At 36.8% G+C, this 576,716-nt stretch overlaps 2 protein-coding genes and 4 pseudogenes across 6 annotated transcripts; 4 read left to right on the top strand and 2 right to left on the bottom strand.

Moving 5' to 3' along the window:
* Positions 1 to 14,713: 14,713 nt before the first annotated feature.
* Positions 14,714 to 15,157, top strand: LOC113913762 (annotated as a pseudogene).
* An 82,565-nt stretch (positions 15,158 to 97,722) lies between these two features.
* LUZP2 (leucine zipper protein 2) lies at positions 97,723 to 572,312 on the bottom strand. 5 transcript variants are annotated; one of them, XM_027580793.2, is made up of 13 exons: positions 571,988 to 572,105; positions 414,084 to 414,185; positions 351,438 to 351,555; positions 347,945 to 348,015; positions 341,739 to 341,820; positions 336,038 to 336,100; positions 216,485 to 216,547; positions 209,661 to 209,723; positions 172,971 to 173,045; positions 163,160 to 163,324; positions 128,247 to 128,339; positions 98,843 to 98,929; positions 97,723 to 98,040 (listed from the first exon to the last, which is right to left on the bottom strand). In XM_027580793.2, the coding sequence occupies exons 5-13, from the start codon at positions 341,811 to 341,813 to the stop codon at positions 97,936 to 97,938; spliced, it is 789 nt and encodes a 262-aa protein (XP_027436594.2). In that variant the 5' UTR covers positions 341,814 to 341,820; positions 347,945 to 348,015; positions 351,438 to 351,555; positions 414,084 to 414,185; positions 571,988 to 572,105; the 3' UTR covers positions 97,723 to 97,935. The 5 variants fall into 5 exon arrangements, with proteins under 5 accessions (XP_027436594.2, XP_027436595.2, XP_027436591.2 ...); XM_027580794.2 differs by having other exon boundaries at positions 351,438 to 351,551; XM_027580790.2 differs by lacking the exon at positions 414,084 to 414,185 and adding an exon at positions 439,564 to 439,682 and having other exon boundaries at positions 571,988 to 572,092.
* On the bottom strand, positions 106,314 to 107,048 carry LOC113915081 (annotated as a pseudogene).
* On the top strand, positions 218,934 to 219,478 carry LOC113914342 (annotated as a pseudogene).
* Positions 273,607 to 275,529, top strand: LOC113915082 (annotated as a pseudogene).
* On the top strand, positions 532,118 to 533,235 carry LOC113915080 (U1 small nuclear ribonucleoprotein A-like). The gene has a single exon (XM_027580795.2). The coding sequence runs from the start codon at positions 532,190 to 532,192 to the stop codon at positions 533,036 to 533,038; it is 849 nt and encodes a 282-aa protein (XP_027436596.2). The 5' UTR covers positions 532,118 to 532,189; the 3' UTR covers positions 533,039 to 533,235.
* Positions 572,313 to 576,716: the final 4,404 nt, after the last annotated feature.

The following is a 576,716-nucleotide window of genomic DNA, read 5'->3' as shown; positions in this document are numbered from 1 at the left end:
TTTGAGGAGGGGGTAGGAGAGGTAACTATGTCTTCATCTAGTTTTTTAACTCCTAAATATAAAAGACAGGACCTTATTTCATAAACGTGCAAAGTAAACTTGGTGATGTCTTAAGTTAAAGCCATTTAGGACTGCAGCATGTGTCTTATAACTTATAACTGGAAAGTTTAGGATAAAGCTTTCTTTTACTCAATCTGTTCTATTTAGTTCTAAAATAAATTGTGTTTGATTCCTTGGAGAAAAAAAAATCTTTGACTGGATTCAAATCATAGAAATATATCATCAGCTGAGTGACTATTTTTTGCCTTCTTAGCTGGCTTAATTTTCAAGGTTATTAACAATGTCGCTTAGATGAACATACTTAAACCATCCAGCACAATACTATGGAAAGCATCTTGGGAATATTTTCACAGGACATGATGATATCCTTTCTCTCAGAATTTACCCCTAGAAGAAGTACCTTGGCAACATTATTCTGTCCTCAACTTCACTGGATGACTGTTTGACAGATGGCAGAGTCTTTAAGAAATCTAATCAAAGATTCAGAAATATCCTTTGGCCAGAACTGAGGAAAAGTAAACCAAGTGTTTTACCTACAGAGAAACAGAAAAATCTCTCCTTAATGAAAGACTACATAAAATGAGTATCTCAGGGAGAAATGCACGGTAGAGGAGAAGATGAAGCAATTCCAGTTACCTGACTGCTTTCTAATTCAAGATGTTAGCACTAAGTAAATCCAACTCTCCTTGGGCTCTGAAAGATACTTCAGTATCCCTCCAACAGATTTTTCCTCTTTATTTAACTAGATCAAGAGGTTTTTTCTAACCTGCCACCAAAACGGCATTAAACTGGACAAATGCCCAGATAGAGTTGGTACTCAATAACTTGTCAGTAAAATTACCATCTGTTCCCATAAGTAATTAGCTTCTTTTTTCAGAAAAATAAAAATTGGAGGAAAAAATAAAGTTGTTCACCACTATTCAAGAAGTTAAGAAGAAGATCTACATACATTTTGGAAAAGAGGAGAAGCTAAAACCCACTATGACTGAAATTACTACTCTATCTGACTGTGATGAACTTCCAATAACGGTGATGATGATTATTTCCCTTCTGCTGTCCAAATCTAATCCTAGGTCCTCATATTTCCAGCTGTAATTTGGAAATTTACATGGAAAGTGGTCCAAGAAGTTGGAATTTCGAGTGTAACAAGTTGATATAATATGATCCAACACAACATTCATTTATTATAAATTAATGATGGAGAGAATCAACACTACCAATAAGGTTAAGAAAAATTAGTCCGTTGTGTTCTATGATCCCACAGGAATGCCTTTACTCACACAACAGTGGGAGAAATTACAAAAGGAAATAGTATTTTCATGAGTATGTGAGTAGTTGTATTAGGAAATTTACACAGTGTCCCTTTAAACATTCCCAAACAGGTGCAATTAGATATTATGATCCTTGCTTTGGATATTTGGCAACCAAAGCTCACAGTGATCTATTCATTTTATTTCATGTTCATGTGCAGACATTGGTATTAAATGCATCATTGCAAGTGTATATAATCAAGATGAAACTTAAATATTTGAAATATTTAAAATTTACACCATTGCTTTCTAAAAACTTCTTGCCCAAAAAGACAGTAATAGCAATAAAATTGTTGTAAATATAGCCCATTATGTAATTCAGTGAACAAATATAGACCCATGTTATAACTAACCAACAGTGACCTGAGGCTCTTAACTTTTTGAAAAATGATACTCAGATTATGGCAATAGACACATTTGAATGTGTAACCTATTTCTGACACGCACCAACTGTGTGACTTTGGACAGATTACCTTAACTTCTTTAAGGCTGTATTTTTTCACCTACAAAATAGAGAAAAGAAATGCATATAGTTCAAAGATTTATTGTGAGAATTAAAATGAGAGGGCAATAACCTGTGCTCAGCAAATATTAACATAGTAAACAAGAAATAAATTCCAATATTAAAATTATGATGAGAAAGTTTAATATATATATTATAAGTAACTTATGCATGCATACCATGAAATATATAATATATAGTATAATTCTTATGTCTGTGTATATTTGTGTGTGTGTGTATTCTTTATTTAACCTAGACCTGAAAAAGGTTCAGAGGTAAAGTCAATGTTCAAATATGGTAGCCACATGGGCCTAGTTTCCAGAGATACCAACTCCCTCATAATCTCTGCATTTTATTTATTTTTTATTTTACAGGTCCTATAGGATCTGTCTTTTTGTAAATTTCCTCAAGCCCCTTATTGGGAAGATTAGTTTAAATTCTTATAAATAAACATTGCATATGACCTTACTCTTTCTTAGATAACTTAAAACTTTTAGTATGTTAGAGATATTATTTTGAAATCAAAATAGCTGTTTCCCTACCTCTCTCAACCATATAAAATACAATGGATTATTTTTCATAAAACCAAGCACAATTTTTCAGCTAAGTCTCTCACTTAGCTGTTTTTAGTAATATTTCATGTGGCTTTCTAGATGTCATTCAGGCAAACTGACCATATCAAAATTTATGCAATCCTGCCAAGAACCTCTCTTCGAACAAATTCAACTAAACCCATAAGAGATCCCTGATGATCTACAGTAATGGTGAGGATTGCTTTTCATTAGAGTTAATATCAGACAATGCCTAGCATTATTGGATTAATTCACTATAATCAAAAGAACTTTTTGTCTGAAGTTTTCTAGCAAATTGTGCAAAAAGACTCTGTTTTTTAATGATACAAGAGGATGGAAAACCTAGTCATAAAATTTCATGGCTGAGTTCTACAAAACCATTGTGCCCAATAGAGTATTGATTGAACCAAGTAGAAATATGGAGAAACAGTTGGAAATATTCCCAGGACATCTGAAAACCTAAGTAGCATTACATTTAAGAATTTAGCAAAACATGCAGGCAATTCTCTTAAGAGTTGCTGTCACCTCATTTCAAGCTGTTCCTAGGGAATACAAATGTTGCCATGTGATACGAGAAAAACAGCTCCTGGAAACAGAAGTTTCTCTCACTTAACAGAGTTAAGAGAGTATCAAATGACTGTTTGGGCCATATTTTTCCTTTATTTTGTTTTGTTTGTTTTCCATGCAATTCATGGATGAAATTATGAAGCTTATGTGTATGACATTTCCTATGACACACACTAAACAGTTCTCTTTGATCGTAAGCTTTCACAGAACTATTTTTTTCTCATACATCAGATGTGTTAAAAAAGTACTGTATGGAATTATATTAACAATGAATTGAGCAAAAACTTATCATGTAACTTTACTTAGTAGGTGCTTAATAAATGATCACAATTTTTGTTTAATTTGAATCACTCTAAGGATGTTTTAACACCTAATTTAGAGTTACTGCTTTTCTACTACTGGTTCCATGAAAACTTAGATCAGGCCTGTACACAAATTTAGAATTCAATGAAAAAAAGAAGAGCTAATGATAATTTATTTTTCTGTGCTCTCCTATACCATAGTTGGTAATGATTTTGTGGTGTTTATAGTTCTAATAATTTAAAGTAGGATGGGAAGTTAGACATACTACTTTGTAGATCTGGAGATTAAGTAATTTATCTAAATCATGTAGTGAGCTGGTATCAGAAACAAAAATTAAAGCTATATTTTCTGATTCCCAAAGATGATACTATGAAATTGAATGTACAGTTTATCATAGTTTCTGCCAAGTTTTTTTCATAGATATTCTCCTAATATTTAAAATTGTAATATTAACGTCTCCTGTTTTCATGCCTCTGTGTTCTCCATGCCATTGTGAATTACCATTTCCTTTACTATAAAACTCTTGAGAATTACTCCCATATTCTATGGGAAATTGAGACCTCGCAAAATGGTAAAATCTATGTTCAATTTTCTCTTACTTTGACTTTTAGAAATTATTCTATCTTGACACCCTTGGATTTGGTATTGTTTCTGCTGGATGTCAACCCAAATGTGTATTTTCCATTAATGACCCTAAATGTCATTACATCAAAGAATGTATGAATTCTTAATTTTATTGAGGGTTTTAGATACTGCTGTAGTAGGGGTTGATTTTGTAAATATTAAGTCATATGCAGCCAGCAGAAAACAATAAAGAATATAAGATCAATTATTACATATTCCTCTCTTAAGTCCCCCAGACATCCTGGCCACTGACAATTTCTCATTTACAACTCTCTCTGATATATATCCTAAACCTCCTTCTGCTATTGTTGCAGGGTTATGGGATTCTTGTCTCATGGAGTTGAAGAATGAATCTGGTGGACAAAAGGGAGAAGTGAAGTGAAGTGAAAGTTTATTAAGTGAAGGGGAGAACATAAAGGAAAGAAAAAATTCTCTAGAGTGAGAGGAGTCTCAAATGGTCTGTGTTTCATAGAAAACTGACCAGGGGACTTGGTAAATTTCTTGTCAATAACATTCAGAAAAAACATGTAAATATGTTGAGAATATCATGTCTATCTTTAGAATAAATAAGGTGTTCCCTTCTCTCTGGTTAATATCTCTTCTATAACATTTCTCCACAGCTGGGATTTCTGTGAGCCTGGTTGCATAGCCCCTGGCATGAGCTTAGTAATGTAGCCCCCTACCTGTCTCTCCCTACCTAGCCTTGCCTGTCCCTTACTCACTATGTTTGTGAGTCTTTATAGTTACTGAATGCTTTATTATAATAATCTCCTAACCAATAAACATTTTCCCTTTTATATCACCTTTGATAAAAACTTACTGTGTTGTATTGGTGTTAGTTTTAACAGGTACGTTTAATTTAACTATATCCAAGGGAAATGCTCAAGAATTTTAATAGTATAAAAAAGTTATACAGGGGCGCCTGGGTGGCTCAGGTGGTTAAGGGACTGCCTTCGGCTCAGGTCATGATCCTGGAGTTCTGGGATCGAGTCCCACATTAGGCTCCCTGCTTGGCGGGGAATCTGCTTCTCCCTCTGACCCTCCCCCCTCTCGTGTTCTCTCTCTCATTCTCTCTCTCTCTCAAATAAATAAATAAAATCTTAAAAAAAAGTTATACAGTATCCAAGAAGGTAAAATTTATAATTTGACAAAAAATCAAAACAATTTGTTTGACATACAATAAGAAATTGTGACATGCAAAAAATCAGGAAAATGGAAGCCATAATGAGGAGAGAAATCAGTAGAATCAGAGACATAATAGATGGTAGAATTAATAGAGGGGGGGCCTGGGTGCTCAGTTGTTAAGCGTCTGCCTTTGGCTCAGGTCATGATCCCAGGGTCCTGGGATCGAGCCCTGCATCGGGCTCCCTGCTCCGCGGGAAGCCTGCTTCTCTTTCTCCCACTCCCCCTGCTTGTGTTCCCTCTCTCACTGTCAAATAAATAAATAAAATCTTTAAAAAACATAATTAATAGAAATAATGTCAAAACAGTTAATATAATTATAATCAATATGTTCGAGAAGGTAGAAGACAGCAAGAGTGTGATAAAGAGAGACAGAAAAGGTATTAAAAAAACAGTCTTCATTAAATTTCTGAAGACAAAAAAACCGAATATCTGAGTTTAAGAAAATATACATGGACTGTAATGACAATAGGTTAGATACAGAAAATAGAGTACTTGTAATGCACCCGAAGAGAATTTTAAAAAGAGACATGTTTTTTATGACCATAAACAAAATATTCCTAAGCAGCCTAATACCCATGAAATGAGAGTCTCCAAAATAGGAGAAAGGAAAGGAGGACAGAAGAAAACATTTTAAGAAATATTGGTTGAAAATTTTTCCAAACCCAATTAAAACTATAAATTCACAGATCATCATTCAAGACAGCCTCAATTAAAATCTCAGCAGGTTTTGATTTAGAAATTTACCAGCTAATTATAAAATGTGTGGTGAAATGCAAAGGACCTACAATAAAAAATAAAACAACTTTTAAAAAGAAAAAAATGAAGGAATTACTGTTTTCAAAAGTTTTAATAAAGAAATAGTGATAGCATTTCTGAAATAAGCCAGAAATAAGCCAGACAGAAAAAGACCAGCACTGCATCTTATCAATTATGTGTGCAATGGAGAAATAGGAAGAGATTGGTAAAAGAGCATAAGTTTTCAGTTATAAGATAAACAAGTTCTGAGTCTCTAGTATATAGCATTGTGACCATAGTTAATTACACTGTGTTGTGTACTTGAAATTTGTTAAGTGTTCTCACCAAAAAGAAAGAAAGAAAAAGAAAGAAAGAAAAGAAAGAAAAGAAGGAAAGAAGGAAAGAAGGAAGGAAGGAAGGAAGGAAAGAAAGAAAGAGAAAGAAAGAAAGAAAGAAAGAAAGAAAGAAAGAAAGAAAGAAAGAAAGAAAGAAAGAAAGAAAGAAAGAAAGAAAGAAAGAAAGAAAGAAAGAAAAGAAAGAGAGAGAGAGAGAAAGAAAGAAAGAAAGAAAGAAAGAAAAAGAAAGAAAGAAAGAAAGAAAGAAAGAAAGAAAGAAAGAAAGAAAGAAAGAAAGAAAGAAAAGAAAGAGAGAGAGAGAGAAAGAAAGAAAGAAAGAAAGAAAAAGAAAGAAAGAAAGAAAGAAAGAAAGAAAGAAAGAAAGAAAGAAAGAAAGAAAGAAAGAAAGAAAGAAAAAGAAAGAAAGAAAGAAAAAGAAAAAAGAAAGAGAGAAAGAAAGAAGGTAAGGTAATGGATATGTTAATTATTGGTATCAAATAAATATATTTGGAAGTATGTACTTGTTTTGAGCGTTAAAAGTTTTTACTTACATGAAAATAAATTTATCTGTACAGATTGTGTAAGATAAAAATTGTGAGTAATCCATAAAATCTCAGCATTATCTCTTTTTTTAAGATTTTATTTATTTATTTATCAGAGAGATAGCACAAGCAGGGGGAGTGGCAGGCAGAGGGAGAGGGAGAAGCAGGTTCCCCGCTGAGCAGGGAGCCCAATGTGGGACTCCATCCCAGGACCCTGGGATCATCACCTGAGCCGAAGGCAGTTGCTTAACCGACTGAGCCACCCAGGTGCCCCAACCTCAGCATTATCTGAAAAAGGAAAAATCCAGCCCAGATGAAAACAGCCTACTCTTTTTTTTTTTATTTTTTTATTGTTATGTTAATCACCATATATTACATTTGTTTTGGTGTACTGTTCCATGATTCATTGTTTGTTCATAACACCCAGTGCTCCATGCAGAATGTGCCCTCCTCAATACCCATCACCAGGCTAACCCATCCCCCCACCCGCCTCCCCTCCAGAAACCTCAGTTTGTTTTTCAGAGTCCATCATCTCTGAACCCTACTGCAGACTTTCATGTAAGCTAGATAGAAGATAGATGATGTATAAAATATACACCACTTAACAATAACTTTTAAATCAGCTTGAATATTTCCAAGAAGGAGATCATATATGACCCTAAATTATTAAATTGAAATAAACTCCTAATTATAATGGGAAAATTGATGGTGACATGTCAGTATCCAAGCAATGGTTGAAACTGTGAATGAAATGGCTCTTTGTAACTGGGCTGTTCAATGTGTGTGCTGGGAATGGTGAAGAGAGGGTGGGTGGGATGGTGCGATGCCTGGTCCACAGTAGGCATTCAATAAACGATATCCATAGAAACCATATTTGTAGCTCATTTTACGAACTTCTTGGAAATTCAGGCTTACACATCCACATTTTATTCCCTTCCTATTACTCATAATTCTCCAGCTCTTAATTTTATGCTTTAAATTTGTTTGCACCTATTTTACTGAATATATTCTTTGGAAGTCCAAAATTCTTTCTTATAAGAAATAACTATACAAAATACATACATATATACTAAAAGACAGAGTTAGAAGGGTAATAAATGAAAAATGCATCTTTGAATATTATAAAAGGGAAAATGCTCTAAAAAAACAGACTACCATACAGACACCCAATAAGAAAAGTAAGAAGAAAAACAGCCTTAATGGAAGAGGACCACAGTAAAAAAAAAAAGTAAGTGAGTATCTTCCCCAAACTTACGACAAATGGTCTCAAACAAAATAAGTTTTTTCAGTAGCTGCATCAGCAGAGCTCATTTGAGCTCAAAGAAATATCACAGATCTACACAGATTCAAGCTGAGAATGGTCTCTGGGGCCACACAGTCCATTTTTTATGGTTTGAACATTGTGTTCTACTTGCTTCACAATATATTTGCCCATCTGCTTTTAAATGTCAAATAATATGAACAGGCTAACTAAAACGGTCATCGTAGAACACAACCAGCAATTCAGCATGGCTCATCTTCACCAGGGCTTGCTCTGGGAGGAATCCATATACGTTTTTGGCATAGTGAGTTACCTTACTGACCCCCCCAAAAAATGAGTAAAAAGTGCTGCCACATAAATGTTTAGTTGCCTTCATAGAAAAGAGCAAAATTTTTATCCAAGTTTTTAGAAATGTTTAGATATTCACTAAGAAAAATAGTTTGGCAAATTAAATTTAGAGAGACAAACCATGTACATTTTTATTATTCCTAATGTGTTTTTTCAAATCTTAATAAAGACTTTTCTAAATCCTGCTGGAAGGTGAACATTGGGCCCTAACTATCTTCTGATATGAACAACATTCTGAAAATGAACATTGTCATTCTGCTAGAAGATGGTCCACACACCCTATTCTCTCTGAGGATCCTTCCTTGATCTGCTGTACGAGACACAATACTTTGTTCCTTTATTTTTTCCTAGCTTAATATGTATAATTTTTCTAGCTTAATATGTGTAATGAATGAACATGGATTCTGGAGTCAGCTCAGTTCTCAGGCTATTCACTTAGGGTGACCTAGCCTGGTAAACTACATACCACCAGTGAGATAAATTTTTACTTGTTAGAAATGTGATTAGCTACAAGTAGCAAAATACGTAAATAAACAGCTACTTAAACACATATTGGTATATTTTTCTCACCAGAAATCCTCATAACTGTTGATTCAACTACTCTATATTGCCAGAAGGAATACAACCTCTTTCATTGTTTCCTCTCCATCATCTGTAGTGGAGTTTTTCCTCATTTTTATTCTTTCTGTAGTCACAAGATGGCTGCTGTAGATCCAAATTTCACATCAGTGTTCAAGGCACCAGCTTAGGCTCTGCCTGCTTATCAGGAAACAAAAATTTCAAGACTCCAGCTAAGTCCCACTAGCACGTATGCGGTTAGATATCATTGCCCCTAACTTCAAGAGAAGCTACAAAATTAGGGAGCATGGTTGACACTGGCATAGAGCATTCATTCACAGGGAGGTCACATTGAGGGGGAAGTGGGTATTGTGTAGGTTTGCAAAAGTATAGAGCACAAGAGCACTTATTCTACAGGGTTATTGTGATGCTTATGTAAGAATGTGAGTAATTATCTGTCACAAACTGAGCTTTAAATGATAATTAGTGCCATGATAAAGCTATAGTCATTTACCTGCCTTAATCTATCATATTATATTCTTCTTGAGAGTAGGAGCTATATTTAATTCATATATGTGTGTTTGGATACTTCTCACTATTAGAATAATGAGGATAAAGCAGTATTTTGGCAATTATAGTTTTACTCATATTTTTTTTCTTTTTTTCCCCTTTTCTGCTTTTAATTTATAAACTATTACTTTATATCAATCATTAACACTTTTTGTAAAGTTTGTAATTAATCTGTAGCCTTTGTGAGGCTTAGCACTGGGGTATTCCTGTCTCAGTTAACTCTTCAGATTATCAGTAATTGTGTCTGCTTTTTTTTTAAGATTTATTTATTTGAGAGAGAGAAAGAGATTATAAGTGGGGGGAGGGGCAGAGGGAAAGACTCTCACTGAGTGTGGAGCCCAAGCTGGGAGGGGAGGGGAAGAGCTCAATCTCATGACATTGAGATCACAGCCTAAACTGAAATCAAGAGTTGGACACTTGCTTAACCGACTGAGCCACCCAGGTGACCCTGCTTTTTTTTGTTTGTTTGTTTTTTTAAGGCAAAAGATTCGGCCAAGTGTGTCTTATGATCTGGCAGAATTTATACTTGACATCTTTAAAGGAAAATTTGCTTAATTGGATTCTCCGACTTTATGTCAGCTTTATTTTTAAGAAGAGAGAGGTTTTAGTTTCTTCCTGGCCTCATAGAGAATACATTTGACTTATTCATTTCTTCAAATGTGTTCCTCCTATGCACTTTCTCTGATCACTGAGATAAAAAAAAAAATTGTGTGTGACACAGAAGGTGAGGCGTTAATTACAAGAAAAAATAACACTTGTTGGATATGTACAAAGTGACTAAAAGCTACATTAAAAATATTTCTAAGAATAAATCAGAGGGAATATTATCAAACTCATAACTTTCCAATATGCAAAAGCAGAGAATAAAAGGGATTTGTGAAGAGAAAGAATTGTCAAAATAGGACAAGTCGTAATAGAGCACACCCCAAATCGTCAGAATCCTTCCAAGAATTCTGGGTGCATCAGTTGCACTATACACTTCATCAATGCCTATTAGAGACCTTTATTTGAGAATTAATGTAAATGGTTAGAAGACTTCTAAAATCCCTCCCTTTATGATCTGTGAAATTGATTAATGTCAACTATAAGAACATAGACAGTTTTAAATTGATTATATAGCAGAATAGGCACTCGATAAAGAATATTCAATGTATTAATAAAATTTAAATGTAAAAATGTCTAAGTAAAACAGAGAAAAACTCCTACTTCTAGAGGACTGTGTAACTTAATTTTTAGTCCTTGAATTATGCACACGCAAACAAATATGTCAAAGGCTTAAATGCCGTTACTTGTAAACTTCTCCATCTATGGGAATTCTTCCAAATATATTTAGTGATACAACTTTGTCTCCATGCAGAGATCACATTCTCCGTATTTGCTTTTCTCTAAGCTTAGGTAATCACCGGTAATCATTGTAAATCTAGGTAAGACTCTGATACACACAAAAGGTAATTAAAAATGCTAATTAGTAAACTGACAGCAAACATTATAAAGATAGAAACTCAATACAAAGGGGCTCAAATCTCCATGTTTTAGTAAAGTGAAGTTCAGGTTTATCAATTCAGAATAAGCATTAAGAGAAGTGCACGAAACTTAAGATAATTACTGAGTTAAAGCTTCTCACCCTTGGTTGGGACTATACAGATAATTTCCATTGAACCCAAACCCCATCTACTTCATTAAACACTTAAAACTTGTGTCAAGTCTCTGAAAAATGAACACATAGCCTCTGCCCAAACACTATGCTTGAAAGATTTAATGATGGTCAAAATCAGCATTATTAAAAAGTTCAAATCTTACATCTTTGGCAAGACTTGATTAGAGTCCAGATTCTGAAGATTAGAGAAGCCAAAATCCAATAAGCAATCCCATGACCTAATTCTGAGTTTGTAACACATTCCATTCCACCTCTCTAGATTTCTCTTTCTCGTCAGATAATTGAATTGTTTAATCAAATTGCTCTTAAAATTCTTTGGTTCTATGATGTTTTACCTATGAAAAATGAAGAAAACTATAAGCTGAGATAGTCTTGAAGACTATGAGTCTTACTGACCTATAAAGAAGTCTACATTTTAAAAGTACTTTTTAATAAAAATGTTAACACTGGCATTCATAGACCTTTAAATCATCTCTGGAAACAAACTTCAAACACAATTTACAAAGAATTTTATTTGACTCTACAAGTAAACTCTTTCCATATTTGCTCATTTTAATCATAATTCATCATGAATTATCCCCAACGATCTGTGTAAGAGTCCCAGTACACACTGAGGTAATTAATAAACACAAATTAGTAAACTGGTGTTGCTTATCAAGAAGTCAGGAGTCTATTACTGAAAAATAGATTACAAATTCCCCCATGGACCTTAATATCCAGACTCAGTAAATTTTACAGATTCACTGAATTACAGAATCTCGTAAATGCAAGGAAACTTAGTTAATATTTAATCCACTCACAATGAAATGCTTAAACCTGGTTTCTATCCTCCCTGAGCAAGACTTCACCCAGTCTTTACATAAGCACCCAACATCTATACTACAGATGTTAGGTGCTTACTGGTGAAAATGGGCTGTATGGCAAAGTGCATATTAAGGGTCTATCGAGGGTAACGGGCCAAGGAGCAGTAGGATGAGGAAATGTTTTAATTACATTTCACTCAGAGGTGTAGATTTTGAACCCATGCCGTAACAACTAATCTATCTCTCTCTATTCGAGAAAATAACCTACAATTCCTAATACTATTAAAGAATGGCCTTCAATTGTCAAAATTCATTTGAATGTATACAATATATGAAATATTTTAGATAATTCAGTGTGTGGTATGAGAGAGCAATAGATCATTTTAGTTACTGGCAGTAGCTTCATATCCATTGAAAAATAAATTTGAAATTAAGATGAATCCTATAAGTAGTGGAAAAGATACTGTATAAACTTAGGATTTTTTTTAAGAAACTATTTTACAAGTAGTAAAGAAAAACCATTTAGTGTTACTTCCTGAGCCACGAAAGGATTTAGTATTCCCTAGATACACTTATACAGACAGAAACACCTATATATTTTGAGAATTACACAGAATCACATAGTTAAATGGGAACTCAAAATATCACACACCAAAATGCTAATTAAGCAGTTATTATAGAGCCTAAAAATATATAGTATTCATGGACTTCTCTTTAGTTTAAGAGTTCTAGCAGATTTTTTTTCCAGTGACAGACTCCTGGGTTTTTATTAGATACGTAGTGATTAGAAATAATGAAAACAGAGAGTGTTATAAACAGTGATCTAACATAAGTGATTTGAGTCCTAGTAAGAGAGGGGAGTTATCGTGGGGATAGGAAATATAGCAAGACATACATGCTGAAAACTTCCTGAATTTGATGTAAAATGAGAATCCACAGAATAAAGGTTATAAATAAAAATATAAATAAAATTACAATGTAAATTACAATAAAAATAAATCCAATATGTAATCCATTAAAACACATCATAGTGGGGTGCCTGGGTGGCTCAGTCATTAAGCGCCTTTGGCTCAGGTCATGATCCCAGGGTCCTGGGATCGAGCCCCACATTGGGCTCCCGGCTCAGTGGGAAGCCTGCTTCTCCCTCTCCCACTTCCCCTGCTTATGTTCCCTCTCTCACTGTGTATTTCTCTGTCAAATAAATAAATAAAATCTTTAAAAAAATAAAATAAAATAAAACAAAACAAAACAAAACACATCATAGTGATACTTCAGTAAATAGAATGGCAAAGAAAACTAGTTTTAAAAGCAATCAGAAAATAAATAGAAACTACTTTCAAAGGAAAAATGGGGAGAATTTTAGATGACTTTATAACATAATCAATGGCATCCGATAGATAATGCAATAGTATCTTTTTAATGCTGAAAGAAAATATCTACCAACCTAGAATTTCCTACTTAGTGCAAATGTCATTCAACAGCAAAATGCATGCTCAGGGAAATCCAAATCAAAACCTCAATGAGATACCACCTAACACCAGTCAGAATGGCTAAAATTAACAAGTCAGGGAACGACAGATGTTGGCGGGGATGTGGAGAAAGGGGAACCCTCCTACACTGTTGGTGGCAATGCAAGCTGGTACAACCACTCTGGAAAACAGTATGGAGGTTCCTCAAACAGTTGAAATTAGAGCTACCATTCAATCCAGCAATTGCACTACTGGGTATTTACCCCAAAGATACAAATGTAGGGACCCGAAGGGGTACGTGCACCCAATGTTTATAGCAGCAATGTTCACAATAGCCAAACTGTGGAAAGAGCCAAGATGTCCATCGACAGATGAATGGATAAAGAAGAAGTGGTATATATACTCAATGGAATATTATGCAGCCATCAAAAGGAATGAGATCTTGCCATTTGCAACGACGTGGATGGAACTGGAGGGTGTTATGCTTAGTGACATAAGTCAATCAAAGACATGTATCATATGACCTCACTGATATGAGGAATTCTTAATCTCAGGAACAAACTGAGGGTTGCTGGAGTGGTCGGGGGTGGGAGGGATGGGGTGGCTGGGTGATAGACATTGGGGAGGGTATGTGCTACGGTGAGCGCTGTGAATTGTGCAAGACTGTTGAATCACAGATCTGTACTTCTGAAACAAATAACGCAACATATTTTAAGAAAAAGAAAAAGAAGAAGATAGCAGGAGAGGAAGAATGAAGGGGAGTAAGTCAGAGGGGGAGACGAACCAGGAGAAGATGATGGACTCTGAAAAACAAACTGAGGGTTCTAGAGGGGAGGAGGGTAGGGGGATGGGTTAGCCTGGTGATGGGTATTAAAGAGGGCACATTCTGCATGGAGCACTGGGTGTTATGAACAAACAATGAATCATGGAACACTACACCAAAACAAATGATGTAATATATGGTGATTAACATAACAATAAAAAATTTAAAAAAAGAGCAAAATGCATGCTTAGAACATAAAACAAAACAAAACGAAGCAGAGATTTTGCTATTAGCCAGCCTGTACCAAGTTAGATACTAAAGAATATCCCTCCAGCGAAGGAACATGATGTCAGATGTAAGTTCAGAGATACAGAAAACAACAGCAACAAACAATGAGAGCCTAAATGTGTGGGTAAATCTAAATAACTGTTGACTATATGCAATGTTACTAGTAATATCTAGTAGTGTTTAAACAGTACGGATATGGGCCAGAGTCCATGTTGGCACTGGCTCGGAGGGGTGCAGCACTGGGTCACTACAGAGGAGCTGCAGCAGCTAAAGGTGCGGGAAGCCATGGACTCCATGGTGAAGAATGTGGACGGAGAGAACATCTGGAAGATGCAAGGCTTCATGTTCTGGTGCAGTGGCAGCTATTGTGAGAACAGCCAGGTGTCCATGAAGCCGGTGCACCAAACGTTGAATGTTGCATTGAACACTGAACATTGCATTGAACGTTGCACTGAATGTTGAACATGTGTCTTTGGCTTAAGCCCAGTCCCTGGGGACCAGTGAGCTGGAGAAGTCCAGGACTGCCTGGCCTGGTGCACCATGTACTGCAATGACACAGCCAAAGATTCAATAGATGCAGGAAGTAAAGAGCTTCAGGTGACGAGGCAGCTGGAGAGTTGTGTGACCAAGTGTGTGGATGACCACATGCACCTCAGCCCAACCATGACCAAGATGAAGGAGTCTCTTTCCTCCATGGGGAAATAGAAGTTTTTGCAATTGGCCTTCAGAGCTGATGGCAGGAACCTATTTAAAAACAGAATTGGGAGTTTTGGTCTTTCAAGTAAAGCATATGAAGAAATTAAGGATGGCAGCAAGTTTGAGGCATGTGTCACTTACCTCTGGACACTTGGTTCCTTTATGTTTCAACCCTACAAAGTGAAATGAAAAAAAAAAAAAAAACTGGTGCTAAAATTTGGGTCAGAGACCCAAACAGGAGAGTTATTGATAGCACAATTTCATGGGCTTGTCCTGGCAGGAGGGATCTCCCTTGTACCAAGCCAGAGCCCTCCAAGGTACAAGAGTCCTCATAGTACACAGGTACCAGCAGGCTGGCAGTTTCATCTAACCTGACTGTGGTCTGGTGGAGTGTGAGCAGAGATGTTTCTATCCGTTGCCAACCTCCTGTTGACCAGAAAGATCACCAAATCATTTTCCATAAGCTGTAAAACAAAATCCACACAGTCACTAATTTAGAAAGGAAAAAAAAAAAAGATTTCTGGGCCTTTGTTTTGCTTGGTTTTGTTTTATATACAAGGGCTTGCAGTTGGTGTAAGATGTGGAATTGGGAGAGGTAGTTTAGAGAAGAACTTTGAACAGTTCATAACTGTTTCCGGCCATCAAGATTTGGATATGCATTTCTTAAAGTACACATTACATCTTTCAGCTAGGAGACCCTGCAACAATATGAAAGGCGATGTTACACTGGGTATGGGAAGCTGACCTTCCCTCTCACTGGCTGCCGCAACGGGCCCTGAGGCTAGCTGCAGCAGAGCAATGGGACAGTCTTGCAATGACACTTGCCCTTGAAGGGAACGGGAGTTTAGAGCGCCCGGGTGGCTCAGGAGGTTAAGCCTCTGCCTTCAGCTCAGGTCATGATCTCCAGGTCCTGGGATCGAGCCCCGCATCGGGCTTCCTGTTCAGGGGAGAGTCTGCTTCTCCCTCTCTCTTTCTCTCTCCCCTCCCCATCACTCGTTCTCTTTCTTTCTCTCAAATAAATAAATAAAATCTTAAAAAAAATAATAAAGGAAAGGGAGTATCCAGGAATGAACATTGAAGGAGGGAATGTTGCCTTAATTAAGGAAGTTATTAACTACTGGATTTGGGAAAACCTGGTTTTTATAAAACAGGATGGAGTGAAAGCCTAAACTCAGTATTGCTTATTTAGTCCCCTGAAATAACAGTACCCTACTGAAGCAATCCCATGGCAACAGGAAGGTCAAAGGAGAATAAGTAAGCAACTCAGGGGTGAGCTGTGATTCCTCTAAAACAAAAGAGGGGCAACCCCCCCGCCACCCCCGTTACCAAATACCACTTTTACCTGGGGACTTTGCAGCAGTGTTCTGCCCAACTCTAGCATTTTATCATTTTGATAAGGACCTTGTTGTCTTTTTACCAACTTACTACTTGAAATGATAATATAGCCTGCGTTTGGTGTTTCAAGGCTGTGACACATTTTCCTAGTGGTTTGGTTATAAAAATAAATAAGATTTAGTTTTTCCTCCAAAATAAATAAATTAATTAATTTAAAGATAATTTAAACATGGATATGAATTACATCAAAAATAGCATATGTTTTAGGAATTAGATAAATAAAGATCTTTTCCTTGTTCAGGAAGAGGGGGTAAGTATCACTTAACATTAGAGTTTTATAATATAAAGATAGACATTTGAAACTGTAGGTACCCCCTCACCAAAATTATAAATGAGTGTGTAACTTCCAAGCAAATATAGAGAAAATAAAATTTTCTGAAGTGATTAATCAAAAAGAATGCAAGTAAAGAGATAAAGGTAGGAGAAATAGAAAACACATAGTAAGATGGTAGATTTAAACTCAAACAAATCATAGTGGTTAAATTCAATTAAATAATCTAAATCCTCTTATGAAAAATGAAGATTGTTAGATGCATTAAAAATATATAGATTAAAAAAGATATAGCCAACTAAAATACAAGGATAAAGAAAGGCTGAGAGAGAAATGATGAAAAATTATATATTGTGCAAATGTTTTTATATTACATATACTATATCAATATAAGATAAAGTAGACTTTCATACAGAAATCATTACTAAAGATAAAGAGGACATTTTATAATATTTAAAATATTGAATATACCAGGGAAATATTGTGATTCTAAGTGAGTATCCCTAAATTTGCGAAATCTAAATGAAAACAAAGTGGCAAATTTTTATCTTCAAGAACAGAGAACTCTGAGTCATTCTTGGATATCATTCCCATAGTCCTGCATTTATTATCTTCTTGGCCTTGGTGGATCTGGTTTTTGTTTCTTATCTGTCAAATGGGGACAACAGCACTTATTTCATTAGGAAGTCCTAATAGTAAGTGCAACATGTGAAAGCATCTAATAATCTAATATTGCACATGATATAGGGTAGAAGTAAACATTTCCCAGCCTGAAATAGATTTTAAAACTGAAAACAGAAGGACTGTTTTTGGAGAGAGTTGATATTGGAGAGAGATCAAGACTGAGAACCCAGGGAGCTGGCGTGTTGTCTTGGCTTTCCCTTTGACTTGCCTGGTTGGAATATAAAAATACCACACTGGGTCAGCCAGTCTGTTCAAAGAGTCTCCGGCTCCCCATTGTTAAATGACGCTCAAATTTGTGAAATCATTACCTTCTATCGCTGCCTCTTTCGTCGTACTACCTCTAGCTGAAAATGCTACAAAGATTAAATGAGGCCATCTCAATACATATAGACATGCTTTGCTTTTGCTTGCCTTACAAGACGTCCTGTTTCCTGCTGCAGACAGTGACTCCCCAGTCAAGCCTGTAAGTGTGGCACATCGTGTGAGGCGGTCCACACCACATCATGGGAGTCTCTTAGCCCTTCATTCTCACTGTTTCTTTAGCTAGAATAACTTCCTATTGATGAATTATTTTATGACTAGTAGGACTGACTTTTCTGAATTGTTTTCACTTGACTCTTTATGATAAAGGCAGAAGATAAACATCTGCCAGGACACCTCTCTCTAGAGAATTCTCCCTATTTTTGGAGGTCTGGATTTCCCTCAGTCAAAGTCAATTATGTTTGGGTTATGTCTAAGTATTACGTCAATGCTCTTGACAAGATATCTAGAAATTCCTTCAATTTAGACATAGCTTTCCACATTCAAATCTCAATGAAGCACATTTCTTTCTTATTTATAGGATTACTATTTCAGACAAGTGAAAGGATAGAAAGTCATCAAATAATTAGAAGAGATGTTTCTTTGATCGTTAATGTTTTGCTTCGTTTCCTTCTTTTAATGTGTATTATCACAGTGCTACATCACTGAAACAAATTCTGAATAAATTAAAATTCTTTGTGTGTTGATTAAAAACTCAATTCATGTTCATGTAGAGTGACCATTACTTTCTTTAGGAAAATAGTGGACTGGACAAAGATACTCTAATCCTCACATAAATTGTTACCATTATATAAAAAGATACATATATACAAAAAAAGTTTTAAAGTTTTAATTATTATTATTTTTTTAGTTTTAATTATCTTTAAATGAAGATTCTGAATAAGCTTATTTAAATCTTAAAAGCGGTAATGCAAGACAATTGATGCACATGTGTGTATGTGATTTTTTGTGGGAATCCCGCTTCAAAGTCAATCACAGCTGGAGCAGTCAAAGCTGAGTAATTACTGAGTCCAGAAGGCCACAGGGCATTAAGGTGACTGTCTTATGAAAAATGAAGATTGTTAGATGCATTAAAAATATATAGATTCTGTCAGATTCTGGGATATTTTGGGGTAGCTTCCATTATATAATGAATGTATAATTCTGTAACTCGTTAATAAAATTACAAAGAAATTAGCCTCTGGTATTCTCATACATATGAAAGCAAATTCAATGTTAATTTAAGCCAGAAAATACTTCCAAAATGCTTCATGGCCACAGTACAAAATACAGTATGGCATTTTCTTCATTCATTAAAAAAATACTAAGTATTCCAATGGAAAAACTAATGTAAATAATATTCATGTATTAAACATCTATACTGGACATTCCTGAAGGAGACTTACTCATCTTTCATTTTTATTTTTGTCTCCCCCCGCCATGGCCAACTCATCCTCAACTTTACATGTGCTTACGGTATTAATAAGTATATTAATTGATTAGAACATGCAAAGAACAACTGTTCAACCATTTCAATTATTGTTTTGTCAATTCTGAGGTAGTTAGATGTCCAAGATTATAAAAAAAATAATAACTGCTTTCATCATGCATGGCAGTGAGTCAGACTTCTTAGTTGCGTACTGCTTTGGCATCTGGATGGAAATTATGGATTCTCTCTTGGGAATATATGTGCATTCTCTCCCTGAAAAAAAAAGTAGCAGCACACACACACAGCACCACATAAATGCATACATACACTGTCTGCTTAAAATATCTAAGGATGTCCTGACCCTCTAAGAGGCAACTATAGTCCCAAGTTTAACAACCGCTGATATAGAGGGATATTTGTGTCTCTATTTCTTGTAGCAGAATGCATGACATCCAGTTTATTTAAAAGAAATAGCAATCTGTTATAAGTTGTGTGTTCCAGAAGCTAATAATTAGATGGAGATTGGGTATAAGATCTTTATTAGGTGCTTATTCCACAAAGAGTATGGAAACAGGATCAAACAGAAAAATTTGAACTGTGATGCAGACTCAATCAAGCCATGACCAACTAAGAAAGGATCTCTGGAGTGATTATTGCCTGTTAGGGTTACCCTGAAACAGCCTAAAATTGCTGGGATTTTATGCTTCTGTTTCTCAATCACTATACGCAAGTTGCCCAGAGAAGTGCATGACACCAAGTGAAATGACTCTTTCCTGATGAGAATGATCTTGAGGAACTGACCCCTAGATACTGTTTGTTTCTCACCCTCCACCCCACTGGGCAAATACTTTCTTGAAGAGGCATATGGTCAGTACACTCTTAGGGCCATTGAGATCCACTTCTCTCTGTACATTTGAATAGCTGACTGGAGGAACTCTTTTCCTGAAAGAGAATACAAAAGTTATAAAAAGTACAACTACACCTCTGATTAGGGTTCTTCTCAGTGTTTTAATTGACACTCATCTTATCCCTCCTTCTTTTACTCTCCATCCTATCATTCTCACAGTCAACCAGCACCTTTTCAGTTTTTTTTTTAAGATTTTATTTATTTGAGAGAGAGTGAGCATGCATGGGTAGGGGCAGGGGCAGAAGGAGAAGCAGACTCCCCGCTGAACAGGGAGCCTTATGCGGGGCTTGATCACAGGACCCTAGGATCATGACCTGAGCTGAAGGTAGACATTTAACCGCCTGAGACACCCAGGGGCCCCACTTTCTCAGTTTCTTATCCCTCAGGTATCTAAAGCCTGTCCACCATGTCTTTCCCATCCTGGGGTGACTGCACCCGCTCATTTATGGTCAAATTGGACATAGGGGTACCAAGAGAAAATCAAGTGAATAGCCGAATCTCACATGTATTCCTGCTTGCCTTTATTGTAAAATTGCAGCCCTGCCTCCTCCTGATTATTAGGATCAATAACTCTTGATAAGAAAAATTCCTCTTCTTGGGGCACCTGGGTGGCTTGGTCAGTTAAGCGTCTGCCTTAGGCTCAGGTCATGATCCCAGGGTCCTGGGATCGAGCCCACATCAGGCCCCTTGCTCAGCAGAGAGTCTGCTTCTCCCTCTGCCTCTCATTCATGCTCTCTCTCTCTCTTTCTCTCAAATAAATAAATAAAATCTTTAAATAAGGAAAAGAAAAGAAAAATTCCTCTTCTTGCCTCTTACTCTTTTATATAAAATGCCCAGATAACAGCCACAGCTTGTAATTCAAGGTAATACCTATTATAGCATTTAGAAAAATTCCTCTTTCATTAAAGAGTGGAACTGATAGTGTTACAGAAACCAAGGTTGCAGGATGGGAAGCACAATGTTCCCACATAGCTCAGTGAGAATTATGGAATGTGGGGCACTACTTCTTAAACCTGTTAGTTCCAGGATCCATTTATTCTCCCTTTGGGGAAACAGTGACATATAAAGGTCTTTGATTTAATATATATATACATCCTATGCAGTGTCAACCCATCCTTACAAAGTGCTGCTTCTGAGCTAGTGGTTCAGTTATGACTTTAATAGACTATTGCAATGTTGTATCAGGTCAGCTGATTTGGGGTGCTACAATGTATGATGTGATATGACCAATGCATCCCATGATCCTGGGCTCTCCCTCATATCTCCTTCGCTTCAAAATGCCTGCCTGACCTGAAGTAGTATTCTATGGGATCTCATGCTAGTGGATCAAATACTCAATACACCCTCAGATATTAGAGCTGCCTGAAAGCCCATGAGAGAATATATCTATTAATGGGAGGAGCAAAACAAAACAACTCTGGATCTTTCATAGCTGGTAGAAGACCTATGTAATCAACTTGACACCAAGTGACTGATTAGTCACATCAAAGAAAAGTTCCATATCAGACTTTTAGCTTTGGTAATAGCACTCTATGCTGTTAAGGCAATGCATAGCCTCAATCTCTAGCATCTTGTTCAAATGGCTCGTTTTCCCATTGTACAATCTTTCAAGGTCACTTTAATTGTGGATATATATTTTTCAGCTTGTACCCATATAGACAGACTTGCCTTATCTGTAAAATAAGCTAAGGCGTTTTTTCCTCTCCAGGGGGACACTATACTATCCCACATAAGTTACAGGCATAGGTTGAGGAAATGCATTGGTAAAAGAGCAGTGAGCCCCAAGGGGTTCTGGGCTACCTACTCGTGTAGTTTGTTGGAACCCTTTGGTCTCATTTATGCTCACTCACAGATATATCATTTCTATGTTATAGTGGTTTGCTGCCCAGCTACAACACCTTATGATTCGGTGGGTCTAAGATGATGTGGTTTATGACAAATAGTTCTGGCCACATGGCCAAGGTCTGGAGTTATGTCTCTACAAGGGCTCTATAGCATGTCAGGAAGTGTTTTTCACAAAGTGCATTATTCTTTGCACATTAATCTGCTGAATCCATATGACATTTGGTAGGGCTGCTTGCACCACATCCTGGACATACAGCAGATTATTTCTGTATTCTCAGCCATACTCAAAGCTGGCAACCTTTTATTTCACACAGCCTATAGGCCAGAATAGTATCCCAGCATGTGGAATATGGTTCCTAAGGAACCTGAAAAAAAAAAATCATGAAGATTGTGTTTTCTTCTTTGTGGTAGAAGGTGCAAAATGCAATAATACAAATAATACTTAAATGTCTCATTTGTATGGGATAACCTGGTATGCCCCTGACCTTTGGACTTCTAAAAAGATTAGTAGGGTTTATTTCCTATCCTCATGAGTACTTGAGTCTTAATAAGGCCCTCAGCTCAGTAGCCACCTTCCAGAAGAACATAATATTGACATAGTAAGAAAATGTAATGAATTAATGTGATGTGTTGCTGAATATCCAAACTACCTTCACCTTTCTAAGTATTTTTGAGAGAGGGTAAGAGAATCATTATAACCAAGAGGAAAAGTAAATATATATTCCTTTCCATTTCATGAGAAAGCATTCTGTTTCTCATTATTGATTGGAGGAGAAAAAAAATGAATTTTCCATATCAGTGACTAGATACCATATATTTGAACTCCTCACATTAATCTGTCCTAGCATGGATACCATATCTTGTAAGGATGCTGCAATTGGAGCTACAGTTTGGTTGAACTTGAAATATTCTACATTTATCTTACAGTATTACTCCGGTTTCTGTAGGAGCCTGACTGGTGGATTAAGAGAAAATATGATGGAGCCACCACACCTGAATCTTCCAGCTCTTTAACAACAGTGCAAGTTACTGTCCTGCTCCCAAAGATACAATATTGCATTTGATTTCCTATCTTGGTTGCAGTGTGTGTGGCGTAGGGAAGGAGGAGTTAATTGTAGAGACTTCTACTTCGCCTTCCCTTTTATGCTAATTCTGATCCCACAGAAAGAGAATCCAATGTTTTGGTTGCATTATCTACCAAATATGTCAAATCCCATTATACATCCAAGAATCAGGAAAGTGACCAATTGGATTTATGAACGTAGTAAACTCATTGCAAGTCACAGTTTTCTAGGATTCCATTTATTACCTGATTCCCATGTCATCCCACTTTAATGGAGAGGGCATGATGACACATTGTTTTCTGGATTTCAAATGCAATTCAGAACTTGTGTTCAACAGTCCTGAAAATACCTGAGTATTTCCCTTTCCCTATTGCACAGTTAACTGAAAAATAGCCTAGATTCCTTTGCGGGAAGAAGTGGGAGAATGATTTTATATACTTGCTGTAGCGTTGCAAGTTCTTTCCTCCTAGACAAACAGACATCTCTCCCATCATTGTTTTATGGGTATAAAAACCTTCTCAGGCCTGAATACTGGAAAAGAGATTAAACTGATATCATTTTTATTGAGTTGACACTATTAGGCTACTGGGCATTAATCCTTGATTTCTTCTGGTGGTACAATTGGAGAAGTAATCTTGATGTTTGTTTATCAATTTTTCCCTCAGAATTCTGTGTCCATTTAACCTTCATCATCATCGCTGTGTTTAACCCTCTTGGCTACCACTCTAACTTTTTTAGTCATCATAATAATTGAAATCATCTAGCATCTGTGCCTAAGTGCTGCTATCTAGCCTTGATATATGGGGGAATTGGTCCTATCACCATGGCATCCTTAATACCACAACTTGATCAACCAATGGGGGCTGCCTTAGGAAGGGCATGACCTTGGGCAAGGTGGCTGTCTGCCGTTGAAGCCAATCTCGGAAGTGTTGACAGCTGATCTTTCCCGAGGGAAGATGTGGGCCAGAGATCTCTATATCTGCCCAGATCACAACAGTTTATTTTAAATGGAAGCATTCTAAGACCAAACAATAATTTTCATCATACTGAAATGATTGGGCAATTTAGAGATATTTTCAATTTAATATCTTACTGAAATGGCTCTAAATTCATGTGGAAATGAAATAACTTTGTCAGACATTGCAGGAAGTGCTGGGGATACAACTGAGAAAGAACAAACCCAAGCTTTTTTTCCATAAACTTGCAATTATAGTGGTGTAGAAGGAAGTAAATATTAAAAGGACAATCAAATATGTGTATGTTAGATATATTTAGATAATTATAAGTGCTGTGAACAAAATAAAAGAATATGAAATGACTTTAGAGAGATTTACCAGATCAAGTGTTCAAAAGGCGTATTTTTGGATAAAAGTGTCATTCATGTAAAATTAGAGCAGAAGCCTATTCTAGACACAAGAAACAGAAGATCCAAAGCTGGGGGCGGGGGGCGGGGGATAAGTCAAGGGCATTTGATTAACAGAAAGTAAGGCTATGTGACAAGATATAGTGAGCATGGCATTACATAGCTCAAAACTAGGTTAGAGATGGAAGCAGCTGCCAGATCACAGAGAATGTCATATGTCACAAAAAAGTATTTACTATCTTAGAGTAACAGATTATTCTGTTACTTATTGTAGTGGGAGCAGCACAAAAGTAAAGAAACAAGAAACTAAAATAGGTAGAGGGATCTAGTTACCATAGAAAGGTGAATGTGTAGACAACATTGAGAATGAAAGATACAATGAAAGAGAAGACATGTGATACATGGAGAGAGTTAGTAGCGAGTCTATAAATCTACACTACGTCCTTCAATCTCTGTAGTCCCAATTCTAATTTTCATGTGTTTTATCAGGATAAATCTAGGCTTTCCTGTTATAATGTGAATAAATGTGTAGAGATGTACAGGGCCAACCCAGGAGGGAGAATTTCAACATTGAGGGAGGCAGAGTAGAAGAGGAGGAATCAGCAAGAAAGATGGAAAATACAGTCTTGTATACAGAAATAGGAATAAAACTGGGAGAATGTATATCATAGAAGCCAAGAGAAAATAATTTCCTTGAAACAAAAAAGACCTAAATTAAAAGTATAAATTCTTAAAATTATTCAAATAAGAGGGGGGGGTAGTTTAAAATCACCCAGAAGTCTCCCGTAGAACGTAAGAATTTGATGGAAGATACTAAAGGAGGGAATTTATACCATAGCCAGAAAGCTGAACCTCTTCAGCAACCAACTAACAAGAAGGGACCATGGATTATTAAGATACAATGAAAAGAACTTTAATATGCATTCTAAAATTAATCTATTGTCTGGTATGTGAGTGGAGTCAATGGAAAAGAGAGCACCAAATATTTAATGGCCATGAATACTATGCCAGACATTTTTCATAGCATAGGGAGTAAGAGAACAGAATCCGGTAGCAATCTGCCTGATTCAAAGCCCAGGTCTGTCGATAACCACTGGGTGATCTTGGGCAATTTAAATACTCTCTCAATTTCCTTATTATAAATTGGGGATAAGAGCAATATTCACTACATAGGGGTGTTGTGAGGTTTAAATGTGTTCTATAAGTAGTTCACACATGTTATTATTACTATATTACTGAATCTTTATAGTAACTCTCTAAGATGAGTTACTTAGAGATCCATTTTGATGATGGGGGAAGGAAGCTCAGGACAGTGACTTTTGAAAGATCTACCACTGATATACCATAGAGCAAGTCCAAAGAACAAGACAGCATATATCCATCCAATCCATACTAACACATGAGGTGGACACAATGCCAATGAGGATTACGTGTTAACAAATTTTTCATCCAAGGAAAACTACCATGGGTTTATCTAGAAAGCAGTTCCAGATACAATCAAAGGAAACCATACTTTCTGGGGTGCCTGCATGGCTTAGTCAGGTAAGTGTCTGTCTCTTGAGTTTGGCTCAGGTCATGATCTCAGGGTGATGAGACAGCCCCACATCAGGCTCCGTACTCAGTGGGGAGTCTGCTTAAGATTCTTTCTCTCCCTCTGCCCCTCCCCTCACTTGTGCACATTCTCTCTCTCTCAATAAGTAATTAAAATCTTATAAAAAATAAAAAACATACTTTCTAAGCAAGTACTATGTGTGCAGCTGTATTGGAGCTTGGGTGAAGATGATACAAGGCAAATTTAAATGTGGTCCCTAATGATTGTATTTCAAAGCAAAGCTGAAGTGTAGAGGAGAGTTGTCCACTTCCAGTGACATCATTGTGATAAATTCATTGTAATCCAAAGTCTGTCCCACAGTCCTTCAACGCTTTTACTTCTCCTTCTCCTTCTTCTTCTTCTTCTGAAATAAAACTTTCATAGCATCTCAAGAATAGTCCTGGTTCTCAGGGGCAAAGTGATCGAGACCTGAAAACATATATAGAGCATCCCCAATTCTTTAGGAAAACTTCTTTAAAACGTTAAATGTACATGTTACTGGACCCCCAAGACCAGGTTCTTGAGCCTCAATGTCATAGAAATGACCACTGAACTTGAGAGAAAGAAAGCAGGTGGAATTTATTAGAGGGAGCTTATATATTGGGAGCTGAGAAGAAAGAGGAACGTCGGTGTGCCTGGGTGGCTCAGTCAGTTAAGCGTCTGACTCTTCATTTTGGCTCAGGTGGTGATCTCAGGTCCTGGGATGGAGCCTATGTTGGGCTCTGCACTCAGTGGAGAGTCTCTTTCTCCCTCTGACCCTCCCCACCCCTGCCGCTGTTCATGCTCGCTCTCTCAATCTCTCAAATAAATAAATAAAATCTTAAAAAAAAAAGAAAGAGGAATGTCCTCCTCTGAAAAGGGTAGTGTGCCAGGCTTATAAAAGCACTCTTCCAAAGGGTGAGAGGCTGGTAGTGGGGAAGCATCCTTTAGTACTAAGGTCATTATTTTGTGGTCATTACTTTGTAGTAGACACAGGACAATCACAGGATACCTTTGTTCATGGTCGACATTCTTTTAGGGATCCTGGAAAATAGAAATAGTTGTGCAAGCAGGCTTTAAATTATTACTTCTAATTTTGCCAGACAACAATTACTCCTTGTTAGCTGTTATCTCTGGTTTGTTCTCTTTCCCAGAAGGAGGTATTTGTCTCTGAGCATATGGAAACATTTAACCCTTGCCTGAAACCAGTGGCTTCATGGGAGTTAAGTCTCTCTTGTTTCCCTATATTATCTCATTTGTACCAAATGGTTGCTTAGCAATAGAACAAAAGTAAGGGAGAGAAAATGCTAGTGTTACAAATTTTATATTATTCTCCAACAATGACCATTCTTTAATGGCAGGAAATTCTTTCAAGCTTTACCAAAGAAGTGGATAACTAAACAGAATGCTTATATTTTTGCCTTGTGTTTCTATTTTATATATCATGAGATTTTAAGAAAAAATCTCTTGTGAAGAGGGAGGTCAGGCATAAGTAAATAAATAAACCTTGTGTTTCCATCTCAGACGCTGAAGAACTTGGAGCAATTCATGTACTGATTCTGGATCTAAAGTGTCCTCACCTTCACAAGAGAGACCATGCACCCAGCTTAATGCCCTTTCAGGATAGTTGGAAGATCTGTTATGAAGAATTCCCTTTAGAAACTCAGCAATATTTAATACCTAAATAATTATCATTAAGAGAATGTAGAGAAGCTGTTCCCCCTGTGAAAAGAGGACTGTCAGAAATCACATTTCTCTAATACATTTGGTTGAGAATTAAGTACAGAGAGAAAGCAAAGCAAAAAATACATACATACATACATAAAAGCATACATTAACCATTATTTTTCACAAACATTTAATGATCCTTTTTTGCTAAAGGCAAGAAACACTGTAGAAATTTTGACATAATTTTAAAAATAAGAGCCTGATATCAGTCTCACAGAATGGCTGTTTCTCTCGGGTCAGCAAAAAGTAGGAGACATAGACATACATCCATATTTCATCAATCATTATTAAAAACAAACACATACACACACACATTATTTTCATCATGGCCACAAAATTAAAGAACTTTTCAGTTTTTCAAGTCTGAATGTTTCATTTTGGGTGCATGGTGTGTGAAAAGAAAGTGGTTCATAAAAGATAGAAATGTACTAAATACTATGCAAAATCCTGTGCACTTCAAATATATTACATTACTTTTCATAAGGAGGAAATATGATAAATTCTACAGAGAGAGAGCCAGCGTCAGACTAGTTCCTTCTAAAATACAAGATGAAAGGAAACATGGTATTATTTGAATTTGTGGTAGAGATAAATCCATAAATTAAAGTCCCAGCTGTGAAAAAACATAACTTTATCCCAAACTGTTTCTCAACTGTTCTTAGGTCTTAACTAAATAACAATTCCCTAGAAATATCAGATGTCAATCAGTGGCCAGAAAGAAAAAAAATCATGAGTTATATCAGTAAGGTATATTGAGGTGCATCAGAAGTCTTAAAGGCTGATTTTGGATTGCATAATAATTATTTTTCAGATTTTTAAAATTTTAAATAAGTTACATAATATGAACTTATTTTTCAAACAATTTTTCTATCTCATGGGCCCTATGGGTTGAGAAATAGAATGAAGATGAATTAGATATTGTTTAAATTATTTTTTGAGTGACTGCTTATATTTTCTTCTACTATTCATACATCCAGTTTAATCAAATGTCTTCTTTTGGGGGATATAAATTGCTATCTTTGCATCTCCAAGGGACACATCAATAAGAAACTTTGCAAAACAAGACATGCTCCAGAAAACTCAAAACACTATTAAAGTTGACTGTTAACCAAATTTAAATCACTAAGAAAATAACATTAATTTGAAAATGTTTCTACTAGTTTCCAGGACTGAAGTATACCAATACATCTGATTTTTCTGACATCCTTAAGGAATAAGTCACTAAAATCTAAAACCTGTAACATCAGTTTCTTTTCTCTGACTTTTTTGTATAATGGATGGCTGTGAGGTCTTTTGACAGTGATTTGCAGTCATGAACTGTAAAATGCTTTATATTTAATACACCTGAGAGGATTTTATCCAATGACACCAGAATGAGCACTATGGCAGTTAATAAGAAAAGTTGGTTAAATCAGAGAATCATGATCAGATTCAGATCAGATCAGAGCAATCCAAGAGGAAATTAGGAAAACAATCCTTTTACAAAGGCAACAAAAAGGATAAAATATTTAAGAATAAACTTAAAGGAGGCAAATAGACTGAAAACTACAAAGCATTGTTTTAGGAATTAAGGAAAACACAAACAAATGGAAAGACATTTCATGTTCATGGGTTGGAAGATTTAATATCATTAAAATATTGCTACCCAAAGCAATCTACAGATTCAGTGCAATTCCTAGCCAAAGCTCAATGGCATTTTGGAGAAATAGAAAAACAAATTAACGTTCATCTAGAACTACAAAGGACCTCAAATAGTCAAAACAACATTTTGAAAGAAGAAAAAATCTGGATGCGTCACACTTCCTCACTTCAAGACATATTACAAAACTACAGTAATCAAATGAATATTGTACTAGTGTAAAGACTGACATATAGAATGATGGCACAGAATAGAGATCCTGGAAATAAACCCATATACATACAGTCATATAATCTTCACAAGAGTGCTAAGAATATAAAATGGGGAGAAAAATAGTCTCTTCAAACACTGGGGTTGGGAAAACTGGATATTCACATGCAAAAGAATCAAATGAGAATCTTGTCTATCACCATACAAAAAAAAAAAAAAAAAAAAAAACAAAGCAAAAACAACAACAACAAAAAACACTCTAAATGGATTAAAAACTTAAATGTAAGACCTAAAACTATAAATCTTAGCAGGAAACCGGGGGAAAATCTTCATGACATTGATCATGGCAATAATTTCTTGGATATGATACCAAAAGCACAGACAACAAGAACAAAAATAGGTAAGTGGGATACGTCAAGCTGAGGTATTTCTACACATCAAAGGAAACAATCAACAGAGTAAAAAGGCAACCTGTGGAATAGGAAAATATTTGCAATACATTTAAGTAAGGGGTTAATACTCAAAATATATAAAGAACTACAATTAAATATCAAAAACCAAATAACCTGATTTTTAAAATGGGCAAAGAACTTAAATAGACATATTTCCAAAGAAGATAACAGATGGTCAACAGGTACATAAAACATGTTCAATATCACTAATCATCAGAGAAATGCAAATTAAAAAACACAGTGAAATATCACCTCACACAATGAATTATCACCTTACACACTGGCCATTATTAAACACAGCCACACATACACACAGACAAAATTTTTAAAAATGTTGGCAAGAATGTGTAGAAACTGGAACCCTTGTGCACTATTAGTGGGAATGTAAAGTGGTGTAGCTGCCATAGAAAACAGTATAGAGCTTCCTCCCAAAAAATTTTAAAAAGAAATAGAATGATCATATGATCCAGCAATCCTACTTCTGAGTATTTACCCAAAATAATTGAAAGCAGAATCTAGAAATATTTGTACTCTTATATATATTATAGCATTATTCACAACAGCCAAGAAATGGAAACAACTTAAATGTCCATTGGAGGATAATGGATAAGGGGGTGTGGTATAGACATGCAGTGGAATATTAGTCAAGACTTAAAAAAGAAAGAAATCCCGTAATGCTACACATAAGTAAACTTTGAGGACATTATGATAAATGAAATAAGCCAGCAATGGGGAAAGAAAAATGTTGCATGATTCTACTTATAGGAGGTGTATCAAGGGGTCAAACATAAAAGCACAAAGTTAGAATGGTGATTGACAGGCAAGGGCAATGAAAGGTGGAAATGCAGTTTTTGTTCCATGGGTATAGAATTTCAGTCAGGTGGGATGAAAACATTCTAGAGACCTGCTGTACAACCACGTGCTTGTATTAAACAAGACTCTACTGCACATTTAAACATTTAAGAGGGTAGATTTCATGTTTATTTCTACTAAAAAAAAAGGTCACAAAGAGTTTTTCACATTTCGACTTTCTAAACATTAAGAAATAAGTGCACTATTGAAAGATCCAAAACAAGAGAATATAAGAGGATATTCAAAATATAAGAGATATCCAAACTAATGTAAGCCATTCTTGGTAGAAAAGTAAAGCTTAATTCTGAGTCTGTAGCACATAGTAGAGCTTTTGCCTTTCATAACATTTACTTGAGATACTCAAATACATACTAGCTTAGAGTACTTTCCTTCTCATTTTCCAGGAAGGTCTTGCCCTCCTCTTCAATCCCCTTTTTATTTTTTTTAAAGATTTTATTTATTTATTCATGAGAGACAGAGAGAGAGAGAGAGAGAGAGAGGCAGAGGCAGAGGGAGAAGGAGGCTCCCCGTGGAGCCGGGAGCCCAATGTGGGACTCGATCCCAGGACCCTGGGATCATGACCGGAGCCAAAGGCAGACACTTAACCGACTGAGCCACCCAGGCACCCCGTCAATCGCCTTTTTAGCTTGAGTAGCTTACCTTTCATCATTTTATGAGATTTGTGTTCCAAATAAGGTCCAAGTGAGGTTTTCCTTGAGGAAGAAAAAAATCTATATTTAAAAAAAATGATTGAAAGTTAGTGGATTCTAGTACCTTCTCTTATAGATGAGGCATACAAAGCCTAGACAGGCTTAAAACTTGTTCCAAGTCACATAACCAGTGAGATAAGGCTGGTCCGCCACTCAGAATCTCCATTCTTGCCGACATTCATTATGCATGTGGTTTTACTTCTATACATCAAAGTTGGACAAAACAACTGGAAAATCATTATTTTAAGCCTAACATGTCCTAGAGATTACAGTAGGCAGTAAAAATGAAAGGTACGACCTGTGTCCTTTCTCAAGGAGTTCTCATCAACATAATCTAATGGAGTTTGCTTAGTGTTTTTTAAAAAAAGGTATGAGTGGTGCCTGGGTGGCTCAGTTGTTGAGGCATCTGCCTTCAGCTCAGATCATGATCCCAGGGTCCTGGGGTCGAGCCCCACATCAGGCTCCCTGATCAGTGGGAAGCCTGCTTCTCCCACTCCCACTCCCCCTGCTTGTGTTCCTTCTCTTGCTGTCTCTCTCTCTGTCAAATAAATAAATAAAATCTTTTTTAAAATAAATAAATAAATAAAAGATATGCATAATTATTTAAAAAGCAAAATAAAATATTTTTAGTATATTTTCTGAAGTGGTCTAAGAATAGAGTATATATTGTGATCTATGTGGTATGTGTATATATACTATGTAAGTTTATATACTATGTAATATATTTGTATATTTTGTGTATATATTGTATATATATACACACATTGAATATATTGTGTCGTGTATATATTGTGCGTGTGTGTGTGTGTGTGTGTGTGTGTGTGTATAGTATATATATTGTGTATATACTGTGACCTATATGATGTGTGTGTATATACTATGTAAGTTTCATTTATAGGGAAAAATATGCAGGATCTAGGAGGCAGTATTTGCTGAACTCCACATTGATCACTGGAGTGCTGCTTTTTCAATTGAGAGATCACACCTTGATCAAAATCATTAAGACGTAGTTCATATAGAGCATCCAACATGGCTGGGAAATAACTACTCTATGAGCACTGACTAAAGGAATTAGAGGAGTAAGGAAATAGAACAAGTGATAAATTTAAGTATCTGAAATTCTATCCTGAAAGAGAAAGAAACCTTATCGTGATTGGCCCTTGAAGAATTTGGACTCATTAGATGTATATAAGAGAGAAGCAGAGTTTTGCCTTAACGTAAGGAAGATCTTCATAATCACTGGAGTTATCCAACAGTGAAATAGGGTACCTGAGATATTGATTACCCAGTAAATGCGGATATTGGATCTGGATAAGCATTTGGAAGATATATTGTCAAGCAGGGTTTCTTAGACTAATATGCACATGCATCACGTGGGGGTGTTGTTTAAAAGAAGATTCTGAAAAAGTCTGTAAGGGTAGGGGTGCGATCTTACATTCATACAAACTGTTGAGGTGATGCCCATGCTTCTGCTGCATTGCTCACACTTTAGTTTGTACCTTGAAATAGGTGACTCAAATTTTACTTGAGGCCTGAGACTTTATGAGACTTGATTGCTGAATACGCTATAAATAAAGCTTCTGTTCGGTTAGGAATTATCTGCTTCATCCTGACAAAAAACGAAAATCTTTTGAGGAGTCAGCCAGGGAAAGCGAATTGACTTGTCTGAAGAGAAGGAAATCCCAAATGCACTATGTGTTAACACACACATGCTGCTGAATGTCGGCCTTCTGTAATGACATTTATCTCTCTCTATCTCTCTCTCTCTCTCTCTCACACACACACACACACACACAGAGTTAATATAGGCCTTTTGCCTGCAGCCTCTTCCTGTTATTCTTTCATTCTGTGTTAGTCCTCTGTTGTCTTCCTTAATATTGTTGGAAGTAAAACTTTTTACTGAGGTATTTGCATTAGAGACAGGCTGAATTTTTATATGGATTTCAGCAAATTGTGTGTGGCAGCTGAAATGCTCATGTTTGTCATGCAAAGTCTTCACTTGGGATTTTTTTTTTCTTTTATGGCCCAGTGATATTAAAGACCAATTAAAACTTTGGCCGCCTGACTACAGAGCTGCTGACTTGTAGAACTCTTCTAAATGAGACTGGCTGAGCACAGTATCTTCCTTTAAACATGAAAAAATTTTGAACACTATTTAGTTTGACCGTACTTAAATCTCAGTCCCTCAAGGAAGTGAGTGTTTGTTCCTTCTCTACATGATTGATTTTGGTTATTTTACCTTCAAATAAGGAACATTAAAGAATAAAAGAGTAAACACTTCAAAATAGTTTGCAAAATCTGTCACAGACTAGACATAACAACCAATTATTCTTCCTTTCCCCATTCTAAGGCTTCAAATAATAGTGGGGGAAAGTTATTTCTATAGTACAATTTTCAACTCTGAGTGCTAGTATCCAAGCAAAGAATTCCAGTTATCTTCAAAGAAAAGAATTTGTACCGTCATTTCCAGAAAGCTAAAAGAGAATTTTTTTAAAATGTCTACAAAATGCCCTGACATTACTGACAGAAAATTCCAGAATGTCTGCTAATTAATAGCAAAAATATAAAATGCAGTAATTAGTTTCCTCTCAATTATATACAAATCATGACAAATTGGTGTGAGGAAGTAAGTTTCAGGCTTTGTGCTCAGGCTAATTGAAACCATTCTATTGTTTTTAGAATGATAAAGAAAATTCTTGACTTGAGAGAATTTAGGTGACATTTAATCTTGATTCACCCTGTTGGTGGAAAATGAAACCATATTTCCTCTGGGTTCAGATGTCAATCAATGAAAATACAATCCTCGTAAATAAATAAGGTTATGTTATCTCATCTATTTCTTTGCCTGCTTCAGAAGGAGACTGTCACAAAACCAATGCAGAAGATCAATTATGGAGAAGGCCTGTGAATCAGAAGTACAAAATGGCTCTTAAAAACAGACTCTGAATCAAAAAAGATTTAAGCATTTATGGCTGGAAAAATATTTCTCACAGAAACAAGTGGCAAAAAGTAGATATTTCGAAAAATAAATAAGACAATCTTTCCTTCACCATTATATATCTATATATAAATTCATAATTTAGAATATATAATTATGAAATTGTATATTACATATAATATAAAATGTCTATACACAAACATGTATATGCACATGTATGCTTGTGTCTATATATAAGCACACATATGTGTGGTGTATTCATATGCATATGTATGCAGGTATACAAATTTGTTTGTATATACAAATCACTCTGTGTGTGCATACATATTCATATTTACATACATATGTGTATATGTGGGTATACATAATGATAGCAGGAATTTTGATTTGAAATTTTTAACTAAAATCTTTGAAAAGCAGAATGTGGAAATCAGTCAAACTAGATGCCACCAGAATTAGGAGTAGCACAATTCATGTTTTTAAATTATTCGTGCTGGGATCAAAGACAGCAATGACACACTTAAACATCAGTTTTATTTTAAAGTGTCTCCACTTTACAAAAAAAAAAAAAAAGACTATCTGGAAATGTTTCAGATTTGACATTAACTCGTAATGAATTCATTTTAATGAAGACAACACCCATTGTGCAATGTGCCTAACCTATCCTTCTACTGCTTAAGATCGGCTAACAAAAAAAGATGGTTATTAAAAGGGAGGCAGCCAGGGAGCAGAATGGCCTGGTGGGAACTATCCCTAATCCTCTAGGCTAACAGCAAATCTTCCTCTTACCAGGTCCTTTGAGGACAGCTGTATGCTACTTGATCTGGCACTAGTACCAAACATAAGTAGAAGATCTATACAGAAGATCTTCAGAAATATGAATCTTAGGACTTTCTATAGGATCCAACAGGCTGATTCTGATTTCATGTGACTTTTTCCTGCTAGTTTTTATTCTCCTCTTAAAAAAAAAGAAAACACAGTTGTCACAAAAGACTCTAATGAGATCAGAGTACATGGTTTGTTGACTGTATAAGCTTTCATAGTTTTTGTGCTGTCAAGCCCATTTATTTCTCTTTTATGATGCCTTTGTCTCTTTTTGGAATATCCTCTTTGCCTCAACACTACACTTATATCCATTATTTCCTAACAATGTTTTAATTTTTGGATATTTGATTAATGCCTTTATGTGTTTGCATTTTTATAGAAATAAGATAGTTTAATTCTAAGTACTTTTAATATAATTATAATTTTACTGCATTTAATTTTTATTTATTATTCTCAGCCACAGAGTTTAAGCTCCTTTACCTGTCATTTCTCATTTTTAATTCTTCTGATCTTCTATACATTTGGATTTAGTATTTAGATTATCTTTATGTTTTTAAGAGCTGTATATTTTGGAATCTCTAGCTTTGGGTAGTGAGATTTTGTTTGTTTCTTTTCCTGTCCAGCATCCATTTCATTTCTAGTAAGAGCATTATCAGCACATTGATTTTCTTCTACATACCCACCTTCCCCTCCCTAACGTCTAGCCTCCACAACTGTGAGAAAAAGAGGTTTTATTGTATAAGCCACTCAGTCTGTGGTATTTGGTAATGACAGCCTAACCACACTAATACAGAAGGTGTATGTCCTTCTTTGTGGTTTTTCATTCCTGTTTGTTAAAATGCGGAAGCAATGGCTCAAGCTAGTGCAGCCTTCTTGAACCAAAAGATGGTAGCTTATATACAGGATGTACTAAGAAGAATGATGGTAAGTCCACCATAATAGACCTGTTTATCTGTGACTTTTTTCATGATAGTGAAATAAAATTATATGTTGTTAGAAATACTATTATTTTATATTTCTACCCACTGTTTGTGATTTCCTTAACCTAATATTAAGTTGAACCAAATGCAAATTAACATACAGATACTTATTTCTTCATCTCTAATAGGGAGATAACATCAAACATGAAAAATTTCTCTATAATACTTCTATAATATCTATACTATCTATTGTCCAGAACTGGGCCACAAACACCACTCTTAACTTATTACTTAATTAGCAAACCTTAATATTCTCTTCAAATTCAGCACTCTTGTTTCCAAACTATTTTATTGTTCCCAGGGAATATTGGGCAGTTAAAGTGATAATAAAGACAGTAGGAAAGAGGTGCTGGGTCAAGGCATTCAAAAGCAAGGTAACTACTGACAATCCCTCGCGTGGCTTATGATGATAGTGACTGATCCCAAGTGGGATCTGAGAGCGTTTTCCTGAGCACATTCTAGTTTGTGGATGGAATGAGTCAGGCTCTCCTTTGAGCCTCCTCAGCAGCAGTGACAAATGGAGGGCAAAGGATGTAAAACCACTCAATCTTGCACATATTTCAACGAAACCAGAGGCCCAAATTAGCAATCTAATGTGTGGGGAGAGAACATTTATTTACCCAAATTTAGAATCAGAGTTAAGCAGTCATGAGCTCATAGTGTAAATGCTGATTTATCAGCAACATAGATTCAACTAATTTTTTTTCTTTTTATCCTTGTGAATATGCCATCACAAGTGAACAAATCTGGTTAGTTATTGAGAAGCAGTAAATGGAAGGCCATGGCAACAAGGTACAGAATGGGAACTAGGATACTGGGTTCCAGGATTTGTGGCAATTCAGACCCACAGGCCAGGGTCAGTTGTGTTATTTCTTTTTTTAAGAAAAATTTTATTTAAATTCCAACTAGTTAACATATAGCATAATATTAGTTTCAGATGTAGAATTTAGTGATTGAGTACTTACATGCAACACCCGGTGCTTATCACAAGCCAGTCCTTAATCCCCAGCACCTATTTAATCCATCCCCCACCACCGCCCCTCTAGTAACCATCAGTTTGTTCTCTATAGTTAAGAGTCTTGTTTCTTGGTTTGCCTCTCTTTTTCTTCCTCCCAACCCATATTTGTTTGTTTTATTTCTTAAATTCTATGAGTGAAGTCATATGGTATTTGTCTTTTTCTGACTGACTGATTTTGCTTAGCATTATACTCTCTAGCTCCATCCACGTTGTTGCAAATGACAAAACTTTTTTTTTTTTATGGCTGAGTAGTTGTGTTATTTCTAATGTAATCTCTAAAGCCCCTTCCAGCTCTGGAAACTGATTCTAGTATCCATAATAGGGAGGAGACCTACAGAAGTCTCTAAGGAGATGAAAATCACATTATTGTTCAGAGAGTTTCTGGAAGAGGAGCCTGTTAAAAATACATAGTTCTCAGCTGACTTGTCCTCTTGTTTTCCTGTCATTTGATAGATTTTATCATATTTAGAGAGAAGAGGATTAAGTGCTTAGAGGGAGGCATTAGGAAAGTCACAATGAATGTTTAGAGTTTATAGATACACATGAAGAAATACAAATATAGCAAACAAACAAAGCCTTCCATTGAGTCATTCAGTCTTAACTTAAAACTATTTACGGACACACTGCATACCTGTATATTAGCTTATAAGCAAACTATGCAAGAGGAATGGAAAATAAATATTGCATATCATTGATTTTAGAAACATCACTGATTTCTAGACTAGAGAAAATTGTGATTATTATCAAATGATACTATTTTACAAACAATATAAATAGCTAACTATGTTGTTACAGCTGATTATTCTATTGTCCTCTCTTTCCAGCTCTTCTATGTCTTAGATGCAACTTCCCAAAAGTTATATCCTAGTTTTAGGTAGTCTCCTTTTGACACTTATTATGACATATTGAAATAAATGTTTGTTTTCTCTCTTCCTCTTTCTTTCTTTCTTCTTTCTTCTTTCATGTGGAGTTGCTGCCCATCCTTCTGTATTTCCATTCACTACTCTTAACTTGTCAAAACAAAAGACTCAAGCATCATATTAATATGTGATAAGAAAACTAAGGAACATGGTTTGCCCAATGAACAAATTGGAAAATTGCCATTTTTATTCTCCTATTCCCAAAAGCTTTTGTTTCAGCATAATTGGGACTCATGATCCAGGAGGGGATTTATGATCTTATCTTTGCTATAAGATTACTGGCAGCCAGCACAAGGAATGTAAAAAAGTAGCTTTTGCTCAACTTGAGAAATGCCATCCTCTTTATAAAATAATGACCCTGAAATACCATGCATATACAGTTTTCTTATAAGATTATTCTCTCAAAATGAGGGAAAATAAGCTCATACTTAGGATACAGGCTTATATGATTGATATTAAAAAAATTATTCAACACATATTAAATGTTCACCAGATGCTTTATGCGTTGTATGTATTACCTCAAGTAATTATCACAACCCCATCAGGTAGGTCCTATTATAATCCTCATTTTACATAGAAGAGCAATAAGAAATAAAGCTGAGTTGTCCAAGGTCACAGCTCATAAGAGGAAGAACTACAATTTGGATCAAAGTCATCTATCTAACTCTACCTTTTGCCCTTTTAACCACTACATTACACTAATTCACTAACATGGAATATTTAATCCTGATTTTCTTTGTATAAATAATGGTATTTCTGAACTATGTTCATGAATCTGTAATACATAGGCAATTTTGAGACGTTGGCATTGCCGAACTATACTGGATAGTACTCTACTGAGAGTGAAAATGAGAAGTGATTTCCTGATTACTGCCTGTGTAATATTGTTATTTGGAGAATTCAAATATGGAGACCATATTAGTTAGGGTATTTTTAATAGAAACCAACCCAAGTTAGCTTAGCCATTGTAGGGAAGTTAATGGGAAGGGGTGGGGGGATGGGACAGTTTTACTTTAAAGCTAAGAAAGAAATGAACCTGAGAAAAAAAGTAAAATTAGTGACTAAAAAGCATTGAGCAGTATTTCTTTTTTTCCATACTCCACATCTCACAGCAAATCAGTTTTAGATCTATACTTCTCACTCCAGGACAGATAGATTCACTTTGCTTCTCTGGTCCACAGGGCAGATCACGATGTCTTACTTCTCCTGAGTTTGCAGTTCACCTTAGAATGACACAACTCTCTCTTCATCCTAACTCCAATCTCCCAGAAGATAGAATGTCATTGGCTCTAATTAAGTGTATCCAACCAGTTATAGTGAGGGGAGACTTTGTGAAGTGAAAATATACCTAGAGAATTGGATTCTGATGAATCAGGAATTTATAAAATATTTGCAGTCCAGTGGGTATGATTAGAATAGCATTCAGCATTGCGGCCACACCCTCCTGCAACTCAGAGACAATTTCACCACAGGGACCAGAGTTATGTCAAATCAATGTTACTAAAGAAAAATCTAGTTTATAGTTTTTAACATCATACACCAGCTCTCCCTCCTCATATCTCATCAACTATGATCAATTATTCATAAAAACTCTGAGACAGATATTATTTTGGATATATTATTGGTAATCCATGAATTATATATTCAAATTAGGAAGTGTGCTGGTTTTTACTAATGTCAACAAAGATGGAAATTGCATTTCCCTGAACCACTACCCTATATATTCTCAGATTAAAGTTGACCAAAAGAGAAGCTCTATTGAGATTCGGAAGATGTAAATGAAGCCATGGTCATTAATCTTAGGTTTTCACCATCAGATATGTGATAGGCAATTGTAGAGGACCCAGGAAGTCTTAGCGCATCCTTTCTCTCTTCTGCTCATGTCCTTCTCATCTTCTTAATTGTTTGCCTTGATGATGAATAGTGGCTCTCATTCCACCACCAGACACTTGCCTACAGCCCCTCAGAGGTGATAACTAACCAGTTAACAGTTTCCCATAGACCAATTCAAAGGCTACCTTTCATGGTCTCATTTCAGTGACTGAATGTGCTTGGTTCCTCAGCTTTCCCGGCAAGTTCCAATGCATCCATCCAAGTGAGTGCTTAAGGAAGTCAGGTTAATTACTCTTTTTCTGAAACTCCAACTCTCCCTTCCAGAGCTTTTCAAATAATTTTAAAGCCTAATTGCTAAAAGTAAATCCCTTACTACATAATACTCTTAGTGATGCCGTAACCCTGCTTCTCTGACTGGAGCTTGACTAAAGAAGTTGTTAGCACCAGAAATGTTCCTTGTGAAATAAAATCTTAATGCTAAGAATCTGGAGTTGGTTCCTTGATCTGACAAGATTAAAAGGCATAATGGATTATAAGGTTGCTAGGTCAGGATGAACATAATATTGGATCAGGCAGATATTATCAATAGGAGAGCACTAATCAGAGAGTCTGACTTCAGTGTGTTTGCTCAAACAGCTGGGGGTCATCTTGGTCAACTGCCTGAAACATGGACTCAAATGTAACTTCTGCCTAACAAAGCTGAGATGCCAGAACTTCCTTTCTGTACTATGAAGTTGTGCTTTCCAACGCGAGAGCTTTAGACACATTTGCTTATTAAAAATAATAATCCACTACAATATTACAGGTGATTGCTGTTAAAAAATAAACAGAAGTGAATAAATACCAAAAATTGAAAAAAATCATGAAAATTGAATAAATATTATGGCAGCAACAAAAGTAAGGCATAAAAACAAACTGAACTTAGACCAACACTTCATATAGCTCTATCACAAAGAGGTCTCTTTTTTTTTCAAATAAATAAATTCCATAACTTTGTTTTCAAGATAAACACCCATAAATTGTATATAGTAATAAGATTTATAACTGTCTTAATTTTATATTAGGAAGTACAATTATTTACTGTAAATAAAATACACTTTATGAGAAATAAAATAAAAATTAAAAATAAAATAAAAATTTAAATTAAGGTTAATTAGAATTAGTAAAATCAAAGTTATATTTCATAGTTGTTCTAGCCATATTGCAAGTGTTCAACAGCCAGATGTAGCTAGTGGTTACCATAGTAGATAATACATATATAGACTATCCCCATCACCGCAGGAAGTTTTACTCCTGCTCTAGAAGAAAGTATCCCAAAGCATGTGGAGATTGGAACACTGGAGTGAGTCTGTTATATGACATCTGTTTACCCAACCCCTAACTTTGGCTCTTAGAAGAGGATAAGCCCTTAATCAAGGCTTTAAAGCATACATTGTAAGTGGAACACCAGCGTTCTTTTTTTTAAATTTAATTTAATTTTATTATGTTATGTCACCATACAGTACATCGTTAGTTTTTGAGGTAGTGATCCATGATTCATTGTTTGCATATAACACCCAGTGCTCTATGCAGTACGTGCCCTCCTTAATACCCAACACTGGGCTAACCCATCCCCCCAACCCCCCCTCTAAAACCCTCAGTTTGTTTCTCAGAGTCCATCGTCTCTCATCATTCGTCTCCCCCTCCGATTTCCCCCCTTCATTTTTCCCTTCCTTCTAATGTCCTCCATGCTATTCCTTATGTTCCACAAATAAGTGAAACCCTATGATAATTGACTTTCTCTGCTTAACTTATTTCACTTAGCATAATCTCCTCCAGTCCCATCCATGTTGATGTAAAAGTTGGATATTCATCCTTTCTGATGGCTGAGTCATATTCCATTGTATATATGGACCACATCTTTATCATTTCATCTGTTGAAGGGCATCTCAGCTCTTTCCACAGTTTGGCTATTGCGGACTTTGCTGCTATGAACATTGGGGTGCATATGGCCCTTCTTTTCACTACATCTGTGTCTTTGGGGTAAATACCCAGTAGTGCAGTTGCTGGGTCATAGGATAGCTCTATTTTTAATTTTTTGAAGAACCTCCACACTGTTTTCCAAAGTGGCTGTACCAACTTGCATTCCCACCAACAGTGTAAGAGGGTTCTCCTTTCACCACAACCTCTCCAACATTTGTTGTTTCTTGCCTTATCAATTTTTGCCATTCTAACTGGTGTAAGGTGGTATCTCAATGTGGTTTTGATTGGAATTTCCCTAATGGCTAATGATGATGAACATTTTTTCATGTCTCTGTTAGCCATTTGTATGTCTTCTTTTGAGAAGTGTCTGTTCATGTCTTCTGCCCATTTTTTGACTTATTTGTTTTTTGGGTGTTGAGTTTAAGAAGTTCTTTATAATCAGCCCTTTGTCTGTAGTGTCAATTGCAAATATCTTCTCCCATTCTGTGGGTTGCCTCTTTGTTTTGTTGACTGTTTCCTTTGTTGTGCAGAAACTTTTTATCTTGATGAAGTCTCAAAAGTTCATTTTCCCTTTTGTTTTACTTGCCTTTGGAGATGTATCTCGAAAGAAGTTGCTGTGGCCGATGTCAAAGAGGTTACTGCCTATGTTCTCCTCTAGGATTTTGATGGATTCCTAACTCACACTGAGGTGTTTCATCCATTTTATCTTTGTGTATGGTATTAGAGAATGGTCGAGTTTCTTTCTTCTGTATATAGCTGTCCAATTTTCCCAGCACCATTTATCGAAGAGACTATCTTTTTTCCATTGCATATTTTTTCCTGCTTTGTCGAAGATTATTTGATCATAGGGTTGAGGGTCCATATCTGGGCTCTCTAGAACACTAGCATTCTTAATGAGTTCTGCAATGGCTAGTTTCTACAGGCCAGCAGTGACAATGGAAATTGTTGTTATCAAATGAATTACCAGAATTTAATGGAGCTGATAAATATTGGAGTTTTAGGGGGAAAGGGGGCTTAAACTTAACTGCCAGAAATAGTTGTGTCATGGTCATTGTAATAGGCAGCAGAAACCTACAGAGATCTTTGATTCTGGCTAACTAACCATGGTATCCCTGGTACTGAAATAGATGGCCAGCCTATGAAATTTTTACTTAAAAGCCCAAAGTTCAGTGAACAGAAGTCCTACTTAAATGATCAGGGTAGAGACTTCTGACTCCTGTACCATTTTCTAAGTTTGAAGCAGTTTACAAAGTCACAACCCTTAGAAAGCAAGGGAGGTTGAGCATTGTTGAGTGAGTCCTGGCCTGCCAAAAAAGGTATTCTATAAATCTTTCTTTAGCCTTTCCTCAGTGAATCTTCATCATATATCAAGGTGGTTGTGCTTTGGGAAAGAACAAATAACCGGTTTTCAGAGATAATTGGTCATCGACTTTGAACTGACACTAATCCCTGAAATCAAAATTGCCACTGTGGCCTCACCAGTCAGCCGAGGTGTTGTGGGAGTCATGTGGTTAACGGAATTACCTCTGGCCCATCTCATAGTAGATGCAGTGGGACCCCAGACCCATGCTATACTTGTTTTCTTAATTCTGACATGCATAGCTGGAACAGATATATCCAGTAAATAGTAGAAACCCTACTTTGTTCCCTGACCTGTGGAATAAGCTATTATGATAGAAAAAGAAATGTGGAAGCCCCTAGATTTGCCTTTTTAGAGGGATTAGTTTCACCATCACAAGCTTGAATCATGCAAGGTTGGTGATTCTAATCACGTTCCAATTTCCCTTGCTTATTTTTCTGTGCCAAGACAAATGGATCTTGGAAAAAGAGAGTGGGTTATTGTAAATTTAATCGGGTGGTGACTTCAATTTCAACTGCTGCTCCAGATGTAATTTCTTTGCTTTAGCAAATCAACACATCCTGGCACCTGATATTCAGGTATTGATCTGGTGAATGTGTTTTCGTTTTTTTTCCTGTGCTTATTAGTGAAGACACCAGAAACAGTTTGCATAGAGCTAGCAGATCCAATAACACAGCTTCATTCTCTTACCTCAGAGCTGTATCAATTATGTCATAATCTAGCCACACGGGCCCTGATCTCTTTTCTATTCCATATTTCATGTGTATTCATTATACTGATGATGTCATGCAGATTGCAGATGATGAACAGAAGTAATTACAAGCTTAAATACCTTGATAAGATATATGAACACTTAAAAGTAGGAATTAATACAGAGAAATCCTATGGCTTTTCACATATATACTTATATATACATATATACTTACAAATTTATTATATTATACTGTATTTCTTCTAAGTGAAAGGTAGCATAATACTTAGTGAAGCTGTTTGAATTTTGGACATCTATATGCCCTTTTTGGGGCATACTATTTCAACTCATTTGCCAAGTAACCCAAAAGGTTGCCATTTCTTGAGTGGAACTCAAAGCATGAAGTCTTATTAATGGGTCTTGGCTGCTGGGCAAACTATTCTGCTACATGGGCCATATGGACTTTGAAAATGATGATTTTTGAAGTCTATATGTTGAAAAGGGTTGCTAAACAGAGACTTTGGTGGGCCCCTATGGGGTAATCATAGCATAGGTCTTTAGGATTTGGGAACAATGTTATTCCATTCTCTCTATATATTTATTCTATGAAAAAGCAATTTCTGGTTTATATGGTCTTAGAAAAGGTGGAAATCCCTTCTTGTAGAATCTATCCCCCCCTGCCCCCCCACCAACCCTGCCCCAGTCTCTAGAATTTTCGAGGTCTACATTCTTTAGTAAAGACTATGTCATATGGGTCACTTCTTATACTGTAGAAACAAAAACACACACACCCACATACACATACACACAGTAATGTCCAAAACATAACAGAGCTTGAAATACAAAGTATGACAGATTATAACACATGACATAATCTGTCAAAACAAAAGCTATTATTCTATCATTTCTGTGAAAATATATCATCTAACATTTTTGTTCAAGATGGAAAATGTATAAGCAAAGATAAGCAGTGTGCACCATCTTGTGGATGAATTTCCCATTAACCCAGCAGATTGTACCTCCACCCTCCACATTCTGAACAAAGAGTTAGACCATTTCTACTGAGAAATAACCTATATCCTGCACCTTACTTTCTCCTTCTACCTTTGAGCCAAATGTGAGCCCTCAGGCTCCATTTTTTCAGAGTTCCCCTCTCTAGTTACAGATGTGGTCAATACGATAAAGTCATCTGAGACAGAGGAAATTGCTCAGGTATTTCCTTCAAAGCAATCGCAGCTGGGCGACTAAGATATTGGGTACAGTCTAGGCATCAAGAACTTTAGACCCATGCTAGAAAGTGAAGCAATTCAGGTATAGGTTTGATTATAATTTGGGGTCAAAAATGCTGAGATCAGCATCTGAACGAATGCTATGGTATAGAGGTATGAGGTTAAACAAAAAACTGGGAAAAAGAATTTGGAAGTCACATAAATCCCTCAAATGCATGAGTTGTTATTAGGGTGAATACAGGAAGCTCAAATTAAATGGAATAGCTTAAAGACTCAAGTAGTATAGTCTTCTAATGGTGTAAGGAGAATGCCTAGGCTTATTACTTAACTTTCCATATTATAGTACTCTCTTCTCATAAAATTAGCCCATTTCATCCAACCATCAATCTTTCCATTGGACACTATTCTTAATATCCCTACCTTACCACCAAGGAAATCAAGGCACAGAGAGTCCATATAATTTGCACAGATTACAAACTTAATAACGCCTTGCACCTGTATTCAAGCACAAACATATCCATTCCATAGTGTGTGCACTTAACCACTTTACTATTTCATATTTCACTACATTTTAGTGATTGAAGTGGTGTAAGACCAACTAAGCTTTTGCTTTTCTTTCTTTCTTTCTTTCTTTTTAAGATTTATTCATTTATTTAGAGAGAGAACGGGCGCAGTGGGGAGGGGCAGAGGGGAAGGGGCCCAGCAGGGAGGGGCAGAGGGGGGAGGGAGAAAAAGTCCTTAGCAGACTCCTCACTGAATGCAGAGCCTCATGTGTTCCTACTCCAACCTCATAACCCCGAGATCACCACCTGAGCTGAAACTGAGAGTCTGGCGCTTAACCAACTACCCCAGGCACCCCAGCTTTTGCTTTTCTATTAGGCGTTACAAGGTTGATGCAAGGGTCCTGGAAGAAAAAAAAAAAAGGTAGAACGGAAATATTGGAATTTTATTGGAATTTTTTTGGAATTTTTTTGGAATTTTATTGGAATTTTTATTGGAAAAAATAATGGAAAATAGAGAACTTAGGGGAAAAAGAAAGAGATGGATGGGATAGAAGGCCTCCCCAAAATCACATACAGTCAAGAGTTTAAAGGATATGTAATTGACCCTGATTCTTAATACAGAAATATCATGATATAATATAGACTTGGCCTCCTTACAGATCTGGGTCAAAGTTATATATATATTCATATATATTCAATATATATATTCATTATCCTAGACATCTAATAATTCTTTTTTTTAAAGATCTTTATTTATTTATTTTGGAAGAGAGAGAGAGAGAGAGAGAGCACACGAGAGCGAGCACAAGCAGGGGTGGGGGCAGAGGGAGAAGCAGACTCCCAGTGGAGCAGGGAGATTGATGTGGGTGGGACTCAATCCCAGGACCCGAGGTTCATGACCTAAACCAAAGGCAGACGCTTAACTGCCTGAGCCACCCAGATATCTAACAATTCTTTAAAAAATATTTTATGTGAGAAAATGCACATAATATAAACCTAACAACTCCTTAAAATCATTTTTCTCATTTGCAAAATGAGAACAAAACCACCTACCTTGCTTAATTAAAATGTATGGTAAATTCAGTGATTTCAATAAATGACCATTTTCCTTTTCTATTTTTCAAGAATGTTATAATTGAAATCACTGTATAAACAAATCACTGTATAAACAAATAGCTATCTCAACATGAGTTCATATTTTTATTAACACTCAAAGAGGCTAATACTGACTTCAAGAGGGAAAGACACAAAGCAGTCACAAATCTTTCTAAATTCCACTATTTTAAAGTACAGGGATTTGTAGCTGAGGAACTTTTTACTTGAATATCAATTTGAACTGCCAAGAAACAGAGGTAATATCCACTTTGATTCAGGCAGCCATAGGAAGTCATTGACTCAAACCCTCAATTTATACAAATGAGGACACTGAGGCCCAGCAAGGTTGAAGGAATTGCCTGGTGCCTCACAGCTAGTTAGTGATAGAGGGAAGATTAAAATAGCAATCTCTGGGTGTATGTGATGTGGGTTTTTTTTTTATTAAATGCTACGAGTATACACCAGATGATAGCCTCTTTGAAATAAAAGCTATAACAAAATAAGTAGAAGGCTAGCAAATAATACATTCAACACATCAAAAAGGAATAAAACAAAAATCAAACATCTTCACAATGTAGAAATATTTTGAGTGGGGAATTAACTACATAATCTCCATGGATACTCATTTGTTCCATGGTACCACATAATTAAGGTCATTTTTATTCACAAATGTCCTCTATGTGACTAACAGTCTTTGTACAGATACATAACAATAACAATAATAAGAGTTATTCCCAAGAAAATTAACCAAATCGGCAGATAAGCAAAAACAATATGCTTCCACACATTTACTTAAAAAGAGAGAGAGAGAGAGAAATTTGAATTTTACTAAACAGCTTGAAGGAAGGAAGGAAAGAAAGAAAGAAGGAAGGAAGGGAGGAAGGAAAAAAGAAACATCTAAGGAATCAACAGAAGAAGACCTTAAATGAGATGAGTAAAGCAGTTTGAGTCATGTAGACAATGGCCAGTAATGCTGGTTTAGGGGAGGAAAAACTTGTTCTTAACCTCCTAGGTTCAGTCCTGGGGGTCTGTGAACTAAACTGGCAACAGACAAAATAACAGGAGTAAAGACATCCAAATTAATAAATTTTTAATTTTACATGTACAGAGACATCACAAAAATAATCGGATACTCAAAGAAGTGGTGAGATTTGAGAGCTGATAGAACATTTTTAAAAGGGGAAGAAAGGGGGAGAAAGGCCACTGGAGGGAGAGTAAAAGAATTTTAAAAAAGATAAATGAGTCCTTAGGAGAACAGATGGAAGATATAATGGTTTGTGTCCATGTCTGTTTGAGTATGGTGCCTACTTCTCTGCTCTCCTGTGATGAGTCAGTCTTCCCTGGTGGATAAAACTCTTGGAGAGAGGATTATTACAATTGAGGTTTCCTGGGGGGAGGATCTGTTTTTTAGGTGGATAAGGGGACTTCAGAGAAAGTCTATCCCTGCATTGTGGATTCTCAGCTATCTTCAGCTCAGACTAATCTTTATGTCACTGTGGCACATTTTGGAGCCCTTCATCTGGCAGCTCAATGATTCCTGTGAACATCACCATTTGATGTAGTATATACTGAAGTTCATGATGAGCCTACGTCAAGTTGTCAAGAAAGACCTTTTATTAATGTGCTTGTTTAGGAAGGTGAGGTATATTCTTATAATTAAAAAGTAATTTTCAAAACCAAAGTGATTAGATGTTGGTGTTTAAATATTTAAGATAAAATCACTAATAATACTTGGATACTAATGTGGTGGTTAGCAAATGCACATATGTGTACTCACCTAATATGTTACTTATTGCTTATTTGTATATGAATGAAAGTATTTAATATAATTGCAATCCTATTATATTATATAATAAATTTTCTATGATACATAAAAGCTCTCAAATACTACATATTTAATGATATATCCATCTGCGATAAAAGAAGAAAATGCCATGTGTAATTAATAAGAGCATATGAATCCATAAAACCAAACATTCCCTGGGTGACTTAATAAAAGCAAACTAATCACGGCGACCAATCTACTGAAAGCTTTCCATAAGTGACAGGTCAAACTCACAACCCATGATTCCTTCTTGCCAGTAAATGGAAGCTAAAACCAGGTGAAATAGCTCCTTTTCTTGTTTACAAGGGTTTTCCATACTTTGGAACTCATTAAAAACCGGAAGCATCTTTGAGGACAAGCAGATATTTACTTCTTCTACTAGAAATTGACTACTCTTGTCATTTTCTTCAGCTATCTTTCCTTTGTCTTTAAATAAAAGATGGCCTGAAATATTAGCACAAACCCAGAGATTATAAAACCATACAGGGTAGCAAATAAGTATTCAAAAATGAAGTTGGGGATTGAAGATTGATAGAATTCTAACAGGTGTGGATTTAGAATATACCTGTTTTATGTGACAAATTCAGCCTCATGAACATTTCAAAGTATTGTGTTGGCTCTACATCCATCCACGATGGTATTTGCCTTTAACTCCTAAGAGAGTCATCCACCATGTTTTTCAGAATGCTTCATGTTTCTTTTTCAGGAAAAGAAAATACTTCATAGCCTTCCTTCTCAACAAATTCCTTTACTAAATGCCCCAGGGGATTTGCCTGTTAACTTGAAGCTGGACATTCACCTTGAAAGGCTGCTATATTCACTCCTTCACTGTGAGGGTAAGATTATAGCACTTTTTTAAAATCAAAGCAACGATCAATTAGGATAGAGCCAGGATAATTTTATTGTAGATAATCTAGAAAGACATTGTAACTAAAAACTGTTCTTTCATCACCTGGAATTGAGCTGTCACATTCAGCCCGTAAACCTTTCTGAGCAGGTCCCTGTGTTCACTTCTTTGTTATGCCCTGGAGTTGCAGCGAGGAACGGGAGGATAACATCCTAGCCCCTGCAGAGCTTGCAGTACTAAGGGAATTCACAAAATTAAATGTTCCACAAGTCACCAGCTAATTATGTGCCGCTTTAGTAAGGTCTCTGATAAAGAAGAGAAAGTTACAAGATTATACAATAAAATTTCTGGATTCAGGAGAATCATACAGTTGAAACTGAAATTGAAATTTAAAGTGAGATATGAGTTAGCTGGGGAAAATTTTCCAGAAGCACTAGGCAGCTTAAGATGATGGAGGAATGATGTTAAGATTGGTATGACGGGGGGGGGGGGCGCACCTCGGGGTCTCATTGGTTAAGCCTCTGATTCTTGATTTCCAGGTCATGATCTCAGGGTTGTGGGATCAAGTGTGGAGTTGGCTTGACATTCTCTCTCTCTCCCCCTCTTCCTCTGTCCTTCTCCCCGCTCTCTCTCTCAAATAAATAAAATCGTAAGAAAAAAAAAAGATTGATGTGATTGGATCCCCGAGACCGAAGTGATGGTGGGCTACAGCAGAAGTGGTGAAGATTTTGGCTTTTAGAAGGAAAGCAATTGGAAACCAGAGACAATTGGAGCAGAGAGTTCGTGGTGTTGAAAATGCATTGGAAAGAGCAGTGGAGACAGAGAGACATAGTTAAGAGCCCATCCCATCAACTATAAATGAGATGATGGTATGTTAGCCTTATGTGATAGCATAGGTAAATAAATACATTCAAGAAAAAATTACAAGTACAATTGCTAGGATATGATCACTGGCTAGCTATTGTGGTGAGAATGTGAAAAAAATAATAGCAAGGATGATTCCCAGGTTTCTAGCTTGAGCACATGAACAGATGATAGAGATGTTAAAACAACTTTAAAAAAAAATCTATGAGAGCATAAATAATTAAACTGCCAGATCAGACTCAGAAGAATTAAACGATCTTACTTAGTATCAGTATTTATCCTAATTTCAAAGATACAATGAATTGAGAGGCACAGGTAAAGCAGAGAATATAAGGAATCTCACTCCTGCTCGACCTTCATCTCTTGGCAAATTAAGACATTAATCAAGACATCTCTGATGTCTTAAATATCAGATTTTTTAAATCTGATATTTAAATAGCATGCATGTCCCAGATCCCAGGGCTTCGTTTTTGTTTTTATTAGCCACAAGCAATTTTAAATGAACCAGACATAGCCTGCTAAAAAACCTTTCATAGATGTGGACTCTTCTGATGGTACATACCATTTGTGTCTTTGCCAAGAGGTCTGCCATTAGCATTTACAAGAAGAATTGACCAGGATATTTTTCTTTCTTGAACATTTCCCATAAATGAAGGCAATTGCAGACCTGCTAATTCTTTATTACCTACTGTGCATAAAAACTTTAGCAAATATGTTATTGATTTCCTAAAGAATATACTGGGAAATAAAATGAATCTTTCTTTTACACTTTGCTACAGCACTAAAGTTGTCTCATATGCTTTCAGATGCACTTCATTGATTGTTATAATAACTCTGTGCAAAATATAGTATTATCATTTTACAAAAGAGGACTGACATCCAGAAAGTTTAGGTCATCCAAAGTAAGTAAGTTGCAGAGATGGTTCTTACATCCATTTCTGACTCCTGACTTAATATTGTTTTCTCTATATCAGACTGCCATAATGCTCATTTGTAAATTGTAAATCAAAACACTAGGTAAAGAAATGTAAATGTAGCATATTATTTTTTTTGAAAGTTGATTTAGATATATTTGAAAGAAAAAAGATCCTTGCGTGCTTAGTTTTATTTTAACTGCCACTTTAGAATTGAGAACCTGTGATTTATGTGTGCGCTGAATGTCCCATTCACAATTATTTTCAACTTGCATGAAAATAGTGATGAATTTAGAATGCATTCTGTAGATTACTGAAAAAGATGAGAAAATATGAAATGGAATCTCATGTGCTAAGGACTATATTATAATGGGTTTATTTTGCTGATTGTGTGATTGTAAATTCACTTGCAAAATGTCTAACTTTTCTATATATCTTCTGAGTTTCCTACTAAGTTTTTATTTATTTATTTAAAAGATTTTTATTTATCTATTTATTTATTTGAGATAGTGAGAGAGTGAGAGAGAGCACAAACAGGGGGAGGGGCCAAGGGAGAGGGAGAAGCAGGGTCTCCACTGAGCAGGGATCCCAATGCGGGGCTTGATCTCAGCACCCTGGGATCATGACCTGAGCTGAAGGCAGATGCTTAACAGACTGAGCCACCCAGATGCCCCTAGTTTTTTTTTTTTTAATAAATAATTGCTATGTACCAGTCAGCAAATCCAAATCCATGGAATTGTACAGTTTTATATAATTATTTTCTCTAAGCAAGCTCTTTAGACCAATATAATCATCAGCAATTTTATGGAAGAAAGGGGAATAATATCTCTGAAAAACAGATTTTGTGTGGTGTTTGGATTTATAACACCAGTCTGGAGGGTTCAAAGGATGCTTCAGCCAGTTGTCCCAGAGCCTCCTAGGAACAATTTAAGACTTCACTCAGCCACATTATTCTTAGTCAAGGGAACCCACAAAGGCTTCAAACCAAACAAACCTCTTCAGAATAGGTCCCCTTCTTCTTTATAGAAGAAAGCAAACACTTCCCTGTACCTCAATCTGCATACATGGTACATCCTCTGACAATACCCCCCAACCAAGAAAACACACACACACAGAGAGACACACACACTCTTTCCAATCCTGCTTGTCGGGAGAGCTTATCTACCTTCACTATACAAATAAGGATCCATCTGCAGAGTTAATTCTAAGCGTCATTTTTTGTTTTGTGTGTTCCTTGGACTATACTCAGTTTATGTAGCAGGTGGACACTTACTTCAGTTTTGTCCTTGGACCTCAAGCTTCTGGCATTAAAAATGGGAAGACAGTAGCATTTTTCCAGTTAATTATGTTTTACCCCTCAAAAGGATAATTAAGATAGCATGCTAAAATGGCCATAATTAGTACAGTAATTAATAAATAAGAAACCAACAAAGCAAGGGAAGAAAAAGCAAGAAGAAGCTCATTAAACACTACCATAACCATAAGCTGTCAGTGAATCTTGAGTATAAAGATCGTCTTATTTCCTGTTGGGAGGTGTTCCCTGTGATAGAGTTCAGAATGCGTTATTCTAAACTATGGCATCTTGGCATATGGACATTTCAAGCTAAAGGAATTTGATAAATGGCATGTGCAGGAAGGGCTTTCTGAACTTCCCATGCAGCAGGTTACAAAAGTTAGGAAGGACTTTCTGATATTCTCCTGAAGTAAGTCATAAAACCTTTATGAGAGGTGACATCTCTATATCTGACGGACGGGAGCATTATTCTCTGAAGACAAAGGTATACAAGGAGGAATCTGAGTGAACAAGCCTTGCCCCAATTCTATGTCTAGCTCACCTTTGTCTTATTTTTCTTTCCATCAAAGAAATGGATGTCCCATTCTTTGTCACATAAAAACACTGAGATTTAACTGTGTTTTTGGATCTTCATTTTCTTATGAAGGCTTCTGTGTCATGTAAAACTTATATTGAATAAATTTGTATGCTTTTTCTCTTGTTAATATTTCTTTTGTTATGGAGTTCCAGTCAACAATTTAAAAGAGTAGAGAGAAAAGATATCTTTTTCCTCTCCTACAGTTTCTGATGACCATAAAGTGTTGGCTGGGACACCCTACTCACTCTGGAGCAAGCAGATGAAATTTTGGGAAAACTAGCAGGAACCAGTGAAGGATAAAAATTCTTGCCAACGTCAACTCTTCTGGATCTCTGTGGTGCTCAGTTGAATGAAAAAGAAAAAAATATTCATGCTGTCTCTTCCTTTTGAATTCAGATTAACAGGAGAAAAACACTGTAAAAATTAGGTCTTTAGATTGTGACTCTGTTTAAATTTGGTTTGGGGGCACGCGTTGGTTATCTACCTTTTCCTTCATGGGACAACAATTGTTTCTCTGTTTTGTTTTGTGTTCTGAAAGCCTCTGCCTATAAGGGCATGGAAGTTGTCAGCTCTTCTGTGTTCAGGAAAACAACAATCAGGTTGGGGAGCCCAAGAATATGGTCAGTAAAGCAATTATAGGAGTCCTAGATGCCTACAGTTGAACATAAGAGGATGATAGGAACTTTAATTCAGAAACAGAGTTGATATACAAATAGCCACAAACAAAGGTCCCCAGCCAGATAGCACTCACTTTAATGTCAAATACTAGCAATTGAAACAGTAATTTAGTTAATTGTCCCTGAATTTTTTAAAACATAGGGTATTTCAGTTTATAACATGTTTGTTTATTTTAATTACTTATTAGTTAACATCTGTAAAGTATTTTTCCCTTCCTTGAACTTCCATAGAATTATAATTAGATTTCTCATCAAGCATTTCTTACTATTATTGAAGCTACTTTAAATAATGTTTGGTTTTATATGTCTCATAAATAAACAAATAAAACCCCAAATTTAAGACATATTTGCTAAAAAGGCCAGTTTAAGGAAATTAACTGCTACCCTGAATATCTACTTCCAAGAGCAACAGGATAGCATAATAGTTAAATGGAAGCTAACTTTAAAAATTATGGTGGTTGAAGTAAGGTGATGCCAGTGAGTACAGAGGACATGTGAACAAATATGACATCTGTTTTGCAGACATATTTTTTTTAATTGCACTTGTTACTCACAGTTAGAGTCTGGAAATATTATTTTAATGCATATATTCTATTCAGGAATGCCTCCAGGAAGGAAGCTGGCATGATCTGCCAAGTAAAAACCAAGGTGTTATGAGAGATGAATATATTCTAGAGATCTATGTACAATGTTGTGGCTATTTTTAACAATACTAGATTGTGAAATTAACAATTTGTTATGTGGGGAGACTTCATGTTAAGTGGTCTTACCATAAGAAAGTAATATTAATAACAATGATAATAATGAACTGTGATCTATAGAAAAAATAAATATCCTCAATGTCACACTGACATAAATAAATAAATAAATGAATGGTAAATAAGTGAGAAAGAACAGTTTTTAGTAGATTTCTAATTAATGAAGGTAGAAGGGATGATAAAAATATTCCCCATTTAAGAAACACCACATTAACACATACTAAAATTATCACAATAAACAGGATAATCACATATTCTTGAAGTGTCATCCAATAAAGTACTTTAAAATCATAAATGGAAATTAGTTAAATTTACAATTCAAAAACCTAGAGCCACTGCCTTAACCAACTGATTGAAGGTAACAACACCTGTAATCAAACATAATGGTATTATGTATCTCCTGATATGATGCATGAAGAAGGCACACAATATTAGTTCTGTGGCACTTTTTTGCAAAAACCACATTTTTAAACAATAGTAAACAACAAACAAACCCAAATTGAGTGGTATTCTAAGAAATAATAGACCACTACTTTTCAAAACGGTTAGTCATATAGACAAAAAGATGGTGACATTTTCCAGGATGGAGGGAGACTAAAGAGGCAGAAAAACTATACTTAAGATGAGAGAAACTGGATTGTTGGCATTTATTGTATGGTTATGTAAGATGTAATATTTGAGAAGTAGGGTGAAGGGCAGACAGAAATGTCTGTTTTTGAAATTTTTCTTATAAGTTTGAATTACTGTAAAAGAAAAAAATGTCACTTGGAGGTCGTCTTAGTTCCTAGAGAGAAATTATAGTATGGAAACAAAATTATAGCACATAGTATTAGATTATGAATTCAAACATTAATTTAATAGACATGAGCATGCAGGGATATTTATAGGAAGAGATAAAAATCAAAGTCGTAAGGTGCATAATTTTTGGACAAAATAAAAAACATTAACAAAATACATCTTTAAAAAAACAAAATACATCTTTAAAAAGGGTTAGAATTTGTTACATAACGCAATATTTGTCTATTAAATTATTATTCCCATGCGTGTCTTTAAAAATCATTAGAACAGGGTGTAGGTGGCTCAGTCGGTTAAGCGTCCAACTCGTGTTTTCAGTTGTCATGATCTCAGTGTTGTGAGGTCAAGCCCTATGTCAGGCTCCACACTGGGCACAGAGTCTGTTTAAGATTGTCTCTCTCCTTCTCCATCTACACCCGCCCCCCCCCAATTACAAGCTCTTTCTCTAAATACATAAATGAATGAATGAATGAATGAATAAAAATAATAAATAAAAATCATCAGAACATATTTCTCTATAGTAGAATTGCTTATTTTATTTTCTCTCTCCTTCTAACCTGGGTAACCTCAAGATCTTAGCTTAACAACAGCTGTTTAGACCTACACCAAATACTTCTTTCCCATTTCATGAGTTTCCCGGGATAATGTTATTTATTCTCATGGAAGAATTAGAAGAATGTACTGAATATCAAGAAAGCCAAATAAATCACCAATATATTATTACAAGGGCCCTACCACTAACATGTTCATGAAATATGTATAGATTATTTTAGATTACATAAGGAGTCATTTTTGCAGATATTTTCTTTAAGATTTTATTTTTTAAATAATCTGTACCCCCAACGTGGGGCTTGAACTCACAACCCCAAGATGAAGCGTCACATGCTCTACCAACTGAGCCATGCAGGAACCCCCAAAACTATTTAAGAAAAATATGCTATTTTGATAGCCATAGTAATCTCTGTTAAGTGTTAGATTTGCCAAATACAAATATCTTGCTGGTGACATGTAATTATCAATGGTATGTGATGTGTGTGGACGATAGGGCCACTGGGCAAATAGATTCTTTATAAGATTTTCATCTTCTTTAAGAACAATTGACCTAATGCAATTTTTATTTAAGATGAGTTAGTTGGCACCCATAGTGATCTCTTAAGGAGTAATACAATTAATTAAAAAAAAAAAACTTTAACATAGCATTGAATTGGAAAATGCTTTCTGCTCTGAAAGAGGATTTGGATATGATCTTACTAGGAAAAACTGCTTAAGCCAAGTGCAAAAAGGACAACCTAAAATCTTTTCTAACAAATAAGAAGGATTTTTTTTTGCCACAGGGCAAACTGGTTGTTACTGTAATAAATTAGGTTGTCTTAATAGTCATAGCATTTCAGAGCTGAAAGTAACTTTGTATGGCGTCCCATCCAGTTGCTTGATTATAGAAATAAGAAACAGCCTCACACAGGTTAATTTTCCCAGCAAGGCGTCAGAAACTTTGGACTGGCATATCACACAAAATAGTAATATTTCTAGTTATCATGATGCTTTATAATCATGCTTTTCACACATTATCAGTGTGCCCTCATCCACACTTCTTCAGTCAGTGGCTCTTTAAACTGTACAGTATGGGTCAGAGCTCATTTTACATATTTTAAATAAATGGTCTGAAAGTTAGGTTTGAAATTAAAGGTGGCAAATATTAACTATGCTATTTCAATTTATGGAAATAAGAAAGGGCCTAAGGCTGGAAGAGGTAAAATCTTCTTATTCATAAAGTTGAACAGTAGGGTTAACTCTCAGCATTGACCTTCTTAATACCCTTGTGTTTAAGGTTTCCTGTGCCACTAGGGGAGACTCATTTGTAAAATTCCAGTTACAATTCTCTGCCTCGCTGTCCTGAAATCTTTTAATCTGTCAGTTGACACCAAAGATATTTTTAAAGCATCTATTTTTGTGCCCAGAAAGGTGTTAACTGCCGAAGTTATAACAGAAAGTAATTTAAACAGGATCCCTGCTCTCTTAGAGTGTACAGTCTAGTAGGGGATCATAAAATAACAAAAAGCCATTGCTACATAGTTTTATTTGGAATCTGATAAAAAGTACATTGTACTGTGGTGGTGTATAGGAAGGGTACTGGATTAGTAAACCCTTCCTAAAATAACAATGCATAGCAAGCCGTCGTAAAATTCTATGGCTTGATTTCTATTTCCATCTATAATAGAAGCTGATTTTGGAATAGCTAGCCCAATTTAAGTACCCACAAAACTGTATTAAAAAGATAAGGGAGGGGCTTCTGGGGAAGAGGGCAGAGTGGGAGATCCTAAGCTCACTTCCTCCCATGGATATTACTAGATAACACCCACATCAGTATAAATAACCCAGAAAATGACCCAAAGACTGACAGAACAGACTCCACAACTAAATATAGAGAAGAGGCCACATGGAGGCAGGGAGGAAGGGTGGAGATATGGTAGGGAGCCAAATGAACTCACAGACTGTCCATGGGAGGGAGGGACACAGCAGGCAGGGAGATGGGAGAGGAGCAGAGCCCCACTCCAGGTGTGGGAGACCAATACGGAGAAGATGAATCTCTGCAACATTTGGCTTTGGAAACCAGAGGGACCTAACAATCAGTGGAGCTGAAAACCTGGAACTTCAAAAATTAGCTGGCTCAGCCCTGGGAGAGTTAGGAGGTCATAGTCCTCTTTACCTCTTTATAAAAACACAGCACAACAAAGAACATACAGCACAGAAACAGGAGTTTGAGAAAATGTCTGAGGTATATGGAAGGAGACTTATTTACTAATCTCAGAGCCTGTTCTGGAGGGGCAGGGATCTTTGGGGAACTTCTCCAAGAATAAAAGAACTGGTAGGTGCCATTTCCCTCCCGTTCCCAACAAATGTTGGTGAGGATGTGGAGAGAAAGGAAACTTCATGCGCTGTTGGTGGGAATGCAAAGTGGTGCAGCCATTGTGGAAAACAGTGTGGTGGTTTCTCAAAAAATTAAATAGAATTAGGGGCACCTGGGTGGCTCAGTCATTAAGTGTCTGCCTTCGGCTCAGGTCATGATCCCAGGGTCCTGGGATCAAGCCCCACGTCAGGCTCCCTCCTCGGCAGGAAGCCTGCTTCTCCCTCTCCCACTCCCCCTGCTTGTGTTCCCTCTCTCGTTGTGTCTATCTGTCAAATAAATAAATAAAATCTTAAAAAAACGCTTTATAAAATAATTAAATAGAATTACCATATGATCCAGTAATTGCGCTAGTGGGCATTTACCTAAAAAATACAAAAAAAAAAAAAAAAAAAAACTATCAAAAGATATATGCACTCCTATGTTTACCACAGTATTATTTACAATAGCCAAATTATGGACGTAGCCCAAGTGTCCATGGATCAATGAATGGATCAAGAAGTTTATATATATATGTGTGTGTGTGTGTGTGTGTGTGTGTGTGTAATGGAATATTAGTGAGCTACAAAAAAGAATGAAATCTTGTCATTTGCAACAACATGGATGGATCTAGAAGGTACAAGCTAAGTGAAATAAGTCAGTCAGAGAAAGACAAATACCATATGGTTTCATTCGTATGTGGAACTTAAGAAACAAAACAAAGAAAAAAAGAGACAAAGAAAAAAAGAGACAAACCAAAAAAATTAACTATAAAGAACAAAGCAGTGGTGGCCAGAGGGGAGGTAGGTGGGAGGATGGCTTAAATACGTGAAGGGGATTAAGAGCACACGTATCGTGATGAGCACTGAGTAATGCACAGAGGTGTTGAATCACCATATTGCACACCTGAAACTAATAAAACAAGGAATGTTAACTATACTTGAATTAAAAATTTTTAAAAATGATAAGGCAATGTTTTCAAGGAATCGGACAATAGAACCAAGCCCTGATAAGATCCAAGGAATCAAACAGAATTTGGAAATTTAATCCTTCACATGTAGAGGGACTTGGGCAACATTCTAGGCTTTCAGAACTGTTCCCTGATGTTCCACAATTCCAGGTGATCAACCAATAAATGAACTGCATACTGTGATAAAACCAACCCTCTTCTGAGGAAGAAAAAAGATTGTAAAATCTCCACAGTACAAATGAACCATCTTAAGGCACATTAAAATAAAAAGCCGATGGTGAAAATATAACAAATACAGGACATGGGCTGCCATCATAAACAATTAAAATAATCAAACAAACTATATGAAACGTGCATTTTTAGATATTGGACAACAGGCAGTATTGACTGAAATATTTGAATTAACAAATGAGACGACTTCTATTATTGTCCTATCTTTCTGTATGTAGGCACACTCTGGCTTAAGGGGAGCTAGATGAAAACTAAGTAGAGCATGGAAGTCTTACTGAAATAAGACAAATATCAGAGTTGGAAGGAGCTAGGATTTATAGAGAAAAATATCAGGGAGGTGAAATTGTAGGGAGAAAGTTCCAGAAGATTTCATGGATGTCCTTTTAGGTTTTGGCTCTAAACGTGGCAGAATATGCCACCTCACAATACACCATCTTGGCTTGAGGACTGTTTTCAGCTGAAGGCATTTGATAAGAAGCAGATCCAAGAAAAGTCCCCAGCCTTCCCCTTATTTGCCTGAAAGCAGGATATAAAGTTTCAAAGTTCTTTCCCTCTCTACCAGGAAGAATAAAGGCTAATCCCCAGGGACACTTTAGGCCCTTATCAATGGAGAAGGTGCAGACTTAGGTGTGCATAACAAAGTTTGCTCTTGTTTACCATGCTTTTCCTCATTTTCCCCTAGGTATCTTCCACGTATACAGGAGATGTACTGGTAATAAACTTTTGTTTGTTCCCCTATTATTAATCTGTCTTTAGTTATAAGGGCTCCAGTCAAGACATCAGAAGAATAGAGGAGGAGTATTATTTCCCTTACAGCTAAATAATAGCTATGCCTTTGTAGACTAAGATCACAAAGGTCAGTTAAATAACTACTGGAATTCTACAAGATGACCAATTCTTAGCACTCACCCAGGGCTGGGAGATGTTCAAATTCTGACCAGCTGGAGTGGTGGTTCAAATTCCAGAATTGTCACATCTTAACTGTAGGGTTCAGCCATCCCACATACTTTAACCAAGCTAGTATAAGGATGCTCAGGAATGTAAAGAAATAAATGAACATACACAAGAGAGAAATGGAAGATATAAAAATGCAGGAAACAGAACTGCTAAAAAATCAAACTTTTTAAAAACCTTGGATGAGTTTATCAATAGATAGGACCTCACAGACCAAAACATTAGTGAATCTGAAGTTAGAAAAGTGAAGAAGAAGAAAAAAAATCACCTGTAAGAGAATATCAAGCATTCTAATACATGTGTGCCTGGAATCACAGAAGGAAATGAGTGAAGGTAGGCAGCAAAGATATTTGAAGAAATTATGTTCATTTAATTTTCAACTTTCATGAAAACTATAAATCCACAAATCCAAAAATGCTTAATAAAAGTGAAGCAGGATATTTTCAACTTTTTGAGGAACCTCCATACTGTTTTCCAGAGTGGCTGCACCAGCTTGCTTTCCTACGACCCAGCAATTGCACTACTGGGTATTTACCACAAAGATACAAATGTAGGGATCTGAAGGGGTATGTGCACCCCGATGTTTATAGCAGCAATGTCCACAATAGCCAAACTATGGAAAGAGCCAAGATGTCCACCGACAGATGAATGGATAAAGAAGATGTGGTATATATATACAATGGAATATTATGCGGCCATCAAAAGGAATGAAATCTTGCCATTTGTAATGACGTGGATGGAACTGGAGGGATTATGTTTAGTGAAATAAGTCAATCAGAGAAAGACATGTATCATATGACCTCACTGATATGAGGAATTCTTAATCTCAGGAAACAAACTGAGGGTTGCTGGAGGGGTGGGGGGTGGGAGGGATGGGGTGGCTGGGTGATGGACATTGGGGAGGATATGTGCTATGGTGAGTGCTGTGAATTGTGTAAGACTGATGAATCACAGATCTGTACCTCTGAAATAAATAATCTATTTTTGTTAAAAAAAAAAGAAGAAGATAGCAGGAAGGGAAAAATGAAGGGGGGGAAATTGGAGGGGGAGAGAAACCATGAGAGACTATGGACTCTGAGAAACAAACTGAGGGTTCTAGAGGGGAGGGGGGGTGGGGCTATGGGTTAGCCTGGTGATGGGTATTAAGGAGGGCATGTACTGAATAGAGCACTGGTGTTATACGCAAACAATGAATCATGGAACACTACATCAAAAACTAATGATGTAATGTATGGTGATTAACATAACATAATAAAAAAAATAAAAGAGACCAGATAAGCCAAAAAAATTTTTTAAAAAATTTTAAAAAGTGAAGCAGGATAAGCATAAAGAAAAAAAATACCAAGGCAGTTCATATTCAAATGGATTAAATATAGTCATAAAAAGAAAATCATATGATCAGCCAGAGAAAAGAGACAAATTATTTGCAGGGGAAGAAATGTTAAGAATTGTTGCTTACTTATCAAAAACAATGCAAGGACAAAGAAAATGATCTATCTTTAACTTGCTAAAAAAAAAATCTGTCAATGTTGAATTCTTTATCCAATGAAAACAGCATTTATAAATGAAGCTTAAATAAAGACTCATTGCAGACCAAAAACTACCTAAAGAATACGTCTTCAGAAAACTTGCACTTTGAGATATGTTAAATGAAGCACCTCAGACTGAAGAAAATTGAAGAAAGCTGGAAACTTTTTTGTATTTAAAGAAATAAACAGTACTGGAAATGGTAAAATGCATACAAAAATAAATGTATAATTCCATCTTTCTTTAAAAATCTTCAAAATATAATTCAAAGAAAATTAATATAAATATATTTTGGGACTTATACATATAGAATTCTTTTGAGGGGGCTGGTAGAGAGCAAGGGAGAGAGGATCTTAAGCAGGCTCAGTGCCCAGCATGGAACCCATCGTGGGGCTTGATCTCACGACCCTGAGATCATGACCTGAGCCAAAATGAAGAGTTGGACACTTAACTGACTGAGCCACCCAGGCACCCCACATATAAATTTTAATGTTTGTTACACATAGATCTAAGGATGGAAGGAACAAATAGAATTAATTGCACTATTGTTAGTTTCCTATAATATATATTAAATAGTATGGTATTGTTTAAAAATAAACTGATACGATAAAATGTAGTTTCAAGTACATTTTTAGAGCAACAGTGTAAAATATAGCATAAAAACATAGCTAATAAACTAACAGTGGAGATAAAATGGAGGTTAAAAATCTTAATACAATTAATTTAAAAATAAAGCACAAAAATAGGGAAAATAGAACAAAGAATAACTGAAACAACTAGAAAACAAATAACAAGACTAAGATTTAAACAAAAGTACATCAATATTTATATTAACTCTAAGTGTTCTAAACACACCTTATTTACCATCAGGTTGAAAAAGTGAGATGAAAGTGTATATTTTCTAAAAAGAAGCACTTAAATATAAATTCAAAGAGGAGTTAGAAATACATCACACAAATAATCCTCCTAAGAAAGCTTTCATGGCTATATAAATATCAAATATAAATTAAATACATGTATGCTTCAAAGATTTGCAATATCATAAAAGTAAAATACAACCCAAAGAATGGGTGAAAATATTACAATTTGCAATATCATAAAAGTAAAATACAACCCAAAGAATGGGTGAAAATATTACAAAACTAATAAGGGACTTTTATCTAGAATATACAAAGAACTCTTTTTTTTTTTAAAGATTTTATTTATTTGAGAGAGTGAGAATGAGAGATAGAGAGCACGAGAGGGAAGAGGGTCAGAGGGAGAAGCAGACTCCCTGCCAAGCAGGGAGCCTGTTGTGGGACTCGATCCCGGGACTCCAGGATCATGACCTGAGCCGAAGGCAGTCGCTTAACCAACTGAGCCACCCAGGCGCCCTATACAAAGAACTCTTAACAAAAATACAAATAATCCAATTTTTGGAAGTGACCAAAGGATTTGAATAGACATTTCTTGAAAGAAGATATAAAGATTGCTAACAAACACATGAAAAGATGCTCAACACCATTAGTCATTTTGTAAATGCAAATCAAAACCATAGGGAGAGACCTCTTCACACCACTAGGGTGGCTAGAATGGCTATAATTAGTGACTGTTGGCAAGGATGTGGAAACATTGGAACACTGTACATTGCTGGTGGAAACAAAATGATGTGGGGACTTTGGAGAACAGTCTAGGAGTTCCTCAAACACTAAAGATCATGTAACACAGCAATTCTACTCTTAGGTAAATATTAAAGAGAAAAACATATGACTGCACCAAAACATGTATATGAATATTGATAGCAACATTAAACATAAGAGTCAAAAGATAGGAACAAATGAATTGTCCACTAACTGATGAATGGATGAACAAAACGTAATAATAGCCATGCAATGGAATATTATGTGTTCCTAAAAAGAAAGAAATACTGAAATATTTTGTAATGTGGATGAACCTTGAAAATTTATGATACGTGAAAGAAAGCCACTCCCCAAAGATTACATATGGTATGATTCCACTTAAATGAATAGGCAATGCAAGAGAGACATAAAGTAGGTAAATATTTGCTTTGGTCTGGGGTCAGGATAGAGGATAAGAGAGTGATAGCTAAAGAGTAAGTCTTTTTTGAAGTGATAAAAATGTCCTAAAATTGACTATAGTGATGATTGCACATATCTGTGAATATACTAAAAATCATTATATATTTTGAGCAAATATACCAAAAATTATACTCACAAAATCACTTTAGTTAATATATTGAAATTGTTTTCCAAATTAGTCTTTAAGAAACACAGGTACCATATCCATCAACTTATAGTAATTTTTTTATTATATATTCTATTCATATCTTGATATATATCAAGATTTATGATTTTATATATATGCCTGGATGATTTTTGGTTGTTTAAAAATATTAAACATGAAATACTATACTTCCCAAATAGGTAACTTTTAATATGATTTCTAAGTATAGAGAAGATCATTTTTGTGTGTGTGAGCTGTAAAAAGCCCAAACCTATGCTCCAAAGAGTGCTGAATGTGATCTGGAACTAGACAACTGAATTCCATCTCTCTGGACACACTTTTGTGGTTTTTTTTGTTTTTTTAATTGTTGTCTCTGACCCACCAGGTTAACCAGAATTAATCCTGGGTCTTTTGCTAGGACTATTGAGAAAAAGGAAGACTTTTTCTGATGAAGTTATACAGGAAATAGGTAAGTATTCTGTAGCTGGTGGACAACTTTGCTACAGTTTCAGGAAGTTCTACAAAAAAAATGTGGAGTGACATGTAGAGAAAAAGAATAAATGAGAATTTCTGTCAAGATTTATTTATTTCAGAGAGAGGGAGAGAGAAAATCTTTAAGCAGACTCTGCACTAAGCACAGAGCCCAATGGGGTTTTGATATCACAACTCTGAGATCACGACCTAAGCCAAAACCAATAGATCTACACTCAACCAATTTCACTGAAATTCTTCATTTAGAAGTACCTGAAGCCAGATATATCCTGCTTGACTTCTGGACATTCCCAATCACGTGAATTAATACTTCTCTCTGTTTGCAAAAATTATTTTGAGTTGGATATCTGTCACCTGTAACCAAGTGTCCTGATAGCAAATGCAGTATTGAACTAGATGGCCCATAGGATTCTTTTTCTTTTTTTAACATACTACTATTATTTCTTGAGTATAAAATCAAATGTCAAAAGGAAATCCAAAACTATTTTGGAGAAATATATCTACTTTCTAAAATCTACTATTTTGAAAGATAACTTTTCATTGGAAAAATGTTTTTGAATATTTAAAACCATTCACAAAGTTAAAGAAACACCTTTCCTTATGTGATAGTTTCACTTTGAATATTGATTCTTTGGGGAAAAGAGAAATATACATTTAAATGGAGAACAAAATTTGTTGAAGGTCTTACTATGGCCATCAATGATTCAATATAATCTGCATCTAGATTATTATAATAGCCTCCTTAATAGACTTTTCACTTTAGCCCTTACTTCTCTGTATTCTAATCTCAAGACTGACCAAGTGATTATTTTTAAATGTATTTCTTTGTAATTGTTTTTCTCAAAATTCTTTGTTTAAAAACATCTAATGATTTTCCATTTCACTCAAGAGTAAAAGACAAAATCATAGTAAATGGCCTACATGGCCCTGTATTTTTGCATTCACCTATACTGCACCCATAACCATACTTTCTATTCTCATTTTTCTCTATCTCTCCATAATTTGAGATGCTGTACATTGTTGCTTGTGTATTTATTTATTGTCTGTTCCTCCCTGCTCCCTTACATCCACCAGAGATTGTAGGTTCCATGAAGGCACTGAGGTCAGAGGGTCATGTCTGTTGTTTCCATTGCTGTAGTCTCTGTGCTTAGAAAATCATCCTGCATGTAGAAAGCATTATTTGTTGAATAAATGAAAAGAAGGATAGAGGAGTGAATTAATGTGTGAAAATATATTTGCTATGCTGTGATATGCTGAACAATTAACAGATTTTAGTTATATGAATGCTAGTATTTGAAATGAGTTAATAAAAAAGAATAGGGAGGGGCGGAGCAAGATGGTGGAGGAGTAGGAGACCTGGATTTCGTCTGGTCTCAGGAATTCAGCTGAATAGGGATCAAACCATTCTGAACACCTAAGAACTCAACAGGAGATCGAAGAAGAGAGTAGCAACAACTCTGAACAGAAAAGCGACCACTTTCTGGAAGGTAGGACGTGTGGAGAAGTGAACCCAAGGAATATTCGGGAGGATAGACGGCGGGGGAGGGGGCCTCTGTCGGCGGCTTCTGGCAAGTGATAGAGCCGCGGAGCACAAAATCGGACCTTTTAGAAGTCGGCTCCGCTGAGGGACGTCGCTCCAGTGGCTAAGCTGGGGGTGGAACCCTCGCGGGACAGTGTGGTCTCAGGACCCTCAGGGTCACAGAAAGACCGGGGGTGCCTGAATGCGGCAGAGCTCCCAGATATCGGAGCGGGGAAGCCGGCTGCAGAGATGGAGCAGAGGCGCTGGCTCTCAGCTCGGGGTTGCCATAAACTGTGATCCGCGGCCCAGTCGGGCCACTGCTCCTCCAGCAGGGACCCAACAAGCATCAGATCCGGGGATACTCCCCTTCCTCCGCTGGGAGGAGCAGTGCGGGAGCGCACCGCAGGGATCTGCTGGGTTTGGAGACTCCACACGGGGTCAGTTGCCAGAGATAGAAACACTAGGCCACAGGCTGGGTGAGCACAGAGTGCAGCCAGAGACCGGGGACATGGGAGTGACTGCTTTTCTCTGGGGACGCACTGAGGAGCAGTGCCCCGAGTTCTCGGCTCCTCTGGGTGGAGATTGGGAGGCCACCATTTTCACTCTCATCCTCCAAAGCTGTACTGAGAGCTTGCAAGGAACAAAAGCTCCCAAGAGCAAACCCGAGTAGATTGCTTAGACCAGACCTACAAGGGTGGGGCAATTCCACCTCCGGCAAAGACATTTGGGAACCACGGCAACAGGTCTCTCCCCCAGAAGATCAGCACGAACAGCCAGCCAAGACCAAGTTTACCGATCAAGGAGAACAGGAGAACTCCAGCGCTAGGGGAATACTGCACATAGAATTCACGGCTTTTTTACCATGATTCATTAGTTTTTCAAAGTTAATTTTTTTAACTCTTTTTTTTTAATTTTTCTTTTTCCCTTTTTCAACCAACATCTTATCAATCGCTTTTTTGAAAAAAAATTTTATTTTTCTTTTTTAGAGTCATTCTATCCCTTCAGAGTAGTTACCCTTATTTTTGGCAATATATATAAGCTGTTCTCTCTTTAAAATTTTGAGATACAGTTTCTTCTAACAGATCAAAATATACCCTAAATCACTAATGTATGGCTTTGTTCCAGTCTCCTGCCTGATCACATTCTCTCCCTTTTTTTTTTTTAAATCTTCTTCTTCCTTTTTTCAACTTCTTATCAATTCCTTTTATAAAATCTTCTAAAATTTACATCTTTACAGTCATCTTCCATTCCTTCATTGTATCAACCCTTATATTGTACATATATGTCTTTCTTTCTTTAAAATTCTAGGAGGCACTTTCTTCTAACAGACCAAAATACACCCAAAATCTACTGTGTGGCACTGATCTATGCACTAGCCTAATCACATTTGATCATATTCTGTTTTTTTTTTTTGTTCTGTTCTGTTTTTATTTGTTTTTATCTTTTTCTTTTTCTTTTCTATTTTCCTCTTTCTTTTTTCCTTCTTTCCCTTTCTTTTTCCCTGGTTTCAGGTCTTTTCTGATTTATTTAGAGTATATTTGCTGGGGACGTTGTTAACCTGTTAGCATTCTGTTCTCTCATTCATCTGTTCTCCTCTGGAATAAATGACAAGATGAAAAAAATCATCTCAGCAAAAAGAACAAGAGGTAGTACCCTCTGCCAGGGACCTACTCAATAGAGACATTAGTACGATATCGGACCTAGAGTTCAGAATCATGATTTTAAAGATACTAGCCGGGCTTGAAAAAAGCATGGAAGTTATTAGAGACACCCTTCCAGGAGAAATAAAAGAACTAAAATCTAACCAAGTCGAAATCAAAAAGGCTATTCATGAGGTGCAATCAAAAATGGGGGCAGGAACTGCTAGGATAAATGAGGCAGAAGAGAGAATCAGCGATATAGAAGACCAAATGATGGAAAATAAAGAAGCTGAGAAAAAGAGAGATAAACAGCTACTGGATCATGAGGGCAGAATTTGAGAGATAATCAATACAATAAGACGAAACAACATTAGAATAATTGGGATCCCAGAAGAAGAAAGAGACAGAGGGGCGGAAGGTATATTGGAGCTAATTATAGCAGAGAACTTCCCTAATGTGGGGAAGGAAACAGGCATCAAAATCCAGGAGGAACAGAGAACCCCTCTCAAAATCAATAATAATAGGTCAACACCCCGACATCTAATAGGAAAACTTAAGAGTCTCAGAGACAAAGAGAAAATCCTGAAAGCAGCTCGGGAGAAGAGATATGTAACCTATAAAGGTAAAAACATTATATTGGCAACAGACTTATCCACAGAGACCTAGCAGGCCAGAAAGGACTGGCATGATATCTTCAGAGCACTAAACGAGAAAAATATGCAGCCAAGAATACTATATCCAGCAAGGCTGTCATTGAAAATTGAAGGAGAGATAAAAAGTTTCTAGGACAAACAAAAACTAAAGGAATTGCAAACACGAAACCAGCCCTCCAAGAAATATTGAAAGGGGTCCTCTAAGCAAAGAGAGAGCCTGAAAGCAGCATAAACCAGAAAGGAATACAGACAATATACAGTAACAGCCACCTTACAGGCAATACAATGGCACAAATTCCTATCTTTCAATAGTTACCCTGAATGTAAATGGGCTAAATGCCCCAATCAAAAGACACAGGCTATCAGATTGGATTGAAAACAACACCCATTAATATGCTGTCTGCAAGAGACTCATTTTAGACCCAAAGACACCCCCAGATTGAAAGTGAGGGGGTGGAAAACCATTTACCATGCTAATGGACACCAAAAGAAAGCTGGGGTGGCAATCCTTATATCAGACAAATTAGATTTTAAAACAAAGACTGTAATAAGAGATGAAGAAGGTCACTATATCCTACTTAAAGGGTCTATCCAACAAGATCTAACAATTGTAAGTATCTATGCCCCTAACATGAGAGCAGCCAATTATATAAGGCAATTAATAACAAAAGCAAAGAAACACATTGACAACATACAATAATAGTGGGGGACTTTAACACCCCCTGACTGAAATGGACAGATCATCTAAGCAAAAGATCAACAAGGATATAAAGACTTTAAATGACACACTGGACCAAATGGACTTCACAGACATATTCAGAACATTCCATCCCAAAGCAACGGAACACACATTCTTCTCTAGTGCCCATGGAACATTCTCCAGAATAGATCATCCTAGGTCACAAAACAGGTCTCAACCAATACCAAAAGATTGGTATCATTCCCTGCATATTTTCAGACCACAGTGCTTTGAAACTAGAACTCAATCATAAGAGGAGAGGCGGAAAAAATTCAAATACATGGAGGCTAAAGAGCATCCTACTAAAGAATGAATGGGTCAACCAGGAAATTAAAGAAGAATTTAAAAAATTCATGGAAACCAATGAAAATGAAAACACGACTGTTCAAAATCTTTGGGATACAGCAAGGCAGTCCTAAGAGGAAAGTGGATAGCAATACAAGCCTTTCTCAAGAAACAAGAAAGGTCTCAAATACACAACCTAACCCTACACCTAAAGGAGCTAGAGAAAGAACAGCAAATAAAGCCTAAACCCAGCAGGAGAAAAGAAAAAATAAAGATCAGAGCAGAAATCAATGAAATAGAAACCAAAAAACAGTAGAACAGATCAACGAAACTAGGAGCTGGTTCTTTGAAAGAATTAACAACATTGATAAACCCCTGTCCAGACTTATCCAAAAGAAAAGAGAAATGACCCAAATCAACAAAATCATGAATGAAAGAGGAGAGATCACAACCAACACCCAAGAAATACAAACAATTATAAGAACGTATTATGAGCAACTCTATGCCAACAAATTAGATAACCTGGAAGAAATGGGTGCATTCCTAGAGATGTATCAACTACCAAAATTGAACCAGGAAGAAATAGAAAACCTGAACAGACCTATAACCACTAAGGAAATTGAAGCAGTCATCAAAAATCTCCCAAGAAACAAAAGCCCAGGGCCAGATGGCTTCCCAGGGGAATTCTACCAAACATTTAAAAAAAAACCTATTCTTCTGAAACTGTTCCAAAAAATAGAAATGGAAGGAAAACTTCCAAACTCATTTTATGAGGCCACCATTACCTTAATCCCAAAACCAGACAAATACCTCATCAAAAAGGAGAATTACAGACCAATATCCTTGATGAACATGGATGCAGAAATTCTCACCAAAATACTAGCCAATAGGATCCAACAGTACATTAAAAGGATTATTCACCATGACCAAGTGGGATTTATCCCTGGGCTGCAACATTGGTTCAACATCCGCAAATCAATCAATGTGACACAATACATTAACAACAAGAATCATATGATCCTCTCAATAGATGCAGAAAAAGCATTTGACAAAGTACAGCAACGTTTCTTGATCAAAACTCTTCAGAGTATAGGGATAGAGGGTACATACCTCAATATCATAAAAGCCATCTATGAAAAACCTACAGCGAATATCCTTCTCAATGGGGAGAAACTGAGAGCTTTCCCCCTAAGGTCAGGAACGTGGCAGGGATGTCCACTATCACTATCACCACTGCTATTCAACATAGTATTAGAAGTCCTAGCCACAGCAATCAGACAACAAAAAGAAATCAAAGGCATCCAAATCGGCAAAGAGGAAGTCAAACTCTCACTCTTTGCAGATGATATGATACTTTATGTGGAAAACCCAAAAGACTCCACCCCAAAACTGCTAGAACTCATACAGGAATTCAGTAAAGTGGCAGGATATAAAATCAATGCACAGAAATGAGTGGCATTCCTATACACCAACAACAAGACAGAAGAGAGACAAATTAAGGAGTAAATCAATCCCATTTACAATTCCACCCAAAACCATAAGATACCTAGGAATAAATCTAACCAAAGAGGCAAAGGATCTGTATTCAGAAAACTATAAAATACTCATGAAAGAAATTGAGGAAGACACAAAGAAATGGCAAAACATTCCATGCTCATGGATTGGAAGAACAAACATTGTGAAGACGTCAATGCTACCTAGAGCAATCTACACATTCAATGCAATCCCCATCAAAACACCATCCACTTTTTTCAAAGAAATGGAACAAATAATCCTAAAATTTGTATGGAACCAGAAGAGACCCCGAATAGCCAGAGGAATGTTGAAAAAGAAAAGTAAAGCTGGTGGCATCACAATTCCAGACTTCCAGCTCTATTACAAAGCTGTCATCATCAAGACAGTATGGTACTGGCACAAAAATAGACACATAGATCAATGGAACAGAATAGAGAGCCCAGAAATGGACCCTCAACTCGATGGTCAACTCATCTTTGACAACAAGAAAGAATTTCCAATGGAAAAAAGACAGTCTCTTCAACAAATGGTGTTGGGAAAATTGGACAGTCACATGCAGAAGAATGAAACTGGACCATTTCCTTACACCACACACAAAAATAGACTCCAAATGGTTGAAAGACCTAAACGTGAGACAGGAGTCCATCAAAATCCTAAAGGAGAACACAGGCAGCAACCTCTTCAACCTCAGCCACAGCAACTTCTTCCTAGAAACATCGCCAAAGGCAAGGGAAGCAAGGGCAAAAATGAACTATTGGGATTTCATCAAGATGAAAAGCTTTTGCATAGCCAAAGAAACAGTCCACAAAACCAACGGGAGACAGAATGGGAGAAAATATTTGCAAATGACATATCAGATAAAGGGCTAGTATCCAAAATCTATAAAGAACTTATCAAACTCAACACCCAAAGAACAAATAATCCAATCAAGAAATGGGCAGAAGACATGAACAGACATTTTTCCAAAGAAGACATCCAAATGGCCAACAGACACATGAAAAAGTGCTCCACATCGCTCGGCATCAGGGAAATCCACATCAAAACCTCAATGAGATACCACCTCACACCAGTCAGAATGGCTAAAATTAACAAGTCAGGAAACGACAGATGTTGGCGGGGATGCGCAGAAAGGGAAACCCTCCTACACTGTTGGTGGGAATGCAAGCTGGTGCAACCACTCTGGAAAACAGTATGGAGGTTCCTCAAACAGTTGAAAATAGAGCTACCACACGATCCAGAAATTGCACTCCTGGGTATTTACCCCAAAGATACAGCTGTAGGGATCCGAAGGGGTATGTGCACCCCAATGTTTATAGCAGCAATGTCCACAATAGCCAAAGTGTGGAAAGAGCCAAGATTTCAATCGCCAGATTAATGGATAAAGAAGAGGTGGTATATATATACATTGGAATATTATGCAGTCATCAAAAGGAATGAGATCTTGCCATTTGCAACGACGTGGATGGAACTGGAGGGTGTTATGCTGAGTGAAATAAGTCAATCGGAGAAAGACATGTATCATATGACCTCACTGATATGAGGAATTCTTAATCTCAGGAAACAAACTGAGGTTTGCTGGAGTGGTGTGGGGTTGGGAGGGATGGGGTGGCTGGGTGATAGACATTGGGGAGCGTATGTGCTATGGTGAGCCCTGTGAATTGTGCAAGACTGTTGAATCACAGATCTGTACCTCTGAAACAAATAATGCAATATATGTTAAGAAAAAAAAAAGAATAAGACAGCAGGAGGGGAAGAATGAAGGGGAGTAAATTGGAGGGGGAGAAAAACCATGAGAGACGATTGACTCTGAAAAACAAACTGAGGGTTCTAGAGGGGAGGCGGGTGGGGGGATGGGTTAGCCTAGTGATGGGTATTAAAGAGGCCACGTTCTGCGTGGAGCACTGGGTGTTATGCACAAACATTGAGTCATGGAACACTACATCACAAACTAATGATGTAATGTATGGTGATTAATATAAAAACAACAACAAAAAAGAATAGGGGCACCTGGGTGGCTCAGTCAGTTAAGCCTCTGACACTTAATTTTAGCTCATGTCATGATATCTGGGTCCTGAGATGGACCACAGTGTTGGGCTCTGAGCTCAGTTTGGGTCTACTTGAGATTCTCTCTCTCGCTCTGCCCTTACCCTCTGCTCTAAATAAATAAATAAATAAGCTTTCAAAAAATGAATAAAATAAAGGAAATGATGTAAAAGTTGGGTATTCATTCATCCTTTCTGATGGCTGAGTAATATTCCATTGTATATATGGACCACATCTTCTTTATCCATTCATCTGTTGAAGGGCATCTTGGCTCTTTCCACAGTTTGGCTATTGCGGACATTGTTGTTATGAATATTGGGGTGCATATAGCCCTTCTTTTCACTACATCTGTTTCTTTGGGGTAAATACCCAGTAGTGCAATTGCTGGGTCATAGGGTAGCTCTATTTTTAATTTTTTGAGGACATTAGGAGAAGGAAGGGGAAAAATGAAGGGGGCGAATTGGAGGGGGAGATGAATCATGATGGACTCTGAGAAACAAACTAAGGGTTTTAGAGGGGAGAGGGTTGGGGGGATGGGTTAGCCCAGTGATGGTTATTAAGGAGGGCACGTACTGAATGGACACATTCATTCAAACAATGAATCATGAAACACTACATCAAAAACTAATGATGTATTGTATGGTGACTAACATAACACAATAAGAAAAATTATATTAAAAAATAAATGAAAAATTTTAAATGAAAAAATAAATTAATATAAGGATAGATCATTCTGCAATCTTTTTTTTTAAGATTTATTGATTGATTTGAGAGAGAGGGAGAAAGGGAGATAGGGAACGGGAGCAGGAGCAAGGGGAAGGGCAAAGGGAGAAGGAGAGAGAGAATCTCAAGCAGACTCCACACTGAGTGCAGAGCCCAGGGCAAGGCTTTATCTCAGGACTCTGAGATCATGACCTGAGCCAAAAACAAGAGTTGGATGCTTAACAGACTGAGTCACCCAGGCACCCCCCACATTTTTTTTAAAGATTTATTCATTTATTTTCATTCTGTAATCTTCTGACAACATTAGGCCATTGGCACATACGATATCTTCATGAAATGGAACTCAGCTGCATATTTAATGTGAAAAAAAACACGAGTTTTGGACCATGGATCTTTGGTGAACCCTATACTTAATATCAGGGAAATATATTTTAAAAATTGAATTAATAATACCTGTCTTAAAAATGTATCTTTTAGAGCCATATATTCTGAAGTATGCTTCAAGTAAAAAATGTTCTTGTTGAAAAAAAAAATAACTTTAACTGAGGGTACTTGTTTAAAATAAAGCATATCCAGTGGGAGGTGGGGGGATGGGTGAAAGAGGTGAAGGGCATGAAGAGTACACTTCTGATGATGAGCACTGAGCAATGTACAGAAATGTTGGATCACTATATTGTACACCTGAAAGTAATATAACACTCTATGTTATACTAGAACTAAAGTAAAAAAAACTTGCAATTCATATCAAAAGTAAAGGACCATTAGGTATGTCAAAGACAAAAACCAAATAAGTAAGGGAATTGATTTTATCAAGGCTATTGTCATAGGGTGAGGTCCCATATCCAAAGATTAGAGTGTCTTGGTGAGGTGGTTTTACCTTATACTTTTATAGGGAGGAGTACACAGATGGATACAGGAGAGTGATTTATAAAAGAAGCCTTAATCTCAGTCACCTGAAGAGAAAATGTTTATCATTGTGTCTAGCTGGTTAGAGGGGACTAAACAGTTCAGCTAGTCTTTTACAAATCCCGTTCATGGAGTGTTATGGTTGCACTGTGCCTAGTGCATAGAGATCATTTAATATGATTTCTCCATCATTATCATTGGTGTATTATATCATAACTTTAGGAAATCAGCTCCGGAGTTGGGTTCTCTCTCTCTCTGCTAACTGACAAGGCATAGATTTGTTTACTTTGCTTGTATGGAAAGAGTAGGGTCCTCCTTATGGATTCATTCCCAGGGATTCCATAACATGCTGTCACCTGGCTGATCTTTACATCCTAGATATGAGTCATCAGAGAGTTGCCTATAAGCCTTGTCTCCCTAGATACTCCAAGCATTTGAGTAAGTGTCATTATCTTCCCAGGACATACTTTCATTTATCACTAACCCAGTAATTTATCTATACTTATTTCTCTGAGTGACAATGTCAGTGAATTAGGAAGTATACGTGCTATGAGACAGCTTAACCGCCTACAGTCAATGCAGTAAGTAAATGCACCTCACTTTATAGATGTAAATCATTGTCATGATTCTATTTGAATGCACCTTGTTTGCCTTAAATTGTTTAATCCAGCATAGATAGTGATTCAACCAGCAGGTTGCTCTTGAATAGCTTAGGAATGCAGGCTGAAATTACTCTGCAGAATAAATTTCTCTTAATGTCTTTTTATCCTAAGTAATATTCATTTTTACAACTTTCATTTAAAAAATGGATAATGTAATGTCACACACATACCATTTTCTCAGCTGCAATTTTCCAAAAGAATGAGTTCTATAAAAATGTTCCCCAAAGGGGTAACTACAGTTTGTTTAAATTTGTTTTAAAATAGATTTTAAAATACAGTTTTGAATCACTACCTGTCTCTCCATTGGCTCACATCTACAGTCACATTTACAACACCTCCCACGTTAGTATAAGTCAATTTCTGGCTTGCCTTTGGGGAATTATCATGATTAAAGACTCTCATTCCAACATGACCCTCACTCACAACAAAGCAAAATTTGTTAGCCCCAAGTTTCCTCATTAAATCTTCAAATCACTTTACAAGTAGAATTAAAATTTGTATTTAAATAAATTGTCCTTCAGATATTAGGTTGTATTATGCACATAACTTAGTGAAATGAAAGCCAACAATACTTCTGGAATTAAGAAGTTTTGAGTTGCATTAAAACTAACACAAAAATTGAAGCAAGATGTTCACATGACAGCTCTGTCATTTCCAGGTATTACAGCATTTGGATGAGTGAGTTATTCCTTTTGTATTTCAATTTTTTTATAAAATATAAAATATTGCAATATAAGATACAAAAGTAAAATGGTATAAGTAATGGAACATAATTATAATGTGAATAGTACAAATAATATTTGCTCGGGCTCCTGGGGGGCTCAGTTGGTTAAGCACCTGACTCTTGGTTTTGGCTCAGGTCATGATCTCAGGATCCTGGGATAGAGCCCCAGGTTGGACTCTGCACTTAGCGCAGAGTCTGCTGGAGATTCTCTCTCTGTCCCGCTTCCTCTGCTCCTTCCCCTGCCCCTCGCTCTCTAAAATAAATAAAATCTTAAAACACACACACACACACACACACACACACACATACAAAAAGACAAATAATGTTTGCTGTTCTTTCTCTATATATAGTGTATATAGTATATAAGTATTCATATAGTATGTGTATACACATATATATAAAACATGAACTCCTATGTATATAAGAGTTATAGGTAACAGTATGAATAATATGAGTAATAAATCATGATTTCTATGCATTAGGCACAATGCAATCTTATTTATATATTATATATAGTATATATATAAATAGTTACTATAGTATATATAAAAATAACTATTTATAAAATCTCTATATAAAACTTCTCTTGCTTTGAGGGGGTCACAGAATATAACACTGACCCTGACTACTTGGGTGAGTTATAAAAGTGTTATTATTCTTATAAACTGTTAACAGAGTTTCCCAATCATATATACTCTTAACACTTTTAGAAATAGACTTCTCTTGGCAATAAATTTAAGAAAGGGAATGGGTATTGTAAAGAAAATAAAGGTAGGTTAGATAATTTCTACTGGATGTATAGAGAGCTAAAAAGAAGTTGAAACACAACCTTGTTTGAAATTAAACAAAACAAACCTTTGAATTGAATCAAAGAATGTTAGGAGATGTAATTTTACACTTGTCAAAGAGAGAAAATTTTATTAGGTCACAGTATTTTTGTAAGCACAGGTAAGCTCTAGCATGAAGTTGCCATGAAGACAGGTGAGGCTTATATCCCTGTACATTTTGAAGGAAATGGGATTTCTCTCAACAGACACTCTCATTCATCTACACATGGCAACTGTGGTAAACCAGATATTTGATCTATAGATCAATTTTAGGAGAATTCACATCTTTATCATGTTGAGACTTCCAATTGGGCAAAATATATGTCTCCATATTTTTAGGTACTGTTTAATTTCTTTTATCAGAATTCATATTTTTTAGCATACAGACCTTACATATGTTTTTCCTTTGATTTTTAATTAATATTACTTTTTTCAGATATTTTAACTGTTGTTTTAAAAATTTGATTTCCATTTACATTGCCAGTATGTAGAAATACAATTGACTTTGTGTGTTGACATTGTATCTAGAATCTTCCTTAACACGCATTAATTTTAAGTGTGTTTTTTGTTTTTGTTTTTTGATTGGTTGAAAATGTCTAGATATACAGCCATAATATCTGTAAATAGAAAAATATTTCTTCATTTCCGATCTGTGTAACTTATATTTCTTTTTCTTGTCTTACTGCATTGACTAAGATTTCCGGTACAATGTTAAATGGGAATGAAGTGGACATTTTTGCCTTCCTCCCAACTTTCTGGATTTACTCTTATTCTGCATTTACTCTTTAATCATGAAATATGATGTTAGGTAGTTTTTTGTAGATGACCTTTATCTACAAATGGATGGTTTCTTTGTATTCTTAATTTCTGATAATTTTTTATCATAAATGGATATTGCATTTTATTAAATGCCTTTTCTGTATTAATTGATAAGGTCATGTATTTTTTTTCTTCTTCTTCACACTATTATTACATAAGTTCACATTGATTAAATTTTCACACATTCAATTAACGTTGTATTTCTGGGGTAAATTTTACTTGACCATGGTATATTTTTCTCTTCATATATTGCTAGGTGTTTTGTTGTTGGTGGTATTGTTGTTGTTGTGTTTACAAATTGTTGAAGGTTTTGTGGCTATAATAATGAGGGATATTGATCTGTAGTTTTCTTTTTTGTACTGTCTTTAGTTTTGATGTCAGTGTTATTCTGAACTTACAAAATGAGATGGGAAGTTTTTATTCTTTATTCTTCCATTTTCTGGAAGAAATTGTTTAGAATTGTTGCTATTTATCTTTAAATGTGATAAAATTTGCCAGTGAAATCATCTGGATCTTGTTTTTAGTCTAAAGGATTAAATATGAATTCATTTTTAATCTATATGAACATTAATGTCATCTATTTCTTCTTCATTAAATTTTGATATTTTACAGTTTTTGAGGCTTAGGTACATTTTTATAAGTTGTCAGATTTGTGTGTGTAGAGTTGTTTGTAGTTTCCTATATTATCTTATAAATGTCCTAAGGATCTATAGGAATATCCCTTCTTTCAGGACTCATAATTTCTGTCTCCTCTCCTTTCTATTTGTAAGTTTCCTAGATATTTATCATTTTTATTTTATCTTTACAATAAATAGACTTTCTTTTTTCATTTATTTTCTCTTTGGTTTCTTTCTGTTTTCACATTCATTGATGTCTACTATCTTTATCATTGTCTTTAGTCTTCTAATTTGGTTTTGTTGTTGTTGTTGTTTTCTTCGTCTTTAGTTTCTTAAGGTGGAGACTCAGATTCTAAGAGCAGCTTTTAGAAATAGGTCCACTTCTTTAATCTTGCTTATTTTCTCTCCACGATTTCTATCTTTTACTGAAAAAGGAGTTTTAAAATTTCCCAACTACAACTGTAGATTTGTTTTTAATGCTTTTCATTGCTATCTTCCATGAAGAGTTCTGGTAGTAGGTTGCTTTACAATTTAAGTTCAGGTTGGAATTATATCTGAATTGATGTCATCCTGCCATGAATATCGTGGCTGGGTTCAGAATATAAGTTTTTTCTTAGCACAGACAAGAACAGATAGTGAAACAAGGAGTTGGTTGTGTTGGGATTCTCTTGACCTCTGTCTTCCAGGTTGGACTAATGGGAAAATCTGGAAAAATATTAGTGGATGTGGGAGGACAGACCTTCAGATATTGATCCCTGCAATCTGTTTTTGATACTCCTTTCCTGCCTTGCGGAGGGCCTGATACTACTTTCTAAGATACTGTCTTCTGTGGGATACCTCCTCCTTCATTGTTCCCTATATTAACCCTGTTTCCTCTCTTTTCTCCTCCAGATGTGATCAAAACTTATCTTAGGAACAAGACACAAGAACGTTGCAAGAAATGTATTAAGTGAATGATTAATTAATAGAAGGCCAACATCACAAGGACCACAAATTAATGTCAAAATATCACCAATCATGGAAAAATCTTTGCAAAAGTCCAGAAGATTGCCTAGGATTTGGGTGTGTTCTTTGATAATTTTACAATACTATAGTGGGTAATTAATAGGTTTAAAAATAATAATTTGTTATCACCTTCTAATTTTTTTTCTCTATCTGTCCCACAATCATACAGTAAAAAATAGACCATTTTTATTGTCTCTGTTTATTTTTCTTACCAGTGAAGTTTGCTAACATAGACAGCTGAAGCTGAGGTCAACCAGAATTCCTGAAATATAAGATCACTTCACTTTTCTTTCTGATGTGATATATCTCACATCTCTATGTGAACTGATCTGTGACTTTTGATGCAGAAGTTATCATTCAAGCCAGGAATGCAGTCATTCTAGAGGTATTACAGTTCGAGAACTTAAAAAAATCTGTTTGGATGTGGGAAAATGGAATTTTATTCCTGTAGTATTGCTGGGCACAAAATATTTACTTGTGTGTTTCATTCAATTACTTTCTGTATAACCAATGAAATTCCCCACCTGAAAAAGTCAAACCTACTAAAGAAGAAAAAAGTGTGGGGAACAGACTCTCAGACAGATGGGGTTTTTCGAAGCAGATACTGAAGTAATCTTTAATTGTGCTATAAATTTTATTTCACCATTAAACTTGCTTTCCATATAATATACACTAGTTACTTATACTGTAATCTTACCTGCTATGCATTAATTATTTTTGAAACATAGGTTCCTAATATCCTACTCACATTTGAAGTCTACAAATGTGCCTCTTCTACAAATATCTTCTCACCAATTGTCTAATCATGTTTCTTCCAAACCCCTGAACATTCAGCCCAACTGTTGGCTACCACTCATGAATCAGTATATACTTAGACCTTTCTCTTTCTATGTAAAGTGAATCACCAGATACATTGGTCTGCCCTCTAGAAGAATTTCTCTTCAAGACTGCCCTACAGGAATGTCCCAGAAAATCCCATGATTCACCTATAGGGCTCTGCCAAAGTCTTCAAGGGTACCTCTATCTGTCACTGACACTTCATACTCTCTTATGTCAGCGAGATCATATGGCTTAAGTAACATAATGGTAGACCTGCTGCAGAGCCTCCTTTGTTCTGATCTTCATTCAAAACTAGCAGCTTTTTGGGTCTCTTGTAAATGGGCCAGAGTTAGCACACCCAGATCAGGAATATGTTGTCTCTATAAGCTAAAGGGCCTCACTAGTTGTTGTGCTTTGTTTTTGTGTTTAAAATCAGCCAGATGCAACAACTTATTTTTCACCTTAGAAGGGATGCCCCGTACCACTGGACACCTGACAATTCCACTAGGGTAGAAGGCCCATGAATTTTTGTTGGATTTATTTCTCAGTCTCTGACATGCAAATGTCTTACCAATAAGTCTAAAGAGTTGTTACTTCTTGAACACTAGGTAAAATCAACCTATATGATGGATATCTTGTGGATGATAAGGGCAATTAAGTTTCTTGTGGAATCAATTGTGGTATAGGGCTGCAAAGTTGATACATCTTTGTGATAAAACAGTGAAGTTGTATTTCCAGCCTTGCCAACCAAAAGAAAACTGGTTTTGGTGGTCTTTACCAGCAAATATTGAGAAAAAAAGAATTTGCCAATTCAACAGTTACATATCAGGTACAAAGAAAAATATTAATTTACTCAAGCTTTGAAACCACCTTTGGAAGTGCAATGAACTTGGGAGTTTAGCATCTAGTAAAGTTTACAATAACCTGCCATTAATCTCCAAGATCCATCTATTTTCTAAATGGGACAAATTAGCAGATTTGAATGAGGATGTAATGGGAATGCACCCTTCAAGTCATTGATGGTGGCATTAATCTCTACAGTCCTTCTAGATACGTTATACTGCTTTTGGTTTATTTATCTAGGTAGAGGCATTTCTAATGGCTTCCATGTGGCCTTTCCCAGTATAATAGCCCTTACACTACAGGTTAGGGAACAAATGTGGAAATTCTTACAGTTCCTAAATAAGTCTATTTTAATTATGCATTCTGGCACTGAGAAAATAACCACATGAGAGATTTGTAGACACACTGGATCCATATTGAGATAAACTTGAGTGACATTTTGGATCTCCTGGATTTAGCTTCACTTCAGAACCTATGTCTGGTAATCTCTTAAAAATCTGATTATCTCTTCCCCCCCCCCCCCCCAGAGTCACCTATTAAAAGGCCATGGGTCTCTTTGGGCAGGACTGGGAGAAAGATTAACAGTATAAAATTTGGCAGGGCCCTTCCTGAAGGGGATTTGATCTCCCCTCATTCAAGGGACTATAGGTCTATAAACTGGCTCAACTCTGGAACTATCAGGATCCTATTCTCCCCCAGTGATTGGCCTCACTTTAAGTGCAGACACCTGTGAGGTTGGGGATTCAATTTGTATTGTAATGCAGTAGCTTGCAAGAGGAGACTCTGGGTGGGTTTTTAGAACTGTCAGCTCTGTGGCTACAGGAGATAAGATTTCTTTTAGGGAAGTTATAGACACTTTCAGGTCATTTGTAAGGAATTTAAACTGGGAATTTGAATCCCTGAACTCATTATTTTCTTTTCCTACTTTCTCCAGTGCAATTATGAGCAACCGGAAATCTCATTATACCCATTAATTTGACAAACATGTTCTAAGATATCAAATACATAGCCAGTCAGAATGTGAGTTTTATGAATTTTTGATTAAGAGTATCCAATATGGTAGTTGGTGTATCTCTATTGACCTGTCATGCAATGGACTATCAGTACTTTCTTTACCATTAAAAACAGAGCCATTTATGCCTTTAATATAATTAGAGAACTAATTCCAGATACTCCAGAACCAATTCAGAAAACTCATCACTAAGATTCTATTCCTATAGGACCACTCTTCATATCAAGTTTGTATCTCTCAGGGTTCTCCAGAGAAACAGAACCAATAGGATATAGGTTTTTTATTTGAAATCTTTCTTTTTTAATATAGGTATTTACATGTACACATTTTTAAAAGTTTTTATTTAAATTCCAATTAGTTACATATAGTGTAATATTAGTTGCAGGTGCACAATATAGTGATTCAGCACAACCATACAACACCCGGTGCTCATAACAGCAAGTGCACTTTTTAATCCTCATCACCTATTTCACCCATTTCCTTCTCCACCCCCCATCTCCCCTCTGGTAACCATCAGTTTATTCTCTATATTTAAGAGTCTGTTTCTTGATTTGTCTGTCCTTTTTTCTTATGCTTATTTGTTTTGTTTCTTAAATTCCACATGAGTGAAATCATATGGTATTTGTCCTCTGTGACTGACTTATTTATCTCTATGCATCCTTTTAACTGGATCCCAATAGTTTTGGTATGTTGTTTTTTCATCTGAATTCAACTTAACATATTTTCTAATTTTCCTTATGATTTTTTCTTTGACCCACTGGTTATTTAAGAGTGTACTGTTTAAATTTTACATATTTATGAATTCACCAAATTTCTTTGCTATTTCTGTATAATTTTATTCTATCATGGTTAAAGAACTTTGTATGATTCTACTTATTTTAAATTTATTTATTCTAATTTTATGACCTTAGTATGTGGTCTATCCTAGAGAATGATTCATGTGCATTTGAGAAAAATGTATATTTTGCTGTTGGTAGTGAAGTGCTATATAGATACCTGTTAAGTCTCTTTGTTTTATATTGTTGTTCAAGTCTTCTATTGTCTTGTTGGTATTCTTTCTAGGTATACTATCAATTGTTGAAAATGTGATACTGAAGTCTGCAATGATTATTTTTTTAACAACATGATTCTTATATTTCATTTTTCCTTTAAATTTTTTATTGTGGTAAAATACATATAAAATTTACTATCTTTACATTTTTAAGTGAAAAGTTCAGTGATACATTTATACTGTGCAGCCAATCACTACTCTCAATCTATAGAACTCTTTTTCATCTTGCAAAACTGAAACTCTGGGCGCCCCCGGGTTGCTCAGTCATTAAACATCTGCCTTCAGCTCAGGTCATGATCCCAGGGTCTTGGGATCAAGCCCTACATCAGGCTCGCTGCTCAGTGGGGAGTTTGCTTGTCCCTCTCCCTGTGCCCCTCTGCTCTGCTTGTGCTCTCTCTCTTTCAAATAAATAAATAAAATCTTAAACAAAAACACTGAAACTCTGTAGCCATTAAGCAATAATTCTCCATTCTTTCTTCCACCTACAATCTGGTAAACTCTATTCAACTTTGTATCTCTAGGAATTATGCCTGACAAGTGTCACCTTTGCAGTAAAGGGCCTGCATCTCCCAAGGGCCCTGCCCACGTGGTTTGATGCTCTCCCGTTACGTCATGAGATCATTAATAATTTTTAACAGTTGCTCCACATTTTCATTCTGCCTTGGGCCCTGCATATTAGGTAGTGGTTTTATGTGAGAGGACAGGCTTAAAGGGATAGGAACTCAAAGAATCCCTACCCTGGATTTTATTTTAAGTGTGCTGGCCAGACATTGAAGCATATGAAGCCAGAGAGAGTTGTGGTGTGGTGTGTAGAGGCATGGTGGCTAAAAATAGCAACTCTGGAGTCAGATTGCCTGGGTTCAAATCTACTTTTGCTAACTTCCTAGGTGTGTGATCTTGGATGATTTAATTTAAATTCTCTGTAGTTCAGCGTCCTCAGGCATAAAATGGGAAATTGATACAACTTATCTCACTGGTTGTAATGAAGGCTGGGTTAACATACATAGGATGTGGTTAGAACTACTGTAACATTGTAAGAACTGTGTATTTGCCATCATGATTAGGAGTACTGGCTGGCAGTATTTTCCTTGCATATAAGCATGTCACCAGGCATTTTGCCAGAGAGCAGTGAAAGAAGCAGTGAGTGAGTGGCAGGGGATGTAGTCAAACTTGAAGTAACCAGAGGCCAGATCTTGTAGAGCTTTGTGGTTCCTGGTGAGAAGTTTGCACTTTAAGTAATGGAAACATTGAGGGTAAAGAGCCAAAATTTCTGATTTGCATTTTATTCCCTTAGATCCCATCTCTTTTATTAAAGATTTAGGCTACTATCTTGACTTAAAGTCCACTCAGAAAAAAATAAAACTAAGTTTTGGAAATTTTGCTGCTTCTTGAGGCACGCAAAATAGCATCTTTACTGAATTCAAGGCCAGCTGCACTTCCTAATCTTCTTTGAAGGCACAGAAGGGCCTGAGGCCAACATTATAATATATTCAAGAAATGGTCTAAGTTCAGGCTCCTTAATGACCTATGCACCAGCAAACTTGCTGGAAATTGTTACATTATAATTCCTTTCATAATCATCAAAAATGACCAATTTGTTACTCCACAGTCTCTTCTCTGATAAGGGTGGAGGCAAACTCCTAGCTCCTATAATTTATTTCCCTCTCTCATCTCCCTTTTCCTGATTATGTCTTCAGTTTGTTCCTCCTCTAAAGTCTGTAGTTCCCTGCAAATACCTAAAATCTATTGCCAAATATAAAAATCCTATATCCTGAAGGGGGAAATAAAGTCACAGTTTGAAACAGGTTGCAATTCCATGAAAATAAAGAAATCATTAGCTTCCAGAAGGGACTGTGGCTGTGGAAACTGCATCACAGTCATCATTCAGGGCAGTCAGTTAGGTAACTGCTATGGGAATAATTATTAGTATTATCAGCTATCAGTGACCATGTTCAGCATTTCAGTATGTCCAAGCAGGAAGGTGAAACAAAGTCATTGCCTTGCCAACTTGGTGACATTGTCTGGCATATTCATTGCTGTATCAGAAGTAGACTAGAAATGGGGAGACAAGCAGCTTTGCTTCACTACTGGCTGAAAAGCTGCAGTATTTGAAAGGTGGTGGGACCTATTTTCTATTATAAAGAGTTTGTAAGTGTAGTGCAAGGAAAAACCTTAGAATAGGGTGAGTTTGTATAACCAGGCCGATGTCAAAACAGGAAAATGGGACAACTCTGGAGTTTAAAAAAATAGAAATTACACAGGTGCCATGTCATACATACATACTTTGGTGGTTTTAAACTGTAGCTTGCATAGGCTTGTCTTGAGTACAAATAAAACTTCAGACTTCTCAGCTCCACCACAAGAAAATCCGTTTCAAGTCTCCTAAAGCACTTGGTTGAGTACATTCATAATCTGATAAGATGATCTCCTATAAAAACTGGCTTTTTGCTAAAAGTCACCTGTTCTTGTTTCAAATTTTTTCATCTTTCTGTGTTGGAAATGTTATGTCTATTCCTTTTCTAGATTAAATTTAGAGTTAAGCTTTTTATTTGTGGTCATTTTTTAGTACTTAGTTCTATCAGGGATTTTAGAGAAATCTGGGTGGGGAAGTGTTAAGTGCCAGTGCTCAGAGCTCCATAAAATGTGAACACCAACACCACTCTTCTACTGTGTTGAGTGACTTATGCAAGACCAATACACTGATTATCCGCCAAGTCACAGGCTATGGACTGGTCTGAGGATTTTTTTTTTCTTTCAAGTTGTAGAGTGAGTCTCACTTCACTGTTCCTGACAGGGAAGCATTAAAGCCCTTTGAGAAAGTGCATTTTACATTTATTTATTCAACCAATGTCCACTAAACACTTACTCATGCCAGATTCTGGGGATAAGGCAATGGAGAAACCAGATGAAGTCTTACTTTCCAGGAGACACCATTTTAGAAGTAGGAAACTGACAAAACATATGTAATATGATGTCATATAGTGGTGCAATTTATGCAGAGGAGACAGCAAGGCTAAGGGATAGACAGTGATGGCAGCAGCGTGGTGGGAAGAGTGGTACTTATGTTAGATAGGAAAATCAAGGATAATCTTTCTTTGAGTAGAGAGAATAGAACCGAGTAAGCTGAATATATATTTAGGAAAACAACATCCCAGTCAGAGAAATTAGCAGGTACTAAGTACTCAGCAAGTTCAAGGCACAGCAAAGAGGCCAGTATGAATGGAGCCAAGTGAGACACGGAGAGTGATGGAAAATGAAGCCAAAAGTGGGATGGGCCAGCACTGTAAGGCCTAGCAAGCCATGATAAGGGTGATTTTTTTAAAATAGAATTCTCAGTGATATTGAAAACCATTGGATAGTTTTAAGGAATGACATGATGTAACTTTTTTTTTTTTAAAGAATCAGTATGGACACTATTTGGTGACTAGATCATGGGGGCAAGGGTGATACAGAATGACAATTTTGAAAACAGAGTAGTTCAGAGGTATAAAATCTTTATATTTAATGACTGTGTTGGTTGTAAGAATTTTAAACTTTTCGAGGGGCTTTTAGGTCCACAGAGACCTTATCTCATTTACTCCCTCAAAAGAAATTTCAGGGCACATCAGGAAGGAGTGTGTTCATAGACTTTCCTTTAATAAAAGAGAGAATTGGAAAGAGGGAGGGCATAAGGAAGTCCACTAGGCTTTGAAGCTTTGAGGTGGGAATGAAGAAAAATTGAAGAGGAAAGTTGATGGCTTCTATTTCCCAAATGAGAATAAAAATCTAATTTCAAAAAAGTAATGAATGTGCGTTGAATCATTTCTACCATAAAATCTGAAATGAGGCTTGGTTTTGATTAATGTTTTATTGGTTTTTTAAAGGCCCTAGCAAAACTAGTACTGGGCCTATGCAAGTTTAAAACTTGGAAAGCAAAAGACAATCTGGAATGCATATATTTTTCTTCTTCTATAAAAAAAATATCATTGGAGCATGTAAATATTCTATTTACATACCTACTCACTTAATTTTTAAACAGAACTGCCATATGTCTCCTTGGATTATAGACTATGATATAAACATCTTATTAAAATTATTATTGTTGCAAGTTAGGGTAAATTACTTATCATTTTTCCCCAGACATTATTCATTACCTATTAGGATAAATAATAAAAAACAATCTAAAAAATAACACCAGAAAGGTAAAGAAAATAATTATACACTTATAAAACTTTTAGGAAACAAACAGAATCTCTTAATTAGTATTTTAGAGTCTCAACAGGAAACAGAAATTAGATGGTTTTAGGAGAAAAATTGTGCGATGATATTATGTGAATAAAAGGAGAGGTAATTGATGCCACTATCCACAAATTTTAAAAGGATGATCAGATCTTGAGTCACTCATCTAGCAGTATCTGGACAAATCCAATCTTTTTCTTTATATAATCACAATTAGGAGAGTTTCTTTGAAAGCAAATCATATGTCCTGCTCCTCACTCATACACACACACACACACAGTGAGAGAGACAGTTGCCATATATGTGTCTAATTCCACACGTGTAATAATTTTCCTTTTAGGCATTTGTGAATGTATTTATGTATGTGTAGGTGCCTTTTTTAATAGTATTTTTATTTATTTATTTATTTATTTATTTATTTATTTATTTATCATTTATTTCAGAAAGTGATACTTTTTTTATTTTATAGTCTATTTTTTTCAGAAAGTGATACTTTATTTTTTTAACCTTTAAAATAGGAATAGGTAGTGTATATTAAATGTTTACTACTTGTTCTATTTATGTGATCTCATTTAATATTTAGTGGAAATAGCTATTATTATTATTATTTTTTGGAAATAGCTATTATTATCATGAGTATGTCACCTCATTATTCCCAATTTACCAGTGAAGGCTTAGAAGCACAGAGAGGTTACTTAATTGCTTGAATTCACGCAGTTAATAAGCTGAACAAAGAATTTAATGCAGAAGTCTGACTCCAAAGTCTTTGCCTAAAATCATGTTGTACCAGTTCTAGTGTAGTTGTGTGCCCACACCCAAAGGTTTAGAGTCAGGTGTATAGCAAAGTAACTTTTGGAAATGCTGATCTGGAAGTAGTGTGTTTCAAGACACAAAACAGAGACACGGTTTCAGGAAGTCTTCGGAGGCTTTCTTTAAAAAAATCTACCACCACCATCGTGCCTGCCTACCCCTTGGCCTGAGCCAAGCACATAAACCAACTTTCCGAGAGAATCAGTGAGTTTGCATTGTTTGTGACTACCTGAGGGAGTAATAGGAGACCTTAAGTTCTATGACGTGTCAAAGAATAATTACCTACCAGGTCAGCTGGTGAAGTGGGAGTTCCTAGAAACTGTGCAGTAGGAGTCAATCAGACAAATCTATCTTCAGATTATCTGAGAAAAGAAAATTATACAAAGTGTACCGGAATTTAAGAAAAAGCTAACTAACCTTGGCAGCTGCTCCAAGAAATAATCAGTATTTCATTCTGCAAGGCATAGCTGTGCATTTCACTGTATTTAACCCAAATTTCAAATAAAACACTTAGGGAACAAAGTAACTGGGTAACTATTTTAGAAAAGAAACAAAAAAGAAAACCTAAGCAAAGCATTTTCTCATAAACAAGTACTTGTTTTCAGATGCATTGTGATTTTAAAGTAATCCATACCTGGAAATTTCTACAATTTCCTGTGGTTAAGAACATTCTATCATTATCATTTGAGATACATGAACTACCTCTCTTTCCTTGATCTTATGACTTCATTCTTATTTCTCCAATGGTGTACCTTTGCTTCAGTATAGTCAAAGTGAATAGTGTAATTACTTACCTCATTTCCTCCAAATAAAAATACTTTGGTTACTATCAGGATAGTCATTAAAATGCCTTTGTGTCTCCATGCATACAAAATCATGCTTAAAAGAATTCCCCTTTTTAGAACATCCAGCAAATAACCCCAAGTGTAATTTCCCAGGCTAGGTCAAACTGTAGACAAATCAATAGACATGAAGAGGTACATGAGCCGCATCTGTGTCTATGAGGGATGGGGATGACCGCCTATATTTCATGGCTGATTTGAGATAACTTGTTGTGTCCCTTTGTGCAGCCTAACTTAGTATACTGTGTTCATTGCAACTGCACTGAAAGTTCACTTAACTACACGTACACAGTTATGTACTGTGCTTTTAAAGTTCCTGTGTTAACCTGAAACTGTATGTTCCATTGTTTATTAACTAACTGGATTTTTTTTTAAGATTTTATTTATTTATTTGAGAGAGAGAAAGCTAGAGATAGAGCACGAGCGGAGGGGGAGGGGCAGAGGGAGAAGCAGGCTCCCCGCTAAGCGGGGAGCCTGACATGGGGCTCTATCCCAGGACCCTGGGATCATGACCTGAGCCGAAGGCAGACGCTTAACAGACTGAGCCACCCAGGCGCCCCTTAACTAACTGAAATTTAAATAAAAACTTGGAAAGAAAAAGAAATTACCTGTGTTAAAACAACATGAAAGATGTAAATAAGAATGAAATTAGGGCAGCAAAAAAAGGCATTCGACTGTTATATGCATATTTTGCTGAATTTATATCCAGGAACACATGGATACATGCATAGATAGGGAAGTAAACACATGAAGATATTCATACACTAAATCTGTGCATCCACCAATTAGAATGTTCAAAAATGCCAGAAAGCTTAAATGTGTATGGAGGCCGCTATAATGATTCTTGCCATGTGCATCTGCAAACAGGAGCATGAATAGAGGCATACGGTGCACATAGAGCATATGAGAAGATACATGAACAATTGTTAGGTTTCAGTTAACAGATGCTATGTCCATAGATAAAACAAATGCATCCTAGAAATCTCTGAAATTTATTTGTGAACTCCAATGCCAAAAGGAAAAAACACCTTTAAATGCATACCCTGACACCCCCTCCCCCCACCAAATAAAGTCACAACGAAAGAGGAAATGACAGTGGGATTAGCACTATAGAGAAGGAAGATTCGTCCTAGGCCTTCATTCAAAAAAACCAGTCCATGTCTCCATTATGGGAAGCAAGAGGATAATTGTTTTCGGGGTTCCTATTTCCTTACCTTCTTTTCTCTTTGATCCTATCAGGGTGAAAATGCATACACACATCAAACACATAAACAAGCTGCTCATTTTACAACCAGAAGGATAAAATGAGAGAAGGTGTATTCTTTGTCAAGTACGATCAAGAGTTCATTTCAGCAACTTGATGATGATCTAATTTACTTTTACCAACACACCTCGCTGGTCCTCACTTCCATCTATTCAGAGGATGTTTATTCTTTATATCATACCTTTTTCAAATTCGCAAACATTAATTGCTCCAGTACGCATTAAATTATGTACCTATTTGCTAACAAATGACCAGAAACACATCTAGTAAATACATTCTATTTGATTTATTCCACATCTACTTCAGGAGTCTCTAGGTCAGGGGTTAGAAGAATAGATTTTAAAATGTGCTCTTCATGACCTGTTCCTCTTACCCATATTGTGTTCTTTTTCCACTGTGTTAGAGTCACCTCCGGTCATTCTCAGTGGCTTTCAGAAGCCAATTGACAGCAGCACATTTTACTCATGTGGGCAACATGACCATTTCAAAGATGTGGACTCTCTGCCAAGTGGACCCCAAGATTTACATAATTGACACTTTATTCGTAGGAAAGTCTTGAGGAGCCGCTTTGGGGATTTCCGACCTAAAAATCTTTTAAGTTTTGGGATCAAGACTGAAGAAGTATAAAGGAGTAAAACAGAAATTTGCAGAGGAAAAAGCACCATTATCATTTTAAATGTACTGCCAATTGAACAGGAACTTATCAGGGGTGTTCATCCTCTGCTCCATTCTGCTGCATCTTCTAAATTTGAGCCGGGACTGTCTGCTGAATATCTATCTCTTGACTTACTTTCACAAAGTGTGCTTTATCATGAAAAAGGAGTAAAGATAAGCCAGAGTCAGAAAAAGGACCTGACCCACTATAGATTACTCTTTCTTCTTCTCACCCTTGGTAGAGATATTGCCGGTGAACATATGCTCATTTGACAGTTAATCAAGTGCGGAGGTCAACTGCTTCTTCCAGGAGCCTCAAATAGAGCCTGATTTTCTAGGAACAAATATATTGCATTATATGACCTTCCCAAGATGTTACTGTGTCTGCAGGACATGAAGTGAAATGGTGTTCTTAAAGGAACTAAGGAATTTAGGAGTAGGGAATACTACAAAGGGGGAGAAGGGGGAAAACATACCACAATTACTTTACTTCTGATGCAGATGCTATCAAATGTATGGCTTTTCTGAGTGGGGGGAAGGGGAGAGAAGGGAAGGGAGAGGGAGGGAGGGAGGGAGGAAGAGAGAGAGAGAGAGACGTTACTCCAAGTATACGGCTGAGAAATAAAATTTCTATTTTTTTATGGAAGAAAATATAAGAATCCTCTTTGGAAGGATTCCATGGAAGAAACCTACATTTCATTGTCATCTATGTCTAACAGACTCATATGTCTTCAGGGAACAGAAAACAATAGAAATTTTCCCCTTTTGTTTTTTGAACAACACCAACTCACAATTATCTGATTATTTGAATTCAAGTATTTACTTTCAAATATTGTTAGCAAGTGTCTGTGAACACTATAAAAATTATTTTTTGGTGTTTGGGACACCCATGCAAAATAGTATATATTCATCAATCTTAGTTTAATATTATTTTCTCAGTGAAGATTTCACACAGACAAGATATATTCACTCCCCGCCTTCCTTGTGGTATGCTGTCAAGAGAACCCTGTTTTGTTTTGTTTAGTTTTGTTTTTATAGCAGTTGTAGGGGCCAAGAGCTGGCTACCCCAAAATGTGCCACTTTGGCATAATGATGATTTTTTTTAAGTCACTTAAGAAACAGCCATGCAGAGAGAATTCTGTGACCCTCCCCACACTTTGTCTCCAGAAAACAGAAAATAAATCTCTCATGTGGTTACCCTCCCTGTACCAGGAGGTAAAGATATATCCTTATCACCAGAGACAGGAAATTCAGAGCCAAAAAGAATGTATAAACAACCCTTGTGACTTTTTACTAATTTACTATGCCAGCCCAAATTCTGTTTAAAATGTCTTATCAACTGAAGCTCTCAATGTTAATTTTTTTTTTTTTTTGTCCTGTCAATTCTTCACAGATTTATTGCCTATTTTTCTAAGAAGGATAAAACCTGCCTGCTTTGGTCATCTCTTTAGGTTTCAATTTCATGACTGGGTCTCTAAGCACATGTAAGAAAACTTCTTCCCCGCCCCCCGCCTCCGGTTAATCTATCTCACGTCCATTTAATTCTTAAACCAAATGAAAGGCAAGAGGAAAACAATTCTTTCTCTCCTATACAGTCATTCACTTAGCTGTGTGCCTCCTTCATTTGTGATGGCTCCCCCTCTAAACCGTAAGCTCCCTGAAGGCAGGACTCTGGCTTTTGTAGGAGAGGCAATGTGGTTACTTAGCTCAGCATATGGATTCCAGCAACTCGTTGCCGCATCTGTATCCAACCCCTTCCTCTTACCAGCTGCACTATCTTGGGCAATTTGATTAGTATTTTTCTACCTCAGTTTCCTCTGTGAGATAAGGGTAACTGTGGTATCGGTCTCAAATAAGAGAATATTTAATAAACTTTTAAAGAGCTCTATAAGAAGGGGCTGGAACATTAAGTGCAATAGGAGTGCTCACAATTACTCCTTTCGCCATTGCTATTTTGGACAGAAAGTGGAATGGCAGACACAGGAATATTTTTTGAATAGCGGAATGACTGGCTGACTGAAGGAACACATGGGGAGAAGGGATCGTAGAGATTACTGTAGTCAGTGATTTTTCAAATCAAATTAAACTTGGACTCCCTTTCTTCATTAAAAGTATTTGCAGCAACGTGGATGGAACTAAAGGGTATTATGCTCAGCGAAATAAGTCAATCAGAGAAAGACAAGTACATGATCTCACTGATATGAGGAATTCTTAATCTCAGGAAACAAACTGAGGGTTGCTGGAGTGGTGAGGGGTGGGAGGGATGGGGTGGCTGGGTGATGGACATTTGGGAGGGTATGTGCTGTGGTGAGCACTGTGAATTGTGTAGGACTGATGAATCATAGACCTGTACCCCTGAAACAAATAATACATTATATGTTAATTAAAAAAAAAAAACTCTTAAAAAATTAACTTCACACACATACCAAATAAATAAAACTGATATAAATGGCCAAAAAAAAGTATATTTAGGGTGTGTAAGCCCAACAAATCAATTATATGAAAGAATAGCTACTCTAGTTGAAGGTGAGGGTTTGTGGAGTCCAGAGCCCCATCTTTTAGATGTGCATTTACCTCCTCAGCAGCCCTAGAGCTGAGTCTGTTAAAGGACTAGGAGAGCAGATACAACTGCAGAATGGTGCAGAATGCACAGGAAAATCTCTGATTTAAGTCCAACAGTTTAATGCCCAAGAAGTTAGAAACTTAAATACTAAATGAAATCAAGTGGCCCGTGTAAACCCACACGAACGTCAAAACTAGATTCCAGGGGCGCCTGGGTGGCTCAGTTGGTTAAGCGACTGCCTTTGGCTCAGGTCATGATCCTGGAGTCCCAGGATCGAGTCCCATATCGGGATCCCTGCTCAGTGGGGAGTCTGCTTCTCCCTCTGACCCTCTTCCCTCTCGTGCTCTCTCTCATTCTCTCTCTCTCAAATAAATAAATAAAATCTTTAAAACAAAAAACAAACAAAAAAAAAACTTAAAAAAAAAAAACTAGATTCCAACTAAAGACACACACATGCCAGGTGAATTGTGACTATTACATTGAGCAGCATTCCAAAATTCATCCAGAAATGCCACGTCTCTTCTGCTTAAAGTCATAGGGACAGGCTCATGGATAAATCTCTCAGAGAAAAGAAAAAAAAATAGCTTAGAAACAAAACAAAAAACCCAAACTAAAACATTTTGTGTATTTTCTCTTCCTAAAAGACTACATCTGATGATTGATTCCTGAACATACTAGAATATGCTCGCTTCTGCTTCCTTTTTTCTTCCTTTGCTGCTTCAGGTTCTGAATTAATTCATTCAACAAATATTTGAGCACCTTCTATGAGGTAGCTAGCTCTGAGCACTTGAAACTCATTTGCAAACAAAAATACAAAATCTATGATATCATGGAACTCTATTAAAATAAATAAAATGAAAAAAAACCCACACCCCTAAATAAAATGAAAGATTTCTGAGCCATGGGCAAAGAGAGGTTGAAGATACTCCCAGAGTGACATTTCAAAAAAAGTCCTTAGCTCTTGATACATATAAACAAGTACTATTTTTAATGTTAATATTTGCTTTTTCAGTTAGTCGATGCCGGAGGATATACATTGTAGTCTTGGTAACAAATCTTTATTGAGGAAAAATAGGCCATCTTTCAGTTACTTTTATTCTTCATCATTGACCGTTAATATTATGTAACATAATCCAACAAATAGTTTGGGGAAATTTAAGACTGTACACATGACTAAGAAAATGTCCCCTAAATAAACAAGTCTATGTTTTCATAACTCTCTAGGTCCGGCTGGCTCACCTTACTCTATGGTATGAGTAATCATTTCAGCCTCGGTGGCAATTAGTGCTACTTACAGTACCTGAGCTATAAAAATAAGATTCCATTAGAGCAAAGTTCACAGATATTGTTTTAATCCAGGTATCCACATTGTAATCTAAAACAGTAAATGTCTGCTTCTCACATAACTGTTTTAGACTTGTAATTCAGTATATTTTATGAAACAGAATTGTGTCTGAAATAGCATTATAATGCTAAATATCTGCTTAAAGAATAATAAAAAAAAGTTAGCCATCTAGTATATTCAGTGTTCAGAGATTTAAGTTCACACAGAAAACCACATCTAGAGGAGTTACTGAATGAGTCACTTTTCTTCTGAGCATGTTGGCGTTGGATAGACAGTCAGCATTCAGGCCTTATACATTTTAGGCACTCATCCAATTTACATATAATGTAATGCATATAAAAGGAAAAACAAAGTCCAAAACAAATTCCTGACTTAGAATGGATATACAGCATTGATTAGTATTCTAAAATAACTAGAGAAATATGTTTTTGTTAGTTTCATTAGTACCTATATTAAAACAAGTTTATTCCATTGGAAAGTGTGTTTGTTTCTCAATAGGAGTCAATTTACATTCTGCAAATCTTGAGTAATTTTTTACTGCTTACCATTATAGGCACATAATAGAATCATACTACCAGTTAATATTTTCTTCCATGTGAGAGTAATTAGGCTATGAATGTTAACTCCTCAAAAACAACATCAATTTATCTAGCTGTTGATTAAAAGAAATAATAAGCGACAGCATCTCTTTTATGGACAAAGCTGCACATGTAAGTAAAGCATTTTAAACCTTTTGGATGCTATTTTAAAGCAATTAAAGGATTGAGAAAAATAAAATGCTTCGTTAAAGTCACATAACATACTAGGAAAAAAGGAATTCTGTGCTTGACTATTAAAAGGAACTTCCATAATATTTTTCTTAAAAATATTTATAAAGCACTTCTATGATTCTCTTTTTGTTTTGAAACAAATAATGCAATGCATAAACCACAGTAAACTCTGCAGGATGCATAATGCTATCTATTGTTAAAGAAAAATCTATACATTATACTCATGTAAGTCCCATTTGATCATGCCAGTAATTAAGAGAAACACACTGATTATTGTCACATATTAGAGGTATAGAGCATAGGAAAAATAATTTACAAATGAAACTGTTCAAATTTGATTAATATTAAGCCATCTTATAAAAATTTCAGAAAATATCAGCTCAATTCTCTTTTTATTACTTCCAAAGGTGCCTCAAAACATGTGCTAAGGTGAAACGATGATTAACTTTCCATAGGGTTGATGGAGGGAAGTTGGAGCACAGGGAGGGTGTGGGGAAGTGAAGCTTAATTAAAACTAAATTAGCAGCTCTCCTTTTATAATCATTGGAGATGGTTAGGGTTTTGGGGAACAGTGGGGAAATTATAAGGAATAGAACTCCGAAACTAGCAATATTAGAGCTGAGGAGTCAGAGGAACTTTGGACCTTGATTTTTTTCTTCTATCCTGGTCACTTCATCTGAAACCTCTAAGGACCATCTATAAAATAAATTCTCTTTTTTCTTGGATAGCCTGAAGTCTAAAAAAAAAAAAAATACTGATAAATGACGCTGAATTACTGCACAAGCATAACTGTTACATGGTTATATCATAATAATACTTATACTATTTATGATAGTCTGCCATTTCTCCGAACCACTAAATTTCTTGGAATACATCATTGTGATCAAAGGTGTGCCATTATATATCAGAATTTAAGTTCATCTATTGATTACAGATTTCCTTCTTTCCTTCCTTCCTTCCTTCCTTCCTTCCTTCCTTCCTTCCTTCCTTCCTTCCTTCCTTCCTTCCTTCCCTTCTTCCCTTCTTCCCTCCTTTCCTTTCTTAAATTAACAATATCTCCTAAGATAGCCTGCCAGGATACAGTGCTCCAAATATAGTAACTGTGGCTTGGCAGATCCATTCTATAAAACCAACTGTTTTATATGCTTTGTGCATTTGCAAAATGGATCTAGCCAGCAGAAATGAATATATTCAGTGCAGACAACCTAACTGGATCATTTAACCCATTAATTTGAGTCTGTAAGTCTGATGCTATACCAATCCTATCAATCAGACAGTTATTCACGTATCAATTCCTGTTGCTTGTGAGCTACATTCAGATTATTCAGGAGTGCACTTATCTGATTAGTGTATTCTTACACAGAGACCCAACTTCAGCAATGATCACAGCTGTTGACTTGTTTTAATAATACATTTGTTTTCAAAATATACAAATCTGGGTTTATTGGTTCTACATGGCTGTTTTACTTTCATCAAATCCCCATTTTAAAATGTGTATTATCTGCTCACATATTTCTGTTTTGCAACCCTCTTGTCATCCCACATTCCACTACCCAATTTCACACACAAAAAAATCTTGCCAAGCATTTCAAAGAACTCAATTCCTAACTTGGAATAATTCCAGCAGACAACCATAGGGATGTGTCTATAGAATGCCAAAAAAGATCTTATCAATTGTGTCAGAAATTTAGTCATTCATCCACGTATTTTGTCTACATCATACCAAACATGTTTAATGAATTCTGTTAACTGACTAAAAATCAGACAGAAGTGCCTTGACATTATTTAGACATGGTTCCAAACAATAAAAAGAATGGCAATAAACACCCTTAAATAGTATATTCAGACTGACACAGATTCCAACCTTAAAGGAACTCCCATTGGGCAACATGGAACAGAATCTTTATGATATGGTTGAAATTTGGATTCTAAAAATGCCAAGGATCCACAAAATTTTTATCATCCTCCAGTTGATTTCAAAACTAGATCATAGAAGTACTAGGTACCCAATGAACCAGAAGAATTAAATGTTGTTCACTGCATTTGAGTTCAAAACTGGCCAATTTATGCTGGGCAATTTACTGATGACAATGACTATTTATGACTGTGGATATCCATTTTAATTAGGTTATTGCTTAAGGATCATAATTGGCCTGGAATCTTTTGGAAAATTTGTAGACTACTTTATATAAAGTTACAGAAAATTGTGAAAAAGTTGCATGCTTTAAAAACTTAGTATTTCCACCAAGCCTGTGGTTGAAAAAGAGTATGAAGACAATCATAAGTGGATGTTTTTAACACAGTTTCTTGATATTTACAGTATTTTTTCTTCTCTAGTTGCCCTCCCTTCAAAGTTGGTCAATTGTTTTTCCGGGTTTTTTTTCACCTCACATTCAGTACAAGGAGGCATTTGCAGTTTCTGTCAAACAATACAGAAAAGACAATTAGAATAGTTAAAATAAATACATGTTTAAGGTAAAAATTAAAATCTTAACAACAGTAATATAAATTTTTATATCTCAACAAATATAGAAAATTAATGCTAGACCAAAATAAAATAAATGTAAATGTGTTAATACTTCTCTTTCATGGAAGTACATAAAATATTATTTATAAGTGGCAGATATTTCAAAAACTATTTTGAGAAGACTTTAGCTAAACCATCCAACTCTGATTAATCTAACCCACAAGTTAGGAAATGTTGTGTTAAGTGAAATGATCCCTAAGAATTGCTATGATAGAATATTTTTGGTCAAATATAGAACAGTACAGAAGGAAGTTCAGAATTAAGTTCGTGAATTGTGTTTGTTGTTTGTTTTTGTTGGGGATATGTACTTCTTTCTATCTCCTCTGTTTCCCCAAATCCTCTTTTTTAATTTTTTCTGTTCCATAAGGAATAGATGTATGTTTTTTGTTATCCGTTTATTTTTGTTTTGTTTCTTGGTTGTGTGTGTGTGTGTGTGTGTGTGTGTGTGTGTGTGTGTGTGTGGTGGGTGGGAGGGATGTACCTCCCTCACCCTTGTTCTTCTGAGGACCTCAGATGATCAGAACAAAAACTTAGTGGCTGGCACAGTGGTCATGGAAAGTGCAGAGGCACTAGGGGAAGGAAGTATCTTGTATCAGTCAATACAACATCGCTGCTTCAGCTAGAGAAAAATCACTGGACCCAAAGGATTCAAGTTCTTTCTGACAAAATCAAAACAAACAAACAAATAAAATACCTTTGGGGCAGTCACTGGCTCTTTAGTGGCATTGATTAGGGGAATGTTTTTGTGCTTTGTTGAGCAGGTCCTGCCATCTTGTAAAACCTGCAAATGAAAATAGATCAATGTAGTTAAATTAAATGAAGGAGGGGATAGAAAAGTTCCCTTGAATTCTTCCCACTGAGAAACTTTCTTCACTTTGATGCAAGCTGAAAGGGCAAGCTAGGGACAAAATAAACTCATCACATTCTGAGTGGGAGCCGAAGGAGAGATCAAGCACTCACAGGTGGTTTGGGGATCTTAGTGGTGCTTATGAAAATCAGCTACTACAACAAAATTCCATTCCAATGGAAAGTTCTTTCTTTGCAAAAGCAGTTAAACTGAAGTAAAGAATTATAAAACTATTCTATCTGTGATGCATCTGGACTCTAAGACTTAAATATGTCAGTGGTCCCTACAGCGGCAGGAACATCAATATCGCAAGCCCCGAAGCAATTTGAACAGTATAATCATCAATCTGTCTAGCAAAAACTCATCAGTACCTTAAAAAAGATTACATTTTGGAAAATAAGATCTTATATTTTACTAACCAGGAATTCTCATCTTCATTAGCCTCAACAGTTTTGAAGAACTGCTGGCAGTGTATTACAATTGGGCTTCATTTCCCTTTTAACCAAGGTTAAAATATTGACCTTCCCTTCCTTCCTTTTCTCCCATGCTCTCTCCTTCTCTCTCCCTCCTTTTCTTCCTTCCTTCCTTCCTTGTCTGCTTCTCTTCTCCCTTTCCATACTGTCTATCATTCTACCTCCCTCCCTTTATTCCTTCCTCATTTTTTAAAAAAATTTTATTCATGTATTTGAGAGAGAGAGAGCAACGAGAGTGAGAGAGAGAGCACAAGTGGGGTGAGGGGCAGGGGGAGAAGCAGGCTTTCTGCTGAGCAGGGAGCCCAATGTGGGGCTCGATCCCAGGACTCTTGGATCATGACCCGAGCCGAAGGCAGATCAGATGCCTAACTGACTGAGCTACCCAGGCATCCCTTCTTCCTCTTTATTTTAAAAACATTTTCAAAGTAACTACAAAAACTGTTTATTGTAAGGATATGCTTCTTTTTTTTTGGGGGGGGAGTGATTTCTTCTAATCCTTTCCATGTCTACAACAGAGCCTAGGAGTCAAAGAGTCCATGGCCATTGGGTAGCTCTGAACTTGAACAAGTCCATTTGTTTCCTTGGGATCTTACAGCAGGGAGGAGACCCAAGTTGCCTTCAAATCCCAACATCCTATAAATTCTACAAGTAGATGACAACTAGAAAGGTTCTATAGGAGACTTAACCTAGTCCAATTCAGATTTTAGAGCAAAGTTATTTTTATATGCTTCCTATTCTCACACTGTATTGCTCTTAATTGAATACACACTATGCTCCTTTACCATCCCATGCCTATATGCTTGCCAGCCACCTCACCTTCACAAAAGTCTCTCTTCATTGTGACATCCTGACAACCAGCTACTCATTCCTTCCCTAGGATGCCATTTCCACCACTAGATGCACTCAGTCATACTTTTCTGCTCTAAAGGTACAATGCATATAAAAACTGTATCACTTAACAATGTTTTTGTATGTGTAAGCATGCCTAGCTCCTCAATATATTGTCAGTTCCTTGAAGTTAGAGGTAACATTTGTCAGCTGTACATCCCAGCTTGATGCCAACAGATAACATGGGGCCAATATGAAATCTCTGAAAAAATAATAATGAAAATATTATTGGCTATGAAATTCATTGGCTATGAAAATATTTTAGCCCTTCAGAATTTTAATAAATGCCTGATTTTTTTCATATGATCAGATTTAGGTTTATTTGATTGAGACTCCAAAATGGTTACACAGAGCCCCTTTTTCTATATAAGCCTATGTTATAAGAGCAAAGTAAGATAACAACTATAATAATAGAAATCTCAAAATCTTGACTACCTTATTCCAAAGAATTTTAGACAGAGGCACAGAGGAATCTTGTACACTAAAAAATGTGTTTATTTTTATGTTCTATGGGTTTGAATTAGATCTGGAATCTAAAATTTCTCTAGAATATTATAATTATTCTACTTTCATTGTGGTAATACAACTGGCTTGTGTTTTTATCATGCTTGCATTCAGCCTTTGAAAAATTAATAATTGTATGAAATCAAGCTCAAAAAACCATGATCAATGCAGAAAGTATCCTGCAAAGTATAAGATTTCCCAAAATATATTTTAGGATAATGGCATTTGTAGGTCATACATGTTTTGGGGAAAAGTTTATTTGAACATTAAACAGTTGTATTTAAAGTAGTTCTTCTCAAAGCCTTTAGCATGTGATTTCTTAAAGTTGTGGTCTTAAATGTCTTGTCCACATAATTGCATAAGGTGATTGTTAAAACATAACACTCCTAGGTGGTAATTCAGTCCTAGACTATGGGGCTTGCATTTTTAATCAGCACTCCAACAATTCAAATGCATAGTCCAATTTGAAATCCACTTCTTCATAATGCACAAATACATTACAAATCTCTTAGAAGGACATATAACAATTTCCCAATTCTATTTGACCTCAAAACCCTGTCTTGTGTGGTGCTTCACTTGAGGTCATTCTCATGAGGAAGATACTACCGGATTTGCAGTGGAGTTTTTTCTTTCATTACTGAGAGCACAGCCGACTATTTCAGACAAGCCTTTATCATCTGAACAATGAAAACTTATTAAACTTTAACATTAAATAAAATTTTATGTGGCTGAAAGATAGCTTAAACCTTTTTTGATACTTTGATCTTATAATGAACACTACCTTTAAATTTATTTCTTTCTGTGCCTCACAGGTACTGTAGAAATTTCATGAGAGGACGTTCATAAAATTCTTAGTGTTTCAGGGGCGCCTGGGTGGCTCAGTTGGTTAAGTGACTGCCTTCGGCTCAGGTCATGATCCTGGAGTCCCGGGATCGAGTCCCGCATCGGGCTCCCTGCTCAGCGGGGAGTCTTCTTCTCCCTCTGACCCTCTTCCCTCTTGTGCTCTCTATCTCTCATTCTCTCTCTCTCTCTCAAATAAATAAATAAAATCTTTAAAAAAAATTCTTAGTGTTTCTCAGAGAGGCAACAGATATAAGAACAACATAATTATCACTTGCAGGTATCATGCCTTAATAAGCATCTTATCAACTTTGCAGCTATTGATAAAGTGGGCATTGCTTGGTGAAAACATAAAGGGAAGTTTCTTCATGGAACCCTCTCACTTGGCTGCCAACATCACCCAGATTGCCAAAAATTCCAGACAAATGTACTTAAGGAAGACAGAAAAAAAAGACACATTAGGTAATTTTGCCTAATGGTTAAAATGCTTGGAGTAAAATAGACTTTGGTTTGAGTTTTAGCTCTGATGTCTATTCATTGGTGATCTTGATAAAATAATTTGATAAGTTACTTATTTCTGGGCCTCAGTTCATTGGCTGTAAAATGGAGCTAATTCACAGAATTATTTTGAGGACAAAATGAGAAAATATACAAAAATATTCAGTCTAAATACTAACAAAATAAACATTCTCCCCTTTCTCCCTCTTCTACCTTCATACTAGTATTAGCATCGTTAATGATTATACACCAACAATTATGGTGAGTTGCCACTGACATTACGCATGACATATGGGACAGAATCAACAGTCACATAATTCCCATGCACACAAGTGGAAGAGGGAAGGGGGAGAGAAAAGAAAATGGAGACATGAGTGCTGATTTGAAGGGAAGCAAAATCACTTAGGACTAATACTTCTCTTCTGACACTATAGATAAAATATTGACAATTAATAATCATCAATTAATAATTAATAAAATCAAAAATAATTAATAATTATTAAATTATTGTTATTAAAATAATAATACAATTAACACAATGTTCTTTGTTGGGAGGAAAAAAGATGAGAGGGGCACCTGGGTGACTCAGTTAAGTGTCTGACTCTTGGTTTCAACTCAGGTCATGATCTCAGGAGTGGTGAGTCAGAACCCTGCATTTGGGCTCCACGATCGAGGAGGAGGGGGGAGTCTGCTTGAAAGATTCTGGGCTCCATGCTTGGGGTGGGGCGGGGAGTCTGCTTGAAAGATTCTCTCCCTCTTGCCCCTCCCAACACTTGCACGTGGGCGTGAGCAACACACACACTCTCTCTTTCTAATAAATAAATAAATAAATCCTTTTAAAGAAAAGATGAGAAAATAGAAGTTTCAAGGTTATGCAAAATGATGTGATATATTTAAAGATTTATCCAATAAAACACAGGCTTGAGGACGCTACTGGCCAACTCCTTAATTTTACTCTTGTGAAACCACGAGCAGGACCTAGTTAAAACTTGCCAGACTCCTAACCTGTGGAAAATGAGAGATAACTGGTGTCTCTTAAAGCCATTCACTCCATGATAGTTTGTAACTGAAAACTAATACAGATATTATGGCAGAAGACCTATATGTCATATCATGTGAACCTGAGTATCTTATTATTGTGTTGCTTTACCTTTGTTTTGGTAATTTAACCATAGTTAATGTATTGGTTCCACACTTTGTGAAGGTAGATGGTAGTTAAATTATAAATAAAAACTCTTTCGGGGGTGATAATTTAAAAATAATTGTGTGAACACCATATACAGATGCCTTTTTAAAATGTAATAACAACAGATAATCTTTTTCCCAATTCTTTCTCCCAATGTCTTTGTTGCTATTAATACTGCTGGCTCTTTCATGGTCTTAAAATTCTCTGTTTAATAGCCCTTCTCTCTTGACATTTTATGATCTAATCTCTTTGTCCCCTTCATCTCAAGCCCTCATATTCACACATGAGGAGAACAACAGCTATATAATGTTCTCAAGGCCACAAAGGTATTGTTGCTGCAAATAAAACCCATGTCCACCTTGCAGTGAATTTGGGATCTTTCCAAGATTCCATACTCCTTTTTCTCACATTCTTATTTAACTTTATAATGTCTTATACTTAATTGTCATGTTACATTTTACAGTTTTAGCTAAGGACACAATTTTTAACAACAAAATAGTTCCTCCTGTACTTTTGAAACATTTAACAAAGATAACTTAGTAAATAATAGGCACACATCGGGGCTTGATGAATCAATGAGATGTATTAACCCAGAAAAGAAGAAAATATGACTCTTGGATAGTTAGGGTGACTAGGGATTTCTTCATGAAGGAAGCAACAGGAATTCATCCCTGAGTAATGGGTAGAGTTGTTTGTGGCAGAGTCAGCAGGAGGAAGGAGAAGTTACAGTATTATGGTGGGAGAACACATCAAAGGTAACAGTGTTGAGGCCAGCTGAGACAGTTACTACTGAAAGATAACTAGAATAGAGACAGTTCATGGAAGAACTTGTAGGCCAAGCAGTGATATGTACACTCAATTTTGCAATTATGAAGAGACAGGTATACTAAATATCCTGCAATGATATGCTTACTTGTCTAAGGAAGTTTACAAGTTAATGCTTTCTCTATGTTGGAATCTAAAGAGATTCATTAGTAAATCTTAAAAAAAAAAAGAAAAAAAGAAAAAAAGAAAAGAAAAAGGGACGCTTGGGTGTCTCAGTCGGTTAAGCATCCACCTTCGGCTCGGTCATGATTTCAAGGTCCTGGAACGAGTCCCACATCCGGCTCCGCGGGGAGCCTGCTTTTCCCTCTGCCTGCCACTCCTCCTGCTTGTGTGCACGCTCTCTCTCTCTCTCAGACAAATGAGTAAATAAATAAATCTTAAAAAAAAAAAAGAGAGAGAGAGATTCATTAGTAGGGCTCTGAAGTGATCAGTCCACATAACACTTGCTTAAAAACGCCATCCTTCGCTCAGGTCACGATCTCATGGGTCATGAGACTGAGTCCCCCGCGGGCGTTCTTCTCTGCACTCAATGGGGAGTTTGCAGTGAAGATTCTAGCCTTCTGCCCCTCCCCCCACTCATGCACGTGCGCTCTCTCTCTCAAATAAATAAATCTTTAAAAAACAACCAACCAATGGGCGCCTGGGTGGCTCAGTCGGTTAAGCGTCTGCCTTCGGCTCAGGTCATGATCCCAGGGTCCCGGGATTGAGTCCCACATCGGGCTCCCCGCTCCGCGGTAAGCCTGCTTCTCCCTCTCCCACTCCCCCTGCTTGTGTTCCTGCTCTCGCTGTCTCTCTCTCTGTCAAATAAATAAAATCTTTAAAAAATAAAATAAAATAAAAAACAACCAACCAAAACAAAGCAAAACAAAACAAAACCCTCCATGCCTCAGCAGAACCTTCTTCCTTCCGCAAAAGTTCCAGAATCTATGCCATTTTTATAAGCACTTGTCTTTCATTTGCACTATTCTGGAGACCCCCAGGACTCATCAGGGCAGCTCCCTTTTCCTTCTCTCACCAGGCTGACAGAAAGCTGAAACTTGGCTACATTTTTCAGAAGTTAGTTTTAAATACTCAAATATCTGGAGTTGGAGTTTGAAAACTTATTTCACAAGTCCCTTACTAAATTAAATTACACAACTGAAAGAACAATAACAAAAAAATTCCTTATTCAAATGATTTGCATTCTGTGTCTGAAACTTCCACGCTACATGTCATCAAAACATGTTTAACTATTTCTCATCACAACTCAACTCAAGAGATAGTAAATCTTGAGACTTTTCCCTTCATAGGCATTGGTCGGAATCTAAGAAAAGCAACAAGAAGAACAACAATACAATATAGTTTAATTGCTACATATAGATTCAGGAAAGGTCCTTGCTTGAGGAGTCTGTTATCTTGGCTTGCAAAATTGGGAAACTTGCAGATGAGAGCAGCTGACAGTCTTTCCACGGGTAAGTCTGTAAACCGTTTTTTATTAAAATAATTCAGTATGTTAGACTCTAATCCCCTCTGTCTTTCAGAGATCATGGGGTTTATCCCTTTATTTCCTTCCTGGATTATTGAACTAAACTATCCAGTTCTCTCTAACCTTGTTTTCTCCAATCCATCTGCCACTCAGCCTCTACAAATGTCTTCCTAATATATATTCCATCGTGCCAACTTAACTGCACAAAAAAATCAATCAAATCAAAACAAATTAGAAAAATACCCCCATACACAAATTTGTGATTTCCCATTGCCTATAAAGTACAGAAGACTGGGGAGATTGATGGGATGAGAGATTTGGAGACTGTTTTCTTAAACAAGTGAGATGTGATATAGAAGCATGGCCTTCACACTCACCTTGATGAACTACAGCAAAGCCTCAGAAGACAAATGACTGGGCATTAAGAGAATGAGTCTCTGCTGTCACCTACTCAGGCTCATAGATTTTCTTTTTACTACTGTTGCTAAATACACACACATATATACAGAACGTTTTGTCACACTAACTTTTTTTTTTTGCCTCGTTCCCCAATAGTACCTAGAATAATTATTGACTTTCATTCTTTTTTTTTTTATTGTGTTGCTTTTATTTAATGAAAAAAACTAATTTCAAGTCTCCAGTAAGCTAAGCTGAATACAAAGTCTTAGTGAAGGAAGCCTGGTGGTCTTATTTATAAAAACATGGCTACTGTCCTTTGGCCTTAAAACTTCAGGAAAGGCACTTCAAACGGCTTCGTGTTTGCATGTTTCAGTGCCAGAGCGTAGGAATAGACCCTGGCGTCCACGGTCAGATGTTCTTCAGCTACCAGAGCATCAAGTCTCTTCAGCAGGTCATTTTTTGGTAAGGAAATTACTTCGACATATTCTCCATCACCTGGCTTCGGCTTAGACCTCATGTTTTCAGCATCATCCCCATTAATAGTCACCGTCACGATGTGTGTGGTACAGTTTGTCAGACCTGGATCCATACATACAGCTGGAGAACACTCTGCAACATCACCTTTGTAGCCAGTTTCTTCCTCAAGCTCCCGAAGAGCCGCGCTTCTGGGCTCTCATTATCATCGATGAGACCTGCAGGGAATTCTAGGCAGTAGCCTCCCATCGGTGGCCGGAACTGCCTCACCAGAACGATGCACTCGTAATGAAGAGTCCGCTGCAGCACTGGGATGACCGCCACGCCATCAGCCGACTGTCCTTTCCTGGTTGTACGTTTCAGTTTCCCAACTTCTTATTTTCCCCGTAGGATCCATGTACGTTGTTTTTTCAAGCTTGACCCATTTTCCTTCTGAAATTAACTCCTCTGAAATAATAGACTGGTATTTTGAGAAGGATCCGCTGGTTCTTGGTTTTCCATTTTCAAACTACTTAGTCTTTATAGTCCTCAGGCAGGAAGTTCAGGCTACTCCAAGGTGTGGGGTGAAGGGGAGGGTACTCCTTTGGGGAGGGGGACGAGAGAAGAAAGCATGAATCCGAGGCAGCAATCTCAGAAGACCGGGTGCTACTGCCTTGACTTTCATTCTTTTAATTCTTTCTGGTACAACCTGGAACGGAACTGTCAATCTTGGAAAGAAGTGAAAAGTGATATTTTATACAAGAGATGTTATGACTAAACAGAATAAGGTAGCGGTTTAACCCATAGGCTAAGAAGTCTGTCTTAACCAATGTTCAAATCTTTAAATCTACGGCTTACTAGCTTCGTGGTCTTTGATAAGTGATTCATTTTTTCTCAATCTAAACATCCATATTTGTAAAATGTAGAACAATATTATTTTATAAATGATTGTAAGGATTGTGTAAGAGAATAATTTAAAGCACTTAGCTCAGGGCCTCTTACTACTAAGATCTCAATGTATTGTAGTAGCAATGATGATAATGAAGATAATAGCGAATTTGTAAGCTACCTAGAACAAAGTACCTGATACATATGAGACACTCAATAAATCATACCTATTGTTATATCATAGCAGACTCCCTGATACTGTTTGCATCAAATAATTATTTACATAATGATATATGTGCTCACACAGTTTGGAAGGAAAAGTAGTTCTACATGAACTTTTTCAGAGGCATTTGTATTAATACAATGCCATTCTCAGGTCATTGAAGAAAAACGATATGACCTAATTACACGAAAAAATTATGTCATCATTACAATCGTAAGCTATTTTTTTCTGTCAAACAAGGAAACAAACAAAAATTATACATTTACTGTTGGCTCCAGCATGATGAAATTGGCCTTCCCTCTCACTCTCTCTCTCTCTCTATTTCTTTTTTACAATGCCGGTGTGGAAATAAATTAATACAGATGTTCTGGGAAATATTTTAATAAGATAGGTACGATGGTTTTTAAATATGTTCATGATCCAGTATATTTCACTTGGGATAGTGTCTCTCTAAAGAAAACGATCCCCATTAAAAAAAAAAAAGAAAATCTTTTCACTCAGAAGTATTAATTTGGGATAATTAATTTGTATATTTAATATTGTAAATATTAATTTGTTTAACAGTAAAAAAAGAAAACAAAATAACGGTTGAATGTACGTAAGCTGGTTAATTAAATAATGATGAAATATTTTGTAAGTCATTAAGACATCTGTGAGATATTTATTAATATGAAAAACACCTAAGCTAAAAACATATAATACAAAATTATACAGTTCAAATCACAGTGATGCATAAGAAACGCCACGTAAAACAGACAGAAATAATCTCGATACTGACAAAACAATAAAGTTGGGGAGAACAAAAGAGAGAGTCTTTTTTTTTTAAAGATTTATTTATTTGAGAGAGCGAGAATGAGAGAGAGAGAGAGAGCACATGAGAGAGGGGAGGATTAGAGGGAGAAGCAGGCTCCTCGCTGAGCAGGGAGCCCGATGCGAGACTCGATCCCGGGACTCCAGGATCATGACCTGAGCCGAAGGCAGTCGCTTAACCAACTGAGCCACCCAGGCACCCAAGAGAGAGTTTTGTTGTGCTTTAACATTTTTGTTGATTTCAAATAACACATAACACATGTCTGTCTGTCTGTCTGCCTTTCCAGCTCTGAAACTATTCATGTCTTTCTCTACCCATTCTTCCATGCCCTCTCCCACTTCTGCCTTCTCTCCTTCCCTCCGTCTTCTCTCCCTCCTTCCCCCCACCTCTCTTTCTTCTTCTTCTTCTTTCTTGGGGGGCATGGCTGTTCTATCACTTTTTAATGAGCTACAACCATCTATAGAAGAACTGTTTATATACGGTTTCCCTATAGGAGAGTATACATTTTCATTTAAAAATGTGATTTTAAGTTGGAACAGTGCCCAGACACTTTAAGCTCTTCCTTATCAATTTGAATCTCAAATTTTCTTGAACAAAAGGGAAAAGTTCAGATGTCATTTTCCCTCATGCATGTACGATTAAAAAATGCAATTTTACCTGTGGAAGAATGGATAGAGATGTAACTAGCTTTGGTGAATAATTAATTGATTAATTTTGCAAAGTAACTGCTTTCTGTTTTAAGACACAAAAAAATTTAAATAGTAATCTTGAGAATTTAATAAAATTGTGCAATCAAAGGCTAGCACAGGCCTTCAAAATATTCCATCTCAGGTAAAATTTAACCTGATTAGTAATATACATACATCCAGAAACTCAAGTGATAAAATACGAAGACTGATGAGGAAAACATGCACAAGTTCAGCTGCTTCAATATTCAGCTCACTGACTCAATTATACAGGAGACCTAGGGCCTAGGTCTGTAAATTATGGAATGGGATAAGCCATGAATAAATCTTTATTGAAGTGATTATACTTATCTCTCACATACACACCAACATCACCAGAATAACCAGTTTGTTTCTGTGCTTTTGAGCAACAAACAGCTAGCTATCTGACAAAATGTTATATTAGGGCCAAAGAGCAGGCAAAGTAAAAATAAAACCGTGTAGTAGAGACAAGCCCAGCTAACTATCTTGGTACATGGAAAACACACAATCACAACATGGTGGGAAGACTATAGTGCTGGGGCATCCTAGTAATTATCAGGAATTTTTTTTTTTTAAAGAGAGAGCGTGAATGGGAGGTGGGGCAGAGGGAGAGAGAGTATCCTAAGCAGACTCCATGCTGAGCATGGAGCCTGACACAGAGCTCGATCCCACGACCCTGAGATTACAACCTGAGCTGAAATTGTGTTGGAGGCCCAACTGACTGAGCCACTCAGGCGTCCCTAGGACCTTCATTTTAATGTGGAAATACCAGGCTTTGGAGCCATGTGCAAATGAATTTGAGTCCCAACTCCATCTCCCACATCTGTGATAATGGGGTAAGTTAATGAACATTGAGTTTCCTGGACTTTAGTATTTTATAAAAGAATAAAGTTAAACACCAATAATAAACATGAGGATTGTCAGCTTCCAATTTTGACACTGGAACAAATAAAGCAACAAACAAACGCACTCAACTATATTACAACAGTGTTTCAGAAAAGAAAGATAATTTTAATACTAATATATATATATAAAGGATCCAGAGTCAAAGGAAATTATTCTTGAGAGGCAGAAGGAGACAGAGAGATAGAGATTGATTGATTCATGGAAAATCCGCTAATATTTTGTTATTTGACTCTTTATTTAATGTTCATTTTCTACATCTTTGAACTGTTGAAAACTTCATCAGTGGCTAGCACTTGCCAGTGGAATGACATTTGGAAAATACCAACTTAACCTCGCTTTTTCCTCATTTGTAAATGTGGATAACAATGCTGACAGTCAGAAGTAACATCAGTGTGAAATGAAATAAAACAGGTAACTCGGCTAGGTGAGTGGAGTGAAGAGTTGGGCCATCCCAGGTTAGAATTCCTTCAGCCCTTACTAGCTGTATGGAATTGGAAAAGTTACTTCATCTTCCTGAGGTTCTGATGCCTTATCTGTAAGGTAGGCAAAATAATACCTACCTGAGAGGGTTGTTGGAAGAGTTAGACTAAATTAAAATATGGAATGGTTCCTAATGGAGTATCTTGCACATAGTAGGTGCTCAATGAAGTTTACTTTCTATACTTCCTTTCCCATTCTCAGCTTCTGCCTCCTTCAATCAAAATATCTCTCTTTTGTCAATAAATATTTGGATCCTATGAGAATGGAAACACTGATACTCGGTCATTTCAATTTCACAACCCTGGTATCAACACACTGACCCTGGTCATTAGAGAATCTTGATATTGCCAAAGGATTTGTTGCCGCCACTCCTCCCCCGCTCCCAGGTCTGTGGTTCTTCCTGTCTGTCTCATCCTTTTCTTTTTTTTTTTTTAAGATTTTATTTATTTTATTTGAGAGAGAGAATGAGAGAGAGAGAGAGAGCACATGGGGGAGGGTCAGAGGGAGAAGCAGACTCCCTGCCGAGCAGGGAGCCCGATGCGGGACTCGATCCCGGGACTCCAGGATCATGACCTGAGCCGAAGGCAGTCGCTTAACCAACTGAGCCACCCAGGCACCTGTGTCTCATCCTTTTCTGTTTATGATTTAACAAGGCAAGAAAAAAAATCTTAATAACCTACCGTTCATTATTCCTAAATAGCCTTAAACTTGGATGCCTTTATTCTTCCTGTTTTGTTTTGTTTTCCCCCTCCTCAATGCACCAGATCAATCTAACTAGTTTAACTTAGGCATTTAGTTGTCTCGAAAGATTTTATTATAGGGGCGCCTGGGTGGCTCAGTCTGTTAAGCATCTGCCTTGGGCTCAGGTCATGATCTCAGCATCCTGGGATTGAACCCCGCAACGAGGCCCCACATCCGGCTCCCTGCTCAGCGGGAAGACTGCTTCTCCTTCTCCCTTTGAGCCTTCCCCCCACTCATGCTCGCTCTATCTTGTTCTCTCTCTCTCAAATAAATAATCTTTTTTTAAAAAAGATTTTCATTATGATAGAGGCACATCTTTGGCTTCAAAGCAAATGTTCCATTTAGAAATTATGAAAATAAAGTCATGTTTAAGAATGACCCTTGTAAAAGGGCACTTTTAAGAGTTTAGCTAAATTTCCATAATATTGCTGCTTCAGCATCCATTTTGTGTGGCTAAGAGGTCTGCTGGGGCGTGGAACTGACACTAGCCTCTCCTAGGAGGGCATGTCCTAGATAACAGCCAGCAGGGTCACAAGAAAGTGTAAATTCCTGATATGATTTCCCCAGTGCCCTGGAGATAACCACCGCGCCTCCACCCCAACTTCTCCTTTTCTGTTCCTTGGCTAAGACTCTCCCTCCTCCCCCTTCCTTAGATCTTACCAAGACTCCTGCTCTTCTTGGTTTAAACTGACCAGTCAGGCCTAGCAAAGGACTCCTAAGGCACCCTACACACCAACCCTAAAAAAACACATGTGCCTCAGGTCCTTCTGCTCCCCCTCTGCCTGTCCCCTGCCCTGACCTCCCCATGTTGCCCCAGTGACCTATGCATTGCACTTCCTCCAAAACTTGTGACTAATGAGGTTCTTTATTTCACTTTCCCTTGCCTTGTGATCTTTCTTGAACCTTGGCTCACCATTTGGCACCCCAGGGCTCTACTTAATGTTCATTTAACAAAAGTCACAATGAGCTCTATGACTGAATTAGCAATCATTGGAAAGCCTATAAAAAGAAAATGGCTTCTTTTGCATCTTGTTTATTTCTTTAATTTAATTTAATTTTATTATGTTGTGGTAGTCACCATACAGTACATCGTTAGTTTTTGATGTAGTGCTCCATGATTCATTGTTTGTGTATAATACCCAGTGCTCCATGCAGTACGTGCCCTCCTTAATACCCATCACCGGGCGAACCCATCCCCCCGCTCCCCCTCCCCTCTAGAACCCTCAGTTTGTTTCCCATAGTCCATAGTCTCTCGTGGTTCGTCTTTCCCTCCGATTTCCCCCCCTTCATTTTTCCCTTCCTTCTCCTAACATCCTCCGTGCTGTTCCTTATGTTCCACAAATAAGTGAAACCATATGATAATTGTCTTTCTCTGCTTGGCCTTTTTCACTTGGCATAATCTCCTCCAGTCCCATCCATGTTGGTGTAAAAGTTGGGTATCATCCTTTCCGATGGCTGAGTAATATTCCATTGTATCTATGGACCACATCTTTATCTGTTGAAGGGCATCTCGGCTCTTTCCACAGTTTGGCTATTGCAGACTTTGCTGCTATGAACACTGGGTGCATATGGCCCTTCTTTTCATTTTGTTTATTTTGAATTACCCTCTATTCCTTCTCTCGGAAAAAATGAATAATAATTAAGAATTAAAGCAGATGGAATGATTTATCAGAAATCCATTTAAAGTCTTTAGCTTACATCTCTAACCCTGCTGATCATTATAACTTTTGTTATTGGTATTAAACATTTGGTACTACTTCACAAGGGAGATTAGTTATATCTCTTCTGATCTTTCTCTAAAACACTAAAAACTCAAAATAATTAATGCAAAGGTGTAACTGGGCAACCTGAAATTCTACCAATAAAAAATATCTCTGGCAGGTACAGAAGTCCAGTTGATTCTGCATATTTAAATAAAACATGCGACAGGCTGGAGGCTGAAAAGAAGGATTTTTCAAATATTATAGAGAAAAAAATGGAATTAAGAAGCCGAGTTACTTAAAAACATGAATACATTTTGGTTAAATTTTTCTGTGATGCCACTTTTCTGCACTAAATAAATTTGTTGTTTTTATTACAGAATGATATTTAATACTATATTTAGTACTCCATATGAAATAGTTAAGCTTTTGAAATCCACAGCCCTAATTTCATAATTTTAGATGTTTTAGAGAAATATTAATACGCATCTGCTAAATGAGCATTTTGCTTGGTCCTGAAGGAAATACCAATATTTTTATGGTTTCTGTCCTGAAATTGTTTATCATATAATGCAAAATGAGAACTCTGTACAAATAAGCAATATGCAAAATGGACTGTAATACAGGATAAAATATATGTATAAACCAAGCACTATGGGAACCAAGAGAAGAAAGCCATTCTGTGTTTTCAAGACAGGAGGAGTCAAAGAATTATTATTATTTCTTAAAGATTTTACCCATTTATTTGAGATACAGAGAGAGCGAGAGTGTGAGAGAGCACGAGGGAGAGAGTGCGTGTACAAGTGGAGTTTGGAGAGGGTTAGAGGAAGAGGGAGAAGCAGACTCCCTGCTGAGCAGGGAACCTGACATGGGGCTCGATCCCAGGAACCCAAGATCATGACCTGAGCTGAAGGCAGATGCTTAACTGACTGGGCCAAGCAGGCACCCCAGGAGTCATTAATAAGTTAACCATTGTTATTAAAGTTTCTATGCAACTTCTGATAAGAACTGACACTTAAGTTCACATTCTTGCAACTTTAAATGGATGCTATAGTAGGGTAACATGGAGATTTATATCTAATGTGCAAAGCAGAAACCTGTTCTGAAGACCTTATGAAACTATGTATCATGCTGTATTATCTGGAGGCATGTCTGTTCCTTCTTGAAGGAACCACCATAGCACAATAACAATGCCTTGTATGAAGCCAACCTCTTCAGATGTCTGATGAAGTCTAGCCCAGGATGATAATTTGTGTGGTCTCTAAGCCCAATTACAGCAGGGCATGACTTGCTTAGAAAATTTTGTTAGTGCAGCATCTGCCAACAACTCATAAGGTCCATCAAATATTACACAATGAATACTGGGGTATAATAACAAACCAGGATTTCTTAAATCTCTGCCAAAATTGTTTTCGCATAAAAAAGCTGGCATCATTTTCTACTCACAGCTCTAGGATTTATTTTCTGCACATTTTCCCCTCTCGTTCCTGGTCAATACTTGCTGTTAAATAAACTCTCTTTGGTCAGGGACTTGCAAGCAGGTATAATGAGAAGAAACAGAGCTCGTGCTCTCGATGCTAAACAGAAGCTATTGTGTTTTTAATTTTCTTAGCACATTAAGAAAAATTAAATGTTTGCTACCTATAGGAGTCAGAAATATTGTGAAACACATTTACATTAGCATTAAGTCTTGATCTCTAAGTGAAAATTAAAATTGAATGCTCAATGTCTTTAATTCTTGATATGCCATTAAACAATATGAGACACATTTGCAAACTTCAGATAAATGGGATGGAGCAGGTACATCCTTTGCTTTTTCCATGTGTCTCCATTATTATCATTTAATACACCAAACTGATAGTCCAATATGCTGCTAAGCCTTTGGTGATCTACTTAAAGTTTTCTAAGTCTACTAAAAAAAGGGGGGGGGTAGGCAAAGAATCCAAAGGACATTTTCCTAGGTGACCCTTTCCGGCTTGCATTGGTCAGGAAATAGAATGAACCCACCAAGATATCTAAGAAAATGTATAATCTCTAATTCCAAGTTTGGGACCTTGACACTGAAAGTATGGAGACCTCGGATATTAAAATTACGAAGCAGCTTTTTTAGAATGAACTAATAAGGATGTTGTAATATAACTGAATACTGTGTATTTAATTTAATATCATATATAATTATCATGACAAACCTGTAAGAAATCAAAATCAAAGTTTCTCAAAATGTTTGCCAGGAAATACTGACAGAAAAATATCTAGGTAGGTTATTAAAACAATACACATTCCTGGGCTGTGCCCCAGATCTACTGATTAATAATCTATGGGAATGAAGCTTGACCATAAGTGGTTTTACCAGGTGACCTGGTAATTCATAGGCATGCAAAAGTTTGAAAATCATTGATCTACATTATATAGATAAGGGATCTAGATTATAAAATCACTTGCCATAAGTGACGTTAGGAAATAGGAAAGCTGGCATTCAAATCTAGGTTTTATGTAACTTCAAGGTTTTCTCTACTATATTGTTTAGTATCAGGCGTACCAACAGGAATCAAAATGCATCTCTTTTGCTATTTTTTACTAAGAGATTGCATGCACTCCCATCAGCTCTCAGTGAGGCTGCTGATGATCACAGAATCCTGGTATTTAAAGAGATGCTCACATGATAGTTCTTTTCCTTTTTCCTACTAGTGTTTCATTTCCCAAATACATCCAGAATAGTTGTTTTTCATTATTGTTTTGAAGATTTATTTGTTAGAGAGAGAGCGCGCATGGGGGGGAAGGGCAGAGGAGAGGGAGAGATAGTCCTAAGTAGACTCTGTATTGAACACAGAGCCTGAGGCAGGGCTGGATTCCCATGACCCTGAGATCATGACCAAGTGGAAATCAAGAGTCGGATGCCTAACTGACTGTACCACCCAGGTGCCCCAGTTTTTCATTATTCAATCATAAAATATACTATGTCTTCCAGTGGCTAATTCTGTGTTCATATACTTTTTTTTTTCTTTTTTTTTTTTTAAAGATTTCATTTATTTATTTGAGAGAGAGAGAATGAGAGACAGAGAGCATGAAAGGGAGGAGAGTCAGAGGGAGAAGCAGACTCCCTGCTGAGCAGGGAGCCCGATGTGGGACTCGATCCCGGGACTCCAGGATCATGACCTGAGCCGAAGGCAGTCGCTTAACCAACTGAGCCACCCAGGCGCCCTGTGTTCATATACTTTTCATTAAGAGTTCACGTTTATATCTGATTGACATACTCTCCTTCTTATAGCTGTTTTCACCGGCAACGTCTGGTTCTGCCCTGGAGAGTAACACTGCGTTAAGACCGCTCCCTATTTCACACTATAGTTTTTTTTGTCTTTTGAGGAATTAATTAAAATGTACAATTAAAAAATATTTATTGAGGTTTTAAGTGAAAGGCATAGCTTTGCATAAATGAATGGATAGTGATAATTACTGAGGACCTGCTATGTGCCCATGATAAACTAGATGTTAATCTGGACTATCTCACTGGAACCTTTAACAAGTTATATAAGGTGGGCAACATTTATCTCTCTTCGTCAGAGGAGGAAATGAGCCGCAAAGGTGTTAAATAGTCATGGTTACACATCAGGTAACTGGTTGAAACAGAAATGAAACTGATCAACATTATATATACTGAATTTCCTCTTGAGCCTTTCCTCCCAAGCTTTAGTAGATGCACTTCATTTGTCACTGTTGAACTTAGCAGTGTCATTTCTAGAATGGGACATGCTTTATCAGTCTAGACTGATAAGTAAAATCAGCTAAGGGATTTCTCTTCCTTATTCTGGACATAGTATTATAATTACTTGAAATTAGCACTGTAACTTCATGCAGTTGTTTTGCAAATGACATCACAGTTTGAGTTGGAGTTCATAGTCACTTGAAACTCTTTAATCCACTACAAGATAAATATACAAAAATTAATCCCATCTAAATGCTAGCAATTAACAATCTGGAAATGAAATTAAGAAAAAAACTCCATTCATAATAACATCAAAAGGAATTTAAAAATTAGGAATAAAGAAGACAAAGGAAGTGCGAGACTTGTACACTGAAAATCTACAAAATATTACTGAAGGAAATTTTAAAAGATATAAGTAAGTGGAGAGATAACCAATGTTTATAGATTGGGAGAATCAATATTGTAAGATGACAATTCTCCCCAAATCGATCTATAGGTTCAATGCAAATTCTGTCAAAATCCCAAAGGTTTTTTTTTTTTTTATTGTAACTGAAAAGCTGAACCTAACATTAATAAGGAAATGGAAAATATTCAAAATAGCCAGAGCAATCTTGAAAACAACAACAAAGTAAGGGGACTTTAACTCTCCAATCTCAAACTTGCCATAAAGCTAAGTAATTGAGAAAGTATGGTACAGGCTTAAGGGTAGACATATAGATCAATGAAACAATTGAAAGTTAAGAAATGGATTCATATTTGTTGTCAATTATTTTTGACAAACGTGCCAAAGCAATTCCATAGGGAAAGTATATTCATTACAACAAAATTTTTTTAAAGATTTTATTTATTTATTTGGGGCGGAGAGCATGAGCATGGGGAAGGGGAGGTGCAGAGGGAGAAGCAGACTCCCCACTAAGCAGGGAGCCAGACCCAGGGGCTTGATCCCAGTACCCCAGGGGCTCCATACCAAGACCCTGGTATCATGACCTGAGTAGAAGGCAAACATTTAACAGACTGAGCCACCCAGTTGCCCCTACAATAAATTGTTTTGAAGACTAAGCCAGCTGAGTATCAATATGGAAATAATAAAAAGAGATCCTTATTTCACACCATGCAGAAAAATTAACTCAAAATGGGTAATAGATTTAACTGTAAGAAATAAAACTAAAAACATTTTTATAAGAAAATGTAGAAAAAATCTTTATATTCTTAGATTGGGCAAATATTTTTTAGATAAATCAAAATCATGATCAAGAAAAGAAAAAATGATAAACCGAACTTTACTGAAATTAGTAACTTTTGTGTTTTAAAATAGACTATTTAAGATTACTGGTTTGCCCCCTGATATATAAATAGCTTGGAAGTTGCCACTTTTACCTCAAAACAAGAAAAAAACAAACTGATAATAATTTTTCTTAGACCTGTCAGAGAATTGAGGTCCCCAGATAAATCATCACCCCCAAAACTGGAGAGACAGGTAAATATATAGAATACAGACAAACTTACCTGAAGTAGAAAGCCCAGGGAGCCATTATCTTGTAGGAACACTTAAAAGTGTGAAATCTCAAAGGATTATGAAATGCCTCCCCTCCCCCACACCATAACAGCATATGAAATGTGATTACAATTAAAAGAACTGCAAAGTTCGGACTCTATTTAAATAAAGAAGAGTCTAAGGAAACCTGAAGACATCAGGGTGAGAAAGACAAGGAGATAAGCAGAAATTAAGGCCTCTGACATGTATAGACAAAGCAAACACTAACCACAGTCTAATTCCTAGCCAGATAACCTCATACTAAAGTTCTATCTACTTCAGTTCCCATTACCCAATACATTGTGTCTGGTTTTCATTAAAATTTGGCAGCACTGAATGGAGAATGATGTCATCATGGTGGTAATATAGGTTGTTCCTGACTTCTGTCCTCTTCACAAGAAGGCCAACTAGCAACCATCCATAGACAAGACACCGTTGTAAAAATCCCAGAACCCAGGGGTGAGGTTGAAGCATCCCCAGGACTACAGAGACTGAGGACAGCATTAGAAGATTAAGATAAGTAGATACACTCTGACCACATTTGCCCCTCCCAAGCCAGCACAGTGCTCCATCAAGAGGGTTCCCCAGGACTTACAGCTTCGGGGGGGGGGGGGTCGTTGCTTAAAAAAGAGCCCAAAGTGAACACCCTGTTATCCCAGCATTGCAGGATGATTCCTGGGAGGCCCACTCAGGTCTTGCTTCAATCACTGGTGTAGTATGTGGGGTTAGGGATAAGATAGAAATGGAAAAGGGGGTGTAACTTTTAGTAACCAGACCTCAGGACTTGGCAGATCATAAACCTGCATGCTGCAGAGCCTAAGCAGATTCCAACTAGCAGCTCTGCCCATCTACAATCCGAATTGTGTATAAAAAGAACATACCTCAACAAAATAAGGCCATATATAACAAGCCCACAGATAACAGCATACTCAATGGTAAGAATTTGAGACCTATTTCTTCAAGATCAGGTACTAGACAAGGGTCAAGTGTGTCCACTGTCACAACTCCTATTAACATATTACTGGAAGTCTTAGCCAGAGCAATCAAGTGAGAAAAAGAAATAAAAAGCATCCAAATCAGAAAGGAAGAAGTAAATTGTAGGTGACATGAATAGAAACATAGGTGACAACAGAAATCCTAAAGACTCCACCAAAAATTCGTGAAAACTAAAAAACAAATTCAGTAAAGTCGTGGGATTAAAAAACCCACATATAAAAATCAGTAGTCTTTCTATACACTAACAATGAATTATCTGAAAAGAAAATAAGGAACTTAATGCAATCCCTACAAAAACACCATCAGCATTTTTCACAGAGCTAGAACAAACAATCCTAAAATTTGTATGGAACCACAAAAGACCCTGAAGAGCCAAAGCGATCTTGAAAAAGAAAAGCAAAGCTAGAGGCTATCGCAATTCTGGACTTTAAGTTCTATCACAAAGCTGTATTGATCAAGACAATATGGTACTGGCACAAAAACAGACACATAGATCAATTGAACAGATTAGAAAATCCAGAAATGGACCCTCAACTGTATGGTCAACTAATCTTTGACAAAGCAGGAAAGAATATTCAACGGAAAAAAAGACAGCCTTTTCTAAAATGGTGTTGGAAAAACTGGACAGCAACATTTAGAAGAATGAAAATGGACCACTTTCTTACACCATACACAAAAATAAATTCAAAATGGATGAAAGACCTAAATGTGAGACAGGAAACCATCAAAATCCTAGAGAAGAACACAGGCAGCAACCTCTTTGACCTTGGCCATAGCAACTTCTTAGTAGACACATCTCCAGAGGTAAGGGAAACAAAAGCAAAAATGAACTATGGGGACTTCATCAAGATAAAAATACGTCTGCACAGTAAAGGAAGCAATCAACAAAACTAAAATGCAACCTTTGGAATGGGAGAAGCTATTTGCAAATGACATACCTGACAAAGGGTTAGTATCCAAAATCTATAAAGAAGTTATCAAACTCAACAAATAATCCAGTTAAAAAATGGGCAGAAGATATGAACAGACATTTCTCCAAAGAAGACATACAGATGGCTAAGAGCCACATGAAAAGATGCTCAACATTACTCATCATCAGGGAAATACAAATCAAAACCATGATGAGATACCATCTCACACCTGTCAGAATGGCTAAAATTAACAACACAGGGAACAACAGGTGTTGGTGAGGATATGGAGAAAGGGGAACCCTCCTACACTGTTGGTGGGACTGCAAACTGGTGCAGCCACTCTGGAAAATAGTATGGAGTTTCCTCAAAAAGTTAACACTGGAATTGCCCTACAATCTAGCAATTTCACTACTAGGTAAATACCCAAAGTATGCAAAAATACTGATTTGAAGGAATACATGAACCCAGTGTTTATAGCAGCATTACAATAGCCAAATTATGGAAAGAGTCAAAATGTCCACCGACTCATGAATGGATAAAGAAAGTAGTGTGTACACACACACACATACATACATACAATGGAATATTACTCAGCCATAAAAAAGAATGAAATCTTGCCATTTGCAATGATGTGGATGGAACTAGAGGGTACTATGCTAAGAGAAATAAGTCAGTCAGAGAAAGACAAATACCGTATGATTTCACTCATATGTGGAATTGAAGAAACAAAACAGATGAACATTTTGTGGGGGAGAAGAGAGGCAAACCAGGAAACAGACTCTTAACTATGAAGAACAAACTGAGGGTTACTGGTGGGGAGGTGGGCAGGGGGATGGGTTAAATGGGTGATGGGTATCAAGGAGGGCACCTGTGATGAGCACTGAGTGTTGTATGTAAATGATGAATCACTAAATTTTATACCTGAAACAAATATTATACTATATGTTAACTAACTGGAATTTAAACAAAAACTTGAAAAGAAAACATAACCTGGGGGAAAAAAGGAAATAAGGAGTACAATCTCATTTATAATAGCATCTAAAACAATACAATGATCTGGAAGAAATTTAACCAAGGATGTGACAGAGCTATACACTAAAACTATAAGATATTAATGAAAGAAATTGAAGAAGACAGAAATAAATTAAAGAATCTTTCTGTTTTCTTGGAATGGACGAATGAATATTATTAAAATTTCCATACAACCTATAGCCATTTATAGATTCAATGCAATTCCTATCAAGATTCCAATGGCATTTTTTACAGGATAAAGGAGAAACCATCCTAAAATTCCTATGAAACCACAAAAGATACCTAATAGCCAAAGCTATCTTGAGAAACAAGAACAAAGCTGGACATCACACTTTCTGATTTCAAACTCTATTATGATAACAAAACCACTCACAAAAATTTCACACCATTCACAAAAATTAACTTGAAACAGATTCAAGATTTAAATGTAAGCCCTGACCATAAAACCCCTAGAAGAAAACAAAGTGAAAAAAACTTTGACATTTGCCTTGGCAATGATTTCATGGATATCACATCAAAAACACAAGCAACAAAAGCAAAAATTAACAAGGGGAACGACATCGAACTATAAAAAGCTCTGCACAGCAAAAGAACAACCAACAAACAAATGAAGAGGCAGCTTATGGAGTGGGAGGAAATATTTTCAAAGCAGTTACCTGATAAGTGGTTAATATCCAAAATATATAAGGAACTTGTACAAGTCAATAGTAAAAAACAAATAATTTTGATAGAAATAGACTAATCCACTATTACAGATAGAGACCACATGCGACACTCTCTGTCAATAACTAATAGATCACACAGACAGAAGAATCTGTAAATATGGCTGATCTGAACAACATCATAAATTAACTGGCTCTAATTAACATTTATAGAATATTCCATCAAACAAGAGAGAAATACACATTCTTCTCAAGGTCACATGGAATATTCACCAAGGTAGACTGCATTCTGGTCCATAAAACACACCTAAACAAATGTAAAGTATGCCATCAGACTGTAATGGAATAAAACTAGAAGTCACTTACAGAAAGATTAACTAGTTGCTAAAGAGAACTCTATGCACTCTTGCTCAATTATTCTGTAAATCTAAAACTGCACTAAAAAAAGTCTGTTAGCTGTTAAAAGACACCATTAAAAAAATGAAAAGATAAGAAACACACTGAAAGAAATATTTTCAAATCATATATCTGGCAAAGGATTTATATCCAGAATATATAAGGAATCTTACTACTCAACATTAAGAAGACAAATAACCCAACCAAAATATGGGGAAAATATTTGAATAGATATTTCACTGAAGAAAATATATGAATTGGTAATAAGTGTATGAAAATGTGTTCAATATTATTAACCATTAGGGAATTAACAAGTAAATTTAAAATGAAATCTGACTTCATACTCACTAGAATTTGCCTTTGAAGCAAAATTCAGACAATAAAAAATAGTGACAAAGATGTGGAGAAATTAGAATTCTATACATTGTTGATTAGGTTATAGATGCAAACACTGCATTTACAGTGCAGACACTTTGGAAAACAATTTGTTTCTTAAAAAGTCAAAAAAAATTTTATCATATCCCATTCCATTTCTAGGTATCTACTCAAGAGAAATTAAAACGTATGTCCACACAATGATGTTTATGCGAATGTTCATAGTGTCATTATTCATAATAACCAAAAAGTAGAAACCATCCAAAAGGTATCAACTAATGAGTGGATAAAGAAAATGTGGTATAGTCACATAACGGATCCTATTCAGCAATAACTACGAATATATGTTACAACATGGATGAGCCTCAAAATCATTACACTATGTGAAGGAAGTGAGATGCAAAATACTACATATTATATGATGAACTTATATAAAATTTATAAAAAGTCAAACCTATACAGATAGAAACTAGGTTAATGTCTGTCTGGGCTGAGGTTGAGAATAGAGATTAACTATAAAAAGTATGGGGATCTTACCAGGGTGATGGAAATGTTCTAAAGCTTGACTGTGGTAATAGTTGCACAACTCAATAAATTTCATGAATAACTGAAATATATACTTAAAAATGTGTGGTTTTGGGGGGCACCTGGGTGGTTCAGTTGATTAAGCATCTGACTTGTAGTTTTAGCTACAAGTATGATCTCATGGGGCATGAATGAGAAGGGCTCCTTGCTCAGTGGGGAGTGTGCTTAAAGATTCTCTCCCTCTGCCCTTCCCCCCACTCACACATGTATGCTCTCTCTCTCTAAAATAAATAAATCTTTAAAAAAAATGTGTGATTTTTATGGTATGCAAATTACACCTCAACAAAGTTTTTTAAACTATCATATTTTTTTACAAATAAATTAGCTCTAATGTACATTTTTCTTCATTCTAGTTATTAAAAGAACATGAACCTCTTCCGTTTAGAAGTAAATGGACAAAAATTAAGTTAAAATTCTTCCTCTGGTATTTTATTTTATCTGAGAACAACAATATAATTGCTTTTATTAATTAACATGAAAATCGGGGTCCTATATTAGACTTTTATCTTTACTTCTGCATCTTCACTTGATCACAAAGTCCTATGGATTTCTGTTTGATATTATGTTGATTTCTTTCTCTCAACCATTTCTGTTACTGGCTTCGCTCAGGTCCCTATTTTATAATACTTTTATTATTTTTAAAATGTCCTCATTTGGTAGTTTCTAGATTTTTGAATTTCATGGAGCAGAAAAACAAATTTTAAAAAAAGAAATGGAAATAAAACTGCCAACTCTAATTTTGTCAAATAAGGCCAGTAATATCAAAACTTACCTTAACAACTACCATCTACTTTCATTGTATAAAACTTAAGTTGCACTGATTAACTTTTTTTTTTAAGATTTTATTTTTATTTATTTGACAGAGAGAGACACAGCGAGAGAGGGAACACAAGCAAGGGGAGTGGGAGAGGGAGAAGCAGGCTTCCCGCCGAGCAGGGAGCCCGATGCGGGGCTTGATCCCAGGACCCTGGGATCATGACCTCAGCCGAAGGCAGTCGCTTAACGACCGAGCCACCCAGGCGCCCCAACTGATTAACTTGATTAAAGAAAACTCTTTCATGAAATGCAGATACCAATTATTTGAAAATATACCCTAAGTATGCAGAATACAAATATGGAAAAGTGATTGCATTAGTCAGTGTACTCCAGAGAGAAAAAATTAATAGTATATATACATACATATATATAAGAAGGAATTTATTATGGGAATTGGTCCAAGTGATTGTGGAGGCTGAGATATGCCATGCTATGCCCTATGCAAGCTGGAGAATCAGGAAACTGGTGGCATAATTCAATCCAAATCTGAAGTGCTCAGCATCAGGTTCGCTGATGATGAGCTGAGGCCAAAGGCCTGAGAACTGGGGAAAGGTGGGGGGTATGCTGCTGGTCAAAGTCCCCAAGTTGGAAGGCCCAAGAACCAAGAGCTCTGATGTCTGTGGGCAGCAGAAGATGCATGTCCCAACTCAAAGAGAAAAAGAATTCACCCTTCTTCCACCTTTTTGTTCTATGTGGGTCCTCAAGGGATTAGAGAATTCCCACCCAATTCTCTTTACTTAGTCTACTGATTTAATGCTAATCTCTTCTGGGAACACCCTGTTAGACGTGCCAGAAATAATGATTTACCAGCATTTTTGAGCATGTTGATGCATAAACTTAATCTTATCACAAATTCACCCCTTGTCAATATGGCACCCATACACCTCACTTTACACCATACTTAATCTCCAAATAAAGACAACAAGGAAGCCATAATTCTGTCTAATATAACTATCTTTCGTACAACAGAAAATGCACTAATCCCTTTCTCAGAAAAGGGTAAATTTGTATTGCTTTTACTTTATGAAACTATGTTTGGATACCTCATTTGGACATTCAATTAAAGCAGCCCAAATTGGAGCTGAGTCTGCAGCTTGTTAAAGTCAAGTTGAAGCTATTTTCGTATTGCTGTATTAAAATGGAAGCAACCACATTGCATGATATTAAACACAAATGAGAATATTCTGGGTGATTTTAGACAAGCTGAATAACAACAGTTCTCATAGATCCAAAGATCCCCTTGCTTTGGGGTGCCTGGGTGGCTCAGATGGTTAAGTGTCTGCCTTTGGCTCAGGTCGTGATCTCCAGGTCCTGGGTTGGAGCCCCATGTCAGCTCAGCAGGGAGTCTGCTTCTCCCTCTCCCACTGCCTCTCCCCCTGCTTGTGCTCGCTCTGTCTCTCTCTCTCTTTCCCTCAAATAAATAAATAAAATCTTAAAAAAAAAAAAAGATTCCCCTGCTTTCTTTCTGTAAGGTTGAAGAAGTCAGCAGAATTGGTCTCAGCGTTGGGGAATCCTGCAAAGGAACTAAGCTCTCCATGCTTAAAATTAATCACACTCTGGTTACTGTAGCTTGGGGTGATGACGGTCCACTAGATTTCTCATGGAGAGTTCAGCAATGGATGAAATCACGTAACAGCTCCCTGATCAATTCCACAGTCCTACATCAACACTGGTCTTATATAGGTTACATAACAAATGAAGGGTTTTGGGATGGATCTCTCCCACCCACTATCAAAGGTCATACACAGTTTTTCATATTACCAATATAGAGCCTAATTTAGGCACTGCCCTCTTTTAAATGTAAATATAAGACAGTCAGAAAAGCAGAAAATCCATTATTAAACAATATAGTAAAGGGATTATGTGTTACCTAAACCAAAGTTTTTCTAAGTATGGCTCACAAACCATCCGCCTTAGAATCACCTGGATTGGAAAGAGGCTTGCCAGGTCCATGTTAAAAAAAATAAAAATAAAAATGGAGGTTACATTTAGTCCTATTCATTTATAATTTCCTGAAGAATTTTTCAGACTCTTAATTTTTAAAAGCTCCCCACATGATTTTTACTATCATTTACGTGTGAAATACATTGGCAGTAAAACTCGACTGCACATTAGAATCACCTGGAGTAATGAAAAAATAAACACAACTAATGTCTAGGCCCCACATGCCAAGATGTTGAGTTAATTTTTCTGATGTCAGCTCTGGGCATCAGTATTTTATAAGAACCCTCCAGGTGATGCTATTTTGAGGACAGCAAAGAACTGCAGGTCTAAAACTTGAAAATTGATGTTCACACCAGTTCCACTAATTCCTACTGCTTACATCTGGTGTATTTCACTCATCTGTATTACTCTCGCAGCCTTTAAATGTAATTGAGTCTACAGCCTATGAACATTGAGCACTCTCTGCACTACAAAGCGTAGCTTCTTGGAAGTAAAACTCCAAGGACTAAAATCTAGACAGAGGTCAGGTTAGAGAGGGAGCATTCACCTTGGTGCAGGTGGAGGCAGATTTTTGAAGGGACCCAGATTGGAACCTGCAACAAGGTAGTAGCTGCTTATGAGACTTATTGAAGGGAAAGGAATTATCAGGGACAAAAAAGGACAATAAAAGTAGAAGGAGAGTCAAACAAACAAACAAAAACAACTTACGATTTTGAGCAGGTCTCACTCTTGATAAGAAAAGTAGACCAGAATTTTGCTTTGGGAATCTGAGCAAAACACACAGTACTTTTCAGCTTTGTCTCCAATGGGAACATCTTGTTTGTTTGTTGTTTGTTTGTTTGTTTGTTTGGTAAGCTTGATGAAGTTCCAGTTCTTTTGTCCCTTTAGATGCTTCTACCACCTCATTACAAGAACGGTTTGCTCAAGGCATACATATGCTCACGGTCAGTACAGAGGCAGGAATAAGGCAACTGAATTCCTCCTAATCTAAGAGCTCAAAGTGGTACTTTGAAGGATCAAGCCTGAACATTGCTCATAAGGGTGTAGCTTCCAAGATTCTTTTCTTTTCCTTCCTTTTTTTTAGTGATACACAATTAAGACAGAAACCAGTTTTAAGTGTACAGTATAATGATTTGGTATTGTCTATATTGCAAAATGATTTTTTGGTAGTTTTAAGAAAATATATCAAGAAGTAAAAACATTACTCCTTAAAATTAACACTATTGTCTCATAACCTAATTGGACACAAACATTTGAAAACCTGAACTATAACCTTAATTAAAAACCAAACTCTTCAGCTTGGGAATCCAGGGTCTCTCATATTTAAGTCCGAAATGATCCTTTTAGGCATATATCCCACAACTTTCTGCACTCTATTCTCTAGTCATTTTATTCTGGTTTCTTGTCTCTGCACATTCACTCACACTGTCAGAGACCTATCTGTCTTTAGCAAAATGTTCCTTCCTACAGAAAACCTTCTTGAGTTCTTCATTTGGCCATTGCCGAGATTTTCATTTTTACTTCTCATCAATTTTATTATGTTCTGAATTGGTACATGTTCAAATATACAAAGATTTGAAGCCAAAATTGTTGAGAAATTCATATTTTTAAATTCTCTTTGGCAGCCAATAGAAGAAAAAGAATAGACTCTGTTAACTTATGTGTCTATTCTACCTTATTTTCTTTGCTGTAGCCTGATCTCTTTTCAATCATGAATAGCTTCAGCACATACTTTTCATTTTGTCAAATCAATTAAAGCCTAACTTTGAATCTACTCAACACAGTTGTCATTTGCTGTTTCTCATATCCAGACATTATAGGTCTGTAATTGTGCCAAAGTCCATTATTAAAATTTCATTACATTACTAGGAGAAATAAAAAAGGGCACAATTATGTATTTCCTATTATCATTTGAAGGTTAACAATCTCTCTTCCTTCAATGTAATGTCTCTATTTTGCTGGATTTATTTGCTTTACAGGGAGAATACTATTGAATCACATCCTTTGGGGTTTTGTTTTTGTTTTAAATACTTTAACAGCTTTCTGTCATGTGGTTGTGGGAATAAGCACATTGTTGGGCACGTGGTTACCTTCTTACCTCTCTGAAAACTCAACTTCATAGTACTCCTAAGGGTCGGGTTACATTTCCTAACAGAATACCTACTTCACTGACAAATTTTAAAGTACAGGGTTTAGATAGCAGATATCACATACAGACAGTTTCATGGTGGCATGAACTAGAATTTTTAAAATGCCTATGCTCTTATTTTCATGTTGAATGATACGAAAACCATTTTAAGTTATTCTTACATTTTGAGAATTGCACTCAGTGGTGTTGGGATTTTCTTCCTTTGTTGTCTCAACGTGAGAGCTCTCATTTCTTTCAGGATAGGTTTGCTGAGGCTAGAGAAAGAGAAAGCGAGAAATAGATTCAACCAATAGATCCATGTGACTACTGTAAAATACAATACAATGGCAACATCACACTCAAGGAAAATGAATACAATGGAAATTTGTATGTATCAGAGACCTTAAAAATTGTATATAAAAATTCATTGAAAGTACATAAAATAAGTTCTGTTCAATTTTGTATTAGTGACGTCCAATGGCATTATTTTCCCACTGGAAATATTTATTTCTTGCATAATCAGCTTTTATTTTAAGGTTACTATTTCTACCAAAAGCAGGAGTCTGTCTTTTCTCATATTTTAATTCCAAGTATATCTGAGAAATATAAGTGTACACTTCACATTCTCAATCAGAAAGAGAATGCCTTGTAATAGTTCACTATAATTTACATAGAGGATTACATTTACTTCAGTGCTTTACTAACTAATCAAGCACTGCTTCCTGTCTCTGGAAACTTTAAATATTATTCTAAAATTCATCTCTTTAGGAACACTAATATTTTTTAAAGATTTTATTTATTTGAGAGAGAGAGAGTATGAGCACGCAGGTGGGGGGGCAGAAGGACAAGCAAACTCCCTTGCTAAGCAGGGAGCCCTATGCTGGGATTGATCCCAGGACCCTGAGATCATGACCTGAGCTGAAGGCAGCTACTTACCTGACTGAGTCACCCAGGAGCCCCTAAAAAATTTTTTTTAAAGGCAGTTTTTCAGGTTCTGGCCAGGGAAGGGTATGCATAATTAATATATGTAAATATCCTCAATAGGCTGGTCTAAGATTATCCACTGAAATGTGTGTTTCTTGGGCAAAGCTGATTTGAATATGCTGTTAGGCTCATCAGTCTGTGAGGGCACTTATTGTAGGATAGACAAAAACTAAACTTAGTGAATTTTAACATGCTTGGATCTGAAACTGTGATCTCAGTGGAAGAAAGGGGCCTCTAAGCATTGGGGCCCCAGGAAGATAAAGACAAAGATATGGTCTGATCAAAGTATCCAAACCCATTCACATTTTGTCTGTGTTACTTTCACTGATTTGGTTTTCCATAGGCAGTTACATTCCTTCGCAGGGGAACATTCTTACAAAATAATACTTTGATAAAAACAAAAACCAAAGGTATTTCATAAAACTAGTAGAGTATTAAATGTAAAAAAAAAATCCATAAAACTAGTAGCGTATTAGAGAAGTAATAGAAAATAAAGCACTTTAGTTGACTAAAATAGTTCCTATATTAAGTTACCCAAATCCTGGGCTTTACATATAATAACTGATAAACAAATAACTACATAAAATTCTTTTTTCTTTATACTTAAAGGAGGTTCAGCTTCATTGCATGAGTTCCAGAAGGCACTAAGTGTTTTTCCCTCTCTTAGTCCTTCTTTCTCTCCTATTCTTCCTTGCTTAAGACCCCTATCTTCTGATCTCCCCTCTGTATTTTCCGTAAAAATAAGAAATTTAAACAGGAAAATAAAATGTCTTTGAATAAGCCAGTACTCTGTATTAGATGTTGTCGGTGGATATAAAGATGAGAAAGGTGTTGTTTTTGTCTTCATAGAATTTATAGTCACATAAATAGCCCTAAGATAAAGCAGATTAATAAAAGAGGGCACAAACAAAACTGTATATATTTGGAGAGAATGGACGTTAAATCCATTTGTGATAATAATAAAAGACACGATGGAAAGGGAAAGCTTTAAAATGAGCTGCTGAGTGATTAAGGCAAGAATGAGGGAGAGCATTCTAGGTGAAGGGAACAGTATAAGCAGAGATTTTAGGAAGAAGACTCAGCTGTTTTTATGCTGGTTTACAGGTCGCAGTAGAGTGAGCATGAGGAAAATGCTCAAGAAAAATGCTACAAAGTAGGAAGGAAGTTCCAAAATTGAGCAGCAAAGTATGCATTTAAATTTAGTAGCCAAGTCAGAGTCCACTGGATATTTTAACGCAGGCATATGACATGGCTAGAGCTTCTGTTAGGGTGATATAGCAGCAGTACGAAGGCAAAAATGGAACAGAAGAAAATTAGGGTGTGGAAATCAAGAAAGAAACAACAAACATTGATCAAGTAGATGGTAACAAAGGCTGAACTAAAGTATTAATTCTGGCAATAGAAAAGAGATTGCTCTTTGTTGAGAGCAAAGATTAGAACCTACAAAATTGAAAAATTCTATAGAAACAGAGAAACCCGGAGAAAAGACAGGTTTGTAGCAAAGAGGGTTACTTGTGTATTGCTAATTGAGAGTTCAAAGCACTTGTGACTCTTAATTAGAGAGGCGCTATTCAATAGCAGTGTTAAATATATTAACATCAATCAAAACAGCCACTTAATATAGCTAAAATCTACTGGACTTCTTATAGCCTACAAATTACAGATAGTGTGAAGAAATAGGTTAAAAAGTATAGGGGGAATACATAAATGGTATAAGAGTTAAGAAGAGTCTCCCCTGGCAATCACAACAAGAATCACAACTGTAAAAAGATCGAGTAAATCCCATTAACAGGCAAGTAGTAATTTCAGTGTATTTTGTTTCTGTTGAACAATCAAATCATTGAATAAATAGTCCCAACATACCTTTGAAAATTCATTTACTATATAACAGCATTAAAAGAAATTGAAATATAAAATTCATTCATCATTCTAGAAATAATTATTTTTACTTCTCAATGTTATCTTTCAGTCTTTGTCCATATCCTCATGCATGAATATTTATAGAGCCACAATTATAGTGCTCATGACATATTTAACTGTTTTTACACACATATATATGTTTTATCTACCTAAAGATAAATGTGAGGATATAAGTATCCTTTACATGTCTAAATAATATTTCATAGAATGAACTTGTAAAAATGTATATTTCAGTTAAAGACTTTGGTGGTTCTGAATTTTAGGTTATAATATTGTGAAGAATATCAGTCTTCTTGGTACCAGTTTGCAAGACAGCTCATATCACACTAGTCATTGGTTTAAATGTCTGACTCTCTTTAAAAGCTGGGAACCCATGAAGGAAAGATGTCATGCCTTATTCATTATTGCATCCTTTGAAGCTAGTACATATTTTGCACTTGGTATGTTTTGTTTTTCTTTTCATCATTTACTTAAGATATCTTTCTTAGGACTAAAGGAAAATAAGAATTAAGGACCAAAACTAAATCAAGAGGAATGGATATATTTACGGTGGGAGAAATCTTTCCAAAATATGGCAATCTGAATTACTTCTAGCAGCATGAGTCAAAATTAATCGTGCATACACTCTATGAAAGCAGTGTGTTTGGAACTGAGATCAAACATTAAAAACATAGTTCTTGATCTCAAAGAGCTACCATATGCTCCTCATTAATTGTCATCATATCTTCTACCTTCCCAGTAGCTCCTAATTTCATTCTGGAGGGTTACCTCGGTCATGGTATGGTGTTTCCAAAGTACTGTTTTATGTATCAAATTCCCTGACCCATCCAAGATATTGGCACATGACCCAAGTTAGGTAATGATACTGCCATTCTTAGAATATTGATTACATTAAGAGGGAGCCATAAATGATTAGGTACACTAATTCCAAGTAGGGTGCCTTGTCCAAGTTGTTTCGACAATAAGACCCTTCCTTATGGTTCATACGTCCAGTCTTCTGAAGCAGCCTTTGTTTCTGCCCATTTCCAGATGTGTTACTTCTATCTTTTCCTTGGTACTATGAGCTCCTGATGTTCTATCAATAAAGTCCCTTAATTTAATCTGGTGAAGGTCATTATTGGTTGCATGTAATCACAGAGACCTGGATGATACAGGGAGTCAAATCAATAAAATAAAACTGATAGCATAACATAAGGGCTGAGGTAAAAGTTTACCATGGAAACTAACAGGAGGGAAACCTAACCCAGCTAGAGAAGCTCAAAAGAATAATAACAGGCTCACCAATGATGGAGATTACATTTTAGGGTAGATATTCAATATCTTCCTAAAAATATAAATATGTAGCATATTAATAAATTTTAATGTTTGATTTTTTTTCATGCAAGTACTGTACATTTGTGAAAATGCTCCCAGATTTTGGTGGTAAGGCTGAGACAAGGAATATGTCCAAAATAAAAGGTTTTATCTACCTGTCTCTATCTATCTATCTATCTATCCATCTATCATCTATCATCATCTACCTACCTCTCTGTTTTTGTGGGATTTTGTTACTTTGGACAGATGATAAAAAGAGCTTTATTAACTATTAAGTTCACAAAAAGCAGAGGAAAAAGAATGACAGTGTAACTTTTCTCCTCCATAAGTTTGCCAAGGCTACACTTGTGCCCACATATTAATAAACTGGGGTGCCTGGTTTGCCAATGTCTGTATCAATACTGAAGTTATCTCCATTTTGCTTCAGGAAAAAAAATGACATATATTACTTTCAACAACTGGAGGAAATGATACATTGCTTCACCAGTGTGAGCAACGAAGTATAAAAAGTTTGTTTGTTATTAATATAACAAATTATCAGAAAGAAAAATTAAGGTGGCTGGGTGGCTCAGTCGATTAAGCCTTTGGCTCAGGTCATGATCCCAGGGTCCTCTGTTTCACTTCTCCCTCTCCTGCTCCCCCCTGCTTGTGCTCTCAGTCTCTCTCTCTCCTGTCACATAAATAAATAAAATCTTAAAAAAAAAGAAAAGAAAGAGAAAATAAAATAATCCCAGTTACAATAGCATTAAAAACTATAAAATGCTTAGAAATAAACTTAAACAAGGAGATGAAAGGCCTGTACACTGAAAACTATAAAACCTTAATGAAAAAAATTGCAGAAGACACAAATAAATGGATAAATATTTCATGCTCGTGAACTGGAAGACTCAATATTGTTAAAATGTCCATGGACCCAAAGAAAGCTACAGATTCAATGCAATCCTTATCAAAATTCTAATGGCATTTTTCACAGAAATAGATTAAATAATCCTAAAACGCATGTGGAACCACACAAGACCCCGTACAGCCAATGCAATCTTGACAAAGAACAAAGCTGAAGGCATCAGGCTCCCTGATTTCAAACTATATTATAAAACTATAGAAATAAAAAAAAAGTGTGGTATTGGTACAAAAACAGAGACACATGGATCAATGGAAAGGAACAGAGAGCTCAGAAATATACTTGCACATATATGTTCAATTAATTTATGATACAGATGCCAAGAATATACAATGGGGAAAGGACAGTCTCTTCAATAAATGGTGGTGGGGAAACTGGACAGCCACAAGCAAAAGAATAAAACTGGACTGCTATCTTACACCATACACAAAAATGAACTCAAAATGGATGAACATCTTGAATGTAAGACCTGACACTATAAAATTCCTAGAAGAAAATGTAGGTGGTAAGCTCCTTGGTATGGGTCTTGGAGATGGTATGACACTGAAAGCAAAGGCAACAAAAGCAAAAATAAATGAGATTACATCAAACTAAACTTCTTCCCAGCAAAGAGAACCATTTACCAAAATGAAAAGACAATGTACTGAATGGGAAAAATATTTTCAAATCATATATAGATGTATAGATGGCCAATGGGTACTTGAAAAGACGCTCAGCATCACTAATCATCAGGGAAATGCAAATCAAAACCACAAGGAGATATCACCTCACACTTGTTAGAATGGCTATTATAAAAACGATAAGAAATAACAAGTGTTGGTGAGGATGTGCAGAAAAGCCCCTCCCACCCCACCCTGTGCTGTTGGTAGGAATGTAAATTGGTGTAGTCATTATGGAAAACAGTATGAAGTTTTCTCAAAAAATTAAAAATAGAACTACCATATGATCCAGCAATTCCACATCTGGGTATTTCTCTGAAGAAAACAAAAACACTAGCTTGAAAAGATACATGCATCCCCGTGTTCACTGCAGCATTATTCACAATAGCCAAGACATAGAATCAAATTAAGTGTCCAACCAAGGATGAATGGATAAAGATGCAAATGTAATATTATCAGATATATATAATATTATTCAGCCATAAATAGAATGAAATTTTGCCACTTGCCACAACAGGGTTGGACCTTGAGAATATGTTAAGTAAAATAAGTCACACAGAAAAAGACAAACACTATGTTCTCATTAAAAGCAAAAAACAAAACATAAAACCAAGAAATGATACAGAGAACAGATTGGCAATTGCCAAAGGTAGGGACTAGGAGGTGGGCAAAATGGGTGAAGGGAATTAAAAGGTATATATTTTCAATTATAAAATAAATAAGCTATGAGGGTTTAAAGTATAGCATGGTGACTATAGTTAATAATACTGCATTAAATAATTTGAAAGTTGCTAAGAGACTAATCTTCAAAGTTCTCATCACAAAAAAAAATAATTTTGTGACTATGTATGGTGATGGATGTTAACTAGAAATTATTGTGGTGATCCTTTCACAATATATACAAATATCAAATCATTATGTTGTATACCTGAAACTAATATGATGTTATATGTCGATCATATCTCAATAAAAAAATTGAAAGCCAAAAGGGAAATAGGTACAAGCAGCAATGTGGATGGTGGCATACCACTGAAATTGTATTATTTTCTAATCATAAACTTCGATGTTTTTAAGATTTTGAATTACAGAATGAAAACAAACTGTTTTCGTTAGATAAAAACAGACACAATAACAGAATGTCTACTTAGTAGGCTATCTGGTGTACAATGGAGGCCCCACAAAGATATAAGTTATGTCCTATGGCAAAAGAGTAAATATTATCTTATATGGTAAAGGATATGATGAAATTAATGACCTTGGGAAGAGGAAATCACTCGGTGTCTTAGTCCAATTAGGCTGCCATAACAAAATATCATAGACTGGGTGCCTTAAACAACAGAATATTTTCTCATAATTCCTGAGGCTGAAAATTCCCAGATCAGATTAAGCAGGGTTTTGGGCGCCTGGGTGGCTCAGTTGGTTAAGAGACTGCCTTCGGCTCAGGTCATGATCCTGGAGTCCCGGGATCGAGTCCCGCATCGGGCTCCCTGCTCAGCAGGGAGTCTGCTTCTCCCTCTGACCCTCTTCCCTCTCGTGATCTCTATCTCTCATTCTCTCTCTCTCAAATAAATAAATAAAATCTTTAAAAACAAATTAAAAAAAAAGATTAAGCAGGATTTGGTGTTTGGTGAAGCTTCTCTTCTTTACTTGGATACCTGCGGCCTTCTAAGAGTGTTCTCACATGGCAGAGAGAGAAGAAGCTCTCTGGAGTCTCTTCTTATAATCCTACCAGATCAAGGCTCTAACCTTATGACCTTAAATACTGAATTACTCCCTTAAAGGCACCGTCTCCAAATACAATTAAAGCTTCAACATGTGAGTTTTAGGGGGACACAGTTCAGTCTACACCACCCTGGATTATATGGATGGGCCCTAAATATCCTCTTGAGTGTCTGTCTAAGACAGAGGGAGATTTCTTATATACACACAGAAGAGAACACAATGTAAAGATGAGGGTAGAGACAAGAAGCAAACAGACACAAGCCTAGGAATGTTCACACAACCCCCAGACACTGAAAGAGGCATGGAACATATTTTCCCCTATAACTCCCAAAGAGAGTATGGTACCGTGAGATTTCAGACTTCCAATCTCTAAACATGTGAGAAAATAAATCTGGTATTTTAAGCCATCACATATTTTGTGATTTGTTACAGTAACCACAGGAAACTAAACAACTACCTCTTCCAGTAATTTAGAAATGTGTTAGATATTCATTTTCCTAGCACTTGAATATGTTCCATAACTCTTTCCAAGGCAAAATAATTTTTAAATTTCCTCAGTAGTATATCCAAGGTTCTCTTTTCTTTTTCAAAAAAGATTTTATTTATTTGAGAGAGAGAGAGAGAGAGAGAGAGCACGAGCAGGGGGAGGGGCAGAGGAAGAAGCCGACTCCCTGCTGAGCAGGGAGCCCGATGGGAGACTCGATCCCAGGACTGTGGGATCATGACCTGAGCCAAAGGCAGACACTTAACCGACTAAGCCACCCAGGCACCCCTCTCTCATCTTTTCTGATGAAAAATCCCAAAGCCTAAACCTTTCAAATAGTACTGAGAACCTGTCTTAAACATAAAAACTATTAAAGAAACTGCTTTTTCTAAATTTTATTGTGTTATGTTAGTCACCATACATTACATCATTAGTTTTTGATGTAGTGTTCCATGATTCATTGTTTGCTATAACACCCAGTGCTCCATGCAGAGCGTGCCCTCTTTAATACCCATCACCGGGCTAACCCATCCCCCCACGCCCCTCCCCTCTAGAACCCTCAGTTTGTTTCTCAGAGTCCATAGTCTCTCATGGTTTATCTCCCCCTCCGATTCCCACCCCCTTCATTTTTCCCTTCCTGCTATCTTCTTCTTCTTCTTTTTTAAACATATAATGTGCTTTTTAAATGGATGAAATGAGCATCCTTAGCAGTGTACTTGTCAAAAAAAGAATTCCAGAATCAATGGCATATCTTGGTCACTTCCACATTCTGTTGGAGAAAGCATAGGCATGTGTATTACATATGTGGCTTCTCTCTAATTTAAATTGATTTGTATATACTGTGTGTGTGTATTTTTAATATATCACATGAGGAAATTGGAATAGGTGATATGTGAAGTTCTTTCCTTAGCAGCAGAAAGATCCAGAAGAATAATCAGGGAATGTGAAAGTGAATGGAAAAATAGCTTTGATTCCGGGCTCACAAATAGTATTCTCACAGCAATGATAAGTGCAAATATACACACACACACACACACACACACACACTATATATATATGCAAACATATATAAATATATATCACCACATATTTCTTTCAACTGGTAGGCACTTTATAATATTTGTCTTAAAACAGAATGAGATAGATTTCATCTCTAATCAAGACTTAATAACAATGATTTCATTTACTCTCCTATCTGAACAAATGAAAAAAAATTGGAAAAAAGAGGAAACAATGGTATTAAGAAAACTAACAACAGACAATGAGGGGACAGTGGTTCCTTAAAGATAGGACACAAATGAGATGCACAGAGCCTGTATCACTGTCAGCTAGAGACCAGGAGAAGGGTATTGAGGAACTGAAACGATGAGACATGATGGGCACCAAAGACCACTATTAGTAGGGATGAATTCTACCAAAGGCTACATGCACTGGCCTCTCCAGAGACCAAATCATGGCCTGTATCTTCCTTGTAATGAGGACCATGAACATGAATGAAATGATTGGAATTGTTCTGTTGACTTAATTTAGTTCCCAGGGTCCTGACACAAAAGTGAAATCATGAACTTTTTTTTTTTTTGAGAGAGAGAGAGAGAGAGAGAGAGCGAGAGCACGCATACATGTGCATGAGTGGGGGTGGGGGGGGAAAGGAAGGAGAGAGAGAATCTTAAGCAGGCTCCACGTTCAGCGTGGAGCCCCATGTGGGGCTCCATCTCATGACCCTGTGATCATGACCTGAGCAGAAATCAAGAGTGGTAGGCTTAACCAACTGAGCCACCCAGGTGCCCCCAAATCATGAACTTTTTAAAGGCAAAGACAATGCCTCTTTCATCTCTACAACTCTTCACAACTAGCATCAAGATTGACAAAAAGAAGATTTTTGATGTTATTTAGAAGAATAGCAACATCACAGAACTCTTCATACTGTTTCTCACCTGAACTCTGCAAGGCCTTTGAGGTGAAGAAACTGAGACTGAGATGTTCACTGAGTCACCAAAATTAAAATGCTTTTGGATGATACAGCTGTCATACTCTGATTTCTTTGTGTTTCCAACTCCATCTTAATACCTCCCTATTAGAGATAGTAGTTGATAGGATTCACCACCGTTTACTATATTTCCTCTCTTCCCCCTCAATTTATGTAATGACTCTCCCCAAGCATCTAGTTTCTGTATTATGTCCTCCTGGTAAAAAGAAAGGGGGCCTTTAGAGAGTATTCTTTCTGTAGAGCTTAGTTTGCTACAATATACTTTAACTTCATTAAAGTTTGCTTTGTGATCAAGTAATTGCTTTAGGAATTTTTTTTTTAAATTAGGACATAAAATTACACTCTATTTGAAGAATATAAATACCCATATGTATTTATTAAGTTAAATTTACCAAATATATTATTTTTCTACATACTCATTAAGTTTGATCTAGTAAAAAATCTCTGATAATTTTATGGATTGTTGACAAATGCAAGTCATAAGGAAAGGTGGTATGAATGCCACCCACCCATAATTTCCCCAGAATCATCCATTTTTAAACTTTAGCTCACATACATAAAGTGAGGCAAAGAGAGTGACCAGAAAAACTGTTATAAGGTGATAGTTAAAAACAATTTTGGGGGGGACTCAGAATGTTAGAAAAAGAAAAAAAATCTTGAAAGAACAAAGCTTCTCCTTGCTCTACCTCCCTCTCTAAACTTAGGGTAAAATAATATGCTACGATACAAATAAAATATATCCTTAGCTAATATACAATTTCCAAAGCTCAGTTAATGCCCTTCTAATTCTGTGCTCCTAATTCTACTGAAGTCCTTCTGTTATACTTCAGCAGAAAATACACATCCTTATCTTTGGATACCTCTTATTTCCCATTCTTACGGCATTTCCTGAATAACAGCTTTAACTTGAAAGCCCAAAGCTTCCTGACATTCTGCTTCTCTCCAGCTCTTCAGTCTCAGATTGTTTACCAAAGTTAGACGATTGCTAAGAGGAAACACAGACCCTCTTGTGGGAATCTGTATAATAGAGTTATCTCTAAATAAGAGTCAACAAATCATTCCCCTAAAAACAAACAGAGCTTACTGGAACCTTAACAAAAACAAATCCTGGAGTGCGCCCAAATCTCTTTTTGGTCTAATGTGAGAAGTTGTGATAAATTCTATAAATATGTACTATTCCAATTATCAAAAATTATTTTCTTTGACAGGACCTCTTGCAGCAACCTCGGGGTGTTCTGTATATTCTGAGCAAGTCACACACTATCCTCTCTGTGCTTTTGTTTAATTTACTCCTTCTGTCCCAATTTGTTTTCTCCCCTGACTCTGTAATCTGAGTCCTACCTGCACGAGTGGCCCCAGCTCAGCCACTCCTTCCTTCACAGAATAACTCAGTAACCTGATTGATATTACATATATGGATGTGTGTGGCCTATATGCATAAGGAAGATTGTTTGCAAACGGACTGGAAGAATACATGGATATGTTTGATTAAAATCTGAAACAACGAGGTTAATTAAAGTGGGAGTGAAGACTTTTACTGGCTTAAAAAATTGAAATAATTAAAATAATTTTAAAGACATTGAGTTTGCTTCTATTTTTCTTTTTGTTGGGAGAAGAGGGGTAAATAATAGTTTTTATTTATAGAGCCCTTGTCATATGCCGGAAGAATATAAGTTAATATGTGCATTGTATCTCAGCAAATAATCAGGCTACTCTTTTAAAAATGAGGAAACTCAATTCAGAGTTTAAGGAATTTGCCCGTGGGGTGCCTGGGTGGCGCAGCTGGTTGGGCATCTGACTCTTGATTTCTGCTAGGTTGTGATCTCATGGTCGTGGGATCGAGGTGCACATACAGCTCTGCGCTCCGCACAGGGCTAGCTTAAGATTCTCTCTCCCTTTCCTTTTGCCCCTCCCACTTACTCTTGCTCTCTCTCAAATAAATAAATGCATTTTTTTTTAAGAAATTTGCCCAGATTTGACAGGTAAGACAAATGGTAGAGCTCATTCAAATACTCCTTGATCACAGTGAACCCTAATATTGGACCGCTGTAAAATGTGATTAGGAAATAAATTGACATTTTAAGTCAATAAACTTACATTGTTTTTACCTACAATGTTTATATGCCATTTTCCAAATACAGCACTTCTGAAGCATATTAGAAAGAACAATATTCACAATGCAACAATTCATCCCCAGAGGTTAAATGGTCTGTAATTATGAAACTTTAATAAATCAATTCCAATGCATAATCTGAATCTTTACTACCAAATTTTCAAATATATTCCCTTTCATTTCATTTTAATAGAAATACAGAGAAGTTAAAACTAAAAATTACAGTTCAGTAATATTTCCTACATAGAATGCCCAGATAACTTTCAACTTCCCAGTCTAAACTTAAATTTGTAACTTACTAATAATAACCTTTAATGTAGGACTTCTTAACTTCTGCCAATTGATATTAAATTATAGGTATAATTTTCTGTGGAGAGAGAGTCCATTGCTTTTATAACATGAGTAGAGTCTGCAAAATCTCAAATGACTAAGGACAACTGACCTAAAGCACATTCCTCTATTTTTGCCCCAGCCCTAATGTCTTGTACACACCCTTCCTCTTTAGGGTGGGAGTAAGTATGCCATCCATTTATTTGTTCAGTCATTCAAATACTACTTCCTGGGTGACCTAGATGTGGCCAGAATATGGCAGAATACAAAACAGACGCAATCCCTGTGTTCAAGGAGCATCCAGTCTGCTAGAAGAATTGCATGAATACAGGTTATCTCACAAAAATTTAATTAAGTACAATCTGGATAGCTACCATGAAAGATTTTTCGATTGCTTTCAGAGTCCAGCACACAAGAGAGTGAGCCGACTCATCGGGAGGGTCAGGTAAGTTTTCCTGAAGAAATAGCACTGAAAACAAGACCTGAAGGATGAGCAGTTCCCCGGGTGAGGAGGCCAGGCAGAGCCTTCTGAGTGAAGGAGAAGAATAGGTACGGGATTGAGGAATAAGAAAACTTTCTAACTTTACGGAACCCAAAGAAAGCAATATGCCGGGCGCCTGGGTGGCTCAGTCGTTAAGCGTCTGCCTTTGGCTCAGGTCATGATCCCAGGGTCCTGGGATCGAGTCCCACATCGGGCTCCCTGCTCAGCGGGAAGCCTGCTTCTCCCTCTCCCACTCCCCCTGCTTGTGTTCCTGCTCTCGCTGTGTCTCTCTGTCAAATAAATAAATAAAATTAAAAAAAAAAAAAAGAAAGCAATATGCCTGAGGAAAGATAAGAAATGATGAAAAATCCAGTTAGAGTGGTAGGCATGGGTGTCTCATTAATGTCTGCTTCATTCTCTCTCTCCCATTTGACTTTTAGCTCTACCCCCAGAGGCATCCACGTTTTATATAGTTACAGCTTTCTTCCCCATCTGACCCCACACAGATGCCCTGTATCCCCCTCAACTGCATCCTCCAAAATGCTGACAGTGCAGTGTGGTGAAAGACAAAGCTGAAGGCGATAATGTTGATTGATCTTCCTCTGTTGACATTCAGGTTAACATAACAATTCCTGGGCTGAAAACAGAAGCTCCCTCTAAACCTCTCTTCTACCTACCTTTCTACACCTGCCTGTTACCCAGTTACTGTTCTCATTGTCGATACCCCAAACCTCACCACTCACCATTTCAAACATTCCCTCCTTCTCTTTCCTCTCTCATTCACATGTGTGTGTACACACATATATACACCCGTGTGTCTGCACAGTGTTTCTAGGTCTTGCATTATTCCTAACTGTCCCCTCCTCTGTTCCTCAGCCCACAGTTACTTCTACTTTCCCCCAAATCTTTTTCCTGATAAATTTCCACTTACCCTTGAAACACACTTGGAGTACAACATGCACTAATGAATCTTTCCAAATTTTCACAAGGAAGATCACATTTTTCTTCACGTTCTGTCCTTCCATAAGATTTTTTTCATTGACATGTTAGTTTTTTAACATATTATATAATAACAAATATATTATTTGTAATATGTTTAATTATCTTTCTCCTTTACCATACTGAAGACTTGATCAGTTAGAAATCATTTAGTTGTAAGTTATATAATCCCCGACTAGAAACAGCCTAAGCACTAAGAGTTATTTTCTCACATAAGAAATCCTAACATAGAGGAGTTCTAGAGTTGGTTAATTCTGTAATCCAGGATGTTGCCAGGATCCAGTAATTTTCCATCTTTCTGCTTGCTGTTTTCAGAACACTCCTACATAATTACAAGATGGCTACAGCAGTTCTAATTTAATAACTTTCTGAATTATTCTTTGGGCTATACACTACCATATGCCCATTACATATTTCATCAGTTGCAGATGGTAGAGTCCAATTAATAAAACAATTGAAAAAGTTATTAAATTAGACCCCAAGAGAAATTATTTATTCAGGGGACCCCAATATATCATAAAGATATGCAAGCCTTCCAAGAATTCAAAGTATTCATATTCTTTAGAGATAATGGTTATACTAGAACAGCAGAGAGGAAAATAATGTCTGCAGGTGATTAAACGTAGAATCAAAACCCAAGCATTTGATAATAGCAGAATCCATTTATAGGTATATAAGCCAACACCAGGAAAATAACTCTATAGAGATGACAACAGAAAAAAAAAAGATGTAATTAGTGAAACATAAATGGTTATATAGTGCTGCAATAAAGATTGATTTGATTCCTCAAATCAAAAAGAATGGAATTTTGGAGTGACTGCCTGACTCAGCTGGTAGAGCATGCAACTCTTGATCTTGGGGTCCTGAGTTCAAACCCCACGCAGGGCATAGAGATTACTTTGAAGAAGGAGGAGGGTGGGGAGGGGAATGGAATTTTGTTCAAAAACCCTGATATTTAGGTCCAGAAAATGAGAGTGCCTGAAAATAGGCTGGGTGTAACTGGTTTTTCTGGAGGGAAATGAGGTCAGTTAAAAATGGGGAGGTGAGTGATCATATTTTATTAGGAAACAGCAAGTGGAAGATGTTGATTCTTGGACATTTCTTTTAAAAAATTCTCAGAAAATGACTTTAGTTGTATGAACAGAGTACGTGGTATCAGACAAAGTAATTTTCTCCAAAGTAAAGGTCTTTTGTTGTTGTTCTTTTGTGTCCATAATAGTAAGGCTATTTTGGAATCATTCCCATTTTTATACATAAAAATGTTAGACTTCAGAAAACAGTGGATTTTCAAAAGGGTCTGGAACCTTGATTACATGCTTGATGCAGTTCACAGATGGTTGTTAACACAGGTGGAACTTATGAATTCCTTCAAAATATTATGAGACTTTAATATTCTACGAAAACACACTCTAGGATGTGAAACTCTTAAGTCATTTTTAAGAAGGTTAAGTATGTGACACTAAATCAAAACAACATGCCCTTCTGCTCATATTTCTTGCTTCTGACAGTGGCTTCAAGAAACCTCAGAAATCAGGTCTCCATAATATCAGCTTCAAAGGTGCGCCCGACAAAACCTTAAGCTCAATAACTTATTAGATAATCATTCAGTAAACAATCATTTATTACCTACTGTATTGGTGCTAGGCACTGTATTAACTGCTGTTGAGTAGAGGGATGAGTGAGGAAGGGGGATGTGAAAATGAACAAGCAGAATTTCTCTCTTTACATACTCTAGTCTTATGGTAGAGTACAAGACAGATCTTTATCTAAATGTTACTTATATATTTATTAAAAAGGACAAATGGAAAAAAATTAAAACAGAAATAAGGAGATACATGAATCGACTATACTGTACATCTACGAGGAAATGATATATAAAATAATTCAAATAACATTTACAATGAATTTTAATGAGATGTTATTATTTCACTCATACAATGTCAGCCAACTGTATCACTTTTTGTGAGCAACCTAGTATCTCTGTAATTCATTTTATTCATAATGAAAGTCCAGGATATATTCTGTGTGATGGTGGATACATGTCATTATACAATTGTCAAGATACATAGAATTTACACCACCAAGAAACCTAATGTAAACAATGGGCTCTGGGTGATATAATGAGGTGTCCATGTAGGTACATCAGTTATAACAAATGTACCACTCTAGTGAGAGGTGTTAATAGTGGAGGAGGTTGTGTGTGTGGGAGGGTTGGGGTAGGGGGCAAAGAGTATTTGGGAACGCTCTGTATTTCTGCTAAATTTTGCTATCACCTGAAACTGCTCTGAAAAATGAAGTCCATTTGAAGGAAAAAAATAATGAGAGTACTGGATTATAACCTAAAATCTAAAATAAATATCTATGAGTACGTCTGATATAAATAAATGACTGAATGAATAAATAAATGGGGGAGGACAAATATTCCTTACAGAAGAATTCTAAATAATATATACACAGACATTCCCTCTGCAACAGGTAAAACTTAACTACCCTTCCCTTGAGTGTAGGCTAAACTTAATGATTCATTTCCAAAGAATAAACTATGTAAAAGGACGAGTGCTAACTTTGTGGAGAAATCTGGCATGTACCATCTTAGCCAAGTGATGAGGATTAACATCACCAGTGATGTCATGTACCTGATATAATGATAAGAAGAGCACCACAACTTTGTGATATTATTTACAAAAATCCATAACCCCAGTCTAAGCATGAAAACCCATCAGACAGCCCTGGTTTGGGGGATGGATATTCTACAAAATATTTGGCCATGACTTCTAAAGTGTCAAGGTTATGAAAAACAAAGAAAGACTGAAAAACTGTCACAAACCAGAGGAGACTAATGAGATATGATGTCTAAAAATGCAATGTAGTACCCTGAATTGGATACCCTGAAATAGAAAAAAAGGACATTAGTAGAAAAACTGGTGAAACTCAAGTAAGGTCTGTAGTTTGGTAACGATGTATCAACGCTAATTTCTTAGTTTTCATAAATGCCCATACCCATGGAAGATGTTAACATTAAGGAAAGTTGAGTGGAGGGTATACAGGAACTCTCTGTACTATCTTTGTAATTTTTTTTTAAGTCTAAAATTTTTCCACAGGAAAAAAATTTAAAAGAATTAGGATAATAGTATTTTTTCCTTCTAGAGTTTTGTGAGGATTAAATATGTTCGTATGGGTACAGCACAATTCAACAAATGTCAACTATTGGTATTACTACTATTACCATTATTTTCTAAATTTGTCCATGACAAATAAGCATACTTTTTTTTAAAAAAAGATTTTATTTATTTATTTGAGAGCAAGCACGAATGGTGCGAGGGGCAGGGGGAGCGGGAGAAGCAGACTCCCCACTGAGCAGGGAGCCTAATGCCTGCTCGATCCCAGGACTCTGAGATTATGACCTGTGCCCAAGTCAGATGCTTAACCGACTGAGCCATCCAGTCATCCCTTAGCATGTTTTATAACAAAAATAATATTTTTAGGGGCACCTGGATGGCTCAGTCGTTAAGCGTTTGCCTTCGGCTCAGGTCATGATCCCAGGGTCCTGGGATCGAGCCCCATATCGGGCTCCCTGCTTGGTGGGAAGCCTGCTTCTCCTCCCCTACTCCCCCTGCTTGTGTTCCCTCTCTTGCTGTGTCTCTCTCTGTCAAATAAATTAAGTCTTTAAAATAAACTAAACTAAACTAAAATAAAATAAAATAAAAATAATTTATATTTTTAAAAAGTAGTTGATATTATAAATGATGAGTGGACCTATGTCTATGAGAATATAAACATAACAAAGAATCGATACCATATACATGTTCAAAATATTTATCTGAAAGCATTAACAAATGGCTAAAAGTAAAAAAAAAAAAAGAAACTAGGAATTCAGACATAGTCTTACTAAATGTATTTTACACATTTTAAAGTCAAAAATTAAACATTTTATCTATTTCATGCCAACAAAACATTAAGCATATGGAGAAGCCAGAGAGGGTCTGTTTTTAATACGGTTCAAGTACAGGCTAAATGCGACCAAGGGCATGCTTTTAACTGTGTCAATAGTGGTATAATGCAATTTGGGATTTTTCTGGGCTATCGCTGGGGCTTTAGCAGCATCAGCAGGAGGGATGAGGAGGAAGTGAAAACTGATGCTTCAGGGAGAGAGAGACACCTTCCCAGTTGTGAAGAATGGCTCTAGATGGGAGGTCCAATGTTTATAATGTCTAACTTGTGTGGCAGATTTAAGCATTGCTGGGCAACTGTGTGGGGAGGTTGGCAGGAAGGAGTTTAAATCACTCATCTGAAAACAGTATTATGGGCAGCAGGTAATAATGACAGCATCAGTATTATTTTTTTAAATGATTTTATTTTTTGAAAGATCTTATTTATTTGAGAGAGAGTGAGAGAGACAGCAGGAATAGAGGGAGAGGAAGAAGCTGACCCCCCACTGAGCAGGGAGCCTGATGTGGGGCTCGATCCCAGGACCCTGGGATCATGACCTGAGCCAAAGGTAGACACTTAATCGACTGAGTCCCCCAGGCGCCCCTGAAAGCATCAGAATTATTTACACTATCTTATTATTCAGGTGACGGACTCACAGACATACAGGGAATAGGAGGATATCATCTTTTGCCCAAGTGAGAGACCTGGGAAAATGTCAATCAGGATTTCTTAAGTGCTCAGAAAAGCAGGCTGGCATGCATAGAAGGACCCTCACCCTAACAATATAATAGGAAATTGAATCCGTAATCCATGGAAATAAGATGAATGCTGGTTATACAAATGGTCAACTTTGTAGGAAGAGGATAGGAAATGCTGCCTCTTGAGTCTTTACATTAGCATTATGGGAAACTCTCTGTTATCCCCATCCTTTGATAGCATGTGCCCCAGGTAGTGGGAAAGGTTTTCCTATACATGTTTTAACTCTATCAGGAATGATTCCTGAATGAACGGTAAATTTAGCCATGGAGAATGAGCAGTGGCAAAATTAAAAGTTCTCAGGGATTCAGTGAGATCACATGCTACATTCTGGTATTTTAATCAAGTCTGGACAATAAACATAAGGTTATTCTGGAAAACTAAACACTGGTGTGTCTCAGATTAACTTAAATATGATGGTTTTATCATCATCTATGAAAAAGGCATTCATGAATTCATGAACATTCACAGTTTTTATATTTTGTTTTAAAATTAGAATATTTTACATACAATATTGGAAATAAAATGGCCTGAACCCCATGCTCACTTTTCATTGACTCTGTCTAGCCTTAAGGGGCTTAACTAGCAAGAGTAGTAGGCTGGATTAAGGCAAAGCTGTTGCCATCATGGATACTGAAATTCACAACACACACATGACTAATGATGAAGTATGAAAAGAGCATGTGTTTAATATGGGAATCCACAGCAGTTGTTGTCACTAAAATGAGTATGTTTACTCTCTATCACAGAATGATTCTATGGGTGTGAAGAAGTTTTAAGAGAGATATAGCATCTCATGAACACATTGTAATTTGGCTAATGAGGAACTATTCCTTCTCTCAGATTCCTCATTCATTAATTTATTCATTTGTTTCTTCACTCATCAAACATTTACCATTAGATAAAGGTATTACGGTGAACTTGAGAGGAACTAAAATAATGAAGATATGCCCCAGGTCCTCGGGAGTTTACTGTTGTGAATTAAACCATCAACCATATGTCCATTTATGCTATCACTGAAATGTTTCCAGAAGCATCAGAGACTTTAATTTTTGCATATAATGGAAAGATAGACTCAACTGACATTCTGTTATCTACTTACTTACAAGAAGCTAACATTAATTGAATACTTATGAGTATGCTGTAAATGCATTATCTCATTCAGTCTTCCCCAACAACCCTACAAAGTTATATTATTATTGTATTGTATGAGATAACAGAAAAAATTTTTTTGAGATAACAGATTCTTAAAAGATGTCAAAGCACTTGCCAAAGATTAAATCACTTAGGAAGTAACAGAGCACACAACTGAATTCAGGTTTGCCTGAATAGAAAATGGCTGGGAGTTTTTGTTTTTTACCTTTTGGGCTCTCTATTCTATTCCATTGGTCTACAGATTTGTTTTTACGCCACTACTATACTGTTCTGATTACTATAGCTTTGTAGTATAGTTTGAAATCAGTGAGTGTGATGCCTCCAATTTTGTTCTCAGGATTGCTTTGGCTATTGGGGATCTTTTGTGGTTCCATACAAATTCTACGTTTGTTGTTTTCTATTTCTGTGAAAAATGCCATTGGAATTTTGACAGAGATTACATTGAACCTATAGATGGATTTGGATAGTATGGACATTTTAACAATATTAATCGTGTCTACAGAGAATGTTGCTGAACCATTTCAAAAAAGTTATCTTATAAATTTATCTCAGTAGTGTAGATTCTATATGTAATATCTTCTGAATCAACAGGATGTGGCAGATCAAAATAGAAGGCTCACAAGTACTTTCCAGCAACTTTACCGAAGTTATTAATTCTGATAGTTGGAGTCTTTAGAGTTTTCTATGTATAAGATAATGTCATCTACAAACAGAGAATTTCTTCTTTCTTTCCCAGATGCTTTTATTTCTTTTTATTGCTAATTGCTCTGCCTAGGACATCCAGTTCTGAGGGAACACCTTGTTTTGTTTCTGATCTTGACTTCTCATAGTTGAGTATGATGTTAGCTGCAGACTTGTGAAATATGGTCTTTATTATGTTGAAGTACATTCCCTCTATACTCAGTTGTGGAGATTTTTTAATCATAAAGGGATACTGAATTCTGTCAAATGCTTTTTCTCATCTATTGAGATGATCATATGATTTTTAAGTCATTTACTGATTTGTGGGTGTTGAATCATCCTTCCATCTCTGGAATAAATCCCACTTGATCATGGTGTATGATCCTTTCAGTGTAGTGTTGAATTCCATTTGCTAATATTTTGTGGAGGATTTTTGTATCTATGTTCATCGAGGATACTGGCCTATAATTTTCTTTTCTTGTGGTGGCCTTGTCTGGCTTTGGTATCAGGGGAATGCTGACCTAGTATGCATTTGGAAGGATTCCCTCTTTTTTTTTTTTTTTAAACTTTGATATAATTGGTGTTAATTCCTCTTTAAATGGTTGATGGAATTCTCCAATGGTGCCATCTGGTCCTGAACTTTTGTTTGTTGGGAGGTTTTTGATTACTGATTTAATTTCCTTAGTAGTGATTGGTCTGTTCACATTTTATATTTCAGCATGATTCAGTCTTGGTACAGTGTGTGTTTCTAGCAATTTATTTATTTCTTCTAGGCTGTCCAACTTTTCGGTGCATGGTTGTTTGTGGTAGTCTGTTATGATCCATTTTATTTGTGTGGCGTCAGTTGTGACACCATTTCTTTCAATTGCGATTTTATTATTTGAGTCCTTTCTCTTTGTTTCTTGGTAAGTCTAACTAGATTTTTGTCTATTTTATCTCTTCCAAAAAAAATCAGCTCTTAATTTTTTCGATCTTTTCTATCATCTTTTTAGTCTCTACTACATTTATTTGCCTATGATCTTTGTTATTTCTTTCCTTGTTAACTTTGGGTTTAGTTTGTTCTTTTGCTAGTTCTTTGAGGTACAAGTTAGGTTGTTTATTTGAGATCTTTTTCTTTATGCAGGCGTTTATCACTCTAAATTTCATTTTTATTTTTTAAAGATTTTATTTATTTGTCAGAAAAAGAGAGAGACAGAGAATGCACAAGCAGGGGGAGGGGCCGGCAGAAGGAGAAGCAGGCTCTTCACTGAGCAGGGAGCCCGAGGCAGGGCTCCAGCCCAGGACCCTGGGATCATGACCTGAGCCAAAGGCAGACGCTTAACCGACTGAGCCACCCAGGCACCCCTCTAAATTTTATTTTTAGAACTGCATCCCATAAGTTTTGATGTGTCACGTTTCCATTTTTATTTATCTGAAAAAATATATTTTTTTATTCTTTTGATTTCTTTTTTGACTCATTGCTTGTGCAGGAACATATTGTTCGATCTTCACTTATTTGTGAATTGTCCAGTTTACTTATGATTCTTTTATTTCATACCACTGAGGTTAGAAAGAATGCTTGATATAATTTCAATCTTCTTAAATTTATTAAGATCTTATTTTGTGGCCTAATATATGATCTGTCCTGGAGAATGTTCCATGTGTGTTTGAGAGGCATGTGTATCCTGCCGTTAGATGGAATATTCCATAAACGTCTGTTAGGTCCATCTAATCTAACATGTAGTTTGAGTCCAGTGTATCCTTTTCTGTTTGGATGATCCATCCATTGTTGAAAGAAGGCTACGAAAGTCCCTTACTAGCACTGTATTATATTCTCTGTCTATTCTCCCTTCAGATTTGTTAATATTCATTTTATATATTTAGGTGCTCCTATTTTGGGTGCATATTTATTAATTTTTAGTCTCCTGATGAATTGACCCCTTTATTATTATATAATGGCTTTTTTGGTCTCTTTTTACAGTCCTTGGTTGAAAGTTTATTTTGTTTGATATAAGTGTAGCTATCTCTGCTTTCTTTAGATTCCCATAAGGATAGAATGTCTTTTTCCATCCCTTCATTTTTAGCCTATACTTGTCCTTAAAGCTGAAATTTGTCTGTCGTAGGCAGCATATAGTTAGGTCTTGCTTTTACACCCATTTTCCTACTCTATGTTTTTGACTGGATAGTTTAGTTTACTTACATTTAAAGTAAATATTGATAAGTATAGACTTACTATTGCCATTTTGTGAATTGTTTTCTTGTTGTTTTGCTTTTTATTCCTTTTTCCTTCTCTTCTAAATGCAAGGGGGTTGTTATCAGAGCCACATCTTCAGCTGTAAAGTGATGGTCAGACTCTCAGATTCCAGAGCCAGATACACTTGACTTCAAAACCTCAATTGCCAATGACCTAGTTTTGAGACTTAAGATGGATCACTAACCTCTATAATGCCTTAGTTTTCTCACTTATAACATCAGAATATTAGCAGTACCACCTGAAAAAGTTCTTCTGGATTTAAACTGAGAAAACTTGTGCAAAGCTCTCAGCAGTATATCAGTTACAGAACAAATACTCTATAAAATTTAAGTGTTGTGATAATATAAGAAGCAGTGTATATTTAAATGTTCATTCCTTTTTGTAAGACTATCGTTAAGGTTCTAAGTAATGTGCATTTTGAGACGGTGATTTGGTGCACAAGATTTGGCATTAAAAACTTGGGTTTCTATTTCAGTTCCTTTGTAAGTAAAATAGTTACAGTAAGATCTGCTCTATTTATTATGATAATCTAATAAAACATCTTATAGTAATCACCATAAAGGACTATGCAAATTAAATTCATCATTATTGTTATTATTATTAAGCAATTAGAATTTACGCAATAGCATACAAAGGAGAAAAGTTTGGTCTTTGAGTATACTGGATTTGAATAACTTCCTAGGTTAGGTAGCTACAGACACTCAGGAAATATTCTTGCTTTCATAAACAGGAGATCAAAGAGGACTAAACATGTCATAGGAAAGCCTAACACTGGCACTCTAGGAGATTCAAAAAGACTGTCTATAATTTCACAAAATCCTGAATATCAATGTGCTTCATAGAGTGATGAAAAGCAAGGCTACTATTTTTAATTTTCTTTGAAATATTTAAATCCAACTCAATGCGTTGAGGGTGGATCAAGATGACAATTCTCTGGTCTTTTATCAAATCTAGTACAAAGAATAATTACTTTCAGCAAATATAAAGATCTTATATTTCTTGTTGTTTTTGGCTGTCCTCTTGTGGAAATTCTTTTGATGAATGCATGTATTACTTTCTTATTGTCCCCCATATAGAATTTTGTTATGGACACTTCCCCAGAGATGGACACACAATGATATTTCATTAGAGCCAATAAGTCTGAAATTAATAATATTTAGTTTGCCCTCCTAACAACCTTTTGAGGAAAACAGTATTATCCCCATGATGCTGGTAAGAAATTGGGTTTAAAATTTTGTCTTTGTTACACAGCTGATTAGTACAGAGCACAAATTCAAATCTGGGCAGTTTGCCTTTAGAATCTATGCTCTTAAACACTAGCTATGCCGTATGCCAGATATCATGCTATAAATTTAGCATTTATACAAATTAGTTTACTAGGGTCATTGTTTTGTATTGTTAGCTCTATTTCAAAAGGAATAATCACAGTCTCCAGTTTAATTTCTCAATATCTCATATGTGCATTGAATAGTTGGCAGAAGCCAGGATTTAGAATTGGTCTGTTGAATTCCAAATTCTGTGCTCTTACACATGATTCTTGGCACTGAGTAGCTAACATTTTAGTTGTAGATCCCAACACAGCTTTCCAGGACAGTGATGGTAAAGGGAGAGTCCAGCATACTCAGAGTACCCACCTAATGGAACTTGTTAATGCCTAAAAAGGACCATTGGAAAGAAGCATAAGCCTACAACTGAAAAAGCATTATTCCTTTCTCTCTACATGTACATGATAATGTATAGACAGACTGGATCAGCATTTAACCCTATTTAAGAAGTTGGTTTTAATACACTGGAAACTGATGAATTTTAGGTGATTTTAATCCCTTAGTACATTTTATTAACAAATTTACATTTGCTGGAATACAAATGAATTTGCTAATTTTCTTTTTTGGATTTATTGTTAATTTTAGTTTATATCATCTTTGAGCATAATGATTACTTTTATTTTACTATATTTTCTTTGAAGCAATACCTCATTTTACTGGATCCCATGTTTCCTAACTTCATCTCTCTCGAGAAGATGTTTCATTTCATTTTTCTCCTAGGATTGGAAAACAAAGCAGGGTACCAACAGATGTGCTATAGAGGGAATTTAGAAATTGGAATTAGTGTATATGTGATGGGTACAGACAAGGTTTGCCAAAGCATTTGTCTAGAGGGACAGGAAGCTTCTCCAGAGTCAGTAAGGGCCTAATTTTCACTGATGAACTAAAGGCCATTGGGCAGCATCCCCTTTGAACTGTCCTTCATCTACATCAAAATTAATCCATACCTTCCTTCATCTTAACCAACTTATCTTCCATCTCAGAAGTTGGTATGTCCCTACTGCTCTTTACCTAGTGATCATATTCATATCCCTTGGTGCTTCTTCTAGAATTTTGACTACTTAATATAAGTCTCTGAATTTTGTCTTCATTATCTTTATTCATTCCCCCTTTCTCTTTTACCAAAAATGTACTCAATCTCCTTCCATCCTGTTAAGAAGCCCCCCATACATTTGTCCACTTTTCTCCTCTTCACAAATAACTTATTTAAAAGAATCAACTCGTCTTCTCACACTTCCACACAAATTCCTCCAATTTTTTTATCCTTTGCATTTCTCAAATCCATCCCCTCCTCCCTTTTTCCACCACCATGGTCTCATCGTCTCTCCCCAAGAAGATACTATTAATCTCCTAAAAATTGTGTTTGCTAGTATCATCTTGTCTTCCTAACCATTCTCTCTATATTGCCTCAGGTGTACCTTGCTTTATTGCACTTAGCAGATATTGTGTTTTTTACAAATGGAAGGTCTGTGGCAACCCTGCATCAAGCAAGTCTCTCAGTGCCATTTTTCGGACAGCATCTGCTCACTTCATGTCTCTGTGTCACATTTTGGTAATTCCCACAGTATTTCAAAACTTTTCATAATTATTATATTTGTAATGGTGATCTGTAGTCAGTGATTATGACTTGCTGAAAGCTCAGATAATGGCTAGCATGTTTTCTTTCTTCTTTTTTGTTGATGGCTAGCATTTTTTAGCAATAAAGTATTTTTATGTGTGGGGGTTATTCAGAATATCTTGATGTGAATACTTGTCAGAGTTTGCAGTTATTCAATATTTTTGCTTTCCAAAAAATGCAAAGACCTTAGAATGCTTTAACTCTGACCACCCTCTCACTATTTATAACCTTCTGTAACAGTGTGTTTTGGAGGAGGGGCTCTGCCAAAGGGGTGGTGAGGTAGAAGCCCAGGGGGAGATCAGCAGGGGAGCTTGTCATCTAAACCTGCTCCTGCAAGGTGGGAAGGAGCCAGGAAATGGAAATGATAAACCTTCAGGCAAAAGAGGAAAGAGGAGCAAAGGAAAAACAGGAGAAAATGTCTAACCCAGAAACTAAAGATGATTTACCTGCAGAAAATGGAGAAACTACAAACAAGGAGGGCCCAGGCTCTGATGAAGCAGGAGAAAAAAAGCTGAGTCTGACTACATCATATACCATGTCTTACCGATGGTGCCTGTCTCCCTTCTTATACAATCCAGAGGAATATTTTTATCAACTATTTTGTAGATGTAAATCTTTTAGTAGCTCTAGAAACATTTTTAAGAAGGAGAGAATCTTGCCTCATCCCATTTTTTAAATGTAATTTTTTTTTTAAGAGGCGAAATCATTTGCTGGTTGTTTATTTTTGGTACAATCAGAAAATAGTGGGATATTGAATATGGGAGGTTTTGATTGTCTTGATTATCATTCCACAGCTGGGGAAGTAGTTTTATATCTTACAATACACAGCACACTGGATGGCAATTTGGAGCCACAGTCCCGCATTTTATTATGTCATTTTAAATTACTTCTCATCTTACTTTTAGTAGAATTGTTTCCTAAGGAAGCCATTCCTTGGCCTTGGCTCTCCCTATCAGAATTTCATGCACTCTGTAACATCTTTGGTCCTGGTAGTCCAGTTTACCTCGTAACTTTGATAATGTGCTGAGTATGTGGTGTAAATGATTTTGTGAGTTAGGGGGATTTATGACACAACAGCTTATCAACATTTGAAAATATTTGCACATGATATCCTCTTAAGAAAAAAATATGCCTCCAAATTTAAGCTGGAAAGTCACTGGAATAACTGTTTAGCAAAGAATCACAACTGCATACCTTCTAAATTTTTTGGTACATACGTTAATTGTGTACAAATTGAAACATCTGGGTATTGGTCCTCAAGACGACCAATAAAATCTCAATTATGAATGAAAATAAAAAGAAAATGGGACCTGGTAGCCATTCTTTTGTGACATAGAAGGTATTCAGTAGTGAGGTTTTCTCTGAATATTAGTGTGACTTCCTAGAGTTACCTAAGATAACATTTCGACCAAGAATGTTTTGTTCCTATTTTAATTTTAGGAAGATTGAATGAATTATGTCCTCCTGTTGCTAACAACTGTCTTTGAAAGAACTTCACAGAGCTACTCGACTAATCAATTTCTATAAATAATGTTCTTATTATATAAGTATCAAGAATAAATTAAAGCTAATGAGAATTTGGTTTCAGACTATTCCAAGTACAAACCTACAGAGCAGTACTAAAAAAAAATACATCAAAGATTCCTTGTGGGTTCAGTTTTCATATTTACCAGATCAAATATGTATCTTATAATTTATAACATAATTTTACAATATTTATGTACATATATATCATGTATACTCATAAAACACCATGTTTTTATTTTTAACTGAATTTTTATTTTTAATAAAATATTTAAATTAAATTAATTTATTATTATTTATTTTTAATTTAAAATTATTTTAAATTTTTAATTTTTAAAATTAAATTAAATTAATTTTTATTTATAATTTTATATTATATATTAGATTTATATTAGATTTATATATTTTAATTAAATTTTAATATTTATTTATTATTTAAAATATTATTTAATTAATTATTTAATAACACAAAAATATTTTAAATATTTTTAACTGCGACTTAGCTTCATTGCCACATACCTACCTGCTGCGAAGTAATCAAAGAAGCTATTAAGACCTCCTGGGACCAAAAATGAAATCCAAACAAAATTCCTTAGCTGTAATGTTATAGTTTATGAAAAGTGTCTTCAACTTACATGTTCATTTTTATCCTTACAATAACCCTGGATATAAAGATATAAAATATATTTTGTAGTATGGAAGAACACCAACAATTGGTAGATGTGAAAGATAACCAGATAGTGAGCTAATGACAGACAACTGGTAGAAAACCAGATCTAAAACCTCTGAGGTAGTTGAGAAATCTCTTCTCTAGGGAAGTGGGGGAAAAGGGCAGGCTTAATTCTTAGACTCCTTTCCCATTCTTAGAGTAAGGATCTTAATAATTCTCAAGGTTGGATATAAATTAGAATAATCTGGGAGCTTTGAATAATCCCCCCCAAACTAGCCTGCTCTTCAGCTGGATTGTATCAGAATTGTGAGTGTTGACACTCAGGTGTGAGTGAACCCCCCAGTGATTAAAAATGCAGCCTAGGTTGACACCCTTTGGTCTATGATGATTCCAGGTGCATTGCTTTGAGAGTTCTTGGAAACTGCATTACAACAGGTTTTTGGCAGAAGAGAGGGAAATACAAATCCACTTTGCTTTAAACCGCCGGGCACCAAGCAGAATGCAATTTTCGCTTGGATGCCTTTAAGCTCTTGAATAGGGTCACTAGAATGACTTTGGCATTTCGAACAAACAGGGAAAAAAAACACACACACACAAAAAACAAAAAACAAATCATCCTTGTCCAGTTAAATAGATACCACAGTTGTGACCTTTACCAGTGTAAAGTGCAGATAAATCCAAGGCAGTGAGTTGCATGGAAAGAAGAGAGAAGATGGTCACCGCCTGGGGTGAGGATGAAATACTGGATTTTCATAACACAGTTTCCTCATTGATTTTTATCGGCATTACTTATCTGAATTGTTTTTCCTTTCTGCTGTCTTTCAGTGTCCTCCTACTATTATAATCGCTGACATTAAATGTATTGTAAGAATCCATCCATACTACTATGCTAAAATCTATAGTTGTACTCATTTGGATAGATCTATTGCATACTCACATATCAACAATAAAACAAGGCACACAATTTTTGTTTTAATTAAAGTTAATATTCCATACCAAAAACCTTTAAATCTTCTCAAAGTGTGATCCTGGTTTCCAGATATAATACTTACTTTCTACTTTTACTGTTTCTCAGTGTCAGGCACAACTGCATAAGCTGAATGCTATATGTGGATTTTTTTTTTTACTAATTCATCACAGCAACTCTGTAGGGTTGGTGCTGTTATTGTCACCATCTTATATATACAGAAGATTAGTCCCAGAGAAGTAATTTGATCAAGGTTTCAAAGTTAGAAAATTGCACAAAACAGATTTTTACTTGGTCAGTCTGACTTACGAATCTTAGCTCTCTCTTTAAAAAAATAATTTTCCTTGTATTTATGTTCATTATACAAGATTTCTTGGATGTTGATGAAAAGTACAGCCTAATTACATAGGCAGAAGACCCTCCTGTACCCTCAAGGGTCTTGGCTAGAACCCTTGGAACAGAAACACGAGCCTTGGGATGCCTGGGTGGCTCAGTCAGTTAAGGGTCTCCCTTCGGCTCAGGTCATGATCCTAGGGTCCTAGGATCGAGCCCCACATCGGGTTCTCTGCTCAGTGGGGAGCCTGCTTCTCCCTCTGCCTCTGCCCCGCACTCGTGCTCACTCTCTCTCCCTCTCTCAAATAAATAAGATCTTAAAAAAAGAAAAGAAACATGAGCCTTTTCTCCTTTTGAAGGTCTCTGCCCTGATTTGTAGTGTTTGTTTGTCAATTTCTATGATATAAATACTACCAATTTCAATGTATCAAGGTGGTAATATTGAATATGAAATGGAAAGAGATCAGTAGCACATCATATAGTATTTCCACAACATGGGCCCAAAAGACATATTATAATATCCTCAGGAAAAGAGATAATAGCATGATGTAGTAGTTTTGGTATTTACCACATTTGCTTTTAGTAAATTTTACTTAATTGTAAGCATATGTAATTAATATTTAATAAGGGCTGTGTTTATGAGCTGACTAGTACAAATTCTGAAAACTTAAACAGTCAGCTTTTATTTTTTTTAAGATTTATTTATTTATTTTAGAGGGAGAAAAAGAGAGAGCAAGCAGGGGGAGGGGCTGAGGGAGAGGGAGAGAATCTCAAGCAGACTCCCCACTGAGCTCAGAGCTCCATGTGGGGCTCCATTTCACATCCCTGAGATCATGACCTGAGCCGAAACTAAGAGTCAGATGCCCAACCACCTGAACCACCCAGGCGCCCCCAGTCTGCTTTTAAAAGCAGATATCAGCCACGGAGTATTCACTGTTCTAAGTTTACACAATGACATGCATATTCCGTTGTTTTGTACTGGTAAAAAAGCATGAAAAAGTCATGGTTCTCAGTCCAAATGTGTAACAAAGAGAGGATCTCAACGAAAGACGAGAGATGCACTTTTACCACAAATATTCCATCAATTAGGCTACATAAAAAACCACACTGAAGGTATTTCTCTTCTCTGGGGTCCTTTGTGGCCCTCATCTCTTTTCACTCCGCATTGTCTTGTCAAGTCATTGAATCTACTTCCAACATTTAATCACCAGCCATGGTGATGCCAAATCCTTTATCTCCACTCAGGTGTCTTCCCTGCATTCCAGATTCAAATGTTCAATCACCTATGGGATATAGACACTTGACTGTATGAGAGACCTCTAACGCTTAGTGTGTTAAGAAACAAACCAATCTTGGTCCTCCTCTTGCCTTTTGCATCACAGTGAATAAATGCAAGTGCAGAGTGTTCTTCTTCACGTTGCCTTCATGCATCCCACTTAACCACTACATCACAGCAGTTTTATGCCCCCATGACATCTGGAACCCTGTTTCCATTTTTGTACCATAGAGCAGATCACCATCATCTTCTACATGGTTCAGGGAAATAGACTGTCACTGGTTTGCTTGTTTCCACTCTAGTTAGGAGTTATTTTAGGCAAATGCAAATCAGAGCTCCTGGCTCGTACCTTTGCTCTTTACCTCTCTGTTGCAACAATATTTTCTACATAATAAAATATATAGTCTCATAACAAAGATACCATCTCATGTGCCTTTGGATCCAGGTCTCCTTAGTCTTTCTCTTTAATCAAAGCTATTTGGAATATGAAATTCCAAATACAAAAAAAAAAAAATAGTCCTGATCTACCACACACCCCTTGCATTTTTTTCTCTTGTTCTCTTTGTACAGAGAATTCAGTCAGGGTCCAAAAGATCGTGTGATCTCAAATTTGCATCCCCAGTGATGAGCACGGTCCTGGCATACAGATGGAAAACAATTTGGTTGAATATAAAGCACTTTATGAGCACTCAATAATATATATTTTCTAACTTCTTAATAAGGAAAATATCCAAGAAGAGGAGCACTGCTAGGGACTGATTATCTGTATCTTCTAAAATTCCTATGTTGGGGCACCTGGGTGGCTCAGTCATTAAGCATCTGCCTTCAGCTCAGGTCATAGTCCCAGGGTCCTGGGATCGAGCCCCACATTGGGCTCCCTGCTCAGCCGGAGGCCTGCTTCTCCCTCTCCCGCTCCCCTCTGCTTGTGTTCCCTCTCTCACTGTGTCTTTCTGTGTCAAATAAATAAATAAAATCTTTAAAATAAAATAAAATTCCTATGTTAAAGCCCTAACCCCCAATATGATGGTATTAGGAGCTGGGCCTTCTGAAGGTAATCAGGTTTAGATTAAGTCATGATGGTGGAGCCCTCGTGGTGGAATTAGTGCCCTCATGAAAAATATAAGGAGAGAGAGAAAGGGATCTCTTTCCAGTCACACATGTCTAAAAAAGACCATGTGAGCACTCAGCCAAAAGGCAGCTGTCTACCTTCCAGGAAGAGGGCCCTCATCAAGAACCGAATCTGGGAGCACCTTGATCCTGGGCTTTGCAGCCTCCAGAACTGTGAGAAATGATTTAAGTCACCTAGCCTATGGCATTTTGTTATAACAGCCCTAACTGACTAAAACAGAAATACAGCAAGTGTCATTTCAAATGAATTCTGTAGAAACATCATTCTGGACACTGAATAATGTGAACAAATCAAGGAGCTAAGCACAGTTGTCTCCTTTAAGGAGAGAGGAGTATGCAGCCATCACTGTATTCATGGTGTGATCAAGAGCCATGAGGGTAAACACTGTGCTATCAGACCACTGAGAATAGAAAAAGTAATTCTAACTTGGAGGGTAGGAAAAAAATCACTCAAATTAGAGAGAAGCAACATAACAACTATGTAGAATATGATGAAGGAAAGGACACTGACTGACCCGACTGAGGGTCCTCAGCAGAAAATTCAGCTGTAGGACTAAAAGGTCGTATAAAGGCATCCTCCAGAATTAAAAAAAAAAAAAAGCAGAGGTTCCCAGGGGCACGTGGGTGGCTTAGTCAGTTAAGTGTCTGACTCTTGATTTTGGCTCAGGTCATGATCTCAGGGTTGTGAGATGGAGTCCTGCATCCGGGCTCTGCGCTCAGCAGGAGAGTCTGCTTGAGATTCTCTCTCTCTCTCCCCCTCTCCCTGGGCTCCTCCCCCTGCTCATGCACTCTCTCTCTCTCTCTCAAATAAATAAATACATCTTAAAAAAAGGTAGGGGTTACCAATATATAAACTATTTTAAGTTTTTGCCAGTAGATTCTTGTAATGTTGAACTCCCCACCTAATGAAATCTGTGGTTTTTAAAATCCACAGTGAAATACACACATATGTATTTAATGTACTCATGTGTATGTGTATGTGTGTATGTATACACATACACCCATATACACGTATGAATAATGCAATGAAAATTTTGATTGTATTACCAAATCTTCTTGAAGAAAAATAAAATAAAATGACATGGGGGGGCACGGTATGTGGGTATTATGTCTTTTTTTCCGGATGTGAGTTGAAAATTGCTTACTTGGCTATGTTTCACAGATTTCCGGGAAAACATTCAAGAGTTGAAGATTTAAGAAACCAAATGAAAGCAGACGAGACCAGTCCTAGTCCATGGAAAACAGGGGGCGTTATTAGTTGTAATGTTCATGCCACAACAATACTCTGACAGGCACTTGAGGAAACTGAGGCACAGGGAGGGTGAGAGATGTGACCCCTCACAGCTCGCAGGCAGGCACATCACGTCACTGCAGCTACAGTTAGCCAACTCTGAAGGTGTCCCGGTAAAATGTCCTCATTTAAATGTTCCTTTTTTCACGTACAGAGAAAAAAAGATTCCATGATGGAAGGGTCTCTCTTACCCACACCCCACATCACATCGTATTATTTGGGAATTTAAAAATGTTTTCTGAGGTGCTGGCATACAGCTGAAAACCCAAGTATACATAAAAATACAATTTCCACCACTAATGAAAAGATAAAGAATGCGCGCAAAACATAAACACTAGAGAAGCTTTTAACGCTAATCCATAAAATAGAATGCTCTATAGTACATCAACTTAGATTTATTGAACTTTATTTTAAACAATTAGATTTTTCTGTTATTGCTTTTTGAGAAATGAGCAATTCCTAAACCAGCCTCATCTAAATGCCTCCTACGTTTTTCTGTGATAAGCCAAGGGAAATAATAAATATTTATTATTTATTTCAAGGACAGGACATACATTTATTCACAGTAAATCAGTTAAGGGAACAATCAGTAATTTCCTCCACACGTTCAGGGTCATAAAGAGCCCAGTTTTAATTGGGCCTAAATAAACATATTTTGAGTTGGAGACAAGTGTCCTGTGTGCCCAAAGAATTACAAAGTGCTTTGCCCAAAGTCATCAGACTTAATAAGGTTGAACCTTTGCTCCTCTCTCAGACCAACACTAAGGAGGCAGGGTCTGGCTTCCCGGTGGGTGCGTGACACTGTGTGAAAAGCTTGGAAAGCTTGGCATTTTACCAGTGACCAGTGTCAATGGATGTCTTCAGTATTTTTCCTAAACATAACAAATATATTATTATGCAACTTTCTTCCCTGCCTTTGGTTAAGCTAACAAACACTTTAGACCTAGAGTTTCCAAAGAGGCAGGAAAAAATAACGGAGAAAGATACTGGCCTAAACATTTTTAGAGATCCCTAGGTACCGAGTAAAAAGAGAATAAGATGAAATGAAAACATACATTTTTAAATGATTTTTGACAGAGAAACATAAGATTATACAGACTAAATCTGTGCAGTCCGTATGTTGATTAGTTACAGATAAAAACATAACATTACATTCTTTTTTTCTCTTGGTTTTGGTTCTGAAAACAGTATTTCTGTACACTGCCATTTGTGCACACCCCTTTTAATTCAAGTGCAGGGAATCAGAATAAGCAGTAAGAAAGCCCCAAAGTACTGCATCCCTGGGTAACTCTATTAGTGGTTCTCAGGTGTTTCTGGGCCCACCGTTGTTAGAGATTTGCATGAGAAGTCGGACTGGCAGCTAGAACGTTCACTTTAACAGCAAGTGGTCCTAAGGCAAGTGATAAGAGGGCCAGCACTTCCAAATATACTGCCTGAAGCTACACTTTCTCCAATAACTATTTCAGAGTGCCAGCATTTATTTAAACGGAGAGCCTGTACATTGAAGATTCTGACGACTGAAGCGGAAAGCAAAAAACGCCCCTTTGCCCTGTCTCATGTGGGGTGGTGGTGGGAGTTGAGGAAGTTTTGCTTGATTCACCGGTTCTCAGAATCTCCTGGACAGCTTTTTAAAAAAACACTGATGACTTAGAGCCCAACCAGAAAGAATTCAATAGGTTTGGGGTGAATCCCAAGTGTCAGGATTTTCTTACAAGTATCCCAAGATAGTCACATGTGTAGGAAGTGTTGAAAACTATGGCCTTAATTTTTAAAAAAAGTATCACTTTTGTAAGGATGACTGTTATACCCTAAGAGAAAGCATTTTCCATATTAAACCTCTGGTATATATTGGTATGTAATATAAGATGTTTTCTTTCAATTAATTATAAAATAATAGTTATTATTATCATTAAAATATGATTAATAATATAGTTACATTAAATTATATATCAAATATTATATTATTAAATGATATTAAGTGATTATAATTACTATAAATAAATTGAAACAATACTGTTAAAATATTATTTTAAAATAATTTTAGATTATTTCAGAATAATAATGATAATAATAATAATTTTTATTACTAGGCAATTCTGGCTAAAAAGCAGCTGGCTCTCTAAAACAAATGTTGTCTTCCAATGTTCTCCAAGTGACCATGGAGACTTTACAAAAGGGTTACTATCTTCTGTTTACTTCCTAATCTCTCAACGAACCTGGTATCTTACTTCGATCCACTCTGATGATCACACAGAATGAAGTATAAAGACAGCGCATGACTTGCTTATACTTTCAAAGCATGACTGAAGTGTACCTGGAATTTTGAACTTGCATCAGGAATCACAGGGCCAAGTGTCCCAGGTAGAATTGGCAGCTGAGTTGGATTTGGCCTCATTAGACTTAAAGGGGGAGGTTGATTACGGAACACGGTTGACAGGCAGAGATGTACAGTCTCTTTCATTGCTTTTAGCTGTGAGTCCTACGGAAAAAAGAGAGATGACAACTTTTACAGGTGGTTCCGGTTGTTCTTTATTTGATTTGATTCTCCCCGTCCTCCTAGCCTACACTCATTCCCCATGCAAATACCTACCAGTTAACTGCCTAACTTCTAAATTCCACTCTGACACACTGTTTAATGCACACTCAGTCTGTTTTTAGGGGCTACTGTGTCTCGTGATATATTCTGAACACTGAAATTCAGAGATGTGTTACTAGATTTCAATCATGATAGCCTGCTGGCAAGGGCATGTCCTCTAGGGTCACTTTCTTTCTTTTTTTTTTTTAAGATTTTATTTATTTATTTGAGAGAGAGAGAATGAGAGACAGAGAGCACGAGAGGGAAGAGGGTCAGAGGGAGAAGCAGACTCCCCGTTGAGCAGGGAGCCCAATGCGGGACTCAATCCCGGGACTCCAGGATCATGACCTGAGCCGAAGGCAGTCGCTTAACCAACTGAGCCACCCAGGCGCCCCTCTAGGGTCACTTTCAAGTAGAAAATGTCTGTGGATCCCGGGAACTGAACTGAGGGTCTCAGAAGGGAGGGGATAACTGGGTGATGGGCATTAAGGAGGGCACATGTTGTGATGGGCACTGGGTGTTATACGTAACTAATGAATCACTGAACACTACATCAAGAACTAATGATGTACTATACAGTGGCTTAGCTGAACATAATAAAATAAAATTTCTGAGTAATGGCTGAACTTGGATGCGAAAATAAATAATGAACTGTATCAAGTTAATAGTTTAGAACATCGATTTTCAGTAAATGCTGTTCAGGGAAGATACATTTTCCAAAGGAACAATAACCGACGATGTGCTTGTATGTGATATTTTTAATTATCTGAACTTGATGCGATCATCTCACTTGTTCCCAGCGGTCTCCTGACATGGTCAGGATCATCTCAGATAACAGAATCAACATCACACAGACATAACCTCCAACTCCCCATGTTTCACAGCCCCGGGGGTAAGCTATCTTTGCTCTCGTGTTTCAACCGATTCCTAATCTGTTAGCTCCTGATTTTCTTTCTTTTTTGGGCCCCAAGCATACAGCTTGGCCTCCTACCCTAGATTCTGCTCTGTTCCTTGATGACAGTGTAGATTTTTCCTGCCAGAGATCACAGATTTGCTGTGAGCCACCTGGCCCTACTTTTGCTCAGCTTTCTACCACAAAAACAGCTTTCCGGTTAGTCCTTCTGACTTAAAAGAGCCTGTTACTGACACTGCTCAGACTTGGCCTGACCCAGTTCCATAAGCAGGACTCAGACAGTGATTTTACACCACGACATCATCATATTTTCATTTATACCGCTGGCTGTAGGTGTAGTCTGTTTTGAAATGGCAGGTTATCGTTCACTTTGAAGTTCACTGTAACAAGATGTCACCTAATGAAATACAGTACAAACTGTAGAAGGTGTACTTTGTCTAAGATCTTACAACCTATTCCCTCCTAGGGTCAGTCTTGTTTTTGCCCTGCTTTTCTCCTCCTTGCCCCAAACCACTTTTCTCACTTGCTTTGCCACCTAACAGTAAAATGCAAACTTTTTTAGGAAGAACCTGATTACCTCAACCTCTTTTTATTTACAGCCCATCAAAGATTCCAAATGTATTTGCATCTTAGAGCTTTTACACTTGCTGTTTCCTGTGCCTATGAACCCCTTTTCCAAATACCTATTAGAAAACTTCCACTTAAAATTTATCTTTCAGCTCACATCTTTTTTTTTTTAATTTAAATTCAATTTAATTAATGTATACTGTATTATTAGTTTCAGAGGTAGAATTTAGTGATTCATCAGTTGCATACAGCACCCAGTCTCAGCTTACATCTTACCTTCTTGGAAACACAGTCCCTGATGGCCCTTTCAAGGAACACTCCTTCCTTAAAGTCTCTTGTCACTTTTCTCACTTTAAGTCCTAGGTAGCCTTGTTGTCATTGCAAGTGACCTTATTTCTATGTGTTCAGTGTGTTATCTATTTCCATTATGATGTCATTTCTTTGAGGGCCAGTACCTTTCCTGCAGCATCACCAGTTTCTAACTCAACAAGTGTTTGTTAAATGAATAAATAAACCGTCCAGAGGATATATAGGCTGGTGCTGTCTTACACGAGAAAATAGTGAAATATTTCTCATTTTATTCAATATATTGTATTAAGAAAGTAGTATTTCGGACATTAAAATACTAGTGCTTGGGGCACCTGGGTGGCTCAGTCGGTTAAGTGACCAACTCTTGGTTTCGGCTCAGGTCATGATCTCATGGGTTGTGAGATGGAGCCCTGCCTGGGGCTCTGTGCTCAGCGGGGAGTCTGCTTGAAGATTCTTTCCCTCTGTCCCTCCCCTCACTTGCTATCTTTCTCTCTCAAATAAATAAATAAATCTTTAAAAGATAAATAAAATACTAATGCTTGTGCTATATAATATGTAAAGCTTATTAGAAATTATTGTGTACATATACGATCTTAACATGGTGGGAGATTTAGAAGATAATTTTTCATGCGTCTGTAGGTAAGTACTTTTCTCAGAAAAATGCACTTTTTTTTCTGGGAACAAGATATAACTTGCAAAGACAACTGTGCCCCTACTTTCTCATCTCCTGACAGATATAAATTCATATGATATTATTCATCTCTCTCTTCATTTCCATGAAGATGTGAGGTCAGAGACCTGGGTGCACGATCGGCTGATGGCTTTGGAAAGACCACGAAGGGCTGTGAATTCAAAGGCTTTCCCCTTTTATTTCTGCCATGAAATCAGTTCTATGAATCCCGTATGGTCATTCTGACATCTTTTTTAGAATTTTTAAAAAAGATTTTATTTATTCATTTGACAGAGAGAGAAAGAGAACAAGCAGGGGAGCAGCAGAGGGAGAGGGAGAAGCAGAGGGAGAGGGAGCGGCAGAGGGAGAGGGAGAAGCAGACTCCCCACTGAGCAGAGAACCCGATGTGGGGCTCGATCCCAGGACCCTGAGATCATGACCTGAGCCGAAGGCAGATGCTTAACTGACTGAGCCACCCAGGCGCCCCTCACATGTGTCATCTTTAATATTGAGGTAAATCATGCATGCTTTCCTGGGCAAAATTTTGTGACAGATGCAACAGAAAAATTTTTTTAATATGAAAGTTTGAGAGATTTCCATATTATAAAGCTGTTTTTACATTCCAGTAGCTGAGGCTACCTGTAATTCATAAGATATTGCCAAATAAAGAATTGATTGTTTGGAAAACCAAGGCTGATTCTTAGATCGTGAGATTATTATTGTTTATGTTGTGATAGTAAACTGAAACTTCTTTCATTAAACATGCCATGAGAACCAAGTTAGAGTGTGAAGATGTTTTCACAATATTTATGAGGTATTTGAGGTTATTTGAAGCCCAGATATAACATTCTTAGGAACTAGGCACCTGAAGAGAGTAAAAAAGTCTCACATAAAGATGATGGAGAGAGGTAGAAAGCAATTTCATTAAACTGTAATTTTTATCCATTTTGAAGTGAGCTAGCATTTCTACCTGCCTTCATGACTGCAGTTTATGAGCCTCATACATACGGTACAAGAGATTTGTTGAAACCGACCTCTAGTAATATGAAATGCTTTTATAGTTTACTGTAGCAAAAGGAATGACAAGATCCTGAAGGTTAAAGAGAAAAATTGTTAACACTGACAGGCAGTCTCTACAATCTCATTCATTGGTGTTAAAAATTACTATGCTTCCTGAGTGTTTTCCTTGTGCCAAGAGTTCTTAGTACTTTACTTTTTTGGATGCATAGTTTTCTCACCACACCCTTATAAAGTAAGTTTTATTAGTATTCCATATTGCAGTGAAGCATAAAGAGTTTGAGGAATTCGAACACGGTCATTCAGTGGAAGAGTTATGATTGAAGAAAGCCAGACTGATTCCGGAAACATTGCAACATAAAGCCTCTCCTGCTAAATCCAGACTGTAGCATGGTGTGGGCTGGGCACTCCTAAGTGGGGAGTGGACAGAGACGGGGTGGAGAAAAGCACAGAATGGGTAAGACAGAGGAGAAAAAACCTCTATGTTAACCTGGAGTTCTGTGACTCAGACCAAATTATAATTTTCTCATTTAGTATTATGTGACTATACCAGTTTGTACAACCCACAAGTACATAAAATACATTCATTCTCTGTGCTTCTGGGACCTTATGGCTCCACAAATAATTATTTCCTCATTTTTGGTGCCCAACAAAAAGTGAGAGGTGTGGAACTCTAGACCATGTGTCACACGTGTTTTCTGTTTCCCATTGATCCTACCACATGGTGGTCACACGAAAGGCATTTCAAACCTGACTTAAGTGGCTTATCTGAAGTCAGATCAGGGAAAAGATTTAATGTAAGGAAGAACATGCCAAAAGTCAGAGTTGCTAAAAAAAATCAGAGGAGGCTGGGCTGCCTTGGAATCACGGGAATCCTATGTCTTCCTCAGATTTAAAGCATTTTGTAGAGATTGTGGTAGGGGTGTTAGAGAAAGGATTTAAAAAAAAAAAAGATGGTCTAGTTGAATTTTAGTTTATATGTATCTCTGATTTTCTGATTCTCCCAACTCTATAAAGAGTCTTGTCGTCCCTTTTTAAAAAGAAATATTATGTAGCATGAGTTGCATATAGTCAGAGATTAACATAAATTAGTACAAACTTCTTTTTTTCATAAATTAAAAAAAAATCTCATACAGCTGGAACCTTGGTAAGATGAATTATACTTGGGTTGCTCTACAAAATGGCATGCAGGCTTCTTTAAACTACTAGATAGAAAGAATATCATGAGAATTCACAAAATGCCCTTACTAATTTGTTACTGCAACACTTTTTAGATATCCTGTTTGCAAAGTTAGTTATGTTAGCTATGCAGAGGTTTTGGTCATATGTAGTAACAAAAATGCCTATGTGAGACCCGAGTCCCTGGGAAGTAGAATTTTAGCCTGGTCCTTCACAACTACTGCGTAACAAGAAGACACCATGAAAACTCCAAAATGAATCAACCTGAAACATTCCATCTCCTCTATCCTGTATCAAAACACCCATCGTTTAACCTGGTGGTTAGGAAGCAAACTCTTTTCTTTACACAACTGCTAAATGTATACAATATATTATTGCAAAGCAAGTCATCTTACTGGCTTATTTTTTAAATAAAATGGTTGCTAAGCTGTGATCACAAAAATGGAAAGCTCTTAACAGCAGACAGCACACTTTCTTCACTTTTTAAAATAACATTTTGAAAAATATAGGGGCATATAGAGAACAATATAACAATTATAACAAATATCAGGTAAATATCGATCCGAATTAAATGTTAAAAAGCATGTTTATTATATATTTGTCATATATGATATTTATTATACTTTTATAAAATATGTATGATAACATGCATACACATATTGGTAATACACACATACACATGTATTACATATATCTAATATACACATACAATGTATATACTATATGATGCATGTGTATAATGTGTACAATATATCTATGTGTGTGTATAAATTAAACACTATCTGTGTCTGTACAATTATTGGAAAATGAAACACTTGGGGAACAGTAGAAGTAATTTTAAGCATCCTTAGTGTGATTTTACTCCATCTTTCCCCAAAGGCAATTGGGTCCTTGAATTCGATATGTATTTTTCTACTTCATCTATTTATATGATATACAATCCAAAACAAATGTGATTTGTGTATTTGAATAATTGTTAAATACAATACATAATTCTGATTTTTTACTCAACAGTATATGTTATACATATATTAATATTGATATGTTTTTATATTTACTCATTAGTATTAATTCTTGATTACTATTTGAAAATATGAGTATGGAAAATATATGAAATGTATATGCTAATTCTAACAGTAGGCATTTAAATTATTTCAATTTGGTATTAATACAAACATTATTGTATTTCATGTCCTTATACATGTTTCCAAGCACATAGGGATAAGTGCAAATTCTAGGATACACACATTTAAAAATTACACTCCCACCACTAGTGTACCAGAATTTGGTATCATTAGACTTTTTAATTTGTACCAATCTGACAGTGTTGAGATGACCTCATTGTTTTTATTCACATTTTTATTTTTCTTAGTTAAGGATCTGTTGTTAATAAATTATACTGAAATACAGCAGAATGAAAAAGTGCCTGGGTCTTAAGTGTACTTTTAAAAATTTATATACAATTTTAAGGAATATTGCTGTATGCATACTGGTTTAGGATTGTGATATCTATCTCTTTTGGACTGATCTATAATTATCCATTTGGAAAATTTTAAGTCATTATCTCTATAAATATTGCTTCTGTTTGTCATTTCTTTTGGGACAACAATTATAAATACTTGAAGATATTTTAAATTGATATACACTTCTTATTCTCTCTGTTTGCTTTCCATTTATTTGTACTTTCTCTATATTAGTATAGGTATTTGATATTAATTTTCCTTACATTTTACTTGTCTTCAGTTCTAGTGTCCAATTATCCAATCTGCTACCGAACAAAGTTAAAGTCTCAATTACATCCATTATATTATTCTAATTCTAGAATATCTACTTGATATTTTTAATAGATTCCAAGTCCAGTAAATTGTATCCTTTTATCTGTTTTGTTTACTTTCTCTATTGCCACACACACACTCATCTTCGTGAAATCTTTGTTTTCTCATTCCAGTGTCTGAATCAGCTTCAGTTATGCTTTCCTTGGTTTCTTTCTTTTTTTTTTATAATTTTTTTAAAGATTTTATTTATTTATTCATGAGAGACAGAGGGAGAGAGATAGGGAGAGAGAGAGAGAGAGAGAGAGAGAGAGAGAAGCAGAGGGAGAAGCAGCCTCCCAAGTAGCAGGGAGCCCGATGCGGGACTCGATCCCAGGACTCTGGGATCATGACCTGAGCCAAAGGCAGACGCTTAACCATCTGAGCCACCCAGGCGCCCTCCTTGGTTTCTTTCTATATACTGATTAGATTGTATTTCCTCTCCACATGACTAGAAATATTTTTATTACATGTCAGACATCATATATAAATGAACCAAAAATTCTCCAGAGGATATCTTCCACAGAGAGGGTCTACCTTTCCAGTGTTAGGATGATGGCTGCTAACTCCCACCTAATCAAGAACTGATCTCAGTCAGGGGATGTGTTGAAGGCTTAGTAAAATGCAAATTACTCCTGGATGGCCCTGTTCCTTTGGCACACACTTTCCATGCTTCTGATTGAGAATAATGTGGTGTTTTCTTCTCAAGTCTGAAATACTATGATTGATTTTTCAGATTCAGAGTTTCCCAATTTAATGTGTGCTAGATATATGTTCTCAGTATTACAGAAAATGACACTGTATGTTTGATAAATGGGTGTGAGTAAACAAAGAGATTATTTTAAAGTCACTCTACCCTTCCGTTCTGAGTGAACTAAAGAACAGAGAAATGGTCCAGTTTCATTCTTCTGCATGTGGCTGTCCAATTTTCCCAACACCATTTGTGGAAGAGACTGTCTTTTTTCCATTGGACATTCTTTCCTGCTTTGTCAAAGATGAGTTGACCATCGAGTTGAGGGTCCATTTCTGGGCTCTCTATTCTGTTCCATTGATCTATGTGTCTATTTTTGTGCCAGTGCCATACTGTCTTGATGATGACAGCTTTGTAATAGAGGTGGAAGTCCGGAATTGTGATGCCGCCAGCTTTGCTTTTCTTTTTCAATATTACTCTGGCTATTCGGGGTCTCTTCTGGTTCCATACAAATTTTAGGATTCTTTGTTCCATTTCTTTGAAAAAGGTGGATGGTATTTTGATGGGGATTGCAAGTGTAGATTGCTCTAGGTAGCACTGACATCTTCACAATGTTTGTTCTTCCAATCTATGAGCATGGAACATTTTTCCATTTCTTTGTGTCTTCTTCAATTTCTTTCATGAGTATTTTATAGTTTTCTGAGTACAGATCCTTTGCCTCTTTGGTTAAATTTATTCCTAGGTATCTTATGGTTTTGGGTGCAATTGTAGATGGGATCGACTCCTTGATTTGTCTCTCTTCTGTCTTGTTGTTGGTGTATAGGAATGCCACCGATTTCTGTGCATTGATTTTATATCCTGCTACTTGACTGAATTCCTGTATGAGTTCTAGCAGTTTTGGGGTGGAGTCTTTTGGGTTTTCCACATACAGTATCATATCATCTGTAAAGAGTGAGAGTTTGACTTCCTCTTTGCCAATTTGGATGCCTTTGATTTCTTTTTGTTGTCTGATTGCTGTGGCTAGGACTTCTAATACTATGTTGAATAGCAGTGGTGAGTGTGGACATCCCTGCCGCGTTCCTGACCTTAGGGGAAAAGCTCTCAGCTTTTCCCCGTTGAGAATGATATCCGCTGTAGGTTTTTCATAGATGGCTTTTATGATATTGAGGTACGTACCCTCTATCCCTATACTCTGAAGAGTTTTGATCAAGAAAGGATGCTGTACTTTGTCAAATGCTTTCTCTGCATCTATTGAGAGGATCATATGATTCTTGTTCTTTCTTTTGTTAATGTATTGTATCATGTTGATTGATTTGCAGATGTTGAACCAGCCTTGCAGCCCAGGGATAAATCCCACTTGGTCGTGGTGAACAATCCTTTTAATGTACTGTTGGATCCTATTGGCTAGTATTTTGGTGAGAATTTTTGCATCCATGTTCATCAAGGATATTGGTCTGTAATTCTCCTTTTTGATGGGGTCTTTGTCTGGTTTTGGGATCAAGGTAATGGTGGCCTCATAAAATGAGTTTGGAAGTTTTCCTTCCATTTCTATTTCCTATAATTTCATAAGGATGATTTAAAAATAAAAAAAAGAATGAGAGGCATTAAGAAATTTTGCCACATTCCCTAATGATTAAGCAGAACAGTAATTCTGAATTATAGAATCAATTTCTCCCTCTCTCTTTCCCTTTCCAAAATATGCCAATGGCCTATTCTCCACGTATGCCTCATATGAAGAACACCGCAAAGGGCGGCATCAAACAGGAATTGTGGTTTATCCTGAGCATACACATCTGTAACACAATGAGAGATTAATAAAGCCAAAATGAAATAGAGGAGGTAAAAAACAGTGAAGAAAATCTTCTGGAATTAGTGGTGATGGTAGCACAACTTTGTGAACTTTAAAAACGTGACTTTTATGGTATGTGAATTATATTTAAGGAAAGCTGTTATCAAGAGGGACTGTCACTCCCTCTTGCATTATCTTTATATGAACAGAGTTGGTTAGGAGGGCTACCTTCTTCTTTTATGATTCTCCCTCCAGAACTCTGATTAACGATTTCCAGAATGAAAAGTGTCAACGACTACTTCCATTTGTTTCATAACTCATTCACCCAGAGTTGATACATGGCAATCTTTGTTGGTGCTTTAAAGCACGTTTATTCATGGTGTTATAGAACAAATGTACTGGCAAGGTGGAAAATGAAAAGTCATGAACTCATAAGGCTGAGTCAATTTGGGTTCCAAAGGGAGTATCAAGCACTCCTGAATTCTACACCCATCTTCCAGGTACGGCATCTGGAAGTGCATGAATAAATCAAGTGAAGCAATGGGTCTACCCTAGCTTTGCCTGCTAAAACAGCAACTATGAGGATTCAGAGATGTTAACTTACCCGGTCAAGAGCTGCTTTCTCCAGCTCATTTTTGGCCACAGCTAATTTTCGTTCCAGATCAGTAAGTTGTTGAGCCTATAAAATGAAAGAAAAGCAAATCTTTTTAGTAAATTCTATAATGTCCCTTTTCACTTTAAGCATCTTTCATTCATTGCAAAGAATAAAAAAAAAAAAATACTTTGTGAAATCTATTTAGAATTCAGGTTAAAAATACTGTATTACCTTTGGTTAAGTTTCAGAAAATGGTGTGTTTTGGATTAATTAATATGTACTAAATTCTTCACTGGAGTAAAAAAACCAGTTGCAAAGTTCCAGCTCCAGTCCCTGAAAATACTTTGACATACTAAATCAGTTATGTCTCTAACTGTTCTAGACTTAACTGTATTTCCCTAAAATTCCTATGTTGAAGCTCTAACCAACCCCCTCCCACTATGCGGTTGTACTTAGAGACAGGGCCTTTAGGGAGGTAATTAAGGTAAAATGAGGTCGTAAATTTGGGGTCCTAACCCCATACGACTGGTGTCCTGATAAGAAGAGACTCCAGAGATCTCCCTCTCTCCATGCTTACACAGAGTAAAGGCCATGTGAGGACCCAGGGAGATGGCACCATCTGCAAGCCAGGAAGACCCCTCATGAGAAACCAAGTCTGCCAGCACCTGAATCTCAGACTTCTTGCCCTCGGAACAGCAAGAAAATAAAATTTCTGTTGTTTAAGCCACCCGGTCTGTGGCTTACACTATGGCAGTCTCTTGTTAGGGCAGCCTGAGCAGACTAACACAATAGCAATCATTCTTTCTATTATTGAGTTTTAATCCAACACATATCTCTATCCCACCATATCCCAGTACCTTTGCAAATGCCATATTTCTTCTGTTAAAAGAAAAGAGCAGTGGTCACAGATTTGGAAGATGCATTTTAAAGTCTTGTATCCACCAATTCCTATCTACATACTATAGCTCTCCTTACAAGAAGATGCTCAGCAGGCTCACAAAGGACCCGCAGAAGAACCTGCCTCCCCTCATGGCTCAGAACCTTTCTATACCTCTGGACTTTCCCTGTCCCCCAAATTTAGCCAGTGAAAAGAATCTCAAGTTGGAAAGAACAGAGGATCTTTCTGATGTTCTTTTTGGGGGAGGGGATTGAATTCACCAGGAAGAGTTGACAGCAGAAGCCTTGTCAATGAACAGCTACCTAATCCATATACATAAAATATATCATACGTGTACTTATAAATGCATATACATATATATATATAATGCCTAAAAATAAAATTTTGAATAAAAAAAAAGAAGAGAGTGGGCTGATGAAGAAAGTGGGCTTCCAGTACGAAGGTACCTATAAGTGGGAGAAAAACCAACAAGTTCTGAGCCCCAGGCCCCCATGTGCACTTGCCTGGGCCCTGTTTGTCTCTATCCTTCCTACCTTCCCACTGCCCAACCCCACAATGTGAGGACCTTGGGACCATAGGCCTCAGTCTCATATTCTTGACCCTGGGCTCAGGCCACCCTGCCCATTCCACATCACTGCTGTTCTGGGGCCATCTGCCTTTCTCAAACACTGAGCACTCAAGACTCACACTGGGACTGTCCTTGGTTGCGATAGCCCTGCCTAAGCCAGCTTCTGTCCACAGAACTGAGCCTCCATGGAAAGAAGGAGAAGAGTGTCTCTTTTATCTCTCCCTATGTCCTCAGTCAAGGATAGGAGTTAGGGACAATGGAGAGGGGCAGTGGGTGGCTGTCAGTGGGGCAGTGGCCAACCCACACTTCCATTAGTTATGGGCTGCCCAGCAATTCCCCATGTCTTGCTCCACCCCTCACCCAAGTTCTCATGCTATTTTCTTTCTCAGAGTCCTCTTTGGTGGGCAGCCACTCTCCTCAAGATGCTGTCATCAGTTACCTGCAGTCCAGAGGGGTCTGCATAGGCACAGGACCTTCTGCGTTGGTCCATTTTCCTCCTTGTGAGGGTTCAGCTCAAATCCTGTCATTCACACTAGAGGATCCCTACCAAAGAATGACCCAGAGTGTGCAGTAATAGAGCAATCCAGGAAGCTTGTATTAGGGCAGGTAGAATGGATTCGACCAGAAATAGCAAATAATGCCTTTGAAAGCTATGTCGCCAGCAGTTCCCAGGATTTCAACTATTTACCTCTTCTAAGAACTCATTGAACCTGGTAAAATCTAGCCAAAAGATCTTCAAAGACAGAAGGTTACAAGAAGAGTAAGGAAAAATAATCAAAGGGGCTGCAGATACTGACACATATTATCATATGTTGGTGCTAGTTTTGCAAGGATGAGCTATGGATTAATTTATATATAGCAGTTATAAAATTACATAAAACTATAAGAATTCTGCGGGTGTTAAACTATCAGAAGACATATAAAAGACTGAGGACTTTACTAGATAGTAAATTTTATTTGTTGTAAGTCACGTTTATTTGTTTTCTCAATTTAACTCCTGTGAAGTAAAGAGGAGGGCTACTTGTGAAGAGCTAGTCATGATTCTGAGGAGCTTCCATTCACATTCAATCATGGAACAAATTTAAATTTCTTGGAAGATATGTCAAATTACCACATTCTCCTGATTCCTCAAAATCAGCCTGCATAGAATTAAAGTCATAACCTTCTCTCTGTTTATATTGTCAATGGCACATTGTATTGGTTTCCTATTGCTGCTATAAACAAATCATCACAAGCTTCGTGGCTTAACACAAATTTATTATCTTAAAGTTCTAGAGGTCAGAAATCCAAAATAAATCTCACTGGGTAACATCAAGGTGTTGACGAGCCTGTTTCTCCTAGCAGCTCTACGGTAAAATCTGCTCCTTGCCTCACCCAGCTTCCAGAGGCTGTGCCTATATTCCTTCGCTTGTGGCCACAGAGCTCCAACATTTACTTTCACTGACATATTTATTATTTTCTCTGACTGACCCTCTTGCCTCCTTTTTATAAAGACTTTTGTGATTACATTGTGAGCAAAAAATCCAGAATAATCTGTCCATGTCAGGATTCTTAACTTACATACCTCTGCAAATTATCTATTGCCATGTAAGAACATAGTCACAGGTTCTGGGGATTAGGATGGAGATACCTTCACAAGGTTATTCATTACCCCGTGTCCCAAACACATCATCTTTGGCCCACTCTCAAAATGAGCCTTCTTCCCATGCCCATTCAGTCACAAATTCCATCTGTTTCATCTCCACTGCTTTTATTAGAACTACCAAAGTGGGTCCTCGTTTTTGCTCGTTACTGATTGCTGCACCTGGTTCATTGTGTTCTCTGCCTTTAGTCTCTACTTTTTTTCCCCTTTCTCCTCCAGGAAGTCACCCTGCATACTCCACCATGTTTATTTTTCATGAACATTTCTTTTAACCTGTTTCTCCTTGATTTAAAAAAAGAGAGAGAAAAACAACAAAAACCTGAAGTTTTTCCTTGTCATCTTTATAATAAAATGCAAACTCCTTCATATTCAGTTTGAGGCTTGTCACGGTTTATCCTACACTATCTTTAGAGGCTATTACTTTTATTTGACAAGACAATCTACCCCACCCAAGCTAGGACAAAAAGAGCATTGCTCACTACCTTTGGTAATGGGAGTAGTCTAGAATGTGTCCATCTTCTTCATTTAAATTGCCTTGAATAAGACAACAAGTAGGAGTTCTTCGGTGATGCCTATGTGAAGCTGCACTACAAGTCTATGCTGTTAATTTGGAATTTATGTATTTTCAGGTTAATTATTTCAAATTCTAACGTCTTCATTTTATTTTTTGATTTATGCGTGTTCATTATACGTAATTTCTTCATTATATCTTTCTCCTTTTCCATTCTATTTACGGCAGGCATAATAAATCCCCAGCATTTTATACATTTATATCCCTCCAAGTAGAGGACTTCCCATTTTTCCTCCTTCCCTCCCTCCTTCTCTCTCTTCTTTCCTCCCTCCTTCCCCTCACGCCTTGCTTCCTTCCTTCCTTTTCTCACATTTTCATTTATCAGATATTATTTTCAACATCCCAGTATGAGGTCAGTTACAAATAAACACAACATCATATAAAGGCAATACCTTTATATTAGGAAGCTCACAGCCTAAGGGCTTCTTAAACATTTCTGTATTCACCACTAGAACTGTCAATGTGTCTCCCACATAGTGAGACAACAAAATTCTATTGGTGTTCTATTTGAAGTCACAGGCACTTTAACTTTACTGGTAGAATTGCAAGTGTTTTCCTAGGCTCTCAGAAGAGACAAAGAGGTATTTTGACCCAAGAGCATTGTATACTATCTCAGTGGCCTTCTTTATAGTTTACTTAACACCTTAAACACCTCAGGGTCCTCACATGTACCTGCTCTTTCTGCTTAGAATCATGGAAAATTCCCTGCTACCCTGTTTTACCTGGTCAATTCCTACTCATCCTTTAGATTCCAGTTGAAATGCTAATTCCCACAGAGATCTATTTCCGAGCTGCAAATACAATTTTAGCATTCTTGTCATATTCTCTTGTGAAATATTATGTTTTTTCTTCCTATTACTTTTACCAGTTGTGATTTTTGAAACAGAAAATGATTGGAATGACACGGACATGAACCAATAAAATCTGACTCTGCCCTAAATGCTGGAACAGGGTCCTGAGAGTTCTCTGCTTGACAGATGTCAAGTAGTCAAGCAGTCCCTAAATAGCAGCACTGTGGCAGCTCCTAAGCAGGCTTGCCATACCCCTATAGATTCAGCCAGGAAAGAGACGTGAGACCAAATCAATTTAGACAGTTTATTACTCACACCGAAAACATAAGGTAAGATTCAGCATGGTGTTGGCACTCCATGCCTCTAGGGTCACTGGATGACATCAAACCAGGGTGCCATATCAAAGGCAACATATGTGCTGGGTCCCTCTCTGTCACTGTGGATCCAACTCCAAACTACAGCAAGGCCTACAGCTATACCCAAAGGCGGGGCAGAAGTGTAATATGGAAAGTCTCATGCTTTACTGACATTACGAAGGCAGATAAGAAATTGCTACATGGCAACCTCCTGAAAGATAAGGAAGCAGATGAGAAACAGCCTTCTAACAGCTGCAAATAAGACTATAAGACTACCTGATTACCTATCCTTGTACATTCCGTGGAAGATCGCAGGACATTCCCCCAAGACTTGGGTTAAACTACGTGTTAGCCTTGCCTAAGTGATCTAAGTGAAGATGTGCACGGTTATCAGGGTTTTATGGCCAAGCCATTGTGCTATTAACAGGTGTTAGCCATTTACTGCTGAATGACAACTAAGTGTCAGGAGAGATGGATGAAGGAGGCAATGGTTATTTACCAGTTGGTACAGAAGTACTTTAATAGTTGAACAATTTGCATGTCTATATTAATGTATATTGATTATTAAAGTTGTCATCTACCCATTTATCTATCCGATTATTAATGGTTCATTCCCTCACTAGGCAACAGGCTCCAGCACAAATTGCTCCTATTTTGCTAACCCTTGAATCAATTAATTCTTAGATTAGTGATGGGTACCTAGTAGTTGCTTAATAAGTATTGGATGAACAAATGAACAAATGAGTAAATCTGATGCTGATGCCACATAGTGTACTAAGAAAACAGGTGTCTTAATCTTCCTCCTTAATTTGTTCTCTCCTCATCGGTCTCTTGAGACCCAATGTTTACAAGAACTCTATACCCAGTTGAACATTTTGAAGATTTTTGAGTCCTCACTTTTCCAGCTCAAAGAATGTTTTTCCAAGAGCCTTTTCAGTCCATCATGTAAATCTCTTTTCTGGCAGTTAATTGGCATGACAGACAATAGCTGCACACCCTTCTAATAGGCACAGGAAGTGATGGTTTAACATTACTGACAAGAGCACTGAAGGGATAGCAGATAAGATCTGGCACAAAATTTTGTACGTGTCAGGATTAAGTCAGTGGTAAATATTTTGAATAGGTGTATTTTTTTTCTCCGTGAATCTGCCTAAATGTCATGGTCCCCTCTATTTGTGCAAATCCTCTTGCCACTCGAAGGCTGGATGAAGCCAATTGCTTTAATTTTGTTACTGCCAAAGTATAGCAGCTGCTTTGGATGCTTATCCCAAACATGCTTTCAAAATTTCCACTCCACTAAGTGAATTTGTTGAAAGCAGCAGGTACTGTACCATCTACATACCAGCTTGCCAAATTCCCTACTACTTTAAATCTGTATTTTTTTCCTGTTTAAATTCATTTTAATGCATTTTAGTAGAGACTTTTAATATATTTCCATGGCCTATTTCCCACCAGACTTATTTTGTTCTTTTTACTCAAATTTAAAAGTGGAGCCCAGAGATACAGAATTTGGCAATTAAGAGAGCGAGCTAAACTCAAGGTAATACCTGGAGCCCTAGAAATGTGGCATTCACCCAGAGATGCAACAAAGAGCTTGCAACCTCTGTGGATATCTCACCTCCCACGCAATGGCATATAACATGAGCTACTTTGTGCAGCACACTGTATTTTTTAAATCATATTAAATCATGCTTAGCATATGCAAGTCAAGTTCTATACAATTTCCACATATATTTAATAGTCAAACATCTGGCCAAAGCCACTGTTCCTTTCTGTTTTCACTAGATGTGCAAAGAGAAATTTCTAGAGTTCTAGCAAGCTATAGATGATATGTAGAAGAAACAGATTCAAAGTCAGTTCTTGATGACTCCAAAGCCTACCTTTATCTCTCTCAAATTCCTTCTTGGCTCAAGTGTCACCTGTTTAACGAGCTCAGTCTAGACTCAACATTGTGAGCTGCCTCACTTCCCACTTGGAATTCCCAATCCTCTATTACTCCCTACTTTTTTTCTTTTTCTTTTTTTTATAGCACTTAACTTTCTAATACACTCCACAAATTATGTTTTCTGTTTATTGAGTATTGCCTAACACACCTACTTGAAGGAAACTTTTGTTCACTGAGGAATCATGTAAGTGCCCGGGAAAGTGTGTGGCAGCATTAGTCTCCCGCCAGCTCACCCTCCCCCCAAAATTGCTGATTGAATGCCTTATCTTTACATTATAATATGAGTGAAAAGGACTTTGGAAGGATTAGAAACATTTTTAAATGTGATCAGGACACACAGATGGTGTTCAACAAAAGATAATGATAATGGTTATGATAATAATCATTTGTATTATTATAATAACTTATATTAGTAATAATAATTTATATTATAATTAAAGGGAGATCTCTCATTTTCTTAATCAGGCTATTACCACACAATTTGATATTTAATCATCTCATTACCAGATCTAAAATTCTGCCCTGGCTCACTTGCCACTACAACTGATAATTCTTAACACATTGATGACTTGTATTCGAATCAATTCAGGTTGATTCCACAAATAATTATCAGTTATCTACCATGTGCTAATCAATACACAAATTGTAAGGATTACAAAGATACATAAAATATAGACTGTGCCCTCCAAGAATGTGCACTGTAGTGAAAAATATGATGCCTAAACTAACAACTATTTCCTATTTTAAATAGGGTATATGCTACAAATGATGGTATAAAGTTCTGGTTTAAATTTTGACTTACTTTTATTATGTTTAGAGTGGCAGGAAGAATGCAGGTTTTCTTTCCATGCTATGGGACACTAATTCGAAAATTGTACTACCAGGCAGGAAAAGCTGAATGAGGATCTTCTGCCATCTAACAGCATACATTGTATTTTTTTTAATGCTTAAATATGTTTTACTTGAACTAACTAGGATAATGACCGAAGTCAGCAATAAGGATAAAATATAACTGGCTCCTGAGCACAAATCTACATGAACAGTCATGTGAACTTTGTTGACTTTTTAAACAAATCTTTATCATTAAATGTTTATAATTAGGGGTATTAGAAAGAGTCCTGAAACATAGCCTGAAAGACATGTGTTTGGTCTTTCCTTTACTATTTACTAGCTTTAAATTATGGACAAGGCCCTTACTTTCTCAAAGCTTCAGCTTTCTCATTTGTCAAATGGGAATAACAATACCAATGACAATTTATGGAGTACTTACCATTTGCCAAGAACTGTGCTGATATTTAAGTATGTTATTTTTTAAAGTTTTATAAAACTAAGCATTACTGTTACACTTAGAAAGGGGCAAGAAAGCCTTAAGGAGGCCACACTTGTATGGCCCAAGGGTACCTTACCAGAATTTGACAATTCATACTCAGATTCCTTATTCTAAAACTTGTATCTAGTTAAGACTATTTGTCTGAGGTTGTATAATATAATACACATTTTTTTTCAATTATTACATTGTTTTAGAATCCATTGCTTCCCAAAGGATAGTAAACTGCAATGGAACATAAAATATGCTCCCTCCATTTGACCAAGAACAAAAATGTTGAAACATGAACTAAAGGTTTTCATGGCAAAAATACTTCATGAAACCCCCACAGATAACACAGAAAGAAAACCAGAAATTTTGAAATCGCTGTCTTTTTTTTTTTAATTTTTATTTATTTGTCAGAGAGACAGCGAGAGAGGGAACACAAGCAGGGGGAGTGGGAGAGGGAGAAGCAGGCTTCCCACGGAGAAGGGAGCCCGATGTGGGGCTCGATCCCAGGACCCTGGGATCATGACCTGAGCCGAAGGCAGATGCTTAATGACTGAGCCATCCAGGCACCCCGAAATCACTGTCTTGATTAATTTCTCATGTGAAAAATGTGTCATAAAAATTTAAAGCTACAAATAATTTTGGGAAGATAATTAACCTAACCTCTCAGTGGGATTTCCTTCTTAATAAAATAGTGCTAAAATGTTCAGCTACATCAAAGGGCTGTTCTGAGGCTTAACTGAGGTAATCAATGCAAAAAAGTTGATGTACAACTTGTTTTTTTGTTTTGATTTTTGGGGGGGGTCTTTGGAGTAATTATCTAGGAGTTAGAGCTGTCAATTTGGTTCGAGCAAAAATCTGTCTTTATAACCCAATTCACTAGCTATATTGCTCCTCCGAAGACACCAAAAATAACAGCTTAATTTCTGTTGGCCTTCGTCACGTGTCACTGGTCTATCCTCACAGTTAGAGAGGTTACATGTCTTGTCGTTGTAGCTGTCAAAATGGCGGTCAGATATTTATTTCGCTGATTTGCAGCTGTCACTTTGTTTTATCTACTTAGCCTCCAAGGGGCTTAGTGTGTTCCTGTGTCAATGATCATCATCTGAGTAACTCATCCCTGTATAATTAATGGATGAGTAAATCTCTTCCTCTCAATAACACATTTTTATTGAACATGGTAAAATTATGTTTTATTTTTTCTGGGAAATATGGTAAACATTGCAAGGAAATGTTGTAAAGTTTACTGCTCCTCACCCTTAAGTGTTCCCTATTCCCTCATTCATTCATCCATTGACTGATGAATTAATTTTCCCATTCATCAATTAGCTACTAGTCAACTCATTCATCCGTCATTTATCCTTCCACTCACTCTCTATCCTATTATCCACGCATTTCTCCATTTACCTACTCACACATCCATCCACTTATCACTTCTCCCCATCCATCCATCTCTCTGTTCATCTATTCATCCGTTATGCATCTACCCATTTACATACTCAATCCAGTAAGTTATTCACACAGCTCAGAGCATTTAAAATGGAAAAAAAGAGGGTTACATGAAGCTCATGTCAGACAAGAAAGGAGGAGAAACTTGATTTCTTTCAGTTAGAGAATTCAAAAAGTTTCAAAATATTTCCAAAGTTTCTGATCATTTCTCACCTGTACATCTCTACACATTTAAATCATGCATCCTTAGACCAATGTCACTGTATATGAAAATAACCACTCTCCAACCCAAACCATCCGAGTCAGGATCATACCTGGCTTAGCACGGTCTTAAGTGTCTTTAAATATGTGCACATAAATTTGATGCAAATCCAGCATAAGAACCACTTCCTCATTGGAAGCACAGAGAGTGATTTTTAACCCAAGATCATGATCCCCTGGTATGCTTCACTAAAACATGCACATCCCTACTTAATGCTGAACGGTAGTATAAAAAGACAAAGACAGGGGTAACCTCAACATCAGTACACTCAAAATGTTTCCTATGGGAATGGAGCATGGGGGGTGGGGTGGCACAAGTGATGTTGTCTAAGGGTACAAATATGCAACAAGTGCTAAATAAACCATAGAGATTCAACACACAGTGTAATGAATACAGACAATGATGTTGTACTGCAAACTTGCCAAGGGACTAAAACTTAATTATCCCAACCACTGAAAAGAAAGGAATAATTATGTAAAGTGATAGAGGTACTAAATAGCGCTACAGCCACAATCATGTTACAATATATATCACATTAACATGTTGTATACCTTAAAATTACACAATGTTCTATGTTAAATATATCAAATTTAAAAAAACCACTACAAAAAATGTTGTATAAATGTAGCTGTTTAAACTGGTACAATCACCAGTATTCGTGAAGAGGAACTGCCTTAGCTTATGTTTGTTAGTAGAAAAGAAACCAATTCTCTTTCTCACTCTCCCTGTCTCTCTCTCTCTCCCTCACGCTCTCCGTTTCACTCTTCCTTTCCCCCCAGTCCAAATCTGGTATGCATTTAAATACATGAAGAAGAATTAAACACACACATATGTATACATGTAATATATATACACACTATATATACACACATTTTTGCCAAATAGCTTTATTATGAGAAAGCTGTGTGTACAGTTTCAAGAGGAAGCTTCCTCTTCACTCAAGAGACAACAACATGGAAGAAATACCTCTGGATCTTAGCTCTACTGTTTCTAACTCAGGGAGGGGTTTATGAGTGATGGACTTCCAAGTTTCTAAAAACCCATAAAGGCTTTTTTTTTTCTTTATTTAGCAGGGTTAAGATCTGTTTCCTAGTGTCTTTTCATAGTCTTTTCAAGTCAAAACTTTTTTTTGAAGATTTATTTATTTTTGAGAGAGATTACAAGCAGAGGGAGGGGCAGAGGGAGAGAGAGAGAATCCCAAGCAGACTCCGTACTGAACACAGAGACCAACCCAGGGCTCGATCTCACGACCCTGAGACCATAACCTGAGCTGATATCAAGAGTCGGCCGCTTAACTGACTGCGCTACCCAGGCGCCTCCAAAACAAACTTCTAACCTATGAATGGTATGCTGTAGGTAATCTAGGGCCCAGGGTCTGCTCTTTAGAAGCAGCTATGCAGCCAACCCTGTCCTGCTGTCAGGATTCTATACATGAAGACATGGTTTGTGTTGTAACTAGCCTAATACCTGCCTCACATACTATTCCTCTGCTGTAGCTCTGGATTCAAGGAGTGGCCTGGCGCAAGGTTGGGCAGTGGTACAAGGCTACTCTCGTCACAGTTCCAGCCTCTAATCTGGGAATGAACTTAGTATAAAATCTCCATCCTTCTGACAGCTATACTATTTTTCAACTGGTTCAGACATAAAAGTGAAAAGTGTCATTTTCATTGTATCTTCAGAGAAACCCCCAAGTAATATTTGTGTGTGTGTATTTACCTCTCCATATCTGTACATGCAGATAGATTATGCATATCCAAACTAAACACATATAAAATTGCAGTGCTTCCACAAGGTGAGATTGCCGAATTAATCGGCTGAAACACTTCCTCCATCATCTCAGTTTATTCTGCAACTGGAATCACTATGGAACTTTAGAATACATCAGTTTACCAACATTTACCGAGAAGCCAGATTCCCGCATTCTCCTTTTTCTTACCCTTCACCGACTATATCCTGTTCATGGCTAAATTGTGTATACATCGCCTTTTAAATATCTTTCAACTCTGTGCACTTTTCCACATTTATCCTTGGGCAACTCCGTTCAAGTTACTACCATTTTCATGTGGACTGCTGCCATGGCCTCCCGCACAGGAAAGAGTTCAAAGGGCAGGACTGAAACTGCTGTCCTTACAAAGACCTGCTTGCCAGCTGGGGCCTTTGCTTGTACCTGGGAAGTTGGATCTTGACGAGGTTCCCACCATTCACTTAGAAGAGGGGCTTCGCTGTTGCAAAATTCTTTGTGCAAACAACAGGGATTATGCTGAGAACCCGCTTCCCTGCAGGAATTTGGAATTATGGCACAGTCTAGGCAGATGGAGCTTACGTGTCTAGCCCCCAAATAAAACCCGGGACTCCCAGGCTCCGGCAAACCTCTCCGGTAGAGGACAATTTGCACGGTATTGTCACAAGTGGTGATAAAGGAATAAAGCACATCTGTGTGACTTCGCTGAGAGAGGACTCTGGGGTTCTAGTGCTTTGTACCCTCTGGATTTTGCCCCATGACCTTTTCTCTTTGCGGATTTTGTTTCTTATCTTTTTGCTGTAATAAGATCATAGTCATGAGGAGACAAGATGCCGAGTCCCTGAGTCTTCCTGGCAAAGCATGCCAGTTGACACACCTCCTACCTAGTCTGCCTTCCTTTCAGTTGCCCTCCCTCCAAAACCAAAGCACAGCTATGTGATTATGTGCCCTTTAAATGTGCTGATGAAAACATGTCAGTATCCTCCATTACTATGGAACTACTGTTGACATATTTGTTTCTGTCAAGGGCTAGAGAGTTTTGACAGTCATATGGTCTCTATTACAACTACTAAACTTTGTCACAATAGCACAAAAAAGTGGCATGGACAGTGCATAAACAAATGCGTATAGCTGTGTTCCAAGACCAGGGTGTTGTGTTGTGTTTTTTTTTAACACTGTAATTGAATTTCATACAGTGTTCACACATCTTGACAAAGTCACAAATCCTGAAATTCTGTTCATTAAAAAAAATCACTTAAAGATGCAAAACCCATTTCTAGCACACAAGCCATACAGAAACAGGTAATGGATTAGAATTGGCTATACTTTGCTGACCAGTCTTCTGAAATGAAAGCTAAACTTCCGAACACACCCTATGAGTCCTACATCATCTGAGTACTACCTGTCCTTTTTTTTTTTTAAAGATTGTATTTTTTTATTTGATAGAGAGAGACACAGTGAGAGAGGGAACACAAGCAGGGGGAGTGGGAGAGGGAGAAGCAGGCTCTCCGCTGAGCAGGGAGCCCGATGAGGGGCTCGATCCCAGGACCCCGGGATCATGACCCGAGCTGAAGGCAGACGCTTAACGACTGAGCCACCCAGGTGCCCCACTACCTGTCCTTCTAACTCCAGTCCTCATGGCACCCTCCTGTGCACTGGGTGTTCTAGGCTCAGCACACTCTCAGATCCGGGCGTGGGGCTCACTCTACCAACAGGTGCTTGATAAGCATAACCCTCTGCTTTGAACTCTGACCCACTGATCCTCTCTACCTAGTTAAATAGCATGTTTGTTTGTTTGTTTGTTTTCCATCTCAGCCATCCCTTCCTCATCACTACTCCAAGGACATCCATTGACATTATTAACTCTTTGAACTCAGGTGCAAGTTCATCTGAGTACTTCTCTCTCTCTCTCTCTCTCTCTCTCTCTCTTTTAATCTACTCGTGTAACTCTGCTGTTTCATCTACTAAGTCATACATGCTCCATGAGAGCAGGCATAGCATCTGTTACTGAATACCTTCCTATCTCTGATGGTTTGTACAGTATTTGGCACACAGTTTGCCCTCAATATGCATGGGGTGGATTAACTCGTAAGTATTTGCCATGTGTCTGGTGCTGGCTTAGAGACTAGAGATACAAAGAAAATAAAATGGAATCCAGAAGTTTACCGACACTAGTGAGGTGAAACAAACATTTAAATATCATGTAGTAAGCACCAAAATTGAGGTACGGGGTACTCACGGAACATAGAGGAGTGTGCCCAGGCCTCAGACTGGAGACAGTGGAGTGCTAATGAGGATGGAGCTTAGTTGCATTTTGAAGAAAGAGTAAGGGCTGATGAAATAGATGGCTAGGAAAGAACTTGAGGAATCAGAATGAGGAAGGGAGGATGGCCCCATACCTCAACCCTGGGGGATCAGGAAAGGTTTCTGGAAGGAGATTAACATCTGAGCTCAAATTTTAACATTGAGTAAGAATTGGGCAAGATTTCCAGAATGGAAACTCCAGGAGAGTAAAGCAAGAAAACAGTGTTCCTCTCCTCTAAGGTCTGACTGTGGCTATGGTTTCCCCCTGTCAGGGGCAGACAAAGACTGTGGTAGAAGCTCTATTTGAAATATGACAAGCTGGGGCCTGATCACCTCCCAACCCCCAATCCCATCATAAGGCAGATGTTCTACCCAGGAAGGAGCAAGCTAAGAAGAGCAGATGCCACCATCCCCAGCCCGCTGACTTGTAGCTGGGGTGCCACTCAGGAAGAAATAGGCAGTTGTCCTCTGTATCTATCCTCCAGCCCAGGTGTAGTGACACACAAGACTGGAAGACTGTGTCCAGCCAAAAACTGTGCCCCCTCTGGAGCAAGTGGAAAGGAAACTTCTAAGGTACTACTCCCTGGATTAACATAAGACAAACTGTAAATTCCCTGACTTACAGGAAACTTTTCCAAGCCACACACAGGTCTAACAATAAAAGGTCCAAATTTTTAATCAACAAGTCCCTTATCCTATTCCAGGAGTGGCCCCTGGGTAATCAGTCTAAAAGATGAAAACAAGGGAAAAACTTTGAGCAGGAACGTCCAAGGATGCACAATGAGTGAGGAGGCAGGCTTCACAGATTTAGTTTAGCAAAATCACTAAACAAAGAAGTAAGTGAACAAGGAAACAATAATAATAACAAGCCTCAGAGAGGGAGGGAATCAGTATTGAGGTTCAGTGCAATTTATTATTTAAAATGTCCAGTTTTCAGCAATAAAACTATGAGACACGCAACAAAACAATATAAGATTCATCTGCAGGTACAAACAGGCAACAGAAATGGCCTGTGGGATGGAATATTATGCAGCCATCAAAAGGAATGAGATCTTGCCATTTGCAACGACGTGGATGGAACTGGAGGGTGTTATGCTGAGTGAAATAAGTCAATCAGAGAAAGACATGTATCATATGACCTCACTGATATGAGGAATCCTTAATCTCAGGAACAAACTGAGGGCTGCTGGAGTGGTCGGGGGTCGGAGGGAGGGGGTGGCTGGGTGATAGACATTGGGGAAGATATGTGCTACGGTGAGCGCTGTGAATTGTGTAAGACTGTTGAATCACAGATCTGTACTTCTGAAACAAATAACGCAACATATTTTAAGAAAAAAGAAAAAGAAGAAGATGGCAGGAGAGGAAGAATGAAGGGGAGTAAGTCAGAGGGGGAGACGAACCAGGAGAGATGATGGACTCTGAAAAACAAACTGAGGTTTCTAGAGGGGAGGAGGGTAGGGGGATGGGTTAGCCTGGTGATGGGTATTAAAGAGGGCACATTCTGCATGGAGCACTGGGTGTTATGAACAAACAATGAATCATGGAACACTACACCAAAACAAATTATGTAATATATGGTGATTAACATAACAATACAAAATTAAATAAAAAAAAAAAAGAAATAGCCTGTGGGGTAGCCCAGATGTGGACAAAGCAGACAAAGAATTGAAAGGAGTTACTATAAATATGCTCAAAGAACTAAAGGAAACAATGCTTAAATAATCAAATGAAGGAATGAGGACAATGTCTTATCAAAGAGAGAACAGCAGTAAAAAGATTGGAATTATTGAAAAGAACAAAAGGGAAATTTGGAGTTGAATGTACAATAACAAAAAAAAAAAATCACCAATTTGCTGAACACTGTACTTGTGTGGAGGAAGAAAGAATCAGCAAAAGTGATGATAGACTGACAGAAGTTATGCAGTTGAAAAACAGAGAGAAGAAAGAATGAATAAAAATGAACAGAACCTCAAAGACATTTGGGACACAGTTAATTAAACACACTGGCATATGCATAAATGAACTACCAGAAGGAGAGGACAGAACTAAAGGAGAAAAAAAAAATTGAAGAAATAACAGCTGAAAATTTCCCAAATTTGAAGAAAAAAAAAGTTAACACATCCGGCAAGCTCAGTAACTCCACGCACTATAAACTCAAAGAGATCCTGGGGCTCCTGGGTGGTTCAGGTAACCATCTGACTTCTGCTCAGATTGGGGAGTCTGCTTATGCCTCTGTCCCTCCCTCCGCCCCTCCCCCTGCTCCTGCTCTCTCTCTCTCTCTCTCTCTCTCTCTCAAATAAATAAATACAATCTTTAAAAACAACAACAACAGCAAACTTAAAGAGATCCAGGCTCAGACTTGTCACTGCCAAGTGATATGAAAACGTTGAAAACATCAAGAGAACAACTTACCATGTGTAAGAGACCCACCCTATGAAGACTACTGACTGGCTTCTCACAAGAAAAGGCCAGAAGGCAATGCGAGGGCACATTCAAAAGAGTGAAAGAAAAAAAATTCATTCAAGAATCCAGGAAACCTATCTTTCAAAAATGAATCTGAAATCAACATTCCCACACGAACAAAAACAGAGTCTCTGTTACAGCAGGTCTGCCTTACAAGAAACACTGAAGGAAGATTTCTAGACTGAAACAAGTGATGGCATAGAGTAATTTGAATACACATGAAAAAAAAGGAGCACTGGTAAAGGTACATAAGTAATTATAAAAGTATATTTACATCTCTTTTCTTCTTTTAACTAACTGTAAACAACTGCAGAAAGACTATACACACGTGTATATTTTTTACATAAGTATGTATTTTTATAAACTATTGTCTTATTTATCCATATTATATTTCCATATAATAGAGATATAATCTATTTGGCAATAATAACAGCAAACAAGAGGGATGGAAACAGGTGAATTGAGATAAGAAATTGACACCAAGAAATTTACCAAGAAATTGGTAAATTGAATTTACAGGAAGAAATAAAGAAAATAAAGAGAAGCAGAAATCATAAATAAGAAGGCTAATAAAACACATTCTAAAATTATATTATTTCTTCTCCACTTCCTTAAAAGACAAACGATAACACATATCGTCATGATATGAATAAAAAGAATAGAAAATAAAAGGGCGTGTGTGGAGGGAATAGAACTAAAAAGATAGGAGATTTATATCCCTCACTGGAAATAAGTTACCAAAAATCTGAAGTAGATACTGATAATTTGCTGTATGTCATAAGCCCTAGAAGAAATATTAGAAGCATAGCTCAAAGAAAGATAGTTAAATAATTAAAAGGAATTAAAATGTTACATTGGAAACCATTGAATTATACAAAAGAAGGCAGTAAAACAGCACCAGAGTTACAAAGTCATCATGAGACACACAGAAAACAGAAGAAAATGACACACTTAAATCCAACTATATAAATAATAACATTAAAGGTGAATGGATTAAACAATACAATAAGAATGCACAGATTGTCAGACTGGACCAAAAGCAAGAACCAAGTCTGTTTTGCCTTGGCATTATTCGTAATATGCAAAAAGTGGAAGGAACCTAATGTCTATAATTTGATGACTTAGGTAGGCTGTAACACGAATGAGCCTTGAAAACAGTATGCTAAGTGGAAGAAGCCAGTCACAAAACACCAAATATTGTGCTTTTATTTATATAAAATGTTTAAAACGTGAAACACACAGAGACCAAAAATGAGACTAGCAGTTGCCAAGGGTTTAGGAGACAAGGAGAATAGGCAATGTCTGCTAAGAGACATGGGTATCTTTTCGCAGTGATGAAAATGTTCTAAAATTGGATTCCGGTGATGGCTGCAGAAGTCTGTTAATATTACAAAACCACTGAATTTTATACTGTAAATGGATGAATTTATCTTATATGAAGTATATTTCAATTAAAACTATTTTTAAAATTATGAAGAATTAGCCAAGTGTACAAAGTCTGGAAAGACAGGTCAGGCAAAGTGAAGAAAAACAGAGGTAAGAAATGGAAAGCTACAACAAATGCATGACTTCTCCGGTTCAGTGTTTGATGTTGATGAGACTGCAGAGGTGGGGAGGAATGAGCCTTGCAGGCCATACCAAGGAGGCTGCACTTAATTCTGTAAGGACTGGACAGATAATGATGGATTTATAAGTGGAATACTTATTTATAAGTAGGCAACTTTAAAATTTGAGCAGACCAGCCTTCTTTTGACAGCTGGGAAGATAGCTGGGAGGAGGAAAAGATGGTCAGGGAGCCCTGCCAGTGATTCAGGAGAGGTGGAGAGAGTCTGAACTCACACAAAGACTGGGAGGATGTAGAGAGAAATATTTAGAAGGAAATTGTTCAATTACTTTTCTGTGTGATTATAAATAAATGTGCATTTACACTGGAAGCATCTCTCTGCCTCTTATTGTAGGCTTCTAAGTTCCAGAATTAGACGAGCAAGATCACCTGCTTCATTCCTTTCGGGTTTTCCTATTATGAAAACAGCAGGGGGGAGTGGAGGAAGATGCGGGAAGGATGCATTGTGACATCCAATTATATTGCTAATCTCTGGAGCTGGCAAATAGGAGTCTATTCAGGGAAATGCGCTTCTTGCCAGTGGCATCTGCAAATTAATGTTGAAATGTGGTTTCCAGCTTGCAAAGAACTTAGGATTTCACTGCAGAGATTTAAAGGGAATTGGCACTCATTGCTTTCCACATCAGTGTACTCAAAATCAAAACCCTGCATAAACGTAAATATGAGCATATAATGTGCATTAAAGGTGAATTTATCCATATCAATCTTCAATTAAACTCAGCAAAGCTAAGAAATAGTAACATTTACAGCCCTCATCCTGGAACACAAGACACCGATGTAGGCACATCTTTGAGCTCTGACTCCAGGTCTCAGTTTTTGCCAGGTCACCACCAGCTCCGCCCACTATTTGCCAAATGCGAACTCCCCAAGCCTTCTCAGCTCTCAGGCCTCTGACCATGCTGCTCCATCTGCCCCCAAGGAAACTTCCCCAGTTTTGTTTTTTTGTTTTGTTTTGTTTTGTTTTTTTTACCTGCATAACTACTTCTTTTTCCAAACTCAGTTGGCACCTCAACTTCTCTTCAAAATGTTTCTTCAATGTTCTGGCCACAATGCTATACCTTCAACCATTCCCAAAAGAGAGACTAGGTTTTCCAATTTTCCAACGCTCTATATCAATTCTTACACACTTCCAATCTTTCACTTAATTGAATTTTACAAATTGAAATTTATAAAAATGAGATGTTTGGGTGTCTGTGTCCTGCAATCAAATCGCCTTAATCTCTCAGAGTCACAATTACCTCATCTAAAATCTGTGGTTATTAATAGCAGGACTGACCTTAAAACTGGTTCACAACCTTGTCTGCACATTGAAATTAACTAGGAAGCTTCAAAAAAATACATATGACCTTGTCCCATCTCCAGACATTTTATTTAATTGGTCTAGGATGTCACCTGGGTTTTTGAAATGGAAAAAAAATCTCCACCTGATATTACTGTGCACACAAGTGTGGGAAACACTGCCTTAAGGAGTTGTGAGGATTATATGGGATCATATGTGGGTGAGTTAGCAGCACATTGCCTGGTCGGTCCTAGACGTTTAAAATAATAGCTGCTGCTATTATTTGTGGACTTTTTAAAGATTTTACTTATTTATTTTGGAGAGAAAGAGAGAGCAAGTGAGCAGGGGGAGGAGCAGAGGGAGAGGGAAAGAGAATCTCATCTCAAGTAGATACCACGCTGAAAGCAGAGCTGGATGGCAGGGCTCGATCTCACGACCCTGAGATCATGACCTGAGCCAAAACCAAAAGTCTGGTGCTTAACCGACAGAGCCACCCATACGCCCCTGGACTTTTTAAATGGAAAAACCATACCTTACTTATTTTTTGACTGTGGCACATCGGTGAAATATATAATACAGGGATGGTGGCACTCAGTATATTTTTTATTGAATAAGTTAAGTCAGTATCAGATGAATGTCCCTCCAAAGATCTTTCAGTCTTATAGGAAAAGGGGGCAGAAAAACACAGAACTCCGGTCAAAAGCAGCAGGGAGCCGTTGAGCTCAGAGTGTCGGGGCAGTATAGAGGAGAATGGGGCAAGCGCACTCGCCCTGATCGAAACAGGGAGTTAATGAAAAAGATGAAGGAGGGAAAAAGGGAGGAGAATAGGACCTACCATTTCTAAGGCACTGGATTTTCTGCTAAGCATTTTGCACAAAGCTATCAAGTTCCCCAATTTTACACGTGAAGTGAAGACCCAGAAATTGAAAAATTTGCTCCAAATTCATCTCCTCCGTGGCAAACCCAGGATTGATTTTTGAGTTCTTTACATTCTAGATTCAGTTACTTAACTGCTGTGCTGAACTGTAAGAACAAAGAATCACCACACACTTCTGAGAAAAGGAGTTTTATATGGATTTCTTAGGCAGGGGTCCATGAATACATGGCCATAAGAATCGGTGCCCTTCTGAGGGTGTTTCTATACCCATCAGTTGGTCAATTCTCAGCTCAGTCTTTACTTTGCTAAAAAAATTATGATGAACCTGAAAGAACTGAATGCCGATAAAGGAAAAAAAACCTCTTAATCCATGAACTCATACCTTACACATGACTCAACCTGAGGTGGGCTCTTAGACCTAATTATAAGGACCAAAAAGTAGAAAACATCTAAAGGAAAACACAGAGGCAAACCTTTATGACCTTGGGTTCGGCAAATATCTCTTAGCTCTAAGAGCGGAGAAAACATTTTTTCTCTTTGAAAGTCACAGATAAGAAAATGAAAAGTTGAGACACATACTGGGAGACAACAGTTGTAAAATACATATTTCATAAGGACCTTATGCCTAGAATATATAAAGAACCATTATAACTCAATTATTAGAATACAATCCAATACAAAAATAAAAGTTTTTTTTCAAAAAGAGCAAAACATTTGAACAAACATTCAACAAAGAATGCATATAAATGTAAAAGAAGCAGATGAAAAGTATTTAACATCATTGATCTTAGGGAAATGCAAATTATAACCATATGTCCTACACTATGCATGTACTAGAAGGGGTAAAATTTAAAAGACTGACCAAACCAAATTTCGGCAGGAAGAGCACATAGCTCTCTTATACTTGCTGTTCTATATTGCTTGGAACGTAATGGTATATCCAATTTAGAAATGATTTGGCAATTTCTTTTTTTTTTTTAAGATTTTATTTATTTGACAGAGAGAGACACAGCGAGAGAGGGAACACAAGAGGGAGTGGGGGAGGGAGAAGCAGGTTTCCCGCTGAGCAGGGAGCCTGATGTGGGGCTTGATCCCAGGATCCTGGGACCATGACCTGAGCGGAAGGCAGATGCTTAATGACTGAGCCACCCAGGCACCCCATGATTTAGCAATTTCTTATAAAAGTAAATATACCGTATGACCAAACTATTTTGCTCCAAGGTTTACCCATGAAAAATGAAAATATACATCCATATAAAGACCTCTGTGCGAGGGTTCACAGCAGCATTATTCATAATAGTCCCAAACTAGAAAGAACCAAAATATCAGTTTGCTGGTAAATGGAGAAAAAAAAAAGTGGTGTATCCATCTATGGAAATAGATGAAGTGAAATTAAAAAGAAACAAATGATTGACAGATACAACAACATGAATAAATTCAAAAGTATTATACTGAGTGTTTCTATTTTATAAAATGCTAAAAAAAAAAAGGCACAGCAATAGTTTTGGAATGAGGAGTGGGGGGGGACTGGTTGCAAAGGGGCCCAAGAGAACTTTTTTTTGAAATTTCAGCAATGTTGTATATGTTGATTAGGTTGACAGTTACATTGTGTGTGTGTGTGTGTATGTGTGTGTGTGTGTGTGTGTGTGTGTGTGTCAAAATTCAATAAAATGTCTAATTAAAATGTTCAATCTTACGGAATGCAAGGTATACCTCAATAGAACTGATTTGAAAAGAATTCACAGAAGGAAAAGAAGGAAGGATCCCCCATCATTCTGGTGGGTATAAGGAGTATGTGAGAGGCTAGACCACAAAAACACAGTGTAAATGATGGGGTGATACTTTTGAAGTCAGGCATTACCCAAAGTCTACACTAATGTGAAATAGACATACACACCCTGTAGAAAGTGTTTTATTTAGATTATTTTCTGTGACACCAACTGCATTTAACACAGTGTCTGACACACAGAAGTTGTTTGAGAAACATCTATTGACTGCATTAATTTCTGCATTACCCTAGCAGATTAGCTCTGATTTACAGACTAGCTTTTCTTTTTCATAACTGTGTAATTAGAGTTTGTGATTAATATTCCTTTTTCTCAACAGAGAGACTAAAGAGATGAAACTTCAAAATAAGAAATGATACTATAATTTATTGTATAAAATGGTGAATACAAATCCTACCACTGTTTTTACAAAATTATAACTAGTATGAAAGAAAAGAGAAACCCAACTGTGATATGAGAGAAATCCTGGTAGGGTTATGAAATGTAATGCATTGATAGCCAACACCTCAGGTGCCACAGCACCTTCTATGTGGAAGGTGGAAAGAAACTGACTCTCCACATTTCCCTTGAGGTAATAAGAGGATTCAGGATGCTGTGCCCAATGTGATAGCCTGTGGATTTTCCATTTATGTCCCTTCTATCTAAATACAACAGTACATCTCAATCCTCTCTCAGCCTCGCCTGTGAGCGACATGAAAAAAAGGGGGGAAGAGTTTATCATTCTATTTCTGTCAGCATATGTTCAAAGAACTAATCAGAAGGCAAGATGAAGACAACCGGGCTTTGCTGAGTGCCTACCAGGTTGCCAATTCTCATACTCTATCAGTACATGCACCATTTCTATAGTCTAGTGATGATTTCCACTGTGCAGCTGGGAAAACAGCTCAGGGAGGTTATGCAACTCACTGAAGAGAAGGAAGAGCATGTATTTTATTAAGTTTCTGCTAGAACTCATTATTATGACTGAAAGAGAGTAAAATTTCACTTCCTGTTTTTGAACAACAATCACTAGGACTTGTGCAATTAATATGTGCCAGACACTATTATAAGTTGATAATTTGCTTGTATATACTCATTAAATTCTCAAAATAACTGTAAGGTATAGAAGCTATAATTAATATCATTTTACAGATGAGAAATAAGGAGGTATATGCTTATTTATCTTGTTCAAATCCATACTTAATTTGACAGTATTAAACACAGAGGCCTGGGTCCACGCTCTGCTTTTAATTCCTGCCTTTTCCACGGGTTGGAGATAAAGACAGTGAACTCAGTTGTGAATAAAACACAGGCTTAATGATTGCCCAAAACAGGGGACACCAATCCTTGTGCTCTCATTTTTTTCCTTATTACTCAGAATATTTGAATCTACTTCTCCTTTCACAGACTAGTAGATAACTTTAAATGAGAAAAATTGTATACCCCATTAAGTAGCAATGTGGTTTCCATTCTCATTAAATTGCTTATTAAAAAGAAATATGAAAGTATTGGATTGTGGGGTTTTCGTGTTTGTTTTTGACCTATTTTCTGAGCATAATGCTTCTATATCATCAGCCTCCTTTCCTCTCTCCCTTTTTCCTACATTCACTTTAAAGTCAAAAGACATTTAAGTTGGTAAGTAGTAAAAGAAAAAACAAACACACACACAAAACTAGAACCAGAACCTGTGTGCCTGCTGATCAGTCAGAAGCACGTACGTTGTTACCACATTGTGGCTGGCGTATGCTTGCTGGCTGGAATGACAAGACCCACCCAGGGCCCGTGCGCAGGAGGAGAACAAGTCAGAGAGGGAAGCTAGTTGCCATATACAAGCCAGGAGGAACTTGAACCTTTGCCCACCAACAAAGAAAAGCAATGTTTACAAAATTATTGCCACTTTTCTGCAAGAATTACTAACATCACCATCAACTCCCCTCGTGATTTGACACCATCCTGTCTTCCAGTTTCTCTTCTCTTGCCTCTCTCCACACGTACCACGCATTTCAGAAAGTTCCTATAATGATTTATTTAATACTAACACATGTCCAAACTGCCCTTCCTCTGGTTAGACTGTTTTCCCAATGAAGACTGCATTCTTCACTTACTCATTTGACTCTTTCCTTTCCTCTTTTCTTCATCTCTACAAATATTTACTGAGTACCCACCAAGCATAGACTTTTTGGTATAATGCCTTCAAGGTCTAATCCACTGCCACTCTTCCCCGTGAAATTTATCCCAACATAGTAGTAATAGGTTTACTGATCTTTGACTTTCCCTTCATTGACCCCATCCTCCCAAGAGCAGTAAATAAAGTACTTATAAAACACCATACTGTATGAAAATTAATTGCAAACTAGCCCATCAGCCTTACTAGACTGAGGGCAAGACAACCTTCATCCAACTCTGATTTCCCCATGCCTGTTACAAAATGTCAGTTGTGATGACTGGGGAAACAAAGGGGGGGGGATGTTAAATAAACAATATAAATATTCTCTTTCAGAGGGCCATGTACTAAAGAAACACTAGTACGTTAAGAAAGGCTGAAAGGGAATTCTAATTACCTGATTTCAAATGCTGGTTTTTTTCTACTACCTCAATGTCTATAGAATTTTAAAATTAAGAAGAAAAGCAGGGGTGCCTTGTTGGCTCAGTGGGTAGAGCAGGGAGGTTGTGAGTTCAAGCCCCATGCTGGGTGTTGAGATTACTTAAAACAAGAACAAAAACAAAACTCTTTCATACCAGATTAATTAAATGCCTAGGGCCTTGTGATTTAAAATGTGGCCCATTGGCCATCACAGTCAGCACTGTCTAGGGATTGCCTGAAATGCAAAATCTCAAACCTCATCCCAGACCTACTAAATCCAAATATCCCTTTGAAAAGATATACAGGTGATCCCTGTGTGAAAATTTATAAAACCACGAACATCTTCATTTAGTGAAGCAGGGCACTATAATTAAAATAACCAGAGTTGAACAGGCAACCTGTAAGACTGTGCTTGATTGGGACCAAACTCTTGCAGACAAACGTAACATTTAAATCCAAGCAGCATGCAATTAAAAAGGTTCAAATAAATGAAAATGTAAATACGGGATCACTATTATCCACAATTTATCTAAACTAAAAACAAATTTAATTCATAAAGAAAGGAGTGATATAATATCGAGTTAACGTAGTTCCTGCTCAATTTGAAACAAACAAAAAAATCCATTTTTAATAATATTATTTTAGAAGATTTTACAGATGTCAATGAATAAATTATCAGTGTATCAGCATATCAAATTTGTCCAAGGTAAAACCAAGCACGAAACCAAATCATTATAGCCAAGTCCTCTTATACATCTAAGATTAAAGACAATTTTCATGTATTATTTCCTTGTTAATTATTTTCCTATGTTAAAGACAGTTGAAAAAGAGAATGTATCTTTCATATCTCTGATTCCAGACAATGGTCAAGTGCAATTATGTTAAGAAATTGTATTCTGAGGGTTGCGGAAAGAGAGGTGGATAGGGGGATGGGGTAACGGGGTGATGAATATTAAGGAGGGCACGAGATGTGATGAGCACTGGGTGTTATTCACAACTAATGAATCATTGAACATTATATCAAAAACTAATGATGTACTATAAGTTGGCTATTTGAATTTAAATTAAAAAAAAAGAAATTAATTCAGTTCTTGGCCTCTATATTATTTTCTTCCCTTTAAAAAAGAAACTCTTGTAAAAAATTTATTAGGAAAATATATATTCCAACAATTTCATTTCCAAAAAGCTATTATGCCCTTAGTCCTAGATGCCATACAAAAACTAAAAAAATCAGCTGTTTCCTCTTCAGAATGTCCTCAAGATTCTTTTGCCTTAATTTATAAAAAAATAAAACAAATACATTTGCCTAAAATGAAGGGGATGAATTGCTCTTTCCCTGACTTTCAAGACAACTCTATATTTTAAAGGAGGAGAAAAGGGGCCTGGCATTTAGCTTTATACATCCAAGAGACTGCCAAGCCTGAAGGCCTGAGTTGAGAATATGTGATGCATTTCTCGAATGAGACTAAGTACAATTGTTTAGAGTCTGAAAATGTGACATCGTATTATCTTGAGAAATAAATTGCCCTCTGGGGAAAAAACCAAAACCAAAACCAAAATCAATTCATTGATAATAAAATGTGTCTAAAATATTTTGTAAAAGCCATTTGCATATATAATCTCATCTGATCCTGCTGAAGTGCATGTATTAATTTTGTCCATAGTTTACTAACAGAGGACTTGATACCCATAAGGCTAAGTGACCACTTAAGCTCAGTTTCCAGGTAAGTGAGAGAGGCAATAAAGAACCCGGATGCCCTGACTGCAAACATATATATTTTTTAACCACCTCAATGTACATTTACTAAGGAAGAAGAAAGGGACAAAATGTTCAGTAGATGATGCTTAGTTGATATAGATATTAGTCAAAGCTACAATACAGTCTTCCGTGAAAGTGTTTGTCTTTCTCTTGGACCATGTAATGTGCTCCTAGATCCCACAGTAGGGGCTTCTTAATTGTGTTACGTGGTTTGCCTGACTTGTCACCAGCAGCACTGATTACGCAAAAAGATTTTACCAAAATATGTTCATAGAGTTTCTATACATCATTTAATATAACCCACACGGATATTTTCAGCCTCAGGGAATGTTCTTATCTCCATTTCAAAGGTGGAGTAACAATGGTTGGGGGTCAGGATGGTAGGATATACCAGTTGTGACTTTGACAGAAGAGATTATACAACTGAGAAAAAAACTGAGAAGTGTATGTTGACGACTGTGAATTTTGGCTTCTGGCTAAAGAGCATGGGTTCAGAGCACTGAAATGATTTTCACTGCTTACTCCAATAATACACCCCACTCACATTCCCTGTTTATTTTACTATTAGCAATACATTGGATTCTACCCTAGCCACAAATCTTCCTAGGACTGAAAAACAATTACATCATGAACTTAAAGTTTCCTTCTGAAGGAGCCTTACAAGAGTGGGCGTAGAGAATAGAAAGGGCAAGTAGAGACAAAGAATAAAGAAGGAACCAAAACGAGAAGACTGTGAGGAAAACACCTTACTTTATAGATATGAGCTTGGCATCTCTGTGGGAATCAGATAGCATATAAAAAAAATCAACTATATATTTTTTTATTGGAGTGCAGTTAACACACAGTGTCAATTTAAAAATAAAAAAAATGAATTCATTTAAAAAACAAATATCTGATCAATCTTTAAAAAAGAATCAACTCCAATTGGAAGTGAGAAAGGAATTCAACAGTCAGAATTTTGTAAGAAGGAAAAAAATCTGCCTTGGAATGTTGAGAACCTTAATCACTAAATATTTATGACTTTATTTATTTATTTGAGAGAGAGAGAATGAGAGAGAGCACGAGAGGGAAGAGGGTCAGAGGGAGAAGCAGACTCCCTGCCGAGCAGGGAGCCCGACGTGGGACTCGATCCCGGGACTCCAGGATCATGACCTGAGCCGAAGGCAGTCACTTAACCAACTGAGCCACCCAGGCGCCCCTAATCACTAACTATTTAGAATGAGAAGCAATGTCATCAGCAAGATTAGCTACTTCATGCAAGAGACTAGGATGGAAGGTGCTACAGGACCCTTGTAATGTGAAGATTCTTCTGTGGGTAAAGACTTACGAAGTAAGTTGATCTGACTGGTTTCTAAAATGGGCCTTGTTAAGGCTAAATGACAGTGGTAGAGGCTAAGATACCCTGGAATCTCTCTTTAAGCAAAATGAGTTAATTAGAGAAAGACAATTATCATATGATCTCACTCATATGTAGAATTTAAGAAACAAAACAGGATCATAGGGGAAGGGAGGGAAAAATAAAGCAAGACGAAATCAGAGGGGGAGACAAATCATAAGGGACTCTTAGTCATAGGAAACAAACCGAGGGTTGCTGGGGGAGGGGAGGGGGATGGTGTAACTGGGTGATGGACATTAAAGAGAGCACATGTTGCAATAAGCACCGGGTATTGTATAAGAATGACGCATCACTGACCTCCACCTCTAAAACTAATAATATATTATAGGTTAATTAATTGAATTTCAAAAAAATAAAAAATTGTTTGTTACAAATATGTAAGAAAAAAGAGAGACAGACCAGGGCCAGTGAGTGAAGTGTAGCGTTGTTGGAGTGAAAGACTCCCAGTGGGTACTACTTAGGCATTCTTCTCAAGCCTTTGGAAGCTGCACATTCCTTGTTATAAACCATGAAATTTATGGAGAACTCTTCTTTTTAAAATTCCTCTAAATTGTGTCTGCTGCAGTGGCTTCGTATGCATTTACCTTCAGAGGTAATTGGCTTCTTCTCTGTTATTACGCGTAGGTTAACAAACACCCTAGTAACTGAGTAACAGTGATGAAATGAAATAAAATAAATCAAGTCACAAATATACTTCCAAAATGTCTCCTGCCATGACAAAGGGGAACATCAAAATGTGTTGCCAAAAGAGGAAGTATTCAAAGAATAATAACTTGCTCTTGTCTTCTGAAATTATATTTGGCATCGTCAAGAAGATAAAGGATATGGAAAAGAAGGCATTTTTAAAAAATTGCATAATGAGTGAAATTAATGTAAGTTATCTTCACTGTTCTTTTTATTTTATATTACAAATAAAAGAGTATGTGTATTTAGAACAGAGATATTAATGTGATTGTTCTATATTTTAGAGATGAAAAGCTATTTGAGGATGTTTTAGGCCCTGAGCCATACTTCTATAGGGTACTCAAATTTGACTACAAAAGGACACAATATCTAATCTATAAATTAGAACCTAAGATGAGTTCTGATCAGAAACATGTATTAAATTTTCAGTGTGCTCAGAAAAAAAGAAGATGCCTCACATTGAAATATTATATATATCTATATTTATATTTATATTTAAACATACTGAAAATGAAACCATTTAGGACCTAAGGAAATCAGTGCATCAGTTTGCACATGTCCTACTTGGGTCTGAAACGGCAGTATACTGAGCAAGTCCCAGAAGGAGAGTGATTCCCCCTGCAAAGGTCTCATGATGGTGCCACTGCTCTATATATGCTCCAAGCAAGGAAATGTACGTCCAGCTGAAACTAATAAATAAAAGACGGGCGCCCCTCTCAGTGGGGGGAGGGCGGCAGCTTGTTAGGCCAAGACCCACATGCAACATGATAAATAGGATGAGAATCGGTAGGGAAAGTCCGTGATCCAAGGATCACCCCGCTCTCTCAGAACAAGGGAGAAATGTTCTAAGGCTGATCTGAAGTTCATTGTCTTCCTTTTGTTTTTTGACACAAGAGTCCCACTCGTGCCCTTCTCTAACATTCCTTAGCATATAGAACACTTCTCTTTGAAATATATGTAACAATTATTATTTCCTGGGACAGTAAGACAACGGTGTGGAAATCTTGCAGGGTAGCTCTGCAGAAACTGAAGACTGGCTATAGGCAAAATATTTAGAGCTCATTCAGGAACGGCAAACAGGTTTATCTCGAGTACCAACTGTGACTGGCCTTTAGGATCTGCTTCACAGCTTGGAAGGAGAATGATTTTGAGGCTAGATCCAAGCTCAGTGGGAAAGAGCACCACGACACATTAGCAAGTTATGGAATAGGTACAGGGTGTGGGGTAGGGACACACAAAGATACACATTTTAGAACGTATTCACAAGCACACTTAAAATATTTTGTCTTCCTATGTGATAGGGCGTAACATTTTTTTTTTTTCAAATCCTGAGCTAATGGTAAAATTTGGTTAAAATGGTAAAATTTAAAAACATTATTTAAAGTTATAAACACTTTCTAAAAATCATTTCTAACATAACCATCAGCCTGGCAGAGACTGTATCTGTTTTCTAATAAGTAAACAGATTGAGAGAAACTTGGAACAAACATGATTTATGCCCAGTAACAGCTTAGAATGGTAGAAGCTAAGGGCCAATATGTAAAGCAATGGTTCTTAAACAGTTAAACTTTGGATGTTTATAGAACATTTGATAATCTGATAATTTACACAAACTTCATTCTAAGAGAAATGCCTTATGAAAACTCACAAAAATGATGAGCAAATTCTGAGGAGTCAATACATTCCTGAAATGCATCCACTGACTTCAAATCCTTCACTAAAAGCATAAATTGGGAAGCACTTCGCTCAGTGCCTGACAGATAACATACATGCTCAATCAGTAATTTTGAACAAATGAGTGAACATGAAGTCAGGAAATTCATACTGAAGTTGTGTCACCATAGATATTTCACTTTAAAACTCTGAGCTTCTTTTCTTAAAAAGTCCTGCGCTTTTGGTGATTTTCACCAAAATTGGATTTTGGAGAATCCCAATGTTTTTGAAGAAAATTTAACGTTTACTAAATTTCAATTTGTTACAACTTCTGATAAGAAACATCTGTGTCCTTTTATAACCTGAATGTCTCCTCCATTATCAGATAAATAATGAAAAAAATAAATGAGGCTTGTTGGCTTTTGTGTGTTAAGCATAGACTCAACAAGGCTGAAAAGTTGTTTTGACTGGGAGGTCAATTAATTTTCTCTTGTGTCCTACCCACAGAACATACCCTATTCTGTAGTTTTAAAAACATGTAGGGTGGACCACAAGAACATAGGGAGTCAGAAAAGAAATCTCTGTCCCAAGAAATTGCCAATTCTAAACTGAAAGCAGCATATTTTTGCACTGAAAAATGCTTATGTTTTTAAGGAAATGCATTGAGTTTTAGTTGCCAACAGATGTTATGGGTTTTTTTGTCATCAAGTTATATTTCCAGCTATACATGTTTGCCCTTTAGATCTCTGAGTGCATTAGGAAATAGTTCTTGAAAATATAATCTATAAATAACCCTAAGAAACAAAATAGAATATAACTGGGAAAAATGTAATATAGTGGGGTCAAAGACCAAGATTAGAATAAAAACTCTGCCACTTACAAGTTTTGTGACTCCAGACAAGTCTTTTAACATCTCTAGGCTTTGTTTTTCTGATGCATGATAAGGTGACATTATTACCTGCCCCCACTGACTCACAGAATTATTTAAGTCACAAATGAATGTGTTTTGAAAACCTTAAAGTTTGTCAAATCAAGTACGTAAGTAAAATCAGCAACCCTTCTCACCTTTTCTCCAAGAAGCCTACGCTTTAGCGCCAAAGCTCATTTAACTGGAGATAATTTGACACTTGTAACAAATGACTGGCACCAAAAATGCTTTGCTCATTAAAAAATGGTTTAACACATAAATGAGATAAATGTAAGATAATGAGAGGCAGATGCACAAAAATTACCTTAAATTACACAGGGGTTTAAAAATTATGGGGCAACTGCTTATAGAAGATTCAAATCATCAAAAAATAATGACATTTGTTGGTATTTATACAAGGAAATTCATGTGGCAATGTTCCTGCTTTCAGGAGCAAACAACAGTGGGGATTATCAAGTTGAGCACATCTGGTTTCTAGAGAAAATACCAAAGAGAACACATGCCATGTTGATGTCTGAGTTTCGGAGGGAACGGGTATATGTGGTGTGTCACCAAATATGCTGGAATAAATATCAGAATGTTGATACAATAATATAAATATATACTGTGAAATAGTTATCAAAGTAGTAACTATAAATCTGTCAGATATACTTGACATGATACTCCAACAAGTCAGCTCAATTTTAAATGAATGAATGAATGAATGAGTGAATCTACTATGATAGTTTCAATCTATTAACAAATTTGCTTTTTAAATAAATATTTTGGTGGCCTTTACTGTCAAACTTCTGAAGGCCTCAATTCCCTCACTGTTATGGATTCCCACAACTTCTCTTCTCTCTCTAATAGGGGTTGGAATGAGGATGCAATAATGTTCATAACAGCAGTGGGTACAGTATAAATGCTAGGTATATGGAAGGCATAGTGATTCTCATCCTGTTTCCTATTTTTGTGATGTGAAATGAAAAGGCCAGCTTGTCTCCTTCCATAGTGAAAATTCATAAAGTGAACTTAAGTTTGTAAATCTAACTGAACAGCTAAAATCTTAGCAACTTTTATTAGCCAACACTTGTGATCTTTAGAAGTTACAATAGCCAAGATATGGAAGCAACTACACACACACACATACACACACACACACAGGCAATGGAATATCACACAGCCAAGAAAAGGATGAGATCAGCAAGATGGGGGGCTAGGAGGTCCCAACACTTGTCTCTCCCACAAAAACAATAAATAAACAACTACAAACAGATGAAAATAGGTCAGGGAAAGCTGTGAACTACAATGAAGAAGCAGCCAAAACACTGTGGAACTCAAATCAGGATGGCCGAATAGAAAACCATAGGAAGCATTTAATTTATGCCACCCCACCCCCCAGTCCAGGGTAGCTCAGTGCCAGGAGGAATCCCTACAGAGAAATCTCACCCCATAGGAAAAGGGAGAACAGAAGAACCCCAGCAAGCCTCAACCACTATGGAAGTTTGCAGCCTTTGCCACACCAAGGATTTGCATAGTTTACTCCAATGCTGAGCCCAGCTGATGGAGCCTTCCAGAGTCCCTGCTGCTACATCCCCTCCCCAGGGCTGGAGCTGTTGTTGCAGTGAGACATGCCCCTAGGGTTCCCAAACCCCACTTTCTGGGATTGGGATGCATGCCTCAGTGCTTTGCCATAAATGTGACGAGAGCTGCCACTGCTCTGAGCCCTGCCTTCCAAGTTCCCAGGTCCTGGCTCTGACCAGTCATTGCTGAGGACCACCTGGCAGATGCTCTGAGCCCTGCGCCTGGGTCCCAGGTCATGGTTCTAGGCTGTCAGTGCCAGGACTGTGCCGATGCCACTCTGAACACCACTTTAAGTATATACGATTGCATTTATCAATTATTCTTCAATAAAGTAAAAAAAAAATCAAAACTCAAAAAAGTGTACTAGGTATCAGTAACATCCCAATTTTTCAATAATTTTAGTGAATTACTTTATAGTTATATGTATGTTCAATAAAAATTATATCTCAAGTTGGAAATAACACATTTTTCATCATAGTAAAATCACAACACACACATATACAAATAGACAGCTGCACAAATATTTATAAAGTTAAAGCTGAGACACTCTGGCATATACATATGAAAAATCATTCATTTAGATTTTTACAAAGAAATTATTAAAGGATGCTTTATGTTTCAAAATTATGTGAAAAAGCAGAATATATAATCTATATTAACATATATATATATATAAACCAAAAGGCAGATTATGCCTAGTATAAAAGGAAATAAACAGAAATATAAAATGTTTCCAAGTATTGCGTGCTTTGAGTGATGGGACTTTAAGTGGAATTTTTAGGGTTTTTTAGAAGATTTTATTTATTTATTTGAGACAGAGAGAGAGAAAGAGTGATCAGGGGTGGGAGGGGGAGGAGCAGAGGGAGATGGACAAACAGACTCTGCACTGAGCACGTAGCACGATGTGGGGCTCAATCCCATGACCCCAAGGTCACGACCTGAGCCAAAATCAAGAGTCAGAAACTTAACCAACTGAGCCATACAGGTACCCCGGATTTCTCTTAGCTTTTCAAAATATTTTTCTACAATGAGAAAATAATACTTCTGAAATTAAACAAGTGGATATAGTAAAAGTAAAATAGAGCAGTAAAATAGAGAGTAGATGGTCCAGAGAATATCATCTCCAAGTGGAATCAAGGAGGACAAAAAGTAACGCGAGTCTTGGGTAACTAACAGCAGGGCCTCACTTCTTCCTTTAGTGGAGAATGTTTACTACTGGCAGCCTTCCCAATCAAAAGCCAGCTCTCAAACAAAAATAAGGATACTGAATTTATCAACATGTCTGGCAACTGTCAGCACATACCATACATTCGTCCTCCAAAGTCTATCTTTATTACAAACTATCAAATCTATTCAAAACTGAACAGATTTTCAGGGAAACTACTTGAAATGGAATCCTCTACTACTCATCTTATTACCTAAGATATTCTGTGGGTTCATTTTCAAAAGTGCATGAGTGAACCTCTGTGGTCACATGCCCTTTGGGGCTATGTATGTGAGTTCCTACCACATACTGCCATGACACATCTATTTGCGTATGCATGTATGCATACGCATGTACCCGTGTGTGTGTGTGTGTATATATATATATATATATGTATGTATCTATATATATACATAATATATATTCATTTATTCATTCAATATATGTTTTCACAAGATCTAAAATGTACATTGCTGATATAGTAGTAGGCAAATCAGATGAGTGAATACCATCAAGATGAATGAATGAATACATCATAGCAGAAACTGTTTTCACAATGGAAGCTGAAAATATTAAGGTCTCACTTCTTTTGCATGGATACATGACCAAGTTTAGGGAAATATCTTAAAAAATTCTCCTCCTTTACAAAAACTAGGACACTGAAGAACAAGTGCCTTTTCCTTTTCTTCTTTGACTTTGTACAGAGTTGGACAAAGACAGCCTATAAATCTTTAACCACTATCATATATGGGGCGGGGGGGAATCAAAACTTAGTAAGTTGAGGATCATGATATGGAAAGGTAGGAAAACCAAAAAATTTGGTCCTGTTGACACTGTTTAGCTACTGAATAAGCTAAAAAATTGTCCTGTTTATAAACCTCTTGTTATTTAATAAAAATCTTGCTGCTAAATAGCTTTTTGGGGAGTGTATATGCTGAAGGAATCCTAATTTATGCAGCTTCATGGTCTATTCACACACAATTCACCTGATCTCATATGTAAGTGCTCCTTTCAAAGTGACATTGAAATAATAAGGCTTACAAATAATGTCTCATTTTCAAGTCATAGAGTTTCAACAAATCCTGATTTGGGTAATTTTTGAAAGTTGATAAATTACTAATGTATATTCAACAACTGGCATATTACAAAGAAGTAAATCACTGAAAATTATTGGATCTCCTTATTCTCTTCTCCCAAATTTTCTTTTCGCTAACTCTCCAATTTGGGAAATGAAATTCAAAAGATTTAAAAAGCCTCATATGATCTATCTTCACATTAATTTCTCAGCCTACTGCCTAAAACATATCAGCTCTAGGGAGCTAGGATTTGTTTCATTTCATTCCTGATATTAAGTTAAGCTAATTCACAGAGAACTGGAAATTTCTCTACAAATGAAAATACACATACACACAGACATGCATGCCCTTTCTTTTCCAATTTCAGGGATTTATTGCTGATGACTGCAAAGAGCTAAGGCCAACCTGAATATAAAAGTTAAGATACCCTGAGCTCGAGTCTCAGTATGAAAGATTAAAAGTAGACAGACAAATGCCTTCGGTTTTATACTTTCATCTACTTACGACATAAAATGAACAGAGTGCTGAGAAGCAGGGGTCTGTAAGCATTAATGAGAATTAATTCACAGTTTTCTTGGTGTGCTGGGGAATATCTTGTTGTAAATGAGGTCAAAGAAATGGCAAGAAGCATATTTATGTAAGAGTAAATGGCAAGATAATGTCCGGATTCATGCGTCACATAGAATGAGTAGCAAATATTGGTTGACATAATAGGAACACCTTCCCCTGACTCTGAGCCAAAAGTAAAAGGGCTAAAGAAGAGAAATGTGTCATTTCTTATTATTTTCATTAGAAAAATTGCAGGATTTTCCAACCATTAAGTAAAATGAGGAATTATTATCCCTCTTTAATTTAAACCTTGTGCTTGTAGATTGAGCTGATCATTGTAATGAAAATATTTTTTAAAAAATTATTACACACAATGTAATTCGTATTTATTATTTATTAAGCAAATCATTACTCCTACTCCAAAGAGCCTAAAATTCCATGATTTTACTGCATTTGGAAATGCACATGGACCATAAGCACAACAATTAAAGACAACTACCTTTTATCTCCCCCTGTTCAAGGGAGATAAAAGAAAGTTTCATCTTGTTGCTGTAACAAACTACCATGAACTAAGTGGCTTAAAACCAAACAAACCAAAACAAAACACTTCTACTCTCTTATAGTTCTGAGAGTCTGAAATCTGAAATAAATTTTATGGGACTAAGATCAAGGGGTTGGTAGGGCTGGTTCTTTCTGGAGGTTGTAGGAAGGAAATTCTACATTACACTGTCTTTCCTCCTCCAGCTTCTGTGATCACATAATCTTCATATTTAGGCCTTTTTGACTTACTCTTATAAGGACTTGTATGATTATATTTAGGTTTCACCTGGATATTTTGGAAAAACCTTCCTATCTGAAGATCCTTAACTTAATCACATCTGCAAAGTCTCCTTTGCCATAAGGTATGAGATTCATAGGTTGCAGGAATTAGCAAGTGGATATCTTTGCAAGGCCATTATTCCGGTAGATGTCTACCTATACATGTATCTTGACTTGACAGTCTTGTAAAGAAAAGTATCAATAATTAAAATCAATCAACAATGATTAAATACAAAGACTCTTAGTAATAAAAAGATTTATGCAAGGATCTCTGGAGGTCAAGAATATAGACCACCATTGGATCTCATCTCTGGAAATTCACTCAATCTATGCTGTCCTTAATGTAAATACTCTGAAAGACCACACTCTTCAATATTGAATTAAAGTAACTGAAGGTTACAAAGGGACTTTAAACACTTTGGAATGATGCCTGCCTTTGATTAAGAATGTACCCAGGAAACCATATCTGCATTTGTCTCCATTAATTAAGAAGGCAAGAAAATCAACGTGTCTTCAATGCAGTCAAATACAGCTGTAATTCTTACAAAAATCCAGAAATTAAATTTAAGCTAAATGATATTATAGTTTGCGTACTGGGAGGGTAAAGGTTTGGAAAGGGAGAAAGATGCTCACCTTAAATAATAAATCCTTCTTCCCATAACGAAGCTCCTTCAGCTGGGCTTGGATTTTTTTTGACTGCAAGAACAGAAACATAGATTAGTGCCTCAATTTCATTTATATTTTCAAACTTAAAGATGAAAATTATTTTAAACTGTACAAGAGTGAATTTTGCAGTCAAGCAAAAGCTCAATCTCTGCCTTCCAAGTTGGACTTCCAGCTAGCCTAGGCAGGAGGACAAAACCAAAGGTGTGCAAAAGAACCATGTTGTTTAATTTTTGTAGAAATTTTACTTTTTAACTTTTAATTTTTGAGTATAGTTGACACACAATAGGAACCATATTGTTTAAAAGGCAATATTTAAAGAAAATAGTTTATTGTTTCTCTCCCCAGCTTCTCCTCCTGCCAAAAAAGAATACACACACACACACCCCACACACACATACACACACACACACACACACACACACACAGAATTTTAGTCACCAGAGTATGTCCAACAATCCAATTTTAGATGCTAAATATACCTATGTATATGTATGCCTCAGTTTTCTCTGCTTATTTACAATTACTTCCTTTTTAAGATCAAATATGTGAAATTTAAACTGACAACCAAGTTTGAATTTGATGTATGCCCAAAGGGAAGGCAGCAAGCAAATGTGACAGGAAGCAAAGAAAACAGCTAGAATGCTAAGATGCTGAGGTGAAGGGTGTTTGCTCTGTAGAAGAATGCACTTTTTAAGAGAACTATGCCAAATATAAAAGTGCTTTATAACAAGAAAATTTCTCTCAGCAGGACACGTTTGCCTACTAATGGAAAGATACCTGGTGAACCACAGATGATGATCCTGTCTTCCCATTTTTCCAGAGCAGACCCAATTTCAAACATTCTAACATAAGGACCTCAGTTATTTGTCTTTCTGTATCTAAAATTACAGGTTCTGACCCCTCCGTAGGAGAACAAAAACACAAATAGATTATCATAGTCACATAAAAAATGATAATTGAAAAAAATAGTAAAATAGGTGAATAGGAATATAAAATGGTATAGTCACTTCGGGAAACAGTTTGGTGGTTTCTTATAAAGTTAAACATACATAAACTGCATAATACAGCAATTCTTTCTACATACATAAATGTTTATAGTATCTTTATTCATAAGAGTCAAAAGCTGGAAACAACCTACAAGTCCATTAACTGGTAAATAGCAAACATTTTATGGTACATTCATGAAATACTACAATACTGTTGAGCAATTTTAAAAAAGTGAATTAAGTACCGAAGCATGTAACAGTGTGGATAGAAAAAAAAAACAGTGTGGATGGAGTTTTTTTTATTTTTATTTTATTTTTTTTAATGTGTCACTCTGGTGAATAACTAGATTTTTTTTATTTTATTCTGTTATGTTAATCACCATACAATATACATCATTAGTGTTTGATGTAGTGTTCCATGATTCATTGTTTGCGTATAACACCCAGTGCTCCATGCAGAACGTGCCCTCCTTAATACCCATCACCAGGCTAACCCATCCCCCCACCCGCCTCCCCTCTAGAAGCCTCAGTTTGTTTCTCAGAGGTCTCTCATGGTCTTTCATGGTTCGTCTCCACCTCCGATTTACCCCCCCCTTCATTTTTCCCTTCCTGCTATCTTCTTCTTCTTTTTTTTTTTTTAACATATAATGTATTATTTGTTCCAGAGGTACAGGTCTGTGATTCAACAGTCTTACACAATTCACAGCGCTCACCACAGCACATACCCTCCCCAAAAGCATTATACTATGTGAAATAATCCAGTCATTAGAAGCTATCTTTTGTATAATGCCATTTATATGATATTCTAAAAAAGACAAAAGGATAGGGCTAGAAATCAGGCTAGTAGTTGACCTTGGCTGGGGATTTGTGGTAGAGATTATAAAATAGCAGGAGAAAATATTGGGGATGATGATGTTCTGTATCTTTAATATATACATTGATCAAACCCATTCAATGGTATACTTAAATAGGATGAATTGTATGCAAATTATATCTTAATAAAATTCAATTTTAAAAGTAGTTGGCCATAGTATATACTAAACACAAGATCCTCATGGGACTATTATAGCCCAATAAACTGTGTTGATATGAAGGTCCTCTTCAACAAATGAAGCCCACTCACGTTTTTTGAAATATTATAATTTTCCTAGCTTACACCGAATGTCTATGAGTCTTTCACGGAATCAACTGCAGGTATACTATGGTTCAGTTTGTTGTTATATTCAGAACATGTCTAATGATGCAAGATAGGAGAGTTTGCCAAGTGGGAGACTGTTAAGATGGTGTTATAATTCCTGAATTCTTGTCTAATGCTGGAAGCCCACCAATTAGAGTAGAATCTTCAAAGTGTTGCCTGTGGTCACCACCACAAGGCTCTACTATTAGAAACAGTTTTCACAGACATCCCTATCATGAACCAACTGCATTCTGGGATCTATTGAATCAGGAAATTGATAACAGAGAACAAAAAGAAAATAAAATGAAAAGAAATAAAGGAAAGGAAGACATGGAAAGAGGGAGAGAGGAAAAGTAAAGGGGGGAGAGTGGTGACTTGAGAGGGGGGAGTGGAAAGCAGGGAGAAAGAATTTGACTCATTAACAATTCAGAACTGTGCAATTAAACTCTATACCCAGAAGAAGCAAGGATTCGTTTGTTTTTTATAAACTAGCTACTATTTTTTTCATTTCCATAAAAAGTCATCCTCTTTCCCTTGATATGTTTACTGAAAGTGAAATGCAGGATAGAATGCATAGAAGACAATGAGCCATCACTGTATGTGTAGGGTTGATCCTGGCTCTTGAGAATAAAAACTCTCACTTGAAACCCCCAGCCTCCTGAATTTATACTTCTGCTTCAGGATTCTACATTACAGCTCTGTTCTCCTGGCACAAAATTCCCCAAGTAACCCCTAATGATGATATCTCAGACATAGCATCTCTCTCTTGTTACATTAATTTCATCTCCAAGACATCTGCTGGTTTTTGAGGCTATTCCTAATTTTGTGCTACTGATTTCAGTAAAAAATCATTTCTGTTATCTTCTCCAACTTCAAATGCACAGTTGATTGGCATTGTCTCCCTCCTGTTTCAATCTGTTGTCCAGGACTCATTTATAGCCAGGACAGTCCCTTAGGTAAACAGAGTTTATTTATTTTTCCAAACGAATGTTGACCAACATCAAAGGGGAATGAGAGGTTACCACTACATATGGTGTGCGTGATTTGCTCAATTTCACTTCTACTCTTTCAAATAATTAATGCTCTATTTTTTAAGTGTCAGAAAAGACTAATTTTAACCATTTTGGGTATTTATTTTAATGCATATTTATGCTGAATGCACAGAATATAATTTAAACTTTTATTCATAACTTGAATTGATTATTAAAACATCAGTTTTTGTGTTATGCAGTGATTCATTCAGGAACTATATAATAAAAGGCTACATATCTTTGTGCTGCACTAAGTGAGCAAGAACAGTTAGATTTCCTGAGCTTAGTTAAGGTTATTTAGAATTTTTTTTTAGAAATTTTCATCACAGTCATCACTTCTCTGCATTGCATATTCCAGCTATCTTCTAATGTTCAGTGAGTTAAAAATCAAAATCCTATCTAAAGATCTGATGAGAGTATGCACAGTAAGAATAAGTGCAAAATTTGAGTTGAGCTCATTTTGTAACGCACATTGATCTAAAACCCCATGACATTTTGTTTTCTTTTAGCTTCCTAGGGCATCATTTTGAAAAGCTAAAATTGTCAGAAGGGTAAACTTGAAACCATTGAGCTATTGCTATATTGGGGATTTTAGTAATTTTTTTTGGTGGGCAGCAAAGCAAGGTTTATTGAGTGATTGCGAAGTGATAGTACAAAACTCCCAAGGAGGGAGGGGACCCAGGAGGGTTGCCGGATTTTAGTAATTTTTAAAACTAATGGTTTTAAATGTCATTTTACATGTTGATGCCTGTGAGTCATGAAGTTTTCACAAGTCTGTAGCAAAATTAAGTTTGTGATAATGATGATGCTGATTGTAAGTATAATAAAAGGATGGCGAGGAGAAGGTGAAGACAAAGAAGATGGATATGATAGAACATTTTATTTTATTTTTTCATTTAATTTTATTTTTTAAAGATTTCATTTATTTATTTATTTGATAGAGAGAGAGAGAGAGAGAGTATAAGTGAGGTGGGAGGTGGGGAGGGGCAGGCAGAGGGAGAGGAAGAAGCAGGCTCCCCACTGAGCAGGGAGCCCCATGCAGGGCTCGATCCCAGGACCCTAGGATCATGACCTGAGCTGAAGGCAGACACTTAACCAACTGAGCCACCCAGGCGCCTGTGATAGAATATTTTAGCTAGTCTCTGACATTTTTCTTCTCTACAATTCATGTCCAAGTAGCATTTCCTTCATGAAATAACAGTGAAGATGATTGTAGTGGTATTTACAGTAGACTCTACTGTTTTCAATATTCTGCCTTGGCAAATTAAAACACTGGCAATCCATTAGGTGTCAATGGGATCTGGATGTTTATCTATGAATAGTTTAGGGTCACTGATTTAGAAGACAGCTCCTTTTTAGCTCCTAAACTGAGAGAAGACATTACTATTTTGTTTTGATGGTAGTGGTGGTGTTAAAACAAATAATTACATTTATTACCCATATTCTTGGGAAGTGTTTTTGTGACAGGAAAAAAAAATATAACATATATATATGCCTCTGTTATTTCCCAGAATGTTAAACTCTAAATTTTTTCCATAAATAAATAAAAAGATAGGTCAAATAAATAAACTGATTTCAACATTATGCAGTACTAATATTATGAAGCATCTAGGAATGCATAAATTAAAATGCAGATATAATGTATCCTCTAAGGAATTGAGATGAATTTAAAGAAATGAATCATTCATGAACTAAGGGACTAAAAATACAGGTGGACCCAGATTGTTGTTGCTTATTTATTCATTTGTTTGTTTCTAAACAGCACAGGCAACTTTGCCTAGGGGCCATCTCTCTCCCGTGAGTGTTGTGGGGACCCTGAGAACATGGTAACCATCTCAGAATATAGCTTCAAACCATATAGTACTTATTCAAAAATTGGTTCCCCTTGCTTACCCTCTTATAAGTAATATCCAGAAACGGCACATTCCTCATGTAATATTTCTAGAAACCTAGTACATTAAACAACGTTAAGTGTCTGTGTCTATTCAGATAGAAAAGTATAATGAAAGAAATACGAAACTGGCTCATATTCACAAGCTATTCAGTTTGATTATTCATTTATGGAGTATCGACCTTCAGTTTCCATGTACTGAAAATTTGTACTCATTTCATGTACAATATTATTGTGAAGGCATTATAAACAGGTTATTATATTTCATGTCAGACTCTAACTTCAGTGTTGAGTGGCAAGGACTTTTACATGTCCATCAAGGAGTATTCTCAGCTTGTTTACTAAAAAAAAATCCCAAGGTCTGGATAAGCGCATGACCACCAACCTAATGACATTTTCCAGACTCCATTCAGCTTGGCTAGGCATGTGACCTACGTCTGGCAAATAGGATGCAATGAGACATGTGTCACTTCTTCCTAGCTGGACTTCTAAAAAGCAATGCTTGTGAGTCACCAGGTAATCTTCTCTGTCCCTTCTGCTAGAAGGTGATAGTAACAGGGAAAGGTCATTGGAACAAAAGGTAGATCCACAATTAGAAAATGATAGTGGTATTTCACCAGCTCTGTGCCTTACTTCTAACCACTACAGGAAAGGGGTTAAACTTTTAACTTGTGTGAGCCACTGTTCTTGTTCTATCTATACCACTTTCCTTCCCCCTTCTTTAACAGATACCAGATCTACATTGTGGTATGTGTGGTATGAGGACTCTCATGCTTACTTTTTATCATTCACAGGTTTTTCCATTAATAAATCCCTTGCACAACGAGTCTCATATTTCATGTGCTTGTTGGAGGATCCAGCTAACACAGTGATTGTGGTCTCCTCTCCTCCAGGAAAAGAATGACTTACTATGACACTGTCTTTACTATCACATTACTATCACTAAGAATTACATGAGCTACATGTCTATAGCATTAAACAGGGGATCATAAAGCACAGATGGAAATTGATTTTAGGTAAATCTAAATTAACCAGAATGACTCCCCCACCCCCCACTAATAAATGCATGAAACAATTTTCCTGCCTAGCAAGTAGACCCAATGACTGTTTGTTTCTTAAAGTTTATGGTCAACCCCAGAATCCTCATTCTGACATTTCACTGTCATTGCAAAACTTTGTAGACATCACATAGTAGATGGCTCAAAAAAATAAAAATTTCAGGGGCGCCTGGGTGGCTCAGTTGGTTGAGCAACTGCCTTCGGCTCAGGTCATGATCCTGGAGTCCCTGGATCGAGTCCCGCATCGGGCTCCCTGCTCGGCAGGGAGTCTGCTTCTCCCTCTGACCCTCCCCCCTCTCATGTGCTCTCTCTCTCAAATAAATAAATAAAATCTTTAAAAAATATAAAAATTTCATTGACCTCCAGGTATTTGCTATTAAGAAAATCCTGGTAATCCAGTTAAGGATGGAATACATAAAATCACTTTAGGGAAGCAACGCTTAACTGGCTTAATTTCTTTTTTGGTTATGCAATTTTAAAACACCCCAAAACACCTAAAAGTTTAAAATCTGTTTTCATTTTTCTGTTCCAGTGTTTTCATTTATGTTAGTGACAGACGAAGTCTCCAGGTTTCCGGGTTAAGGAAGAACAATCTGGTGCTAATATTTTGGCACTCTCTATTCCACTGAAGCTAGAAAATGTACTCACCTCTTCTGCATGGATGCCACACAGCTTGCTTCCTGACAAGAGTTTGTTCTTCAAGCTTTTATTCTGATGAAAGAAACATAGTTTATTGCTAAGAAATTATAAACCATTAACAATTCCTTAAATATGTCAGGCACATTTCTCTGTTTTGTTCATGTATAAGTCCTTCATGATTGGAGATGTAATGGATTTGCATAAAGGGAGTAGAATCTGTCATGTAAAAGAATGTTTCTTTCATTCAATTAACATTCTGATATCTTCACGCTAACATGCTCATTTGAAAAGATGGAACTTTATTTGGCCTTACATTTAATGCTGTTTTATTATATCTGCATATTTTATATTAGAAAATAATTTTAGTTTCAAATCTGCAGTTGATGCTGGTTTTTGAAAACACATCTCTAAACAGCAAACATTGGGTTTTTTTAATCACTATGTTCAATTAGCCAACATATAGTACATCATTAATTTTTGATGTAGTGTTCAATGATTCATTAGGATTCTGGTTACCTTGGATCCTAGTATAATGTAGTCACACACCCATGAGGGTCTGTACTCCCTTTAAAGACTACAGCTTTGAGTCCTCTTATATTCTGGAGGCCTGTGAATTATACTCAAAAGGCTTCTTGATGCTCAGAAGCCATTTCTTTTTTCAGGCCAATAAGTGTACTCTCTCTGCTGGGCTTGAGTCTGGACAGATAATGATAATCCTTTGAACTCACCCTAATTGACCTTGATTCATAGATGAATGTTTGTTACTTCTGACATAGAAGCCATGTGTTCTTAGCCATCTGAATCTAAACCCTTACAGCTATTCAATTGTATCTGCCTCATTATGCTCAGGGTTTTCTTTCTTTGTCCTGATAACTCAGGTACTTTTAGACAGGCGGGCTAAAGGAGAACAGAAAACTTAAAGGAGAACAGAAACCCACAGGATTCAGACTTTGTACTGTCTCCACAGGAGCAAACCATGTAGTGGTAAAGTACATCTCATGCATAATGACTCTAAAGAGAGTCAGTCTGATGAGCACTATGAGCAAACTGAACACAATTTATGCAGAATGAATAACTGAATGATGAGTAACTGAATGAATACATCAAATTTGAGAGTTCTTCACTGATAATTCTCACCTTTTGAACATCATTTCCTATTTTATTTTCCTGTCATGCAGGGAGGGGATACAGCTGCCTCAGTTTGAAAGAAGCCTTTGGCTAATTTTTCTTCCTTAGCGAAGAGCTGAAATTCTAAAAAACTCATTTCTTAGAATTTTAGTACTATGAAATGATTTACACAAATGAGGAGTTATCTTGATTCACTCAAGTAATTTTTTTGGCAAATATTCATATTCATCATACAACAAAGCACGAGATTAGAGTTTTTAAAGGGAATTTAATATATATTATCCCTATATTGAGAAAAACTGTAAACTATAACAAGGGGATGAATACCGATGTTCTAAATCTGCAGTGTTGCTCAGATCGTAGGTTAAAAAAATATCCTTCTGTTTGTGTCTATTTATGATATTTTTGACATATGTAATCTTAATTTTTTCTCATAAATGGTCTATTTCTCCTATCATCTTTATACACATAGAAATATCTTCATTATCTCTAGAGATTTAATATTCACTTAGATTTTTCATCTTTTTTTTTGAGAGAGAGAGAGAGAGAGAGAGAGAAAGCGAGAATGTGAGCAGGGGGGAGTGGGGGCAGAGTTAGAGGGAGAATCTTAAGCAGGCTCCACTGCCCAGTGTGGAGCCTCATGCGAGGCTTGATCTCACAACCCTGAGATCATGATCTGAAGTGAAATCAAGAGCAGGACACTGAACTGACTGAGCCACCCAGGTGCCCAGATTTTTCATCTTTTTTAGGGTTATAGTCTTTTAGTGGAAAGACATGGAATTTAAATAAGGTCTATAGTTTGTTTAATAGTATTGTATTAATGTTAATTTTCTGGTTCAATAATTATATTATCACTCTGTATGATGCTGTATTAGAGGTTTGGGGCAAAGATAGACAAGAACATTCTATACTAATTTGGCATGCCCTTTTCTATGTCAAAATCTATCTCAAAAAAAGTTAAATTACCTAGGGGCGCCTAGGTGGCTCAGTTGGTTGGGCATCCAAGTCTTGATTTCGGCTCAGGTCATGATCTCAGGGTCCTGGTGTGGAACCCCATGTCGGGTTCCACGCTCAGTGTGGAGTCTGCTTGCTGCTTGGGATCATTTCTGTCCCTGTCCCTCTGCCCCTCCCCCTGCTTGTGCTCTATATCTCCCTAAAATAAATAAAATCTTTAAAAAAAGTTAAATTACCTAAAAAATTAAAATTAACTCTGAGCTGCTTGAAAGTGGGCCAGGCAGCTCTGGTCCTCACAGCGCACCATTGCCCAGCCAGAGCATCTTGCTGTCTTAGGTGATGGTCAGGAATTACACTGTCACCTGTGTCACTCGAAATGGAAGAAATAGGGAAGACTGCCGTGGAGGTGCAGAGACCTATAAAGACTGAGCGGAATTTCTGGTGTGCCTTTTTCACCTATTTTCAAGGGGCCAGCAGCAGCACGGTGGATGAATACCTCTAGAGCTTTGAGCACTGTCAAGAGCCCCCAGGGAGTGAGTCCCTTAAGCCAGAGTGAAGATGTGATCCTGACGAATGACAACAAAATGTCTCCAAATCAGTGCGGCTGTTTTTCTTCTCAATGGACAAAACCACAACCAGAAGTATCTTTGACATATTCTGTCACCAACTGCAGCTTGAATGGTTCCTATGCCTATGGATCAGTACCCAGAGTCCCAGGCGAGGACCTCTTCCATTCAGTCTGGCAAGCTGTGGCATTTCCCCTCCCCAGCCCATTCCAGCTTTCCAGAGCCCGACTATTCTCACACCTACTCCACTGGGCACATGGTTCTAGAGCCTCAGCCTAACGGGAAATAGAAACCCTTCCTAAGTCTCCTCCAGCATGACACATACCTGGCCCATCCTCAGGAACTGGCTGTGTAGGACTGCAATTCTGCCCAGACAGCCAGAAGCATGGGACTGTTCTTCAACCTGCCTCCCAGATCAGCCCACTATAAGAAAATGTATTCCCCCACCCCACACCCACACACCCAGATTGTGGACATGCCAGTGCCAGCCTTACAAGTGAAAAAGGCCAGCCTCCAGAGAGAAGAAATCTATCCTTTCATTAAACTTCAGTTTGAAAAAGAGAACTTTTTTTCAAATCTGCTCATGATTTGCCTTCCACAGGAGCCCCCCTGACTTCCATAAACAATGTAATCATCCCTTTAGCTCTTTCACTGCTAGTGACATCTGGGAAATATTAGCTTTCTTTTCAGCACAAAACCATTGGGGCCACCATGTGGATACCCAGAGCATCCTACACAAACTGGAGGTGAAAGACAAGGCTTGGTCTATGACATGGCAGCAGGACCTCCCTGCAAATAGTTCCAGAAAAAATGGTACATTTCTCCAATATCATTCGTCTCTCTAATCTGGTAGACAGCTTTGTGTTCAGTATGAGCATGGTCCTTAGCGCATGACAACTCAGGAAGTCACTGCTACAATGTTCCCCGTCCACACACACCCCGCTTGCTCCTGTGGAATAGCTCAGGGGGTGGAAATTAAATGAATTTATGGATTAAAAAATAATAGTAAAATAAATAAAAATAAAAAAATAAGATAAATAAAATTGAAACAAGATAGGTGAACTGTATTGGATATGAAGATTTACATACCAACACAAACCATCCACATCTGAGTAACTTGATTAGAAATGATAATGCAGTTAACAATATATTTAAAATTTAGGGTATGTGGCCTATACTATTTAAAGTTTGCACCTTCACTTAAAGCTTTTTTCCTTTTTTCTTTCCTCCTTCTTTCCCTTCCTTTTTTTTTTTTTTTCCATTCTGTTCAATTCTAAGATGATAACGCAATGAATAGAACTTTATTTCACTGGAAATGCTCATGATGGACTTGGAGAATTCACCTGGAACTGCACAGGGAAGACTGCTTCTCCTCAACACGGGTGTCCTGGTGACCACCCCAAAGTGAGCAATGCTTCCATATGTGTCCACCATCTGTGCAGGCAGTTGATAATTCTGGGCAACTGTGTAAACCATGTAAAGCAATATGTTTCCATCAAGCTAACTGTCATTTCTAAAGCTTAAGGATTAGAGGATTTCACTATTTGAAATACACCCAGAACTGGGGGTAATAATTAGTCATCCACAAAGGGGCCAATTGTGGGACACAAGGAAGACTTGTCAAGGCCCATACTAAGATTGTTCTCAGATGGCATGTTCTTCAGAAACATGAATGGCACATAGCACTGAAGAGGGAATACTGACTTCCAGACAATTCCCTGATTTAACCTTTCCACTTATGGTTAATGAGCATACTTCTTTAATTCCAGAAGGATTCATGGCTTGATATCACTCTGGCATTAAGAACACCGTTTTGTTTTGTTTTTGTTTTTACAGTTTTGTAAGCAGACTTGTGTCATTTCATCTACCCTCTAAACAGTGGATCTCATCCCTATCAAACCTAATGATGCTTTTATAAGATCTAAAACAACTTATAAATATAATTATACCCAACATGCCAGGATCCAATTAGGATTATGCCTCACTTGAGAGAATACGAAGAAAAGTAGATTAAAAGAGTCATCAAATGTTTAAATGTCTATTCTTCCTGCCTGTCACATTTCTGCTATCCCTTGTTCTAATAACCATACTCTGATTTTTCTTATGAGCAATATTTTTCCATGCTAATTCCATGTGGCTGGTATGACTCTAACCCCAACCACTCTATCTAGGATAAGGATAAAACTCAAGCCCAGCCAATCAGTCTTGGTGCAGATTTGGCAAAATAACATAAACACTGCTGATGAAAAGCTAATATAAATCTTTTCTTTTCAAGAATTATTAAGGATAAGGTGCTGAGAGTCATCACTAAGTCAGAACCCCTCTGAGACGACCTAACAAGGGAAAGGAACACTTGAGTATGGGGAGAGAAATGTTGAATCCTGGTGATAGCGTTGGCCCTTCTTCCCTGCTTCATACTTGCCTGAAGCTAGTATGGTGAAGCTTATACTCCTGGGTGTTCCGATTACATGCTTCCAGCACCAGCCCTTCGGCTCTCTTGACACCATACTTACATCTTTTTGTCCACTCTATCTTACATAATCTCCTAATTCTATCACATCTTTAGGATTCAGAGTAGCAAAGAACATCCAAATAACCATGCTTATATCTAATGCTAAATGCCATAACTTATCAGGATGTGGGCCATCTATTTTGCCTTTTCTAAATGGAAGGCAGACCTTGCTTCCTACCTACTTAGGGAATGCTTCCCAACCGGATGCTGTACAAATTTGGGGTAGCATGAAACAAATGTCCCTATGGCCTTCTTGGGAACCCAGCTTGTGTATGTGTCAGCCCTGCCTAAAAATGTCATTTAATATTTCCCACTGTCTATAGGATAAATCTCAAACTCCTATCTGATAGTAATATAATATCTATCTTAGGAAATAGATCTGCTTAATCTAGTTTTAGTTTTTACCTGGGAACTTAAAACACCACATTTTCAGTAGCGTTTACGTGGTAGCTCAAACCCACCAAATGTTCTAGGCTACAAAACAGAAAGAGATATAAGTCTAGTAAATCTCTATAATCTTTCTATATGTAAATGTAAAAATTCAAAAATTGCTGAGTCTAGATTTTACATAGTGCTTTCAAATGAAATTAGGTATTAAGAGGTATTACTGCTTGCAAATAATAAAAACCAGTAATAGCAAAATCAAGCAAAACATGAATTTCTTGTGAATATCTCAAGCAGAATAAAGTCTGGGGAATAAGGCTCAGAAAGTAGACAGGAACCAAGTATGACAAGGTATTTATGACTGTAAGACAGAACATAGTTATTGTGACAACTATAAATCACTATACTTATTTACAAGGTGGAATGATGAGGTCTCAATGAATTTTCACGGTAAAAGTCATAACCTGGGACCACTTAGAATTGTCAAATATAATAAATTATGTATATGCATTTATTTATTTTTTTTAAATATTTTATTTATTTATTTGACAGAGAGAGACACAGCGAGAGAGGGAACACAAGCAGGGGGAGTGGGAGAGGGAAAAGCAGGCTTCCCGCGGAGCAGGGAGCTCGATGTGGGGCTTGATCCCAGGGCCCTGGGACCATGACCTGAGCCGAAGGCAGACACTTAACAACTGAGCCACCCAGGTGTCCCTGTATGTGCATTTATAATGTTATTTTCTAGATTAAAAATATATATAAACCGCTGCTTCCAGGCAGCCGAAACCATGTGTTAATATCTCTAAAGTGCAATTAAATGTAAACAAAAAGTAAAAACACCTCCAGTGTTATTCAAAATAAAACCAGACTGCTGTGTCTAACTGTGGAAAGTAGCTCCTATTTTAGAATTTCCTAAAACTGATTTTCGGAAACCATTATATATGACTGCTTGAGATCCACATTTGTTTCATCTTAAATGTGTTTTTAAAATGCCTATAGAAAGGGCATGCTCTTTCAAATAAGTTATTTAGTACTTGGAAATCTTATATCCCATATTAAAGAAAACAATATAGTTTAGGTATAATGTGTAACAAATACTTTGCTCTTAAAATATTAGCAGATTTTACATTGTATAAATTTTCTAAAAGTCCCTTATTGAGGACATCTCAGGAAAGAGTTGGGATACTGGACTGAAATTTAAATCATGAGTGTTTGTTTTATTAGTTCTTAGATGTACTTTTTTTTTTTTTTTACTTCTTACTATTTCTGAAATCAGGATGTAGTCTACAACATTGTGCACATTTCATTTAGTATTTACAGTTCACCCACCTCAGGAAAGTTGTTAAGTCACTTTATAATTGATACTCCTTAAAATTTAAAGACTGTTATTCCACAGTTCTTGTTTCAAAATAAGAGGTAAAGAGGTCAATAAAGGGGAGATTTTTTTCCTCCCATTTAGAAAAGCTTACCTGTAGCAAAAGTAGGGAAAATAAGAAATGTATATTTGGCCTTTTTATTTGTTCTAAGCCACAGAGAATACAGAAGTATACTTTCAAAATAAAGAGAGATAAAATTGTCTATGAAATAGTTTCAAACTGATAATGGAGATAAAAGGCCAAATGTAGATCTTGTACCTTTTGTCAAAAAGACAAAGCTGTTCTCCTGAATTATACAAAAATATAATGTAGGTATCAAGAGAAACACTTACTTGAAACTAAATATTTTCATTAATTTTTTCTGAATCATCCTGTTTAAATATAATGCTATGATTTAATCTATATGTGAACTAATTGCTAACTTTAATAAAAATTTATATTTTACAGAAAGATTTAAAACTGAGTAGGTGTGAATGAAATGATCATTCTATAAACATTTAAATAAAACCACCAGACAACCTTGCTATCATCCAAGTGATGGCAAATACCCCAGCTGAGTGTTGTTGGCCTTGCCAACTTCAATTCTAAATTGGTTGTACCAGAAGTTTTATAAGTGCTAATAGATTTCCTCATTGAGTTTAACTCAGGAAGAATATGAGATATTGAAGTTGGCTCTAATTCATTAGAAAATGTAAGAGTGCTTCATGAGAGTTTTATTCTTGGCTTAGCCCCAAACTAGCTCTAATATCTAGTATAAGTCATCTAACCCCTAGACTTATGTGTCAACATATGTTGAAATAATGGAGAATATTTAGGTCATCTCTTAGATTTCTTGCATCTTAAGGACTGCTGTCCTACTATTGAGAGAGGACGTGAAGGCTATGAACTGATGACTTTTCCTGGTATCAAGTAAGAGGTAATTGCATGACATTCCAACTTACTGAGTAAATTAATTAGCTATTCTGTGTGCTGCATCTCATACCCACGAGATCACTTTTCAAATAGCATGGATATAATACAGAACCCCACAGCTGGGTTCTTGAGGCAGAATAATTGTACTTGAATTCCACTTTTTATACACTCTGTAAATTTGGATGCATCTTGCAACCTCTGATAATTCCTCTGTTTTCTCATCCATACAATTAGGCAACTATCATAACCAGTTGGTTCTTAATGGGGCAGTTAATTAAAATGAGATTATATAAGCAAAACACTTATGACAATGACACATAGTGAACACTCAGAAAATATTAGATCTCACTATTTCAATAAAACTCACTTCATCTTGTACAAATAAAGAAGGAAAACTTTTTTTGATGATTAGAACAGCACTCCAGAAGTTTCAGGATTTCAGCATTACAAATAAAATATAAATATATAAAAATATAAATACATATTACATATATAAATAAAATATAAATATATAAACATACATATATTGTAGAAGATGGCAGTTAAGTTTCTAGCTAATGAGCTTTCATTGATCAATAAATAACATTTATTGTGGAAGTCATTGCATTCAGTCGTGTTTCTTTCTATGTCTGCCTTGTTTTTCTTTTAAAATAGACAATTCTCTTGCAGACGGAACCTGCTTCTGCTGCCATTAATAACTCCCTTCCATTATCAGAGAGCTCTCATTCTGATGGGTTAAAAAATGTAGCTAAATATATGAAATGTCATTCACTCCAGAAATAAATTTATGAAAAAAGCATTAATATTCTTGTCAACATTTATAAAAACCTTTTTTGTACTAGGAATGGGGCTAAAACAATCCCTCTTTTCAAGGAGTTTGCAATCCATGAAGGAGGCTAAGAGTAGCACTCAAAGGCTCTGGAGGGGCAGCGACTCAGGGAGTGACACTGAGCTGTCTTTAGCTGTGTTAAAGGAGTCAGCTTAATAACAGGAAGAGGCAAGAAAGAGGGGAGAGTAGGTGCACTTGAATTACAAGATGCTCGGTGGCATCATGCATAACGTAGCAGTGAGAGTAGAAAGATGAGACTAAAGATTGGGGTTAGCCACAGAGGACCCTGTATGCCACTGAAGCCATAGCAATGAATGTGTAGCATGGAAGTCACGTGATCAGATTCACTTTTTAGAAAAATAAAATAGGAGTTTGCCTCCATTAGGTTTTATTAGCAGTTATAGTTTAGGCAGTATTCTATGGGGAGAATAAAAAAGTCATAGAACTCAGTAACGAAGAAATCTGATTAAAACGTGGGCAGAGGAACTGAACAGACATTTTTCCAAAGAGGACAAATGAAGGGTTAACAGGTACATGAAAAGGTGTTCGACATCACTAGTCTCAGAAAAACACAAAGCAAAACCACAGGGAGATGTCACATCACTCCTGTTAGAATGGTTATCATCAAAAAGACAAGAAGAGAAAACAAGCGTTGGCAAGGATGTAGAGAAAAGGGAACCCCAGTGCACTGTCAGGGGGATGCAAATTTGTATAGCCACCATGGAAAACAGTATGGAAGTTCCTCAAGACCTTAAGAACAGAATTATGCTATGATCCAGCAATCCTACTTCCGGGTATATATCCAAAGGAGATGAAAACAGGATATTGAAAAGATGTCTGCATTCCCATGTTTACTGCACCATTATTCATAATATCCAAGACATAGAAACATTGTTAAGTGTCTGTCAGTGAATGTATGGATAAGGAAGATGTGACACACACACACACACACACACACACACACACACACACCAGGAATATTATTCACCCATGAGAAAGAAGAAAATCCCACCGTTTGCAACAACATGGATGGACAATAAAGGCATTATGCTAAGTGAGATAAGTCAGAGAAAGACAAATACTCTATGGTATCTCTTATATGTGGAATCTGAAAAAGCTAAACTTATAGAATCAGAGAATAGAATACTGGTTACCAAGACCTGGGGGGTGGGGGAAATGGGGAGATGTTGGCCAAAGGGTACAAATTTCCAGTTAGATGAGTAAGTTCTAGGGATCTAATGCACAACATTGTGACTATATATAGTTAGATATACTATATCATATGCTTGAAAGTTGCTAAAGAAGGAAGATCTTAAATGTTCTAACCACCAAAAGGAAATGGTAATTATGTGACAAGATGGAGGTATTAGCTAAAGCTATGATAGTGATTACACTGTAATATATAAATGTATCACGTGAACATGGAACACACCTTAAACTTTGACAATGTTGTATGTCAATTATACCTCAATAAATCTGGAAAAATAACTGAGTGCTGAGTATATGTGTGTTTAAACTATCATTTGTTGGAATGCTTATTTTGTGCCAGCTACTATACAAAGTACTTTATATAAGTTATTTCACTGAATCCTCATTACTTTATTTAAGTTATTTCACTGAATCCTCATAGCAGCCCTACAGGCAAAAATTCTTAATCATCTCCATTTTATTTATTTATTTATTTATTTATTTATTTATTTATTTATTTATTTATTTATTTTCTTTGAGAGAGAGAGAGAGAGAAAGACAGAAAGTGTGAAGAGGAGCGCAGTGGGGGAGAGGGATTGGTGGAGAGAAGCACAGGGAGAAGAACGAGAGAGAATCATTTTTTTAACATATCTTATTTATTTATCTGACAGAGAGAGCACAAGTAGGCAGAGAGGCAGGCACAGGGAAAAGGAGAAGCAGGCTCCCTACCGAGCAGAGTCCGACGTGGGGCTCAATCCCAGGACCCTGGGATCATGACCTGAGCTGAAGGTAGACGCTTCACCGACAGAACCACCTCGGTGCCCCTAAAGTGAGAGAATCTCAAGCAGGCTCCACGCTCAGTGCAGAGCCCAACTCTGGGGCTCCATCTCACAACCCTGAGATCATGATCTGAGCCAAAATCAAGAGTCAGATGCTAAAGTGACTGAGCCACCCAGGTGCCCCTAATTATCTCCATTTTAGAAATGACAAAGCTGTGCTACGGTGAGCGCTGTGAATTGTGCAAGACTGTTGAATCACAGATCTGTACTTCTGAAACAAATAACGCAACATATTTTAAGAAAAAAGAAAAGAAGATAATAGAAGAGGAAGAAAAGGGGAGTATGTCAGAGGGGGAGACGAACCATGAGAGATGATGGATTCTGAAAAACAAACTGAGGGTTCTAGAGGGGAGGGGGGTAGGGGGATGGGTTAGCCTGGTGATGGGTATTGAGGAGGGCACGTTCTGCATGGAGCACTGGGTGTTATGAACAAACAATGAATCATGGAACACTGCACCAAAAACTAATGATGTAATATATGGTGATTAACATAACAATAAAAAATGAAAAAAAAATAAAAAAAAAAATAAAAACTCCTCTCTCATTCTCAAAAAAAAAAAAAAAAAAAAAAAAAAAAAAAGAAATGACAAAGCTGGAATTAGTCCAGGTCTAACACTCGCCAAAAAACCATGTTCTTCTCCAGCATGCTGTATAGTTTTTACAAATTCTCCTTGGTTATAGAGAAATACAGAAGAAGAGAGAGAGAGAGAAAGGTAGAGAAAGAAAATAAGTCCTCGATTTCTACTGAGTAATAGACAACAACCAAAATGTACATAAATGTGAAATTTGTCTTTGAATTTTTAATTCCAGATACATGCATTTTTACCAATCAATCCAACCCAAACAGGTAATACAATAAAGCATGGTTTATAAAATAACTTTGCCCCTAGAGCAGTAGGGCAAAGTAAATTTGTTGTGAAATCATGAGGAAAGATCAGAAAATTCACTTGTAACTACTTGCGAGAATATCCTCAGCTCTACCCAGTTAAGTCTTGGACACCTCCTATCCTCTCTTTGCAATATTGCTGAGAATTCCTAGCTCAATAAAGTCATTCCATCCTAAGAACACAGTTGAGTAACTACAATTGAGATGAGATCTCCTTTTCTCTTGTCTTTAACTTTGTGGGAAACCTGAATTCTTTTCTTGCTTTCTTCCCCAGAGTTTTACCAACATTTCTTCAGGCCCAGGATAAAAAACAAACAAACAAAAAAGTGTTAGGACATATTTCCACATTGAAATAAAAATGGTACAACTGCATAAGACATATCAAGGCTGTGTCATTTAAACCTAATACCATTAACTTTAAAAATTGTTTTGTTCAGTCTTTGCTACTCAGTTACCATTGCACAATTGATGACTAAAGGTCATTAATGCTTGCTTATAAGAATAAATTTGGACCTAGTTTATTATTTATGATTTAATTGAAGCTTGCCAAATATTAACTGCTGTCAGCAATTCCTTTTTAACATAGTACTAGTGAGGCTCTGATGTTGTAGTTCAAGCCAGACAAAAAAGTTTAACATAAATTTCAAAGGAAGATGATTTATTTAATACTTGGGGTTTCTTTTTTCCTTCTAGGATTGCTGAAAAGTACCCACCAGATATGGCAGGAAGAAAAAGCTTATCATTTGCTTTTGTGCTCCAAGCCTGCATAAATTAGCACTGTTGATGGTTTTATACACTGAATTGATTGAGTCATTAATAGAATAAAGACTTTTTTAAACAATGCCATAAATTTGTCTCCACTAATAAGGGATGTGTCTTGTTACAGCGGACAAGATTTGGTTTTCTTCAATGCCCTCAGCCTAAATTTGATTTATAATTCCATATATGTATGTATCCATAAACAATACATACACTTTTAGAAAATGTGCACTAACTTCATTTAATGATCTCATTGCTGCCAAATCCATGGAACAATTCCTGGTTCTTGTTTTTCTTGTTTTATCACCAGCATTTGTCAGTGGATCATTCCCTCTCCTTGAAATAGTTGGGTTTATTTTCAACTTGTTTTATGAAATACCTCACTCTTGATTTTTTTTTTTCTCTCTCTCTCTCTCTTCCTTTATAAAAAATCTCCTTCAATTGCCTTTTGCCAATCCCCACTCCTTCTCTGACATCTCAACTCTGGAGTAACTCATGGCTGAGTACTTGACATTTTCTCACTTTGCCCTCACTACCTCAGTAATCTCATTCACGATCATGGCTTTAAACACAGTCTTTGGCAAGGTTTACCAAATTTATATCTCCTGACTTGACCTCTCTTCTCAATGTCCACTGCTACCTCATCCATCATACGTAATCTCTCAAATCTCAGGTATCCAAAATTAGTGCCATCTTTTTCCCTATCCTCCTTCACCTATGGTCTTCTTAGTTAAGGACAATGTCATCTTTCTGACTGTTAACTCTAAGAACCTTGGAGTGTTCTTGACTCTTGCCATTCTGTCACAATGTATGTAAGTTACCCAATACATATAGTTGTCTTCATTATTAAAATATATGTTCAGACTTAAATGTTGCATCTGCATCACTCTCTCTAGTCTCTTTTTCAAGAACTCCTATTAGACATATATTTCAGACTGTCAACCTTTTATCCGTGTCTCTTAACCACACACATACTCTCTCTCACATACACACACATTCACTTGTACCTTTTTATTGGTATGAAATTCTAAGTTAAACCCTCAAATTATGCTGAGGCATAATTTGTCCAGACATGAGATCCCCCCGCCCAGAGTAGCTTTATTTTTATTTTAAATTATTTCAATGTCTATAAATACATACTTTTTCTTTTCAATCTTTGGACTCTTCAGAGTGACTGAGGGTTTTTTTTTTTTTTAGGTCATTTCCTTCTTCAATGTCAGATACAATGTTCTTTATAGAGTATGAACATAATAAAGTTTGTACTGGATATTAAACTCAAAACCTGTAGTTATGTCATAGAGAAATATATAAGGGATGGATTTCACTTATTTATATTCTGACAATTCTAAAATTACATGTTTCTTTCATACCCATAGGCTGAGACATAATAATCCTTAGTGCTGGACTCGATTTTGGATCTGGCTAACAAACAAAAAAACAAAAAAACAAAACAAAACAAAAAAACCCAGTTGTCATATTTCATAAATAAGAATATGTCTGACTAGAAAGGTTTTAATTGAAAGGCTTTGTCTAAAACTACTATGCAGTTTTATATGGGACACTCTACAGTGTATGAAAAGCATAATTCTCCCATGAGGTCCAGCATGTTATAGGTTAAGAACTATATTAAGCTCCCCTCCCCACCAAGATAAAGTTTAAATTGTGGCTTCTGGAAAAAGGAAGGAAAAAAAAGAAGGTATTTACAGATAGAAAACACGAATGCTTTCATATGGGTACATCAGGGGAAATACTGAAGATGAGAAGTTTTCCTTTCTTTCAAACATTAGGTAGATGTGTCTATTTCATAGGTATATGCAAAAATAAAATAGAATTTCTATTCTGTCTATAGCCATAGTTGGGCCTAATCTGCACTGATTCAAATGCTGGTTCTTAGGTAACAGTATGATTAATATCATTCCTTGCACGAGAATCTTACACTTTTTGTTACAGAGTAATCTGGATTCTACCTGACTTAATGAATAGAACAAATTGAACTGTACTAAGATCTTAGCACTGGTTAGATTGTTTCTTCTAGATATCTGCACAAACCATGGTTGAGCCTGGCTAACACTGCTGGTAACAAATTAATGATAACTGCTTAGTGTTTTCTATTACCCTACAGAAGTTCAGATGGATCAAAAGAAATTTTTGAAGAAAATGTGATGCTTAAATCACAACGTGCTTTATTTAGGGTCAAATGCATCTGCTGCCACCATTTTCTTAAGCACAAATTTGCTCAGTCTTATCCGAAAGTGTGCTCATAAACCTTAAATAGCAAGTATTTTGCCAGTATCCTTCCCGAGTTATTTAAAACTTAATAATCCTGCTACAGCAATTGCACTCCAAGTGATTGGGCAAGCTGTGAGAAGAGTGACTGGTGGTGCTGTACAGACTTTCTCCTTTGAAAGGAAATTATGTCACTATGATTTTTTTGCATGTGAATGAGTATTTTGATCTTGGTGGAAACATCTGTTTAGAGTGCCTTCATCTGTTTAGAATGCTATGGAGGAAGGGGGGGTGGGGGGATGGGTTAGCCTGGTGATGGGTATTAAAGAGGGCACATTCTGCGTGGAGCACTGGGTGTTATGCACAAACAATGAATCATGGAACACTACATCAAAAACTAATGATGTAATGTATGGTGATTAACATAACAATAAAAAATTATTAAAAAAAAAAGAATGCTATGGAGGAGACAGTTGCTCAAATAATGATGCTAAAGAATTTCATGGCAAAGTTGCCTCTCTCCATTCTAGGGCTGGACTCTAATGGTGTCAGAAATTTCACCATTAAAGCCAGAACTCTGGTGTTGATTTCATTCACTTTGTCATTTATTCATTTGTTCTTCAAATATTAAATAAGTGCTCCTGTAAACCATGCATGGTAGGTACAGCAAGGTATTAACATACAATATTCGATGCTCCACATTATGTGTTGTTAGGGAACTGAAAATTAAAATAGCAACAAGATACTACTACACATCTATTAAAATGACAAAAATTCAAAACACTGACAACACCAAATGCTTTTAAGGATATGGAACAACAGGAATGCTCATTTACTGCTGGTGAGATTACAAAATGGTATAGCCACTTTGGAAGACAGTTTGGCAGTTTCTTATAAAACTATATATGCTCTTACCATATGATCCAGAAATAATGGCCTTTGGTATTTACTCAAAGGAGTTCAAAATTATATCCTGCACAAGGATGCTTATAGCAATTTTATTCATAATTGCCAAAACTTGGAAGTGACAAGGTGTTCTTCAGTAGGTGAATGAATGAATAAACTGTGTTACATCCAGAAAATGGAATATTATTCACACTAAAAATACCCAAGCTATCAGGGCATGAAAAAACAAAAGTAAACTTAAATGCACATCACTAAGTATAAGGAGTCAATCTGAAAAGGCTATATACTCTAAGATTACAACTATACAACATTCTGAAAAAGAAAAAAATTATGGAGACAGCAAAAAGTTTGCTGTTTGCTAGGGGCTCAAATGAAGGAGATGAATAGATAGTCCACAAAGGATTTTTAGGGCAGTGAAACTAATCTCTATGAGACCATAATGGTGGATACATGTTATTATACGTTTGTCAAAATCCGTAGAATTTACAACACCATGAGTGAACCCTAATGGAAGCTATGGCCTTTGGGTGATAGTGATGGTCAATGTAGATTCATCAATTTCAACAAATGTACCACTTTTGTGTAGGATGTTGACAGTGGAGGAGACTGTGGATCTATGGTGGCATAGGGTGTATGGGAACTGTGTACTTTGTTCTCAATTTTGATATAATCCTAAAACTACTCTAAAATATAAAATTATTAAAATAAACAAACCTGTTCAAAACTATTAAAAACATAGTAATATCTGACCTTACAATCTACAAAATAATAGACTTAAGTAATTGGTATATTTAGCATTTAAACCAAGTATATTGGATCTCCCATGTAAAATATATGTTTTTTTAAGGAATAAAATCAGTATGATTGCATAAAGAGATGGATATTAATAAAAATATTTTTAAAAAACAGCCTTATAATAAAACTACCTTAACTTTGATAAAGTGGCTTTATGTCACAGAGAGCTCTTTGAAAGATCCTAAAGGAGCAGTTTAATAGTTAAGAACTTAAGATCTATTGAAATAATGGACTGTAAAACAGAGATCACAAATTAAGCTATAAGTATCCTTTCTATTGTTTGCTAAAGTAACTAAAAAATAACAAATAAGCACATTAAAAAGAGAATACTAATAATTCTTCAACTTGACACATTTTCACAAATATAGTCATTTAAAAATAAGTAAAATGTATACAGTTGATTTTATTTATCTTCTTTAGTCTTTACAAACTTTTCATAGAAACTGGCTCACTGAAATTCCAGTATGCCTGTAGAAGCATTTTGCTTTATTGTAGATATCATTCATGTCAGCAATCATTTTTTTTCCACTTTAGTTTATATTTACATTGGAATTTTAAGTGATTATTTTCATTTTATGACTCAAAGTTTTGACTCCTGCTTCTAAAAGAGTGGTCCCAGGAAAAGAGAACATATATGTTGGGTAAATACTATTTATCTTTTCCTGACTATTTGAAGCATTTGGTTTTAAAGTCAAATTACTTTAAACTTTCTCTAGTTACTTCTCATTTTTCTCCCAAATACATAATCAAGTGCTTCAGTTTTGGCCTTGAAGAACTCATGCAAAAGCACACTACTGATCCCTCTTACACAAGACTCACCTATCCTGTCCACAGAGATGTCAGATCTAGTGTTATTTTTTTTTTTTCACTGCATAAACTTCTCTTGCTAAGACACATGTTCTAACCCTACTTTTTTTTTTTTTTGCTAATACCCAAGCCCCTTCTTTTCATTATTGCTGAATATCTTTATCCAAGAATAACTTTTATTTCCCTTAAACTATAACCAAAATATCTCAGTTAATTGAAAAGCAATGTAACTGAACTTTAAATGCATTAACACACTGAAATGCTTTAAATCATTGAAGACCTGACATATCAGAATGGAAGTTATAAGTACACCAAATATTAAACCCAGGTAACAGTAAAATCACGAAACTTGGATTAGGTGACTCTCTTACGCTCAGATGGCAAACAAGAAACAAAGCCAAGATTCAAATCCAGGTTTTGACCTCCATCGGTTCTCCTGTGTCCATGGCTCAGGCTTATAAAAACCGTATCTCTGCCTCCCACCCCAAAGTCCCTAAGAACTCGGCTTAGAAAAAATTCTCTCCTGTGAAGCAACGATTGCCATGCTGTACAAAAGCACTTTCCACAGCACAGATACATCTGAAAGGACATATTGCTGCCTAGGATGGTACTACAGTTAAGGAAGAAGGAAGGCAGGGAAACTTCTTTTCAAAGACAAAAACAAAACAAAACAAACAAAAACCTGAAGCAGCTAAGAAATGCCCAGCACTGCACAAAATCTCAGAGATACGATAATAAACGAGATGTAGTCTTCACCATCTACAATTTTACAGTCTAACCCTGATGTGTGCAGAGCATGAGGGGAACATTACAACCTGGATGTCGACACAGAAATGGGTTGTTTATGTATCAGACTTTTCCAGGAACTTCCGATAAGCCAGTGGGTCTCAAATTACGTTTTCTGGACCAGCAACACGAGCATCACCTGGGTACTTATGAGAAATATAAATTCGGAGGCCCCAAACTGTCCTTGACTTACTGAATCAAAAGCTCTGAGGGCGGGGCCTGGCTATTCTGCTGCTCACTCAAGTCTGAGAAGCACTGCTGAACACAAATGTAATAATCTGTCAGATTTATACAGGTAAGTCTAATGGGTATTCCCTTCCTGGTTTTATGCCCACGGCTAAATAAAATCTATCTAGTTCATATCACTTACAAAGGTTTTAAGTGAACTGCTCCCATTCCTTCACCTCCACCACCGCACCCTGAGTGATTTTAAATACTACAGATTACCTAACACATGGCTACCTTCATATGCTACTCCGGTATCATTGCTAAGCAGCCCTCTCCAATGTGGTCAAAGCACACCCATAAATCTTTCTGGCTGCAGTTCTGTGACGGGGCTATTTTTCATGATGACGGCAATATGATTCAAAAAGCCTTTAACATAAACCTTGCACTGTACACTTCTCATGAATAATAAATCAGTCATCTAAATAATCTTACTAAAACCCACTTCCACAGGCATTCCCTTGGTATGGTGTTAGGGCCTTGGAACTCAACACTGCCCATTTGACTGGCAGGTATGGTTCCTCCCCAGCTCATCAGGCTTCTGATGCCAAATGCACACTTGGCTCGTGTTTTCTACTCAAGGTTTTTTGGCTTGGAGTTCACTCAAGTCTCTCTTAAAGCTTAGAACTGGAGGCAGATTTTTTTTTTTTCTAAGTTACTCTACCCATTTTAGCATAGAATTATCTTTATCACAGAGTCAAAATGTTGTCACTCTATTCTTTGAAGGTGTTAAGAGCCAGGCTCCTGCTCACTGGATGTGTTACCACCTCCCTGGTGTTACCCTTGCCTGTTTGATCCTCATCTCCATATCTACATTCCACCATCAAAGAGGGAAAGAAAAAGAAAGTAAATGGATTTTACTTTATGGATACAATCTGAAAGGTGCCCACATCTCTTCTGTTTATAGAACAATGGACAGCAATTAGGCACATGGCCCCAGCAAGCTGCAAAGGAAGCTGGGAAATGTTTATTCTGGGTATCAATTTGAGTAAATGAAAGTGGACTATCGTTTCAGAACAGAGAGAACAGCTATTGCAGGAGAACTGTTGATCTTTGCCACTTTTTCCTGGTTAACTAGCAGAACACATGAAAAGCACCATTTTCACCTGAAAGCATTAATCCAGCTATTGCCTGCTCCATCCTCTATGAGTCTGCAGAAATTAGTTAATTATGTATTTTGGTCCTTGTGCCCAAGCCACTTGTGACCTATCTGGTGAGAAAGTAAACACCAGAGATGAAAGGTTAATTCCAATTTCTCACACTGGAGTCCTCAAATCACCTTCAGAATGACCTTAGGTATTTAATATTAAATTGGAATCCTACTTCCTCCCCAGACTTGGTGAATCAGAGTCTCTGGTAACATGGCTCAGGAACCTACATTTTAGCATTACCCCCAGAAGAGTCTTAGGCACATTAAACTTTAAAACCACTGCAGAGTCAGAGAAAGAGATGGCTAGATTTTAATTTTGGGGGGAATCTCTCTGTCTTATCTTATGCCCTCCCACTGCTAATGTTCTTCTGTAATATCTGCAGGTTGGTCTTTCTATATTTATTAATCCCTGGCAGGTGTTAGAGCTCAAATGTTCCAGAAGAAAACAGTGAAACTTTCAGTTATTCTTTCACAGTTACTCTCTTACACAAAACAGTTAAACTTTCACAGTTCTTCTCTTTCACAGTTACTCTCTTACACAAAACAGTTAAACTTTCACAGTTCTTCTCTTACCAACCCTGTAAGGTAGCTAGCAAGATGTTCCTATTTAACAAACAAGTAAACTCACCTGACATTCAGAGAGGCCAAGAGGCTTGCCCAATGCTACATGGCTCTTAAGAGGTACAGGTGGGTTAAGCTCTTTACCTGAGCACAGGCCCTGTGCTAGTCTTCACCTTCTCGCAACTGTCTCCCAAATAATAAGAAAGCTGAGAGCGTGACCCCGTGACCCCCAAGGTGGCGTCTGCTTTGACACCTTTGACCCACGAGGATGTTTATTTTGATACATTTGCCCACGGTGCCTGGAATTTATTCCAACTAGAAGGACTACTTGGCAACTTTTAACGTTGAAAGTGATATCTAAGGTCAAAGGGCTTTCCTGAGGGAGGTGGGAGAGAAGTAATACTAATTGGCCAAAGCTCGAATTTAGGTCTTTCACACATTATGGATACAACGACTCACACTCTGAAGACCAAAGACTTGGTCACTCCACTGTTCTGATTTATCTCACGCCGGGCTTAGAGTGTACACATGGTCCACAGTCCTGCATTTACCTTTACATTCTTCTAATTATGCTCAACAATGTAAAACATATGCACCGCCTGAAGGAGTTATGAATAGATGTAGGATTTCAAAATCACTAGGTCCATTTCACTTTCAAAATTTGGAAAGACTTGCGGCTCATACAAATCTTGAGCCCACGTTTGGTCCTTCCCATGCTGTACCTGTTGCAAGCTGTGCTTTTAGCCGCACGCCGGGGGTTCTAAAGCATCAGAGCCTGTGAACGAACTGTCAGCACATCGGTCTTCCTTGCATTTCCATCTGCTCATGCGGTGTGCACCTGTACTTGGCTGATTAGACGAGAACAAGGGAAAGAGTCTTCTAATGCTATTTTCCCTACAGTCAACACTGAGATTTTTTTCACTTTTTATATGATAGAGTGTTAGAGAGGGGGAAAGGAAAAAAAAAAAAAAAAAAAAACACGTGAAACACAGTTCACCAGACATGTTTTAGTCCCGGGGCTCCCATTTACACCCATCACCACGGACATACGTGCGCTGTGGCACTTCTAAACCTCGCTTTCTCCATCTGTAATTACGCCTGCCTTTTCGCTATGTTAGTGTGAGAATAACAGGAAGCAATGGATGCACAAGTGCTTTGTAAATATAAAAAATGCAATTCTGCGTATGCCATATATTCTTATGTCACTGAGACTGAAGCACAAACTAAAACTTACAGAGTGTAGGATCCTCCTAAAATATGGGGTTTGTCGGTTGACTGAAAAAAATCCGTATGTGTTCTACTCCTTCCATATGCTTGAATTATTCTTCACTTCAGCGAGTATAAAATCGGGATCAAAACATGCAGGAAGAGAGGATTTTGGAAGAATTGACAGGTAATTAACATTTTAAATATGTTTTTTAATCTTCCAAAATGTTTTAATCTCTTCAAATGGTGTGTAGGAGATGCACTACTGAGCTGCTTCAGCCAAGGCAGGGAACAAAGTGCTTAGATTAGGGAGTACAGTTCAGACTGCAGCAAATACTGCGTGAAATCATTCCAGATGGATCTAAGTGCCCATAATTAGTAGCAAACACTGTGCAGAGCATATTAGAAGGAACAAACCTCCTTCAGAATGCCGCTGCATTAGACTTGTTCGGGTATGTAAGGTGAATTTTCAGTGATTGTAAATAAACACCTAGAAAGCCTATATACGATAACTAATATAAGAAATTGACAGCCCGGTGCAGATGTAGAGAAAGACAGTGTCTGAACATATGAAAGGGAATCAGAACCACCCGGACATTTATTATAATGAGGAGGAGAAAGGTACGGGAGGGGGAAGAGGGGACCTGGGTTAAGAAGAGGAGAAGGTGGAAGGAGAAGAGAGACAGGAAGAGGCGATCCATTGAAGACCAGAATCAGATGTAATTAAAGATTTCCATCACTTCCTCAGCAAGGTAGGATTAGGAATGAAAAGATCATTGTAAACTGATCTGTGTATCATTAGAGTTCGGGAAAACTACTTCCTAAAGCAATGGCGCATTGTATATAAAGCTCACCCCAAACTGTAGGTCAGTTATTCTCAAAAAAAAAAAAAAAAAAAAAGTTCACATTCATTGCACAAAGGTTCTGAGTTAAATAATTTCTCTAAATGCTATTAAACAACTCTTAATGTGGGTTATAATGCTAAGGAATACTAGCTCTATGAAATAGTCATAGTGACAACATCACAAACAATTCTGTGATTAAATAAATTTGAGGAGCATTGTTCTTTGACGCAGGACATCTCTGAAATTGATGTGAAGAGAGCCTGATGAGTCTGCAGGGCAGACTAGAGGTCATGGTACTTCTAGGGGAGCTCAGGCTCCCTTGAAAAGCCTTTCTGACAATTAAAATCAAGACTGAAGTGCCCTGAGGGGATAAATTCAGGCTGACAGCACAACTTATAGAACAGATGATTTCTGGAATCAGGTATACATGATGGCTGGTTGATGGTGGCAAATTGATAGGGGTGATGACAAAATTTCAAGAGACTAATTATAGCCAAATAAAAAGGAACATTATATTAGTGGCTTAAGGTCATTAATCAACAATTTCCATTGAAGAAATTATGGTGGTTGACACCCTCATTAGTAATCAACATATTCAAATTTGTAAGAGATAACATTTTTATGTATCAAGTTTGTTTTTAAAAAATTTAAAGAGAATATGAAGGACTTAGTAAGAGAAGGAAAGTGAAAGGATAATGAAAGGGTATTTTTAAATACTACTAAAAGGAAAATAAATTTGTATAGCCCCCTTGGGAAATAATTTGACAATATATTTGACTATCTTAAGATTCTTATTACATTGTAATCCAGTGTTGCCATTTCTTAACAATGAACCTAAAAATAATAGAAGAAAAAAAAAAGGCACCAGGCAAAAAGTCGTTCATTGCTCAATATTTTATAATAATATAAAACACAAAAGCAACATAAATGTTTTCCAGAAGAGACAGCTAACTGAATAAATAGACATTCAACCCATGGCTAATTTGTCTCCTCATTGTTTCTCTTACATTTAGATTGTAATCTGAGACACCAGTAGAGAACAACAGCTGTAGGATTTCTTACCAAGAAAATGATCAAGATAACAACTCCATTGAAATGAACCTTTGTTTTCAATAAAAGATATTAGCCAAGAGAATCCCCTTAAGACTTGGCATAATTGCTAGTCTGTGACAGATTAAAACAGACCAAATTTCTTGAGTAATTTTTGAGCCAGCAGCATCAAAAACACAGAGAATTTAGAATACTTTGGGAGGGGGGATTTACTGCAAGTTTCTTCACTTAAGTTTCAAGTCCAAAACCAGGGAATCACAGCTTGAAGAGACAGGTTCCTTGCAAGTAACAGAAACAATGCTTGCTATTTTATAAGAAATGTTCATGTTGTGTGTGTGTGTGTGTGTGTATGTGTGTATGTATGTATATTGCCTATCTCTATCTCTCTATCTATCAATCATCTATCTATCTATGTTGTGCTGTCAGCCTGAATTTATGCCCTCTGGGCACTACTTCAGTCTTGATTTTAATTGTCAAAAGGGAGCTTTTCAAGGGAGCCTGAGCTCCACTAGAAGTACTCTGATGTCTAGCCTGACCCTGAAGACTCTTCAGGCTCTCTTTACATCATATGTATATGGATGAACTGTTATACTCAAAGATTTTGGTAGGTCTAGGATGGCCGGAAAACAAGGATTAGAAAATAGGCAGGACACTCAGCAGAAAGACAATACCAAGATTGTACTGTAGCTGCTATTAATGGGTCCTCCAAAATATTCTCTAAGCATTCAGAATTCTGGCAGAAAACGCATGGTCAGGATTAGGTAGTATGATTGTGCAAGAAGACAAATAACAGAAGGGTCTGGCCTCCCTCAGCTCCCATTAAATAATGGCCGTGGAAGGAGGCACTAAGACTAAAAACAAAGGAAAATACCCCCAGATGGGAGAATAAAGTGCTAAGAGTAAAGGGTATTGGTTGGAGGTTCTAAAGCCAGAAATTGACAACATTTGCTACCATCACCTCCAGAGCTACTTTGTACTCACCAAGGGCTATCACAAAAACCATGAAATATGCTATTCACAAGATCATGTTCTTTATAACATCAATACAAGCTCTCCTCCCCTTTTTAGGGGTTCCCAGGTCACTCCCATCTGAGATTAGTTATCTACTGGATCATGCTTACATGACTTGCCAGGTAATTGTATTTAGGCTCTCTTTCTATCAGGTCTCACCTGCTTGTACTTAATTTATCACTCCATGCCATTTGGATTATTATCTCTGGCTTCTGCTTCGCTGTCTCACCAGGAATGACTATCAATGAGTCTAGAATGCCATTATCTTTTAAGAGGAGACAGAGTTCTCTCATTCTTCTTCTCTAATTGGCTAGCAAATTCTCAGTGTGATTTTCTACTTTTATTTAGGGTATCCAATGCCTTCTTCTCTCACTGATGTCTGCTAACAATTCCGAAAATACCTGTAAAGAAAATTTCCCCAAAGAGATGATATGTCTGGAATGCCCAGATAGATAGATTGAGCCTCAATCTGCCTTTCATTCTATCCAATTCCAGCAGCATTTACAGAGATGCTGCTGTATACCAGACCCTCTGGGATATGAATGAGACCAGCCACCAGCCTTCAATGCACAATTCCTTGAGAAATACAGACATAGATGGAACAAGCTATACTACTGACATGGTAAATGGTAGTTATTGATATCAAGTAGGTTTTATGGAATCCAGAGAAGGGAGAATTGGCATTTCTAGGAGGCTGGGAAAGTATCTCAAAAAATTATATTTACATTTTACTTTGAAAGTTGCAGTAGGTCTCTCTCTTACACACACACACACACACACACACACACACACACACACACACACAGAGGCATACATAATCCAATTATAACCTAATTGATGTCTAATTTTGCCTGAGCAAACAGGAAGGCTGGACCTTTAACTCAGGCTAGCACTGAAGCTGTAACTAAGCATGGAGTAGAGAGAACCAGAAGGAAATTTAGAAAAATGTGCAGCCTGGACAATAGTGGCTCAGGGAATAAGAAGTTATCTGGAATGTGCAGTTTGATTAGGGAAGCATAATGTGAAAAGGGGGAAACACTTTGAGGCAACAGAAGGAGGAAGGAATAGCCTTTTAGGATGATGTACAGTCTGCCTTAAAGATTTTTAAAAATTAAAATCTAAAGAGTCATTTGCTTCTTCTTTTCTTGTTCCTTTAAATGTCCCTGATGTGCCCCATCCAGCACAGGCTGTGGGGGATAGCAGGTGCAGTGTGGCTCAATACTCTGTCCCTGGGATTATCCGAAGCCCACCTCCCTCTGCCACTAGCTCTCATTTTCCCCTTGGATGACTCTTTAACAGGTGCCCCTCATTCACACTACACACCTTTACCATACTTTTCCAGTAATTCTCCTGGCCCTGTGGAATGATATCTATTATTTCTAGATTTCTTTCTAATTGTTCTTTATATTCTTCTTCACAAATTGTCATAAACATTTTTAAATTTAAAAAAAATCATTATTTACTAAATATTTGCTATTGGTAAATTGACCAGGCCGGGGGTTTGTACATACACTTTTCTTAAAATTTCTCCATAAATATTTGAGGTAAATTAATTTAAGTAGATGATTCGACTTTGGGAATGAGAAAAAAATGTTTAAGTATTAACAAAAACAAAAAAGTACAAAAACAGTGGTTAACAGAATCTATCCCAACACTCCTCTGCCACCGAACTCCTGGGTATTTTGACAATCTCATTTCCTAATTAATCTGGGTATTGTTCAAGCACGCACTGGGATTGTATTTCTGCCATTTCCTCAACATTCTACACTCCTGCACTGATTGAAATTCTATACAACCTAACAAAAACATCGCCATTTCTATGAAGCCTTCGTGGATTTCCAAAGACCTCCAAACAACTTCGTCAGTTTTATCATGTGACTTATTACGTTGACAGGTGCATCTCGCTTCCCATCTGCACAGTTATGTCTCTAAATGTGAGGGAGTAGCTTCCTTTTGCTCCAGTCCTCTCTGCAAAGCACAGTATTTGCACTCAGTATTTGATAAGCATTTTCTATCACATCTCCTCTTTCAGATTTTACATGAAAAAAATGTGGCTTACGTATGATACTAAATGGATCATTAAATTTGGCAGATGTCACTTTGCTTCTAAAAGAAACTCTTGAACAGTTTCCCTTTAGAATATCTTATTCCAGGCTGGTTGTCATGGCCAACAGAATAAGAAGATAGCTACTATGGGCTTCAACAGGAAATATGTCTAATTCCCTTCCCTGACGGGGCAGTTACACAAAGAATTACCCCTCCCCCACCCACCGTGAGAATACGCAGTGCTTCCTGTGAGCCTGGTATTGTGAGGAGGGCTTTAGTGAGAGTCTTATGGGGATGTTAGAGGAGAAAAGAAGATGAAGGGATATTTATATTTAAGGCAGATTAAATTATTCTATTTTGGAAACAAGAAAGAAAATGTAAGTATTAAAAACAACAGTCATTTACCAAGCACTTCTCCAGTTCTGGGAATTTTGCTAAGCATCTAATACCAGTCTTCAGACGACATTACCTAATGTGGGCTAACCCACATTTTTGAGGTAGTAAAAGTAGTATGTGGCAAAGCTGTGGTTCAGACTCAACTTGTTCTGACCCCCAAAACCTTGCTTTTTACCACCATTCTATAATCTAACCTCACTGAAGTTTGCCTCAGCATTCTGCGTTATCACATCCACTGGTGTAAATACCTGACACCTTTAAGGAGTAGATGTGGACTAAGAGGAAATAGACAGCTCACGGAGTGGAAAGTGCTGTATTCAAATTCTTGTCCCACCAGTATCCAGCTGTGGGAGGCTCACTAAATCTACAGTTCTCTGAACGTCAACTTTTAAAATGAAGCCCAGTTAACATTTGTTGTTTGTCTATCCCATATCCAGCTCTCTTTCTTGTGGAAACAGCCCTGATTTTGGACCGAGGTCCACATCTTCATGACAGTCCTTCTCCCTATCTTGAGAAGTGGTACTTGTGAACCAGCATAAGCCAGTTCACCGGCCTCACAGCTCTGGTCAGAATGATAGGCTCAGGAGCAAAATGTTTCCCTGAGCGTGAATCTCCAGGCTTATACTCAGAATGGTGATCACTCTTTTCCACTAATGCTGAATGTGGAAGAACTGTGACCAGGAAGACACAGTCTGTCTAAGAATGGAGTCACCACACAAAAAGCTGAGCCCAGAAAAGGAGAGAGAGAAACGAGTCCCAGCAAGATCATGGAGTCCTGTAGGTCTAGTTGAGCCGAAAAACAAATCTGTTATCTGAAATTGATTATCACAGCCTTTCTTTATTTTTCTTTTTGGATCTTAGTTTTCGGTCACAACCAAAAACACTGTAAATATTATTAAGTATATACGTATACATAATCTCTTTGAGCTCAAAATTCTGTAATTTCCTTGTTATGAAAATTTTTAAGGCATACTGACTTTTCATTATATGTATCTCCATGTGAAAAATTCACGTTCTTCATGAAGATAACAAAGTTGACTTTATAGGTACTTCAAACATGTATACCAGGCTGAACATAATGCCCAGCACATGGTAAGTGCATTATGTAGTACTCTTACCGTGATTATGGAACAAACATTTCAAAATCATTGATTGTGATTTTCAATTACAATATATAGAAATACAAGTTAGAAAATTAGTGATACAGTCTTTCCTGACCCCAGCTCCCTCTAAATTACCTATAGCACAGTAACATTTTTAAACTTTTTCAAAAAAATTTTTTCAAAAAATTTTCAATTTTTTTAAACATTGTCCCTCTCTCTCTCTTTTTTAAAGATTTTATTTGACAGAGAGAGAGGAACAGAGAAAGTGCACACAAGGAGTGGGAGAGCAAGAAGCAAGCTCCCCAAGGAGAAGGGAGCCCAATTCGGGGCTTAATCCCAGGACCCTGGGATCATGACCTGAGCCAAGGGCAAATGCTTAACTGACTGAGCCACCCAGGTGCCCCTCAGTTTTTGCATTCAGATAATAATTCTGTTAATAATTACAACTGTTATGCAATTGTCTTAAAATAGTCTTAGACAATTTAGATGGATCATCACTCTGAAACTCAATTACTGGCATCATGGATAAGTAACCTTCAAGAGTCCTCATCTACTTATGTGTAAAGGAGACTAGTACTGCCTACTTCCTAGGGTTGAATGAGGAATGAACATATTTTTTAAACACTTTGAGATATAATTTACATACCATAAAGTTCAAGCATTTAAAGGGCACAATTCAGTGGTTTTTAGTGTATTAACAGAGTTGAGTAAATCGTAGCATTATTGAATTCTAAAATATTTTATCACCCCTCAAAAAATTCCTGTACTCATTAGCAGTCACTTTCCATTCCCTTTTGTTCTCCAATTCCTGGAAATTTCTAATCTACTTTCTGTCTGTATGGATTGGACTCTTCTGGAGATTTCCTATGAAAGGAAACATACAGTGTGTGATCTTTTGTTAATGGATTTTTTCATTTGGCATCGTATTTTCAATGTTCATTCATGTTTTATTTAGTATGTATCAAATTTCATTCCTTTCTATTGTCAAATAATATTTTACAGATATGCCACATTTTGTTTACCTATTCATTGGCTGATGGGCATTTGGCTTGTTTCCACTTTCAAGCTATTACGGAAAATGGCACTATGAATATTCATAATTCATGTACAAGTTTTGATATAGATATGAGTTTTTATTTCTCTTGGGTATATATTTAGGAATGGAATTGTTGGACCATATGGTCATTCTATGTTTAACATTTTGAGGAATGACCAAACTGTTTTCCAAATCAGCTATACAATTTTACCTTCCCACTAGCCATTCCCCTACATCCTTGAACACATAATTTTATCTGTCAACCTGACTGAGCTAAGGGATCCAGTTAGATAATAAAACATTATTTGTGTGTGTGCATGAGTGTCTCTAGAAGAGATTAGCATCTGAATCAGTAGACTAGGTAAAGAAGATAGACCTCAACAGTGTGGGTGGACGTCATCCAGTCTGATGAAGGCCTGAACAGAAAAGGATGAGGAAGGGGGAATTCACCTTCTCTGCTGGAGCTGAGACATCCATCTTCTACTGCTTTCTGACCTTGGTGCTCCTGCTTCTCAGGCATTCAGGTTCAGAGTGGGATTTGTGGGATATATGCCATTGCTCCTACACCTGCTGTCACCCCTAATTCTCAGGCCCTTGGACTCACATTTATACCACCCATTGGCTCCCCTGGTGCACAAGCCATGGGCTTTGAACTCAATTACACCACTGTCTTTCCTGGTTCTCCAGCCTGCAGACTACAGATCCTGGGACTTCTAGGCCTCCAAAATCACATGAGCCTATTCCTATAATAAATATCTATATAGATATCTATATATTTCTAGATAGGTAGGTAGGTAGGTAGGTAGGTAGGTAGACAGATAAGAGTTGGTTTATGTCATTTTATATATTCTTAGTTCTGTTTCTCTGGAGAACCCTGCCTAATACATATACAGTTAGTATTATTTTTTAATTTTAGCCATAATTATGATTCTGAGTGATCTCTCAAAATTTTTCCAGCTTCACTGAGATATAATTGATAAATAATGTTGTATAAGTTTAAGGTGATTTGATAAAGGTATATGTTGTTAAATGATTACAGTAAGTTAACACCTCCATCACCTCATGTAATTGCCTTTTGTGTGTGTGTGGTGAGAGCATTAAAGACCTCTCTTAGCAACTTTCATGTATATAGTACAGTATGTTAGTATATTAGATCCTCAGAATGTATTTACCTTATAAATGGAAGTCTGTATCCTTTGACCAGCATCTCCTCATTTCCCTCTCCCCCCAGCCCCTGACAACCACCATTCTACTGTAAGTATAGCTTTTTCAGGTTCCTCAATTAACTGACATGCCATTAGTTTTGGCATATTTTATTTCCATTTTTGTTTAAGATTTAAAAAAATTCCTTTTGATTTCTTCTTTGATCCACTGTTTGTTCAGGAGTGTGTTCTTTAATTTCAACATATTTGTGAAATTTTCAGTTTTTCTCCTGTTACAGATCTCTAGTTACACACCATTGTGGTCACAAAAAATTCTTTTTTTTTTTTTTTAAAGATTTTTATTTATTTATTTGACAGACAGACACAGCAAGAGAGGGAACACAAGCAGGGGGAGGGGGAGAGGGAGAAGCAGGCTTCCCGCCGAGCAGGGAGCCCGATGCGGGGCTCGATCCCAGGACCCTGGGATCATGATCTGAGCCGAAGGCAGACGCTTAACGACTGAGCCACCCAGGCGCCCCTCACAAAAAATTCTTATATGATTTCAACCTTCTTAAATATGCCAAGACTTGTTTGTGAGCTAATATATGAGCTATCCTAGAGAATGTTCTGTGTGCACTTGGTGCATTCTGTGGCTGTTGGACGGACTGTTCTGTAAATGTCTGTTAGGTCCATTTGGTCTAAGGTATAATTCAAGTCCAATGTTTCCTTACTGATTTTCTGTCTAGATAATCTAGCTTTCGTTGCAAGTGGGGTATTAAAGTTCCTTACTAATATTGTACTGTTGTCTATTTCTCCCTTCAGGAGTATTTGCCTAATATATTTATTGTTGTGTTCCTTAAATTTTTTCATTGCTGTCTTCACACTTGAAGAAGCAGTCACTTCCTCTGTTACATACTGGGTTTATAGAGAAATACCTTCTGTCAAAGTGCTAGGGATTCTGAAACTCTGTCAGACTTTTTCTATGAATATGTACCACACTTCCTGTTTCCTCTTGTGTCAGATTCTTAAGTTTGTATGCCTTTCTTGATCCTGGCCAAGTGCTGGCAGCCTCCCTTTTGCTTTCCTGAAGTCAATGTAAATGCTCAACTTTGTGGTTTCTCCCAGGCCCGCAAAGTCGGGCTGACTCTTTGTGAGGCATTCCCAGCAGCTTGTCCCCAATGACCCCCATTCCCCTGATAGAATCTATGATGCAGTAGTCCTATCTGAGTCCTCTGACGCCCTCTAGAGCTCTATCATCCGCTCTCCCGTCTGTTTCCCACCCCTGTCACACAGAACACCTCAGTATAATGAATGGGGCTAAAAAGAAGTGAGCCTTTTTAGCAGTGTCTTGCACAGCTGGGGAAGCCTAGCACTCACTCACATGCTTTCACTTTCCCACGTGGGAGAAATCATGGCCTGAGAAGATCTGTCTTGGCACTGAGCTAAGCAGCTCGGCAGAAGGGTGATGCAGATAAAGGGATACTGTTCCTTTTACCCTCTTCAACGTGTCCAACCTCTGATGTTGTTTCTTCAACAGCGTGCTAGAACTTTACTGGGCTCCTGAACTTCCACAAGGATCTCTTGTCCATGGGTAATTGTCTAAATCTGTGTTCTTTTTGGAGAAGATGGTAGAAAACTTTTATTCCACCATAAGGATGACATCATTCTCCTCCTCCATATGGTTTTGCTTTGCATTTCCTTAATGCAAATTTTAAATGTGCTTATTGGTAATTTGCTTACTTTCTTTGAGGAAATGAGTATCCTTTGCTTATTTTTAACTGAGTTTTTATATTTTCATTATTGAGGCAAAAGAGTTCTTTTTATATTCCGGATACTAGTCCTTTATGATATGAGTTGAAATAGTCTTCCCATTCTGCAGGTTGTTTTCTCACTTTCTCTGTTTTGTCATTTGAAGCAAAAAATTTTCAATTTCAAGGAAGTCCAATTCATCTACTTTTCTTTTTTCTCTTATGCTTCTGTGCTTATCTAAGAAACCACTGTCTAAACCATGGTCACAAATATTCACTCATGTTTTCTTCGACTTTTTTTAGTTTTAGCTCTTACATACACATTTATGATCCATTTGACATAATTTTTTATATGATCTAGCCAGGAGGAATGGGGTAAATCTTTCCAGTGTAAAAAGAATGCCAACTTTGAATTTCATGAATAACAACGAGCCATCATAATAAGTCAGAATACAAACTTCCCATATACCCACTGTGGGAAGTTCCTCAAGTTTCATTTACATCTAGCACAAAAATGGTACATTTAACAACTGTCTGCCTGTGACTGCACAAATCTCAGAACATGGAGAATCCATAAAATCCACACTTTTATTTTTTTTTCAAAATCACTTCCTTGTAGAATGTAATTAATATCTTCTTTTAATCATTATATCTTTAACCTCAAGTGACTTTCCCAATTTTTCCAATTAAAGCCCACCTATTGTTCAACTTAAAAAATGTTTTAAATGCCTACTCTGTACCAATGCACTATCTCAGCTGAATGGGTGAGAAGTAGGGTGCTGAGTGACATGAACAGGGGAGACAAGGCATTCAAGAAAAGTAATAATGTGCAATCAAATGTGGTAACCTCTATAAGAAAAGTGCATTCATAGATAGAAATGGATTTAGGACAAAGAGTAATTCATTCTGTTTAACTTAATTTCCTCCTCTTCCAATATTAATTTAGGCCTTCGTGAACTTTGTTTTATTTGAATTATAATGGCATGTGTAGATATTGATCAACTGTGCTATGTACTTCTGAAGATAATTAGCTGGAAAGAAGGAAGCAGTGAGACAACAGTAGAAGCAAAGAAATTAGTACTAAGTTTGGGGTGATAACAGGTGTCTGCACAGCACAGAACACCTTGGGCTCACTTGTATTAACTGTGGTCCTGGCGAACTAGTGAGCTAAGAGTGGAGGGAGATACAAAATACCTCAGTAGACTAATAACAAGCCACAGAACTGTGACTGAACTCAGCCACGATGTGTCATATCTCCCAAGAACACTACATTTCAAAACGGAAGTGAAATGTCAAAGAATATAGAAGGTGCAGACATGAGGCTTAGAAGATTTTGTTTATTCTTTATCTTTTTTGTTGCTATTGTTTGTTTGGCCCCTCCCCTCAAAGACCGCCAGCTCAGCAGCACTCAAACTACACCTTACCTTGCTTTACGTAGGAACATCCTTCCATCCTAAGGATTACACTGTTCACAGAGTTATTATCATTTGAAAGGCAAGGATGTAGCAACATTTTCTACCTCTGTATGGATCATTAAAGTTCTTTGCAGTTGGCAACAGCTTTTTTATTTTTGCAAATGCTCCGTTTGAGACAGCCAACACAGATAGATATACAGAGCAATGTGACATTATTTGACATTCCATTTTCTCTAGGTGTAATGATAGCAACTTCTTAGAAACTCTCTCCCCCGGTAAGAAAGGACAACTTTGTCTTAGTAGTTACTTGGGTTGCTTTAGAAACCATTGTGCTGTCTGAAAAGAATAGTTTTATCTTCAGAGAGAGCATCTCACAATAGAGTGGGTTATAATTTTTCATGAAAAAGAAGGCAGGAAAATAATTATATTTTCCATTCTGGGGAAGGAACAAGGTTTGGATAACACAGAAAGACAGAGAAGGATGCTTCTCTAAAGACAGGCTCCCGAAAGTGTAGTCAAGAATTATCACTGAAGAAGGGATCCTTAAGAGGATTTACTGAAGCCAATTTAGATATAGGGTATATGAAGATTATGCTTCTTTCTGGGAGGAATTCTAGAGTTTGTATGTCAGAGACATCCTGATAAATGTGATGAAAACTATTGGTTGTCTATCCAGAAAGAAAGCATATGCATATTTACACATAAGAATCTGAATATCAGGGGCGCCTGGATGGTTCAGGCATTAAGTGTCTGCCTTCGGCTCAGGTCATGATCCGAGGGGCTCCCTGCTCCGCGGGAAGCCTGCTTCTCCCTTTCCCACTCGCCCTGCTTGTGTTCCCCCTCTCGCTGTGTCTCTCTCTGTCAAATAAATAAATGAAATCTTAAAAAAAAAGAATCTGAATATCATTATAGGCATCTGGAAAGAGTACCTGAATCCCATGAATAAATCCTGGATTCAAAATACTTGACCTAGGTGGCGCCTGGGTGACCCAGTCGGTTAAGCAGCTGATTCTTGGTTTTGGCTCTGGCCATGATCTCAGGATTGTGAGATCCAGCTCCACAGTCTGTACGAGCTGAGGGCAGATTCTCTCTCCCTCTGCCCCACCCTCCGCCCCATGCACACTTTTACGCACGTGTGTGTGTGTGCTCTCTCTCTCTTTAAAATAAATAAAATAAATCTTCAAAATGCTTATTTAGAATATACCCCAAGGACGGCAATCCTAAGATTACTGGGTTTATATAAGGTTATATAAAGACCTGACAAATATACTAGGGTTTAAACTTAAAAAAATAGATTTACAGTGAATGGGGTGAGATGAAGGTGGGGGAGGGGTGCCTGTGGCATGCTAAATGACTTTAAATTATGAAAGGACTATTTCATAGAATTTGCATGGGTTCATGCCTGCACACAGCTCGAGATGGTAAAATAATCACAGGTCACATTTATCAAGTGCTTATGTTGTGACAGGTAACATCCTAAGTGTTTATACATATTAACATTTTTCTTTACATTCACAACAATTCTGAAAGGTTGTGTCATGAGATACAGAAAGAAAAATAACTTGTTCAAGAATTTGCCCTAGAAAGACAGTGCCATGATGCCAAATGAGAACTGGGTTAGAGAGATCACGGTATCACCCTCTTCTGCTGTATAGCCTCACTAGTAAAATGTGTGCTGGACAAAATTTTTGCTCAATATAGAGAAATGTTTGATTATAATTAGGCTGTCTCACCATAATCTTCTTTTCAAACACTGTCATGCCTTTCACGTTACTATTATGCTAAAATTGTTAGGAAAAATTCACTTATTACCGAATTTCTGAATACCTATGTAAGATTAAAGAGATTTGTTCTAAGTTTTGATAAAACTTACTTCTAAAATCAAATGGGCCTCTTTTTTTTCTTTGGGAAGCATTCTAACAGTTCAGTTTTTTTCATGGTTATGTCAACTCACTGCATTTTCTTTAGTCAGTGTTTTGGTAATTCTATCTACGTGTTTGCACGTTAAAATATGCTGTCATACAACTCTTTTCAGAATATTCTCCTTTTATATTTTTAACTATCTTGTGGCATTGGTAGTTACATCCTTCTTCTCATTTATAATATTCCTTTTTTTTATTTTTTATTGTTATGTTAATCACCATATATTACATCATTTGTTTTGGTGTAGTGTTCCATGATTCATTGTTTGTTCATAACACCAAGTGCTCCATGCAGAATGTGCCCTCTTTAATACCCATCACCAGGATAACCCATCCCTCTACCCTCCTCCCCTCTAGAACCCTCAGTTTGTTTTTCAGAGTCCATCATCTCTCCTGGTTCGTCTCCCCCTCTGACTTACTCCCCTTCATTCTTCCTCTCCTGCTATCTTCTTCTTTTTCTTTTTTCTTAAAATATGTTGCATTACTTGTTTCAGAAGTACAGATCTGTGATTCAACAGTCTTGCACAATTCACAGCGCTCACCGTAGCACATACCCTCCCCAATGTCTATCACCCAGCCACCCCATCCCTCCCACCCCCCACCACTCCAGTAACCCTCAGTTTGTTTCCTGAGATTAAGAATTCCTCATATCAGTGAGGTCATATGATACATGTCTTTCTCTGATTGACTTATTTCACTCAGCATAACACCCTCCAGTTCCATCCACGTCGTTGCAAATGGCAAGATCTCATTCCTTTTGATGGCTGCATAACATTCCATTGTGTATATATACCACTTCTTCTTTATCCATTCATCTGTCGATGGACATCTTGGCCCTTTCCACAGTTTGGCTATTGTGGACATTGCTGCTATAAACATTGGGGTGCACGTACCCCTTCGGGTCCCTACATTTGTATCTTTGGGGTAAATACCCAGTAGTGCAATTGCTGGATCGAATGGTAGCTCTAATTTCAACTGTTTGAGGAACCTCCATACTGTTTTCCAGAGTGGTTGCACCAGCTTGCATTCCCACCAACAGTGTAGGAGGGTTCCCCTTTCTTGTTTTAGTCGTTTTCTTGACCTATAGTTTCAGAATCTATTTCATTAGATTTTTTTAATTTATCAGTGTTTGTTTTCCTTTTCTTTTTCATCAATTTCTTTTTTGTCTATTATTTTTTTGCTTGGGTTTAATTTATTTTCCTGTTCTATTTTTTTAAGTTGCACGCTTGGCTCACTAATATTTTAGGTAACCTTTTTAATACAAGAATTTAAATGGACCTTTCCCTTGGGCTATTTTCATAGCTACATTATACCAATATTAAGATTTTTTTCAATATGCTTCAGTTTAAGTATTTTTAAAATTTCATTCTTATTTCTTCTCTGACCAGTGAGTTATTTAGAAGTGTGTATTTATAAACAAAAATACATCTCTGTTATTGATTTGAAGCTTAAGAGTCAGAGACTATGGTTGGCAGATTATCAGTTTTATTTTGTAGCTGAAATCAGTGTGTTATTCTCTAATTGTTGGGTGAAGAGGTCAACGCTTGCTTATTGAATTGACCTTGTTGACTGTGTTTTTAAAATAGTGTACATTTTGGGGCACCTGGGTGGCTCAGATGGTTAAGCATCTGATCCTTGATTTGAGCTCAGGTCATCATCTCAGGGTCATTAGGTTGAGCCCCACGGCAGGCTCCGTGCTGAATGTGGAACCTGCTTAAGATTCTCTCTCCCTCTTTTTCTGCCTTCCCCTCTGCTCACACTCTCTAAAAAATAAATAAATAAATAAAAATAATAATAATAAATAAAATAGTTTACATCTTTACTGATTTTTTTTTCTGATTGACCTGTGAGAGATCTAGATCCATGTTTTGTATCTCAAAGTTTAATAGCCATTCTGCTTTATAATTTAAAGCTATCTTATTGATTCATATATGTTGAGAATCATCACATTATCCTAGGAACTGAATATTCCCATATTAAATAAAGATTGTCTCTGTTAATGATTTTTGTCTTAAATGTAACTTTGTCTGATATTAATATATCTACTACAACCTTACTGTATTTTGGTCAGTGTTTTTCCGGTATGGATATTTTCTTCTTTTTAAAACATTTAGTAGTTTTGAGTACTCATAGCATATATTTGTACTTTTAAATATAATTGACAATATTCTAGATGATTGATTGATTGATTGATTAAAGATTTTATTTATTTGACAGATAGAGACATAGCAAGAGAGGGAACACAAACAGGGGTAGTGGGAGAGGGAGAAGCAGGCTCCCCGCTGAGCAGGGAGCCCGATGCGGGGCTCGATCCCAGGACCCCGGGATCATGACCCGAGCCAAAGGCAGACGCTTAACGACTGAGCCACCCAGGCGCCCCTCTAGATGTTTTAAATGGATGTTTTAGCCCTATTTACTTCTTTGTGATGACGTATTTGGGTTTACTAATACTATGCTAATATTTACTTTATGTGCTGCAAAGTCTTATAGATGTTATTATTACCACTGTTGTCATTACATGTTTTGTAACTCAGAGACACTGTAGAGGCAGAAAGTTTTCCTTAGCTGTTCCTTTTATTCACCCTTAGCCTACACTTTCACTATGGAGGGAGCCCCTCTGGGTATCCCAGCTTTATTCAAGAGTTAAATTAAGTTTTGCAGCTGGGTCCAAGGCCTAGAACATCTATGTGCCAGTTAACCTTGCATGTGGCATTTGCCCTGAAGATACTCTTGACCTCAAGTTCATTTAATAATTTTGTTTCAATTGTTTATTTGCCCTTGGGAATTGATTTTTCTCTTGAGAATTTGAAAACCATCTCAAAGAATATGTGTGCTATAGTTTAAGAAAATCTAAATGTATTGAGGAGAAAGATTTTACTGAATACAATCTGTCATATGGTGAAGTAGAATTCCATCTGCTACTGCTTCACTTTTCTTTGAATTCTTTTTACAGGCCAAAGCTATCCCCATACAAAACCCTTCCCAACCCAAAGTCATCACTTTACTGCATACTATGTTGTTCTCATAGGAGCTAGGAACACACAATGGCATATTAAATCAATGACAAGATTTGCAATAGATAACCTGTATAATTGTATTTATTATCAACCTGCAGAAATATTGAGCATTTTGGTTAGTGGTGACCTACCATTTTGGTGAGGAAATTTGTGGCTCTTCGTAGATAGAATGACGCTGATAACTCAATTTATGAAAACATCACGAAATGATACTTGATCTAGTCCTTGGATATATATTTCTCTGTAGTCATTTATTTGTCAGTTATTTAATACATTAGTAAACTTGGGAGAATCAACCTTATGGTCTTAACTTCATAAATTTGAATCACTTGTGGATCTTTAAAAAAAAAAAAATACAGTTCTTACACTCCATCTCCAAATATTCTGAATAAATTTTTCAGAATAGAGAGAGTCCAGAAACAGAATATTTAAGGGAGAGGCCTGAGTGTAGGTCATTTTTACAAGCTTCACAGTTGATTCTATCATCATGTAGGGCTAAGAAATCATGTAGGACTAAGAACGCGTGATTGAAGCAATTCATCTAGGGCTTTCTCATCTGCAAAAGAGGACTGTGGACTTAGGTAATTGGTAAGATAACTTCTTGTGTAATTTTTTCCCAATTCTTATAGATCTTTATAATTTGAACAAAGCTCTGAATAAAAGATAATTTGGCATCCAAGAACCGCTGTGTCTCTTTCAAACCTTTCCTATACGAGGCTATGCCCCTTTCTGGTGTGCTTCTGTTTCAGAGTATCCTGACATTTGTCCTGAACTGGAGTAAACCTTACTGTGTTTTAAGTGTAAGGGTGGGAAGTGTATACATTATAAGAAGGGTTGAGGAGAAAAAAATGAAAGATATTATTTTTTTTAAATTAAGCTAACAGTATACAGATCCAGGACTTTTAGACTTTGCTATTAAAATACAATCAGAGAAAAAAAAAATCACTCCTATTTTCCCCCACACATATTCAAGGTGCTGTTACATGAAATTAAGAAACATTTGTCATCTTCATTACTGGTACTAAGGAGGAACAGTGAATCATTTTTCTCCTTTCTTTGTGACAAAATATGATAGGAGCTAGAGGTCGTGATCTTTGAGTGAGTAATCAATACAGAGATTTAAGGCATGGGTTATGTCCAGAAATGTTCTAATTCCATTTCTAGGCTTTGTCATCAGTATCAAGAATGAGTTAAGCTTTATCCCCATTTATATTCTACCTAACTCACTATCATTTTGATTCCCTCCTCTGGATCATGAAAGATCATATAAGAACAAACGGAGACAGCTATAATTTGACTGCCATACAAAGGCACCTCTGGAGTGTACAATGTCTTCAATCTTATGTTAGTTTCATGGGAATTCATATTCTTTGAAAAGAACTGTTTAACAGTAAGACACCTATGAGCAGATAAGTCATCAGGCTGTCTTCAGGAACATCTGCAATGATCATTTAGCAGTGACAAAGGATTCCATAAAAATAAAAGCGTAAGGATTTTTCTCGTCATCAATACTGCATTGTATTATAGTACTAAATTCAGCAGCACGTACAATTTGGGATATTAATGATTCATAACTTGACTTGATTATATTTAGCACCATTTTTCATAGTATCTCAGTCTCTGTAGCCTAGGAGATTTAATTTCTCTAAAAATAGATGGTTTCTTAACACAAAATGATAAAAAATAGAACAAAGATATTTAGTCTATTCGCAAGGGCCTTATTCCAGAAAACCGTATACCATCAATGAAACCAGATTTATGATAAAAAATCAAGTTTGCAATAAAGGAGTTTTTTTTTCCCCTAAGAGTACAGAAATACACAAAATGGAGTTCCCAGAGGATCATTTCTAGACCAGTTGGAGTCAACATTTTAATAAACTATTTAAAAGAATATATACACAAAAAAATGAAGGTTGATTATAAACAGAACTCAGATATGATAGTTTTGGAAAATACTCATTAGAATACAATCTACAACTTGATTTCCTTATAGATAAAATTGGAATGGCAATTGTGACTTGATTATATGACTGTCATTAGGGTAAAATCAGGTATCAAGTATAAAGCATTTAGAACAATGCCTGGGATGTAAATGCTAACAGTAGCAGTGGTGGTGGTAGTGGAAGGTGCTTCTTAATTTGAGATCCAAGTATGGGCTTGATGGAAACTTCCTACAACTGTTAAGTAATCCTTTTTGAACATATCCATGTTTATCAATGAGAGGGTCCAAATTTTTCTGCCTTCTCTAAGTGTCAGTGGTCCCAAAACATAAAACAAAATAAGTCCCTGACATATTATCTCATGATGGTATATGAAGTTTAAAGTGGAAAATAAATATACATTTAAGATGCTTAATTTAATAACATGGTACGTGTTGTGATGAGCACTGGGTGTTATAGGCAACTAATGAATTGTTGAGCATTACATCAAAAACTAATGATGTACTATATGTTGGCTAACTGAACATATTAAAAAAATAAAATTGAATAAGAACAAGAACAAAAAAAAAAAAGGAAAAAAAACTACTTCTTTACAAAACCTCTGAATGGTCACATAAGTCAAAATTATCAGCCACAAAAGTGAACTGAAAAGCTCATAGCTTCTTTCCTAGGAACAAAAGCCAGGTGCTCTATTACTTTCCAACATCCAGCATACGAGGTCTTAGTAAGAAAGGCATTCATAACCAAAATGCAGAGAGAACAAAGCTTGGGAAAGAGCCCTGTGTTTAGAATCAGAAGCCTTGAACAGTCTCTCAGCTAATTACAATCTCGGGCAAGTGACTTAATTTATCAGAGTCTTAATTTACCTCAAAAACAAAAAAAACTGAGCCATATCTCCCTCACAAGTTTCTAGGAATACATGAGAATATATATGAACATTTTTCTAAAACTATTAAATACTGCAAAATAGGGATTGTTGCTATGAATAGTAAAAGCAAAATATGCCCATTTCTCCACACTATGGCCAGTACAATATAATAATTCCTTGAATTATGGGTATCAGATAGATGTAGTTTTATCTTGGTTTACTACATACCAGCAATGCAATCTTAGGAAAATTACTTAAACTTTAAGCCTTAGTTAGATCAATGGGGGCAGTAATAACATATAATAAATAGGGTATTATCATAATATAATAATATTAATTATACACTATAATTATTATTGATAGTATAATAATATAAGAGGATTAGCTTTGTGCCTGATGCATACTTGTTCAAAAAATATGTATTACCCGGTATTATCTTTATTGCCCTCATACAGAAATATCATGCAACTGTATCTAGTCTAGCATCTTCATCTGGAAGAGAATAGGTTACTATTCACAAGGGTATTGTGAATATCAAACACAAACACTGATAACAAGCAAGCACGATACGAATATGAGAAACAGTAGAGGGAATTACCCATATTTTGAGCACATATTACTAGAAACTCCAAGCAGAGCATTCCACACTCCAAATCATTTAGCTTCAAAACAACCCACAAGTTATATTCATTTAACAAACAAAGACACTGAGATGATAATGGAAGTAATTTGGCAAATCTGGAGTTTGAAATCTTCTCTCTGTCCTCAAGACCTGAATCCATTCACTATAAGATAAACCACTGTGTGTTTCCAGTTACACGGATTTCCTGTTTGAGACATTATTTTCCCACAAGTCATTTTTAAAATGTAGAGCAGTAGTCGTCCTGATACATTTTATCCATAGCCCTGATCATTATCTTACAACATCCCACTTTAGTCCTCATTTCACATGTCTTTTGTTAAAAGTGTCCTTCTTTAAACAGCTTCTCAGGTCTCAGACAATCCATAAATACCAATTGGAAGGTGTATGTTCTATCCTATCTGTTCAGAAGCCTTAGCCAATACCCTATTCATTCTGAGTAACCTCCTCTTGTCTAAGTAAACCTAAAACCTATGTGTTTTATTTCTACCTTTATGTTGAAAAGCCTTGTATGATCAGACATAAATCCCTCATCTAATATAGCTTAGTAAGTCAACTAACTAGAAATTTGTATGTTTGTGCCTGTAAAGAAAAGCCAAAAACGATAAATATGGTATTTAATTATAATAGCATTTGAGAGTTAGTTGCCAACATGATGCCCACAAAGAGTTTAGTGTTCATTTTCTGAGGATCTCCTTAAAAAAAAAAAAAAAAAAAAAAAAAAAAAAAAAAAAAAAAAACCTTAATACAAGAATCAAAAAAAAAAAAAATCAGCACTGATGTATTGCTACATCTAACCTCAGACTCCACTCAACTTTTTCCATTTTTTCCCAATAATACCCTTTATTATAAAACCTTCTAATCTAGAAATATATTTTGCATTGCATTTTCAGGTTTCTTTAGTCTCCTTCAATCATCTTAAGCCTTTTTTGTGGGTTTCATAACCTTGATATTTTTGGAAAGATTATAAACTAGTTATTTTGGAGAATGTCCTTTATCTTGGGCTTGTCTGATATTTCCTTTTGATAAAAGACATGCAACTTTGGGAGAATTATCACAGAGATGACGCCGTGTTGTTCCCACTGCATCCTATCAAATGGCACATGAATTTGATTTGCCCTTTTACTGGTGATATTAGCTTTGATTCCAGGCTTCTCTGCTATAAAATTACTTTTTTCCTTTTGTAATTAATAGGTATTTGGAGGTGAATCAGGACTCTAAGCATCCCAGTCCTCAAACTTCCCATTATCCATCCATCCTTCTGTTCTTTTCCTTCGTTCTTTCTTGGTATGATGAACACAGCATATTTTTCCATATAAATAATTCAAGCTCATTGTAGAAAATCTAAACAATACATAACAGAACAAAATAAAAATACTAGAAATTCTGCCACTATTATGTAACTACCATGAACATGTTGATAAGCATCCTTTTACTGACTGAATAATTTTAGCAATCTCTCCCGAGTTTGAAGGCTTGGTCTTCCAGATCCCTTCCTTTCTTTCCCTCCCCTCCCTCTCTCCCATTTTTCCTTTTTTCCATACTAGTATGTTTTCACAGTTTCCTATTATTTTAATGGATTATAATCTATTATTATCATTATTTATTTTGTTGCTAGATTTATCCCAGATTTGGCCAGTTGACTTACTCACAAGGGCTTCTGTGTCCTTTTCTATGCCCCAGTCATTATTTGGGCAACTTCTTGTTTTCTGGCACAATGAGATGTTCTAGGTTCATCTTATGCTTCCCCCACCCCAGCACTATAACTAGTTATTTATCCAAGGAGTCTTAGTTCTTTATACTGGAAAATGGTATTCAGAAAATGAAATCTGGGCTTTAGGTGGGCTCCTAGCTAGTAGGGTATCACTGATCCCAGGTCCTTTTGGTGGTAGAGCTAGAGGACATATGGATGTATGTACATATTTATATACATTATATGACATCTTTACAAACATGTACATTTTATACCTACGCATTTCCACACGGTCCTACTCCAATGATGATCTAATACTACAGGTTTTCTTCTTTCCCATTTTTATAACTTCCTTCTCAGACAGTGAGAAACCTGCCTCCCTTTAACTTACACATTTAATTATTTGAGCAATACACCCTTGTATATGGGCAATCTCCTATTATTACCCCATTGCCTATCTACAGGGGAATGCTCATTCCACACAAGTTCCAACTCCCTGTACTTGCTCCCCTTCTAAGTGACCATCCTCTTTTCTTGGCTCAGGTTCCAATCCTCTAGTCCCTATTTTGGGATAACCCGCTTCAACCTCTTTGGTCTCTTATCAAGGTTGATATAATTTCACTTCACCCATTGGGAAATCAGATTTTTAAATACTACATTTTCAATCTATTTAATTTTAATCTATTTAATGCTTCTTTAAACACTATTTAGAATAAACAAACTTTAATAATTATTGATAATATTAACAATAGTGGCCACATAATGAGTGCTTACTCTAGGCTTGGCAATGGGGTAAACCCCTGCTATCCACCTTCTCACCTAATCCTCATCAATGCTTAAATCAGGTATTATTGTTGTTAACATCATCATCGTCTATATGTTTTTGAGAAAATCCCGGCCACGTAACTTATGCATGATCACTATAGCCCTAGCCCTTTGAAAGCTGAAAATCTAGAATTTTAACCCAACTCTGACTGCAAAGTACATGTTAGGAAGCACTGCAATACTGAGGCATCTGCATTCCTATCTGGAGGGCGATATGACTGAATTAAGATTTGTTTTTTATCACTCTTCAGAATTTCAGAGTGGAAGTTTTATGAATAGCTTCTTGATTGATGACTCATATAAGTGTTTTTGACAAAAGTAAGCAAATTAGTAAGCTTTATAACAGTTTGACATTCAATTAGAAGCCTAATAAATGTCAATAAAATACAGACTATCTTGGCAACAAATACGCAGAAATGCATTCTATATTAAGGAGTTTAAGATACTGATGTTGCTAATGCCAAACATCGTAATTGTGATAACATTTCTCAGGCCTTTCTGTGCTAGGAATATGAAATATCAGGGGCCAACAAGGTTTAATGTATAATGAAATGAGCATTAAGGAACTTGAATCCTGATCTAGCTCTGCAAATTTTTGACTCTCTTACCATATGCAAGCCATTTCACTCTCTAAGCCTTAATTTCTTTATCTGCAGACTGAAGAATTTGAATTAGATTATAAAAGTATACTGTAGCTTTAAAACACCGACATTTAATAAAATGCAAAATTTTACTGAAAGGCGGTGGCACTTTAAAGAACCACAAATGTATGTTATGAATGCAAATATTTTCTTCTCCTTTCTTATGAGGTAGTCACCCAGGCCATTTCCTATGTGTCTCTTCAGAAGGAAAATGAGGTAGATAGACCTACAAGAGATGTCTCCATACTATTGGGATTGGCAGAAGTGCTCAGCTGGGTCGTCTGTCCCTGAATTTAATTTTCTCTGAATGTATTAAACGCCTGTATGAGAGATGCAGTGGGCTTGCAGGGGTTCTTCCATTTGTCTGCACAATGAATTCAAGTGCGGGGAAGCTTTCAAAAAAATACTGGCATCTGAGCTCCATCACCTACAAATTCTTATTCAGATGGTCTGTAGTAAAGCTCAGAAATGATCTTCTCTTTTTCCCACTCTCTCTTTCTCTAAATATAAGTGCCCCCAAATGATTCTGATTGACACCCAAGTCTGAGTACCTCTGCGTGAGAATGAAATCTCTGCTTGTGGCTGTCTACTAGGAGCGAAATTATGAGTCTCAACCTTCGTAGAAGCCTTACAATGACACACAGCCTGAAGAAGGAAAATGCACAAACTGTTTTCTCAACAAACTAAATAACACTTGAAAACAGTTTTGCTCCGCAAAATTTATAGCACTGATGTTTTTATTTTATCAATTTCTATTGGTTTCATGAATATTACCTTTCAGAATACTCTCTTATTCTACCATGACTGAGTTTTCTCCATTTCTCTAATTTGCCAATTTGATACAAAGGACAGAGAGATCAGTTTACAACAAAGGGTTCAGTTATTATCATTCCAAGACAACTTTATGAGGCTTTTTTTTCTATTCTAAATAACTATAGATATTTTTAGCTTTTTCTATGTCATCACATTCATTTCTCTCTTGGGAATGATGGCTGTAACCAGAAGATCACAGCACATTGCTACAAGATATCACTCAGGGAGTGATCCCTGGTTCAACTGCCTTTTTTTTTTTTTTAACATCAAGGTCACTGAAGCCCAAGAAGATGAAGTGATTAGTCCAAAAATCATCCAAGGAGTTTGTCAAAACTGTAAGTGGGACTGGAATCTAGATATCTGACTTCCAAGTTGAGTTTTCTTTCCACAAAACCATGGTCATTACATAAGATACTAAAGTACAAACAACTCACTCTATTTTATTTAGTTATACTTAATAGAAATATATGGTAATGCTTACATCTGATTAAATGTTATCTTCTTTAAGCTCTGACAACATTATCGTAAACATTTTTGAAACTTCTCTTTTAGAAATTGCAGTAAGGCACTTTATAAGACACAAACATAATCTAATTTCATTACTTTCTAATTATAAACAGAATTTTATTTAAACCAAACAATTTTTTCAATCTTTAGTTGCCATGGATTCTAATGACTTTACATGATTTGCCGTTTTTTGTATATCTTTAAAGTTATGTTCCACTGTTCCTGAATGAAATATTAATGGATCCTTAACAATATATTACAGAAAACTAAGTTATAGTATATAGTATTTTATTTTTTATTTCCAAAACAACTTTTTTGAAATGGAAAACACTACTCAGAAAAATAAAAGCTGTTATATTTATTATAACATCTGTTTCATTACCTTAAACACACATTAATTCCCTATGAGTAGGCAAGATAACTTGCTATTTATTATTTCATTTTTCTTTTGGTTGAGGGTCAAGGCTATTAAAGAAGATAATAGAATCACTTAATAAGTCTTTGCCAAGTCAGCTGAAAACATCAAAATTTTCTAGTGTGGAATTTCCTCTAATATTTTGTTTTATTCATTTTTCAAAGTCCATTTCCTCAATAATGGTTTTCATTACCCCATAGACAGATTTGATTTCTCTTTCATTCTATTACATATAGCAAGTACTCTGATGTATTGCATTGAATTCTATTGAAGTAAAAGCTCTTAGGGGATGGACACATCCATATTTTACATATGAATTTAGTAATTAATTCTTTTTTTAAGATTTATTTTAGAGAGAGAGTACACAAGCAGTGGGGAGGGGAGAGGGAGAGAGAGAATCTCTAGCAAGCTCCCCACTGAGTGTGGAGCCCGACACAGGGCTTGGTGTGGGGCTCCCAGGACCCTGGGATCATGACCTGAGCCGAAATCAAGAGTTGGCCAGTTAACTGACTGAGCCACCCAGACATCCCTCATTTATTAATTCTATACATATTCATCTTATATCTAATATATACCTTCTACTATTGTAGGCACTAGAGATGTATCAATAAATATGCTGACACACTCCTCATTGAGATGACCCTGTAGTGGACACATTTCTCAATCTATTCCCAGAATCCTGAATGCCAGCATGCACACAATACACACACTATTACACTAGAGATTTATGCGTTATACATACTTCTTTAGCAGACAGTAAAAAGGGGGAAAGAAATGGTTCTACTTTGTTTTTTTTTTTTCAGCATTTTAAAAGACTTTCTCTTCTCATAACTGTTTATTTTCTCTGTTTAAAAGATAATAGGTGCACACAATAGAAATACATTCTTTTATTCCTTAAGAGCCATGCTACAATTTCATAGTAAACATACCTGTGCTTGACCCTTATTCCTAAACTCTTCTTTATGTCTAATCTTAAGAGATAGTTACTAACATTATGAGTCTCTTGAATAGTTAAGATCATCCAAACTTTATTTCCTAAATTTTCTTTTTTTTTAAAGGATATGTAGTATGCTATCTGCCCTTTCTTTCAAAGCTCTCTGAAAAGAATCTTGTTCTGATTTTCTAAAGTGAGCTTCTGAAGTTTTTCCAAAATTCCTTCTTCAGAGATGTTAGTTTTACTTAGTATCTTAATTACTCTCAAGAACTAGGCCTACAGAAGTGACCTTATACAGATACATGAATTCAATGCATTTTTCTCCATCAAACCTCTCTAGATAAAGTTTACAGAATTGCTCTATCTTTGAGCTCAAGAACTCAAACCATGAGCTGGGCACTGTGCCACAATGGCACAAGATGCATGAATAGATGTTTTGCTCCTGAGGAGTTTTTTTGGCTAGAGGTGATATATAAAGAAATGATACCAATATAACGTGGTAAGTGCCAGATAGTCAGCCCTTGGTTTCCTTGATTTGAGAGAGAGTACAAAGTAACAGTTGTGAGCACAGGTCTGGAAACAGACCTCTTGAGTTTGACTCCCAGCTTTGCCTCTTACAAATAGCAAGACTTTAGACAGGTCACGAAGATCCAGTTTATTCATCTCTAAAATGGGGATAAATATAGTACCTACTTTTTAGAGTTCTGCATATTGAGTAGTGTTTTAAACCCCTTATAACAATATCTGACATATAATTAGCTTTCTATTAATATCAGCTATTTCCAGTCATTATTTTCTGTGTGTCTTCTATGTGTTATTCACTATGCCAAGTCCTATATATAGCCAGAGCGCTGAGGTAAAATTGGCTTTGGCCCTCAGTCAAGTTGCTATAATAGGCAAATAAGTGGTCAATTATAATCTAGTGTGAGGAGTTTTATGTTAGGAGAATTATAGGGACAGTGAAAATATAAAAGGGAACTTAAATCAAAAATGAGGAAGGAAAATGTGGCTTCACAATGATGGAAATTGATGAGGAAGTGACACCTGAGCTAAAACCTGAAGGCTATCAAAGTGTTTTAAATGAGAAAAAGACATGGACATTTATGGCTTAGAAGCTACTTCTGGGATAGAACCAAATACACAGGCTCTACCCTCTTTTTCATTTTTTCCTCTCAAAATTTATATTTGAATTGAGGGGCTTCAATAATCACTGACCAAATCAGATTATTTTTTTCCTACTGGTTTTGTTAGTTATATTACTGAGTCTTTAAATCTATTTATTAACACATTACTCCTACTTTATCTTCTTTCAGAGGTCTGGTTTCTTCTCCTAGAGAGGAAATACAACAACGAAAAACACTTAAAATAATATACAAGTGTAATCTATCCACAAATATGCCTCCAGGAATTTTGTGTCAGCTGTTAACTCTGGGCTGATCAAATCACACTCACTTAGAACATCAGGAAATTCTCTTTTTGAATGTGGCCCTCCAATACAGTAACACATTACATGCTATATAAAATTCCAGGTAATCAGTTTCCTTTCTAGAAACAAGACGATAGCCATTTTTCATTTTTTCCTTTCATTTTGTTTGTACAGTTTACCAACATTTCTCCTGCTATATATGCATTCATTCCAGTATCTACCTGCTCCAGGAGTGACCCTTGTCACAGCATCAATTCAGGCTAAGGCTCCAACTTCACTTCTCACTGTGCAACTAGTCAAAGACTGATTTTCAAATTCAAAAACCTTTGTTTACAAAAGGAGAGCTGTGCTTCCTCCTACCTGCTATTTTTAAGATTTTCTCCCCCTACCCTGGAGTTTTCCCTTTACCTTTCTTCCAGCCTTTGTGAGAATTCTTCATGCTGAGATGACGGCTACCTACCCTCCAACCTCTTGTTTTTGCTAAGGTCTCGCTAAGCCATCCCTGCCCTTGCCCTTCCACTTTCTGATTTGAATTGCCTCTCTCTTTTGTTATGCCTTCATTTAATTTGTATTTACTCTCTGAAGCAGATTTCTCGGGTGTATCTGCCTACCTCTGCTTCTCTTTTCAGAAGGAATAAAGCAGTTGGCAGTGGAGCTTTTCCTCTCTCAGCAGTCAGCCAGCTCTTCCGAAAGGAAACTAACAGGGCTTCCTTGTGCTGGAGCCTCCTTTCCCAAAAGACACAGGAGGACATAGCCTCATCTTTGTTCTCCCCCTTTGATTTGCTGTTGGAACCCACAGCCCCTCGTGGTCTGTCCTCCTACCTATAGGATCTCAGAGTTCCACTTCCTTCCTACTTGTTGCTTGGCAGAAATCTTAAGGAAAACACCACACACAGTAAACTCAAAAGAAGCTAAAAGTAAACTGACTCCTTTATGGCTCTCTTGACCTTGATTCCTACCCACTATTTTTCCAGCCCAGCATGAAGGTCGTTGAGCAGCTGTTTCTCCACCTCTGGCTCAGGGAAAACAAATGCTGGGCTGACACTGAGACATCACGGTTTTGAATCTTGCTTTTTCGTTCATCCAGATTATGACACATTCAGAAGCTGATAAAAATACATCAATCTACTAAGCAAGACAGGTAATATCAGGAGATACATTTTTTCTGTCACAGGGAATGGTTGTTGTGAAAAGTACCTGCAGAGCAGAAGATCAATAACCGGGATATCAATGATTCTTTTTTCCAATTGCTAATTCAGAATTGTATTACATTTTCCCATTCTAAATTTCTCTCAGTGGTGAATTTTTATATGTTCAAAGCGGTAGTAAACATCGTAAACTTCTGTAAAGGTAATTTAAAAATTACCTTAAGTTACCTGAAGCAGACTCTAGGCTGCTTATGGCCTTCAACATTAAAAGCAAATCATTCATTCCATAATATTTACGCACTTTGATCCAAATGCCCTATCACTGTAAGAGGTAGAAAAGTAGAAGTGCAAAATTCATTATCAGATTTGGGCCTTGTGCTCAAGTTTTATCCTTTCGCCTTCTTCACATTAAGTCACGAGGACATCACTCCTCTATCATCCTAGCTTTTCTTTCTTTAACTCCTCAATTTTCTTTTCTTTCTGCCTTTTCTTTGACTCTCCTAAAATTTGTGGCACCTGGGTATTAAAACCTCTTAGTTGCAGATCTATAGCACACTTTATTCTTTTAATTAACATATAATGTATTATTTGTTTCAGGGTTACAGGTCTGTGATTCATCAGTCTTACATGATTCACAGCACTCACCATAGCACATACCCACCCCAGCGTCCATCACCCAGCCACCCCATCCCTCCCACCCCCCTCCACTCCAGCAACCCTCAGTTTGTTTCCAGAGATTAAGAGTCTCTTATGGTTTGTCTCCCTCTCTGGTTTCATCTTCTTTCATTTTTCCCTCCATTCCCCTAGGATCCTCTGTCTTGTTTCTCAAATTCCTCGTATCAGTGAGATCATATGATGCTTGACTTTCTCTGACTGACTTATTTCACTCAGCATAATACCCTCTAGTTCCATCCACGTCACTGCAAATGGCAAGATTTCATTTTTTTGATGGCTGCCTGATATTCCACTGTATATACATACCACATTTCTTTATCCATTCATCGGTTGGTGGACCTCTAGGCCCTTTCCATAGTTTGGCTGTTGTGGACATTGCTGCTATAAACATTGGGGTGCAGGTGCCCCTTTGGATCACTACTTTTGTATCTTTGGGGTAAATATCCAGTAGTGCAAATGCTGGGTCGTAGGGTAGCTCTATTTTCAACTTTTTGAGGAACTTCCATACTGTTTTCCAGAGTGGCTGCACAAGCTTTCATTCCCACCAACAATGTAGGAGGGTTCCCCTTTCTCTGCATCCTCGCCCACATCTGTCATTTCCTAACTTGTTAATTTTAGCCATTCTGACTCGTGTGAGGTGGTATCTCATTGAGGTTTTGATTTGGATTTCTCTGATGCCGAGCGATGTTGAGCACTTTTTCATGTGCCTGTTGGCCATTTGGATGTCTTCTTTGGAAAAATGTCTGTTCATGTCTTCTGCCCATTTCTGGATTGGATCATTTGTTCTTTGGGTGTTGAGTTTGATAAGTTCTTTACAGATTTTGGATACTAGCCCTTTATCTGATATGTCATTTGCAAATATTTTCTCCCATTCTGGCATTTGTTTTATTTTTTTTTTCCTTCTGGTTTTGTTGACTGCTTCCTTTGCTGTGCAAAAGCTTTGTATCTTGATGAAGTCCCAATAGTTCATTTTTGCCCTTGCTTCCCTTGCCTTCGGTGATGTTTCTAGGAAGAAGTTGCTGCGGCTGAGGTCAAAGAGGTTGCTACCTGTGTTCTCCTTTAGGATTTTGATGGACTCCTGTCTCACGTTTAAGTCTTTCATCCATTTTGAGCCTATTTGTGTGTGTGGTGTAAGGAAATGGTCCAGTGTCATTCTTCTGCATGTGGCTGTCCAATTTTCCCAACACCATTTGTTGAAGAGACTGTCTTTTTTCCATTGAACATTCTTTCCTGCTTTGTCGAAGATGAGTTGACCATAGAGTTGAGGGTTCATTTCTGGGCTCTCTATTCTGCTCCACTGATCTATGTGTCTGTTTTTGTGCCAGTACCATATTGTCTTGATGATTACAGCTTTGTAATAGAGCTTGAAGTCCAGAATTGTGATGCCGCCAGCTTTGCTTTTCTTTTTCAACATTCCTCTGGCTATTAGGGGTCCTTTCTGGCTCCATATGTTCCATTTTTTGAAAAAAGTTGATGGTATTTTGATAGGGATTGCATTAAATATGTAGATTGCTCTAGGCAGCATAGACATTTTCACAATATTTGTTCTTCCAATCCATGAGCATGGAATGTTTTTCCATTTCTTTGTGTCTCCCTCAATTTCTTTAATGAGTATTCTATAGTTTTCTGAGTACAGATTCTTTGCCTCTTTGGTTAGATTTATTCCTAGGTATCTTATGGTTTTGGGTGCAATTGTAATTGGGATCGACTCCTTAATTTCTCTTTCTTCTGTCTTGTTGTTGATGTATAGAAATGCAACTAATTTCTGTGCATTGATTTTATATCCTCTTTAGCACACTTTAAATGCTGTTTAATTTGGTTCAGTCTCATGTATGGATCGCTGTGGAAATTCCCTTTAGTTTTAAGTGTGGGCATCTATTTCCATCCTTGTCTGACTGTACTCACATTGATGGGTTATCCATAAAGCCTGGGTTTGGGTTTTTAAAGATAGTCACTAAGGATCATCCATAGGCCAGTCCCCTCAAATATAAATTAATAAATTAATATAGATAAGCCACTGGATTATTTTTTATAAATGCTGAGCCCTAGATCCTATCCTTAGAGACAGTGCTGTTACCATTACAAGTGCATGGTCTGGTTCCCCCCTGCCTCTTCAGTCTCAACTTGTCCCATGACCCCACTCCCTTCCTGATCTAGACATGTTGTCCTGCTACCATTTCTTTTATCTGATATGCTCCCTCTTGTCTTAGACCTTTGAATGTACTGTTCCTCAAGAACAACATGCTATATTTATTTCCAATTTGATTCCACTGACAGAATGTAAGAACCATGAAGGCAAGAATTTTGACTTCATCACTGTTGGTAATAAATAAATAATATACAAAGTAATGTTTATTAAGCTTTCCTAGTGCCCTTTTATTTTGTCTACAAATACATTTTTTAAAATTATTTAAGTTCTCTTGGACCTCAAGAAGGCAGGAGTCTACCCTGTTCCTCTCATTATAACCTTTGAGTTCTGACTCACTCTGCTTTGACAAGTAACTATAGTTCCTAGCAAATTCATACTCACTGGTGTTTAAGTGCAAATCCAAGGTTCTTGACTTGAATATGCTATACCACATATACCCATAAAATAATCACCCAATATTCCACATCATTTGTTTGAGAAAGTAATGAAACTCACCTATGTATTTCTTTTGCATAACTGTATTCTTATTAGGGATTTTTATCAGTCTTATAATTGAAAAACCAATGCCATTGTAATTTTTATTAGGAGAAGTCCATGTAATTTTGACATCCTTTTATGCCACAATATTTTTAATTTGCTGAGTTGCATATTATGGACTACTCACTTAAGCATCAATATCAGAAGCCTATGTGGCCCAGGAGTGGGGATATTTCAGTTTTCAATAGTTCTACCTAAAGTAAGACTATCTTCCTTTCACTTAAATCTTACACTAAACAAGGTCACCTGTTCAGAAAAGATTTTTCTCCTACTGCATTAAAATACTGCTTACTATTCAATTATTTAGGAATTGTGTCTATTCACTGCAGAAATATCTTCAGGGAAACTCCAGACCCTTTAGTTTATGGTCAAGTAGGTGTTTAGAGTAAGACATGAATACTGCAGTGGTAAATTGATTTGTCTTGTCCTATTATTAAAGTTTCTGCCAAGACACCAGCCATATGTTGAAGATGGTGTTAACACTGGAAGAGGACTGAAAATGGAAAAAATGGAAAAAAATAAAGTTTTAATACTCTCCTAGGACAAAAGTTTTCTAGTGTGCTGTGGACACTAGAGGAACTCTAGTGCAACTCTGAGGAAGGCTCTCTCTATATATATCACAGTGTGTGTCTTCTGTATGACTTTTGACAGCAGAGGGATAGCATAATCTCCCAACTTACTGACAGGCAATTTGGTTTTCCTCTTCCTTTAAGTCATCCCTGAGTCTCAAAGGGACATAACTACTATAACCATATTCTGTATCTATAAGAATATAATTACAGAGCATCAGGCTTGAGAGCCTGGTAACAAAAGCCAAGATGAGATAAGACAGATATAAAAAAAATCCTAAATCACTCCCTAAGCCAACTATTACTGTGATTTATGTAATTCATTTATAGTGAATATGTAAACTATTTTTCTAACAAATAATGAAAGTGGAATTTGCTCCAAAGTGTGTAGCAATCTTCTGTAATATTCATACCATTGAAAAATGAGAGAAATTGGGGGCTAGCCTGTGGGGCTACTGTGGACTAAGTAGATAAGGAAACATTATTACTTTTTAAAATTCATGAGGATGGAATCAACCCTCACATGAAGAAAATTTATAGTTTTTCTTAAATATTATTTATTCTTTGAGAAAATAAGAGACTCTACCTTTTTGTCTTCAGATCCTACTTATGCTTTAGTGGAATCATTTTGACGGCTGACATTTCAGTACCAAGGACAGTGTCAAGCCTCTTAGAAGGGGGAACTGTGCACAGACAATGAAGACCAGGCTGGATGCAGTTTTCTGACTGACAAGAGTGAGAAAACGGGGAGAGGGGAGGATGGGGAAGAAAGGGAAATAGAGTACAGTACAAAGTGATCTGGCTATCAATTTGGGGGAACTGATGGAAATATCAGGGTGATCTTGAGGAACCTCTAACAATACAAAAGGTCCCACTAAGCTACTGCCCTTAATGGGGCGAGGATGTAAAGGGAATATAAACTTTTCTCACACCTTGACTTATTTAATAGAAATATTTAAATAGAAACATTTCAGTATAATTTTTAAAAGTTAGAATTCACATTAGAATACATGAAAAAATTATGATATCTTTGACTAATTATTCCAGATAAAACCTTCTGCTTTGAATTCTGTGTGTTTGTGTGTGTAGCTTTTCACATGAATCCACATATATGTGCTTGTGTGTCTTCCAAGTATCAAATTTAACACTGTTTCACTGGATAAAACTGACATGAAATATAAAGCCTGTACTTCCATTAATCAAAAAATAACACATAAGAGGCAAACTTTTCATTTTGGCATGAAAATGTAAAACACTGTATAATTTCTTTTGTTAGTATTATAACTAATAATTGAAAATGATTTATGGCACCGTATATGAATAAATAATAATATTTTTGAAGGTACAAGCCTCAAAATTGGAATATCATAAAAAGTATTTTCTAAAATTTATAAGAGTCAGATAATTATATAAAAATGTATTTAGAGCTTTTGAAGGAGAGAGCTATAGAGTTTGTAATTTATTTAATTTTCATCATATTATAAGACTTTAGAGTTGGAGGTAGACTCTGCAACTACCTAAATGAATTCACATGATTAAGATCAGTGTGATTTTGTGAGTTTTTTAGCACACTACTTTTTTAAGAAAAAGTAACCATAACTTAGATCTTCTGAGTTGCCTTGCAGGGCACTTTCTCAAATATTACACATCTTCTCTATCACAGTAAATGGTACCATTCATTTGCTCAGCCCCAAAACTTAGTAGAAATCATTGATTTATATCTATACATAAACATCCCCCTGTACCTTCAGTAGCTACTATAGAGTCTTTCTCTAGCATATGGTCAATTCTCTCCATTTTCACTGTTGCTAACATAGCCTAAGTTACTGTCCTCCTCACCTGGAATATTACAGACATCACCAAGTTGGACCTATTGCTTCTGCAACTGACCCATTACAAATTCTTCTTCACACATGGGTATAATCATTTTGTTACTGCATATCTGGTTATACTATAAGACTGCTTAAAATTCTCTAATATTTCATTTTACACTTAATATAAGCCAAAGTGTTTATTTTTATCTATGGCCTATAAGGTCCTATATGATGCAAATCTTTTCCACCTCTCTGAACTCATTGTCTTCAAACTACTTTTTTGTCAACTACTCTTTAGTTGTAAGGGTATTCCTAAAACACACTATGAATGTTGCAATTCCAGGGCCCTTAAATTTGCTTCCAATTCTTCCTGAAAACACTCAGGCCCCACCCAAATTGTCATATGAATGCTTCCTTCTCATTATTTAGGATTCAGCTAAAATGTTGTAGCACAGAGAAACCTACTATGACAACTGGTCCCAGTGATTATCCTATATAACATAACCTGGCTGTATTAACTTCACAGCATTTAACTCTACCTGAAATCTATGCCCCAACATAAGCCCCAAAGTAACAAGGATATTGTCTGCCTTATCTTTCACTGTTTTTCCAACTCTAGAAGAGTTCCTGATATGTACTGAAAGATATAAAAAAAAAACTTGATGAATAAATGTATGAATGTGACCATATCTGTACAACTAATGACAAATATTTCAAGTTTCCTTCACTTAGAGAAAATAAAGGAGAAGAGAAGGATTTTATAATATAAATTTTAAAGTTAACACACAGGAAAATAATAATTAAGGACATATCAACAGTCATTAAAGCTACTGAAAACCTCATTCACTTAAATATACGAATTAATTGGGGCGCCTGGGTGGCTCAGTCATTAAGCGTCTGCCTTTGGCTCAGGTCATGATCCCACCACGGTCCGGGGATTGAGGCCTGCATGGGGCTCCCTGCTCAGCGGGGAGCCTGCTTCTCCCTCTCCCACTCCCCCTGCTTATGTTCTCTCTTGCTCTGTGTCTCTCTCTGTCAAATAAATAAATAAAATCTTTAAAAAAGAACCAAAAAATAGGAATTAATCTTTTTAAAGATTTTATTTATTTATTTGAGAGAGAGAGAATGAGAGATAGAGAGCACGAGAGGGAAGAGTCAGCTATGTGCCATGAATTAAGTCTAGGTATCTGCTGTATGGCATAGTGCCTACAGTCACAATATGGTATACTGCACTTGAAAACTTCAGAGGGTAGATATCGTGTTAAATGTTCATACCACCAAAAAGGGTGAGGTGACAAGGAAACTTAGAAGGGTGATGGATGTGTCCGTTACCTTGACTGTGGAAATGGTTTAATCAAATTATATACATTATGTATGTGCAATTATTTGTATATCAATTATACCTCAACAAAGCTATTTAAAAAATAGAGAAAACCTTTCACCTAATACGTACATATATGCACACAAATACACACACACTCCTGTACTGAGAATATGTCATAAAAGGATGTAAGCCAAAAACATATGCAAGACGGAAACCTAAGTCAGAATGGTACGCAAATGTGTGCCATGTATGCTATTCAGAAGGCTGAAAACAGTGACAAAAACTTCTTAGGCTCCATTCAAATTAAGACAGGAGGAAAATGGAGGCCACTGATAAATACTACCAGATGAAAGAAATAAAAAAGAATGAAGGGGGCCGCTGGGCCCCCGCACCGGTCTCCGGCAGCCAGAGGTAGGTGGTAGGTGGGCTGGGTCTCGCCGCCTGCGGTCCCCGGCCTCGCCCGCTCGCGTTTCGCTGCGAACCCACGATGCCGCAGTACCAGACGTGGGAGGAGTTCAGTCGCGCGGCCGAGAAACTACCTCGCCGACCCTATGAAGGCCCGTGTGGTTCTCAAATATAGGCATTCTGATGGGAATTTGTGTATTAAAGTAACAGATGATTTAGTTTGTTTGGTGTATACAACAGACCAAGCCCAAGACGTAAAGAAGATTGAGAAATTCCACAGTCAACTAATGCGACTTATGGTAGCCAAGGAATCCCGCAGTGTTGCCATGGAAACGGACTAAATGGTTTGCATTAAAGATCTGTCCTGTTCTTAGGAAGTAAATCTCTTTTGAATCTGAAAAAGTGTTGGGAAAGAAAATAGCTTATGTAACTAAGTGGGCTCTTCAGAAGTGGGGAGATCATTTTTTTGTACTTTGTGTTTTAATGTTTACTTTAAAGAGCTAGGAATGTAAATGCTTTCACGTAGAAAACCTTTATTTATTTTTGAAAATTGAACAAATGCATCTATGTTGGGAAACCTTTTGCAGGTTGATATGGGGCAAAATATGTAATTATTCTATGGTAAGTTTGTATCAGTAATTTGAAAAAGGCAATTCTTCCTTAAATTTAGTTAATATGTCTTTAAAAGAAAATTAGATGTAACCATTTTGCCAGATTGATATATTTCTATTAGAGCATAAAATTTGTGCTGTTGCTGACCAACAAACATAAAATATGGTAGCTGGAATTGCCTGTGCACAGCAGTGTGCCTGACTATGTATAATATAATAGGGTAGTCTCAGTTATTTCTAAAAGTAATCATGGAAACAAGTATGCTTTACTTTACCTAAAACTTTTCAAATTTAAACTATTTTTGAATGTAAGGGATTTGTAGTATCATTAGCTTGTTGAGCAGAGACTTGCTTTGAATCTCGTTTTCAGTGCTCAGAAACCAGCTGCGGTTACTTTAAGTGCATGAACAGAATGCACTAGTGGCCTGAGGCCACCATATTACACAGGTATTTGCCACAGATTTCCCCTCTGTCTTTTCTCAGGAGGGCTAAAGATTATTCAGACTGTTATATCTTCACATATGTCTGTGCCACCCCTGCCCGTTTCTCTCTGTATTTAACCAAGGTGTTAGGCGTGACTGTTACAACTGTTATGTTTTCCATTAGGCCAGAGGGATATCATTTGATATTTATCATACTATTGTAACCTGAATTTTACCACCTAAATGTAATGTTCACATGTTGCTACCTACATTAAAATATTTTTTGGTTAGAAAAAAAAAAAAAGAATGAAAACCATAATTTGACTTCAGATTTCTATAGTAGAGGAAATAATCTTTCAATAGGGGAACAATATCCACTCCACATTGTGTGAGGCACTCTACACAATGCTTTTGCATTCAATCCTCATAACAGCCCTATAAAGGACATGTTCTATTGCCATTATTCAAAGGGAAAAAAAGAAAACAAAACCTGTGAGATAGTAAGTAGTCTGTCAATAGCCATAAAAAAATTCACAAGATGTAAACCAAGATGTAAATAGAAGTGACTCCAGAATTTACATTCTATTTTGCTAATAATATTAAGCCATTCAAATATTTCTATTGACATTGCTGGTATTAATGTCATTATTTTTAATATGTGCCATGCAGTGAAAATTGTTTGGAAGGTCTCCAGTCAGCTACACTCCTCTGCAACTCACCTGTAGTTACCATCAGTTTTTTAAAAAACTATTTTCATACTGTCCATTCAAGGAACCTGAAAATAGGCTCTTTAACCCTCACAGGATCTTATTTAAAAAAAAACTGAAAATGTGTAAGGAAATAGTCTTGAAAGTTTTAAGATAGAACTGAAAGTTTTTAATTTTTCCCAAGGAGGCCAGTAGCAGATGGAAGGCACCGACCAGCCAAATTCAACTGGAAAAACAACATAAATTTATTGATAATAGGTGGGAGAAGGTAAGATCCAAGCTTAATGTCAGCTAAAATTGACATGAAGTTGACGAGATACTTAATAGTAGTTTGAATTGATAAGGAGTCAGTATTTAGAACTGAAAGTGGTATTGATATAATTGTCTGCAGATAGCATCTGGAGAACTGGACTAACACACTCATTTGTGCATACACTCATTCATTCTACAAGTAGTTACTGAAAATGCACTGTGTTTCAGGTATTTGGATTAGTTTTGGGAAATCTGTACATTTGTGGTTGCCACTCATCACCAAAAATACACTAATTAATGCAATAGGACAACGAACTAGGCAAATAACTAATCCCCTGCCTCACAAGAGAAGGCAATTACACAAAATAATCTGTGTGCTGTGTTGTCTTTACTTTTTAATTTTTTCTGATTTTTGAGACCGTATCTTCTTGAAAAAAGAGATGGTGTTTTTTTCTTTACCAATCATTACTCCTACAATGCTGTTTTAGAGGTATTCCTAGGTCATCTATGCTCTGATCTGTAATTTTACAAATCCATTTATGAGCTGCAAAGCAGAACATAAATCTGATTGTCCATTTCTGTTGCCCAGGCTTAGAACTTCCAATGAAGTTAACCCTAATTGCTGATTTTCAAAAATTCCTGTCATAGAAGAGGTTATGGGATCTGAAAAAGAGGTTGGCATAGGTGACCTCCAAGATCCTTTCACAACATGTCCTATACCTTTCAGATACGCTCATCTTAATATTTGTCCCCCAGTGTTGGATTAGTACACACTGCCCATACAACTGTTTGAACTATCTCTAGATTGTTCTTGTCTCCACCTTTTCCCACATTACCCTATCCAATCAGTTACCCAAAGTCATCTTGGAAATGATTTTTAAATCCCCGTAATTTTTAATGATCCCAATGCCAATTCCTTAAATTTCACTTTTAGTCAGGTCTTGTTCCTAGTTTCCTTTCTGCCTAATATGCTCCCCCACGTGGGTATGAAATTACCCTTCCTAGAACAAATCTAAATGAGGTACATCCTTATGTTAAACTCTACAGTGGCTGTACATCACCCCTCGTTCTGAACTACTTTTCTGTTCTCATCTCCTATTCCTTTCCTGGGACTCCTTGAACCTGCTCCCTTCTGCCACCACACATACACACAAATACACCCTATGTGTCATTGAACCTAACATGTACTTCCACTAATCCATGGTGTCTGACATGCTATTTTCTGCTATTTCCTTTCAGGCTCTGCCTGATAAACTCCTGTGCATGCCCATGACATAGTTCTAATGCCACCTCCCAGATGAAACTTTCTCTGAAGTCCACAGGTCAAATGTTCTCCTGTCACTGTGTGCATTCACTTATTACAATAGTTTCCAGGCTTTAATGGGTTTCTCTTCTTTGTCTTACTAGGCTGAAAGCTCCTGGAGGGCATGTACCATTATTTTCCTTACATTCATCAAATACTCAATAAAGGTCAAATGAGAGAATTAGTTCCAATCTGACTCTGGGCTACCATGATTGCTTGACACAGTCTTCCTGTCCACTCAATAAAATGTTATGTATTTAATTTAACACTCATTAAAGGAAGTAAGGAATTTTCACTCTCATTTTCTATACCTTATATCTTTTGCTCATATTTTGATTCAGGGTAAAAAAAGAGCTTCTTTGTGAAAAGATTACTATGGAAAACTGTACAATTTAACTTTTTGTATATTATTGCTTACTTAAAAAGTAACCACTCCCTTGGAAATCATTTTGGGGGGTGGGGGGAAGCATGTCTCTGAAGAATGTGAGAAGGAAAAATCTAGCTTCCAGGCAGGTGATATGAATTTGACCAACAGATAGAATCACACTATATACCATGAATATTTTAAGGTCTATAAGATGTAAAATGTGAAAAGTAATTCAAAACGGTGAATTGACAAAGCACTCTAGGTAAAATACAAACAAAATTTCCATAAAAACTTCAAAACAGAAAAGTTTTAAACTTCAGGTATTATTATAAATAGATATTCCCATAAGAGTTCCTGGGCATATATGCCAACAGATACATAAGTGACTAATGTCCATACCATTCCACATATATAGTGTTTGGATATTTGAAGGCATAGGAAGCTACTCAGCCACGATCCATGATAGGAGTGTTTTTCTGAGACAAAAATTGAATTCTATCCTTTTTCCACTTACCTTCTCAAGGTCTTCCTATCAAATAAAATAAATATATTTATATATTTATGCCCCACCTCCCACCTCTAGGATACCACTCATTAAAGCAAGAAGTATCAAGCTATATTACAAAGCTGTAATCATCAAAACAGTATGGTCCTGGCACAAAAACAGACACATAGATCAGTGGAACAGAACAGAGAGCCCAGAAATGGACTCTCAACTCTATGGTCAACTAATCTTCGACAAAGCAGGAAAGAATATCCAATGGGGGGGAAAAAAGTCTCTTCAACAAATGGTATTGGGAAAATTAGACAGCCACATGCAGAAGAATGAAACTGGACCATTTCTTTATACCACACTCAAAAATAGACTAAAAAAAAGACCTAAATGTGAGACAGGAATCCATCAAAATCCTAGAAGAGAACACAGGCAGCAACTTCTTGCTAGACACGTTTCCAAAGGCAAGGAAACAAAGGCAAAAAATGAACTATTGGAACTTTATCAAGATAAGAAGCTTTTGCACAGCAAAGGAAACAGTTGACAAAACTAAAAGACAACCGACAGAATGGGAGAAGATATTTGCAAATGTCTTACCAGATAAAGGGCTAGTATCCAAAATCTATAAAGAACTTATCAAACTCAACACCTAAAGAAAAATAATCCAATCAAGAAATAATGGAACATAATAATTAAAAAATTATGAATGAAAAAGAAAAAAAATAAAGCAGCATTATTATAAAAAAAAAGAAATGGGAAGAAGACATGAACGTACATTTCTCCAAAGACACATGAATGGACAAGAGACACATGAAAAAATGTTCCACATTACTTGGCATTAGGGAAATACAAATCAAAACCACAATGGGCTATCACCTCACACCTGTCAGAATGGCTAAAATTAACAAGTCAGGAAACGACATGTTGGAGAGGATGCAGAGAAGGGGAACCCTCCTACACTGTTGGGGGGAATGCAAGCTGGTGCAGCCACTCTGGAAAACAGTGTGGATGTTCCTCAGAAATTTGAAAATAGAGCTACCCTACGACCCAGCAATTGCACTACTGGATATTTACCCGTAAGACACAAATGTAGTGATCCAAAGGGGCACCTGCACCCCAATGTTTATAGCAGCAATGTCTACAACAGCCAAACTATGGAAAGAGCCCAGATGTCCATTTACAGATGAATGGATAAGGAAGGTGTGGTATATATATATATACAATGGAATACTACTCAGTCATTAAAAAAATGAAATCTTGACATTTGCAATGACATGGATGGAACTAGATGGTATTATGCTAAACAAAAATAAGTCAGAGAAAAACAATTATATGATCTCACTCATAGGGGGAATTTAAGAAAGAAAATAGAGGATCATAGGGGAAGAGAAGAAAAAATAAAAAGAGACAAAATCAGAGAGGAAGACAAAGCATAAGAGACTCTTAATCATAGAAAACAAACTGAGGGTTTCTGGAGGAGAGGAGGGAGGGGGGAGGGAGTAACTGGGTGATGGACATTAAGGAGGGCACATGATCTAATGAGCACTGGGTATTATATAAGACTGATGAATCACTGACCTCTACCTCCAAAATCAATAATACATTATATATTAATTAATGGAGTATAAATTAAAAAATAAAAACTAAGTGCTTGCTTCGGCAGCACATATACTAAAAAAATAAAAATTAATTAATTAATTAAGCCAAAAACTACATGTGATACACACACACCCTACCTGGAAATCCCTTAGGTGGTACAGAGAGCCTTTCAAAAGCTGAATCCTATCACTTCTCTGGTCATTTCCAGGCACTCTACACCTCACTTTCTCTTCCCCAGTTTGTAGTTACCCAAACATACTATGCTAGCCCACTCTCTTTCATTTCCTGTTATATCGACCTCACCTTTTCTACCCAGAAATAAACAAATCTCATCTCAGAGTCACTTCCCCCATGAAGTCTTTTGACATTCCCAGACACCGAGGTTTTGCCTGTCATTTATGTCCATCGTACTTTTTAACAAAGTGGTGTTAAGTGTAATATTATTTCACATTTTCACAGTTTGCATGTATGCGTTTTCAATGTATTACAAAAATACGGCTCTTACCAGGAGCACTGGAGTTAAAATAATTAAAAGAACATATATGACTCCTAAACTCCACAAATTTACATACAATTGGGGAAGACGCACACTACATAAGCAATAATGATAACACACATACTTGAGTATTAATGGAGATATGAGAATATACTACAGGAGTCAAGCCATGTACAGGGGTCAAGGAAGGCTTCTCTGTGAAAGTGATGTTTAAGCTGAAACCATAAGGATAAGTAGAAGTAATTTTTATTGCCTAACACAGAGCATGATATGTGGCCAGCTCACAATAAATAAATATTTTTTGAGTGAACAAATTAAATGACAAAGTAAAACTTTTGCCCAATTTCCTATATAATTTCTGCAAACTCTGGACACCGTTTTGAAGAAACGTAATATTTAAAGGTCCAGGTTTTATCTCTCAGTTAAAGGTAAAAATATATTTTTAACATCAATAATTTGGAGTAAAATCCGACAACAACTATGGCCCCACTTATGCCCCACCTCCCACCTTTAGGCTACTACTTATTAAAGCCAGAGGTGTATTTGATAGGTTGAGTTTTCAGGACTATGCCAGTTCCTAAAACTGCCCCCCCCCTTTTTTTAGCTGTGGTATAGAAACAAAAATGTGTCTAATATTTTCAACTTGGCTAATAAATTTAATTAATCATTCTCATAAGGGCAAAGAAAATTGTTCTGTCTGAAATTTCCTAAAAATGCAATCACTTTTGCTGTCTGCCTTCCTGATACAAAGAACCTGATCATCATCCACCTAAAAGACACATCATCCATCTTGGCAACCATCTGCAGAGATTTTTGAAAATCTTCCCACTGACAGATAATTCTATTTTGTCAATCTATTTAGAGGAATGGAGCTAAAGCTGTTTTAAACAAACAACCAAGCTGCTGTCACTCAAAGAGCTTGGGGAAATTTTAGCCCTGTGCCTTAATCATATCTTTATTTGAGCATAATGTGGCCCATGCCTGCCATTTTTCTAGAGCACTAATTCAGTAAGCATATGTAATCCACCAGTAGGGACAAAAAAAAACACATTAGTAAATCTTATTATCTACACATTTGCAAAAATGAGTTGGAAGATGTGTCCATAATACATGATAATATTACACAGTGTATGACAGGCCTCTACTTGGAAGAGGAAAAGATAAGTAGTACAAGGAATTGTGATGCACTTGTTAATTCCATTTCCTGAACAGTGATTTTTTTTTTAACTGTATTTCACTCCACGATTGGACAAAACTGCTATGTCTTATCTTCACTGAGGACAGGGATCTGCATCCTGTGCTCCACACTTGAGAGCGTACCAATCTCTCTCACTTCGTGGCTTTTCCAACAGAGTAAATTCTCACAATACCCTCAGTGATTTTGGGAAACTGACTTTGTTATTCAAAATTTTGTGTTCCTGACCTTTGTAGTTTCATTGGAAGGTATGTGGGCTTTGAAGACAGAATGATCATTTGAAATTTGGGTTTCAGATTCCAACTCTGTATTTATAAATTCTATAATTTTCATTGGGCTACATAGCCAAAGAATGTTCCTCATTTGTAAATTAGGGATATTATATGCCTTTATATGATATCCCTAGTTAGGTATAAGTGTCAGAGTTGGAATCTGAAATCCAAATATTTAAAGATTCTGCTCTCTTCTTAATTATTACACTTTGGGGCATCTGTAGATTTTTTTTTAAGTTTTTGTTGAAATTCTAGTTAGTTAACATGCACTTTAATATTAGTTTCAGGTGTATAATGTAGTGATTCAACACTTCCATATAATACCCAGTGCTCATCCCAGTAAGGGCCCTCCTTCATCCCCATCATCTATTTAGCCCATTCCCCCACTGACCTCCCTTCTAGTAACCATCTGTTTGTTCTCTGTAGATAAGAGTCTGTTTCTTGGTTTGCCTCTCTCTCTCTTTTTTCCGTTTGCTCATTTGTTTTATTTCTTAAATTCCACATACGTGTGAAATTCATACAGTATTTGTCTTTCTCTGACTTATTTCACTTAGCATAATACTCTCTAGATAAAGTTTGTTATTATTAATAACATTCATTTATTGCTCACAACAAAATACATAAAATTGGAATACTGTTATTCTTATTTTATAGATGATAAAACTGATCATCAGAGGAGTGTTGTTACTTACCAGGTTTATGAGTGAGGGAATGTGAATCCAGATGTCTGACTTAAAAGACATAGCCACTATGCTATATTGTTCTCAAATGATTTTTCAAAAATTTACATTTCTAAATTTAATCTCTGAGGGCAGGGATTATGTCTAAAGCAAGTAATCAGATGTTAAACATCAATTGATTCTTTCTTTCTTAGTTTTAGCTGAAATATTAATATATCTGTGATCAAATACTAAAAAAAAAAAAATGTTTTAAGCATATCATCCTGGAAGAAACAAAACTTTACTGCAGAAACTGTATCATCTACATATCCTGTACATCACCTGTTACTTACAAAGGGGAGACAGCAAGTGTACCTTGCCTCAGTGACTGTCATGACGATTAAGGGAGATAACAAATGTTTGCAGAGCACAGTGCTTACCATATTACTGAATGATGGTACAATCTCTCAGATGTTTGATTTCACAGCATCAATTACAAAAAAAAATCAATCTTTCTTTGGGGCAAGATTTTTGCCATATTGCCATATATTTTATGGAAATAGTTTAGTATCATATGCATGTATGTATAAATATATCGATAACTTATAGTGTAAAATGAGATCAAGACAATTTTCCAGTTTAAAATATAGAAATACTTTGCTAATGGACACCAAAAGAAAGCTGGGGTGGCAATCCTTATATCAGACAAATTAGATTTTAAAACAAAGACTGTAATAAGAGATGAGGAAGGACACTATATCCTACTTAAAGGGTCTATCCAAAAGAAGATCAAACAATTGTAAATATCTATGCCCCGAACATGGGAGCAGCCAATTATATAAGGCAAATAATAACAAAAGCAAAGAAACACATTGACAAAAATGCAATAATACTGGGGGACTTTAACACACCCCTGACTGAAATGGACAGATCCTCTAAGCAAAAGATCAACAAGGAAATAAAGACTTTAAATGAAACACTGAACCAAATGGACTTCACAGACATATTCAGAACATTCCATCCCAAAGCAATGGAATACAAATTCTTCTCTAGTGCCCATGGAACATTCTCCAGAATAGATCACATCCTAGGTCACAAATCAGGTCTCAACTGGTACCAAAAGATTGGGATTATCCCCTGCATATTTACAGACCACAATGCTATGAAACTAGAACTCCATCACAAGAGGAAAGTCGGAAAGAGTTCAAATACATGGAGGCTAAGAGCATCCTACTAAAGAATGAATGGGTCAATCAGGAAATTAAAGAAGAATTAAAAAAATTCATGGAAACCAATGAAAATGAAAACACAACTGTTCAAAATCTTTGGGATGCAGCAAAGGCAGTCCTGAGAGGAAAGTATATAGCAATACAAGCCTTTCTCAAGAAACAAGAAAGCTCTCAAATACACAACCTAACCCTACACCTAAAAGAGCTAGAGAAAAAACAGCAAATAAGGCCTAGACCCAACAGGAGAAGAGAAATAATAAAGATCAGAGCAGAAATCAATGAACTAGAAACCAAAGAACAGTAGAACAGATCAACAAAACTAGGAGCTGGTTCTTTGAAAGAATTAACAAGATTGAAAAACCCCTGGCCAGACTTATCAAAAAGAAAAGAGAAATGACCCAAATCAACAAAATCATGAATGAAAGAAGAGAGATCACAACCAACACCAAAGAAATACAAACAATTATAAGAACATATTATGAGCAACTCTATGCCAGCAAATTAGATAACCTGGAAGAAATGGATGCATTCCTAGAGATGTATCAACTACCAAAATTGAACCAGGAAGAAATAGAAAACATGAACAGACCTATAACCACTAAAGAAATTGAAGAGTCATCAAAAATCTCCCAACAAACAAAAGCCCAGGGCCAGATGGCTTCCCAGGGGAATTCTACCAAATATTTGAAGAAGAATTAATACCTATTCTCCTGAAACTGTTCCAAAAAAAGAGAAATGGAAGGAAAACTTCCAAACTCATTTTATGAGGCCACCATTACCTTGATCCCAAAACCAGACAAAGACCCCATCAAAAAGGAGAATTACAGACCAATATCCTTGATGAACATGGATGTAAAAATTCTCACCAAAATACTACCCAGTAGAATCCAACAGTACATTAAAAGGGTTATTCACCATGACCAAGTGGGATTTACCCTGGCCTGCAAGGTTGGTTCAACATCCACAAATCAATCAACGTGATGCAATACATTAACAAAAGAAAGAAGAAGAAACCAAACGATCCTCTCGATAGATGCAGAAAAAGCATTTGACAACGTACAGCATCCTTTCTTGATCAAAACTCTTCAGAGTATAGGGATAGAGGGTACATACCTCAATATCATAAAAGCCATCTATGAAAAACCCGCAGCGAATATCATTCTCAATGCGGAAAAGCTGAGAGCTTTTCCCCTAAGGTCAGAAACGTGGCACGGATGTCCACTATCACCACTGCTATTCAACATAGTATTAGAAGTCCTAGCCACAGCCATCAGAAAACAAAAAGAAATCAAAGGCATCCAAATTGGCAAAGAGGAAGTCAAACTCTCACCCTTTGCAGATGATATGATACTGTATGTGGAAAACCCAAAAGACTCCACCCCAAAACTGCTAGAACTCATACAGGAATTCAGTAAAGTGGCAGGATATAAAATCAATGCACAGAAATCAGTGGCATTCCTATACACCAACAACAAGACAGAAGAGAGACAAATCAAGGAGTCGATCCCATTTACAATTACACCCAAAACCATAAGGTACCTAGGTATAAATCTAACCAAAGAGGCAAAGGATCTGTACTCAGAAAACTATAAAATACTCATGAAAGAAATTGAGGAAGACACAAAGAAATGGAAACAACTTCCATGCTCATGGATTGGAAGAACAAATATTGTGAAGATGTCAAAGCTACCTGGAGCAATCTACACATTCAATGCAATCCCCATCAAAGTACCATCCACTTTTATCAAAGAAATGGAACAAATAATCCTAAAATTTGTATAGAATCAGAAAAGACCCCGAATAGCCAGAGGAATGTTGAAAAAGAAAAGCAAAGCTGGCGGCATCTCAATTCCGGACTTCCAGCTGTATTACAAAGCTGTCATCATCAAGACAGTATGGTACTGGCACAAAAACAGACACATAGATCAATGGAACAGAATAGAGAGCCCAGAAATGGACCCTCAACTCTATGGTCAACTCATCTTTGACAAAGCAGGAAAGAATGTCCAATGGAAAAAAGACAGTCTCTTCCACAAATGGTGTTGGGAAAATTGGACAGCCACATGCAGAAGAATGAAATTGGACCATTTCCTTACACCACACACAAAAATAGACTCTAAATGGTTGAAAGACCTAAATGTGAGACAGGAGACCATCAAAATCCTAAAGGAGAACACAGGGGCAACCTTTTTGACCTCAGCCGCAGCAACTTCTTCCTAGAAACATTGCCAAAGGCAAGGGAAGCAAGGGCAAAAATGAACTATTGGGATTTCATCAAGATAAAAAGCTTTTGCACAGCAAAAGAAACAGTCCACAAAACCAAAAGACAACCAAGAGAATGGGAGAAAATATTTGCAAATGACATATCAGATAAAGAGCTAGTATCCAAAATCTATAAAGAACTTATCAAACTCAACACCCAAAGAACAAATGATCCAATCAAGAAATGGGCAGAAGACATGAACAGATGTTTTTCCAAAGAAGACATCCAAATGGCCAACAGACATGAAAAACTGCTCAACATCGTTCGACCTCAGGGAAATCCAAATCAAAACCTCAATGAGAAACCACCTCACACCAGTCAGAATGGCTAAAATTAACAAGTCAGCAAATGACAGATGTTGGTGGGGATGAGGAGAAAGGGGAACCCTCCTATACTGCTGGTGGGAATGCAAGCTGGTGCAGCCAGTCTGGAAAACAGTATGGAGGTTCCTGAAAAAGTTGAAAATAGAGCTACCATATGATCCAGCAATTGCACTCCTGGGTATTTACCACAAAGATACAAATGTAGGGATCCGAAGGGGTACGTGCACCCCAATGTTTATAGCAGCAATGTCCACAATAACCAAACTGTGGAAAGAGTCAAGATGTCCATCGACAGATGAATGGATAAAGAAGATGTGGTATATATATACAATGGAATATTATGCAGTCATCGAAAGGAATGAGATCTTGCCATTTGCAACGACGTGGATGGAACTGGAGGGTGTTATCCTGAGTGAAATAAGTCAATCAGAGAAAGACATGTATCATATGACCTCACTGATATGAGGAATTCTTAATCTCAGGAAACAAACTGAGGTTTGCTGGAGTGGTGTGGGGTTGGGAGGGATGGGGTGGCTGGGTGATAGACATTGGGGAGGGTATGTGCTATGGTGAGCCCTGTGAATTGTGCAAGACTGTTGAATCACAGATCTGTACCTCTGAAACAAATAATGCAATATATGTTAAGAAAAAAAAAAAAGAATAAGACAGCAGGAGGGGAAGAATGAAGGGGAGTAAATCGGAGGGGGGGAAAAACCATGAGAGATGATGGACTCTGAAAAACAAACTGAGGGTTCTAGAGGGGAGGGGGTGGAAGAATGGGTTAGCCTGGTGATGGGTATTAAAGAGGGAATGTTCTGCGTGGAGCACTGGGTGTTATGCACAAACAATGAATCATGGAACACTACATCAAAAACTAATGATGTAATGTATGGTGATTAACATAACAATAAAATAATTTAAAAGAAAAAATAAAATAAAAGAAAATATAGAAATACTTTGTCACTAAATTTTACTTGAGTCCTTGTCCTGGTTTAGCATGACTAGATTTTTTTCACATATTCTTAATCATGCTCTCAAGAGCTTGAAAGCACTCATTTCCACTTAATCCCACTATTCATGGAATCTTAACTTTTACCTTATCTGAGATCACTATCAGAGAAATATGAAATGTTAAAGCTGAAAAAAATAAAAGATTTTAGAGCTAACACCGTCCAATCACCATATTTGTAAATGGAAGTGCTGGGCTCATAAAAGTCATTAATTTATTTATAAAAGAGAAAAGAGGAGATAAGAGAGATGCAGCAGTACAAACCAACCTCACTCCTGAGTAGAGACTTTAGCATTCCCAAGTGGCGCATAATCCATTATACTGCATTTAGGTATTAAAAATTTAAGTACATCTGGACTTTATCCTGTGGCTCTAAATGTTACTCATCTGGGATGGAAACTGAGCATCACCACCCGGTTTTCGTAAAGGACAATTTGACAAGCTATATTAATAATATACAGAGCATCACATACTTGAAGATGAATGATATGATAAAGAAACATATTAGCCATTCAGGAGGATGTTTCATTGAACTAAATGGAGGCTGAGAGGTCTGAAGGATGAAAACAAACTCATCTGTCCTTACTTTAAGAGAAATGTTGCTGTTTTAAGCTGCTAAATGCTGATCAAAAAGAAGCAAGAATCTTCTAGAGGCATTCTACCCTCAACTCTTCTTTGTATGTCCCAAGTGACTGGGACAGTTGTATTATGGAATCAAATGAACTTATTACTAATGGATTTTTAAAACTTTTCACTAAAGGCAAGCATTAATGTATTAGGAAATGTAATTCACTATTCTTCAAAATGCCTAAAGCTAAACTCCTGATTAAAACTTTTGGTTATCATCTGAGATAATTTTTTTTTCAATTTATTTCAACATTCATCAAAGTCAGTATAGAAAATATCTTTACTAACAGTAAAAACAATACTGAATGTAATAGTTAAAATAGATGGGTGACTGATTTGTAGTTCTTTTACTTAAATCTGTAAGAATTTAGCATGTTGTAATTAAATTATAGGCATCATAATATGGATCCACTGATATGCCATTTATAAGGAAAATCTGTGTGAGGGGAGGGGCCTAATTATGGAGAACTGAACATATTTCCACTTTAAATTTAAAACTACATTTTTAAGTAACAAAGATTCTCTCTCCCATTCCCAAGCTAAGAAATTAATATTGGTTCAGGAAATGCAGTTTACAAATAATAATCAATTTGCTCTCATATTGATCATTCAGTAATATTGAGAAATTCCTAACATGCTAGAATCAATCCTCTTGAGCATGCTAAACTGCAGTTATGACAAGCCATCTGGGACTTCATGCTGACAAGCCATTTGAGCTTTGTGGGTCAATGAAGAAATCAGTTGAATGTGTAGGACATCTCTCTAGAGGTAAACCCAAAGGAAAAGAACTGTTCTCTATAGAAAATTCATTTCAGAACACAGGAAAAGAGAATATTCATATATAACAGAAAGAAGTCCAGTTCTTCCATGAAGCCTTTGAAAACCACATATGTGCTATCCAGGAATAATGTGGACTCTTTTCTTACGTCTCTGGGCTTTGTGTGATAGAAACCATTTGCTCTCACTTGTCACTCAACCCTTCAATACATATTTATGAAGTGCTTCTTATGTGTCAGGATCTATACCAATAAATAAGGTTAGAGATATAAATGCACAGTCCAGTGAACAAGGCAGATACATAAACAGTTTCAATCATTAGTCAGTATTATTATCTATAATATAGGAGATTAGGGAAAAAGAGGGAGTAATATGTTCTCCTGAAGCTAGGGGTATAAATATGGTAGGGAAGTTTCCACAGAAAAGAAATAAGCAAATTTTGACTTACACAATGTATACATTGGAATTGGACAAAATATTAAAATAGTAACTAAAATTACCAATTGCTTGTGATGTGTTAGGCACTGTGTTAAGTGCTTTACAAAGATTAATTATCTCACTTAATCCTCATGACAACCCATGAGGTAGGCACTATTATTATCTCAACTTTGCAGGTGACAAACTGAGGCACAAAGTAGTTCAGAACTTTGCCCAAGGTCGTGTACTGGGAAGTTAGATTTGAATCTAAGACAAAGCCTTTTGCCTGTCTACTATACTCTGCTGCCCCCGTGCCCAGAGAAAGAAGTGGTCTTTCAAGTAATAAACATTCAAAAGCCAGACATGCAAAACAGCACTGAGTACCTCAGTATGTCTGGAGTAAAGGTTCTATTTGAGGAGTGGTGGGCACAGGACTGAATGGAAGAAACAGATACCACACATGAAGGATGGTGTATGCCATGCAGACTGAGGATGGGATAGAGATCAGTTGGGAGATGACCACATTAGTCAACATGAGAGAATTGTGGCAATCTGAAATAAACCAGTCTCAGTGTGGTAATGTGGATCACTGCATCAAAAACTAATGGTGTATTGTATGGTGACTAACATAATAAAATCAAATGAAATTAAAAAAAAAGGATAAGATTTGGAGAGGGAGTGAATGTGGAGAGTAAAGAAGGAAAGGACTAGAATGGACATCTTACCTGGGTGGCATACCATAAACCACAAACCATGGCAAAAGAATGAGAGTCATTTTCCAGGAAGCCAGATCCTCAGGTCTTCTACAACTGAGGACTTCATGTGCATCTTTAGGATATGCATATGATAGCAAAAGAATCACCTATTCACTAGAAATTTCTTTGAGAATGCATGCCATTTTCCTTAATGCTTTGGTTGGGCAAAAACATAACATTTAGCTCCTTTTCACAGTCCCTCACCACCACCCCCCAAAAAATCTCCCTTCCTTCATCCCTCATCCATGGGAATCTGCAAGAATCTAATTTCACTTTGTGTGTGTGACATTCTAATAGCTTTGCAGATGCTATCTCACCAATATTCACGTATCTCCATGAGGTGTGCCAAGGAACAACCCAAGGAACAATTTATCCCTCTCTTTAAGGGTAAAGAGAGGTGAAGTGACTCATCTGGAGAGCTAGAGATAGAAGCTCAGTCTCTAGAATCAGCTCATTATGTAAGAGCAACTGGCAAATGGTTATTGATATTTCATGTGGCTTCAGTTGTTGGGAGTCTTTATCTACTAGTAAACGAAGCTCAGGAGCACAGGAGCAGAAGGGGAATTGAAGATGGCACTTTATTTCCTCCTTAATTCTTTGTAAGCTTCTCCACTGACCTGTGGTCTCAATAAATAACATTCTCAAGGTGACATTTGATATCAATATATCCATAGAAATATGGACAGAAATGTTCACTGTACAAAATTTGATTTTTACATCAAACACCCTGTAATCCATCCTAATAAAATAGCGTGAAAAATATATTTCATAAAATTCTACCATTATCTAACACTTGGTACAGATCTCCCATATATATATATATATTTTAAGATTTTATCTATTCATTTGACAGAGAGAGAGATCACAAGTAGGCAGACAGGCAGGCAGGCAGAGGGAGAGGGAGAGGGAGAAGCAGGCTCCCTGCCAAGCACGGAGCCCAACGCGGGGCTCGATCCCAGGACGCTGGGATCATGTCCTGAGCCGAAGGCAGATGCTCAACCAACTGAGCCATGCAGGTGCCCCTGCCATATATTCTTTTGTTTTACATCCTGGTAAGCAACTCTGATGAAACACTACAGCCCACTTTCCCAAAAAAGTAATTCATCAGTCCTGGGGAGAAATGGAAAATGACACCTTTCTTTTCCTTGAATCACCTTTTTGTTTCATGTGCTTTTTCAGGTTCCCATACTCAGTGAATTTCTTCCCATCCTTCTAGCTCTTCCTTCTCAGTCTGCTTCACGATCTCTCCATTGTCTGATCTCAACAAATTCAAGTACCCCTCTTTTTTATCTATACTCACTTCCTGTGGAGGATCTTACCTAATCCAAGCAGGACATGATGGTGGCCTAAGTGCCATTGAAAGTAAGGGGGAAAAAAGGGCTGCATACTAGATATATTCTAGGTAGAACTAACAATTTCCAGAACAACACAAAAGAGAACCATCAAAGATGGCTGCATGATTTTCAGCTGAACAACAGAAAGGATGAATTGCCATTAACTGTGTTGGACAAGACTGTGAGGATAACAAGTGTGTCCTAGAAGGAATTAGGGAGTCAACTGAGTATATGCTACTTTTGAGGGGCTTATTAGACTTTAAAGGTTAATTAGTGCCTTAATTAACAATCAATCAAGGAAACAAACTCAGTCAACCGATACGGAATATGGAGTTTACTTTAGGCATTAATTAAAGCTTTCACAATTATGGAAGCTGGCAAAATAATCTACAGAAGGCTACTACTTCTGCACCTGGTGGTAGGCCTAAAATCACAGGAAGACACTGGGGCTGGCAATCAGTAAGAAAATCAGAAGGGAAACTGGGTAATCAAGGAAAAAGCAGAATCCCAAAGAACAAACCAAAATCCACAAAATCAAACTGGAACACACGTGGACAAACTGAGACTCATGCCTATTCCTCACTGTCTCTAACTTCCACAATTAATGTGACTTTTAGAAGAAGGTGGTACTGTTTGACATGAAGTTCCTGATTTAGGACCAGAGAAATTGAATGAGGAGACTCAGTGAGAGCTGTAGGAGCTATATCAACCAACATGTGGAGTGGCGGATCAGTGACACTAAGCATCTGCTGCAGTGGCACGTGGCATCCTCTGTGGACCTTCAGAGCAGAACAGCTGTTTGCTTTTTTTACAGACATTCTCACTGCTTGCCCTTCACTTCCTTTGGGACTTCATTTTTTTTTCTTGAGGACTTCCCAAACAACCATCTTTAATTGCAATCCCACAAAATCCTCATTCCTGCTTTATTTTGGCCCAAATCACCTTTTACGACACACATATACTTATGTATCTTAATTTTTTTCTCACCCAGTAGAATGTAAGTTTTATGAGAGCAGGTACATTGGCTCTTCTGTTAGTGTTTCCCAATTATGGCACATAAGCATTAAATTATATTTGTTGAACAAAATGAAGAAATACTAGTTTTACAATTAAATAAAATGGCCTAAAACCTTACAAATTATATTAATCAGGTTCTATGTCATTCTATCCAGAAAGAATGGCTCATATCTTGATGTAGATCCTTGAAAACAGCTGTGTCTATTTCATCTACTCGGTTGAATCATATAAAATCACTAATCTTTTATTCCTCTTAACCCACAAAAATGCTGATTTTATTTGGCTCAACTAATATGCTAAATACAGCACAGGAAAAATGCACAGCAATCAGGATAAGTATATAAATAAAACTGATCTGTGTCGTGTGCTTGTGTGTATGCGTGTTTTCATATTGATTAAATTATTCCTTGGACTTCTTGAGGTTTATAAATATAGTTCCAAATTCCAAAATCTATAAACTAAATGGATGCCAGCAACTTCATAAAAAGAACAAAGTCACACACAAAAAAGGATCCAACTACATGTAAACCTAACTGGCCCTCTGCACTTCTATGCAGCTTAAATACCGGAACTCGCTACTTTAGTGGGGAAAACCGTTTCTCATCTCAACCGTGCTTTTGCAGCATCAATGAGAAGATAATCTTTTAATAGCTATTTTTCCTTCTTGTAAAAATGCAAAGGAAAAATTCAGTATGACCTAGTGAATATTTTAAAATAGTGAATCAAATCCTCACTTATACCCTTGTATTATTATAATTTATTTTTATACAGTTGTCCACTGAGCAAAGCCAACTACTTCACAGTGTACACAGACACACAAGGGCAAAAGAAAATCTGCATTTTGTCCCTTTTCACAGAGAAAAATAAGGAAAAAAATTATTTACGTTATCATTTTTAAAAAGCCAATTTTCACATGTTTCTCCTCCATTATTCACTCCCTATCTACCTTAAGAATTGACTGTGTTATTCTCCTCAAATTTGAGGTGGCACATTCAGGAGAGATGCTGAAATAGGAGTAGGAACAGGTCCTGAGAGAGTGAAGAGTTAACAAAGGAAATTAACTCATGATCACCTGTGACACATTAGTATATGACTAGTTTGCTTCCTCGGCAATTCTGCAAGGTAAGACTGTTCTTTTCTAACTCCACATTTGAATAACTTGAGGTCAATAAAATTATCCAAGCATTTATGCATTTTATTTATTTATTCACTTATTTATTTGTATTTTGCATTTTGGCAAAAATAATTTGAAACAGCTTTAGAGTTACGTATTTAATAACTGATAGCGTTCACATCGGGACACAGCTCTGTTTGATATCTAGCTTTTTGATTTGTCAGCTAAACTATGCCGTACTTTCTTAACATGAAAACTTGCTAATGACCAGGTAAGGTATCAAGGATTTGTATTTTCTGTTTTCAAAAGGATTGACTTCCTTTATTTGCCAAAATGGAATGAAATGACTATAAATAATTTTTTAAAAATTCTCATCTTCATTTTAAGCCATAATAATTTTAAATTGCTAAGATATCCCTAGGAAAACTTTAAAGAAAATTATCTCTCTAGTAAGATCATCTTTTAGTACTCTAGCCCTCTGACAGTTGGCTCACTGGTCATTTGTATAACTCAGAATGCCAGGGTTTTGTTTGTTTGTTTGTTTAATTTTACTGATGGACATTTCTAGCCAGACTTGTTCTGCCCTTCATATTTTTTAACTTACACATGTGTTTTCAAAAACTTTGCAGGGAAGGTGGAAAAGCTCTTAAAAAAAATAGGAAATAAGATCCTGCATCAAAATATTGCTTTTTGGGTAAATCTTTCTCAGCCTATTTTTCATGTGGGAAGTTCCTTGTTCAACTAGAGGAAGACTCCTTACATACAAAACATGACATTGAACATTAACTGAGCAAGTTTATGTTCTTGTGTGTTAAAGTCTTTTGAACGGTTGGCTTTTTTATAGCTGTTATCACTTTGTATAATTGATTATGCTATACTGAAATACACACACACAGAATTTAAAGTGAAAATAATTTTTTTAATTTTACAATTGATAGCAGGGACTTGTTACATTTGACTGTTAGGTACATCAGGGGTTAAGGATTGCAGATATTCAACTTCATGTTGAGTAGTGCTGATGGTGGGGGCCAATTTATATAGTAAATACAATTAAATTTTACATTAGTACATGAACCAGACAGGTTTATTCCTGCCATGTGCACTATAAGAGTAATTCTATATAAGAACTTTAATGAAACGAAGGTATTAGATTTTTAGCTTTGCATCCTAAATCTTATCTATACTGGAGAATGTGACATCAGGCTTTGGAGTCAGAAGTTGGGTTTGAAACCTGTTTCTTTCATTCTATGGATTGGCAGAAAAAGAATTAAATTTTCTAAGCCTTATTTTATCAGATAATATCTTCAGGAAAGGTTATGTTAAGTTGGAATTTGCCGACCTTCGGAAACAAGTACACTGCCAATCTAGTCAGAAGCTTAAATAAATACAGGATAACATGTTAGTGACCTTCGCAGAGACATGAACTAAACATTATTAGAATTTACACTGTCTAAACCCAAAAAATTACTTGAAGTAGTTGGGCTTATGGATATAACAATAGTACCTATATTGTTGCCATCCGTTTCCATGGTTAACTTATTAATTTACAATTGAAGGTGATCATAGAAGTGAAAGTGCTTTATAAACTCTAAAAGAGTTCAAAATGTCCATTATTATTGCTATTAATCATAACTTTTGTTTCACAACTAATCCACCAATTTGACAATGCTAAGTGTAAGCCTCTTGCAAAATCATATTTCACAATTATATAGGAATGACTTGGATTCCATCTGAGGACAGTACTTTTATTTTCTCTTCTGACCTCATCTCTACTTTCCAAGGTAGACAGCTTGACCTTGGGCTACATCATCTCTTGTCAATGTCAGTTGCGTTGCTATCACAATGGCCTATAACCAGAGAATGATCTGGTGTGAAGTATCCAGAACACCTCTCTCCTCTCTGCGATCTGTTCCTATATGCTTAGTAGAATTATTCATTAAATGGGTGTTTTGTTTTATTCTTGCTGTTGTTCTTAAGCCAACCTCTATCCTTCAAGGAACTCATACGGGATTTCATAGAGGACTGTATGAGAAGCTTACCTTATCAGAAAGACCCTTTTGAGGACAGGACTAAGGCTTTTTTAATAGTTTGTCTGGGATGTCTTTTATATTCCAAATCTTGTTTTGGAAAACAAAGCTAATGGGATAAAGTCTATTAGGTAAATTGATAAAAACAGCTTGAGAACATTATCAACAGAGTTATAAATAACTGGAAACCACATATTTTGGGTCCACATTGCCTTATCTCTTTTCACATATAATGGAAATTTCATTTTTAGTGAATAAATTACTATTGATATGGACTTAATATTTCCTCAATTGTAAAAAGAAGCAATCGGATTTGATCAGTAAATCCCACTTAGTGCACTAATTCCATACAGTGTTCCAGTAATTTAAGGGTTGAAGGTCTAAATATTTAGTTTGAGAAAATCTGCACTATTTTGGCGATGTGCTAGTAAACAAGCTCTGGGTGTAGTGAAGCCTGATTTGTAATATTTGCCAAGTTATGTGGTGTAAGTATTCCCACAACATCCAATTCCAAGCTACTAACAGCTTAACAATGTACTCACAATATTCCTGAATATCTAACAATCAACACTCACCAACTTATGAGAGCCAGCTTCAGCAGATCTTTGTACATTCCTAAGCTGAAGCTAAACATTCATAAATGATAGAAAAAGAAAACTCCTGGAGTTTAACCTAGCTTCCTTCCCCGAAGACTTTTGACCATTAAATAGTTCTTATAAACTAACATCCACGTAATACACTTTTATAGATCATAAAATTGGCCATATCTTCTCAATCCATGCAAGTCAGTCCAACATCTAACTCCCATCACCGGGAGTTAAAATCACCTGTATTTCTTTGCTGGGGGGCTTTGTGCCAGGGAACACTTTCCTTGTTTATGTTACAAGACAGAAATAGGGAATTAAAATCCTTGGAATCAGCTTCAGCCAATATCTTAACAAAAGTTTTATAATGTCATCCAAACGTCTCTCAAGATGATTAAACTCTATCACCCTTAATTGTCCACCTTCCATGTTTTGTCTTACTTCTCTATCTCCTGCCATTTTTATTCTTCTTCCCAAACTGACTATTTAGTTTTGGATTCTTGTCTTGGAGTTGGCTTCAGAGAAAATCCAAATTAAGTTTAAAAAATGGTGGGTCAGAAGATCTCAGAAACATACTTGTGATTCTAATTTTCAAAGATCAAAATACATACAGAGGTAATTTCTGACATCTTCAGAATGCAAGCTTCCAGCCTCTTTTATCACTGCACCTGGCTTGCATGAGTCACTTAATGTTTGCTGAGCTAATTCTTTGTGAGAGTGAAACCAAGAGATGTTGACAAAGAAAGAGTATGAAGTTAGGGTGTGCTTCCTATAACCTTTCTAACTTAGGGGGACTTACTAGATATTTAGTCTTTACCTGAATATCCTGTAGATCCACTGCCCCCCTCACTTTGCCAATACTTGCCCCACTTCTTTGTCTCCTCTGTGGTGCTCACTTGGTGTGTGCTTCGATATCTCAATATCTCTTTAAACTTGTGGTGCTTTCGGATCACTCAATGATTAAGAAATACTCATGTATCAGAAATCCTTCCAATTCACCTTGCATACTTATAGAAGAAGCTCCTTTATAAACCCATTTATGATATCACTTACTGAGACTCTACCGTATACTCTGCTTCTTAACACACTTTAATTTAGGACTTAAAAAACAATTTTAGGTAGATATTATTGAACCCATTTTGCAGGTGAGGAAAAGGGCTCAGAGAAGTAATTTTCCAAACTTGGGGCATTTATTAAATGGCAGAAACAGATATTTCCCTAAAACCTAGGCTCTTTTCATTAGTTGATATCCTTTCTTATATTTAAAAAACAATAAACAGAGTTAAGGGGCACCTGGGTGGCTCAGTTGGTTAGGCGTCTGCCTTCGACTCGGGTCATGTCCTGGGATCGAGTCCCACATCAGGCTCCCCGCTCAGCGGGGAGCCTGCTTCTCCCTCTGTCTGCTGCTCCCCCTGCTTGTGCTCTCTCTCTCTCTGACAAATAAATAAATAAAATCTTAAAAAATAAAAAAACAGAGTTAAGAAAATTTTGCATATATCCCATACTAAGCTGTTATTACCTGATTCCTTGTAAATTCCTTCTAAAAAAAAAAATCTAAAATAGTACATTCTCAGTCTCCTTAGGGAAGCAATCTACAGTGGTATTAAGAACTGTACCAGAAAAATCTCTTTTTCTTTAGTGGTGCTACCCTGGATGACATGTTAAACCTCATTATACAATCATTACAATAACAGCAACTACAATAATAATAATGACATGTATTCCACAATATTGTTGTAATGGTCTATATAAATTAACATATTAAAATGCTTGATACAACCTTACCAAAACATAACACATCTCTAAAATCTGCAACTATTATTATTAACAAACATGACAGAAGACTTGAATAAAAGGTGTCTTTAACAGCATATCTAAGAGGCTCTGAAAAAGGCATTTAGGATCTGGCCTGTGGAGGTAGGCACCTCTATTCCTAGAACAAGGAAATAATATGCCCTTGCCAGCCATGATTTTTAAAAATTACCTCTGCCTTTAGAAATTCTTTTATATCAGCACCTCCTCGATGTGAAGGGTTAGATGTTGATTCTGCAGGAGCAACACGCTCTTGTTATATGTGAACCCTCAGAGAAAATTGTTTTATAAATAAGAGTCCTTTTAGAAATTTACATTTTGGAACCAAGTACAATTTAAAAAGAAAAAAAAAACAGGTTTCATGAGGTAAGATGAAACAAAAAAGGCTTTGGAAGGTTAAATCTATTCTGCATTTTTACAAGTCATCTCAGTCTGGTGGTAAATGCAGGTAGAATTCACAATAACTTTTAGTTATATATTTGGCACTAAAAATAGATCACCATAAAATAGGTTCCAAGGGGGGGGGGGAATGCTATTTCCAAAGTTTGAGAATTACAGGAAAAGCAAATTTAAAGGAAAGAGTTTACTTTTATTCCTCATTATTTAGAAACTTTCGACTTGGGCTTATATCAGTATTTGCATGATTTTCCCAACCTGTCTAAAAGAGAGTTCCAGAGAACCAGTCCTGTTAGGTGCTGTTCAGTCTCTCAGCAGGAACAAGTTGGTGATGAATGAGCATATGATCTGGGAAGAAAACCTCCTCAGCTTTCCCCAGTTGAATGGTAGACATGGGACTATCACTATCACCTTGCATTCACTACAGCTGTAGACACGCTTCTCTAGGGAACCCAGTAACTCCTGCCTGAACCATTGTCCTGCATCTCTTCCATTCAGCAATTTCAATAGCAACATAATGTCATATGTCCAGATGGTTTTGTTGACTCTGTCATGTTGCAAGTTAGTGCTAAGCAACAGCACAGCATAACATAATGCAACACATAATCGAATATTGTTGGTAAGGCAGGAGGACGGTGCCACATAGATCTTTCAGAAGAATTTCCCAGCAAAGACTTGCCAAGAATGTTTTAGCAGGGGTTAGGCTTTCAGTGTCATTACTTGCAAGGCTTCAGGTGCACGTATGGGGATCGGGTAGGAGAAGGAAGGTGAAATGTCCTCTCCTTCCTAGCATTCAACCCTGAAAAAGAAAGGATGGGGCTGGGTGGAGAGCACCGTCAGGGAAGTAGGACATGGGAATTAGGAGGCTATTGAAGAAGTGCTCTAGAATGGAATTAAAAAGATCAAATCTGGACTCCTGCTCTCTTTTATTTCCAATGATATCTAGGATTGTTTAGTTAATTAGCTAAATTAATTAAGCACCTCTATTAAAATTCTCATTGACTGAAGCAATCAATCAGCAAGTTATGCTCAATGTCTACACTTAAAAGAGGATATTAAATTTGCTTAATTCTTTCTGTTTGAAAAAATGATACTCAAGTATTACTTTTGTATCTGAATGGTAATAATTCTCACTGCCAGAAGCCAAAATTATTTTCCCCTATTTTATTTAATATCTACAATATTACTAGGAGATGGCTATTATTATTTATCCCATTTTATGGATATGGATAATTCCTATTTAGGAGTGCTTCAGGAAGCTGAGGCTCAGGATGCTAGGTAAGCTTACCAGAGCCACATGGTTGGTACTTGGCAAAGCTAATACTTGAACCTACTTCTGCCAGACTCAAGACCTATGAGCTAAATCCTCTCCAGGAAAACGATGTGAAGTCAGATGGCCTGATTTGAATTTCATAGCTAGTACAAGTTTCTTCCCCAATGCATCCCTCAGTTTCCTCTCTCCATAAAAGTAAAAATAGTTTCTAATTCATACAAATATTGTGACAACTGAGTAAGCTCATGTACATAAAGCACTCAGAATGGTGCCTGGATATTGAAAGGGCTCAATTAGGGTTACTTATTTTTAGGATGATGATGACCATGATGACAATGATGATGATGGAGGAAGAGCAGAAGGAGGAAAAGATGACAATGATGAAACAGATTTTTTCCCAGTGGGTGAAGTTTCCACCACTGTAATAAAAATTAGCTTGTAAATTGCTTGTCCACCTGTAACTCCTTATTGCTCCAGAAGCAGTGTTAGACACACAGGGAGGAAGCCCACACAGCCAAAGTAAGCCTACCCTGTGTACTTCTTACACTAGTGGTACTGCTTTGGCCATGCCCATCAACTATGTAAAGCATTATTTTTATGAGAAATGCATGTTAGGTCCACTCCAGAAACCAGAGATGTAACTTACTCTCTTCCTCACTCCACTCTCAAGTTCCAGAAAATCCTTTCCCCTGTCCTGATGGGAAGCGGGGGGAAGAGGATGCTCAGCAGGCAGGATGGAAAGACCCAGGTCCTGTAGTTTATAGACCTAGTCTGCTCGGAAAGTCTGCATTTTCCATCTGGTCTCTAGACTGAATGAATGTCCACTGTGCATCGTGATTTGGTGTTGGCCACCAGGCAGATGGGAACTTAGGGGACTCCTCTCCTGTGGTGGTGAAGTTAATTGCAAATTCCCCAAATCAAAGTGACATAAAATATAAGATGCTATGGCTACAAAGAAAGAGGCTTATTATACTTCAATTTTTCAAATAAAAAAATAAACAAAAAAGCAAAGCACCTATGTATTTTACAAAGCATTAGAGTCCCCAAAATAATTAAAAATCAAAAATAAAAAAGAGACATTTTTAATAACAGAAAGCAAAGTAAAATGAAAACAAAATTCCTTCTATTATTATGGGTTATCATATTTGGAAAACTATTCTACTTTCAAATGTTCTCTTTCCTTTGTATTTTTCTCAATGCCTTGTCAGGCCCTCACTGTTTTCTCACATAAATAATGAAGGCTTTACAACATCTCAAAAAATAAACAGAAAAAAGTACAGTTTGGTAAATTGTACTAAATGTTTGCCTATGGCTCTTGTTAGTGCCTTGTCAGCAGTTTTCTAAGACAAACTTGTCAATAAATAGAAACTCTAACCTAAATCAGTTATTTTGGAGGTTTTCTGGGATGAATCCTAAAAGCTGTTGTCTTGGTAATATGAAATTAAGATGCCAATGACAAAATATTCTTCCCTTAAATTATCACTGATGAGCAGATGGAGAGCATCTTTATTGCAGAATGGCAGGTTTGTCGGTAGAAGAGCTTCTGGATTTGAATTTCAGTTGCTTTCTGACCTTGAATAAGATTCTTAAATCCCTGAGCTCCAGTTTCTTCATTTGTAAAATGGGAAGGAAAGTACACTCCTTGAAAAAATTGCTTTTAGGATTAAATGAGATGATTTGTGTAAAAGCAACTTCCTACGCTGGTTGCCAAACTTTAGGCATTAAACATTATCATCATCATCCTCATCGTTGACATCATCATCATCAACTGTGGCTTTCAAAATTTCTACCTTTATTAGACTAACAAATATCAATTCTGAGTCAAATCAGACTCTTAATTGTGGGATGCCATCTTTTTTTGATAAACAGAAGGACAAATTTGTTAATAAAGACTTAAATCAACATACACAACATTTCCGCATAGGAAAGGGATTTACAATTAGTAAGTCTCTCCTTTGTGACAGATACTAGTGGCTGTGCCATGTGTGTTTAGGGGAGCCTGCCAACCAAATATCTCCATGTCAACACTACCTCCTCATAATAAACATATAATCTAAATTTAAAACAGCGTGTTGCTCTACAAACACAGTATTTAGAAAATATGCAGTTTCATCTTCAAATTTGATCCATAGGTCTCCTATGTTCAGAAATTTTAGTGCTACCTTTACTAGACCTCTACTCACAGCATTCAGTTCAACACTCCTGCATCCCATCAAGAAACTATGTTATAGAAGTTAAAGTAATGCTTTTCAATAACAGACTTGCCAAGAGCTATTAAAATATTACCCAAAGGGGTGAGAGAATGTTAATGGACAGATACAACCAAAATTGGAGATCAATATATTTTTTGGTTGTAAAACTATGGTCATGATGCAGCTAGAAGAGTAATGACACTTCTTTTGTGTGGGGGTGAGGCACAACTACATGGTACACAAAAATGAATATTAGGACCTAGACCACAAGAAAGTCATTCCAAACAAAAATGAAAATTCAGAATCTTGCATTATTTTATACCATAATGTTATAATGGCAAGGACTAACAGTTATTTAATTCTTAAGTACTTTATACATAAGAATTAATTTAACTCCCTATGAGTAACAACTGCCCTATGAGTAGTACTATTGCTTTTTCATGTTATTCAAGAGGATTTGGGGTGAAAAGTGGTTGAATTACTTGGCTAATGTCACCCAGCTAGTGATGACGAGCTGGAATTTCAACACAGATACTCTGACTTGAAGCCTGAACTCCTATCTACCAGGTTCTGTTGTCTCCAAACCTACCCCTGCTTCCTACACATGAGGATGGTTTGCTGTACACAATAAAACATGAATATATAAATAGTTTGCACTACTCTTGAGAAGGATTTATTTCATTTATCTCTGTATCTGCATAATCCGTTCAACTAAGCTTTGCTAGAAATGTACTTCAAAACAAACACAACTGTGTACTATCTAAATTATGTTCAGTATGAAGCAATATTTCACTTAAAAAGCTATTATCGAAATCTGCATTTATATCATCTAAAGAAGTTCAGTCCAATTTGTCCGTAAGAAAATTTAACTCAACCAGAGCTCACCAGGCACCTGATCACAAGCCAGTCCTGTAAATTTTTGGCATTCCAATCAGGGCCAAGGTGTATTGTATATATCTTCTGGACCTCTTTTTTACTATCACTTTTGCTCTTCTTTTCTACACCTTGCTATCACACACACATGTACACAATGGTTACAATTTCAAAACCAAGTAATAGTTGTAGTTGATATCACCTTTTATAAACAACCTATATCAATTACAAAAGTGAATTACAAGTTGCTTGTGGTTAATGATAAAATGTCGCACCTCTTTCGAACAACAGGTACAAATGGAAAGAATAGCAGAGAAGACAGAAAGCCAGGACATGATAACCATAGAAAATTCTAATCAAGTTATTAAAAAAGACGATCCCACGTGATATTGGAAGAATGCAGCTTGTTTTGCATATGTCCCATTTGCTTAAGGTCTTGAAAGCACCAGAGCAATTTTTTTCCTGAAAGATTCAACAAGTTTATTCACCACACTGTGCTTTGAATGAACTCTTCTTGGTTCTGAAATTCAAAGTTGCACTCAAAAGACAAAACTGTGACACATCTGAGAAAACTCAAAATATTTTTACGTAATGTCTCAAGGTAAGGCCCTGGTCTATCTCTTGAGAACTTCATGCACAGCATGGTAAGGAGTTTGGTTCATAACCACTCAAGTCCACAGAACAGGGTCAGTCACTAAACATTAGCACCCTCTGTAGCCGACCAGAATCGTACGGGCATGTGCACAATCCAGTGAGGTGGGGTACCATTCTGGGGTGCCTAGAGATGAGCGATTGGCAGTGAGTCAGATAATCTCAGTGTATTCTAGCACGCCGTGTTTCTCCTAGCTATCTAACCCCTCTCAAGATTAAGTCCAAAATATGTAAGAACACGGTAAAAATAGAGAACTGTAGAATGCTGAAATACTGACACACCTACAGTACAGACCCTGCCGAGAGCTCAGGTTCCAGTCAGAATATCTCATTTAGTTGTCAGATTCCTAATTCCTATAAATTACTGGAGCCTTTGTTCCTTAATCAGTGAAATGAGTTTAGTACATTCATCTTCACATGGATATTAGGAGAATTATGTGCAATAAAACTCATAAAGATGCTCTGTTAAGATGTATTCTCTTCACAGCTGTTAACTGTTATTGCTATTATCATTTTATTCTTATTTCTTCTGTTCTTTTAATGCTGTAGATATCAGATACCTTTAGTGAATAATTAGCGAACTTTCTGAACTCAAAAGTAAATATTACATCACTGACCTTGTACCAATTATCCCCAAGAGAAGATGGAGTAAAAAGCAAACAAACAAAATAGGTAAAAAGAACCTGAAGATCAAAAATCACACTTATAGCAGAAGTGATGACAAACAGTACAAAATACATAAATTCTCTCATAGAGCTATGTTTCATCACTAAATCATGCGTACAATCTACATGAACACCGTATTAGTGGTCAAGAAACACAAATAATTATGAGCTGTCTCAGTAAAGCAGGAGCACTTTGAAAAGTGATGGGCTAGGAGGTTAAGGAACTACATTTGAATTCTACTTACTGGGTAAATTTTAACATTTAACTTCCTCAGTCCATTATCTTCAACACAAATAAAGAAACCATCAAAGATCTTATTCATGGCCAAACTATCCCCAAATCTGTTCAAACTCTGAGGTCCTGTAATCTTGAAATTAACTTCTTGGATTAACAAGGTTACTATGACTGCCACATTTATTCCTGTATTTTATTAATAGTGTGGTATCTTATATCCTTTATCTCTAGGTGTGCTTTCCCTAAAATACCTTATTTGCCTCTTGAAAGAACCTTAGGAGAAGGATAAGTCAGAGAATATTGCTTGTATTTTATAGATAAAAAAGCAAAACACAATTGAGACAACAACAAAATGGCACACTTCATTTATCTAAATTACGGCACACTAAATTGATTTCTTATCCATAACCAGTTTATACAACCATGGCTCCTATTTCATTCTAAAGTGCTAGGTATCACAATATATGGGAATATTTTTAATGGCTAGGAGTCTGAGGTTGGGATTTGAATTTTCATTAGCTTTGTTAGTCTCTTAAATCTATTTCCATGAGCTCCAATCTCAGCCATTCTGAAAATGCACACGCTCGCTATTGGGCACCATCCCATCAGGATCGGGAGAAAGAACAAATATGAATTTGTATACACTCATCCCCTACTATTGGAATCTAAGGTTAAAAAAAAAAAAAGAAAAACTAAGAACTCCATCTCTGCACTTGAAGAGTATATTAGGTGTAGAGCATGTGGAGTAGGTAGAATATCACAGGAGAACATGTGGAGTGTATCAGTATGCATTCAACCTGATGGGCTCAGGAAACACTACCCCAGAATATGGCACCTTGACATACTGAATATTTTAGCTGAAGGGGTTTCAGAAAACAGCAGAAGAAGGAAGGTCACGCTGATCTTCCTCTCACCCTTCTTATCTGAAACAGATCATAAAACCCTCGTGTGGGAGGTACTCTCCCTATGCCTGGGGGAAAAGTGCACTCTCATCTCTGAAGACAAGGGAATGCCAAAGAGCATTCTAACAACCATGACTTGCCAGGTTTCCCCAAGTTTAGTATGAGTACCCCATATTCCTTACCCTATCATATTTCTACACACAATTGCCCCGTGTTCATCAAACCTAGTATAAAAATACACAGGTCTGTTGCTTTGGGTCTTCATTTCCTAATAAAGTTTTCCATGTCACATAAAACTTTTATTAAATAATCACTTTTTTTTTTCTTACTAGCCTGTCTTTGTCAGTTTAATTTTCAGACAGGGATCCTAGGAGAGTTAAGGAAAACTTTTTTCCTTTTCTATGAACCCTTTCACTTTTCTCTTCTGTTGGGCCATGGTTTAATAGCACTTCCTTCTCAAATTCTGTAAGTCAGCTAATGGGATCTGACAAGGCTAACAAGGCCAGGCTCTTTGATTAAATTCTTAACCTTCCACCTAGAATCAAATGGAGAATTTGACATTTAAAAGGTATTATCTTTACTTGTTACTTGAAATGACAAACACAAGGTCAGGGTTAAAGAAAACAGATTCTACTTTCTTTTCAAACTCAGTAAAAGAGAGTATTTTCTGATTTTCTATTAATAGATAAGTATCAGAACATAAAAGAAAAAGGAGAAATGCATGTAAGTATAACTCTCTCATGACTATGTTTGCATATATGGATAGAGCTAGAGAGTATTATGCTAAGCAAAATAAGTCAGTCAGAGAAAGACAAATACCATATGATTTCGGTAATATGTGAAACAAAACAAACAAGCAAAGGGGAAAGAGAGGCAAACCAAGAAACACACTCTTAACTATAAAGAACCAGAAGGGAGGTGGGTGGGGGATGGGTGAAATAGGTGATGGGGATTAAGAGCACACTTATCTCTATGAGCACTGAGTGATGTATGGAATTGTTGAATCACTATGTTGCACACCTGAAACTGGTATTACACTGTATGTTAACTAACTGGAATTTAAATAAAAAACTTTAAAAAAGAGAGATAAAATCTGTCAAGTCCGCTAGTAAAAAAAAAAAAAAAAAAAAACGCAACAGGTTAGAACAGCGGCTGTTGAATAGGTAGTCTGAGGATAAATAAAACAGAGGAAATGACTTAGAAGTAATGAGTAATATTTTAAAGGCACTGAAACTGACCAAAACAGCCATAACATATCCCTCAGCTTGACTAAATTTTAGACAAGCTTCTTCCTGACTCTGGGCCCTGACCTCCCTTTTCTTAGGGCATTTATTTGAGTAAACATAATTGTAATTCCTTCCCTGTCCTTTTGAGATGTAAACCTTTAAAAAAAAGCCTCTAGCAAAAAAAAAGAAAAAAAAAAAGGCGGGGGGAAGCCTCTTACCATTTTTCCATCCCAGGAATACCTTCTACGAGGCATGGGGTGCTATCTCTTTGAAATGCAATCATCAAAGAAGATAGCACTCCTATCTTCCAGTCTGTGTGGGAAGGTAGGAGCCTAACTTTTACGGGCAATGATGAGCAAATGCCGGTGGCCTAATCACAGAGAAAACATCTGCAAACTCAAAAACAAGTCAATGCGCACTACCCATCCCACTGATCAATCTCCCCCTCACTTCCTTTAGTGCTTCTCCACTAGCTCACCCGCAGAGTAATAACCTTCCTGACATTCCTGTCAACAGAGTTGAATTCAGACTTTGTTTGGCTTCACTCCCCTATTGTAATAGCCTTGAATAAAATTTCCAATGCCTGTTCCACCTTGTCTAGTGCTATTTTTGCATGGCAAGATTTGGTCAGGGTTTTCTTTGTTCTTTTACAGCTAAAAATCAGGAGTACACATACAAATCTTTTCAGTGCAGCCCATCTGTGAGCAGAGCACATCCACAGGTACTACAGATTGCAGCATTAACAGAATGGACTTACACAGGAAGGAAGTGCTTGGATACTGCAGATCCAGCCCTAGAGGATGACCGGGGATCATTTAGAAATTAATCACAACAGGAAATCCTAAATCAACTAAAAATACAACTGATGATACATCTACAAAGTAAAATCGTTCTAGATCTTAGAGCTGAGCTTTGAAACTAGGAAAGGCTGAAATATCAATAATTAGTACATCAGCAATGATATAGGTCAGGGGAGAGGAGAATCTGAATTTGTCCAGTGTGGGACTGCAAGCAACATGGGATACTGAATCCTTTGCTGTGCATCAAAATACTATAAGGATACCAACCCACAGTTAGGTTGCTCAGCTAAAACTCAGACTGAGATCTAACAAGATTTCAGCAATAAGGTAATGGAAGACAATGAATCCAGAAAGCAGACCAGCCTTCCAGGAAGCAAGAAACCAAGATTTGTTATCAAGAAAACGGGGGAGAAAAGAAGACATCCAAATGGCCAACAGACACATGAAAAAGTGCTCAACATCGCTCAGCATCTGGAAATCCAAATCAAAACTTCAGTGAGATACCACCTCACACCAGTCAGAATGGCTAAAATTAACAAGTCGGGAAACGACAGATGTTGGCAGGGATGCGGAGAAAGGGGAACCCTCCTACACTGTTGGTGGAAATGCAAGCTGGCGCAGCCACTCGAAAACAGTATGGAGGTTCCTCAAACAGTTGAAAATAGAGCTACCATACGATCCAGCAATTGCACTACTGGGTATTTACCCCAAAGATACAAATGTAGGGATCCGAAGGAGTACGTGCACCCCAATGTTTATAGCAGCAATGTCCACAATAGCCAAACTATTGAAAGAGCCAAGATGTCCATCGACAGATGAATGGATAAAGAAGAAGTGGTATATATATACAATGGAATATTAAGCAGCCATCAAAAGGAATGAGATCTTGCCATTTGCAACAACGTGGATGGAACTGGAGGGTGTTATGCTGAGTGAAATGAGTCAATCAGAGAAAGACATGTATCATATGACCTCACTGATATGAAGAATTCTTAATCTCAGGAAACAAACTGAGGGTTGCTGGAGTGGTGGGGGGTGGGAGGAATGGGGTGGCTGGGTGATAGACATTGGGGAGGGTATGTGCTGTGAATTGTGCAAGACCATTGAATCACAGATCTGTACCTTTGAAACAAATAATGCAATATGTGTTAAGAAAAAAAAAGAAGAAGAAGATAGAATGGGGAAGAATGAAGGGGGGGAAATAGGAGGGGGGAGACGAACCATGAGAGATGATGGACTCTGAGAAACAAACTGAGGGTTCTAGAGGGGAGGGGGGTGGGGGGATGGGTTAGCCTGGTGATGGGTATTAAAGAGGGCACGTTCTGCATGGAGCACTGGGTGTTATACACAAAGAATCATGGAACACTACATCAAAAACTAATGATGTTATGTATGGTGATTAACATAACAATAAAACAATTTTAAAAAAATGGGGGAGAGGAATCAAAAATGCAATTTGCAAAACTGTTTCAAGAGAAGCCTCCTGTCTCAGCTGGACTGCATCTTAGGCTGAGCCTGCACCACTCCCAAGGATACCACTGAGCCCGTGCAGGTAGAAGCAGGGTGTGGGCTGAGGAGGAATGACAGTAGTGCTTTGACTGTGGACAAAAGGGGGGAAATATGGGCATAAGGAAAATGCCAGAACTTGACAAAAGGAAGGTATCACTTAATGGTATATCTGGATTTTAGAGTCAACTAAGACCTGGTTCAAAAGCCAGTCTTTGCTTTTTACTATTTGGGTGAAATTAGGCATGCTAATTTCATTGAGGTTCATTACATTTTCCATGAAGCCAGAGCTGATAATATTTGCCCGACTAGGTTGTATAAAGATGAGAGAAGTGATACATGTAAAAACCCTACTAACACAGTACCTCAGAAAGAGTAGATGCCCAACAAATGGTACCAGAGGTGGTTTTGTTAGATTATAGCCTTGCATAAAGTTTCATGTTTTTGAAAAGGGAAGTGTAAGAAAGGTTACAGGAGCTAAACAAACTTTTCTATACATAGAAAAAATGATTGGAACATTTTAAAATAAAAGATTCCATTTCAAAGCTCTCCAAGATTAAAAAGGAAGGAAAGAAAGAAAAAGCAAGCAAGTAAGCAAGCAAGCTGCTTTCAGTTTGGATTGAACAAAAAGAAACTCAAAAAGAAAAGGACCTGAGCACTAGCAGAAAATCCCTGACATACCCTTATCACATCAAAATTCTTACCGTATCAAAGATTCTGCTCCCTTAACTTTACTGCTTTCACGGTTTGAAATTTGGATCACAGAAAGGGTGTTTCCGGTAATTTCAAGACTCTCTAAATAATGGGGTTATAGTTTGAAAAGAGGAAGATGATGATTCATAAATAGTTCTCCACTTTTCTATAAAAGAAAATAACTAGTAAGTTCTTAAGAGAACCAGCAGGCTAATTTAACTTTTTGACGGCCAATAAAACAGTTTGCTAGTAATTATACTAATTCTATTACCTTGTGAGATCCTGGGAGAGATGGTTATTTATCAGGTGTGCTTTGGTCTTCTGTGGCATGAAGGCAAAGCACAGGACACTTAGTGGATACGCATGTACGGAATGCACTACTGAGCACTCTATCACTACCACGACAGAGAGAAAACAAAAATAAAACAAAAGAGTTGCTTAACATGCAACAAGTGATTTTCAGGGGTGAAAAAAACAGCTTTTAAAAAACCTAAAACAGAAGTTGTACGGACTAAAAGACAAAAAAACTATTCAAAGTAAGAAACATGTAAGCATTTATGAATTGTATTTAGAATAATAAATAGGTGAGGGATAAGCAGATTATAATAAAGATTCTGACATTGGTCTCGGTCTGATTTTCAAGCACTTTTTCTCATATCATGACAAATAGTGCTAAAATATATTTATTTACCAGCTATTCCTGCCAATTTTTGTATATATCACATAGAAACCATACTAGAGATCCACTGAAAATGCCACTGTGTCCCATTCAAAGGTGTAGCTTTAAAGCCAAATGCAGGGCGCCTGGGTGGCTCAGTCCGTTAAGCACCTGCCTTCAGCTCAGGTCATGATCTCAGGGTCCTCGATCGAGTCCCACATTAGACTCTCTGTTTAGCAGGGAGTTTGCTTCTCCCTCTGACTCTCCCTTTCTGTTCTCCCTCTCTCTCTATCTCTCTCAAATGAATAAATAAAACCTATTTTTAAAAAAAAGCTAAATGCAAATTTATAATGAAGATGATTCCTGAAAATATGGTAGTCAAAAACTTAGGACAGATTTACCTGATTTGAATTAAACTTGCTTATTCAGTCAAATTGACAGTACTGTAAAATAGTAGATATAGCATAAAATCACTAAGATATGAAACTACTATTTCTTTTTATATGTGGGGGTGTGAGAAAAAGGGAGGCATCAAAGATGATCACAAATTGTTTATCTCTGTAACTCCACATATGAGGAAGATAGTAGGAGACACTGCTTTTGGACTTCTTAAGTTTGAAATGTCATTTAAGCATACAAATAGGTATGCCGAGTAAGCATTTAGATGCAAGTACCTGGAACTCAAAGGAGCGGTCCAAGCAGAAAATATACATGTAAGAAGTATACATTCCTCAATGCTACTCACAAACTTAACACAGAAAAGGTCATTCAGAGAATAGCTAGAAAAGAGGCTTGGTGGGGGTGGGTGCCTGGGTGGCTCAGTTCGTTAGGCATCCAACTCTTGATTTCAGCTCAGGTCATGATCTCAGGGTCCTGAGATGGAATTATACCTCAGGCTCTGTTAAACAGGCATGGAGCCTGTTTAAGATTCGCTCCCCCTACCCGGCCTTGCTCACACACATGCAAATACTCTCTCTCTCTCTCTCTCTCTCTCTCTCTCTCATTAAAAAAAAAGAAAAAAAAGAAAAAAGAAAAGTTTTGAAGACTGAGGTTTAATGTACTCTAACAATGAAATATCTAAAAAGGTAAGAAACAGTTATCAAAGGAGACTGAGTAGGAATGGTCAATGAGAAAGGAAAAGATCCCAGAGACATGGAGTCATGAAATCCAAGTGAAGCAAATATATTTTAGGAATGTGGGAGTGATCAAGTATTACAAATACAGCTGCTATAACTTAACATGAGAACTATGAACTAGTATTCCAATTTAGCAGTATGGAGTTTACTATTGCCCTTGAAAGGAAAGGGCTGTCTTTACAGAAGTGGGGTCAAGTGTGAATTTATATGGATGAAAATATATTTAAGAGTACAGGCAGTCTTTCAAAGAGTTTTGCCAGAAAAAAGAGCAGAGAAATAAGGCAGCAACTGTAAGGCATTGCAGGGTTGAGCCATGACATTTCAAAGATGGGTGATACAACAGCATGGTATTTATGAAATAGAGTCACTGATGATGCATAAGAGAAGGGATAATTATTATGTATTCTTGAGTATGAGTAGAGTACAGATCCAATGCACAAGTGTAAGGACTGACTTAAGAGTATGGGTAATTCACCCAGTGTAAGTATAAGCAGTAAAGGTAAAGTAAATGGGTAACAGTGTAGATAGACTGCTAGATGTGCTAGGAGCATGTAAAAGCATTCTTAAAATCTATTAATGATGTTTCCTTCAGAAAAGACTGGACAATCAAAATAAGATCATTTTATGTAGGTTTGAGGGACTATTTGCCAAGATGTAGGAAGTGTGAAGGAGAACCAGAAGAGGTAGTACAGTAGCCTGAAGCTATAACTACTTTGGGCATAAAGGGTGGAGACATAAATCCTAGGGAAGAATGTTAAAATAGAGAGATACACCTTAACAGAAGCCATGAACTTTGGTTGAAAATCTGAAGAGGTCTAGTTGATCATGTGTGAAGAATACACAGATATACTGACCTCACTACCCAGCATCCTTCCATCTGCTGCCAGGAATTCCCAAGCCCAATGTGAAGCCAAAAGACAAAAGAACAAACCGATATAGACCATAGAGTACAGATTTATGGGACACAGAGAAGTGTAGTAATAGCTGGAAAGTTTAGACCTGGAAGGGTAAATGAACAATGTTCAGCATAGACAGCTTCTATTTTCTTGATGAAAGAAGAAGCAGGGTATGATGATTAGTTTTATGTGTCAACCCAGCTGGCCTGCAAAGCCCAGATATTTGGCCTAACATTATTCTGGATATTTCTGTGAGTGTGTTTTTGGATGAGATTTACATTTAAATTGGTGGACTTTGAGTAAAGCCTATTGCCCTCTATAATTTGGGAGGGCCTCGTCCAATCAGTTGAAGGAAGAACAGGACAAAAGATTGACCTCCAAGAAAGAAGGAATTCTGCAGCAGACAACCCTGAGACCTGAACTGCAACACTGGTTCTTCTCTGGGTCTTTAGCCTGTCAATCTATTCTGCAGAATAGATTGTATTTACCAGCCTCTATAATCATGTGAGCCATTTCCTTAAAATAAATCTCTCTCTCAATAGATGGATATGTTTTGATATAAATGATCTCTCTCTCTCTTTCACACACACACTCACACTCACACACACACACACACACACACACACACACACACACACACACACTTCCTCTTGGTTCTGTTTTTTTCTGGAGAAACCTGACTAACATACAGGGATATCAACTAATATAGTGGGTTGAGCAGGAAGTTTAAAGATTGAGGAGCGAGAAGGAAGTATAAAATAGGCATCATGTTGGGAGAATTGATAGACTGTGCAATGTGCAAGAATGCAGGACTGCTTAGCAGTAAGGGCCCACTTGAGATTATTGATCATAAGTTCAAAATGAGATCAGTCATCAAGCTTATCTGATTTTCACCAGTCACATCTCCTGCACCAGAGCAGGTATAGAGAGATATAGGTTTGATGAAATTTGGGATTTAGTCATTTATATATGGCAAAAGAAGGGAGGCCTGAGGGAAATGAAGGATTATTAAAGGGAGTGATTATTATTAGTACAAACTAGGATAGAAAAAAAAAAAGAAAAAGAAGATAGCAGGAGGGGAAGAAATGAAATGGGGGAATCAGAGGGGGAGACGAAACATGAGAGAGGATGGACTCTGAAGAACAAACTGAGGGTTCTAGAGGGGAGGGGGTGGGCGGATGGGTTAGCCTGGTGATGGGTATTAAAGAGGGCACGTTCTGCGTGGAGCACTGGGTGTTATACGCGAACAATGAATCATGGAACACTACATCAAAAACTAATGATGTAATGTATGGTGATTAACATAACAATAATAATAAAAAAAGAGTTTATCTACTCAACATGTTAAAACGTGAAAAAAAAAAGAAAAATAAGAGACACAAGAACACAGTCATTAAGGGAAAATGAAAACGTTGTGAGATCAATGGGTTTATGTCTCCCAATCAAGGTCAAACTAACATATAAATCAAAAACCCCAAAAAGGTACCATATCTTTCATTCAGAAAGAAGAACACATTGACAGTCAGTAAAATAAATGGTATGTCTTGGTACTTCGCCTTAAAAGACATCCATTTAGTTGTCTATAAGAGTTTCAAATGGTGGACTTGCCAATGCGTTCTAGAAATGATTCCCTAAATAGACATGTCATGAAGAGAACACACAAATAGTAATTCTCTTCAAAATTTGAAATTTTAACAATATACAGTCTTATATCTGATAATGGAGTTGAGAAACAGTATTTGGGAAAATAACATGTTTTCATAGTCAGACAGATAAAGTTTGGGTCTAAGTTTCACACACATGTATGCATGTATATATTGTATCTATAAATATTTATTTGGTAAAATACATATATGTGATACAACATATATTATAGGGGTAGACACATTTCTGAAGATTCAGAGTTGAAGCAGATATAAAATTGGAGATGGAGCTAGAGATATTCCAAACATAAATTTAATTCCTGCTTTTCATCTTATTTTTACTTATACTTTTCTCATGCTGTGTGTTCTAAATGGTTGTGAAAACATAGTCAAACTTCCAGAACTCTCTGTCCAGTCTTAATTATCTTATCTTGACTTTGAGTTTCCTCTGTAATTGTTAGAAACAGCATTTAGCAAGGAGAATTCACGAATAAATCCAGGCTGTTCCACCCAGGTGGTGTCCCAGTCACCGGCTCTTGCAGTGATCAGGGCTTTGCACACTGGCAGGGATCAGCAGTAACATGCTTTCAAAAATAATGATTCTGTTGACACCCCAAGTACACCACAGTCAAGCGTGTTCCATAGAGAACCTAGTTTTGTTAGCTGTAAGGACAAGTGTCAAATATAAACCTGACTTCCCATCTGATTTTAACATACTGCAAAGAAAATCAGTGTGAGAGAAAGAAGGATCTTGAGGAGAAAACAAACATGAGAGAAAGAAGAATCCTAAAAGAAAACAAAGGATCTTGTGGTGGGTGTTAGAGAGAGAGAGCCATGAAAAAACTGTGAGTAACCCAAACCAAATCAATTAGAAATCTCAACTGAGTGATTTCTGCACAGTCCTGTCACTGCTCACACTGATATTTTTAATAGATGTAAGTGAAAACCACTTGACAACAATATGCCATTTTATCTATTTTACTATTAATTCCCAATGATGATAATAATTTGGGAGATTATAGCTAACATTAATGAGATGCTGACTATAAGCCAGTGACTGTTCTCAGCACGTCCATACATTCAAGTTTTCACAATAAGTCTATGAGGTAGAGATTATGTTTATCTCCATTTTATAGTTGAAGGAAGAAGAATTAAGCCTGCCGAAACTGCTGAACTTACAACCAATATACGTTCAACTCAGTTTTTTTCACTTCATATCTGGAGTCATGGAAAAACACAACTGACACTTACATGTTGAGTTTGAGGCTTTGGAAGATACAGAATAAGAGGAGCTTAATTTTATAAGAACTTAATTGGCTGAAGTTTCAGAAGGATGCCTAATATAGATGTGGAAATAATAAGGTCTTTTAAAAATCATTACAAGGGATCAAGGAGCATAGGTCAGAGCTTGTGTAACTTGAGTCAAGAGGAACATTTAGTTACCCATTTATTCTTCAATTATATTTATTAATTGGGACTGAATTAGATTAATAAAAAAAAGCTCTCAATCCTTCTATGTTTCAGTGGCAATCAGTATTTTCCAAGTGCACAAATCCTACTAAAGAATGTACAGATAGCATCATTCTATTTACTGATAGACACTTTTCTTTTTTTAAAAAAAATATTTATTTATTTGAGAGAGAGAGATAGCAAGAGAGAGAGAGAGAGAGAGCACGAGCAGGGAGCAGAGGGAGAAGCAGGCAGCCCTAGGAGCAGAGAGCCTGACGCCGGGCTCCATCCCAAGACCCCGGGATCATGACCTGATCCGAAGGCAGATGCTTAGCTGACTGAGCCACCCAGGTACCCCTGATATAGACTTTTCTTACTGAAAATTTGTCCATGACAACAATATCTCAAAGAAAATGTAGGTGAATATATAATCTATTCCAGGATAGACTCATTAAATTAATTATTATGTAAAGAGATCATTAGATAATTAGATTGGTAGATAATTTCTTTAGTGAGGGACAGGTGTTATAAATAAGCAACCATTAATCTGATGTTTACCAAAAATTTTAGGACCATGAGAAAATCTGTATAAAAACAACTGGAAAGAAAAACATAATATATCCCATTTGCAGAGGGATCAGACTATATTTGATAAATAGACTCACATAGTCTAACTATTATTTCCACGGTACAAAAAATAAAACATAATTTTTTAATTATTTTCTTTGTTCAAGTTTTTTTGTTTCTATATTGAACATGCATGCATGCAATTATAGTTGGAAAATAAATTAACCCTTTAAAATGTCTTATATAGGGGTCCTTGGGTGGCTCAGTGGGCTAAGCATCCAACTCTTGGTTTCAGCCCAGGTCATAATCTCAGAATCATGAGATTGAACCCTATCTCGGGCTCCGCTCTCACCAGGGGCTGCTTGAGATTCTTTACCTGGCCCTCTGCCCCTGCCCCCACTCATGCTCATCTCTCCCTCTCTAAAAAAAATAAAATAAAATCTTAAGATGAATAAAATGTCTTATCTATAAATATGCATTAAATATATCTTAAATATGAACACATATAAATTCACATAAATAATGAAATAAAAATTATGAAATACATAATACGCTACTTATTTTTAGGTTGCCCTAAGATACACATTACGATCTCTTCACATCCCTAAGGGTTGTGTAAGGGCTTGGATTAAAAATGTAATTATTTGCCAAGTGCCAGCGGGGGACAAATGGCCCCACCAAGAGAACATAAGTGAATGCAATGGTGCGCTCACTACCACCACGGGCCCTGACTCTACCTGCAGGGCTAAAATAACGAAAGCACAGAAGCACAAACTCAAATAACTGCACTTGGAGAATGGTGGCCGGAAGTTACAGTTTCTGTGAGTTCTAACTAGTGCCAATTAGTAACAAAGCAACCGTACAAAGAATTAGCCTGCTCTTTTTAAAGCTTAGAGCTTTTCACCTGTAAAAGGAGACCGGTGGGCAAGATGTCGCCTGAGATTTCCTCTGGCTTCAGTGCTGTATAAAAGATCACTTAGGCAGAATCCTGGCAATATTTTCACATCAGTCATAATTATTTGTTTATCTTAACTGAGTTTTTCTTCTTCACTCTGATCATATTATAATAACATGTTAGGACTGAACTGACCACCAAGATCACCTTGAAAAGCTCATTAAACTTCCTAATGAAATGTCAGACACTTCTACAGATACACTGTTAATACTGCAAGTAAATAACAATGTCTTCACAGGTCACAGACTACTTAAATTACTCAGGGAAACATTTCCAATCAAGGCCCACACTTCAATAATGCACATACTGACACTTACAATCAAAGCCGCCATGCCTTTTTAACATATCAGTAACCAGAAATCCACACACCCATACATTTATTTAAGCCTCCCATAGTTAACTCCTTTTTCCTTTCTCCCTTCTTTCCCGCCCTGAGGAATTTAGTGGGTAGCGGTCCCTCAGAGTGCGGCAGATAAGCTCCACTTGGACAGAAACTAGCTAGCAATGGGAAGAAAGCCACAACAGAGAGATACACACTACCTGGGATGGGAACAGATGAGGAAGTCAATCAATTTACATGGGGGTATGAAAGGGCCTCAAGGGTGTCTTTTAAAGAAGATTTGACCTGAATGGTATCTGACTGTGGGGAGGAAGTATTTGTGACACATGGAACCTACAGACATTGGGTTCTACACGTTCACAAAGCCATGAAATTCGCATTTGGATCAAGTTTACTCAGTTCCCCAAAAGGCTGATCTCAAGTGAGTTCTATCTAATATCTAAATACTTTCACGTAAATATACGTATATGTATTTATTCATGCATGTGCACTCACGCCTAACATATATGTGTAGCAAAAATGAGCATATGTTTGAAGATAAGAGTGACACAAAATTGAGCTTTTGTGCAGATTCTACCTTTCTACAGTGAGGAGCATATAGTGCAACAAGAATTACTTCTACATAGCTCCCAGTTCACTACGGTTCTATTCAGGTGGAAGATTCAGACACTCTTTGAATTAACAGGAATTTCATAAATCCATAGTGTTTGACCCCATGGCTTTAGAAAAAAGAGACTTCTTGTGGTAAAACTGACAGAATGGAGATTCTGATTCTTTATTGCCAGACAGTGCACTCAGCTTACTTTGTAAAGAAAACAGATTACTTACCGTTTCGTGGCACAGTCAATGAGCAACTTCCAAAGGAAAGAAGAGGATGTCTATAAAAAATCTAACGGAACCAACACTACTAAGTAAAGACACTGATGCAAATGTATCCCTAGAATTTATTATAGTCACCATTTTTTCCAAGGAAATCTTCAAAGATTCTTAATTAATATGTAAGATGTTTCGGTAGATATTTTCACTATTAATGATGGCTAAAATGATAAGGATTCTACACTTACCAGATAAATGAAAAGGAAAAAAGTGTAATCGAACAAGATAGATTTTCTATCCAATTAAGGGAACTTAACTATCTTAAAAAGCTTGCCTCTGACACTGTTGAAAAAAGAAAGTTCTGTGTCAGCTTCCATAAAGGTTGTGCTATGTTCTGTTCTGTTGAGTCACAAGACATTGAACATGACATGATTCACTAACAGTTTCACGTTCTGTGTCTGGGGGTGCATTGAATGGTCCAAAAGAAGGGAAGCCCAGGAGCTGCACAAATAGCACTGTTTTCCCTAAAAATCCCAAATAGTTTAGGAACCAAAATAGGTTTCATTTTCTATCTCCCAGAATGTTGATCCTGAAAGGAGAAAAATAATCCCCCTTCTTCCCCAAAATAGAGGTATACACTCAGAGGACTCCGGTCAGGTACTCTTTAGTTACTTATTAAAAACTTACCACATATCATGTACTGCATTAGAAATTGGGGATAAAGAGAGAACAAAGAGGTACTTGCCCCACCCGGCCTTAGACAAGTGCAACATAGTGTGATAACTTTTAAGATATGAGAAATCTAGAGCAGTGCCAGAGCACAGAGAAGGGGGCATTAATCTAGGTCTGATAAAATCTGTAGGGATGAAGAAAACTTTGCCACAAAAGTTGAAGGACAAATATACAGTTATGATGACAATACTTTGCCTTATTTGAACAAAAACAAAAAAAAAAAAGAGAGAGAGAGAAAATACTCTCAAATAAGATATGAAACACGTTAAGAACAATTTTGGGCATAAAAGGAGTTTCCAGACTGAACAAGAACTTACCATTTAGTCATACTGAATAAAGGTCACTCATTGGGAAAAAAAAATTAAATATCTAAAAGAACAACTACAATTTTCTCTTTTTTATATAGCCATGGACTCAGTTCTGTTCATATCTGTTGCCCAGAAGATGGTCATGTGTTCCTAACTGCAACAGATCCCGGGAGGCTTGTAAATGGAGCCCCTAGCTAAGTAGGTGTAAATTTCCTGCCAAAACTCACTTGTATTACCAAATGCAAGACTGGGAGAATGGACACTGGCAGACATATGACTGTTTCCACCACACTATCTTATTTTAAATTCTACTGGTGACCAAAGGAGGCACTGAGTGACAGACTATAGGTAAGTAGCATATATACTGCAATAATAAAGAGTACAATAAATAACTTATATATACTGCAATAATAAAGAGTATAATACATAACTTATATGTTCTGAAATGTAAAAAATGTCTGAAACGTATGAAATTTTGAGAGATTATCTACAAAAACTAGTTTGAGATTCACAGCTTAATAAATAAAACTTCTAAGGAAACTGCCTTTCAGTGACCAAATATCCAACTATTACTGCACAAGAAAGGGCTATTTTTTTTAAATGGTAAAATAATTCAAAATGCATTACTAGCACAGTCATTTTGATAGGAAACCTTATCCCCCAAACCTGAAAAATATTAAAACCTTACTTGCAAATACATATCAGCTGATAATTGAAAATTCTAAATTCCTTTTTGTTTACCTCTTAAAAATAAAAAAAAAAATTTAGTTATAGCTAGCAAATTCACGTATCAGGTAAGTTTTAATTACAAGAAAAGTTATAAAATTCTGTTAGTCTTGTTTAGAAAAAAAAAAGGGTAAGCGTAATTTCATTGAAAACCTAGAATAGCTGTTCTCCATTACATCAAAAGAGGTAAAATCTCATCTAGAAAATAAGAAATCCATGGGAATATGAGAGGTGCAGCATCCAACATGACAGAAACAGCTTTATGAAGAATACAAAAAGAGCTTTCTTTTCTCACAGCTGCAGCAAGAAGAGTGAGCTTAGACACTGCATGCCTGCATATGATATGTAGAAAGATTAAAAGAGACAGTTATTTAGGTGGTTAGTTTCACATCTATTTCAAAGTTGATAGCCACCGAGGTGGAAGAATAGTAGGTAGGGTGAGAAAAGCATCTTAAAAGGAGAGGGAGAAAATGGAGTGCCTAGTTCCTTCTCTGCTCTCTTCTAGCTCTATGAAATTAAGCAACTTGAACAGTCTCGAGGATTTAGTTTTCCTTACCTCTTTCTTCCATTTCAGAATGTGTTCTGCTTGACTTCTGGATTGTGCAAAGTGAACTCATGTATATAAAGGGGCTTGCTTACTGCCAAGAAGTGCAATTACACGTGTAAAATGCTAGGCACGGGAGTGGTTGATGAGAGTGGCAGTTTCTTCTCCTCCTTTGGTGAGATATTTTTATTGTTAAAAATAGCAAGTACTTACTGAGTATCAACCGTGTGATAGATGCTAAGTTCTTATATAGTTGTGAGAGTGGTGATGAAAGATGAGGAGGAGGAGGAAGGTCATTCTAAAGCAAGGCAGTCATACAGCAGGAGACTGAGAGTATACATGCTTTGGAGCAGAGGCTTTAAATCTGGGTCTTATTTCTTAACATTCCAGATGCCTTATTTTCTGTGACTATAAAATTATTTAAATCCTTATTATAATAGCCCTTCAGAGCTATGAAATGAATACATTCCCTGGCACTTTTGAGAATTCTTCATCTAAACAACAGAATCCTGTCTATCTACACTGAAGAAATGCAGATGGCCAAGCCTCGGGGTCACAAGCCCTGACACGGAATCTCTAAACATCATTCAAGAGTCTCTATACTAGAGAAGCTCTCCAAATGATCGTTAGTAGCCAGGCAGCACCTGCCCACTGAGCAGCAGTTGAGAACCACTTGTTAAGAGACTTTCTATTCAAAGTGTGGCCTGTGCACTGGCTGTATTGGCATCACTTGGGAACTTGTTAGAAATGTAGAATACAGGCCCTGCTCTTAATCAGAATCTGCATTTTTACAAGATCCCCGGGTGTTCTCAGGTATCTTGAAGTTTCAGAAGCATAGAGAAAGACACCTAGTTAAAAAAAAAAAAAAAAACTGTTTTGAGTAGGAAGAGATTATAAGTCAATGTGAAGTGCTAAATTTAAATAGGGTTTAATACATGGTTTTAGAAGGTTCTTAATGTACAAAAATGTTTCTATGAAATAGCAACTCATTCATAATTTCCTGATACAAGTTTTAGGTTATTAATATGCACCATGATATGTTAAGAAATCTATTTTTTTAGAGAAAACGGCAAATGATAATGGAAATGGCAGTTTCTCTTGCCTGGGGCTATAAACATTTTTGGAACACAGGCCTCAGTGAATGATGGACAACATCGCTCCATCTAGTGTTGCTTTCCACAACCTTCAGACATAAGGACCCATTACTGTTTTGAGTGTCAAGTACAGTAGGTTCAATCAATTCCAACAATGTTAATATTTTTATTTCTGCGCCAAGTACAAAAGGTTCCTCTGCATTAATGATTCACTAGGTCTCACTAAGCTTCCCTGAGGCTGACATGAAACCTAGGATTTTCACTCTATCAAGGTGAATAAACCATTCACAGAAGTGTGAGGAGGGGGAAAAAAAAAAAACAAACCATAAGTGGCAAAAGGTGAAGTATTTCAGTTGATGGTGGAAATTACATCTAAAAGAGGTAGAAAAATTTTCAAACTTCAGTTAGGCTTAGTACAAGAATGATGAAAGACTGAATTTAGTAACTTGAATTCCCAGCATAAGCTCTAGTTGAGAGCAGCAAGTATTAGCTCTCATGTCATGACCGTCTGGTTTCAAATCCCAACTCCACGACTGACTGTGTAACTTCTACCTCTCTGTCCCTTCACTCGTTCATGTAAAAACTATGGATGATATTATGATGATATTAAAGGGGACTTTAATAAGGTTTTGCTCACATGTTGGTTGTTGTCTTTACTAGTGTTCATCAAAATATTTCCTAAGGGCCTGTGCAGAACCAGTGTTACGTGATGAAGGTTTTTCAGGAACCAAAGAACCCCAGATCATGACTCATCCAGTTCTGTGAACCAGAGGTCATTATATTAAACAAAACAAACCATGAAAACAAACAAACAAACAAACAAGCTAGTTGCTTAGATTGAGGGGGATAATGCATGTAAAGCTCTTAACATGGTCATACGCAGACTGGCCCCCGCTGGTCCTATATACAGAGTAAACACTGGGAAAGTGTTAGCTGACATCACCATCATCGTCATTATAGGTCCACCCCAGCGCTAGCAAATGTCCTGCTTAATATTTTTTGTACAAATAAGTAAAATGCTTGGTCCCTAGTATATATTATGTTACTATTATACAATATTATGTGGTTTTGAGAGGTCTTTCCCACCTAAGACTAAGACTTGCAACAAGGCTTGGAAATCGTTTTTGATCTTATTTCTGCCCTGCAGCACAGTGCTCAGGACCCAATAGGCATGTATAAATTATGCTTTAAGATGAAACAGATGAGTATTTTACCATCATATATAAATTGTATTCACATGGACAAATGGAATTCTTTCCAGAGTTTTAGTTCTGTTTCAAAATTAATTGGGGGCATAGTATCTGCCATCATATAATACACTTAAGTAATTATTGTTAATGATAACCTGCACACTTGCCCCATCCAATCCCTACTGTATTAGTTTCCTGAGGCCACTGTAAGTAACTGCCACAAACTAGGTGGCGTAAACCAAGAGAAATTCATTGTCTAACAACTCTGGAAGCCAAAAGTCACACGTCAACAGGCCAACAGGATATGGAAGCAACCCAAAAGTCCATCCATAGATAGATGAATGGATAAAGGAAATGTGGTGTATCTACAATAGACTCTTATTCAGCCATAAAAAAGAATGAAATCTTGCCATTTGTAACAACACGGATGGGGTGCCTGGGTGGCTCAGTTGTTAAGCATCTGCTTTCGGCTCGGGTCATGATCCCAGGGTCCTGGGATCGAGCCCCGCATCGGGCTCCCTGTTCCGTGGGAAGCCTGCTTCTCCCTCTCCCATTCCCCCTGCTTGTGTTCCCTCTCTCGCTGTGTCTCCTTCTCTGTCAAATAAAGAAATAAAATCTTTAAAGAAAAAAAAAAGTGGATGAACCTAGAGGGTATTAAGCTAAGTGCAATAAGTCAGATAGAGAAAGACAAATACCATATGATTTCACTCATATGTGGAATTTAAGAAACAAAACAAACAAACAAGAGACAAAAACAAACAAACAAACAAACAAAAAAACCAGACTCTTAAATACAGGGAACAAACTAGTAGTTGCCAGAAGGAAGGTGGCGGGGGGTGGGGAGTGGGGGGTGTGAAATAGATTAAGGGGATTAAGAGTATACTTGATTGAGCACTGAGAAATGCTATAAAATTGTTGAATTATTGTACTGTATGCCTGAAAGTAATAGGACACCATAATTATACTTGAATTTAAAAATAAAATAAAAAATGAAAGATTCCATCTCCCTCCCCCACCAAAAAAAGTCAACAGGCCAAAATGACAGTGTCTAGAGTTGAGCTCCTTCCAGAGGCCCTAGGAGAGAGTGTGTTCCTTGCCTCTTGCAATCCCTCATGGCTACTGGCATTCGCTGGCTGATGGCTGCATCTTTCCCATCTTCAAGGCCAGCAGATTCAACTTTTTCCTCACCCAGGCCCCTCTCTCTGGGTATGTCAAATAAGGACACTTGTGCATACATTTAGGTTCCTCCAGAATAAATCAGGACAATCTCACCATCTTAAGATCCTTACCTTAATTACATATGCAAAGACTCTTTCTTTATAAGGTAACAAGTACAATTTTTCAGGGATTAGGACCTACTATCATTGGGCCATGCTTCAGCCTACTACATGCATTTTCCACGTAAAAGCTGATTAAAGACTATATCATATCCTTGGTTTGTGAACAGCCATATATAATAATTAACATTTTTAGGAAGAACAGGGAGGGGCACAATGGTAGCTCTTCTCATTACTATTATCTCGTCTGACCCTCTTAACAACTGTGGGGTGAACACAGTGTTTCTACTTAAATGATGAGAACATTTAAGTATCACGTTTAGTGTCTAAGATGTGATTTGAAGCTGGTGTATTTTTTCTGTCTCTATTTTAACTCTGCCAACTTTCTTATTACCCATGACACCTACATTTGTGCTTCTAAGCACTCATGTTTTCTATAGGTCTGAGGGGGGAAAATAATTTGTAATTGCCAAAGTAATTATCTCAAAATATTTCTAAGAGTTGTGAATTTGCACTCACTAGAAATAAACTCTAAGATAATGTTTTTTATTCAACTTTTGTTAAAGTTAATATTTTACCACCCTAAATATAGGTTAAATGAGGAAACCTTTTAAAAATAATCTTGTTAGATCCCCTGATAACTATGCATGTTGCATTTCTTTAGTACTAGTACTAGTACTAGTACTCAGCCTAGTTTGACATTAACTTTTTAAAAACACTCCTAGAGTATTCTGAGAAGCTCTAAGCAAAGCCAAAGACAATTTACAGTCACATAGGTATTTGAAATATTAATAGCCACTATCTTGGAATTTATCTTGACTTTAATAGTTAAACAATATTAACTCACAGCTATGTGTTGTTTCTATAGACTAAGAACTTTATAAACTTTGAATCCTGAAGCTGGAATTTAAGGAACCACAGGAATCACTTCATACAAACTCCTTATTTTACAAATAACCCTCATGAAAGTCATGACTTCTCCAAGGCAACACAGTGAATAAGTTTGAGATGCTGGTGGAAACTTCACTCAGTAACAAGCCCAAGAGAAGGATTTTTCTTATGCTTCCTTCCTCCCACCTCCCCTCCCTTCCTCTCTTTCTTCTTTCCTTGGTGGTTTCTATCTTTCATACTTTTGTTCTCTCTTTCAGTGCAGCATGTCGGTAATCAAAGTACAATACCTTGCCTTCCAGCCCCATGTGTAAAAGACTTGGGATAGCAAGTTAGTGATTTCTAATCAATATGAGGTTTTCTGATTCTCTACGATTTTCAAAGTCCATTACAAGTTTGATATCAGGAATATGTCTCATAATCTCAGAGACTTTCATTCCTATGAATTATGGACAGTGGTCCATCCCATATAATTTATATAAATATAAGCTACCTAAGCAATATTTATTATTCACTCAACAAATATCTATCAAGTTCTTATTATGTTTCAGCAAAGATACAGAGGATATCATGCTAAAAAAGATAATGTTCCTGTTCTCATTATCTTTAAAAAAAACAAATGTGCATATAGTTAATACTGTACCGTGCACTTAAAATTTGTTAAAAAGATAGATTACATGATGTGTATGTGTGTATGTGTTTTAACAGACTTTATTTTTCAGAGCAGTTTTAATTTCACAGCAAAACTAGAGGAAGGCACTGAGATTTCCTAATATACTACCTGATTCCACTTATGCATAGCCTCTCCCTACCAGAATGATACTTTTGTTATAGCCGATGAACCTACATTGATATATCATTATCACTCAAAGTTCATAATTTACATTAGGGTTCACTCTCAGTGTTGTAAATTTTATGGGTGGAAAAATGTATAATGAAATGTATCCATCCTAACAGTATCATGCAGAGTACTTTCATGCTTAATGATCTTCTGTGCTCTACTATTCATCTCTGTCCTTCTAACTCCTGGCAACCGCTGATCTTTTCACTGTATCCATAATTTTGCCTTTTCCAGAATGCCATATAGTTGGAATTATATAGCATGCAGACTTTTCAGACTGGCTTTTTTCGCTTAGTAATATGTGCTTAGTTTTCCTTTGTGTCTTTTCACAGGCTGATAGTTCATTTAGTGCTGAGTCATATTCCACTGTCTGGATTCTATCACAGTTTATTTATCTATCAGTCTATCAAAGGAAGGTTGCTTCCAGGTTTTGGTGTTTTGAATAGAGCTACTATAAACATCCATGTACAAGTTTTTATGTTGATGTAAGTTTTCAATTCTTTTGATAAATATCAAGGAGTGTGATTGCTGGATCATAGGTAAGAGTATGTTTAATTTTAAAAGAAGATAGTGGGAAGGGAAAAATGAAGGGGGGGAAATCGGAGGGGGAGACGAACCATGAGAGACTATGGACTATGAGAAACAAACTGAGGGTTCTAGAGGGGAGGGGGGTGGGGAGATGGGTTAGCCTGGTGATGGGTATTAAAGAGGGCACGTTCTGCGTGGAGCACTGGGTGTTATGCACAAACAATGAATCATGGAACACTACATCAAAAACTAATGTGTAATGAATGGAGACTAACATAATAAAATTAAATTAAAAAAAAACTGTATGTTCAATTTTGTGAGAATCTGCCAAACTGTCTTCCAAAATGGCTACCATTTTGCATTCCCGGTACATCATGTGTTTTTACAAAAAAAAAAGAAAAAAGCAGAGAATGAAAATGAACAAGTAAATCAACGAATTACATAATATAATTTTAAGAAATGTTAGTTGCTATAAAGAAAAAAAGCAAGATGAGGGATCAGAGATTTTTCTATTACTCATGGATTTTAGAACAAGGCTCTAAATTGTCTTAAATTGTAGCTTTAAACTTTTGATTTTGATGTGGTACAAAGAAGTTTGCTATTTTTCCGTTAAAAGAATGATCTATTTTGGACACACTATTACTTTCTAAAATGAAACTATATAATGATGAGCTCAGAAAATAATCATTTACCATGCCACTTTTGCCTCAGGGAATAATCCCTTATAAAATTAATATTTATGTATTCAAATTATTAAGAGACTAAAGAACCTGATCCCACTGTATTTAGAGTTAAAAAATTCAAGTGAGCTTTTCTGATTTTTAAAAGTTCTCAGAGGCATAGCTATCCCATGTAGTAATTCTGAAGATAATACTAACACAAAACCTACAAACTCGTGTCATATGCACTTGCATTATGGATTCACTGGGATAGTGTGTGTATATTTATAATTTTAAGTCACTGTTATTTAGATTTGTTTCTTCTCCAGGTCAATCATTCCATCTTCCCAAACTCGTTTAAATGGATTCCCTTCACAAATTTCCTTTTCTCACACCGCTAACTAATTGTAGCTTCTTCGCCCTCCCACATACCAGTCTATGTTCTTGAGTAAACACTACTTAACATGTCAAGTTGTCATGGAAGGGGTACACCCCATTTCAAGTTTGGATATAAAGGCTGGGTAGGCACATAGGTTCCAGGAATGATGTTGGATCCATGATGCACAAAGGAGGTGATAATGGAGAGAAGGAGGGGCAGAGAAGAAAATACAACATAATAATGTATTTCTGACTATTAAAAACAAAGCAGTTCTGGGGCGCCTGGGTGGCTCAGTTGGTTAAGCGACTGCCTTTGGCTCAGGTCATGATCCTGGCGTCCCGGGATCGAGTCCCACATCGGGCTCCCTGCTCAGCGGGGAGTTTGCTTCTCCCTCTGACCCTCCCCCCTCTCATGCTCTCTCTCTCTCTCATTTTCTCTTTCTCTCTCAAATAAATAAATAAAAATGTTTAAAAAACAAAACAAACAAACAAAAAACCACAAAGCAGTTTTACCATTTCCTTCCAGGTGCAGAGACAGAGATGATCACTTACCTGGTGTTATAGGACTAAAGTTTCCCTAGTGCCATTGTTATTGAAAATTTGAATGTAGCAAGTAAATGTCAAATGAGGAGCGAAGATACTTAATATGTTTGGAATGAGGGTGGAATTATTTGCAAGGGAGCATTGCTAACAAAAATATGGTGACGCAAATACATTGTGCATGACTTGGGACGTGAAATGATTAAAATTACAGGCTCTGATCTGAGGGACAGTAAGGAAATGAGTGAGGGTGACAGGGAGTGATAGATGTATTCAGTGGCTTTCTGGATACATTTTATAAATCTAATATCTACTCACTCTTTTGCAATGAACTTTTCTGTCCTGTGGGAAATCCATCTGTTTCAATAGGGCTAATCCCATCTAACAAAAGGGCAGAAATGTGACTCATTCACAGCCAAATAAAGCACCCCTTCCCCTGGCCATGGTGAGTGTCTCAGGCATGTGAATAAGTCAGAATCTTCTCTGGGATTTTTTTGCTTGTACAATCTGAAAGGACTGTCTCATTTGGCTATTGTTTCTAAACAGGTAGGATGTTAATCAGATGGTTCTTCGTCTTCTTGTCTGCCATATGGAGAGAGACATTTTGAGAGATGGAATGAGACTGTCTAAAAATTAGAGAAGTAGAGTAATGTCTTACCTTAGTGTTTTTATTTAAGAGAAACATGGAGTTTTTCTTTGTTTAGAACCATACCATAAGCAAATATTTATTTTTATATAGCACTGTTTACTAATGAACTAATTTTACCTCAGAACCCAGTGACAGCAATTATAATGACAATGATAGTTCCCATTTGTTAAGAGCTAAATACGTGCTAAGTGGCTTACATGCATTGTTTTTCCATTTATTAAATTAATATTCTGAGGTACATAAAAAACATAATGTTTATAAAATACATGAAATTAAGAAAGCAAACTCTTCTCCTATACTTGAAGCATGGCAGAGAACACTAGCTATTCCCCTAACAGAAAACAGAAACAGTGACCTGGTTGCCTCCAAGGGCAAAAGTCACACAATTTCAACGGAGAATCATTTCTAAAATTGTATGCAATTTTAGATGTAAGCATATAGCCAACGATTCTGATGCAATAAATTAGAACTTGGCAGAATTAATTGACTGCAACAGTAAATAAAGTAAAATTTAAGGTAGATTGTAATCTCCCATAGAGCAGCAGCTCTGGCTTACTTCTGAAATGCTGAGTATGAATTATGTGTCCTTGCAAAGTAGAAAGACCACTGATGTAGATGTATCTGACAGGGGAGATTTTCAGATTTATTTTTCTGTGTATTATGCTTTGGCTCTATCAGACTGGCTGCCCCAATGCCTTCTTGTAACACATACCTACAGTTTTAATCTGGATGCTAAAAACACATACATGCTTTGCAAGTAAGCTGGTCTGAAATTGGATTCAGCTACAATCATCAAAATTAACTGCTTTCCTTACACCAATAAATATCTAATAATCTTTCTTTTTTAAAATATCTATTTATTTATTTTTGAGAGAGTGATCGTGCATGTGCAGGGGGAGGGGCAGAGGGAGAGGATCTCAAGCAGAATCCATGTTGAGACCACAGCCCAACATGGGGCTCCATCTCATGACCCTGAGATCATGAGATGAGCTGAAATCAAGAGTCTGACGCTTAACAGAGTTACCCAGGCACCCCTAATCTTTCACCTACAAGGGAATGTTTGCAATATCAAGCTTTTTTTTATGTTTGCTTTCTTGGTTGTGAATAGCCATAAATTCGAATCCTTTTTTTTTTTCTTTCAGTCACCTCTTCAATAAAGCATTCCATGTCCACCGCACCTGCCCTCATCTGCCCTCTTACATTATTTTATTGTAAAATTCTTTTTTTGAAGATTTTATTTATTTATTTGAAAGAGAGAGAGAGAACAAGTGGGGAGGAGGGACAGAGGGAGAAGTGGGCTCCCTGTTCATTGGGGCTCGATCCCAGGACCCTAGAATCATGACCTGAGCCAAAGGCAGCCAGCCACTTAACCAACTGAGTCACCCAGGCGCCCCTTATTGTAAAATTCTTATTTTAATCTGTTTATTATGATTATTTGTGTGATTTTTGTAATTATTAATGTGTCATATATTATGTGGAAAAATGTTATTATTAAATTCTGTTTTTCTTTATAAAGATCTTATTTATTTATTTTGAGAGAGAGAAAGAAAGAGAAAGCATGAGCTGGGGAGAGGGGCGTTAAGCGTCTGCCTTCAGCTCAGGTCATGATCCCGGGGTCCTGGGATCGAGTCCCGCATCGGGCTCCCTGCTCTGCGGGAAGCCTGCTTCTCCCTCTCCCACTACCCCTGCTTGTGTTCCCTCTCTCACTGGGTCTCTCTCTCTCTCTATTGAAAAATAAATAAAATCTTTAAAAAAAAATTACAGACTATGTTTTAATACCAATCTAAATCAAGTATTACCAACTATATATATTCCTTTGAAGTCCCATTATCAAACTCACACATTTCATTGAGGAGGTTCAACTAATCAAAGATGCTTGTCACAGTGTCTAATTTGTCTAATATTTCAATACCTACATACTATCCTACTCATTCCTTGAGCCTTTTTTATATCTAGGACCATTATAGATAAACTTATTTTATCCTGGGGGTAAAATGAATAATTTTAAAGAAAATTGTAAAGAGTGGAGAGAGGGTGTTTAGAAAGTACAAAGTCAAAGAGACTTTAAGCTTTGGAGTCTGTGAGATTGGTTGTATCACATGATGATGAAGTTATATATATGGAAGTAAGAAAAAGGAGGCTGAGTTTTTTTTGTTTCTTTGTTTTATTTTTGGTGCAAATTTTTATATTTGTTCTAACCATATAATAATAACCAAATGTAAAATAAGTAATTGAATGAACGAAAATGGATTGTACAAGATACCAAAACCAGATAATCAAAAAATTGCCAACAAACAAAAATCCAAGACCAGATGCTTCATAGATGAATTCTACCAAATATTTAAAAAAAAAGAGTTAATACCTATTCTTCTTAAGCTAGTCCAAAAAAACAGAAGAGGAAGGAAAACTTCCATATTCATTCTACAAGGCCAACATTATTCTGATACCAAACTCAGACAAAGACACTACAAAAAAACAAAGCTACAAGCCAGTATCTCTGATGAACACAGATGCAAAAATCCTCAACAAAATATTAGCAAACAGGGACACTTGGGTGGCTCAGTTGGTTAAAGCATCTGCCTCCGGTTCAGGTCATGATCCCAGGGTCCTGGGATCGAGCCCCGCATTGGGCTCCTTGTTCAGTGGGGAGCTTGCTTCTCCCTCTGCCTGCTGCTCCCCCTGCTTGTGTTCCCTCACTCTGACAAATAAATAAATAAAATCTTTAAAAAAATATTAGCAAACACAATTCAAAATACATTAAAAAGATCATTCACCACACCACATTCCACAATATATTCCTGGAATACATTCCAGGAATGCAAAAGTTGTTCAATACTCATGAATCAGTCAATGTGATATGTCACATTAACAAGAGGAAGGATAAAAACTATATGATCATCTCAATAGATAGAGAAAAAGCATTTGACAAAGTACAATATCCATTCATGATAAAAATCCTCAACAAAGCAGGCTTATCAGGAAAATAACTCAACATAATAAAGGCCATAATGAAAAACCCACATCTAATATTATACTCAAAAGTGAAAAACTGAGAGCTCTTCCTCTGAGATCAGGAATAAGACAATGATGTCCACTCTCACCACTTTTATTCAACATAGTACCTGAAGTCCTAGCTGCAACCATCAGACAAGAAAAAGAAATAAAAAGACAGCCACACTGGTAAGGAAAAAGCTAAACTCTCACTATTTGCAGAATAACATGATACTATATGTAGAAAACCCTAAAGACTCCATTAAAAAATTCCTAGGACTGTTAGGTGAATTCAGTAAGGTCACAGGATATAAAATCAAAGTACAGAAGTGTGTTGTGTTTCCATACACCAATAATGAAGCAGAAGAAAGAAATTATAAAAACAATCCCGTTTACAATTGCACCAAAAAGAATAAAATATCTAGGATTAATTTAACCAAGGAGGTGAAAGACCTAAAGTCAGTAAACTATAAGTCATTGATGAAAGAAACTGAAAATGATACAAATGAATGGAAAGACTTACATGCTCATGGATTGCAAAAATTAGTCTGTTAAAATGCCCATTATACCCAAAGAAATCTACAGATTTAATGCAATCCCTATCAAAATACTTTTTTCACAAAACTAGAACGAATAACCTAAAATATGTATGGAACCACAAAAAAACTTGTATAGTCAAAACAATCTTGAGAGAGAAGAACAAAGCTGGAAGTATTACAGTCCCAGATTTCAAGATAATACTACAAAGCTATACTAAACAAAACAGTATGGTACCAGCACAAAAAGAGACACATAAATCAATGGAACAGAATAAAGGGCCCAGAAATAAACCCATGTCTGCACGGTTAATTAAACTACAGCAATGGAGTCAAGAATATATAATGGGGAAAAGACAGTCTTTTCAATAAACAGTGTTGGGAAAACTGGACAGCTACATGCAAAAGAATAAAACTGGACCACTTTCTTACACCATACACAAAAATAAATTAAAAAAATAGAAAAAACATAGGCAGTAATCTCTTAGACATCACCCCTAGTAACATGTTTATGGGTATGTCTCCTCCGGCAAGGAAACAAAACCAAAAATAAACTACTGGGACCACATCAAAATAAAAAGCTTTTATACAACAAAGGAAACTATCAAGAAAACAAAAAGGAAACCTACTGAATGGGAGAAGATTTTTGCAAATGCTATATCTAATGAGGGATTAATATGCAAAATACACAAAAAACTTATACAACTCAACACCAAAAAAATAAACCATTTGATTAAAAACAATTGGCAGAGAACCTGAATACACATGGATACATAAAAAGATGCTCAACATCACTAATCATCAGAAAAATGCAAATCAAAACTACAATGAGATACCACCTCATACCTGTCAGAATGGCTGGTATCAAAAAGAAAAGAAATAACAAGTGTTGGTGAGGATGTGGAGAAAAGGGAAACTACAGGCACTTTTGGTGGGAATGTAAATTGCTATAACCACTGAAGAAAACAGTATGGAAGTTCCAAAACTAGAACTACCATATGACCCAATAATTACACTATGAAGTATTTACCCAAAGAAAATGAAAACACTAATTTGAAAAGATATATGCATTCCTATGTTTATTACAGCATTATGTGCAACAGCCAAGATATGGAAGCACCAAAAGATGAATGGATAAAGACGTCAGATACATATACAATAGAATATTACTCAGCCATGAAAAAGAAGGAGACCTGACCGTTTGTGACAACATGGATGGACCTAGAGCATATTATGCTAAGTGAAATAAGTCAGAGAAATCAAATACCATATGATTTTCCATTTATGGAGAATCTAAAAACAAACAAATGAACAAACAAACAAAATCAAACAAACACTTAAATACAGAGAACAAACTGGTGGTTGCCAGAGGGGAGGTGGGTGGGGGAAAAGATGAAGTAGATGGAAGGGAGTAAGAGGTACAAACTTACAGTTATAAAATAAATTAAGTCATGGAGATGAAAAGTACAGCATAGGGAATGTAGTCAATGATATCGTAATAACATTGTGTGGTGACAGATGATGACCAGTTTCACAGTGAGCACTGAGTAATGTACGGAATTGTAGAATCACTGCATCACACACCTGAAACTAATGTAACTTTGCATGTCAATTATACTTCTATAATGAAAATAAATAATTTAAGGTAGCCATACTAGCCTTCCTACAAATTAAAACAAAAAACAAAAAACAGAGACAGATTAGGAAATTACTAGAAAACTGGTGATATATCTACTACAAGATCAAGTTTTACATTGTAAGAAATCTAACGTTGTGCAAAATCATACACTAAAAACACAGGATGCATGGGAAGACCACTTACCATGAAACTTTGTAATCAGAGCATCAAGAACGTAATAATGATACCAATAAAAACATAGCCATAATATGATATTTTCCATTTTTTATCCCAAATACTATACTCAATCACTTGCAGCCTTACAGTGAAGATTTAGTATTTCCTCCTCTGAGATGAAGATCCTAAAGGGAATTGCTTCTAATAAAGTACATTATCATCAAAATTAAAACCTAAGGCATACTTTTCACTAATCTCTTCTTTTAATGCAGGGAAAAGTCTTAACAGACTCCTCTATACTCACAGCTTAGCCAGATATCTTGGTGCATTGAAAAGCATTTTTTTTAAATGTTTTGAAGGTACCTAACTGCCACTACCAGCACTGAAGGGAGGTTCTTGTGTATATTTTCTTATTCCCATGGATTCATAAAGAGTTCTCTAAAATGTAATAAGGCTTTCCCCCGATTGCATCAAACCTTAACATGTTAGGAAAAAATTACATATAAACCAAAACAATTTTAAAACCTTTACTGGCATCATTCCATCATTTATTAATTCCTACTGTGATGATTCTGTACCAGGAAATACACTGGGGGAAGAGACTTGACTTGAATGTTCCATGGAAGAGAATATAAGCAGAAAAGCAGAGGGCAATAACTTGAAACTTTCTGCCCAACACTGCATTTGCTTTTTTAAAAAGTCTGAGTATTTTTTTCCCTCCAAGGGTTATCTTAAATTGTAAAAACTAAATCCTTAGGTGCCAATTTTAAAGGTGCCTTTTAATAGTTGCCTTCACATAATGGAAAAAAATGCTGATTCTTCAGTAATTCTTTAATAATTTTTCAAAAGTCCCTTATTCTACTGAAACTGCCTTAATACCTTCACTCAGAAGTTCTCAAGGGACTTCAAGATATTCTTCCAGAAATATCTTTATACCTGTTTTCTCTCTCACCTCCTTATATTTTGTTTAACTGATCTACCTGTTTGGTTTTTCTCTTGCTCTTCAATTAAGAATCTTCCAGGCAGTGTCCATATAATTTTACTGTACAGAGTATGTGTCATTATTTTGTTTAGTCTCTAAACATAATTATCATTTGTCAAAATAATAAACCTGAAATTTCAGGTGATTAATAGAAAGGAGTCAAATTTAAAAAAAATTCAATTGATATATGTTCACCATTAGTTTTTTTTTTTTTTTAAGATTTTATATTATTTATTTGACAGAGGGATAGAGAGCTACACAAGTAGGCAGAGAGGCAGGCAGAGGGAGAGGGAGAAGCAGGCTCCCCACTGAGCAGGGAGCCTGACGTGGGGCTCCAACCCAGGACCCTGGGATCATGACCTGAGCCGAAGACAGCTGCTTAACCAACTGAGTCACCCGGGCGCCCCCACCATTAGGTTTTGCTGAAGTCAAAAACTGTCTGTAGTTATGAGTTTTCATCTTGCAGATTTTCAATACAATGAGAGTGAGTAGTAAATTTCATTACAAAGCTTACTTACAGTCAGCAGATATTACTTCTGTAAGGTTGTATTTGTTTTAGAATTACTCTAGCCTAATACGCTCTGGTTTCTCTTCAGATCACATAAATCTTTCGCCTTTTACTCTAGCCTATACACTTAGAAAATGAATATTACCCTATAAAAGTATCCCCCAGAAACAAAATATTTTGTTAGTCTTTATATGTATTTGTTATGAATAATTTATAGTTTGATTTTGAAAGTGCTTCCTTCTTAAAGTCTGGATTTAGAAAAAAATTATTTAAGATTCAAAGTTAACTGATGATGCTTAGCGGTATAAATTAACCTAGAATCCTTTCATTATTATACAACTGTGCTCATGTTGTTTGGTATGTGAGTTTGTGCATGTACCGGCAAATGTTCTTTATTTCCTATTTTAATACTGACTTTAATGTTTGAAATATTCGCCTTGTCTGAAATGATCCCTGGAAGTGTTTGACTAGAGTAATCTGACCCTCTCACGGAGCTCCAGTGAACAAGATATTATTATCCAGGACACCCAGTATTCTAGTAGCTCTGGTCTGCTGATATTTTCCACTATAAACAGGAAATCAAGAAGATTCAGGCCTCAGGGAAACTATCATCAAGTCCGCCCATCTTAAATTCTTAAGTTTCTTAAGAACACTCAGAATAGTTAGTTGATTTTGGCTCAGCTCACGATGATCAGTCATGAGATTAAGCCCCTTGTTGGGCTCCTGGGCATGGAGCCTGCTTAAAATTCTCTCTCCTCTACCCATCCCCCCGGCCACATTCTCCCACTCTAAAAAGAAAAACCAACCAAACAAACAAAAACCACCACTCAGAAGAAAAACACATTAGACAGAAATTAAAATACAAGAGAATCATCAGAAAGCCATTTTAAATCTGTCTTGCTTTCCTTTCTCCTATGCATTCTTTGCACATGCACATCTGATAAACCATTTTAATGTCATAATCAGAGTCCTGATGATGAATGCTTAATACCAAAACATTCATAAAGCCTATTTTTTAAACTTGATATCAAGGTGGAAACCATTTAGGAATAATGTGAATAATGAGGCTCATCTATTGTTTAAGTGTCTCAAAAAATAAAAGGAAGGTATGGACAAACAAAAGAATGAGAGAAGGAAAAAGAGACAAGGAAGGTCTAAAGTGATTGATTTGGGATTCAAAATAAATCATAATTAGTGAGACTGATCAAGGAAAATGTATCATTAATTAGTCCTGGTTTAAGAGTCCTAATCAACTAACTGCATTCAAGAAAAAAGGTAGAAATAGAAATGTGATGGAGGAATTGTAGAAAATAAAGTAGTCATATAACAAGAGAAAGAAAATACGTATTTTATAGGGTTCTCAGAATTTAAAGGCTATAATGAAAGCTGTTCTAGCTTATTTCTGTTCAACTCTACATTAAGATGATCCTAAATAAATTTTTCATTCTAGATTGGCTCTTCCTAGCATGAAGTCAATTTCTACCTAGCCTTCTTCTTCAGCTCCTGTAATGTCATTGGGTGGACAGATGAATTTATGAAATGAAAAATAATTTTTTAATATTAGCCCAAGCAAAGTATAATTAGAAGAGAAAATGAACTAGAGAGGTATGAACTAGTAACATTAACAAATATATATATAAAAGTAGGGATTATCTACTCTTTGAAATTCTCAACAGTGCAATTCCATTCCTTAGTACGTAACTAAAGGCCAAATTGGCATGTAATCAATACTCCAAAAGTTGTGGCAAATCCATATGTGGGTTTGTGTCTATGCTTTGATTTATATAAAATTTGCCTGAACTATATCTTACCTCATTCTGGAGATCTCGGATCATTTTGCTCTTTCTTTCCATGTCGGTCTTTAAAAAATTAATCTGAAAATGAATGGAATATTATATAAGCACATTTCAAATTCATTCCTATGGCTTTTATAAATTTATTATCATGATTTTTGAAGCATAATACAATGATTATCTCTTTATCAACAAATATTGAAAAAGAACAAAGGATTAAAATTTTCATTAACCAAACTTTCATACCCAATTCATACATAGATCTACTGATTATAAAAAAGGCTTTTCTCATGTAGTAAAAGATTCATTTTTTTTAATTGAGAAAACATGCATATTATAACTATGTAAACCTCAATTAAAAAAATGTGTTTTTTTTAAAAAAACAAAACGAAGCAAACAACAACAACAAAAAGCTAGATTCTAGGGTTGGACCTAGAAATCTCCATTCATAAAACACTCTGCAGGTACTTTTGACCTATAGCTGGTTGGAAAGCAATTGCATAGTGATATTCCTGGTCTCTAAAGCACAGAATGTTATAATACCGTACCAAAGAAATCATGATGTTTCCTTCTGAATTTGATATTGCTGGAATCTGTAATCTTAGGTCAGTTGTTCAAACTGTATTTGCATAAACATAGCACCTTTGCTGCCTGAGTATATCTGCTTTAGTATTTTGGAAAAAAAAAAAATTCAGTATAGCACAGTTGTTAAAATCTGAGACTTTATAGTCAGTGAGAGTTCACTCTGATAAAAAGTGACTTTATGATAGTGGATATAATATTTAATTTCTCCAATTTTTAATTTTCTGGTAGTCACATTTTTTAAAAAAGTAAAAAGAAACAGATAAAATTATTTTTACTAATATGTTTTATTTAATTCAATATACTCAAAATATTATTTTGACATGTAATGGATAATAATATAATTGACATTATTTTTCACAATATATCATTAAAATCCACCGTATGTTTTACACTAATAGCATATCTCAATTTGGACTAGCCATTTTATAATGCTCAATAGCCTTATGTAGCTAGTGTGTATATATATATTGGAGAACACAGTCTTAGAGGATCCCTGGAATGATACAAAAGAGACTTGGTAATGTGGGTTATCTCTGGAGATAAACTGAATCAGTGAAAATCAAGTTGAGGAGTAAAATGAATTTTCACCATATATAGAGATCTAAAAAGAAATAGTTCTGAAACATTTCAAACATAAACAAAAGACCAAGAAGTAATATGTAAAACGCCTCTGGGCCCAAACCTAAGAATAAACAAATATAAATATTTTGTCCAATTTTCTTCAGACCTTGTAAAAAAATAGTTACAGCTACTATTAAAGCCCCACCTAATTTTTCTTCCTTCACTCTCCAGAAGTTGATGTGTCTTGTGCATGTTTTTGTACGTTTTGCTTTCCTTGTAACAAATGTTAACGCCCCCTCTTTTCTGGCTTGTATAGGGGTCCTTAAACCACTCCTTGAAATGGTAATAGAGATCTAAACCAATTCTGGATGGTCAAATTCCATATAAAACAAGCAGAAGCCTGAGAACTACCACGACCATTGCTTTGGTCATAATAATTTTCAAGTTAAATTTTAATTATGAAACTAATGACAGCAACCTGAAAACATAAATCACACTCTGTCCCATTAAGAAGATAGTTTGCTTTGGTTGATAATGCAAAGGACTGGAGGACGTGGTGCCGTGCAAAATTAGATATATATGCAGCACAATAGGGTATGCCCCAATAAACAACTTTTTCACCCATTTCTACTGCTGTGTGCTGCCTCAGCCTATAGATAACCAATCTTGTGGCTGGACCAGCCTCTGCGGTTCTTAGTATGATTGCAAGACACCCTCAGCAATATCATCAGGAAACTTAGAAAATTAAAAAAAAAAAAAAGGTTTATTACTTACAAGTCCTGGATATTACATGTCACACCTGGGGCCACACAGTGAGGCTATGGGTAGAAAGAGCCAGGGAGAGTGAAGGCCTGAGGTTCTGCTTTTATTGGGGTGGAGGGTAGGAGCCTAGGGTTTCCTGGGTTCACTTTTTACTGGTGAATTTAAAAGACAAATATGTAACATTTCAAAATTTCTAAAGTGCCTTTGTAGATGTAGTATAAGCTCTGGCAGCTGGCTTTTCTTTTTTGTAATGCAAGTGCTAATGTTAGCTTTGATTGAGAAGGCATCCACTTCAAAAAGGCTAACTGAAATACACACAGGGCCAGCCACGAGACTAGCTAAAGACCCATGCCAGGTCCTTCCTGTCCCAGGCTTCAAGCTCCAAAATACCTCAGGTTCCTTTGTTTTGGAGATCTTGGTTGATTTCAGTAATTGACCATTTGGGCTGCTTGTTTTTTCTCTTATGTTTTAAATTTCCATTCTTATGTTTAATTTATTATTTTTTCAATCATTCAATGAAAGTTTATTATTTTTTATATATATTATTTATATATATATGTTAATCACCATACATTACATCATTAGTTTTTGATGTAGTGTTCCATGATTCACTGTTTGCATATAACACCCAGTGCTCCATGCAGAACGTGCCCTCCTTAATACCCATCACCAGGCTAACCCATCCCCCCACCCCCCTCCCCTCTAGAACCCTCAGTTTGACCTTGAAGTCATGAAATACTTAAAGCCACCTTGCTTATATTAATAACCTATTCTTTCACGGACCACTACTTTTCCCAAATCATCACATTTTGATACTATTCAGTATATATTATACATAATTAACAAATTTTTAAAATGATTATTTTATTTTGACATCCAAACACATTACAAGGAGTTTTCTCACACATTACTTCAAAACAACCTTTAAAAGTAGCTAGAGCAGGTTTTTCTGTTTTTTTTTTTTTTTTTTAAGTAAACTCTACACTCAACGTGGGGCTCAGACTGCTGACCGCGATATCAAGTCGGCTGCTCTACCAACTGAGCCAGCCAGGTGTCCCAACAACTAACTTTAAGTAAAAACTGGGGCACCTGGCTGTCTTAGTCAGTAGAGTCAGCAACTCTTGATCTCGGGGTTGGGAGCTTGAGCTCCACTTTGGACACAGAGTTTACTTAAAAGTAAAAAAAATAAAAATAATAAATAAAAAAATAAAGAGTATAATGAAAATATATTGCAATGTTAAGAATACAATTACTTAAATGTGAAACAAGGACAGAAAATCTTGAGAACGCAGTGTTCAAATATTCAAGAGCTAAAATATATTCAGAATATTCAAAAAATATTAGCATTTTTAAACCATTAGTCTAGAATCCCAACAGGTTTTAACATCCCTGGCAAAATAGGCATTCCTGGTAGATAGTTATGAATTTCATTCTCAGAAACAGAAAATACCATTTATTTATTCTGAACAAAGAATGTAAGAACATAGCAATTCTTTACTCTTAATGAGAGTCAAAGCTAGAAGCTAATTTTTGCCTTTAGACTAATTATGTCTCACTCAGGGCAAGTTAAGCCATAAAAATTAAGAGTAGTGAAAAGCATCCAATGAACATTAATATCTTTAATTACTGTGGTTACAGAGAATGAGAGCTCATTCTTCCTTGCTGTCTGTTAGGAATTTTCAGGAGGAACACAGGTTTGAAAGATATGCTATTCCATTATCTGCTTAGGGACAATAACAAATATTCACATGTTCACAAAAAGTATTTTCCCACAGAATTAGTCATGACAGCTTTACTGCTTCTTCAATTTAATTTTTCTCAAGTTTATCTTCTTTTATATTTTTGTGATTTAAGTTTATCCTTTAAGTTTCATAACATTTTACTATAAACTTACCAAATGATGTATTTGTAACATTTTTGCATAAAATACACAATCTGTTATTTTTATAGAAAAAGGCATAGTAAATAGTTATGTAATCAAGGGTAGCACATAAGATTATCAACTCTTAAATCTAAAATAGCACCATGTTTGCAGAATTAAATCCAGTTTTTCCCCTCTCTTCGAGAGTGAACAATTACAATTATCTTTATCTCTCCTTACCCAACCTTCAATTACACCAACAGTCTAACAGAGAAAATAATAATTATTTACCAAAAAAAAATGTTTAAAAATACAAATTAGTTTCTTAGTTAACCTAGAATTTTCAAATGGGGAGAACAAGCATAAAGCATTCTGTTTGAGTCTAACAAAATTTGGAAAAGGTAATTCCAGTACTATGAAATCTCTCTTTTAGATCCCACCAGATGCACATTAAAAAAAATAACCATTGTTATTTTTTGTTTCGTTTTGTTTTGCTTTTTATTATGTTATGTTAATCACCATACATTACATCCTTAGTTTTTGATATAGTGTTCCATGATCCATTGTTTGCCTATAACACCCAGTGCTCTCCATGCAATACGTGACCTCCTTAATACCCATCACCGGGCTAACCCATACCCCCATGGCCGTCCCCTCTAAAACCTTCAGTTTGTTTCTCAGAGTCCATAGTCTGTCATGGTTCATCTCCTCCTCTGATTTCCCCCCTTCATTTTTCCCTTCCTTCTCCCAGTGTCCTCCATTGTTTTAATAATTATTTCTCAATCCTATATTTGTTGAGGTTGCGTTCATCTCTTTCAAGACTCTGAGTTAAAACATATTAGTCATTCAATTGCAAACAATGAACAAGTACTCCTGGTGACATGCTTTTCAAAAACAAACTAACCAACCCAGAACCCTTAACCCCAGCCACCCCTTTGTATTGGTGTGTTCTCATAGGCCAATCCACTATACACCTGCCCTAACCACCCCAGGGGTCAGGTACCCCCCAGAGAACTAGGGGCATTCCCTATGCCCCAGAGCCTGCTAAGGTCATTCATATTAACTCCTCCTAAGCCTGCTTCCCCTGCCTCACACATTCTTTCCCACAGAAACCACAATAAATGCTCTTGCCCACAGTCTCTCACCTCCCTCTGCCTCGTGACCTACCCGAGTACTTCCTTGGATAGTCACCTGTCACAAGGCATGCTACCCCCTTGAGAATTGTGAGAAATAACTAAATTCTCAATGGTGGTCCATTTCCTGATCTGCTGGACGAACTGTACCTTACATTTCCCATTAATATATTTTAAAATAGACTCAGGTCCTAGAAACAAGTTAAAAGGTATACCCAATAAACAGTATATAAGATGGTTCTGGAGAATAAAGTAGAAACCTAGTGAGAAAATCTGGAGAGAAGTTTGATTCTCAAGACTTGGGGTGTGTCAGAATCACCTGGGGAGTTGATTAAACAGTCAGTGTATGGCCCCATCACTGAGAGATTCCTGTTCAGTAGATGGGGGGTAGAGATACAGTAAAGAAAATGCAGTCACCAAGGTCATAAAAATACTGGGTCAGCATTCATTCCAAGAAAAGATTTTTGTTGTATTTGATTATTAGGGGTCTTCTAATTCCCAACCCTCATTTATTGATGAGAACAGAGGTCAAGAGTGGGACAAAAGTGTCAGCCCCACAGCAATGGATCCTGAATTATGGCATATAATGACCTTGCCTGTTTAATCAACTCCCCACGTGATTCTGACACACCCCAAGGCTTGAGAATCAAACTTCTCTCCAGATTTTCTCACTAGATTTCTACTTTATTCTCCAGAACCATCTTATATACCATTTATGGGGAGTGGACCTTTTTATCTTGTTTCTAGGACCTAAGTGTATTTTAAAAACAATTTCCCAGCCCCAAAGCAAAGGGCACAAAAAAAGAAACATACTTACAGTAGCTTGTTGTTTTTCTGCTTTCTCAGTTGTCTCTTTAAGTTGATTTTGCAGGACCTCCTGGAGAGACTTCATTTGTTCTCTAGGAAAAAATAGAGAGCAAAAGAGAGACATAATTCTGTTATTTCCTATGTATATTATGAAAGAAGGCTTTGCTGTCGACATACATTTAGGAAACAACTAGAACTGTATGGAGGGACACGGCTAAGCATGCAGGATGTATCTGAGGATTCTAGTAATAAAGTTTCTCTCCTATGCAAGTACTAAAAGCAAGCCGTATTTAAAGGAAATTGCCTTGCTATTGTGTCTTGTACGAATCCCACTGTGTGAATCATCTGTGAGCTGCATAACGTGTTAAATTAAATCAATGTAATAATTAGAGTTGAAAAGCTAATTTTAGTGACAGCATGCCAGGGTGTGAACATGCTGGTTAGAGAAAAAGTTGCCACAGACTTGCTGATAGAATAAAATTACAACTCCCCTTGGATGCTCCTAATTGATTAATTCTAAGGCAGTATACTTTAGACATCCTTTATAAGGCCTGAGACTTTTTTTATAAAAACGAAGAGAAAAGAGACTTATTTTGACCTTGAGGACTGCCTCATTTATTGTGTCTAATAAAAGAAACCCACATCTGCATGTATATACACATTATGTCTCAAGCTCACTAATACATACAGAGCTTGTCTTACTTGTTAAAAAATATAAGCATTATCCATAATTTTGCATTCCTCTCAAGGGTCTAAGATTGACTCATTTATGACAAATCATACTATCTTTGTGTGCCTCCATTTTATCACCTAAGCTACCACTTCCAAACATTTTGATACCAGATGAGGTGTGTGTGTGTGTGTGTGTGTGTGTGTGTGTGTGTGTGTGTGTGTGTGTGTGTGTGTGTGTGTGTGTGTTTTATTCTGGGTACAAGAATAAACTTTATTTTTTTTAAGGATTTTATTTATTTATTTGACAGAGAGAGACATAGCGAGAGAGGGAACACAAGCAGGGGGAGCAGGAGAGGGAGAAGCAGGCTTCCTGCTGAGCAGGGAGCCCAATGTGGGGCTCGATTCCAGGACCCTGGGATCGTGACCTGAGCTGAAGACAGACGCTCAACGACTGAGCCACCCAGGTGCCCCAGGAATAAACTCCTCTGAAGCAACAACAGCCAAACAGAAACCTTTCCTAGTCTTACCAGCAGAACTCAAACTAATTTAAAATTCCCAATCTAGTGCCAAAAGACTACCTCTGCAACCTTTGTGTGTAACCACACTACAGAGACTGGGCATAGGAGTGTACCCTCTTAGACCCATTTTCTTCATCACCAAAAAATGGGTACACTAATAGAGCTATCTGATAGGTTTGTAGTGAGGTTTAGATGACATAATGTAGGCAAAATGGCTTAGCACAATGCTTGAAAAATAATCACTTAATAAGTATGAGATCTCGGTCACAACCACCAGGACTACTCTAGGTCCTAAGTTCATTCTTTGACCACCACACCCCACACAGCTGCAAGCTGTTCTTTCATCCATTGTGATTTAATGATGCTCCCAGATTTCTTACTCTAGAAACTCTTAGGTCTGAGTCTCAATTTCAGGATATGAGTGAGAGCCTATATGATTGTTAAAATCAATTTGGACTTTGTCAGGGCAAACTATAACTGGAACAAGTTATAAAATAATTACAGTCACTGTGGTTCATAGATGGTTTATGTTTGCCCACATGAAGCTCGTGACATGCTTTTGCTTAGAGCGGACTTAAGACACAGCTTCCATTCCTTCCTCAAATAGGTATCACTTATCAGGATTGTTTCACATGTGGACACTTAAATTTAGACTTCTATCATTCTTTCTGCTATTTTCCACAAAGAGCATTTGTGGCATAATATAATGTAATAGTAATGTCTACATATGTTGTAGGCTTACAATGCATCAGACACTCAGAAAGTTCACACTATGACATAATACTACAGAGAGAAAACTGAAACAGAGAAAGGTGGTGAAATTGTGTTCTAGAGCCTATGTGTTCAAACTCTAGAGTCATTACACTACCTTTATGGAGAGAGAGAGAGAGAAAGAGGAGGGAAAGAAGTAAGGGAGAGAAGGATGCAAGGATCTACATGCTATCCCTACCACTCAGATCTTCCACGAGCACTGAATAAAAACACAAACTATTGTATTTCTAACTAAAAAAATATAGTAAGATTTTATAACGATTATCATTTTATGATTATTTTTGAAGTTTAAGTTATCATTTTATTAAATGATACAGATTTTTAAAATTAAACTATGAAATACTATATATTTTATAAAAATAAAAATGAGTGTGTGTGTGTCAAAAATTCCCACATCCTGACATCTATAGGCAAAGTAGGGAGCATGAGAAAAATAAACTGTTAAGGTTGTTAACAAACACGGGAGAAGGGAGAGAATGCTGCACATTTTCACATCAAGGAAAGCTATCAGAATGGTAAATATGATCTTTTGAACTTTCTGAACATCTCTATATTCTCTTTTGCCTTCCAGGCTTATTGCTACACATTCTCACTGCTCTCCCGCTTTAGGTGCCCCCAGTCTCTGCCTCACAGTCTTGCTAAGTTATACTCCTATGAACTTGCTCATGGGCCCCCTCTACCAACAGTCTTGCTAAGTTCTACTCCTATGAGAGAGGACTCCTGAGTCGCTCATGGGCCCCCTCCACCAACAGGGAGTTACCCCACCTATCGCTACTACTCTAGGGTCCTATTTGGGATACTGAGATGAGTCTTCAATTCTAAAGACCTGGCGGGCCCACTGACACCTATGGTAGGCTGCTCAGGGTGTTGAGCACATTTCTGCACAGAATTTCATTACAAGGAATTTGAAAGGGCAGCTGCTTCATACATCTTCATATCAAGTTATAAATATAAAAAACACACTCACCCAAATCACACTACAGGTAGGCATTTTTTTCAAGTGGTTACCAACTTGTATTGTAAAAACATCTCAGATGGACCTCTTGCCACGATCCCGCACATTCCTTTTGTTTTCAGAGAACATGATATTTTACAATCCTTTGGTACACAAGAGTCTAAAACTCCCTTCTAGGAATCTCCACCCACCAACCACCATAGTGAATAAAATGTCATCACTTTTTTCTAAGTTTTCAGTTACTTTAGGTTACCCTCTTATCTCCCAAGTCTCCATTTTGTGGGTACACACACTTACTCCTCATATGGTATGGTTTAGATTTGGTCCTGTGCTATGAATATTATCTAGGCTGTCAAAATATTTCTGAAAATGTAACACTCAAGAGTCAACACAACATTTTGTGCTTGCTCGCTCTCTCCCACCCACGTGTGCACACAAAAATATGCACACACATTCCTTTCTCAGTCTCAACAGAAAGGCATTCTTTGCTCTCTCTGCATGGTTGTATATGGCCACCCCATAACCTCTGAGTTTACTTACTTACAGTCTGGTTCCAGCTACACAGGGAGACTGATCAGATGTCTCTTGGTTACAATTCCAAGAGGGAAATTCTGATTGATTTGGTTTTGTCTTGGTGATCACCTCTGAGCCTATTAACTGTTGAGTGATCTTGGAGTCATATAAAATTAGCATGACTTCTTGAGACCACTCCTGCAAGTAAGTGTCAGGTGGCAAGCATCCCAGAGGACGAGGGGTTATTAAGAGCGGGATGTACAGCCAAATGGCATCTACAACACAGTGCACTGTTTCAGACTCAGATAATATTTCTAAATTTGCAATTAGTCAATATTTTTTTATATTCCAAAATAATATTCTTTTTCTTTTATGGTTTATGAGTATCTCTTCTTTTCAAAATGAGATACACAGCCTGCTTCATCTTCAGGTAACATGATTTTTATATATCTCTAAGTACTCAACAAAAATTAATATATCAAATGTCATATCCTTTTGAGAAATTACCTATTATTAGAATTTACTGAATTTTCTATTTTGACTTTGTGTGCATTATACAAGTTACACATTTTAAACAAATTTTCAAATTCTGGGGGCGCCTGGGTGGCTCAGTTGTTAAGCGTCTGCCTTCGGCTCTGTTCATGATCCCAGGGGCCTGGGATCGAGCCCCATATTGGGCTCCCCACTCAGCGGGGAGCCTGCTTCTCCCTCTCCCACTCCCCCTGCTTGTATTCCCTCTCTCGTTGTGTCTCTCTCCCTCTGTCATTTAAATAAATAAAATCTTTAAAAAAATAATAAAAAAACAAGTTTTCAAATTCTGGATAAAACATTAAAATCGTGGTATCAAAATATCTGCTCCATTCCGTCCTTTCATTGAAAGACTTGGCCCAACGTCTGGTAGTTTGTATACCATACCAAATGTGTAGATGATAATCTGAAATTCTTAATAATCCTAACCATGTTTTTTTTTTTTTTTTTCTGGTTTCTCTGGATATTTTGTGTGTCATGTAGAAACAGCTAGACAGATTTTAGGATGATAATAGCAAACTAAAGGAATAGGTTTTTCCTTATCCACATCATGCACAAGCCTGTCTCCTCAGCTGCGTCTCCACAGCAATGAAGACAGACTTGATTCCTCTTTCACACCATGGTTCTCACTGCTGAGATCACCCTGTCCTGTCCTCCAAGCCAGCTTTCCTCAACCTGGTCTGTGTCTCTTTCCCTCTACACTGAACAATGTTTGCAGAGTAATCCTCCTAAAATACTTTATGTCATGCTCTTACAGAACTACCTAAAATGGGTTCTCTACTGCTACTGGCTGAAGTCCATTCTGGCCCAAGATTTAGAAGTTTTTATCTCTGGTTCTGGTCATACACACATACAGCTTCATTTGTTGATCAGCCCTAACTCACTCCGTCTTCCTCGGTCACGGCAACCTGCTCAGTGGAGCTGCGCATCCATCATGCAGAAGACACTTCCATTCTGATTTTATTATCCTCTCCTGCCATGGAATGCTCTACAAAAAGTCATCATTTTCAGTGTCTCTTCATTCATTTTGACTAGTTATTTCTATTTGAAATGTGGTTTATAATTCTCCGACACTAATTCAATGAACCAGGGATACTTGTGTGACATTGAGCATAGGTGCTTTAAGAGGTGGTTTATTTCAAACCAATAAAATCACTTAAAATGATCTGTTTTGGGGAAGATGCTTGGACAATACTTTATGCAAGCTCTTTAATACTGAACTTTGAAGGGAATTTCATGTTCAAGAAATAATAATTTCATTTAAATAATAAAAAGAGTCACTACAGGACACTCAGTTTGATATTTTTAATGTGTCATCAGCTTGATCCGAACACACGTCAATGATAGGTTTCTGGGTCAAAAGGCAAGGACAGTGGCGGAGATACAAGTCGGCAAGAAGGGACTACACAGCGTAGTGTGCTTAAGCTTTCTAGCAGCTTAATGCTTTGTCATCAGTGAACTAACGTGAACGGGTGTAGCTATTGGGTAAGACACCGCAGAGCAAATTCCACGTACACAACTCTCAACAACTCATTTAAGCCCTCTGAACAACAACTTCCTATCCATTAAATAGTGATAATCATATCTACTTTAAAGGTAATTGTGAGGGGCAAATGGGAAAATAGATATAAAGCATCGGACAGAGCCTCTAATAAGTGTATAAAAAAATGCTAGCTTGTTTCTACCTTAAAATAGCTTTTTTTTTCCTTTGAGAGGCAATTTCAAATCATACAGCTTTTTATACTGCATAGAAACCTATCGCACAATACACTGTCTTCAAAAAAACACAATCCAACACTAATAAGATTACACTAATTCTACTTATATTGTTAGTAAGATTACCCCATTCGCCACCACCCCCACCATTACCACCACGATCAAGTTTTGATACTATTACACATGGCCCACTGAGATTAGTGTTATCACATCTATTGATGGGCAGACTTCTCAGGGTCTATCTTCCTAGGATTAATAGGGGAAAATTCTACAGATCCATAAACATTCTGTGATCTGCAGACAAAGCAGCATAGCATTACGATTACTAGAGAACTTGTTAGAAATGCACAATTTCCAGGTTCACCATAGATTTACTGCATACAAACCTGCATTTCCATAAGATTCTGATGCCTTCAAGTGTAAGTAAGAGGATAAGTGAATTAATGCATTTAGAATGACCTGATTTTTGTGAAATTTCTGAATGGAGTTTGACACTCTGGGGAAAAAAAGAACCGAGAAAATGAAAAGAAAGCGCAGTCTTACCTTTGTCTTTGACCTATTTCCAGAAGCTTCTCAACATCAGTTTTGGAAGATTTCTCATCATTTTTCAAAGACTGATAAGAAAAGTGGGAAAAGAAAATCTTATTCAAGTGATAAATTGAGGCTCACTTTACTTTTGTCTCTATGGCACAGGTGTGACTGCTCTTAGGCCCTGAAACAAGAATGTGCAAATGAGGCCACAGTGATCCTCATGGCTCTAAGGATGCACACAGGAATTTATGACACCAAGTACAGGTGCTACCCAGTGGTGAAAGGGAATAAGCCAAGTCTCAGCCTTTAGACGTTCGATGGAGGGGAAAATGCTCTCCAATATCTAGGTCTCTTTACAAGTCAATATAAAACACATCTTCTGCTCTCCAGTTGAAGTTTCGTTGTGTTCTCTGCAGGCATGTCAAAACAGCTCTGGCATAGTTTCTACAAATTCAAACGGACATAAAAGACCTCTCTGAATCAGCTAAGTAATAACATAATTCAAGATCAAAGCAGCCCAAAAGCATGTACCTGTTTGGTCTTGTCTATTATTAATGAGTAATGTAGCAGAATACACAGAAAAACTAGGGCTATGTAAAATGGTAACTGCTCTGACAAGATAGGGTATTAAGGGGGAAAAAAAATAAAAGTACCATCTCAGTCATTAGTGTTTATTTACTCTGGCAAATTCAACATCCACAGACCATGACTTCAAGCAGAAAAGCCCACTGAGCTATTCTCATTACAGAATCTGTCCCATTAAGTCTTCCCTAAGAACTTTCTTATTTATACTCAATAAACTATTTACCAGGGTAACCTATTAGAAGCTGAAACTGAGGAGCAGTGATAGTGTTTGTGGGAAGAGCAGTGGTGGCAGGCAGAAAATTGACAATCTTAGGAATGGCAAATACTTTGTTTACTTAATATCTATTTAACAAATATCTATCATGAATTATGCAAAGTCCTGTGCAGAGGCACAGTGTCTGCCTTCACAAATTTTATAGTCTAATGCTAAAATCAGGCAATTTTCATATAGCAAAATCAGCAGTCTGATTGGGAAGGGATGCGCTGCATAAGAGAAACTTCTTTCTGGGCGCCTGGGTGGCTCAGTTGGTTAAGCGTTTGCCTTCGGCGAAGGTCATAATCCCAGGGTCCTGGGATCCAGCCCCACATCTACAGCCTGGAACAGGTCACAAAAATCTGCCCTTTGACTTCCTTAGGTGAAAAACACAGATGAGATTTTTGAAGTGTCTACTTTAGACAGTTACTGGAAAACTCAGAGGACAAAACAGATGTGGAAAAACACTTGATGAAAAGTGCAATATAATATGCTTACTCATTTATTGACCATATACTATATTCTGGGCATTCTGAAGGAAACCAGGATCAAGCAGATGACTGTTTTCAAGGAATTTAAAATCAAAAAACAAACAAATGGAAAAGAACATGAGATGCAGAAACAGAAAGGGTAGATACAGACAGGAATCAGCAAGGTATATATCCGTAGAAGAGCCGAAGTGTCCTTATTATTTACCCAGGAATGTCCAGGGAAGTGAGGTATACTTGGAAATTATTCTTGGTTCCTTTAAGGATGCTAAAGGTTGAGACACCTACTAATTAATCAACATAATGCTTCTTGGCTGACCTGCGTTACCATCCATTACTGTCCCATCCAGGGGCTATGGTTACAGAGAAGACTGTAACAAGACTCTCAAAGCTCCTGTCTTCATGAAGTCCCACTGGGGGAAAAATGTAGAATGGGCTATGTTGTATTCACTATGAGTTTAAAACCTAGAATCAGTATTTATTAGATGAATGATTGAGCACTTCCTTGGCCTATTTGAGCCTTGTTTCCTCATTTTATGAGTAAAATTTTGTGAAGAGGTTGCTAAGAGGATTTAATGAGATCAAAAATGAAAAATATCTTGCACACTGGCTGACAGGAAATGGAAAAAGAAAGGCATTTAAAAATTGCAACTACATTCAGTAGTACAATTGCTACCCTTTTAAGAAACATGATTCTATGAAATTATACATTGTTATCAAGCAATTTTCCAGACTGTGACTGGGTGTCTTAACTTAGGCTACCTGTATAGAGACAATGAGTGTCCTGATCACACATGGGCATCTCACCATATGCATGAAATAGTTTCGAAGTGCCAGGTGTTCCATCCCCCTGAGAAGGTGCAAGTGTACTGAACATTCTTTGCAGCCTCAGATAGCTGGCGAATTCCTACTTAATGATAAGGTGCAACTCTGGTATCAGCTTCCTCCAAAAATTCACTTAGTCCCCCTTTCATCCAAGTTAGGGCTTCCCTAATGTTCTGTATATTCTTCCATCATAGCACTGTCCTTCCTTACCCTGCTACCTGTCTCTGTGTTCTAATGGTTCTATGAAGTGGTTTTTCTGCTCTTATTTTTATGTTCAAGTTGTAACATAACTTCTAGAACAAGAGCTGGGGCACTTGGCCCTTATACCTGCTCTACCACCTAACTCTCTCTGTGTCCTCTATAGTTTCTTAACCTTTCTCTAAGTCTTGTTTTCTCACTGACAAGATGAAACTACTAATAGCCACAGCATAGTTTTCATGTAAAAAATAAAGATTGTACAAAGAATACCTAATGCAAGACCTTGACCATGTTCAGTAAGCTGCCATGGCTATGGGTACCATCATCACCATCATCATCATCATCATCATCAAGGAACAGAAAGCTAAGGACAACACTGACTCTACATGGTTCAGAGACATGATTTCATGCAGTAACTAATACACAGGCTCTGAAGCCAGGTTTCCTGTATTTAAACTCTGGCTTCCCTTGTGACCTTCAAAAATAACTTATCTTTTCTAAGCATAATCCCTCATGTATAACAAGAAAAAAAAAACACATTAATAGTATCTTTCTCACAGATAGATTATGAAAATTAAAATTATGTCCTCAAAAAATTCAGTGTTAAATCAAATATCAAAATATCCGATATTTCAGAAAACTTTTCTTATCAGATATAGATCTTGTCTTTGGCTTTTGATGGAGATTTCACTGAGTATTAATACATTTTCAGAGATGACTCTTGCCTTTCTAAGATATTTTCTCATTTTAGTAATGAGGACTATTAAAGAATCTTGAGAATTCTCCTTTGTGGAGTTTAAGATTCTCCTCTAGAGATCATTCCTATATTCATTCAACTCTTGGTCATAATTAGTTTTCACCATTTTATAATATAAAAAACACAGGGGACAAATTGATCTTAGAAGCTATGAGAGACTGATGGCCTTGCCAAGCACATAATTTTCTCCTTTCTGAATTTGCAAACCACAGATTCCCAGACTGCATTTCAAATGGCATTTCTTTTCAAAGCTCATATGATAATAAATAAATCCCCTGGTCAAACCCAGAAACATATTCAAAACTGGTAAAAAATGCAGGAGTCTTTAATGTTAATCCACTGAGATAAACCGAGTGACTCCTCAGCCTTTGCTGCCAGGAAAATTAGTTTTCATCTCACCTGAAAGTTGACTTTAATTCCACCAAGTTCTCTTGATGTCTTTGTCAGCTGATGGAGGATGTTGCTTCGTTCCCTAAAGACTTCTTTCAGCTGCTTTTCTAGCTCTTCATAGTCCTGTCTAACACAGAAAAAAATCGCATGAGAGCCCCTCAAAAGCTTCCACTGGGCTTCAGCCTCTTTAAATACTATCACGGGCCCCTTGCATTTCAAGCAAAATCTAGATTAACTGAAACCTTAATTACTAGGATGTTTTGTTTTTCCTCTTTCACCTAAAAGGAGAAAACTGAAAACCAGTCTTATAACAAAGGTTTCATTTTTTAATTGAGGGCTCTCTAGGCTACAGAGAATTTCCAGAACAATACTATCTTTGACAGGCTTAAGATAGTTTATCAGGTACCTCTTGGAAAACAGATATTTTCCATGACATCATCATTCTTTTTCCTAAGGTCTTTGACATTTTATAGCAGAGGATATGACTTGAACCAAAGTATTTCAAATACATAGGTTCTGACACTGGGGAGATATACTTGGGGGTACAGCCAGGGCAGAACGTAGGGGTCTTGCTTCATCTCTGGTAGGTAGATAAGGAAGTCCATAGAAAAGACAGCCCTTCCCCAACATGTCTAAGAATTTCTATTGCTATTAAAGAGGTAATGGAAGAAACAAAGTATCTATGAAATCAGTAAATAAATACAGTAATTAGAGTAAAATTTGAACAGACTTAACAATTTTCATGAAGGAAAGACTTAAATATTTAACGTCATAACATCTATACATATTTTTCTCTTACTTTTCTCATATGGTCTTTGTAAGACCGGTATTGTAATTCTCATTTTGTAAACATGAAAGAATTAAGCTCAGAAGAATCAAGTTACTACCCTAAGATCCTATTCAAGTAATGTATGAGCAAATAGGATGTGTTTGTGTATATTTAGGTATGTTATGGCAAGTTCTGTGTGTGTGTGTGTGTGTGTGTGTGTGTGTGTGTATAGGGAAAATGTAGACAAGGAAAATGATGGTTGTCAGGACAACCGATAGGGGGAGGTTAAAATGATCAACCAGAGTACACAGGAGAGTTGCTCCATGTATGGAAGACTTCCCGGAAAAAGTAATATAAAATATAAGGTACTCTTGGAAAGAGAAGTAGAAATTAGCTATATGAAAGGGGAAGGCACGTGTAAATACTAATAAAAATGAGCTCATTGAATTTTTTAAACGTGACTGTATATCAGAAGATTGGAGTCCCAATGGGAGGGGGTGGTCAGGATTTACTGCTAAAATGAGGGTATGGACAACATGAGCAAACGATGCAAGACACTTAAGTGACAGGGGAGTTTTGGCAATTGTTTTGAAAATAGGTTAACTAAACAGGGAGTGACATGGTTGGATTTATGTTTTGTAAAGATTTCCCTGGCTAAAAACTGGAGAGTGAACTAGAGGGTGGGGGACTGGGGGTGGACTTGGAGAAGGGGAGGCTGGTAAGGAAGTTACCATGGCAACAATCAGGGAAAAGGTTGTGATGGCCTAAATTAGATTACGAACTGCAGAGACAGTGAAGCTTGGACTGATTTCAGCAAAAGCAAAATTGAATCAACAATACATAACATTCATTCAAATGTCTTTTGTCTGTCTGTTATGGGGAAAGAGTGTCAGGGTGCTGGTTATTAATGTTGCCATGTTTCTGGCTGAGGCAACTGTTGGACACAGCCCTTTACTGAGAGAGAAGTCATGGGAAGAACAGTAGGTTGACACGTTCAATTTTAAACTTGTAAGAAAATGGCTCTAACTTTTTAGTTTTTTAAATCTATAAAATGCAATATTTAATACATCAGGAGCAACTTGGGGCTCCTGGGTGGCTCAGTCGGTTAAGCGTCTGTCTTCGGCTCAGGGCATGATCTTGGGGTCCTGGGATTGAGCCCCATGTCGGGTTCCCTGCTCAGCGGGGAGTCTGCTTCTCGTTCTAACTCTGCCCCTGCTCCTGCTCACTCTCTCAAATAAATAAAATAAAATAAAATAAAATAAAATAAAATAAAATAAAAGCAGCAACTTATGTAGAGTTTTGAACCCATAGTATGTAATTAATTTGTAAAATATTTTAAAAATTCTGTTACTGAGAAATTTGATGAATTTTCATTCTTGCTACAGAATTATAAAGGAACTGGGTCTACCAGTGACCATAGTAGTATTACTAAATGTATGCTATCTACAATAGGTTTCTAATACAATTCTTTGCTTCCCCCCACCTCACCCCATTTCTTAACTGTTGTTTTCTAGCACTGTTTATATTCTTGTTTGAAGGAAATCCGAATGCTCCCCGGTTAAGAACCTTAGTATTTCTCCCTGGCCCGGAGATTTTCACTGATGAATAGTGTGCCCCACCATTTCCTCTCGGTCTCACTAGCAAAGTCAAATAATGAGTGGCAAGGCCTATGGTCATCTATTTCTAATTATTCAGCTTTAGTTTCTATCCCAGTTTGTTTCTCCTGAATGTTTGTGACAATAAACACACCTCCAAAATTATCTCAAGTGACCAGAATAAATAACAATGTTAGATAACATGCATTGACAATATATTACATGCAAGATGGTGTTATATGTATTTATTCATTTAATCTGCAGAACAACTGTCAGATAAGCACTGGTCTTAATCCCATATTACAGCTGAAGAAATTGAGCTACAGGGATGGTAGCTTCCCAGAACAGATTTCTATTAAGGACATGGTAGATCAGTCAGCCTTCAGAGTCCAGTGTCTTGGCCAGTACTCTGGAAGAACACAGTGACTTGACTAGGAGTTTGTAACAGTTAAATGCTCACTGTGCCATTGCAGAATGTATTATCTATGACTTCTTCTTGCACCAATATATATGTGTTTTTGGTATTGAAATTTTTTGCCACTTATTATTTTCCATTAAGTAAAATTAGGAATAGCGTTTTCTTTTTTATTATTTACAATCATCTTTTAATCCTATCACCGTATTTGGCCTTCAAATAAATTCATTAGGAAAGGAGAACCATTATATGTAAAAAAAAGAAGAAGAAGAAGAAGAAGAAGAAGAAGAAGAATATAGCAGGAAGGGAAAAATGAAGGGGGGTAAATCGGAGGGGGAGATGAACCATGAGAGACTATGGACTCTGAGAAACAAACTGAGCGTTCTAGAGGGGAGGGGGTGGGGGGATGGGTTAACCTGGTGATGGGTATTAAAGAGGGCATGTACTGAATGGAGCACTGGGTGTTATACACAAATAATGAATCACGGAACACTACATAAAAAACTAATGATGTAATGTATGATGATTAACGTAACATAATAAATAAAAAAAATTTAAAAAAGGAAAGGAGAACGAGTTCAAATCCCTCTTTTGTTCTGGTAAGTACACTGAGAGCCACAAAAAGGATCTAATTTATCAGGGAAATATAGTCAAAAGTGTTAATTAATAGCACCACTCTAAATTCAATCATTCAAGGTTCTAATAAAAGGGGAAACCAGGTTACTCTGTTAAAGTACCATTAATAGAAGCATTGGTTAGCATTTTCCCACATTTTCTTGCATTTACAAATGAGTGCATGTTTACCCCAATGCATGTTATTTTTCCCCATAACATATATACATATATATATAGATATATATACATATATAAATATGTATATGATCCTCCTATGGTTGTATTCTGCAACTGCCTTATATGTCTCAGAGCTCTTTCCACATCTACACATATTAAAATCCATGTGCTTATACTTTAATATATTTTACCATTGGACACTGAGGGTGTTTTCAGTTTTTCTTTCTCTCTTAAAAGTAATGAAATCCACATATGTGGGTACAAATATATTTTCCTGAAAATTTCTGTGACATGTATCCCTAGAAACGGAAATATTTTGCTCCAGAACTAACATGTTATTTTTTATAGGTACTAGTAAATTGCCTTCTTATGACATATTTGAGTCTATACTAAATTATCAGTATAGTATTCTGGTATTCTCAACACATGCACCTGAACTGGAAATTGTCTTCCTCCTTTATGTCATTATGTTACTGGCATGAGGGGAAAATGATACCTTCTTTAGGACACAATTTTCAGTCATATTATTAGAAAGATTGATTGTATTTTCCTAACTTTCACTAGTACTTGCATTTCTGCCCTTAGGAATTATCTGTGTATACCTTCTACGCATTCGTATTTTGGGTCTGTTATTGGACTGGCTTGCTTGGGGTTGCTGTCACAGAATGGGTGGCTCAAGCAACAGAAATTTTTTGTCTCACAATTCTAGAGGCTAGAAACTCAGAATCAAGCTGTTGGGAGAGTTGATTCCTTATGAGGCCTGTGAGGGAAAATTCTGTCCCACACCTCTCTCTTGTGGCTTGCGGATGATCACATCTTTTCCCTACGTGTCTTTATATTGTCTTCTATGGGTGACTCTGGGACTAATCTTCCCTTCTTTTTTTAAAGATTTTATTTATTTATTTGACAGGGGTGGGGGGAACCCGATGTGGGACTCGATCCCAGGACCCCGGGATGATGAACTGAGCCAAAGGCAGACGCTTAACGACTGAGCCACCCAAGAACCCCTAATCTTCCCTTTTCATAAGGACTCCACTCATATTAGTTTAGGGCCCACTCTAGTAACCTATTTTAACATGGTACCTTCTATAAACATCCATCCTCAGATGATGTTACATCTAAGGTACTGGGCGGGGAGACTTCAACATAAAAATTTTGGGGGATACAACTCAACCCGTAGTTATTTAATCTATTGATTTACAGAAGCTCCTGTCCAGTAAGGTTTTTAACTGTCATTATGGTGAAAATATTTTCCAAGTCTTTAACAGATTTTTACATTTACTAATTCCCCAATTTCTTTTAAATATGGAGATAAATCTTTTCCTTTATGGTGTCTGTATTGCTCTTGCACAAATAGATCTTCTCCATCCCAATACTGTTCTTTAAAAGTGGCTGTGAAGATATATTAGTTAATTGTTGCTAAACTACAAAATTAATTTTGGAATCTATTATATTTATGTTTTTCATATATGTATATATGAAAAGATGGGAATATAATTTAGATAAGCATAGCCAATTGTCTCAGCACAGTTGTGACAGTCCTTTCCCCACTGACTTTGAAATGACTTTTTCTGATGTACCATATTCTTTTTACTGTATGTTTTCAAACCTCTATTCTGATGTATTGATGAATTTGTTGCAACACTATATCACGGTTTAACTATTAAAGCTGTGTGCTATAATTTGTTATTTCCTATATTTTTCCCCTATTATTTTTATTTATAGTTTTATTGATAAATTTTCTGTATCTGTGTATTCTCAGTGCATTTTATAATCAGTTTGTCAATTTCATAAAAAAAGTCTATAGAGAATTTAACTGAAACTGCATTCATATTATATTTATATTTAAGGAAATATGTAACAAAAGGGTACCTTTCAATCCCAAAGATAGATGGTCTCATATATTATTCTAGGACTTTTATATGATTCAGCAATGCTTTAAAGTTACTTCAATGAGTTTCTGCTCATTTCATGTTAGGCTTATTGCTTTTACTGTGGGTGGATTTTTCCATTCCACTGCCTACGTGAATGTTGCTAGTTTCTTTTAAAACTACTGACTAAGTTGACCTTGGTTCCAGATATCTTACTAAACAAACGTAGTACTTGTTATATTTACGTAGTTGATTTGTTTGGCCTTTTCAAGTGGACAGGAATATTTTCTTTCAATAATACCAACCATCTTTTATTCTCATAACTTTTATATTTTTCTCTTTGTTAATTATACTGGCTAAGACCTTCAAAACAATGCCAAGTGGAGCAAATGATAGTAGACCATCTAATTTGTTTGTGGCTTTAGGATAGATATATTAATTACGTTTCATCAGTGAGTAAATGTATGTGAATACTGCTGTAATTTTCAGGTGATACCATTGTTCTCAGGTCATTTTTTTAAAATAAAAATTTTGTTGAGTTGCAGCACTTATGCAGAAAAGAAATACACAATCCCCAGGGCACATTTCATGAACTCTCACAAAGTGAACATGTAAGAAATTTTAAAAATGAACCATGCACCCTAGATGATATTCTTTGACTTCACCCATTTATTACATTCACACTCTTCCCCAAATATAACCAATATTTTTATTTCTATTACTTCATAATCACTTGCCTATGTCTGAAATTTATGCAAATGCTAAATGTCTTTTAGTTGATTTGTTTTACACAACATGGAGTTTGTGAAACTCTTCCATATTATGTGGAGAAATAGTTTGTTAGTTTTTATCACTGCATAGTATATAGTAATGAGTAATTTTATTGCAATGTATCTATAATGCCAACAGACACCTTTTTTCCCAGTTTTTGACTATTATGAATGCTATGAATATTTCATATGCCTTGTATTTAACATACAAATACATGTATGCCAAGTACATAACCAAGAAAGAATTGCTTCATTATAGAGCATACATTTTCAGTTTCAGTAAATACTGCCAGAGAATTTTCCAAATCAGCTGTATCGTAGGAAAGGTGAAGAATTTCAATTGCCTCAAATTCTTATATACTATGGTATTGTCAGGATTTTTAAATTTTCAGTCACCCTACTGGTTGTACCATAGCATTTCATTTTAGCTATAATTTATATTTTACTGGTGACTCAAAGTGACTACTTTACAAAAAATAATATTTAAATATGATTTTTTTAAAAAAAATTATTTATTTGAGAGAGAGAGTGAGAGAGCACACAAGCAGGGTAGGGAGGGGCAGAGGGAAAGGGAAAAGCAGACTCCCCAATGAGCAGGAAACCCAACCCGGGGCTCAATCCCAGGACCCTGGGATCATGACCTGAGCCGAAGGCAGATGCTTAACTGACTGAGCCACCCAGGCACCCTAAATATTGTTTTTTATAAAATGCCTGCTCATGCCTTTTGCCTTTTCTCCATTGGTTTGCCACTGTTTATTATTTATTTGTGGGTGGTATTTATATATTCCATACATGAGCCCTTTGGTGGTTAAATGTATCAAAAACATAATTACCTCTTCCGCTGTAAGAATTTTCAATCTCTTAATGGTGTCTTTTGATGAACAGACATTGGTAATATAAATATAGGCCAAATTATTAATCTTTTATATTCAGAGTTGTTCAATGGAGTTGTGCCACCTAAATTTGTAAATGTTTGAAAAATATTTTTATCTGATTATATTTAAAATTATAAACATTTAAAATTATATATTGCTAGCATATTAAAACATGGATTTTTGTATATGATTTTGCATTCAGCAAATAATCAACTATAAAAATTATTTGTGGAATATTTTGTATTTTCTTACATGTATAATCATATTGTCTGCAAAAATGTAAGTTTCTATTTTTTCAGTCCTTAGGTCTTTTATTTAAATTCCTTATCTTACTTTGCTATCAAGGACAAAGGACTTTTCTACAATTTTCAATAAAATTTGTGATAAACACATTCTTTGTTTATTCCAGATTGCAGGGGGAAGAGCTTTCAAGACCACAAATATGGTATTTCCCATAGGCATTTTTGGTCAACATTTCAATTTTTAAAAATCAGATATAAAAAAAGTTTTATTTCTGTTTTCTAAATCTGTTCAGTTTTAAGCATGAACGGACTTTGAATGCAGTCCAATATTTTAGGTGTTTTTTTTTTTTCATTGTGGTGTACGTTATTTGCTTACAGCTCTTTCCTTCCTCCCATCCTTGGCCATATTGCTCATGTAGGCAGGAAAGAAACCCCCACACCATTCATTTGGTTCTGTGACACTTCAACAGAATGTTAAGGGACATGACACATTGAAGACTGTAAATGTTGTTTGTCTGATTTTGCTTAGTTTCTTGTTCTCCTGCTAATGGCCACGTGAAGAAATTCCCCCAGATAACTCCTGCAACTTCAGGCTTCTTCAAAAAGAAAACATAGAGAGTAAACCTGAATTTGATTCATACCCTGAAGCAGACACTCCCCAGTGACGCTTCAACATAAGTTTGAAAACTAAATGTTATTCTAAGCCATCAGTCAGGCTTTTGGAGTAATTTGTAAGGTAGCAGTATCACAGGAAAAACTGGTCTCATAAATGCATCTATTGAGATGATCATATATATTTTTTCTTTTACACTATTAATGTGCTGAATTACACTGATTCATTTCACATATGATTAATGACTACATTAAATCAAACTCTCATTACTAAAATCAATCATTTTATTATATATAATTCTGTTAGATTCAGTCAGCTAATATTTTGTTTAGGATTTTTACATTTATTTTTATGGAAGAAATTTAGTTATAATGTCGTTTCTCATCATATCCATGTAAAGCTTCATATCTAGGTTATGTTTAGCTCATAAAAAAAATTGGGACGTGTGCCTTCTTTTCCTATTATCTGAATGAATTTGTGTAAGACTGGTAATATTTCTTACCTGAATGAGTAGAACTGACATGTAAACCACTTGGTTTGCAATTTCCTTTGTGAGAAGGTCTTTATTTACAGATTTAATGCTTTCAGAGATATTCAACTGTTCAGATATCCTAACTGTCCCTATGTCAATATTAGTAATACCCATTATTTTTAGGAATTTGTCCATTTCATTGTCATTCATTTATTTCATGATTCTGAATGTCAAAAATTTGACCTGAGCTCATCTGGGCATGGCTCCTTCAGGCTGGGCTTACTCTTTGCAAATCAGGTAATTTCCTGGTCAAATAAATGGCTCTATTTCTGTGGTTGACTCATTATTAGTTTGTAAGTGAAGACACAGTCTCATGTCCCTCATCATCCAGAGAGTTAGCCTGTGCTTATCTGTATTCCAGTTGGTTAGGGTGCTAAGAAAATTAGCAGAAATAAAGGAGTATTTTCAGATTTAGTCTTGGATGTAGAATAACATCCGATCTGCCATATTTCATCTGTCACAAAGCAAGTTACAAGTCCAGGCCACATTCAAGAGGCAGAGAAATACACTTCATTTCTTCACGGGAAAACATTCAAAATCATATTGTAAATGAGTATGTATACAAGAGTGATCATGGTCATATTTCTAAATAATCTATTGCATAGCCCCTGTTTCTAACTTCTTAGTACTTCATTTCTCAGAGATTAGTCCTTTGAGTACTCGCCACCTTGTGCACTAGTGGTTCTCCAACTGATTCAATCCCATCTCTTCTCTAACTCTGAATATTTGAACACTTTTATTTGCATTTACTGTCCCAGCTCAAGTCCTCATTATCTATTTATAGCACCATATTAACTGATTTTTTTTTTTTTTTTTTGCTTCTCAATCCATTTAATGCACTGTTCTCAAATGCGGCTTTCTAACCTTAAAGTTCTATTTGCATCAACTTATAGTTTAAAATATAGTGCTCTCCTGTTATGTCAAGGTCAAAGCCATCTGCCCTCTGGCTTGAAACGACCTTTATTCTGCTTCCATCTTCTTTGCTCAGGTTCCATATCTTTCCTCTTATGTGTGCTATATTTAATTATCAACCAAAGAGTATTTCTTGAAAATCTTTAAATGTATTTTTGTCTATTTTCATTTGCACGAATTAACTGAAACTGAAATTAAAATGAATTTAAAGATTCTCCCATCAACCTGGAGTGCCTTCACCTACTCTGTCAATCTAGATAGAAAAATTACCTCATCTCACTTTCTCCATGAAGTGTCTTCTTAAAGCTATATAGTTCCTTTCTTCTCTGAGTTTGGATATCACATATTCTATCCTCTCCTTCATTTTAAAATTAATTATCAGAGATAGAATTTTTTAATGAATAATTATACACTAGCCCATATAGAATAATGGGTGCTTGGAACCATGTATCTCTTCCTTTTTCTACTAATAATTAATTTGATGATGAGCCTAGATAGGGCCAGTGGAAGCTCCTACAAACTGGCTCTTGTTTCCTGTGACTTGTCCCCATCATTCTTGGAATCCTTCCTTATACTTTATGCTCCTTTGTTATCCTGTCAGAACCAATATTGCTCAATTTATTCTAAATGCAAATACGACAGAAATTAACGCTTATCACGGAGTGATGTTTTAATGTTTCAACGTGACTTTGTTTTTTTTAGCTTTTGTTTTAAATTAAAAAATCCTCCAGAGTGCGTTCAATGCCTGCAGATTTAAGCATCATAAAATTCAAAGATCTGGAGTAGTGTCGTGAGATCTCAAGGTTTGCTTTGCCCACAGAAATATAACAAAAATAAGAATTGCAGAAATGCAAACTTCCATTCAACGTGTTTACAGCATTTCTGTCTACATTTAAAGAATCATTTACTATGGCAGCCATAACCATAGTTTCCTGTCATTTATTCTTAAAAAAAAAAACAGTATCCAGTATTTATTATATACAAGTATATGTCAGACATGTGGCAGACGTTTTACATATATCATAAATTCTCATAATTTCCCAGAAATGTAAGTGACATTATATTCATTTTGCAAGCAAGAAACCATAGATTCAGAATAATTTCTCCAAGGTCACACAGATAGTAAATGATTAGTTTTCAACCCTAGGTATCTTTGCCCATTATATGGTCTCTATAATAAATGAACACTGTAAATATTTTCTTGGTTCCTCTTACATGTACAAATCTTTGGAAAAAAGCAAAAAACATAAGCAATACATTATACCTAACCCAGTAGCATGTAATATATAGATAAAAAAGAACACACATCATGATGAGGATAGCATATGACAAAATGTGACAGGAGTAAGGCATTAGGAGAGATCAACTTCAGGTTAAATGATCATGGAAAATTTCATGAAAAAAAACATATTTGTGTTGGGCTTTGAATGATGCATAGAATTATTAAATGCAGTAGAGGGAAAGGTATCCTAAGCAGAGGGAATGATAGAAGTAATGACAATGTATAAGGAAAGTGCTCAGTGCATATACATTATAAACCAGCAAGCAATATAGTCTAAAGTGCATAGAGGGTACTCATTGAGCTACTGGGTAAAACCCGAAGAAATTGGCAAAATTCAAATATCAAAACTTTTAAATGCCATGCTCAGGACTTTTAAATGCTTTCTATAGGAAACTTACTGTTCTGCGAATTGCCAAGAAAGTTATATTTAGGAATATATATAGTCAGATTAGTAACTCAAAAGCACATCTAAAGGAAGAAAGCTTTAAATTATTCTCCCCCCAGTTGTCAAAGCTGTTCCAAAGTGTATATTCTTATATTTCATAGGCAAGCAGATTGAATAAAAGTGGCTTTTACTTGGGTTGGCCAGTATATTAAATTGGTGACCACGTGGAGTTGCATCCTAGGAAACACTTGCAATGTCTGCCCTCAGGAAATTCAGGAGAACTATGAAACTCCTCTGAATCTTGGCAGAAAGGTCATGGATTATTTTGTTAAAATGCTTCTGTATTATCTGAAGCCACTCTTTCCCTTTTCTTTTTATCAGACTCAACATTCAGTGTGACCACCAGGATATTTGCATGGTATTTTTCTTTCAAGGTCTACCATTGCAAATGAAGAGAAGAAGCCAAAGCCATTTGCAGATGTGTGGCAGAATTCATTCCGTGTCCCTGTGTAAAAGATGGCTAAAAAAGTATCCTTTGGAGAAGGAGGGTCTCTCGTACAGATACAGTCAAAACTTGAAGCATCGCAAGCCTTTTGGCAAGAATATTTTAAACTAAAAAAATACAACTCTTCTCCCAACAATCCTACACCTGATAATGTATTCGCAGAAATAAAAGTCCTGGCCCTTGAGAACATAAATTTAAAGGAGCATTAATCCTAAATATCTGGAAACAAAATAAGAGTTCTGGATAAATTATGTTCCATACACTGACAAGGATTCTCCTTGACCAAACTTTAGTCAAGTTCCTCAGCATCTGCCAAGACCATAGCACCAAGTTGTGGCAGGAATCTTGCTAAATCAGGTTAGCTAGAACCCCCACCTCCAGTGTCTGGGCATCTTGGATATCAGATCCAATTCCTCATCCTCCACCATTCTCCAGGTAATATCTGACAGCTTTGGCCTGCTTTCAGCAAGAATCCTGTCAAGCTGGGTTGACCAGAACCCTCCTGTGCCCCTGATGCTTCCTCTCTGTCATTTTCCACCCATCAAACCCACCCCGCTCCTTACCTGTAAATCCCTACTTGTCCATGCTGTACTCAAAATTGAGCCCAGTTCTATGCGGAGATCTCCTTTCCCCCAACAGCAATAGTCCCTGAATAAAAATCTGCTTTTATTGCCTTAACTACTGTCTGGCTCTGGTTTTCTTTGACAACATGATACTGTATATCATTTTAGGAGTTAAGTTACATGTCATTTAGAGCCATGAGGTCCTTTTAAGTAATAAGTGGAAAAATTAAAAGTATGAGGCATTTATATAACACGAGGAATAATGAATCATGCCCTGTGAATGCACAAATATATGTTTGTGTCTGAATGTGCCTATATAGATAGGATCATGTTAGTAAGGATAAATATTTGAAATCAAAAAGGTTATGAGAGGGCAGACGAGGGTTGCAGGGAGAGGAAATTTAAGAAAGGAAGGTACACGCAAACAAAGAAAAGGAAAAGATAGACCTGCTGTCTTTATATAAAATTATACATGTGTGTGCATGTGTATAAAGACCTCAAATTAAAAGTGTTACATAAGAAATAAGAAGAAATCCCCCAATTTTTCCAAATAAACACATTCAAGTACACATATATTGACTTAGACATCACCATCCACCATCACCCCTCACAGTGATGCAGGTGGTGCATGAATCCTGTGATGCCTATACTTAGAAAAGAAAACCCTTATTAGAGCAATACTTTCTGGGTTGAAAACATGAGAAGAATGAAAAAAAAAAAGACAAACAGTAGAGAAATATCACTGACATGATGCATGGTGTAGCCTATTCATTAGATATAAAATTTTGAAAATCAAAACTTGATTTCCAGATATTGTCACTAACCGGCTAGTCAGACATTAGGAAATCACTATAACTCTCTAGCCTCAGCACCCATATCTATGAAATAGATTATATTTCACAAATTGATAAAAATTTACGAAGTTGAAAATAAAGGAAAAAAATTCCTCTTTCTCTGAGCATTTACTTTAGCAAACTTTTAAGCTCTTTCTCTCTTTGAAATAAATGTAATCCTTCTTAAGAGTAAATAAGCCACTTGCCAGGTTTGAGACCTAGGAATATTTTTCTCATTTGACCTGGGAACCATCTCTTTGAAATGTCATCATCAAGAAAGATAGCACCCCTCTGCACAGCAAAGGAAATAATCAACAACACTAAAAGGCAACCTGCTGGATGGGAGAAGACATTTGCAAATGACATATCTGATAAAGGGTTAGTATCCAAAATATATAAAGAACTTATAAAACGCAACACCCCAAAACTGAAAAATCAATTAAAAAATGGACAGAAAACATGAATACACATTTTTCCAAATAAGACATACAGATGTTGAACATGTGAAAAGATGCCCAACATCACTGATTGTCAGGGAAATGCAAATCAAAACTACAATGAGATGTATCACCTCACACCTGTTAGAATGGCTAAAATCAACACAAGAAACAACAAGTGTTGGTGAGGATGTGGACAAAGGGGAACACTTTACCTTATTTGTGGGAATGCAAACTGGTACAGCCACTCTGAAAAACAGTATGGAGGTTCCTCAAAAAGTTAAAAATAGAACTACTCAGCAATCACACTATAAGGTATTTACCCAAAGAATACAAAAATACTAATTCAAAGGGATATATGTACCTCGACATTTATAGCAGCATTATTTACAATAGCCAAATTATGGAAACAGCCCAAGTGTTCAACCACTGAAAAATGGACAGAGAAGATATGGTGTGTGTGTGTGTGTGTATGTATATATATATATTGAAATATTACTCAACCATAATAAAGAATGAAATCCTTCTATTTGCAACGATGTGGATGGAGCTAGAAAGCACTATGCTAAGCAAAATAAGTCTGAGAAAAACAAATACCATATGATTTCACTTTAAGAAATGAAACAAATGAACATGGGGGGAAAAAGAGAGAGAGGCACATCAACAATCAGACTCTTAACTATAGAGAATAAAATGAGGGGAGATGGGTGGGAGGCGAGGGGGGGTGGGAGGAAGGGTTAAAAAGGTGATAGGGATTAAGGAGTATACTTGTGATGAGCACTAGGTCATGCATGGCAGTGTACAGTCACTATATTATACACCTGAAACTAGTATTACACTGCATGTTCACTAACTAGAATTTAAATAAAAACTTAAAAAAAAAAAAAAGAAAGATAGCAGGGCACCTGGCTGGCTCAGTCAGTAAAGCATGGCACTCTTAAATCTCGGGGTTGTAAGTTCAAGCTTCATGTGGGGTATAGAGGTTACTTTAAAAAATAAGATCTGTCAAAACATTTTTAAAAAGAAAGATAGCACCCCTACTCCCAGTTCCTGTGGGAGTGTAGGAGCTTAACTTTAGCTGGTGCCCCTGGTTACAAAACTACCTCTTGTTATAAAGCATAAAAAGTTTATTTTTCCTTTGGGTAAAGCCAATTTGCTAATGCAGGTGGACACCCCAAACACCAAATTAATTTAGGACAAACTATGTGTGAAAAATGGTACCGTGGAGTCCTGTTACATGAAAACTAATATGTATATTGAGAAAACGCCTGGAATAAGTTGTATCTGCTTGTCTGTATAAAAGGATGAGATTTCTTTCTGTCTTTGCAAACTTCCAGCAGACTGCCTGCCATGTACATCGTATTCTGTTTTAATGCTTATTCAGCAAGAAAAAAATTATTTTATTTCTCTACTATCTCTGTGGAGATGTTTTCTGAGTTGGGAGGAAATTTTGTCTTTAATTATATTTCCCCCAAAGTAGTCCCTTAACTTTTTTTAAAATAAGAGAAAAGAAGTGTGACAGAGAATTCAATAGTGCTAATAATTATGCCTGCCATTTATTGAGTAAATGCCTGGGGGAAAGTGTGAGACAGAAGGCTTTATGACCCTAATAATGCAAACATCATGCCATGCTGGACATGATTTATTTAAAGAAACAACCTCCTCCCTTCCCAATGACAACACCATCCTGAATACAAGCCACTGAGTTCATCCGATGCTCCAACAAAGAAAAAGAAATCTTTTCCAATCCTGAGAAAAAGGGAAACAAAATACTTCTATTGGACTAACTGAGAGACATGCTATTCATACAGAATATTCAGGAACATTTAGGGTTAATTTTGCATTACATTCTGACTTTAGAGTTTGAATGCATATCAACACTGTAATGGCTCATAAGCAATGGCTCTTAAAATTTTTGTGGATTATCAGCCTCATTGATAGTGTTACGAAAATACAAACACTCTCCCTAGAATAATTTCCACACACTTACAAATTAACAAAGCTACACAGTATTTCAAAGGGCACATGAACTCTTTGTAGGAAACATTCACTAATGTTAGTGCAGACATTTCATGAACTGCAAGCTCCTTGTAGAGAAACCCTGCTCTAGAAGGAAGGGCCATTTGGGATATTTACATTTACTCTGTTTTTTTCAATACTGTCTTGAAGTCAGTGATGACTTAAGCAGGGCAAAAACATTTACAAATATTTTGTCAATGGTAGGTTCAGAAAGGGGCTCATCTCTGCAGAGTCTAGAAATATATGCTTTGCAGGGAGAATGTATCCAAGGAGAAGAGATATTTTGTCATAGATTTTTTTTGAAGGTTTTTATTTATTTATTTAGAGAAGAGAAAGAGAGTACGAGCAGGAGGAGAGGTAGAGAGAGAATCTCAAGCCGACTCTGCCCTGAGCACACAGCCCCACATGGGGTTTGATCTCACGACCCTGAGATCATGATCTGAGCTGAGATCAAATGTCGGATGCTTAACCGACTAAGCCACCCATGTGCCCCTGTCCTAGATTGTTTAAATGGGCACACAGTGAAATATAATGAATGCTCTTCCCTTTTCAGTGACCATGGCGAAAGAAGTCAACAACTATCTAACTAGTCAGGGAGAAAAAAATAAGTAAGTCACTAGACGTTTAAGTACAGTTGGAATTGTAGCTTGCCTTTAAAGAGTATGAAGCTATTGTATTTGATACCTGCCCCTCAAAAATATTAGCATTATTTCTTTATTCAAGCTGATTAAGCACACTCGTGTGTGTGTGTGTGTGTGTGTGTGTGTGTGTGTGTGTGTGTGTGTGTTTAAGACAGTTTGTGAGCGAGGTCCGAAAATCAGAAATGGTTAAAACATAGTTCCTGCCTTCATGGAATTCTTAGTTTAAAATACGATAGGCACAAATATATAGTTGCAACAATATCTGATAAATTTATGCCAGCAACATTTATTAAGTTCAGCAGTGAAGAGAGGGTGGGATACACTCCTAATGAATAATTCAGGTAGTAAACATCCTTTGTCATTAAGGAAATCTCTATCAGAGAAAGGATGGCTAGGCTACCTTCAAAAAGCAGTAAACAATTTCGGAAGGGTTTGCTATAGCATTGGCATGCAATGTGAGATTATTAATCACAGAGAAAAATAGTCCTGCTAATATACAATCAATGTGTTAAGTTTTTATTAACTTCATATATCTGTACAGAAATACATTTCACTAGGAGTAGAGGAATCGACAGTTTTGCATTCTGTTTGATGCATGAAATGAATCTTGTCCTTGGCGTCTCTGACTGATAGGAGTTATATTGATTTTGCAAGCTTCTTATGCTGAGTGGTTTCAGATCCTGCCATTCCGCAAATTGTTATATGTAGTCAGATTCTAAAGCAAGGGGGAAGAGAGCTATGAGCCCTGCATGATATCTGTGATTCTACAGAGTCCAAAGGCATCCTTTAGAATAATAAAATCACCACCTTCCATTTATATTAATCTCTTCCTTTCAGGACTTCACAGTGTTTCAGAAACCTTACCCCACTGATTTTCACTTTCACTCTAGAAGACCCCGGCAGAGGCCTATTAAAATGTTAAATGGTTCTGATCCCAGCAAATGATGATCACAGGTCATTTGGGGGCAAAACGAAATATTCTCACCAGAGGTGTGAATTTCCATTACTTCCCAAGGTGGAAATATCTAACAAGAGAAATGGATCATGGCTCAAGTTTACTCCAACTTCTCATGTTCTAAGGATCTGATAAACTTCTCTCTGCTTTCGAGGCCCACAGATATAAGTATGGCCACATTTACAGAAAGAATGAAGGTGCAGCAGAAGGCTATGTACATTTCTATCAGTAATCAGCTCTACCAAATATTTATGATTCAGTGGGACCCATCAGCAAAGGAGGCTGATACCTAGACAGAGTTTTCCTAATCATTACTCAACATTTTGAAAGAGAATCCCGCAATCATACCTTGGGATAAAACATAATTTTATAGTAAATATGAATAGGTGTATGATAACTACAAAATGTAGATACAATTGCAAAAAAAAAAAAAATGTATGCTTACCTCTCTCTGCAGTTTCATCTCCTTGATAGGTTCCTTCTATGCACTCTATATTCTAGTTAAAATATATTTCGTTCCATTTCCTGGATACTCTGACTCTTTTATAACTCTGCATATTATTCTCTTCTCCAAGAATGATGTTTAGACTCATTCTAACCAAATAAACTCTTTTTATCCTTCCAGAATGTGCTTAATATGGTTGGTTGCCTGCCACTAATCCTTCCCTTCTCTCTCTCCTACTGGCATAATCTGCCCACATTACACAATACAATGTACAAATACAATTTCTCAGCCTCCACTGCAACAAGAGACAGGCACGTCATATGACAGGTTTAGACAATAAGAGATAAGAAGTCTCCTAGGTCTTCAGGAATTTTTTTTTCCTAGTACAAATAGAGATTTAAAAAAGGAAAATATTTTGCTGTCTTGGCAAACTTTGGCTTCTCCTTCCCCCTTCCTACTTCTAGAGATGTGACAATCATTTGGGGAACATGACACATTATAACCAAAGATAGAAGAGAAGCCAGCTTGCTGAAGATGGGTAATCTGAAGCATAAAGACAATGTTGGTACTTAACGACATAATTAGGCTGTTAATGCCAGCTCTATGAGCTCCAACGTGCAGACTTTTCGTTATGTGCTGCTATTAATTTTTTTTATTTCTAAGTCTCTGTCAGGCTTTCAGGTAAGTACATCTGAATTCATCCAAATTATTTGTCACGTGTTCTGAGTTCCAGACTATCAGCATTGTCTAGGAACTTGGTAGAAGTGCAAATTATCAAATCCCACTCAGTGTTTCTGAATCAGAATCTCTTGCAGTGAAGTAGAAACCAGAAATCTGTTTTAACAAGCTTTCCAGGTGATTTTCACAGGCCTTAAGGAAGAGGAGCATTACAGACTATCAAAAATTAATATAGCTTCTCAATAATCACTTTAAGTGAATCTCATGCACCTTTTTATTAAGTCAATTGCCTAGGATTTCCTGCGGGACCTGATTTGTATTAGGCTACTAATGTTTTCAAAATGGTATGCATGAAGGATAATATAAAGTAGAGGGTTTTTTTAGTAACGGTGATGATCACTTGAACATTTCTCCTGTTCTCTCATCTCCTTCTACCCTTGTCATTTTGTACCTGCTTAACAACAAACTCAACTTCTCCCCCTTCTTTTGTTTTTTTTTAAAGATTTTATTATTTATTTGAGAGAGCGAGAATGAGAGAGAAAGAGAGAGAGAGCACATGAGAGGGGGGAGGGTCAGAGGGAGAAGCAGACTCCCCGCTGAGCAGGGAGCCCGATGCGGGACTCGATCCCAGGACTCCAGATCATGACCTGAGCTGAAGGCAGACGCTTAACAACTGAGCCACCCAGGCGCCCCTTCCCCTTCTTTCATCCTCCCATTGTGACTAGCTTCCTAGGATACTCATCTGGTCACACTGCTTCTTTACTTAAGAAATGCTCTTCTGCTATATAGGCCCCTGCAAAATCTGACTCTTTTTTTTTCTTAAGATTTTATTTATTTATTTGAGAGAGAGAGAGCACAAGAGCAGGTAGGATCATAGGGAGAACCAGACTACCTGCTGAGCAGGGAGCCCGATGCGGAACTCGATCCTGGAACTCCGGGATCATGACCTGAACCAAAGGCAGTCACTTAACCAACTGAGCCACCCAGGTGCCCAATCTGACTCCTTTTTAATAACACTCAGCTAACATAAATATTAATGTACTATATGGTATGGTGACAGATGGTAGTTACACTTGTGAGCATAGCATAACATATACAGTTGTCAAATCACTATATGGTACACCCATGCTAATGTAATACTGTGTGTTAACTACAATTTATAAAAAATACTAACATGCTATAGAATTTATTTTATTATTATGAAAACATGCACTTTTAGATCTCTGTTTCTTTGATTTTTTTATTCTCACTCTGAAATGTTCTTGCTTTCTTCAAGTTTCTGTATAAATATCAACTTGTAAAATATCCTGGATGACCTCCCAACTCAGGTAAAGCTAATTTATTGTTATTATTCCCTGTTTACACACATCATTATATTACTGATCACATTAGAGAATAATGATCTCTACAGACTTCGTTTCTGATTATGAATAAATGCACAATTATTTTAGAGAATGTATAATCTACTTAAAATGTGAAAAAGAACCAATAAATACATTTGATTTCATAATCAAATATAAACACAATTAACCAGTTCTTTAATACTCAATTTTATTTCTATAATAAATCAGTAAAGGTGGTAGATTCTCATACCTTATATATAAAAGAGAAAAATTCAAAATTTTAATACTTTTTTTTTTAAACCTGGCAGGTAACAATCAGAGTACTTATTAAAAATATAGATTCCTGGGCCCCACTACAGACCAACTGTATGAGAATTTCTAAAGGAAAGGTGTTAAGAGCTAAGTTTCTGATCATTTCATAAGAGACAGTCTAAAAGCAGAATTATTTTATCAAATAGTATGATCTTAAAAATAAATGAATCAGGGGCGGAGCAAGATGGCGGAGGAGTAGGAGACCTAGATTTCGTCTGGTCTCAGGAATTCAGCTGAATAGGGATCAAACCATTCTGAACATCTACGTACTCAACAGGAGATCGAAGAGGAGAGTAGCAACAACTCTCTGAACAGAGAAGCGACCACTTACTGGAAGGTAGGACGTGCGGAGAAGTGAATCCGAGGTGATATTCGGGAGGATAGACGGCGGGGGAGGGGGGCCTCCGTCGGCCACTTCTGGCAAGTGATAGAGCCGCGGGGCACAAAATCGGAACTTTTAGAAGTCGGCTCCGCTGAGGGACGTCGCTGCAGTGGCTAAGCAGGGGGTGGAATCCTCCCGGGACAGTGTGGTCTCAGGACCCTTGGGGTCACAGAAAGACCGGGGGTGCCTGAGTGTGGCAGAGCTCCCAGGTATCGGAGCGGGGAAGCCGGCTGCAGAGACGGAGCCGAGGCGTGGGCTCTCAGCTCGGGGTGGCCATAAACTGTGATCCGCGGCCCAGTCGGGGCACTGCTCCTCCAGCAGGGACCGAACAAGCGGCAGAGCCAGGGAGACTCCCCTTCCTTCCCGGGGAGGAGCGGCGCGGGAGCGCACTGCAGGGATCTGCTGGGTTTGGAGACTCCACACGGGGTCGGGTGTCAGAGATAGCAACGCTCGGTCACAGGCCGGGTGAGCACGGAGTGTGGCCAGAGACCGGGAACACAGGAGTGACTGCTTTTCTCTGGGGGCGCACTGAGGAGCGGGGCCCCGAGTTCTCAGCTCCTCCGGGTGGAGATTGGGAGGCCACCATTTTTGCCCTGGTCCTCCAAGGCTGTACCGAGAAGGGCGGGGCAATTCAGCCTCCAGCAAAGATATTTGGAAACCACAGCAACAGGCCCATCCCCCAGAAGATCAGCACGAACAGCCAGCAAGCCAAGACCAAGTTTACCGATCAAGGAGAACGGGAGAACTCCAGCGCTAGGGGAATACTGCACATAGAATTCATGGCTTTTTTTTCCCATGATTCATTAGTTCATCAAAGTTAATTTTTGTTAACTGTTTTTTTTATTTTTCTTTTTCCCTTTTTCAACTAACATCTTATCAATCTCTTTTAAAAAAAAAACATTTTTTATTTTTCATTTTTAGAGTCATATTTTATCCCTTCATAGTAGTTACCCTTATTTTAGGCATATATATATAAGTTGTTCTCTCTTTAAAATTTTGAGATAGTTTCTTCTAACAGATCAAAATATACCCTAAATCACTAGTGTATGGCTCTATTCTAGTCTCCTGCCTGATCACATTCTCTCCCTTTTTCCTTTTTTTTTTCTTAAATCTTCTTCTTTCTTTTTTCAAACAACTTCTTATCTTATCAAGTCCTTTTATAAAATCTTTTATAATTTTCATCTTTACAGTCATCTTCCATCCCTTCATTGTATCAACCCTTATTTTGTACATATATGTCTTTCTTCCTTTAAAATTTTAGGAGGCACTTTTTTCTAACAGACCAAAATACGCCCAAAATCTAGTGTGTGGCACTGATCTATGCACTAGCCTGATCATATTTGATCATATTCTGCTGTTTTTGTATTGTTCTGTTTTTGTTTTTATCTTTTTTTTTCCTCTTTCTTTTTTCTTTCTTTCCCTTTCTTTTCCCCTGGTTTCAGGTCTTTTCTGATTTGTATACAGTATATTTGCTGGGGACGTTGTAAACCTGTTAGCATTTTGTTCTCTCATTCATTTATTCTCCTCTGGACAAAATGACAAGACGAAAAAATCACCTCAGCAAAAAGAACAAGAGGTAGTACCGTCAGCCAGGGACCTACTCAATACGGACATTAGTACGATGTCGGACCTAGAGTTCAGAATCATGACTTTAAAGATACTAGCTGGGCTTGAAAAAAGCGTGGAAGTTATTAGAGAAACGCTTTCTGGAGAAATAAAAGAACTAAAATCTAACCAAGTCAAAATCAAAAAGGCTATTGATGAGGTGCAATCAAAAATGGGGGCACTAACTGCTAGGATAAATGAGGCAGAAGAGAGAATCAGTGATATAGAAGACCAAATGATGGAAAATAAAGAGGCTGAGAAAAAGAGAGAGAAACAACTACAGGATCACGAGGGCAGAATTCGAGAGATAAGTGATACGATAAGACGAAACAACATTGGAATAATTGGGATCCCAGAAGAAGAAGAAAAAGAGAGAGGGGCAGAAGGTATATTGGAGCAAATAATAGCAGAGAACTTCCCTAATGTGAGGAAGGAAACAGGCATCAAAATCCAGGAGGCACAGAGAACCCCTCTCAAAATCAATAATAATAGGTCAACACCCCGACATCTAATAGTAAAACCTACAAGTCTCAGAGACAAAGGGAAAATCCTGAAAGCAGCTCGGGAGAAGAGATATGTAACCTACAATGGTAAAAATATTAGATTGGCAACAGACCTATCCACAGAGACCTGGCAGGCCAGAAAGGACTGGCAAGATATCTTCAGAGCACTAAACGAGAAAAATATGCAGCCAAGAATACTATATCCAGCTAGGCTGTCATTGAAAATAGAAGGAGAGATAAAAACTTCCAGAACAAACAAAAACTAAAGGAATTTGCAAACACGAAACCAGCCCTCCAAGAAATCTTGAAAGGGGTCCTCTAAGCAAAGAGAGAGCCTAAAAGCAGCAAAGATCAGAGGGGAACACAGTCAACATACAGTAACAGTCACCTTACAGGCAATACAATGGCACTAAATTCATACCTTTCAGTAGTTACCCTGAATGTAAATGGGCTCAATGCCCCAATCAAAAGACACAGGCTATCAGATTGGATTAAAAAACAAGACCCATCCATATGCTGTCTGCAAGAGACTCATTTTAGACCCAAAGACACCCCCAGATTGAAAGTGAGGGGATGGAAAACCATTTACCATGCTAATGGACATGAAAAGAAAGCTGGGGTGGCAATCCATATATCAGACAAACTAGATTTTAAAACAAAGACTGTAATAAGAGATGAGGAAGGACACTATATCCTATTTAAAGGGTCTATCCAACAAGAAGATCTAACAATTGTAAATATCTATGCCCCGAACATGGGAGCAGCCAATTATATAAGGCAATTAATAACAAAAGCGAAGAAACACATTGACAACAATACAATAATAGTGGGGGACTTTAACACCCCCCTGACTGAAATGGACAGATCATCTAAGCAAAAGATCAACAAGGAAATAAAGACTTTAAATGAAACACTGGACCAAATGGACTTCACAGATATATTCAGAACATTCCATCCCAAAGCAACGGAATAAATATTCTTCTCTAGTGCCCATGGAACATTCTCCAGAATTGATCACATCCTAGGTCACAAATCAGGTCTCAAACGGTACCAAAAGATTGGGATATTTCCCTGCATATTTTCATACCACAATGCTTTGAAACTAGAACTCAATCACAAGAGGAAAATCGGAAAGAACTCAAATACATGGAGGCTAAAGAGCATCCTACTAAAGAATGAGTGGGTCAACCAGGAAATTAAAGAAGAATTAAAAAAATTCATGGAAACCAATGAAAATGAAAACACAACTGTTCAAAATCTTTGGGATACAGCAAAGGCAGTCCTGAGAGGAAAGTATATAGCAATACAAGCCTTTCTCAAGAAATAAGAAAGCTCTCAAATACACAACCTAACCCTACACCTAAAGGAGCTGGAGAAAGAACAGCAAATAAAGCCTAAACCCACCAGGAGAAGAGAAATAATAAAGATCAGAGCAGAAATCAATGAACTAGAAACCAAAGAACAGTAGAACAGATCAACGAAACTAGGAGCTGGTTCTTTGAAAGAATTAACAAGATTGATAAATCCCTGGCCAGACGTATCCAAAAGAAAAGAGAAATGACCCAAATCAACAAAATCATGAATGAAAGAGGAGAGATCACAACCAACACCAAAGAAATACAAACAATTATAAACATATTATGAGCAACTCTATGCCAGCAAATTAGATAAGCTGGAAGAAATGGGTGCATTCCTACAGATGTATCAACTACCAAAATTGAACCAGGAAGAAATAGAAAACCTGAACAGACCTATAACCACTAAGGAAATTGAAGCAGTCATCAAAAATCTCCCAAGAAACAAAAGCCCAGGGCCAGATGGCTTCCCAGGGGAATTCTATCAGACATTTCAAGAAGAATTAATACCTATTCTCCTGAAACTGTTCCAAAAAATAGAAATGGAAGGAAAACTTCCAAACTCATTTTATGAGGCCACCATTACCTTGATCCCAAAGCCAGACAAAGACCCCATCAAAAAGGAGAATTACAGACCAATATCCTTGATGAACATGGATGCAAAAATTCTCACCAAAATACTAGCCAATAGGATCCAACAGTACATTAAAAGGATTATTCACCACGACCAAGTGGGATTTATCCCTGGGCTGCAAGGCTGGTTCAACATCCGCAAATCAATCAACGTGATACAATACATTAACAAAAGAAAGAACAAGAATCATATGATCCTCTCAATAGATGCAGAAAAAGCATTTGACAAAGTATAGCATCCTTTCTTGATCAAAACTCTTCAGAGTATAGGGATAGAGGGTACATACCTCAATATCATAAAAGCCATCTACGAAAAACCTACAGCGAATATCATTCTCAATGGGGAAAAGCTGAGAGCTTTTCCCCTAAGGTCAGGAACGCGGCAGGGATGTCCACTATCACCACTGCTATTCAACATAGTATTAGAAGTCCTAGCCACAGCAATCAGACAACAAAAAGAAATCAAAGGCATCCAAATCGGCAAGGAGGAAGTCAAACTCTCACTCTTTGCAGATGATATGATACTCTATGTAGAAAACCCAAAAGACTCCCCCCCAAAACTGCTAGAACTCATACAGGAATTCAGTCAAGTAGCAGGATATAAAATCAATGCACAGAAATCGGTGGCATTCCTATACACCAACAACAAGACAGAAGAGAGACAAATCAAGGAGTCGATCCCATTCACAATTGCACCCAAAACCATAAGATACCTAGGAATAAATTTAACCAAAGAGGCAAAGGATCTGTACTCAGAAAACTATAAAATACTCAGGAAAGAAATTGAAGAAGACACAAATGGAAAAACGTTCCATGCTCATGGATTGGAAGAACCAACACTGTGAAGATGTCAATGCTACCTAGAGCAATCTACACATTCAATGCAATCCCCATCAAAATACCATCCACTTTTTTCAAAGAAATGGAACAAATAATCCTAAAATTTGTATGGAACCAGAAGAGACCCCAAATATCCAGAGGAATATTGAAAAAGAAAAGCAAGGCTGGCGGCATCACAATTCCGGACTTCCAGCTCTATTACAAAGCTGTCATCATCAAGACAGTATGGTACTGGCACAAAAACAGACACATAGATCAATGGAACAGAACAGAGAGCCCAGAAATGGACCCTCAACTCTATGGTCAACTCATCTTTGACAAAGCAGGAAAGAATGTCCAATGGAAAAAAGACAGTCTCTTCAACAAATGGTGTTGGAAAAATTGGACAGCCACATGCAGAAGAATGAAACTGGACCATTTCCTTACACCACACAAAAAATAGACTCCAAATGGTTGAAAGACCTAAACGTGAGACAGATGTCCATCAAAATCCTAAAGGAGAACACAGGTAGCAACCTCTTCGACCTCAGCTGCAGCAACTTCTTCCTAGAAACATCGCCAAAGGCACGGGAAGGCAGGCAAAACTGAACTATTGGGATTTCATCAAGATAAAAAGCTTTTGCACAGCAAAAGAAACAGTCCACAAAACCAAAAGACAACCGACAGAATACGAGAAAATATTTGCAAATGACATATCAAATAAAGGGCTAGTATCCAAAATCTATAAAGAACTTATCAAACTCAACACCCAAAGAACAAATGATCCAATCCAGAAATGGGCAGAAGACATGAACAGACATTTTTCCAAAGAAGACATCCAAATGGCCAACAGGCACATGAAAAAGTGCTCAACATCGCTCGGCATCAGGAAAATCCAAATCAAAACCTCAATGAGATACCACCTCACATCAGTCAGAACGGCTAAAATTAACAAGTCAGGGAACGACAGATGTTGGCGGGGATGTGGAGAAGGGGGAACCCTCCTACACTGTGGTGGGAATGCAAGCTGGTTCAACCACTCTGGAAAACAGTATGGAGGTTCCTCAAACAATTGAAATTAGAGCTACCATTCGATCCAGCAATTGCACTACTGGGTATTTACCCAAAAGATACAAATGTAGGGACCCGAAGGGGAACGTGCACCCCAATGTTTATAGCAGCAATGTCCACAATAGCCAAACTGTGGACAGAGCCAAGATGTCCATCGACAGATGAATGGATAAAGAAGAAGTGGTATATATACACAATGGAATATTATGCAGCCATCAAAAGGAATGAGATCTTGCCATTTGCAACGACGTGGATGGAACTGGAGGGTGTTATCCTGAGTGAAATAAGTCAATCAGAGAAAGACATGTATCATATGACCTCACTGATATGAGGAATTCTTAATCTCAGGAACAAACTGAGTGTTACTGGAGTGGTTGGGGGTGGGAGGGATGGGGTGGCTGGGTGATAGACATTGCGGAGGGTATGTGCTACGGTGAGCGCTATGAATTGTGCAAGACTGTTGAATCACAGATCTGTACTTTTGAAACAAATAACGCAACATATTTTAAGAAAAAAGAGAAAGAACAAGATAGCAGGAGAGGAAGCATGAAGGGGAGTAAGTCAGAGGGGGAGAGGAACCAGGAGAGATGATGGACTCTGAAAAACAAACTGAGGGTTTTAGAGGGGAGGAGGGTAGGGGGATGGGTTAGCCTGGTGATGGGTATTAAAGAGGGCACGTTCTGCATGGAGCACTGGGTGTTATGAACAAACAATGAATCATGGAACACTACATCAAAAACAAATGATGTAATATATGGCCATTAACATAACAATAAAAATAAAAATAAATAAATAAATGAATCAGATTACAATTGGCAACGACTTTCCATAAAATTTTCACTAATTTGTATACATACCATCTCTGCATGAAAATGTCTACTGTAGGTTGTGAGACTTTTACCAAACACCTACAATTATTAGTCTTATTATAGATATAGGCAGAGGATTAGTTTCCTAGAACTGTCATAACAAATTACTACAAAATGAGTGGTTCAAAAATTTATTCTATGACATCTGTGGAGGCTGGACGTCTGAAATCAAGGAGTAGGCAAAAGGCTCTAAAGAACAATCCTTCCATTCCTTTTCCAGATTCTGGTGACTTCACTCCTCCTTACATAGGGCCTGTATGATTCTAATCAGTGCCTTCATCCTTATATGACTTCTTTGCTGTGTGTCTGAGTTTCATATCTCCCTGGGCCTTTCTCTTATAAGGATACCTGTCATTGGATTTGGGACCAACCCTACATCCAGTATGATCTTTAACTTAAATCTGTAAAAAGCCTTTTGTTTTCCAAATAAATTCATATTCACAGGTTCTGAAGGTTAGGACATTGACATTCATCTTTTCAGTGCCACCATTCAAACTATTACAGATGGAGATACATAAAAGATTTAAAAATTACAAGTGATTCACAAAAAATAGCATCTCTTCTTTTAATCTGGACTTCTGGTTACTTTGTAGTTGAGATTTCTCCTATGGCACTGGCCATTTGTGTGTGTGTGTGTGTGTGTGTGTGTGTGTGTGTGTGTGTGTGTGTGTGTGTGTGTGTGAGTGTGTGTCCCAAATAAATCAACCATTCATTAACTTTGACTATTTTTGAGTATTTTGACTCACTTTGACTTTGACTATTGGTAATTCAGTGTTTTATCATTGTTTGTCATAAGAAAAAAATCACTTTTATTTATCTGATGGCTTAACTACACATTGAATTGTATCTTTAACTCTTCCCTCCTGTTTTCTCTTATTCAGGTATGTACAATGTTTCTGCACATTTCTGTTAAAAATGGGCTAGAAGCTAGAAATGGAAAGTTAAATAAACCATTTGTAAATAGAGATACTCTATTACTGTCTCATCTGGTGTATTTAAAACATCCATATGACAAATGATCTGTGGAAGACCAAGATGGGCTCTGTATTTGGGTCTGTAGGAGTGTGTTTTCTCTCTGCACTGCACTCCCTGGGCTGGTATCATTCTCAGCCCATAAACAGTCTACCAACAGAAGGTGACTTGAGCCCAGACCAAGCTGCCTGCTTTTCAAGGCCAAGTCTGCAATAGTGATAGTCAAAGGACATCTGTGGGCCATGAGGAGCAAAAAAAGAGGGAAATGTGATACATAAGGGAATTTAATCAATCTGAAAACAGATATGAATCATGATAATACTCAGAAAATCTTTAATTGTTCATCTAACAACATTTGACAACCAATAAGCTCTTCTGTACTTTCTATCTGATTATTTTTAAGAATGGTGGTCCTGCATGGTGCATTTGATACAGGGATACAGGGTCTTGTCTAAAATATTATATAAACATACATAAAGACAGCATGCACACATGCATGCACATGCACAGAGCCCTGGCTTTACAGACCGGTTTTAATAAAAGCTCTGCCACATAGTAGTTGTGTGAATTGGGCCATTTCATTAATACCTTAGAGCCTTATTTTCATACTTGAAAATTGGATATATTATAACCTTTCTTGAAGGACTGTTGTGAATATTTTTGCAAAAGATAGCAGATGAGGGAAGAGAATGAATAAGTGGCTTCAATTTTTAGCCTTCCTTCTTTCTCTCTCCTTTTCCTTTTTTAGCAAAATACTTTAACTATCTAGATGTGTAAAGATGGGCCCCAGAACACAGTGTTAAACAGACAAGTGGCTTCTTTGTGGAGGTGGGAGGGCTACAAAGTGAATTTGCAAATACAGAATCTGTGAATAATGAGGTTCAATTACAGACACATATGACTTCCCATGAGGAAGCAAAGGCTCACCGAGGATGAATGTTTTGTCTATAGTCAACAGATAGTGGGTGATAGATTTGAAATATTCAAGCCAAGTTTAACTCCAGAGTCTGGCTATTAAACACCTAGTACCAATTATTCATATCAGTCAAAGATCAGTATGGCAGTAGTGTATAGATTCTTGAGACTGTTCCATGTACACTTGAAAAGAATTTTTATTCTGCTGTTTTAGCATAGAATGTACTGAATATATCTGTTAAGTCCATCCGGTCCAGTGTGTCATTCAAAGCCATTGTTTCCTTGTCGATTTTCTCTTTAAATGATCTGTCCATTGAAGTAAGCAGGATGTTAAAGTCCCCTACTACTATTATATTATTATCAAGTAGTTCCTTTATGTTTGCTATTAATTGTTTTATATACCTGGGTGCTTCCATGTTGGGTGCATAAATATTTACAATTGTTATATCTTCTTGTTCAACTGCCCCCTTTATGATTATATTATGCCCTTCTTTGTCTCTTGTTACAGTCTTTGTTTTAAATAAGTCTAATTTGTCCAATATAAGTATTGCTATTTCAGCTTTCTTTTGACGTCCATTAGTGTGATAAATGTTTCTCCATTCCCTTACTTTCAATCTGCAGGTGTCTTTAGGTCTAAAATGAGTCAGCATTTAAAAAAAAGTTGGATTTTAAAAAGAAATCCAAAAAGAGAAAGGAGAGGTAACCTGAAGGAGTTGGCATGGGGGAAAGGGGAAGTGAAGAGGGGATAAAGTAGAGAGGTATAAGGAGAGAAATTGCTTAGAAAATGGTGGGAACGAGGAACTAAGGAAAAGAAACTTGGTACATGGAAAATATTCCACAGCAGGTTGAGACAGAGACTTTCAAAAATAAGGCTGGCTTATAAAGTATTAAATGTTGCATTGGTTTCTGAAATGTGCCTGGTGCTCACTCTAACATTACCCACAATTTTCAGGATCCATCTCATGTTAGTTGTACTTTGGAAAGTATTAAAAGGAAGTAGGGCCGCCCCCTACTCTTCCCTCTTCTTGTCAGTACACACAAGGGATTCAAGAACTGAGATAAAGCAACTCAGAGAGAGGCGAGAAGGGCAGCAAGCAGTGTTTTGTGGAAGCAAGGAATCTTAGCAAACATTCCTAGAACAGATGGGAAACCTCAGAATCCCAGTGTTACTAAAGGAAGAGGCACTGCATTTCCCTCTTCCCACAGATGGAAAGGAGACTCAAAACTTCTTTTTAATACATAGAAGAGAGTAGATCAGGAGTCTTGGCAACTCCCACATAGCTGGCCTTTCTGCAATAACAAAATAAGTAGCATGCTCTCAAAACTCAATAAATGTTATGTTAGCAAGTTTCCTACCCTCTACCCCCACCCCAATATGGCCAATGTACTAGAAAAAGTGGCCATTATCGTCTTCATTATCTTCATAAAAGAAGATTATAAAACAGGACATTGGCTTCCAGGCAATTTTCTGTGCCTTAGAATAGGACTATTCCTCCCTTCATCTGGGGACAAGTGTCAGGTGCCAGTCTTCACACAGCCCACAGCGAAACTTTTTCCGTTGCCCCAGGAGGTAGTCACACCCTGAGGGTTACAAACTCCCGTTTAAGCTTTCGCTCAGCACTTTCTAAAAAGGCAATCAGCAGCTTTAGCATGCTTTTTTCACCCAGCATTATGAGCACATATTTCACAGTTTAGATTGCTGGAAACTTGAGTAGCTGGTTTGTCATATTTCCACAGTTTGCATATGTCATTTTCATTTCAAATTATGGGCACACCCATTACAGATTATGAATCAATGTTTACACAGATTAAATTAATAACCAAGCTTGAAAATGTAAAATGTTACTTTTCAATGGTCCAGGAGCTGTCGAAGATGCTTGTTAATCAAGGTGAGCAGCAGTGTCAGTGGCATCCTTCCAACTATGGGAGGTCAATTGCAACACTGTAATTGCAACTGTTCAACTTCTTCCTCCAACTTGCTATTCTCAAGCTTGGGTAATTCACACGTCATCTTGTTGTCACCAAGTTGCTACTTTAGTTTTCAACTGGCACAGCTATTTATCAATAAATATACACAGGAAAGTCTAATTTCAATGGATATTGAAACCAAATCCTTAAATCCCCCAGTCTTAAGTCTTAGAATGCATTACTAGTTTTGTAATTTCACAACTGGTCTGTTAGTTTCACATCCAGATTGGTTTTATTTTCCACCAAATGATAAACAGGGTTGGGGAAAAAAAAATTAAGGGAAAATGAAATGTGACTTCGAAATACCCTGCTACACACCTTTTGTATTTCCTTCTCTTTCCACACCCTTTCCTCCTTCATGTTGTTTTCTTTTTTTAAAGGGGCAAGAACAACCTACTCTAAACACAAAAATCTAGAGCAAAAATAATTGTAAGAAGGTTAAGCTTTTAAAATCTTTACTTTTCTTGCTATTAGAGATCCCTGACTGATTTTTATTTTATTTTTAAGGAGAAGTGAATGAAGAAAACAGAAATGCCCTGGATATACAGTGAGAATTTTCAAGGTTTATAGATCAAATAAATATAAAAAATATAGATATTTCTCCGTGAGTGCATGTGTATGGGTAGAAAGACAGAGACAGACAGACATGACTACTTATTCTAAAAACATGTAAGCTCCAGGCTCGTAAATGGATAACCAAATTATGTTGGGAATAAATCTTCTGCTTAAAGGTTTCTTTTCAAGGTTAAAATATCTGTAGAGATTCTATGACTACAGGTAAGTCACATCTGCATCATGTGTATTCCTTCACTGTCACTTTCTTTCTTTTTTTTTTTTAAGATTTTATTTATTTGACAGAGAGAGAGAGACAGCAAGAGAGGGAACACAAGCAGGGAGAGTGGGAGAGGGAGAAGCAGACTTCCCACCGAGCAGGGAGCCCAATGCGGGGGTCGATCCCAGGACCCTGAGATCATGACCTGAGCAGAAGGCAGACGCTTAACGGCTGAGCCACCCAGGTGCCCCAAACTTCGCTGTCACTTTCAATATGATTTTTTCTTAGGGAGTTTAGAGAATTAGATGATCCTTTGTTCATTCAGTGTAAAACCAAATGGACTAAAATGTTGCATCATAATAATATTCCCTTTAGAAATATAGTTGTTTGAAATACTAGCATATGTATGAATTTGAATATTAGTATGCAACAATATTTATAATAATACCACAGAGCACTTAAACTTTCTCATATATACTCATTCAAGTCACTAACAGATATTCATGACTCTAATGAAGGCAACAGAAATTCAAACTAATTAATGCCATGACAAAAAACAAACTTAAAACATAGTAGTCATTCACAAACATGAATCTTATTCAATGATATTCATAATCTTATTGTCTGACATAGTGTGTCTAAGAACATTTTCAAAATAATATATGGAAATGAGAATTCAGATTATGTTTATAGTACATGAGAGAAAAACTAGAATCTAGAAAAGAAATAGTATTAATTTGTAGAAAAGATAAAACTGATCAATATTGTGTTGACCTTGTTCAATTTTCATGTCAAGCAGCGGACAGTAGTAACAGTATTTAAAGACCATTTGTGACCAGCCTCAAAGTACTCTAAGATGTAAGGGTTTTCTCTCCCTTCATGGAAAGCAGATCACTTAAAGGAGGCAGGGGAGACCTATTTTGAGTAAACCATACAAACGGTATCTTCAGGTGAAATCACACTGGAAACTGCTTGGTGGATGGAATGAGGAGCTAAGCAAGAACTCCACCCATCCTGAGGGACAGAAAAACTGTTCCACTCACTTTAAATACTTTACTTCACAAATACCTCACTCGGAACCATGGAATGTGTGGTGGTTTGGCAGCTATGGGTGCTCATGGGAGCTCTCTCGGGCTCTAAGAGGCAAACTGCTATAGGACCATTTTGACTCTGGACAGGTAAATCACTCTCAAAGTCATGAGGCAATTGGTTTAAAAAAAAAAAAAAGTCATTAGATCAGCATGGATCTTCCTAAGGATAACAGTATAACATTTCATAAATAAACAACATTGATTATTATGCTTTTTCTTGGCAAAGCATAGTTAAATATACATTCAACTCTTTGCAGCTTTTCCTAAAATTTCCTTCAAATAGTTTCCCTTTTCTCTCTTAAGTGTCTAAAGCACAGGGATTTCCTCTAGTACCCATGTGCTTCTATGTCAGCATACTTGTGAGACTGTGTGTGTGTGTTGTGGTTGGGTTAGACAGATATTTAATTATTTATTTTTATTCCAATTAAATTTTATATTTATATTGGTTCTAAAATATCAACTAGCTTAGAAAATCAAATCATTTTCCTTTTTTCTCCAAAACTCAAGTTACTAAAGCATACCTTACTTACATCTCTACAACTGAGCCCAAGGAAATTAGCTTCAGAGAGATATAAAAATATCTGGTGAATGAGTCTTTACTCAAGCCTGAAAACACCACTACTATGTCTATTTTAGCAGCATTTTTTTAATCATTGTTCTAAATAAAGCCTTCTGAAATCAGGATATTCAGACTTGAATTTTGCCCCCCCTCCAAAAAAAACCATGTCATTTTCTTTCTGACTTCTGTATTCATTTGCTACCTCACTCAGTATAACCTTCAGGAATAAGAATCCACCAAAGAATCTACAATATATGCATGGTTTTTTAAGATGTACTTAGTAACCATTGGTGGCCTTGCTTGGTTACTCCGGAGCACATGGGATTAACAGAAGCCTATGAACTGGTTATATATAATAGCTGGTTATATATATGCAGTCTCCATTTCCTCAGCTCCCACAGCTCCCATTCATTTATTTTTTTAATTTTTTTTTTTTTATTTAAGAGAGAAAGAGAGAGTACAGGGAGGGCAGAGGGAGATGAGAGAGAATCTCAAGCAGACTCTCCACTGAGCGTGGAGCCTGATGTGGGTGGGGCTCAATCCCAGGTCCCTGAGATCAGTGACCTGAACCGAAATCAAGAATCTGATGCTCAACTGATTGAGCCACCGAGGCGCCCCATTCCCATTCATTCTTAAAACCATTTCCATCTTGCATCAATATCTACTAGTCCTATATAATTTTTCCATTAAATCCCAACATCAATTATTATAATTTCTATTAAATTCTAGAATTGTTTCTATGTAATTCCAAAAATTATTAGACATCACCAATATATCCAACATTGCTTTAAGTTCTGGAGTTATGGCAGTTTTAAAAACAAAACAAAATCCCTGCTTCCTTGGGTCATATATTCTAATGAGGGGAGACATTTTATAAACAACTGAATAAACTAGAAAATATGTTAGATGTTGCTAGAAAGAGAAATAAAGCAGAAAAGTATAGGTTATAACTGAGGAAGCACTTGAAAAGATAAAGAAAATGACCATACAGGAGCACCTGGGTGGCTCCATTGGTTAAGCCTCTGCCTTCAGCTCAGATCATGATCCCAGAGTCGAGACTGAGCCCCACATGGGGCTCCCTGGTCAGCGGAGAGCCTGCTTCTCCCTCTCCCTCTGTTGTTCCCCCTGCTTGTGGTCATGCTCTCTCTGTCAAATAAATAAATAAAATCTTAAAAAAAAAAAAAGAAAATGGCCGTACAACAGCTTTCTGTTGAGTGATGAATTATTGAACACTACACCTGAAATGAATAATGTACTATATGTTGGCTAATTGAATTTAAATAAACAAACAAACAAACAAACAAACGGGCTCCTGGGTGGCTCAGTCGTTAAGCGTCTGCCTTCGGCTCAGGTCATGAGGGATCGAGCCCCGCATCGGGCCCCCTGCTAGATGGGAAGCCTGCTTCTCCCTCTCCCATTCCCCCTGCTTGTGTTCCCTCTCTCACTGTTGTATCTCTATCAAATAAATAAAAAAATCTTAAAAAAAAAAACAGCTTCCTGGAGGAGAGCTTTATAGGGAGTGGGAATGGCAAGTACAAGTTCAGGAGGTACAACTGCGAATGACACATTCTTTCTCCCTCACTGACAGTTCCTACCATCTTTGTGCTGTTGGCTTACATTCCAACAAAACTTTATGCTGTAGTTTCTTGGTGCCCCAAATCCTGACACTCACTTTTCACCTATATTCTTTTAGTGGCATCAGCCATGCTGTGGTTTGAGTTATCACCTCTCTTTTGTTAACTCCCAAATATATATCTCTATAAGGCTACTCTTCAGAGCTCTCCTCTATCTATATATCCATCTGTCCTCACATTTCCATCCATTTCTTAGACATATCCTAGATAAAACTTTTGTATTTCCTATGTTTCCCCCAGCACAGTTAATCATAAAACACTTCCAATTCTCAACCAAAACACAGTCATATTCTATGTCTCTATTTTTCTACCTTTAGTAGTCAATCCATCAATAATCTCTGTAGGTTTTAATTCCAAAATGCATTTTAAATATTCATGAATCTCTCACCTTGCCTGTCCATACTCTAATTCATCTAAAATATGGCCATAACCAAACTAGTTCTTCTGCTTACATAGATGATTCCTCCTTCAATAAACTCTTCACAAGTAGCCAAAATAATTTTTTTTTCAAAACACAAGTGATAATTTTGTCCCTTGAATGATGTTCTTAGTTGACATCATAATCCACTTAGAAATCCAAAGTCCTTTTTATGACCTAAACAAACTTTAATCATTTCACATTTCATTCATACACTTCTAGTTCACAAAACTCTAGCCACACTAATTCTAAAAATCAACTCAGCTCCTTCTGCATCACAAGGCCTTTGTAGGGCTGTTTATATGTTTAAAGGTTTTTTTCTTCATCAATGCATGGCTAGTACTCTCATATACTTTAGATAACAGTTTATATGTTGTCTTATAAATTAGTTACTTTCATATCTTTTCATCACAAGATTCTATTAATGTTTATAGAAATTCTTACTATCTGGGACTTCTGGGGAAGATGGCAGAAGGACCCTAAACCCACCTTATCCTACAACTAAATAATACACATCAGTGCAAATAATCCTAAAAATGACCCAAAGACTGGCAGAACAAACTCCACACCTAAACGAAGAGAAAAGGCCACACTGAAGAGGGTAGGAAGGGCAGAGACTCGTTGAGGACTTAAACCCCGCGGGTCTGGCTGCTGGCGGGAGGGAGCCGCAGGTGTGGAGAGAAGTGAGACACGTGATCACACCAGGGAACCTGCACAGGAAGAAGAATCCACAGAGCATTTGGCTTTGGAAATTGTAAGGGCTGAATTTCATGATTTCTTACAACCAGACAAACCTAAGGCCTGGAAATTTAAAATTAGTGGGCTCTGCTCTGGGAGAGCCAGGAAGGGGCAATAAACTGAATCCCTGCCCTTAAAGAGATAATACAACAAACAGCCCACAGAGATACAGCTCAGAAGCAGCGGTTTAAAAGACACCTGGGGCATATAAGAAGAAGACTTAGCCACTCATCTCAGAGTTTGCCAAGAGATTTCTCCAGGAAGAAAGGAGCTGGCAAATGCCACTTCCCTCCTCCACCCACCCCCCCAGCATAATCACATGCCCCCTGTAGGAACCAGTGAAGTGCTGGCATTCAGACCTAATTTGCTTACATTGCACCTTGCCCCCTCCAGCCAGTCTTGTCTCAGTCCCAGCTCTGTGGACCCCGTACCCAAGAAGACCAGAACAAACCTTGCCAACACTGCATTTCCCAATCTCCTTTGAACACACCTTCAACACACTTGTTAAAGGTGCACCCCCACCTGCCCATGTATGTTTTGTTGAGCAGCCAGTTGGCCCCAGTCACCACAGCAGCTGTTTGTCCTCTGTGGAAGAGAACCAGCACTGTCTTGTTAAAAGTGCATGCCCCACCCACTACTTTCAAGAGCAAGAAACCAAGTTGACTTTCTAATCCAGAGAAATAGACACAGAGAGTCAGGCAAAATGAGGAGACAGAGGAGTATGTCCCAAGTGAAAGAACAGGACAAAAATCACAGCAAGATACCTAAGTTAAATGGAGATAAGCAATATGCCTGATAGAGAATTTAAAGTAATGATCATAAAGCTACTCACTGGACTTGAGAAGAGAGTGGAAGACATCAGTGAGATCCTTAACACAGAAATAAAAAAGAACCAATCAGAGATGAAGAACACAATAATTGAAATTTCAAATATACTTGATGGAGTAAATAGCAGACTAGAGGAAGCAGAGAAATGAATTAATGACCTGGAACACAGAGAAATGGAAAGTAATCAAGCTGAGTAAATGAGAGGAAAAAAATTATGCAAATTAAGAACAGTCTTAGGGAACTCTGTGACTCCATCAAGTGTAGTAACGTTTGTGTTGTAGGGATCCCGGAAGAAGAGAGAGAAAAAGGACAGAAAATTTATTTGAAGAAAAAATAGCTGAAAACTTCCTGAAGCTGGGGAAGAAAACAGATATCCAGATTCAGAAGGCAGAGAGATACTTCCCCACAAAAAAATCAACCCGAGGAGGTCCAAACCGAGATACACAGTAAATAAAATGGCAAAAAGTAGTGATAAAGGAAAAAAATTAAAACAGACTATAACAAGAGACAAAGAAGGATACTATATAATAATAAAGGAGATAATCCAACAAGAGGATATCCTCTCTGGTATCTTTCTATGTGAGAATGTATAACTCTTCCACATTAATTGAAATCTTGTATAATATTTCCTGGGGCACCTGGGTGGCTCAGTGGGAAGCACCTGCCTTTGGCTCAGGTCATGATCTCAGGGTCCTGGGTTCGAGCCCCGCCTCAGGCTGCTCAGTGGGGAGTCTCCTTCTCCTTCTCCCTCTGCCCCTCCCCCAATCCGTGCGTGCTCTCTCTCTTTCTCAAATAAATAAATAAATAAAATCTTAAAAAAAATCTTGTATAATATTTCCTGGAATGAGCATAACTATGGCTTATCCTGATGGACATTTAGGATATCTCTAGATTTCTTTTATCACTAAACAATGCTAAAATAGGGAAAACTTTTGTGTACATAATGCTTCTATATAATAAATATATGTTAAAGTGGGTTCTAAACACTAGGGATAAATCACTGAAAAATAATAAAAAGACTGACATTGTGGAGGGGAAATGGTAGGAAAGGACATACAATGCTGAGTAGGAAAGCCAAGGTAAGCCTCTCTGAGATTGTAAGATGTGAGCAAAGGCCAAAGTAGGTAAAGAAGTTAGCTGAACAGATATATGGGGGGAGAACATTCCAGATAGAGAAGTTAGAACAAGTCTTCAAGCTGGAATCAAACTAACATGGTGGAGGAACATCAAAGAGACCCATGGAGCTGGAACAGTGAGGAATGGGCAGCTAGGAGGAGAAAAGAGCAGAGTCCAGAGAATGTAGGGCTTTTAGAATATTATAAAACCGTGGCCATTCACTGGAGGTGAAACCTGCAAATGTATCAAGGTTCTGAAGAGAAATAAAAATAAGTAAAATTTCTCTATCATATGGTATGACCACTTTAAGTTGTGCCAAATTGACCTTCTAAAAATTTGCATCATTAGAGATGTCTACCTGTAATGTCTCTTCTACCTCATCCTTAATATATTGGGGCTATTAATAATCTCTTTATTATTTTCCTAACCTGATTGCTTTATACTGCATTTTCCTCACAACTAGGGAGGGTGGACATGATATTACATTTATTAGCCATTATAATATCTTCTCAATCTGAATCACTGATCTTATATTGATAATATTCAGCTTTTTAAATATATTCATATATAATCCCCCAATACATTTTCAAAAACATGCAGTACAGTGATTTTTGTCCTTTGTCCTTGATTTTCTTGGATAAATTCTATATACTATTCTATATAACTAGCTTAGATACAATATAGCAGAAAGTCTTTGTTCAAAGGAATAATAAATGAAATATGTAGTTCCTTTGTATGAAAAGCAAAGACATTTGCTTTCCATTGTAAAAATGCTCTATTATACAACTCTCATACTAAGATGTATAAGATGTCCTGTTTGTTTACTTCTAATCGACTTAGACTTTAATTTCTTTCCATCCTCAGCAGTAATCATCTATTTTATTTAAGGCAAAAATACATACGGAAGAGTAACTCAAGCCCATGTACTGTATATCAGTTCTCCTTAAGTTTCCATATTTAAAACATTCTATCTTATCAATTTCAAAGATTTATTGCTTAAATAGTCCTGGGTGGGGGGAGTCAAATGCCTTTATGATCTGTTATGTTAAAATTCACAAAAAATATTGTCGTTCTAGTGGTGTAATGGTGCAATAAATCATCCAATGCTGTAAAAGACCATGTTGCTTTTTTTTTTTTCTTTTTAACAAAGATACTGATCAAACACACAGGGTGAAGGGATACAGAAGAGTGAATGAAATTAGAAAGTAAAATAAAACTATAAAAATCAAATAATGTACAAGACTATTAATTCTTTTTTTAGGACTATTAATACTTAATCAGTTATTTCAATGGCACCTGGTTTACCTGTAAAAATAGAATTTTACTCATTTTTAGTGAGGAACATATAATTTAGCCTCATTTTGTAAAAACCTGGAGAAACATAAAAAAAATAACTGTCACTTAAAAGTGAGTTAATGTCGGGTGCCTGGGTGGCTCAGATGGTTAAGCGTCTGCCTTCGGCTCAGGTCATGATCCCAGAGTCCTGGGATCGAGTCCCGCATCGGGCTCCCTGCTCCTTGGGAGCCTGCTTCTCCCTCTGCCTCTCTTTCTCTCTCTCTCTCCCCCTCTCTCTGTCTCTCATGAATAAATAAATAAAATTAAAAAAAAAAAGATTTTAAAAGTGAGTTAATGTCAAAGAAAAAATGGAATAGCAGCTGTGAAAATCAAAGAGACTCCCATATGTAGCTATTTGCAGGAAAAATACCAAGTGATTTTAACCTTAAGTGTATTTTCCTTGTTTTATTGATTAGAAAGTAACAGCTTAATATTCTCCTAAATGAGAAGGGTAATACTTAGCATAAATTCAGTCAACTTCACCTATATGATAATGTATTAGTGTAAGAAAAAAAAATCATACTGTTAAAAAATTTTGGGGGGTAAAATTCAATCAAATGGCACGACGCATACTTGGTAAAGATTACTGATTTTTCAGCTAGGTATCTTTACAGTGATAAAATTGAGCTAAATGTGAAATAATGACATTAAACGTATTTTAGAGACTCAAAGTAACAAGTTGTTTTCAACTTTTTTTTGGATATATACATAATATATATAAAATACATATATACATACATATTTATATATATAAATAAAATATACATATTTTAATGCCATATATATGGCATTAAAAATAACACCTTGGCTAGATCTCTTGCTCATTTATATAGATACTGAAAACTTGGATTTGAAAAGTTAATTTTATGCTAGAAGGAACCTCAGATTTCTAGCATGGCCTTTCCTACTTTTCTTGTTGGTGGTTTTAGTGTCTGTTGTGATTTTTTTCCTTTGCCAGCACTTAGTACCTTAGTACAGCTGGGACAGCAGAATCCCCTGGGGCCATCTTTCAGCACTTTATGCTTCTGTTTGATCTCAAGTCACAAGAAATTTTGATTTAAAAAGTTCCATTTGACTCACCACAGGGTGCCACTGGTGCAGTTAACAATGAACAATATTCCAGGCCAGGCATAACCCAGACAGATAATTTTCTAAAGGTGGATAAATTCCGAAATAACAGCTCATTAGGTCCCCTTTCATCAGTGCCATCTTTCTAATAAAGTGGTCATCTTTGCTTTTTTTTCTTGTTCCTTTCAAAACATCTCGTAACAACACTTCTTGTTCCATGTCAATTCTGAAACATCCCAAATTCTAGATCTTATATGCCAGAAGTAGAAACCTACTTTACTTTCCTATCCATAGCCTTTAGGACTAAATACATATTTGTGGGGTGCCTGGGTGGCTCCGTTGGTTAAGCACTAGACTCCTAATTTCGGCTCAGGTCATGATCTCAGGACATCTGGCTCTCTGCTCAGTAAGGCGTCTGCTTGCAATTCTTTCCCTCTCCCTCTGCCCCTCCCCCCATTCGTGCACACAAGCTTTCTCTCTCGCTCTCTCAAATAAATAAATAAATCTTCAAAAAAAAATACAAATTTGTGAGTCCTGAAACAGGATTTCCATAAGAAAATAAGGGAAAATATGAACATTAATTTGAACAAGAAAAAATAATCCACAAGCTTAAAAAAGAAACTAATAAAAGCCACATTTAAAAATTTTAAAAAGCAGATAATATTTTGTTAATAAATTATCTGACATGCTTTTTCTACAATTAATATTGTCTTATAGATAATTATGGATAGAATTTTTTTTAAGACAACACTTGTTTCTTTAGGTTATTTCTCTGCATTGTTGGCAATTTCCTTGCCATTTTTTTCTGGGAACCCATTTCAGGATAAAAGGTGTCAGATGCTGTACAACATGTTCTAAAACATCAGACTGAGTAGAATATGTGGCATCACACACTGATGCATTTATTTCACTGTTACAGAAATTCTGATAAATTCTATTTCCTAAGAGTCCCATCAAAAATATTATCATATATGATAAATGTATATTTATCAATATAAATGTATATTTATATTGATGTATATAATGTATATAATGTATATAAATGTATATAAATGTATATAAATGTATATTTATCATATATGATAATGTTTTTAAAAATTTGAGTGCTCCATCTTTTTTTTTCTTCTTTGGACAGAAGAGAATCTCTGTGTTGACTAGGTATCAATGAGAACTAAATCCTCTTTTTATAATTTTCACTCTTAGTAAACTGAAGTTTCCATTTACCATTATCTGGTTCTTTGTATTTCAAACCTTGTTTTTCTTCTACTATTGATATATTTCACAGCTGCTGAGAATTTAGAACATGTGCACTTCTTGATTAAATCACTGACCTTCTATCTGCATATCAGGACATTCGGGGGGTGGGCACAGTTAGTGATAAGAGAATCATCATTCTGCACCTCAGAGCATATAGAGTAACATAATTGACTTCAAACCATGTGCATTTATCTCATTATATCCGTATTGAACATAGCCTCAAGTCAACTTCCCCTTTTAGATGAATCCCCAAAATTCTACTCTAACAATAATACTATATACAAAAAAAGCAACTTTGCAGAATATCAGAGTGGAAAGAAATCACAGTCTTAATCAAATGGAGTTAAATGTTTCTACTTTTGCAAATGTTGCATACCCAAGACCCGTGTTAACATATTACTGGGAAGCTGCCCAAGACCTTGAAAGGAGTTTGTGTAATGGAAGAATCCAGAGCTTAAGTTTCATTGGCTACGTGGGAAATCAGCCTCGAAGGGCTTTGTATAAAGAGGAACTAAAAGTCCCAAAATCTAGAAGCAAAACTTTTTAAAAAACAAACGAACGCCATTATGCAGTCTATTCATCCAATGCCTTCTTAACTTGAAGACCTAAAACAAGGTCCTACAAGTTTTGTTTTCAAAAACAAACTCTTTTTTGTTTTTGAAAAAAAAAGTAAAAATAAAAAATCTGGTTTTTGAAAAAAAGAAAAAGAAAAAACAGACATTCAAATTAATACTAATAAGTAATGTGATTATTAATTTATTTCAATATGACCATATAAGCACTACAGAATTGAAACATGAGCAAAATTAAACATAGCTACTATAGTGACAAAAATCCCTGATCCCAGATTTAAGAGAAGTGCTGTCTCTTCCTATCTGTTTCTTTCTTCAGCCAATGTCTTAGCATTCTTGAAAAGAGTAGGGAAATATATGTATAGTTAAAAAGGTCTACACTTTTTCTAGACCTTCTCAGATGTTTTCTAAGGATCCTTGCTGCATTTATTTTCTAAAGTTTCTAAAATTCTGAGAAGTAAATTATTAAAGGAGTTGAAAAGTAAGAATGTGGCTAAAGAGAGAGAGAGAGAGAGACAGAAAAAAATCAGATAAGAATGGAAGCATTATAAAGAGAATGAATACAAAAAAAAAAAACAATTTTGGGTCAAGAGTATAAGCTAGTTCTGAAGAGTTAAGGAGAAAAACATATCTACAGATGTAACAAAAATATATATCTACAGATATATCTAAATTATCTATACATGGGGGAAAAATGAAGTTAGGAGTCCTGTTTACTATAGTGAGAAAAGGCAGGGAAACAAGGGCTGGATTCTCTACATCTTCCAGCTGGAATACAGAATAAATCTGGAAGCGACAGAGCAGAGCCAACTTCAGGTTATGATGACCAACAAGCAGAGCATGGTACCCAGAAGGTATGATGACACAGAAGAGAAGAAAACCCTGTAACACAACTGACAATGACTCTCTTGTGTTGCTACAGATTTCTTAATAAATAAGCTCAGCAGGAAATCAGATGCCAGGTATATGTAGTGACCTACAATGATGTTGGGAGTCAAGAGTGGAAAGCTGGACATTAAGTGGTAGGGGAGTTGGGAACAGGATTTTAAGAGATTCATCCAAAGCAAATAAAGGGACAAAGGAGGGCCTCCATCATCACCTGGGAATTGAGTAGTACCTGATTTTAAGACACATAAATGATAGGGATCCAGTTATCAAAGTGGGTATGATGTGACAATAGAAATCTTGAATGTCAAGTTGGTCTCATCAGACCTGTGGGACAGGCACAGACTAACAGAATGTCAGCCCTGACCTTCCCACAGGAGCACTTAATGCTCCCAAAACAGACTTCCTGAGAGTAAATCTTAACTCCCATTGGGTGGATGGAAATGGGCAAGTGGGAAGATTAATTTCTCTTTATTAGTCTTCCTTATTAGTAAAATAGGACTATAATGTTATCTAATTTGTTGTGAGGATCGAATGACATTATGTACATAAAGCATTAGGACAGTTATGTGACCCTTCATAAACAATCACTGTTTGCTTTCATTGTTGTCCTTTTTATCATTATATACTTAATTTTGGCAAAAAGGTACCATCTGTACCTGAAGGGTGGATAGCCCCTTAGAAAAATGACATTGATTGGCAAAGAAAAAGATTTAGATTTCAGTGGAACCAGGTTCTAGGCAGAAACCAGTTTGAAGGCAGCAAACTAAGTGGGTGCCATATCCTGAGTGAGAGCCAGATAAGAGTGAACACGTCCACAAGAATGCTTAAAAAGACCAAGCCTTGGGAGGGAGAGCAACTAAAAGGTTCATTTATTGTTGGTGGGGGTGTAAATTTGTTCACCCATATTGGAAAATGGTTTATCAATGTCTACTGAAGCTAAATATAGGACTGTCCAATACCTCACTAATTCTTGTCACAAGAGAATGTCCAGAAGAAAGAATGCATATGTCCATAAGCAGACATACACAACATCACCTATAACAGCTTTATTTGTAATAGTCAAAACCTGGAAACAACCAGAATGTGCATCAATAGGAGAATGGATACATAAATTGTAGCATATTCATACAATGGAAAACTATTCGGCAATAAAAAGAGAATAAACTAAGCAACATGGATCACTCTCACAGAAATTACATTGAGCAAAAGAAGTCAGATGCAAAAGAGCCCCTCCTGTAACATTCAGCTTACAGAAGTTCATGAACAGGCAAAACTAACCTATGGTGATAGAATCAGAATAATGGTTATCCCTTGAGAAGAGTAGGTGGGTATTTGACCGGGAAAGGATGTTGGGGAGCTGTCTGGGGTGCTAGAAATTCTCTATAGCTTGATCTTGGTTATGGTTACTTGAGTGTAAAAACTAATCTGTATTAAATACATGCATCCTTCATGGTGTAGAAGTTAAATCACAATTTAAAAAAAATAGCAAGAAAAAAGATGAGACTTGGGTAAGGCCTCCCTTTGAGAAGGATGATGATGCCTGTCGGTTACTTAGTGATTTCTCTGTTGGTGCTGACTTAATTGATTCAAACACATTAACCCTTCATATCAGCAGTAAGGGGAAGACATTCAGATTTCACTGAGTCTGGGAGAGGATTTACGACTCCCATGTGAATGAATAATTATGCCTGAGCATGAGTAGGAGATAGCCTATGATGCCAGGACATAACAGTGAGGCCATTCAAAACCTTAATCTAGCATGCACGGATGCCACGTAGGGGTGCAAATCATGCAAATAAGTTCTTCTGTCTTCAGTGGCAGTTTAAGGCAATAAATAAAGATACTGGATCCACAGTCAAATTCGACTAGGTCAAAACCCATCTCTGCTGCTCAGCAGCTCTGTGACCTAGGCAAGCTATACAACCTCTCAGAGCCTAAGTGTGTTCACTGTAAAATGGGCTAATAAAGATACCTATCTCGCAGGTTTACCGTGAGGACTAAATGGGTTCATATATAGATAAAGTATTTAGGAGATGATCTGGCAAATTGTAAAGCCTATATAATATTAAACTGTACATTGTTTCTCAAAAGTAACTACTCCCTATAACAATAATTTTTCTACTTTTAAAATTCAAAGACTGATAAAATTCCCCTAATACATGCTTTGGTGACCAACACAGGTTCTATAAATGTTGATTTAGCCCAACAGAGACATTTAAAAGTGAACTACAATACTATACCCATGTTATAGAAGGACATATTAGAAACCCAAAACCCACAATAAGGACAGGAATTATCTCTATATAAACATGATCCATTAAATGAACAAAATTTAGCACCTGGATAACTCCACAGTGCAATGCTTTTATTTTCCTTTCCTAATTTTATCTCCGAAACAGGAAGCCTTCATCATAGTCCAGTTTATTAAGCACAAGCCATCTGGTCCCTTTGGCATTACCGGTGATAGCTAAATCCATACTGGGACATTTGAAACCTCGATTTCCATGTTAACTTCACAGGCAACTCTTAGGGAGAGCAAGGGAAATAACATATGTTGAAAGGCTCCAGTTATGAGGTAGGGAGGTTGAGACTCATTTAACAAGAATTATAATGCATTCACCTAAAAGCTGAGTTTTGGAAGTCATTATGCTCGTAAGCACTGCGTAATGCTTACTGCCAACAGAGCTATACATATGTGGGAAACCAAACTCCCAAGAAGTGGTTGAAATCCTGTTTCAAAGAAGAGATGTGAAGCTAATTATGTGGACTGCATAGAACAGATTCAATGATCAGGCAGATGCAGATGTATTTTGGACAGTCATACTTAGACGTTTAGAACAGAACACAGTGGGAAAGTTGATTTTGAAAAACATATTTGCTGGCATGTTTAACTCTATCACTAGAGGGCAGGCTCTTCAGAGGACATCTGGAAGGTGCCTCCTACTGTATCTTATAACTGGCACAAAAGTATCCCAAAGAAGTCTTTGAATTGTTTCTGTTGGAGCACTATCTTATGAGCAACTGCTCCAAACACTAAACATCACCACAGTTAGAGAATGATTTAAAAAAGAGGAAATTAAAAGTTGCAACAGGAAGCTTTAAATGATAAAGTATTTTGCAGAGTTCACTTTTTTCCTTCCCAAATTCTACTAAAAGGATGACTACAAATGTTTATTAGGGTTTTGTTTTACACTACTTTTCTGCATACTGAAAATAGAAGCTTAAGATGGAGTTCTCCAATTTCAATAATTACTAACATATTTGATTTGCCTAGTCCTTCAACAATTAAGAGGAAAATAGTTTCTTTTTATTATTATTTATTTATTCATAAGAGACAGAGAGAGACGCAGAGGGAGAAACAGGCTCCCCACTGAGCAGGGAGCCCGATGCAGGACTCAATCCCAGGACCCCGGGATCATGACCTGAGCCGAAGGCAAGTGCTTAACCATCTGAGCCACCCAGGCACCCGAGGAAAATAGTTTCTTAAATTTGACAACAGTAAATGTACAAAATAAGAGTGTGACAATCAAGCATGATACTCCTCAATTCTGGTTCAACTAAATACAGAGTAATTGAATATTTGCTTCAATTTTTCCTACAAAAATATTTCAGAGTAGCTCAAGGAAGCACGTTAGGTAGCCCAGACTCTCAATTCATTTATTTATTCAATAATTTATTCATTCATTCCAGAAGCATTTGTTATCTACCATACATGCCAGGAGCCACCATGTGTTAGACCAGAGAGCACAGCGGTGAACAAACCATAATCCCTGCCCTGAAAATCTCTTAGTCTATCATAGCTCATGGGGACAACTGAAGCCTAACCAGGCTGCTGTAGTAGAGTAGGGAGACACCCAAAACAGACCGTGTTAGGTGGGCAATTACAGAACATTCTAGAAGGAGGATGATGTTTGATACCAATAACAGTGTGGGAGAGGAGGAAATGGATACCTTGTAATAACTAGAGGGCACAGCACATGAGAAGAGGGAAGAATATGTGGTACCTGCCGGGATGCGCTAACATTGCAATGTGTAGGTAAGGAGGGCACATGCTGGGGAGAGGTAGGAGTTGAGAAGACATGATAGGTAGGTGCTAGGACATGATGAGCTAAGGACTTGACTCTTGCACCGGGAATGATAGGTACCCATATGTCATGAACCTAGGATTCATCTGAGCATTAGTGTCCTAGGTGCAAAACACTTTTCCCAAAAGAAAATGAAAGAATTTTCTCAATGATCACCTAGGTAAGAAAGTTGTGCTAGGATAAAGTTATGTAAGGTTCAAGTAAGGCTGGGTTGTAGAAAACGTGTCAAGAAGACAGAATTCTAGGAAAAAAGGCAACCAAAAAAGCATTCCCTTAGAAGATATTTGCAAAAGACATACAGATAAAGGGCTAGTATCTAAAATCTATAAAGAACTTACTAAACTCAACACCCAAAGAACAAATGATCCAATCAAGAAATGAGTAGAAGACATGAACAGACATTTTTCCAAAGAAGACATCCAAATGGCCAACAGACACATGAAAAAGTGCTCAACATTGCTTGGCATCAGGGAAATCCAAATCAAAACCTCAATGAGATACCACCTCACACCAGTCAGAATGGCTAAATTAATAAGTCAGGAAATGAAAGATGTTGGTGGGGATGCGGAGAAAGGAGAACCCTCCTACACTGTTGGTGGGAAAGCAAGCTGGAGCAGCCACTCTGGGAAACAGTATGGAGGTTCCTCAAAAAGTTGAAAATAGAGCTACCATATGATCCAGCAATTGCACTACTGGGTATTTACCCCAAAGATACAAATGTAGGGATCTGAAGGGGTATGTGCACCCCGATGTTTAGAGCAGCAATGTCCACAATAGCCAAACTATGGAAAGAGCCAAGATGTCCACTGACAGATGAATGGATAAAGAAGGTGTGGTATATATACATAATGGAATATTATGCAGCCATCAAAAGGAATGAAATCTTGCCATTTGCAATGATGTGGATGGAACTGGAGGGTATCATGCTGAGTGAAATAAGTCAATCAGAGAAAGACATGTATCATATGACCTCACTGATATGAGGAATTCTTAATCTCAGGAAACAAACAGAGGGTTGCTGGAGTGGTGGGGGTGGGAGGAATGGGTGGCTGGGTGACAGATATTGGGGAGGGTATGTGCTATGGTGAGCGCTGTGAATTGTGTAAGACTGTTGAATCACAGACCTGTACCTCTGAAACAAATAATACATTATATGTTAAAAAAAAAAAAAAAGAAGATTGCAGGAAGGGAAAAATGAAGGGGGGGGGGAATTGAAGGGGGAGACAAACCATGAGAGACTATGGACTCTGAGAAACAAACTGAGGGTTCCAGAGGGGAGGGGGGTGGAGGGATGGGTTAGCCTGGTGATGGGTATTAAGGAGGGCAAGTACTGCATGAAGCACTGGGTGTTATACGCAAACGATGAATCATGAAACACTACATCAAAAACTAATGATGTAATGTATGGTGATTAACATAATAAAAAAAGCATTCCCTTGTATCTAATTTACTTTAGGGAATCATAGGCAAAGAAACACCTAACAATATACATTGTGTGCAGTGTCATGATGCTATATATCATGTTCTAATAACTCGAAAATCCTCCATAAAATCTCCGAGACATATAATCCTTTGTTGAGAGTGGTATTTTAAGGGAGCAAAGTGAATAAAGAAAAATAAATAGCTATAGCATGTGAATGGAAATTCAGGGAAAAAGGAAATTCTGAACAAGGTATTATAACAAAAACATAGGCATTCAAGACCCCTAGAAATATTGATAGGGTAGTGCTGAGTTCTATACTTGTGAAACAGGAGCCTGAGTTTTAAAATCTCCAAGATAAGATTAACTCCAAATACCAGAGGACTCAGGACTGTGTCTCTGAGACATAGAACCAGAGAAAGATTAATATTCCAGGAGCCTGTGCACAATTTTGTTGGGGGAGAGGTAATCATCATCATCATCATCATCAACATCATCAAGAGGATATTAAGAATAGTATCCAAAAGGCTGGTTGACAGGCACCTTAACAAGTCAATGTCAAAATTCTAAAGACAATAAAAATGATAATTTTGCTCCATATCTCAAATGGAAATTAGGTTTTCTAAAACTGAATAGATGAAAGGAAGAGGAAGAAAATAAGCACAGGAACATTTCTCTATGATGGGAGGAGAGAGGAATATGGAAGCAACACTCAAACTGCACTTGCATCGGGACCCTACTGCTGTTTGACAAGGATGTCTCTATTCCCACTGCATCCCTGACAGTGTTCCCAGAGCAAAAAAAAAAAAAAAAAAAAAAAAATGTGAATTAACATTTTCATTTTGGATATACTAAATATTTACCTTAAGCAATGATCCAGACAATCAAATAGCTCTCTTACATAGAAAACATTTAGATAAGTAGGGCAAAAACACAAGAATAAAAAAAAAAATAGAATTCACTAAATATACCACATAGTATGACAGAGGAACGTGGGACATAGGAAGTTAAAGGTAGTTCATCTTCTGTTTATCAGGAAATTTTGTCAGGAAAGAGAAAAACATATTTGTAAAATGAAGGAAGTGATGACTCTAACAGAGTAGAAAATGATAGAACGCACTCTTATTTGCAGAAATTGGGGATGGCTGCATCGCGGTGACTTTTAAGAATGACTATTATGCAGATTATCTCTGAAACTCACAATCATAGTGACTAGCCAAGAACTTCATATACCCATTCTCGAATAATATTCACAAAACCCATGGAAAAGACATTACTGTCTTTATTTTTCAGGTAAGAGAATTAAGGTTCAGAATCTAAATGTAGTTGAGACTCTTAACTCTAGGAAACAAACTGAGGGTTGCTGGAGGGGAGGTGGGCGGGAGGATGGGGTAACTGGGTGATGGGCATTAAGGACGGCACTTGATGTAATGAGCACTGGGTGTTATATGCAACTGATGAATCGCTAAATTCTACCTCTGAAACTAACAATACACTATGTGTTAACTAAATTGAATTTAAACAAAAATTTAAAAAAATAATAATAAATAAATTTAGTTGACTTGCCCAAGGTCACAAAACTAATAATAGTGTAACGTGGGTATGAACCCGGGTTGCCTGACTCCAAAGTCCACCTTCTTTCCAACACCCAGAAATGCTTCCCAAACTTTGGACTACCGTAACACCAACTGTCATGTAGATATAAAGGAGTTAAACTTGGTGAACACTCTGAGTAAGTCTGTGGTTTCCTTAATTGCTCCTAAAGACCAATTTTCTTAGATTTTGTGATCTGGAGACTTCTCAAACATTTATTCGTAGAGAGGTTCTAAGGCATTTTACTTGTTTAAAAATCAGATTTAACAGGTTAACAAGTATGTGAACTTGAACTAAGAAAAGAGGCATTTCTTTGGAGCTTCTTGATTCTTAAAAGGATTTTCCCTCTGTTATTGCCCCTAAAACTTCCATTTATAATGTCCCTACATTTATTACTTCATCTATAGGACACTAGTAGGAATGCAAAAGATATTAGATTCTCAATACATCTTGTAGGTTAATTATTTAGCCCATCTGGTCTAAATGTAGTCTTAAATCTGTTTTGGACTTATTCATGTCTTTCTTCATCAGATAGAGGTGATCTACACAGAAGAATTAGCCTCATTTTTAACACATCTTGAATTAATAGACTCAGTATGTGTAATGTTTATATTAATATAAAATGTTTTAACTTTCACTTTACTCTCCCCAAAATTCATAGACTGTTTTATTTATATACTGCACACTATTTGCATTAGTTTACCAAGTACTACAAGTTAATTTGATGTGATCTAATGCTGTTTTTCCATGATTAAATTGCCTTCTTGAAATAAAAAGACATCACTCTAAGCTAAATTCCCTCCAATCTATTCTCCACTTTACAAACCATTGAAATCTTTGAAATCATAAATTACTCTCTAAAATCCCTTCTTTTTGCACTTAGAATAATGCACCAATACTTTTCTAGGTCTCATAAATCCATTATGATTCTGTCTTTGTCTGACCTTGGATTTAATTCATCTTGGGCTACCTTCTCCCTTTTTCCAACAACAGTAGACCCTTTAATGTCCTTGAACACCCCAAGATTGCTTTCATCTCAGAACCTTCACACATGCTCTTCTTTAACTTTGGTTAAAATGCAAAACATCTAAATGCATGCTGAAATATTTGTAATTTTCTCTGGCCAGAAAGAATTGTGTACCACCACAAATCACTTCCCTTGATTTTCCTTATCTACATCACAGTTTAAAAAGCCCATCTTAGAGTAAGCAAAGACAGTCTTGAGTTAATGACAATAGGTCATATTTCTAAGATATTCCACATTCACCAGCTTTTACTGCAAATATAGTAAAGACTGTATGAATAATGCATTATATGTGAAAAGGGAGCAAAAATGCAAATTCAATAAGGTTCAATCTATGTTTGTATCTTTGGATCCAAATTAAGGAAGGTATGTCATGACTATGAAAGACAGCCATTATGGAAAAGCCAAGCATATGCTCTCACTTAACATCATCCCAGCTCTTAGCTATTCAAGAGAACATGAAAGAAGATTCCTCTAAGCTTTACAAGTTTTCTTTGTTTGGTTCTGTAACCAGTATTTACACAATTGTTTTTACTTCTCAGAAGGCAGGCTAGGATGCCAGACAAAGAGAAGTGTCGAAACCTATGCTGCTCCATTTCACAACTTTTTTTTTTTTTTTTTTGTCAGATTTCTAAACTTCCAGAGCAAAGACTAAAGACCGGGAGTACTTAAAGGATTATTTTGGGGGTGAATTAACTACATTATCCCTGTCACACATCAGTGGGTATTACAGGCAGTCAGCTTTACTGATTTAGGCGGCTTGTTTATTCGAGAATCTTGATATCCTAAAAATCCTTGATAATCTGACAATTTACTGAAAACATGTCAGACTAATTGCACTGTACTTTCCAACATTCATCTCTACTCATTTTTAGGGCAAGTAATTTTAAAATGTTATTAATGTAGATCCTTGAATTTGCATAACTTATTTTTCTTTCCCTTTTTACACCAGTGTTTCAAAATTAGGTAGTAACTTCCAGATCACACATACTTCACATAGCATGAAGAATCATGGAAAATACTCATCAATTCATTAGTCCAGTGAGTGCATATTATGTGTATATAATAGCAAATAAGGCAGTCACAATTTCTATAGCTAAGAGTTTATAGTCCACTAAAGGAGACAATTAAACTAGTGATCATAATCTTAGTAGATAAGAGTTATAATAAATAATCACATGTCACCACATGGACACATTGCAGAACCACAGATGTGTTCCCTCCATATCCTATGACTGTCCAAAAAAAGTCAAGGGCAATTCCAAAGGTTGTACCAACTTAAAAAGAATAAGACTGGGAAAATGAGAAATGAATCCTACCATTCCTTTTAAAAATAAAACATCAGTTAAACTAGGCGGATCTTTTTTTTTCAATCTCTAAAATGGAAACAATAAAAAAAAGAAGTGTATCTCCATGAGAGAAGACATCACTGGGGCTTCATTCAACAACTCGTACCTAGCTTAGTACCTGCCATATAGTAAGGGCAAGTCAGTATTTCTGAAATAATGAATGGATAAAATAACTGGTGATACATACTGAAATTTCTCTATTTCCACATCTCAATTCTATGATGTTTTATGAAATGTAACTTGTCTGCATTATTATTGTTGCTTCAAGTTACCATGTGTTGAATACTTAATGTGCTATTAAAATCTTTAGTACCCTTAGGAGGAAGTTATAAAACATGAGTAAACAGGCTTATACAGAGGTTGAAAAACTTGCTAAAGGTCACATATGCAATAAAGGTCAAATCTGAGATACAGACTCTCATCTGTCTGACTCATCTCATCTGACACGACCCACTCTCTTCCTATGACATAAAGTTTCATCAACTAAGGCAGTAACTGAATTCTTTCCACCCATATGTTATTTTATGACCCAGTGAAAATAAACCTGCTTAGCAGCAGCTGTCTCCATATAAGCTTACTGAAAATGTTACTATGATCAGAAGTTAGAAATGAAAAATACCTCTCACAACGCATTTCCTAGCTAGAGGACATAACACTTAGTCTAGATGCCAAGGATTGTTCCTTGAAGAGCAGGCTGGATGCAGCACTGTATCTTATTTTGCAGAAAATAACCTTTCAAGGAAGAATAAATGCTCCTCAATGAGGATATGAACTCTCTTACAAATAAATTCACCCCTCATTTGTCAAGCTTAAATTAACATTGGGAGATATATGGTGCTTTCCAGAGGGACTGAAAGTCCTGCCTTTGAGACAACCTTGTTCTCTTCTGATACATTTTAAAGTTAATAAGCATATATTAAAATAAGAATCTACCTAAGGACCTGTATTATGTTAGATATTTTAGATGATTTTCCTTAAAAGGAAATAATGCCTAAGACTTGGAACTTAACTATTGAGTGAGTAGTACTTCAGGAGACATAACATAAGACACAATTAGAGTGTTTAATAAAATATTTGATTTTAGGATAATTACAAGAAACGCACTGGGACTACAGTAAAAGGAGAAAGTAAGGCAAAGCTATAAATCAGAGGTGGACATTCTTCTGTGATTTGGCATCCAAACTTGCATAGTAGAAAAAGTTTCAGACTGAAATTCCTAAGACTTGGTTCACAACCATCCAGCTATATGAACTTACATATTCACCTTTTCATTCATTACTTCATGGATGATATAAAAATTTACATATACTAACTATGGACCATGCATTATCCTAGGCACTGGATGTTATTTTAGTGAATAAAATATGTACGGTCCTTGCCTTTATGGAGTTAGCAGTGGTCCAATAAACAAATGAAAAACAATAATCTACCTATCTATCTACTAATCCCCCCAATCCCTTCCAGTCTCCTTCACTTCCTTTTTAGATAGAAAGATATACATACAGAGGTGTATGCATATGTATGTGTGTATAAAATGTACCTGTTTTAATTAATATTTTAAATCTGTGGTAAATAAATAGAAACAACAAGAAACATCAAGAAAAAGAATAGAGATAAATCTACCTAGATAGAATGGTCAGGAAAGATGTTGCTGAAAAGCGACATGAGGAGTCTTGAGGAATATGAGAATTCCTGGTGTGCCAAGAGCAGGGGCTGGAGAATTCCAGAGAGAAGGAAGAGCATGTGTGAACGTTCTGAGATGAAAGCAATCTCGGGGTGTTCAAGGACATTAAAGGGTCTACTGTTGTTGGAAAAAGGGAGAAGGTAGCCCAAGGTGAGTTAAATCCAAGGTCAGACAAAGATAGAATCATAATGGATTTATGAGACCTAGAAAAGTATTGGTGCATTACTCTAAGTGCAAAAAGAAGGGATTTTAGAGAATAATTTATGATTTCAAAGATTTCGATGGTTTGTAAAGTGGAGAATAGATTGGAGGGAGTTTATCATAGAACTAAGAAGAAGGATCTTGCTGTAGTGCCAGGCAGCTAAGAATGGACGCTTAAATTAAAATGGTGACAGTGAAGACAGGTAAAAATGAATATAGTTAACATATACTTGGAGGAAGAAAAGTAGAACAATATACTTGATCAGTCTGTTGCCAATGTATTCTCTATGAAAACTTTCAAGTCTGCTATTTGTAATATTCTCTTAGAGTTATAACTTTAAAAAAAAACCCTAAGATAATTTATTAAGGAAAATTAGAACATCAGATATCACCAGGAAAGTGTTAGTGCTACTTCTGCATCAAATAAAACTGGCCTGATCCTAACTACATTAGCCAATTTTATTCACTTTCCTCACCTGTTGACTAGAGTTGATAAATATCATTTTTGAATTTGCTATACTCCAATCCCTTTACTGCTACATTTTAATGATAATGTAAATAGCTTTTATTAAAAGTATTTGGGTTATATTCCAATGCTTTAGGATTTGAGGAAAATTTTTGCCAAAAAAAAAAAGTTAATGAGAGTATCCTCAATAGACCACCTGTATATTATTTACGTGATTTTTAAGGAACTGCATCATAAAATTATTTGGGCTTCACAGGAAAAAAATTCAGCCTATAAAAAGTACGTCTTTCTCCAAAAACTCTTTCATGATCCAATGTTTCACTGATTTCTAATCTTGTAACTGTGCCACATAAAGTTAAAATCTGCCACTAGCATTTTTTTATTTCTTTATGCTTTGAGAAATATAAAAAAATTGGGAATTTATAGGAGATACTAATAGTTTTTAAATGGCCAGTTATTTCTTGAAAGTATTTTTTTCTTAAATTATGGTTGACGTACAATGTTATATTAATTTCAGGTGTGTAACATAGTGATTCAACAATTCTATACATTACACAATTCCTACTATGATAAGTTATCATCTGTCACCAAAGCTATTATATTATTGACTATATTCCCTATGTTGTACTTTTCATCCCATCTTATTTATTTTATAACTGGAAGTTTGTACCTCTAACTCCCCTTCACCTATTTCACTCATCTCCCTAACCCCCCACCCTCTGGTAACTACTAGTCTGCTGTATTTATAACTGTTTTTTGTTGTTGTTGTTCTTTTTTCTGGATTCCACATATAAGTTAGATCATACAGTAATCATCTTTCTCTGACTTATTTCACTTAGCATAATACATTCTAGGTCCATCCATATTGCTGCAAATGGCAAGATTTCATTCTTTTTTATGGCTGAGCAATATTCCATTGTATTATACCACATCTTTCTCCATTCATCTATCCAGGAATATTCCATTGTAATATTCCATTGTATTATACCACATCTTCTTTGTCCATTCATCTTTCCAGGAATATTCCATTGTAATATTCCATTGTATTATACCACATCTTCTTTGTCCATTCATCTTTCCAGGAATATTCCATTGTAATATTCCATTGTATTATACCACATCTTCTTTGTCCATTCATCTTTCCAGGAATATTCCATTGTAACATTCCATTGTATTATACCACATATTCTTTGTCCATTCATCTATCCAGGAACACCTGGGGTGCTTCCATATCTTGGCTTTTGTAAAGAGAGCTGCAGTGTACACAGAGGTACATATATCTTTATGAATTAGTGTTTTCATCTTCTTCAGGTAAGGGCCCAGTAGTGGAAGTACTAGATCATATGGTACTTTTCCTCTCTATTGAGGAAACTCCATACTATTTTCCACAGTGGCTGTACAATTTACATTCCCACCAACAGTGCACAGGGGTTCTCTTTTCTCCTCATCTTCACCAGCATTTTTTATTTCTTACCTCTTTGATACTAGCCATTCTGACTGGTGTAAGATGATATCTCATTGTGGTTTTGATTTGAATTTCCCTTATGATTAGTAATATTGGGCAACTTTTCACGTGTTTATTGCCCATTTGTATGTCTTCTTTGGAAAAATGTCTATTGAGGTCCCTTGGTTTTTTCTTATTATAGCCATGAATAGTTACCACATCTTAACAACAATTAATACAGTATTAATACAACAGTTTTTATTCAAAAGTTCATGTATTAGATGTTGGGTAAAGGGATGATATTCCACGTTCAATCATGTCGTTCATCTTGGAAATCCTCTCTGGTGAACCAATTTTTTGTTGAATAATTCAGCATTTGTAACACTCTATGCAAAATGTTAAAATTCTATAACAAATGAGGAAATGACCCTATGGAAATTACTTTGTAATTTATAACAATAATCCCAAATCAGCTACAGTCCCTAGAATTGCCATATAAATTCTCAGAAAAATTAAGATATTTTCTTTTCTTTCTTTCTTTTAAGATTTTTTATTTTTTATTTTTTTGGAGAGAGAGAGAGAGCGTGAGCAGGGGAAAGGGTAGAGGGAGAGGCAGAGAATCTCAAGCAGACTCCATACTCAGCACAGAGCCAGATGTGGAGCTCAATCTCACGTCCCTGAGATCATGACCTGAGCCAAAACCAAGCATCAGACACTCAGCTGACTGAGTTACCCAGGTTCCCCAAATTAAGATATTTTCTATTCTCTTAATGGCAAGCATAGTTTGAAAGCCTCACAGTACATAGTTCAGAAATGCCAAACATGTTTCCTTTCCTAAGTCTGTTAGAAAAAACAGGATCTATATATATTTCACATAGGCACTGGTCCAGGGTATAAAATTATTTTTCAGATAACCCAATCCCTCTTTAAAGGGTTTATTGATTTACCTTGTACCTGAACGACAGCCTAATTTTCTTAAAGTGATTACAGGATAAAAAAATAAATAAATAACATCAAGGTCATGTCTACAGTGAAGATGGGACTGTACCACAGTTTCTAACCTTAAAGACGAGGCAGGTTTCAAAAGCTTGGCTCACTCCCTAGAAACCAGCTAAAAAGCCACTCATGCCATAATATACATGATGTATAAACAACATTTTTAGGTAAAAACTGAGTTTAAAAATCACACCATTATATTTTCCTTGCTCTATGAAAAAAGGGAAAGACTCTAAAGTAACTAAAATGCCTCTTAATTGATTCCATCTTTGTGGCAGTGGCAGAAAGGTAAACCCCACTGAATCTTGCATAATGAAACTGTTAAATGGTACAAGGAGTAGGCAGGAAAGAAAGAAAACTGGAAGAGGGAGAAACAGAAATGAACATAGGAAATCCAACTCTGATGATGATACTTTTCTTCCATATTTGTCCAAGGGCAGGACATATACATGTACATTCTTTTAAATGTGCACTTAAATAAAACAACAGAAGAGATATAAATGTCACCTTGCACATGCTAAATTTGTAAAAGAAAAATCATGGTGATTATTTTTCATTTACTTAGCATTTTACCATTGAAATGAGGAACAGGAACACAAAAGTAATGTACATTAATATAAATATGATTTGCAAAAAAGAATGCTGTTAGATTGTTTTTCTTTGTGAAAGTTTCTTCGTGAAAGGGAGATTCTCAAGGAAACCAGATCACTTGAGAAATAGTTTGTGAGACCACATGCCAGTTGCCACCTGCAATCCAGTCTTCAACCACAGCGAGAGACAAATGAAACAGACATTTATTTATTGTATCTGAGGAAGTTATAAATTGTAGAACACACCCCACACTATTTAGAACTCTCAAAACTGGGTTCTTTTTCATTTTTGTTTCATTTTGTTTTTGTTTTGCTGTTGCTGCTATCCTCCTGATAATGTCCAGTGAAACTGACAAAATGAAAAGGGCTGGGACACCTGTTTATGGGGACAACAAAAAAGGAGCAGATGAGGTTACTGTATCTCATTTTGCAACCACAGCACAGAGAGAAGTATTTAAAGGAGGAAGGAGCTTTCGCTAGCTGACAAAAGGAAATACAAGAAAAACCAGAATCTGAACACATGGCAAGTCCCTGGGACTGAGAAAAAGCCAAGTAGGTTCCAAGAGGACCATAGTCAATGGTACCAAAGGTGCCTAATAGTTCCCACTCTACAGTTATTGTGAGGCTAAAAAAACATGCAGAATAAATGTCCAGAACATAATATACACTAAGTTAATAATAAATGGTAATCTTCATTCCTTAAATAGATTATTTTTTTAAATTATGCCTATATATAAAGCAGTTTCTATTGAGTGGAAGGTGACTGGCATGTCAGATAGTTAAGAATTCAAAAGAAAGATGGAAGCATTCAGCAATCAGAAATTTAATGGCCATGTGAATGAGGAACTTCAGTACCAAGGTAGTCTTCGAAGCCAAACTGAGGTCCATTGAGGAGTTGTTAAGCAAACTAAAACCACACTGTACCTGTTAGGGTGACTAGTATCCAAAATACATACAAACATACATACATACATACATACATACATACATACATACATACATACATAAATCAGATATTGGTGAGGGAACCCCTTTGTTGGGAATGCAAATTCTCAGCCATTATGGAAAACAGAGCATAGATCCCCTCCAAAAATTATGCATAGAACCACTATATGATCCAGCAATCCCACTTCATGTATATACCCAAAAGAACGGAAATCAGGATCTTGAGATATCTGCATGCTCATGTTCACTGCAGCATTATTTATAAGAGCAAAGACATGGATAATCTAAATGTCCACAGACAGATGAAAGGATAAAGAAAATACGGTATGTGCATAAAATGGAATATTACTAAGCTTTAAAAAAATCATGCCATTTGCACCACATGCAGGAACTTGGGTGACATTATACTAAGTGACATAAGCCAGACATAGAACAAATACTATAGAATCACACCGACTGTATAAGGAATCTAAAATAAACTTATAGAAGCAAAGAATAGAAGATAGTTACCAGAAGCTAGGAGAAGAGGTGTTGGTCAAAGGGTACAAAGTTGCAGTTATACAAGACAAATAAATCCTAGAAATCTACTGCTAAGGCAGTGCTGCTCAACTAGAGGCAATTTTGCCCTCCGTGGAACATTATGTCTGAGACATTTTGGTTGATATAATGGAAGGTGTATGTGTCACATCTGCTCCATGTCCTGAAATGCACTGCACAGAACCTCATGACAGAGGATTATCTGGCTAAAATGTCAATATTGCTAAGTTTGAGAACCCCGGGCTAAAAGGTTCAAGAGAAGGTTTATTAATAATTTTAGGACTCAAAAAATGAGGTGTTCACTTAAATAAAACATATATGAGACAAGCAGTCTAGCTAAAGAAACAAGATCTCTAAGAAGGCAGAATTTGTAAATTAAAAAAAAAGAAAAAAAAGAAGTCTCTTCCCACCAGTCCTGACGCCTAGCCCCTGCTAGAGATACTTAGGGTTGGTCCCTCTAGACCCAAGTGGAAAGACTAATGCTGGGGTAGAGACTGAGCACGGGAGAGCTTCACTGCCACACTGGTCTTTGTAGAGACAAAAACAGAATATTCTCATAGACACAGAAAGCAAAGATGTAGATTTTTTTTAAATGGCACATGGTTGGGCTTTCAATATGATCACAGCGAACTTTCCCTTAGGAAGAAAGATTCAGACATATAGTCTTCTTACAAGGCTACTGCTCAGAGGGTTAACGAAAGAGGTATTTGATAGGTTTTAAAGTTGAAAGGGACTGTTCATATTGGATACGCCATCTATAATACAAGCCTTCAGTATATTGTTTGGTAAGGATGTTTCCCTTTATTAAGTGATAACTGATGAAGTGGTAAGTCAGAAATTTTGGAGAGAGAGAAGTCTGAGACTTAATCATAACCCCTTTAATTACTCGCTAATATAATGTTGGAAAACTCATTTAATCTTAAGGGGCCTTATCCCAAACAACTCTTTTAAAGCTACTGACTTAATTAAATTAAGTATAATAAATTAAATACAATGGGATATGCTAATGTATACAGTAACCATATAACAACTATAATTTTTTCTTGCCATAAGATAAAAATTAATGAATTCATTGTGGCTTCCCTAAAATATTAAATTGGACAAACAAAAATGATACTTTTAACTATTTTCATTTAGTATTTTATTGTGCTCAGGGAGACTAATTTTGCCATATTGGTAAATGTGCAACTACTTCTAAAGGGACTAAAGGCTTAAGCAGAATATTTGCCTCAGTAAAGCAAGAAAAAGTTGGGCTCACTGCACAGTTCAGAATATATAATAATGCAATTCTTTGTCAGCACTGTGTAAGTGGGTTCAATATTTGTATAGAATGATACTGCACAATATTTAATAAATCACACACTATGAGAGACAACTCTCAATAAAAATGCAACTGTTCCAGAATATATTTTGCTGAAATCCCATTCCCTCACAACATTAGTTGTCAGTCTGTTAATAAGTTCCATACATGCCAAATAGAGTGTCCTCCTTTTCCTGCTAAGAGCAAGTAAAAAGGAAAAGAAAAATAAATGTCCCTTAATATTGCTTTGAAAGCTAAATTAAACTACTTCCTCCTCACCTACTAAGCCTATTGACTATATCAGTTAGCTTTGTGTCTTACAATCATTAGTAAGTCCCAATGTTCTGGAAAATTTAGTATAATATATCAATTAGTTTAGGGTGATGTTCAGAAAATGGGACTCTCCTTAGATCCCCTGTATAAAAATACCACCTGTTCAGTGTGTCCACTGTAGTTACTCTACATTGAAAATGAGAGCCAAGGGGCACCTGGGTGGCTCAGTTGGTTAAGCAACTGCCTTCGGCTCAGGTCATGATCCTGGAGTCCCGGGATCGAGTCCCGCATCGGGTTCCCTGCTCAGCGGGGAGTCTGCGTCTCCCTCTGACCCTCCCCCATCTCATATGCTCTCTCTATCTCATTCTCTCTCTCAAATAAATAAATAAAATCTTTAAAAAAAGAAAAAAGAAAATGAGAGCCAAGAAAAAACATTATAGAGTCTTGTGCCCTGAATATCTTAAATTTACTTTGAAAGTGTGTGTGTGCGTGTGTGTGATGATTAGATGGAAGACTACTTTGGTCAAGAAAGAAAAGTTCTTAGGAGTTTAGCATCTAGTATTTTGTTATATCTGAATAGCAATGATTTCAAAATCAAAATTCCATTTGCAGATAGGTTCATAGCAGTGTTATTTATAAGAACAGATGTGAAGAGTAACCTAATTCATCAATAAAATGACAACTATGAGAATTAACAGTGTTGTACAAAGAGTATAACAATAAATAGACAAGATCTGTAGGAAGGAAATATTAAAAAAATCTACAGAGATAAAAAAGGACACTTGAATAGACTCAAACATACATTTTTTTCATGGAATGGAAAATTCACAGTAGTAAATATGTCGATTATTTCAATTACTCTAAATTAATACTAACTGAATACATATTAATTACTGTATGGACAGGATTATATAAAATATTTTTAATTAGTCAAAAATTCTTTAGGATAAAAATATGAAAAAATAGCTTTGGACTTTTTTGAGAAGGAAGAATGATGAGGGAGAACTAGCTTTAGTCAAAATCAGTACAGGAAGCTGGAAGCTGGATTATTCAATCAGAGGTTCAGGTGACAAATCCTTAGCCATTTTGAGAAAAATATAAATACAAATTTCACATAAACCAAAAGGTATTCTTAAATGAAATGAAATGAAATGAAAATCTAAACCTGCTGGTAACATTTCTTTAAGTAATTTTTAAGTGAAGGGGTTTTTTTTATAAATTAATTAAAAACCCCAGAAATCAAAACAGGTTTACAAATCTGTCAATACAAATATATCTAGCCTGAAATAAATGTATGTATGCATGTGTGTGTGCGTGCTTTCAAATGACAACAAAACTAGGAAGAATTTTAAGGCAACAATTTGATAGGTGGTCTACTGGGAGGGTAGGCCTTTGATAGGATAAGTGAGACAGATTCAGGGTTCCTAATGCTGATATGACTGATCTTAAATAGGTAACTATTTGAAGCTTCAGCTCATACATAAAATGGGGACGATAACATCATAGAGTTAACTTATAATGTCTATAAGCTTATTGAGAACATAAAAATCTTCACATAAGATAATAAAATAATAGCTATTTAAAAAAAATACATACTTAAGGTTAATAGCAGTGAAGCTCTGTGACTTCTATGGTACCAGTGACTTGTACCAGAATGGCAACCCCCATCTGGTGGTTTGACTCCAAGCCTCATGTTACCTGTGTAAACACCATATATTTTTTTTAAGATTTTATTTATTTATTTGACAGAGAGACACAGCGAGAGCAGGAACACAAGCAGGGGGAGCGGCAGGCAGAGGGAGAAGCAGGCTTCCCGCCGCTGGGCAGGGAGCCCGTCATGGGGCTCGATCCCAGGACCCTTGGATCATGACCTGAGCTGAAAGCAGATGCTTAACCACTGAGCCACCCAGGCGCCCCTAAACATTGTATTTTTAACCACGAAAATGAAAATGCAAGATTATGTCAAGTAACTTCTCTAAGGAACATCAACTAGACTACATTTTACTCTTTCAAATTAAATTTATACCAGCGTTTTTTAACTACAGTCATTTACTGGAAATAAATTGCTGAAATTGATGTGGGAAACAAAGGCAGGAGAACAATTATTAAATTTCCTTATTACCGAGGGCCTGGGTGGCTCAGTCGGTTAAAGGTCTGCCTTCCAGCTTAGGTCATGATCCCAGGGTCCTGGGATCAAGCCCCTCGTCGTTGGGCTTCCTCAGCGGGGAGTCTGCTTCTCTCTCTGCCCCTCCCCCCTACTTGGGCTAGATAATGCTCTCTCTTGCAAAATTAAATAAATAAATAAATTTCCTTACTAATTACAGCCCATTGACAAGTCCTTGAAACAGGCCTCTAGGGAATCAGCTGCCTCGATGTTAATACTTCGCTAAGGGCAAAAGGCAATCTTAGCCCAAACCCAGGATCCTGTAAGTCTACTTTAACATATAAAAATTCCTTTGGAAATTTCCTTTATCTCTAGCCCCCAAGATACATGTTGGCAATCATCCCCCAAACATATGACCCATCTGACTCAGGTTTTATTAGACAGTAATGAATGACATTTTTCTAACAATAGCTAGCCCCCTCAAGATCCTGGAAACCTTGCTTCCAAAATTTTTTAGAGACTTACGCTCTCCCTAACCCCCTCTCAACTTCAAAGTATATCACGGGCCACGCCTCATGACCCCAGTGCAGCTTTTTCTGCCCACAGGTCCTGGCCCCGTGCTCTAATAAAACCACCTATTTGCACCAAAGACATCTCAAGAATTCTTTCTTGGCTGGTTAAATTTCACCATAAATGTCTATTAACCCCAAAGTGGGGCTCAAACTCATGACCCCAAGATCAAGAGTCATATGCTCTACTGACTGAGCCTGAGCCAGCCAGGTGCCCCAAATTTCACCATATTTGTAAAAGCATTATTTTAAAATGCAATAGCCAAAAAATGAGTCTTAGGGAAATGTGAACCTATGTCTCATCAATCCTAGAAAGAGAGGCTAATGGGTATCTATAATAGGATGGATTTCAACACAAAGGAAAACCGAGCCACTAGTGTTCTAGCAACGCTCAAATCCAATGCCACTAGTGTTCTAGCAATGCTCAAATCCAATGATGAAAAGCATAGCTGTGTTGACAAGGAGACAAGAGAGGAACACACAGGTACATGCTAACTCAGGAGCTCCAGCTCTGCAAGGTAACATCTAATCTAAGCATCTGTCTGTAGCCCATTAAGCAGAAGCCACAGACTCTAACAAGGATGATAACTGTTTCAAAAAGGCACCAAGTGTTGAGTGTGTTTCTAAGTTGGCACAATCCTCAAAGTTTCATTCAAGTTCACAGGTCAACAACAGATTTATCTTCCAATTAGCAATCACATCTCAATGAAGCCCAGTAGTTCAAGCTGCAATTCTCCTGTGAGTTAATATTTTATTATTGCCTGATGATTAGGGAGAGCCCAGAAACAAGGGAAAAAACATATACTGTGTTTTTAGATTAGTGTGCTAAATTTCAAAAAATGTGAAAAGAATGATGTGAAATATTTCTGTTTCATAACGTATCTATCTACCTTTAACTTGGCTAAAATCAAGTTGTCTCTAAAGTTAGTTTTCTCCTCTGAAAGGTATGGCTTCAATGTTGATGGTAGAGTAAAATTACTGAGCAGTGTGTGACTGTCATTCATGCAGAAAATGCACTTCTTTAAACAAGAATACAGAGATTGAAATGTCTGGATTTCTGATAAATTATCTCTCCCATCTCCCGAATATATGAATCAATTTATAATTCAAGTGTTTATGTAGGCAGAATTATTTTATGTCTTCCATCAGAAGATGCCCAAATGTTTTCTGAAAGTAGTCTAATTAAAAAGAATAGAGTTTAGAAATATTACCAAACTGTTCCTCTATTTGCATCCATTAACATAAAAAAAAATAACTGGAAGGACACATCTGCTTAATTGAACGTTTCTGGGTAACTGAAGATTACAGTGAATGTATTTTCTGTTTCAATATAGGTAGTCTGTACAAAGTCTTTCTGAAAAGACTCAGTGCACATTCTTACTTAGAAAGAAACTTTTTTAAGATAGAACTACCTAACAATACAGCAATTGCACTATGTATTTACCAAAAGGATACAAAAATACAGATTCGAAGGGGCACATGCATCCTGATATTTATAGCAGCATTATCAACAATAGCCAAACTATGGAAAGAGCCCAAATGTCCATCGGCTGATGAACAGATAAAGAAGATATGTATGTGTGTGTGTGTGTGTGTGTGTGTGTGTGTGTATGTACAATGGAATATTACTCAACCATCAAAAAGAATGGAATCTTGCCATTTCCAATGACATGGATGGAGCTAGAGTTATTAAGCTGAGCGAAATCAGTCAGAGAAAGACAAGTACCATATGATCTTACTCATATGTGGAATTTAAGAAACAAAACAGATGAACATATGGGAGAGGGAAAAAAGAAAAAAGAGAGAGAGGAAAAAAACCATAAGAGACTCTTAATGATAGAGAACAGAGGGTTGATGGAGGGAGGGAGGTGGGGAATGGGCTAGATGGGTGATGTATTTTAAGGAGGTCACTTGTTATGATGAGCACTAGGTGTTATATGTAAGTGATGAATCAGTGAATTCTTATCATGAAACCAATATTGTACTGTATGTTAAGTAACTAGAATTTAAATAAAATCTGAAAAAAAGAAACTTTATAAGCAGCATTTTTCACCTAAGTCCATAGCCTCTCCTCAAGCAATCCACATAAAATTGAAGGTACCAGTCAACTTGGTTGAGGAGAAATTATACATTTATTTTTACTAAGCTGTAGCTAAAATTAAGAATTTCTTTCCTTTATGAATTCCAGCAACAAATCATAGTATTAGCAGTTCCTGTGACTTTGCCCCAAGTAGAAAACATCACATTATGGTTGTGAAAGATAACCTAGGTATGTAGCTTATGCTCATTAGTACCTTAAAATCACAGACTTTATCAGACCCAGTGCTAGATCCTCTTATGTGACTTGTTGTCTATTGCTTTATAGCAAAGTTGGCACAAACTTAGTAGGTCAAACTATATGGGTCCAGTGTCCAGGCACAGTTTAACTGGGTCCTATGCTCAGGGTCTGACAGGTGGAAATCCAGTCAGGTTTGTGATCTCTTCTGAGGTTCAGGGTCTTGTTTCAAACTCACATGATTATCTGCAAAATTCATTTTCCTACAGTTGTAAAATACATGGTGGCTTGCTTCTTCAAGGCTAGCAAGAATGTTTCTCACTTGCTTCCAGTCTCCTTAGACTTTCTTTCAAAGGTTTCACCTGATTAGGCCAAGCCCACTCAGGTTAATCTTCTTTTGCTTTCTCAAAGTAAACTGATTGTGGATCTAAGTACATCTGCAAAAATTTCTTCACCTTTGCCATTTAACCTCACATAATCACAGAAATGGGCTTCATCATATTCAGACACTCTACTCATACCCAAGGAGAGGTGGGTTATACAAAAGGAAACAGGAATCCTGGGATCATCCTAGAATCCTTCCTACACGATTATGTAATACACTAATGAAGAAGCAGGTACATTACAAAATCACAAATACTTTTCATAATATTTTAGTATTATAACTATTATAATAAATTGGCTCTCTTTTTAGCCTATGAATTTTATTTTATATATTTAAAAATATTATTCTGAAAACTGTTTTTACAGTTCAAAAAAAAAAAAACAGGTTTTATGGCTGCCAAAATGATTTATGGGAAAAAAAAGATTAAAAACTCTAGTTCTAAAAGCATACCATTTACTCAATTGCTCAGTGCAAAACTTAAAACTCATCTTGCTTTCACTAATAATCTCTATTTAACATATCAGTTTGTCCTGTCAGCTTTCCCTTTCAAACATCTCAAATTTAATCACTTCTACCACCATCCCACCATTCCCCCCAATTATGCCTCCATTATCTCTCACTTCTAGCCTTTTTTGCTTTTTGTTTTTTTCTCCACATATCATTATCTTTTTGAAGAATGTTAATCAGATCAGCTCCCACATCTGCCTAGAAGATTCCACTAGTTTACCATTACACCAAGAAAAAAATATTATTTATTATGTCTGTGGAGCAAAGCCTTTGACAAGATAATGTCCCATACTCTGCTCCCAGCTCTAGAAGATTCCATGTCCTAATCCCCAGAACCTGCGGAAAATAACATGGATGGCAGTATGGACTTCGAAGATATAGATAAGGTTACAGACATTAAGACAGGGAGACTATCCTGGATTATCCAGGTGGGCTCAATCTAATTACATGAGCTCTTACAGAAAGAAAACTTCCTCTGGCCACAAGCAGAAGATGAAGTGGAAAAACAGAAGGGAGATCAGAGAGATTCAAAGTGTGAGGAGGATTTGGCTCATTGCGGGTAGCTTTGAAGTCGGAGAGAATGATCTTCTAGCATAGGGATAAGATGGCCTCTACAATGACAACCAGCTGACATCCAGAAACAAAAGGGCGGGGGGGGGGGGGGCAGGGAATGCAGTCCTACAACACCATAAAACTCAATTATTCCAAGAGCTGGATTGAGCTTGGAAGCAGATTCTTCCTCAGGGCCTCCAGAAAGGAATAAAGCCCTGCCAAGACCTTGAATTTGGTCTGGTGACCCATGTGTCAGACAGGCCTACAGAGCTGTCAGGTAATAAATTTGTTTTAAGCCACTAAGTTTGCTGTAATTTGTTACAGAAGCAATAGGAAACAAATTCAACGTCCATTTTGGCTCGGTAAACAGGCCATCACTAAGTTAATTATGAACTCTTTCTTTCCTTATTAAAACTACTTAGCCACATGGGCCATCCTGGTTTGAGCCTCCAAATTTTTGGCAGTTCATTGCAAAACAATAACACATTAATACAATGAGAATATCTGCTTTGATACTACCTGGTAGCCAATCAGTAGTTACAATGTATCTTCCGAGAAAGTGAGCACACACCTGATCGGTATTAGGAAGCTGATATCAATAGATGTACCTTATTCATTTTAAATTTTACCTGTTTTGATTTGAAGAATAACAGAGACCTTTAAACAATTATAGAAACCAAGTTTTTGGATATAGGCCTTGATTTCCTAAAGAAATGAACAAGGACTTTGAAGCCCAGCAAAACTTTTTTCAAATCTCATTGATTTTGCATAGTGGACAAATCATTTAATTCCAGAGTGCCAGATCCCTAGTTTGTAAAACTTGGACAATCTTTAACAAGGGGAGTAGAGGAAAATAGAGTAATTATGCTAAAAGCTCACTTAGCACAGTGCCCAATGTATAGGAGACACTCAAAAAGTGTTGGTTTTCTAAACTGGTCCCAGAAGTTGATAAGAAACATAGCAAATGATTCTTTTAAAAGCTGCAGGGGGAAATATCACTCATATACAAATTCCAATGGACAGATGGATTCGTTACTATGTTCTAAACACTCTATTCTAGCCTTTCCAACCACACTTTCGTTTCCCCTTGAGATTTCCTACATAGCCTAGAAACTCAGCAATGTATCACTTGACTCTGCATACATTTCTCTATGATCTCAAAAGTACAATAGTTGACCTAATATTTTATCAATTTTCATCCTTTTACATTTTACAACAACCTCTTAAGTACCTACAATCTAAAGAGATTATAATCTCTGGGCCCTTAATGTTTAATACCACCTGGCAACCTCTCACTTGCAGTTCATTTCCCAGGTCATAATCAGAAATATTCCCTGCACCTCTAATTTTCAAGAACACTTTATAAAACAGAAAAGCTGCAATGTTGATATCCTTGTGTCAGGAAGTATATAGATAGCTGTTTCCCAAGTCCTTTTTCAGTTTTTTAAGGTGCTTCAAGTAATGAAATCATGCATAATTATAATTCTAAATTCTGTTTGACAAAAGACCAACTTTTGTCTTAAGTTCTGACAAAAGTACCTGTTGGCACAGCCGAGCTCAAAGTCTTAAGTCTACCAGTGTGAAATTGAAACGAAGATATGAAAATGAAAACTTCTTTTCCATAGTTAATGGCCACCTCAAAATAGAACTGATGTTCAAATGAATCACACATGTTACTCTTATATTTTCCTGCAGCATGTTAGTCTTCCTCTTCTAATATAATGAAATTATATAGCTCAAGTTTTGTTCATTGATGGCTCATTCCATGTTCATTATAGATAACTCATTGTAAATATCCACCAAAATTGTTTTAAAAAATAGATTAAAAGCTAAGGTACATCTTTTATTTTACTGAGAACTTTCTACCAAATTCACAATACATTCAAAAAGTTAATATAAAAGGAATGTATTTGTGGGGCACCTGGGTGGCTCAGTCGTTAAGCATCTGCCTTCGGCTCACGTCATGATCCCAGGGTCCTGGGATCCAGCCCCGCACCGGGCTCCCTGTTCCGTGGGAAGCCTGCTTCTCCCTCTCCCACTCCCCCTGCTGGTGTTCCCTCTCTTGCTGTCTCTCTCTCTGTCAAATAAACAAATAAAATCTTTAAAAAAGAAAAAAGAATGTATTTGTTTATAAAAGCAAAACCATCAATCTTTTACTTCTAGGAAATTACTAATGATGATGACAAGATTTCGGCTACAGGGATGTTTAACAGCGTCTTTTATAATAGTACATTACAGGAGATTAGTTAATTAAAATGTTAGGCATACATTATTTAATATTAACTAAGGCAAGCTCCATATGATCACAGCAGTTGGGTTTTGTACCTATATACTGTGTTCTTTCCAGTCACTGTAGACTGCCTGGCCTCCAATCTTGGGCCCACCTGTCTACACAGGCCCCTCTTCTTCACTACACCTAGCTCAGACTCAACAATACAGCTAAGATTATATCCAGAAACTTGCTAAAATCATTTAAATGTTTTTATTCAAACTCAAAATAGCTAACTACCAAAGGTCAGTAAATGTATTAGTGCCTGATACTGTACTTCTCCTTGTGGACATCACTTCAGTATACTATCCATTCTCTCTCCTATATTATAATCGCTCTTAAAGTACAAAATTGTCACAAAATATATGTCATTAAGAAACTATTTTAGGAAAACAAGCAAGCACATAAATGTCTTAGCCTCACAGTACCATCTGGGTATTGTCCAATATTTCTGGCTCATTTTGTAACAAAATTCCTTTAAGGAATTATCCACACTCCAATACCTTTTTTTCCCTACTCTCTCCTAGACTCACATCATCTGTGCTTTCATCCTCAGGGATCTTTTGTAATAACTTTTTTTTTTTTTTAAGTTGCTAGTGACTTCTAGATTACTGAAACCAATGGTCAGTTCTCAATTCACATCTTACTTTTACCTATGGGTAGAATTCTACGCATTTTTCCCAGCTTTATTAAGGAATGACTGCCCAATATAATTGTATATTAAAGTGTAAAATGTGAGGACTTGAAATACATTGTGAAATAATACCGGGATCAAGAGAATTGAATCATCCGTGACCTCACATAGTTACCTGTGTATGTGTGTTTGTGGTGAGAACACTTAAGATTTACCCTCAGCAAATTTCAAGTATACAATACCATATTATCCTCTTCTCAAAGTGCTCTTCACTTGGCTTCCAGGACCTGATCACCTTGCTTCTCCCCCTGCCTCAAGGTGTATGACATTCCAGCCCCTCTGCTCCCTGTATCTCCTTCTCATATACCCACCCCCCAAAGATAAAGGTCATGAGCAATGCCCAGATATTTAGTTAGAGGACTTCCGTCCTCTGTTTATTCTCATTCTCTAGATGATCTCAGCTATTTTATGGCTGTAAATGCTGTAGGTATGCTAAAGACGCACATATTAATATAGGTAGAACCTCTTCCTTGAATTCAGACTTAGGCAGGGAAGTAACTATTGCCATCTTCATTTGGATATGTAATGGGCAATATCCTGCTTCTCCCAAACCTATCGGCTTCTCCCTCAGTATTCTCCTTCTGACTGTAATACCAACTCCTTTAATTTACTCAGGTCAAATAAATAAATAAGTAAATAAGGTTATAGTTTCCTTTGACCCATCCCTCTCACTTTCAATATCCAATTAACCCTCCAAAAATCATAAAAGCCATTTAAAAATATATCCAGAACCTAGTAACATATATCCACGGTTACCATCATGGTCCAAACTACCATCATCTTCTCTTGCCTAGTCTATTATTTGAGCCTCCCAAGTGGTCTCCCTTGCTCCACCTAGAGTCTATGCTCAGAAGAGCAGCCAGACTGATATCTGCATCCCGGTCCCACCCCATTTCTTCTCTGATCAAAAGAATTCCTTATTTGTCTCCACAGCCTCAGACAATCTGCTCCCCACTACCACCCTTTTCTGACTTAGAGCCTTAATTCCAATTTGACACAATTCTAAACGTTCCACAAGAAACATATATTGCTATTATAGAAAAAGCTTTAATAAAGGTTCTAAAATGTTAACATTATTGTCTTTTTACCATCAAGTGGCTTGCCCTCTAGTAACTATGTGACATGACATCATTTGCTACATATCAAGAAATGTGGCAGGCGTAACAAGTGTCCAAAGGCACAGAGAAACATTTAAAGCATAATATTATATAAAAACAAATTTGAAGATATTTTTAATATTTGAATCATTGTCGTGAAAGATCAACCCCTTCAACTCTGCCTTATGAAATAATTATGGATCTTTTAGTTTAGGCTTCAGTCATTGTTCACCTAGAATACTGAGTATGATTCTAGCTTCACTTCCATCTAATGTAAACTATTTTATCTTTCACTTTGGCATGAGAACATCTGCAGTTTTTTAAATATTACCTATAGATCTTCATAATTGATCTTTTCTATTTTTCTACAAATGGAGTATTCTTTTCCTTCCTTCTACATGGGGTCTGTAAACCCTAACTATTTTTCTTAGTCTGTCAACAATGATAGCTCTTCTATTAAATTCCCTCCTTTTGAATTATCTTTCCTCTTAGGATCTACCTGTTAAAATTGGTAAGTATCTCACCATATTCCTCCTTGAATTATTTTGTATTTCTCCAACTTAGGAAGATGCTTTAAAGGAGTCTCTGTGCCAGGAGGTATAATGCAATGAACTTGAACATTGGTTTCATATCAAAAAGTACAGAGTTTCAGTTATGAAAGATGATTAAGTCCTAAAGAGGTGTTCAGTAAAGTGTAGATAGTTAACAATACTGTACTGTATACTTAAAATTTTGGTGAGAGGGTAAATCTTATGTTAATTATTCTTATCAAAATCAATTAATTAATTAATTTATAAGGCCGGAGGAAACTTCTGGAGGTGACGGATATGTTTATGGCATAGATTGTGGTGATGGTTTCACCGGTGTATGCTCATCTCCAAACTCTTATATCTTATATTAAATATGTACAACTTCTTATATGTCAGTCATATCTCAATAAAGCAGTTTAAAAGATTTTTGTTTAAATCTCCTCTTTTCAGATAAATTACCTATTAGAACCACCTCTATTACACACACACATACACACACACACACACACACACACACACATATATATTAGAGATAATTTTTTTTTTTTAAGGTATTAGCTCATACCACTGTGGAGGCTTGGCACGTCCCTAATCTACAAGCTACGCCAGCAGACTGGAAACCCAGGGAAGAGTTGCAGTTCAAGTCTACACAATCTCTTCTTTCTTGGGATGCCAGCCTATTTCTAGTCAGACCTCTAACTCACTGGATGTGGCTTCATATTATGGAGAGTAAACTGCTTTATTCAAATACCACTGATCAAAACATTAATCTCAACTTAAACATACTTTCACAGAAACATCTATCATGATGCTTTACCAAACATCTAGATAACATGGCCTAGCCAAGTTAACACATAAAATTAACCATTATAAACACTATGTAACTCTAGGTAAATTAATTAAAATTGTTAATTTTCAGCTTCTTCATTTTCAGAATGAGGCCAATAAAATGTATTTTAGCTGGTTACTGTGTAGACTTAAATACACAGAATACACAAATTGGCCCAGTAACAGAGCAAGTAAACGGCAAACATCACCTGACCTCTCCCTTCCTTCCCAATCTGTGGTAAAAACCTATTAAACTGAATACAACTAGCAAGTATTTTTTTGGTTTCTGTGTGTGTGTGTGTGTGTGTGTGTGTGTGTGTGTGTGTGTGCGCGCGCGCGCATGTTTGTGTCCACATGTGTTTTAAGTACCTGGCAGCTAAATGTTCAGCCCTGTGCCAGGCACTTTATCAAATGGGACAGAAGACCTAATTCCCACACTCAACAAGTTAATGAGCTCCTGCAGCGTGAATACGCTGCTAACAGAAAACAGGGGAAAACAATCTATCAAAAGATGCCAGGTTGAAAATAATCCCCTATTATTTCCGAATATAGTTGAGTGTCCAGTTGATTAGTGTATCCGCGGAGTAATGCTGTTGAAGCATAGTTTACAAGATAAATGAAACAAAACAGGGTTGGACTCATAAACTTCGAACTGGAAAGCATAACGGGCCGGAAAGATATTCAGCAGAAGGAGAAAAGGATAAAGGTTCGGGGAAGGAAGTGGCTGTGATATGGCAACAGAGGAGGGAAAGTACGCACAGGCCCCGAGTTGCTTCTGGCCTCTGTGCTGCCCACTTCACAAGTTATTTCTACTTTTCTAAGAAATGAGGAATTGAGACTGACAGAAGTTAAGAAATTTGCCCAAGGTAACAATGTTAAGAAGCCCATGGACAGTTTATGATGCCTATTAATCCAAAAGTATTCAGACCTCCAGCTAATGAAAACACAAGCCCTCACCGTAACCGGTATACACACATTTCACCGGCTCTAAATCCCGCATGTTTCTGTGGGAATTCCGGTGCTTTGCAAAGCACCCTCAAAATATTTAAGTCCTTAAGGGGTAATTTGGTGAGTGTCCATTCATCATTTGGGGATGCATTGCTTCTGGCCTCAATAAATCTGGCTTCAGCCATTGTGGGCTTCCGCCTCTTCAACTTTATGCCACAGAAGATCTGCCACCTACTAGTTCTATGATGGTTCCTCAGAATCTTTTAAAATGTGTGACACAGTTATAGTGGCCTTCTTCACCTTGTTCATTTGTACTGCGCGTGCGTATGTGTGTGCACACGTGTGCACATGCACATGTTTGGGGGTGGTGTTTAGGCTTCCCGCCCCCACATACCGGCAGTGAGTGGGGATGGTTTGAGAGTCACAGGGACGTTGCTAGGGTGTGTGTGGTGTGTGTGTGTGTGTGTGATGTACTAAAACTCTGGATGATGAACTTCAGGTGATTTAAATAAAATAAAAATATAAATATGTTAGTTCACCTGATATTTTTGACTCACACTTCCGTTTCATGAAGAGGCCGTCTGAGATGAGTAAGAATCTGCTTGTAGCACATATTTTTATGTGGCGGTGTTACCACATCTAGCTAATTCATCTTGAGAAAAAGGCCATGACCCAGACGGAAATTTGTTTGCAGAGGTGAAACCAGCACAATTTGGGAAGTAATGAAAGATTGTGAATGGATGAATTTCACACTGTTTGCCAAAAGGCCTTAATAGCCCTCAACAGATATAGGATGGTCAGCAGAAGGAAGAAAGCAGGAAAAAAAACAAAAACAAAAACAAAAAAAACCGCAATCTCAGTACTTGCTGCAAAGATTAATTTATCTCTGGTCCCCAAGAAGATATAAACACAGGAAGAGCATAGAGGTGATTTTAAAGAATCTGTTTAATTCTATAGATTCCTGATAATGAAATGAACTTAGGAGGACACAGAGTGGTCCAAGTTGCCAGCAACCTAGGAAATAATAATAATCCTATTATACTAAACCTCAAAATACCAACTGTGATTTGAGATTACATATTGAAACAGACTGTGGGGAAGGCTTTTTGCCTCTGACAGAAATGATCTTTTATCAGAACTGTAGTCCTAGCACCAGGCCACCAGACATGAGACTCCTGATTTAGAGGATGATGCACATGATCATTACTAAAGGTGCATTACCAAAATAGAACAGAGATGGAAATTACCTAAATCCACAATATGATGGTGACTCTTTGACCACTTTAGAAGTCTAGACTTCAAGGTTACTAAACCTTTCTAATCAGTGCTTCAGTGACAATAACTTTATGAAAAACAGGAGATCACAGGAAGATTCCAATTGGGGGTTTGCACGTAAGAACACTTGAAATTGGAAATATAATACTCACATGGAATCCATTAAGCCAAAATCTTCCTCACTCCCCATTTAGGAGACTTATCCAGAACCAAGAGATGCCTCAAGTGAGATGGAATTGTGCTAGTACTTATAGAAATTATCCTCATCAAGGAAAATTGTCCCTCAGAGAATAGGTAAGAAAGAGAGTTAATATCCAAATTGTTCCTACTGAGCTCTTTGGGATCCCTGGAAAAATATCACCTACTTAGCCAGGCAACCTTCATGTTTGTGGGACAGATTAGGCAGTTTGGCCACCCACCAAAGTCTCTATTTCTTGGCAAAGAATAAGGTCCAAAGAATGGAAATTTATTTTCTTTGTTTTGAAGAGCTTTATAAATGGGAAGAATGTGTGAAAATATTACATTATGTCTGTTCTTTCCTTAATTTAAGCAGGTGTTCAGGCTATGCTTGGTTGTATTAGGGGAGATGAGTGACAGAATGGAAAGCACATTTTCTAAAATCCCCTTATTGGAAAGAGAAAACTCCAATAATGACTGAAAATTAATTCCTTGTTCATTTGTTGGAAAATATTTATTAACAAAAACAAATTATGGGATATTTCTTGCTCACCTGACTTTGTAGAGTAGGGTAATTTAACAACAGTCATTTTAATTTATTCATATAGCCCTAACAGTTTCAATTTCTAGTATCTGCACTATTCCCAGCATCATTATTCAATTAGGATTCATAGCCTCCACTGTAGACTTCCACTTTTATATGACTCATTGGCCATGATGCATTCACTTCTAGGAGGCTGCAGTTCCACTTGCTCCTTAGCTTCTGGAGGTAACCTCCCATCTCTAAGTTGACCACAGATGGTCACATAAATCAGAATTTATGTGCTATCTAGCATCTGCATTAACTTCCCAGGATCTTAACGTGTGATTACATAAATTATTGGATGGGTGGTAAGGAAGAAAACCACTGGCTACACACACCAGAGCAGCTGAAATTTTTTACAACTAATCCCTTGAATATGTAATATATATTTGAAAGAGTGAAAGCAAGAAAGGAGGAACTGGGGGTGGGGGTGGATTTCAAACCTGGGAGGCTGAGGAATTAGATTTTTAATGTAAGAACAGACAAACACCTATGTGTTTGGTAGTGCTACCCACTCATAGATTAGCCATGAGTGGATGATATTAAAGGATAGTATTAATCAGAGACAATTTGTGACCACAGTGAATAAAAGGGATGTAACAGTTCTAACTACCAGGTTGCATGCTGGATAAGCACATGCATATATGTGCAGTCCTCAGAAATTTAAAGTCAGGAGGTGTCTTGTCTTATAAAGATAAGGTAAGGCCAGATTTGGGAATACTAAATTAAAGACAACATATGGATTTAAACAGCAAAATTCTTTTTTGTGTCAGTGGTGAACATTAATCTAGCACTTGGACCAAATTTAGGTTACAGAATTAAAAGCCATACTAGAGAAGATAAGGAAGCCATGGGAATGGTGCAGAGGGAGGCTGGCATGGAAAAGAATGGATTCTCAGAGGAAAAAAGGGATTGGCAGAGCAGGTGGAGAAAGGAGGTTCAAAAGATAAGAACAATGATGGAAATGAAGACATATGGTTTGGTAAGATCATTAGTTTCCTCCAGACACCCTGCCTCATTGAAATGACTTGTGATGGGCAGAAGCTTTTCATGGTAATGAAGTCCCAACAATTTATTTTTGCTTTTGTTTCCCTTGTCTCAGGACACATATCTAGAAATAAGTCACTATGGCCAATGTCAAAGTGCTTAGTGCCTGTGTTCTCCTCTAGGATTTTTATGGTTTCATGTCTCACATTTAGGTCTTTAATGCATTTTTAATTTATTTTTGCGTATGGTGTTAGAAAGTGGTCCAGTTTCATTCTTTTGCACGTTGCTGTCCAGTTTTCCCAACACAATTTGTTGAAGAGACTGTCTTTTTTCCCATTGGATATTTTTTCCTGCTTTGTCAGAGATTAATTGACCATATAGTTGTAGGTTCATTTCTGGGTTTTCTTTTCTGTTCCATTGATCTATGTGTCTATTTTTGAGCTAGTACCATACTGTTTTGATCACTACAGGTTTGTAATTTAACTTGAAGTCTGGAATTGTGATGCCTCCAGCTTTGCTTTTCATTTTCAAGGTTGCTTTGGCTATTCAGGGTCTTTTGTGGTTCCATACACATTTTAGGGTTGTTTGTTCTAGGTCTGTTGGCATTTTGATAGGCATTTTGATAGTGATTGCATCAAATGTGTAGATTACTTTGGGTAGCATAGACATTTTAACAACATTTGTTCTTCCAATCCATGATGCGAACTGTCTTTCCATGTCTTTGTGTCACCTTCAATTTCTTTCATCAGTGTTTTATAGTTTTCAGAGTACAGTTCTTGCACCTCTTTGGTTAGGTTTATTCCTAAATACCTATTGAGAAAATAAAAAGCTTCTGCATAATAAAGGAAACAATCAACAAAACTAAAAGGTAACCTAGAGAATGGGATATTTGCAAATGACTTGTCTGATAAAGGGTTAGTATCCAAAATATATACAGAACTTATAAAACTCAACATACAAATCCAATTTAAAAATGGGCAGAAGACATGAATAGACGTTTTCCCAAAGACATACAGATGGCTAACAGACACATGAAAAGATGCTCAACATCACTCATCAGGGAAATACAAATCAAAACTACAATGAGCTATCACCTCACACCTGTCAGAATGGCTAAAATCAACAACACAAGAAATAAGAAGTATTGGCGAGAATATGGAGAAAGGGGAACCCTTATGCACTACTGGTGGGAAGGCAAACTGATGTAGTCACTGTGGAAAACAGTATGGAGTTTCCTCAAAAAGTTAAAAAGAGAACTATGCTACAACCTAACAATTGCACTACTAGTTATTTATCCAAGAATACAAAAATACTAATTCAGAAGGATCCATGCACTCCTGTTTATAACAGCATTATTTACATTAGCCAAATTATGGAAGCAGGCCAGGTGCCCATCAGTAGATGGGTGGATAGAGAAGATGTGATATATATAATGGAATATTATTCAGCCATAAAAAAAAAATTAAATCTGGTCATTTACAACGACATGAATGGAGCCAGGGAGTACTATGCTAAGTGAAATAAGCCGGTCAGAGAAAAGAAAATACCATATTATTTCACTCATATGTAGAATTTAACAAACAAAACAAACTAGTAAAGGGGAAAAAAAGAGAGACAAACCAAAAAACACACTCTTAACTGTAGAGAACAAAGTGATGGTTACCAGATTGGGGGTGAGGAGAGTTAAACAGGTGATGGGGATTAAAGAGTGCACTTGTCATGAGCACTGGGTGTTATATAGAAGTGAATCACTATCAGGTACACCTAAAACTAATATTACACTGTATGCTAACTCACTGGAATTTAAATAAAACTTCAAAATGAAAACACATGAAAAATACAAAATAAATAAAACGACTGGCAGTGGAGATGTGGGGTACTATCACTCTTGAATACCAGGTAACTTAAGGGGGAAAACGTGCTTTTAAAATACATATAGTTGTTTGATATTTTGGCTAAAATAAAGAGGAACATATTTGAAGCAGTTAAAGAAATTATAAAAAGGACAGCAAAGTACCTCAATATGAGACAATCATGAGGTAAAAATAAACAAAAAAAGAGATTAATAATTTGAGAAATTTAGATAATAGCATAAGCCATATACCCAAAATGTTGATTTTTGTTTGTGTTAGTGATTTGCAATGAGTAAAATGTTTAGTATATAATTACATTTCGTTTTATTTCATCAAGTTGAAAATCATCTACTTTTTTCATGAGAGAAAATAATTCCCAGAACCTCCCTGGGATTGCCATATATTGGTTAGGAATACATTCTTTGGAAAAACAATGCTATTAGTATTCTGAATTTTTATTCAACAGGAATTTCCTTTCCTTTCCTTTCCTTTTTCCTTTCCTTTCCTTTCTTTCTCTCTTTTTTTTTTTTTGTTTGTTTATTTGTTCATTTTTGTTCATTTAATTACTGGCTACACTCTGAGCCCTAATAATTTTCTCTATAAATCTGTTTTTTTTTTTTTTTACCAATAAAAAAAGCCCTTAGTGATTGAAGGCAGAAAAATAAAGCAAGGTGCTAAATTAAGTAAATAATGTAAGGGGTGGAGGAGAACATCTCAGACTAATGAAACAGCTGCAAATCTCATTGAGTAAGTCACAGTGAGCATAGGGAATGGGTGGAATGAAACGAGATGGGGAATAATTCCTCAAGTGGCATTTTCCCCACTGACTATTGCTATTTGGAGGCAAAAAAGAAGTCCACATATGCATGCACACCCCTCATAAAAATCTCAACTGCAGAGTAAGTAAGCCTTTCTACTAGAGCGGAACTAAAACCTCAAAGGTTCCAAGTTATTTAAAAGTTATTGGTGTCTTCCCCCCATACGTAATTCAATTTAAAACAATAAATACTAAACTATAGAATGAGTGTATGGAAGTCTAACAAAGCACAGCAGTTTCCTATGATAACTACTCTGGCAGCCACTAAAGTAGTTCATCTGATGCTCATTCCTCCCACTTCTTTCCTGCTAACATAGGCACCACAGTCTTGGGAGCACAACCTCCCACTAAATGCTTGGAGGAATGACTGGACACAGATATGGCCACTAAGACATCAGCAAAAGTCTTTAGAGAGGTGTACGACATCATTTACTTTCTCAATGAAAGAGGAACAGAAATGACTGGTATCCTACACAGGCAAGCCCTCTTCTTTCCTTGAACATGGATGTGGTGCTTTGAGCAGAAGCAGTCATCTGTCAACCATGAGATTATGAACTGGAAGAGCAGGAGTCCAAATCCTAATATGGTGAGACAAAGACAGAAAGCCCTGATGGCATCACTGAGCCAGTAAACACAGTAATAATATACCTCCTGACTGCTTGTTTAGATGAGGAAATTAAACCCAATGTGTCAAGACCTTGGTGGGTGGGCTTTCTGTCATGTAAGATTAAGTAACACTAATATATATTCTAAAACGCTAATATAATGAGTTGTTTTAGTATTTGACTTTTTCTTTTTGAAAATCAAATGTCAAATATCCAGTTCTGCTTTCTCATTTTTTAAATGCACACTCTAGTTACTATAAGCTCAATGAACACAAATGCAGAAAGCAGTCTTCATTGAACCCTTAAGGAAGCCAGGCTAAGTCCCTAAAGCTGGATCGATATCATCACCTCAGCATCACTATGAGGCTGGGGCTTTTTACAATTCGCATTTTATGGATGAAGAACTAGAGGCCCAAGGCTAAACAACTCGCGAGTGACAGAGTTAGGTTTAAACCCATTTGTCTTCCTCCAGGGAGCCTACTTTTAATAACTGTTCAGTATAGCCTCCACCTGCTAAAATGAATGAGCCATTTGATTATACAAGGTTTAATGGACCAAGTTAAAGAGATTTTATGTACACTTCATTTTTTTTAAAAAAAGAAAAAAGAATGACTCTAAGGATACACACACACACACACACACACACACAATGTATGTCTTCAAAGTAAATGCTCTTGCTTACTTCTTATAGTTGTCTACGTAATTATTAATACTTCCTCAAGAAATAAATAGCATAACAAAGCGTCAAACATTAGCAGCACTGAAATTGAAAATAGCCAAGTAATATGCATGTCTTCATTTTCATGAAAGGTATTTTAAGGGAAAAAAAACTTCTGACAGGTTGTTAATAGATCAAACTAGCAGATATTCTGCTAATTAGATAAACTGGACACAGTATGCTTCTCTTTCATTCAGAACCCGGAATTTGCAGAAACCTTTGAACACAAGGATGGCTGGTGTCAAATGCTCTTCTTGAGTTAAAGGTTTCCCTGTTGCTATGCCATAGTTCCATTGCCCTGTTTTCACAAGAAACTCCTAGCAATCTACATTTTAAAGGAACATAAGTGACTACGGTACTGTATGTTCAACAGCCTACAATTATGCAAATAACTAATTTGATGGGAAGGGGGCCTTTAAACAAATGAGATAATTGGCTTGCAACATATTCAAGAAAAGTATCTCCTATATATTTTTTTCACCAGTGGAAAGGGAGGTGGAGACTATTGAGTATCTGATTGTCCTATTGTCTGTGCCCTCTCTTTGAAAACATGTTTCCTTTCTCTCTCAAATTTATAATAGGCAGAAATAGTCTGATGTTAAGCTAGGAATTCCAACAACCATTAGACACAGTGCCAGCACGCTACACATTAGCTAGTATTATATATAAACAGAACTTAGAAAAATTAAAAAAAACACAAGCAAAGAAAGATAACAAAATGGGCATTAGAATCAGGTCTATGAAGTGATTTCCATTAGTCACTGAGTCTTCAAAACAAACGTAAGCTGTATTTCTTCAGTAGTTTTTATCTTAAATGCTTTGCCAGCAAGTATGGATTTCACTTTTGTGCTTTTATTTGTACTTGGTTCTAGCAAAATTTCACTGAAGTGAAAAAACTAAATAAAAAGAGGGACCCAAACCAAACTAATAAAAAAGAACGATCAAGAAATTTATATGCTGACACAGTCAGTCCACCTGCCTTTGTTCTGATTAGTTTCCTGTGATCTAGTACATGTTTATTTGGCTGACATCATTATTGATGTTGCGTGTCTAACCCTGCTTGAGTCCTCCATTTGACTGCTCTTTCATTTGCTTTGTGATCTTCATGTAGGATAAAAAAAAAAAAAAAAAGAAAGAAAGAAAGAAAATGTGCACAAAACAAATGATCCACTGCAAATCAACTTGTTATCATTTTAGCCATCCATTCTAGCTGCATCCATATGGTTTGGGTAGCTGAGCAAAAAAAGGGGGGATTGGAAAAAGGGAAAGTATGTGAGGCATTCTGCTTGATGCAGCAGGAACAGGAGGACAGCAGATGAGGATTCACCCTTCACTGCACAAGTGTAAACAGCAGCTGAGTGGGCTGTATTGAAGTTTCTAGGAAAAGCAGACTGTGAAGGACTCACCCTCATGCTGTTCAGCCCTTATCTGAAAGTTGCACTTGGTAGTGTGTAAGCCGGCACAGCTGACAGCAACTGACGTTATAGAAAACACAAAACAGAGCCAAATCTTCCTTCCATCCAAACAATGGGAGTGTTGGCTGGAAAGTACTAAAGTCTAGGGTTTTGCACACTTTCACCGGAAAACAGCAGGGGGTGATGTAATTTTTGCCTGAATACTCAGTCCTAGGATGGGAGTTACTGAATCTATAGAAGTGATTTGTAGTCATCGAGGATAAATGTGTATATTACCTACATATTTGGAAATAATGTCATATGGAAGAGGAAATATAATTTGTTGTATGTGGTCCTACAGTTTAGGCTGAGGAGGTACCAACTGTATAATTAATTAATTAATAGAGTATAATTAATTAATTAATAGAGTATAATTATAATTAATTAATTAATAGAGTAATAATTACTTAATAGAGTATTCTTACTCTATTCACATGTGAATAGAGTAAGAATACTCCATTAATTACAATGTATGACTATGGAGAACATAGAGTTTCCTATCACTGGAACTATCTAACAAGGAATTCCAGCAAAAATGGTATACAGAATGTCCTATCTTTGATATGTCTCTTCCAGCAATCACTTACTTGTGTGTTATTATGAGTCAAGGATAATACAACTAATCTACCTGCTCCCGCATGCCTTATAAAACAAGTGCCCAGAAGTTGTTCAGGATCATTTGACCCACATTGTTACTATTCACTGGCTCTCAAGGTCCATGAGTCAGTCCCATGTAGTTGGCACAAGGCAGGAAGAAGTTTTAAGGGAGAACCCAAATCTGCACTCTGCATTGGCAAGAAAATTAAACACTTCCCTAGTAGTAGATATATGGGGCAAGATCATTGTTTGGTGGCCTAGTGGAAATAACTGGTTACTAGCTCTGGTTCTACCAATAATTCTTATAGAGTACTCTTATAGAGTACTCATTTTCCTTTCTTCAATACTAGTCACTTAAGATCATCTTGGTTTTAATTTTGAAGTATTTCTAAATTCTTCCACATCCTTAATTTCCTTTCAATCTGTACATTTAATTCTAATAATTTAGACAAAAACTAAATTTTGTCTAACTTTAGTTGTTCAAAAGTCTACCTTCTCACTGTGCAAGTAAGGTATTTCAATTCAAATATGAACATATTTTCCTCTCCCATAAAATTATTTAATGGTTCCTCACTTTCCAAACAATTGGTTTCTAAACATTTATAGAGGGGGAACCATACATTCAAATAAAATTGGATATAAGAAATTTTAGTGGATTCGAGGAAGATTTGAATAGGTGAAGCACAAGGGCTTTTTTAGGCTCGTGAAATTATTCTGTATGATAATGATACTGTAATTGTTGACACATGATACTACAAATTTGTCAAAACCCATAGAACTGACAGTGCAAAGAGTTAACATTAATGTACAAAACTTTAAAAAAGTCAAGAAATACCAGGATGGAATGTGGAATGTATAAAAAAAAATCTAACTGTACAACTGTATTACGATTCTGCCAGGTAATGGGGTTATGTTTATTAACTAAAAATCGTATATCTTAAAATGTTAACTTCTACCTTTTATAAATCCAACAAATAATATATTTGAGAACCATTTGATTTTAGCAATACTTTGAAATTGGCTATTTTAGATAATAATTGCAATTGTATACACATTTATTTCTATATTTTAATTTGTATATTCAGTGTCAAGAAAACTCTGATTTTCAAAGACAAATCATTGTGAATAACAATATTTATGGTATCTGTAAACTAGAAGTAGCAACATGGCCCCCAATTATACTGATCTGGAAGTTTAAAAAAAATGTCTTTACGTGTCAGTGTTGAACCACTAAATATGCCCTACTCACTTTCTTTAAAAATTACGTCTTAAGGGAGATGATGAATGGTTCCTCAACCAGTTTGGTATTCCCCCACACATACACACACAAGATGAGCATACCTTTTCAAATGCATTTGAAACATACTGAGATGTCCGGCAAGGGCATTAAAATATCTCAGAAACTGCATATTTTTTTCATAAATTCCCTCAGAATTATAACGGTCAATTATTTGCTGAAACCATATGTTCTTTCAATTCCTTTAATAAATTGTGTGCTAAGCAAGGTGGTAGCTCTGCAAGTATGAATCTTCAAATTGAGCTCATTTAGATTGTAAAACATATCAGCATTTCCTGCAACCTGAGAAATCATAGAACCACTTGAGTAATGGACTTAATTGGTAAAAAGTGATTTTCTTTTGTCTCATTGGCAAAATCTGTGTCACCACCTTGTCTCAGAAGAGGCAATACATTTCAATTTAAAAAGGGACTTTCTGCAAATTGTGTTGCGTTTCATAAAAATATAAATTTAGAAAGTCAGAAATTTAAAAGCTTTAAAAGTTCATAATTTGCTATTGTTTAACATTTTATTAATGGCATCTTCATATCTACTAATGCTTATCTACACAACACCCCATGACTGCTTAAGTATTTTTCAATAATAATTTTAAGCATAAGATCTGACATTCCTATGATTTTCTAACACTGCTTTTATACCATGGATACAAATGACACTGTATTTTTCACAAATTAAATGCAAATATTTTATCATTTGGATATATGCCATACTTTTATGGACAGATATAAATCATGTAAACTCTTACTCAGATTTTTTTCAATCTCAGTGTTCAAACCAAATCATCAGATATGGTAAATATACAACTTAATCCAATTAAGTCTCTGCTCATTACCTCCCTAAGAGGGAGCTCCCTTACATAAAAGAGGGAATACTCCCAAACAGCCACCTGTTCTCCCCTATCTCTTGTAACTGCATGATACTGTGTATTTATTTGTTTTTATGTCATTAGTGACTAAGGTGGCCTTCACTTTTCCCTCAATTTCGTTAAACTTTCTACAGGGTTCTTCCTGACTCCAGCCACTTGACCTCCCTCCTCTTCATTTACTTTACAAAACTTGCCCCCTGTAAATTCTTTCTCAACCTCTTTAAGACGTAAAACTTCTACAGTCCACCAGGTGGACTGGGTGTACTGAGGTTACAGAAGAAAGGACACAAAGACGGTAATGGAGAGAGGAAGGAAAGGAGATGCCAGGTAATGGAACTGCAGTAATTAAGAATGTACACATATCACAGTACAGGTAATTAACAGATTGTATGTCTGGAACTACCCATTGTAAACAAAACAAAAACAATGAAAATGAACAAATAAAAGACAGACTAGGAAAGGCAAACAAAACAGAGGGGAAACAAAGAGAACATATAAATGCAGAAGTGAGTTAAAAAACTGAAGCTGGAAGAACATGTAACTCAAGGAAATCCATAATTTATTGTAAAATGTTGCTGTAAATATTTAATGAAATTAATTTAATATGACAGATGACAAAGATGTGAAGGTTAAAAAAAGGTGGGAAAAAAAGATGAATATGGAGATTGCAGAATTAAGAAAACAGATAAGCAAAATGACTGCATTTTAGGAAACAAATTAGAGTTAACAACTAATGATATGACTGAGAATGAAGTTATTGCTGTAGGGGGGGAAGTCTGTCATTGTGAAGAAATGACAAAAAGATTGAAGCAGTGCAAAGAAGGTAAGCATCTAGTGTTTTTTCTAAGTTTTAAAAATCTTCCTTTTTTACTCTCTGGTTTGGTGAGATTTTTAAAATCCTCTATGTTGATTTTTTTTTAATGTTCTTTTTTTTCCTGGGAAAATCATCCATACTGCATAAAATGAAATTTAAAAATCTCCTTATAGGGACGCCTGGGTGGCTCAGTTGGTTAAGCATCTGCCTTCGGCTCGGGTCATGATCCCAGGGTCCTGGGATCAAGTCCCGCATCAGGCTCCTTGTTTGGAGGGGAGTCTGGGTATTATGTAAGACTGATGAATCACTGAACTCTACTTCTGAAACTTTGAACGAAAGCTCGATTTCTCTAGCCATGATAAAGTAAAGCAGGTATTCAACTTCATAATGTCTATTAATTTAATGTTGATCAGAGTTCAGGAACAAGATGCTGTCTTCTCTCTATTGATTTTAATAGTCATTTCTATATTGACTAGCCTTCATCATTATGTTAGCCAGTATGGTCGATTCACAATTGTTTTTCCTTTACAAATAACTGGCTAAAGTTCAGTAAAGTTTAGATGGAAATTATCAAACAGGCTGTGTCATTTATAAAGTCTTTGGGATTCATTGATTGAGGTCCCTCACCTCCCCCTTATAACTGGCTGAAAGTTTACCTTCTTATTGATGAAAGTCTACCAGGAGACAAGGGAATGGGACCTATTGATGGAATGTCTAAAGGGAAAAACGCAATTGTAATTCATGGAGCAATTACACTTGGGAATGTATTTTAAAACTTCACAGTTGAGAAGTAGTTTAATTTGTCTGTTCCTAATTGTAAGTCAGTGTTTTAAAGCCTGCTGATTACCGGAGGATGCTGCAATGACAGTTTCCAAATTTCTTTGCAGATGACAGGATGGCACAATTTAGAGAATACAGGCTTTTCTCTGATATATTATCTTTATAGATATATAACTATTATATAGTTTCTATATTATGTAACATGTATAATTAATATATATTAATTATGTGATTATAATTTATAAATAAATATGAAAATATGTTAATATAACAATCACTATATATTACATAATATAATTATATATTACAAAATATAATTATATTATATAATGATAATTATAATACATATAATTATTATAATTATCTTAAGTGAAAACCACTCTCCTCGCCAGCTGTTCACAGTGGAGGAGGAGAATACAGATAGCTGCCATTTGTTGAAGAATCACTAGCAGCCATTCCTCTATGCAGCATTTCATAGATGTTGCCTCATTTACAAGGACAATAACCATATGAGGTTGGCACTTTATGACAGAAGTAGCTAAGACTGAAGACTCTATAAATTATTCAAGGTTAAAAAAAGCTAGAATGTGAAGACCTTTGAATTCTCAAGCTATTCTCTTAACTACTTGTTTTCCTACTTCCCATACACCCAAAGGCCAGTGGATTGCAAACACTGGCATTCTCCCCAACATATTTTCACTGTGCTGCTCACTACATCTCCATCCCACGTACAAATATCTTCTTCAAGTCTCACGCCACCCTGCTAATCTACTCTGTACATCTCTTCATCAATACCATTCGTGGGTCTGGTGCTGGAGTTGGTCCATTTTAATATCTACGTGGAAAACTACAAGTTACTTCTCAACTTAATATTTCTTAATCATTTCTCCAAGGACTTTTACCTTCACATTAGCAAATGGAGGATGAATTTGAACTTTGTCCTATCCCTCAAAGTTTCCACCTATGAAATCTGAATCTCAGCATCTCAGCGCTCACCACGAGTATTCACCGCTCCTTCTCTCCCCTCGCTTTCCTCATTCATCTTACTCTTCTTCTCCTATTCCTTGGTATCTTCATTTTACCACACTCTATTAGCCTACTTACCTATTTCACTTCTCAAATACAGCCTAATAATAATTACTTATAACAATGATGATGAGGGTGATGTTTTTGGAAAACTATGTACCAGGCACTGTACAACACACTTTATATTTATATCTGAGGCTCAGCGAAGTGAAGCAAACCATCCATGATGGCACAGCTAATCATGACATCATTTGGAGGAGAGAGTGGGTCTGCCTTTCCTATTCCAAGGTCCACACCCTTTTTTTGTAACTACAGAGTGTAATCTCTATGACTTAGACTCATATAATCCATAATTTTAATAAAATACCACCATTACTGGGAGCTGTCTTCTTTCCTTATCCTTCAGGGAAAACATTCCTGGAAAGCTCAACTCCTGAAATTATGACTTTATACCCGTTTTGTCCCTTTACCTTCCGTTTAATAGTATCTTGAAAGAAAGGGCATGAAAAGTATCTTCAACTTGCTCCCTTTGACTCGGCATTTCACTCCATTATGTTGTTATCATTGGTTTATGTCTCTATCTCTGCCTCTGAAATATGAGTTTGAGAACAGAGAAAACTATCACTTTTATCCCCAGTGCCAAGTACACAGTAGATACTCAACTGAATATCACTATTAGTTAATAAATACATGAATGTATCAAAGAATGAATGTTGACCAGGCTACAAAATCTGAGATTCTGGCATTGAAATCTGTATTGGCCTTCTACTATTTAGGTAAAGTTAAAAAAAAAAAATGATTTTACTTATCGGTTCTCAGTTTTCTTCTCAATAAATTAAAAATAATATTCAGCCTGTCAGTATTCTTAAAGAGGCATGTATAAGATGAAATCAAACCATGAATATGAACACGCTATATAAACTATAAACAGTTATTAAGTAACAGCAGTTAATATTAGATAAATTTCTCTCTCCTCCAGCATCATATAGAACAAACAGCATCTTTCACTGTTGGTGGGAATGCAAGCTGGTGCAGCCACTCTGGAAAACAGTATGGAGGTTCCTCAAAAAGTTGAAAACAGAGCTACCCTATGACCCAGCAACTGCACTACTAGGTATTTACCCCAAAGATACAAATGTAGTGATCCAAAGGGGCACATGCACCCCAATGTTTATAGCAGCAATGTCCACAATAGCCAAGCTATGAAAAGAGCCCAGATGTCCATTGACAGAAGAATGGATAAAGAAGATGGTGTGTGTGTGTGTGTGTGTGTGTGTGTGTATATATATATATATATATATATATATATATGGAGTAACTGCTCAACCATAAAAAAAAAAAAGAAATTTCACCATTTACAACAATGTGGATGGAACTAGAGGGTATTAAGCTAAGCAAAATAAGTCAGTCAGAGAAAGACAATTAATATGATCTCACACATATGTGGAACTTAAGAAACAAAACAGAGGATCATAAGGGAAGGGAGGGAAAAATAAAACAAGATGAAATCAGAGAGGCAGACAAACCATAAGAGACTCTTAATCATAAGAAACCAACTGAGGGATGCTGGAGTGGAGGGGGGTGGGAGGGATGGGGTAACTGGGTGATGGACATTAAGGGGGGCACAGATGTAATGAGCACTGGGTATTATGTAAGACTGATGAATCACTGAACTCTACTTCTGAAACTAATAATACTCTATTTGTTAATTAACTGAATTTAAATAAAATAATATTTCCTAATTTTGTCATCAAACCAATCTTAGAAAATGAGTATTATTATTATTCCTAGTTTATATTACTAAATTTGTAAACTGAGACTCAGCAAGATAAAATTAATTTCCCAAGTTTACCGTATGGGTAAGCAGTTTAGTCAGGATTTAAACTGAGCAGTCCTTGAGATAAGTCCCTGCTGTTTACCAACCTGCAAATCTACCTTCCTAAAGTGTATGAGGACTGGGTGTAGTGCTCTCAAAGAATTATAAAAAGAAAGAACAAGAGAAATAACAAAATAGAGAAAGAGATTGCAAGGCATACTAGAATGAATTTGCATTTGTTTTTCTTTTTGCAGACGTAAGGATGACTAAGGCAAATTAAGAAGAATTGTGTAGGCAATGTTCTAGTAACACCAGAGCACTTTATTTGTAACCCTTTTGTAAGAATAATGAAAATCATATAATATTTGAAAGATCCAAACATTTAAGGAAAATATGACATGGGCACAGAAAAGAGCAAAAGAAAATGAAAATAGAATCATAAATTTTCACTAGTAAGAATCTTGGGCTATTAGCTAATTACAGAGAATTCAAAACTTCAGTGATACTTCAATCTGACTATGGACATCTGTTGCTAGGATTCACATGGAAGGAACTGTTCAATGGAAAGAAGTCCGAGATTAATGGGACCTTCTCAGTGAGTCATAACTACCCAGTGCCTATAGAGGCTTAATGAGAAGAAGAGATTTACCTGTTCCCACAAATGCAATGTGATATTACTACAAGGTAGGGATTTAAAGTCAAACAGACCCCAGTTCAGATCTAGAAAATGTTGGTAATCTTGAGCAGGTTAGTGTCTTTTTCCAAATCTCCATTCTCTTATCTTTTAAAAACAGTAATTAACCAAGATAAAATTTTAAGAGTCTAGCACAGAGCCTGTTATAATGAGTTCAATATAATGAGTTTACTTATGCATTTATTCATGACACCATGTAATAAGCTCTTCAGAGCATAATTCCTACCCAAAAGAAGATGAAATTTAGAGGGAGAGATGTAAGTAACTCAGTCATTACATTCTATAAGGGTATTAGTGAATGGTGCTATGAGAACATACAGGAGTACTACTCAGATCTGTCTGAAACATCAGTAAGGATAAAGCTGCATAAGGATCAACACAAATTAGTGAGAAGTAAGAAAAACACTGCCAGCCAGAGAACACATCCAGTGTCAAAGCTTATCGTGGCATCCCAGTACAGTCAATCTCCAGAGATAGATATCAAAGCTGAATGTCAAAGCCAGAGGCAAAACAAAAGCCAACTCGAGAGGTTCAGCCCATTTCTATCCCTTCCCTCAACAAGACCAAGCAAGTGTAAGCTAATAAAAATCCAATCCAATAGCTCATCCTTTGTCTTCAAAAAAGAGTTAAGAAAGAGTGGACATCAAAAAATATCAAAGCACCAACAAATCAGGTAGGTTGCTTCTTTAGCATTGGAGCAGGATCACGGTAATTTCTGCTGATACATGTGTTAACCCTTGGGGAGTCCTAAGTGTAAGAGTTCCAGGGAAGAAGTCAAGGTGAACAGTGGAGTTGGACATTTAGAAAGCTGTAAGTGGAGTTGGACATTTAGAAAGCTATTTCCTACTGGTATGGGCATTTTTCACTATTTAGCAAGAAGCGTGGCCATCTTATATGTACTCACTGAAAATCAGATCTATAATTAAGTTAAATTTCTGGTAAATCAAATCATGACTTAATTAATTTTTGCCTTGATTTTATCTGCAGTTATTTAATGTCTCCACTCCCATTGTGAGTTTGTGTGTGTGTGTGTGTGTGTGTGTGCACACACGCGCATTCCCCCATAGAACTTACCTGCTATCCACAAATGGGTCAAATGTTCAAACAATGTACATTGATAAAATAAACTGTCCAAGAGTTTGGTTGGGACACCTGGATGGTTCAACTGGTCAAGCGTCCAACTCTTGATTTCGGCTCAAGTCATGATCTCAGGGTTGTGAGATTACCCCCCCACCCCTTCCGGGCATCAGGCTCTGGTCTCAGTGGGAATCTGCTTAAGATTCTCTCTCTGGAGCGCCTGGGTGGCTCCATCAGGTAAGTATCTACCTTTGGCTCAGGTCATGAGCCTCAGGTCCTGGGATTGAGCCCCACATTGGGCACCCTGCTCAGCAGGGAGTTTGCTTCTCTTTCTCCCTCTGCCTCTCCTCCCCACTTGTGCTCTTTCTCTCTCTCTCTCTTTCTCTTTCTCACTTTCTCTCAAATAAATAAAATCCCCCCCCCAAAAAAAAACAAAAAACATTCTCTCTCCCTCTGCCCCTCCCCCCCTTAAAAAAAGTTTGATGATTCTGGTATGATATTCTGGTATCATATCTGGCACCATGTCATCTAAAATGGACCACTCTTCAGAGACAATAGCATACTTTAAAATTTTGATATTTTCAAAGCACTTCCACATTATTCAATTCACACAACTACATGGAGGGGTAAGCTGTGCTGGGATTCAGTAACTTACAAATTATTTTCAAGTGAGTTTCTTCTGTTGTAATATCACCACGGAGCCAAAAAAAGGCAGGTACTTTCATTATCTTCACTTAAAATAGGAGAAAATTGAGTACTAAGGAGATATAACAACACCTTGCTGAAACGAATATGATATCCACTGCCCCTGTACTAAAAATGCATGTAAGCTTATTTTAGCCTAAAATTTTAAACTTAAACTGTGGTAAATTGAATTAAAAAGGGGCAAGGATTCTCATTTCAATTTTTACACTGAAAGTCTAGAAAGCACTATTTCCTAATGTTGGTAAAACACACAAATGACAGAACCAAATTATCATCCTAAAAGCTTTTATTTCAGTTGACTGTTTTCTGTAGAATTACAGATAATTAGATTTTGGCTTTAGAATCACTAACTAAAATGTGTCTATTTAATTAAGCCTGAAACGAGAATCTACAAAGTACTTCTGGCATTAAAGAAAATAATATCAAACCTTCCAAATGAGAAGCAGACAAGAACAGAAATAGAAACAATGCTTACTTTAGCCAATATAACTCCCGAATACTCATACCATTTGTAAGAATTACTAATTATTTTGAAAACACCAAACCACAATTTTTATACTATTTTTCATAAATGTGTTATAAAAATCCCAACACTTTACACAATCTGATGAAATGTCAGCAAACATAAATCACTTATTTTTTTCAGAAAAATATGCAAGTGCCTTTGATGTGCAAGCCAGCGGGCCAGGTGCTCTGAAGATAAGCAAACCCTGGTTTTGTTCTTCAAGGAGCTGCTGTACATATAAGAGAAACTTTATGCAAAATGCTAAGTGATTACAATTACAATTACAAGAAAAGTGTCCTATGAAAAGCAAAGATAAGAAATTTCCAACAATGTCGTGAGACTTCCAAGCTGAGGCATGATGTCAAGTTTCATGGAGAAATTTTCATTCTGTAGAAGGAAATGTTGCATAAATTGCCCAAGAATATTCAGGAAGCAGTATATGATTACAAATACTTCCACCTCTGAAAAAGATGAAGTAGATGCACTTGTCCCTATTTCTATCAGTAAGTACAACTAAAATCCCTGCTAATTATATATAAAACAAACATAAAAAGACTCTCAAAGGTGGAAAGAAGAAAGTAGCCTGGCTAGTGAGCCTGACCCAAAGAAGTAAATGCTGGTGACTTCCTTGGTTTTCTCAAATTCTGGTGAGTTCCTCGGTCTTCTTTTTGTCTTATGTTTTATGTATCTCAGACATGGAACCAAAGATGGTGTAACTCGAAACTCCAAAGTTATAGACAAAATAAACGTTTCAACAAAAGTTTGTTCTCTCTAGCCAAAAAAAAAATGTAAAAGGGGACAGCCTACAAACACACACAACAACAAGGCAATAAGCTTCCTACTCCAGTCAAGGACAGCAGACACAAACTGTCCCACCCCAAATCATGCCAGCAAAGGTCTAGTGAGTAGCCTAACCTCTACCTTCACCAAGCTATAATGAAGTAGCCCAACCCCTGCAACGTGGTGGCATTGGAGAGTGACCTGTATCCCCAGTGATGAGTGACAATCTCTCCCCAAACATCAGTGGAGACTTGTGGGGAGGCTGGACTTACTCCCCACCAGCAGTAATGAGATGCTTTGCCAACTCCCACTTGTAATGCTGTCACCTACGGCCCAGCAGAGTCAAGATGTTCACCACTGCCTGGAGATAAATGGCCACACATACCCCACACCTTAACTGATGTCAGGCTGAGTAGATAGTGAAACTTCCCATACCTGTTCAGTAGTAATGAGAAGTCCCCCTTCCCCTAGAGTGGCAAAGGAGGTCTAGTGGAGACTGGTACTTCTACCGCTGCCTGGCAGTAATCAGGCATTGTCCTCTTATCTTGCCAGAGTAGCTTCAGAGGACACCAGCTAAAATAGCTTAAGTAAGACCCAAAATCTCATAAAATAATACCCAAAACATCCAGGTTCAGGTTTCAATTAAAAAAAGAAAAAATCATGAATCACAATAAGAACCATGAGAATTCTCAACTTGAATAAAAAAAGACAATAAAAAAAAACCTAAATTGAGACACCAGAGATGTTAGAATTATCTGACAATGATTTTTTAAAAGCCATCATTAAAATGCCTCTGTGAGTAATTATGAGCATACTTCAAACAAATGAAGATAGAAAATATCATCAAGGAAATAGAAAATTAAAAATATATATTATAGAGAAGAACTAAATGTAGGTTTTTAAAGATTTTATTTATTTGAGAGAGAGCACAAGCAGGGGCAGAGGGGACCTCCCCCTCAAGGTCGGCTGGATCCCAGGACCCTGAGATCATGACCTGAGCTGAAATTAGATGTTTAACCAACTGAGCCACCCACGTGCCCCCTAAATGTACTTTTTATAACTAACAGAGATGAAACAGATTAAAACATATTATCAGATCTTCAGGAACTTAGTTGTCTTTGAAACTAAAACAAAACACTGAGGATCCAATTAATAGAATTACTACACAGAAAATCTACAAGTACATAGAAGAACTCAACACCATTAACCAACAGGATCCAATCACTATTCATTCTGTACTCTACTAACAACTGTAGAATGTACATTTTTTTCAAATATCCATGGAACCTATACCAAGATATACTATATTATCAGCCTTAAAGCAAACCTCAACCATTTTAAAAGAATAGAAATCATACACAAATACATCATACACACAAATCTTTGACCACAAGGAATCAAACTAGAAATGAATAATAGGTAAATCTCTAAACACTTAAAAACTAACCACCACACTTGTAAATAACAAGATGAAGACACAAGCAAAATTATGAAATGCACTGATTTGAATAAAAATGAAATTACTACATACCAAAGTACTAAATGTCACAGCTAAGGCAGTGCTAAGAGGAAATTTTATAGCACTAAATGTTTACATGAGGAAAGAAGAAAAGTATCTAAATAATAACCTAAGCTCCTACCAAAAGAATCTAGAAAAAGAAGAGTAAAAGAAACCCAAATCAAACAGAAGGAAAGACTAAGGAAGAACAGGAATCCATTATATTATAAGCAAAAAATAAGGGACGCCTGGTTGCCTCTGTCGGGTAAGCATCTGCCTTCTGCTCAGGTCATGATCCCAGGGTCCTGGGATCCAGTCCCGCATCGGGATCCAGTCCCGCATCGAGCTCCGCATCGGGTTCCGTGCTCCGCGGAAAGCCTGCTTCTCCCTCTCCCACTCCCCCTGCTTGTGTTCCCTCTCCCACTGTGTCTCTCTGTGTCAAATAAATAAATAAAATCTTTAAAAAAATGTTTAAAAAACAATAATAGAGAAAAAAAAAAACCTAAAAGTCGGTCCTCTAAAATGGTTTATAAAATTGACAAACCTTCACCAAGACTGGAGAGGAGGAGGGAGGACACAAATTACCAATATCAGAAATGAAAGGGGTATCAGTACAGGCCATACAGATGCCAAAATAGACTACTATAAACAAATGTAGAAACATAATTTGACAATTTAGATGAACTGTATCTTCTCTTTGGAAAGTACAAACTACCGCAACTCATCTACTATAAACTAATTTGAAGAGCCCCATAACCATTAAAGGCAACAATTATTTATAATTTATAATTTAAAAACTCCAAAAATAAATTATAGCACCAGAAAGCCAAGTATGTGGAATGGATAAAACACTTTTGAAAAGAATAAAGTGAGAAGAATCAGTCTAGTCAGTTTCAAGACATTATATAACTACTGTAGAGTGTGGGGTGCTGATGTAGGGATGGAAACACAGATCACTGGAATAGTATAAAAAACTCAGAAATATACCCAAACAATATGCTTAACTGAATTCAGACACAAGTGCAAAAGAATTTCAATAGTGGAAAGGCAGCCTTTCCAACAAGTGATGCTGGAGCAAATAGATACCCATGGATAAGACAAAAACAAAAACCTTTAAATTCCATACTTGACTCAAAATTCAACTCACAATGAATTATGGACTGAACTGTAAAATGTAACAAACCTTTCTGGGAAAATCAAAAATCATAGGGGAAAATCTTCTGGATCGAGATCTAGACAGACTTGAAACCACAACTGAGATCAATAAGAGGAAAAATTAAGTGCTAGTTCATAAATATTTAAAATTTACCTTTGGGTAAGACCCTGTTAAGAGAGTGAAAAGAGAAGCTATACACTGGGAGAAAATATTTGCAAACCATGTATATCACAGAAGACTAGTATCTAGAATAAAACCGTATAAAGAACTCTCAAAACTCCACAATAAAAAAAAAATTAACTACAAAATGCACAGAAGATCTAAAGGGACATTTCACCAATAAGGATATAAAGATGGCAAATAAACACACGAAAAAAAAAACACTCAACATATTAAGCCATTAAGGAAATGCAAATTAAAAGCACAATGGGAAATCCCCACATATCTATCAGAGTGGGTACTTTTTTTTAAAATAAAATTTAGCAACACAAAGGAAAGGATGTGGAGAAATTAGGTCACTAATACTTTGGTGCTGAAAAGGTAAAACAGTACAACTGCTCTGCAAAACCTGTTTGGCAGTTCCCTTGAAAACTAAACATGCTATTATTACCATACAACCCACCAGCTGCATTCCTGGGCATGTGTCCCAAAGAAATGAAAACTTCTGTTCACACAAAGACTTGTTCACAAATGTTCATAGCATCTGTATCAGTAATAGTCCTAAAACTGGAAAAAACACAGATATCCTTAAACAGATACAGTTAAACAAACTGTGGTACAACTGAATTCCTAGCCACAAAAAGAGTAAACTATGATTTCAAGCAAAAGTTTGAATGCATCTTCAGAGAATTGTTCTGAGGGACATAGAGGGGGTGGGCAAGCCAAACTCCAAAGTTTATATACTGTGTCATTCCATTTATACATCATTCTTCAGATAATTTAGAAATGGAGAAGAGATTAGAGATTGCCAGGAAGGAAGGACTGGGGTATTTGGGTGGGTAAGTGAAGACTATAAAAGAGCAATACAAGGGATCAATGTGAGGATGGAGCCATTCTGTAACTTGATATTCTCCATGTCTGTATCCTGGTCATGGAATTGTACAATAGTTTTGTGAGATGTTACCATTGGGCAAACTTGGTCAAGGTATGTGGGAATCCTCTTTATTACTTCTGCATGGAGATCTACAATTATCTCAAACTAAAAAATGTTTAATAAATCCATAAAATATATTTTGAAGCCAATAATGAAGTTAAATGTGATTCCAAAATCAAAATGTCCAAGATCTTCTCTTAATGACAAGCTTTAAACTTTAATTATTAAACCTGGAAGAGGATTTGAAGATCCATTCATTATGTAATTATATATTCAACACACAGTTCTTGAGTGTTATTTCAATATGCTTGGCACTCTTCTGTATTCTCATGACAGAACCATGCACAGGGCAGATAAAGTCTGTGATGCCAAGAAATTACACTTAAATTGGGAAAGTAATCAAATCAACAAGGTGATTTTTAATAATAGTAAGAAGAAGAAAGAAAGTAAAATAGGATGATGGTGTGATAGTATTGGATGGGGACAGTTAAGACAGACTACTTTTAGGTGAGTCATCAGATAATGTCTCTCTGGAAACACAAAGGATTGAACCATTTGAAGATCAAGGAAAAGAGTTTTTCCAGGAAAGGCAAAATGTAACATAAAGACCTTAATCAGGAACAACATTCATGCATTTGAGGAATACAAAGATCATTATGCCAAAGGTAAATGAAATTAATAGAGGATGCCATCCTAGAAATAGGCAAGGGCTGACTCATGTAGAGTACTATTTCATAGACTAAGTGATGTGAATTTTACTACCAGTGATGATGAAAAGCTTTTCTTTTTTTCTTTTGTGGTGGGTAGTTATGGTAGGAAATGAAATGCTATGCTTTAAATATTTCGAAATATGTAATGGATTGTAGGTGAGTCAAGAGTAGAAGTAAGAAGATCAGCTAAAATATATTGTAGAAGTCCAAGAAAGAGATTATGATGGTTTGGATTATGGTGGGAGAGATTGTAGACATAAAAGGAAGTTGATTAAATATAGGTTTTTGAGAACAGACAGAATTTACAGAAGATTGAGTAGACTGGTTGGGGTTGGGGGAGGGGAGAAAGAGGAATGAAGGCTAATTTCTTGGCTTTTGTTTAGACAACTGTATGATCTAGTTAAAGAAATTAGACATCAAAGATGTAGTTAACTGATACATTTATTCAACAAACATGTATAATGATGTATTGGGCCCATCACATGATAAGTGCTATATTACTGGACAAAAAATGAGTTTAATAAAGGGAAACAGGCTGATAACAACATGGACAATAGAGGTAAATAGGACATACACAGAGGAGGCAATTTTCTGTGCCAGGGAGATTAGGAATAACCTCTTTTATTGAGGAAATGTTTTTAGTGGGTACTTAGGATACACAGAAGTTTCACATATGGAGAGGGGGCAGTTTTGGAAGTTTCTCCAGTGAGAAAAGAAATGCAAAAAGCAAAGATTTGCTAAATATCTAGTGGCTGAGTCAGAATTTGAAATATCTTTTGAATGATAGTCTTGTGATCTTTTAGCATCTTCGTAATTTCTCTTTCCTTCCCTATTTTTTTTAAATTTTTAAACACTTCATTTTTCTCTCCCTTTCTCGTCCTTAAGTCAGAAATACTCATTGCTCAGATTATCTATATTTGGATTTATTTTTCAAAGTAATGTATATTCAGCTAGTTCTACACTTTTGTTCCTTCCTCTCCCATATGCATTTCAAATTCAACATGCCCAGGTCCTATTTCTGGACTCAGCAGTGACAAAATTTTCCTCATCCCAAGCCTGAATAAATGAAAAAAGGTAAAAGTGGTAAGATTTTAAATTTAACTATACATATTCATTCTTTTATTCTTTTACGGCTGGGTTTTTTACTTGCTTTTATGGTTTTAAAATTACTCTTTTAGTAGTTTTTTAACAGATTAGAGAAAGAGAAGGAGAGAGAACAAGGGGTGTGTGTTTTAGTATACTTTCCGGGCCAAATTAGAAATCATGACCTCTATGTCGTGCTGAACTTGCCCCTTTACTATAGGTATATCTGAAATTTCATTTGTCCTGGGAATCCAAAGGTCAGGGAAACACTGTTGAGAGTGCAAACAGAATTGCTATCCAAGTAGCTGTTACAATGTTAAAGGAGAGAGAGGTCTCCAGGTAGGCCTCTGGAAGGAGACAGTTGGCTGCTGAAGAAGATTCTCACCTGTTAATATTCATAATGTGGTCCTAGAGTACAAATGGCATTAATACTTGCTCCTGTGAATTCTTCAAAAAAGATGCTTCAACTGATTATTTGTTAAGGACTACAAATACTAGGATCACTACTTTTCCCTAACTTAATAGGAAGCCAAGATAAAGTTAAAGAATTTAAAAAGTAAGTAGATTTCTACTGGAGAAAGGGCCAGGTACATCTCACTGAAGAAATTAAAGAAATAAGCCCGATGTACAGGTTTTCTATCCTTTATAGAATATACCATGAAATGCCATGATAATCTGTTTGTACAGAGGAAATTAAATGTAACTAATTATGTAAAGAAAAATGGATTCAATGTTGAAGGATATTCTTATCCAACTGGAATGTTTCTATCTGGAAGAATAGATATGAATCAAATGTTCACCTATTTATAGATGTAGTGCTGACCATCAATTCTCTTTGAAAGGAGAATGAAGCTAGCCTCATTCACAAAATTGCAGCAGTGTGTGAGCAAAGTTGAGATCTATATACATGGTCTGACTCAGGGCTACTTTTATATCCTTTATCTCCTATGATTATCTTAATATTCCCATCTGAAATGTTTGCTACTTCCTCGATAATGCCATTCTCCTATGAGAGCCAGAACATTTAAGTAACAGTTATGTCTCTGTGCATTCACTTTCTTCTTTGTAAACTACTGATGAATGTGGCCACTTCATCTTGTCTTCCTGTGAGGATTAAAAGGTTAATTCTTATATTGCACTTAGAAATAAGCATGACAAGTGATGAGTGCTCAATACATGCTAGATATAATGGTGATGACTGACCATGAAGGAAAACATATTCATACTTTTATAATCCTATTTTTATTTTCTAGTAAGAGCCTCCATTTCTACCATAGTTCTCTACTTGGCAAACTCCTACTCAACTTTTCTTTGCTATAATCTAACAAACCTTGACTGAGCACACCCATATCTCTTAAGGCAAGTCACATCGCAACACTAATGCTTACATCTCCATTAATGTACAAAACATTTACATATTATATATCTGATTGTATAAATAATGGGGGTGAAATAGTACTTACCTCACTGGATTTTCTGAAGATAAAATGGCTTAGATAAGTAAATTCCTTTGTATAGTGTGTTATGAAAGTGTTAATTTTTATTATTATTTCCCTCCCTTAAACCTTGAATTCCTTAGGGGTGAAGATTGGCATTATTATATTCCCAGCAGTTAGCACAACCTTGGCACATAGTAAGGGTTGAAAATTTCTGAATGAAGGATTCAAATGTTTTAATTTCACAAGATTTAGAAATATAAGACAAATGAAAATCACATATTTTAATTCATATAGCAAAAAAAAAAAAAAGTTGTGTCAAATAAGGGATATTGACAAAATCCAAGACATCAAAGTCCTCATATAGGTATAACCTCAATGTATCTGTATCAGGGGGGAACAAAACATGAATCCTAAATCTCAACAGTATTATCAAAAGTTCTTTTTTCCATTGTGCTGTTTTTCAGCTACTCCAAAAACTTCAATTCATGAGAGCCATGAATATGGAAGTGTAGCATGTAGCTCCTAAGTGGAACCAACTCCTAGAACATAATTAGAATCAGTGAATTTTGTGTGCATATATGTTCTTGAATATCCTTTTAAGCTACCATAAATAAATGCTTCCATGTAGATCAAAGATGCCTGCATAGATTGCTTCATTAATTTATTCTTTCACTCATTCAACAAATATTTACTTATTCTCAATGTTATCTACACACAGTTTCCTTATATACAGCAAAGCATGACCAGGTATAAAGGCCATTTGAAATTTCACTTTATTTTGGATTAGGCACTCTTTAAATATTCATTATTCTTAATATCATCATATCCCGATCACCTAGCAAACTGACTGGCCCATGACAACTGTTCTGTAAATGGTTACAGAACTGGGCAGAACTCTTTACATAGTAACCAGCAGCTACAGAATTTTTAATGAAAGTGGGATACTGTACCCCAGAGTAGGTCTTATGTCCAACAAGCTTTTTAAAGATAGATACTGACAAGATACACTTTTTTTTTTTAAGTACAAATGAGTATGTGTCTATATCCTATGGACTCCTTCCACAGGCCACAATCCCTTACATGCTTCTGTCTGGTCTGTATCCCATTTTATCGGCTTTCCAGTTTATAATTTATTCTCGCTCTATTTATCAAAGTTCCCAGTCTTTACCAGAAAGCTATATATGTAGTCAGCCTTTCTAAGATGCCCTGAAGTTCCTGGAAGTGGACTGCTAACCACCTTAACTTGCTCCTAATACAGCAAATTCTTGATGGCCTCTCACTTGCCTTAGAGCAAGAGATCAGGACTAAAAATGGAGTTTGAGTTCTCCAAAAACCAGAAGCTAATCAATACCTCTTTGGGCAATATGTCACCTTAATGCAGAGACACAACATCCAATCAGCTCTAGTCACACTCTGCTGTCTTATAAAGGCTCAACCTGAATTCCTCATGTGTCACTTCCCCAGTAATGGGAAGTGTTACAGAGAGAGGATTCTGCACAGACCACTGACCTCTACCCAGTTGAAAGCCCCATCACTCATGTTGGCCAAGCTGAGTTCTCAGTGCTAAGAAGACAGCATGTCCCTCTTAAAAATGCAGAGACACTAGGCCGGATATGTGAAGCCAGTTGCAGCATCTTGAATGATATCAGGGGTTTTATCTGTCTTTAAGGTCATACAGAGAGAGCTTTGTAGATACTCTCTTCATAGGAAGGAGATAAGACTTCTCTTAACATACACCTGATGCTCACCAGAGCTGACCACAACCCAAAACCCAACCCACAAAATCGCAGAAAATGAAATGGCTTTGATCTGAGGTCTCCCCACAATCTCAACTCCCAAAATGCATTTATTCATCCTTACTACACTATTAAGATTTCCTCCCATTTGGGCTTAAAGAAAGTAATTGTTGAAGTGCTACAACATGGATTACCTATCAAATTTATGAGAACAGATTTCATTGGGGTTCTAAAACAATACTATGGCTTTCAAGAAATAGACAAAGCTGCCTATTTGTGTTATGAAGGGGTAAATTGTCTTCACTTTTATGTTTTGCTTTTATACTTGCTCCTCAATCCTGCACATTTTCAGCATTTGATGTCCTGGAATCCTCTTGTATTTGATTCCTGTTCCCAGGCTTCAGAGGCTTCTTGATCTAGAAACAGTGTTTATCACTGTGTGTCTAATCCCCAGGATAGGAGTTGCATTTGCTCTGGCTCATCCCATCCAGGCAGTTTCTGTCAGCCCCAGTTTGAACTTCCTGGTGCCCTGTGCTCAGTCTCCCTCTGGACTTCTCTCGAGGAATGGGTCATAAAGCATGGGAGGTGAGAGATAAAGGGATGGCGAGTTGTGGGACATCCATTCATGCCAACCAAGGGGTGAAACTGCACTAGGAAACCAAATATCTTTACCACAGGAAGTTGTCACATATGTGGTTTCATAGACACCTGCCAACAACTGAGGTATTTGTATAGGCTCATTTTACACAGGAGAAAACAACCTTAAAGGAGCTTCAGTAAGGGGCGCCTGGGTGGCTCAGTTGGTTGGGCAACTGCCTTCAGCTCGGGTCAAGAGCTCAGGGTCCTGGGATCGAGCCCCACATCGGGCTCCCTGCTCGGTGGGAGGCCTGCTTCTCCCTCTCCTACTCCCTTGTCTGTGTTCCCTCTCTCGCAATCTCTCACTCTGTCAGATAAAGAAATAAAATCTTAAAAAAAAAAGCTTAAGTAACTTGCCGTATTTTACACAAATAACAAATAGCTGAGATTATATTCAAATTTAGGCCTTATTTTCACATGCTGATATTAATCTAGCTATTACTGAAGTACAATGCAATATAAATTGAAGAACTCAGTAAATATGTACTTTACAAGAATTTCAAAGTACATCTCTCATAAATAATTAAAACATTTAAATAAATTTTACATTTTATACTTAAGTATGTTTATGTAAGTCTGTATATATGTGTATTGTGTATATACATATATATAGCATATTGATTATATATTTATGTTAATTTTATATCTGTTGTTACATTATAGAAGAGTCAGAACCAGAGCAATTCTTGGAGATTTAGTTCAATCTCTCTTTTTGTAGAAGACAAATGAGTCTCAGAGAAGTAATTTTCTAAGTGTATTCAACTAATTAAGAGTCATAACTGACTTTAAGCCAGGAATTTGTAACTCAATTTCTCTTTCTAGTATAGCAGGAATATTGTTCATTTATTTGAGTCTTAGGATAATCTTACAAATGGTTCCAGCAAGCTAATAGCAACATTTTATACACAGAAAAATAGGCCAAGATGGGAACAATCCTATCCTTGCCACCAACTTCAGGATCAGGTAGCTCAGTAAGGTCAAGGATAGGACTGAAGCTGGCTCTCTCCTCTCCTTATCCAGTGTCCTTATATGAGAAAAAAATATATATTGCTTTAAATTTTTAGAATGGAAAACAGTATCAAATAGTTAAAACACAGAATGGTGTGCCTTATAAAAATTAAATTCCCTCTATGAGATTAAGAGAGAGAGAGCAAGAGACCCCTGATATCGGGCAACCTGATTTTAAAGATAACATTAGTTTTATTACATTGGATTAACTGATTTGATTTTTAGTTTTTATGAATTGTTTTAAAATTCAAATTTCTGTAAAGTATGAAAGTGAATTCTAACTCACCATATAGCAACCACTCTAATTAAACAGAAGAATTGCGGGTATTCACACCTGTTGATGTATGACCTTTCCAAGCACTTTTGTTAAACAATATATTTGTTATATATTCCCACTAAAATCTAAAGATGTCATTTAAAGAGAGTGACTTACCATGTTATGACTGAACTAGCAATCTCTCTAAAACATAGTAAGTATCTACTCCCAAGGCCCTGAATATATCAGTGAAGATAATTAAGGGATTGATAAATCTTTACTCAAGTCATGGTACAGTTTACTGTGACACTTTCATAGGAGGCAGGATTCTGACCTTAAAATTGAAGCATCCAAGGAGGAAATTTGCTCTGAACAGCAACAGTGTTTCATGAAAAGGGCAAATGTCATTTTATTAGTGCTCAGTTTTAGGAATAAATCTGTGTGTGCGTATAGTATGACTCTAATCAAAGATGACAAGGGTGTGGAAAGGGAAGGAGACCAGAAATGATACACCAATTAGATTTTAGGATTTCTGCTAGGCACCAAATAGATCATTTTGCTTAAAATTCACAGTATTTGTGAGAGGAAAATGTCATTATTTACATTTTGCAGAGGCAGGTAATAAAGGTTAAGTAAATTACCCAAGCATCTTAGGCCCAGTTTGAGATGAAGGTGAATTCAAGTTCTACCTGACTCCAAATCCCACAAATTGCATCTTCTAAAAATCAATCATGTGGATCCCTGAAGCCTCTAAAAAGGTAAGCTTAGGCCTACAAAATGCCATAGTCTCTTTTTAATTTTATTTATTTATTTGAGAGAGAGAATGAGAGAGAGAACATGAGCAGAGGGGTGAGGAAGAAGCAGGCTCCCCGCCGAACAGGGAGTCCGATGTGGGGCTCAAACCCAGGGCCCTGAGATCATGACCCGAGCCAAAGGCAGATGCTTAACCAACTGAGCCACCCAGGTGCCCCCAAATGACATAGTCTTTCATTTTCTCTCTGACATAATTTTTAGTGTTTTCTTTCTTTTTGGTTGTTGACTGTTGAAACAGAATTTTAGGAAAGAATGCCTCAGAGTACGGGACACGTTAGTCTTTTGTATAACATAAAAGGCAAGTGATAAACGTAGGACTCAGTGTGTTTATAAGGCTAGTTAGATAAACGGAATTGCAGGGATGTCAGGTAAATATTCTTACTTCCTAAAACCACACACACACACACACACACACACACACACACACACACACACACACACACACACTTGCGCAGAGCAAACATCCAAAACCATGTTCTTAATTTCTACTAAAATCTATCCTTTCCAGTTAATTAAGTCATCACTAGTTATTGTGTATTTGCAAATACCTCTAACAAATGAGTCATATTAATACCTGTTCAAGCATTAGATTTTTAGTTTTAATGGCTACACATTTGTTTTAGTATCCCAAGAGGATCAATATCCAGGAAACTAAAAGAATAGTCAGCAGAAACAGAATGGATCAAGGAAATGCATGATGCTTACGTGAACCTACAGGAGAGTACATTTTAATAAAAACTATATTGTCTTTATAGCTTATAAAAATTTGTACTTTGCCAATCTAGGTACCAAGATGTCACTATGCTATATGGCTTAAGAAATGAGCGACCCCTTAAGGTCTTAGACTTTTGAACATTTATAGACCATTATGTTGCCCAACTAATTAATAAGCTTGAGATCAGATGAGAGAACAATGAATTTTAGAATGGAAAAGCAAGGGGCACCTGGGTGGCTCAGTTGTTAAATGTCTGCCTTTGGCTCAGGTCATGGTCCCGGGGTCCTGGGATCGAGCCCTGCATCGGGGTCCCTGCTCAGTGGGAAGCCTGCTTCTCCCTCTCCCACTCCCCCTGCTCGTGTTCCCTCTCTCACTATCTCTCTCACTGTCAAATAAATAAATAAATAAATAAATAAATAAATAAATAAATAAATAAATAAATAAAAATGGAAAAGCGAATGGAAAGGGGCCAGCATCTTATTCCTTCTACTTACTGGGTATTTAGGTAAATGCTTATTAGTCCCTTTTGAGCCTCTATTTCCTTTCCTGTAAAATTGGGAACCTGAGTGTCCCTTACGTTGTCTCATTAATCTCTTGGTTAAACCATCTCCCTCAGTCGTTAGACCCAGTCCTTAGCTTTGGCTACCTGCCAGCTGATTGCTCCACTGTTTTTCACTCTTCCCTGGGGCATAAACTGCATCATCCAGTTAAACCTGGACCCCCTTGGAGCGGTAATCTTTTAATGCCAGTTTATGAGTTTTGTTGTGACCTCTGGAGCCATCTTTTTTGGTTGCTTTTCCCCTGTTTTCTGGTAAATTTCTAGCTGGTTTACAAGCTTAGCTTGTGGCTCTTAAAGGTGCTCCATCCTCCTCTTAATTGCTACAATCTAAATTGTTTCGCAGGGCATTCTTGAACTTCCCCCACACTGTTCCAAAAAAAAAAAAAAAAAAGGCAGCTCGCTGTTCTTACAGACTGCAGATTTGGCAAACACTCTGTCTGTGCCCCCTGCTGTAGAGCTAGAATGAGGGCCCCACTGTTCTCTGGGTGATGCCTTCTTCACAAGCAGGCACTGGGCTGGGGCAGTACCCCCCCCCCTTTTTAAGCTTACTTATCTTCGAACTTCTACACTACTAGGTGGGTTGGACAAGGATGACTGTGGCCCCAGTCTTCTAAGCCTGCCACACCTAGGATAAATCTTCGACCCTAAAAAATTGGGGCTGGTGGTGAAAAAGAGCCCTGGAACTCTCATGCTGTTGCCTGGGTTAGAGACTCTGCTGCAATGTGGAGACAGCCACCTTCCCCTCCAGAGTGTGTTTTCTAGTGCTTGACTGTGATCTGGGGAGAGAGGAGGTCTGTGTTCCTGTCTGCACCCACCCCAAGTGGCATTTTGGTCACACTGAGCTGAGAGATCATGGCTCAAATGCCAGAGACTCTCAATGTTCTCCGTGACAGTTAGTAGGTATACCTCAACAAATGGTTACTTTCTGTATGCTCTTACAACAATTCCCAGAAATTTACAAAAAAAGAAATTCATCATTTTCACCAGTTATGGTTGCTTCCCTGGGGAGTGGATTTGTAGGGTTCCTCACACTACCATTTCTGAAGTCATTTCTACCTTATATTTCTAAAATATTTTCCTTTATCACGTATGGAAGACTTATCACTACAGCAGCAAACACCACAAAATATCTTAAATCTTAGTGTTTTGTCAGAGGACCCCTATACATATATTGGAAAAGTATGATTCCAAAAAATGTTTTACCACTTTTCAAAAAAAATTGCTATTCCATACCTAATTATTTGTAAGAATATGAAAGTCTTCTTTGGGTTTGAGTCTATAGCTTTTTATTAGTTTGAAACATTAGAACATGTGGTTTTACTAAAGTGTACAGAAGAAAAGACCCAAATTAAGTGTGTGTGTGTGTGTGTGTGTGTGTGTGTGTGTGTGTGTGTGTGTGTTGTGAAAGGTGAAATAAAATGGAGTTACTTATATCAATAAGTTTGAAAATGGAGCTGGGAGGCCATTAAGGAGGTGGGTCTTATGCAAGTCCTCATGGGATGGGACCATGAACTTTTGAACCAGGGCAAATCACACATAAGTCCAAGGACTCTGCACAAACCCCTGCAACTTACTATGGTAACAGACTTCTGATCAGTGACAGCCTTAGCAACCAATTATGTTTAGGAAAGGTGAGTTTTCGGCCACCAGCACCAATCAAAATTCTTTGTAAACAACACATACAAGTATTCTATTCCCTTTTCGTCTTTAGAAACCCCTGGTTTTTGAGATCTTATCACCTGCAACAATATGGATAAACCTTAGAGAGTATTATGCTAAGTGGAATAATTTAGACAGTGAAAGGCAAATACCACATGATTTCACTTACACTTGGAATCCAAAAAAAGGAACAAAGAAACAAAGAAACAAACCAAGAAACAGACTCTTCTGCTCCCTTTGGCAGCACATATACCAAGAAACAGACTCTTAAATACAAAGAACAAGCTGGTGGTTGGCTAGAACAAATGTGGTTAGGGGCATGGGTGAAACAGATAAAGGGGGTTCAGAGGTATAAACTTCCAGTTATGAAATAACTCATAGAGATATCAAGTACAGCACAGGAAATATAGTCAATAATACTGAAATAAGGCTGTATGGTGACAAACAATGACTATACTGAATAATGTATAGAATTGCTGAATCAATATGGTATGTACTTGAAATGAGCATAACATTGTATGTTAATTATACTTCAATTTAAAAAAGGCCATGAGCAATTAAAATATATATTTTATATATGTATATATGTATTTATATGTGTATATATTTATATGATATCTATATTATATAATAATATATATCAGCCCTCTTGGAACAGAAAAAGGACTTTAGGAAAAAACTAAGAAAATCTTAGTAAAATTTGGGCTTTAGTCAATAAAACCTCGACAAAAAAAACCTGATGGCTTTTGTTTCCTAGTGCTACCCAAATCAGTGCTCCCAAAATTGCCATTCTAAAAGCCCAAATAAACGCTTTTGTTTTATTTCAGTTCTGCCTCTTTTCTCAGTGGACATTTCGTATGTGTCAGCAGGTTTATTTACTGAGACTTCTCACTTCAGGTACTTTTCCCCTGGTTAAATGTACAATCCCAACTCCTGAAACTGCTCCTTAGAAAATCTCTTTGTGCCATAATTTGTAAAAAACTTAGTCTCCTCACTCTTCTTATATCTTTTTGAATGTATGCACAAAATTTTACTAAATGCAATGTTCTTTTTTGTTCTTTGTTGCCTTTTTTTTCTTTGTTCTTTTGTTGCATTTTGATTTTACCACAATCATGGGGTCAACTCAAAATAATTTGCTGAACTCTTTAAGCATTGCAGAAATTATTAGTTTTATGAAAAACCACTTAATTTCTACACCATATAATTCTATAGTGTCTGATGATACTCTGTTTTTACATTGTGGAACTCTACTCAGATCATGCTAAATTGGCAATTAATGCTGTGAATTCAGCAAGTTGGGGCAGAGGGGATAGGAGCTGTCAATCCTTTGATTTGCTGTTTTGTACCCTAGCAAGTTGATGACACTAGAAATTAAAATAGAGATGATAGATATAAAGTCATAGATGAATATATAGATATATCCGAAGCAATTAGACAAATATATGCTCATTACAACTCTGAGGAAACTAATATCCCTTCAAAGAGAATACCCATCCTCTATTTTTTTTTCTTTTTTTCCCCAAGCCTTAATTTAAAGTTCAGTTAGTTAACAGAGTGTAGTATTAGTTTCCGGTGTAGAAGTGATTCATCACTTACATACCACACCCAGTGCTCATCACGAGTGTCCTCCTTAATACCCATCACCCACTTAACCCATCTCCCCCCAACACCTCCCCTAAAGCAACCCTTGTATATGTTATAAGAGTCTGTTTTCTGGTTTCCCTCTTCTCCCTTCCCCCGCTCCCCACATGTTCTTCTGTGTTGTTTCTGAAATTCCACATATGAGTGAAATCATATGGTATTTGTCTTTCTCTGACTACTGACTTATTTGGCTTAGCATAATACTGTCTAGCTCCATCCACACTGCAAAGGCAAGATTTCATTCTTTTTTATGGGTAATATTCTAGTGTGTGTGTGTGTGTGTGTGTGTGTGTGTGTGTGTGTGTGTGTGTGTGTGTGTGTGTGTGTGTGTGTGTGTGTGTATACCACTTCTTTATCCATTCATCAGATGATGAACATTCGGGCTCTTTCCACAATTTGGCTATCGTGGATAATGTTGCTACAAATACCCAGGTGCCTGTATCCCTTCGAATTAGTATTTTTGTATCCTTTGGGTAAATACCTCACTAGTAGTACAATTGCTGGATTGTAGAGTAGTTCTATTTTTAACTTTTGAGGACCCTCCATACTGTTTTCCAGAGTGGCTGCACCAGCTTGCCTTCCCACCAACAGTGTAGGAGGGTTCCCCTTTCTCCGCATCCTTGCCAATACCTGTTGTTTCCTGTGTTGTTAATTTTAGCCATTCTGACAGGTATGAGGTGGTATCTCATTGTAGTTTGCATTTGTATTTCCGGGATGATGAGTGATGTTGAGCATCTTTTCATGTGTCTGTTAGCCATATGTATGTCTTCTTTGGGAAAAAAAAAGTCTTTTCACGTATTATTCCCATTTTTTTAATTGGATTGTTTTTTGGATGTTGAGTTCTATAAATTTTTTATATATTTTGGATACTAACCCTTTATCAGATTTGTCACTTGAAAAGGATAAATTCCTAGAAACACATAAACTACCAAACTGAAACAGGAAGAAATAGAAAATTCAGACTGATAACCAACAAGGAAATTGAATCGGTAATCAAAAATCTCCCAACAAACAAAGGTCCAGGACCAGACAGCTTCACAGAGGAATTCTACCAAACATTTAAAGAGTTAATACCTATTCTTCTCAAACTATTCCAAAAAATAGAAATGGAAGGAAAACTTACAAACTCATTCTATGAAGACAGCATTACCCTGATTCCAAAACCAGACAAAGACTCCACTAAAAAAGAGAACTATAGGCCAATATCCCTGATGAACATGGATGTAAGAATTCTCAACAAAACACTAGCAAATAAAATCCAACAGTAAATTAAAAGAATCAATCACCACAATCAATTATTCCTGGGTGCAAGGGTGGTTCAATATCCACAAATCCATATTTGAATTCTTAAAAGATATTTCAAAACATAAGGAGAGAGGATATCAGGATACCATCTTCACTGCTTTATAGAAATTCATTGAGACATTTTCTTTAAAAAGGTGAAACTTTAAAGGATTTTTTATACCCCAAATAATAAACCCTCAAAAGTTTGGTCTAATAAAGTCAATGTTTTCAGAAATAATTATGATTCTTTGTTTTATTTAATCTCTTGAGCTAAATTAGAGACAGCATTTGCTTATACAAAGAAGTTTCTTACTATAAAATGGTTCGGATTAATATTCACATCATAATGTTCTAAGACTCAGCATGGTCCTGTCATGTTGATGCCACTCTATATGAAACATAATTTCAAAGTCTTTATTATCAGTCAGAACTCAGGGGGGAAGCTTTAGAAAGGAGGGGCCTCATTTCTGCTTCATACCAATGCTGAATTTACAGGCTGGTCTCCAGCTTGATCAGGATGAAATGTCAATTGATTACCCAACCCCCCACCAGAAAAAGATAATAGCTCCCTTAAATATTTGACATAGCACACAGTCAAACTGGAGAAGATGTATCTAAATCACAGTGGGCACTTGGAGAAGATGTATCTAAAGTTTAGTGCATGGACTTCTTAAAGAAAAAAGTCAAATAAATGAACATTGTCAAGACTCATAATCTGAGAAGTATGCCAGGTTATTACTTGTCTACATTAATTTTATTACTTTGAGAAAACTAAAAAACTGCACATTTAAATATGTTGTTAAGGTCAAACAAATGATAAACAGCTGAGCTAAAATTGGTACTCAGTTTGGTCAGTGTCACAGAAGATGCTGTTAACCTGTGTTGGCTCTCTATGCCACTATTTCCAATGTCTTCATTTTGCTGATAGAATGTTATGTAATTCCTATTTCTGTATTCCTATAGGAAACAAAAAAAATCCATCCTAGAAGGCTAAAAGGTATTTTAATGTTACCACTAGTTTATTTCTGTTTATAGTTTGAAACTCTCAGTTCAGGAATAATAGGCAGCACTTCTGTATTGGTAAGCATTGTTTTAGCACATCCCCCTTGGTAATGTTATATCTTCAATAATTATCTACTGAATGAATTAATTTATCCATCAGAGAGTAATGAAAGTAATACATGCATCCTGCAATGCAAGATAAAAGATAAAAAAAATTATGCCTTCAAGAACCTCACACTTTCGTAGAAAAAGGACCACACCATTAAGACAGGGTAGAAAATTCTAAGTATCATGAGGCATTGCATGTTGGCGAAGGTCAGAGGGTAGATGGACACTCCTCATTTCATTTAATACTGTGTTGGAAGAAAAGGTAAACTCACGTGTTTATTGCATTGTAATTTATACAGAATAATCTCAAAATATATCCCCCACAATTAATTAAATGTCCTTTAAATCTCACCTTAAAAATGGTGAGACTCAGGCCTAGAAAAGTTATGTAATATTGTAATGTGCCTGATATCACCAACTTAAAAGAAATGCCAAGTTTACAAACCCTGTATTCCTGTATTTTTTCCCCTTACTGTCTCATGGGAAGCTTTTATAGAAAATATGAAAGTAAGTTCACTTGGATAATTGAAGCAATAAATATCCACAGCTACATTTAAGACAGTATTTTGTGACCAATAACAATTTATTAGATTAATGGAGATGCAGAATGCATGGAGATGCAGAATGCATGGTTACATAAGAGTTATACACTATACATGTACATATCTATACATAACTAGATATTTAATTTTTTCTCTTTTAACTCTCTACACACTTTACAAAATACTTCTTTTGAAGGACAGCATGGTCATGTGAAGAACTATGTCCTATATTTCCAGAGGCACATAGTTGCTCCTGAATTCACAATGTTACAGTATCTATGACATATTTCTGGCTCTCACGTGGGTGATATTCAAATATCCCCAAAGAACATTAACATTTTGAGGGCTTAGATAAAGATTCCTTTGACAGGTAAGCTAAGGAACCAAATCCTCTCCTAGAAAATTGTCCTCCCTTCAAAAACTGAGAGTCAAGCTGAGACTTTTTGGGTCACTCAGAAAGAACTCTCAGAATTATATGCTGGAGGCTGGATGCAAATCAGGATGGGAAGACCTCACCTCCTAAAAACTCTGTCTTAGAATTTCATATTGGAGAGCTCAGGCCCTTATGCTTTCCTAAAAGAGCCTATAGTCTAATAGCTTTGGAACCAGATAGACAGCTTTTTTTTTTTTTTTAAGATTTTATTTTTTTATTTGACAGAGAAAGACACAGCGAGAGAGGGAACACAAGCAGGGGGAGCGGAAGAGGGAGAAGCAGGCTTCCCGCTGAGCAGAGAGCCTGATGTGGGGCTCGATGTGGGGCTCGATCCCAGGACCCTGGGACCATGACCTGAGCCGAAGGCAGATGCTTAACGACTGAGCCACTCAGGCGCCCCTGCAGCTTTTTATACAATGTTAGGAAGTGAATGTACTATAACCATATTAAAAATGGCACAAAAACAGAGAAGTAAATTTTACTTTAGAAACTTGGAAATTACAGCAGCTGTGTAATTGTAGGACACCTAGATATTCTGCCCATGCTACACATTTTTGAGTAAATATCTTTAGATTATTTTGCCCTTGATAGTCATTCTACATAAAATAATACGTTTTATCCTTTGTAAAATAAGAAACTTCCACCCTCTTTATTCTCACTTCACTTCTCCCCTCAAGGAATGAAGAGAGACTTATCTTAAAGGGAGTCATTCATATTGGTGGGCAAATTTGTGATTAGACGAAATGTGAGAGAGCTTGGCTATGGGTATACATCCAAGACATCTCTTCCGCTCAGAATTCTCCAGAGTAAAGCTGATATTTTTATTTCCTGCTTGCATTTTTAAATTGACTCTAGAGTAGGGGCGATTTAAAGGCTGTAATTATCACCCTCAAAATTCAACACACAAAATCAGCCATGAAGTACTTGAGAGACAAAATTTCCTTTCTGAATTCTAAATATGAATTTTCCAATAGAAAAATGCCCACATCACATTTCAATATATTCAGATTTAGGTCCATTTTTAACTTTATTTAAAAAATCGTACGTCAGTAGTACCTGTACTTCTTTTTCCTATATCTGTAGAGATACAGATTTCATCTGTGTTTATTTGCGAGAATCTAAGTCTGCACAATCTTACATTCATGTCATGGTCAAGAATTAATATATCTTGGGGCGCCTGGGTGGCTCAGTTGGTTAAGCGACTGCCTTCGGCTCAGGTCATGATCCTGGAGTCCCGGGATCGAGTCCTGCATCGGGCTCCCTGCTCAGCGGGGAGTCTGCTTCTCCCTCTGACCCTCCTCCCTCTCATGCCCTCTGTTTCTCATTCTTTCTCTCTCAAATAAATAAACAAAATCTTTAAAAAAAAAGAATTAATATATCTTGTGAAGTCCCAGGGATTTCAAGAAATTTCAAGTGTGTTTTGTTATTGTAATTGCTAACAGTCATGGAACTTATTTAATTCTTGCTCATAATATTCAGAGAAACACAATTTATACCTTTTTTTTTAATGGTAACAAAATTTACTGGGTGGAGGAAATTCTAAACAATTTATACATAGGTTAACTGGTAAAATAAGACTTCTCCTATTCAGCTTTCTTAGAAATGTATTTGTTTAAATCAAAGCATAACAGATTGAATCTATTAAGGCAGCTGGTAAAGAGAAACCAAAGCAGGTGTTAAATTAATTTGCTTATTTTTTAAGTAGGCTCCACGCCCAGCACAGAGTCCAACACAGGGCTTGGACTCAGAACCGTGAGATCAAGACCTGAGCCAAGATCCAAAGTCAGATGCTCAACTGAGTGAGCCCCACGTAGGCGCCCCCAGGTGGTAAATTAATTCAACAAGGAAGCCATTAGACTGAGGGGGCTCTAATGCTATACCCACCTATGTAAGCAAACTGAAATCGAAGTCTATAATTGCCTCAAGGCTGTGAAACCAAAACTTTAAGAACAGCCAAGCATGAGAACAGCCAACTAGACTTTAAGCAATAGCCAATCATGTAATTTCCCTTCTTTGCTTCTGCACTTCGTATAAGTCTTTTCTCTGGCTCCTGTCTGCAGAGTGCTCCTAACCACTTCTAGTTCAGCACTGCCTGATCTGAATCAATTTTGCCTCAAATAAGCTTAATGTTTAGGGGTGCCTGGGTGGCTCAGTCGTTAAGCGTCTGCCTTCAGCTCAGGCCATGGTCCCAGGGTCCTGGGACCGAGTCCCGCATTGGGCTCTCTGCTCGGCAGGAAGCCTGCTTCTCCCTCTCCCACTCCCCCTGCTTGTGTTCCCTCTCTCACTGTGTCTCTCTCTGTCAAATAAATAAATAAAGTCTTTTAAAAAAATCAAATAAGCTTAATGTTTAAAAATATATATATATATGCCTCAATTTATCCTTTAACACAGGGAATCAGGATTATCGTATTTATTCCAACTTGACAGAGCTATATTAGTTTTCTATTGCTGCTTAGCAAATTAGCACCAATTTAGTGGCTTAAAACAACATCCATTTATCCCCCGAAATCTGTAGATTGCAAATTCAGCACCACATAGCTGGAATTTCTGTATAGGGTCTCAAAAGACACACACACACACACACACACACACACACACACACACACACACGATATTAGGGTACTGTTCCTTTCTGGTGTAGTTAGGAAATAATCTGCTTCCAAGATTATTCCAGCTGTTGGAGGAATTTAGTTCCTTGAGTTTGTAGGACTAAGGTCTCCATTTTTTTGATGTATACACCTCTCCATCTTCAAGTCAGCCATGGCATGTTCTCATATTTCAAATCTTTCTCATTTCCCTTCCTGCCTTCAGCTGAAGAAAAGCTCTGCATTTAAAGACTCATATAACTGCACTGGGCTCAGCCAAGATAAAGCAGGAAAGCGTCCACATTTTCAGGTTGAATGATTAGCAAACATAACTGCATCTATAAAGTCCCGCTTGCCAAATAAGATAACATATTCATAAGAGTGACACTGTTGAAGGTCATGGGGGTAAAAATTCTGCCAATAATCTTATATAACCTTAGACAAAGTATTTCACATCTAGACATGAACTTCCTCATTGAACCTAGAAAGTCTACCTTCTTTTTTAATAGGTAATGCCAATGCACAGTGTTAGCACACCACCACCACCCTCTGTCCTAATAAAACACTTCTTCAGCACAAGCCAAGGTATACCTTTTACACACATGATCTCATTTATTTTATTATTTTTTTAAAGATTTTATTTATTTGAGAGAGAGAGAGAATGAGAGCGAGAGAAAGCACATAAGATGGGGGGAGGGTCAGAGGGAGAAGCAGACTCCCTGCCGAGCAGGGAGCCCGATGCGGGACTCGATCCAGGGACTCCAGGATCATGACCTGAGCCGAAGGCAGTCGCTTAACCAACAGAGCCACCCAGGCACCCCACACATGATCTCATTTAATTGTAAAACTGCAATTAAGTGACCATTATCTTCATGTAAGATTTGAGCACTGGTATTTGGAAAGGTCGATAACTTGCTGAAAAGTACATATCTTCCCAGTGAAACTACTGCAATTTGAACTCAGATCTCTCTGAGCTCTCTTCCATATAACACTAATGAAAGCTTCAAGGGAACTTTCTAAATTATTTTAAACCTCCAATCACCTTCTATTAGTTTTCTCGTCCTTCCATAACAAAGTTCCACAAATTGGGTGGCTTACCACCACAGAAATGAATTATTTCACCATTCTGAAAGCTAGAAATCTGAAATCAAGGTGTTGGAAAGGTCATGCTTTATCTGCTAGCTCCTGGTGGTTGCCAACAATCCTTGGCTTGCAGCTGCATAATTCCAATCTCTGCTTCTTGTGGTCACACGATCATCTTCTCTGTGTGTCTGTGTACTTCACATGATCTACTCCCAGCCATGTGTATTTTACCTTTATCTCCTATTCTCTTTTTACAAGGACACCAGTCAATGGATTAAGGGCCTACCTTACTCTAGTATAACCCCATCTTAATTTACATTAAGATCTCATTTTCAAATAAGGTCACATTCACAAATACCACGGGTCAGGATCTCAACATATCATTGGGGGGATACTGCACAGCTGATGTCTTTATAACATAAGCTTACTTGAAAACAAAGAGGAGTATTGAAATTTGGGGTTCTCTCCCAACAACAAAATGTAATCCATACTAATGAGTGGCAAAGGATTTTGATTTCTAGGATATTGTAACTACAAAAGCAATACAAATGAAAGTTTTTTTCTTCATGTACTTCTTAAATTTAGTTGTGTCAAAAAAATACTTAAGACTATTATTGACAAATATCTCAGTATATCTTAGCTATAATGATGCTCAAATAAGGGATGACTGGGTGGCTCAGCTGGTTAAGAGTCTGCCTTCAGCTCAGGTCATGATCCCAGGGTCCTGGGATGGAGCCCCGCATTGGGCTCCTTGCTCAGCGGGGAGCCTGCTTCTCCCTCTGCCTGCCTCTCTCTCTTTCTCTCTCTCTCTCTGACAAATAAATAAATAAAATCTTTTAAAAAAAGGATGCTCAAATAATTCTACACTTTAAGGGGAACACAGAAAAACTGTAGAATATGGTAACAGGAGGAAGAGAAGACAATTAAAAAAGACAACAGATGAGAATGAATTCAAAGGATTAGTAGTTATTTAGCCTGGGAGATAAAGGTTAATTTCTCACACTTGTTACATTTGAATTTGAGTATTAGAAGAGCCTGAGGCAGAACAATGAGGCGGCAATGGTTAGAACTGTGGAAGGTAAGTCTAAGAGATGACAACTGCAGGCAAAATATGGAAGGATATTTTGACAATTAAAGTGGTCCAAAGATGAAAAGATTCTACATAAGGGGAGGACTAATCTATCAAGAGAGACCAGAGGATATCTCGGAGGCAATGGTGTGGTAGGGATCTACTCTTCAACTAAAACCTGGGTGATGATATACCTCACACCCAAAAACTCTGTAGCATGGTCAGTCATCTTACTGTTTCTAATTTGGAAAAGCAGTGTTCTTTTGGAATCCACAAGTTAGTATCTTTTCCTAAACGTAAGTGTCTCAAGACCTAAGAGGCGACTGTCTTTGTATCCTCATGGCTTTGTTGATGAAGAAAACAGTTTCTAGTTAAAAGGGAGGCTCAGCACTTGACAGCTAAGCACAACAGGGATAATCCAATTAATACAACACCAAAACTTCTCATCATCTGTTATCTACCTAGATTACTGACTTAAAAAAAAAAAAAGAATTCCAGAGTGTACTGAATGGCTCAGAGAATGAAAAACAACCATTTTGGACATCTGAACAGATCCAAAGATTTCATGTTAATTACTACACCAATCCCTCATTTGCCCTGACTTTCTGGTGTCAGCAGGTTTGCAGTGCTGGCAACAAGCCCATCTTTGGAATTGGTTCTCTGAAGACAAAGACACCCCACTCTGCTGTCAAGAGCCTGCAGCTTTCCCTTGCACCATAAAGGATATACTTTAGACAGACACAGAACCAAACTGATTTCGGACTATTGCAAGGCTCTGCCTTTGAAGATGGTATAATAACCTGCCTGGGAGTCATATTTCTCAATAATACCCTTTTTTTTTTCCTCTGGAGAGGATTAGCTTATTTTCAGGGACAAAATGAAAGCATAATTTTAGTCTTCTGTGATACAGATATTTGCATATTAGTTTCTTCCCATCTTTTATTGCAATTACTTCCATTTAACCTGGCACCGTAATTATATTTTTCATCCATCTGGTTCCAAATTTTGTGTAAAGATTTAAATCATACAGCAGCTTCTACGTAAAGCCATCTAATATACTGTTTACCTTCTCCATCCCTGTTTTGGGAAACTCCTCTATTCACACAGTTTCAACAAATAAAAGTTTCAGGCAAAATAAGGCACTTTGTTTTTATTTATTTGCTTAGTGTATATATCCTTGCGCAGAAATGTTTCCATAGCTTATTTTTACTAATGGCACTCATCTGTTTACTCGTCTCTCACAAGACTACTCCTGGGAGGCAGAAACTCCCATTTTCCCTTCTGCATTTCCAGGGCCTGGTCTAACAATTCTGTACCTATAGGGCACAAAACAGATGCTTGATAGAGGTTCTTGACAGGACTAAAGAATGAATGAATATCACTTCTTATAATAAACTGACCTCTATTGTGATACTATGTAAGATGCACAGACAGAGTGGAAGGCGGCAAGACCAAAAAACATCACAAGCAAAATGCAGTTTTATTGCTTTACTTATCGGTGAACTTCTAGCTGTAAAATACAAGGACAGTTCTAACACTTACCTATAGTCTGGTGCTTTGTTAATTTTTGTCACAAAAAGTAATTATTCTCTTGTGAAGGCTTATCATGTCCCATTCCCCCTTTTAATCTGAATACATTTGCACATTTAAATTTATTGCCACTCACAGATCTTTAAAACCGTAGCACCCAACTTACTATGGGCAGCACCAAACATGGGGTCAGAAAGTCTGATACTTCTGAGATATAGGCTACCTGCTGACCAAGGATTTGGGTTAAAGAAAACTAAAGTAGGTTTTATCCCATATGGAGCTATTTTGAAAGAAACTTACTATAGTAAATGAGTATTACTATGCAAGAAGTTTTCCTATGAAATGAGTAGCATTACCCAAATTAAAGGTATAATATGAAAGTGTATCTGTGTGTATATACATGTGCACATATATATAATGAGCTGAAGTGTGAAATATGAAAATGCTGATAATTTAAAAATTAAAAAATATAGATATTTGTATGTATCTATGTATACATATACATAGACTTAAAGTACGCATATTTAATATTTAAACTTCATCTATGTCTGCATAATAACTCCTTGGCAAATGAACATGTATTCCTTTCAATTCAACCCATTTCCTCTAACAGCACTCATAATGGCAATCTTTTATTGCAATTACCACTATACACAGTGGTCCCTTTGCCTCTTAATCATAAAACAGCATGATAACATAGACCAACTGGACATATCCTCCTTATAGTTTGACATTTTAGCTGCAAAATAGAGATTAAAAATTGTATTGTTGGAGTTTCATTTTTTTCTGAACAGGGATATCTTGAATATTGATAGCCAATTATAACAATAGCAGATCATTTCTGATATTATTGTTCCTGCAGTTTGGGTCCCTACACCCTAATCCCTGGATATCACTCTTTTCTAGATGATTACTGAGCCAATATACTTAGTTTTTATAAAATCTCTGGGGAACAGGGATCACTCCAAAAATGTTATTTTTTGCTTAACACAGAATTGGGAGTCCTATTGCCAACTGCCACTGTCTGTGAATTCCTGACTAAATTTTTTTTATGTCATTTTAGGTGTTCTATAATAAGGCAGCAGGCTACTTTACCAACACCCAATTAGCTTGTTAATAAACTCCTTACTCCCGGGGCGCCTGCGTGGCTCAGTCATTAAGTGTCTGCCTTCGGCTCAGGTCATGATCCCAGGGTCCTGGGATCGAGCCCCGCATCGGGCTCCCTGCTCAGCGGGGAGCCTGCTTCTCCCTCTCCCACTCCCCCTGCTTGTGTTCCCTCTCTCGCTGTGTCTCTCTCTGTCAAAAAATAAATATTTAAAATAAACAAACTCCTTACTCACAATAATTAACATTATATTTGCCTCAATATATTTACTATATTCTGTCATCACTGATTATGGTGCTTCTGTTCCCTAACCTGGAAATATCCTTCCTAGATCCTGTCACTGCTATAAATCTCTACCAATCTCTCATAGGCCAGCTCAAATGCAACACTCTTCCATGAATTGTACCTAGTCTCCCAGCAGACTTAATCTTTCCCTTTCTTAAGACACACACAAATTTTGAAATCTGGCTTTAGAACTTATTCTACCTTATATATTGTTATTTGTAGGATCATATGAAATAGTTACAGAAGTAATATATTGTTTGCTATATAGAGAAAAAGTAAAGTGCAGGATAGATGTGAGGTGATTGAATTGATGCCTCAAGAGATATAAAGCTGATACCTTGGGATTATATTCCTTCTGTTGTAGCATATGGAGCTGAAATGGAAAGAAAAAATGGGAGATATTTCCAAGTATCTTTTAAGGTTCTACTGCTATAGTCTGTAAACTCCCCGGTACACAGATAAAACTAAGCTACTTTAGCATGTAGATGCAGTGGTTTAAGTAATACCCTAGTATGCACAAAAGTCTCTTGTGTTAGGAAAACCAATGTAAGTATTATGCTAAAAAGGTCTTGAAATTTTAACAATCGAAAGTGTTACATTTAGTCCACATCTCCAGAGCCAAAAGTATTTTAGTATGACATGAGGCCTTATCCTATGCTGAGTATGAATTCTCTGAAAACAAAGGTAATGCATTCTACTTCTTGTAGATTCTGCTGTCAAACTCCCTTGTCATTTCTTCATTAAAATCCACAAAACGATGATGTGTTTTACAGTCTTGCATTCTCTCCACCGGTCTCCCAAATTTTTGATGATGTCTTCACCGGTCTCTGCCTGCCCTTGGCTTTTGCGAAGCATGAATTTATTTGCAAAAATGTGACATTTTAATATTGAAGTCAAATACCTAAAAAGATGAATAATCCCTAATCCCAGTAGAGTTAACAGGTGTATACTGGTTTGTGGTACACACACCACCCAGCAGCAACTGGGAGTCTATCCAGGCCTATTTCCCATAAAGTAGTTTGCCACTGAAGAGAATGAATTTGAGTTCACTACTGACCTGAGCCTAATGTCAATCAGTGACCCAGAAAAGTTTTATGCCCCAATACCGATTAGTTTGCTTTGGAGCACCTGACATTTTGAAGCAATTAGAGGGCACTGGATCTGTAAAAAGCACTCTGTGTTGGTACTTGACAGAGCTGAACTTTTGTGCTTCGGCCCATGTAATAAAAGCTATCAGAGCTGCCCCTTTTTTTGAGAATCTAATAGAACTGACCCTACATATTGACAAAGATTAAACTTCCTTTGCTAAAGTTTGAGAAGCACAACATTCCTTTGAAGGACTTACAAGAGTATTCAAAACCTCTACAGGCAATGCTAAATTTCCATGTTAACTTACCAAGGCCATTATATATGTACTAGACCCTTTACCTAGGTTAAATAAATGATGTATATCATAATATACATAATGTAATTGTTAATCATTGATAAATAAGTACAATATTGTTTACAGAATTGGGCCTGGCATTTATTACATTTCATTGGAGGGGAAAAAAATAGGATCTAATGCAGGATACCAAAGAGAAAGTAGGGCTGTTCATCTACGGGGATGACATGTCTTACTGGGCCACCAAAGTTTGTATTCCTGCATAACTTGAGAGTGTGTTTTTCCTGAGGGCACCAAAAGTGTGAATGTGAATGCTAAAGCTGAAATGGTAGTTTCTTGTTAGTTTTATTTATTTTTTCATTCCTACAGTTGTGGATGCGTAAAATAATGCATTGGTTTCTCAACAGTGCTGTTAGTTACTGCCTTAAACACTACCCATGACTCCATCAAAACATTACCCAAAGATTGAAATCATTAATAGACTCCTGACAGTGCATAGCACTGAGCTTGGAATAAGAAGCACAGACTTTCGGAGCACCTGAGTGACTCAGTCGGTTAAGCATCTCACTCTTGGTTTTGGCTCAGGTCATGATCTCATGGGTCAGGAGATGGAGCCCCACATCAGGCTCTGTGCTCAGCAGGGAGTCCACTTGAAGATTCTCTCCTCTGCCCCTCCCCCCACTCGTGTGTGCGAACTCTCTCTCTCTCAAATAAATAAATAAAAAACCTTTAAAAAAAACAAACAGCAGCATAGATTTTCTCTAGGACATTTTTTTTCTTTTGGTTTCTCTTATTTCTGACCCAAATTTGTCACTTTCAATTACATAAATTAAAGATCGAAACAAAATTGAATATAACTTTGTATCCAAGTAAGGATTAATTATAAATTTAGAATAAAGATATCCCTTCCTATCTTTAACAATTTAAGTGTCTCTAAGTGCAGAGGAGAAACAAAGAAACAATGTAAATGTGAACTGAATCTTGTTCTCTGAAAGATTAGGTACCATATGGTGTAGAAGGTGACAGCTTCCAAAGATGGTCACAGCAGTATTTTCCTTCCCACTTTCTCTCTTACAATGTTACTTTGCCTCTCCCTTAACATGGGGTTTAAGTCCCTTCCTCTTGAATGGACTTAGTGACTTGCTTCATTAATAAAATTCAACATGAAGGGTGCCTGGGTGGCTCAGACGGTTAAGCGTCTGCCTTCGGCTCAGGTCATGATCCCAGGGTCCTGGGATCGAGTCCCACATTGGGCTCCTTGCTGAGCAGGGAGCCTGCTTCTCCCTCTCCCTCTGCCTGCCACTCCCCCTGCTTGTACTCGCTCTCTGTGTCAAATAAAATATAAAAAAATCTTTTAAATTAAAAAAAATAAAAATAAATAAAATTCAACATAAGCGATGAAATGTGATATCTCAAGTCAGTTAAAAAAAAAAAAAAAACACTTGCAGCTTCTGCAAGAAACTCCTGGAACACCCACACTTTGGATATTGGTCCCGGGGACCCAGCTTCTAAGTGGTGAGAAGCCTAAGCTGAGTGGGTGACTAACCCTCTCACTAGGCCCAACACCGTGGGAGTTCCCAGGATGTGGGACTTCCAATACGAAAATCAGGAATGTCCTTGCAAAACCAGGGCAAACTGGCCAACCTGAAAGAAAAGCCCATCGTAGCACTGCAGACCACGGGCTCAGCGGAGCTCCCAGCCAACATCGGCTATGTATGTGAGTGAGCTCTCACGGGCAGGCATTAGTCGACATCTGAATACAGCCTCATGAGAGACACCATGGAAGAATTAGTCAACTGAATCCAGTCAACCCGCAAAATCATGAGAAGGGATAATAAATTATTACTGGAGCAGTTTGCTCCTTAGATGAAGATATTAGGGATAATGATATAAAAAGCCAAAAATTATCATTTTTAAATTAGACTTATAATGTAAGTCAGAGAAAGATAAAATGCTATAGGAAAGATTGAGATACAGTATTATCCGAGTGGAGAAAACTTTATTTTAGCTTAAAGGCCAAAGTGATCAGTCTAAGCAATTTGAGGGAAGTACAACTCACCTAAAGACATGGGCGTGCGGAAATGTAGAAGGGACAATGAAGGTAAAGCATTGCAGACACACTATAGGAGTGAAAGAAAGGATGGGAGTGAGAAAGTAAACAAGAACACAGTGAGCATAATGGAATAGTGAAATAAGGCTGTACATTAAGACTCATACAATGGAAGACCTTGATAGCAATTATTTGGAAAGCATGCGAGAGGCAGGCAAGTTTTAGACAGATTAACCTTATGGTGCTGTCCAGCTCAGAAGAGACACCTGGGAGAAGCTGAGAGTCCCACTAGGAGCGCATCGCCATCAGCCCCGAGACTTACTGAATGTGAACTGGCATTTAAAATACTGCACAGGCCAAGCCTTCTACACAGGAATCCCCATCTATCCCACTACCTTTTCCATTAAAATTTGAAACTAAGAAAAACACCTTCTAATGGCAAAGTTTCACATTTAAAATTGTTCACATCTTACAGGAAAAAAGTAAAAGTCTACCGGAGGCAGTGGGAAACGAAAGAATGGGTATTATTTGACTTGTGTGTATCACTGACAGATGTCTGTAATGGATTCTAGTCTAAAAGGTACAAAGCATTCTATTGAAAGACTGGCCTCTTTTCGGGGTAATTCTATTTCTCTTTGTCTATCCCTGTTATTATATGGCTCTGACTTTTTTTTTTTAAGATTTTATTTATTTATTTGAGAGAGAGAGAATGAGAGAGAGAGAGCACAAGAGGGAAGAGGGTCAGAGGGAGAAGCAGACTCCCTGCCGAGCAGGGAGCCCGATGCGGGACTCGATCCCGGGACTCCGGGATCATGACCTGAGCTGAAGGCAGTCGCTTAACCAACTGAGCCACCCAGGCGCCCGGCTCTGACTTTTAAAAGGAGTATTTTACTACCTCTTCTCACACTAGGCAAAACCTTCACTGCCAGCATATTTACAAGGTCATTTCTATTGTGCTCTTCTTCAGTCCAGAGTGACACTCAGAAAAAGGTTCTCTCCCAGCACACTCCCATTGCTTCGGCTGAATTGCAGGCTGTGCTGCAAACGTGTCTCTTGTGAGGGTTTAGCATTCAGAAGACCATGTCAGGACCACTAAGTAAAGCTGAAGTAAAGTCTTCTGGATATAGACCAGGCCGTGTACAATGTAGACAGCCATGCTGAGATGGTGAGAACCGAGGAAAATACAAACCTGGAGAAATACCATAAAACACACAGCTTACCTTCATCAGTATGTCACATGCTTTTGCTCATATCATTTTGGTTCTGTCTCTTAAATAAACAATTGCATTTAAAAATACTGTAATGCTGACAATATTCCTTATAAAATCAAAATCTCAAATCAAATGTGAAATGTTCCACAAATTCTAATCACTCACATTCATGAAAAGAGTAGATTTGGTTGAATGAATCACCCAAGAGACTATGACATGGCATATTAAGAATGTGAGGAAGAATGAATCTGAAGATCTGGCACAATGTGCCAATTAAAGGTAGTTAATGTCTGCTCAGGATAAAAGCAACAAAATTCACAGTGAAAAGTACTGACAGCTAAAAGGTAACCATACACAGAATGTGCCCTGGTGGGTTTTTCCGTTTTCATTAGCACTCTCACTGCTCACTACATACTTTCCCCAATGGCTCTTTGTTAATCTGCACGAGAGAGAATAGGTGTATTACAGAACAGTCACCATTGGCTAAAAAGGGCTGTAATGAAAATTAGAAGGCATTTGTTTTCCATGAGACAATATGTTTTGGGCAATAATTGTTCAAATAGTTTTAGTGACTATCTTAGTAATAAATAATTTTAGAATTAATTGTTACTTTTGTACTGAATGCCAGAAATGTCTCCCCCAAAGTGGAGCCTGCTCTGTGGATATGAATGCATTCAATTTCATGAATGGTGTCCAAATGATATCTATCATGATCCCAACTTTTCAGAGGGCAAAAGAGAACTGCTGGAAAGTTACAGGACTTGCTCAATGTCCTGTCATACAACTAAACTTAAGCTACAGCCATTCCATGGATTTTAGAGATTCCAGCTTCATGGAACAAATTAAAAGGCAAAATCAGAATCTGAATGATGTCAACTCTGAAGTCTGTTCTTACTGCAATTTCCCACTACCACAGTTTATTTATTTTCAAAGGGATGTAGAACAGCAGTTGTGACTAAGATATCTGGATTCTAGAAATTAGAGAAGCAGAGGTTAATTGAATCAACTAATATCCCAAACTATCAATATATTAAAACCAGAAAGGCAGCGTTAGTGGATATGGAAAGAGTTGATCTTCGTACTTGGGTTGACCTGGGTCTAAAACATTATTCTGCCCTTCATTTGGTGTGTGACCTTGGTCAAGCAATTACCTTTTCTCCATTTTGGTTTGTCCACATGAAAGTAAGCTAACGATGCTATTTTGAAGAATAAAGGATATTGTAAATTTGCTGGTAGGCATATAATAAATGTTCAAAAAGAGCAAATATTAATAATTCTTGAGTGAGGACAAGCACTTTGCACTGGTCCTGGCTATATTCCCATTAAACACAACAGCATTTAAAGCATAGATGGTGTTTAATAAATATTTGTAGAACGAAAAAGAAATAGTTACCTTTAAAATCTATACATAAGCCAAAGAGGGAATGTTACTAGAATTCTCTACATGTATAATTCATGTTGAAATAGGGCAAGATAGTACCTAAGACACTCATGGAAGTAAAAGCACATATTTTAGGATTTTAGAAAGCATGGATATGATTAAACTTCCTATTCTGAATTATCTCACTTTTTGAAATATTACCTTAATGACACCTATATTTAGCAATAAATGGTACTTTATAAAGAGGAAAGGATCAATATTTATAAATTAGTGAAGAAGGATTAATCACTAGATTGTATCTCTATCACAAAGTAAAGGTTATACAAAGTTAAATAAAGGTTAAATAAAGTCAATTAAAAATATGAATTTAAAACAACTCAATTTAATGCCTTTAATATTTGATGGTATGCAATAAAACATTATCAACTGGTGAAAAAATATAGAAATGTGTTACACAGTAGCTCTATCACCATATTAAGAACGACAAGGCATACTTTTTATAAAGAGTCTCATATTCTGCTAGTTATAATACCTTTAATTGTTGATTTTGAGGAGATGCTTCCAGGATAGTATTCTATGAAACATTCACATTTCTTGATGTGAGGCTGAATGCCAAGTATACATTCCAGGAAGATAAAGTTTTATTTTACAAATCAAAGAAGAAAAATAGGACAATATCAAATGTACATAAACCAAAGCAAAATATCCCAAGTATTGAAACCCTAACTAGAATAGTAGACATTAGGAGGAAGCACACAACTTTTTTTCTCAAACCCCAATCCCTTCAATTATGAATGTAGTTGCTGTCATTTCATGCTCAAGATTCAGCGTTTGAATTGAAAATATTCAGTTTGGGATCAGATCAGCTGAAAAGGCTCTTATTCAACATTCAATTATAAGCCACACTGAAAATAAATGAGGCAACAGGTCAAGGTCAGACCTAGCAAGAAGACAGAATTTCTCTGTCATAAAGAATTCCAAGCAGTGGTCTTTTTGTTAACCTACAATTATGTATGTACTTCACATGATTTGAAGAAAATGTGAAGACCTCATGACAAAAATCCTAAGTTTCAAGACAAATTAATGTAAAGAATCATTTGAATTCCTCCGAGTGGATTCAATTCTCCCTTCAGTTTATACAATGCCTATTAGAGCTTGCCTCAGCAAGAAACTAAGATATTTGGAGTCTGATGTCAGAATACCTCGCACTTGATAGCAAGTTAATAAATCAAAGACAATGGAATCCGTGAGCCACAGGAACTTTAAAGGGTATCTAGTTCAATCCCATTCACGTTAGTGAGGAGGAAATTAAGGATGTTAAGTTTTTTAAAACACTTTCACATGTATCACCTCACGTATTCTCACAGTAGCTTTGTGGAGCAGGGACGAGCTCTCTAGGGGAAGAAGACAGGGTATCTTTTGGAAGGTCACTGAAGGCAATAGGAGACCTGGGAGACACCAGGATCTAAAGAGGAGCACAAACAATTCAGAGTGTCTGCGGTGATGAATTAGGGATCCAGGAATAACGAGAAATCTACAGACAGCTCACAGGAGACAATCAGATGGCATGTCCAATAGCTATGACATTATGAGCTCTGGGATTTACAGAGCCAGCGTTTATTTACAGAAGTGAGAGAACAGAATGAGACACACAAATGGCCAAATGAATAACTGAAGTCTGAATTGGCTGAGAAATATACCCCACCAGCAAGAAAGTAAGCAGGGATGTTTGCTCCTTCAACCGCAGTTGAGGCCCAAGGCGGCTTAGGAGACAGTTCTAAGTATTTGGAGGTGAGAAGCACATGGATGGGGGTCAGGATCTTTATTTTATTAACTGCTGACTTTGAAAAAATCGCACATCCTCTCTAGGCTTCAGTTCTTCATCTAGTATAGTAGCTTCCTCTATACTAGTAGCTTTATCACAGAACTATGAGGATAAAATGAAAAAAGGAATATAAATTGTTATTAATGAGGGCTTGGAATCCCATATATGCTCAACCCAAAGAAGTTACTAATATTACTACCCCTATTAGTATCCTTATTTTAAAATATAATATTGTCTTTTAAAAAATCATTTATTTATTTGTTTTTAAGTGAGCCTGAACCTGGGATTTGGAGATGGCTAACAGGCTGGGATAGTTCCCTGGGGACTTAAGCATCTTATCCAAAATCATTAGAAACAGAATAGAAAGCCAGGTTCCTTGTTATCCACATTTCCTTTAACCACCTTTTTTTTTTTAAAGATTTTATTATGAGAGAGAGAGAGAGAAAGCATGAGCGGGGGGGGGAGGGGCAGAGGGAAAGGAAATAGCAGGCTCCCCACTGAGCAGGGAGCCTGACGCGGGGCTCGATCCCAGGACCCCAGGATCACGACCCAAGCCAAAGGCAGACGCTTAACTGACTGAGCCACCCAGGAGCCCATCAACCACATTTTAATTAAAAAAAAAAAGGGGGGGCGCCTGGGTGGCTCAGTTGGTTGGGCAACTGCCTTCGGCTCGGGTCGTGATCCTGGAGTCCCGGGATCGAGTCCCGCATCAGGCTTCCTGCTCGGCGGGGAGTCTGCTTCTCCCTCTGACCCTCTTCCCTCTCATGCTTTCTCTCTCATTCTCTCCTCTCTCTCTCTCTCAAATAAATAGATGGAATCTTAAAAAAAAAAAAATCAATTTTCTTGACATTCTCAAAGAACCAGTTAAATGAAGTCACATGTTACAACCCAGGTCATATATTACCGTTAATCTTAGTTTCAGAGAAACTCCACTTTGCGCATCATGAGATTTCTAATTCACTGACAAATAGGAGGGCTTGCCTTTAAAGCCTCTCTTTCTGGTGTATGTGAACTGTATGATCCATGAGTCAAGAATGGATCAGCAAATTCAGAGATAAGTGATGAGTCACCTAATAAGGGGATATTTTTTCCTCTTCAATATAAAGTAAATACACCAAAAAATTACATTTTAATTGAAAACAAGAAAGAACAAAGTTGTAAATAATTTATGAAAAACAAGGAAAAAGAAAAAAAAGTTTAAAAAATTAATGTCAGGGGCACCTCGGTGGCTCAGTCAGTTGAGCGGCCAACTCTTGATCTCGGCTCAGGTTTTGATCTCAGGGTCACGAGTTCATGCCCCATGTTGGGCTCCATGCTGGGGGTTGAGCCTACCTACACACACACACACACACACACACACACGCACACACACACACTATATGTATATATATATATATATATATATATATATATATATATATAGACATCAAAAGATACCCTATATCCTACCACACTCAAGTTTTCTGTGTTTCTCTCTGTATTAGACCTTAGCCTCATCCAGGGGGACACCTGTACTGAATGACCTCTCCCTATTTCCTGAAAGGAAAATTCAGAGGGACATATAATGTCTAACATGCTAAGAACATCTTGGAAGACCTTCTTCAATACTTCTATGCAATTTGTGCTTTTTAATCCCCTTTGCTCCCATAGCATCTTTGTATTGGGCATATATATTTCATTTACTTAAAGACAACAACAAAGCTGTCCAAGCTGAGAATCTCTTGAAGGTACAGACTGTGTCATATTTATTTCTATGTCCCCACTATTAAGTGCAGTGCCAGGTACCAGTAGGTACTTAAGAAATATTTAGTTACCACAGCAGTTTTAGTTTTCAAAAATAGTCTAAATACTTTCCTATAACCTTCATACTGTTGTACTTCACAACTGATTTCCTGAAACAGAATCTCACCCCCAGTGTCAAGAATTACAGACAGGAATGCCCATGGAACAAGCTGACCACAGTTTTTCTAAGAATCAGAAGCCTAGGAAAGCCCTCCATTCTTTCTCCTCTCCCTCCCTCCCTCCCTCCCTCCCTCCCTCCCTCCCTCCCTCCCTCTCTCTCTCTCTCTCTCATCCTGTTGGAATGGTGAATCCAATTCCAGGTAGGAAAGTCTGCAATGGGATACCCAGTGAACCACCACCAGCTTCTCCCTTGTACAATACCAATTTAACCCTCCTCCCCCACCCTCGTCCTGCTCCACGGCTCTCTGGTTCTTTCACAAAGGAAAGATTTTATGTATGCTATCAAGGTCAGACTCATGAAGAAACATAATCAACCTGAGCAGAGAACTTAGATAGGCTCACACTCACATTAACTGAATTATAAGAATGAAAGGATAAGAACTTACATATTTTGTCCCTTTAGCTAACTCTCTGCAAGAAAAACAGTCGTAATACAAATTGTTTTGACACAGGACTTTGGAAAATTCCCGACTTAACTTTTAAAGGATTATTTTGTTAAATAAAGCTACCCATTTATTTCTAATTGCACTATATACCGAAGGGCAGAAGCTTTTGATAACTCAAATTCAACAAATATAATTTGGCTTTAAATTGATACAATGAATTAGAACTAGTTAGAATCTGCTCTGGTATTAATAACATTCTAGGAAGAAAATACAAAAATCATACATGCCCAAAGAATATTTGTAATTCAATTCTAGTATACAGGCAATGCAAGATTGAGTTCCCTAGTGAGGATTAATTATTCCCTGTAATGTTCACACATTTGAATTTTAACACTAATGGCATCATGCTTGTTCCCATTCATAGTTTTCTAATTTACGTTACATTTGTAATGATCACCAAAAACATCACTCATCTTTTATTAAGAATGAAAACAGATCAATATTGATTTCATAAAAACTTATGACAGTTTAATGGTTATGCATCTTTGAAGTTCAAGCCACTTCAACTAAGATAATAAGCTCATGGGGGGTCTGAATCCATCTTTAAAAAAAAGATTTTGTTGCTATGCCTGAGAAGATATATTTTTCTTAGAATTTCTTTATAAAATGAAACTCCTCAGATGTCTGAGGAGAAAGCAAATATCTATGTGGACTTCATAAATAACACCACTCTAAAAATCAAAACAGAAGTATAATGGCTTCAAGATCACACAGGAGAAGTGAGAGAGTAATGGGATATGGAATTATTTAGTTTGAGATTAGAAAGACAAAGTTTAGATTCATTGTTTCTACAGACTATGACTGAACATGACTTACCTTTCTATTTCTATGGAAAGCACAAAGAACCACAATCGAAAACATTTCCTCCTTTGTGAAAGTGACTGTGGGTTTTAGTCATTCCTTTGTGTTTTCCACAAAAGGAATTTGAGAAAGAAATGGAGGAATAATAACAGCTAATTTTGTTGAACTATTAGGCATGCTAAAAGACTTGAAAAAGAAAGTTTAGGATGAACAGTAAAGAGTATATAGGTCAATGAAGAAAATGTACTTTAAAGTTTCCTGTTGTTCATTTCTCTCCCACCGGACATGGCTAATGATACATTGGCTAATTTTTGTCTTCATTAACCATCTAATATTTAGTGTTGGAAACAGTATTCTCAAATCACATTATAGTAATTTCATTTCCTATGAGGTAAAACACAACATTCAACAAAATAAGTCTAAGAGCTGCTTTTTAAGACCCACCCAGCCCTGCATAAAAAGGAGTCACATTCATAACTTTTTTTTTCTCCCTTTACCTTTATGTCACTTCTATGTTCAACAGCCCAAAAAGGATTCCCAAGGCCTCCTAAAAAAAGACTTTTTCAGCAGAGACCAGGAAACACAAAAGAAGTATATAAATTTTCTCAATTAAAAAAAAGAATATACCCCACCTACTTAAAAAGGAGTGTGATAAATAAAATAGCCTATGTAGTACAGAGATGAGAGTGGAAAAAAAAAAAAAACAGAATGGCTAAGCTGGAAAAATCCTGTTAGTTTAAGCAATTCAGTGAGACATAAAATGATGACTCAAGAAACTAAGAGCAATAAAATTCAATTTGGAACCTGACGCTGGCTATTGATGCACAAGCAAGCCTTAGTCCTGAATTCTAGCAGATGGCAGTTGGACAAGCCCAGTCAAACAGAGTCAGAGTTTCACTGAACGTATGGGACAGAAGCTTTCCTTCAGAACAGCAGCACAGAAGTTTTCTTACCAAATTTCAAGATATGCAAGTCCATTAAATAAACACTGAGAATAATCTGAGGAGTAAGGCAGTCTCTGTGCATGTTTTCTCTCTCATTCACTAAATTCACTCATGTTCATACTGTCCTTGTACATTTTTAGCATTCAGACCGCACAGACAGAGCATCTAAGTGTTCCATGTACATCCTGGCCAAAGAAGGACTCATCAACCTGCAAACCCAGGCTCTGCCACTTCCTGGATATGACCTTGAGAAAATAAGTCATTGACAAAACAGGAATGAAAGCAACTATTTCACAGAGTTTTCAGGAGAATGAAATTAGATCTTATAGGTGATGTGCATACAAGTACTCAGCTCTTGCTGACAACTATTTTTTAGCTACAAACTCTGAATGTGGTTGTGAGGATACCGGCTGGTTAGGATCAATTATTTATGTCTTTGCCTTCTCGAAATTGTAGTTCCAAGTCCTCCAAACTTTCCTCAAAGGCTGTATTTATTTTTAAACCATATTCGCCTTTGCGGTTTCCTTCTTAGAATAAATTGTAACCACATGCCATTATTAAGTTTAGAAGGAGAGAGGTCCCATCCCTGACTAACAGTTTTGTTGTCAAATACAAGGGCAAGACACAGACTCTTCAAGAAGCTAGATGCTTACTCTCAAAACTGTATGGTGGGGGCGCCTGGGTGGCTCAGTTGGTTAAGCGACTGCCTTCGGCTCAGGTCATGGTCCTGGAGTCCCGGGATCGAGTCCCGCATTGGGCTCCCAGCTCAGCAGGGAGTCTGCTTCTCCCTCTGGCCCTCTTGGATCTTGTGCGCGCACACTCTCTCTCTCTCTCTCTCTCAAGTGAATAAATAAAATCTTTAAAAAAAAAAACTGTATGGTGGTTATAAAATGCAATTTAGAATCTTCTGTATTTATCAAACTGAAAGCCTAACAGTGATTATATACAACTTAAATAGGAAGCTTTTTTTTTTCTGAAATATCAATATTGGGAGTTCAAGGAGCCAGAATCTTTCTGAATATTCACCATTATATTCTTAGAGAAAATAATAAATGGGAAGTTAAAAAGCTGATATAAAACATTTCACTAAAATAAACTAATAACTGAAACTTCCAAAAGCTGTGCTGGTATCTATACAAAGGCAGCCAAAGTTAAGAGGATCTTCAGAACATGTGTCATTCAAGCTATAAATAGAAGGGAGAACAAAGAGGGCACATAGTCAAGTAAGACTGAGAAACATTTCATTAACTGAGGTTTAACAAGTCTGATTTTGTTACTTCACTCAGTATGCTGCCATTCCCACTGACTTCCCAAGATGAGAATACGAAATACGGTATTTCCAAAAGTTTTTGACCACAGAATCCTATTTCAAAGGGTACCTCATAGAAATAGGGTTTTGAATAACACACTTTAGAAATCAGTCCAGCCTCCTTTCAAGACTCTGTCTATTGTTTGGATTTGGCCAGTGACCACATGGCAAGAGCAAACCACTGCAAAACCCTGAGATTCCTTGTACCTGCAGGGACGGCAGCACCTTTCCCAAAGAAAATGCTTTGTGACATTCGTATTCCATGGAAATTTAGCGAGAAATAAAACTTTCATTTAACCAGAAGTAATCAGAAAAACTCAAGAATTATGGAGATAAGTATATTTATTTACCAGTGAGTGTATCCTTAAGAACCCGGCTTTAACTCTTAGCTCTTAAGCATCAGAGGTAGTTTCTTAAATAAACACCATGCTAAATCACAGGTAGCTTGCTCCATACTCACATCATGCACTTTTGTGTTGATTTTGTTGTTAGGATGGAATGTATGTGTGTTGTATGTGTGTGTGTGTGTGTGTGTCTTCATAACCTCTGGATTTAAATAAACTGTGAATTTCATAGGGAAAGGATCACCACGCATTTCCAGACTTACAACTACACCTATAAAATAAAAAGAGGCTTAAATACATGATTTCTGAATTGATTCTTCTAGCCCACTTCCTTTAAGTTTTTATTTTAATCCCAGTTAGTTAAAATACAGTGTTATATTAGTTTCAGGTGTACAATATAGTGATTCAGCACTTCCATACATCATCTGGTGCTCACCACAAGTGCACTCCTTAATCCCTACCACCTATTTCACCCATGCCCCGCACCCACCTCCCTCAGGTAACCATCAGTTTGTTCTCTATGGTTAAGAGTTGGGTTTCTTCGCTTTTTCCTTTGCTCATTTGTTTCTTAAATTCCACGTATGAGTGAAATCATATGGTATGTCTTTCTGTGACTTATTTCGTTTAGCCTTATACTCTCTAGCTCCAGCCATGTCACTGCAAATGGCAAAATTTCATTCTTTTTTATGGCCGAATAACATTCCATTGTGTCTATATACGACATCTTTATTCACTCATCTATCAGTGGACACTTGGGCTGCTTCCGTAGTTTGGCGATTGTAAATAATGCTGCTGTAAACATAGTAGTGCATGTATCTCCTTGAATCAGTTGGGGTTTTTTGTTTGTTTGTTTGTTTTAGGTAAATACCCAGTAGTGCAATTGCTGGATCATAGGGTAGCTCTATTTTTAACTTTTTGGTGAACCTCCATACTGTTTTCCAGAGTGGCTGCATCAGTTTGCACTCCCACCAACAGTGTAACAGGGGTCCTTTTTCTCCACATCCTTGATAACACTTTGTTGTTTCTTGTGTTTATTTTAGCCATTCTGACAGGTGTGAGGTTAGAAAGCTCATAGTAGTTTTGATTTGCATTTCTCTCATGATTAGTGATGTTGAGCATCTTTTCATGTGTCTGTTCGCCGTCTGTATGTCTTCTTTGGAGAAATGTCTGCTCGTGTCTTCTGCCCATTTTTTAACTGGATTGTTTTTTGGGTGTTGAGTTTTTTAAGTTCTTTATATATTTTGGATACTAACCCTTTATCAGATATGTCATTTGCAAATATCTTCTTCCACTCACCAGCTTGTCTTTTAGTTTGTTGACTGTTTCCTTTGCTGTGCAGAAACTTACTTTGAGGCAGTCCCAATAGTTTATTTTTGTTTTTATTTCCCTTGCCTCAGGAGACTATCTAGAAAAATGTTGCTATGGCTAATGTCAGAGAAATTACTGCCTGTGTTCCCTTCTAGGATTTTTATGGTTTCATGTCTCACATTTAGGTCTATAATCCATTTTTAATTTATTTTTGGGTATGGTGTAAGAAAGAGGTCCAGTTTTCCCAACACCATTTGTTGAAAAGACTGTGTTTTTCCCAACATATGTTCTTTCCCCACTTTGTTAAAGATTGACCATATATTTGTGGGTTTATTTCTGGGTTTTCTGTTCTGTTCCACTGATCTGTATTTTGATGCCAATACCATAATTTTTTCGATTATATCAGCTGTGTAATATAACTTTAAGCCTGGAATTATATCATTCCTTCATTTGTGTTTTTCATGGTTGCTTGGGCCATTTGTGGTCTTTTGTGATTCCATAAAAATTTTTGGATTGTTTTCAAAAATGCTTTCGATATTTTGATAGGGATTGCATTAAATCTGTAGACTGCATGAATATGTAATGCCTTTCCATTTCTTTGTGTGTTCTCCAATTTTTTTCATTGGTGTTTTATAGTTTTCAGAGTATAGGTCTTTCAGCTCTTTGGTTCGGTTTTTTTCCTAGGTATCTTATTATTTTTAGTATAATTATAAATGGGATTTTCTTTATTACTCTTTCTGCTGCTTCATAATTACTGTATAGAAATACAACAGATTTCTGTACATTGATTTAGTATCCTGCAACTTTACTGAATTCATTTGTTAGTTCTAGCAGTTTTTTTGGTGGAGACTTTAAGGCTTTGTTTTTTTTTCCAGCCTTTATGGTTTTCTATGTATAGTATCTTGTCATCTGCAAACAGTGAAAGTTTCACTTCTTCCTTACCAACTTGCATGCCTTTCATTTCTTCTTGCTGTCTAACTGCTGTGGCTAGCACTTCCAGTACTGTGTTGAATAAAAGTGGAGCGAGTGGACATCCTTATCTTGTTCCTGGCCTTAGGGGAAGAGCGCTCAGTGTTTCTCCATTGAGTATGATATTAACTGTGAGTTTCTCATCTATGGCCTTTATTATGTTTATATTTATTTATGTTGAGTAATGTTCCCTCTAAACCTACTTTATTGAGAGTTTTTATCATGAATGGATATTGTACTTTGTCAAATTTTTTCTGCATCTATTAAAATGGTCATATACTTTTTATTTTTTCTCCTACTGATGTGATGTTTCCTATTGAATGAATCATAAATATTGAACCACCTTTCCATCCCGGGAATAAATCCCACTTGACCATTGTGAATGATTTTTTTAAATGTATTGCTGGATTCAGTTTGCTAGTATTTTGTTGAGGATTTTTGTCATCTATGTTTATCAGAGATATTGGCCTATAGTTCTCTTTTTTAGTGGTGTCTTTATCTGGTTTTGGTATCAGGGTAATGTTAGCCTCAAAGAATGAATTTGGAAGTTTTCCTTCCTCTTCCATTTTTTGGAGGGAAAAATAGGTATTAACTCTTTTTTAAATGTTTGGTAGAATTCCCCTGTGAAGCTGTCTGGTCCCAGACTTTTGTTTGTTTGAGTTTTTTGATTACTGATGAAATTTCCTTGCTAGTAAATGGTCTGTTCAAATTTTCTATTTCTTCCTGCTTCAGTTTCGGTAGGTTACATGTTTCTAGGAAGGTTTCCATTTCTTCTATGTTGTCCAACTGTTGGCACGTAATTTTTCATAATATTCTCTTATAATTATTTGTATTTTTCTGGTTGTTCCTTCTTCTTGCTCCTCTCTCATTTGTGATTTTTCAGTCCTTTTTTTTTTTTTGAGTCTGGCTAGAAGTTTATCGATTTTGTTGACCTTTTCAAAGAACCATCTCCTGGTTCTACTGATCTGTTCTACCGGTTTTTTGGTATTTTTGTTGTTGTTACTGCTTAGGTTACCATTTATTTCTGACTTGTAACCCCCTTTTCAAATCAGTACCTAATTACTAATTCTGCAGTTTACCTAAGGCAGCACACCACACAAATTGGCAAAAAAAATGTATTAAGCAACAGTGTATGCAGGCAGTAGGGTAGATGCTAAGGATATTATTAACACCACAGACCCTGTCATCAAGGATCACACACATGTACTTGAGCACATGTTAATCACTAATATTAACATGATTTGAATTTAGTAACTTCCCTTAGGAAATCAAAAGAACTGTTGAAAGCCCACTGCTGCAACAAAACATTATTGAGGACTCTCTGCTTGATCATGAGACATGAGGTCATTTGTCTATCCTTAACCACTTAGAGAGCAATAGATCAGATGTATAATTACAGAATGTTAAGTGTCCAGCTGTTTTATTCTCTGGTGAGTGGAAATAAATGGTTGTCAATTTCAGCAGCAGAGTTGGTGGTTAAATATAAAGAACACCTTTCTAACATCTCAAATACTGGAGGGTAACTGAAAGTCACACTAGGATTTAGACCACTACGACACAGTGGACGGAAGTGGAGTGGAGATGAGGTGAGGTTAAAGTTAAGACTACAGGGGTCAGGAGGTTTATGGGTAGGAGTAGGACAGATTAAAAAAAAAAAAAAAACAAAGCTGGCAGGTTTCATTTGCTCTCTCCAGGTATGTCCAGAATTTGGTATCCAGATGGTAGGATTTTATTTTATTTTTTTTTAAAGATTTTATTTATTTATTTGAGAGACAGAGAGCACGAGAGGGAAGAGGGTCCGAGAGAGAAGCAGGCTCCCTGCCGAGCAGGGAGCCCGACGCGGGACTCGATCCCGGGACTCCAGGATCATGACCTGAGCCGAAGGCAGTCGCTCAACCGACTGAGCCACCCAGGCGCCCTGGTAGGATTTTATTTTGCTCACTGACTTATCTCCAGTCCTTACAGAATTAGTATGTGGTAGGCACCTAAGATATACATACTTGAATTAGTGAAAGAACAAAATAATACAATTAAAAATAATTTAAAAGCAGGGCACACCTTGACCTCTTCTGGTTACTCCACCTAAAATTACAACTGGCTTTATTTTCATTCTAAAAAAAGTTTGAAGGTGAGAAAGATGAAGAATGTCTACTTTTCTTTACTAGGGAAACAAAATCTAGAATGAGAGTTTGGATGTCCTGGGAGCAGGGTACCAAACAGTCCGCTCCTTGGTTATTTGTAATATCAGAAGTTGAAACAAAATATTTCATAGTAATTATGTGACAGTCTCCTGATAGGTTCCTCATACAACCCAGGCACATCCCAGTCTTCCTGCTCTTAACCAATATGCTATACTTTCTCTCCTAAAATATACCTTATATTTGGAGTCTAGACCCCTGTGTAAAAAGAAAAGAACCTGTTGGCAGAATAGAGAATAAGGGCAAAGAGTTTAAGCTAGTTCCTGACAACTGATTAAGGAATCACACTTGTTTGCTTACTTTTAACCCTGATGAATTAAAATAGTCCTAGGCTATAGTATGTCTAATGTATGTGTGCACGTGTGTGTGTGTGTGTGTGTGTGTGTGTGTGTGTTTTGGAATGATTATATATGGAACATTAGACAAACTCTTAGGAAGACATGGAAACAAGGCTAGAGAATAACAGAGTCGGCCACAGAAAAACCTATAAACCATCTTGTTAATGTTCTCCTTCATGCCATTATTACCCATTGCCAAACTTAGTCAAATCTAAGAAATGGCTGCATATGGTTGGTCTTATGTCCTTCTAGACCGCTGTCCCAAATGTAAATACATTTGGAGTGTCTGGCCTACTTTCATATACTCCCTTTTATTCTCTCAGAATTGAAGCGATAATTAGCCTCATTTATTGATTTATAACTCTTCATACAAGACAAATACAAGATTAAAAAATAGAAGTTTAAAATTTCTGACCTAGACCCCAAAAACCCTGTTGGAATCAAGTACACATTTTTCTAGACCTATGTGATGAATGATAACTACAAATGAGATAGAGAACCACAGTACTAACCACATGCACGGCCCCTGGTCAGTATTTACAAAGTTTCAAGTGAGGGTAAGAGGAACCCAATATTTATCAAGTTCCCATTATGTGCAAGGACTTGAGATACACTCTTAAGAACTCAGTTTTGTTTTACATAAAACATCAAATTGATGAAAACAGAAGAGATTTGATTAGTGCAGCCCATCTTAGAAAATCCTAAATCTAAATTTTACAATAAAATGTGAGATACACACATCTTACATACTGTGGTTTTAATAAGTTTCTATCTCCATCCATCTCCAGAATCTGTCCTTTGGCAGAAAAATATCTAGGGATTACAGTGAGCCAAAATACTCCAAAAAAAAAAAAAAAAAAGGTGAGAATTGCCTGACTGAGACACTGGAAAGATTCATGGGGAAAAAAAAAAAAGACTTTTATTACCTACAAATGAGCTACAGTTAGATGATCTGTTAGATGACTCGTATTATTCCAGTTAGAAGAAATCAGAACTCGCTTAATTCTTTTATGAACCATTTCATTAACATTATGTGGTAGAAGAGCACAAAGCTTATATTCCCCAAAATGAAATCATTCAAAATAGAATAATGGCTGCACCTCAGGAGGAAGCATGAAGCACATACAGTATGAATTCGAGAGGGTGGGAGTGCTCAGAGGTTACCAGCGTGGGCTATGGAATCAGTCTGGACGGGGCCTGAGGAACGTTTTTTTTTTTTTAATTTAATTTAATTTTTGTTTTTTTTTAAAGATTTTGTATATTTGACAGAGAGAGACATAGCGAGAGAGGGTACACAAGCAGGGAGAGTGGGAGGGGAAGAAGCAGGCTTCCTGCAGAGCGGGGAGCCCGATGCTGGGCTGGATCCCAGGACCCTGGGATCATGACCTGAGCCGAAGGCAGACGCTTTACGACTGAGCCGCCCAGGCGCCCCTTGAGTAACTGCTTTGTCAGTGACCTGCTATGGGGAAAGTAAACTCTCTGACTTTCTGTTTCCTCATAAAGATACAGTATAATAGCATCAAACACCTAATGTTGTTTGTTTTGAGGAATGTGCAGAAGTACTTAAAACTGAGCCAGGTACATAGCAAATCCTCAATACAGTTAGCAAATATTTGTATATTCCTGTTATTTATAGATTATTAGCACATCTGTTGCATTTAAATGCAATGAAGTGTTTAAAAATACACAAACTAGGCTCATTTGTGGGTTTTGTTACTTGTCTTTAATGACAGCATTGTCACTGTTTTTTTAAAGATTTTATTTTTATTTATTTGACAGAGAGACACAGCGAGAGGGGGAACACAAGCAGGGAGAGTGTGAGAGGGAGAAGCAGGCCTCCCACGGAGCAGGAAGCCCAATGCGGGGCTCCATCCCAAGATGATGAGGGGCTCCGTCCCAGGATCCTGGGATCATGACCTGAGCCGAAGGCAGCCACTTAACGACTGAGCCACCCAGGCGCTCCCGCATTTTCATTATTAAATGAACCGTCATTTTGTCAGTGAAGAGTGTATACCCAAGAATTGAGAAATGCTTTATTTCTTTTTGAAGAAATATTATGATGCTAATCTTTATATATACAGGATTCTAGCTTGCTATAACTTTGAACTATGCCACTTAAGATGAGGTAAACTACAACAGCCTCAAAGCTTTTTAGAAATAGATTTATAATTGGGTTCTGTGTAATTGTTCAACATATGACATCTAGGCAAAAAAGACCAAAATCCTAACAAAAATGAGTAGATTTTCCACCTATATTTTGCTCATAATAAATATGGCAATAAAATGAATAAACTGCTTTTATCATGGGAAAGAATTCTGCTTATGTTGCTAAAACAAAATTTCCTGCCAAATTAGGAAAAAAAAATCTTTCCTTATTGACAATATATAGTACATTGATGAATGCATTTTGCTAATGAATACTTTTCAATTCATAAACATAGAATAAATTTTATAATTTGGTATGGAAGTCAAATTAGAGAGGCTCATTAAGTCTGAAGAACCAACACCAAGTGTTGAATAATTCATCAGCTAACACATTCGCTAAAAAAAATGCAAATTACTTTTATTACTGAGCTCATTCTCAATTTTCGTTGTTGTTGTTTTGTGAAAGGACTATATTTTTTCAATGGGAGACTCAAAAAGTTTAATTGCAAAGTGATTAATATGGAACTTTTGCTAATTAAATCAGCAGAAGGAGATTTAGGCTGACACTATGCTAGGTGCTCAAATTAAGGGACTGTCTCATTGCATTAAATAGAGTACGTTTATCACAGATAAACTCTCAGCCTCTTTATTTGATGTGACAGGTAATACAGAAAGAAAATGAATCTTTCCAGTATTGTAGGCAACAGATATACAGCTGCTTTACTTCTACAACTTTTGAAACAATTAGAAAGGATTTAAACAAGGTTGTCCTTAAGCTGCACCAGAATGTAATAAAATATAAAGTTCCTTCTCAGCAAACTAACTGGTCTCCCAGAACTGAATAAAGAAGAAAGGATTTGCAGATGTGTGCATAAACATTTGTGGGTTGTACTCAAGAACATCATCAAACATCTGGGAACTTGGGAAATCTTAAATCTTACTAATGGAAAATAACAGCTAGGGTATCCTGTACTTCTTTTGAGAATCACTTACAAAACCGGGTATTTAAATCATCTTTAACCAATTAATTTTAATAAATCTAATTGACTGATTTATCCATCTATATTATATACGTATTTCATGCTGGCCACTAAGTTGAGTGCTATGAACTTAAGTATAACGAGCAGGTATAGTTCCTTGCAGCTAAAAATTTCTGGCATAAAAGATAGTCTTTATCAGATTAAAAGACTACTGCCTAGTGCTAAAATATGCATCCAATTAGTATTTGTGATATAAATGATTTAACAAAATATATACCAATTTCTAATGTGATTTTATCTAAAAAAGTGTTTAAATTTATTAATACTGTCACAACATTTTCTTAATTTTTTCTAAAAGGATAAAAACAGTCATGTTGATTTTCCTGTAATGTTCCTACAAGTGATTTTTTTAATGTACTTTTTTGTATTTTGTTCAAATTATCAACTCACTTCCAAGTGACCTCCAACTGCTAAAGTACTTGAAATCCAAACAAGAACCAGGAACAAAAATCCATATGATCACACAATTATTTCATTTCTACCATCATTCAGTAGTCGAGTAAATGGGCTTGCCAATAATGTATTTGTAAAATAAAAAAAAACAAATAAATAAAATCAAAGCTAAAACCAGAAACGGTGTAGGCATTTACAAGAATTTTGTCCTGGGCAAGTCTGCAGAAACAAGCTCCCGTGCTCTACAAAAGTAGCAAGAATAAAGATTGTAACACATCAAAATTGCTATGCTAGTCTTTAACACTGTTCAGCTCTTGAAGGCAATTGTATCATATCTACAGAGGGTATTTCTCCTATTCTTGAAGTTTTGAAACTTCAAAATGGTCATCTGATACATGAATTGAAATTCACTCAACAAGGGTTAATCTGCACATTTATAAAGCCTTCCAAGATTCTTCCAACTTCTACTGATTTAATGAATATGCTATACTTTTCAAATTCACATAATCAAACTTTTAATACAGCACTCTCCTAAGTTTTACAATAATGATGAAAATGAAAGACTATTCCGTAAGATAGAGATTAGGAGCTCTGAGTTTGGAGTGAGACAAATCTGGCTTCAGATCCTAGCTCCCAGCTCTGCTTCTTTATAACTAGGAATGAGATTTCCAGTTACCCCAAAAATATAGCCTCACACTTTTTTTTTTCTTTAAAAGCATCCTGACATTGATGATAGCAAAGTGTGAATACAAAAGGTAGATTATGGCCCATATCACATATTTCTGATGTAAGTAGATGTTGTTGCCTGGGGTTACTGAGAAAGCTTCTTAAAATGAAGGAGTAAAATAACAGCATTTATGTTTTGACTTTTCCCCCTTTTCTTCCTTCCAGGATTGGAGAAACACAGTCTGGTAGATTTCACCATGAGGAAAAAAGAATGTGGCAAGGACGGTTGAGCTTAGAAAGACTAAGTCCAGAACCTTGCTGGCGTCCTGGGGCCACCATCCCTGGCCTGGATTGACTCTCTCCATGGTTCCCGTGATAGGAGCCAAATAAAACCTCTCTTTGAGTAAAGCCACAATTTTCCAAATTTCTTTCTTGGAACTGAATGTAATTTCTAACTGACATACAAATAGCATCACCACAAGCATATTCATAAATCAAAGTACCTCTGAATTTCAATTTTCACTTATGAAAATAGTGTAATAGCAATAATTAGCTCACAGACTTGGGGGCAGTAAAGTTAAGAAAAAATAAATTTAAGAAAACACATTTAATTAAACTGCTTATAATGCCTGCCACAAAATTTGCATTTATTATTTTTACATCATACTTAAAAGCAAGTCTTTCTTTTTTCTTACTTTTTTCTGTTTCATTTTATATCTGATAGGTCAGGGGAGACATTAAGATACTTGATGACTTAACTATCACACAGCATAATTTTACATTTTGACTTTAACAATACATCTAATCATGAAATACAAAATTTATAAGACATGATATGCCCCTGGTATACCGGAAGGAATGCATAATTAAAGGCATTTTGCTGTTTTTTTTTTCCAAAACTTACTTTAATTTTACCACTTTGCAAAGTCCCTTGAGTGAAAATTCCTATTTACCTCAAAGTACAGGAAAGAATGCTGTGTCAGAGGCACATGCACTAAAGTTTGCATGAAGGCACCACTTAAAAAAGACTAAGTTCAACACAAGAATTCATACCTTATAAATAATGTCATAATATTTTGATTTTTAAAAGGCTATTAAAAGACAGAAGTGGTGTCATTTTAAGCAGCAGCTGAATTTTCAAATAAAGAATTAAGATATTCACCATAGCAGTGTTGCTAATGATTTTAAGACGCAATTTAATCTATCAGACTGAACAAATAAATGTGAAAAGAATGGACTTAACTGTTCTTTGAAGAGATGCATCATTTAATCACTGTGTGTATTTTCCTTTAAATCTAGCCATCAATTTATTCTGATATAATATATGATTAAATTTTTAAAATTAATTGTACTCATTTTCGTTACATTTCTAAGACCTATGGAAGTTAATGACAGTGTTTATTAGAATATTCATATCTAATGTCAGACAATCTGTCTTGTATAAATAACTAAACTTACTTGTTAAGTACATTTTCCATAGTTCCGTCTTACTTCAACTGTTTTATCTATCAATCTATATTATAGGTACACTCTAATAAAAGTTAATTGTCTATGATTCATTGGAAAACAAAATTATTATTCTTGGTTTACTTGGTTTAATTAGTTTCCATTTGCAATGTATGTACTTTTTGATTTTCACTTTGTCAGTTATTTCCAAAGAAGTCATTTTTGATATTGGCAATTTAGGCATAGTTTGCCCATACGTTTTCTCTTTAACAAATCTTTATGAAGCCTCCAATATGATGCTTACTCATTCCCTATTTCCCCTAAATATGTAACATTTGCAATATAAATATATCACATTACAGAAAAAACAGCCCTGAGTAAAAGTGGACTTGAAAAGTTAGTATTTTTATTATGTTTAACTAGAAAAATGTGATCAAATTAAATACTCTTTAGGTTAAGTAGAGGTTAATTTACTTCATTCACTGACTCACTTAGAAATAGTGAATGGAAGGGCACCTGGGTGGCTCAAGCGTCCGACTCTTGATTTCAGCTCAGCTCATGATCTCAGGATCATGAGATCGAGCCCCACGTCAGGCTCTGCATTCAGTGGGGAGTCTACTTCTCTCCCTCCCCCACTCCCTTTGCCCCTCCCCCCACTCATTCTCTCTCTCTCAAATAGATATTTTAAAAAGTAGTTAATGGATACCAAATTACATATATAGTATTGTGATAAAAATGGACATTGTGAACTTGAATGCAGGGTCCTGTTCAACTGAATTTTGAGTCTCTAGCCCTTAGCATATAGGGAAAGAGAAAGAGATGACAGAGAGAATAATAAAGGCAAATGGGAAGGAATAAGGGAATAAATAAAGAGGGAGGCAGCCCTGGAAGGAAAGAAGAAAGGCGGGAAGAATGGCAGGCGAATCTGTCCTTTGGTGATTAGAAGTCTGGTGTGTGGTTGAAGGTAAACCTGATCTTGGACATGGGCTCTTATATTAACAAACCAAACCATGTGATTTTCTTCTCTTGGTATCTCATTTTCTCCTCTGTGTGCTGGATAATCAAATGTACTTCATTAGGTACTTGGAGGATTAAATAGATTATCAAGGCGAAGTGTTTAACACAGTGTTTGGTAAAGAAAAACACTCATACATGACAATGACCAGTATATGGCCGAACACTTCGTAAGAATCATGAGTCTTGACACTCTATCCCAAATCTGTGTTACAAATGAAGAAATCAACACCAAGTCAAAGAAATGAGATGATGCCAAATTAAATAAGATTATAAATATCAAGGAATTTCAACCAAAATATACAGTTCAAATAATGAACTCCAATAGAGCAGTCAACCATGGAAGCACAGGAAATGAAGAAATGACCAAAGATATCCAGAAGGAAATATGTAGGGTCATCATGACCAACAAGAAAAGTGGAGTTAGAAAGGGCCACAGAAATACCCTGAAAGCTGACTCTACCTTCCCTACCTTCCTTACATCCACCCATCAATCCTTTCATCTTTGTTCCTATTTTTTTTAAGTTTGATCTACTCTTCAATAGAACCTAGTTCCAGTTTGGTTACCTGAATTTAAAAAGATGAAGCGATGAATGGATAAAGAAGATATATATGGAGGCGCCTGGGTGGCTCAGTTGGTTAAGCGACTGCCTTCGGCTCAGCTCATGATCCTGGAGTCCCGGGATCGAGTCCCGCATCGGGCTCCCTGCTCGGCAGGGAGTCTGCTTCTCCTTCTGACCCTCTTCCCTCTCGTGCTCTCTATCTCTCATTCTCTCTCTCTCAAATAAATAAAATCTTTAAAAAAAAAAGAAGGTATATATGTAGATATATCTATATATATATGTACATACACACACACGTGTACACACACACACACACACAATATACTCAGCTATAAAAAAAAGAATGAAATCTTGCCATTTGAGACGTGAATGGACCTAGAAGGTATTATGTAAGGGAAAGCCAACTAAAGAATATTACAGTCTTTCTCTTGAGCTTAAGTATTTATAAAAATTGTGTCTGTAGAATGACAAATACTATATGATCTCACTTATATGAGGAATCTAGAACAATTAAACTCATGGAAGCAGAGAACAGAATGGTGGTTGCCAGGTGCTGGGGGGAGAGGAGAATGGGGAGGTGATGATCAAATGGTATATAGTTTGTTATACAAGATAAATAAATTCTGGAGATCTACTACACAGCATAGTGGCCATAGCTAACAATATTGTATTAAATATGCAAAATTTACTAAGAGGGTAGATCTTATATTAAGTATTCTTACAGCTAAATACATAAAAAAATAATAATAATGAAAGAGGTGGGAAGAAACTTTGGGAGGCGATGGATAGATTTATGGCCATGATGGTGGTGGTGATGGTTTCACGGGTGCATATTTACCAATCAGTTGTATATTTTCCAGTCATCGGGTTCATATATGTTAAATATGTACAGCTTCCTATTTGTTAATCATACCTCAATAAAGAGATTTTAAAAATTGTGTCCAATATCTCCTCGAGTTCAAATGCATCCCTGTGCTTGAAAAAGGGAAAATGAAAACTTTTTTCTGTGTAAGTTTTTGAAAAGCGTAACCTATTTTGTGTCTTCAGATAACAAAAACATTTTGCAACTGAGCAATCAGACCCTTTAAAGAACCATCCAGTATAAATTGTGAATGGTTAGGCACTGAGGATATTTTCTTCTGAGATTCTTGCTGTAGAACCGTTATTGAGCTGCCTCACAGAGTACAGACTTGACCCTTCAGTTTTGTTTTTGCCTGTATGCTCTACCATCCTTGCACACAGAGGAGGGTCACCTATGTGATGATGGACTGTGAAGAGAAAACTGGCTGTCCGTGGGTTGTGCATTGTCAGATTCAGTGCCCCTTTTCCATTTGGCATTGAGCAGTTTTATGTTTACTCAAAGAATAACAAATCCCTATTTACACATGGCAAAGGAGGACTGTAAAGAGTCTTCAGAGTAAAGTCTCTTCTGTCTTCTGGAAAAAAAATAAAGTGAATTGTTTAAATATATTTGCGTATTATAGCTTATATAATAAAAATGTTAAGGATTTACATAATAAAAAAGGTAAAGATTGGTAACGTATGAATTAGCAAATATAAGAGATTATATTTTTAAAGGAATTAAGAAAATATATGTTTTAAAGATTTTATTTATTTATTTGGCAGAGACAGAGAGAGAGCACAAGCAGGGGGAGCGGCAGGCAGAGGGAGGAGGAGAAACAGGCTCCCCACTGAGCAGGGAGCCTGATGCGGGGCTCCATCCCAGGACCCTGGAATCAGGACCTAAACCAAAGGCAGACGCTTAACCGACTGAGCCACCCAGGTGCCCTAACAAGAAAAGATTTTTATGTTTTAATAATTGAAATAATTCAGTTCATTTAGGATAGTTGAAGTTTGACAGTAAATCTAGCTGGATGCTTATTCTAAGCAAAGTAACCATAATATCCTGACATTATCACATTATTACTTTTTGTGTACCCAGCCACTAGTTAGGTTCTTACGTGTTTTACCAATGGCTATTTTATGTGCATATGTACATCAATCTCCAGAATTCAAAGTCTGAAAATTCACACACTTGTCCTCACTGGTTAACATGGAAATAAAAAACAATCTCACACAGTTTCACAGAGTAGTACAGAAAAGGTTGCAAAAATGGATACGCAGTGCACTCCTCTAAAAGGAATAATGAAATTTATACATGAGGGTTTCTAAACTGGTATCATTTTCCTAAAAATGCCTTCTTGGAAATGGTCGAGAGGAAATAGAAGCATTTCATTCTGACAGGAAAATTTGGGGCTAAGCAATAGTCTAATAGTCATACCCTATTGTTTCCCTATCTCAATAAATGGATAAAGGTTTCAAAAGCCTGATGATACAGAAGATACAAAAAAATAACATTTCCTACTTGTCAAGAAATTAGAGACTGAGCTTCAAAAATTTTAGCTGAAAAGAAAAAAAAAAATACAAACCTAAGGCAATTTTACATTTTTTCTAACTTAGCAATTCATATGTCCATGTTGCTTTTTCCACATACCAAATTACCTATTAATTTATTGATTTATATCAGAGATACCCAATACCTGACTCAAGGGATTTGACTCCCTATTTTGCACCCCAACTACACATCAGAATTATTTAGAACACAACCTCTAAGGCAGCTACTAATTCTAATCTGGAGTTGGCATTTGAATTATATTTATTTGCTGTGATAAACACAAGACTGGGGCAGGAAAATATAAAGATACATTATTTTTATGATATTCACATGCCTTTCCTTAGGGTATGGTAGAAAGGATAAGAGGAATTCACCAGATTAAAAACAAACAAACAAAAAACAACAACAAAAAACAAACCTGGAAGGCTGTCTGGACAAATTGCACAAGGACACTTTGAAATTTGCTTTTAGCAAAATCTTCCATAGCCTGAGAAGCAGCACTAAATAAAGGAGGTCACTTTCTTACATACAATAAATCACAAACTCTTAGAGCTAGAATGTGTCTTAAGATACACCTCATCCTACTTTTGATCAGATGTATCCATCCTTTATACCACCAGCAGGAGCGCAATTCCAGATTCTTCCTCATTATCTCTATAGCTGGAGAAATGGGCTGAGCAGCACAACTGCTCCTTGTGATCAGCCCATCTGATCTGTAAGTAGCTTAAGTTGCTGGATTTTGTTAGTAGTAGTCTATTTCTCCCTAACTTTTATCTTCCATTCACTGATTTTATTGCTGTCTTATGGGACTCCATAGAATGACTTCTATTCCTTTTACATGTTAGCTTTTCAACATATGAACACAGGTTTTACCTTCCATACTATTCTTCATGTCTCTATAGGGGTATGATTTCAGATAAATCTTTTCCTATCTGGCCTTAAGTTTCTATCTATAAAAGGAAAGGTTTATGCGATCTGAAGAGAAACCAGAAAAAGGTTTAAAGTCATTTAGTAGTAGAACGCTTCATATGTGAAAAGAGTGGAAAGTTTGGAGCCCTAACTATTGGCTTCCGCACTGGCTGCCTTAGAAACCCCTCCCACAAATACATCTGTGGAAGAAGTCATATGCTCTATAGAAGAGAGATTAAAAAATACCTAGACATGTGGATGCAAAATATTTGTCTGGCTGTAAATTTCTGTACTATTTTAAAAAGTGAGATATCTATTTATTTTAGGTGTTGTTTAAGATAGCTTTAATTTTGCTCACTCCTTTCTGGACATGCCCCAGTTTGTCCAAGTAAAGGATAAGTCTTCAAGAAATTTCCTACTTTAATAAAAACTTCAACATTGGATTCATGAAGTGCAAACTATTTTACTAGAAGGCTCTTTTCCTACCTTCATTACAGGGTGGGAAAAAAAAGAATCTGTCATAAATGGTTAACCCTTTAGTAATACAGTTAAACACTAAAGGTTTGATAGTCTGAACCATGACTGATACAAATGTGAACTGAATTCACCCAAAAATCTATTCCTGCGTATAAAAGATGTCTTTTTAAGAAAGACACTTTCCCTCTCAAACCTCTGAAAATTCTATGAAATATCAACACATTTCTTTATAGATCTTCCCGTGTCATTGAATCACGCAAGTGTCATCAACATCTTCTATGATTCAGTAAGCAAAATATAGGCAAGAGATTGATTATTGTCCTAGTTCACTTTCTTACCTTCTGATATGCTTCAAAGATCAGAATAGTTATTTGCATCTAAAACACTCATGTTTTACTCATTAAGTACTGTCATTGTCTTAGGATAGAGATATTTCAGAGTGACAATGTGAGTTACACTGCAGTATTGTTTCCTATGTAAATGACAGGAGGAAACTACAGTGTTATAATTATCACTTTGTATAAACTTATGTCTTTTAAAGAAGCTGAGAGAGGAAAAGAAAACAATATATTACACCTTTTTTTGGTTTTTGTGTTTTTTTTTTAACTTTCGTATTTACTATTTCTGGTTCTCTTCATTTCTACCTGTGGATTCAATTTACCATTTGGTGTCACTCATTCACTCCAATTTGGTTTTATTCTTACCTCCCTCATCTGTGTGCTTACTGTCAAATATGCGACATTCCCATATGTCATATACCTAACAATACAATTTTACATTGTTTTATGCAATTTCTTAAGTTAGTTGGTAAGAGAGAGAAGATATATATTTCGTCTTTTACATTTACCTTTTTTTTTATTCAAGAGAGTTTTATTTGAAACAGTCAAAACTGGAAATAATTCAAATATCCATAAACAGATGAATGAATAAACAAATAGTTTATTTGGTCTTTATATTTACTCACTTTCTTTTGTTTAGTATGTGTATTAGAATGATTCTATGGTGTCAATTTCTTAAGGACTTCCTTTAGTATTTTTTAGTTAAGTTTTTTCTTTAAATTCTTTATTTAAATTCAATTTAGTTAACATATACTGTATTATTAGTTCCAGGAGTAGAATTTAGCAATTCATCATTTACATATAAGACCCAGTGCTCATCATAGCAAATGCCCTCCGTAATGCCCATCGCCCAGGTATTCCTTCCCCCACCCACCTCCCCTCCAGCAACCCTCAGTTTGTTTCCTAGAGTTCAGTGTCTCTTATGATTTGCGCCCCCTCTGTTTTCATCTTATTTTATTTTTCTTTCCCTTCCCCTATGTTCAACACATTTTCTCAGTTTGTGTTTACCTGGGATGTATTTTTGCCTTCATTTTGGAAAGAGTTTTGCTGCATATAAAACTGATTTTTTTTCAGCTTTTGAATATGTTATAACACTACATTCTAACCTCCATTGCTTCTGATAATAAATCTGCCAATTTTATGGGATTAACTTACACATGAAGAGTCATTTTTCTCTTGCTGTATTCAGGATTTTTGGCTGTCAACATTTTGACTATGATGTATTTGGGTGAGGGTCAATGTCTATTTGTCCTACTTGGAATTTGTTGAGCTTTGTGGATGTGTTGACTAATGTTTTCATCAAATTTGGAAGGTTTTTAGTTGTTATTTCTTCAGGAAAAAAAAAAATCTGCTCATTTATCTTTCTTCTCTATTTGTAGCACTCCTATTATGTATATGTTGGTATACTTACTGGTATTCCAAATTTCTTGAGGTTCTGTTTATTTTTCTCTATGTTTTTTTTTTTTTTTTTTAGACTGCATAATCTCTATTCAAGTTTGATTTTTTTCCCCAGGTGTTTATTTAAATTCCAGTAAGTTAACATCCAGTATAAAATAGTTACAGATATAGAATTTAGTGATTCAACACGTACATACAATACTTGGTGCTCATCACAGCAAGTGCCCTCCTTTACCCCAGCACCTATTTAACCCATCCCCCGCCCACCTCCCCTCTGGTAACCATGAGTTTGTTCTCTATAGTTAAGAGTCCGTTTCTTGGTTTGTCTATTTTTCCCATGTTCATTTTTTTTCTTAAATTCCACATATGAGTGAAATCATATGGTATTTGTCTTTCTCTGACTGACTTATTTTGCTTAGCATAATATTCTCTAGCTCTATCCACATCAGTGCAAATGGCAAGATTTCATTCTTTTGTATGGCTGACTAATAGTCCATTGTACATATATACACAACTTCCTTATCCATTCATCAGTCATGGACATTTGGGCTCTTTCCCTAACTTGGCTATTGTTGGTAAGGCTCCTATAAACATTAAGATGCATGTATTCCTTCGAGTCAGTAATTTTGTATCTTTGGGGTAAATACCTAGTAGTATAATTACTGGATTGTAGGGGAGTTCTATTTTTAACTTTTTGAGGAACCTCCATACTGCTTTCCAGAGTGGCCGCATCAGTTTGCATTCCAACCAACAGTGTAAGAGGGATATTTTTTTAAACCTACTCTTGAGACTCTCCAGTGCATTTTTCATGTAGCTTCTTGTACTCTTCAACTCCAATACCTCTACTACTCTTTTAAAAATAATTTCTATCTGGATTTTTATTCACCATCTGATTAGTCTTTGTCATCCTGCTTTTAATTCTTTCAATATGGTTCCTTCTGACTCTTTGAACACATTTATAATAACTGTTTTCAAGTCTTTGTCCTCTATGCCCAACATGTAAACCTACTCAAAGGCAGTTTCTAGTATCTGCTGTATTTTCTTATGTATGGGTCACACTTCTTATGTATTTCCATGCCTTGTGTTATTTCTATTCCTGTTGTGGAAACTGGACATTTTAGATAATTTATATAGCAATTTTTTGGTATCATATTGATTAATGCTGTATCTCCTGATAAACTGAGTTATCTTTCCTTTTCTTCACATATGACTAACTTCACTAAAGAACTATTGTTTAATAAATTTTAACCTTGAAAACTGTAATGAATCTTCTAGATTTTAATATTGTAGAAAGGCATCTAATATTAGTTTGACATTTCTCTAAGAAATACTTGAAGTACTTATTAGCTTTATTTTCCTGTTGGCACTGTTTATATTCTGTCCACCCACTTGTTTATTTTTAGAAATCAAACCTTTCCTTCCAGCTAGATTATCAGTTTTGTACTTTAAAGCTATTATTCTGATAATAGGTGAAAATTCTGGAAATGCAGCCTCAATAAAGTTATCTTTTACTACAATGTGAAAATATTTCCCATTCCATTTTTTTAGTAAACTATTCGAGAATGCAATCATAACAGATACTTTATTGTTCTTAACCATCATGTATTTTCTTAGACTAGAATTTGTTTTCTTATTTACCTTCAAGTCTCATATATGCTCACAGGATGATGAGTAGAATTTTCTTAGTTCCCTTCACTATCTGCACGCTTTATTTTGAATCTCTTTTGGATTTTAAGCATCGAGGACAGTTTTAAAATAGTTACTGTCTTCAGGTCTTTTCTTGTTTTGATAACTGCTATTCTAAGGAATCAGCATATACAGCAAGATTTCTCATCAGCCAGGCCTGCACACAAAGCTCAGAGGATGATTCTATCTAGATTTCTCCATGGTCATTTATTTGACTTGCATATCAGTGACAATCCCAGGTATACGGCAGGGGATGCCTTTAATTGTTCTTTTCTTTTCTTTTTTCCTTAACATACTCTCTACAGGTAGAACACACTGTAATAAAAGTATTTTATGAATTCAATGGTCTACCCTTATCTCCAGAATTTGGAATACTAAATTGAGTAGTCTTAGAATCTGTGCACTGTTCTTTGAGGAATCCAATCCTTTTATGGATCATTAGCTCTAATTTATCCCACATACACATGTTTACAAAGTCATGAGAATGTACAAACTTTATCCATGATAACCGAAAGGAGAAAAATGCCTTTGATTACTCATCCTCAGAGAATATTATGAGCTGAAAAGATCAAATATCATTCAAAAAACTGAGAAACTTTCTTTTCTGATGGTTACAAATGTAAGTATTGATCTACTTGTTACCTAAAAGCAAAGCCCTGGTTGCCTCTCAGACACTGTATCAGCTGTAGCTTCTAGATAAGTGAGACTGACCAGTTATGAATAATGATCCTGTTTTGCTTGATTTCTGGCATGGGGCATGCAAATCTACTCTTTCTGAAGAATAATGCAGGAGTAGAGTAAAATATACAACATCAAAGTGTGCCTGAGAATGTCACCTTAAAAAGGATTTATTTGTATGACCTACCCAGATTATTTTTCATTCTTTTAACAGTCCAAACAGAATGTTATATTTTTACAATACTATTTTGATGTCTTTATTTTACAAGTCTAAATCCTTACTTCAGTGGTATTAAAAACAAACTTTACCTTGTTAGTGATGCACTTTGGGCTAATATCTTAAAGTCTGGTGGCTAGATGTCACATGATACTGGTTTTACTCTTTAAGGAGAAAAACTTTCAGAACCTGGATATTTGCATATTAAAACCTGCAAAGTACATTGAAAGAGTTTACAGCTAGAACACAAAGCTTTTTTTTTTTGAATACATGTCTTTGAGAAGGAAAATAATATATTCAAACCTCAAGCCCTACACACTTTCAAATCTTAAAGCAAAACGTAAGGAAAGACAGAGACGATGGACTCTGAAAAACAAACTGAGGGTTCTACAGGGGAGAGGGTGGTAGGATGGGTTAGCCTGGTGATGGGTATTAAAGAGGACACGTTCTGCATGGAACGCTGGGTGTTATGCACAAACAATGAATCATGGAACACTACATCAAAAACTAATGATGTAATATATGGCAATTAACATAACAATAAAAAATGGGGGGAAAAAAAACCCTGTAAGGAAAGACAATCAAATAAAGAGGGTAGTTCAGTGGACCAAATGTCAAGATAACTAAACTTCTTGGCTTTGACTTGAACTCCAGCAGCTAGTTTACCTTCCATAGGTTTTCATTTCCTCTTTTGAGGACAAAATGGAGTTCTTTTTATAGATGAAGATATATATCATGTAATCATTATTCTGCCTCAGGAGTAACTCTAATTACAGTGTAGTTATAAAATGCATAGTAAGTGAAATAAAATACACATAAGTAAAATAAATAGAGATGAAAATTATAGAGCTCTGGAGCTATCTGCCTTTATAATTATACTCGTTGTTGTTTTTGTTTTTGTTTTTTTAATTCTCCTATGCTCACCATTTTTTCTCTTCTCTTCTTCCATTTTCCAGTGCTAACAAAGAAAAGTTGGTTTCCCTGAAATTGAGGTTAAGGTCAAATAACTACCAGAAAAATCTATATTGCCGTATGATTGTGTTGATAATCAGAGAAACAGAAGGAACTCTGAAATAAGGGAGACATGAAGTAACTGAAATTATAGGAACTTTGACAGAGCCCTACTTAATCTTTCCAAAAACATCGTAAAATTACCCCTAACTTCAACAGAAGCACTAAAGGCATACTAACATGTAAGATCCAGGAGATCAGGTTTTGTTTTGTTTTGTATGATTTGTATCCGTTTAAGTTCACTTCTGTCTCTCCAAAATTAAAAGAGTCCCTGTGTATAGATAAATATATGCTTAATAAATTAATTTTCCATGAAATGTTTTCAATGTCCTAGAATATAAGTGTCCATTTTGTCTTATTCCACCGAAAGAAACTGGTTGGCCTTTAAAAGGAACTATATTTTATGAATTGTATTTGATATTCCTTTTACCTTCTTCACTTGCTACCCTAGCTTCCCAAAGATTCTTCCCAATTTCAGAGAGGAAGAGGAAATTGTCAGACCTATCCCTGTTCCTAGCTGCCACATACCTTGTCCGCTGCAGGGGTGAAGCTCCTCAACTTGCCGATGAAGTTTCATCCCATTTCACTTTTCCAAAAACAAGTGTTGATATTATCAAAAGATGATTACGCAGCTCCAGTCAATACACTGGTTTTATGTTCAAGCTATATCTGCACTAGTCTGCATGAATGCAATACTTTTGTTTTAATTGTTTGATTCTTACCTTCTTCGTAGGCCATGCAATCACACCTTTGTTATTATTTCTTGTCTCATGACCCAGTTATCAATTGTAGTCTTTCTTTATTGGTCACTGTTAATGGATTCTTGCCATGGCTGGCTTATCGCTATCTCAAAACCTCCTTATACTTAGATTTCTAATTTCTCTTGCCAGTACTCATTTTTGAGATTATGTACACTCTTTTTTTTTTAAAGATTTTATTTATTTATTTGAGAGAGAGAGAGAATGAGAGATAGAAAGCACGAGAGGGAAGAGGGTCAGAGGGAGAAGCAGACTCCCTGCTGAGCAGGAAGCCCGATGTGGGACTCGATCCTGGGACTCCCCGATCATGACCTGAGCCGAAGGCAGTCGCTTAACCAACTGAGCCACCCCGGTGCCCTACGTACACTATTTTTAAGTGGACTCAGAGTTGAATCTGACTTGCTGTCTTGCCCCTTTTTTGTCAATGATATTTTTCTTTACACATTCATAGTGTTTTTTAGAAATCTCACCTTGTCACTATCTATATTCCTTTCAATTTCTTTGTTCTGAGTCAATCATGACATGTAACATTTAATTATTTGGTGTCTGCTTAACCCTCCACATCAATGCATTTGTATTTGCTTTGTAAAATTATTTGTGATATTTATATATTTATATTTTATCATATGTGTATTTAAATTATATTCTTTCAAAGAAAGTCTGATTATCATAAGTTGTTATAATACATCATAGTTCTATACATTTGGATTTGATCTGTGGTCATCTATAACCTACAGAAATTCACCTGATACATTTATTCTCTGCCAGGTGTCTACAACGCCATAGTTGCATTGCTTTTCTGAAGGCTGTGGTTATGTCCACGTTCCTTTAAAACATCCAGATATGTGACTAAGTTTCTCATTTGCAGGAATGTCTTGACTTTTTTTTTGCTTGTGCTTCAGGATGTTAGTAAACATTCTTAATTTAGTACTATCTCATAAAGATGTTTTTCTAATTTGCTACCACCACAACTGCATCTCCCAGTTTTCTAACTGGGGTATCATTATTTGCATCCCAACTGTAGGACCTGAAAAAAGATGAACTTTAGGGATAACTTTAGAAGTGGTCCTTTTTCAATATACCTGTTGCACACTTGTTAGATTCTTAAGCTAGTAGTCCTTAACTAAAAATCTTTGAACAGCAAAGGTTAGTGGTTTATGCCACAAAACCACAGACTTTCTACCTGGGTTTCATCTAATCAATCATTAATAATTATTCATTAGAAAAGTATTTTTTAACCAAAATTCTGGGCATTTTCTCAGTAGTTAGATCTGGAGATTAAATTTTTTTTCAACAGAATTTATAATAGGCATTGAAAGTAAAGAAAACACTTGAAATGCAATAATTTTCTTATCATTAGGTTATAAAAATTAAATTGATTTAAAATCATATGTAAATCTTGCAGAGTAACATTTCAGAAAACCACTTTAACTCTTACTATGTATATTTGAAAATAACTAATATTTTATGGCATTAATGTTAAAGAACATTTGATAGAATTACTTCATTCTGAACACATAAGACAAATATTTTCTTCAGCTTTACACTGCACTCCACAGAATACATTTAAAACCGTATCATACATAAATTCACAGAATGATGAAGAAAAGCAGCAGCTCATAAGAATATAGGACTGTCTCTACCCACACAATTTCAGTTTTCACATTTGCAGTTTCTAAATTACAATTTTCACACTCTCTCTTGGCACCTTACATTGGATACGAGTTAAAACTCAGCTATCAGCACTTTAGCATCACATTTACAAAGAAAAGCAAACATCAAACTCTAAGTTTCCTGTGCGTTACAGAGCAAATGTGCCAGGAGGAAAAAACAGATCCCTTGCATGGCCTGCACAAAGGCTTCCTTTCTCAGAACTAGAGAGAGATTCTTTCAAGGTCTTTCTAGCCCCAAGAGATATAGAGGACACTCATAAGAATGGCAGTTTTACTCATATTTTCTCACAAAGAGCAATGCTGCCACTAAGGGGAATGGCCTGCCCAGGAAAGTATAGTAAAAATAGTTATTTTTATTTTTTACTTAGACTTTATTTGGGGGGGGGGGCAGTTTCAGGTTCAGAGCAAAATTAAGGGAAAGGTAGATAGATTTCTCATAGATCCTTACCCCCATACATGCACGTCCTCCCCAATTATCCATATCCCCCCTTAAGGGGTAACTTTTTTTTTACAATTGATGAACTTATACTGCCACATCACAATCAGCCAAAAGCCATAGCTTACATTATGGTTAACTGTTGGTGTTGCACATTCTATGGGTTTGGATAAATGTGTACTGACATGTACCGTCATCATGGTATCATACACTGCCCTAAAAAATCCTCTGCTATTTAGCCCTTATATCTTGCCACCCACAACTGATCACCACTGATCTTTACATTATCTCCATAGTTCTGACTTAACAGAATGCCATGTAGTTGGAATCATACAGCACGTAGACTTTCCAGATTGGCTTATTTCATTTAGTAGTATGCATTAAGGGTTCCTCTGTGTCTTTTTAGGAGTTAAGAGCTCATTTCTTTTCATCGCTGAATAAGATTCTGTTCTCTGGATGTACTAGTTTATTTATTTATCTATTAACCCACTGAAGGACATCTTGGTTGCTTCCAAGTTTTAGCAATTATGAATAATGCTGCTATAAACAGTCATGTGTAAGGTTTTATGTGGACATAAGTTTCAACTCCTTTGGGTAAATATTAAGGAATACAATTGCCAGACTGTATGGTAAGAGTATGTTCAGTTTCGCAAGAAGCCACCAAACTGTCACCCAAAGTGGCTGTACCATTTTGCATTCCCATTAGCAAGAAATGAGAGTTCCAATTGCACCACACCCTTCCCAGCATTGGGTGTGGTAGCCCAAACACCATTCTAACAAGTGTGTAGTGGGATTTTGTTGTTGTTTTATTTTGCATTCCTCCAATGACATATGATGTGGAACATCTTTTCATTTACTTATTTGCCATCTGTATATCTTCTTTGGTGAGGTGTCTGTTAAGATTTCTGGCCCATTTTTTCTTTAAGATTTATTTACTTATTTATTTTTAGAGGGGACGGGCAGAGAGAGGGGAAGAGAAACAATCTTCCTGCTGGGTGCAGGAGCTCAACTCTGGGATCCATCCCACAGCCCAGATCATAACTGCAACAGCAATCAAGAGTCAGGTGCTTAACCAACTGAGCCACCCAGGCACCCCCTGGCCCATTTTTTAACCTGAATGTTTTTTTTTTTTTAATCATTGATTCCGATAGTATACTTCATAATATATGAATATTATAAATGGAATATTCTCCTAAATTATGCAAATTAGGATTCACTGGGACCTTTTTTCTAATCCTAAGTAACAACAAAGCTGATTTTGAAATCCTGAAATAGTCTCATGAAAGACTGCAGTCAAAATCTCAAATAAAATGATAACCATTCTCAATTTACTATTTCATTTAAGTCACATAAAACAATTTCTATTTAGGTTTAAAGTATTAAAAAATCATTATATTAAAAAATAATTTAAAAAATAAGGATCATGATATTTATTTTGTGCCTCAATGTAGCGGTAGACCAAGTAAGAAAAGACATCTGGGGGGGGGGGGGGCTTTTTAATTTTAATCCATTAAAAACTTAATTTGCTAATATTTAGACATTTCAATAATGGAATATATTCCTTGCCTCTAGAAGTGGTCAGGCTGTGTTGGTATCCAGGATACACTGAGATACCTCAAGTCTGGCTACAACATATCCAAATACCCTTGCAACTCTAGAATGCAAGACTCTATGTGGAGCAGTTCTAACAACCATCAGCTAAGAAAATCAGTCTCTTATAACTGTGTTAGTCAAATTTGAAATAATGTAAACATTGATTTCATACATAAACCAGGGTAGTTTTAAAAATAAGACAAAATGTAATCTCAAAATTATTCTCCAAATATGCCTTAGGTTTATGTTTTTAATACATAAATATAGGTAGGTTCTATTTTAAAATATTTCTAGCACACCGTCATCTTTAGTAATTGGTTATCAGAAGAGCTAGCACATCTAGTCATTGTAATGAGACTGACATGTTCCTCTACACAATGACACAGATTCCTAAGTGTTCTCAAATCCCCAGCCATTTAAAATTTTTAAACAGTATGGGCACCTGGGTGGCTCAGTTGGTTAAGCGACTGCCTTTGGCTCAGGTCATGATCCTGGAGTCCCGGGATCGAGTCCCACATAGGGCTCCCTGCTCAGCAGGGAGTCTGCTTCTCCCTCTGACCCTCTTCCCTCTCGTGCTCTCTGTCTCTCATTCTTTCTCTCAAATAAATAAATAAAATCTTTAAAAAAAATAAAATAAAATAAAATTTTTGAACAGTATGAAGATTTTTTTTTTTAATTATCAGAGGACACACTTTTAGAAGTCAGACATTTCAAAGAAAGGGTGGGTTTTCTCCTTCCTATATTTACCAATAGCATTTTTCTAGCCTAAAACATGGTGATCCATTCTTATTCCTCCATTCTAAACAGCACTTTGATTCTTTATTATTTTTACTGGATCTTTAGGCCGATATGCCAAAACTATCATAAACAGCAACATGAACTTTTAAATGTCTTTAGCTAAAGTTGTGAGCACTTTTTAAAAATTTTTTAAAGATTTTATTTATTTATTTGACAGAGAGAGCACAAGGAGGCAGAGTGGCAGGACCCTGGGATCATGACCTGAGCCGAAGGCAGACGCTTAACCCAGTGAGCCACCCAGGTGCCCCAAGTTGTGAGTATTTAGTCATATAACTTGTCTCATTCAAAATTTTCTACTTCAACAATATCTGAATTTGGCTACCCCAAAATACTGCAGTTTATACTGGGTATATCTGTGTCCATAGCCATTTTTTTAATGAAATGTTAAGAAGCCCTCCATTTTTTTTTTCGTGGAAGCCTCGAATAATGTTGCAACATCTTTCACCAAAGACATGGTCGTATAAACACAGTTATACCAATTTGAGAATAAAACAAAAGTGCATTTAGGTTTTCAGGAATGGCACAGTACTTTTGCAAGTTACCTGTGCTCTGCAAGTGGTTCTCCCAAATAAATACCAGTGAGCTTGTTAGGGTAGCTAGAGTAAGTCAATGTACCCCTTTTATAAATTCATTCCACATATTTTAAATAAGACATTTTCTGATTCTCCCTAAAGTATCCATTTTCTTCTATACAAATTTAATCCATCCACTGCAATCAACTCACTTGTAATTAAATGTATGTACATTCAAAAATAAATAAGTCAACTCTCTCCCCAAACTTTTCCAATAGTTGATTGTTCACTTACATAATATTTATGTAATGCCCGACTTTCCTACTTTCCTGTCACAGACAGGCCCTAAAGATTCCCTCTCTTACTCAAAACAAAAGAAAAAAACATGATATTGGGCAAGCCTAGCTGAGGATATACTTCTAGAGTTTCACTGCTAAATACAGTCATTTGCATTCATCTTTACCACAAATCTGCGCAACAGCTAAATTGTTAAGTTGCATAGCCATTCAAAGGAATGGACTATTTTTATGAATGAAAGTGACTATCTTTCATTAGTAAATTAGCAATCTAGCATACCGCCCGAAGTTATCTAGCATAATCATAGGTAACATCCATGTAAGGGCTTTGTCCCAGCATTTGTCCATATTTTGTTTCACTGACTATGAAAATTGAGGGTCTATCCCCGCTACCTCTATCTATACACATTCTTCATAATAGCCATGACTAGCATTTTTTCACACAAAGGGATATTCTTCAAATTGATATTTAACATTCAGTACTGGCATAACTATCACTTTGGTAAATGTCATACAAAAAACAAAGATTAATTCCTCTGGATTTACTTCTCCCCTTTGTTATGCCTTAAGGGGTGATCTTTTCTAAAGCAACTGGCTGTGGGCATCACCTCCAAAAAGGTCTGTGCTCATTACCTACCATTCACTTTTGCTTGTGCTTTTTGTATCATATCTAAGAAACCACTGCCTAACTTAAGATTGTGAAGATGTACCCCTATGTTCACTTTTTAGAATTTTATACTTTTAACACATATGCTCACATCTATTTAACCATTTTGAGTTATTTATTGAATATGATGTGAAGAGTCCAACTTCATTCTTACACATGTGGATATCCATTTGTCCATTATTAACTCTTACTTCTGCCAGCTTGATAATTGAAACTGGTCTCCTTATTCTGCTTATTTGCACAAGGTAGATTATAACTGTGGTATGTATATATTCATGTTTAATTTCATCTTCATCTACATATTGCCTATTTATATTTTTGGGTGTGTAACTTTTTGAGCACATAGAGGAAATGTACCAGTCCTCCTTTTTCCTTTTTTAGAGAAGTGACTACAAAACAAACTAGCTGGTTATAAGTAATTACTTGAGAAAAACCACCACACAAGTAGTTCCACACTGTATTTCTGCTAGTTGACACAGTTTGGTCTACTTAAAATTTTTAAATTAAATCAAGGTAGTAAAATATGTATTTATAATAAAAGGTAGATTATTTATTTAAGGATAAAACTCCATTTTTTGGTAGTTCTTGTCACAGGCAGTATTCAGACTCCATTGCATTAAAATACCATGATAACTGGTATCTGTAAAAAGTATTGGAAAAAATTTGTAAAAGTTTTTCCATTTTAACTTCAATGAGTGAAACTTAACTTCTAGAATATACTTGACAAAATTTAACACATTTTGCTTCAGAAGTAATGCAAAACTACTTAAAAAAGGTCTCTTTATTAGTGATACTCCATCTACCAAAGAGTAATCTTTGATTTGTATTAATGTGTATTTAAATATAGCACATGCATTTTAATACAAAAACCTTGGGTTTAGTTCATTAGACTATTTCAGGATTGTCTTAGAAATACAATCCAAGGAATGAACTTAGAATATCAGAACTAAATAATTATGGGATGAAAACTTTTTCATATGTAGGCAATGGATCTTTTAACAACCCCTGATTGAATTTTAGAATGTAGATCTGCATTTAATTACTCAACAGCAAGCATTTATTCAGTCCATCATCATGTCATTCAAATGTTTGATTATATTTAGATTGGTAGTATTGTGTAAGTCAACATATTAACTCATTTTAAAGATCTTTGTATAAATAAACTATAAATAAGCAAATTTCCTGCTCATATATATTTCTGGTAGGAAATCTCTAATGGGGGGCGGGAGGTTTAGAAATTCAATTTGTAAGACTTTCAATAATCTTCATTGTCAATCTCCATCTTCATTATTAATACTTTCTAGATGACACTGTCCATGAAATTGTTCAAAACCGTTAAAGACGGTCCTATATTAGAAGCTTTGTTTTTAATAATATAAAAATTGTCTTTTGAGAGACTATGTCCCTCTTTTTTGTAATTATGCTAAGAGATTTATAGGTGGTTTCCTTATCTTTCCTACATCTGTAGGAAGTTCAGAAACATTTAGTATTCAATTACCTTCTATATCAAGACTATTTATCTCTTTTAAAAGATTTATTCATTGTTTGAGAGACAGTGTGTACAAGTGGGGCGAGGGGCAGAGAGAGAGGGGAAGCAGACTCCCAGCTAAGTGTGGAACCCAAAGGGGCTCAATCTTACAACCCTGAGATCACGACCTGAACCAAACCAAGTGTTGGATGCTTAACCAACTGAGCCACCCAGGTGCCCCATCACTTCCTTTTTAAAATCCTTATGTTCTATTGTTAGATCAGTGTATTACATACACATACATACACACACATATGTGTATTAATTTGTTTTTCACTCTAGAGGTGTTCAAGAGGTGGAATATAAGAAAAAATACTTATTCTACTTATTCCAAAATTCAACCTGATGATTAGCAATCCCAATCAAAATCCCAGCAAGTTGTTTTGTGCATATTGACAAACTGTTTCTGATGTTTTTATGGCATACCAAAAACACACAAGAGCCATCACAATATTGAAGGAGAATAACAAGTTTGGGGAATGGGCACTTGCCCACTTCAAGGATTACTATAAAGCCACAAGTGTGTTATTGGTGAAAAAAATAAACAAATAGGTCAACCTAACCAACTAGATCAAAAACAGACTCACATAAAAATAGTCAACTGATTTTTCTTAAAGCTTTTATTTATTTATTTAGAGAGAAGGAGAGAGCACGAGCCAGGGGAGGGGCAGAAGGAGATCTTAATCTTAAGCAGACTCCCCGCTGAGTGTGGGAGCCTGACCTGGGGCTTGATCCCACAACCCTAAGATCATGACCTGAGCTGAAATCAAGAGTTGGACGCTTAACCAACTAACCACCCAGGCGCCACTAGTCAACTGATTTTTAACAAAGGGGCAAATTTTTTTCAACAAATGCTGCTAGAACAACTAGATATCCACATATAAAAGCTGACTCTAGACACAACCTAATAGTCTTCACAAAAACTCAAAACTACATCATAGGCCTAACTGTAAAATGCAAAATTATAAGAATACTGTTGCAGCATGGAAAAAAAAATCTAAATGATCAAGGGTATATTGTTGACATTTTAGATAGAACATCAAAAGTCTCAATTCATAAAAAAAAAGTTTCAATTCATGAAACAAATAACTGACAATCTAGACTTTAATAAAACTAAAAGAACATTTGCTCTAAATAGATAAGGTAAGAGAATGAGAAGACAAGCCATGGACTGGGAGAAAAGATTTGCAAAAAATCTGATAAAGTATCGCCATCTAAAATATACAAAAATGCCTAAAATGCAACAACAAGAAAACAAAACCCAATTAAAAATGGGCCAAAGACATGAACAGACACTTTATCAAAGAAGATATACAGATAGGGAAAAAAAAAAACATATAAAATGATAAAACAGCATGGTATGTCATCAGGGAAAGGCAAATGAAAACAATAACATAACACTACACACACACAAAAAAATTTTAAGTAAGTAAAAACAAAATCTACGGAGACTGAATCATAAACCACAGAAAACAGGAGTTGACCTACAAAATTGAAAAGGAGGAAAAATATTTGTATTATTAAAACTACAAAACACTGCTGAAAATAATAATGATAATATAAATAAATAAGAAGATATTCCTCATTCAAGAATTGGAAGACTTAATATTGTTATCATGTCAATAATATATAATAAAATCTATAAACTCAACAACACCATTCTAATCAATGTATCAACCCTAATTATTTTTCAGCCATAGAAAAACTTATTCTAATACACATTTGGCATCTCAGTCAGACCCAGAGACCCAAAACAATATTGAATCTGACCAAACTTGAAAAACTCCTACTTCTGGATTTCAAAACTATGAAACACTTATCAGAAAATATAGGGAAATAGTGTCATGACATTGGCTTTGGCAATAATTTATTGGATATGACAAAATAATATACAAATGACAAACACAACATGTTCAACATCACCGATCATTAGGGATATGAAAATCAAAACTAAGAAGACAAGGCCTCACACCCATTAGGAGGGCTACTGCAAAATAAGCAGAAAATAGCACATATTGACAAGGATGTGGAAATAGTGGAAACCTATACACTGTTCATAGGAAAGTAAAATGGTGTGGCCATTGTGAACAATAGTATGCTGATTCTTCAAAAGATGAAAAACAGAATTATCATACGATCAGCAGTTGCACTACTGTATATTGTATATACCCTCTCCCTCCAAATTGAAAACAGGAAATAGAATATTGCGCACTTGTGTTTATAGCAACATTTTTAATTTGGAAAAAAAAAGAGAAGTGTTTATCAACAGACAAACACATAAACATAATGTGGCACATACATACAATGGAATATTATTCAGCCTTAAAAAGGAAAGACGTTCTGACACCAGAAAAAAAATAAATAAACATAAACTTGATGAAAACACCTTAAAACTCTAACACTAGCCTGCATTAACATACTGTAAAGATCTGGAGAAATATATTCAAAACCAGAAAATGACAGGGGAAAGAAATTTCCTTTTTAATTCCATAGAGTTGACGTAGATTTAGAATTTTATTCACTGTATTTTATTTAAATAGGTTCATGTTTTTAAAAGGAGAGTAAGGAATGATTACTGTCCTGGTAATCTTTTTAATCCTTGTGATTTTTACAAAATTTAACAGAGCAGAAAGATACAGAGTACAAACTGAGGAGGTACGGAGGAGGGATGCAAATATATTAAATGCCTATGTGCAATACATTGAGTATTTCCTATAATCCTCACACATGGCAAGGTCGACATTATGCTGAATTTTATATATGTGCCCAAAAAGAATGAGATAATTTAAGTAAGTTGCTACAAACAGCTAGTAAGTGGCAGCTCCAAAACTCATACAGAAACAAATGATGATTGTTTATAAAAAATAAAACAGGTACCTGCCAAGGGGCCCTGAGAGCATAAAGGAGGGAAGAATTAAATGGAATATGTAACAGAAATCAGCAAGAACAAATTTTATGTTCATATATATTTTTTTTTAATATTTTATTTATTTATTTATTTATTTATTTATTTATTTATTTATTTATTTATTTATTTGAGAGAGAGAATGAGATAGAGAGAGCATGAGAAGGGGCAGGGTCAGAGGGAGAAGCAGACTCCCTGCTCGGCAGGGAGCCCGATGCGGGACTGGAGCCCGATGCGGAACTCGATCCCCGGACTCCAGGATCATGACCTGAGCCAAAGGCAGTGGCTTAACCAACTGAGCCACCCAGGCACCCTATGTTCATATATTTTTTATCAGGAGACCAAAATATTTTAAATTCCAGGCATATCCTTTCGAAAGCACATCAGAGAACAGAGAAGACAGTTTGAAAAGCAAATAAAATGATTTAGGACCTTGGAGGCTTTATTTTAAGTGAAACTTAGGATAAAACAACTAGGCAAGCATTATTTGGGCAAATAAATATATGAATATGAAAATATCAATTTCAAAGCAGTATAAGGAGAGTTGAACGACTAGGAAATAACGATTCATCAAAAAGAAAAAAGGATCAAACACTTCTGAATGGCTGACAAATGCCAAAGAAGTAAAAAATAGATGGCATCTCCCACATGCAGAATTGAATGAAACTTCTTAAAACACAATTAGCAACCTGGCGAAGACATGGGGGAAGAGCCTGATTTTGGTGTGAAATAGGAAGGAAAGGATCCATGGAATTCCGTATGCAGGAGAAAATCAGTGATTCCACATTTTCTGTATATACACACGTACAATATGAACTCTGGAATTTTATTTAATTTTTTTAAAGATTTTATTTATTTATTTGACAGAAAGAGAGATAGCAAGAGCAGGAACACAAGCAGGGGGAGTGGGAGAGGGAGAAGTGGGCTTCCTGCTGAGCACGGAGCCCGATGCGGGGCTCGAGCCCAGGACCCTGGGATCATGACCTGAGCTGAAGGCAGACGCTTAATGACTGAGCCACCCAGGTGCCCCATGAGCTCTGGAATTTTAAACTGAAAACTAGTATATACACACTTTTATCTTTTTAGGAGGGTATTATTAATGTTTTTCAGGTTAGATATATAGAACAAATTGTAGAAAATATTGGCCTCAGGGAATCTAATTTTATTAAGCATGAGGAATTTTAACAGAACTATCTCCCTCTTTGTTTATCCAATTCTGGCCTGATGTTATTTCTTACAAGAAGGTTTTATTATATAATTTTATCTGAGAATTTAATATAATCATAGTGGGAAAATGCAAAGGCATTGTTAGATGATCTAAGATAGCTATATAATTAGGACTCTAATATTGTCATTTCAGAATAGAATCATGTGCTACAGTTTTCATATCCAAACTATAGGAAATACGTTATTACACTTGAAGAGCTTGATATGCCAGCATCCACCCTCTCATCATTGCCTTCCAAGCAGTTCATACCATGTCAGGGAAAATCACTATGGAAGCAAACATGTAAGTATAGCAAATACAATCAAATACAGCAAAAGGAGGATATACTAGTTGTAGTGCTTTCTTTGTAACTGGGCAAGGGATGGAAGTGGAAGACAGGATTTGTGTTGTAAGTGACATCTGAGATGGTTCTTTGGGGATGAGCAGGATCTCAAGGGCAAGTAAGAGTAGAGAAATGTGTAGAAAAATAACTATTTCAGTGTAACTTAAATAATAAGGGCCTTAATTACAGAAGGACAGAAGGTATTCAAATAAAAAGTATCTTTATCCTTCAAGTATGAATTATATTTAGAAATTATAAATATATTTCAATATAGCAAGGCTCCCCTTTTGGCTAACAATATTTTCACTATTTCTCTAAATATTTTACTTTGATGAATTAGAAGTTTATTTAAATGACAGCACGTATCTTATTGACAAATAATTAGCGTAAGTACATTTGAAAACAGGTTTTTACTTCCTAGTTTCCTATCTACCTAAAATCTGTTACCAAACAGAGGACCTATTTGCTAATTAATATAGTAAATACTTGCTGAGTATTTAGTATATATCTAGAATGGTTCCAAGAGCTAAATTAGCTGTGAACAAATAAAATTGAAACAGAGATTATACTTTAGAGAATAGGAAGACAATACAGTAAACAAATTCATCAACAATCTATTTTCAGTAAACAGTGCAACAAAGACAATAAACAAAGGGCACTGTGTTCAAGAACAAAGGACGGGAAGAATGTAAATGTTAGATGAAAGGTCAGGGACAGTCTCTCTGGGGAGGAGTCATGTCCATTAAGTCTTAAATGATGAGAAGCAGCAGGCATTTTAAAGAACGGAATTAACATGACACATGCAAAGGCCTCAGAAAAGAAAAATGCTTGGTGTGGCCAATTTCAGTATATTCAGCTGGAGGACTGAAGCAACAGTGTGACATAAAATGATTGATATATTAAAACTCTAGCTCTAGGGGCACCTGGGTGGCTCAGCCGGTTAAGCTGCTGCCTTCAGCTCAAGTCATGATCCCAGGGTCCTGGGATCGAGCCCCGCATCGGGCTCCTTGCTCAGCTGGGGGCCTGCTTCTCCCTCTCCCTCTGCTGTTCCCTCTGCTTGTGCTCTCTCTCTCTCTCTCTCTCTCTCTCTGTCAAATAAATAAATAAATCTTAAAAAAAAAATCTAGCTCTACTTATGAGGAGCATATTAAAATATAAAAGTGAAAGTGGAAGAAACCTATTAAGAGAGAAAAGGAGACCACTTTTTCGATGGCAAAAAATTTGGTAACTTTGAAAAGATACTTGCGACATGTATAGCTAACAGAAGGTTGATATCTATCACCCATCATCTGTTATCTATCAATGTACATAAGTATTTATTATGTTTTAAGAAAACTAGGATTAACAACCCCATAGAAAAGTGGGCAGGGGTTTTGAACTGAGAGTGTATATTAAAAGAAATGCAAATAGACCTTAAATATATTGAAAAAAAAAGTTTAACCGTATTTTTTTAATACTGGGGGGGGAAGCAAAATTTGATCCTAAATCACATCCCAAAAATGTGTCCCAAAGTTATTCTGGTAAAAAGATGAACTGATGTAGATACAAGTATATTCAGTGCAGAAGAGAATAAACAACCCAACTGTCCATCAACTGGAGGACTATTTGACTAGACTATGGTACAAAGGGATACATACACACAAAAATCAAATAGGGATATTTTTAGAAGTATTTTGTAGACAGTTGTAAAATGGGGGCATTAGCTACATAAGAATGTGAAATCAAAAGAGTATTTGTTTTTCCTATAGAAGATATATATTTTATCTATATTTCATACATATGTATATGCATGTGTGTATATTTCATATGGTGAGCAGGCTAGTGTTTAGCACATCCATGATCGTTATCAAGAATCAAACAGCAGATTTAACAACGGTTACAAATGTCAAGCAGAGAAACTGGCAGATGAAATATTCTAATGCTGAAGTTACACATTTAACTTGCCCTGAATCCCCAAACTGATGAGAATAATGCAAATCTCCTCAGTGAATTCATAATTGTGTGCACTGCATTGGAAATTTTTAAATGCCTTAGTATTAGAATCAGGGTACTTTTGGATGAATTAAATGAAAAAAAAAGATATTAATATTAATATTTGCAACAAGTAAATGGAGGGGAGAAAAAGAACAAGACGTTTAGGATATTTCAATCAAAACTTCCAAAAGAAAAATAGTCTAAGGTAAACACAAAGTTTTGATTTTTTTTTCAGAAAAACAAAACAAAACAAAACAAAACAAAACCCTCAAATTTGGCTTCTCTGCCCAGAATGGATTGGGGATCATTTACATTTTCAAGATAAAATGAAGATATTTATTAGTAGTCTATAATAAGCTATTAGTAGTATGCAAAACACTATTGTTGACTTTCAAAAAAATGATGAAATTTCCAAAATTTTAGAATGCTTTATAGATGTATTTATATAACTTGACAGGCTCTCTATATTTAATGATTGACATCTAATTTTGTATTATAGGATAACTTTATACAACAATCATAATCATTTGACCTGTTAAATGGGAAAAAACTGCTAGAGTACTACCAGTGATCTTGAGCAAAATGATTTTTTTTTATAATTTAAATAGTTGAAAGCCTTACACTTCTTGATTCCTGACCTTGAGCAAGAATATGTTAACCTTAGTGTGAAGAGGGCAATTTATTGGCAGAATATAGATATTCCTAATGATGATTAATTGTGTATGTTTATATTCTAATATGATCCTCAAAAACCACTAGTTACACTACATATTGCCATGCAGTATTTCCCCAAATATTAATACATTTTTTATTCAGGTGTCAGAACTTACGGCATACACTTTCAGAAGGGCTATGATTAGTACTCATGTTCCCCCCTTGGAAAGCTAATGAATTAAGAGTTTTTTGCTACAAGGTTGAATTCAGTGATTTGATCTCATGAACTGAGCACCTAGAGAAAGACAAAGCTTGCATACATTCATTCATCTTTTCATCCATTCAAATTATTGAATGGCTAAATTATCCCTATTTCTAGGCTAGGTCTTGCGTATAAAGACATAATGAACAAAACGGACAGTCTCTGTCTTATAGGACTTACTGTCCCAGAGATGGAAAAATCTACAAAATTTCATCAACGAACTATTAGATAATCACAAACTGAAATGAGTTCTGTGATGCGGAGTATGAACAATGGTATGATGGAAGAAAATGACAGGAGGGACCAATCAGGAGCCCAGGGTGAGAACAGACATCTCTGAACAATGGTCAGACAGAAGTTATGTACACAATCTAAGAAGAAGAGTTAAAATGTTTGGAAGTTCAATTTTCATGTAGCCCAGCATGCTACCAAATAATCAAGTATTTCTCAGCAACCTGAAGAGCATGACCAGAAAAGCCATGTAAGGTAATTTATTAGGGAGTGTGAAAGGACGGATGTTGTCTTCAATACACTTTAGGTTATTTCTTTAAAGAGCAGAATCTCCAAGACACTTTGTTAGGGTCACTCTGTAGAAAAGGATCAGGTGGTGGGAGCAAATGAAATGAATTCTCTGTTGAGTACTAGTAAGGAACTGAGCTGGCCCTCAGTCACATCACTACCTACCCTCCAGAGAAGAAATGATTCGCCAGTTAACAATCATCCTTTTAAAAATTTTTATTTGTGCCATCAGCATTTACAACAGCATTTCCTAAGACATGTTTCAAAGAACCTGCTTCCATGTGCGGTTCTTTGGTAGCTAAATTAATTTGGTCATTTCTGCCTATGTATCCGATATATCCTTAGAGGTTCCTGTGCATTAATAGATAAAAGATTATGAAAACTCCCGCAGTAAAGAAACCTGTTTAACTGCCTTGGTAGGTTTCCCAAGAGAATTATTTTGTTCATTTAATGCCTATTAATGTTTATTGAAACTAGTGTCCCTAAAACATGCTGAGAAACATGATTTTGACTCTAAAGAATCATTTACTTCCTTTTGCATTTTCAATTAGCCATCAGATTTTCATGAAAGGAAACTTTTATACTTCCTCAACAAAAGCAAAATGCCTACACCTACTACGAAGAGAAGATTGAGCCATATTTTCAATGAAAGCCTCTTGGAGAGACCTCTGCAGAGGCATTTAACAAGAAACGGAAGTCCAGCCCTGTGAATTTGTAATTTCCTGCTTCTTAGGATGCTGATGTCTGGTCACAAACCCAAGTTCCCTAGCACAACCAATTATAAATTGTACTCTATTCAGCTCTATTTGTATTCTGAGCTTTATGTTTGAAAGATTTTTTTAAGACTTCTCTGAGAAATTTTTAAAGCTCTAAAGAGGAGTGAAGCATTTGCAAAGAAATAAGGCGATGACCCAGAAGCAGACTGTAGAGTGACCCAATTTGTAAGAAAAGAAGAGCAGGCTCAGTGTAAGGTCTTATTTTCTCAAGGCTGGATTAAGTGGGGTTTGTGTTTAGGAGGGAAGGGAGGAAACTGAATAAAGGCACTGAAAATACAGAAATTTCCAGAAGAGGCCAATAAATTACAAATTGTGTTGCATGTGAGACAGGAAGACACACACACAGAGGGAGAGAGAGAGAACAAAAGTAAAGGAAGACTCCCACACTGCACTTAGCATTACACTGCAACAGCCTGGAAATGCCCAAAACCTTATTCAGATAATACAGCTACTTGTCAGAGAAAAAGTGACTTTTCTTACCTCTTTACCCTCGAGGCTTGGAAAAACTACCGTATTTTAATAAAAATGCTTCTGAATACATAGTTAATTAGAATCACTTTTTTTATTTCATTACAATCTATATTCTTATGGAGACACTCAGTAGTTCTAACTATTGTCTGTTCTTTTGCAGCACAGTATAAATACCAAGGCATGTGTGCCTCTTTTACAGAAGATAAACCATACTGAGGAAGGAGAAAAGCATTATCTTCAGAATATATTGCTCAGAGCCTCTTTGGCAGTTACTCCAGTTTCTTTCAATGTTTCTAAAAAAGAAAGAAGACAGACAGAGAGAAGGAGAGAGAGAGAGAGAGAAACTTGACTCCCAGAATCCCAAATGTGATAAGAGAGTTACAATTGGGGTCACCAACTGTTTCTATTCCAATAAAGATAATAAAAAGCATCTGAATCCCCTTCCCAATGGAGGTTAATGGGCAAAAGCCTCTGGGAGCACCATCTCCATGGTCAAATAGTGGCCAGTGCCACGTGGAAGACCACTTAGAACAGTGCAGGATCCCACCCAGGACAGTGGGTTTTTTTTCATGTACTGTCTGACTATTGTTTCATTCTAATGGAGAACACAAAGGGACAAGGAAACTCTTTGATGGACTGGTCCATTTCCATCAAAGGACCTAAAACTTCTACCTCAGTATGCCTAAAAAGATCAAAAGTAAATCCTAGCACAGAAAGGTCCTCAAATAGAAATAAAACCCAGGGTGATGATTTTCTTTTAGTACATTATAATACTGTCAGGCATTAGCAAGTATTAAAATAATCTGGCTGAACGCTCTTTAAACATGAGATGCTTTAACAAAGTCACGTGGAACACAGTCAAGTAAAAAGATAGTTTTGTGATTAGAGATCAGGAAGACCAAAATAAGTAGTGAAAAAATCGTCTATAGTTCTTAACTTGCCTCTCAGCATTAAACAAAACAAAAGGCGGAAACGGGGATTAAAATTGCATCTTCAAACCAAAGTTTGACCTCCTCCTTTATTCATTGTTTTTGTCTTTTTTCCTGGTGTCTTAAATTATGCAACCGATTAATTGGTGCTAACTGATTTGTTAGCTTTGGAGCCCTGCAGGGAGTGAAGCACTTCATAGGATGATTCTTTTGGACCATGAAGGGATACAGACCAACTCAGGAACCATGATGGATATTTCCCTTAAAACAATGTGTATCCTTTATGGAAAAAAAGGGGGGGGAAAGACGTCAAAAAGACACAAAGAGGGAAAGGAAGCAGGAAAAGGGGGAAAGACAGGAGGAGGGAGGGAGGAAAAGGACACATTTTTAAGTGAAAAAAACATTACACTGGTCCTTCGGTATTTGGAACTATGTATGCTATTTTCGTTTGGGGATTCATAAAATGATGGATAGAAAGAGCAAGCGTCTGTAAAGATATATCAAAACAGCAAGTCTAAACAGTAAATAAGGTAAGCTCTGTAAGTTTCTAAGCATCTTTCATACATGCCTGGATCCCACCACTTGCTTCCTATCTAAATCCAAGTTTTTACTTTACACTCAACTAACATATGTCACAAAAACATACAGATTTCCTAAGGGACCTTTCTTAAGTACACATTTGTTGCTAGGAAGATTATTTGTCTGTGTGTATAACATCCCAGAGAATTTGCAGAGCAGAGATATTCTTTTAATAGGATGAAAGCAAGAAAAAAAATCATAATATCCCAACAGATCTATTTTTATCTTTTCTTGGTTTCACTAGCATTAACCTAAGTCCTAATTTATCTGCATCACATTAAAAGACCTCCAATCTGATCCCACCTATGACAGCATGTTCCTAAAGCTACAGTCATATGAACTTAATTTTGCTCCCAGAAATGAGAGCCAACATTTTGCCCAAGTTGCTTCCTCTGCCTGGACATCAACTCTGGGTCACAGTCATATTTGTACAAAGACACAGTAGTATCAAAACTATCACATAATTAGAAATATCAGATAATCCCACTCTATGCCCTCTAGAAATGAGCATGTAGAAAATATTTGTAATATAACCTTAGAACTAAAGGATTTTTAAAATAATTTAATATTGCCATGCAGTATTTCCCCAAATGCAGTACACATGATTAAGCTGTGAAGATTTTAAGTAATACAAGTATACATTTAAAAAACATAGAATCGTTATGCATTCATTTCTATGGTTTCCTTTTGCATATTGGTGAGTTAAATTTGTTTTCTTTTATAAGCAGTAAGTTTCTTTCAAAATCAACACACTTAAGTTAAAAACAGAAAGTTGGGTTAAGGAAAATTACTAAGAGAAGACTATTTCTGTTGCTAGGAGTTGTTATCAAAACCAGGAAATTGGAATAACACTGACACAATTCTAGAGGGAAATAATACTAAAATATATTCTTCAGTTAGGCGGGACTGGAGAAACCTAACGTGTAACATCTACTATGCAACTTTCTTCCACCACATTTCTTCTCTAATTATACAAGTAGTTAGAAAAAACAGAGATCTCCTGTTTTCTTTCCCACCCACCCCACCCCATTTCCTCCGATGGTAACATTTTGCAAAACTATAGCACAACGTCAAAACCAAGATACTGACAACGATGTAGTCCAGAATACAGAACATTTCCATCACTACAAAAATCCACTGTTACCATCTATTCATCCATCTACCTACTCCTACCCCATACCTGACACCTGGAAACCGTTAATAGTTTTCCTCCTCTACAATTTTGTCATTTCAAGAGTGTTATAAGAATGGTATTATACAGTATGTGAACTTTGAGGATTGACTTATTGCAACCAATATAATTCCCTAGAGATTAAACCAAGTCATCAAATCGATCTGTAGTACTTTCCTTTATTTTGATGTAATCTGTGATATGGACATAACTGGATTTGTGTAGTCATTCACTTCCTGAGGACTGTTTCAGTTTTGGACTATTACAAATAAAACTGCTGTAAATGAAACTATACAGGCTTTTGTGTGGACCTAAGTTTTCATTTCTCTTCACTATGCCCAAGAGTTCAATTGCTGGGTTACATATATTGTAGCTGATAGTTGCATGTTTAGTATTTTCAAGAACTGCCAAACTGTTTTTCCACAGTGGCTGTAGCACTTCACATTCACACCAGCAATATATAAGTGATCCAGCTTCTCTACATCCTTGCCAATGTTTGATGTTGACATTCTGTTTTACTTTATCCATTCTGATAAGTATATAATGGGATCACATCGTGGTGTTAGCTTGCATTTACTTGATGAATAATGATGTTGAACGTCTTTCATGTGCTTATTTGCCATCTGTATGTCTTCATTGGTGAATTGTCTGTTTATGTCTCTGCCCATTTTCCCATTAGAGAATTCATTTTGTTACTGTTGAGTTTTGAGAGTTATTTCTAGATACTATCCCCTTTTCAGATATGTGAGTTGCAAATATTTTCTCCTCGCCTGTAGCTTTTTTTGTTGGTCTTGACAGCGTCTTTTGCAGATCAAAAGCTGTAAATTTTGATCAGCTGAGTTAATTTTTTCTTTTGCGAATTGTTTTTATCAAGTATAAGAAGTGTTTCCCTTGCCCTAGTGTTATTGCTGAATTTTACCTCAAATCTGTGCTGTTAATTTTAGGTATCATAAAAAAGATAGTCCTGAACAATTCACTGTTCTATTCACTTTTAGGATTTGAAGAAAATCCTATTAACTCTGTTGTACACTACTATCTCTGGGAAGTCCTGAAAGCAAGTTTTTCCTGACCTCAGTGACAGGTAATGAACATTCTTAAATTAGGTAGTGACTGAATTACATAATTTCAGCATGTTTCTCTCTGTGTATATATGTTATATTCTGCCTACCAATTATTTTGCAACAATTTTATAACCAACTTCTAGAAGGCCTTCTACTTTAAATCTTGTATTTTTTACATGTTTTATCCATGTTTTTTCTGTTGTCCTCATTTGCCCACCAATTTTAGCATTTTTACTCAATTGGTGTGATGTAAAATGCTACCACCACTCTGGAAAACAGTTTAGCAGCTCTTGGACACACCTGTATCTCTTTAAATTTGAGCCACTTCAAATCAGCAATAAAAATAAAAAATAAGAACAGTTGTTGAGTTACTGAAGAGAGACTGAGTATGTCTGAGGACTAGAGCAGCTCACTTACCACGACGGTTCTCTCGAATTCCACATTTACATCATTCTGAGATCATCATCATCATCACACAGCAATGCCAAATCAGAAAATCAGAGGGAATTTGAATTGGTAAGAGTTGTGTCCCTTTCACTACAGCAGAGGTTTTCATTCAGTGAAGTCCCTATATAAAAACTACTGACTACTAACAAAATTTAGCAAAGGCAAGGGAAGAAGGCTGACGTCTTTTCAAGGACACTTTCACTGTACCTCTTATGATCCTAGGCTTCGTCATAAGCCTTCTTCTAAACTGTCGACTATTGAGGGTCAAATGTTCAATGATTTTGGGATCATGATATGGAAACATCAGAAAAGGATGAAATGTAACTTTGTTTGATCCCCTAACTTGATAAAGAATTAATTTCAATGAAACAATATTGAAGGCCAGAACTTTCATATTCTCCTCACTGACCCAGCATATTGTCCCCATTCAACTTTTAAAAGTTGCTATTCAATATTTCATAATTAAATGAATCAATTTACTTTGCAGTAACTGTATTATTAATTGCTTCCTACACAGTTGCTGTGCCAAGGAATTTGAAAGACTTTATTGACTAATGTATAAACAACATTGCTCTTGCTCAGTAAAAATAGCATTTCGAAGGTTTATGGTGGATTTCAGGGAAAGGGTCATTATCATTACCTAAAGTCTATCTAAGGGATTTAGTTCTGAATTAGAAAAAAAGTAACTTTTTCAACTAGATGTCTCGGGAAGTTGACAGAATAGAATCTTTCTAAAGAAGAGCTCTTGTATATAAAGAAAAGCCTTAGCTTTGGCTGCCAGCATGTTTGATTAAAGCCGAAATTCTCATAAGGATACATCCTTGTTATAATCAGGCCATGCATTTTTAACATTAGTCACATTATATCACCTTGGGTGGGTGCCCAGCACAAGAGAACAGATACTGTGACTTGAATTGCAACATGCAAGCTATACAACTATACTTTGTTTTGAAAATATTTTAATATATTAATTTTTATACTGAAAGGTAGCATTTAATATCTTTATCACTTGACAGAAGATGGAACTGGCCAGCTCAACTTCTGAAACACTTGCAGTATCTAAGAAAATTAGAGAACGAGATTCTTCTAACAGCATCTAACATTTTGTTTAGGGTACGTTAAATTCTGATTTATCATGAGATAAATGAGTGGAGATACCAATTCAACTCTTCACTGGCCTTGTGCCTCACCTGACTTTCCTTTTTAAGGAGGCTTGACATAAAAATATATTAAGGATTTTTTATTTTGAATTATATAGAATTATATAAATAACATTTTCACTTTTATCTAATGCTTTATGCCCCACTGCCTCTAAGACCTAGATTAAAGATCTTTCATTGGGGTCAGAGTTAATATTTTACAAAGTAATTCGCAGATTTGTAATAAAAGCCAAGCCCATTGAATCTTAACCTGCCCAGAGAGATTAGGTAGAACCTCAATTAAAATAATATTGTTATCTCCTATGACTCATTTACCTCTAAATACTGGTTACCAGGATCCTGATTTAGAGCTAAACAGGCAATCTAAATAAACTAACCTGACAAAATGAGAATCATTACCAATATGTGCAGCATAATAGACTCTTATCTCTGACTTAACATATTTCAAATTATTTTATTAATAGATCAATGCTTGATATTTTAAGTGAATTAACATTTTTTTTAAAGATTTTATTTATTTTTTGACAGAGAGAGACACAGTGAGAGAGGGAACACAAGCAGGGGGAGTGGGAGAGGGAGAAAGCAGGCCTCCTGCGGAGCAAGCCCGATGCGGGGCTCGATCCCAGGACCCAGGGATCATGACCTGAGCTGAAGGCAAATGCTTAACGACTGAGCCACCCAGGCGCCCCTAAGTGAATTAACATGTTTTAATTTATTCACTAAACACCATTAAACTATGCATGATCCCTGGTATATGAAGAATTTACATATGATGTTAAAGGTACTGAGTAGAGGTTTCTTTTTTTTTCCCATTTATGTTTTTCTACATTTTCCACATTGTCCACAATGCTATGAAAATAAAATATTTTTTATTTTTGAAAATTAAATGTTACTTCAAATAAAAAGGAACTACTTCTTCAAGCCCCAAGTTTGAGGAGAAAGTGTCAGATTAATCATAATCTATAGGGACATAAAATGTGGACAACACCTAGATTTCTTAAACTGAAAAGTAATTGTAAGGCAACACAATAAAAATCCATGTTAAAGGATTCTCATTGTATAGCCAGATGCTTACTAAAAGCAGGTCAGGGAAGGTTTATCATACAATAATTTATCAGGGACTATTTTTTAAAGACAATGCCATAAAACGACTGTTGAAATATCAGGTATGGATTGGTGGAGAGAAATTTGAGGGAAGATCTTCGGTTTGACATTATGTAGGTGAAAGATAAAAATAAGACATATACTTTTTACAAGTATGTATAATAAAGTTTTGTCCCTGCGGCGCCTGGGTGGCTCAGTCGGTTAGGCATCTGCCTTCCACTCAGGTCACGATCCTGGGGTCCTGGGTTTGAGCCCCACGTCGGGCTCCCTGCTCAGCGGGGAATCTGCTTCTCCCTCTGCCCCTCCCACCAGCTTGTGCTCTCTCTTGCCATCTCTCTCAAATAAATAAAATCTTAAAAAAAAAAAAAAGTTTTGGTGCTGAAATTGAGAATAGGAACATTGTTTTAAAGTCTCTTTACTGACTCCTGTAAATTATAAAAATAGAGTTACCTTTACTATGTAAATTTTGGCTTTAAATTATAATAGTCCTGGGGTGCCTGGGTGGCTTAGTTGGTTGAGTGACTGACTCTTGATTTTGGCTCATTACTATTACTACTACTACTGTCATGATCTCAGGGTTGGGCTCCATGCCCAGCGTGAGCCTGCTTATCTCTCTCTCCCTCTGCCTTCCCTCACCCCCCTCCACTTGTGTGCTCTCTCTCGCTCTCAAAAAAAAAAAAAGAAAAGAAAAGAAGAGAAATGAAAAGTATGACAGTCTTTCTGAGTAAGACCAAACCAAACTCCATCTGAGAAGTCCACAGAACTTCTTACTGTCGAAAGGACGATTGTGTAGCCCTATTAGCTCATGCCTTTTCTTACATGATTATATAAAAGCAAAAATAAAAATACTTTAGAATTGGGAATAAGATTTAAATATCACTTCAAATGTAGACAATGTGACAATTTATCATGTCACATATTTATTCAGCACATGGGCCAAGCTTTTGACAATGAGTTACGCAGAACATGAAGAAGCCTAAGACTGAGGTCTTGCCTTCAGAAGATATCCAGACTGAAGAGCCTCTACCTTGTTCACACATAGAGAGCCTCTACCTTGCTCACACATACAGAATTTGCTTACAGATGCACTTAACAATCTCCACAGCTATATTCATAGCTTTGTATTATATAGTTAGATGAATGAAAGTGGGTTTTCTCTTCTTTTAGGGAGGTACAGAAAAAAAAAACCACAGTATGAGAAAAAGACTTAATTTTTAGAATTAGGTTAATAAAAGCATGTGAATATGCCAATTAATATTTACTGTCTTCTCGGGGTGCCTGGGTGGCTCAGTCGTTAATTGTCTGCCTTCGGCTCAGGTCATGATCCTAGGGTCCTGGGATCAAGCCCTGCATCGGGCTCCCTGCTCTGCGGGAAGTTTGCTTCTCCCTCTCCCACTCCCCCTGCTTGTGTTCCCTCTCTCGCTATGTCTCTCTCTGTCAAATAAATAAATAGTCTTAAAAAATATTTACTATCTTCTGACACAAATTGTTACAAGTTCTGTTATGAGATAGTAAAGGGTATGTACCCTATTGTGAAACCATCATGAACAAGTTGGTTCTCTAGCTTTTTATTTGTAATAGCACTTTCTTTAATGTTTTCTCCATAGATAATATAACCTCCTCATAAAATCAGCTATTTGTATCTATTAGAAAAACTTTGGTCCAATTATTGCCAAATATTAAACTACTCAAAAAAGGTTCCTTTGCAGAGTCTAATTTCTTCCATTAAAAAATAAAATCAGGGGTAGTCGACTCTCAGAAACGTAGGAGGCAGCTCTTGTGGGAGCTGTGGCTCTGTTGCTCTACCTCGGCATCTCTCTCCATGGCAGTTCCCGAGACCCGCCCCAACCACACTATTTATATCACCAATCTCAACGAGAAGATCAAGAAGGATGAGCTGAAGAAGTCCCTCTACGCCATCTTCTCCCAGTTTGGCCAGATCCTGGATATCCTGGTTTCCCGAAGCCTGAAGATGAGGGGCCAGGCGTTTGTCATTTTCAAGGAGGTCAGCAGCGCCACCAATGCCCTGTGCTCCATGCAGGGTTTCCCCTTCTACGACAAGCCCATGCGCATTCAGTATGCCAAGACTGACTCGGATATCATTGCCAAGATGAAGGGCACCTTCGTGGAGCGGGACCGTAAGCGGGAGAAGAGGAACCCCAAGAGCCAGGAGACTCCAGCGGCCAAGAAGGCCGTACAGGGTGGGGCAGCCGCCCCCGTGGTGGGGACTGTCCAGGGGCCTGTCCCGGGCATGCCCCCGATGACCCAGGCACCCCGCATCATGCACCACATGCCTGGCCAGCCTCCCTACATGCCGCCTCCTGGCATGATCCCACCTCCAGGCCTGGCTCCTGGCCAGATCCTGCCAGGGGCCATGCCCCCGCAGCAGCTTATGCCGGGGCAGATGCCCCCTGCTCAGCCTCTTTCAGAAAATCCACCAAATCACATCTTATTCCTCACCAACTTGCCCGAGGAGACCAACGAGCTCATGCTGTCCATGCTTTTCAACCAGTTCCCTGGCCTCAAGGAGGTCCGACTGGTCCCTGGGCGGCACGACATTGCCTTTGTGGAGTTTGACAATGAGGTACAGGCAGGGGCTGCTCGTGACGCACTGCAGGGCTTCAAGATCACCCAGAACAATGCCATGAAGATCTCCTTTGCCAAGAAGTAGCACCTTTTCCCCCTGCCTGCCCCTGCCCCCTGTTCTGGGGCCACCCCTTCCCCCCCTTGGCTCAACCCCCTGAAGGTAAGTCCCCCTTGGGGGCCTTCTCAGAGCCGTGTGTGAGTGAGTGGTCGCGACACAGCATTGTACCCAGAGTCTGTCCCCAGACATTGCACCTGGCGCTGTTAGGTTGGAATTAAAATGGTTTTTTTTTAGGAAAAAAAAATAAATAAATAAAATAAAATGAGGGGTGCCTGGGTGGCTCAGTCAGTTAAGCGACTGCCTTCAGGTCAGGTCATGATCCTGGAGTCCCAGGATCGAGTCCCACATCGGACTCCCTGCTCAGCAGGGAGTCTGCTTCTCCCTCTGACCCTTCCCCCTCTCATGTGCTCTCTCTCATTCTCTCTCTCTCTGTCTCAAATAGATAAATAAAATCTTTAAAAAAATCAATTTCTAGTATTTCATTTGGTGGTGGTTACAAACCAGTGGTCAAAGGAAACATGCATGTAAATTGTATTTCTAACAACATTCCTCCAGAAACATGTTTCATGACATAGAAGTCTTGAAATCAGGAGAAACGGGAGCAAGATGGCGGAGGAGTAGGAGACCTGGATTTTGTCTGGTCTCAGGAATTCAGCTGAATAGGGATCAAACAATTCTGAACACCTACAAACTGAACAGGAGATTGAAGATAAGAATAGTAACAACACTCTGAACAGAAAAGCGACCACTTTCTGGAAGGTAGGACGTGCAGAGAAGTGAATCTGAGGCGATATTCGGGAGGATAGACGGCGGGGGAGGGGGCCTCCGTCGACCGCTTTTGGCAAGTGATAGAGCCGCGGAGCACAAAATCAGAACTTTGAGAACTCGGCTCCACTGAGGGACGATGCTCCAGTGGCTAAGCGGGGGGTGGAACCCTCGTGGGACAGTGTGGTCTCAGAACCCTCGGGGTCACAGAAAGACCGGGGGTGTCTGAGTGTAGCAGAGCTCCCAGGTATCGGAGCGGGGAAGCCGGCTGCAGAAATGGAGCCGAGGCACGGGCTCTCAGCTCCGGGTTGCCATAAACTGTGATCCGCGGCCCACTCGGACCGCTGCTCTTCCAGCAGGGACCCAACAAGCGGCAGAGCTGGGGAGACTCCCCTTCCTCCCCCGGGAGGAGCGGTGCAGGAGCACACTGCAGGGATCTACGGTGTTTGGAGACTCCACACGGGGTCGGGTGCCAGACATAGAAATGCTCGGTCACAGGCCGGGTGAGCACGGAGTGCAGCCGGAGACCGGGTAGTCAGGAGTGACTGCTTTTCTCTGGGGGCGCACTGAGGAGTGGGGCCCCGAGTTCTCGGCTCCTCCGGGCAGAGATTAGGAGGCCACCATTTTCATCCTGGTCCTCCAAAGCTGTAGGGAGAGCTTCCAGGGAACAAAAGCTCCTGAGAGCAAACCGGAGCAGCTTGCTTAGCCCGGACCGACAAGGGCGGGGCAATTCAGCCTCCGGCAAAGACATTTGGGAACCACGGCAACAGGCCCCTCCCCCAGAAGATCAGCACGAACAGCCAGCAAGCCAAGACCAAATTTACCGATCAAGGAGAACGGGAGAACTCCAGCGCTAGGGGAATACTGCACATAGAATTCATGGCTTTTTTACCACAATTCATTAGTTTTTCAAAGTAAATATTTTTTACCTGTTTTTTTTTTGAATTTTTCTTTTTCCCTTTTTCAACCAACATCTTATCAATCCCTTTTTTAAAAAAACATTTTTTATTTTTCATTTTTAGAGTCATATTTTTATCCCTTCATAGTAGTTACCCTTATTTTTGGCATACATATATAAGTCGTTCTCTCTTTAAAATTTTGAGATACAGTTTCTTCTAACAGATCAAAATATACCCTAAATCACTAGTGTATGGCTTTGTTCTAGTCTGCCTGATCACATTCTCTCCCTTTTTTTTTCTTTTTTCTTTTTTTAAATCTTCTTCTTTTTAAAAAACAACTTATCAATTCCTTTTATAAAATCTTTTATAATTTTCATCCTTACAGTCATCTTCCATCCCTTCATTGTATCAACCCTTATTTTGTACATATATAAGTCTTTCTTCCTTTAAAATTTTAGCAGGCACTTTCTTCCAACAGACCAAAATACTCCCAAAATCTAGTGTGTGGCACTGATCTATGCACTAGCCTGATCATATCTGACATATTCTGTTTTTTTTGTTTTGTTTTGTTCTGTTTTTGTTTGTTTTTATCTTTTTCTTTTTCCTTTTTTTTTTTTTTTTTCCTCTTTCTTCTTTCTTTCCCTTTCTTGTTCCCTGGTTTCAGGTCTTTTATGATTTGTATAGAGTATATTTGCTGGAGACGTTGTTAACCTGTGAGCATTCTGTTCTCTCATTCATCTATTCTCCTCTGGACAAAATGACAAGATGAAAAAAATCACCTCAGCAAAAACAACAAGAGGTAGTACCATCTGCCAGGGACCCACTCAATACTGACATTACTACGATGTCGGACCTAGAGTTCAGAATCATGACTTTTAAAGATACTAGCTGGGCTTGAAAAAAGTGTGGAAATTATTAGAGAAACCCTTTCTGGAGAAATAAAAGAACTAAAATCTAACCAAGTCGAAATCAAAAAGGCTATTCATGAGGTGCAATCAAAAATGGGGGCACTAGGGGCGGAGCAAGATGGCGGAGGAGTAGGAGACCTAGATTTTGTCTGGTCTCAGGAATTCAGCTGAATAGGGATCAAACCATTCTGAACATCTACGAACTCAACAGGAGATCGAACAGGAGAGTAGCAACAACTCTCTGAACAGAGAAGCGACCACTTACTGGAAGGTAGGGCGTGCGGAGAAGTGAATCCGAGGCGATATTCGGGAGGATAGACGGCGGGGGAGGGGCCTCCGCCGGCCGCTTCTGGCAAGTGCTAGAGCCGCGGAGCACAAAATCGGACCTTTTAAAAGTTGGCTCGGCGGAGGGACGTCGCTGCAGTGGCTAAGCGGGGGGTGGAATCCTCCCGGGACAGTGTGGTCTCAGGACCCTTGGGGTCACAGAGAGACCGGGGGTGCCTGAGTGCGGCAGAGCTCCCAGGTATCGGAGCGGGGAAGCCGGCTGCAGAGACGGAGCAGAGTCGCGGGCTCTCAGCTCTGGGTTGCCACAAACTGTGATCTGCGGCCCAGTCGGGGCACGGCTCCCCCAGCAGGGACCCAACAAGCAGCAGATCCGGGGAGACTCCCCTTCCTTCCCGGGGAGGAGCGGTGCGGGAACGCACTGCATGGATCTGCTGGGTTTGGAGACTCCGAGCGGGGTCGGGTGCCAGAGATAGCAACGCTTGATCACAGGCCGGGTGAACACGGAGTGCGGCCAGAGACCGGGGACACGGGAGTGACTGCTTTTCTCTGGGGGCGCACTGAGGAGTGGGGCCCCGAGTTCTCGGCTCCTCCGGGCGGAGACTGGGAGGCCGCCATTTTCGCCCTGGTCCTCCAAAGCTGTACCGAGAGCTTGCAGGGAACAAAAGCTCCTGAGAGCAAACTGGAGCAGCTTCCTTAGCCCGGACCGACAAGGGCGGGGCAATTCCGCCTCCGGCAAAGACATTTGGAAACCACAGCAACAGGCCCCTCCCCCAGAAGATCAGCACAAACAGCCAGCAAGCCAAGACCAAGTTGATCGATCAAGGAGAATAGGAGAACTCCAGCGCTAGGGGAATACTGCACATAGGTTCATGGCTTCTTTTTTTTTTTTTTTTTTTTTTTACCATGATTCATTATTTCATCAAAGTTAATTTTTGTTGACTTTTTTTATTTTTCTTTTTCCCTTTTTCAACCAACATCTTATAAATCCCTTTTTTTAAAAAAAAAAACATTTTTTATTTTTTTTTCATTTTTAGAGTCATATTTTATCCCTTCATAGTAGTTATCCTTGTTTTTGGCATATATATATAAGTTGTTCTCTCTTTAAAATTTTGAGGTACAGTTTCTTCTAACAGATCAAAATATACCCTAAACCACTAGTGTATGGCTTTGTTCTAGTCTCCTGCCTGATCACATTCTCTCCCTTTTTCCTTTTTTTTTTTCCTTAAATCTTCTTTCTTTTTTCAAACAACTTATCTTACCAAGTCCTTTTATAAAATCTTTTATAATTTTCATCTTTACAGTCATCTTCCATCCCTTCATTGTATCAACCCTTATTTTGTACATATATGTCTTTCTTCCTTTAAAATTTTAGGAGGCACTTTTTTCTAACAGACCAAAATACGCCCAAAATCTAGTGTGTGGCACTGATCTATGCACTAGCCTGATCATATTTGATCATATTCTGCCTTTTTTGAATTGTTTTGTTTTTGTTTTTATCTTTTTTTCTTTTTTTTTCTTTTTCTCTTTCTTTTTTCTTTCTTTCCCTTTCCTTTCCCCTGGTTTCAGGTCTTTTCTGATTTGTATACACTATATTTGCTGGGGACGTTGTAAACCTGTTAGCCTTTTGTTCTCTCATTCATCTATTCTCCTCTGGACAAAATGACAAGACGAAAGAAATCACCTCAGCAAAAAGAACAAGAGGTAGTACCGTCTGCCAGGGACCTACTCAATAGGGACATTAGTACGATGTCAGACCTAGAGTTCAGAATCATGACTTTAAAGATACTAGCTGGGCTTGAAAAAAGCGTGGAAGTTATTAGAGAAACCCTTTCTGGAGAAATAAAAGAACTAAAATCTAACCAAATCGAAATCAAAAAGGCTATTGATGAGGTGCAATCAAAAATGGGGGCACTGAATGCTAGGATAAATGAGGCAGAAGAGAGAATCAGCGATATAGAAGACCAAATGATGGAAAATAAAGAGGCTGAGAAAAAGAGAGAGAAACAACTACAGGATCACGAGGGCAGAATTCGAGAGATAAGTGATACGATAAGACGAAACAACATTAGAATAATTGGGATCCCAGAAGAAGAAGAAGACAGAGAGAGAGGGGCAGAAGGTATATTGGAGCAAATTATAGCAGAGAACTTCCCTAATGTGAGGAAGGAAACAGGCATCAAAATCCAGGAGGCACAGAGAACCCCTCTCAAAATCAATAAAAATAGGTCAACACCCCGACATCTAATAGTAAAACTTACGAGTCTCAGAGACAAAGAGAAAATCCTGAAAGCAGCTCGGGAGAAGAGATATGTAACCTACAATGGTAGAAACATTAGATTGGCAACAGACCTATCCACAGAGACCTGGCAGGCCAGAAAGGACTGGCAAGATATCTTCAGAGCACTAAACGAGAAAAATATGCAGCCAAGAATGCTATATCCAGCTAGGCTATCATTGAAAATAGAAGGAGAGATAAAAAGCTTCCAGAACAAACAAAAACTAAAGGAATTTGCAAACACGAAACCAGCCCTCCAAGAAATATTGAGAGGGGTCCTCTAAGCAAAGAGAGAACCTAAAAGCAGCAAAGAGCAGAAACGAACACAGACAACAGACAGTTAACAGTCACCTTACAGGTAATACAATGGCACTAAATTCATACCTTTCAATAGTTACCCTGAATGTAAATGGGCTCAATGCCCCAATCAAAAGACACAGGCTATCAGATTGGATTAAAAAACAAGACCCATCCATATGCTGTCTGCAAGAGACTCATTTTACACCCAAAGACACCCCCAGATTGAAAGTGAGGGGGTGGAAAACCATTTACCATGCTAATGGACACCAAAAGAAAGCTGGGGTGGCAATCCTTATATCAGACAAACTAGATTTTAAAACAAAGACTGTAATAAGAGATGAGGAAGGACACTATATCCTACTTAAAGGGTCTATCCAACAAGAAGATCTAACAATTGTAAATATCTATGCCCCTAACATGGGAGCAGCCAATTATATAAGGCAATTAATAACAAAAGCAAAGAAACACATTGACAACAATACAATAATAGTGGGGGACTTTAACACCCCCCTGACTGAAATGGACAGATCATCTAAGCAAAAGATCAACAAGGAAATAAAGACTTTAAATGACACACTGGACCAAATGGACTTCACAGACATATTCAGAACATTCCATCCCAAAGCAACGGAATACACATTCTTCTCTAGTGCCCATGGAACATTCTCCAGAATTGATCACATCCTAGGTCACAAATCAGGTCTCAATCGGTACCAAAAGATTGGGATCATTCCCTGCATATTTTCAGACCACAATGCTTTGAAACTAGAACTCAACCACAAGAGGAAAGTTGGAAAGAACTCAAATACATGGAGGCTAAAGAGCATCCTACTAAAGAATGAATGGGTCAACCAAGAAATTAAAGAAGAATTAAAAAAATTCATGGAAACCAATGAAAATGAAAACACAACTGTTCAAAATCTTTGGGATACAGCAAAGGCAGTCCTGAGAGGAAAGTATGTAGCAATACAAGCCTTTCTCAAGAAACAAGAAAGGTCTCAAATACACAACCTAACCCTACACCTAAAGGAGCTGGAGAAAGAACAACAAAGAAAGCCTTAACCCAGCAGGAGAAGAGAAATCATAAAGATCAGAGCAGAAATCAATGAACTAGAAACCAAAAGAACAGTAGAACAGATCAACGAAACTAGGAGCTGGTTCTTTGAAAGAATTAACAAGATTGATAAACCCCTGGCCAGACTGATCAAAAAGAAAAGAGAAATGACCCAAATCAACAAAATCATGAATGAAAGAGGAGAGATCACAAGCAACACCAAAGAAATACAAACAATTATAAGAACATATTATGAGCAACTCTATGCCAGCAAATTAGATAACCTGGAAGAAATGGGTGCATTCCTAGAGAAGTATCAACTACCAAAATTGAACCAGGAAGAAATAGAAAACCTGAACAGACCTATAACCACTAAGGAAATTGAAACAGTCATAAAAAATCTCCCAAGAAACAAAAGCCCAGGGCCAGATGGCTTCCCAGGGGAATTCTATCAGACATTTCAAGAAGAATTAATACCTATTCTCCTGAAACTGTTCCAAAAAATAGAAATGGAAGGGAAACTTCCAAACTCATTTTATGAGGCCAGCATTACCTTGATCCCAAAACCAGACAAAGACCCCATCAAAAAAGAGAATTACAGACCAATATCCTTGATGAACATGGATGCAAAAATTCTCACCAAAATACTAGCCAATAGGATCCAACAGTACATTAAAAGGATTATTCACCACGACCAAGTGGGATTTATCCCTGGGCTGCAAGGCTGGTTCAACATCCGCAAATCAATCAACGTGATACAATACATTAACAAAAGAAAGAACAAGAATCATATGATCCTCTCAATAGATGCAGAAAAAGCATTTGACAAAGTACAACATCCTTTCTTGATCAAAACTCTTCAGAGTATAGGGATAGAGGGTACATACCTCAATATCATAAAAGCCATCTACGAAAAACCTACAGCGAATATCATTCTCAATGGGGAAAGGCTGAGAGCTTTTCCCCTAAGGTCAGGAACGCGGCAGGGATGTCCACTCTCACCACTGCTATTCAACATAGTATTAGAAGTCCTAGCCACAGCAATCAGACAACAAAAAGAAATCAAAGGCATCCAAATCGGCAAAGAGGAAGTCAAACTCTCACTCTTTGCAGATGATATGATACTGTATGTGGAAAACCCAAAAGACTCCACCCCAAAACTGCTAGAACTCATACAGGAATTCAGTAAAGTAGCAGGATATAAAATCAATGCACAGAAATCAGTGGCATTCCTATACACCAACAACAAGACAGAAGAGAGACAAATCAAGGAGTCGATCCCATTTACAACTGCACCCAAAACCATTAGATACCTAGGAATAAATCTAACCATAGAGGCAAAGGATCTGTACTCAGAAAACTATAAAATACTGAGGAAAGAAATTGAAGAAGACACAAAGAAATGGAAAAACGTTCCATGCTCATGGATTGGGAGAATCAACATTGTGAAGATGTCAATGCTACCTAGAGCAATCTACACATTCAATGCAATCCCCATCAAAATACCATCCACTTTTTTCAAAGAAATGGAACAAATAATCCTAAAATTTGTATGGAACCAGAAGAGACCCAGAATAGCCAGAGGAATACTGAAAAAGAAAAGCAAAGCTGGCGGCATCACAATTCCGGACTTCCAGCTCTATTACAAAGCTGTCATCATCAAGACAGTATGGTACTGGCACAAAAACAGACACATAGATCAATGGAACAGAATTGAGAGCCCAGAAATGGACCCTCAACTCTATGGTCAACTTATTTTTGACAAAGCAGGAAAGAATGTCCAATGGCAAAAAGACAGTCTCTTCAACAAATGGTGTTGGGAAAATTGGACAGCCACATGCAGAAGAATGAAACTGGACCATTTCCTTACACCACACACAAAAATAGACTCCAAATGGTTGAAAGACCTAAACGTGAGACAGGAGTCCATCCAAATCCTAAAGGAGAACACAGGTAGCAACCTTTTCGACCTTAGCCGCAGCAACTTCTTCCTAGAAACATCGCCAAAGGCACGGGAAGCCAGGGCAAAAATGAACTATTGGGATTTCATCAAGATAAAAAGCTTCTGCACAGCAAAAGAAACAGTCCACAAAACCAAAAGACAACCGACAGAATGGGAGAAAATATTTGCAAATGACATATCAGATAAAGGGCTAGTATCCAAAATCTATAAAGAACTTATCAAACTCAACACCCAAAGAACAAATAATCCAATCAAGAAATGGGCAGAAGACATGAACAGACATTTCTCCAAAGAAGACATCCAAATGGCCAACAGGCACATGAAAAAGTGCTCAACATCGCTTGGCATCAGGGAAATCCAAATCAAAACCTCCATGAGATACCACCTCACACCCGTCAGAATGGCTAAAATTAACAAGTCAGGGAACGACAGATGTTGGCGGGGATGTGGAGAAAGGGGAACCCTCCTACACTGTTGGTGGGAATGCAAGCTGGTGCGACCCCTCTGGAAAACAGTATGGAGGTTCCTCAAACAGTTGAAATTAGAGCTACCGTTCGATCCAGCAATAGCACTACTGGGTATTTACCACAAAGATACAAATGTAGGGACCCGAAGGGGTACGTGTACCCCAATGTTTATAGCAGCAATGTCCACCATAGCCAAACTGTGGAAAGAGCCAAGATGCCCATCGACAGATGAATGGATAAAGAAGATGTGGTATATATACACAATGGAATATTATGCAGCCATCAAAAGGAATGAGATCTTGCCATTTGCAACGACGTGGATGGAACTGGAGGGTGTTATGCTGAGTGAAATAAGTCAATCAGAGAAAGACATGTATCACATGACCTCACTGATATGAGGAATTCTTAATCTCAGGAAACAAACTGAGTGTTACTGGAGTGGTCGGGGGTGGGAGGGATGGGGTGGCTGGGTGATAGATATTGGGGAGGGTATGTGCTACGGTGAGCGCTGTGAATTGTGCAAGACTGTTGAATCACAGATCTGTACTTCTGAAACAAATAACGCAACATATTTTAAGAAAAAAGAAAAAGAAGAAGATAACAGAAGAGGAAGAAAAGGGGAGTATGTCAGAGGGGGAGACGAACCATGAGAGATGATGGACTCTGAAAAAGAAACTGAGGGTTCTAGAGGGGAGGGGGGTAGGGGGATGGGTTAGCCTGGTGATGGGTATTGAGGAGGGCACGTTCTGCATGGAGCACTGGGTGTTATGAACAAACAATGAATCATGGAACACTGCACCAAAAACTAATGATGTAATATATGGTGATTAACATAACAATAAAAATTAAAAAATAAAAAAAAAAAAAAATGGGGGCACTAACTCCTAGGATAATTGAGGCAGAAGAGAGAATCAGCGATATAGAAGACCAAATGATGGAAAATAAAGAGGCTGAGAAAAAGAGAGAGAAACAACTACAGGATCACGAGGGCAAATTCAAGAGATAAGCGATACGATAAGACGAAACAACATTAGAGTAATTGGGATCCCAGAAGAAGAAGAAAGAGAGAGAGGGGCAGAAGGTATATTGGAGCAAATAATAGCAGAGAACTTCCCTAAATTGGGGAAGGAAACAGGCATCAAAATCCAGGAGGCACAGAGAACCCCTCTCAAAATCAATAAAAATAGGTCAACACCCCAACATCTAATAGTAAAACTTACGAGTCTCAGAGACAAAGAGAAAATCCTGAAAGCAGCTCGGGAGAAGAGATATGTAACCTACAATGGTAGAAACATTAGATTGGCAACAGACCTATCCACAGAGACCTGGCAGGCCAGAAAGGACTGGCATGATATCTTCAGAGCACTAAACGAGAAAAATATGCAGCCAAGAATACTATATCCAGCTAGGCTGTCATTGAAAATAGAAGGAGAGATAAAAAGCTTCCAGGACAAAAAAGAACTAAAGGAATTTGCAAACATGAAATCAGCCCTCCAAGAAATATTGAAAGGGGTCCTCTAAGCCAAAAGAGAGCCTATAAAGCAGCATAGATCAGAAAGAAACACAGACAATATAAAGTAACAGTCACCTTACAGGCAATACAATGGCACTAAATTCATACCTTTCAATAGTTACCCTGAAAGTAAATGGGCTAAATGCCCCAATCAAAAGACACAGGCTATCAGATTGGATTAAGAAACAAGACCCATCCATATGCTGTCTGCAAGAGACTCATTTCAGACCCAAAGACACCCCCAGATTGAAAGTGAGGGTGTGGAAAACCATTTATCATGCTAATGGACACCAAAAGAAAGCTGGGGTGGCAATCCTTATATCAGACAAATTAGATTTTAAAACAAAGACTGTAATAAGAGATGAAGAAGGACACTATATCCTACTTAAAGGGTCTATCCAACAAGGAGATCTAACAATTGTAAATATCTATGCCCCTAACATGGGAGCAGTCAATTATATAAGGCAATTAATAACAAAAGCAAAGAAACACATTGACAACAATACAATAATAGTGGGGGACGTTAACACCCCCCTGACTGAAATGGACAGATCATCTAAGCAAAAGATCAACAAGGAAATAAAGACTTTAAATGAAACACTGGACCAAATGGACTTTACAGACATATTCAGAACATTCCAACCCAATGCAACAGAATACACATTCTTCTCCAGTGCCCATGGAACATTCACCAGAATTGATCACATCCTAGGTCACAAATCAAGTCTCAACCAGTACCAAAAGATTAGGATTATTCCGTGCATATTTTCAGACCACAATGCTTTGAAACTAGAACTCAATCACAAGAGGAAAGTCGGAAAGAACTCAAATACATGGTGGCTAAAGAGCATCCCACTGAAGAATGAATGGGTCAACCAGGAAATTAAAGAAGATTAAAAAAAATCATGGAAACCAATGAAAAGGAAAACACAACTGTTCAAAATCTCTGGGATACAGCAAAGGCAGTCCTGAGAGGAAAGTATATGGCAATACAAGCCTTTCTCAAGAAACAAGAAAGGTCTCAAATACACAACCTAACCCTACACTTAAAGGAGCTAGAGAAAAAACAGCAAATAAAGCCTAAACCCAGCAGGAGAAGAGAAATAATAGAGATCAGAGCAGAAATCAATGCAATAGAAACCAAAAGAACAATAGAACAGATCAACAAAACTAGGAGCTGGTTCTTTGAAAGAAGTAACAAGATTGAGAAACCCCTGGCCAGACTTATCAAAAAGAAAAGAGAAATGACCCAAATCAACAAAATTATGAATGAAACAGGAGAGATCACAACCAACACCCAAGAAATACAAACAATTCTAAGAACATATTATGAGCAACTCTATGCCAGCAAATTAGATAACATGGAAGAAATGGGTGCATTCCTAGAGATGTATCAACTACCAAATTGAACCAGGAAGAAATAGAAAACCTGAACAGACCTATAGCCACTAAAGAAATTGAAGCACTCATCAAAAATCTCCCAAGAAACAAAAGCCCAGGGCCAGAAGTCTTCCCAGGGGAATTCTATCAAACATTTAAAGAAGAATTAATACCTATTCTCCTGAAACTGTTCCAAAACATAGAAATGGAAGGAAAACTTGCAAACTCATTTTATGAGGCCACCATTACCTTGATCCCCAAACCAGACAAAGACCCCATCAAAAAAGAGAATTACAGACTAATATCCTTGATGAACATGGATGCAGAAATTCTCACCAAAATACTAGCCAATAGGATCCAACAGTACATTAAAAGGCTTACTCACCACGACCAAGTGGGATTTATCCCTGGGCTGCAAGGTTGGTTCAACATCCGCAAATCAATCAACATGATACAATACATTAACAAAAGAAAGAACAAGAATCATATGATCCTCTCAATAGATGCAGAAAAAGCATTTGACAAAGTACAGCATCCTTTCCTGATCAAAACTCTTCAGAGTATAGGGATAGAGGGTACATACCTCAATATCATAAAAGCCATCTATGAAAAACCTACAGCAAATATCATTCTCAATGGGGAAAGGCTGAGAGCTTTTCCCCTAAGGTCAGGCACGCGGCAGGGATGTCCACTCTCACCACTGCTATTCAACATAGTGTTAGAAGTCCTAGCCACAGCAATCAGACAACAAAAAGAAATCAAAGGCATCCAAATCGGCAAAGAAGAAGTCAAACTCTCACTCTTTGCAGATGATATGATACTTTATGTGGAAAACCCAAAAGACTCCACCCCAAAACTGCTAGAACTCATACAGGAATTCAGTAAAGTGGCAGGATATAAAATCAATGCACAGAAATCGGTGACATTCCTATACACCAACAACAAGACAGAAGAGAGACAAATCAAGGAGTCGATCCCATTTACAATTGCACCCAAAACCATAAGATACCTAGGAATAAATTTAACCAAAGAGGCAAAGGATCTGTACTCAGAAAACTATAATATACTCATGAAAGAAATTGAAGAAGACACAAAGAAATGGAAAAATGTTCCATTCTCATGGATTGGAAGAACAAACACTGTGAAGATGTCAATGCTACCTGGAGCAATCTACACATTCAATGCAATCCCCATCAAAATACCATCCACTTTTTTCAAAGAAATGGAACAAATAATCCTAAAATTTGTATGGAATCAGAAGAGACCCCGAATAGCCAGAGGAATATTGAAAAAGAAAAGCAAAGCTGGTGGCATCCCAATTCCGGACTTCCAGCTCTATTACAAAGCTGTCATCATCAAGACAGTATGGTACTGGCACAAAAACAGACACATAGATCAATGGAACAGAACAGAGAGCCCAGAAATGGACCCTCAACTCTATGGTCAACTCATCTTTGACAAAGCAGGAAAGAATGTCCAATGGAAAAAAGACAGTCTCTTCCACAAATGGTGTTGGGAAAACTGGACAGCCACATGCAGAAGAATGAAACTGGACCATTTCCTTACACCACACACAAAAATAGACTCCAAATGGTTGAAAAACCTAAACGTGAGACAGGAGTCCATCAAATCCTAAAGGAGAACACAGGCAGCAACCTCTTCGACCTCAGCCGCAGCAACTTCTTCCTAGAAACATTGCCAAAGGCAAGGGAAGCAAGGGCAAAAATGAACTATTGGGACTTCATCAAGATAAAAAGCTTTTGCACAGCAAAAGAAACAGTCCACAAAACCAAAAGATAACCAACAGAATGGGAGAAAATATTTGCAAATGACATATCAGATAAAGGGCTAGTATCCAAAATCTATAAAGAACTTATCAAACTCAACACCCAAAGAACAAATAATCCAATGAAGAAACATGAACAGACATTTTTCCAAAGAAGACCTCCAAATGGCCAACGGACACATGAAAAAGTGCTCAACATTGCTCGGCATCAGGGAAATCCAAATCAAAACCTCAATGAGATACCACCTCACACCAGTAAGAATGGCTAAAATTAACAAGTCGGGAAACGACAGATGTTGGCGGGGATGCGGAGAAAGGGGAACCCTCCTACACTGTTGGTGGGAATGCAAGCTGGTGCAACCACTCTGGAAAACAGTATGGAGGTTCCTCAAACAGTTGAAAATAGAGCTACCATACGATCCAGCAATTGCACTACTGGGTATTTACCACAAAGATACAAATGTAGGGATCCGAAGGGGTATGTGCACCCCAATGTTTAGAGCAGCAATGTCCACAATAGCCAAACTGTGGAAAGATCCAAGATGGCCATCGACAGATGAATGTATAAAGAAGAGGTGGTATATATACACAATGGAATATTATGCAGCCATCAAAAGGAATGAGATCTTGCCATTTGCAACGACGTGGATGGAACTGGAGGGTGTTATGCTGAGTGAAATAAGTCAATCAGAGAAAGACATGTATCATATGACCTCACTGATATGAGGAATTCTTAATCTCAGGAAACAAACTGAGGGTTGCTGGAGTGGTGGGGTGGTGGGAGGGATGGGGTGGCTGGGTGATAGACATGCGGAGGGTATGTGCTATGGTGAGCGCTGTGGATTGTACAAGACTGATGAATCACAGATCTGTACTTCTGAAACAAATAATGCAATATATGTTAAGAAAAAAAAAAAGAAGATAGCAGGAGGGGAAGAATGAAGGAGAGTAAGTTGGAAGGGGAGATGAACCATGAGAGACGATGGACTCTGAAAAACAAACTGAAGGTTCTAGAGGGGAGGGGCGTGGGGGGGTGGGTTAGCCTGGTGACGGGTATTAAAGAGAGCACATTCTGCGTGGAGCACTGGGTGTTATGCACAAACAATGAATCATGGAACACTACATCAAAAACTAATGATGTAATGTATGGTGATTAACATAACAATAAAAAATTATATAAAAAAAAGGAAAAAGTCTTGAAATCATAGCTCTACTGGTATTCAATGGATGTAGCATTTCCAAAAGGGAAATCTGAATAGAAAAAGAAAGACACCATCTGTTTTGAATTGCAAAGCAGGTGCTTTCTCATTGTGATGTGCTTCACTGGAACTAGAGTTATTAAACTTGTAATTCCAAATGTATTTCTTCTTAATTAAACTAAATGTTAGGATTTCCATGAAAGTTCTCTCATTACTATGTGAGAAGGTGGGCAATGACAAATTGATTCATAAAGTATGTATACGTCTACAAAGCTCATAACCAAGTTTCCCATCTTCAGCATCAAAATGCTATGCTTTTTTTTTTTCCCCCTATAAAACACTGACACAAAGACTGTTCGCTTGGCTTTTTTATTCTTCTGATGTCCTCAAGTATAATTATATTGTCGTACAACAGTCTGTTTTCTTAAAAGGTTAGGGCAAATGGCAATGAACATTCACAGAGATATTTAAGTAAAGAAACATATCTAGTGGATTAAAAACATAGTCTACTTTCAACAGTGTCCCATGGACACCAATGGCTGACTGTGGTGTAGAACGTACCAGTCTCTCCATGATCTGATCTTAACTACAATCCTGGAAAACCTTGGTACTGTGTTTGCCATAAAACCCAAGTTAGATATCAGTTTAAGGACCTGAAATTCTAGCAATCTTTAGGGAGAATATAGTTGATGATATAATGCAACTTTAGAAACAAAACCTTAAGATGAGAGTTCAAAACACTTTAGACTGTGTTTTTAAAATACAGGATTGCTGGCCAATTCATCTGTGAACCTACAGTACTGACCAGCAAATTGATTCTCAGTCCTCGAACCCCCCCAAAATTTGAGTAACTTCTATGTTCCAAAGACCTTACTACTAGTGGAAAACCAGTGGCCCCCACAAACTCTTAAGGAAAAACTAGAAGAGAAAAAAAGACAACTTATAAAATGCTACTTATGAGATCACTGCTTTTGCCATGAAGTTTTAACACCCACCATAATAATAAAGCTTACTTCATACTGTTAACACAAAGTTTAATTTTTTTTCACAACAGATTCCATTTTCTGATACTTTTTAGATACAAATGGATTTAAACTTCCTCTAAGTATCTTAGCAAGTTTCTCTTTTTCACATGTGTCACGAATACTCAAAAGATTATTTTCCTGGTTGTAGGGAGAGAATTTTGTTCTGGAGGTAGGCCTGCACATGTGATCTGCTGCAATGTCCGGGATTTATAGCACAACCACTCTGGCAAGTGCTTATCCCTTCAGAGGACTGTTACCAAAATGTAACTCTATTACTTGTTTTCTTGTTAAGGGTTGGCTTACTAAGCCATTATTTCTAAATGACACTCAAGCACAAGTAAATGTATTAGCACGTTTTGGTTGAAATACAAAGTTTTGAAAAAAGAGGTCATTATCTTGGGCCACATCCCAAACTATTCAAAACAAGCCTTGGGAAGTGTAGGAGTATTATTTTGTTGGAGTCCAGGACGATAAAAGATAGAATCTGAGAGAGGATCTTGATTTTACGGGGTGTAGGTTCGATATTCGAAAAAAATAATTGCATACTACTAAAGACAGATTCTCCCTCTCTCAAATTAGACCAGATCAAACTCTCTAAGCAGAAATACTTAAGCATATGCAGTCTAGATTATTCTTTTAAAATCATTCTTGTGCAAGATTTGAGTCCAACAAATAATGGTACAGTTGTGATATTAAGAGCCACCCTGACCCAACCATGGAGGAGACAGCAGCGCTATCTGCCCTGAAGAAGAGGTACAGAGTTTCCTCTGGGATGGCCTGGGGAAGTCCACTCAAGTACCTACTGTAGGTAACAGGTGATTATGAATAAGAGGGTAAGGTATACAGAACACTCGTTCAGAGAGATTTAAACATAATATCAGGAACACAAGACTACATAGACCTAGAAGTATGACTAAGCTAGAAAACACAGCAATTATTCAGTCTCAAGGCTGGGCAAAAGAAAAAAAAAGGCAGTTTCACTGGCCCAAGGAGAAATATAACGTGACTAACCAGCCACTCTACTGATGTTCCTCCTAGAACTGGACGGGCGAGGGAGTCATAGTGTATCTTAGAGGATTCATTCCTTGGGACCGTCCCTCTTCTACTTTCACTTAAATCTCACCTAGATTGTGGTAAAAAGCCCAGGCTCTTAACCCGCCTGCTGAAAGACAGACATGTATCTAAATCTACCTAGACTTTGCAGTTTGTGCAAATCCTGGACTTCCCGAGGTTTTGTCTCCTCATCTGTAAAATGACAGTGATCAAAGAACCTATGCTATGAGGTTGTAAGAGAATAAAATATGTGAAGAGCTTAGCACAGGGCTAAGACCCATGACACTTTTTTTCAATAGCACATAACAGCTGCTACTACTGTCATTATGACCTGATCACAACTTGGTCATCCAGAAGTATTTCCCTACAGAGGGGTAAGGCAGTGACTGGAAAACACAGGCATCTATCACCACTGGATGTTAATTTCTCCTCAGTGACAACACTGGAACTTCAGATTACATTTCAAGCTCTTACAGGTTTAACTAATATGAATTATCTTCTCTGCTGGTTTGTTTTGAGGAATGCTGACAAAAATTAGGTTTCCAGTCTTTCAATGGCATCCGTAGGGACTAACTGCAAGATTTAAATTTCCTAAATCCAGTCCAGCCCAGGTTTTAGTTCTTGTGTAAGGGGAATTTATGGTGGCCCATGCTGCAATGTGCCCCATCTCCCCGCCCAAAGAGGATAACTGAACACAGAAGAATGTGAGTGGGAGACAATGCCATGTTTTTCAATCCCCTTCCCATAATAGTTCCATTAACTATTATTCAGCAACTTAGTGAGATTTAAATATATACACCAAGATCTTGCATGCGAGCTCAATAATCTTGCGACCTCATTTTTTTTAAATTATGCATATACTATGTATGTATACTTTCCATGGTCAGAAAACCCACAAAAAAATCACACCTGATTTCTATGGCAGAGAGTGCTTCAAAGTGATGTTCAAATGCAATCACAGACACAAATATTCATTTCCATCATTTTTCAATTCTGCTTTCCCTTCACAGGGATAACAGTTCCATTTTCAAGCACACCTTTTGGTCATACACTAGTGAGTTTTAGAATAGATAGCAACTTTGTGTGGTTCATTTAATTCTGTTGGTAATAAGCCCATTGCATTTTCATAGCTCTCTTTCCACAAGACTTCCCCTTTTGAGAGTAAAATCTCCAAAATCCTCCCCTTTAAATTCTCCAAAATTCAAGAACCTACACACGTTAGGGATTTTGTGCACTATTATGCCACTTTATAGTCACATAACTATGAAGCTTCTGAAATCAGAAAATAACTCTAGCAAACTAATGAAACCAAAGAATGTAAGTAAGATAGAAGTAAAGCCTTTATAACTGCCTGACACCGAGTTCTTTTGTTCTTGTTGTTATATGTGGATAGTAGAGAGGAGTGAAGATATATTCCAGGCCTATGCCGTCAATGTTGTCATGTCTAAAGCTTGGCTGAAATGAAAAATTTCCTCGTGATTAGGCTAACAAGTGAAAAATAAACCAAAATATTTTCTTGAAAAAAATGCAGTGTTTTGTTTTTAATTTTTTAGAAAGTACATATTATAAATCAACTATATTAAGATAGCAGTACTTTACTAAATTTGAAGTATAATTCCTCGTGTAACAATAAATAAATAAATGAAATTCTCCTCCTCCCCCCCAAAAAAACAAATGAGACATGAGAAGACAATAAATTTCAGTACATGTGCAGAACTGCCTCACTGAAGCTGATGCAAAACATCTTTCCCAAGGACTTTTCACAGGTATAGTTTTAGAGGGAAAAGGAATAGGCCTGTTCTTCTAATATGTTCACAATCCAATCCTAATTCTGGAAATGTCACCTTTCCTTTCTTCAATTTTGTTTTTAATAGAATTAAATACAAAGTGTTGTAACTATAGAAAACAATAAAACCTTGAAAAAAAATCTTTTATTCAAACCTTTGTCTTTCTCCCTAAACCTATATTCCACTACTTAGATTCTCCCAGATGGCAGACTGTATTCTTCAACGAAGAACAGACTCTTCAAAACTCAAGACTCATTCAGAATAAAGTTACCAGAGCATCTGAGGAGTGCTATTACCAGCCCTTAAATTGTCTGAAGAACAACTGTAGTCAAAATACAAAGCAAGACTTCAGAAAAGAGAATGAAATGACTGAGAGCAAACTAGTTTAGGAAGCCATTCTCTGTTTACCAACCAGCTTTGAGCTAGGAACAAGCAGTGGAAATACTAAGAGAACAAACAACTCAATAAATGTGCACTAAGATCCACTATCATCTTCTGATGTTTCAATCACCAACTTAACAAGTCCACAACTGTATTAGGGACACTCAGTAAATGTGTCCTTTAAAAACTTGAAGCAGGTTCTCTTAGATTTGCTTCCAGGAGGAAGAGGCTGTACACCACTCCTACTCAGGCTGTCATGCCGTCGTACACCTTCTTGAGGTCAAGTATCTCTTGCTTCTGCAACTATAATCTTCTGTCCCTTAGAATACCCCCTGAATTATCCTAAACACCTAAATCTAAGAACCTACTTGCCTACTGAAATTCTTACTCAATAAAATTAGTTGGGTTTGGGGAAGAACGAAGCTCCTCTTGCCAGAGTTGATCATCAGGAGAGAGAAAATGGGAAGGAAAAACGGACAGAGGTAAAGAGAGATAAAGACAGGTGTTCAAACCCACACTAAAATTAAATAAATTCTGATTTCTCCCTGAATATTTATAGAAAAGATAATATGCCTTCAGATTGTCATTATTTTGTGTTAGGCCAAAGTGTAGATACAGAATGTGATAAGGGGAAAATACATATATCATTTTTTTTCTTCAAAATAATCAAAGGACTTTAATGGTCTGGCTAAAGTGATAAAAAGCTTAGGCTTTAGTTCAAACATCCAACCCTGGACTTGAATTCTGGCTCCACCACTGACTAAAAGAAGCAAGTCTCTTAACTTATCTGAGCCTTAGTCTGCTCATCTATACATCATATGTAATAAATTAACTCAATTAGGCAAAAATAGATTAACGAGGCAATATCTAACACATAAGTACTAATTGTTCTCTATTTTTTTAAAAAAATATTCATTAAGGGCGCCTGGGTGGCTCAGTTGGTTGGGTGACTGCCTTCGGCTCAGGTCATGATCCCAGAGTCCCGGGATCGAGTCCCACATCGGGCTCCCTGCTCAGCGGGGGGGTCTGCTTCTCCCTCTGACCCTCTTCCCTCTAGTGCTCTCTCTCATTCTCTCTCTCTCAAATAAATAAATCTTTAAAAAAATTCATTAATAAAGTAGGATGAATTAAAGGCCCTTTAGTCCCTCCATCTCAAAGATTCGTCTCCCTACAACACATCCATTTTATTTCCCATGTCAGTAGAACCATACTAGATAGTGTTAAGTAGCGCACATTTCAAAACTAATTCCTGGAATGTATCATTTTAAAAACCAAATGATGAGGGAAATTGTTACTTTATTGTAGAAAAATTATTTTCTCAGTGATAAAAAGGCAGGACTTCAATATAATTAAGAAGAACCTCTATACACCATAATTGTTAGACACATAAAAGATTTTTCTTTCTTCAGACGCAACATGAAAATAACCTTGAGCAGCAACAAAAATCATACTTCAATAAGATTAAATTTTCTTTTAATTACATCATCTGATAAAGTCAACCTTCTTAAATGGATTTTTAAGAAAATAAATAGTAGAAATTGGCTCAAATAATTAAAACTATGCAAGCAATGTGACTGATGCCCTCAATGAAATGGTTGATTTTTTGGAGTCACTGTTTAGATATGTAAGAAAAAAACATGAAATTGAAGAAATAGGTTGAACTTCTCACATAAAAGATAGTAGGGAGTATTTTTAACCTTTCATAATAATTGCTTGGATAGGCAAATGCCTTTTTCAAATAAGATTTCATTGACATGTTTCAATTTAGAACACAGAAAACATGAGTTTTATAAACTGCATTTTGTGTTAGGAAGGATGATAGGAGAAAAACAACATATATATGGCAACAAGAAATTATCAAACCTGGAAAAAGGAAAAAAAAAAAAAAACCAACAAACACAGCTTTTGAGCATGGATTACATCACAGAGCTTATTCCACCTTGTGTGGTCACAGAATTTCATATTCCATAAGACCTACTCACATTCTATGGAAATAGCTTTAGGTTTTATATTTAGTTTCATAAGTTAATGGTAATGTGAAAGACTGGGATTCAAAACCCAAATGTCTCAATCTGTATCAGGTCAGTTTTCCTAAAAGTAAAGCCTAAGAGAGGCCTTCTTTGTCATTGATTTCCCTGGATGAGTAAATATTTTCAAAAGGTGAAAAGAAAACAAGACAAAGGGGAGCCTGGGTGGCTCAGTCGTTAAGCCTCTGCCTTCGGCTTGGGTCATGATCCCAGGGTCCTGGGATCGAGCCCCGCATCAGGCTCCCTGCTCAGCAGAGAGCCTGCTTCTCCCTCTACCACTCCCCCTGCTTGTGTTCCCTCTCTCGCTGTCTCTCTCTCCATCAAATAAATAAATAAAATCTTTAAAAAAAAAAGAAAACAAGACAAAAAATATTCAGCACAGAAGTGGTCCCAGCAGGAGATTAGTTTCACCTGGTCCCTAGGAGCGCTCTGAGCACCGTTGTACCACAGAGACACACCTACCTTGAGGCAGGGGCCATTCTGTTTTTACCTGTATGTCAGTCAGACACACGGTTGTTAACTGTGGGGGTGAGAGACGGGGGACAGGGGGTTCATGAAAGAGAGGGTGCATACTACCCTGTGGTGGGAGGAAGCCAAAATAGACATAGGAGAGTTGGGGAGATGGGGGAGAAAATACATAACACCAGGGACAGGGGGAGGAACCCTACTAGGGGACATTAGAAATGTGAGAAAGTGTTGCTGAATGACAGGGTGAATAAAACTCAGGACTGGGAGAAGGATCTCCTTGTGCTCAACGTAATTTTTGTGGGGATAAGTGTTTGTTAGCCATTGGCAGCCAAAACAGCAACTGGTAAAAAGGGGAATTCCTTGTGATGAGAAGCTGTGCCGGGCACCAGGAAGATCCTCCACAGCCTCTAAATTCCATTACACTATATTGCTTCTTCTACAAGCCAGAATGTTGGATGTTGAACTGAATTAATATCCTGTCAACTTCCCAGAACATGGACTCCCTATGTTATCTCCCCTGCTTGAGGCATTCGAACACTATCCTTCTTTTAAGGAGATAGAAACTTAACTTTGAGGACTTTGTGGGCCACCCATACCCTCAGAGATCAGTATTCCCCATCCTAATACAGGCAAGACTGTACGGTTATTATACAATTTCATACAAGGCTGAAGATGTCGCATGCATGTGTATGGACTGCCTGCTCCCAGGCAGATCTGCCTCATTTTTTGGAAACCCAGCAAAATGTCATAGTCATATTTGAAAATGGTAAAAATGTGTTTGTAGATAGTGATAATACATTAGTTATATATAAACTCAATATAAAATTTGCTGGGGCTACTCAAGGTACATTAAGATTCATTTACGTGACAAATTTTAATCCAAATTTATATAACAAAAAAGGGGACTTTTTTTTTTTTTTTTAGTATGGAAGATAGGTTTGCCCATTTCCCCTTCTTACTGTTCTGCTTATACTCTATGGAGTTTGAATATTATTATTAATTATTTTAACCTTAATGCCTTTACACATTGCTGTTCTCTTCCTGGAATTTATTTTCCTAAGCAAATTTTTGCCTAAACGCTCTAAGTGTTGAAACCCCCCCCAACAAAAAGAGACACTGATTTCTGTGACACCTTCCACAGCTCTCTCCTCTCCATCCCCAGAAGTAGGAATCTTTACTCCTCTGTTTGGCAGTTTGGTGTCCCCCACATTCCATAAAGGGTCCATGTCTTATGCGTCTGAGCTCCCAAGCAATTCACATTATTTACTGGCATTTATCAGTTTCTTAGTAAATATTAACTAGTATATATTAACTGAATCAATTTGCATATCCTTCTTTGCTATTAAACCAACCAGTTGTCAAATTATTTCTCTTGCTGGTTCTCAAAAGTGTCATTTATAGCTCAGTGTCCTTGGGTTCAGGAAATTAAACCTCTCCAGAAGAAGGAGAATAAATTACAGAAGATGTGGCCTCTCCAGCATTAACTATCCACTTCTATCCTCTTACCACACACATCTGGGGCTACTGAGCACAGTATGTGTGTAATTCCATGACATACTCCAGGGAAGAAAAAAAAAAAAAAATCTCTGGATGAACACACATCCCCTGGAATAGAGGCCCTGGGTTAGTTCGGTGAGTTTCTAAAAAAATTATGACTGGCTTCCTGGCTCTAGTCTTTGCCCAGAAATTTGGGAAGAGCAAATAACTGATAACCAGCATCCTTCACTTGCAAGCACTCAGAGTCCAAATCAGCAGAAAAGGCTTAGTGACAGTGATTGTTACAACTTTTGGTCTAATAGTTCATTCACTCCCCATTTGGGGACACCTGACCTAAAGTCACAGGAAAAGTCAGCTTTTATGTTTATCTCTAATGAGCTTGAGCCTGTCCTCTCCAGTCCTTGGTTTTATGAATTTGGCTTTCTCTGAGCTGTGCATTCTAACAGAGCTGTTTTTCATCTGAGGGTCTTATTCCAACAGCATTGCTTGCTCCAACACCAGTAGGGAGAATTCTTTAAAAAATGGTCCTGGTAATTAGTTTCATGTAATACTGCTGTGTTGTCATAACCTCATCTCTTCATCCTTGAGAGAACAAAAAACAAAAAATGCTCAAAACCTAACCACAAAATTATATTAATAATTTTCTTTATATAAACAACATAAATCCAGCTGGCTACCTATAAAGAGGATACCATTCCATCCCCCATGAAATGAAATTCTTAATCATCCAGTGGGGAGTTGGGCTGGAGGAAGACAGGGGCCTGATCTTATTATGTGCTTGCCCCCAATACCACTGCATGCCTCCCTCATTCTTGCTGCAGCCCCGCCCAGCTACCTTATGAGCTCCCCTGAAATGTGGGGACTATTTGTTCAGGGTGGCTCAGGTATAAGGCAAGCACACATACTCTGAATCCATTCTTCTCATGCTACTACACTCTGTTTCACTACGGATGAGGAATAAGGGACTCATCATCACCGATGACTTACTCCCTCTTTCTGCCAGTTTGGCTTATATATCCTTTTTATTGCCAGGAGAAAACAAAACAAAACAATACAGAAATGCTCTCTGTATTCAGTGAAGCATTTCTCTCCCATCAATCCAGATTCCTCTTCCACAAACTCAAGCTCAACACCAGTGACACATCACAGGAGTCAGTTTTATGGGCACTGTGCTCACTACTTATCCTTAAAGCATTCTATTTTCCAATGATCTGTCCGCCCTCCATCCCCCCAAACCACCGTGCTTATTAGAAAATGCAGCCAGGGAATCCTGACAGTATTTACAGAATGTTCCATACTTGCACACGTCAAAACACTGAATCAATTCCATTCTTACTTGATCTTCCACTTAGCATTCCGTCTAGCAACTCCTATTTTCCTAGCCTATCACCTTTTCATCACTTCTTTGGGAAAAACTGTACATTCAGCATCTGAAAGGTTACAGGTAGACAAATGATGATTTCCGGAAAGAGCAATTCACACATTTATGCCAGAATTTAGCCTTTGTTTGTTACTAATGAGATTCACCCACCGATCTTCCATGGTGCAACCTAGGCTTTGGGCCCTGCAACTTAGTTGTCACTGTAAGGGATGATAAATAGAAAGGAGCCACAGACAAAACCATATGGGTCTTGTATTATATAGGTCATGAGCATACTAAAAAGAATAATATTCTGTACACTTTTAATTCTTTAAATAGTCACAAAGAATCAGGATCTAAAAGTGGCTACTGATAAATTTGTATTTTCTTAATATCTGAAAATACTTTAAGACATAGCTGTTGACTTAAAACAAGTCTCATCCATTTCTCTTGTTACTACACTGATGATAAAAATAAAACTTTACCAATGATTACTACAGGATTATGACTAACCATCTTATGACTCTATAGATTTTCTTTCCCGTGTATAGATTTTTTAGCTCAGATAAATTCAAATCTTTTATGAATTCACAAGCAGGCAAACATGGCTCCATTTCTGGTTATTTTGTATTTTTGGTCATTTGGTTGTCAGTCAATACAATTTTCATTCTTTTAAAAGAAGATGGCAATGATAGTTTGTCTCCAGCAATTGGAAGAAAATCATGTTAATCTCTCTCAAGTGGCAAAAAAATAAAAATAAAAATCATCATCTATTTTGTTAAAATAATAAAGAAAAAGAGAGAGATGCCTCAGGTCAAGATCCCAGGGTCCCGGGATCGAGTCCCGCATCAGGCTCCTTGCTCAGTGAGGAGCCTGCTTCTCCCTCTGCCACTCTCCCTGCTTGTGCTCTCTCCCTCTCTCTCTCTCAAATAAATAAACAAAATCTTAAAAAAAGTAAAACAAATTAAAAAAAAAAGAAAAAGAGAGACAGAGTAAAACTATGCCAGACAGGCGAAAACACCAGCACCAGAAAGTAAAAGACCCATTTTTTTTTTTTTAAGATTTTATTTATTTGACAGAGAGAGACAACAGCGAGAGAGGGAACACAAGCAGGGGGAGTGGGAGAGGGAGAAGCAGGCTTCCCGCCGAGCAGAGAGCCCAATGCAGGGCTCGATCCCAGGACCCTGGGATCATGACCCGAGCCGAAGGCAGACAGTTAACGACTGAGCCACCCAGGTGCCCAGTAAAAGACCCATTTTTGACAAGCCAAGATTTATTTATTATATATAAACTAATGCTGAACGTAGTAGCAACTGTTAGAAAGGAACCAAGAGCTCGAAGTCACTGAGGTTTTTTTTCTTTTTTTAAATCATTTACACTTGTGTTGAAGAACATTTTAGACATCTGAAACAAAAACCACTATAATTATTAATTTGTAATTTTTAAAGAATATTTTACAATGATTAGGTGAGTTCAAGATCATGATGAGGTGTTCAGTTTTTATGAAAGACTGATGCTGGATTGCCAATAAAAACATGCAAAGTCTTCCTTATTTTTTTTTTTTCCTCCCTTTGTCTTGAGTGTACTATTAAGTAATTGCACCTGTTTTGGTAAGTTACTTGACATCTAGGAGCCTAAATGTATACATTCATAAAATTGAAGGGCTAGGTAGAAAGACCCATTGAGATCTGAAATATTATGATTTAAGAAGCAATTAGGTGATGACAGTGGAGCCCTCATGATGAGATCAGTGCCCTTATAAGAGACACAAGAGTGTGTGCCCTCTCTCACTTCTCTCCACCCCAGAGGGACACCACCTACGTGACCAGAAAGCAGGCTCTCACCAGACACTCCATCTGGCGCTGTAAAAGTGGGACTCAAAGCCTCAGGTCTGGGCCTCCTACCACCACCAGTAAATGGCCTCCTAATTTTTATAAAAAGGGGCTGTTACTAATTGCTGCACAGGTCATGTGAAAATGTATAAGCATGTATGAAAATTAAAACTTAGATGGTATAAAGACGGGGACGCCTGGGTGGCTCAGTTGGCTCAGTGTCTGCCTTCAGCTCAGGTTATGATCCCAGGGTCCTGGGATTGAGTCAGGTGTCCTCCACAGGGAGTCCCGCTTCTCCCTCTCCCGCTGCCCCGCCCCCTCGCTTGTGAGCGCGCGCACGCTCTCTGTCAAATAAACTTAAAAAATCTTTTAAAAATATAAGTATAAAAATGTCAGACATGTCTTCCTCACATGATGCCTACTTCCCCTTTAAATCTGTCCTTGAGAATCCTTTTAATATGTCACTTGAGTAAAAGAGTATATAGGGGAAATGGGTACATTTTTCAATTTTCGGGTCTAATTCTCCTTGAGGAGGAAAGTGGACATAGAGGAATTACTACAGTGATGAATGGAACTAAACCAACAGAAGCATGCTACCAAATAAAGACTATTTTTAAGAATAAATTTTCAGAAAACTTTAAAAGATCTATGTTTTACATTATTAAAAGTTATATATATATAACATGTACTATATACACGATAAAGCATGTTATTCACATGCATACATACAGGTACATACACACCTATAGTTGCACATACGTATATACCTCTTGATTTTGATGTGAAATCAAGCCATTTTTTAAAGATATCTATTTTGAGATATGTCAGTTTATAAAGGGGTTAAATCTAGAACAGAGATAGGATTGTACCGCACTTTGTACTTCATAGTGCCATCTTCTGACGACCAATGGAAGTGTAGTTCCAGTAAACCATCAGCACTTAAGCTTCCTAAGGAAAATCTGACAGGTCTGTCTTCAAGATAGACCGAGTTCAAATGATGAGTCTGTTGTTTTTCACATCTTTGAAACCAAAGATGATACTACTTGTGACATGGGGAGGTTATGAGGGTTTGCTTATAAATGAGGCATAACCTACCGCACACTGCATCCCCCCAGGTCGGGCATCCCTGTGCATATAACACAAGTCACTTTTTTTTACGCTGGTCTGCATTAGGTTCTCAACAGCTGTTTCTGAGCTACTTTCCAAATGCCTGACACCACGAATTTCAGTGTTAAATGAATTTCAGTTTTGCCTGAGAATCCTGACCTTGAGGCTTATGCCTAATAAATCATGGGTTCAAATTCCACCTCTACCTTTAAGTAATTTTGTAACCTTAGAGGTATTAACTTCTTTAATCCTTACTGTTCTAATCTACAAAATACCCTCATGAGGTATGGAAAAGCATTAAATAAAATTACCCCAGAGAACTGTGTAGCACAATTCTTAAACATAAAAAAAAACCTTAACCACTGTTATAAATTTTAAAAATTAAATTATGAGTCTGAGGGTGCCTGGGTGGCTCAGTCGTTAAGCGTCTGCCTTCAACTCGGGTCATGATCCCAGGGTTCTGGGATCGAGTCCCACATTGGGCTCCCTGCTTAGCGGGAAGTCTGCTTCTCCCTCTCCCACTCCCCCTGCTTGTGTTCCCTCTCTCGCTGTCTCTCTGTTGAAAAATAAATAAAATCTTTAATAAAAAAAAAAATTGAGTCTGAGCAGTTGAGAGCACTACCTAGGATCACACAGGTAGAAGGTGATAAGCTGCAATTAGGTCAGTCTGATCTCTACCACGTGTTCCTAAACCCCACAGTTAAAATCTGGATGCCCTCTGGAGCCAGGCAGTAGAACATTGTAGTTCATTGCTTTTGACTTTGGAAAACAACATCCACAAATAAAGACAATATTACATAAATACAATTATTTTCTTTCACAATGAGAACAAGAAAAAATACACATTATTTTAGTTAGAACTTTAGTTGTGAGCTCAAGGGATACCTGAGAAGACATTTTTCTTTCCTTCTCTATGTAAATCAGAACCCACAGATGAGAGGGACACAAGCTGACACGGGCTCATTCCAGGGCCTTACATCACACGCTAGAAGGCGCTGTAGCATAGTGATTAAGAGCATGGGCTCTAGTGCTATTTGGCATTTGACTTTAGAATCCACTTACCAGTTTACAGCCTTGGTCAGGTAATCTTAACCCCTGTGTGCCTTATTTTCCACATATATAAACCGAAGGCAACATCAGTAAGCACACCATGCATTTATTGTGAGGCTTAGCCTGGTTTAAAGTATTCTATAAGAGTGATTATGTGTTATCGTTATCATCTTTTGATTCTTTTGTTCTTCCATGAGAACTGAAACTGCAGAAGAAAAGAATGGACACAATATATGGCTAACATAGTTGCACATTCTGCTTAATCCAGAAAATTAATCCAGAAAATTATTTTTCCACATCATGCAAAACCAAGTGCTGTTAAGGCAGATGGTGGGATGTGTGTGGGGAGGGGGGGTGACCAAAACTTTTTTTGCCAGGCTAATATTACTTCATCTGAAAACTCTGATTTCCTGCCCCAAGTAGAAAACAATAAGCATTTGTAGAGCCTCATAGGTAGGTCTTAGTTTTTATCACATCTTTGTCACATAACTTGAAGTGATAAACGTGGGGAAGGATGTAGAGTTAGTTTTCATTCTTTTCAGAGTTTCTAAGATTTCACCTCACTCTCCAGTACTTTCTAAATAGACTGTGGTCCCTGATAAATCCATGTAATAGTTTTATATCATTTAGTTTGACGATTTTCTCTGCCCTTTGCAGCCCTCTGCAATTTTTTTTTTTAAATGAGGCAGGGATTTATTCTCATGTAACTTGACTGATAAATGCAACCTGGTATATGAGAAGATACTTAGTTATTAAATTTATATACATGTGGGGGTCACCTGGGGGTCTCAGTCTGTTAAGTGTCTTCCTTCAGCTCAGGTCATGATCCCAAAGTCCTCGGATTGAGTCCCGTATCAGCTTTCTGCTCAGGGGGGAGTCTACTTCTCCCTCTTCCTCTGCCTGCCGCTCCCCCTGCTTGTGCTATCAAATAAGTAAATCTTTAAAAAAAAGTATATACATGTAAAAACAAGCATAATTTTTTTGCCAAGACATCATATTTCTATCCTCCTGACTTCAGCTGCAACGTGCATGTTGAATAAATGCCAAAGATTTCAAGTGTTCTAGACTCTATAGTTCTCAAATACTGGACCAGCGGCTTCCAGGCTTTCCTGTGCATTGGAAGCACCTGAGGTCCAGGTTAAAATGAAAATTCCTTGGCCACTTCCTCAGGGAATCTAATCTAGTAAGTCTAAGGGCAGGGGTCAGGAAGTTGCCTTTTTACAAGCTTCCCAGGGCATTCTAATTTAGGTACACTGAGGAATATACTTCGAGAAACACTGATCTAAAGACTGTTTTCTACATAGGAATATGAGGAGTATTAGCTAGCAAACTTTTGTATTTATTATAAAGGCTTCAATTTGGCTAGTTATCAAACTAATGAATTTCTTGGGCTGATTTAAGAAGTTATTTTTTAATAGATTATTTTTATCTTTTGATTTTTAGTATTTTCTAATTGAGGTATATTTAATATATAACATACTAGTTTCAGCTGTAATTCTAAGAATATTTTTAATGTAGCCTGTCCCACCTCATGTAAACAGTTATTTGTCAACATGGTTTAGTTTTGGCATTCTTATTTGTATCATACATTATTTTTCTTCATCTTGTATTTATTTAGAAATTAAATCCTATGGCCAGTGCTATAGAGTCATTCATAAAGCAATTCTCAGAATAAAGGGGTTCAAATGTAACCACTTTCTAGCTGGGAGAATGTAGGCTAATCGTTTAATGAGTCCGAAACCCAGTCTCCCTCATGGTAAAGGTGTTTAAGTAAAACGGGTTGCAAGGAAGCGTTAAGTTAACAGAAAAGCAAGCATCTAGCACACTGTCAGGTAATTAATTAGTCCTCAAAAATACTGGCTGAATCTGTAACTTACATGTTTGATACTTACAGTATCAAAGGACCAACTGGAAGAAAGATACATACAACACACCAAGGGATTTGATACCTTTCAATATTTTTCTAAATTGTAGTGTCAGAAAAAGAAAAGTCTGCCCCATTTTCATATGAACTTATCTGTAGAATGAGCTCACATTTCACTTTGTGGCATCTGAAGGAAAAAGCTACATGCTCTCAACAATATAAAGCTTCTTCAACCATATCTGCTTCTTGCCAACACGCCACTTCAATTTTTCATGCACTGTCTTGTTTCTCTTATAATTCAGTCTCCCCCCTTTTTCCTGCCCAATGCGAATGGCTTAGTTCACTGCAAAGACAGCCAATGAATGACTGCAAGTGTTAGAAAAGAGAATTTTAAAAACAAAATAACAACAACAACAACAACAAACCAATGAAAACAGAAAGTCTAGTAATCTGGGACTTTCCACTGGCACCATCTCTGTCCACGCATACACCATTCAGAGACCTAGTGTGTGAGGTTTCTCGTTTCCCTTTGCCATTCTAGCCCCTTCGTCACCATTCTGTGGAGGTCATGACCAAGCTTACCCCATGTGAGAAGACTGAATGATTATAGAGTTCAGAACCCTCAGTTCGTCTAAAAGGCTTGTGGCTGTTATGCTGTCCCAGTTTAAGATAGACCTCCTTGGCTCTCTCATCTTCAGATAAACTTGGAAAAATGAACTTACTTAAAAGGCATTAACATATTATGGTAATATAATTTTAATAACTATATTTAATGTTTAACTATTAGCCAGATAATTTAGAGCCTTCAGACCCAAAATAGAAGCTAGGTGAGGCTATACTGGTTTCCTTTATTTTTTCTTGAAGTTGCAGGTGCTTAAACATTGCTGCTAACTGGGATGGGTTAGGATGTCCCAGAATTGGCTTTTACTTTGGTCTCAAATTATCTGCATGAATTTAGAAAGGAAATATACAGTCTCCCTTCAGTTTTATCATCTGTGATAAGCGAAGATGGGACTGAGCTCCAAAATCTCTTCACCGATACTTCTGTCTTGCCCATGAGAGGTATGTTGATGAAAGACAGCACTTTCTGAAATCAAAGTAAACTAAGGTAGGGTAAAATTGCTCTAAACCCTTTCAATCAGATAAGAGTGGAAATATATTGAGTTGAATTTGAATTTCTCAGTTCCAGACACTCTTCTTTTTGCACATTAGCTTATTAAATACTCTTAAATCAAAGAAGCATTGTTATCACTTTTTTTTAATTGATGAGGACAGTGTGGCTACGAGTTGTTAACTGACATGAAGTCATGTAGCTAGTGAGGCTAATCCAAAGTCTGAGTTCATATTCTTTGAATTTAAACCATATGACAGGGCAGATACTTCCTGTAAACCCTGCTCACTACATGCTTCTGCTCAAAGTGTTCTGAATATTAGTTTGAAGGACAGGAAATCAGAAACCCTAATAATCCTCTGGAGGATAGGCAGGAGGAAGTCACATCCTCTATAAGGACATGAGATGAAGCTGGTCCAGAATCTGCAATAGCTGCTACCAATACCTTAGCTCAGCTGCAGGGACTATTTTGGAAGATGTCAAGTTTTTGCATGGTTTAGTTTCCATTTGTCCCCCAAGGATCAGTCACTGGGCTCAATTCCCTCCCTCCCTCCCTCCCCCCAGCAAAATCTTATCAGAATCAACTCACTTAAGGAATTTATTTTGATTTTTAATAAAATCATTAAATGTTGGTTGCTTGAGGTATCCAATATAAAATTCACACACTAAATTGTACTCTCTACCTATAGTAATAGCTGACATGTCCTAGGATCTCTTAAAGACTGTGAAGTACAGCTATGTGCACTTAAGCACATTTTCTTTAATCCTAATAACCCTAAAAGATGGACATTATTTTCCATTTTACAGATGAGTAATTGAAGTCTGGATGGTTAAGAAACCTATCCAGTGAAAAAGAGCTTGTAATATGTACACGCAGGATAAAATCTGTGACCAACTGATCCTAAAAATATATAACCCTATATAAGTTGCTCATTGGCCATGATAAAATGTAGAGACACATAAACCAAACAAAATGTATGCTCACCATAAAGTTCAATGTGAACATATTTAGGAACTCATCTTTGTAAGACAGTTGAGTGTGTTTCCCATTGAGCAATACCACAGAATTACAACATAGATTTAACAGGAGAGGAATATAAAAGCAAATGCCTAGCTAGGAACTCCATTTGTAGGAAATAGTTTCAATGAAAAGATCCCAAGGGCACCAACAATATCACCTTCACAACAGAACTGAAAAATCAACAGGGACCATTAGAGGTATATTGCTTGAGGGGTAAATTGCCTGCAAAGGTGAGAACTCATTAATGACTGCTTTGGGTTTTGAAAATGACCTGGAGTCTCTTTTTAAGCCAGCTCACTCTTCAAAAAACAACTGAATATAGACAAATAAATGGCGTTCAAATCTGCATTGCTGTGATTTCCTTTGACGGTAGCCTGTTGTTCTATCATGAGTATATGTGCTCAGAGAATGTTTTAGAACTACTTCTTACTCCACGATAACTGGAAAAATTCTGAATATATTGTAGGGACCAACTATACAAAGATGGCTTGATTATAGAAGAACTATGTCATGGAAAGCAGTCACATGATAGAACAGAAAGAATACTGGGGAAAATTCTAAGTCCTCATTCTGGTTTTCCTATGTGAACTTAGATGAGAGTCTGTCACTTTGGACCTCACTGTTCTCATCTCTAAAATGAAGGGCTTTAGACTAGAATGCAACCTTATATTCACAGTATGCTTCCCAATAACAAACTCTTTAAAGAGATTAAAACACTTGAAAGCAACACCAAACAAGTCAGACATAATTGCAATGCAATCACTACCTATGGTATAACGATGTCTCCTAGTGTTTATCAAAGCATTCTCAGAGCACACTGTTTACTTGGTTGACCTTCAGCTCGTATTTGAACGTGATGGTTTATTTTGATATTTTTTTACCTCCCATAATTATGAAGCAAAGTTCGTAGATGCCCCAGTAAACATGTCCTCTCTTCGATGCAGACTTACCATTATCTATGCTTTATATCTCCCCATAGCAGCAAATAATACTCTTTTCTATGATTCACTAGATTAACAGACATCAACACCCGTTCACATACACACACAATAATCTATGGCAAAAAAAAATATTTTCATTTAATGATTGCCATGATTTCTGGCAAAATTACGAAAAGTTTACGATAAAATATGTGCAAACTAATTGAAACTAGATGATCAATAAGGTCATTTTCAAAATTAGCTTAGGGATAACCCTTTCATGTGATGATTCTTCACACATAGTTAGGTTTCTTCTATATCACTGGTTTTCAAACTGTTCTCAACAGTAGACAAAAATCTGTGTCACGTATTTAGAAAAATTAAAAGAAAATGTATTTAACAGATTAGGAAATCAACTGACAAGTAGAAAATAAAATTGTAGAACCTTCTATATCAATCCTGCTTATGCAGTTTCATAGCATCCTTTTATTGACACCTGCACTCGTGGCTTTGATTTGTTATTTTTATGTGCTATATATACAATTAAATTTTAAATAGATATACAGGTAGCTAAATATGCACTTCTGTGCTAAATCATATTCTATATGATAACGCAATTTTTCATGGTGTTGGCCAAAGTGCACAGCATCACCCAGGCACTTTGCCACCAAAACACTTTTGGAAAGAACCAGCCTAGTAACAAGATAACCCTCATTACTTCTATTGCTTCCTCTCTTCTTTGCCAATATTTTCTTTCTTTTGGATGAGGACTGTAATTCTTGTTAATTTCTGTCATTCAACTGACTTGTATCCAATTTTTCATTTATTTTGCTATGTCCAATCAATCACAGACACAAACATTTTGTGAACATAATCAAAGTAACTGCACAGGCTAACCCCTGGTGGATCACTTCTTATGTCCCAAGAAGTATGCAAACTCCTTTCCTAAATAAACTCGTTCAGTCCTTACCTCTCAGGTAGTTTCTACAAGTAGTCCTATTTTCTTCATGGGAAAACTGGATAGGATAAGCAATTTACCTAACATCATATGGTTAGCAAGTGTTGCAGGATGTTAAAGTTTATTACAAAATATTCCTTCTCTCACTGCCCTTGAAAGTGGAAGTAAGTTACTCCTGATACTTCTTCAATGGCACTAGTCACTGTTTTCTCTATTCCTATCTAGAACTTTAAACTGTTTGTTGCTATTTTACCTAATTTTGCCTTGACACTATTTCTGTACATGACTCAATTATGAGGACATGCATCTGTAACTAGTATCTTATGGTCCTGATGCCTGACACATTGCAGGCACACTTCTAATGTGTGATAATGAAGACATCTCAGACAACTTCTAAAGTTATGAAGTTCAAATGGATTTTTTTTTTCTTTTCTGGAGAAGAAAACTTAATATTAAATATCTGTTTAATCAGGTTAAAAGATTTAGCCCTATTTATTAAGGGGATTTCCTTTAGAAATCAGTCAACAACAGGCTCTCAAGCACACGTACCACACACAAGTGCTCTCAAGACACTCTTGAGAAAAAACATCATTACAATCACATACCTCTCAGTGGTTTCAGTGATTTTTTGCTTCCTGGTGGGTAGGTCAAATTCCCCCTTCCAATTACCTGGAGTTTGGTGTGGGACAATTGTGATCAAATCATAAATGTTTGAGGGGTCTCTTATTAGTCGTGAGGGGAATTAATCCACAAAGATAATCCCCAAATAAGTCATTTTAAAAATTGCTATTGGAAATAGGCAACTAAGGTCCAGAATTGAAATTTGAAATCAAAAATTCGCTTGTTAATATCTTCTTAGCCAAGAGAAGACCTGTCTCTAACTTGATTACACAGAAGAGTGCAATTCTTATCTCAAAGGAATGTACATAGGGCCATATAAAGGTGTCTGTGGCAAGACTCACTCTGTGTAGGGCTTGGGAAAACAAACCCACAATTACCTCATATCAACAGCGGGTGGCGGGGGGGGGGTGTTAAGGAAGACTGCTTCCTACATCAAATTTATTTGCTTAATTTTTTTAAAAAAGGTGCTTATTGTGTTTTTATTGTGATTCCAGTCTTTTCTTTATCCTATACATCAATTTAATTCTGAGGTTAGTTTAAGGTACAGAGCAAATAAGAGCCTAGAGCATCTTCAATATATAATATCTAAAAATAGATTCCAAAGTAAACATGTGGTATGACTGCTGATCAGAGGGCCCAGGAGAGACCTCTAAGGTGACTCCTATGGGGAGGACTATAAGCCTACCATCTGCTTAAAGTCCTTGCTTGACGGAACACCACCAGAAGTCAGTAGACCTTCACTCCTCCCCTGCCATGTTTCTCTTCCCATTAAGTCATTTAAAACTCAATAAACCAAAGGCATCAAGAGTAGAATCACAGCATAAAGGAACTGAGGTTCAACAGACTAAAGCACAAGCCTTCTCCAGCACTCCATGGGTCCCTTTTCACCAAGAACTTCTAAAGATTTTTTCACCCTACTATTCCTTTCAATACCTATACTACTTCTTTCTGAAGTGAATTGCTGGCTGCCTTGAACAGCAATTTAATACTCCTACAGAAGGAAGCTCTTTAAAAAAGTATAGTCATTCTACTCTAAAGCTATTAAGCCAACATGTTTGCTTTCTTTGACCACATTTATTTGTGCACAGGTTAAATGGGTTTCTGCATTAACTTCATAATTCATAACATTAACTTGATGTTTTGAATTTGTATGTACTTTCTAAACAGGAGGGACAATATCCAGAAAATTAAACAGCGCTTTTTTAACTCCATGGGGCTTACCAGTAAAATAATTCTTGGTTATTGTTGATGGTGAACATTTAACTTTTTTTCAAGACAAAGTAACTCTGATTGAGGGGCATCAAAGTCGTTCACGATGGTGTAAATTATGGAATTTTTCGGCTTCAGCACCTAAAGTTGTTACAGAAATGTGAAGACGAAGAGCAAACGAAAACAGAAAGCTATCCAAAAAATTCATATTTAAAAGGCAAAACTGTTTTACAGTTTTCATCCCTGTGGATAAAAAACTATTATACAGTAACAATCTTTCTCTAATTGTAGCATGTGCCTTAGTGAACACATTCCTTTACTATAAAACAAAACTAAACTTTAGGCCTCTTGGAAAGATAATAATCTGGTATTAAAGAGCTATGCCCAGAGAAAGGGATGTTGAAACGAATACTTTTTTTTTTTTTTTTGCATTAAGAGACTCAGATCCACATTCTTAACACTTTGAAAAGAACTTGACAATAAAAATGATACCATCCAAAGGCTGTAAGAAAATCTTTGCTAATGCTTTGCTAATGCTAATGCTTTCAACATGATATAAGCATGTGAAATGCCACTTGCTTCACACACAAGACCACTGACTAAGAAACTAACAAAAAGTCTTTGGCTAGAAAAATCCACTGTCACCAGGTGCTCATGGCTGAACTACAGTTTTTTCTCAGGAGGACAATAAACTCATCTCTACTAATGCAACTGTTCTTACAAACCTGTTTAGTTGAGGTTCTAGCCTGCACATGAACCATATGCCTATAAGAGATCTTAACTATCACAAAGAGAATGGCCTTCTGTTAGAAACCATTAAAATATAATCTCTTCTTGCAAAATGACGTATTTGGTAGTAGCATATTCATTGTCAAATCTGCTGTCACAAGATGATCTGGATATCCAGTAAAATAAATTGCTACAGAGTAATCACAACAAGACAGAGCACTGATTATGAAAAGTTTCACTTTAAGCCCAACATGCTCTTTCTGTTGAGTTGCAAGAAGGAAAATTTAAAGACCTGACATAAGTTTTTAGATACAAACGATACTGCAGAAGTTTCATATCTAAAGTAAACTAGGAATGAGTAATTCTAATTTTTGTTGTAATAAATGTGTTGGCTATTTAAAAATTTTATCCTACTAAAAATTAACACTTCCATAAAAGGAAAGATGATGGCTTTTTGTATTATGTAACCAATACTAAAACTTTAAAAGCTAGAGACTATACAGCTTCCTGAGTCACTTAAATTATAGCATCCTTAAAAAGCAAATGGACTTTGGGAACACTAGAGATTTTCACTGTCTTTAAAAATCATTGTGGGCTGGGTTTCTATTGTTTAAATATTTATTATTTTGTGCATATGATGACAGGCACCTACTTAAGTGTTCAAACTTTGAGAATTTCCTTTTTCTAGAAATCACAGTTATTAAACTACAACAAGAGTTCAGAGTAAGTGGCAAGACACTTAAAAAAGATGACTGATGTACAATTTGCACTGAGTCATTTAGAGTTAACCACAAATATTAAAATGGGTTCTGTAATTGGAGTAAGTTAGTAAAATACTGGGAAGCAAAGTGATTTTGAAACCATCTGCATTTTGTGAACCGAAGTGACAAGCAACCCTTAGAAAAAATAAAAAAATATATATAACTCATATTCCATTTTAATCTGGGAAAGTCACCTGGGCTTTGTCTGCAAGGAAAGACTAAGTTTATGAACGATTAGGGCTAAATCAAACAGTCCTCACTCTAAAAGGAAAGTCTGGTTAGAAGAATCTGAAAGAGGATGTATAGATTAAGAATGGAATCAAGAATTTTACTGCCTCATTTTTACAGATAATGAGTTTTCCTCATTCTTAATTTCAGAATTTGATATAATCCTGTTTTCCCTCTTCATTTTCCATCAGATGCACAATCAGATAATGTTTCCATTCACAGAGATTTGAAACGATCCTCATGCTGAGAGGATTATTTTATTTCATAGTAGCCAAGGGAAAGAGGTTGCTGCCAGTATGATGTTAAGGGCATACAGAATAAAGGCTCAGTCCTGGGCAATGAAACAGACCACCTTTGTGCTTCTCTTGAGGACAAAGCATGCAAACCCATCACCAACTTTGGGACTTGATCAACAGTGGGGAGTCACAAAACTCTTTTCAACCACTGCATTTTAAACCTCCACTAAAAATAGCTTCTCTGTACTGGGGCTTAAAGTCCCATCTGTGGCCAGTGACGAGTACAGTACTTAATTGTTTCTGACTAGGGTCTCTGTATCAGCACTCTGAGAGTGTCTTCTAACTTTTCATCGCCTTGTGTGTTCTTTAATTAGACCTGTTCACAAGATAGCCAAATGAAAATGCCTACCACTAAGCCTACTCAAGAACTTAAAACAGGCCATTTCACATGTCCAGGAACTTTTGTACAAAGCTTACCATCTTCCAGTATTAATCATTTTTCTCTGGTTCCGGTACCTTAAAATCAGACACATTTAGAGGAGGTAAGCCCTGTGGCTATTAAGACAGCTCTAATGTAAAGACATGGCCCGGTGACAATTCCCTCATTGTCTCTCCATTTCCTTTATTTTGGTCTGTCACTGCCTGTTATCTGTGCTCCTACTAGGGCTGGAGAAAAACATCTTTTCTTTGAAGGGGGAAGCGCTTAGTCCCCTCACTGATAGGAACACTGAGACTTTCTCTAAGGGCTAGGGTAACTAGAAAAGGGCTCTACTCTCCCGGAATGATTTCAGAGCCCAAAACACAGAGGTACCCTTTAACTTAGGCGGGAGATGCAAAGAGCTGAAGTGTCTGTCCTTGGCCCCCACAGGTGACCTGCAGTAGGACCAGCCCACCGGCGGCGCCCCTCGGCTCCGGTCACTCCCGCTCCCGGACTCACCTGGTGCTGAGGACCAGCGCCGGCAGGAGAGGCAGCAAGTAGTGCGCTGGGCTGAATTTCATGCTGTCGCCTGCCGGGGTCCTCCTTCCCTCGCTGCCTTTGCTCTCCCTCCTCCTCCGGGTCCTGTCGCTCCGCGGCGCCTGGCTCTGTCCCCGGCCGGCGAAGAGCCGTCTGCAGCGGACGGAAGGAAACAGACAAACGGACGGACGCCTCGCGAAGGCAGGCACTGAGAGCGGGGAGTATCTTCGGCAGTGATGTCACCAGCGAGGCGAGCCCTACCGGGGATTGTTCGGCAGGCCGCTGCTCCCGAGCCTGGAGGGCGCGTTGTCACTCGCGCTGGAGGCGGCGCGGGCGGGGGGCGGGGGGGGGGCGGAGATGGCCCCGCGCTCGGGTCTACAGGCTGCGCTCACCCGGCTGCACACCCTCTTGGGGCTGATCATTCATTCTCCTTCTCTGGAGGCTGGGGAGAAGGAGGAAGGGGAGGGGAAGGGCGGGGCGGGGGTGGGGGGCGAAGAAAGAAATCTAATCTTCCAGTAATTGAGCCTGAGTACTCAGCAGGATGTGAGACAGAATTCACTGGGAAAGACTCTCAGACGCTCAGAGTCGCTCAGAGTCGCAGGCAGGTGTCCCTCACCTGATTACAGTGTTTGGAAAAATGTCGCTCTAGAGAGTGTTTCAAATATTCTAATCAGAAATGCATAATGATTAGCCTGAGCCAGATATTAGAAAAGCAGGAGTGAGCAGTGTCCAGAAACGGACCCTGAGCCCATAAAGCTGCACTGCAAGGTTCTTAGTCCGGAAACGTGGAATATAAAGAGGTTTCGGGACATAAGTTAAAACGTCTGCTGCTTCTGGGTTTTGAAGATTTCTGATCTTCCTTCAATTTCAATCTGTCCCCTAGTACCAGCAGCGGGTAGTGGGGTTGGAGCTGGTGGCCCAATTACACTCACCTGAAGGGGTCCTTCCCTTCAGGTGAGGAGATATATCAAAATGCTAACAGCAATTCACTCAGAGTGGTGGTATCCGGGGGCAAAAGACTGTCATTTTGTTTTCTATACTTTTCAAATTTTCTATAATAAACATCTGGTATTAAGCTTTATTTTTGGAAAAATTAGTAAAATAAAAACTCTAATACAAAGTAGTATTTTTGTAAAAGCAAGTCTGGAAAACAGCCAACTTCGCTTACTGAGATGTTCAATCCTAGGGTCCTTACAACATGGTTTATTTTTGATCTTCCAGCAGTATTTCTTGGTTAAATGTTATAAAGTACTCCTTCATACATTATTAGATTGATCCTCACCAGAGTCATCCCAGAGAGATATAAATTAATGTTGTCCCTATTACAGAAATGAGGTAACTGAAGACCATGAAAATTTAGGCTGGATAAAAAAAAAAAAAAAAAAAAAACAAAGAACTTGATTCTTTTAAATCTTAAGCAAACCCTACCGTTGCCTGGAACATTATACCTAGTACAACTAACAAAAAGCTGATGTTCAGTAAAGACCGAAGTGTACCAAAGACCCCGAGGGGCAAAGGTCAGGTGGTCAACAGGAATTCCTATCCAGAGGGTTCAGCTCACATTCTATTTTCTCAGGGGCAAGACCCTTACAGTAAAATGTAGATGAAACATCCCTTTTAATCTAATTTTTGAAACATGATTTGCAAGAAAAATATTTGTTATAAAGCTTTATTTTAAAAAGGATACAAGCTTAAAGAATTAATCATCTAATGTACTGATTTGTTTTTGTTTTTGCTTTTAATGGGACTGAAGTTTAAGACATTTATACAGAACAGATATTGCTTTCAAACCCCAGACTACTAAAACAGAAGAGTAATAACTTTTGCAAACTGGATACCAGCCCTTTGGACAATAGGGTCCACAATAGATAGAACTAGGCATATATAAAAATGAACTCACATATGAATTACATGTCATTTACAGAGAAAAACTGCACTACACTCTCCTAAAACAGAACTCTGACTCCAAAGGAAAATATGTATTTCAGTTTGCTCCCGTCAAAATTATTTAACAATAGATTTCCTGCTCAGTTTGGAAGGTGATCATTTGAGTTACATACTCAACAAAAACATATGACTGCTTGGTAATAAAAAAATACATATACTAGGAAATAACACTCATACTTGTAGAACACATATTTGTTTACATAACAAGTGTGCATTCATTATCTTGTGGTCTTAATTATAGGAACCAAATGTACTAGTGATTTCTATTATCCTCTTCTTTTGCAGTTGAAGTGACAGATTCAGAGTGGTTAAGTAACTTGCTCAAGGTCACCCGTTACTTATATAGTGGGTAACATTCAAATTCAGTCTGTATTACTTCACAATATTTCTTTTGAGGGAAAATTTTTTTAACACACCTATGTAAGAAGAAACATTCTCCAACCTAAATTGTATTACTTTTTATTAGCTGTACAACATAAAACAATAGACAACTATAGATGGTCAGCCAAGAAAGAAGAGTATCAGAATGAACTTTGTTTAGACTGTGTTTCACAGTTAACCTATGCCCCTGTATTGGATACCAATAAAGAACCATAAGGTTTGTTGGCCTCTGTGCATGTTCTGCAAGCAGAAAAAAGACATCAAACTTAGAAGGGCATGCAAGCATCAGGGAAGCCCATTTGGAAGGTGATCCTAAGTGAGATTTTGGAAACTCCTGCAGATTTAGAGGACTAAGGCATTATATTCTGAATTCAAGTATAGATCTGCCACTCAGCAGACGTTGTTTCTTCTTGGAGAATTACAAGACCGTAAGTCTCCATCACCCATGACACTCTGTCCACACTGTCACAGGAAAACTCAAATCCAGAATTGATTTTACGGCTTCAGAGAATTGGTGTATGAATTTTAAAGATGCAGCAGTGCAGACGGCAGTTTCACTTAGCTGAAACCACTTGTCCTATGCTGAATCCCAACACAGCTCAGCAAAAGTTGTTCGCCCTAACTATACCCGAGTCTGGATAAAGGACATCACGAAAGTCGATGTACTTAAGCGAGAGGCTAGTCTCCATAAAATGCTGGGACTGGGAGATATAGAAACTATTTTTTAAAACAGCATTGAGATACCAAAAACACCACTATTTTAAAGTGTATAATTCAGTATTTTTTAAATAACTCAATAAGGTTATGAAATCACTATTATCTAACTCCAGAACATTTTCATCTCTCCAAAAGAAACTCCATACTCACTAGTCACTCACTATTCCCCTGCTTTTTCTTTTTCTCCCAACCCTTGAAATCTAATTAAGGTCTCTACAGATATGCCTAATTCTTGGCATTTCATGTAAATTGAATCCTAGTATACGTGGTCTTATGTGACTGGTTTCTTTCCTGTTTCAAGGTTTATCCATGTTATAGCATGTATCAGTACTTCATTCCTTTTAATTGCTGAATAATGTTCCATTGTAGGAATTTGCCACATTGTGTTTATCCATTCATCATTAGGATTGTTTCCATGTTTTGGCTATTTACATAACGCTGCTATGAACATTCACATGAAAGTTCCCATGTGAACATCTGTTTCCATTTCCTTTGGGTATATACCGAGGAGAGGAATTGCTGGATTATATGATAACTGTTTAATTTTTTTGAGAAACCGCCAAACTTTCCCAAAATAGCTACACCATTGTTCATTCCTACCAGCAATACATGAATATGTTAATTTATGTATAGCCTTGCCAACACTTGGTGTTTTCAGTTTATTATCATAGCCTTTGTTGGGGATGTAAAGAGGTTTCTCATTGTGGTTTGGATTTGTATTTATCTGATGATTAATCATATTGGACACATTTTCATGTGCCTATTGGCCATTCATGTACAATTCTGGGAGATTTGTTTATTCAAATTCTTTGCCCATTTTAATTGAGTTATTTGTGATTTCTGAATTGTAAGTGTTCTTTATACATTCTGGATACAATTCCTTTATTAGATATCTGATTTACAAATGTTTTATCCCAACCCATGGGTTATCTTTTCACTTTCTTGATGGTGTCATTTGCTTAGTTTTCATGAAGTCCATTTAATTTCCCCTATGTAATTATATTGCCATTTATTCTCTTTCAAAGTGCTATGTTTTCATCATTTCTGAATTTCCTTTTGTGCTCTTATATACTAAACTCTGATATCCTCTAGAGTTTCACCGTTGATACTTTTCTTTTAAAATTCTGTACTTTTCCTCCCAAGGTAAGCTTAGCATTTTTATGACTTTTACCATATGTAATGTGGTTATGAGTCTAAAAAATATATCTCCAGCATAGACTTCTTCACTGAGTCCTCACCTCAGTTTCCTCTGGGTACATCAAAGTCAATCACACTAAACTTCTGTTCCTCCTCCCTGATCAGCTTTCTGTATATTCCCTCCTACCTCCATCAACTCAGTCACCGAAGTTACAACCCTGGGAGTCATCCAATTCTTTTAACTCCATTCTCCCATATAGAGTCAATCACCAAGTCCTGTAGATTTCACTTCCTACGTATTCCTCTATACCAATTACCCCACCCCAATATTGAACCTAAATTAAACAGAGTCACCAGAGCTCTATTTAGGGCTTATCTTGATTCTGAAGTATATTCCTTGCTCTCAGGTATATTTTCCTCAAATCCATTCCCCCAATATGACCTTCCGTAGCTGCAAATTTCTATAGTGCCTTAAAACTCCTAGGAAACTATGCTCAGTAATATTTCAATACATGTCTTTTTTCTGTGC

This window comes from Zalophus californianus, chromosome 11, assembly GCF_009762305.2.
Source record: "Zalophus californianus isolate mZalCal1 chromosome 11, mZalCal1.pri.v2, whole genome shotgun sequence".
Taxonomy (NCBI): Eukaryota; Metazoa; Chordata; class Mammalia; order Carnivora; family Otariidae; genus Zalophus; species Zalophus californianus.
The sequence above is the reverse complement of the archived record's forward strand: the minus strand, read 5'-3'. Positions and strand labels throughout refer to the sequence as shown.

Bases quoted from the DNA above. Each gene is read 5' to 3' on its own strand.
- LUZP2 (XM_027580790.2), bottom strand. From the start codon at position 439,634: ATGCCGAGTCAAAGGGAGCAAGTTGAAGATACTTTTCATGCCCTTTCT. The intron at 348,016-351,437 runs GTGAGATGAAAA...TTTTCTTATCAG, and splicing joins GAATTAAAGTCAACTTTCAG to TCTTTGAAAAATGATGAGAA. The intron at 341,821-347,944 runs GTAAGACTGCGC...ATTTTTTCCTAG, and splicing joins GAAATAGGTCAAAGACAAAG to AGAACAAATGAAGTCTCTCC.
- LOC113915080 (XM_027580795.2), top strand. From the start codon at position 532,190: ATGGCAGTTCCCGAGACCCGCCCCAACCACACTATTTATATCACCAAT.